This window comes from Schistocerca gregaria, chromosome 1 (genome assembly GCF_023897955.1).
Source record: "Schistocerca gregaria isolate iqSchGreg1 chromosome 1, iqSchGreg1.2, whole genome shotgun sequence".
Taxonomy (NCBI): domain Eukaryota; kingdom Metazoa; phylum Arthropoda; class Insecta; order Orthoptera; family Acrididae; genus Schistocerca; species Schistocerca gregaria.
Genome location: NC_064920.1, coordinates 1106377432 through 1106923062, shown reverse-complemented (window position 1 = coordinate 1106923062; position 545631 = coordinate 1106377432). Strand labels below are relative to the sequence as shown.

The 545631-nt window shown below is 40.6% G+C and overlaps 3 protein-coding genes across 11 annotated transcripts; 2 read left to right on the top strand and 1 right to left on the bottom strand.

The window, feature by feature from the left end:
* Window positions 1-16126: 16126 nt before the first annotated feature.
* On the bottom strand, window positions 16127-58677 carry LOC126283098 (protein KRTCAP2 homolog). 3 transcript variants are annotated; one of them, XR_007551380.1, is made up of 7 exons: window positions 58561-58667; window positions 58297-58451; window positions 36477-36540; window positions 36318-36384; window positions 31845-31960; window positions 25639-25717; window positions 16127-17935 (listed from the first exon to the last, which is right to left on the bottom strand). XR_007551380.1 is itself a non-coding variant. In XM_049982246.1 (6 exons), the coding sequence occupies exons 1-5, from the start codon at window positions 58562-58564 to the stop codon at window positions 31855-31857; spliced, it is 396 nt and encodes a 131-aa protein (XP_049838203.1). In that variant the 5' UTR covers window positions 58565-58677; the 3' UTR covers window positions 16127-17935; window positions 31845-31854. The 3 variants fall into 3 exon arrangements, 2 of the variants coding, with proteins under 2 accessions (XP_049838203.1, XP_049838204.1); XM_049982246.1 differs by lacking the exon at window positions 25639-25717 and having other exon boundaries at window positions 58561-58677; XM_049982247.1 differs by lacking the exons at window positions 16127-17935; window positions 25639-25717 and having other exon boundaries at window positions 31844-31960.
* A 25247-nt stretch (window positions 58678-83924) lies between these two features.
* Window positions 83925-462512, top strand: LOC126283006 (uncharacterized). Of its 7 annotated transcripts, none has more exons than XM_049982240.1 (21): window positions 83925-84054; window positions 106897-107022; window positions 126336-126539; window positions 144273-144460; window positions 145402-145627; window positions 165431-165693; window positions 165783-166026; window positions 166118-166269; window positions 184066-184212; window positions 234646-234877; window positions 261359-261475; window positions 282068-282163; window positions 285090-285231; window positions 318180-318334; window positions 333922-334044; window positions 356937-357029; window positions 361098-361225; window positions 392560-392683; window positions 407451-407658; window positions 439131-439408; window positions 461593-462033. In XM_049982240.1, exons 2-21 carry the CDS (start codon window positions 106903-106905, stop codon window positions 461713-461715), a joined length of 3363 nt encoding a protein of 1120 aa, XP_049838197.1. In that variant the 5' UTR covers window positions 83925-84054; window positions 106897-106902; the 3' UTR covers window positions 461716-462033. The 7 variants fall into 7 exon arrangements, with proteins under 7 accessions (XP_049838197.1, XP_049838196.1, XP_049838199.1 ...); XM_049982239.1 differs by having other exon boundaries at window positions 83953-84099; XM_049982237.1 differs by lacking the exon at window positions 83925-84054 and adding an exon at window positions 84121-84372 and having other exon boundaries at window positions 461593-462511.
* A 20078-nt stretch (window positions 462513-482590) lies between these two features.
* Window positions 482591-544607, top strand: LOC126283082 (uncharacterized). The gene is made up of 3 exons (XM_049982245.1): window positions 482591-482706; window positions 535695-535847; window positions 543630-544607. Exons 1-3 carry the CDS (start codon window positions 482646-482648, stop codon window positions 543926-543928), a joined length of 513 nt encoding a protein of 170 aa, XP_049838202.1. The 5' UTR covers window positions 482591-482645; the 3' UTR covers window positions 543929-544607.
* Window positions 544608-545631: the final 1024 nt, after the last annotated feature.

Below are 545631 nucleotides of genomic sequence, written 5' to 3'. Positions count from 1 at the left end.
GACGGGAATGGCGACTGGGTGGGGGTAAGGAGGAGGCTGGGGTGGGGAGGGATAGTTGGTGGGAGTGGTGGACAGTGAACTGTTGCAGTTTAGACAGAGGGTAGGAGAAAAGGTGCGGAGGGGGTAAGCAGTGGAAAGGAGAGAAATAAAAATAAAAGACATTAAAAGACTGGGTGTGGCGGTGAAATGACGGCTGTGTAGTGCTGGAATAGAAACAGGGAGGGGGCTGGATGGGTGAGGACAGTGACTAACGAAGGTTGAGGCCAGGAGGGTTACAGGAACATAGGATGTATTGCAGGGAAAGTTCCCACCTGCGCAATTCAGAAAAGCTGGTGTTGGTGGGAAGGATCCATATGGCACAGGCTCTGAAGCAGTCATTGAAATGAGGGGTATCATGTTTGGCAGCGGCTCAGCTACAGGGTGGCCGTTCATGCAGACAGACAGCTTGTTGGTTGTCATGCCTACATAACACGCAGCACAGTGCAGCTTAGCTTGTAGATAACACGACTGGTTTCACAGGTAGCCCTGCCTTTGATGTGATAGGTAATGTTAGTGACTGGACTGGAGTAGGTGGTGGTAGGAGGGTGTATGGGACAGGTCTTGCATCTAGGTCTATTACAGGGGTATGAGCCATGAGGTAAGGGATTGGGGGCAGGGGTTGTGTAAGGATGGATGAGTGTATTGTGTAGGTTCGGTGGACAGCGAAATACCACGGTAGGAGGGGTGGGAAGAATAGTGGGTGGGATATTTCTCATTTCAGGACACGACGAGAGGTAATCGAAACCCTGGTGGAGAATGTAATTCAGTTGCTCCAGTCCCGGGATGGTACTGAGTTACAATGGGAATGCTCCTCTGTGGCCGGACTGTGGGACTTTAAGAGGTGGAGGGAGACTGGAAAGATAAGGCATGGGAGATTTGTTTTTGTACAAGGATGGGAGGATAATTACAGTCAGTGAAGGCTTCAGTGAGACTCTCGGTATATTAAAAGAGGGACTGCTCATCACTGCAGATGCGACGACCACAGGTGGTTAGGCTGTACAGAAGGGACTTCTTGGTATGAAACGGGTGGCAGCTGTCGAAGTGGAGATATTGCTGGTGCATAGTAGGTTTGATATGGACGGAGGTACTGATGTAGACTTCTCTGAGGCGGAGGTCAACATCTAGGAAGGTGGCTTGTTGGGTTGAGTAGGACCAGGTGAAGCAAATGGGGGAGAAGTTGTTGAGGTTCTGGAGGAATGTGAACAAGGTGTCCTCACCCCCAATCCAGATAGCAAAGATGTCATCAGTGCATCTGAACCAGGTGAGGGGTTTAGGATTCTGGGTTTTTAGGAAGGATTCCTCTAGATGGCCCATGAAAAGGTTAGCATAGGATGGTGCCATGCGGGTGCCCATAGCCATATCGTGGATTTGGTGGTAGGTAATGCCTTCAAAGCAGAAGTAATTGTAGGAGGTTATATTTGGTCATGGAGACTAGAAAGGAGGTTGTTGGTTTGTAATCCATAGGGCATCTAGAAAGGTAGTGTTCGATAGCAGTAAGGCCATGGGCATTAGAAAGTTTAGTGTACAGGGAGGTGACATCAATTGTGATGAGCAGGGCCCCATGTGGTAAAGGGAGAGTAACTGTGGAGAGTCGGTCGAGGAAACGGTTGGTATCTTTGATATAGGAGGATAGGTTCCAGGTAATAGGTTGAAGGTGTTGGTCTATGAGAGCAGAGATTCTCTCAGTTTGGGCACAGTAACCGGCCACAGTGGGGCGTTCTGGGTGGTTGGGTTTATGGACTTTAGGAAGCATGTAGAAGGTGGGAGTGCGGGCAGTCATGGGGGTAAGTAGAGAGATGGACTCTAGGGAGAGGTTCTGGGACGGGCCTAAGGATTTGAGTAGTGACTTGAGATCCTGCTGGATTGGGATCACTGTGGCATGGTCTTTAGGTGGAAGTATCTGACAGCTGACGGAGTCCTTCTGCCACGTAATCCTTGCCATTCAAAACTACGGTGGTGGAGTCTTTGTCTGCAGGTGGAATTATAAGATTGGGATCAGTTATTAGATGGTGGACTGCGGTTCTTTCTGCAGATGTAAGGTTAGTATGCATGTTGAGGGATTTGGGGAATGATGGTGAGGCAAGGTTTGAGGTTAAGAAATTCTGGAAAGTTAACAGGGTGGTTTGGAGGCAGTGGGGGTGGATTACGGTTGGTTGGAGGAGTGAACTGAGTTAGTCAAGGTTCAATGTTGGTCTTTGGTTGAGTCTGATTGGTCGGGTTGGTGGCGAAAAAGTGTTTCCACTGTAAGGACAGAGAGAAGGTCTTTAACTAGTCCTGCATGGTTGAATTTGGGAGTGGGGCAAAAGGTGAGGCCTTTGGAAATGACTGATATTTCTGTGGGACAAATACTAAGGCTTCTGGAGGAAAGGTTAATGACTGTGTTGCGAGTCTGTTTAGGTTTTGAGTTTAGTGTGGTGGTGGGATGTAGTTTTGGAGGGTGGGGTAAATGTTGTAGGTCTGTGAGACAAGGTTTGTCAGCTATGAGGAGGCGTGGGGGAAGTTTGGAGGCTGTTGTAGAAGTGGTGGACAGTGGTACTCTGCGCAGGAGTAGGAAGTGAGCAGGATGGAGAGCTTTTTGAGGTGGCGTTGTGCATTTTGCTCAAGTTCCTACAAGGCAAGAGTTTCAATGTGTGTTATGGGTTCCAGGAATTTGGGATTACATAGCAGGAGAATTTTGCGGATGGAGAGAAGGTACTGCAAGGAGGATTGGGCTTGGTTGATATGGTTTTGCAGAACTATGTTGCTGAGTGCTAAGGATTGACAGAATCTGAACAGATGGTGGTCATTGTGGAAGGAGGGGTGGCAACCAGAAATGGGTAATTTGATGGTAAGGCCATTAGGGCGGATTTCGTGAGCCAAGCAACAACGCAGGAACAGTATGGGGGGCTGGTATCTGGCTAGGAATAAGGAAACTTTACTGTAGTGACACAGATGGAAGGAGCAAGGATCCATGGTGGTGCAAAAATGCGAAAAAATACATAAGAAAGTAGAATTACGTCCGAAAAATTACGCAAAAGTACACCCTAATATGTGTGAAAAGTATAAAATGGATGCACAGGGGGGAAGAAAGATATGAAATCTGAGGAAGACAACGACAGTGGAAGGTGAAAACTCACTAAAATTGGTGAGAGGTCACAAAGGTCAAACGTCTAAACTGCAACACTTCACTGTCCGCCACTCCCACCCCAGCCTCCTCCTTACCCCTACCCAGTCGCCACTCCCATCATGCACTGGTGCTGCTGCTTGCAGTGTAGTTTCAGCTCTCCGAGACTGCAGATGTGTGAGCAAGTTGCGCTTCTGTGTGTGTGTGTGTGTGTGTGTGTGTGTGTGTGTGTGTGTGTGTGTGTGTTTGTCTACTTCTGACAAAGGCTTAATGGCCTTGTATGAATCTTTTTATTGTGCATATCGCAGCTCAGCATCTCCGCTATATGGTGAGTAGCAACTTTCCTTCTCTCATATTGTTACATTCCATCCTAGATTTTCCAAACATAACAAGACATAGAACAACTGATGTTAGTGGTACAGCTGGAAGAACCTAGTGGTGGCCAGCCAGCACTGCTCCGCACATATGTATGCACGAGTCGCTGCCAAACGACATAGTGCAGATCGTGTTGTGCACATGTCTCTCACAGGTGGCCCATGGTGATACAGTTGGCAACTGATTCAAGCACACACATGCGGCGACACTTCACTCTGAACTCTCACATACACTAGTAGCAGAATACAGTGCACCTCTGTCTCATGCAGAGTGGGTACCCATGTGATGGAGATGCCAGTGGCCTCACAAGAATAGATTCATTGGATGTGGAGTGGCAGCAGCCAGTGCTGATAGAGAGGGTGGTTTGTTGTGCTGGGCGGGCACTGGAGCAAAGTGCTTAAAAGTGTGGAGAGACAGGCACGCCCGAGGGTGATAGGCCCATGCAGCAGGTCCCACTGCAGATGAGATGGGTCTGGACCCACTGGCGGCACATCGGTGCACTGGGACCATCCTGAGGCCATACTGTGAAGCATCAGGTGCCAAAACTATGTGCTGGTCTGGAGAGAATGTAGCTATACAACAGGCTGAAAGTAGTTTGGATTTCAACATAGGCATGCAATGGGTGGGCCAATGTGGCCGACCCTGGGAGGAATCTATGGTAGTAGGTTATCTTCCCTAGGAAGGTGTGAAGCTCCTTCATGGACAAAAGGTGAGGCATAGATGAAACAGTGAAGATATGTTTCTGCAGAGGGCGAACCCCATCCTGTGATGCCTCGAAGCCCAAATAAACAATAAAAGGTTGAAAAAAATGAGATTTTGTGCGCAAATTTTTCAACTGATTCGCCATGGAGAAGCGCATGACATCAGTATCATCCAGATAATTAATGCACCTTGGGACAGGCTTAGTAAATTGCTTTAAAAATCCTTGGAAAATAGGAGGGGCATGAGCCATGCCAAAAGAAAGGCATAAATATTGATTGAGATCAAAAAGAGTATTCAAAACGAGAACTCGCTGAGACTCTTCATCCACAAGAACCTGAAGATACGCTTCAGACAATTTTAAGAAAAGCATTGGTGACCCAATATTTTCACAAACAGTTCCTCCTGGTGTGTGAGAAAATACGTATCCATGATCGGCTGCACATTGACAGTCATACTGAAGACACCAAAGAGGCGAAGTTTCCCCAATGGGTTCTGAAATACAGCCAGTGGAGTTGACCATTCACTATCCATAATAGGTTGCACCACCCATAAAACAAGTTCTTAAAACCACCATCAGCAACTACCAAAAATGTAACGGAGCAAGCCACTGACTTGTGAGAGGCAGATGCTGTAAATTGTCCCAGCAGCACAATGTTGTTTGTTATAAATAACCAGCTTCTGCGTGACCCGTGTCACCGGCAGTGAGCATAAATTTGCATAGGTTTGAGAATTAAATAACATCAGTGCAGCAGCTGTGTTGACCTGTAGCCGGAGCACTTGGCAAAAAAACACTTGACTCTACAAACAACTTGGGAGAAGTTCCAAGCATTGGACTCTCACAATTTATGTCCAATCCTGAGCAACCTTTGGCAAACAACACATGGAGGTGATGTTGCCTTTCTTCTGGTAAGCATTACAAGTAGCCCAGCACCTACAGCACGCCGCCGAATGTTTGTGGTGGACAAAACAGAAAGGACACGACAGAAATGGAGAATGCTGATGCCGGTGCTGTGGCAGTCGTGGCTCCTGGGGATGGCCTTGGTCTCAGTGCTGGGCCTGCACTTTTAACACCACCAATGCCCCTTGCTCATGCAAGCTATCTGTCATCCTAGTGGGTACATGTGCCCACACTTCAGTTTGGTCACCTGCTGCCTGAAAAACTTCAAAAGATTGAGCCATTTGCAAAACTTTTGTCACCAGCTGGTTTTCACAGAGTAAAGCCTTCTTATACACTTCCTTGTCCAGAGCTAAGCAGATAACCAGACCACACACCATACAGCCATAGAGTCTGTGTAAGAGTTATCCGGGCATCAGTAACAAATTGACACTTACGGCGAAGGTCTTGAAGTTCACCTACTCATGCCCTGCTTTACTGGTTTGGTTCATTGCAGCATTGTTAGATTTCAACTCGCACCACTATGAAATGTATTCATTTGTGATGGTAACTGCACACGTGATCAAAAGTAAGACCTGCTAGTTCCTGTGAAGGAGCAAGCTGACAAAGTAATTGATACATTTTAGGTGGAATCCATGAGAGGAAGAAAGCTTTGCAAAAATTTGAATCTGTCACACCAGAAGCCAAAACATGCTATGTGAACCTTTTTTCATAAGCTTTCCAGTCCTTGGCCGAATCATCATACGAGGAAAAGTGGGTGGATGGACCAGTGGAACGGTACCCTGTCTGTTAATGGAAGCCAACAAAGGGGTAACTGCCGAAGTAAGCTATTCAGTCAGGGCCGGTAGCACAGCGTCCATGATGACTGAGCTGATGAATCTGCACTTAAAGACTGCACACCAATCCACTCCAAACTTGTCGTCAATCATGTAGTAACCAAGTAATACACAAAATTGATCCAATTAAGACAAATATGTCTTTATTCTCAAACCTCTGAACAATAACGGAAATAAGCCTCTCGTGAATCCATGTGTACCAAGACTCAGTACAACTTATGTGAACAGAACAAGTGGAAGAACAAAGAGAGCTATATTCTTGTTGTATAAAATTGGGTTCTTTTTCTTTTGTATGTACAGTTTAAAGAGAGCTGCCATTCATTACACTGAATGCAAATACTGTATAAGTAATTCTCCATTGTCTTCAATCATGCAGTGATGCTACTTATGCGCACCTTGTCAACAACCTAAAAATGTTGCTCGATCCTATTTGATCAATTATTTCTTTATATTGAGAACATTAGTAGTTTTATTATGCTTTCACCTATTTCTGAAGATAGTCTGTATGATTGTATCTCGGGAATCAGTTAATGGTGTGGTACACTGTGAAATGACTTTCAGCAATGTATGAAGAACGACTATCTGTTCAGCTGAATCTACTACTTGCATGACATTGTGTGCTAAAAAAGTGAGTTGTTTCATGTGAATGTTTTTTCCTGAACTTTGGCTATTCTTTGAGCAAAGCATATTTTCCTCCAGGGACAGTATAATTTCGAAGCTTAGCATCAAATCTAATCCAGGATCCTGTGACAGACCGATGCAAGCATTATTTTTCTATAAATCGGTGCATGCTTTCTTGTAACTTTCCTGTAAATAACCTGCACATTTTACTGTCATGTGGGACAATTTTCTATGCAAAAGATTCTTGATAAATATGAGCTGGAAAGAGATGAATTGCACAGCATATTCAACGTAATATCTAATAGGAATTTCATCAGGACCTAGCGCATCACTCTTTATTGCAGTGTCTCTCATCTGTGAGTGTGTGGAAATGAAAGTAGATACAGTACTATCTTCATACAGGGTGGAGCAGAGGAAACACGTTTTTTTGAACCACTAGTACGTGGCGATGAGGGTGTATTGACCATGAGTTAATGTTGGCAGACTGCCCATATAATGCAGTTTCAGTGGCTATGGAGTGCAGAGCATCGTGTGTTTGTTGTCAAGCAACACTAGAAACAATGATTCCATAGTCATGGGGCAACGTCTTTTCCGTCAAAATTTTACACTTGGACATCGAGGTGCAGTGCCTGATCGAAATACTGTACTCCAATGGGTTGCAGTGCTTAGAAGAACTGGATCTGTGATGAAAAAGAAACCACCTGGTCTTCCCCGTTCAGTTCGTACTCCTGAAAATGCAGACCGAATGAGAACGGCAGTTCTTGTTAGTCCGAAATGACCGGCTAGACGACAGGCTGTAGTGCTGGGTATGTCATGTCGTTCACTCCACCGCATCTTACATGATGATCTTAAGTTTCACCCGTACAAGGTAATGATTGTCCAGCAGCTAGGTGAAAGGGATTTTGTGCAGCACAGAGAGTTTTGTCGCATAATGGACAAAATTTTTATGGAAGATGCAGATGCTACTGTCTTCATGAGTGATGAAGCACATTTTCATGTAGACGGTTACATCAGTGTTAAAAATTGTCGGTATTGGATGCCAGAGAACCAACACAAATTACACCAAAGACCCCTCCACAGTTTAAAAGTAATGCACAATCGATAACCTGAAGAATTCCATTCATCAGGAAAATGAGCTGTGCTGAATGAAATGTTGGAGAAAGCCATACGTAGCTTTCGGGAGATGATCCAAATTTGTATCCAGCAAGAAGGATGTCATCTCCAAGACATTATTTGTCAAACCTAATTAAAGTATGTATATTTCAAAACTGCATTAAAAAATCCATCACGTAATGCTTCTTTTTATTGTTTTCATCAAACCGTGTCCCAATCATTCGATAGTGAAAAATATGCATTTCCTCTGCTCCACCCTGTATATACATACTTTTTAAATGCAGAATTAATTTGTTTTACCTTTTTTTTATGTTGTCTTAAGTTTCAACACCAATGAGACTGAAATAAATGGTTGTAGCTTCAGCATAAGTTGCATTGACAAGTCCCTGTTTTTTATTTCTCGATGGTGACTAGTTTCAGACACTCGTGTCCATTATCGAACCATCTGTGCTGTAAGTGTGACAAATACAGGCAATACCCCATGTACTGAATCTGCTCCTCCAGTAATCAAAGCAGTATATGGCAGACTTAACAACAACTCATTACATAGGAGTTCTTCAATGTCTGTCCTACGTGGTGTAATTTGCTGCTGTTAAGTCGACCATATATCACTTTGATTGCTGCAAGTGCAGTTTCTGCACATGGGCTATATTTGTCACACTTACAGCATGGATGGTTTGAAAATGGACACAGGTGTCCAAAACCAGTTGCCATCAAGAAATAAAGAATAGATACTTCTCAATGCAACTTATGACGACAACCATTTACGGTCTTTCAATTAAATGTTGCGGACCTATTTTTCACTTGCAGCATGCTTCAAGTTCTTACCAATGAGATTCCTGAGCAACTGGATCTAAGATTTAGACCAATTCTTTAGCTTCACATATAACAGGAACTTCCTAGGGATTTCTGATACATCTTTCACCATCATCTGCCTGCATAAATTACTGTAGGTTTCCAAATAGATCATCTTATGGATGCACAAGCTTCTCATTCTGTTTCCCTACATTCTTTGTAGTGAAGCTGTAGCAATCTCTGTTTGCAAAAATCTGTGATTGGCACCATTAAACCATCATTCATCTTTGCTATCTTTTATTATATGACATAATATTACTTATTTACCTAGAGCAGCATTTCTTAACCTTTTCAATGAATGGGATCTTTTTTAATGTCCATTTTTCTTGTGTTTCTATAATATGTTTGTACTCTAACATTCTGTAAGTGTTTTATTTGCAACAAAATAGTCAATTATTTCAAATAACATTTATTTGCTTTGAAAAGTAATTTCAAGCCAGAAGCTCTTAACATAACTAAGATTTAAAATAATATAATCAAACAGGACTTAAATTTTAATGAGATAGGTGCTAATGTTTGTTATTTTTGTAAATATAATGAGATAGGTGCTAATGTTTGTTATTTTTGTAAATATACTTTATGGATGAAAGATGAATTTTCTTGTGTGCTTCAGTACCAAGTTTATTTATTTTTTTGAACACTTAAGCTGGGAACCATAATTTGCAAATGGTAAAGTATTAACACCTAATTTGTGACAATTCTGGATATTCATCTTTTAAGCTGCATCAGAATTCCCCTAACAAAAGTAATTTAAATTCTTCTGCCAACAATGAACGCAATGTTAGTTTAATAAAAGTTTGGTATTCTCCTGAGAGGATTGAGGGTTGCATATTGACAATAAATTATTTTTGGTCCAGAATTCATTTTGGTTTAACCTGCTGTTCATTTGGAAAATACTTATTAAAAGCTTCATTCAAACTTTTCAAGTACTCAATAACTTCCTCTCCTGTGTCAACCGCTTCCTCTTTTAAAACACTGTGTATTGTTGGAAAGCAATAAAACTTGTTGACATGCATACAAATTCTTTTTCTGGAAAACATTATTTCCTCTCATGAGCAGTAAGTACTTGCTTGGCTTGAAGGGTTAAATTAAATGCATTGACCTTTGTGTAAATGTTGCATATATAGGCAGTTTGAAGCACAATGTTGCTCGTTGTATAGATGCTAGATGACAGAGTAATAAATACTGTTGCGAATGTTGGACAATGACTAATTGCACAGTGTGTAGCCATTCCCTTATCGTTAAGTTTTCTGTCTGCAAGGTTCCAGTCTGGTCTCTGATAAATACAGGCTTATTCACTCTCAGTGCTGCTTTTGTGCCTCATAGAGAATGTCAGTGGGGAGACAGAGATTAGTGTCACATTTGTACCAACTATCCAAATTAGTAAGCAGAAATGAGGGGTAGTTGTTAATCATTTTTTCTAATTTTGTAGGGGTGTTAACTTGAGTGATCTTCACGGAATCCTAGTGTTCTGCACAACACAGTTTAAGGAATGCTGATGTAGAGTAGGAGTTAAGGTGTGCATTATATGCAGCAACTCTCCTGTTTCTTGAAACTGCACTAAATGTTCTCATTTTTCCTTTTACGTAGGATGTTAGTGACTACAAGTATCTCCTCAATTCTGCCTAACATAAATACTTTCCTAGCTTTCTTGATGATTAGCACCATCCCTGTAATAGTGTCACGATCCCTGTATCCTCAATGTCACTCTTGAAAACATTGGTTCTGTTTGTAGACAGTTGTTCTAAAACAATCCTTTTGTATTTCTATATATAGACTGGAAACAGTTGTCAGAAAATGTGCTCAGTGTTACTTTACAAGACTATTTTCCTTTACTGCTGGTGCAGTCGGGGGTTGTGCAGAGAATTATTTGCACGCTCGCACAAAAAAATTCACTTTAGGATTCTCTACAGAAGCCTCAGAATCGGGACTCTCTCAACTGGACTTCTCTTTGGGAACCTGAAATGTACGAAGCCAACACAGCTCAGGAAGTGCACAAAATATGACTAAGGAATTGGAGAAATACAAGCTAAAAGTTGTAGCTCTCCAGGAGATTAGAGGGAAGAATAAAAGATTAATCAAGATACGCAATGGGAATATCCTGTATGGAGACAGTGGTGAGCACGATGAACTACATGCTGATTTTTACGTAAATGACTTGGTAATAAAGAGTGAGTAGTGGTCACTCATGATACTTGCTTGTTAATAAGGGCAGCATTACTGCAAACGAAGTATGTTTGTGAAACTAATTTTGTTCTGACATGTAATTAATAAATTGTATGAATATAGCAGTGAAAGAGTTTATATCTATTAACAACAGTATCTCCTACATTACAATCACTTTCCAGAATAGTGACATATTCTTGATCAATCCACATGCCACTTGCGAGGATAAGGAAGAATTTATAGAGCAGGAATTTTACACTGAACTGGACTCTGTGTAACTTGTTGCCAAACAGTAATGTTAAAATAGTATTGCATGATTTTAATGCCAAACTCGGTCACAAAGACATCTATAAACCAATGGAAAGTAATGCACGTCTGCATCAAAAGAACGGTGACAATGGCATCCCCTGAACAGTTTAATTGGCATTGATATCTGCAATATGACTACATGGATTCAATGTAAAAATGTATATAAAGAGGCATGAATGCCACCAGATGGGCAAACCATAAAGCATATAGATTATTTATCTTTCCAGAAATGGTATGCAAACAGCTTCTAACATACGAGAATCTACTGAAGAGCAGACTGTGACATTGAATAAGAGTAGTGACAATGGCACACATTTATCAAATTTTCAGTTGGCAATAATACAGCAATATGAGTACATGGTTTCAACATAAAACCTACATAAAGGGTCATGGATGGCACCAGATGGGCAAACCATCGGATAGACTACATATGTATCCAGAAGTGGTATGCAAATAGCATCAAATATACACAAACCTATGGAGGAGCAGGCTGTGACACTGATCATGTTCTGATGATAAGTAAGATGAACATTAAATTTAAGAAGGTGTGTAAAATAGCTAAACAGACTACATATTATTATATCAACAAATTAAAGGAAATATGAGATAATATTAGCAGAAAACCTAAGTAAATGTAAGGAAAAGGTAAGACACTGTGATATCAAGCATGACTGGTCTCAGATTAAGGAAACAGTAAACGGGTAGCATCCAAAATTTTAGGCAAAAAAATAAAAATAAATAAAAAGGTCAGATAAGGTGTGGTTCAATCAAGTGTGCCAGCAAAAAACTGAAGATAGAAGGCTAGCCAGGAAGTAGTTGTTGGAAAATGTGAGGGTTCAGGAGCTAAGGGAAAGGTGTATCTGAATAAATAAGGAAACAGCAAGTGTGCTAAAGCAGGAGAAACAGAAATAATACAAGGAGCGAATAGAACAAGCTGAAGAGGACTGTATCCCACACAGGACAAGGCAAATGTACCAAAAAGTTACAAAAGTAACACAGAAATATAAGAAGAAGAAAAAAACAGTTATTAAAGACACACAGTGGAAGATCCTCAAAAATGACACTGAAGCAGAACAGCAATGGGCAGAGTACTTCGCAGAATTACTAAATTGTGATGACCCCATTGAGTCTCTTCCATGTGAGGTACTTCTCACCTTAAAGTAAGCTACAAAATTTTATTTTAGTATTTACTGAATCCCAAATGTAGAAAGAATATTAGGGGACTATCAATGTTGTATCAGAAGGAACAGATCAACTATAGAGCAACTTTTTATGCTCACACAGGTAACCAGGAGGGGTTGGGAACTTAATGTTGATATTCACTTGGTTTTTGTTGACTTAAAAAAAGCTTATGACAGCCTATAACAATGGCACAATTAACAATGTCTTGAAAAGAGTTTAATTTTCCACAAAACGTAATACATCTAGCACAAATCAGAGTAAAGATCACCACAGGAATGTCAGAGCACTTTGGAATCAGAACTGGTCTTAGACAAAGAGAAGCATTACCTCCAATAGTTATTAATTTAATTTTAGAAAACACTGGCACAGAGTACCAAAAATTAAAACAAACTGAAATAAAACTGGGTAATATCACAACAAATTGACTTGCATATGTGGACAATGTTTTAATGAATGGTAACAAAGAGGACTTGCAGCACATGTAAAGTTCTTACAGACATATTGCAAGTAAAGCCAGGGTTTAGAAAACTGAGTATATGCTCATAAGTGAGGAACCCAATGTCCAAAACACATTAAGAAGTGATGAATTCACTTTTAAAAGCGTACACATATTTAAAATCTTGGGAAGCATTTTTAGCAAGCAGAATAGAATGGAAACTGAGATTAAGGCAAGAACAGCAGAGGCAAATAGAGCATATTTTCGGTTATGGAACATGCTGTGCAGTAGAGTTGTTTCCAAAAGTTTTAAAATCAGACATACCAAAGTGTAATTCTCCAGGTAGCTCTACATGGTTCTGAAACACTTATCATTAAAGGAAACAGATAAACAAAAACTGCTAGTCTTTGAGAAGAAGACATTAAGAAAAATAGTTGGCCCGAAAAGAGACACCCAGTCACAGGAATGGAGGATATTAAAGAACTGGGAAATGGCAAACCTGAACTTACAAGCTGATATCATCCAAAGGATTAAAAAAAAAAAATTAAGTCGGCAGGACACCTAATTTGGATGGAACAGGAAAGACTACTGCAAGTAGCATCCTCGGGATCTGTGGAATGCAGACGGGATTGAGGAAAACAATGGATAACATGGAAGGACGATATCAACAGGAATAGAGAGGCGGCAGGTCTGAGAGAAGGTGAATAGGCCACAAAAGCTAGGAACAGAAATTACTGGTGGAGGAATGTGGAAAATGCATATGGTCTCCCAGACCAAAGAGACAGTTAAGAAGAAGAAGAAGACAGTATACGTAATTTTTCCTATTTTTCCTAATTTTTTTTTTCATTAGAACTAATTACAATAAGCCCCTATTATTATCATATAGTCAACATTACAGTGTTATGGATTTTAGGCTGATTTGGAATGACACAACAATGCCTGTGAATCTGATAGCTGCAGGTATCAGTAAATCTTGCCAATAACAGGAGCTCAAGGTGCTCATGGAACTTGAATAAGTAAAGTATCTCAAATTATTTTCGTTTAAGATGTAATACGAATAATTGCCTGAAGTTAGTTACTTATTCCTTGGATCACACACTGCCTGACAAAAGAAGTGGGGCAATCAAAAGTGGAGAAGAATATGAAATAAAAATTCATGTATTAAGAGAAAACATAACATCACCTCGATTTACAAAATTTAATCAAATTTAAAAAGAACTTTGCAGTGTGAGCCCATTGGTTCAAAACATTCCAATGAAATGAGTCCAAGAGCTCCTTGGTGGCTGTACAAAAATGGCCGTTGTCATGCAACAAGCACACTCCTGTTGTCAGCACTCCCCTCCTTTTGAGTTTTACTTACGGTCTCAAAATATCATTGTGCATTGATGCTTTCCCTCCTGAGGCAGAAATTTCACCAAAATGATACCTTTTTGGCCCCGAAACAGTGAGGCCATGATTTTTTTTGCCCAAAATCGTGGTTTTGAATATTTGGGCAGATGGGGAATTGGTGTGCCGTCACTATGGCGACTATCTTCCTGTCTCAGGCATGTAATGAACCACCCACATTTCACCTCTAGTCACAATGGAGCTCAGAAAATTCTCACTTTCCAATTCAAATCGCTCAAGAAAATTGCAGGTTCTCCTGACCCTATTTTTCTTGGGTTGCTGTGTCAGCTGTTTTGGGACCCATATTACATATAGTTTTCAGTACCCCCAGCATTTCTGAGAGTCTCTCTTATAAGAACATTCTGAAGAAATGTAGAAACATTGCAAAAACTTCATCAACTCTCAATCATAGGTCTTCACACACAACAGGTTCCTTGAGTTTTTTTGTATCAACTCATCAGTCAAAGTGGAAAGTCTTCCACTCCTCAGTCCATCATGAACATTTGTTCTTCATCTACTAAACTCCCTATACCAGTTAAATGGACTTGTCCTATTCATAACACCTTCACAATAAACTGTTTCGATTCATGACAAAATTTTGGGAGGTGCCATTTCTTCTGCAAGTGAAGTGAATCACAGCACGTAGCTCACACTTTGTGGAATTTTTTACTGACGTCTTTCAGGGAACTGGGAATGGTTTTTTGTTCGAGGGATCTATAATAAGCTACAGTTACCCGAGGAGCTAAATCATTGTAAATTGGTAAAGAATCTGATATGGAGTCCATTGGGCCTTGCAGCTTTGTCCAGTTTTAACAATTTCGGCTGTTTCTCAATGCCACTGAGACTAATATCTTTGTCGCTCATTTTTTCAGAAGTAAACTGGGGTGACACTCCAGGGTTTTCCTTCATAAAGGAACGTTTGAAAACTGAGTTAAGCGTTTATGCTTTTCTTTTTCTTCATTTTATTCACAATTCCAGTTCTTGTCTCATCCATGAGTGTCTCAAAGCCAACTCTGGTGCCATTAAAAGCCTTTACATATGATCAGAATTTCTTTGGATTTTTTAAATGATCATTAAACAATATCCTGCTATGGTAGTGATTGAAGGCTTCCTTCACTGCTCTCCCAAACAGATTTCATTGATTATCTCTCCACCTGTAGTCATCTGCATTGTTTTATACCTATTATGCATTTGTCTTTCTGAAGGTAGATTGTATTTTGAGAAATAAAGCAATTATATCTCATTACAAAACTGTTTTTATTATTATAATTGTTTTGTTTAAAGGAAATTTAATACACATATTTGTTATGTCAAGTGAAGAAAATCTTGCATTAGCAGGGAAATAGATATGTTTAATTGTTTCCGCAAGCTTGTAATCTTTCCTATTTTTAAAAATAATGTTAATATATCATTATTATTTATGGCAGTTTTTAGAACCACTTCAAAATGGCCAAATATAAAGGCTAAAATGTGTGGTTCCTACACCACCGCAATGACATACCCCTGTTTAGACACTGAGTTCTCTTCACAGATGAATGTAAGTTCCCTAGAGGCTGTGTTCTGAATTTGCGGAACAGCCATCTCTGGGCAAAAAATATTTGTGCCACATATGCTCAAGGTGTTTCAACACTGGTTTGGCATTAAACTGTGGGCAGTTATTCTGGACAGTCATGTGACTAAGCCATATCTCCTTCCACTCTACTTGATCTTCCTACAAAACATACTAGACCTGTTTGTGGAAGCTGTGCCACTGAACGCCCATCAGGAAATGTGGTTTTAGCATGATGGTGGGCACCACCTTACTTCTCATGTGCAGTTCTGAGACATCTCAACAGACAATATGACAAAGATGGATTGCCCGAAGTGTTCCAACATTGTGGCCGCCGCAATCACAGGATTTAACTCATATTGACTAACTCTTGGGCAGAAGAAGATTGGCCGACGCCAGTTCCAGCCACTGCACTAGAAATAGGAGGGACACCAGGTGGGATGGAAATGTACTATGTTCTGGTACACATGTATCAAAATGCTTTGTAAGTACAGTATCTGTAACAACATTGGTGGTAACACAGAGTTGCTGTTGCAATACAGCAGTATTGTTCTGTAAATGCAGTATACAGAGTTCTTTATTGTTTTGGAATAATGTAAACATGTAATGTTTAAGTGTTAATACAAACAACTATGCGTAAGTGATAAATTGATGTTTCCTTTCAAATTGTAACCTAATAGCTGTACTCTCTCACCCTATTCAAATCTTCAAGCACAAGTGGATGGGTTAAACATCTGAATTGAATCCATTGTAGAACGGAAATAGTACGTTTCTGGAATAACATGCCTATTCACAATCTTATGTATTCACTCACGTCTATACATCCTAGAAGTTTATATTGGGAATTTCTGAACACCCTGTATTTACTTTATTTGTATTTTAACAATCTACATGGTACTGCAACTATAAGAAGGGGGGTACAGTTCACCCAAAATAATGTGTCACCAGTGCAGAAACACATTTACATTATAAGCATTGACCAATTACATCCCACTGTTCTGCAGGGGTGACCAGTTGATTGTCACATTCCAGCCTAAACACTTCCAAGTGTTCTTGTAGCTGTGTCTTCACTATGTAGCATGGCACTGCAGCCTTCATGCACTACAGTGCATATAAAGTTCTACAGAATCAGGTACATTCATTATATACAATACCATTAAATTTGTACAAACTTCCAGCATACTGGAGTAGCTGTGGGTCTGCAACTTTTGTTGACCAGCAGAACGAAAAATCAGTCCAAAGTTGCAAATTTTACTTTTTTTATTTACTCGGTGACTAGTTTTGGGCTGAGAACCATTTTAAAATCTTCATAACATAGTCGAAAATATCTTTTCCAAAGTTGTGAAAACCATATCAAAAATGTGGAATGAACAGTTAAAGATAACTATTCTGTGTGTGTTGTAACTGTTTGTTGCACATTTTTGACATGGTTTTCCCACTTTCGAAAATGACATTTTAGACTATGTTACGATGATTTGAAAATGAGTCTCAGCCCGAAACTAGCCATCGAGTGAATAAAAAAGTAAAATTTGCAACTTTGGACAGGCTTTTTGCTCTATTCATTAAATTTGTGTTGGGAGAGGCCAAAATCTTTTATTGAAAACTATGGCAGATAGGGCTGTACGAGCTACTAGCTAGTCCAATTACTCAATAAAGGATGGGTAACTGTAGCTACAAGTACCTCCCACAGCTTTCCTACTTGGGGAAGATGCAGAATAAAATAACTTTGGGTAAAGCTGCACAACAGGTTATCCCAGGGGACTGACACAATTTACATGTCACAAAAGATCTTTGTTTTACAATGTCAGTATTGTAGTAAGCAACATTGTCAAAGATACTAAATTTTTTATTTCTTACTTGTTTTAGGCTATTTCATTTTGGGAGTGGAAGGTCGATCTTGTTTTGTTTTGGTTGAGCCTTTCTTTATGTGACTTTCTTTTTCGGTTATATTGACACAATCTGTTTAAACGATCATTTGCAGACTCACTAGCTGTAGATCACAAGCATGTGAGGTGTAGGTTTCTCTATAGGCTTCAGGTTGTCAAACTGCAACTCCCCTACCAAATAGTGGTCATTCACAAAGGAGCACCCCCACCACCACTACCCTTGTCCCCTCCCCCCTCCTTGCACTGTCTCTGCATCTACGACCCAAGTTCTTTTGTTCATACTCCGGTGCTCATAAATGGAAGCACTCTTTATAAAATGTATATTGTGTATTTTAACTAATAATGACAATTAAGTATTTTACAAAAACTTGTTCAGGATACTGTTTTTCCATTTTTATGTAATTTGTACAAGAGTTATAACATTTCATGCTGAGCTTTTTGAGATATGAAGTTTTTGTTTTTCTTATCTGGAAGACACGCTCCTGCAACAGAAACATGTAATTAGATACATTATAGTTTGAAAACAACAGTAACATTCATAAATATAATACTGGGTGGTTATAATTAAAGTGTGGCTACTCATGGAGGGCCATAGTATAATTATTATGGCAAAGAAACTTGGTAGATATGCCAATGCATTAACGTGGATCCAATCTATCCTGGAACAAAATTGGTTCCAATTTTCACCACCAGGTGCAAATCTAGCAATGTGAATGCAATAAAGTCACATAGAAATGTTTTTATATGTACTAGATTAGGAATGTGGCACAGGCTGAAGAGGTCAAACAACTCAGAAAACCACGCTTGAAAACAATGGTTTCCACATAGTTGAACTTTTCCAAAACACATGCTGTACAAGGAGGTCTTGATGACATGCAGACATGACGGTACATCTGACAGGGCCTCTGGTTGTATTCTCTTCAAAGAATAATGGACCAATGATAATGGTGCTTGTGAAGCCACACCACAAAGTCATGTATGGCAAGGACAATGGCTCTTTGTGCACAACATGTGGTTGAACAGTACCGCAAATTCAGCAGTTCTGTATATTCACTTCACCCTGTAGTGTCAAATGTGCCTCATCACTTCACAGAATATTGCCCGGCCAGTTGTCATCAACTTCGATATGTGCCAGAAACCAATGAGCAGATTCATAACATTGCTGCATTGTTTTAGAATGTTAGTGTCATCATCTTCAAACAATTTAACATTGGATCTCTCCTCAGACTGTTCCATCAGTGAGATACTCTCACAACAGAAACAAATACCGTGTGGACAGACCTTCAAGGCCCAAGGTATGGACCAGCTGCTGTGTCATCCTCAGCCCTTAGGCGTCACCTGATGTGGGTATGGAGCGGCATGTGGTCAGCACAGCACTCTCCCAGTCTTTGTCAGTTTTCATGGCTGGTGCTCCTACTTATCAATCAAGTAGCTCCTCACTTGGCCTCACAAAGCCCGAGTGCACCCCACTTGCCTACAGCACTCAGCAGACTCTGAAGGTGACCCATCCAAGTGGCAGCCAAGCCTGACAGCGCTTAAATTTGGTGATCAGATGGGAACTGGTGTTACCATTGAGGCAAGGCCACTGGCGATAATCTCTCAATACAACACTATAATTGCTGCCATTCTCTTCTTGGTAACCAGACTGACGTTATGGATTGTCAAATGACAGAGTGCATATCACACCATCATACAAATAGTGGACATTGCCAGATTTGCACCTGGTGGCCATAACAGGAATTATACATATAGTGTACAGCACCAGATTTGCACCTGGTGGCTGAAACTGGAACTAATTTTTTCCAGTGTAAATCTGTTCTGCATTAACATATTAGCATATCTAACAGGTTTCACCGCCATACGATAATTACAGCCCCAATTGTACCTCCTTAAGTAGCTGCACTTCAATTATAACCACCTGTACTAGAAGGAGCAATTACACTCCTGGAAATGGAAAAAAGAACACATTGACACCGGTGTGTCAGACCCACCATACTTGCTCCGGAGACTGCGAGAGGGCTGTACAAGCAATGATCATACGCACGGCACAGCGGACACACCAGGAACCGCGGTGTTGGCCGTCGAATGGCGCTAGCTGGGCAGCATTTGTGCACCGCCGCCGTCAGTGTCAGCCAGTTTGCCGTGGCATACGGAGCTCCATCGCAGTCTTTAACACTGGTAGCATGCCGCGACAGTGTGGACGTGAACCGTATGTGCAGTTGACGGACTTTGAGCGATGGCGTATAGTACGCATGCGGGAGGCCGGGTGGACGTACCGCCGAATTGCTCAACACGTGGGGCGTGAGGTCTCCACAGTACATCGATGTTGTCGCCAGTGGTCGGCGGAAGGTGCACGTGCCCGTCGACCTGGGACCGGACCGCAGAGACGCACGGATGCACGCCAAGACCGTAGGATCCTACGCAGTGCCGTAGGGGACCGCACCGCCACTTCCCAGCAAATTAGGGACACTGTTGATCCTGGGGTATCGGCGAGGACCATTCGCAACCGTCTCCATGAAGCTGGGCTACGGTCCCGCACACCGTTAGGCCGTCTTCTGCTCACGCCCCCACATCGTGCAGCCCGCCTCCAGTGGTGTCGCGACAGGTGTGAATGGAGGGACGAATGGAGACGTGTCGTCTTCAGCGATGAGAGTCGCTTCTGCCTTGGTGCCAATGATGGTCACATGCGTGTTTGGCGCCGTGCAGGTGAGCGCCACAATCAGGACTGCATACGACCGAGGCACACAGGGCCAACACCCGGCATCATGGTGTGGGGAGCAATCTCCTACACTGGCCGTACACCTCTGGTGATCGTTGAGGGGACACTGAATAGTGCACGGTACATCCAAACCGTCATCGAACCCATCGTTCTACCATTCCTAGACCGGCAAGGGAACTTGCTGTTCCAACAGGACAATGCACGTCCACATGTATCCCGTGCCACCCAACGTGCTCTAGAAGGTGTAAGTCAACTACCCTGGCCAGCAAGATCTCCGGATCTGTCCCCCATTGAGCATGTTTGGGACTGGATGAAGCGTCGTCTCACGCGGTCTGCACGTCCAGCACGAACGCTGGTCCAACTGAGGCGCCAGGTGGAAATGGCATGGCAAGCCGTTCCACAGGACTACATCCAGCATCTCTACGATCGTCTCCATGGGAGAATAGCAGCCTGCATTGCTGCGAAAGGTGGATATACACTGTACTAGTGCCGACACTGTGCATGCTCTGTTGCCTGTGTCTAGGTGCCTGTGGTTCTGTCAGTGTGATCATGTGATTTATCTGACCCCAGGAATGTGTCAATAAAGTTTCCCCTTCCTGAGACAATGAATTCATGGTATTCTTATTTCAATTTCCTGGAGTGTATTTACACTGTTCACTATTCAGCCTTAGCGTAGCACAGAAAAGTGTGAAGTATTTAGCAATAAAAATCTTTTACCACCTACCCACTGCATTTAAAAGATAATAAAATTAACTTCCATACTAACTGAAATCATATCTGCTTGGCATCTTGTAGTCTATACAAGGATTTGTGAATTTGAAGTATTGAAAATGATATAATAGTTGTTAACTTACATTTTCATTTGTTAATAAAGCAGAATTTAATAAACAATAACAATAGAAATTCATAGATAGAAAAATACATCAAATAAGAGAAAGGCAACCACCTACCTAAAAAGGGCTGGTCATGGCACACAAACACGTAATAGGAAACAGCTAATACTAGCTCTTGGCCTCTTGCTCTTTTTCCAGTACGAGTACACACACACACACACACACACACACACACACACACACACACACACACACACACACTGTACTCTTACCAGAAAAGCTCAGACACACTAGTGTTAGCATTTCCTATTATTTCCTATTACGTGTGCCTGTGCACCATCCGCTGGTCCCTCTACAAGGTGAATAAAATCTTTTGCACTGGCTGTTAAAGTACTTTTCATAAAAAGTCGCAAGCAGTCGCTCATCAGTAGAGATGCGGCCTCAGGTGATAGCTTTTTAAAAAATTCTGGCGTAGCAAAGTGGCTGCTTAGAGCCATTTATCGTCTGGACAAAACATGCTAAAAGCGGTTGCCTATGATTAAATTGACTAGGATTGCATGGCACCATACCGTAGACAGCACACAAGTGTGCATACCGCCAGTGCAGGTAAGTGATTGCCTTCCTCTTATGTTACGAATTTAATAATAAAAGTACAAAAGCTGTTGCTACTAGCAATATTCAAACCAGAAGCTTTAGAATAATAAGACTTTCATTCCAAGGACTCACATAGTGCCAACTCTGTTAATAAACTTTGAATGTTTCATACTTAACAGTGCTTGAAAATTGCCTAATCTTCAAATATGATTTTTTTCAGAATTTTTTTAGAATTTGGTTTTATTGCTTTAGGATACTGATGTCCACCTACTGAACTTCAAATCCTATAAGTATGAAGAAAATCAAAGAGGACCAGTCCATAACTAAAACTGTAATTGCACATAATGGAAATGTAGCTCAACTACAGCACTTCATGAAACCACGCTGAGCAAAATATTGCCAGTAACAGGACACCAACAATGAAGCAAACACTTACAGAGAACTGTGTAGCAGATATTTTATGCATAAATAGTCTTTCCCCAGAAATCACATGGGAAACAGAAGCCAAGACCTGACAAGATCATTCAAAATTAACAACAGACCACTCATGTACCAACACTTAAGGAAAAAAATAAATAAAACCTAGTGAGCATTCATCACAACTAGTTCAGGAAGAACAAAGAAAGTTTTTGCATCAGGGGATACCCAGACACCCCACATAGTTTTTATGCAAACACTAACCAATCAGGAAAGAAAATAATAATAATAATACATAATGATTGTTATATCTCACTGACACTGAGACCAATAGGGGAACGGTTCCGTTGGACACAACGGTAGAAAAAAGTAGCTGTGGGACAGAAGTCAACTGCAATAAGCTGTTGTTATGTTCACATTATCCATATGAGTCCTACAAGGTTGAGCAATTTCTGTTGCTTTTCCAACAAGAAAACTATGTTGTGCTTAACTGAGAAAGAAAAAGACTTCAAGAAGTGGAGATAACTCTGGAGTATATCCATAAATGCACACCACTCATAAAGAAACTTCTAGTGCACCTTGGTTTCCAAGAAAAGCCACAACTAAAAAGCAAATTGTGAACTGTATAGAGAAAGGTACAGCATCGTAGTAGTAGTAGTAGTAGTAGTAGTAGTAGTAGTAGTAGTAACTTTATTCATCTGTAGATCTCTTTTTACAAGGATATAGGACATCTCAAAGTATTTACAAGTTTAGACCAATTTCAAATAAGCCAATTCGTATACACATATATTTACAGGCTTCCATTAGAGACAATCATTAGATTTACTCCTGGTATACGATACTTTTTTACAAATAAATTATTTAATAATGTAGTGCCACACTGTTCACTCATATCTCACTATCAGTCACTGCACATCCTACACACACATTGTTTCATAACACTTCACCCCCCCCCCCCCCCCCCCCCCCACACACACACACACATTGGTGGTCTCTGGGCCATTTCCTGTATCGCAACTTCCCATTTGCTATCCTGAAAAACTGAGTCAGTGTCCCTCCATAATGAATGAGATGTTGAGCTCAGAAAGAAGAAGAGGTATCAAGATTGTGCTATGCATAGCTTGGGGTAAGTATTTCTAGAAAGGATAAAAAGAAGAGAAAAAACAAAGTGAAAGTGTTATGTGGGATGTTTTATAGTCATTATTATTATTATTTATTTGTATAACATTTTTTATCAAACCCCTACTCTGTTTCATCTAAGTAAACCTTCAATGTATAAAATGTATTGCATAACAAGTACTTTTTAACTGCCTTTTTAAAAAAAGTGTATTTTTGCAATTTCTTTAATCTCTTTTGGTAATTTATTGTACAGTTTTATTCCTTGGTATAAAATGCTGTTTTGAGTTTTATGTTTATTTTTTCTTGGTAAATGTAAGTTTAGTCTATCTCTTGTTGCATGGTCATGGACAGAGCTGCTTGTGCAGTAATTACCAATATTATTTTTAATGTGTACAACTGACTGGTAAATGTATTCACATGGAGCAGTTAAAATCCCCAGTATTTTGAACAGACCTTACAATGAGCTCGACTAGTATTTTTGGTTATTAGTCTTATGGCTCTTTCCTGGAGTTTGAAAATTGTGTTCTTATTTTCTGTGTTTGTTCCCCAAAAAAGAATGCCATAGCTAAGAATTGAGTGTACATGTGAATAATATGTAACTAAAAGACACTGCATGTTACACATTGATGATAGGATTCTTAGGGCATAACATGCTGATGACATTCTGTTTGCAAGTGCCTTTTGTGTGTTCACACCACTTCAACTGAGAATCAATATTCATTCCAAAAAATTTTGCATTTGTTACACAGTCTATAGAGGTGTCATCTACATTTAATTTAACACTATCATTTTTCTTCTTCAAACTGAAATTCATGGCATTAGCTTTCTTTATGTTCAATGTCACTTTATTGCTTATTGAAAATCATAAACTTCCTTGAGAGTTTCATTTGCTTTCTCGGCAATGAGTTCTCTTGTTTTCTCAGTGACTATAATATTGCTGTCATCGGAGAAGAGAATTTCTTCACCATGAGTAACACTATTGGGAAAGTCACTGATGTATGCCAGGAATAGTATTGGTCCTAATATGCTACCTTGAGGAACCCCTATATTAACGTATTTTGGTTCTAATAAGTGTTTTAGTAAGTGTTTAGATCTATTTGAAGTATGTACCCTGTCTGCTAGGTATGATCAAAACCAGTCATTAGCTACTCCTCTTATTCCTAATGCTTCTAATTTATTTAATAGAATCTTGTGGTCAACTGTATCAAACACCTTAGAAAGATCCAAAAATATGCCTGTGACACAATCATCTTTATCGGGAACATCAAGTACAACTTTTGTGAATTCTACTATGTCTGACTCCGTTTTTGCCACTTCAGAAACCAAACTTAGATTCGCTTAAAAGATTGTATTTATTCAGGTAATTCATTAATTTGTCTTTCATAATTGCTTCTATTATTTTTGAGAAAGTTGGCAGCAGGGAAAAGGGCTGGTAATTTGATATGTCTTCTCCATTACCTTCCTTAAGCAAAGATACAACTCTTGCCTGTTTTAACTGCTCTGGAAATGTTCTTGATGTGAAGGATTCATTTATTATATTTGTTACAGGGCCTGGTATAATCCCTGTGCATTGTTTCAGTACACACATTGGTACTCCATCTAAGCCTACTAACTTCTTATTTTTTAGTTTTTGAAGAGTTTTACTGACTTCATTCTCTGTGGTTGGAAGTAACATCATTGTATTTAGTGCAACATTACTTACAGGTGTTATATTTGTTTTGGGGAATTTTTGCTGTAACTTCTCTGCAATACTTGAAAAATGCTCATTTGCATAATTTTCTAAGTGTTGTAAAAATTCTGGATCATTGTGAATCTTTTTCATGGAACTGAGGTGTTTAAGTGTTTGGGAGGACTTCCCAACACCTGCAGTTATCCATCTGTTTTTGTGAGATGTTGATACAGACATGCATACTTTTGGAAATGCCTTTTAAGATAAATTTAAACAATGTGGAGAATTTAGAGAATTTCATATTCACATTGGTTTCCTTATACACTTAATCCCAGCTTTGTTTTCTTAGTTCTTTTAAAAATCTTTTATTTTTATTTCTGGTAGATGTTGTTTGTAGGCTTGCAGTTCAAGGAATGATTCAATGTCTGATTTTACTGTTGTTATTTGACAGATATGATCTGATAGTCCAAGATTTCTTACAGGTACATCACATTATTCCCTGCCCATATTTGTGGCCACATGGTCAATTACTGCTGCAGTCGTAGTAGTAAACCTTGTTGCACTATTGACCAATAGGAACATGCCAAAACTTTGAAGGATGTTTATGTAGGTGCTGCTGGATTCATTTATATTACTGTTGATGTTAATGTCACCACATAGAATTATGTTGACTGTGTACTTGAGACTTTATCTAGAACTTCTGTTAATTTATTGAAAAGTGTGTCCACACTACCACTGGGAGATCTGTACACACACAAAATGATTAATTTCTTGCTGATATGAAGTGCTGTTAATTCAATAGCTGATATTTCAAAGTGTTTTGTTGTCACTTACTGTACTGAGGTCATGTCTTGATTTGAACTGTGTTCCTTTTCTGATATAAATGCATGATCCTCCACCTCTTGAAGTAGTTCTGCAAGTAAGAATTTGCCCTTTCATACAATGATAATACTACATGTTGGATTTCTGTGTCTCTAACCAGTGCTCAGTAATACAAATTACTGTGCAGTTCAAAAATTGGAGCTCAACTTCTGATAGTTATATTTTATTTTTTATTGATTGCATGTTTTGATGGAGGATTGTTAAGTTTGTGAAATGCCCATATTACTCTTTCCAAAGGTTTGTTTTTCTTTGTGACATCTGGTATGCGTGATATATGAAGTGTTAGAATCTGTCGTGTGAGTGATTGTTTCAGTATCTTTTTAAACTGCTGGAGATACTCTTTAGGCAGGGGAACCTGTTGTCTGGATTTATCCTAAAAAAGACCTACTTTTCCTGCATATGACAACAGGTATTTGACCATGTGCAGCCTGAGATCCACCCCCTATACTTTCATTAATCAGCTGTACCAATCTTCCCTTCCCAGTCCTGTTTAGGTGTAGGCCATGCCAAGTGAAACCGCATCTGTTGATAGTCCTGACAGGCACCAGAGAAACATGAGCAAAGTTGGCTGTCCTCAGAGCCATCCCTAGCCCCACATTTATGAATGGGGGCTACTGGGCTAAAGTTAAGACCAAGGCATAAGGAATAAAAAAAGGAAAACTGCATCTAAAATAGCGTGGTGTGAACATGGCCAGTACATGAAGAAAAGGATAAGTACCCCACAATTAGCCTCACTGAACATTTAACACATACAATGACTTAAGTGCCCTTGCACAAGGCTAAAACCACAACACTTGAAACAGTTTTCAAAATTTAATATACAGCCCTACAGAATGAGTTACTCGTATTGTAAAAACCTTTGCTCTATTAGAGATTATCAATATGTTTTCATGTTTGCTGCATGTGAAGAAGACGATTGACATACTACTTGACTGTTCAGTATATACCACTCCACCGAACTGTTAGAGTCTTACACATGACTATCACAACCGGACAATCTTCAGTGAATTGGTACACAAGGAGGATAAACTAAGAGAACTATTAAAATTAAAACAGTACTCACAAATGAACTAGAGATATGTGCGCCAACAACAGGTGCAATGTTATGACTGAAGATATTACAAGATCCTAATGGAGCAGCACTCAACATCGAAATGGATGCAACAATAACAGTTCAAGAGACGAAAAGTAAGTTTGTAAGAAACATAAGTGCTGAAGTAGAATAGCTGACTGAAACATGTATACTTTTGGAGTGCAGAATAGCAGTTAACTGTATTAGAGCTGTACTTTACATGTTTGGCCAAATTTTTAAGACTGAATTATCATGGCCCAGACAATGTTATTTAAAGCAGCATGCCTTGTTCAGGGTTGTGTGAAGATGAGCAAAAGGAGGAGACAAGCATTACTGAAATGAAAATACTACAGATGTTAGGGGCATTTATGAAAATACAGGATAAACATGAAAAACAATTGAGAAAAAGAGACGAAGAAAATGGGAAAACTGCAGGAAGGACACAAAAAAACCAATGGAATAGAACACAGAATTTTTCTTGTCACCATCTAGTATTGCAGGAGGAGATATAGCTGGACACTACTATTCAGAAACTGACAATTAAGACAGAACTTCTAAACTGCATACAGGGCTACAGAAACAAAACCAATTGGAAACAGCTGAAGATATGAATGAAGAAGTCTGCATGGGCATTAGGTCAGGATGACTGTGAAAAAAATAAACTTGTTGAAATACAAAAGCAATATACAATTACTAACAAAGAGATAGAGGGGCTGGCCAGTACCAGTACAGCCGATAGAAACACAAAAAACAACCGAAAATTTAAGTTCCTAGCTTTTGGAATAAATGTTCCTTCATCAGGGAGGAGAGAGGGGAAAGAAAGGGAAGAAGGGAAAGTGGATTTAGTACTAAATCCACTTTCCCTTCTTCCCTTTCTTTCCCCTCTCTCCTCCCTGATGACTAAATCCACTTTCCCTTCTTCCCTTTCTTTCCCCTCTCTCCGCCCTGATGGTACTGGCCAGCCCCTCTATCTCTTTGTTAGTAGTACTGGCCAGCCCCTCTATCTCTTTGTTAGTAATTGTTTCACATCTTTATATGAGATTTTCCATTAATTAGTTAAAAGCAATATACAAGCAGTTGATTGTAATGTAACTGAAATACAGGAAGAAACTATACTATCGAGACTTTAGTTGTATCAAATTTATGTGTACATGAATCAAACAATTGTTACGTGTACATGACATACTGGGAGCAGACTGGAAGCCATAGAACATTCTGAAGGGCGATAGGGAACAAAAGGTTATGTCTAAAGAGAAGACTACAGAATATATTGAGGCATTTACAAGAATATAATGAGGCATGACAGAAGCATCAACAGCTATGGGAAGCAAGCACAAACGGATCATGTACAATACAGCAGTTTGAAACAACATCTAGAAGAGGAAGAAAGCTACAGCGGAGAAAGGAAAATCACACAGAAAATTGAGGGAATGGAAAGAACCTGTAGAACAATGAAGAGTAAATTAGACATCCTACTAATAGAGTAGAAGGAAGTATTTTCTAGCAAACCTGGTGTAATCGAAGCAAAAGAAAGCCACATCAGCCATACTTTACAAAACCATAAATGATACTGCAAGCAATGGTAGGGCAACAAGGTTTTGCATGTGAAGAAAAATGAGGCACATAAGGACACACCCCTCAACCTTCGGTGAACTTGGGATTTGTACCCAAAGTGTTAGTTAAGAGATTGGAGTTACCAGGAAAATGTAATTCAAGTTATTTCTGACTCACTGTATTAGTTGAGCGAGGAGCTAATTGGAGTTGCCAGGGAAATGTTGATAAAAATTGTTTCTGACTCACTATATTGATGAGTGGGAAGCTAACTGTAAATGCATGCCCAGACATCAGCACTGCACAAGCCCAGGGCAGCCCAGCTCATCCCCACCACTATTGGCATGCATGCTGTCACTGGGCATGACTGCGTATGTATGGGGCTCCATCTGCAGCTGGAGCAGCAAGAGTGTTGATCAACAACAGGTTATGTGAAGCCAATAACTTTTTACCAACAGGGACCATATACGCTAACATGCAGTTGTACGAGGGGTACACACGTACTACCACGACAAACAGCAAATGGTGTATCAGCAATAACTTAGTCAAATGAGAAAGAGAAAGAGAGAGAGAGAGAGAGAGAGAGAGAGAGAGAGAGAGAGAGAGAGAGAGAGAGAGAGAGAGAGGAAAAAAGGGAGTATATTCCATGTTATGAGCTTTCTTCTGTGTTCTTTCAGTTGATGAATTCGAACTAAAGATGTTAGGTGACTGATAACATGGATGATGCGCAACTGACCATTAGGTGATTGATGTCTCACATTTAGTTTTGTGATTTCATAGTTAACCGTATTTCGTGTTTTGGCTATAAAACTTATGTGTTGTCTATAATATTACTGTGATGTGGAATGTTAGAGGTGTGCATTTCAACAACTGTATTAGTTATGTCATTTCGATTAAACTTATTACAGTTTCTGCCTGTTTTTTGTTTTTGAAATTCGCTTCAAAATTTGAAAAAGAGGTCAATGGGGGAATGTAAGGTACCTTGCCTTACTGTGATATCTTTGCTTTCAGTAATCTCTGGGAGTAGAGTCAGTGGAAGCCACAGTGAGAGCTCTTGTTAGGATAGTTTGTTGGTTGATTTGGGGGAGGGGCCCTAAAAGTGAGGTCATTGGTGCCATGGGATTTTTGAAGTATTGGGAAGGAAGTTGGCCATGCCCTTTCAAAGGAACCATCCCAGCAATTGCCTGAAGCAATTCAGGGGAATCAAGGAAAACCTAAATCAGAATGGTCAAATCTGTTGTTAGGGCTGTGTGCCTAGTAAAGTGGTACATTTATGAGTATTGTAAAAGTAGACTGAGTGCCGAGTAGGAAGAATGCTAAGAGTAGTAACTGAAAGCATATATGTATGCTGGTGATATTGTGTTCAGAGTCACTTGGTTCATGGTTCAAGGGCATAGTGTTTGTATAATTTACTACCGTTGTCTGAAGCGTAATATGAGAATTGATACGGTGCGCGGATCAGGAAAGAGGGTATAAATGCGTACTTATGCTGTGAAAAAGAGCAAATTTCACATAATAACTAGTGCTCTGATACAATTGCTGCACATGAAGAATTATTTCTTTCTTTCTGGGGATCGACATATTGTACAACTTTGCACTTATTAGTACCCTGCACTGATGGTGCCTTACACAATGCTCACAACCTGCATAGAGAACAAATGAATAAACATGAACACAGTGCCGAGTACAGGTATGGGAGACCACAGTTCTATTTTTGTAAAGTGAGGTGAACTGTAAGTAATGCCAAAGCAGAGTAAGAAAAACTGGTTTCAAAAAAGGCGAAAAAATGCTAAGTTTGAATGAGATACCAGAAGTCTTTCAACCTCAACCTCCACTAATGAAAAATGGAAAAGCAGTTGTTTGCAAAACACATATATAAGAGGTAAAAACACCACCAGTAAATTATATACAATTATATCTACACCTACATCTACATGGATACTCTGCAAATCACAGTTTAGAGCCTGGCAGAGGGTTCATCAAACCACCTTTACAATTATTCTCTATTATTCTACCCTCGAACAGTTCACGGAAAAAATGAATACCTGAATCTTTCTCTATGAGCTCTGATTTCCTTATATTACTAAGACAATTATTTCTCTCTATGTAGGTCGACATCAATAAAATATTTTCGGATTTGGAGGAGAAAGTTGGTGATTGAAATTTCTTGAGAAGATTCCGCCGCAACGAAAAATGCCTTTTTTTTAATGGTGTCCTTCCCAATTCTGTTTCCTGTCTGTGACACACTCTCTCCTATTTCACGAAAATACAAAACATGTAGCTCTTCTTTGAACTTTCTCAAAGTACTCTGATAATCCTATCTGGTAAGGATCCCACAACAGGGACAAGCGTAGCATATGCAGTCTCTTTAGTAGCTCCAATACATTTTACTGTGTTAATCCTTTCTGGTAAGGATCCCACAACATGGCCAAGCGTAGTGTATGCAATCTTTAGTAGTTCCAATACATTTTCTAAGTGTTCTACCAATAAAACACAGTCTCTGGTTTGCCTTCCTCACAACACTTTCTGTGTGTTCTTTCCAATTTAAATTGTTCATAATTGTAATTTCTAGGTATTTAGCAGTCCTTAGATTAGACTGATTAATCATGTAATCAAAGTTTAATGTTTATTATTATTTACGCGTATTATGTGAATGACCTCACACGTTTCATTATTTAGAGTCAATTGCTAGTTTTCGCACTATACAGATATCTTTTCTACATTTTTTTGCAGTTTGTTTTGATCTTCTGATGAGTTTAATAGACAATAAATGACAGCATCATCTGCAAAGAACCTAAGATGGCTGTTCAGATTGTCTCCTAAATCATTTACGTAGATAAGGAACAGCAGAGGGCCTATAACACTACCTTGGGGAATGTCGGAAATCATTTCTGTTTTACTTGATGACTTTCCATCAATTACTACGAACTGTGACATCTCTAACATGAAATCACGAATCCAATCACATAACTGAAACAATATTCCATAAGCATGCAATTTCACTACAAGCTGCTTGTGTGGTAGTATCAACAGCCTTTTGGGAATCTAGAAATATGAATCAATTTGAAATCCCTTGTCAGCAGTACTCAACACTTGGTGTGTGTAGAGAGCTAGTTGCGTTTCACAAGAACAATGTTTTCTAAATCTGTGTTGACTGTGTGTCAATAGACCATGCTCTTCTAGGTAATTCATAATATAAGGAAAGACTGATTTTAATCTATAAAGACCAAAATGTACAGGAATGTTATGTATCCACATTTCCAAAATGTCCACAGAAGGTGCTCTGTAAATAAAGGTGAAACACATCTGGTGTAAAATACACTTTAACTGCAGTAAACTTAATGAAGAAAATCCAACAACTTATTAAACAGCTGCTGTGGAAGTTGGCTATGTAAACAAACTTGTTATATTAATATTTGAACAACATTCTTAATAAATGTCAAGATCTTTAAAAGAATTTATTGTTGGTAACACACAATGTAGCCTTCTTTGGTCAGAAGTGCCCTTAACTTACATTTCCATATTGTTTAATTACCTTTAAATGATTATTTCTTTTTCTTTGTCACTACTGGCTGCACAGGGGCAGGGGCAGCATATGTTGCTTGAGATATGCGGTTCATATAGTACAGCGCCACAAGGGAGAATAACAGACTGGAAAGAAAACTGAACATTATTTTCAGTTCACAGATGTCACTCCTGATATATCAATAAATACAGTATAAATTAAAATGTAAAATTATCAAGAGAGAACACCTCAGCAAAAATCAATACCAGTAAAACGGCTACTGCATTTAAAGCATAGCAGCATGCAGTTCACCACCTTTCTTTCTGGATTAGGGCATTCACTTTATATTTGACATTAAATTGCATGTGGCCACTTTGACACTGTCACACAATCACGGATCTTGTTGCATTAATTGAATAATAATTAAATGTAACAACAATAATAGATTAAAAGACCTGATGTTGCCAGTGACGGTCACACAAAAAATCTGAATTATTTATTCTACACTTTACAATGGTAATCCTTGGATGGAGAAATGTATAAAATTAAGGATACGCTACCACTCAAGTAGACACCTGCTGCTGCGGCAAAACTGACAGTCACTAACTGAAGAATCAATCTTGCTGCAGACGTGGGTGTGTGCATTTAGGTTTGTGTGTGGTTGTGTGTGACTGTTTGTACTTTTACAAGAGAAAGAGCAAGACTTCGACGACTAATGTAAATATTGTTTTCTGTTGCACGTTTCTATGCACCACGCATCAGTCATCTACGGGTGACTGGTTGTTTTCCTTTATTTTAAGCATTATTATACACTTTAATGCAAGGAATTACTAACCCTGGCATTTATTTTAAAAGACAGTCCGCAGCTTGTGATCTAGTGGTTGTGATTACTGCCTCTGGACTGCGGGATCCAGGTTCGATTGCCAGCATGATCGAAGATTTTCTTCGCTCATGGACTAGATGTTTCTGCTGTCCTAATCATTGCCTCTCAACTTTACTGATGTGCAAGTTGCCAAAGTGGTAACAAATAGAGGCATTAGCACCAGGCAGCAGAACAACTCTGGCCAATAATGCCATATGATCATTTAAATTTTTCATCTTAAAAGATAGATTGCAAAAAGGCTAATTTATATTTATAGAATTTGTAGATTTAGAGAAAGCTTTGAAATTCTGAAGGTAGCAGTGATAAAATATAGAAATCAAACGGACATTATGATTTGTACAGAAACAACACTGCTGTTATTAAAGTTGAAGTAACTGAAAGGGAAGCAGTGGTGCAAAATAAAGGTTAAACAATCTGTACATTGAGCAAACACTAATGGAGACCAAGAAGAAATCTGGAAAGGGAATAAAACTTTAGTGGGAATAAATAAAAACGTTGAGGTTTACTAATGACAATGTAATTCTGTCTCTGGAAGGTACCAACAGGGATGTGGAGCTATGCTGAGCCAATGCCATGGCTTGCTGTGCTTGTGCTAGGTTCCACTGTTGAGGATCTGTGGTGCACAAAGCCTGGTCGAAGTGGTCCCACAGATCCCTGACTGGGTTTAAATCAAGGGAGTTCAGTGGCCAGGGGAGTAGAGAAAACTCATCCTGGTGCTCTTTGAACCATGCACATACACTGCAAGCTGTGTGAAGTGAGCTGCTGGTAGACGTCACCATGCCGAGGAAAACAAACTGCATGTAGGGGTGGACATGATCCACAAGCATACGTGCATACATGACACTCCCACCTCCGGCCTGGACCCTTTTGACAATTGTTGCAGGGTATTTGCTTTCTGTCTGATGGAGCATAAAAGGTGATTACTCTGAAAAGGCCACCTGTCACCAGTTAACAGACAGCCAGTTTCAGTATTGGCATGCAAATTACACAGCCTCTGTAGCCAATGAACAGCTGTCAGCATGTGTGCATGAAGCAGGTGCCTGCTGCAGAGGCCAATATGCAGCAATGTTTGGTAAATGGTCACTGAGAACATACTATTGGTAACACCTTGTTTCATTTGGACAATCAGTTGTTCAAGTTGCACATCTATTCACTCGTACATATCTTCTCAACTGTTGTTCACAGCCATTATCTATGGCCCATGGTGTGGCATAGTTGCCTTGGCACTGGTTTTGGATAGTGCCATTTTGCTATGCATGCTATACTTTAACCACAGCAGCATGTGGACATTTTACAAACTTAGCCGTTTCAAAAATGCTTCCACCTTTGGCTCAAAAGCCAATGATCATGCGCTTTAGGACATCTGTTTCCACATTACAACAATGCCTGCACTGTTTTCCACATCCCCTGACACAGTTTATACACCCTCCACTGCTAGTACAGCCAGCCACCCACTTTCTGTGAAAAGTTATTGCATGTTCACAATGAACACAGATGGTGGTTACATTAATGCGACTGGACTGTGTAAAGCAAGAAACAGAAAAAACAGCTGTTCTGAAAGAGAACTTTTTTAACATCTGATACAAATTTAAGTGTTAAGACATCTTTCTGGAAGTACAGAGTGACTCAAAAGCCTGTTAACATCTGAAAATTCAATTATTTCATGGAATAACGTACGTTGACAGGTAAAAACTGACACACATGCTTGAAATGTCATGGGGGTTTAATGAAAAAGGGGGGGGGGGGGGATACCAACACTTCATACAATACAAAAGCAGCATTAGCATAACAACTGATCTTTAGCAAAGACAATGTTCTTTATAACAAATGCTCAACATGTCAGCCATCATTCGTCAACAATACTAAGTCGACTGACAATATTGCGAATAGCACTGTACAGCTTATCGATATGGATGGTTAGAAATAGCTATCAGAAGTTGTCTTGTAGCATCTCTAATGAGGTTGGATAATTGCAGTAGACTTGTGGCTTCAGGTAATCCAAAACCGACAATCACACGGGTTGAGGTCTGGGGACCTGGGAAACCAAGCATGACGGAAATGACAGATCAGAATGCATTTCTCAGCAAACAATGTATGCAAGTGGACTTTCATATATGTAGCAATGTGGGCTGGAATGCCTTCCAGCAGGTGTTTATAAGCCACACTAGGGATGATGAGATTCTTTAACATATCGCTGAACCTAACACCTATCATATGGTGACAACTGTTTGAAACGTTGCATCCCACATTTCCTTGAAGAAAAGGGTCCCATCATGATTGAAGTGGTAAATCCACACCACACCGTGACTTCTCCTCATGGGCTAGAGTTTACAAAACAGTTTTAGGATTTTCGGTAGCCAATATTCCGAGGGTGTGTGGAATAGGCTTCACCACAATACGTCAGACAACCAATCAACACCTTCCCTCATTTCATTAAGTGTGTGCACTGAAAATGCTCTCCGCATCACAAAGTTGGTGGCTAACAGTTCATTACAGTGCTCGATTTTGGCCACAGAGAACTGTAGAGTATGTGTTAGTGCTCTCCAAAAAGTCATGCGTGAAATGCCAGTGTGAAGCACCATTTCGCAAGTGCTGACCTCACCATGTGGAGATGAACTGCCCAAATGCGGTAGCACTTTCTTCTGTTTGCAGACTATGGCGCTTTGAACTTTGTGCTCATTTTCCACACAGTGACCCTTGTCACAGGATCCTTATTCATTCAAATACCCTTCTTATGGTGATTGGATCCTAAAGCGGCAATAGCCAGTTCTCCATTCACTAACAGTGCCCTTTCAGGTAAAGTTATGCCACGATTACTGGCCCATCTGACTCCCTCTCTCACTACAACTCATTTTATACATGATTCTCATGTGGCATCAGCAACAGGTTTCTATCCAGCTCCATCTGTTGGCCAGTTTCTGCAATAGATTTTGGTTTCAAAAAATCCCATACTGTTCAGGCACATTTGTCAATTTTTACCCCTCCATCTATATTAGTCTGTGAATTAATGCATTTTTAAATGTTAAAGTACTTTTGGGTCACCTGCATTTGTCAGGTGAGTACCCTTATACAGAAGTGAAATATGTACGATAAACAGTACAGGCAAAATGAGAATAGAATCTTTCGAAATATGGTGCTGCAGGGGAACATTAGGTGGGTAGACTGCATAAAAATGAAGAGCACTTGAGTCAGTGTGAAGAGAAAATGAATTTTTGGTACAACTTAACTAAAGATGGGATTGCTTTATGAGACACATTCTGAAGCATCAAGGACCTTCTTAATGAAGAGAAGTGGGGCATAGGGAAAGGGATAAACATTGTACAGTGAGACAGGGCTTCAACACCATAAGCAGATTGAAAGGGATGTAAGGTTCAGTGGTTACGAAGATATGAAACGACGCACACAAGACACGGTAGTGCAAAGAGCTGCATCAAACCAGTCTTCAGGCTGAAGACCACAACCACAACGGAGGGAAACATGTGACTTATTAAAGCTCTGGGTCAGCACACAAGGCATGTGCCAATAGCAAAATTGATAGCACACTGCCTGTGAAAGTTAAGGACGCATATTCCAATTGACCAAATGGTATAATTATCAATTTCTGTAACACAATCACTTACCATGTTGTTGTGCAAACTCTGTGTATCATACCAGCAGAAACCATGGCAATAGCAAGACAAAGTACAACTGAAACAAAATTAAACACATGCTCAATATCTTCAATTCATTAATACCGGAAGAAATTAAGGAATCAAAACTACAAGTGTCATTTACATTACCTTCAGGAAAAAGGGTTGTTTGGAACCCTTTACCGAACAGAGCTGACTCCAAATTTCCAACTGCCTGACAATATAATAGGAAAACAAATTCATACGTGAAGATGTGGAAAATTACTTCATGAAAAATGCCATTCTCTGACAAGGAAGAAACAATCGTTTTTAACATCCAATTCTATGCAAGTCATTAGAGATGGGGTATTAGGCCAAGTGAGCATAACAGGGAGGATATGGCTTGACTGTAATGGAAGGTAGAGCATTCATGCAATATATATCTCAGGGAAACAACTGAACACTACATCAAAATGTCTGTAAGGGAATTTGGACCTGCTGGTCTCTGAAAGGAAAGCAGTGTCTCACAACCATGCCATCTAATGGCACATCAAGATAATACTATAACAATTTAATGTGTATTACATTAAACAAGATCACAATGGTGACCACTGAAATTATCAGCATGTCTAAATTAAATAACTAGACACATTCTGATCTAAATAAATTAGTTAACTTGTAGGTAATATTTCCGGTAGAGACTGTTTTGAATTTATAACGAATCTGTTGTAGCACAGTAGTTGTGCTGAAGGTATGAAATCAAATAACAAACAATTCCAGTGAAAGACAATGAATTTCAGTAGTTAACTGCCAAAGCACTCCTACTAAAGACCTAAAATTTAGCTTCCTCTACTAAAACAATGGTATTCATATAACTAAGTACCAAGAGTTGGATGGAACCCAAGGTTTTTGATAAGTGATGGTGGGCTGTAGTTCCCAGACAGTCGTAGTTCCAGAGTCATTCAAAGATATCTTGACAACACAGAAGTACCCCTGCCGTATAATGTATGTAAAAATTAATTTGAAGTTACCAAAGACTGACGATACGCTATTACAACTAACCTTCGTTGATGTAGCAATACTATGTTTTGCTGCAATAAATAAAAATCTCATATAAAAAATTTTCCCATTCCATCATGGCAGGCTGTTACAGCAACTGATTTAAAAGCGTTTCAGAACAAAAACTGTTCAGGTTGCGAAATTATTAACGTCAGCGTTTCACCCTTTAGCATCATCAAATTGTCTACAAAAATAAGAAACCAAACAATTAACAAATGGAGGAAAAGGGAATGGTCCTATCTTACATGGCTATTCAGACAATGTGAATTAAAAGTAATACAAACTTATGTAAAAGTAGCTGGATACATGATCCATCAGTTATAAAACCACATATAATATAAAATATACACCAAGGTAACTGGATATATAATCTATCCATCATGAAACATCTAAACAACACAGTAGACCTAGTGGAAAGAGAGAAACAGCCAGGAAAACACTGAGAAAGTAGAAATATGTGGCGGAAAAATTTTCCACGGTTATCGTATGTTACCTTCAACACACCAGCAATCTCACTGTTTTCGAGGTACAAATCTGTGAAAATCCCGTTCGTGGGAAGCTTCTATTATGAGTTAGCTACACACTTTAAAAATAAGATTTGCATGTTGTTTACACTCCTGGTAATAAGCTTCAGTCTAATTATATTCACAATGAATGCCCCCAGAGAGACAGGTATGCAGGGTCAGGCGTATATAAATAGGTGTGTAGGAATTGCAAAAAGTCATAAATAGGTGGCCAGACTGGCAGCGGATTCAAGACCTGGTTCAAGGAACACACTAAGAAAGGTCAGGTTAAGCAAAATTCCGCATTTGCTGAGTGTCTGAAGTCCAGTGGGCACCACACCCACACTAGAAAACCTGAGGGTAATGCACATTGCTCAGAAGGAGAAGAAGTTGAGTCTACTAGAGGAGCTTCAAATTGTTAAATAACTTGACGGTAACAAAGGCAAGTTGATGAATGATCAATTGATTAACAGTAATCAAGCGTATTATGATACAATGTTACCAGTGTTCCAAATGTTGCTGCATTGATTATTGTGTGTCGACGGCATCACACTCAATTTGTCGATTTTTGTGTGGGAAGTTGAGGGAACCCTATTTTAAAGGGAGCTTTTTAATGATTTTTTTTTATTGTAGATGTTTTTTATTGTAAATGACTTTGCCTCTTTACATTTTATAACTTACATTTCTTTATTTTCATGACCAAGAATATTTTTGTCTCTTTTTGTGAAGCTTAAGACTGCCCTCCAGTCATGGTATATTGAAGCTTTATTGATTCAGAATGCATATGCTATGAATGTACTCCAACTGTTAGCTGTTTTACTCTATGTGACGGAGTTTTAGAGACATATTTTGATACGTTGTTTTTTATGTAATCATTTTACCTATTCTTTGCGCTTTATATGGGGGGGGTTACTTTTATTTTATTTTTGGGTTTTATGTGTCTGCATTGGTTTGTTTATATGCATTTTAATTACTAGGTTTACACATGTTCGTATCTTAAAAATGTTCCTTAAGCTAGACATGCGTGCCACCTGGGTACAGACATTATGCCATGTGTGGTTCGTACTGCCGTTATGTAAGCGTGACCCTATTTTGTACAGCCATGGCAGAGTCATTTGGTGTGTTCAAGTTAACATATGATAACCATGGAAAAATTTTCCACCACATATTTCTACTTTCTTGGTGTTATTCTGGCTGTTTCTCTCCTTCCACTAGGTTCACCGCATGGTTTAAATGTTTAATGACAGATGGATTATATATCCAGTTATTTTGGCGTCTATTTTACACCATATGTGGTTTTATGACTGATGGGTCACATATCCAGTTACTTTAAAGTTTTTATTACTTTTAGTTCACTCACTCTTTTCCTCCATTTGTTTCTAACTGATTGGTTTCTTGCTCTTGTAGACAATCTGATAATGCCCAAAAGGGTGAAACGCATGATTGACATTAAATAATTTCCTAACTGAGACTGATTTTGTTCTGGAAAAATCTAATGTCAGGTGAGATTGAAATAAAAGTAGATTATGAACTTACATCAATGAACCAAAACATCATGACCACTGCCCATCATGAGATGGGCTGCTGTCTGGGGCTGTTGAGTGCTTGTGACATGAAGAAGTGATGAATATGGAATTAATCTAGAGGTGATACGGGGAAATCCATTGACATGACTTTGACGAAGGGCAGATTGTTATATTCAGCAACGAGCATCTCTGAAACGGTGAAGCATGTTGGCTGTTAGTGTGCTACTGTCATGCGCATTTATGAAAAGAGGTTGAAGGATGGTAAAACCATCAGAAGACAAGGTGGTGGACACCCAAGGCTCATCTTGGAATGTCTAGGGCAGAGTTTGCTCATTCTGTAATGCAAGATAGGCAGCAATCTGTTTTAGATGAGATGACGGAGTACCATGATGGTGCACGCACATATATTCAGTCCAAATAATTGAAAATGGAGCTCTGCATTTAACAACCCCTACACACTTTAATGCTGACCAAAACAACATTGTCAGTTACAACTGTTATGAGCATGAGATCACTGATACTGCACTGTGGACCAATGAAAATAGGTCAAAAGGTTGGATGAATCACGTTTCTTGCTACACCAGGTCGAGGGTCATGTCAAGATATGTCATCACCCAGGCGAATGGCTAGCTGAAACACACACTACACCATAGATGCACGCTTCTGGGAGCTGTATTTTGCTATGGGGACATTTACCTTAGGTTCCATGGCACCGTCACAGCTGTGGACTACATGGGCATTATTGCGGACCACCTGCATGTTTCTTGTCTTCCCATAAGGTGATGGCATCTTCCATCAGGATAACTGTCTATGAAACAAAGCTAGAATCATGTTTCAATGGGTCAAGGAGCAAGATGGTGAAGTCACATTTATGTGTTGGCCACCAAATTTGGATAATCTGAACCCAATAGAACACATACGGGAAACTATTGGGCATCATATCTGCGATCACAAACCACCAGCTTGTGTTGTATTGGAATTGCTAGACCTGTGCATATACACTTGGTGCCACATACCTCCAGAAACCTACCAAGGATTTGTAAAATCCATATCATGCAGAACTGCTGCTGGTATTGCATTCCAAAGGATGACCAACACACTATTAAGCAGTTGTTCAAAACAGTTGGGTTATCAGTGTATTTTTTTCTACAATAGTCACCCACAGCAGATTCAGGTTAGTCTCAAGGTTCAGCTATGCATCAGTTGCAGAAACATTCAAAGATACATCACTAGCACAGAAATACCCAGCCACATATGTAAAAATTTATCTGAATTACGAAAAACGTATAACATGGTGTGCAAATTCCAAAATATTCCCACGAAGCAACTGTCCGACATCTTCAGGTGGTTCAATCTTGCTGGTGGCTAGGTACGACGATATCCGCATGTCGACACCTCGTTTCTAGAACAAGTGCAGCTAGAACACGCAGGTCCGGAAATCACACATGCACAATTATTTGCAGATAGATGGTGCTGTACTCGAGATGCTCTCTGCCAAGAATCACAGAGCAGCTCTCCTTCGCACGCGCTGTGTTTACTATCAGTGTGGGCAGACGTTACTCACTAAATACCATACTAGACCAATGTTATGACAGGTCTGTGATCAAAAAATCTGATTTTCGTGTTGTGATTTACTAGCAGGCAATGCAGGGTTCCAGGCTGTGCTCAGTTGAAACCTGGCATCCCTGTTAATGAGATTATCAACTGTACAGATGTGTATTGCTTGCTTAATGATGCAATCCCACAAAGATGATGCCAGTGATAAAACTTCAGTCTTTTCATAAATCATGTGATGACCTGTAGTCAGAGAGTGTTGCGTAATTGCTGACTTTTCCGGTTGTCGAAGGCTTTTATGACGCTGATGTTCATCACAGCGTTCTTGTACTGTGCGACATGCCTGGCCTATATATGCTGCCCCACACTTGCAAGGAAATTTGTACACAACACATTTCCTCAGGCGAAGATCATCACCAAACCCAACAAGTTTCTCAGTTTTGCAGACAGTTGAAAAACACACTTAATGCCAAATCTTCCAAGGACTCTTCCGATTCTGGATGATGTGGCACCAAAATACAGCAAAAAGTTCAAAGTGGTGGGTGTCTTCGAATCTTCATTCAGCTCCACAGACTGAACTTACTTGAGCTGAATACATTACGTATCCATCTCTCAGAATAACAGTTTTGTTGGAACAATGTCTTCAAATGTTGTATTTCACTAAAAAAGGGATGCTTGAAGAGTCACAACTTAAGACATGCTCTCAGAACTAATCTTCCTTCAAAAATATATAGGGTGTTTATAAAAATTGAGTCTTTTCTTATGGGACGGAGTACTGGTCAAAAACAAGATAAAAATAGTGTCTATTAAAATATGAGTCTGCGCATCCTTAAAGGCCAGTGTGGGTCATTTGACCACACTGTCTAACAGTAGTGTCATCGCAGCATGTTGTACACTGCATCGTTCTGTATTAAATATGATGTATTAATAAATACTCTGTAGAATGACATGTATTTCCAACCATATGTCGATTGTACATATGACATTTTTTATTCCTTGTCCTATCAGGATCATTTCCTGTAGTTTTTCCTCATTTAACAAAACTGCCCTGTATACTTGGGAGGTCATTAGAGGTCCTAACACACTTCAATGTAGCACTCTTGATGTTATCTTCGTGTATGTATTGGGCTTAGAACACACTTATTTCACATAATTTTAGGTTATTGGGAGTTACCCCATCTTGTCAATGTTTGCTATCTGTATTAAATAATTCATGTTTCAACATATGTCTTTTACATAGTCTTATTACTTCATATACCATTTGTGATATATAGCACAAGATAAGAAAACTCATTCATAAAATCATTAATGTTGAAGTTGACAATATTTGCTAATCATTATTTATAAAATTACACAAGAGTGGTCATGAAGAAAGGGTCTGACAATTGTGTTGCCTCAAAGTTGCTGGCTGAGAGTAAGTGTGTGTGTGTGTGTGTGTGTGTGTGTGTGTGTGTGTGTGTGTGTACGCACGCGCAAGGGACAGGGCAAACTAATATGACATCCAATGGCCAAAGTGCTGATCTGTTTTGTGTACTCTAGGCTAAGAAGTAAGGCAATGTTGGGTAAGGTCTAATGTTACAGATCATCATCCCAACTGTTGCCTCTGCAACTACTGAAAAGGCTACTGTCCCTCTTCAGGAACAGATTGTTCATCTGGCCTTTCCACAGACACCCCTCTTCATGTGGCTATGATGGGACATCCTACTCCATTCTAGTAAACGATTATGGCAACCTTTTGGATAAAATATTAAGAGATAAAAATACCATTTGGATCTCTGTGCAGGGACTACTCAGGATGATAAGATCATAAGGAAAAACAAGACTGGCATTCTACGAGAAGGAGCATGGAATGTTGTATCCCTTTATCGTGTAGATAGGTTAGAGAACCTAAAACAAAAGACGTGGATACTTGGAAGTTAAATTTTTTGGAATTAATGAAGTGTGGTGGCAGGAAGATCAAGAATTCTAGTCAGGTGAGTACTTGATCATAAATACAAAATAAAACAGAGGTAATATATGAGTAGGTTTAATAAGCAAAAAGAAAATAGGAATCGGGTAAGCTTCTATGACTAGTACAGTGAAATCACCATTGTAGCCAAGACAGGAAGCCAGCATTCACCACAGTAGTATAAACTTGAATGACAAACAATACTGCAAGTGATGAAGACATTGAAAGAAGTTCTGTTGAAACAAAAGATATTTGGTTGTGAACTGGAATTTGACAGCAGGAAAAGGAAGGGGACGAAAAATTATAGGAGAACTTGAACTGTGGGGAAATAAATTTTAGAGAAAGCTGCCTGTTAGAATTTTGCACAGAGTATAATTTCATTATCACTAATATTTGCTTACAGATCTAGAAAGAAGGCTGTATACATGGAAGAGACCTGGAGAGGCAGGAAGGTAAAATGGATCACATAATGGTAAGACAAAGTTTTCAAATGTAGATTTTAAATGGCAAAATATTTCCAGCATAAATGTGGGCTCCAATCATATTTTACTGCTTATGAACTGCAGATTAAAACTGAAGAAATTGCGGTAAAATAGGAAATTAAGAAGATGAGATAAAAATAAGTTTAAAGAAGCAGAATTTGTTTGTGGTATGCAACACAATTTCAATGTAGATTTATGTAATTTTTAATAATGGAAAATCCAGGATTGAATGTTACAGTATTATGAAAAGGAAAGTTGCCAGTTACCATATGGCGGAGGAGCACCAGTACATGACGGCAGTGGGGACTGGGTGGGGGTAAGGAGGAGGCTGTGGTGGAGAGGCTGGTTGGTTTGTGGGGGTTGAAGGGACCAGACTACAAAGTACAAAGGCAGTCGGTACCAGAGTGGAGAGGGGGAGTGAAGTAGGGTAGGTGTGGAAGACAATGACATGCTGCTGGGGGGGGGGGGGGGGGGGGGGCATGGAGGTACAAGGTGGAGAGAGGATAGGCAGCTATGTGCAGTCGGGAGGTTAGACGGAGGGCAGGGCAGAGATGGGAATGGCGGGAGGGAGGGCATAGTGGAAAAGGAGAGAAGTAAAAAGACAGGGTGTGATGATAGACTGAGGGTTGTGTGGTGCTGGAATGGGAACAGGGAAGGGGCTGAATGAAAGAGGACAATGACTGGCAAAGGTTGAAGACAGGAGGGTTACAGAAACACAGGATATATTGCAAGGAAAGTTCCCACGTCTGCATTTCAGAAAAGCTGGTGTTGGTGAGAAGGATCCATATGGCACATGCAGTCACTGAAATGAAGGATGTCATGTTTGGCAGCATGCTCACCAACAGAGTGATCCACTTGTTTCTTGGCCACAGTTTGTCAGTGGCCATCCATGCGGACAGACAGCTTGGTGGTTGTCATGCCCACATAGACTGCAGAACAATAGTTGCAGCTTAGCTTGTAGGGATGAAAATTTAATAGTCATGGGTGACTGGAATTCGGTAGTAGGAAAAGGGAGAGAAGGAAACGTAGTAGGTGAATATGGACAGGGGCAAAGAAGCGAAAGAGGAAGTCGCCTGGTAGAATTTTGCACAGAGCACAACTTAATCATAGCTAACACTTGGTTCAAGAATCATAAAAGAAGGTTGTATACATGAAAGAAGCCTGGAGATACTGACAGGATTCAGATAGATTATGTAATGGTAAGACAGAGATTTAGGAACCAGGTTTTAAATTGTAAGACATTTCCAGAGGCAGATGTGGACTCTGACCACAATCTATTGGTAGATTAAAACTGAAGAAACTGCAAAAAGGTGGGAATTTAAGAAGATGGGACCTGGATAAACTAAAAGAACCAGAGGATGTACAGAGTTTCAGGGAGAGCATAGGAAAGCAATTGACAGGAATGGGGGAAAGAAATACAGTAGAAGAAGAATGGGTAGCTTTGAGGGATGAAGTAGTGAAGGCAGCAGAGGATCAAGTAGGTAAAAAGACGAAGGCTAGTAGGAATCCTTGGGTAACAGAAGAAATATTGAATTTAATTGATGAAAGGAGAAAAAATAAAAATGCAGTAAATGAAGCAGGCAAAAAGGAATACAGACATCTCAAAAATGAGATCGACAGGAAGGGCAAAATGGCTAAGCAGGCATGGCTAGAGAACAAAGGTAAGGATGTAGAGGGTTATCTCACTTGGGGTAAGATAGATACTGCCTACAGGAAAATTAAAGAGACCTTTGGAAATAAGAGAACCACTTGTATGAACATCAAGAGCTCAGATGGAAGCCCAGTTCTAAGCAAAGAAGGGAAAGCAGAAAGGTGGAAGGAGTATATAGAGGGTCTATACAAGGGCGATGTATTTGAGGGCAATATTATGGAAATGGAAGAGGACGTAGATGAAGATGAAATGGGAGATACGATACTGCGTGAAGAGTTTCACAGAGCACTGAAAGACCTAAGTCGAAACAGGGCCCCCGGAGTAGACAACATTCCATTGGAACTACTAACGGCCTTGGGAGAGCCAATCCTGACAAAACTCTACCATCCGGTGAGCAAGATGTACGAGACAGGCGAAATACCCTCAGACTTCAAGAAGAATATAATAATTCCAATCCCAAAGAAAGCAGGTGTTGACAGATGTGAAAATTACCGAACTTCGGTTTAATAAGTCACAGCTGCAAAATACTAATGCGAATTCTTTACAGACGAATGGAAGAACTAGTAGAAACCGACCTCGGGGAAGATCAGTTTGGATTCCGTAGAAATGTTGGAACATGTGAGGCAATACTGACCCTACGACTTAGCTTAGAAGCTAGATTAAGGAAGGGCAAACCTACATTTCTAGCATTTGTAGACTTCGAGAAAGCTTTTGACAATGTTGACTGGAATACTTTCTTTCAAATTCTGAAGGTGGCGGGGCTAAAATACAGGGAGCGAAAGACTATTTACAATTTGTACAGAAACCAGATGGCAGTTATTAGAGTCGAGGGACATGAAAGGGAGGCAGTGGTTGGGAAGGGAGTGAGACAGGGTTGTAGTCTCTCCCCGATGTTATTCAATCTGTATATTGACAATGCAGTAAAGGAAACAAAAGAAAAATTCGGAGTAGGTATTAAAATCCATGGAGAAGAAATAAAAACTTTGAGATTCGCTGATGACATCGTAATTCTGTCAGAGACAGCAAAAGACTTGGAAGAGCAGTTGAACGGAATGGATAGTGTCTTGAAAGGAGGATATAAGATGAACATCAACAAAAGCAAAACGAGGATAATGGAATGTAGTCAAATTAAGTCGGGTGATGTTGAGAGAATTAGATTAGGAAATGAGACACTTAAAGTAGTAAAGGAGTTTTGCTATTTGGGGAGCAAAATAACTGATGATGGTCGAAGTAGAGAGGATATAAAATGTAGACTGGCAATGGCAAGGAAAGCATTTCTGAAGAAGAGAAATTTGTTAACATCGAGTATAGATTTAAGTGTCAGGAAGTCATTTCTGAAAGTATTTGTATGGAGTGTAGCCATGTATGGAAGTGAATCATGGACGATAAATAGTTAGGACAAGAGGAGAATAGAAACTTTCGAAATGTGGTGCTACAGAAGAATGCTGAAGATTAGATGGGTAGATCACATTACTAATGAGGAAGTATTGAATCGGATTGGGGAGAAGTTTGTGGCACAACTTGACCAGAATAAGGGATCGGTTGGTAGGACATGTTCTAAGGCATCAAGGGATCACCAATTGTATTGGAGGGCAGCATGGAGGGTAAAAATCGTAGAGGGAGACCAAGAGATGACTACACTAAGCAGGTACAGAAGGATGTAGGCTGCAGTAGGTACTGGGAGATGAAGAAGCTTGCACAGTATAGAGTAGCATGGAGAGCTGCATCAAACCAGTCTTAGGACTGAAGACCACAACAGCTTGTAGATAATGTGACTGGTTTCACACGTAGCCCTGTCTGTGATGGGATATGTGATGTTTGTGACAGGACTGGAGTAGGTGGTGGTGGGAGGCTGTATGAGATATGTCTTGCATCTAGGTCTATTATGTGGTATGATGATGAGGTAAGGGGTTGGCAGCAGGGGTTGCATAGGGATGGATGAGTATATATGTAGGTTCGGTGGATGGAGGAATATCACTGTAGGGAGGGGGGAGGGGGGGGGGGGAGAAAAGATAGTGGGCAGGATATTTATGTCAGGACACGACGAGAGGTAGTCGAAACCCTGGCAGAGAATGTAATTCAGTTGCTCAAGTCCTGGGTGGTACTGAGTTATGAGGGGAATGCTCCTCTTTGGCCAGAAGTGGGACTTTGGGAGTTGGTGGGAGACTGGAAATATAAGGCATGGGAAAATTTGTTTTTGTACACAGTTTGTAGGATAATTACGGATTGTGAAGGCTGGGGTGAGACCCTCGGCATATTTTGAGAGGGACTGCTCATCACTGCAGATGCGACGACCACGGGTGGCTAGGCCTATGGAATGGGTGGCAGCTGTTGAAGCAGAGGTATTGCTGGTGGTTAGTAGGTTTGATATGGATGGAGGTATTAATGTAGTCACCTTTGAGGTGGAGGTCAACATCTAGGAAGGTGCCTTGTTGGGTTCAGTAGGACCAGGTGAAGCAAACAGGAGAGAAGGTTTTGAGGTTCTGGAGGAATGTGGATAGGGTGTCCTCATCCTCAATCCAGATCGCAAAGATATCATCACCAGGTGAGGGGTTTAGGATTCTGGGTGTTTAGGAAGGATACCTCTAGATGGCCCAAGAATATGTTGGTATAGGATGGTGCCATGCGGGTGCCTATAGTCATACCCCGGATTTGTTTGTAGGTAATGCCTTCAAATGAGAAGTAATTGTGGGTGAGGATATAGTTGGTCATGGTGATTAGGAAGGAGGTTGTTGGTTTGGAATCAGTCGGGCGTGGGGAAGGGTAGTGTTCAATAGCGGTAAGGCCATGGGCATTAGGGATGTTAGTGTAAAGGAAGAGGGCATCAATAGTGACAAGCAGGGCACTGAGAGGTAAAAGGACAGGAACTGTGGAGAGTTGCTGGAGGAAATAGTTGGTATCTTTTATACAGGAGGGTAGGTTCTGGGTGATAGGTTGACGGTGTTGGTCTACGAGAGCACAGATTCTCTCAGTGGGCACACATTACTGGCCACAATGGAGTGTCCTGGATGGTTGGGTTTATGAACTTCAGGAAGGATGTAGAAGTGTGGGGAATGGTAGGGGTGAACAGAGAGATGGACTCCGGGGAGAGGTTCAAGAATGGGCCTATGGATTTGAGGAGTGACTGGAGAGCCTGTTGGACTTCTGGAATGGGGTCACTGTTGCGGGTGGATGTATCTGACAGCTGGTGGAGTCCTTCTGCCAGGTAATCCTTGCAATTCAAAACAACAGTGTGGAGCCTTTATCCACAGGTAAGATAATAAGGTCAGGATCAGTTTTTAGATGCGGGTGTGAGATTAGTTTGCATGTTGCAGGTTTTAGGGAATGATGTTGAGGCAAGATTCGAGATTAAGAAATTCTGGAAAGTTAACAGGGGGTGATTTGGCGGCAGAGGGCGTGGATCACAGTTGGGTGGAGGACTGAACTGAGTTAGGCAGCATTCAACATTGCTCTGTGGTTGAGTTTGATTGGTAGGGTTGGTGGCACAAAAGTGAAAAAAGTGTTTCCACTGTAGAGACCGAGAGAAAGAGAGAAGGTCTTTAACAAGTCCTGCATGATTGAATTTGAGAGTGGGGGGCAAAAGATGAGGCCTCTGGAAAGGACTGATCTTCCTTGGGGCTAAGGCTTCTGGAGGAAAGGTTCATGACTGTGTTTTGGGTCTGTTTACATTCTGGATTCTGTTTGGTGGTGGGAGTGAGTTTTTGAGAGTGGGGTAAATGTAGTAGGTCTCAGAGACAGGGTTTGTCATCTATGAGAGGATGTGGAGGAGATTTGGAGGTTGTTGTACGGTGGTGGGCAGTGGTACTCCAAGCAGGAGTAGGAAGTGAGCAGGAGGGAGAGCTTTTTGAGGTGGCATTGTGCATGTTGCTCAAGTTCCTGCAGGGCAAGAGTTTCAATGTGTGTTATGGGTTCCCGGGATTTGGCATTGCACAGCAAGTGAATTTTGCAGATGGAGAGAATGTACTGCAAGGAGGTTTGTGTTTGGTTGATATGGGTTTGCAGGACTGTGTTGGTGGGGGCTAAGGATTGGCAGAATCTGAATAGGTGGAGGTCATTGTGGAAGGAGAGGCGGCAGCCGGACATGCGTAATTTGAGGGTAAGGCCATTAGGGGGGATTCCATGAGCCAAGCAACAATGCAGGAACAGTATCTGGGACTGGGTTCTGGTTAGGGATAAGGAAATGTTTTTGTATTGATGTAGAGGGAAGGAGCAAGAATGCACGTTAGTGCAAAAAATGCGAAAAATTAAGCAAATAATGTAGAATTACATAAAAAAATCATAAAAAATCCACCCAAATGCGTGTGAATAATCACGAGAAGTATGAAAATGGATGCAAGAGGGGGAAACAAGATGAAATCAGAGGGAGTCGACGATAGTGAAATGCGAAAACTCACTAAAATTCAGTGGCAGCACCAATTGATGTTTTGTGGAACTCAAAAAATGGTTATATTAAAAACAAAGATTCCAAGACTTACCAAGCGGGAAAGCGCCGGCAGACAGGCACATGAACAAAACACACAAACACACACACAGAATTGCTAGCTTTCGCAACCGATGGTTGCTTCTTCAGGAAGGAGAGGGAAAGACGAAAGGATGTAGGTTTTAAGGGAGAGGGTAAGGAGTCATTCCAATCCCGGGAGCGGAAAGACTTCCCTTAGGGGAAGAAAAGGACAGATGTACACCCGCGCGCACACACACACACACACACACACACACACACACACACACACACACACACATATATCCATCCGCACATACACAGACACAAGCAGACCTACATCCTTTCGTCTTTCCCTCTCCTTCCTGAAGAAGCAACCATCGGTTGCGAAAGCTAGCAATTCTGTGTGTGTGTTTTGTTCATGTGCCTGTCTGCCGGCGCTTTCCCGCTTGGTAAGTCTTGGAATCTTTGTTTTTAATATATTTTTCCCATGTGGAAGTTTCTTTCTATTTTATTTACATCATCAAAAAATGGTTAGATGTAAGTACTATATGTTTTATTCACAGGCAGCTATAAAATGACACTGCAGGCAAAATAGGCCTACTGTAAAGTAGAAGCTATTTTGATTTCTCTACTTTTATTTTTATAACATTGTAGATTTATAGAAAGCTTTTGACAATGTTGGCCAGAATATTCTTTTGAAATTGTGAGGTTAGCACAGAGAAAATAGAGGGAACAGAAGGTTATTTACTTGCAACCTGTACAGAACATAGATGGCAGTTGAAGAATCAAAGGACATAGATAAGTAGATGTGGTTGGAAAGAGAGAGAGAGGGGGGGGGTGGGGGGGGGGAGGTCATAGCCTATTCCTGATATTATCCAATCTGTACAATGAGCAAGCAGAAAAGAAAACTATGGAGAAATCTGAAGAGACAATTAAAAAGTCAAGAAGAAGAACTAAAATCTTTGAGGTATGTCAATGGCATTTTAATTCTGTCAAGAAACAGCTAAATCTCGGTAGAACCACTGGATGTAATGGGCAGTGTCTTGAGAAAAAGTTATACGATGAACATGAACAAAAGTAAAACAAGCACTGCTGACTAAATTTTAAGAAATGAGACACCAAATGTAGCAGGTGAGTTTTGCATTTCATGCAGCAATATAACTGACAATAGCAGCAATGGAGAGGATAGAAAATGCAAACTTGCTACAGCACAAGGAGCATATCTGAAGCTAAGGTCATTCCAAATCGAATCACACAGGTCATGTCACCCATCACCTCAAAGTTTCGTTAAACTTTGCACATTTTCTTTTATTTATAACATAAGAACTTGTGCAAAATCTTTTTGCTCTCAGACTAAAACTTCTTTTTATATTGAGTTTTAAATGTATGATATTCTGATAACTGTGCTATGCAAGAATGTCAGTGCAAAATGGTACTTATCTTCATAAATGCTCTTAACGCAGGTGTTTGTGAAGCTTTTAATTGGGATTTTTTTAAGTTAAGAGGAGCACATATTTAAGAGATATGAAATTACTTAAGCAGTAGAGTTACAAAGAACATAACAAAAAAAATTAATGTGTGCCACTTTCCAATTTCCGTAAAAAGTACCGGCACACTGAGAATGTTTGTATCACATTTATCTAACCTGGTGGGAACTTATAATTGGTCTTAAATAATTCGCAAGACAGTACACACTGTAATAAAATAAAATTGTTGGCATTTTTCAACAAATGGACACACGAATCAATCTGAAATCACAATACTTTCTGCTGTGCGAAAAAAATAATAATAATAACAGAAAGTATCTTGTTTTCAACATGTCACTGTCGTATTTCCACATATGTCACAGAAGGGATGTATCTTTATTGGGAAAAATTAATAACTATTCTAGACTTATTGGAACATCGGAAATCAACTTAAGCTGTTGCAGTCAAAAGCAGCAGCGCCCTGAGTTTTAATAGATATTGGATGGTCATTTAACATACATCACATCACTGTTCTGACCATTCAAATCAGTTTATGTAACTGACAACCTACAGTAAGGCTGGCTGCCTCATGAAAGTACAGAGCCAAGAGTTATAAATTTAACTGAAACATTTTCATTAACTTTATTTAGGGCATCAAATTAGAATCTTTAAACAATAATTATTCTAATCACACTAATGTTAATTTAAAATATACATGTTCACCAGAGATGATCCCTGAAACTGTCACTGAAATTCCTCAAAAGCATTTCTGTCTTTAATCCATTGCGACAAACTATTTTCTGTTAAATTCATATCCTTTTCATTAAAGTAATACATTCTGCCTAATCATGTTGATTTAGGTACACCAATAGCACATAAAATGTTTTTCAGAGGCACAAAAGACAAGAGTCTTCCTTCAGGCCACATGAGTGACACTACTGGTCCAGGTGGATGGAGAAAAAGTAGTTCAACATCTCCTTTTTCATCACAGATGTTTCTGATGAAGGCAAAGTCCCACTTGTCATCACATACAGCTGCTACAAAAGAATTTTGTTGAGGACAAACGCATGTCCATTGTGGGGCCTTTTGATTGAATGCCAAAAATCAACAAAGGCTTTTCAGAAGAAGTTACTCTTCTAATCTCTAAAGAATCACAGGAAAGGGGTTTATAATGGTGAAAATTCCCAGTACCCATTATTGTGCGGGTTGCCAAAAAATCTCTTCGAGGTTCTTGCATAGGAAATCTACATCGACTTTCTCTAAGAAGTGAAAAAAATATTTATCAATAATAGCTTTGCAGAAATTGTAATCACCAGATGCAGTTATTTGCGCACCATTTGCTAGTTGAAGACTAGCTCTTCTCAATGTATGTTTTATAGTTCATCCCAAACAATTGCAAACAGATTTACTAAGGCCAGTAGCAAAAAAGGAATGCTCAACATCAATAGATTAATCGTTTTTGTGCACACACAAATTTTTAAAGCTTTTTCTATTCTTGCATTGAGCTGCACATACATCAATGAAATAATGCACTTTCTTCACTTGTGGGTAATGCTCTGCCAGCCACTTAACCATTTCTTTCTGGACAGCATTTGCAAATCCTACATCATGTTCTATCACTTATACAGCAGTGCTTCACTATTACCAAATACTTTCTTCATTTACCACATAAACACACAGAGTCGGATTGTATAGCTGCTTCTCGTCCAGAGAAAACTCTTAATTTAATTCTGAATTACGAATCTGTAGTTTTCAGGAAAGTCCATTAACAGAATTGCTTTTTCTGGTGTTAGATTTTATTTTAATTATTTCGACTGACAGCTAGATATAAATGAGTGTGGTTTCGTGCCTGTGATTTAGTTACCAACAGGTTTATGCATTCACCAACAGTTGCACACTGCTTAACCAATTCTGCTCGTTGACCTGTATTTATCCACAGGTTGAAGTCAATTTCTTCATCAGCATATCTGTAAACTAATTTCTGTTTTAATAATTTTGACAGTTTGTCATCACTGGGACTATTAACACAGTGATTAAGCAAGCAGTCGTAGTTTTCAGAGTCACATATAAGAAATTTTTTAAGTTCATTGTATGTTTCTTCAATGCGTTCTGCATCCAAAAGCAGTTTCATTGACTTTATTTAGGACATCAAATTAGAATCTTTAAACAATAATTATTCTAGTCGCACTAATATTAATTTAAAATATAAATGTTCACCAGAGATTATCCCTGAAACTGTCAATGAAATTTCTCAAAAGCATTTCTGTCTTTAATCCATTGCAACAAACTATTTTCTGTTACATGTCACATACAAGAAATTTTATAAGTTCATTGTATGTTTCTTCAATGTGTCCTGCATCCAAAAGCAGTTTCCAATTTTGGTCGATACCCCTCACACACATGGAATGAGTGCTGGCAGCACCACTTAAAATACACCACTTTGGTCTTAGCAAACAAAATTTAGAAACACCAATGTTAATGTTTGGAATCTCCCATTTAAAGCAAGAGTACAGTTTTCTTAATATGCAAAGGAGGAGTCTTTTTTGCATATACATAGTCCTCTCAATGCTAACTTTGTCTTTTAATCATGATAATATTCAAATATATTCATCATTTTGGTAGAAATCACTGACAATCTTTACCACTTCATCAGCAATAACTTCCCCCTTTTCTGGTTAGGAACTGATAAAATGCTCATTTTTGTTTTCAGTTTCCTTGCTTGTCGAACTACATACTTACTAACATTGAATTCTGACGTAATATTTCTTTCGACCAAGAGAGTGGAGCTAAAGTTAAATTTTGATTTTTTCAGGTACTCTTACACTAGCCACTTATTCCTTCATTAACAATATCATGGCATCAAAATCTTTGGCTTTCTTAACAATTTCATGATCAAGTTTTTCTTCTCTATGGTCTGAAGCTTCAATAGTGCAATTTAATGCTTGGCATACTTTTCTTTCCAAAACATGCTTCACTTTTTCTAGCTTCTTTTTTCCATATGAACCCTTGCTGTGATTTGGATTGGACTGATTTGGGGGAAGAGACCGAACAGCGAAGTCATCAGTCTGATTGGATCAGGGAAGGATGGGGAAGGAAATCAGCCGTGCCCTGTCAAATGAGCCGTCCCAGCATTTGCCTGAAGCGATTTAGGGAAATCACAGAAAACCTAAATCAGGATGGCCGGATGCAGGATTGAACCGTCATCCTCCTGAAAGCGAGTCCAGTGTGATAACCACTGCACCACCTCGCTCAGTGTGATTTGGAATGGAGTGAAGTTTTAAGGGTGAGCAACCCAAATCATGTAGTTTTATTTGCATCCTCAATACTTTGACTTTTTAGTACTGAGTTGTGAAACGTCACCTCCAGGTCATCTGAAACATTTTCATTTCTATTACTGATGTCAGTATTCTGTCCACAAATCTTGTGACATGTTGTGCACTGTTTTTGGCCTGATTTTATATAGAATCTTTTAGCACTTAATGTTTAAGACAAAGACAAGCAAACTGACCTCAAAGATTTTTAACCAGTCTGTGTTTTTTGAAAGGGACACAAGTTCTTTGATGATTTTCAAAAGCTTTTAAGCAATTGTATCTGTGATGTCCACATATAGTAGCACTTTATTGACCTTGTGGAAAGCTTATATTGGATTGCAGAAATATTACATCTCATTGGTCTTCACCCAGCTCTTCTATTTTTTACAGAGTTTCTACTAAAGTATAGATTGTCAAACGACATGGTGTTTTTAGTAATTTTCACTTTTTCTATTGCAATTAACTGAGCAGTAATTCACTTAAAAAATACTTTATACAAGTGGAATATGGCCGCACCACTGATAGACAAAGAGCAACTGAGGCCAAATAGGTTAATTGTTGCATGTTGCAGCTGTTCTCAACAATGAATTTCAGCAATTGTTGCATTGTTTCAAACAAACTACTGCTGTCTAAGAACACTTCTTTACCATTGTAAACAGATGATTGGCTGAACACATAAATCATATACATGGTTATTCTAAATGATGGGTCCATTTTCAAAACTTTGTATTTATTCAAGTACAAATCCAAAATGAACAATCTTTACACCAATGAAAAAAGGAAGTTTCAAAGTTATTTTTTCCATAACGATTGATATCCATCTAATAAATGTAATAATTTGTAATTAATTAGTTTTAATAATCAGAAACATGATAAATGTTATAATGGCAGCATGATCCAGTTACGCAGATCGTTCAGAGTGGTTGGTAGAGGCGGAACGTAAACAGCTTCCTTCACAAAACCCCACAAGAAATAATCACTGGGTATGAGACCAGGAGATCTTGGTAGCCTGAACTGCAGAGCCAGGTCGTCAAGTCCCCCGTGACCGATCCAGCGCTGAAGAAGGGCATCATTCAAAAAGCCTCATACATCATAGTGCCAATGAGGCAGAGCTCCATCCTGTTGGAAAATGAAGTCCTGGGAATCTTCCACAACTTGAGGGAACAGCTATTGTTCTAACATGTCCAGATACGTGATTCCTGTTACAGTTCTTTATGCAAAGTAAAATGTTTCATGAACGTTCGTATGGGATACAGCACAGAACACATTGATCTTTGGCGAGTCTTTTCAATGTTGTAATGGTGAATGTGGATTTTCCAGACCCCATAAGCAAACACTGTGTCTGTTGACTTTTCCACAATGGTGGAACGTCACTTCATCGCTAAAAATCACACACTGTAGAAATGTGTCATCCTCCATTTTTGCTAGCACATAACCACAAAATGTGAGATGCTTCTCTTTGTCATACGGGTTGAGAGCCTCCGCAAGTTGTAATCGGTGGGGCTTGTACAGCAATCATCATCTCAGAACTTTCCATACAGATGGCTGAGATATTCCAAGTTCTCGGCTGGCTCTATGGGTAAATTTACTGGAACTGCGCACAAAGCTTTCTTGAATCTGTCGGACATCATCCGCTGACACAAGTGGTCTGTCTGTGCTTTTTTTCTTTGCACACACTCCCAGTCTGTTTAAATTGCTTAAGCCAACGGCTAATGCTTTTGCGAGTTGATGGTTGAATACTGAATTTGGTATAAAATGCTCACTGCACTGCAATCTGCTACTTACCTTTCGAGAACACAAGAAACCTTGTACTCCACAGTTGCTATCTTACTCACAACTGACAGTGAAATGGAATGACAGCCCTATTGCCGCGTGAACTCTACTGGCCGCTTCTGAAACCCACCTGCTAAAAACTTTCAAACTTCCTCTTTTCATTGGCATAAAGCTTGTTCATTTTGGATTTTTACTTGAAGACATACGAATTTTTGAAAATGGGTCCATCATTCAGAATAACCTTGTAAGTTAAGCTCTTTTGAAAAATTACTGAATTAACAAAATGAAAGGGAATAAATTTTCACATTTTAAGTTAACTTACCCACATAGAATGAATTATACTTAAATATGCTAATTTGATTCCTTTGTGTATGAGGCAGTGAATGGATGAACTTACTTAAAATTACCTTCTTCCAGCACAGCATAAATTACTTTGATTTCAGATGCGTGTGTCAATTAGCAGAAGACACATAAAAATTTTTTAAAATTAAAAGCTTACAATCCAGGGATTATTTAAGACAAAAATAATGTTCCCAGCAGGTTGGAGACACGTGATATAAGCATTTTTCCACATCCTCGCAATTTAGGCCTATCTGAAATCAAAAACTGACATCCATTAACTTTTTTTTTTTTTTTTTTTTTTTTTAAATCTTTGTAATTTTACTGCTTCAATAACTGGATATCAGTTAATTGCCTTACTTAGCTTCTAACAAAAATCCAAATCAAAAGCTTCATAAACACCTGAGTTATGGGAATTTATGTAGATAAGTGCCTTGAGCTCGTGGTCTCGCAGCAGCGTTCTCCACTTCCTGAGCACGGGATCCCGGGTTCGATTCCCAGAGAGGTCATGGATTTTCACCTGCCCCGAAATGACTGAGTGTTGTTGTGTCATTATCGTCATCATCATAATTTATCCCCATTACAGTCAGAGGAAGGCAACAGCAAACCATCTCCATTAGCACATTGCCTAGTACGGCGGTGCGAGTTTCCCACATCGTTCCCCTACACTCTGTCAAGAAGCATGGGACTTCATTTCCATCTTCCATGTAGATAAGTACCATTCTGCATTGACATTCTTGCAGAGCCCAATTATCAGAATATCACTCCATTTAAAATTAGATATAAAATAAAGTTGTCCGAGCCTAAAAAGATTTTGCAGAAGTTCCTATGTTATCAGCATACCCAAATATGTAAGGTTTTGTGAAAATCTGATATGAGGGTTACAAATCCTTGAATTATTCCATATTTTGGCATGGAATGACCACCTATTTATCTGGAGTGTATGCTTGTATGGATATGAGACAGGGACAATTAGCTGCTCACACAAGAAAAATTATTTTTAAATGTGGTAACTAATGAGTAGGTACTGAATCAGACTGGGAATAAGCAACTTCTGGTGTAACTTGTGAAATTGGTAATAGAGGGAGGTCTTATGCGTAAAAACTGTAAAGGGAGACTATGGAAGGAATACAGTAAGCAGGTCAAACAGATGTATGTTGGAGCAGTTACTTAGTGGTGGTGATGATTGCACAAGATTGAGCACTGTGGAGGAATGTATCAAACCAGCCTACAAACTGACAACCACAACAATAACATAAATGAGAAACTATTCTATAAGGATGCCAGTATTCAGTAAATATCACTTGCTGATCTGAAAGCAAGATATTTAAATAAGGGAACTGATAAATGAACCACTCATCAAACAGCAATGCATGCGACACAGTATGGTACTCATGAATGCTACAAACTGCAGAAAGAGCATGCATTACACTCTATGGGTGATTGACTTATAACAACGACAACCTGACTTAAGGCTCACTGTAATCAAGATGCGGTTAATCCAGTCCTTGCTGGTAACCAGTGTAACACTGGTGGTGAACAAACAAATGCGTTTCATACACTGGAAGCACAATGGATTGTGACCAATAGTGTAAGGTGATATCCTAAACGTATTGTTCGCATTTCTGGAAAATCGTTAAACTCTGAATAATGGGAGAGGACGTAGATCGAAAAAGATTAGGGTGGCTACCACTAACTAAACTTAACAGCAGAAAAAGCTTCAGTGAAGCCACCATCCGTTGTGTTTGCATAGATAACAATATACAACGAACACAATCATCACAAGAAATTAATACTACACAATTTCTCATTGTGTATTTTTAAAATTTACTGCTATTTTCGGGTTCGATATATAGTTTCCTATGATATAGCCCTCCGACACACATCGTCAGGTGGCTTGCGGAGTATGGATGTAGATGTAGTATGTCTAAAGGATACTATCAGCAGCAGCTCGAACAGCATTGATGCAAACCAGCCTCCTACGAGTGTAAGAACCTGCGACGAAGCTAGCCATTGACGATTCATCTGCATGCCGGAGAAGAGCAATACTGTCAACAACGAAGCAATGGCAAAAGACATCCCTGAAGATACAGCTGCAACAAAGCAATTTACCATCTTTTATAACAACAATATTTACAATTCTCTTCGACAAAAACATCACTTAAACGATATTTTTACGAATGACAAACGTTGGACTGTTACCCATTTTTATTTCTCGAAAAATAATTCACGCTGTGTTTGTTTACAACTTCCTACTGGTGTCACGACGTGGACATACGTGGGAGCAAAGTTCATAGGATCCAAGACCACCATCGGCCGTTCCACTAACAAGAACTTCGATCAACACTAAATATTGGCGACAATTCAATGCTACAAGGAAAAATAAGTTTTTTGGTAGACTAGAGTAGAGAAATGTATAAACAGTGTGGCACTAACTTTTCAGGTTATGAAAAATTATGTGTACAGCGCATGCAGCGATTGGGGATAAGAAATAAATGAACAGATTTTTACATCATAAAGAACTTCCTTGCAAGAATATATAAACGAGACGGTGTTCCACACAATGAATTAACTGCGTGAGGTTGAGTTTCTTAAGCAGACTGCTACTGTGTTCGGACGAATGGAAGTTCTTTTTAATTGAATTCAATTTATTGCCATCCACGTACTATGATATCTCATTATATATAGGATTTATCAAAGTAATAATTCATTAACAATTTTAGAATAATATTTTAGGCAACAAAATATTCTTATGTATAGTATGACGCCACACATAACGAAAGTCTTAATATGAACTAATTAATCAAAAAGGTTTTATTATATTTGCCCAAATACAATGTAATTTAGTAAGTCTATGGTATATCATCACCTATAACACTGCTCGGAGGTGTAAAGAGGCCTGCACATGTTCAGTATTTATTTACAATACTAGTTTGTCAGACCTTCAGTATAGTGAACCGACCTCACAGTATCAAGAACATTGTCAAAAATTGCCATTTGACAACACGATTTTACAATGTTTAGATGTCGAACACCCAAAAGAAATCGTGCACTGTAATTATAGTTGCTATACCTGGGGAACAACAGAAAACAACGAAAAGAGGAAATGGGTCCGAGATTGGTAGAAAGGAGAAGAGACTGTTCACAAGTTAATTTACTGATTGAAGTTAGGATCATGGGTATGAAAGATTTTGTAAATTATTTTTCGATGAGTCCTGCATTGTACAAATTATTAGTGTTAATTGAGATAAATATATAGAAGAAAAATACCTTAACGAGAGACGCAATTGCAGTCAACAAGATATTAGGAGAAACTTCGAGATGTCTGGAGACAGACAAGTCATTCTAATGCTCGAAGTTTAGTTTTGTAATATTAGCATGAACAGTTATTATAATTCTATGGAAATCTGTGAAGCAGTTGTATTTGCCTGGCAAGACCTGTTCAAGCAGTTAACTTATAACATTTTTTACACTTTTTGAAAATTTGGTGAATTCGACATGTAATCTAAACTACATTTCCATATTAACGAAGTAAGCAGTCAGAGAACCCTCCAGTAACCATCCTAAAGTGGCATATACCAAAATTACCCTTAGAGATTAGATTAGATTAATACTTGTTCCATAGATCATGAATACGATACTTCGTAATGATGTGGAATGTGTCAGGTTAATGAAAGATGTCTGTACAAGTTATTACATTACACAAAATATTGCATGACACTAATGCTTAAGTTAGTCTTTTTCCCTCCCTTAATTTATATCTAAAAATTCAGCCAATGAGTAAAAGGAGTTGTCATCTAGAAATTCTTTTAATTTATTTTTAAATGTTGGTTGACTATCTGTCAGGCTTTTGATGCTGTTTGGTAGGTGACCAAGGACTTTTGTGACAGCATAATTTACCCCCTTCTGTGCCAAAGTCAGATTTAACCCTGCATAGTAAAGATCATCCTTTCTCCTGGTGTTATAGCTATGCACACTGCTATTACTCTTGAACTGGGCTGGATTATTAACAACAAATTTCATAAGTGAATATATATACTGTGAGGTTACTGTGAGGATCCCTAGATCCTTAAATAGATGTCTGCAGGATGACCTTGGGTGGGCTCCAGCAATTATTCTGATTACACGTTTTTGAGCAATGAATACTTTTCTACTCAACAATGAATTACCCCAGAATATGATAGCATACGAAAGCAGTGAATGAAAGTAGGCATAGTAAGCTAATTTACTGAGATTCTTACCACCAAAATTTGCAATAACCCTAATAGCATACGTAGCCGAACTCAGACGTTTCAGCAGACCATCAATGTGTTGCTTCCAGTTTAACCTCTCATCAATGGACACACCTAAAAATTTTGAAAATTCTACCTTAGCTACAGACTTCTGTTCAAAGTCTATATTTATTACTGGAGTTGTGCCATTTACTGTACGGAACTGTATATACTGTGTTTTATCAAAATTTAAAGAGAGTCCGTTTGCTGAGAACCACTTAATAATTTTGTGAAAAACATCATTTACAATTACATCACTTAGTTCTTGGTTTTTGGATGTTATTACTATATTTCTATCATCAGAAAAAGAACTAACTTTGCATCTTCATCAATATGGAATGGTAAGTCATTAATGTATATCAAGAACAGTAAAGGACCTAAGACCGAACCCTGTGGGACCCCATACTTGATAGCCCCCCAGTTTGAGGAATCAGCTGTTGTATTAACATTACATGAACCACTTATTTCAACTTTCCTCATTCTTCCAGTTAAGTATGAATTAAACCATTTGTGCACTGCCCCCCTCAGACCATAATGATTTAGTTTATCTAAAAGAATTCCATGATTTACACAGTCAAAGGCCTTTGAGAGATCACAAAAAATACCAATGGGTGATGTCCGGTTATTCAGAGCATTTAATATTTGATCAGTGAAAGTGTATATAGCATTTTCTGTTGAAAAGCCTTTCTGAAAACCAAACTGACATTTTGTTAGTACTTTATTTTTACATATATGGGAGGCTACTCTTGAATACATTACTTTCTCAAAAATTTTTGATAGAGCTGTCAGAAGAGAGATTGGGCGATAGTTGTTGACATCCGACGTATCCCCCTTTTTATGCAATGGTTTTACAATGGCATATTTCAGTCTATCGGTGAAAACACCCTGCTCCAAAGAGGTATTACATACGTGGCTGAGAATCCTACTTATCTGTGGGGAACAAGCTTTAAGTATCTTGCTGGAAATGCCATCAATTCCGTAAGAGCTTTTACTTTTCAGTGAGTTTATTATTTTACTGATTTCAGAGGGAGAGGTTCGTGGAAATACAGTTGTTTCAAACTGCGCAGGAATGGCCTCTTCTATTAGAAGCCTTGCCTCTTCTGGTGAAGCTCTAGATCCTACTTTCTCCACAACATTTAAAAAATGATTATTGAAAATATTTCCAATTTCAGGCCTATTAAAATTGTTTTCTGTTAAAAAGCTTGTAAAAAATTGTATCTAAGATATGATACGAACAACGAAAAATATAAAAAAATTAACGGTGTGCACTAACGCCATGTGGCTGGTTCATGAAGCTTTGTAAATATCTCAATGGAGAAATTCGTCAAACTGTCAATATTTGACATCACACGTTCGGTATGTATTGAGAATACTGAAAATTTTTTGAGGTCCATCAGTATTTCTAATATTGACAATACATCAATATGAGCCATCAGATGGTCAATATATTGACAGTTTGACAATATTATAGAACATGTGAGGGATCCTTAACTATCATTAGGCAGAGAGAGTGGGGTGCGGAACATGATTATCTGTGCAATAAACAAAGACTTCAGTGTGCTTTGAGCAGTTATTTCTATATTATATTAGTATGGAGATCACTGGTTTTGAGGTATCCGACCGCGCAGTCACGCTTTTGTATCGTTCGATAGTAATGACGTATTGTTCATTCACAACAGTCTTGGCTTCGATATTGGAACTTTCCTTATACCTGGTAGGGAAGTCTTACATATTGGTGACCCCATATCAACTGAGTAGCACTATGAATAAGTGTTTTAGTGTGACATCCATGACAAGTAGTAAACTATGAGTTTACAATGGTGACAAACAGAACTAATTTCGAACTCTCCCCTGATGTGTTTCACCTGAGTCAACTATGCCATGAACGAACATTGGGCAGAGAACTCCTTTACACGTGGTTCCACAACGAGCCGCTCACTATCATAATATGGCTACTAGATTCACAACGATGCTGCAGGTACCGAAGGCCATCTTGCCTCTGATGCTGTTTCACTGAGCCACAATTATGCCATTAAGGTGAGTTCACATATGCAACTATTGTGATGCCACAGCTTGTGGCTCTCTGTATTGGCAATGTGAGCTATCACTCATACTTGGATGTCACAAATTCTAAGTAGTTGCAAAGCTTTCAATTTGGTGTCAGTTGAAATCGTATGGGAGTATTTGAATTTTATAGTGCAGGTTATGGCGTTAGAGCTGTGAGTACAGTTAAATTCAAATGTAGTGTGACTAGTGCCTCCCGTTTGGTAGACCATTCGCCAGGTGCAAGTCCTTCTATTGGACGCTACTTTGGCGACTTGCGCGTTGATTGGGATGACATGATGATGATTAGGACAACAGAACACCCAGTCCCTGAGCGGAGATAACTTCCAACAGCCGGGAATCGAACCCGGACCCTTAGGATTGACATTCTGTCGCACTGACCACTCAGCTACCAGGGGCGGACATTGTACTCGCTGATATGGGCATATAACGTTTATTTATCCAAAACTCTTTTAAGATTGTGGGATACATCATTGGCTCGTAAATGCTGTGGACATGGACACACACACACACACACACACACACTGATACAAAAAATCAAACATAGGAATGTTGTTCTTGTAGTTCCAGAAGCTGCGAAAGACCACCCGCCGAAGACAGTTTCACTTTTTCCAGTAATAAAATCAAAACACACTGAAATCAAATGGGACACAGCAGTAATTACTCCATGATAACTGGAAAATATTACTCATGTTTCGAAATGCAGCCACTAGGGAGCAGTGGTGGAAGTACAACTGAGTAGAACGTTTTGTGTCATGACAAAAGTGGTGTCTCTCAAGATGTACCACTAATACGTGGGAGTTTACACATGCATCTGCATTGCAACTGCAGTATACCATTAGCTGTGGCCACATTTTTGTTGCATGTGTGAACCTGGCTTTACCACATACCCATCATGCCTCACACTGACTACCCTCTCGCCATAAACTGTTGCCATATCAACAAGGTAATCTGCCATCTGGTTCGTCAATATGGAACGTGTATTCAATACCACAGGCATTCTGGATGATGACACCCGATTTGTCATATGGCAGATCTTGCCGTCCTCATGAGCAATGTCATACTCACACCACCCACTCAAAAGAAGACCAATATAGCAGAATTGTCCATTCTTCAGCGCCTGTCAAGGTCACCAGAGCAACAGTTAAGAAAAGCGATGTACGAGGAGCAGCTCAGCAACAAGACATCATTTCAGAGTTGACATCAGCTGTGGACAACACTTGAGTTTCATGCTGGATGCAGGTCTGTGAACACCATGGATGGTGAAACTTCCACTGCAATTACAATGATCGCCAACTAGGCAGTCACTTTAAAAAAAAGTTGGTTCTGGCCAATTATGCAACACCATCAACAAATAAAGGCCACAGCACATTCCACGCCACACAAAGCATGGTCACAGCCGAAGGCTGAGCTCATTGACTCGCCATGACCTCCTACTACAAAATATGAGGACGACATCACCACACCCCTCAGAAGGCAAGTCCGACAAACACTCACGCCACAGCAATGCTAGCTGGCAGCGACGGGTCGAGCGCCGCCACTACCTCGAGGCTATTGTTCTGCTGGTATCATTGGTAGCCACAAGGAACCGCCATAAGCCTTGCTAGTTCCAAAACTCCACATGTAGAGTGCACTAGGCACACCAACAACCAACACACGTGCATCGAACAGATGCTTAAATGCCCTCACCTCTGCGGGGTAGACTGTATGTGTACGATCACAACACAAGCAACTATTTCCTGGTGGACACAGTTTTGGACATCAGAATGATACCAAAGGAAACTACTTCAACATTCACCACTACAACAGTGCTCCAAATCTGCGCTACTAACGATTCATGGGCCACAGTGCAAGGAACTATCGACCCAACCCTGCACCTCTCCCACAGCACTTCCTTATATGAACTTTCTGTGTTACCAACGTCAAGAAACCAGTAGTCGGCATCGATTTCTTACTACATTTCCATCTCTCGCCAGATCTATGGAACATGTCGTTCCTGCACCGTGAAACTGAGTACTGCATCCTGGGACTTTTTGCAGTGACGATAGCCATATCTTGCAGAACTATACTGTGCTCCAATGTGCATGAGGCCGACGCAATAATGTACTAAATTATGAACAAGGAGTGTATCACGACATCAAAAATCCTGTTGAGAATGCATCAACAGTACGACTGCTACTCAACTTCTGATGCACATCAATAAACATGTCCACAACTCTTGCACTGGTGTGAGAGCACTACAAGAACCTTGTATGCACCCATCACACAGATGAGGACTGGGCAGCAAGTGCAGCCATGCCCTATCCTGCTGTCATCGCACCTGGCGCCTGCATGGTCAATGCTCTGGACACACAGCACGTAACACATATGGCGCACTCCACCTCGACAAGCAGTGCATGGAATCTAGGTACCCCTTCCATAGCAAATTCCCCACAATGCAAGATGCAGCTATGTGCGATCCGGAACAGCTTGGGGCACTGCATTTTAATGACTGCCGGCCCACCAGTTCGACACAAAGCACACCATCTAACCCCAGCTAATCTATGCACTGTAAAGATGACAGACAAAAAACTGTTGAATGCAGGAATAGTGTGACCCTCAGGCAGCTTGTGGGCCTCACTGATAAAACTCATGCAGAAGAAAGACAGGGCTGGGGGACTACAAAGCTCTCAACTCCTGAACAGTGTACAATAGCTTCCCAGTACAGAATGTCTAGAATTTCACACATTCACTCGCAGGTGCCACTATCTTCAGTGTGATCGACTGCAAAATTGTGTACTTCCAAATTCCCATACACCCAGATGCGAAAATGGTAGTAAACTCCAGTTGACCTTTTTGAATAACTCCTCATGCAATATGGTCAGAAGAATGCAGCCTAAAAATGGCAGTCATTTATAGATAGGATACTTTTTGACTTCCTCCTCTGCTACAGCTATTTAGGCAATATCCTCCTTTTTTTCAGTCACACCCCAACAACACACAGTATGGTGGCACGTTCACCAATGGAAAGAGAAGGTTGAAGTGAAACTTCCTGGAAGAAGAGCTTCTGTGAAGTTTGGAACGTAGGAGACGAAGTACTGGCAGAATTGAAGCAGTGAGGACAGATCGTGAGTCGTGCTTTGGTAGCTCAGTTGGTAGAACACTTGTACATGAAAGGCAAAGGTCCCGAGTTCGAGTCCCGGTCTGGCACACAGTTTTAATCTGCCAGGAAGTTTCATATCAACGCACACTCCGCTGTAGAGTGAAAATCTCATTCTGAAAGGTTGATTTGACCTTCCTAGGGCAAACAGTGAACGCCACAATGTGCAGCTGACATAATTGATCTCATCAAACAACTCACTCTCGCTCTGAATTACCACTATCATCAACGCTTCTTAGAGATCGTGAAATTCGATTGGCATCGACTATCACAGCCAGCAGCAAAACAAGCACTCCTAACACTTTCCCTCTCTGGGTTGAACAAGCAGTGAAAAAGACAAGTAGTTCAGACCAATAAAGTGAATTACACATTTGATCTTGCTAAGGATTGTCTTGCACAAGAATTACAATGACCCACCCCAGATGCTCAGTTCACTATCAGTTCACTATCAGCACGGACACCATGATCTGGACTGTACTGAAAAAAGTCGTGGGAAGTGAGACTCAACCGCTAAGCTTCCTTTCGAAAAAGTTCATGACTTCACAGTCAAATAGGTCTGCCTTTAACCATGAGCTGCTAGATGTCTGTGAGGAATTTCAGGGAGTACATTGAGGGGAGAAACATCATAATGTTTACAGACCACAAACTGCTCGCTGGCACAAGTTGCCACCCATCAAAGGATTTGAGCCCCTCACCAGTGCTGACACCTTGACCTCTATATACAATACCCTACACGTATTTTCCACCTACACAGGACTGACAATATAATTGTACATTATCTATCACGTATAAATGTCATTTTTCTCCACATCGACTATACTGAGTCAACAGCTAAATACAGACTCTACAGGACTGTGCATTGAGCAGCAAATGTCACTGGGTTTGAAATGTTGATATGTCTCTGTGACATATCCTTCGATAGAATCTGACCCCTGATGCCAAAGACAATGTATCACATAATCTTCTAACAACTTCACAGCTAATCTCAACTGAACATCAGGTCGACAGTTGGACCTCATTACAGAGCGATTTTTGTGGCCAGACATAAAACAAGAATGCCACAGCTGGTCACAAGCATGCATGGCATGCTAGCGCAGTGAAGTCATCAGGCACACACAACCACATTTAGGAATATCTGAGATACCACAGGCACATTTCCACCATGTACACCTTGATTTCATTCGCCCCCTCCCAGAATCAAAGGGATATAAATATTTAATGTCAGTAATCGACACAGTGTCCTGATGGATCAAAGCGATACCACTGAAGTACATCAATGTAGACTCAAGAGCTTGTGCATTCGTAGATAATTGAATAGCTTGATTCGTCTCACCTGAGGCAGTAACAACCCATCAGGGTCGACAGCTTGAATCGCCGCTATTTGAAGCTCTATGCAACCTATGCAGCATTAAGCACAACCACACAACAACATACCACGTGCAGAGCAACAGGTTGGTCAGGTGATAGCACAGAACACTTAAAGTCAGTCTTATGTGCCACAGGTAGTTGCAGACGGAGTCTAGCATTGATAGCCAAAGATCTTTATGACGAGTCACTTTCACTACCTGCAGATTTCATCCAACTGATGCAACATTTTGAAAAGCTGGGCCTTCCCACTTGGTTCACTGTGCAAAAGACCACACAACACAAACGTGTGCCACTGCCTGCAATGCTCTCAACCCCTAAGGTGTTTGTGCGCAAAGCACTGCCTTTCTGTGATTATGTCGTGCTGCATGACATGGTTGGACCACCTCTACCCAAAAATTCGATCCTCCTGCTCAATGGCAAACCAACGACTGTCTCCATCAATTTCTTAAAGCCCTTGTGTGTCCTACAGGACGGCAATCCAGGAAATGCCGGTGACACTGCAGTGGTGGATAACTATGTTGACGACAGATTACCATTTAGTATGAAGCCGACCTCTTCAAACTCAGAAAAACCTGTCATTAACAAAATATATCTTAAACACTTCGACCCAGAGAAGATAAGTATCAGAATCGTTGATAATACCTTGACAGTGGATGCTTGTAGGGAGACTGTACCGACTTCGATCGTAGCCCACATGAAGAGAGTCGAATATGTTTATGCAGTACCACACAATGTCGATTATGCTTCTATTTCATCTCGCTTATAGACAGATGTTGGTCTCACAATCATCTGCGTAATGGCTCAGACATGACAGATGGCACTCAACCATCCACACACCAGCACAGAAACTTTTGCTGGCACATCACCTATTATGCCTCTTCACATGTGGCCCTGCACATCCATTCTAAATTCTGGTAGTTGCACCAGACAGCACCCACGCCATCTGGTATCTTACATTCTGTACAACTTAGCATTATGGGCGACACCTCTCCAAGAAATGGTCTAGTCGTATCTTGCTTACCTGTCTGCCATGGCATAACTAGTCAGCCACACCTAAATAATGCTTCTATGAGAAACAGGCCCAGTCACAACACGTCTGGCCACGCGCTTCTGAATATTCCACACCAGATGGTCAATGAAAGTAACAGCCACAACAGCTTCCCCCAATGCTCCACACTCTGTCTGGAGCTGTGGACACTAGAAAATGGAGTGCCAAGTGCAAAAATCGGAACGTTTCCGAAATATTCTTCTGTTTCAGTTCAAGAGTGGGCTAATAACAGCAGAGGCAGCCAGAAACATTTGCACCATGTATTGGGATAACGGCGCAGGAGAGAGCTTGGCAAGAAAATAATTTTCTCGTTTTAAGGAGGATTGTTTAGACATTAATGTCTCTATGTTCAGGAAGACATTTTGAGTTTGGTGAAGGTCGTTTAAACACACTAATCCATAATGATGCATATCAGTGTATTCGAGAAATGGAAAATGTGATGAACTGTGATCATTCCACCATCGTGCAACATTTACATCCAATGGGGAAGGTTCGAAAATCGAGTGTATGGGCACCATATACTCTAAGCCAAAATCACAAAAGGCAGCAATATGCGCATCTCTGCTTGTTTGTCATCAATTGCTTCGTGTCCAACACCAACCATTCCTATTTGTGTCGTTACTTGTGACGAGATATTGTGTGTTTATGCTAACATAAGGAACAGAAATGGATGGTTGGGCCCAAACAAAGCAGCAACTCCCCCTTCAAAGACCTATGCACATCCAAAAAACATATAAATGTTAGGCGTGTAGTGGAGGAGCGACGGTGTGGTTTTCTATGAATTGCTTCCCTGAGTTGTAACCATCAATTCTGCCATTTATTGTCAGCAACTGAGACGTCTTACAAACGCAATACAAGAAGAGCGACCAGGACGAGTGCTTGAAGTGATGCTACTCCACAATAACACCCACCACATTCTGCCAGACTGACCAAAAACACTACACAGGAGTTGGGTTGGAAAGTCATTCTGCACCCACTTTATTCACCTGATCTAGTGCCCTTAGATGTTCATCTTTACCGTTCTCTGTCGAACAGCCTTCAAGGAACTTCCTTTCTGGATAAAATTGCGCCCCATGCATGGATCGACGACTTCTTCACCTAAAAACAACGTGATTTCTACAGTCTGTTATATATAATGAAGCTGAATATACTATTAACGACCAAAGTCTCCGTTATGTGTATCAGTTATGTTCATTAAACTTATGAAAAAAACGCTACGAACATATGAAACAATCTAATATTAAGAGCAGCGATGGTGCTAATGAGTCTCTGTCACACTATGCATGACTTTTTGTATGTTGACAAGAAAAACCGCAGCTGTATTTTGTATCTCTACCTTTTGATATCTGTTAGTGAGATAGATTTTGAACCAATCATATCCTACTCCCTGACTCTCGTAGCAAGCTAGTTTCCTGAGCGCCTGAATGTGGTCACTGACAATAAATACCTTAGACAGAGCCAAAAATAAGTCACAATTCAATTTTTTTGCTACATATGGAATTTATAACTAATTTAAAAAAATTATAGATGGCTGTTTCAGCTGAAATATTTTTCCTTAAATCATTTCCTCCATATGGTTTTCACTAAGAAAATGTGAGACTTTCCTACATAATCCTTCCTATTATTTTTGAAACACCAGTTAATAATGATACAGTTTGCAGTTACTAACAGCATATGAATCACTCTTCTTGTAAAGTGATTCAAAAGTTTGTGTTTTTGGTTATCTGAAAAGACTCCTGTGCTTAATGACATATTAATAACATCAGGAAGTAGTGTATTTGTTGCTCTGTGATTTATTACTTTGTCTGGAATCCCATCACTGCAACATGACAATTTATTTTTAATTAATTTTTGCAGGTACAGGATGTAGAAACATGGTCTTGTTATTAATAGGCAGCTGAACTCACATACTGGAATCACGTGACTTAATTAATTTTTGCAGGTACAGGATGTAGAAACATGGTCTTGTTATTAATGGGCAGCGGAACTCACTTACTGGAATCACGTGACCTACATGTCAGCATCAGTCAGACGTGTTTGTGTACATACAAGGCACAGTTCTGCATTTTACTAACTACACATTGTTGAGTTCTGCTGTCTTTAATACGGACAGGGACTGTGATTGCTGTGTTCAGATACAGGCTGAGTTGGTGACCCTTTGCTCATAGCTCCAGGTGGTGCTGGCTTCAGTCACACAGTTTGACACTGTTGCCAATGGGCATCACTGTGGAGGCCAAACGTGGGGGATCCAAGGAATGTCCAGTGTGTTGCATATATTCCACGATTGGTCTATTGCTATGTCCATCCTGGTTACTGCCTGCAGACATTGACCCCTCACTCATGGTCTTGAGTCAAGCAGAGGATGACCTTTCAGGGACGGAAAGCCTCATCAGTTCCTATGGCAAACTGATTTTAGGTGCTGACTGTGGCTAAGAAAGATTCTGGGCATGATGCAATCACTTTTCCTGTCTCAGTGGGCAAGTTCTGTGTATTTCCACTGGGTAAGGTTACTCATAATTGGGAGCTCCAATGTGGTCCCTTAGGGAAATGTCTGCCAAGGAGGGGAAGAAATATAGTGTACACTCTATGTGTAAACTGGGGGGAGTCATCCCAGATGAGGAAGGGTCCTTCCAGATGTGATGAAGAGCACATGGTGCAGATAACTGAAGGTGGTGGCTCTTGTAGGTACTAACAATCTGTGTCACTTTGGATTAGAAGAGATTCTCCCTGGATTCCAATGGCTTTCTGAGTTGGTAAAGACGATAGTGTTGTTTACGAGATGAAGTCGGTGCTTACCATCTGTAGCTTTGTCAACAGGATCAATTGTGGACCTTTGGTACAGAGCCAATTGCACGTTCCGAGTCAGTGTCTCACACAGTTCTGCAACCATGTAGGCGGCGGATTCCCTGACTTGCACCAAAGCTTGGTGGAGTATCAGGTTCTGATTAATAGATCAGTGCGCCATTACACACAGGAGGCAGCCACACAGGTAGGGAGGGCAATTTTGAGTGGATTTGTCAGTTTTTTTAGGTTAGAGGGTCTCAGGAAAATACAAAAATGACTTCATTCTCAAATATGGGACGAGGGTAGACGTAGGAAATATAGGTATTGCACACTGAGCAACAGAATTCAAGGATCATGTTTTTCAAAACCCATAAATGACTCCCATTGCGACACAAAAGTTTGAAATTTGTCTCAAGGTGCCTACAGCAGTGCAAAGGCGTGGTGCACTTCAACGTCACCCTCGGGTTCGACGGCGCTTGAGATACAAGGTGTCGACACATCCGAAAAAAGGCCGGAGCTCAGAAGTTTTGTGGCGTGTAGGGTCAGTTAAATTTTACCACAGTTCTGCCCAACGCTATTGTCGATGTGTCACACGATGGGAAGGTCGTCACACCCTCTCTTACCTATATTTCACCCCTTCTTTTGACACCTCTGCGTTGGAGATCAATGGACACGAAAAGGCCGCAGGGGTTGCATAATGTGCATAAATGAAACCATTCCTTTCCTCGGATGTTGATTCCCGCAGGTTTTATGGTTGAAAACGACACTTCGCAATGCTATGAGCAGCAAGAAAACGTTCATGACAACTTTGGACCCTGCCGGCACCCCTAGACGTTTCAAACTTTCTCTAAAGACGCTGCGGGGGCTGCATCCTCATTGAATGTGATGGCAACACTTTAGGCTGCAGGCAAACACAATTTTTGCTCTCATGTGCAGCTTGGAACCACTTGGAACCGTTCATAATCATTCGGACGAAATTTGAGCCTGATTCGAAACAGGAACGGGTATTTATGCTTTTCCAGTTCTCCTCTTTTGCGTCCTCCTGTGGCGTTATAGGGCATCGGGGGTGGAAGGGGGAGAGGGTGCTACATTGACAATTGCGTGAATAAAACGGCAAATAGTTCATCTAAGACTCCCCCCTCCCCAGTTTGATAAAACCCTCGATGGCACCTGCCCAACTTTGTTGAGATTTTTAAACATAAACCCGTTCAGAGAAAACGTCTAAAGTAGTCCTAGACACCTGTATGCAGGCAAATGGAATTGGATGGGTGTTATGGCGTGGCCTACCTCCAAGTGCCTAGGACTACTTTACAGGTTTTCTCCATACAGGTTCATTCTTAGAATTCTCAGTTAAGGTGAGTGCGTGCCACCGAGGGTCTTGACTAATGGGTGTGGGTGGGGGGGGGGGGAGGATGATGGTGTTTAGTTTTCGGGGCACTTAACTGTGCAGTCATCACTGCCCGTACAAAGCTCCAATTTTTACACACTCCAATTTTTAACTCAACCCAATCTAGCAACTATCACAAATGATGATGATGAAATGATGAGGACAACACAAACACCCAGTTCCTGGGCAGAGAAGATCCCTAACCAGGCCGGGGATCGAACCTGGGACCCCATGATCCAGGGCAGCAATGTTAGCCACTAGACCATGAGCTGCAGACAAGTGCGAGGAGGTGGTAGGCTGTTCTTGGAGGAATCTTTTCTCCTTTCCCATTCTATTCATGCATGTGTCAATATCGCACACACACCCGCTACCACCCCCTTCCCTTTCTCTTGATCAAGCTGCAGGACGACATGAAAGAGAAAGACTGAAAAAGCATAAGCGTCCGTTGTTTCTTTGTATCAAGTTAATATTTTGTCGAACAGTTCTGAACGGTCTTTAGTGGTTGCAAACTGTACACAAGAGCAAATGTGGAGATTTTGTTGTGTTTGAAATAGGTGCGGTCACATTCAATGAGGATACTACCCCCCAATACCCTTAGATGGTTCAAATGGCTCTGAGCACTATGGGAATTAACATCTATGGTCATCAGTCCCCTAGAACTTAGAACTACTTGAACCTAACTAACCTAAGGACAGCACACAACACCCAACCATCACGAGGCAGAGAAAATCCCTGACCTCGCCGGGAATCGAACCTGGGAACCCGGGTGTAGGAAGCGAGAACACTGCTGCACGACCACGAGATGCGGGCTCAATACCCTTAGAGAAAGGTTGAAACGTCTAGGAGTGCCCGCTATGTCAACGATTGTCCACAATGCCTTCCTGTTGCTCATCGAACTGCAAACTGTCGTTTTCGACTACGAAACACTCCAAGGAAAGGGGCGGTTTCATTGAAACCTATTATGCCACCCACTGAGGCCTTTTCGCGTCGATTCTCAGTGGCAGTATACATGAAATGTTTTCCTCGGGTACTCCTAAGAAAATCATGTGATTTCAATGCTGGGCGTCCCGTTTCTGACCTCCATTGCAGAGGCGCCGAAAGAAGGGCTGAAATGTGGGGAACAGGGGTTTTGACAACCTTCTCATGCTGTGATACGTCTACGGTGGCGTTGGGTAGAATTGTGATCAAAATTCTTGCCAGTGTGACATCATTAAGCGAATTTACACGTCACGTAAACTTTTGAGATCTGGCCTTTTTCTCCCACGTGTAACACCTCTATGTTTGAAGCGCCATTGGGCCCCGAGTGTGAATTGCAGCGCGACACGCTTTTGCACCATTACAAATGAAGGCTCTAGGCACCTTTCTTGCAAATTTCAAACTTCTGCGTCGCAGTGGGAGACAATTACGAGCTTTCGAAAAAGTGAGCGATTAATTCTCTAGTGAAGTGTAGTAGTAAACTTCGTAGCTGTGTTGGGCAAGAACTAAAGCAACAATTGCTGACTAAAGGCACTGAGGCTCAAATCCTTATAGGTGTGGAGATAACTTCAGTACCAGTTTTTGCAAAGGACCTAACGGTGTTCAGAAAGAATAGATTGAGTACAGTTGATGGTGGTGTCTTTTTTGCTATGTATATCCCACAGCGAAATTGAGGGAGGTAGTTACCATGGGTAGAGGTCAACTTGACAATCGGAATAGATTACTATTTGGTTCCTTTTACCAACCAACGGACACAGACGATACAGTTGCTGAAAAGATCGAAGAAAACTAAGCATCGTCTCAAACAGGCAACCCACTCAAAGGGTTAAAGTTCGGGTAAATTCAATCTACCGTCGATATGTTGGCGAAAATACGTGTCCAAAGAGAGTGTCAGACGTAAAAGACTGTCGAAAATTTTACTGAATGCCTACTCTGAAAATTGTTTTGAGCTATTAGTTCAGTAAAGTACACAAAGTGTAAATGGTTGCGAAAATATACCGAACCTCTTAACAACAAATAATCTTGAGGAAATAGGGAGCATCATGACCGACACAGTAGTTAGTGACACTAAGGTTGTTGCAGCGAAACTGATTACTGTAACATCCAAATACGCCAAAAATAAATGCAAAAGGTTCCAAGTGAAGAAAGCAGATAAAATTTCGCTTGATGCTTTCCTGAGAGATAACCTCCATTATGTCTCAGCTACCTGTGTAAGTACAGTCTCATGTGACTTAAATTTAAAGAAACAGTATTGATAGCACTTGTGAGATTTATACCAAATAAATATATAAGAAATGGAACTGATCACCCATGGTACACAAAACATGTTGGAACACTGTTGCAGAAGCAACGAAAATGCGTGCCAAATTTAAAAGAACACAAAATTCTCAAAATTGGCGAAGATTTACAGAAGCACGAAATTTACCACAGATTTCAGCGTGAGACGCTTTTAATAGTTTCATATCAAAACTCTCGAAATCTGGCAGAAAAACCAAAGAGATTCTGGTTGTATGTAAAGTACATCAGCGGCAGACACAATCAGTATCTTTACTCTGCAATAGCGATGACAATATTGGTGATAACAGTGCCACTGAAGTTACTAAATATGGTTTTCCCAAACTCATTCACCAAAGAAGAGGAAGTAAAAACTTCAGAATTCGAATCAGAAACTGATGCCAATATGAGTAAGTTAGAAGTAGCTTCTGTTTCTTGTACAAATAAATAACTAACAACAAAATAGTGGTGCAAGAACACACATATCCTTGGAGATGATGTAACTTCTCATTCTGTAACCCTATAGAGAAGAACTTTATCAATGGGAATATAAAGAAAGAAAGTTCAGTGTCTTTATTTAATGCAGATGGTTAGTTAGTTTCATGTTCCATGGATTAATTTTACAATTAATTTTAATTATTATGATACTTGCTGACCATTTGCAGTTTATTTGTTCCTTTTTAATAATATATTTGTTAGTAATTCGCACCTACCACGTTTTACACATTACAAAAATAGAAACTCTTTTGCAGAACTGAAAAAGTTGTCAAAGAGAAATTTTTTTCAGTTCGTTTCATTCGATAGGTAATCAAAAATTATGGTGGCAGTAGGTTTACTATTAAATGAAAAGAAGTATCCAGGGTATGAGGTGCAGTATATTGAAGAGTATCAATACAGACAACACAATTGTAAATTTTTAAGAAACTGTACTTGACCACAAATCAATTTATGATGGTCATGTGAGGCATCGAGATAGTGACTGTTGTAGGAACTGGGTCATGGATCCATGTACTGCACCTGACGAATTGGTAGCCTCATATGATTGCAGTACTGTAGGTTCATGCTTTGTCGACAAATCATTCAGTGGTGGCTACTTGATGTCAGAACTTGTGTCTACTGAAAGGTGGTTCATCGGAGGGAAGGACGCAGGTGGCAAAGTTGAAAATACCGTTCTCAGAAGTGGGACTAGTGGAGTTGGAAGCCCTATAGAAGACTGTTCAAAGTCAAAATCGATGAGAAGATCAAGAAGATCACGTTAATGTGTGAATTTGGACATGTGAAGTCTAGTAGAAGTCGTTGGTGGGGTGAGAGAAAATTCGAGACCATCCAGACTGTTGAGGTAACTAGACTAGTCTACTAGAATAGTTGAACCTATTGTGGGCACTATCAACTAGTCACAAGACAGACGGTAGTCGTGCACAGTGTCATCAAATTGGACTCTCATGGGATCGGAGACACAAATGGCTTGGTTGCTCAGTACGACACAGTTAACGGTATCCTCTACAGGCATGAGCACAACGAGGTGGGTGGCATATTGCAGCTGTGCTGGTGTGATGTGGCTGGAAATATACTACAGAGACGTGAGCATGGAGAAGGCAGTTGCATAACTTGGCTGCATGGGTGCAACATGAATGTTGATGATCTGCACTGGGTAAGAAATGGTGCACCTAGTGATATTCTGGGTCAGTATGGGTGTGAAGAAACAGGGGTATGTCGATATTGATTAAAGGTTATCATATAAATATGCTGTCGGTGTTCTGTGGAATGTTCTTGTTGTAACTGTTTGTTTGTAATGAGGCGTGCTCCAAATATGTTCCAGACAATCGCGGACCAGGCTCAATGCTGGTCTGGGTGAAACAGAGTATGCTCCAAATTTGTCTGTGACACAGTGCGAATGATCGAAATCTGGGCAGGTGGCGACAGTAAACGCAGGTTAAAGGTATTCACACGTGATGGTTTGGTTATTTGGGGAAGGAGACCAGACAGCGAGGTCATCAGTCTCATCGGATTAGGGAAGGACAGAGAAGGAAGTCGGCCATGCCCTTTCAAAGGACCCATCCTGACATTTGCCTGGAGCGATTTAGGGAAATCAAGGAAATCCTAAATCAGGATGGCCGGACGCGGGATTGAACCGTAGTCCTCCAGAATGCGAGTCCAGTGTGCTAGCCACTGCTCCACCTCGCTTGATCACATGTGATGTGAAAGGCATGGCGTCCATGGCATATAAACCCAAATCCAAGGAGCCGGAATGTTGCTGATCACCTTTTGCCTGGTGTTGCTGTAAGATGCGATTGGAAATGACGTCCCATAGTAAATCATTTATTGCTTTCGATTGATCGGCACTAACATTGTAAGGAGAACCACAGTACTGGAGCACGTCACTTGCGCAGTTGATCATTGTAGATGCTAAAAGGGTCGTTGCAGAAGCACTACACTGTCCAGAACGGAAGATGTCGGCGTAGTGTGCGAATTTCGGCACGCGACGTATCCGCGCGTATCGCATTGTCGTAATGGAGTATCCAGTTTGGTACATATTTGGCGTAATTCACGATCGTCGCAAGTTACCAATATAGTGGGAGTAAGGTACAGGTACGACTTTATTGATGTATGATACGCTATGGAGCGGCAATAATGCTTTGTTGCACAAGTATTTACACTGTAAAAGATTCACATATGTGCTGCTTGGAAGATAAGAACGCACTAAAGTATTCGGATGGCTAAAAAGTTTGTATGCTAGAAGCCAATAAAAATAAAAAAGCCACTAAATTCTATGATCAAGTCACAGATACTCCACTTACCGCTTGTCAGCGATGTATATCTCAGTGGATGTTCCCACAAACCAAAGAGACAAGTGTAGTACCAGAATCTGTGCATATCTTGTTTTATCACAAAGCTGGTCACCAAAAACTAATAACAATAATGTTTATGTGGCAGTTGAAGTGAATAACAACTTCTAAATATACCCAAAGTATATCATTTAAATTTCTCAAGGAAAAGCTACATGCTCTCTTCTTAGCAAAAAATTTCAATTTTTAGAAATGTCTATGCATGACAAATTTATTAAAAATGTATGTATTTAAAATTCTACGTTAATAAGAATTTATAAGTATACTGGTGAAGGCTATTGTAAGTGCTTGCATCAAACAGCTAATAAAGAACTAGCATCCAAAAAAGATACTGAGAAATACTTCTTTATCTACATAACTCAATGAATTATCTTCATATTGTTCTTTTAAAAAAACATAATTTGTCACTTTATATATACTGACCAAAAAGGAAAGTACCCAGAAGAAAAGGCCGAATGTCAATGACATTCGTTCATGCAGACACCATCAACAGTATGTAAATGATTAGAACTGCAGTTCTCTGTGTAGTGTTGTTTGTGTTTAATTTTGTTACCATTCCTGCTAGGCTACAAAACGCGCTTGTATGTTGTCAGACGTTGAGTGATCACTGCGAAGGACATGGAGGTGCTGAATATTAAAATGAAACAGAGTTTTCAGCACCTGACCGAATTTTGTTGGAACCTGACAGTGTGTATAATTTGGCTGCTGAACGAATCATAGAATATCTAGATCTGTGGGGCATCAGATGTGACAGTGGCCCAAAGTTCGACTGCATGGGAATGTGAGGGCAGACATACTTGTTGTCAATGTTTCAGCTGATCATGTATGACCACCACAAGGAACAACTGTTGTACTGTGGACCATGCACAATATAACCCATTCGCTTCAGTGCCTGCCACTGAGAAAAAGTAATGGACTCCCTGCAACATTCTGTATCATCGCACACCCCTGGTTGCAGACAAGCAGCAGCTGGACTAGGAAATTACCATCTTATTTGCAGACAGCTATTAACATTACAACAAAACGGCTACATTTGGAATGATGCTGTGACTGGGAAGTAGGATTGCTGCCCTTGTATTGTATTCAGCGATGACTCACGGTTTAGCACTAGCCCAGATGACCATCATTGGCGACGATGATGGTGACCTGGTGAGAGGTCCCATTCTTTCAATGTTTTGGAGAGGTTATATGCTGTCATTAGCGTGAGCACACGTTGGTTCTAACTTCAATGCCGGTCTAGTAGAGACTGAGGGCACTTCGATGGCACAAAGGTACAGCACCAACATCCTGTATTTTCATCTGTTACCCCTCAAATCACAGTATTGTGGTGCCATTTTTCAACAGGACAAAGCTTGTTCCCCCATATCACGGTTCACTACGAACTATCTACGTGATATTATGATACACCCATGCTCAGAAAAGTGGCCAGACCTGTTCCAGAGCCGGCCGGGGTGGCGGAGAGGTTCTAGGCGCTACAGTCTGACCTGAGAAGTTAAGTCCCATAGTGATCAGAGCCATTTGAACCATTTGAACCTGTTCCTGATAGAATATGTTTTGGATTGACTCAGATGACAACTCCATCCCAGTGCCAGTATCTACATCGACATAAATACTCCGCAAGCCACCATACGGTGCGTGGCTGAGGGTACCCTGTACCACCACCTACCTTCTTCTTCCTGTCCCACTCGCAAATACACTCCTGGAAATTGAAATAAGAACACCGTGAATTCATTGTCCCAGGAAGGGGAAACTTTATTCACACATTCCTGGGGTCAGATACATCACATGATCACACTGACAGAACCGCAGGCACATAGACACAGGCAACAGAGCATGCACAATGTCGGCACTAGTACAGTCTATATCCACCTTTCGCAGCAATGCAGGCTGCTATTCTCCCATGGAGACGATCGTAGAGATCCTGGATGTAGTCCTGTGGAACGGCTTGCCATGCCATTTCCACTTGGCGCCTTAGTTGGACCAGCGTTCGTGCTGGACGTGCAGACCGCGTGAGACGACGCTTCATCCAGTCCCAAACATGCTCAATGGCGGACAGATTCGGAGGTCTTGCTGGCCAGGGTAGTTGACTTACACCTTCTAGAGCACGTTGGGTGGCACGGGATACATGCGGACGTGCATTGTCCTGTTGGAACAGCAAGTTCCCTTGCCGGTCTAGGAATGGTAGAACGATGGGTTCGATGACGGTTTGGATGTACCGTGCACTATTCAGTGTCCCCTCGACGATTACCAGAGGTGTACGGCCAGTGTAGGAGATCGCTCCCCACACCATGATGCCGGGTGTTGGCCCTGTGTGCCTTGGTCGTATGCAGTCCTGACTGTGGTGCTCACCTGCACGGCGCCAAACACGCATACGACCATCATTGGCACCAAGGCAGAAGCGACTCTCATCGCTGAAGACGACACGTCTCCATTCGTCCCTCCATTCACGCCTGTCGCGACACCACTGGAGGCGGGCTGCACGATGTTGGGGCGTGAGCGGAAGACGGCCTAACGGTGTGCGGGACCGTAGCCCAGCTTCATGGAGACGGTTGCGAATGGTCCTCGCCGATATCCCAGGACCAACAGTGTCCCTAATTTGCTGGGAAGTGGCGGTGCGGTCCCCTACGGCACTGCGTAGGATCCTATGGTCTTGGCGTGCATCCGTGCGTCGCTGCGGTCCGGTCCCAGGTCGACGGGCACGTGCACCTTCCGCCGACCACTCGCGACAACATCGATGTACTGTGGAGACCTCACGCCCCACGTGTTGAGCAATTCGGCGGTACGTCCACCCGGCCTCCCGCATGCCCACTATACGCCCTCGCTCAAAGTCCGTCAACTGCACATACGGTTCACGTCCACGCTGTCGCGGCATGCTACCAGTGTTAAAGACTGCGATGGAGCTCCGTATGCCACGGCAAACTGGCTGACACTGACGTCGGCGGTGCACAAATGCTGCGCAGCTAGTGCCATTCGACGGCCAACACCGCGGTTCCTGGTGTGTCCGCTGTGCCGTGCGTGTGATCATTGCTTGTACAGCCCTCTCGCAGTGTCCGGAGCAAGTATGGTGGGTCTGACACACCAGTGTCAATGTGTTCTTTTTTCCATTTCCAGGAGTGTAGTATCTGGACATAACGTTTCAAAGCATGTGAAAACTGTGGTAGGGAAGGCAAATGGTCAACTTTGGTTTATTGGGAGAATTGTAGGAAACAGTGGTTTATTCATAAAGGAGACGACATATAGGATGCTGGTGCGACCCATTCTTGAGTACTACTTGAGTGTTTAGGATCTATACCAGATCCTATTGAAAGATGACGTCAAAGCGATTCAGAGGCGAGCTGTTAGATTTGTTACCAGTTGGTTCGAACAACATGTAAGTTGTACAGAGATACTTTGGGAACTCAAATGAGAATCCCTGGATGGAAGGTGAAGTTATTTTGTAGAAACACTACTGAAAAAATTTAGAGAACTGGCATTTGAAGCTGACTGCCGAATGATTCTATAGTTGCCAACATGCATTGCACGTAAGGACAATCAAGATAATATACGAGAAACTAGGACTCATACAAAGGTACACAAACAGTCGTTTTTCTCTCGCTGTATTAGCAAGTGGAACAGGAGAGGAAATGACAAGTAGTGGATCAGGGTATCCTCCGCCATGCACCGTACAGTTGTTTGCGGAGTATCTATGTAGATATAGATGTAGACTGCACTCAATATGCTGTTTGGGCTGTTTGAGTATCAGTTCATGCCTTACTGTATTAAAAACGCTGGCCAAATGAGGCACTGTTTTATCGACTCAGTCCCTGTTTAACTTTCCCTTCGCCTGGGCGTACCTCATCGATATTCTCGGGTTCTCATCAACTGTCAGTGAGCATCAGCAGCACCTTGAACAAGGCTGTGCGGCCTTGGAATCGAACGTCGTTGAGACGAATCATGAAATGTTGCAGCGTAGTAGCACCACCGTCGCTTTTCTGGGTCATCCGTTTAATCTGATGACATGTGTCTCCCCTTTGGACTTGGTCGACCTGATTCCCAGCCTGCTTCTCCTGGAAGATTATTCTGAACTAAGACGCTTTCTGGGCATGATCTGTGTTTATTGCCAACACCTTCCCCATGCAGCTTCCATATTCATGCCTTTGACTGATGCATTGGCCATGAAGAACACACCAGGTAAACAGTGTCTCCGTTGGATAAATGGCACAACTGATGCATTCAACAGTCGGAAGACCGCGCTTTCCAAGGCTGCTACCCTTGCCCACCCATTCTGGAAGCACATGTGTCCTTCATCACATACGCCAGCGACACGGCCATTGGTGCCATGCCACGACAGCATGTGGGTGACACTATGGAACTACTCCGCTTCTTCTTGAAAACACTAAAAACATCTCAGTGCAAGTGTTCTCTGTTAGACTGGGAACTTTTAACTCTTTATGAGGTGATCAAACACTTCTCTAATTATATTGAAGGACATCCCTTCACTATACATGAACCATAAACATCTTCCTGACGCTATTCACAATCCATCTCAGGATCTCCCTTCTCTCAGGTTTCGCCACCTCAACCTTATCTGCCAGTATTCCATGACGCATTGTACATCCACTGGGCAGAGAACGTGGTTCTGGGTTACCTCTCAAGGGTCAATATCATCGCCATGGCCTGTCGATCTCGAAGATCTGGCACTCTGGCAGGCTGTTGACACATCACTCCAACAGTTACTCGCTGACAGACCGAGTTCACTTGCACCTGAAATGCACCAGCTTCTCGGAGTGAAGACACTGGTACTCTGTGACACATCGACAGTCATGGTTCAACCAGTCATCCCCAACCAAAATGCAATGTGACATCTTTGATCCTTTTCACAAGTTGGCCCACCCAGGTGTAAGAACAACCACCACAATGTTACCCGAATGTTACATTTTTCCTGGTGTCAAGCATGACTACTGCACATGGGCGAGAACATGCATCCCCTGCTAACGTTGAAGGTTGGCATGCACTCTCCCTGGCACCTACTCCATCGTTCCCTCCCCCCTCCCAGCAGGCCGAGGCTCGTTCACATTGATCTCATTGGTCCACCCCCTCCATACATACGGTCTGTGACTGACTGGGGCACCTGGTGGGTTGAGGCAGTTTTTCTGACATGTTCATCAACATGTGGATCTTCCGATCTGCCATTTGTCCTGACCAGGGACCAGGGCTGCCAGTTCAAGTTCAAGTCTAAAGTGTTCGACTGGCTTTGTGCTCTGTGTGGTGTATCGAAGTTCTACACCATGCCATACGACCTGCAGGCAGTAGTCTGGTCGAATGCTGACACAGGACACTCAAACCTGCATTCGTGTGCCATGGTAGGCTCTGGTCCAAGGTATTTCCCTGGATACTTCTAGGCATCATTGGCTTAACATGGGAACATGTAGGGGTTGACTGCTGCAGATCCCATGTTCAACCATGTGTATTGTATAGTGTGCTCTGAGACACTTAGGTTGCTGTCAGCTCTGCTGCAGGTCTCCACCTATCCTGCTTCAGAGCAAGGCTACGATATCATGTTTTGTGGTGAGATATGAGTGTTCCATATACTTGTATGGTGTTGTTGGCTGCGATATCCCATCTGAGGCAGTTATGCATCCAGTGTCAACTTTTTATTTGATGCCACTTCAGCGAGTAGTGCGTTGATGATGACGTGGACAACACAGCAACCAGTAGCAGAGTGGATAAAACCCCAACTGCCGAGGAATTGGACCCATGATCTAGTGACAACAATGCTAAGCATTAGACCACTACCAGAATTTCCAGTAGAGACGTGCAGAGTAAAATTAACCCTGCAGCTGTGGAAGAATATAGGTTCATTTAATATGACTGTATTTACTCTGAACGTCTCTACTGGAAATTCGGGTAGTGGTTGGTTTGCCCTAGCCATAGTTCGTTGTAAAAACGCCTCCCATCCCGGATTTGAATCTTTCGCCATGCTGCTAGAGCGACTACAGCACGCGTACGGGATATTTGTCGCCTGCTTGTGCCAGCAGATTCTAAGTTCGTTATCAGTGCGTGACATAATCAAGTCACTTGTCTCCTATATAAGCGGACAGTGCACGCCAGCAGAACCATTCGACTGAAACATCAATTTATGTAACTTGTCGAATGTTTTATAAGATGACACTCAGAAGGATTTTGCATAATCGACACTGCCCACGTATTTATATCTGCCCTTTGACAAAGTGCCTTGTATCAGTAGATATTCCCACTTTGTTCCCTGCTCCCCTTTCGTATTTTCCATACCGTGACATGTACCCACAACGCCACCGGACTACACTCAATCCAACTTTTGCCACTGGACATAATGTTTAGGTTCTTCATTGTATTTCATCATCTTTGATTTTTAGAATCTTTCCTTTCCTTGTATTAGCTGTCTATTTTTACTCTCCTTGATAGCATCATACATTAAACTCTGTCAGTTTTATCTTCTCCCAGTGTTCTGTTGTCCACGATCCACATCTTTGGAGATCTGTATTTCACATTCAAGAACTTTTTTAAGACCAATCACTAAGGCACCCTTCGTTAGTTTATTTAACACACCTAACGATCTCGTGTTGGTAAGATTTCCTTGTGTATTATGTGAAATTTTATCCACGGTTGCTATTGTATTTTGTTGGTGGCTGCATTACGCGGAAGCACGAATGGCCATTCTGAAAACTAAAAAAAAAAGAAGCTTCGGTGCCTGCATCATCTCTGGTAGAGTCGACCCGGGAGTTTTGCATGTGGACATTGTTGGTTCCGTGAACGTCAAATGCCGTAAGTGACTTGTAAAAACGCTGGTTGAAATACTCGAGCTGTTGTAGACAGTTTCTCTTGGATTCCTTTCAGCGGTAAATATCTTCAGCTATTTGCTAATTAAATAATGTCTCAACAAGGTGCGGCATAGTTGCGAATGGAACAATGATCCAGAATGTGAAGAATAAATGTCATGTATTTCCGTCCATATACTATTGTCAGAGACGGAAATAAAAGAAATGTATCCTAAAAATAATTTCCGACTTAATCCTATGTTGGTAGCTACCACTAATGGTTCGCACTATTAGTTATTTGAAACGACTCCATACGTTAGTAACCCATTAAGGAATTCCTTCGGAGTGCGTATATCATAGCGGAGATCTTATTCAGTTGAATAGTTTTTTTTTTTTTAAAAAAAGTGGTGTAATGCTTTTTAAAACAACTTGTAATTTACCGTGCTGCCGTATACTGCTTGCCTCTACTCATTAGTCATTTGTTGGAAGTTGTTCATTTACTTATGAAAGCATGACGTTGAAACACTTTAATTTTATTTATATGTTAAATAAGCTTGTAAAATTGTTATTTACGCGTAGCATTCACGTAATTTACAAGGAAGCATAAAGCAAAGTTGTTTTTGGTAGCAGACAGCAAGACCTTATGTGCATAATTTTCGCTTCCACAAACGTAGCTTAGATTAACGTTACTATAGTTTCGGTAATATAACCGCCCCTATCCCATGTACCTTGAAATCTTGCGGCTGAGAAGAGATCAGCAACGTATCCTGATTTTACCATACGCACCATAACTAGCTTTTAGTTACAAAAATAAAACTGTACAATAAATTCAGAATACTTATATTAGCGGACAAACCTCAGCAGAGTATTTTTTACAAATTACGAATATATTTTCCATGGACTACGAAAAATTTTAGGGGGAGACCGCTACTTAACTCATACTGGGTTTGTGATATGGAATAATGTATCTACATACATCTTTAAATTCTTATGCTATGTGGATACTAGTAACCCATTCCCTACATGCAAAACAAACTTGAGATGTCAACAGTGATGGAATGAGGCCTAAATGTGTAAGGCTAGGTTGCTCATTCTCTCCACTTGTATTTAGTTTGTACTATATGTTGAACATACAATGAAGAAATTGAACAACTATATGAGGATGATAGAATAAAGAATTGAATGAGGTGGGTGGGGGGGGGGGGGGCGGAATACAAGGCAGATTGTTAATAAAGTAGGTTGTTCAACTGGGCAGAAACAGGACTGAAGGATTGTCAAACCAACTGTATGTTTGATGAGGAAAGTAATAGCAGCTTACATTGACCTAAAAGTGCATACTTAGTACTGTTATCCAACTAAATATTTGTTAACTGTCATACAATGTGGATCCTTCTGTTGACAACCAGTCTCCCTTCTTGATTTAATGGGAAACATTAGACAGATCCTTATTTAACATGTGCGTAACTTCACCTGTCATACTGTAATGATTGGAGGTCAATCAGATGAGATAGTTTCGTTAGCGGAGAGTGGGATAAAATACCCTGTGAAATGTTATTAAATGTCTTTTCTGAATACTACATAGAAGAGAGAGTCCAGAACTTTCATCATCGTGAAAATATATTAGACCTAATGGCAACAAATAGATCAGTCTTCTTGGAGGATGTCCTCAACAAAGCTGTTATTGGTGATCATGAGGAAGGAGCTGCAAAAATGTGTACTAAAATAAGTTGAAATAAATGTACTTTCTGTAAACTAGATAAAGAAGCGGTAGTGTCATACCTCAGTGAGGATGTTGAAACTCTTAGCTCAGGACAGGAACATATACAGGAACTATGTAACACTACTAGTCATTTTGTTTCCTGTTCCACTTGCAAATAGAGTGAGGGAAAAACAGCATTCCCCCTTATGAGCCCCAAATTCTCATATCTTATTTTTATGGTCCTTACGCACAATGTATGTTGGCAGTAGTAGAGTTATTTGAAAGTCAGCTTGAAGTGCCAGTTCTCTAAATTTTCTCAATAGTTTTTCTCAAAAATAACTTTATCTTCCAGCCAGGGATTCCCATTTGATTCCCAAAGCATCTCCATAACACTTAACGTGATGTTTGAATGTACCGGTAACAAATCTAGCGGCCCGCCTCTGAATTGCTTTGATGTCTTTCATCAATCTGACCCGGTACATATCCCAAACACTTGAGCAGTATTCAAGAATAGGTCGCACCAGCATCCTATATGTGGTCTCCCTTACAGGAGAACCACTCTTTCCTAAAATTCTCCCAATAAACCTAAGTTGACCATTTGCCTTCCCTACCACAGTTCTCATATGTTCATTCCATTTCATATCACTTAGCAACATTATGCCCAGATACTTGAATGATTTGATTGTGTCAAGCAGGACACTAGTACTACTGTGTCTGAACATTGTTCTTCTTTCTCATCCTCATTAACTTACATTTTTCCACATGTAGGACTAGCTGCCATTCATCACACTAACTGGAAATTTTGTCTAAGTAATCTTGTATCTTCCTACAGTCACTCAACTTTGACACCTTACTGTACAGCACGGCATCATCAGGAAACAAACACAGATTGCTGCCCACCCTGTCTGCCGAATCATTTATGTATATAGAGAACAACAGTGGTCCTATCACTTTTCCCCCTGTGGGTTCGGGGGTAAGAATAGGCCCACGGTATTCCTGCCTGTCGTAAGAGGCGACTAAAAGGAGTCTCAAACGTTTCGGCCTTATGTGATGGTCCCCTACCGGGTTTGACCTCCATCTTCTAAATTCTTCCGAAGAGCGAGCTGATTGGGGAAGGGCGCCTTACAAGGTGCAATGTGTCCATCGCTCATTACCATCTCTAGCTTGGTTGGTCGTCGTCGCATAGCTGTCCCGCCCACTCACCATCTCTAGGGCGTGGCTTTGTTCTTGGGTGCGGTTTTTGCAGTCTGCTCTGCTGTGTCGCTTTATGCGCCAATGACGATCATGGGCTACATTTCACCTGAAATCCAGCACGGTAGCCAGTCCGTTGTGGTGGGGCCGCCATGTACCCTGTCGGTTGTAGCCCCCTGACAACACAGGGATCGCTCTACTGATGCCTGCGCCGTTAACTCCCCGCGTATGCCAGGGAGTAGATGCCTGTCTCCTTGGGGCATCGGGACTCCCGGCAATGGCCATCCCGCCAGGTGGTCGTTGCTGAGGCTGGGTGGCGCCCGTGGGGAGGGCCCTTGGTCGGAGTAGGTGGCATCAGGGCGGATGACCCGCGATGAAGCGTGGTACATCATCTCTTGCTGGCGGCCAGCCGCCAGCAGTCTCTAAGCGTTCTCGACCTCAATACAACGCTCAGGCATATGATCCACGATCGTTCCCCTCCCTGGCCACACCATGGGAGGAACGAAAGGCTACGGTTGGCAGCGAACCTTATTCACCTCGCTATTTAGTCTGTACACGAGTCGATGGGGAATCGTTCATGGCGACCAAGCCTCAGTTTTTTGTCGAGCACTTGGAGGACAAGTTTGGGGAGGTGGAGGGCTTGTCCAAAATGCGCTCTGGGGCAGTATTGATCAAAACGGCATCCTCTGCACAGTCACGGCGGTTACTCGCTTGTGACAAGTTGGGGGATGTTTCCGTCACAATCACACCCCATAAGAGTCTCAACATGGTCCAGGGCATTATATTCCATAGGGACCTACTCTTGCAGTCAGACGACGAGCTACGCGCCAATTTAGAACGGCGGGGTGTTCACTTCGTCCGGCGCGTCCATCGGGGTCCGAGGGATAATCAGGTAGCCACCGGTGCCTTCATCTTGGCCTTCGAGGGTGACGTCCTACCCGAAAAGGTCAAGGTGATGGTCTACCGATGTGATGTGAAGCCCTATATCCCTCCCCCGATGAGGTGTTTCAAATGCTGGAAGTTCGGCCACATGTCATCTCGGTGTACTTCCAGCATGACATGCAGAGATTGTGGACGCCCTTCACATCCTAATACTGCATGTGCGCCGCCTCCCATCTGTGTGAACTGCGGCGAACACCATTCCCCTTGCTCGCCAGACTGCAAGGTTCTACTGAAAGAACGAAGGATCATGGAATATAAGGCCCTGGACCGCATGACCTATACTGAGGCTAAGCGGAAATACAAGAGGCTACATCCTGTGGCTCTGACCAGCTCCTATGCCACCGCTGCCAAAACAGTAGTTTTGTCATCTGCTGCACCGATTCCACTGAACACTCTGAGCCGGAATACTACACCTGCCCCCTTGATGGTGGGGGGCACTTCCCCATCTGTTGCTCCTGCACCACCTACCTCAGGAGCAACGACCCCCCAACCATCGGGGACACAAGTCCCCAACTCTAAGCCGGAGAAGCGTCCGACTTCTTCGGCGACTCTCTCTCGCAAGGGATCCCTCGGGTCCCTCCCTTCCCAGGTTTCCACCTCTGGGAAGGGTGACGTCAGCCAATGGCTGAAAAGCAGGCCAGCGGCTGGTCGCAGGGCTTCCCGCTCCTCCTCCGTCCCGGAGACTGACTCGGTGGAGCCCTCCCAGCCAGTAAAGCCCAAGGAGCAGAGAGAGAAGACGAAAAAGAAGAAGGCCTCTAAGGCCAAGGAACGCGCGGTGGCATCCACCCCACCGCTCCATACAGGCTCTGCGTCTGAGGATGAGGTGGAGATCCTGGCGTCCGCTGAGGACCTGGATCTCGCCATACCCTCGGACGCCAAGGACGCCGATTGTACTGGTCCTCGATCGGTGACAGCAGGTGACCCAGTGACGTGATCTGCCTCCTCGGTCCCTTCACGCCTATTTCGCCCATGGACAAAGTGATTCTCCAGTGGAACTGCAGCGGTTTTTTCCACCACCTTGCTGAGCTCCGCCAGCTCGTCAGCAGTCACCCTCTCTTCTCCATTGCCCTCCAGGAAACGTGGTTTCCGGCAATGCGGACCCCTGCCCTACGAGGGTATCGGGGTTATTATAAGAACCGGGCAGCTTATGAGAGGGTGTCTGGTGGAGTCTGCGTCTACGTCCTTAACTCTATCTACAGCGAGTGTGTGCCTCTTCATACACCCTTAGAGGCTGTCGCTGTAAGGATGTGGACGCCTCAGCCTATTACTGTCTGCAGTTTGTACCTTCCGCCGGATGGTGATGTCTCTCGTTATGTGTTGGCTGCATTGATAGGACAACTGCCGCCTCCCTTTGTGTTGCTGGGCGACTTTAACGCCCATAACCCCTTGTGGGGTAGCGCCGCGATTACTGGCCGGGGCAGAGATGTCGAGACTCTTCTGTCACAGCTTGACCTCTGCCTTTTAAACACGGGAGAGGCGACCCACTTTAGTGCGGTCCATGGCTCGTTTTCGGCCATTGACCTTTCTATTTGCAGCCCCGGACTTTCACCATCCATCCACTGGAGGGTCCATGACGACTTATGTGGTAGTGACCATTTCCCCATCTTTCTGTCACTGCCACAGCGTCACTCTTCTGAACGCCCCTCCAGATGGGCTCTGAATAAGGCTGATTGGGACTTATTTACATCTGTCACAGTGATCGCACCTCCTTCCACTGATCCGATTGATGCGGTGGTTCAGTCGGTCACCACCAGCATCGTTTCTGCGGCGGCATCTGCGATTCCCTGTACATCCGGGTCACCTCGGCGGAGGACTGTGCCGTGGTGGTCGCCCGAGATCGCAGAGGCGATTCGAGATCGCCGGCGGGCTCTTCAGCGCCATAAGCGGCACCCGTCGTTGGAGACCCTCATTGCTTTTAAACAGTTCCGCGCCCAAGCCCGACGCCTTATTCGCCAACGGAAGCAGGAGTGCTGGGAACGTTATGTTTCCACCATTGGCGTCCGTACCTCCGCATCGCAGGTTTGGGCCAAGATTCGGCGACTCCAAGGCTATCGGCCACCTGTCTCTGTCCCTGGGCTTTCGCTGAATGGAGCAGTGTGCACCGACTCCGACACGATTGCGGACCGGTTAGCAGAGCATTTTGCTCAGTGTTCCGCGTCAACGAACTACCCGTTGGCCTTCCGCTCCCGGAAAGAGCGGTTGGAAAGTCGGAGGCTTTCCTTTCACACGCGCCACGCGGAGTCGTACAATGCTCCTTTCAGCGAATGGGAATTCCAGAGCGCACTTTCTGCTTGCCCTGATACGGCTCCTGGACCAGACCGCATTCACAGCCGGATGCTGAAACACCTCTCAGTGCCTTGCCAACGACGCCTCCTAGATCTTTTCAATCGCGTCTGGGTCGAGGGTGTTTTCCCGTCTCAATGGCGGGAAAGCATAGTCCTCCCTGTATTGAAACCTGGCAAGAACCCGCTGGAGGTGGACAGCTATCGCCCCATAAGCCTCACCAACGTTCCTTGCAAGTTGCTGGAACGTATGGTGAGCCGGAGGTTGAGTTGGCTCCTCGAGTCTCGGGGCCTTCTGGCTCCGTCTCAGGGTGGGTTCCGTAAAGGCCGCTCTGCCGTCGATAATCTGGTCTCCCTGGAGTCTGCCATCCGTACAGCCTTTGCGTGCCGCCAACATCTGGTTGCCGTCTTCTTCGACATGCGGAAGGCATACGATACGACTTGGCGCCATCACATCCTGGCCACACTTCATGGGTGGGGCCTTAGGGGCCCGCTCCCGATTTTTATTCAGAATTTTCTTTCGTATCGTTCCTTCCGCGTGCAAGTAGCTGCGTCGCATAGTTCCTCCCGGGTCCAGGAGAACGGGGTCCCACAGGGGTCTGTCCTCAGTGTGTCCCTGTTTTTAATTGCCATCAATGGGCTCGTTGAGGCGGTGGGGTCGTCCGTCGCGGCTTCTTTATATGCGGACGACTTCTGCCTATATTACAGCTCCAGTGGCATCGCCGCTGCTGAACGGCAGCTGCAAGGTGCTATCCGCAAGGCGCAGTCATGGGCTGTAGCGCACGGCTTCCAGTTTTCGGCCGCGAAGACCTGCGTTATGCATTTCTGCCGGCGTCGCACGGTTCACCCTGAGCCGCGCCTTTACCTTGACGGTGAACCTCTTGCTGTGGTCGCGACGCATCGGTTCTTGGGTCTGGTGTTCGATACCCGGTTGACGTGGCTGCCCCATATTAGGCAGCTGAAGCAAACATGCTGGCGGCACTTAAACGCTCTCCGTTGCTTAAGCCACACCAGGTGGGGTGCCGACCGGTCCACCCTCCTCCACCTATATCAAGCGCTGATCCAGTCCCGCCTTGATTATGGGTGTGTGGCGTACGGTTCTGCCTCGCCTTCAGCATTGCGATTGCTGGATCCCATACACCACTGCGGGATCCGCCTCGCCACGGGAGCGTTCCGGACAAGCCCCGTCGACAGCATACTTGTGGAGGCTGGTGTCCCTCCATTGCGGTTCCGGCGTGACCGCCTTCTGGCCGCCTATGCCGCGCACGTTTATAGCATGCCAGGGCATCCAAACTACCGTCTCCTGTTCCCGCACTCGATCGTCCATGTTCCAGACAGGCGGCCCCGGTCAGGGTGTCCCATTGCGGTTCGCCTCCGGGACCTTCTCCGTGGCCTTGACCTTTTTCCTCTGCCGCCTGTTTTCCGGGCCAATCTCCGTCTGCCCCCGTGGAGTGTGCCCCGACCGTGCCTTCGGCTCGACTTGGCACAGGGTCCGAAGGTCTCAGTGCCTCCGGAGGCCCTCCGCCGCCGCTTTCTTTCCATCCTGGCCGAGTTTCCGAACGCGGCGGTGGCCTACACCGACGGTTCGGTGGTCTCTGGTCACACTGGTTACGCTCTCACTCTACGGGATTATTGTGAGCAACGGTCATTGGCAGCTGGCTCCAGTGTATACACTGCCGAGTTGGTTGCCATCTATCGTGCCCTAGAGTTTCTCCGCTCCCGCTCAGGTGAGTCCTTTGTCATCTGTAGTGACTCCCTGAGCGGTTTACGAGCTCTTGACCAGTGTTTCCCTCGTTCCCGTCTGGTGATGGCCATCCAGGAGTCCCTCCATACTCTCGTCCGTTGCGGCCGCTCTGTCACCTTTGTTTGGTCCCCGGGTCACGTCGGCATCCCGGGTAACGAGCGGGTTGACGAACTGGCGAAACAGGCGGTCAGTTCCCCGGCCATGGAGATCGGTCTTTTAGAGAGTGACGTCCGATCCGTATTGCGGCAGAAGGTCCTTGCTGCTTGGCGTGATGAGTGGCGCACCCTGCCCTCTCCCAACAAACTTCGGGCAGTCAAGGAGACAACCAGTGTGTGGCGCTCCTCCATGTGGGGGTCTCGCAAGGACGCTGTCGTCCTCTGCCGGCTCCGCATAGGACATACCCGGCTCACGCACGCGTATCTCTTGTGCCGTGACGACCCGCCTCTCTGTCGCTGCGGATTGGCCCTGACCGTGGTACACATCTTACTAGACTGCCCACTTTTAACTGCCCTCAGGCAGACGTTCGCGCTGCCTGATACACTCCCTGCTCTTTTAACCGATGACTCTTACTATGGCTGACTTAGTTCTCCGTTTTATTCGAGCAGGGGGTTTTTATCATTCAATATGAGAGTCCCTTTTTATTTTTTTTTGTGTCGACTGTGGCTTTTGGCCTGGGGTTTTAGTTTGTGGTGTTTTAATGTGTCCCTTGGTTGTTGGCCTTTCCAGTTTTATTTTCATGGTCGGCCAATGACCGTCGCACTCTGTGTGTCTTTTAATCTCTTTTCTCTGGTCTTCGTCTATGTCTTTCTTGTACTGTGTCGTCCCTTGTCGTCTCCGTTATGTGTTTATTGCTTGTTGGACTTTTCTTCGTGTATTATTATGGTCGTGGAACAAGGGACCGATGACCTAAGTAGTCTGGTCCCTTTAACACCCACAAACCAACCAACCTATCACTTTCCTGGGGCATTCATGATGATACCTTTGTCTCTTAAGAACACTTACAATCAAGGACAGCATACTGTGTTCTATTTCTTAAGAACTCTTTTAGGCACTCGCATACCAGTGAACTTATTTCATACGCTTGTACCTCAACAGCCTGCAATGGGGCATCATGTCAAATGTTTTCCAGAAATCTAAAAACATGGAATCTGCCTGTAATTGGTGAATATAAGAGTATATTGCAACCCCTTTCGTGCTGCTCCCATCAGAATTGAGAAGACAATATCAAACTAATCACAGCACACACACATAGGCCTTCAAGCAATCATTCTTTTGGCAGTGCCTCTGTGAATGGAAAGGAAGAAAGGACTGATAATCAGTACAGTGGGATACATTCTCTGCCATTCATTTCACAGTGGTTTGCAGAGTGTAGATGTAGATGAACTCTTCAACAAGTTGTTAGCAGACAGTTAAGTTCAGCTAAATATTGCACCATGTAGTCTGTGAACTGAATTGTTCCTTATCATTATATATCATACATACCCACCCGCCCATGAACCATGGACCTTGCTGTTGGTGGGGAGGCTGTGTGCCACAGCGATACAGATAGCCATACCGTAGGTGCAAATTATAACGGAAGGGTATCTGTTGAAACGTATGAGTTCAGCTATGTATACTATTAGAGTTATTGCAAATTTTGGTGATAAGAGTCTCAGTAAATTAGCTTACTATGCCTACTTTCATTCACTGCTTTCGTATGGTATTATATTCTGGGGTAATTCATCGTTGAGTAGAAAAGTATTCATTGCTCAAAAAGGTGTAATCAGATTAATTGCTGGAGCCCACCCATGGTCATCCTGCAGACATCTATTTAACGATCTAGGGATCCTCACAGTATATATATTCACTTATGAAATTTGTTGTTAATAATCCAACCCAGTTCAAAAGTAATAGCAGTGTGCATAGCTATAACACCAGGAGAAAGGGTGATCTTCACTATGCAGGGTTAAATCTGACTTTGGCACAGAAAGGGGTAAATTATGCTGCCACAAAAGTCTTTGGTCACCTACCAAACAGCATCAAAAGCCTGACAGATAGCCAACCAACATATAAAAATAAATTAAAAGAATTTCTAGATGACAACTCCTTCTACTCATTGGCTGAATTTTTAAACATAAATTAAGGGAAAAAAACTTAAACATTAGTGTCATGCAATATTTTGTGTTATGTAATATCTTGTACAGACATCTTTTATTAACCTTGACGTATTCATGATCTATGGAACAAGTATTAATCTAATCTAATCTACAAGTGGTTCCTGAAGAGGGGCAACAGCCTTTTCAGTAGATGCAGGGGTAACAGTCTGGATGATTGACTGATACGGCCTTGTAACACTAACCAAAATGGCCTTTCTGTGCCGGTACTACAAATGGCTGAAAGCAAGGGGGAACTAAAGCCATAATTTATGATGATGGCATCCTCTTGGGTAAAATATTCCGGAGGTAAAATAGTCCCCCATTCGGATCTCTGGGCGGGAACTACTCAAGAGAATGTCGTTATCAGGAATAAGAAAACTGGCATTCTATGGATCGGAGCATGGAATGTCAGATCCCTTAATCAGGCAGGTAGGTTAGAAAATTTAAAAAAGGAAATGGATAGGTTAAAGTTATATGTAGTGGGAATTAGTGAAGTTCAGGGGCAGGAGGAACAAGACTTCTGGTCAGGTGAATACAGGGTTATAAATACACAATCAAATAGGGGTAATGCAGGAGTAGGTTTAATAAAGAATAAAAAGAAAATAGGAGTGAGGATAAGCTACTACAAACAGCATAGTGAACGCATTATTGTGGCTAAGATAGACACAAAGCCCACGCCTACTACAGTAGTACAAGTTTATATGCCAACTGGCTCTGCAAATGAAGAGATTGATGAAATGTATGATGAGATAAAAGAAATTATTCAGATAATGAAGGGAGACAAAAATTTAATAGTCATGGGTGACTGGAATTCGATAGTAGTAAAAGGAAGAGAATGTAGTAGGTAAATATGGATTTGGGGTAAGAAATGAAAGGGGAAGCTGCCTGGTAGAATTTTGCTTAGAGCACAACTTAATCATAGCTAACACTTGGTTCAAGAACCATAAAAGAAGACTGTATACATGGGAGAAGCCTGGAGATACTAGAAGGTATCAGATACATTATATAATGGTAAGACAGAGATTTAGGAACCAGGTTTTAAATTGTAAGTCATTTCAAGAGGCAGATGTGGGCTCTGACCACAATCTATTGGTTATGAATTGTAGATTAAAACTGAAGAAACTGCAAAAAGGAGGGAATTAAAGGCGATGGGACTTGGATAAACTGACCAAACCTGAGGTTGTAGAGAGTTTCAGGGAGAGCATAAGGGAACAATTGACAGGAATGGGGAAAAGAAGTACAGTAGTAGAAGAATGGATAGCTCTGAGGGATGAAGTAGTGAAGGCAGCAGAGGATCAAGTAGGTAAAAAGACGAGGGCTAGTAGAAATCCTTGGGTAACAGAAGAAATATTGAATTTAATTGATGAAAGGAGAAAATATAAAAATACAGTAAATGAAGCAGGAAAAAAAGGAATACAAACATCTCAAAAATGAGATCAGCAGGAAGTGCAAAATGGCTGAGCAGGGATGGCTAGAAGACAATTGTAAGGATGTAGAGGCTTATCTCACTAGGGGTAAGATAGATACTGCCTACAGGAAAATTAAAGAGACCTTTGGACATAAGAGAACCACTTGTATAAACATCAAGAGCTCAGATGGAAACCCAGTTCTAAGCAAAGAAGGGAAAGCAGAAAGGTGGAAGGAGTATATAGAGGGTCTATACAAGGGCGATGTACTTGAGGACAATATTATGGAAATGGAAGAGGATGTAGATGAAGATGAAATGAGAGATATGGTACTGCGTGAAGAGTTTGACGGAGCACTGAAAGACCTAAGTCGAAACAAGGCCCTAGGAGTAGACAACATTCCATTAAAACTGCTGACAGCCTTGGGAGAGCCAGTCCTGACAAAACTCTACCATCTGGTGATCAAGATTTAGGAGACAGGCGAAATACCCTCAGACTATCAGTCTAATAAGTCACGGCCTGCAAAATAGTAACACGAATTCTTTACAGACGAATGGAAAAACTGGTAGAAGCTGACCTTGGGGAAGATCAGTTTGGATTCCATAGAAATATTGGAACACTGAGGCAATACTGACCCTACGACTTATCTTAGAAAATAGATTAAGGAAAGGCAAACCTACGTTTCTAGCATTTGGCAGGGGTAAAACACAGGGAGCGAAAGGATATTTACAATTTGTACAGAAACCAGATGGCAGTTATAAGAGTCGAGGGGCATGAAAGGGAAGCAGTGGTTGGGAAGGGAGTGAGACAGGGTTGTAGCCTATCCCTGATGTTATTCAATCTGTATATTGACAATGCAGTAAGTAAAACCTTTGAGGTTCGCCGATGACATTGTAATTCTGTCAGAGACAGCAAAGGACTTGAAGAGCAGCTGAATGGATTGGACAGTGTCTTGAAAGGAGGATATAATATGAACATCAACAAAAGCAAAACGAGGATAATGGAATAGTCTAATTAAGTCGGGTGATGTTGAGGGAATTAGATTAGAAAATGAGGCACTTAAAGTAGTAAAGGAGATTTGCTATTTGGGGAGCAAAATAACTGACAATGGTCAAAGTAGAGAGGATATAAAATGTAGACTGGCAATGGCAAGGAAAGTGTTTTTGAAGAAGAGAAACTTGTCAACGTTGAGTGTAGATTTAAGTGTAAGAAAGTCTTTTCTGAAAGTATTTGTATGGAGTGTAGCCATGTTTGGAATTGAAACATGGACGATAAATAGTTTGGACAAGAAGAGAATAGAAGATTTCTAAATGTGGCGTTACAGAAAAATGCTGAAGATTAGATTGGTAGATCACATAAATGTAGGTTGCAGTAGGTGCAGGAGGAAATTAGTGTTTAACGTCCCGTCGACAACGAGGTCATTAGAGACGGAGCACAAGCTCGGGTGAGGGAAGGATGGGGAAGGAAATCGGCCATGCCCTTTCAAAGGAACCATCCCGGCATTTGCCTGAAGTGATTTAGGGAAATCAGGATGGCCGGAGACGGGATTGAACCGTCGTCCTCCCGAATGCAAGTCCAGTGTGCTAACCACTGCGCCACCTCGCTCGGTGTTGCAGTAGATACTGGGAGATGAAGAAGCTTGCACAGGATAGAGTAGCATGGAGAGCTGCATCAAACCAGTCTCAGGACTGTAAAGACCACATCAACAACAACAACATACATATCATCCTCCTGGAACTCTAAACTAACAAATGAGAACAGATGCTTCCAAATGTATGCAAGAGTAAAATGTACTACAATGTAATAACCTCTAAAACTTTTTTTTTTTTTTTTTTTTTTTAAGTCTGGAATCACAAACCGTCTGATTGTTTACTGACTCAGAAGCTACATTCACATTGAAAGAGATGAACTGAAAGAGGTTAATGCGCTGCTATGCAAACACTATTTAGCAGTTATGTAACTACACCTTTTTGTCTCAAAGAGCCCAAATTAAAATTATGGAAAAATTACTATTCAGGTGAACATCACAAATGTGTAGCTGTGGCAGTTGGACAAACAATGGTGGCACTAGAATTGCTGTACTGTATTCTTTGCTACTGAAGAATGAAGTGGGAGTGGAGTGCGGGGTGAGGGAGGAAGGGTGCCAGCACCTGATCACCATATGTCATTCATGGAGATTCCCTTCAGGCTTAAAACCTCAGGGAGGCAGAGCTCAATAACAGGTATTCTGCCTAGCTTAAGTTGTAGGATTATGGTTACCATGGAGGCAATACAATAACTGAGCAGAATTCTGTTTGAATGCTTCATTCCATTTCCTTGGTAAATTCAGAGTAAAGCCAATTGCCAATAGCTGATGATGCTACCAACATGGAAGCTAAGAATATTATTTGAAGCCCTCAATACCACCTTCTGATTTGTCTAAGGACATCACCATAATTTTCCCAGATAGACTGAAGTATGCCATTGTTAAACCACTGTATAAAAAAGGGGATACATCTGATAACATCTACCGCCCAATCTCTCCTCTGACTGCCTTATCCAAAATTCTTGAAAAAGTAATGTATTGTAGAGTAGCTTCACACCTTTTTTAAAAATTAAGTTTTAACCAAATGTTAGTTTGGTTTCCAGAAGGGTTTTCAATGGAAAATGCTATATATACTTTCACTTATGAAATATTAAATGCTCTGAGTAACTGGAAGTCACCCGTTGGGATTTTTTGTGCTCTGTCAAAGGCTTTTGATTGTGTAAATCATGGAATACTTCTAGATAAGCTCACGCACTGTGGTATGAATAGGACAGTGCTCAAATGGTCTAAATCATAGCTAACTGGAAGAGTGCAGAAAGTTGAAAGAAGCAGTTCACATAATATGCAAAAAAAACTGGTGATTTCTCAAACTGGGGAACAATAAAGAATGTGGTGCCGCAAGGTTTGGTCTTGGGTCCTCTGCTGTTCTTAATGTATATTAATGACTTGCCGTTCTATATTCACGAAGATGCAAAGCTGGTACTTTTTGCCGATGATACAAGTATAGCTATCACACCCAAAAGACAAGAATTAATTGGTGAAATTGTAAACAATGTTTTTCCGGAAACCATTAAGTGGTTCTCTGCAAATGGGCTCTCATTAAACTTTGACAAAACACAGTATATACAGTTCCACACAGTAAATGGAAAGACACCATTAATAAATATAGACTTCGATCAGAAATCGGTAGCTAAGGTAGAATATTCAAAATTTCTAGGTGTATGTGTTGATGAGGGGTTGAACTGGACGAACATACTGAAGATCTGCTGAAACTTGTGAGTTCAGATAATTATGCTATTAGGGTCATTGCAAATTTTGGTGATATACATTTCAGTAAATTAGCTTATTGCGCCTATTTTCATTCTCTGCTTTCGTATGGCATCATATTCTGGGGTAACTCATCATTGCGTAAAAGAGTGTTCATTGCACAAAAGTGTGTAATCAGAATAATTGCTGGAGCTCATCCAAGATCATCTTGCAGACACTTATTTAAAGAGCTAGAGATCTTCACTGTAGCCTCACAATATATATTTATGAAATTTGTTATTAACAATCCGAATGAATTCAAAAGTAATAGCAGTGTACATGGCTGCAACACTAGGAGAAAGGATGATCTTCATTGCTCAAGGTTCAATCTAACTTTGGCTCAGAAGGGGGTAAATTATGCTGCCACAAAAGTCTTTGGTCACTTATCTAATAGCATCAAAAGTCTGTCTAATAGCCATACAGCATTTAAAAGGAAATTAAAAGAATTTCTTATTGGCAACTCTTCCTATTCATTAAGTGTCATGTAATATCTTGTATGGACACCTTTCATTAACCTGACACATTCCACATCATTACAAAGTGTCGTATTCATGATCTCTGGAACAAGTACTAATCTAATCTAATCTCCAGGAAATAATATAGACGTCAAACAAATGTCAGTGTTCTGTTATCTTTCTGTTTGCACACTGTGACATCACATGCCACAACTTCATTATGTCACAGCTCAAAGCAGACATCTTTTCTTATGCTGCTTATCTTTATCATCATAACCAAGATAGACACAAAGGCAAGACCTAATATAGCAGCACAAGTATATGTGTCTGTTAGCTCTGCAGATGATGATATTGATAGAATATTCAGTTTGTGGTGGGAGACAAAAATTTGTGAAGTAGTATGGTAATGAGAGAGAAAAGGAAAGATAGTAAAACATTGACTGAGGAACAGGAAACTGCCTGGTAAATTTTGCGCAGAGTACAATTGAATCATGACAGACTAACTGAATTAACAATCGCGAAAGAAGGTTATACATATGGAAGAGATCTGGAGACAGTGAAAAGTTTCACATAGCTTGCATGAAAGTGAGACAGATTTTGAAACTATATTATAAACTGAGTAATATGTCCATAGGTAAATGTGGACTCTGTTGTGGACTCTGGTTTTGTAATCTTTTTATTGGTATACTACAGCACATGATGGCACTATGTATGATCCTGAAACTGCTCAGAGGTGATCAAGATCAGTAGTGTAACAATGTCCAAATCTTGAGGGTTGCTTAATAAGGAACAGTTCATGGGACAGCATAGACTGAAGCTGGGAGTCTCACATTGACCTAGATTTAGACAAGTGTAGACATCGTTGTTGGTGGTGGTGCTAGATTTGAGTGGGCCTGCACAGCTGGTATTGTAGACTTGCTCTGGAGGCAGACTGTGGAGCCTCTGGTGTCGAAACCTGCATCCATGGCTAGCAAGCCTTAGCCCAGTGCCTAGAGTGGCATCTGTTGTCTGGCAGTGCGGACACTTCTCTGTGCGGCTAGCATAGCATATGGATCGTATGAGACATATGGCAAAAGGTAGTGGTAACTGCGGGTTTACTACACTGACCCTAGTTTATTAATCATGATGCAAAAATCATATTTTTATATTCGCTCCCATCTGAGATAACTAATCCCAAACTTTACAAAAAATGAGAATTTTCAAAAATTCATAAAATATTATGGAAACATTTGTAAGTGTTCTTGTTCTATATGAGGCTAGTAGTGTATGATATCTAACTATAGCAAAAAATAGACTCTCATAAATCACTCCTTGTTTGTTATTTTTGGGCCTAAAAAGTGGATTTTTGAAAATTTGGATACCAAACTTTGGAGGTCATTTTGACTGGTTATTTTTGAATTTACGGTATTTTGTGTAGGAGACAATGTTGTAGAGGACACTTTTCTAAAAACAAACATGTCAATTGCTATGTTGTAACTTAACCCAGTGCAGAGATACTCAAATTTTCGTCCAGACTGAAAGATCATCCCACCCCTACAAATAAAAATGGCCGTTATCCAGTAAAGGTGCAAGATAAATTATATTAAAAAATTGTTTTGAACGTCTCAAATATAGGGCAATCATATATAAAAAAATTAAAATATTTAAAAGTGGTCAAGCAACCATCACTGGACCACTTCATATGGATTAACCCATTGCGCAGTTTGTTTATATATCCTGAGGTCATCTAGTCAAGTCCTTTGGTGGAGCAAGGAGTGTCACTCTGTGAGCAGGTATGAGTGTTTGTTCATTACATTACAAACTTCTGGAAGTCATATTAAGATGTTTCACACACTAAAAGACTCTCTGGGAGACCAATTGCAAGGCCTGCTTAGTTTGTCTGACATGTTTCAGACAGTGTATGTGGTTGGTAGATACAGATCCAGCTGCAGTTGTTTTTCCCCTGTTTTGGAGACAGCATCTTGGCTGCAAGGTCCAGACATTCACAGAGGTTGGTATTTTTGATAGTCGGTACTCCAAATATAGTTGCCTGATGTAGGCTCTTAGGGTGCCAAAAATTGGAAAAAATCCAGTTTGCACTCTTTGTAAATCAGCCGATGATGCTATGGAATGGAACCTTGTGGATGCCGTGGAGAGAACATGGTGCAGCTGACTGCAGATGATCACTAATGTCGGTACCAACAATGTGTGTCGCTATGGATCAGAAGGAATTCTCTCTGCTTTCTGGTGTCTCTCTAAAGTGGTAAAGACAGCCAGTATTGCTTGCAAGATGAAGTGGAGCTCTTCATACGCAGCATCATTGACAGGACTGATATGGACCTTTGGTACAGAACTGACTAGAGTGTCTGAATCAGTGGCTCAGTTGGTCCTTTAGACTGCAGTTTCCTTGATTTGTCATAGGATGGAGGGATGTTGGAATTTGCTTAATAGAGCAGAGTTCCAGTACACATGGAAGGTAGATACATGGATACCTGGGTAACAGGGGCTTTGTGGAGTGAATGGGAAGTTTGTTTTAGGTTTGATGGTCTTGGAAAAGTACCAAGAGTGGTTCAGTACCAGAGTGCTGGTAAAACACAGGATGAGAGTATACTTATGAAATATTAGTATTATAGCCAACATTGTCTTTGCTGTGTTAGGAAAGAACAAGAACTCCCCTCAATGACAGAAAGCACTGAAGCAGAGATTGTTATTAGTACCGAAAGCTGGCTGAAGGCAGATATACCATAAGTTCAGCTGAAGTTTTCATTTGGGAACTAACGAAGTTCAGAAAAGATGGATTATGCTCAGATTGTGATGCTGGGTTTGTTGCTTTTAGAAACTTTATCTTGTAGTGAAATTGAAGTAGATAGTTGGTATGTTGGAAGTAGTGGGCTGGATATTAATTGTGATGTGGTCATTTTGATTATGATTTATTAGATCTCAGACTGAATAATCGAAGCCCTCAAGATGAACGACCTGCAAGTGTTCTCCTGGATGCAGGAAGATGTCTTTACTATGCTGGTTGCAGAGGATCGGACATGGCAGAATTTCCGATGCAGTGTTCCGGAAAGCCAGAAACTATCACCATAAATCACTAGCACAGTATTGGCAACAGCTTAGTACATACCCTGACATCCTCTGCCTGCAACAATTAAAAAACCATAAAAAGCAATTTCAAAGGCTCAGTATAGTTAATAAAATCGTTCCCTGAGGCAGCCTGCTTTAAAACTAATAACCACATTTGTGAGTAGGATTAAAGAATGGCTTCCAAATTTACAAATGCAATGGGCACATCATAAATAAGTGTAATAATACTAGTTAGCCACATTAAAACTGCAATAATAAACATATGAAACTATTTGGTTCCAGAGATCTTTTCAAGTCTCAGACTTCTATGATGCATGAAGACTGAGTTTAGGGAATACCAAGTGGGCTGAAGCATGAAAGGGAATTTGGATTGAGGAGGGAGGTGTGCAAAGGTTGTTTTTGCAGTTGTGCAAAGCCACTGTGCCAGGGTGGCATAGTGGTTGGTGCATCTGCCTATTGAGGAGGCGGCCTGGATTCGAATCCCAGCCTTGGTACAAATTTTCATTAATTGTTTCAGTCTGCATATATACATTATTTACTAAATAAATTATAAAAGAATAAATTAGCTGGTAATAATAAAATAACTTCTAAAATGCCCAAGGCAGCCTTGGCTATTGTTAACAAATCTTAATTGAAAACCTCTGAGAAGGCAATAAGGTAGGCTTACAGTACTAAAACCCTCAAACTACAACTGCTAGGACTATTAAAAACACACCAAAGATCAGGATAGTAATTGTAATTTTCATCAAGTAATGCCTTTAAGCCTGGGCTGCTCGGAACTGCACAATTTACAGTTCACTGTGCCAGTGCAGTACAGTCATACGCAGAACCCCCGGTTTGTTTAGGATAAATGGACAGCCTTGCCACCCTAAATGACTACAATTTTCATTCAGTAACGCCCATAAGCCTGGGCTACACACAACTGCACAATTCACATTCCAGACCACCGGCACAATACAGTTATAGACAGAGAGCAAAGCTTTGCTTAGAATAACAGTGTGGCCTCACTGCCTTAACTGCCTACCTCGCTTTGTAAAGAGATTACCTGTGTGTAGCCTCTGTCAGTTGTTGCGTGCCATTGTATAATCAGACAACTGTGTGCTTTGGGTTAAACACGTGTAGTGTGATCTCACCCAGACTAATAATTACGGTCAAACCACTATCTTGGATTTAATATCTAGATACAGTGCTGTACCACTGTTATTTCAACCCAGGATTAATATAACTTCTTTCAATAAGGTACCAAACAGAAAACTGCCACAGAAGAGGGAACATTTGTACGACACCAGATTTTTGAAGTCAAATAAACAAGGCAGATGCCACTCAGTCATGACCAGACCCAGCTCTTTTCAAAAGACTATTCTTCTCCTGGAATTGCCTAATCATTTGACATGATGATTCAGACTCACAACAATCTTTCTACGCTACAAGTTCTGCTGGCTCATTTCTAAACTGAGATCAAGTGATTACAATGTGTCAGACATACTTAAATAAACAATTACAGAAAATGATCAGATTGAGGATGTCAGAAGCCCCAAGTCGTTATAGATAGCAGGTGTTCAAAACACCATGATACTCGACTGTGTAGCTCAACTACGTGAACTAAGCATTAATCATTGCTCAGTCACAAGCAAAACCAACTAAACACCAGCTAACCTCATTTTTCCAATCAGATCTTAGTGTAAAACATAGCAGCAATGTCAGGCAAAGTTGTACTCCGTGACAGTGCGACCTCTGCCACTTATTTCTTGTAAATGGTGACTGGGTTGTAACTCAGTAAATAACAAACACCATTAACCACTGTGCCAGCAATAGTGCAACAAGCTGCAAACACACGAACCACCACTCGCAGTGACAGCACCATTCAACAATGGACTGCACTGGCCTGTAGCTTCATTGTGATCTGGCAGCAGACCTATCAAGTGACGGCAGTAAATCAATGATGTTGATGATGATGATGATGACAGTGAGGTCCCGTACTTTGAGGAGTGTAGAGGACAATGTGGGAGACCTGCACCGCTGACTAGGCAAGGTCCTAGCGGTGGTGGTTTGCCACTGCCATCCTCCGACCATAATGGGGATGAATGATTATGATGAAGACGACACAACACCCAGTCATATCGAAGCAGGGAAAGTCCCTGACCCCGCCGGGAATTGAACCGGGATCCCTTGCATGGGAAGTGAAAACACTACCACAAGACCACAAGCTGCAAACATCATCAAACCTTTTACCAAACTCTAAACTGCCAAATTGCAATTGCATCTTGGGGAACCAAACAGTTTGCAGGTCTACGGCAAATGTCAAACTCAGCATCTCCTCAGCAGAGCCCCTAGACAATGCTGTTATTGTGATCACAAGCAGCAAGCCACTGAGAGCCTCCCTGGCAGCATTTCATGCCTTATGACCTCTTCGGAGTGATCCCAGGTGCGTTTTTATTCTTAATTTTAATCCGTTGATGAACACTTGTTTAAGTGCTGTAGATTCACCTGTCTTTATGAAAAAAAAAATCAGGACGCTAGCAAACTTAGCTTCTACTGGCGCAAGTAGGGAAGCAAATAACTCATTCTGTTCGGTGACAATGGGTCTAGTATTTCAAGTTTTGTATAGTTTAGGGTTTTGTATCATCTCTCTCTAAAAGTGTAGGTGATTTTTGATAACTTAGGAGGTGGCTCATAAATCTGGTTGTATGTACAATTGAACACACACATTTGTTGTAATTTAGTTTTTGAACAGTAGTTCTGTTCTTTTAAAAATTTGTAATAGAGAGAACTTTGCATATTTGCCCATTCCAAACTCTTAGTTTGATGAAGTTTCTCCTGATATTTTGTCTTATGGTTCATCATCACTCATAACACAAGTCTTATTCAAATGTTAGCTCCAAGTTGTGAAAGTAACCAGTATGAAGCTGCCCCAACTTCTGAAAACAAAATGATAGACAATATTGGTGTGGCTTAGGAGGATCAGCTCGTGCCAGAAATCTGGTCCTGAGAGGTTACCTTCCTTGCACTCTTAATTGTTCACGTGTTGAATCATTATTTGTGAAAACTATTTTATATTGCAATAATTTGAATTGTCATTCTTCACCTTTCATCCAGTTTGCTTTCTATCTGTGGGCTACCCAATGTTAAGAAGAAATGTGGAATTTCCCAACCTGAGACAGCAACATGACAGGCAGTGTTGGTACTGGTGTGTGTTGGGGAGGTCAGTGTTGCTGTAGGTCAAGCCCCATAAATCACAATTAGTCACTCTCTCAAATATTGACATTGCCAGAAAATCTCTAAAAAGTCTTCAAAGTGTCCATGGGGCATTGTTGCAAAATGATTCTTTATAAGCAAAGGCTTTGTTTGTCTAACTGAATGGGTGAATGTGGTAATGGAAAGTCTTTGGCGGCTTGCACATAATTTAGTGAGTGCAGGTAACAACTCACTGAGTAGCTGAGTTGTTGATAGGTGCATCAACATGACAGAAAAAGGTGCTAGCTTGCAACTCTATCTCCAGAGGTATGGAGTACACATCCACAAACAAACATCTGCACAGCTACTTTGTCCCGACTGCCTGCCTGTAGTGCTGATGATTCTAAACCTCAACTGTTGAGTGAATTGTTATCTTCAGTCTTTAAATTGTATTGTATTGTATTGTATGTTAACCGGGGACCTAGAAACGACGGAGAGGCTCCATTCCCACCGCAGGCGCAGTGGTCCACAACCCCATGATGACTACTGCAGTCCGCTTCACCCCTCCACCGCCCCACACCGAACCCAGGGTTATTGTGTGGTTTGGCCCCCGGTGGACCCCACAGGGAATGTCTCACACCAGATGAGTGTAACCCCTATGTTTGCGTGGTGTAGTAATGGTGGTGTATGCGTACGTGGAGAACTTGTTTGTGCAGCAGTCGCTGACATAGTGTAACCGAGGCGGAATGAGGGGAACCAACCCGCATTTGCCAAGGCAGATGGAAAACCGCCTAAAAACTATCCACAGACTGGCTGGTTCACCGGACCTCGATACAAATCTGCCGGGCGGATTCATGCCAGGGACCAGGCGCTCCTTCCCACTCGGAAAGCCGTGCATTAGACTGCACGGCCAACTGGGCAAGCTAGTCTTTAAATTAATTGTTACCAGTAAATGTACGCATTTATATTCATCAAGAGCACTGATAACCATGCTGTTGAACACTTTAAAACCACCGTCTTGGATGTGCTGGGTTTAGGTGCAACTAAGAAAAATGATTTTTAAGGAAATTAGCACACACATGCTCTATGGTTGGTTTATTTTGTTATTCTTTTTGTAATGTTTTCTTGTGTTACTTACTTTTGCTAAAATTGTGTGCTATTTAAAGATTCTTTTTTTCAGGTTATCATGTCCCTGACAGTGCTGTCCAACCACAAGGAAGTAGAAAATGTACTGAATCCACAGTCAGTTGAAAACTGGGAGATACATTCAAATCTTAATCTGCCAAAACTAGTCTCAGTCCTCAAGGTTCAGTAAATTAGCTTAGTGCCTGAGAATATATCACAGACGTAAATCGATCACATTTAACTCACATTTTGATGTACCTTAATGCCTTATTTTCTATTTTGTACTGTACATACTCTGACTACTAAAACTTAATTCCTAGCTGAGAACTGTAATGCAGTAAATAAAAATAAAACAAATAAAAAATCTCATTTTGGGACCGTAGAAAAGAAACCTTGGACATATTTTTTGTTTTGTAGGCTTTACTTAAAAGAATAGTGTACACTTTGTATATTATTATGACCTGTAAAAATGATGTACTGTAGAAAAGAGAATAATATTTGACATCGTTAATTATTGTTTGTACCATTAGAGTCTGATTTAAATTAGTTATCTGCTGATTTTGAACTGGCCGAAGTTGATATTGTCATGACAGGTAATGTCTACAGGCAGCTGCCACAGTCCTCCACTCGCAGCAGTGATAGAAAATTGGTTTAAAAGATTTATTTCCTGCAAAAATCTGGAATTCATGTACGATATTTCTGTAATGCGTCCAAGCATATCAAAAATCTGTTGTTAATTTCAATTAGGGCCAAAAAATAATCGAATATTTGTTTCAGTCAATAATATTAGAAGAGTTGCTGTTCATGGCGGGAATGAAAAGAAAGCAAAAAATGAAACTGGAACGAATCTTATTCTGTTGGACTGTACACCAGTGCAACAGCTTGCAAAAAATATACGCAGACAGTGGCTGTTGTAAAATGTCTTCTGTCATGCAGCGACCATTTAATTACCAGCCCATGTGCCCTTTATAGTATTTGTATGGGCACCTGTTATTGCTTCCTCTGAAGCCAGTTTGTGATTGACAGTCAAGTGCTTGAAACATTCATTTTTGAGACATTTATGTGTAGAAAAGCAGCCTGATGTTATTGTTGCCCCTGGCAAAACATTTTCTTTGACAGTTTTCAAGTGAACAGCTTTAGATTGCTTAGACACAATGGAAAAAAAAAAAAAAAAAAAAAAAAAAAAAAAAAAAAAAAAAAAAAAAAAAAAAAAAAAAACATTTGTATGTACATTTTTCAGTAATCCCAAATTCCCGTCTTCCCCCTTTTTTTGGTCCCCTCTCCCAGTCGTCTTTTTGCTGCACTGAGATTCATTGATCTCAACAATCTGCCCTTCACCACAATGTTTCTTATTTTGTCTCTGCCTTGGAGAACCAAATCACTTTTAATTATCCCACTTCATAGAATCCTTCATAATCACAGAATATCTCATGAAACTCAGAAGTAGATTGCAAAAAACAGTGAAGAAGACAAGGGCACCAGTTTCAATGCTAGAAATAAATTGCCTCTTTTTCTCACCTCTCATTGGTTATGTGAAACTATCATCCCATTATCCATGCAAAACTGATGTGTTGCCAACCTATGAGCAATAGAGAAACACCTCCGCAACTGCCACTGGCCCATATCTAGACATAAGCTGCAAGTGTATACAGGAGGCAGAAGCACACTGAGCACCCTCCAGTACTTACATGTCCAAGGAGATGTGGTGTCATTCTGATGGGTACCACGCCATACTTGACTAGAGGGAAAATAATGTGACTGATGCAGCCATAAAGGAAGCACATGAGCCAAACATTTTGGTTCAAATTGGTGGTCTCTCATATGTTTTTTAAGTCACCAGTCTTCCGACTGGTTTATGCAGCCCACCACAAATTCCTCTCTTGTGCCAGCCTCTTCATCTCACTTTTCCCACCCCACTCCCCCACCCCATCAAAGGCACCAGCGGTTCTTTCACGAGTTTGTGCTCAGTGCACACAGTGTCCTGAGGTTCTGCAGCCAATTCTTCTTTCCTGAGCTGCATTTCCTTCACTGTGCCCCTCCCTCCCTCATCCTGGCTCCTTCGCTGCTGCACCCTTCTTCCCCTTTGTCAGGGTTTTTGTTTATGTCAACCTGTCTATCCATCTGGTTCCCTGTATTCCTTGCAGTTTTGTTCCTCTTGCCTGTTCTTTAATTGTTTTCAGCATTTTTCATCCCCCCATGGGTTTGACCTTCACTTATAAATTTTCTGTCTTTAGTGTCAGCCATCTGAGGAAGAACTCCATCTCTAGCGTCTACAGTGTGGATTCTGCCCCCCCCCCCCCCCCCCTTTCCTTCTCCTCTTTCTTCCCTGCCATAGCCCCCCTCCGCCCTGGTAATTCATCAGCCACACGTAGCCAGTCCTGTCATGTACCCATCTGGCTGACCCCCCTGACAACACAGAGATCACACTACTGATACCTGAGATGTTACCTCCCCATGTATGCCAGGAAGTGGTTGCTTGTCATCCTGGAGTGTCAGAGCTCCTGGCAATTGCCCCTGGGCCAGACAGCTGTTGCTGCGGCTGGCTGGCACCCATGGGGGAGAAGTCCTGATCGGAGTGGGTAGTATCAGAGTGCATGCTGCAAAAATCTGACCATTCTCAAATGTCCGTCTCTGAGTGATATCAGGTCATTGAATACTGTGTTGTATGACCCTACAGCCTTCCCTTCTCTGGCTACATCCTGGGAATAGGACCAGGCTCACTGTGTTGGGATGAAACAATTTCCCTGCTATCTGGTCTGTACTAGAACATACGGGGACACATTCATCACCACAAAGCCGTTTTTTTGTTGAGAATATCGAGGACAAGTTTGGCAAAGTGGAATCTCTTGGTAAGAAGTGATTGGGTTTCCTGTTGATCAAAGCTTCTTCTGCTGCCCAACCTGCAGCCCTTCGTGCTTTTGAATGCCTTGGCGATGTCCTAGTGTCTATTAACCCTCAACAGCCACCTAATATGCTCAAGGGAGTGATTTTTCATAAGGACCTCATCCTGCAAATTGATGAGGAACCTGTGACATTCAAATGTTTTATTTCTTAGTTGATAGTCCTAGGTGTAGACGTACTGCATTGTGATACTGGCTGAAAAATGGGGGGTGAAAGTTCAACACTAACTGCTGTAAATGATGTAGCTGACAGTTGCACTGTTATGTTTCACAGTTCTTTACTTTCACTGTTCATAACCCCCTTATATTACACATTTAATATGGCCAGTTCAATATTCGCTAACTTTTGATAAGCTTCATTAATAGTTTGCAGGCAAACATGAGCATACTGCTGCAATAGTTTACTGTTGAGTATCTATGAGCAGAAAAAACCTAACCATACGAATCTTGCAGAATAATATCATACGTGTGGCACTATTGGATAGACACTGTCATTATTATAGCACATGGCCTATTTGTGTTACACTTATTTCACAGATTTGATGCAATATTGTTGACCTAAGCAATACAGTTTCTCATCTGAAAATCGGCTATGGGCTTACTTGTCTTGGGACCAAAAATTGGGCCTTTATATATCTTCACAATAATAGGTACTGAAACAGTACATTGTTCGATGTTTAAGTTACAGAAATTACTATTAAAACGTAACTCGTTCAATTAACTGTATACATAGAAAAATTCTTTCTTTTTATCAGTTTCTTCTCCAAGGGTTAAACTGAATTATTTGTTTAAATGATGCAATTAACAGATATAGTTATGAAAACAATGCTTTTGACAAATCTGGTGATTATTTTGGAATTAATTAAGGGCTGGCTTTGATAATATGTTTTCTAATAGAGCCGGATAAATACTCAAGGAATCCTAGTGGTTCTTCCAAATGTTTATAATTAGTACAGAATTTGTTTGTTTATAAGTCAACAATAGAAATTAAGTCTCGAAAAAATTACTGACTTCAACCTACAACAAAAGATATTAACTAGGAATAGTCAAAATAAAGTAGGAAATTGATTACATATGCAAAACTAAGCTCAAAACTAGATCAGGTGTTGCCACCCTTTCTCTTTTATGAAAATGCAGCTTATAGTAATATATGTTAAAGGTAATTAGACAAAAATGAGAGGAAGTAAAAAGATCCCAGCTTGCTTAGTCACATTACTACCTCATTTTATTGACCAGATGGATACTGCAAATAGCTAACTGGGCAATTCAGTGACGACATGTGACCGCAAAAGTGGGTTTAACTATCTACACACAAAAAATATTACATAAGAAATCTCCTTATCAAAAACTACAGTATATACACTCCTGGAAATTGAAATAAGAACACCGTGAATTCATTGTCCCAGAATGGGGAAACTTTATTGACACATTCCTGGGGTCAGATACATCACATGATCATACTGACAGAACCACAGGCACATAGACACAGGCAACAGAGCATGCACAATGTCGGCACTAGTACAGTGTATATCCACCTGTCGCAGCAATGCAGGCTGCTGTTCTCCCATGGAGATGATCGTAGAGTGCTGGATGCAGTCCTGTGGAACGGCTTGCCATGCCATTTCCACCTGGCGCCTCAGTTGGACCAGCGTTCGTGCTGGACGTGCAGACCGCGTGAGACGACGCTTCATCCAGTCCCAAACATGCTCAATGGCGGACAGATTCGGAGGTCTTGCTGGCCAGGGTAGTTGACTTACACCTTCTAGAGCACGTTGGGTGGCACGGGATACATGCGGACGTGCATTGTCCTGTTGGAACAGCAAGTTCCCTTGCCGGTCTAGGAATGGTAGAACGATGGGTTCGATGACGGTTTGGATGTACTGTGCACTATTCAGTGTCCCCTCAACGATCACCAGAGGTGTACGGCCAGTGTAGGAGATCGCTCCCCACACCATGATGCCGGGTGTTGCCCCTGTGTGCCTTGGTCGTATGCAGTCCTGATTGTTGGCGCTCACCTGCACGGCGCCAAACACGCATACGACCATCATTGGCACCAAGGCAGAAGCGGCTCTCATCGCTGAAGACGACACGTCTCCATTCGTCCCTCCATTCACGCCTGTCGCGACACCACTGGAGGCGGGTTGCACGATGTTGGGGCATGAGCGGAAGACGGCCTAACGGTGTGCAGGACCGTAGCCGAGCTTCATGGAGAAGGTTGCGAATGGTCCTCGCCGATACCCCAGCAGCAACAGTGTCCCTAATTTGCTGGGAAGTGACGGTACGGTCCCCTACGGCACTGCGTAGGATCCTACGGTCTTGGCGTGCATCCGCGCGTCACTGCGGTCCGGTCCCAGGTCGACGGGCACGTGCACCTTCCGCCGACCACTGGCGACAACATCGATGTACTGTGGAGACCTCACGCCCCACGTGTTGAGCAATTCGGCGGTACGTCCACCCGGCCTTCCGCATGCCCACTGTACGCCCTCGCTCAAAGTCCGTCAACTGCACATACGGTTCACGTCCACACTGTCGCGGCACGCTACCAGTGTTAAAGACTGCGATGGAGCTCTGTATGCCACGGCAAACTGGCTGACACTGACGGCGGCGGTGCACAAATGCTGCACAGCTAGTGCCATTCGACGGCCAACACCCGGTTCCTGGTGTGTCTGCTGTGCCGTGCGTGTGATCATTGCTTGTACAGCCCTCTCGCAGTGTCCGGAGCAAGTATGGTGGATCTGACACACCGGTGTCAATGTGTTCTTTTTTCCATTACCAGGAGTGTATGTTTTTCAAAACTGGTTCAAATGCCTCTAAACACTATGGAGGTCATCAGTCCCCTATGTTTTTCAAATTCATACTTACGTGAACTGGCCATATGAAAATACCCATACAAAATATTTGCATATAGTGTATTGTGCAATGGCACAAAATATCCACAAGTTATATTTTAATAAAAATTAGGCATCTTTGTCGTAAGTTATGTCCTTTTTGGGTAAACAAAGATTACATTCTAAGATACATATCACTTGATGAAAGTCCTGTCTTGCTTCAAATTATAAATGGTCATGGGTTGCAAATATTTGAATTACACTGCACCTTGCACTTCGTTTTCAGACAGAAAATTTCACTTGTCCAATGTTTAGTATTTTGTGCAAGCACTTTCATTTTTTAATGAGTTTTAACACATTTGCTCACCAAATTGTCCATGCCTTCAATAGGTCTAAGTGGCAGTTAGTAAGGAAATCCACTGCTATCAGTTCCTTTGAAGGTGATTATCCTCCACCACAGTACATGAAAATATTAAACAAAATACTATACTTTTAGTACACCTATTTTTACTTCTAAGTATAAGGAAAAAATGTATTACACTGATGTCAAATAAAAATCATTACCCCATAAATAGATACATTACACAATTCTCATAACATTACAATAATTAGCACTAAAATTGACTATAGTATGAAAGGCGTGGACTAGTAAAAATTTAAAATAAAGTGCACATTACCTTACAGATCATTACTCTAGGTCATAACTCTGCCTGAAACTGGTTAAACTGAAAGATTATTGTTTCTTTTCCACTTGCAAAATCACTAAAATGCCAACTCCTGATTTGAAATTCACGTAATTGATGGACTCATCTTAATTTATAAAATATCTACATTACCTCCAGCAAAAACTCAAGATGTGCAGTAGCATGTATTTACTAATCATTAAATTAAGAAAAAAAGAACAGTTCAATTCAATTTATTGCTTGTAACATGTAATTTTACATGCATGTGTGTTTTCAATTAAGTATACCAGTTTTTACAATTACAGTTTTTTAGTATACATTATTTCCTATTACATTTTAATCTATATAGTATTGAAGTATAGATTGAAGTGCAGGAAGTCATTTCTGAAAGTATTTGTCTGGAGTGTAGCCATGTATGGAAGTGAAACATGGACAATAAATAGTTTGGACAAGAAGAGAATAGAAGCTTTCGAAATGTGGTGCTACAGAAGAATGCTGAAGATTAGATGGGTAGATCACATAACTAATGAGGAGGTATTGAATAGGATTGGGGAGAAGAGAAGTTTGTGGCCCAACTTGACTAGAAGAAAGGATTGGTTGGTAGGACATGTTCTGAGGCATCAAGGGATCACCAATTTAGTACTGGAGGGCAGCATGGAGGGTAAAAAACTTAGAGGGAGACCAAGAGATGAATACACTAAGCAGATTCAGAAGAATGTAGGTTGCAGTAGGTACTGGGAGATGAAGATGCTTGCACAGGACAGAGTGGCATGGTGAGCTGCATCAAACCAGTCTCAGGACTGAAGACCACAACAACAACCATTTTAATTCATGATAAATTCAAGTTATAAGGGCATTTTAGGATAAGCCACTGCTTGACTCATTTTTTAAAAGTATCCCCTGTCAATATCTTAACTTCATTTGGTAACAAGTTATTAAAAACAGCTCCTTTGTCTTCTGTTAACCATATGAAAATCTTTTCTATGCCTTGTTTCATAGTTGTGAATTTCGATGTTTCTTTTTGTGATCTTAGCGTCTTCTTTCACTAGTATTATAGTTTCTAGTATATACATAGCAAAAACTGTGAGAATATTGGGTCTAATGAATAGGGGCTTGCAAGAAGTTCTTGGTTTTACTTTTGTTATGATCCACAAGACTCGCTTCTGCAGTATGAAAACTTTTTTCATATTAGTTTTGCATGCCCCACCCCACAGTACTATCCCATAAGACAAGAAAGGATACACTAAGCCATAATTTACAGTCCTTAAGGTTTTGGAATTAAGATGTGGTGATAATCATCTTAATACAAATAGACCTGTTTTTTTTTTTTTTTTTTTACAGACATAATCGGCTTGCTGCTTCCATGAAAGTTGATCATCTATGCATAAACCCAAGAATTTACAATATGTACAGGATTTTGGTACAATTTCATCAATCACAGTATTTTTGACACCAATTTACGTTTGTAATATTCTATAAAACCAGAATAAACACAGTATCTCATAGATATTATTCTCTTTTATCCTTTCGTTACTTAACACTATGCCATCATTATCAGTTATAAATTCAAATACCTCGTCCTCATCACTACTGGATTCATCACTGCTATCATCATTACAACTACTGTCAGAATCAGACCCACTGTCACTTTCATTGCCCTCAAATACTAGGCTAAGTAGTTGATCCTTGTTTCCAGTATTAGACCACAAAGCAAAACACGTGAATTTCTTATGTTCGCTTAAAACATTACCATCCATTTTGCCATTTTGGACATCCTGAGCAACAGCAACACACTGTGTTTCATCACTTAATTCTATTGTAGTAACTTCATCCTCTCTTTTTGCAGGATAAACATTGCTACACGCACCATCATTCAACATCTCACTAGAATTAGAATTTACACTTGTCTCACAACTATCATTCACATTACCCTTAACTGTGATTACAGCACATTTATACTCGTATATATGTGGCTCTTCATCACTACCTGCTCTAATGCAAGCCAAAACTGGAGCATTATCTAGTTTAAATGGTTTGATCCAGAATTAAAATCATCTCCTCCATTTCTGTTACTTGAATTTCTCCTACCATATCTGTGCCCATTCTGGCTATCCTCCACTCAACCATTCCTTGAATTTTTGCTATAATTAGTCCTGTTCATCCTGTGTACCTGAAGTTCTCTTTCTGATTTATTATGTCAGCAAAATTCCTCCTACGATTTACATAATTCAAAAATCACTAATATTACCCCTAGGTGCAGGTACAAACAATTCTCTAACTTTCTGAGGCAACTGAATTTCTAATCTGATAATTATTGATTCAATACCTAGCTTTATGTCCAAATATATCAGATTGTTTTTTCCAAAGCTGACGGAAACCTTTCACAGTGCCCTTCATAAAGTTAAATCTCTCTCGTCCCCAAAATTCACTCAAAATTCTCTGCTGCTTCTCTTCGGACCAATATTCATCTAAAAAGTCTTTCTTAAAGCTATGCCATGAAGTACAACTATCAGTTACCTGAGCTGCCCATCCATAAGCACCCCCTTTCAAAAAACGTCTCACAAATGACATTGTCTCTTTGTCATTGCTTGTTTCAGGCAAATCATTTAATTCCCTAATGAAATCCAGTGGATGCATTCCCCCATATGGTTCAAAATTATTAATTTTTTTACAACTAACAAATGAAGGACTGTTTGGGACACTACATACTCCATGCTTTTTTAGATTTTGTAACGCTTCCATCTTTTTCTCTATTTCAGCCAATTTTGAATCTATATTTTTATTTACTTTTACCAGTTTTTCTTCTACCACTAGTGCAAACTTGGTTTCTACCACCATTTCTAAATCATTTTTAATCTGATTGATTTGGTTCTCAATTTTAACCCTATTTTCAGCACACAGTTTCCTGGCTGCTTTGACTTCATCTTTACACTGCTTCTTGGAAACCTCCACCTTCCTACTACAGTCACCACAAAGTTTCTTTCTCTCTTCCCATGTTTGCTGCTCATTAATGTTAATTTATCATTAGTGTTATGTACTACTTTCTTTATCTTTTCTCCACAATCTTTAGCTACTGCCTCAACCTTCTTATTAATTCTGTAAGATTAGAGCTGACTACCTTAATTTGCTTTTTAATTTCTTTCTTCACTTCATCCTGTAAGCCAGTCATGTCTTCTTTCATACTGTTCTCCACTGTACTAATGTCTTTTTTTCACACTATTTTCTACTATACTAATGTCTTCTTTTGTACTCATGCTACTCATAATTTGCCTTAACATTGCTTCCAATTTTCTGTCTGCCATAAACTTTTGCCCTTGCTGACTTTCACTACTAGATTCCTCCCCCTTAGCCTTAACGATTTCATCCACTTCAATACTGTTTTCGTCCATTTCGCTCATGTCACCACACAATGTAGATGTCGCTTTTATCATTTCATCTACAATAGGACTTTCATCCCCATCATTTAAAGTTACTTTCATGTCTGATTTATAGCTACTATCATCTACAGAACCAGTCCCCATTATGTCTTTCCGTTCATTTAAAAACTTAACCTCTACAGCTTTGTTATCAAGCACATCACTCTCCTGTTGTCCATTTTCCCCCATCACACTGTCTTGTTCGTTAAGGCCACTCCTTATGTATCACTTAATATAAAACGGCTTTTGCTATGAATTACCTTATCTTTATTCACTTATCTCCTGCTGCTGCTGCTGCTGCTGCTGCTGCTGCAGTTATCATCTCGATTCGTCATCTGCATGGCTGCTACAAGTTGTAATTTTTTTGTGAGGCGTGTTGTTTATCACGGTCGGCTGCATCCACCTGCGTGTTGATTGGCTGCTCCTGTACTCAATGGCTGCTTCAATAGAATCCACTCGCTGATTGGCTGCTATCATACTGTGGCCATGAAACCCATGCACTGATTAGCTGTTGCATCTGATTGGCTGTTGCACCTCCTGCATTAAAATCACTGTAGTGTAAACTGTTCTTGAGTGTACAGTTCAAAGTTCGTGAGTCGTAGTTTATTGTGCCGAAATACAATCGTCCTCACCCGGAAGGGTGCCAAATGTGACGTTCACCTGTTTTATTTCTTTGTTGAAAATCCTTGGTGTAGATGTACTGCGTTGTTATACTGGCTGAAAAATGAAAAATGGGGGGTGGGGGGGGTGGAAGTTCAACACTTGACTGCTGTCAATAATGTAGCCGACCATTTCACAGTTACGTTTCGAAGTTCTTTACTTTCACTGTTCACAACCCCCAATATTACACAGTTAATATTGGTTAACTTTTGATGAGCCCCATTAATAGTTTGCTGCGTGGTGTGGGATCCTTACCAGTTAGGATTAACGGAGGACATCGAGAAAGTGCAAAGAAGGGCAGCTTGTTTCATGTTATTGCACAATAGTGGTGAGAGTGTTTCTGATTAATATGCGAGTTGGGGTGGCAGTCACTGAAACAAAGGTGCTTTTCTTTATGGTGAGATCTATTTACGAAATTTCAATCACCAACTTTCTCTTCTGAATGCAAAAATATTTTGTTGACACCCACCTATGTAGGGAGAAATGATCTTCATAATAAAATAACAGAAATCAGAGCTCGAACAGAAAGATTTAGGTGTTCCTTTTTCCCACACGCCATTCGTGGAGTACAAAAGGCACGAATAGGGTCAGAAGTTAGCAAAGTTTAGGCCAGTCTTGGAGGTCGAACAATTAAATGAAATGGACAACGGAAGGGGAAGCGGTTCATGTTAACTTACGTTGGTGGCCAGTCGGGACGAGCAGAGCCAGAGGCTGTACCTTCCAAAAAGATGTCTGATCTGCTCGAGGTCTGGATTACAAGTGAGAGAAGCAAGTGTGTTCTGCACACTCCAGCATCTGCACATGTGATTGGTATCCTGTGCACGCTGTTGGCTAAAACCAATGGCGTGAATTCACAATCAGTTTTAGCAGAGGGCTCAGGGCATCTCCTGTCAGCAGCTTTAACAGGACAGAACCGCCTCAATTCTGAAATGCAAGCGACTTGTGTCACATATACATGGCATGAATTACTCTGGGAGAAAACTTGTATACATGCCACTGGGCCTTTGAAATAAATTTCTTAAACCAATTCCCTAAAATATTCCTTGACTGGCTGCCATCGTGTACAGCTGTTTCCTCCCTGGGAATATATGCCTTTTCATCGCAGGTTTGGCCCAAGCTCCATTCCCCCCTGCGGGGGAGTTATTCCTGCCTGTAGGTATTCCTGCCTGTTGTAAGAGGCGACTAAAAGGAGTCTCACAAGTTCCAGCCTTTATGTGATGGTCCACTGTAGGTTTTGACCTCCATTTTTGAAAATTTCCTGAAGAGTGAGCCAATTGGGGAATGGCACCTTACATGATGCATAGTGTTCATCATACACTTAGACCTCTTGCATCCACCGTTGATGTGGACTGCACTTCTGCTCATTCTCCAGCTGTTAGGTGAGGTCATCTTCTTGGGTGTGTTTTCCTCCATCCTCTGTGCAGTATCGCTTTCTGCGCTGTCGACGACAATGGAATTCTTAGCTCGTTTGCACCTGATATCCAATACAGTAGCCAGTCGGTTGTAGTGGGGCTGCCATGTATGCTATTGGTTGTATCCCTCTGACCACAGAGGGATCTTCAGCTGATGTCTGCGCCGTTAGCTCTCCATGTATGCAAGGCATCCTGGGGCATCGGGACTCCCGACAATGGCCATCCTGCCAAGTGGCCTTTGCTGCGGCTGGTTGGTGCCCGTGGGGGAAAGGGGGGGGGGCATGGTCAGAGTGGGTGGCATCAGAGCAGATGACACGCCATGAAGCGTAGTACATCATCTCTTGCTGGTGGTCAAACACCAGCAGTCGCTAAGCGATCAAGGTCTAACTTCAGTGCTAAGAAATACGACCCCAAATCGTGCCCCCCCCCCCCCCCCCCCCCCCCCACTCCTCCTCCCGGCCACACCATCGGAGGAACACCGTGCTAAGGGTGGCAGCGAAGCTTATTAACCCTGGTAACTTGTATGTACAAGAGTTGATGGGGAATCTTTCTTGTCAATGAAACCCAGTTTTTTGCTTAGAGGACAAGTTTGGCGAGGTGGAGGGCTCGTCAAAAATGCAGTCAGGGTCAGTCTTGATCAAAACAGCATCACCTGCCCAGTCACGGGCACTACTTGCCTATGACAAGCTGGGGGATGTTTCTTTTTCCATCATGCCCCATAAGAACTTAACCCTTTATTTGGCAAATGGTGAAAATAAAAACAAAAAAATTTTCATTGGTTATAATTATTTATTATGCTTTAAGAAATACAATTCAGTTAGTTTTAGAAATTTTTGACAAAAATTATGAAAATTATGAAATGTTGCTTACAAGCAATATTGCCAGCAATAGACCACATTGCCAATAACCTCAAGCAAAAGGTTTCCTGTGCATGAATAATTTAATTTATAAACACATTTATGCATTCCTGCTGTGTAATAGAACTGTTTCATTTTCCCTTCTAGTTCTTCTTGCAAAGGAATTTTTGGAAACAGTTCCTCTTTGGAACGAAGCACAATGCATTTTGAACACATGACTGTAGAATATCCAGCTGGACAATAACAACGATAACGACCTTTGGGAGCGTATATAGGCCAGTGCTCCATATTATCAAATCTGACATCTTGTCTAACAGAGCTGTTGGCTCCCTCCTCCTCTTTTGTGGTGGTGTTATGTCTATTGAGGGCCTTCCTACTGTCCTTTTCCCTGAAAACATCAAACCATTGGCAATATCTGCCCTGAATGACTTCATTGAGGTCTTCTTGTCCAGAGATTCTCTTCAAAATACTAGTCAGGCATTTACAACACTCAGATCTAGCGTAAATCCAAACAATCTCATGTACCAACGCCTAGTTTTCATTGGTACTCTGTAGAGTTCTATCAGCATACCAGCAAGATCAACTCCTCCCATATGCTTGTTGTAGTGACGTACAATACTGGGACAGGGCACGTAAATTCTTCTTTTTTCATTGCTGTCCCATCGATTTACTGTTGAGAGTGGCTAGACGCCACAAAATGAGCTTGCAAGTGTCACGATTTTATTGTCTGAGTGACTGTCCTTCCTGTAGCCATAGTTGCCTCGTCCTTGTTACAGTAACTGATTCTTGTCTTGTAGAGGACAGTTCTTTATTCGGTTCTTCCTTATGGTGCCCATGGACTCAATGTTTTGATTTTTTTAAAAGTATGTTATAAGTTCAAGGCTGTAAAAGAAATTGTCAAAATAAACTCTGGGAGAAATATCTCTTGGAATACTTTCGCAAAGTGCAACCACAACTTGTCCTCCAATTCCAAATACTTTCTCGTCATCAGCAAGATCAGTTATCATCCCCTTGCCAGTATAGGGAAGAAAATCATAGACAACTCCAGACACACCAGCACGAACAAAAATCATGTGTGGCTTGTTTTGAATATATTGGTGCAAATTACCTGCTCTTTTACCTTTATATGGAACCATCATCTCATCTATAGAAAATTCTGACTCTTGTTTCTGCTCACGGCAGTTCTTTATAATTGACTCAAGAACAGGTCTTATTTTGAAAAGTCTGTCAGAAGAGTTCACAGCATTCTCATTGTTCGTAAAATGCAGGTATGAGCTGAGTTTCTGAAAGTGCTTCAAACTGAAAATGCTGGTGATTTTTCCACAATTCATTGACTGAGACCAATAGTCAGTGTACGAAGGCATAGAAACAAGACCCATGTATATCAGAACACAGAAAAATTGTTCCATTTCATTTATATTGGTGTTTACTGGCATGGTAGTTCATTGCACAGAGTATAAGTTCATTTCCTGCACAATTTTGTCAATTAGTTCTGAATCAAAGAATCTTCTGAAATAACCCAGTGGTGTATTGCCTTCATCAGGAAACATAGGAGAGAAACTTTCTGCCCTGACAGTTATATCTTCCTTTACCCACATGTAAGTGACTGCTTTTGTAATTTTCTTTTTCACTTGAGTGGCACTTGCACTAGAAGGATTCACTGCAGAAGGTCTTTGCACATGTTCAGCTTCTGAGATTTCACTTCCTGAATCAGAATCAGTTTCTGGTATAACTAGGTTATGGAACTGAGATTGATGCTCCGGAATATAGTCTGGATCATCATCACTACAGTCTGCCAAAAAACTTCGAGATCAGAGTCCTCAGATTCGCTTAGATCAGACAAAGCTGGGTTTTCTGGTGGAACTACTATTCCTCTCGCTTTTTTAATTTCATAGAATATTGTGGAATCCATAGCTAAAAAGCCCCTGAAAATAAAAATGTCTACTCTGTCACGACTTAAGCATATGTAATATACGAATGACCCATGTCCCAACTATGGGCAATGTTGCTCACAGGAAACATAACAGTTTTATACTATTTATGTAATTCCAAACAATATTAGATTGAAATATTTCTGCTGTAACCTTACCTCTGGGTATTTCTTGAAGAAAATCTGCTAATATTACTTCCAGTTTATTGAAATCCTCTCTATCAGAACCAAAATAAGACATCCCTGTTGCTCACACGAGGAGATCTCTGTAACACCACTGCACAAACTGCCATCTCATGTGGAAAACCTTGAACTATTACAACAACTGGCATTCGCAGTGTTTAAATGAATGTTGCCTGGAGGCAACAATGCCAGTAAAAGGCACTGGGAAGCGTTTGTCGTCTCATAAAGCCAATGTAAATTTGATGTTGCTTGAGAGCAACACTGCCAAATAAAGGGTTAAATATGGTCCAAGGTATCATATTTCACAGGGACTTTCTTTTGCAGTCTGACAATGAGCTGTGCACCAATTTAGAGCAGCGAGATGTATATTTTGTCAGATGCATCCACTGGGGTTAGAGGTATAATCAGGTTGCCACCGGTGCTTTCATCTTGGCTTTCGAGTGTGACCCATTACCCGAGAAGGTCAAGGTGATGGTCTACCACTGTGACATAGAGACCTATATCCCTCTCCTGATGCGGTGCTTTAAGTGCTGGAAGTTCAGCCATATGTCTTCACACTGTACTTCCAGCATCACTGTCGAGATTGTGGATGTCCATAACATCCCGATTCTCTATGTGCCCAGCCTCCCGTCTGTGTCAACTGTGGAGAGCATCATTCACCTTGCTTGCCAGACTGCAGGATTTTACAAAAAGAGAGGAAAATCATGGAATACAAGACCCTTGACCGAATGACATGCACTGAAGCTAAGCGAAAATATGAGAGGCTACATCCTGTGCATATGACGTCAACCTACATTGCCACTACGACAACGGTTCTACCATCTTCCATTCCACTGTGTACAGTTGCCTCTGAGCCGTCACACGCCACCTGCCCCCTTGATGGGGGAGGGGGGTGCTCCTGCACAACCTACTTCAGGAGCAACACTCCACCCCCCCCCCCTCCCCCCTACATTGGGGACATCAGTCCCCACTTCTCAGCTGGAGAGGCATAAGTCTTCTTTGGCTCCTCTCGCCAGGAAGGGATCCCTTAGGTCACTCCCTTCCCAGGTTCCTACCAGTGTCAAAGCTGACAACTGCCAGTGGTTGAAGCCACCACAGTTAGCTGATCGTAGATCTTCACGGTCCTCCTCAGTCCCTGAGACTGAATCAGTGAAGCTGGGAGTTGGACAAACCCAAGGAGCAGCGAGAGAGACCTTAAAAGAATAAGACCTCCAAGAAATGAGGCACTGCAGTGGCACCCACACCACCACTACATACAAGCTCTGTGTCTGAGGATGAGGTGGAGATTCTGGTATCCGCTGAGGACCCAGATCTTGCTGGGCCCCCAGATACAATGGATGTCAATCGCACAGGTTCTCATCTCGTAGCAGCAGGTGACCATGAGGCATAGACTGCCTCTGGTCAAAGTAGGGAAAGTAGGGAAGTCAAAACGAAATGATCATATGGCATTTATTGGCCAGGATATACCCTACGGGGTTTGGCCTCCGTATTGCAAGTTGTTTTTTTAGTGATGCCACTTCAGCGACTTGATGTCAATGATGATGAAAATGATGATGCACACACAACACTCAGTCCCCTGCTGGGAATTGAACCCAGGCCCCCTTGTGTGGTAGGTGGTAACACTACCGTTGCACTATGGAGGTGGATAGGTGGGTCGAAAATTTACTTTCACAACTCGACCTCTGTCTCTTAAATACAGATGCCTCCACACATTTCAGTATGGCACACGGCACAGGGCAGGAAGGTGCTGGAGGCAGATCACTAGGCTCCTCCATGCCCTGCCGGCCCATTTGATCGTTCACAGTAAGTGACAGTGCTCTAGGGAGCAGGGCGGGCTGGAACAGCCTGGTGTGGTGTTGTTGTTGTTGTTGTTGTTGTTGTTGTCGTCGTCTGACTCACGATTGGCACTCATGCGTGCAACGTGCAAATAGACCAGTTACCATTCAATTACAGTTTTCTAAGTAGCTGGGATGATCGGAAGAGTAGTTTTAGTCATACAAATTTTATTTGACTGGGTTTTTAAAAATTAGACACAGTCAAGTTCTAACAGAAATAGGCAGTCTTAGGATTTTTAAAAATGAGTTACAATCAGGTTCTTATATGAAATTAGATATTTTATGTACTATAAAATAACAAGTTTTGATAAAATATTTGTGTAATTCTTAGTTGGGAAGACCACGAGAGAATACTAGTCACAAAATTTTTTATTTTATTAGATTTTTAAAATTTAGGTATAATCATGTACTAATCTGAAATTAGGTATTTTTAGGTACTATAAAACTAGCTTTTTTGATCATAAATTGGCGTCATTCGTTTATGTACAACTTTTATTGCCTTTATTTAATGAGGAACAAAATAGATTTTGCCTAAAATCTTAGGTCTAGTTATCGCTTCCACTTCATTTGATCTTAAGTCTTCCAAAGCTCTTTTAAATTCTGATTCTAATACTGGATCCCTCGCTATGTGATATTGACTCCTATTTCTTCTTGTGTCATGTCATCAGACAAGTCTTTCTCCCCCACTCCCACCCCCGCCTTCACACACCCCCTCCTCCCTGCTGTATAGTGGCTTTCAGTCGTAATGTTAGCCTCCGTATTTTTAATTTCACTGTAAGTTGTTTTGACTTTTCTATATGCTGAGTCAGTCCTTCTGACAATCATTTTAGTATTAACATTATCAAAGCCAGTGACCCAGCAAGGGAAAAATCTTTTGTTAGTGATGTGGAAAGAAAGGTTCTTAATAAGGCTTCACAGAGGACACTGTCCAGAGACACATTACTGTCATCCAGCAGGAAGACACAGTGAGTGTTTGTGGTGAGTCGTTAAAATTTTCTGAATGTGCAATAGTGGGACCTTTTAATGTGTATGAAAGTGAAAGGTGAGGTCAGCCAGTCAGTAAGATGTTCTTTAATGGGACTCTAGACTAGTGTTGACTTACTGCAATGCTGTCACTTGTAGCTGTGTAACTTCATTAGAAACCACACATTAAGAAAAGGACTTATCTTAGATTTTAATTGTTAACATATATTGTTGTATCACAAAATATTTAATGACAAAGTAACAGACAACATTCCATTGACAATTTATTCCACTTTTTAGTAGTGGACAAGCGAAGCAATTAATTTTGGTTATCTTCTATTAATTCATAAGTACGAGGGTTGACTGAAAAGTAATGTCCCCTCCTTCGTAGCTCTTAAACAGCTGGCAGCATTGGTATGTGGCAGGTACTGGCTTGTTGCGTAGCCTCTTCTCTATGGCTCCACGTGGTGGGAATGGCTGTGTTGTTACAGTGTAAAGTATGGAACCCTGCACAGACAATGCGATTTAAGCAATGTGCAGTCTTTGAATTCTTGACAGCAGAAGGTGTCATCCCAAATGAGATTCACCAGAGAATGAAAGTAGTTTATGGTGATTGTGTTGATGTGAGTACTGTGCGTCGTTGGGAGTGTAAGTTTAAAGATGTTGAGGCAGGAACATCTGACCTGCATGACAAACAAAGAGTTGGACATCCTATGACAGCAACCACCGTGTTTCACAAGCAAAATGTTGACAGATTGATTCAGGATGATTGTCATATGACTCAGAGAAAAATTGCGAGCACAATCAGCATTTCACAAGAATGTGTGAGTCATGTTTTCCTGCAGCATGACTGTGTCAAACCACACACTTCACATGCCACCACAGCAGAACTTCAGAGACTGAATCTCACGACCGTACGGCATCTTCCATACAGTCCAGATTTAGCACTGTCTGACTTCCATCTGTTCCTGATAATAAAAGACAATCTGCGGGGACATCATTATGCTTCTGATGAAGACATTGAGCAAACTGTGAGACTGTGGTTGCGGAAACAGTGTGTCGACTTTTTTTGTGATGGCTTCAGGAAACTTGTTCATCGTTGGCAGAAATGTATCCAATTGACTGGTGATTATGTGGAAAAGTGAATATTGGTAATTAAAGATCACATTCTAAGGATTATTTCTGTATTTGATTTATTAATATATTCCCATCCAAACTCAGTTAATGAAGATGGAGGCATTACTTTTCATTCAATACTTACGATTCGGCTGCAGTTGGAAGCATATAATTTTTTTTCTTCTTCCTCCTCCTCCTCTCCTGTTTCTCTGTAGGTTTGGCATTGTTATGTGAATTGAGACAATGTGAGTGAAAATGGATGGGCAGGTGCCCATCCTGATGCCACTCCCACCCCCTCTCCAGGGCAGGATCTGTGTAGTCCACCTATTTATGTCTAGAATAAATCTCTTGTTAAAGTGGGAGAATGTTTTCTAAAAGTTTAAGTAGTGAGTAACTGAGGTGGAATGTGGGTACAGCTTGATATTTAACTAGTTGGATGTGGGAAACTGCCTAAAAACCACATCCAGGCTGGCTGGATCACAATCCCTGAGTGAGCTTCAGTCTGAGACAGGTTCATTATCTCTGAATCCCAAAAGTGGTGTGTTAACGCACTCAGCTCTCCAGTTGGCTAATTTAGAAGCATATATACCTGTGAAAAAGTTTGCTCAAGTTTCCTGTGTTAGTAGTATTGTCTAATGTTGGATTATTATGCTCTTCAAGTGTTCATGTTCTAGTGACATATTTTGTCATGTAATCTTCCTTTTCTTACAGAAATTTGCTTTTCATCTGGAAGAACTGAACCAGAATAATATCTTGCATCATGAAATAGTTCAACTTTCTCCCTTATTTCTTAAGTTGTTTGGTGATGATTTTGTAAACCACTCCAGCAGAAAAGTGAAAGTGCTTGTTGCTGCATGTATTGCATACTTGTTACCAGGATGTATTCAGATGCTCACATCTTCAGATCATTTTATGGTTTGTATTGATTGATGGTAATTTATTGATTTGTTGCAAACATATTTAGAAAAAGTGGGAACTTGTTTTTTCTTTTGATGATGACAAATTTTCATTTAGCGATAAAAATAATTTGTATATTAGTAACAAATTGTGTTTATGTTGCTTGTAACTTAACATACCCAGATTTATCTATGTCAAATTACTTGGAAATTAGCTCAGCAGTTGGTCCTATTTAGGGCTGACCAATTTACATTGGTCAGTATGAAAAAGGGAAGAATTTTGATATCCTCTACCCTCAACGGAATCCACACTGGTACTGTGGGGCAAAGATTATTGAATGTTAATTTTCTTTGGTCCTTGTTCATACGCTAATAAGATGCTAATTTCTCATAAGTACAATTGCAACGGAAATTGTTTGATAATCCCCCCAAAATATGTGAGCTGCGAAAGGAAGTTATGTAATGATCACAAAATGTGCCATGTTGTAACAAATAAATTTATTTCTGTAAGAACAAAATTAAAAAAAAAAATATTACTCACATGCTGTATAAAAGTCATGAACATGGGCAAGAATTTGTGGGCAATAGACACCTTTATTCATAGTATGACTATAGCAATCGTGGTATGGACTCTACTGTGAGTGGAGGGCTGTTAATACTAACACAGAAATGGTGTAACTCAAAACGGCAATTCACACACGTAGAAAAGCCATGGCTTTCCATGCAAACAAAGAGGTGCTGACTTTGACTACTGCAGAGAGCAGCAAGGTAGCAAGTGGTGCTAATGTAGCTCAGAGTTCCCTACATGCTGGTGCCTCAACTTTACCAAATCTGCAGATATATCACAGAAAGCATAGGGGAGTTACGTAGGAATTTTGCAAAAGAGGATCAGGTAGCGATAGTGGGTGGAGCAGGGAATCGTCTTGATAGGGATGGGGGATATGATGTAGGTGGTGACCTGGTAAAGACAGCTACTCAAACTGGTGGCACTAATGTGCATTTTGTGCAGCTGTTACAGTCTCATGATCGGCCTCATCTTAATGTGGCTGTTAGGTGTGTTACCATGAGACTGGAGAAGGTACTGATGGCAGAGAGCATGGGTCACATTACAGTAGTGCCAGTTGAGTCAATCAGTAGATCGGGTTTCACTAGATATGGGCTGCATCTCAGTAGGTATGGGAAGAGGAGGCTGGCAAATCTTATAGGTGACAGTGTAGTGGGTGGTGGTGGAATCTGTCACAGAAAAATTCCTGTAGTAGTTGGTGTTAGTGCTGCACCTTTTTTTAGGTTTAAATCAGCTGGTAGGTATACCTGCTTAAAGGAAGTCCCTCTAACTAAGGAATCATCTTCAGAGTATGTGGTAAGCAAATAGAATAACTAATTCACAGGATAAAATTAAAACCATACGGTCAGTTGTGAAGGAAGTGTCTGTTCAGCAGCACAAGGTCGATGATATAAGGTCAGTCTGTAGTAATGATATTTCTGTTACTGGTAAATCAGATATATGTACAGTATTTAACAGTCATTTTCTGAGCATTGCTGGCGAATTAAATAAAAATTTAGTTTCTAACAGGGACTCATATAACTGTCTTGGCAAATGCCTTTCTGAGATTGATGTCTGAAATACTCCTCTGTGATACAGACAAGGGGGAGATTAAGTCAATAATTAAATCACTGAAGACTAAGGACTCTCATGGATAAGATGGAGTGCCTAGCAGAATATTAAAGTACTGTGCTGCTTGTGTTAGCTCTGTATTTAGCCATATTTGCAATTTTTGCTTTAGGAACGGTCAGTTTCCAGGACGATTAAAGTACTCAGTAGTAAAGCTGTTTTATAAAATGGGAGAAAGGGATAATGTAGACAATTTCAGACCTATTTCTATGCCATCAGTGTTTACTAAAGTTATTGAAAAGGCTGTGTATGTAAGGATAATTGATCATTTTATATCATATAATTTGCTATCGAATGTACAGTTTGGATTTAACAGTAGTGTAACAACTGAAAATGCTATATTCTCTTTTCTCTGTGAGCTACTGGATGGATTAAACAAAAGGTTTCTAACACTAGGCATATTTTTTGACTTACTTGAGGCGTTTGATTGTATTGATCACGAAATATCACTCCAAAAGTTGGACTGTTACTGAATATGGGAAGCAGCTCACAATTGGTTCACATCTTACTTTAACAACAAACAGCAAAAGGTCATTATTCGTAGTGTTCAGAATGGCTGTGATATGGGGTCTGACTGGAGTTTGGTCAGTTGGGGATCAGTGTTGCGGCCACTCCTGTCCCTTATTTATATGAATGATACGCCCTCTAGTATTCCAGGTAATTCTAAAATACTTCTGTTTTCTGATGGCACTAGCTTGGTAGTAAAGGATGTTGTGTGCAACATTGGCTTGGTTTCAAATAGTGCAGTGTGTGACTTAAGTTCATGGCTTGTAGAAAATAAACTAATGCTAAATCAGAGTAAGACTCAGTTTTTACATTTTCTAACATACATTCAAACAAAACCCGACATTTTAATTTCACAGAATGGACATATGATTAGTGAAACTACACAGTTCAAAATTTTAGGTGGTCAGATAGATAGTAAACTGTTGTGGAAAGCCCATGTTCAGGATCTTGTTCAAAGACTTAATGCTGCCATTTTTACCATTCGAATGGTATCTGAAGTAAGTGATTGTTTGACACGCAAATTAGCCTACTTTGCTTATTTCCATTCTCTTTTGTCTAATGGTATTATATTTTGAGGCAACTCTTCCCATTCTAAAAGGTTACTTTTGGTTCAGGAATGGGCAGTTCAGTGGGGTAAGTTTGTGAACCTCTTGTCGATCCCTGTTCACTTGTGTGGGTATCTTGTCACTGGCCTCTCAATAGACACACATAAAAAAAAATTTGGCATCACCTCGGTTTCAAGAGTTTTTAAATCTGTACAGAAAATTGGAATAGAGATGAACATAAACATCATTTCCGCCCTTTTTATTGCTCATGAAAACCACACATTACTTGTTGTACCACTATAAAGCGAGACCTTCAGAGGAGGTGGTCCAGATTGATAGTTGAGCAATGTTCTCCTGGAGGATGTCATTCACAAGATGTGCACGATGGGGGTGCGAATTGCCGTCCATGAAGACAATTGCCTTGTCAGTATGTTGCCGATATCGTTGCACTATCGGTCGGATGATGGCATTCACTTATTGTACAGCCATTACGGTGCCTTCCATGACCACCAGTGGTGTACATCGGCCCTACATAATGCTAATATTTGCTAATTGTCCATACAAACTAACCCATATACATAAAAGCCTAGAAGATTTATTTAAAATTGATGAAAAAAAAAGAGTTACACAGTGTATTGGAAATACAATCACCCTACTTGAAAAAACATACATTTATGTGAAATAACATTATCTTTGGCGGCAGTCATGCTAACAATTTACAAATCTCTGTCACAGCACAGATGTAGTTGACAGGTGCTTGAGTACATTACCTAGCACCTATGGTCTCTTGTAAGTTGACTGTTCCAGCATGGTACAAACATACAGCAGTGTGGCGAGTGGACCCACCCACATCTTTCAGTTTACTCTCTAGAGTTCTCATCACATGCTTCAACGGATGGGTAACTTCCTGTCTAGCATTCACAGCAAATCCCGAAACCTCGCTTCCTGAGCACAGGGTCCCGGGTTTGATTCTCGGCAGGGTTAGGGATTTTCATCTGCCTCGAGATGACTGGGTGTTTGTGTTGTCCTCATCATTTCATCTTCATTCATGAAAGTGGTGAGTTTAGACTGAGAAAAGGTTGGGAATTTGTAAGGGTGCTGATAACCGCACAGTTGAGCGCCTCACAAACCAAATCATCATCATCATCAAATCCTGAAACATTGTTTTGTGTACTAAATATGCTGTTCAATACCTGCTTCACATCACACAAGATAAGCTCTTCCGGTTCATTTTCCAAAGTCAGTTATGTGGGATTTATGTCAGGTTAAATTAAAAATTGTTCACGTATGAAGCTTCAATAAACATAGTTAATTGCAATAAAAAAAAAGATGGACTAATAAGGTGTCTTACACAGATACGCTAAGATACTATTCCTAATTTTTACAGCACAAATTATAAACATTGTCCCATTTCAAAATTGCAAAAGGATCTACTCATTTAGTCTTATGGCATATATGTATCAAATTCTGAAGCACAAATCTATTACAGAACATAATTATATAGTGTATCATGGATTTTAACTTAGTCTATAGATAAGATGGAACTCTAGGAATCACATCATCTTACATACTAAATTCCAGACAAACAAAACACAGTTATATAGTTTTATGATTCTACAAAGAGGTTTAAACTCTGCCAATGGAGAAGATATTACTTTAGAAATTACATGATCTTACATAGTAAACTCATGACAAACGAAATGCAATTAAATAGTCTTGTAAATCGACTAATGAAGCGTATATTTTCTTCTAGACTAGGTATCAGTAAAAATCCATGTTCATAGGTCTTGTCGTCAGTACTAAACGTTAACAGTACTTGACGTTTTACATAATTGCTTTGCTTACCAGCAACTCCTCTTATCCTTACACATGCAGTGAACATTTCCACAAAATTCTTACTATATTGCCACTCGTCTCTGAATTGTTCAGATATCCCACAAATCAGGCTACTTGTATCAAGCAGTTCCCTTCCCACTGATAAATCTTAATCATGATGTAAAGACACCCAAAATCTGAATCATCATTTCTGTAATTACACACTTCATGTAAAAGATTACTTTCTATTTCATCAGATGCTGCATCCACACTGTTTTTGCAGGGTTTTATCAACTTCAATGGTATTGTAACATTACTTTGATTACTCATGTTGTCAGGTAAAGATGGAACACACTGAATGGATTCCATAGCACAACCAATATCACTTATTACAGAAGGAACACAAAAAAATGGCCACCAAGAGCTGTTGCAGGACGAATTGATTCACGGATCCAGTTATATGGCTCCTTCCGTGTATAGTGATTTTACGACTATGACGAGTAGGGCCTGAAGATGGCATCAATATAATGCCGAAACTGGTAGCACATAGAAGTTCATAAAATAAAATAAATTTCTACAATACATATGGCTGTTGGTAAATTATTGCATCAAGAACTAGAAATTTTGTTTCTGTTGTCTTGTATCTTCCTACAAGCACTCAACTTTGACACCTTACCATACACCGCAGTGTTGTCAGCAAACAAACACGGATTGCTGCCCAAATCATTTATGAATATAGATAATAGTAGCAGTCATATCTCACTTCCCTGGAGCATTCCTGATGGTTCTCTTGTCTCTGACGAACGTTTGCCATTGAGGACAACATAATGTTGTCTATAACTTAAGAAGTCTTTGAGACACTCGCGTATCTGTGAACGTACACCATATGCTTGTACGTTCTTTAACAGCCTGCAATGGGGCACAGTGTCAAACGCTTTCTGGAAATCTAGAAATGTGGAATCTGCCTGATGCCTTTCATCCATAGTTCGCAGTATATCATGTGAGAAAAGGACAAGCTGAGTTTTGGATGAGCAATGCTCTCTGAAACCAAGCTGATTCATGGACATTAGCTTCTTGCTCTCAAGAAAAAATTTTATATTGAAACTGAGACTATTTTCAAGGATTCTGCAGCAAACCAGTGTTAGGGATATTGGTCTGTAATTTTGCAGATTCATTCTTTTGCCCTTGTTATACATGGTGTCCTTTGTGCTTTTTTTCAGTCGCTAGGGAGTTTATGCTGGGCTACTGGTTCATGATAAGTGCAAGCTAAGTAAGGGGCCAGCCTCGTAGAATGCTCTTTGAAAAACCAATTTGGGATTCCATCTGGTCTTTGGGACTTGTTTGTTTTCAACTCTTTCAATTGTCTGTCTATGCCAGGGACGCTTATTACTATGTCATCTGTATGTTATCCATACCTGTACTAGTTTGCTTTTTATGTTCTCCTTGTTTCATCCCTCATGGGTTACTTGACGTCTGAGGTGGTAGACTTCTTTAACTTTGTCAACTTTGTGTTCACCAATTTCGATGTTAAGTTTCTTGCTGTTCTCATTTCTGCTACTTCTCTTGACTTCCGTCTTTTTCTGGTTTACTGTTAGTCCATATACTGTAATCATTAGACGGTTCATTCTGTTTAGCAGATCCTGTAATTGTTTTTCACTTTCACTGAGGATAGAAATGTCATCAGTGAATCTTAATATTGATAGCCTTTCAGCCTCAATTCTCATACTGCTCTTGAATGTTTCTCTCATTTCTAACGTTACTTCTTTGATGTATAGATTGAAAAGTAGAGGTGAACTATTACATCCCATTCATACACCCTTTTTAATCAAAGCACTTTGTTCTTGGTCTTCCAATCATATTACTCTTTCTTGGTTCTTGTACATATGATATATCATCCATTTTTCCCTATATCTTACTCCTATTTTTCTCAGAACCATCTTTCCCTCTGTCTTAGTTCCATTTTTCTCAGAATTTTGAACATCTTGGGCCATCTTACATTTTCAAATGCTTTTTGCAGATTGATAAATCCTATGAATGGTTTCTGGTTTTGCTGCAGTCTTGCTTCCATTATGCAGTGCCTCTGTGACACCCTTACCTTTTTTAAAGTCAAACTGTTCATCATGAAACGCACCATCAATTTTCTTTTCCTGTCTTCTGAATTGCGTGGATAATACTTTTTTGGAAGTAATATGTTTTGTCACCAGTTTCATGCAGTCCACATACCATCTTGAATAGTCATTTAGTTGCCAGTTCTTCCAGTGATCTTATAAATTCTGATGGGATGTTATCTATCCCTTCTGCCTTATTTGATTCCAAGTCTTCAAAAGCTCATTTAAATTCTGATTCTAACACTGGATCTCCTCTCTCTTCCATTTTGACTCCAACTTCTTCATGTCATCAGACAAGTTCTCCCCTTCATAGAGGCTTCCGATGTTCTTTTTCCTCCTCTTGGCTCTATCATCTGCATTTAACAGTGGAATTCCCATTGTTCTCTTATTGTTACTACCCTTGCTTTTAATTTCACCAAAGATTGTTTTGACTTTTCTGTATGCTGAGTCAGTCCTCCCGACACTAAATTCTGTTCAGATTTCTGCCTATATTCTAACTACATAGAAGAGAAATTAAAAATTTCCACTGGAAGCTGATCTTAAGTCAGAACAAAGATAGATGTGTATTGACTGTTAATTAAATAGCAATAGTGTCAATTTTTTATTAATAATTCGTACCATTATGTATTTTATCATTCATTGAGACTGTGTGTGAGAACTTGTAATGAGGTAGCAGATCATAATGTTACATGGTCAATGTTCCATTCATATACAGTAATGATGACATCCATAGATTTGTGTGTTTTGGAGGCATATTATGGGCTTGCTTGGATACGTGTGTCGTCTTTGCACACTGTTTATTGCCTCTGTCATCGAGAGTGTATGTGTAAAGAGAGCACTGTCTGTGTTTGAAACATTACTCCAGTTCTGTGCCAGGTATAAAGTAAAATTAATACATGGAACACAAGTCCCACTAAAAACAAATTATTTTTATTTATTTCTCAGCCACAGTGTTATTGCTCTTAGCCACCATCAGAAACACACAGTGTTGTTACAGTAAACACTAAGGAAACAAACAAAGACACACACACACACACACACACACACACACATTGTGACCATTATAAAAAGTTCTGTCACCTCCCTGATTCCATCTGAGAGATAGTAGGCATTGTGATATAGAGCAGAGCTAAAAAAAAGTGCCATGGTAAGCCAAGGGAGAAAACCTCTGGTGAGACATTTAGAAGCTTCATAGGGATACTGGTGGATTATGCTGCCAATTGTGATAATTAATGCAAGCATACTAAGATTGTTAGGAAATTAGTTAGTTAATTGTTCATGTCCCATAATCATTCTGAATGATAAATAGCAATGATGTGGAATGAGTCTTTGTACATTCAAATCACAAATTAACTTGTTAGTATGGCTACATGCTGAACATTTCTAAGACGTAAAAGAAAAATACAGATATAAGTTAGTAATTTCTACCAACCATCTTCTGCACATTACAGTAATAGAAATTATTAAACAGAATAGGAGGAGTTGTTGAGGAGAAAATTTTTCATTTTGCTTTCTAATTTTACTTTACTGTCTGTCAGGAATTTTATATCACTGGGTAAGTTGTCAAATATTTTAGTTGCAGCACTGTGCACCCCTTCTTGTGCTAAAGACAACCTTAATATGGAGTAATGAATGTAATTTTTCCTTCTAGTATTGTAATTGTGTAAATAATTGTTCCTTTTGAACTGCTGTGGATTATTTACAACACTTCATGAGGGAATAAGTATACTGTGAGAGTGAAACTCCTTAAATTGATGTGTACAAGATTATCATGGGTGAGCACCACATATTCTTCTTACAGCACATATTCTTCTTACAGCACATTTTTGAGCAATGAGGATTTTTTAAAGATGAATTACTTGCATGAAAATATGCTAAGTATGTCAACTTACTGATTTGTCTCTCCCTAAGATTTGCAATGATTCTAAGTACAAATGTGGCTGAACTAAGCTCTTTAAGGAGTTCCAAAATGTGTTTCTTCCCGTTTAAATTCTTGTCAATATGAACACTTAAGAATTTTGAAGTTTCTATCCTATTATTGTTTGAAACTTCCTGGTAGGTTAAAACAGTATGCCGGACCAAGACTCGAACTCGCAACTTTTGCCTTTCACGGGTAAGTGTTCTACGATCTGAGATATCCAAGCACGACTCACGACCCATCCTCACAGCTTTATTGTTTCCTCTTTGTGTGTTACACTTACCAATGGTGTAGTACCATTAGATCTGCAGAACTGAATACGTTATGTCTTTTTAAAATTGAGGGTGAGATCATTTGCAGAAGACCAGTCAATGATACTTTTAAGAACACTGTTTACCATTGATTCTGTTCCCGTATATATGTTTGGAAAGCTTACAATACTAGTGTCAACCGCAAAAAGAAATAATTTTGTTTGTTGTGTATTAGATGGGAGATTGTTTAAATACATAAGGAACAACAGTGGGCTTTAAGATTGAGCCTTGGGGGTGGGGGGAGGGGGGGGGGGGGCGGTGGCGGCATCGTGATTTCTCCCCAGTTAGGATAATGGCCCTGGACTACACTGGCTGAATTAGTAAGTACACCTTCATGCATTCTTTTGGTAAGATATGACATTATCCATCGGTTGGCTATACAATCAGTCCTGAAAACTTCATTTTATGTAGGAGAGTACTATGATTCACAGAGTCAAAGGCCTTAGACAGGTCACAGAAAATACCAGCCAGCAGCCATTTTATTGTTTAATGCTTATAAAATCTAGTGAGTGAATATGTAAATGGCATTCTCAGTAGAGCAACTTTTGTGAAATCCAAGCTGTGATTTGCTGAGGATATTATTGTGCTCAGGTTAGGTACTGTTCTAGGATACACCACCTTCTCAAAAATTTTGAAAAATGATGTCATCAGTGAAACAGGTCACTAGTTACTGACATCTCTCCTATTATATTTCTTACAGAGGGCTTTGACAACAAAAAATGTGCAACTGGGACTAAAAAATAAATGGTATATTAGAGTTGTTTTAAATGCTTAGATTTTTCCACTGCAAATTTAGCCATTGTGGTTTGCTAGGTCCCAACTTGAAACATTATGCTTTGTGGCTCTAAATTTCTTTGACCAAGTGACATCCTTCAGTAAGTAATTAAGCCATTAATTAGAATGAGCTAAAATTGTCATAAGTAATTATAAATCTAAATAACATGCTGTTTCATGTAAATGTATTATTCCCAATGCAGGTGCATAACATGGTTTCATGATCTTTTGTATTTTCCTAAACCACCACTTATTTTGTAAACTAGATTACTATCATAACCTTTAGTCCATCTGAGTTAACAAAATATAACTGAACCAAAATGCTTTGTACGAAATCATATGATGTTCCTACATGTTTTGATATAGATCACACAACCCCAAAATATTCAGCCCGTGAGCAATCGAGTGACAACTGTGTAACATACTTGTGCCTCAACACTTTAACTTCAGTAAAGTGTTTGATTTTGTATGAACTTTTTTTGAGCATGAGCACACTGTTTCAGTACTCTATTAATTCAAAAAGGACTGTGATTTCATAGTTTGATAATGTTGTAAAGGCCACTGTCGTATATAGTAAAGTGGAGGTACCTACTTGCATGTAACATTTGACATGAAACTGCCTCTACTCATTGCAATGTTTACGGTGATGATAAATGTGGGGAAGGACATCTCATTTGAAAATTTATCTAGTGTACAAAATTAGTAAAACTTTGAGGTGTCAATTGATAGCTGTTCAGCAAGACTTTGATCACACAGACTCGGAGGGCTTAATGGACAGTGCAGGTAGGCACTGTCGCAAAGTGACTAAGTGCTCTCATTCTCAAGTACTAATTAATTTAGGTATTTAAGAGTAGTGCCTCAAGACACCTACATAGTTTCTAACAGTAATACTTGCATTACTGTGGTAAATGTTAAACTTTATGTCTCTGAATATGTAAATTAAGACAGTTTAAAATCTTTAAATTTGATTAAATTATTAAGAGAAATTTGGAAATAAATTTGTTGCTGGCATTGAATGCCATTAGATAGGCAACCTGCTACTGGGACTGTGCACTTTGAACCATGAAGAGTGAATTTGGTAAGCTGTTTAGTAATATAGATGCATTCACCATACCTTCATGAGATTCATGATATTCCTTTAGTCACAATTATCTTAATTTCAATTGGCACAGGATGAGAGTTTTGAAGGGAACTCATTGTGCCTCATGTAAAATACAGTGTAGTGCTTCAAGAATTTCTGCATAAATTCTAGAACCACTTGGTCTTCCTCTGTCTTGAACACACAATGTTTTAAATAGAAGTGTCAGAGAGATGAATCCGACCTACTGCACTAAAAACAGTCACGAGCAAATTGTGGATGTGGCGGCCATCAAGTACATGCTGTACAATCCATAGAGTTTCAGTGTATGTGTAAAGAAGAACAAGGAATAGAATGAAATTTTCACTCTACAGCGGAGTGTGTGCTGATATGAAACTTCCTGGCAGATTAAAACTGTGCACCAGACCGAGACACGAACTCAGGACCTTTGCCTTTCGCGGGCAAGTGTTCTACCAACTGAGCTACCCAAGTACGATTCACGCCCCGCCTTCACAGCTTTACTTCTGCCAGTACCTCGTCTCCTACCTTCCAAACTCTACAGAAGCTCTCCTGCGAGGAGCTCACGCCCCGCCCTCACAGCTTTACTTCTGCCAGTACCTCGTCTCCTACCTTCCAAACTTTATAGAAGCTTTCTTACGAGGAGTAGCTCAGTTGGTAGAGCACTTGCCAGTGAAAGGCAAAGGTCCCGAGTTCGAGTCTCAGTCCAGCACACAGTTTTAATCTGCCAGGAAGTTTCAGGAACAAGGAATGTTTATGCATTATTCTGTGCTTTTAGTGACTGTGATGATTGTTAAGGACAGATGACGAAATGAGGTTAGACTTTCAAGTAATTCATATGTTGGGCTTGATAGAAGCAAAACATGTTTATAAATTATGTGGTTGTTAAACCAGTGATAGAGTCTAATGTGAGACGAATCGGTTGACTTGCAAACTTCTGAATATTTATGTGAGAAATGGTGAATTTGTTCTTTGTGGAAGTTGAAATATACCAAGGCTAAACTAAAAGAATTCTGCGAGTATCTAATTGTTTCATGAGTAAAGAGATAGATAGATAGATAGATAGATAGATAGATAGATAGATAGATAGAGAGAGAGAGAGAGAGAGAGAGAGAGAGAGAGAGAGAGAGATTATTCTTCGGAGAAGTAGTTTTAGGAGATTGACGTGGCTGACTATCCAGAGAGGAAGATGGGCTGTGCATACCAAGTAAGTCATCTGATGTGAAAGAGTTGTGAAGTTGGCAAATCAGCTCCACATCAATTCTTGACAACGAGATTGTTAGAGCATGGCGAACATGACAGGACTCGAAAAAACGTGAATTTTGAGAAAAAATCGAAGATGATGATGTGATGTGTTGCCATAGCAACCAGATATAACAAGACAAGAGAACTGTTTTGTGTAATTGGATTAAGTCCAAAATCAAATGGAAAATTTTTTTGGATGCAACAAAAGGGAAGACGTTAGGAAGTGATAATGTTAAAAGAACCGAAAGAAGACCTCTACGTATCAGACTAAGAAGAGATATGATCAGTATAATTCAACTACAAAGATCTGGCGGGGGGAGTATACAACTCTCACACAAATTGCGGCGACGCCGATGCAGAAACAACATCCGATGCCACCGGCACCAGTTGCAGTTCACTCATGCTGATCTGCTTCCACAGCTGCCTACCGATGCCGACACCAATGTATGATGCCACCGGCTTGCTGTTCACCAGTGCTGACTGGCCGTTACATCCGCTTACCTACATTGTGAGAATTCTATGCCAGAGGCGCAAAATAAAACTTTAGTACCTTAGCAAGAAGGGATACAAACAGTAGAGTGACTTTTATTGATGTTGTGGGCGTTACTGCCAAATGTAGATGTTGGCATGTGGTGGAGGAATGTTGGATGTGGAAGGAAATTGTCAGGATGCGCCATATTAAAACGCTGCTGTGATCTTAAAGTATTTTATTACTCAGCGCTGCTCGCTGGAGCCACAGGGTTGCCCACTGTGTGCTTCTTCGCCGTCGTGGTTAAGATCCTGGCGACAACAAGAACCTGCGATCTGACAGCCAAATCTGCGGCCCTTGCCTCGGGATGCCTCTGGCATGTGTTTGGAGCCAACAAAACTGCCCGTGGTAGCAAGATGTCGAGTGGACTGCTGCTGGCTGGCTACGGACCCCGCTTTGGCCTCAGAGGGTCAAATGAGCGACCTGCTGTGGACTGGAACGCTGGTGCCCCATGTGCTGTTGCATGTAGCTGGTGGTGTGACACGGCCCACTGTCCAGGAGAGCTGCCACACAAGAATCCCCTTGTTAGAAATCGGTACCTATTTATACACGGCTGTGCGCCTCTGTTTTGCTAACCCTCCGCTGTGAGTTGTGTACTCATAACACCTAGGTTGGGCCAGTGGGCCACTTCTGCCTGTAACTTGCGCCATGCAAACCACTGAGTTTACTCTTTTCAGTGGTCTACGGCCCTTTTGGCCTCCATTCTACTTTGCAACCACTGGTAAGCGTAACTTACTGTCAAAAGGCCCGCGCTTGGCTGTAACTTGTGCTCTCAGAAATATTGCACCAAATCTAACTTTTTCCCTATGTTAAACGGTGGTGCTGCTACAGTGTAGTGATTATACTTAGAGTTAATTCTTTAAATGATTACTAGATCTAAAACTAATAGGAATATGGATAATACACAGAGAACTGGGGAAACTTCAGAATCAGCCATGACTATGGAAGTGAGTAAGGAAGTGCCAGACCAGCCTGAATTAGTAAATTTAATCAAAGCCCAAAGTGCAGATTCAGTGGCTTTAAGAAAGGAACTAAATGCAGCTTTAAATGCTCAAAGTCTTAAGCCAGATTCAGTGAATACTCAATTAAATAATAAATTTGATGTTCAGAATGAGAATTTAGGATTGTTAAGTGCTAATGTAGATTCACAAAGTAAAGGCTTTAGTAATTTATGTGATAGTATGGAATATTTTAAGACACAATTCGACACTTTAACTGCTAGAGTAGAAAATCTCAAGACAGATTTGAAAGGTGAAGTAACTAGGTCTTTAAGCAGTCACGTAACTCAACTGTTCACTGACTTTAATCAGAGACAGAATGATCAACTTCAGGATTTGACAAAGAAGTTGGAATTTGATACTGAAGATATGTGTAATAATGTAGAATCTGAACTTTGTGAGCAGTTAGGACCATTTCAGAATGTATGTAATGTTGCATTTGATGCTGTAAAGTAGAGATTGCGTACTTTGAAAGAAACTGTTGACAAGCAGGATGAGTTAATACAATCGCAAATTGCAGGCATTAATACACAAGTAGAAAATGTAGAAAGGAGTTTCCAAGAGAGAACAGCTAACTCTGATACAGTAAATATAAGTAGTCTGGAGGAACCTTTTCAACAAATTATAGATCGAAAAGTTACTGAGAGTATAACCTCTGGAAACATTTTGAATATTGCTTCTTCCAAACTTAATGTTACTAGCAAGGTTATAGATGACATATGGGAAGAATTCGAGCTTATCCAAAAAAGTGTATCGTCACCTAATGTTGTGTTATGTAGTGAAGTGAAGTGGTGAGACTTTCAAACAAAATTTAACGGGAAGTACTGGTCTGCACTTGATCAAGTGAAGTTAATATCAGATCCCAGGGACGTTAATGTTCTGTGTTAATGGGCAGAGTGACGACCATTGGATCCCAAGTTGTTTTTGGTGTTTCTTCCAAAATAGTTTCCTGCAGCGAATTCCCTTCTAACCTTAAACTATTCTGTAATCTATTCTTGAATTCTTAAACTATCCTATAATATTACTACTGAGAAAACTGGATATGGCAACAAAATAATAATAATAATAATAATAATAATAATAATAATAATAATAACACTTCTGAAGCAACATATGGTCAAACCCGGTACAACATAACAGACATTCACGGTGGATACAAGCAGAAACAGACACATACAAGATGATACTACAAATGCCTGAAGTGATTATTTTGCAACATGAAGTCACCCAAGCAATTAATTCTACGCACAATTGGAAAGCCCCTGGGAAAGATAAAATAGCAAATTTCTGGCTAAAGAAGTTCACCTCAACACATTCACATCTAACTAAATTGTTTAACTGTTACATTGCAGACCCATACACAGTCCCTGATACTTACACAAGGAATAATTTATCTGAAACCTAAAGATCAAGTAGACACAGCAAACCAAGCAAAATATCGCCCCATAACATGCCTATCAACAATATACAAAATATTAACTTCAGTCATTACACAGAAATTATTGACACATACAACACAGAACAAAATTATAAATGAAGAACAAAAAGCCTGCTGCAAAGGAGCACGAGGATGTAAAGAGAGACTGATAATAGATGCAGAGGTGACATATCAAGCTAATACTAAACAAAGGTCACTACACTACACACACGTTGATTACCAAAAAGCTTTTGATAGTATACCCCACTCATGGTTACTAAAGGTATTGGAAATATATAAAGTAGATCCTAATTTGATATAGTTCCTAAACATAGTAATGAAAAATGGGAAAACCACACTTAATATCTAAACAAATTCAAATAATATCACATCACAGCAAATACAGATTAAGTGTGGAATATACCAAGGAGACTCACTAAGTCCTTTCTGGTTCTGCCTTGCTCTGAACCCACTATCCAACATGCTAAATAATGCAAATTATGGATATAATATTACTGGAACATACCAACACAAAATCACACATTTGCTGTACATGGATGATCTAAAACTACTGACAGCAACAAATCAACAACTCAACCAATTACTAAAGATAACAGAAGTATTCAGCAATGATATAAATATGGCTTTCGGAATAGACAGATGTAAGAAAAATAGCATAGTCAAGGGAAAACACACTAAACAAGAAGATTACTTATTGGATAACCACAGCAACAGCATAGAAGTGATGGAAAAAACAGATGCCTATAAATATCTAGGATACAAGCAAAAAATAGGAATAGATAATACAAATATTAAAGAAGAACTAAAAGAAAAATATATACAAAGACTAACAAAAATACTGAAAACAGAATTGACAGCAAGAAACAAGACAAAAGCTATAAATACTTATGCTATACCAATATTGACCTATTCATTTAGAGTAGTGAAATGGAGTAACACAGAACTAGAAGCACTCAATACACTTAAACGATCACAGTGCCACAAATATAGAATACATCACATACATTCAGCAACAGAAAGATTCACATTAAGCAGAAAGGAAGGAGGAAGGGGATTTATTGACATAAAAAACCTACATTATGGACAGGTAGACAATTTAAGAAAATTCTTTATGGAACGAGCAGAAATTGGCAAAATACACAAAGCAATCAGTCATATAAATACATCGGCTACACCATTGCAATTTCATAACCACTTCTACAACCCTTTCGATAACATAACATCAACAGATACAAAGAAAGTAAATTGCAAAAAGAAAACACTACATGGCAAGCACGCGTATCATCTAACACAGCCACACATTGATCAAGACACATCCAACACATCACTAAGAAAAGGCAATATATACAGTGAGATGGAAGGATTCATGATTGCAATACAGGATCAAACAATAAACACCAGATATTACAGCAAGCATATTATTAAAGATCCCAATACGACAACAAATAAATGCAGACTTTGCAAACAACAAATAGAAACAGTAGATCACATCACAAGCGGATGTACAATACTAGCCAATACAGAATACACCAGAAGACATGACAATGTAGCTAAAATAAAACAACAACAACTTGCCATACAACATAAACTAATAAAACAACACATTCCCACATACAAGTATGCACAACAAAATGTACTGGAGAATGATGAATACAAATTATACTGGAACAGAACCACTATAACAGATAAAACAACACCACATAACAAACCTGACATCATACTCACCAATAAAAAGAAGAAATTAACACAACTAATCGAAATATCCACACCCAATACAACAAATATACCGAAGAAAACAGGAGAAAACATTGAAAAATACATCCAACTGGCTGAGAAAGTCAAGGACATGTGGCATCAGGATAAGGTTGACATTATACCAATTATACTATCAACTACAGGAGTCATACCACACAATATCCACCAGTACATCAGTGAAATGTCGTGTGACGAGGGCCTCCCGTCGGGTAGACCGTTCGCCTGGTGCAAGTCTTTCGATTTGACGCCACTTCGGCGACTTGCGCGTCGTTGGGGATGAAATGATGATGATTAGGAAAACACAACACCCAGTCCCTGAGTGGAGAAAATCTCCGACCCAGCCGGGAATCGAACCCGGGCCCTTTGGATTGACAGTCTGTCGCGCTGACCACTCAGCTTCCGGGATGGACAGTACATCAGTGCAATACAGCTACATCCAAACATGTATATACAACTACAGAAATCTGTAATTATTGATACATATTCAATTACCCGAAAGTTCCTAAATGCAATGTAACATATACCGTATAGTTAAAAGGAAGTCATGCTTGATCAAGGTCCACGTTACTTTCCATTTTTAACCAGACATAACATCTGAGAAAGGAAAGAAATGATAATAACAATAAAAGAATTTAAGAGAATCACAGATAAGCAGTGATCTCTAGATGAAATGAACATAACAGAATTTTATATTATATGGTACACATCTTTGAGTGAACAATCATTTGAGAAATAATGGGAAAAGTTTTTGGATCTTATTTATTCATTAACTTTATTAACACTACATTATAATTTTTAACTAAAATGTTTGACTTATTCTTCCCCAAATTTATGTTTATGCTAGATGCAACACTTAAATTCTGAAGAGTGTACAGTTGACAACTTACAGAAGTTATTTGGGAAACTATACACATTGTTGATAAAAATTAAGAACTTTTAACATTCTTTTTAGAAAATTATTTCCAGCCAGCATCATTTTTTTAATGGATTTACACTTGTTAAGTTGCAGTTTTTGTTTTAAAAGTGTTTATTTGTCTTTAGGCTGTGCTGTCATTTCTTGGCGAACAATTGGACATTCTACATCACAGCGAAGCACCTGAATTTGAACATGCATTCCATATCCTAGAAATTTTGTATAGTATGGAAACAACATATATTTCATGTCTTTCATCAGTACAAAAGAACTCATTCTGCAAGTGGATGTTGCAGAAATGTTTTAGTTTGGCAAAGTAAGTATATCTTCATACATACAAAAACAAGTGTATGAGGTGTGCCCAAAAAGAAACCGAACTTTTGAAATACTGCGCCAACCAGTAGGAGAGTGTGCTGTGGCTACTGACGACATTTAGCAGCAGGTTTAAACTGTTAGCTGGGTGTGCACATGCACATGTTTTGTTACAAACTTGGAAAAACATTTGCAGAGACTTTTCAATTGTTTTCTGAAATGAAGGTGCACTCATCGCAGTGAGTAGGTTAGGGGCCCCTCGTCCAAAAATATGTGCAGATGAGTTGGTCAAAGACCATGCTCATGTTTTTTGTTACAAAGGCATTGTCCATCAGGAATTTGTACACATGGTCCACCAGCGAATTCTAGTGCACATGGATGCTTTCTGCAGATTTGGAAGTTGCATCATGACAATGCGCTGGGTCAAGTGCCACTCCTTGCCCATAGCTGGAAAGTAAAACATCACATTCCCATGTTCTCCAGACCTAATCCAGCAGACTTTTCCTGTTCCCCAAACTGAAAACTGTGTTGAAAGGATGTTGTTTTCAAACCATGGATGAGATTCAGGACGATGTGACAAGAGCCCTATGCACCATCTTAGAAGTTACATTCCAGGAGGCTTTCCAAAAGTAGAAGAAGCGATGGGAATAGTATATTGCCAGTAGGTGCGACAGGGGGGGGGGGGGGGGGGTGAGGCAGTGCTTAAAATGTTGTATAACAATCAATAAAGGTGGTGTTGTAGCAAAAGTTCCATTTCTTTTTGAACAAACCTCATTCAATATGAACAATGATGAAATTATCCTGTAATGGTATTAGGTGCACGTGGCATTCCCCTCATCTTCTTATTGGATTTTGCTGGATGTTCATGTGTTTATATATTGTTTGAATTATGATGGTAAAGTGGCATTTTTTAAATTTTAATTCCACAATTTTTATCATATTCAGCATTAATGGCGATGGAGCTTCAAAGCAGTTACACAGATTGCTACTGAAGATCAGTCAAAAGCTTGTAACTTGCATGATAAATGAAGGAAGTTTCTCAAAAGAATGTCTTCACTACATCCTTGTGGCTCTTTTGGAAGAGACTGAGCCTGATAGCAGTGGCAGTTATAACCTAGCAAAAGAATTGTTGTTTGCCAATAGACGCTACTTGGAAACGCAGATACGGAATGTGAGTGTACCACCTGTTAACCTCTATGGAAGGACAATTTCAGCTCTTGAAAAAGTGAGAGTTAGTGTAATCTGACATTACTTCCTTGTCAGAGAAATCACAGGGAATGCCTCTGTTTTATTCTCACTATGTTATCATACATTTAGTAACAGGATATGTGAAATGTATTGCTTGTTCCAAATTTTTAAAGTCAAAATTACACAGTGACAGGAGCCTAAGCTGAATACTTTGAGATCAGGAAATAGCAGTTGACAGTGAAAACTTCATTTTGTATTGTCATTGTGGGGATACTGCATGAATTTGTATTAGTTAAATTGCATTTTACTTTGACTGTGCTGATCACGCAGTACTCCCATATAGTTCTTGAACTGTAGTACACCCCAAAACAATTGGCTACCCTCTACAGTAGACTTGAAGTTCTCGTTGACAAATTACTTTATTGCTGAAATTGGTTACAAAACATTTGATGTCTCATAAGATGCTATCATAAATTGTTTATCCAGAGACTTCAGATAAGAGACTGCCTAATTATTCATCCAAGATTGATATTATTTTCTTCATCATTGTTAACTTTGGGTTCACGGAATCTTCTATCTGGCATATTCCTTGAAGCTCCAGTTGACGAAGATGTCTCTCTGCTGCACTTCCTCTGATGACGTAAAATTGGCTGCTGTGTCCCAACACCACCCATAGCCAACTGAATACCTCAGACAGAAGATACACAAATACAAGGTCCGGCAAATGTTGTGTTCGCTACATAAAGAAAACAAGAGTTTAGCAGATACGTTACTTAACATAATTAAATACAAGAGTAATGCTATACTTTTACTTATTGCCACACAACATTGAGGGACAGAAATTTTAGTGTGGTAACATTTGCACCTATTTTCAGGTCCTATTAGCCTCAAAATTTCTGCACCCTTTCACGTGCTGTCTCTATGAATGAGTGAATGTAATTGACTTCTGTATATCAAACAATGGAAAATCCGGGATGGAATGTAACAATATTATGAAAAGAATAGTTGCTACTCACTATATAGTGGAGATGCTGAGAGTCGCAGGTAGGCACAACAAAAATACTGTCACAAAATAATCTTTCGGCCAACAAGGCCTTTGTCACAACCCCTCCCCCTCCCCCCCTCTCTCTCTAACACAAACACAACTCACACATACAAGACCATAGTGTCTGGCAGCTGAAGCCAGACTACAAGCAGCAGCACATGATGAGAGAGGCAACTGGGTTGGGGTAAGGAGGAGGCTGGGGTGGGGAAGGGGAGGGATTGCAGGGTAAGGGTGGGGAAAGATAAAGTAGTGTTATTTAAACATCAGTATCTGATACATATAATATTATCGATACTGTTTTTAAAAACTGTCAGCATGTTGATTAACTTTCAATTGTTCTGTGCAAGTATTTCAGATGTAAAAATAGCTTCCTAAGAATTTTTTTTTATTGATTGAAGACAATACAAGATATGAGAATGTTGTTTTATAAAAAGTAAGGTATTTAAATTCGTTCTTTTAGTTTGTTGTTTAAAATAAGACACTACAAGATATAGAAATTTTGTTTTATAAAAAGTAAAGTATTTGAATTCTTCTCCTTTAGTCTCCTGAGTTTTTCATTAATTTTGCTGCCTTGGGGAAAACCCCCTCTGCAGGAACTGAAGTCACTGAAGAGCACAAATATTTAGTGGCAATTACATGCAACATACTATTACATTTTACCCAATAACTAATACACAAGCATGCTTCTCTATTACAGACTTCTCAAAATATTGACGTAGGTCAATTGTGGAATCACTGACTTTTGTAACGACATCAGTGTTACACTATTGCTGATTAGACATAAAAAGTAGATCACCCGATTTCAAACTGGTAGACGTATCGGTAGACATATTAGCACTGTTCATGGATGCATCTGTTTCAGGTATTATTCTTGGTGTTGATGTGATGATAACAGCATACTCGTTCTGAAGTAACTGTGCAGCATTGTCTGTCTCTTGAAATTTCCTGAAACCAAGTTATTTAAACCTAGGATCTAATAATGTTGCAAGCATTTTAATAGTCTGTGTGTTAAATGGTTTGAGCCTGTCATTTATTGATTTAATCAAGGAATCAAGAACACTTCATTCTTCATTAGTTGTTAAGGTGCTTTCCAAGTCTGATAACTTTACAGGAATACCTTGTATAAGAGGTATAACTAAGGAAGCAGTTATAATAATACAGCTTTCCCCAAGATTATAATGATGTAACTGATACCACCTTTTTATATGCATCTACGGAGTTATCGGACGATACTGTGCTTCCTAAGGCTTTGTATATGTGTTTCTATCCAATTTGTTAAAACACCGAATATTTTTGTGAAAACATATAGGATATTCTGGAAGGTCACATATTGTCATAATTGTCAATAGATTGTCATTAACAAAATTATTTACAAATGCTAAATCAATTATCTAATTGAGAAATTGAAGTAATAAATATATAGCAACAAATGTTAAGAGGCTGTGGAAATGTTGGCATAAATAACTAACACCTCTAATTATCGTAATTGCACTTGGTTAATGAGGTAACAGAAAACCTCATTATCTTGAGAAACAGCTTAAAAGATATTAACAAGCGATGTATTTTAATTTGTTATCTATTTTTATATCCTCCTCAGTAATTAATATTCTTTGTAATTGAATTTTTAATTAACCCTCCAATTGTTTATATCACGCAACTTTTCGATTTCCAGGATTTGAGGCCTTATTTGTGCATTTTATGTATGTAATCGGATAAAGCATGAGTTCTGTACTGCCATTGAATGTTAGTAACCAAATCCAAACTGTAATTAAATACGTAATTAAAATAATACAAGAGACATTACTGTAATTAAAGTTCAGATTGATTTTCTTATGGAAAACTACAGATATTACTACAAAAAATTAAGTCATTCGATATTGTATTTTATACCTTATTTGGCTGTAACATCAGTTTCTTTACATTTTGCAAAATTTAATTGTAACATGAAAATTGTACAAAATTAATAATGGGTTATTTTGAAATTGGGTTATTGTTAAAATTCTGTCTAAAGCGATGCTTCAAGGTGGTCAGTCAGTGTTTTGTTTACGTGTAGTGTGTGTAGTTTGGTGGTCAATAAATTTTGTGAAGCTTGAAACTTTTGTTTTCAGTCATCAGTGAATCCCAGGCAAACAAAATTTAAGTTAAGTGTTAACGATCCAAGGAGAACGTTACACAGTAACATATTGTTGTTGCTGTTAGTTCAAATGGTTCATGAAGACCTGTTATATCTCTTATAGCTAAGTAACAGTAACATATTGTTGTTGCTGTTAGTTCAAATGGTTCATGAAGACCTGTTATATCTCTTATAGCTAAGTAATTTTCTGCTGTGAGGAAAGGTAGTGTTTTGCACTTTCTTTGATTGCAATTGCAAACTCACTTTGTACTTCCAAAATTCTTTTGAACATGTAGTGTGAGCTATTCCATTGGCTTGGCATCCCTTGTATCAGTTTTGCTCTTTTTTTAGCATTGCGCAGTTTGTCACTGGCTAGCGTAGCATTATGAAAGAAAGTCACAATAGCTTTTGTTTTCAATAAAATTTCGGAAAATGATTCCACTTTGAAACAGTTGATTCTGTGGGCAAAGCAGGATGAATGTTGAATCCTTAAGATTTCGGCAGTTATTTTCATAATTGCAGTGTTGTCTGTAACCACTACTACTGTCTTATCACAAATATTGTATTCTAGTAAGATATAATTGCTGATATGAAAAAAATTGTAATGTTAAAATTAACTTCCAGTATGTCTAAAATTTTGCATAATTTTCTCAACAAATTATTTTTTCAAGGTCTTATTACATGAAAAATTACTTGGGCCAGTATATTACTTGTCGATGCTAAGTTGATCTTCAACGTCTTAGAAGCATGGGGAATATAGGAAGAAGAAGTTGGAGGAGGAGGAGGGGTGTCACCACGAGGAATAGGTATGTGAGAGGGGAAAATCTGCCATGCAGTGCTGCTTCCTTAGGTGTGCATGCTTGCTGATGAACTTCAGCAGATACGGTATAAACTGCACACAGGAGTAAGAATGTGTAGTGAAAGTGTGGTGAAGAGACCAGGGGTGTTTCTCAGTTTAGTTGACACTGAATACAATATAATAGGTACATCACTCCACTGATTTTCGACAAAGTCCTTGTTGACTGAAAGCTTATATTTTGACAGTCTGCAACTCAGCATCTCTGCTATATAGTGAATAGCAAGTTTCCTTTTCATAATATTGTTACAGTCCATCCTGGATTAATGTACCCAGGCCATTCACAGTTCACACTTGACAGCACCTGATAGATAGCGTTTTGTTGCCTTGAATGGTTGTAGCTCCATCGTAAGTTGCATTGAAAAGTACCTATTTTTATTTATTGCTAAAAAGTCAAGTTGTGGACCTGCAAGTTCATAAAAACACCTTGAATTACATAACAGCTGAGAGTTTTCCATCACCATTGAAAGTTTCAGTTCGGTTAATATGGCCTACATTTATAACTTGCTATGTTTAGCCTCTTTTTGGCAAAGGATATGCTTTAATATTGACACAATTTTATAAGTACCATAAGTTTTAATTCTGTTCAGATTCACTAACGTAATGGAAGCACTTCCATGTAAATTACACACCAACACATGTTGTTTATATACTCGGAAGACAGCAACACATTTATGGTAACGCCATGACCAGCTGATTTTGCGATGCTGTTGGTTCAGACGGCATTGGGGTTCACATTCATTTCTCACTTGTTACTCTGTTATTGTACAAACTTGAAATACACCTCTCCAAGTGTAAACGTTGGGCGGTCCGTTGTAAATGATGAGTGGCAGCAACAATTTTTGAGAAGGTACATTCAGAGACTTCCACACTCAGATGTGTTGCTTATTTGTAGTAACGTATAAGAAAATAAATTTAGCCTGTTAAAACACAATTATTCAATCATTTTTAATGTTGACAGTATCCATAAACAGAACACAAATGGCACGATGTCTTCAGATTTCTATCGACAAGAGGGGTAGGAGTGGATTGGAGTGGTTTTTTTTTTTTTTTTTTTTTTTTTTTTTTTGGGGGGGGGGGGGGGGGGGGGAGCTGCCAAGAAAAAACTTCACAAGCTATGCCGACTTGACTTGAACCAACATGTAGCGATCGCAAGAGTGAACTGAATCTCAGCATGGCATTGACAAGTTAAAGACAGAAAAATTTTAAAAGAATTTACTTACATGTGCCATACATTCAGTGTTGTGATGACCTGCAATTTTTGTCAATTTTAGTATGGATGAAACGAATTTTTTATCCATTGCAAAGTGGCAAGTCACTGTCAGTATGCCTTTATTTGCGTTGCTTATCAACATGTCCATTGTAACACTCAAAACATTACATTTGGTAAGGGTTATAACCGATTTATTTTTTATCTCCTCATATATGCAGTTTTGGGATCAGTGAACATTTTAAGTGTGGTTTTATCTGGCAACTCACGTCTGTTGTGTAAAGCGTGTACAAATTTTTTCAAACCTAGATGGTTGGAATTTCTGTATGGCAACATATTGGTAGTGATCATTTGTGCGTAAAGAGAATCAGTTTCTCTCTTTACTTTTGTCATGGTAAAAAGTAAATTTTTTTAAATAATTTTTTATGGAGCTTCTCGGTTTTGTTTTGGTTGCATTGCTTGCATTTGATTTAGCTCATAAGTTGATCCCTCACCCTTCAGTTTTATTACTAATCCATGGTTCCTTAGTTTTTCACCATGCTTTTAAGTGGTCTCTGAAATTAGTTGTATTCCCTGAATATTTATCTTCTTTTCTGCAGATGGTGCACTTCACAACCTGACTATTAGCCCCCATTTTCTTAAAAAAATTCCATGCATATGACTGATTTTTATGATTCATTTTCAAAACAATAACAAAAAAACTATTTATGCACTACTTACACAAACAAAGCAATATTGGAAGCGTGGCTTTTCCTTAGCCAACAGAGACTATCACTGGCACATGAAAAGTACTGATCATTTCATATCGGCACCATTCGGAGCACTTCATGGCGATTGTGTTCTTTGTCTCACTGTTGGCTTGACAGCGATTCAACAGTTGTGACACTATAATTGGGTGACAAAGAATAATCGTATTGTTGTGTGGCATTTAAATAATTAAATGAGTGATGAAGAAATTGTTTTTGGCACACTGAGGTCACCTTCTACGATACCACGAAGAGTTAGCAGCTTTAGGGAGAGCATTCTTCCTCGTAACACTTGAAAAATTATTAATCAGGTCTCAGAATGCAGTAAACTTGAAAAATAGAAAATAAAAGTAATGGTGAGCTAATGCACTCGCTTTCCAAGTTTCAAACAGGGGATTTCATCATTAATAGACAAGAGCTTAAGAAATAAGTACAGGATTAGGAGCTTTTAAAAAACATTACCGGACATTCACCATCAACTCTTGGCAAGAAAAGGTTAGTTTTGCCTTTCATCTATTGGAATACTCGCATTTCACCCACATGAGTTATGAATGTGCATTACAGTACTGTGAGAACAAACAGCACATAAATACAGCTGCACATTTTAATGATTATGTCCAGCCACCATACAAATAACAAACTTGACACTCGACAAGTTGTGCTTTTACTATATTCCATTTTGCTGGAATTGGTGCTTCCTTGTCCATCTGCTTAGCTGGGTGGTAACGTGCTTGCCTGCCATGCAAGTTGGCCCGAGTTTGATTCCCAGCTGGGTTAGAGATTTTCTCCACTCGGGGACTGGATGTTGTGTTGTCCTCATCATCATTTCATCCTTATCGCCAGTGCGTAAGTCGCCCAATGTGGCATCAACTGAAATAAGACTTGCACTTGGTGGCTGAACTTCCCCAGATGGGGCCTCCCGTCCAACAATGCCATACACTCATTTCTATTTTGGTGCGTCCTTGAAGTAACAATTTCCGCTAATCGAACACAACACAGGTAACAAACATAATCGCAATAGTTTTGCTTCTACAAAAGCAGAAGTGATGCAGGGCGATAGGACTCCATCGATGTTTTGTTTCTGAATCACCTTATATATTAACATGTACCATTGAAAACATTTGTAAGTACAATGTGGGCCGAGAAACAGAAGAGGACAAGGGTGGGAGTGTTTAATTAATAATGATAATATCATCATCATCATCATCATCATCATCATCATTATCATCATTTAAGACTGATTACACCTTTCAGTGTTCAGTCTGGAGCATAGCCCCCTTATAAAATTCCTCCACGATCCCCTATTCAGTGCTGTCATTGGTGCTGTTACATTCCATCCTGGATTTTCCATTGTTATTTACGTGTATAATTTTTACCATAACCATCTGATCAGTATAAGATGCTCATGATCATTGGTTATCATCACAGGAAGACAAATAAGAAAAATGCCATCTCACACAGCAGCCACACTCTTAACAACATATGTTCATAAACAGCATAGACTGGCTAAGGCACCACCATATTTGATGGTGCCTACGCACCATCATGCAGTCTACTTTCCCTCTACACTTCACACACCATGGCTGTTATAGGATCTGACAATTTTTCGTGCATAAATTAAAGAAGAATTACATTATAAATGACACGACTATTGATAGTTAAGCCAGGCTACTGATAGTGATGATTGTGGCGTGCAGATGCTATTGATTAATCATTAGTGTATCGGTGTTTAAGTAACACTACAGTAAACTGCTGCTGGGGGAGCGTGCAGGAACGAGACAGTCTGGAGGTTAGACGGTGGGCAGGGGAGAGAGGGGGGAGGTAGCAGAACAGGAGAGAAATAAAAAGACAGGGTTTATTGGTGGAATAGAGGATTGTGTAGCACTGGAATGGGACCAGGGAAGGGGATAGATGGGTGAGGATTACGACTAATGAAGGTTGAGGCCAGGAGGGTTACAGGAACAGAGGATATATTACAGGGAGAGTTCCCACCCACACAATTCAGAAAAGCTGGTAATGGTGGGAAGGATCCATATGGCACAGGCTGTGAAGCAGTAATTGAAATAAAGAACGTCTTGTTGAGCAGTATGCTCAGCAACAGGGTAGTCCAGTTGTTTCTCGGCCGCAGTTTGTTGGTAGCCTATCGTACGGACAGAGTGCTTGTTGGTTGTCATGCCCATATAAAATGGAGCAGAGTGGTTGCAGCCTAGCTTGTATATCACATGACTAGATTCACAAGTAGCCCTGTCTTTGATGGGATAGGTGATGTTTGTGACCAGACTGGAGTAGGTGGTAGCGAGAGGATGTACAGGACAGGCCATGTATTTAGGTCTATTACAGGGATATGAGACATGAGGCAAAGGATTGGGAACAGGGGTTGTGTAGGAATGGACAAGGATATTGTATAGGTTAGGTGGACTCTGGAGTACCACTGGGGTGTTGGTGGATGGGGGGGGGGGTGGAGTAAGGATAGTGGGTAGAACATTTCTCATTTCAAGGCATGACGAGAGATAGTCGAAACCCTGGTGGAATGCAGTTCAGTTGCTCTGGTCCAGGGTGGTACTGAGTTACGAGGGGAATGCTCCTCTGTGGTCAGACGGTGGGACTTTGCAAGGTGGTGCGTGACTGAAAAGATAAGGCACAGGTGATTTGTTTTTGTACAAGACTTGGACGGTCTGTAATGGCCTCAGTAAGAACCTTGGTATATTTCGAGAGGGGCTGCTCGTCACTGCTGATATGACAGCTATGGGTGTCTAGGCTATATGGAAGGACTTCTTGGTATAGAATTGATGGCATCTGTTGAAGTGGAGGTATTGCTGGTGGTTGGTAGACTTGATGTGGACAGAGGTACTGATGTAGCCATCTTTGAGGTGGAGATCTAGGAAGGTGGCTCGTTGGGTTGAGTAGGACCAGGTGAAGCGAATGGGAGAGAAGGTGTTGAGGTTCTGGAGGAATGTGGATTGGGTGTTGTCACCTTCAGTCCACATCATGAATATAAAGGAGGGATGATGGATATACATGAAGAGTTAGAAATTTACATCCATGCAAAGCAAGAGGATAAAAATCTGTTGACTGAGCAAACTGAGTGTAAAAATAATTTCTTTTTTGTAGTTTTTCATGGCCTAGTATCCTGATATCAATAACATTTAATAGTCCTTGGATATATTTGCCTCCCTATATCTCAATTTGTAATGCATTGTCCACACTAGAGTTCCACTAGAAATGACTATACTCTTATCTATTCTTACCATCAAAGTTACCTATAACCTTTGACTCTGTGGTTTCATCTTTGACCACACATCGATGTTTGTAAACCGCCTCAGTCTGTGTCGCCTGGCCACCAAGAGTTGTTGCTGGATGGTATGTAGAGCATAAAATGTAGTGTGTTGACATCTTCTTGCAACTCTATTATTTACCCCCATTTTGTATTTTAGATTTGATTCACGGATCCAGTTCTATGGCTTCTTCCGTGTATAGCCATTTTACGACTATGACGAGTGGTGAGCGACATATTTTACTCTATGACACACTAATTACAAACTTCTTTGATTATGCATCAAATATTGCAGTAGGTATTAGAGAAGGTGCTTGAAAGGTTACAAGTAGTGTGAGAGTTAGATTCTTTTATATAAATATCTCACCCGATAAAAATATTTTAGGTGTTGATTCTTCATACAGCTTTTTCGTAATGTTTACCAATGACTTCCGACACCTATCTGGTATATTGGGCAATAGGGTTACACAATATTTGCATTTCGTCTGTCAGCCTCTTCCTACATGAATCGTAGTAAATGAGTATATATATTTTTAATACCACAACAATGCTGGTGTAGATATAAGTGACAGGATGGGAAGAAAAAAAAAACACCTAAAGTGTAGATAGCCATTGACACCTAAGATAAGGGGTTTTTATCCGAAGTTCACATTTTATATTTTTAATTTTGACTCGTATATGTTGAGTATTTGTGCTTGGTTCACATCAGACCTGTATTATTTGAACTTAATCGAACCACTGCGTCCCCATCGAATTACGTGGCCTCTGATACATGTGAAGCTAGTCAGTTTTTACACCTATTTGGTAATGTTGAGATGATGTTTTAGACTTATGTCTGATAACATTTCCCGGTTGGGTATTTGTATAACCTTAACACAATTTAGTATAAGGGGGTGTTTACCACAGTGAGTATATGGTTAGCTGGTACCGAGGATGGATGAACAGTTTTACAGACACGGCGTTATAGGTGTTTTTGTCCAGATCATCAGTGATGTACCAGCATGATTACTTATATTCTCATGGATATTGTTAGGTCAATGTTGTCATACATCTTCAAATGAGATACTTATAATACTTGAGTACTCCCATTTGGGAGGACGACTTTTCAATCCCGCGTCCGGCCATCCTGATTTAGGTTTTCCGTGATTTCATTTGAAAGGGCACGGCCGACTTCCTTCCCCCTTCTTCCCTAATCCAGTGAGACTGATGACTCACTGCCTGTTCTCCTCCCCCACAACAACCCAGCCCAACTTGAGTACTGATGATCATTGAGAGTGTAGTATATTACTTTGGAATTTTGTGTGCTATACTTATATGCTATTTTGATATTTGCCAATATAAGGCGCTTATAGTCAATACTACATTTTTTCCTTCCCATGGAAGTTGTACACTGCCATAACTTACAAATATGTCCAACATAATTTTCTAACCCTTTTGGATTACTGTCCTGTTCACCTATCGTTGCACTTTTGAGTTGCCACTTAACCAATTTTATACTTGATGCAACATAGCATTACCTGACATTCAGCTAATGGGTACAGGTCCATTACTGTTTGACTTTAACTAGTCAAGTATTTTGACCAGTTTTTAGGTACAGTGACATACTGACCCATGCAGATAATTTCCGACTCATTAAGGTCATTAGACAGAATATGATGACACTGGATGATGTACTTAAGATCCGGATAGTCATTCATACGCTACTACACCTGGCCTTTATGCAACCTGAGAATGATTTGACATGGTTATAAGTGATACCCTTAGTCTTAGGGATGATATAATTTAATTTTGAGATTTATGTTCAGACATATAGGTGGCCTCTTATATTTCTCTTTTTCTTCCATTCCTTTTTATTCTATCGATTCCACTTGGTATAATTCTGCATAATTGTATAGGGCTTATATGTAATATGTAGGGAGATAGACATTTTTTGATATACTGAGATTGTAACCATGACTATATGAGCCAGCTACTGACGTTGCATTTATCCACTCAGCACAATGTAGGGTTGTCCTACATGAGAGACCTAATGAAATGTTTACGATGACCAGATGTTTGATGATTTTACTTCGTGAATGCAATTGGGCTTTAAGACAAACTCATTTATGCTTTTTATCATTAATATTGTGGCAGCTTTTTGTCGTACCACACATAATACGACTTAGACCACACATAAGAACTATGTATTCTGACATGGTTGTCACATTTTCTTCTATTTTAATTTATTTTATTTGATATTTATATTAGTTAATTATTATTTTAAAAAAATTCCTTCACTGTTCCATTGGACATCTGATGTTGCATGGCCTATTAAAATTGCGTGTTACGGTTTTATGAACAATAGCGTATACATATGTTCATATATCATGCTGTATTTGAGTAAAACAGTGAAAACTATTAACAACAGCATGACATAGGCAGAAGCATATGTGCCCTAATGTTACATATAGTTTTATGATATACCGTATATCTCTTTGAGCCACTTACATAGTTAACATGATACCTGTCAATTGTTAATGTATGTTCTATATTTTTTATAATTTTTATAATAATACATTTCTTCTACTCATTGTACAGGGGCCTGAAGATGGCATCAATGTAATGCCAAAACTGGTAGCACATAGAAGTTCATAAAATAAAATAAATTTCTACAATTCATAAGGCTGTTGGTAAATTATTGCATCAAGAAGATCACGAAGATGTCATCAACCAATCTGAACCAGGTGAAGGGTTTAGGATTCTGGGCATTTAGGAAGGAATCCTCTACATGGCCCATGAATAGGTTGGCTTAGGATGGTGCCATGCAGGTGCCCATAGCTGTACCCTGGATTTGTTTGTAGATAATGCCTTCAGAGGAGAAGTAACAGTGAGTCACAGTGACTAGGAAGGAGGTTGTTGGTTTGGGATCCATTGGGTGTTAGGAAGGGTAGCATTCAATAGCAGTAAGACCATGGGCATTTGGGATGTTAGTGTTAATGAAGGTGGCACTAATGGTGGCGAGCAGGACACCGTGCAGTAACGAAACAGGAAATTGGTAGTTGATGGAGGAAATGGGTGTTATCTTTTATATTGGAGTGTATGTTGCGGCTAATAGGCCGAATGTTTTGGTCTGTGAGAGCAGAGATTCCCGTAGTGGGGGCACAGTAACCAGTCACAAAAGGGTGTCCTGGGTGGTTGGGTTTATGGACTTAAGGGAGCATGTAGGAGGTCAGAATGTGGGTAGTGGTAGGGTTGAGGTGAGAGATGGACTCTCTGGGATGGACCTAGGGATTTGAGGAGAGATTGGAGATCCTGCTGGATTCCTGGAATGCGGTTACTCTGGCAGAGTTTGTAGATGGAAGTGACACCTTGCAGAATCCTTCTGCCAGGTAATCCATGTTGTTCGAAACAACAGGGATGGAAGCATTGTCAGAAGGTTGGATTATAAGGTCGGGATCAATTTTAGGTGGTGGATCGTGGTTTTTTATGCGGATGTAAGGTTAGTTTGCATGTTGAAGTGTTTGGGAATGATAGTGAGACAAGATTCGAGGTTAAGAAATTGTGGAAAGTTAACAGAGGTCATTTGGTGCTGGTGGGGTGGATCATGGTTGGATGGAGGAGTCACCTAAGTCAGGCAGCGTTCAGTATTGGTCTTTGGTTGAGTCTGATTGGTAGGGATGGTGACAAAAAAGTGTTTCCCCTGTAGGAACCAGTAGAAGAGTGAAGGTCTTTAATAAGTCATGCATGACTGAATTTAAGAGTGGTGAAAAAGTTGAGGTCTTTGGAAAGGACTAATATTTTTGCAGCACTAAGGATTTTGGAGGAAAGGTTCATGACTGTGTTTCTGGTCTCTTTAGGTTCTGGATTATATGTGGTGGTGGGAGGGAGTTTTGGAGGTTGGGGTAAATTAGTAGGTCTGCAAGACTGAGTGTGTCAGCTGTGAGGGAACATGGGGGAGGTTTGGAGGCTGTTGTAGAGGTGCTGGTCAGGTTTACTTCAAGGTGAGAGTAGAAAGGGGGCAGAGTGGAGAGTTTCTTGAGGTGGTGTTGTGCGTGTTGCTCTAGTTCCTGGGGGGCAAGGGTTTCAGTGAGTTTTGTGTGTTTCAGGAATTTAGGATTGCATAGCAGGAGAATTTTACAGATGGAGAGAAGGTATTTCAAGAATGTTAGGGCTTGATTGATATGGTTTTGTAGGACTATGTTGGTGAGTGCTTAGGATTGGCGGAATCTGAACAGATGGAGATCATTGAGGAAGGAATTGTGGCAGGCAGAGATGGGTAATTTGAGGGTAAGGCTATTTGGGGGATTCATATGGACAGACAGCTTGTTGGTTGTCGTGGCCACGTAGAGTGCAGCACAGTAGTTGCAGCTTAGCTTGTGGATCACATGACTTTTATGAAACAGGTGATGTTTGTGACCAGACTGGAGTAGGTGGTAGTGGGAGGATGTATGGGTCTCACTGGGGCCTTGGCAGACCATAATTACCCTCCCAATCTTATACAAAAACAAATCTCCTGTCCCATATCTTTCCAGTCACCCACATCTTCCAAAGTCCCAGTGTTGGGCCACAGAGGATCATTCCCTTGTAACTCAGTACCACCCAGTACCGGAGCAACTGAATTACGCTCTCCACCAGGGTTTCGACTACCTCTCATCATGCCCTGAAATGAGAAATGTGCTGCTCACTATCCTACCCACTACCACCTCCACCCAACAATGATTTTCCACCATCCATCAAAACTACACAATATTCTCGTCCATCCCTACACAACCACTGCTCCTAACCCCTTTCCTCTTGGCTCATATCCCTGTAATTAGGGTTGCCACAAGTTCTGGAAATCAGGGAATACCAGGGGATTTCAAATTTGTCAGGGAAGTAACAGGGCAACCAACAATCTGTGGCAAGGAAACAACTGGACCAACCTGTTGCTGAACACACTGCCCAACATAATGTTCTGCATTTCAATAACTGCTTCACAGCCCGTGCCAAATGGATCTTTCCACCATCACCATCTTTTCTGAATTGCGCAGGTGGGAACTCTCCCTGCAATGTATCCTACTTTCCCATAACCCTCCTGGCCTCAACCTTCATTAGTCATTGTCCTCATTCATCTAGCCCACTCCCCATTCCCATTTTAGCATTAAACAGCCCTCTATTTCACCAACACACTCAGTCTCTTTACTTCTCTCCATTTCTGCTACCCCCTCTGTCTCCTCTGCTCTCTGTCTAACCCCCCCGACTGCTCCAAGCTGCCGTACCCTCTCTCCACCTCATCCCTGCATGCTCATCCCCAGCAGCACTTTACTGTCCCCCACCCCTACCCTGCTATCCCTCTGCCTCCCTGCCCTAGCCTCCTCCTCATCCCCACCCAATTGCCTCTCCCATCATATGCTGGTGCTGCTCGTAATCTGGCTTCAGCTGCCAGAGACTGGTCGTGTGTGTGTGTGTGTGTGTGTGTGTGTGTGTGTGTGTGTGTGCGTGTGTATGTGCGTGCGTGCGTGTGGCGTTTCCGCACGCACGCACCCGCGTACTTTTGTGTGCGTGTGCATGCATTTGTGTGTGTGGACCCGTGTGCTCACACTTGTGTGTTGTCTATTTTTGACAGGCTTTGTTGGCCGAAAGCTTATTTTGTGGTAGTCTTTTAGTTGTGCCTATCTGTGATTTAGTATCTCCACTGTATGGCTATGTGGTGAGTAGAAACTACCCTTTTCATAATGTTATGACATCTATGTGTAAATTTGTATAAAACAACATAAACTATTACATACATTCTACTTTTTCTTTTATGTATGTATCATCTTGTTTGCTAGATCCACTATCTATTTAAAAAAAAAACCAAGAGCAAAGAATTCTCTTTCAGTGTGACTTTAACATAAAATTATTCTCTTTTTTGCATAACTTTAGTTAATGTGTATCTTTATGTTAATTGTATGGGAGCCTCTGTAATCATATGATATAATGGCACACCTCAAATAATTGATTTTGAGGATAATGCTTAAATGAGTTATATGTCTTGCGATCACATCAATTAAGTTTATTGCATAATACAGTAATGACATCATTGTCAAAAGGACCAGTCAGTTATTATAGTGAACAACTAGAGAGGGTCTTAGAAGAAGGGGTTATTGGTTCATACATCCAGTGTATTGCCAGAATCTAACAGCTTTTTGTTATTGTAGATTAACAATTTGTTTGTGAGCAACTTCGAGAGATTATGCGGACGTTACCCACTATCAATGCATAGCCATATATCATCTTGGTTACCAAATGTGAGAACACTTACTGCTACTTTTCTCCTTTCTGTTTCAAAATTCTATAGTGGTAATTCTACATACAGGGTGTTTAAAAAATGACCAGTATATTTGAAACGGCAATACAAACTAAACGAGCAGCGATAGAAATACACCGTTTGTTGCAGTATACTTGGGACAACAGTACATTTTCAGGCAGACAAACTTTCGAAATTACAGTAGTTGTAATTGTCAACAACAGATGGTGCTGCGGTCTGGAAAACTCTATAGTACGATATTTTCCACATATCCACCATGCGTAACAATAATATGGTGTAGTCTCTGAATGAAATTACCCTAAACCTTTGACATCGTGTCTGGCGGAATGGCTTCACATGCAGATGAGATGTACTGCTTCAGCTGTTCAATTGTTTCTGGATTCTGGCAGTACACCTGGTCTTTCGATTGTCCCCACAGAAAGAAGTCACAGGGGTTCATGTCTGGCGAATAGGGAGGCCAATCCACACCGCCTCCTGTATGTTTCGGATAGCCCAAAGCAATCACACGATCTTCGAAATATTCATTCAGGAAATTTAAGACGTCGGCTGTGCGATGTGGCCGGGCACCATCTTGCATAAACCACAATGTGTTCGCAGTGTCTAAGGCAGTTTGTACCGCCACAAATTCACGAAAAATGTCCAGATAGCGTAATGCAGTAATCGTTTCGGATCTGAAAAATGGGCCAATGATTCCTTTGGAAGAAATGGCGGCCCAGACCAGTACTTTTTGAGGATGCAGGGATGATGGGACTGCAACATGGGGCTTTTCGGTTCCCCATATGCGCCAGTTCTGTTTATTGACGAAGCTGTCCAGGTAAAAATAAGCTTCGTCAGTAAACCAAATGCTGCCCACATGCATATCGCCGTCATCAATCCTGTGCACTATATTATTAGCGAATGTCTCTCGTGCAGCAATGGTAGCGGCGCTGAGGGGTTGCTGTGTTTGAATTTTGTATGGATAGAGGTGTAAACTCTGGCGCATGAGACGATACGTGGACGTTGGCATCATTTGGACCGCAGCTGCAACATGGCGAACGGAAACCCGAGGCCGCTGTTGGATCACCTGCTGCACTAGCTGCGCGTTGCCCTCTGTGGTTGCCGTACGCGGTCGCACTACCTTTCCAGAATGTTCATCCGTCACGTTCCCAGTCCGTTGAAATTTTTCAAACAGATCCTTTATTGTATCGCTTTTCGGTCCTTTGGTTACATTAAACCTCCATTGAAAACTTCTTGTTGCAACAACACTGTGTTCTACGCGGTGGAATTCCAACACCAGAAAAATCCTCTGTTCTAAGGAATAAACCATGTTGTCCACAGCACACTTGCACGTTGTGAACAGCACACGCTTACAGCAGAAAGACGACGTACAGAATGGCGCACCCACAGACTGCGTTGTCTTCTATATCTTTCACATCACTAGCAGCGCCATGTGTTGTTGAAAACTGTAACTACTGTAATTTCGAAAGTGTGTCCACCTGAAAATGTACTGTTGTCCCAAGCATATTGCAACAAACGGTGTATTTCTATCGCTGCTCGTTTAGTTTTTATTGCCGTTTCAAATATACCGGTCATTTTTGAAACACCCTGTAAATACATATGATATTAATCAGTCCTCCTTTCCTGTCCTTTCCTTCAAATCCCATACTCTAAGCCTGCCCTGAATTGCAGTTCTGGGTAACTTTTTCACAATCTACCCCTTTTCCTAGACGTCTCCAGTCATTTTCCTTCACCCTTCACCCTTCTTCCTTCCACTTCAACCCTTCTGCCTGAAGAAGGAGCCTCTGGTTCCGAAAACTTGCCAATCACAACAGTCCTTTATGTGTGTGTGTTCTACCCCTGCTTGGTGAGTAGATTTTTTATCTACCCAATTAAATAATTTTATCAATAATTGATTGTTTTCATTGTTATAATTAATTTGATCAATAATTGATTATTTTCATTGTTATAATTAATTAGATCAGAAGTCATCTGGGGTTACACAGCCCTACAAGACTTACATAAACTGTGCCTATTGTACCCACCTTGTAGAAAGTGTGAACCCTCCCAGGTGTGCATATTCATGCAAATATCCCCTAGAAAACTTACCATACTGGTGTACAAAGCTTAAATTCAAGTTTTATCTTCTATCTGATAGATTTTTTCTTCCTCCCCCCCCCCCCCCCCCTCTCTCTCTCTTACCCAGTCTTAGCTCAAAAATGGTATGTAAATGCACTGACCATCATTTCGGGAATGGGCATTATTGCTTCTGAACATAGCTGTCCCTTGGAACTGTCACTTTTGTACATTTCTTATGCAAAACCATACAGTACCCACATTCATCACGCAGGATACATCTTGCAGATACCTTGTATTGCCACCCCTTGGCCAGACAAGCATACAACATTCTCCTACCAACAATATACTATGCTATTCAAAAGTAAGAACAATACTCTCCCATTATGACTAAGCATATATGTGCTTATATTATGGAAACGATAGTTGTTACTCACAGACAGGCGCAAAAAAAGGACTGTCAAACAAGTAAGCTCTTGCGCCCCCCCCCCCCCCCACCCCACTCTCTCTCTCTCTCTCTCTCTCTCTCTCTCTCTCTCTCTCTCTCTCTCTCTCTCTCTCTCTCACACACACACACACACACACACACACAAAGTCTCTGGCCACCAAGACCATACTGTCTGCAGCAGTGCGTGATGGGAGAAGCAGCCTGGACAGTGAGGATAAGGAGGAGACTGGGGCAGGGAAGGGGAGTGATAGCAGGGTAGGGATGGGGACAGTAAAGTGCTGCTGGTGGTAGCATACCGGGATGAAGTGTGGAGAGGCTGGGGCAGCTAGGTGCAGTTGGGGCATTAGACGGAGGGAAGAGAAAGGGGTGAGGGGCAGTGGAAAATGAGTGAATTAAAATAATTGGGTGCATTTGTGGCATTGGGAAGGATCCATATGGCACAGGCTGTGAAGCAATCAATGAAATGTGTCACATAGGGCAGCGGCCTCAGCAACCAAATGATCCAGATGTGTCTTGGCCACACTTTCTCGATGATGTGGAGAGACAGCATGTTGGTTGTTGTTCCCACGTAGAACGCAGCACAGTGATTGCAGCTTAGCCTGTAGATCATATGACTGGTAGTCCTGCCTTTGATGGGATAGGTGATGCTTGTGACCGGACTGGAATAAGTAGTGGTGGATGTATGGGAAAGACCTGTGAATAGCAACTATCCTTTTCATTGTATTGTCGTTATTCTATCCTGCAATTTCCACTGTTCGTGCTTGTTTCATAATCCCCAGAAATGCCAGATATGCTGTGTTCTCACATCTTACAACTAGCAAAAGGCCTGAATGTTACCCCCTAAGTGCTCAATATGGCTTCAATAGATCTAGTCAAAATTTCTTATAGCATAAATTTTGAAGTTTTTAAGGCAATTTTAACATTCCTTTTTCTTTCCACAGACGTTTTTCAGCAAGTGCAACCACCCTATGATGAGGCATACTTTTGATAACAAATGGTCCCTCATGTAAAGGATGGAACTTTATTCTTACTGTAACAACATTTAAGCTTTGTTTGTCAAATTTTAGCAACGCTTGATTTCCCGCATTGATTTATACTTCTTTCCCTTTTATCTCCTTTGTTAATAATTCTTTAATATTAATTTGTACTCCTTGTTGTGGTACTTTCTCATTTGGCCAGCCAATCCATTTCGGTAATGATTCGTCGTCTAATTTACAGTCTGTTACTTTTGTAGGTGATATTTTTGTAACTGAATGTGCTAAGTTGTTTAAAACTACTACAAAAACCTTGATCATCTCAAACCATCTTATTATTGCAGTATGCTCTCATTTTCCTCTACAGATTAGCTGGAGGATGGTACCTGGATATTAAAATACGTTACATTTTCATATGTTAGAAATTCTTTGAAATTTTCAGCAGGAATTTGTGCTCCTTTATGGGCTAGAAGAATAGTGATCACTTAGTTTAGCTGTCACTATGCAGGTTGTAACTTTCTTCATAGGATATAATGGTTCTACACTTCAATCAGCTTAGGATTGCCACAAGAATAGATGTCATTCCTCCTTGCAAATTGTCTATTAAAGTGTCATTTCCAATTTCATTGTCAATTTATTTAGTCATGGTTTGTGTTGGTTTCTGTATTAGCCATGTGATTTATAGTATTATCTGGTAGTGTAGTTTCAGCCATCAATTGTATTTCTTGTAAATGTGATGTACTAACTTCAACTTGTAAACAAACTTCTCCTTCTGACGGTCCTTTTTATTTCTGTTCCAGATTTTGGTGAAACGTCTACATGATGGTCCAAGTGAAGGTAGCACATTAGTCATGGACACCAAACCTTTTGAGGTTATTTACAAAGTATATCACATAGATAGCATGATAATGCTTGGAGTCATTAACAGTTTAGAATACTGCCTATCTTCTTCTGATGAAAGTGAAAGAAGAGAAGTGTTGGAGTTTCTGTGTTGTTTTTTCTCAGAACAGCATTCAAGTGTTGCTTCAGACTATAAGAAACTGTGGAATGCTTTTCTTTTGAAGTGTGTAAAGCATTTTTTGTAATATTTCAAATAATGGTGACTACGTATGAAGAAAAAAAAATACTGAGATCCGCTTACTTTCTTTTCAGGCTACGAGCTGAAGAAATGGCTGGAGATGTTGTGTGTAAGCACACATACAATTTTCTTGTGAATCATCCCGAACTAAGTTCGGATTATAAACGTTTGCTCAAAAAATTAATTCGTACCAAAAGACCAAGTTTACGCAAGGAGCTGCTGTTCCAGATAACAAAAGCAATACTCCATGAGAGCAGCTTAATCTTGCATGATGATCAGTTGCTGCAGTTAATGGCAGAACGCATAAGGACAGATTTTGTGAGCTTTTCCATATTCTTGTTACGTGCAATAATGGTATAAAGTAACGTCACATGAAATGTCATGTAGGTGTTCTACTCTGAATTTTCAGGTCGATGTACGTTTGTGTGCGCTGAGATGTTTAGGACTGATATGCAGGGAATACCCTGCTGCTGCCTGTCCTGTTCTCAAAGAAAGGATTATTTGGCTACACAATTTTTTACTGGAACATTACATTAATAGTAATTCCAGTAATAGTGATAGGTATGCTTATTTCTCAAATGTTCCTCTCATCTGTACAAAAATTTATTTATAACTTGCATATAGTTCATGCACAAAAGGCAAATAAATAAATTTGAAAAAGTCTCTTAAAGGGAGCAGGTTTTTCTACATTGAGATGACAAACGTTTTTGGATAGCTATATGCACATATAAAGATGACAGTAGTATCATGTACACCAGGTATAAAAGGGCAGTGCATTGGGGAACTGTTATTTTTACTCAGGTGATTCATATGAAAAGTTTTTCGACATGATTATGGCCACACAATGGGAATTAATGGACTTCAAACAAAGAATGTTATTTGCAGCTAGACACAGGGACATTCCATTTCAGAAATTGTTAGTGAATTCAATATTCTGAGATCCACAATGTCAAGAGTGTCCCAAAAATACCAAATTTCAAGCATTACCTCTCATCACGGACAACACAGTGGCTGATGGTCTTTCCATAATGGTCAAGAGCAGTGGCATTTGCATAGAGTTTTTGGCGCTAACAGACAAACAACACTGCATGAAATAAGTGCAGAAATCAGTTTGGAATGTACCACGAACATATATATTAGGACAGTACAGTGAAAGTTGGCATTAATGGGCCATGGCAGCAGACGACTGATGCATGTGCCTTTTCTAACAGCACATCATCATATGCAGTGCTCTCTTGGACTCATGACCATATCGGTTGGTTCTCAGACACTGTAAAACTGTGGCTTGGTAAGATGTGTCTGGATTTCAGCTGGTAAGATCTGATGGCAGGGTTAGTGTGTGGCACAGACCCTATGAAGCCATGGACCCAAGTTATCAGCAAGACACTGTGCAAGCAGGTGGTGGCTCCATAATGGTGTGGGTGTATTTACATGGAATGGACTGGGACCTTTGTTCTAACTGAGTTAATCATTTGACTGGAATTGGTATCATTCAGCTACTTCAAGACCATTTACTGCCATTCATGGACTTAATGTTCCCAAAACAGTGGACTTTTTATGGATGACAATGTACGATGGATTTCTTAAATCACAGAGTGTTTGGTCTCCTTTAAAAATCAACTCTGTGATGGTGAGAAGATCAGATATTTATGTCGGTATTAAAAATTTTGCTGGTGTATTTGTGTGATGTATCTTGAAATGTAACATGTGCTAAACAGATCAACATTATAAGTGAAAGCTTAGCTTCTCTTGTAGCTTATTAATCTTCAAGACAAATATTATATGCTGCTTTGGATCTGTGATGAAGAGACAGTCCAAGAGTGGCTGTCACATGCCAGATTCCGGGGTGCAACTCCTAAGCTGCACAACTGGATGAATAAAACGAGGCCGTCACTGTACATCGTCATAGTGGGAACTGCGACAGATGGCAGCGACATCTTTGGGATAAGGAAGCCCTTAGACTCTCCTGTGACCACTGAAGCTCTCTCCCTAGGCAAGGACCTTAAGCCACAGTGCTTCAGGTGCCAAGCTGAAAGGTATGTGGCAAAATACTGCCGCAACTTGCCACGGTGCGTAAAGTGCACCACACCTGCACCTGTGAAAGGTGACGAGAAAAGGCACCAACTTGTGCTCGCTGCAGTGGTCCACATGTGGCAAACTGACGTGGCTGCACGGCTTTCGCCAGCAATGGCTGTGCTGGAGACAAGGCACAAATCGAGAAGCAATGACGACGGCGCCGTATGTGCTGCCGAATGAAGACACAACCGGAAGGAGAGAAGACAGCTCCCACTGCCCACAGGCAGCCGGAATATTGTGCCAGTGAGAGTGGTGCGGGGGACCGGCAACCGGCGTTAGTGCAGCAGGCGCCGCAGGTGCAGGAGATGCACGCCATGCTGGCGGTTGTGGCAAAGGAAGCGATAGAGGCCTTCAAAGCCACCATGGACGCAGATAGGGCAGCTTTTAAGGCCACCCTGACTGCAGAGATGGATGCGGCATGCAGCCAAATGTGGTAATTGTACTTGCAGATGGCACACAACATCTGTGGATATGTTCCACAGACGAAGAAGACACCTGCCACCTCTCCCCTTATGGAACAGCCGGTGGAAGCGCAAAACGCAGCGGACGCACTGAAGAGGAAGATGAGAGCTGCCACAATAACGCCGTAGCCCATCGGTTCCGAGCAGCTCCTCTTCGGCGAGTGTGCTACCACAGCAGTCAGAACGCTTGAGGGTATGGGCTGTGTCATCCCCTACACAGGGGGAGACACAGCTGTGGCCCTCACTGAGCCTGTCAGCACAGCCTACAAGTGAGGAGTGGTACCACTACGCGACCACTCATCTCTGAGTGCTTGGCTTCAACCCTAGTACGCCAGACACCGATGGGCAACCTGGGCCTTCCCCCGCACCAAGTCACCAACGATGTAGCATGGCAGGGGGCTCTAACAACCTGAACTGCAGCACACCGTGCTGCAGCACTGTCAATGACTGATCTCTTATGATGAACATATGGCTTGATGTCGCATCCTCTTGCATGATACCCAGTGCTAAGTTAACCCATCCTTGCATGACCTATCGCAGTCAGCAAGATTCCACTACTGCTCTTACTGCCCGACCTAACTATCTCAGAGGTTTTTTTCCCTTGGTGCTTGCCTTGGCACTTTCTTCCCTCTGCCCTTCAAACCTTTACCCTTCATTCGAATTTCGACCCAATATATCTCCAGATGAGCCCGTATTAATGGTTAACCTTAACCAGACATATGCAAACATCGCAGTACCCACATCCTGCAACACCTCACATTAGTGAAAACTAACCCTTAAGCAGAGATGGTGGTAGACCTTTTGAGTTGGCCATCATGCTGGTGTGGGTGTGGAAAGGCTACACCTCTTAAAAAGACCTCATCCTGCTTTCACTTTACCACCCATTCATTTTGTAGGTGGTTTGGGGGATAGCAGCGTCCATTTAAGAGTCAGGTCAGGGTGACCAGCATGAGGAATGTTGCAGCCAGATACTTGATTTCACCAACCTCAGCTTATGGTTCCTCACTGCCAGCCACTTCTACCCCCATACCTTTCCTTGTATACTTTCAATATCCCATGTTAGTCCTATTTGGTGTGGGTCCCACATGACCTTGCTAGGTAGGTTGCATTTTCCCATTATTATATCAGTGAATCAGTCTACTATCTGCTTTACCTACAACTGAACTATGTGATTATTCTATTTCATATCCCTACAGATTGTCACATATTGTAGTTGTAGGATACTACATCATTAGCCAAATGAGACATCATTGTCATTTTTTAGTGCAAGTACGACTTTGAAATTTTTTCAAAAGCTAACTTTTTATTTGTGCAGCCTTTTTTCAAATACTGCTTCACCATAGATAACTGCATCATCTGCAAAACACATGACACTAATGTTGATATTGTAGCGTCCTGTGGTCGGAAGGAAAGAACTAACAGTCAACTTTGAACACACTTAATTATAATGCCTTCTGGCATGCACTAATTCTCAAATGCAAGAACTAGAAAACCCCACAATTCTTGTGGTGGCAAAAACCAGATAAGAATACAAGACAATGAAGGAAAATAATGACCAAAATCTACTCTTAAGTCTTCTGGAAATCTAAAAATATGGAATCAGTAAGACATCCTCTGCCAGTAGCACTCATTACTTTATGAGAAGAAAGAGCTAGTTGTGTTTCAGAACGATATTTTTTGAATCCCTGTTATCTGTTTGTCAATAAATTGTTTTCTTAGAGTTAATTCATAATGTCTGAAGACAATGTATGTTCCAAAATCTTGCTGCAAATATACTTAGTGATATGGGTCTGTAATTCAGCAGATTACTCCTTTTTTGAGTATTGGTGTGACCTGTGCAACTTTCTAGTCTTTAGGTACAGATCTTTCAATGAGCAAGCAGTTGCATATGATTGCTAAGTGTGGAGCTATTGTATCAGTATGCTCTGAAAGGAATCTCATTGGTATATGATTTGGACTGGGGACTTTGCCTTTATTAAGCAATTTAAGTTGCTTCACTATGCCAAGAATATCTAATGTTTAAGTTACTCATGTTGGCATTTGTTTTTGATCCAAATTCTGGAATATTTATGTTGTCTTCTTTGGTGAAGGAATTTTAGAAAAGTGTGTTTAGTAACTTTGAATTATCAACAAAGTACGGAAAGACAGATTGCTATTTACCATAAAGAAGACACGTTAAGTTGTGGACAGGCACAATTAAAAGGCACATACATAAAGCTTTCAGCCACAGCCTTCATCAGTCTCTCTCTCTCTCTCTCTCTCTCTCTCTCTCTCTCTCTCTCTCACACACACACACACACACACACACACACAATTCATACACACAAGCAAACACACCTCGTACGTACAACTGCCAACTCCGGTATGTTGGGCAAGAATGCTCTGGTGTAGTGGTGCTATCATTGGTAATAATTACCATTGCTACCGCATAGCAGAGGTGATTATTTTGAATTGCTGCTGGTTTACTTTACGTATCAGCAGAATCTTTGTGGAGTTTCTGACAGATTTCACATCGGAGTTTCACTGTAGAAACTATTGAAAGCATATCACATTGAAGTCAAAACTAAATTTTGAGGTTTTGTAAAGTGTCACTGTTGTTGGAGATTTTGCATTCTTTAACTCTGGTATGCTTTTTAATTGCTTCTGCAACAGTGTTCTGATGTGTTTTGTGGACCATGGGGTATCAGTACCACCTCTTATTAATTTATTTGGTAATATGTCTCTCAGTAGCTGTCGATACCATTTCTTTGAATTTAAATCACAGCTTGTCTATGTTTACAGTGTCAGATTAGGAGGAATTGATTGTTAGGACAGCATCAAAAGAATTTTTATTTGCTTTTTAAAAATAGAGCTGCTTTGCATTTATTTTTGGTGGATTTGGATGTAACAGTATTCAGTCTTCTTACAGCAACCTTGTGGTCACTAATTGTATATCCATCTTGATGCCCCGTTTGTTCAGAATTATTTATTACTGAGAGATCATGTTTGTTTTGCAACCATTCACACTTTGAGTGAGTTCCTGAACTAACTGTTCAAAATAGTTTTCGGAGACTGCTTTCATTGTGATATTGGATGACATTTTATGCCTATCACCAAATTAAAACGTATGTTTCCACCTGCATATTGAGGATGGATTGAAGTCATCACTAATTATAATAGTACAAGAGGAGTATCTATTTGAAATGAGACTCAAGTTTTCTTTGAACTCTTCAGCAACTGTGTCATCTGAGTTGGAGGGGAGGGGGTTGGGGTTGACAAAAGGAACCTATCATTAATTTATTCCAGTTGTCAAGTGTAACCTCTACCCATGCTAATTCACAAGGAGTATGAACTTCAGTTTCACTATAAAGCCTGCAAAATGAAGTTACGATATTTATGTAGAAGTTTATCTGCATAGTGGAGCTGTGCTTGAAATTTACCCACCTTGGTTTAATAGTAACACCTGTAAAATAGTTCATTGTACTGTTCATATGACTGAGCCTGAAGGGAAACAGTCATGTGAATAGTAATAGCAATTTTTGCCTTCCTCAAGAAAAGATATACATAACATTTATAATTTCCAAAGTCAGATATGAGAAATAACCTCTGAGAGATAACCAGATAATTCATTTCAAACAATTGAAACTCCAGGTAGGGACATCAACAATATAGGAAAAGACAGATTGCTGCTTACCGTAAAGATGACATGTCAAGTTGCAGACAGGCACAATCAAAAGACACGTACAGGGTGGCGCACGAAATGTGTTGCCAATTTTTTTTTTTTTCACAATTTACGACACACATTAGAATCCTGCTGGGATCTCTACAGCAGTACTAGCAGAGCTTGGAAAAACAAATGAGTTACGAAATGACGTATAATTCACGATACTGCCGCTAGGAGATTAGTAAGAGGCTATGACTGACAATGGAAGACTGATGACACAGCAACGATCGGCAATTGTGTTACTTTTTCATGAAACGAAAAGCTTTGTGACTCAGAGGTGTTTTCAACAACAGTTTCACACACGATGGGTCCCTTGCAAGAAGACCATCCACAGGTTGTACGATAAATGTGTACAGGAAGGAACAGTATTGTAAGCGAAGCGACCTCGGCCTAAGCCTGTTTGTTCGCCGGAGAATATTGAAGCGGCACGAGTTACTGTACAGAGAAGCCCGGGAAATCTTGTAGAAAGGCAGCGGTGCAACTGGGAATATCCAGATGCTCCGTTCAACGCATTCTTAAAAGTGACCTCCATATGAACCCATACAAAATGACCTGTGCACAGAAGCTCACTGAAGAACACAAGCAGCAGAGACTACTGTTTGCTCAGTGGGCAGAGGATAGGGAAGAAACTCTCAACAACGTTTGGTTTTCAGACGAGGTGCATTTTCATTTAGACGGTGTGGTTAACAAACAAAATGTACACTTTTGGGCCACTGAAAACCCACAAGTGCTTCCTGAACGACAACATTATGCTCCGAGGATTACAGCGTGGGCAGCAATTTCCAGTCATGGACTTATTGGACCCTTTTTCTTTGAAGAAACTGTGAACAGCTAGTGTTTTGAGCATGCTTCGCAATAGCTTCATTCCACAGCTTCTTGCTACTGACTTTCCCTTCAACACGCAGTGTTTCATGTAAGATGGAGCAAGGCCACATACTGCAAACACTGTGTTGGAGTTTTTACACAAGCATTTCGACATGGGGATCATTTTACTCAGGTTTCCAGGTCACTTCAATGATGGACAAAATTGGCTCCCCAATAGTCCAAACCTGAACCCATGTGACTTTTTTCTTTGGGGTACCTAAAGGAAAAAAATTTCCACGTAATTTAATGGAGCTCAGAAGACTTATTCTTCAAGCTTGCAGTGAAATTACAGAAGACATGTGCCGTTGGGTAATCACTAAATTCAGTGTTCGTTTGAAGGAAGTTAGGAAACGAAATGGTGGAAATATTGAGCATGTGCTTGCCACAATCTTCATCAGTAAAGAGTGTACACCGTTCAGGCGCGTGCGCACGCGCGCGCGCCCACACACACACACACACACACACACACACACACACACAAGACTGTCAACTCCAGAACCTTGAGCCAGTATTAAACTATCATCTGCAATGAAACCAAAAATCTGGAAGGGAGGATGTGGGGAAGGGGAATGGATAGTAGTGTACAGGTGGGGAGAGAGACAAATGCTGTCTGATGGAGTGTGCAGGAACTAGATTGGCAACAACTGCAGTGTCAGGTGGTTGTGACGCAGGCAGGTGGGAAGGAAAGGAGCAAATAAAAAATCAGCAGCAGGGAAAGATTGGCTAAAGCGTTGGTAGAGGGCTGAAAATGAACAGAGTGGGAGATGAGAATGGGGAGGAGAAGATAGGACAGAGATAATTTTTTCCCTACGTAAAATCATTTCTTTACGAGCATTTGTGGTTCCATTTGGTGCTGAAATATAGAACCACAAAGGGTAAATCAAATCTTAAATCCTATTTTTTAAACATTGGACAATCATATAAAAACAGACTGTTTGACTATTACACACTCCCTCAAATGGATGCCTCCATTGGGGTGTCAAACTAGTGCGTGCTGGAGGAATTTTTTGTATTTATAAACTGGATGGGATGAGAAGGAAAGACCTCTTTGGCTCAGTGAGAATGTCCATGCAAAGTGGTATTCATCTACGGAAATACTCATAACTTCACTTGGAAATTTTTTTTTGTAAGTTAAGTGGGACATATGGTTAAAAGAAATGCAACTATTTAAGCAGTAAAGTTATGAAGAAAATTACAAAACAAATTAATTTTTCAGTTTGCAATTTCCAGCAAAATTACGAGGGCATTCAAAAACATTTATATCACATTTCTCCAACCTGATCAGAACCTAGTTTGGGTTTTAAATAATTTCCAATATTCCAGGCTTTCTAATAAAATAAAAATTTTAATGGCAGACAGGCCCAATTAAGAGATACTTATGTATAGCTTTCAGCCATAGCCGTCATCAGTAAATGGGACACACACAACAAAGCACACCTTTCATTGTGCCTGTCTGCTACCTGACATGTCTTCTTTATGGTAAGTAGCAATCTATCTTTTCCAACATTGTTGATATTCCTGCCTGGAGTTTCCAGTGTTGGAAAAATTTTAATGGGTTTTCTACGAATGGACACACAAATTAATTAATTATTTTATTTACTTAGCATCCTTGTGTCTCATCATTATAAAAATGATATAGGATTATGTCAGACATTGCCTTACATAGCAAATAGGACATGAAAAGATTTACAATTATATGTACGTAAATAAAATATTATTACGTATAACATGAAACCATATGCGTAACAAAATTCATAATATGCTAAATTAGAATAATTAGATGAATACAATTTAGTTTTCAAATAAAAGGGAAATCCAATTACTTTTTACTGTGATGAAAATGGGTCATTCTACCAGATTTAGAAGTAGGAAACCGGAATTTGATTGTAATAATTATGTCTGTTGTTTGAAACTGATAAACTATATTTTATTCAAAATAATCTCCATTGCTATTTATACATATCTCCCACCTCTCCAGCAGACTATGAGTGACACACACACACACACACACACACACACACACACACACACACACACACACACACAAAAGGTTAATCCTTTGAAGTGAGCCAGTTTGCGAGCCACTTTAATACGAATTCAAGCTTTATTCCATGATATAGTGACCCTGTGATGCAGATAGATGATAATGGGACAGAGCTAAGTCTTGAGAATAGCTGCATGTCCTAGTATTTCCCAACTGAATGCCTCGATCGTTGCCCTGACCCGTTTTCCTGTGTGTGATATTGTGTTATCATGGGGCAATATGACTTGTGTTGCCTTTTTCCATATTCTGGTCATTTTTCACGTAATGCTCGATTGAAATCAATCATTAATGTTGGTAGCATCAGTGGTGACAATTTCACCAGGTTTTAGCAGCTCATTGTCTTCAGCAGGGCATTGTCTTCTTTTCAAAGCCATTTGATCTTACAGTGGATGTCGATGGTCTGCTGGATTCACCCTTGATTTACGACACTTAGGATTCTCAAAATATACCCATTTTTCATCACCTGTCACTATTCAATGGAGAAACGACTTTCTTTTGTATTTGGTGAGTAGCATTTCACAAGTGGTCTTCCGATTTGCTTGCTATCTTTCATTCAGTTCATGTGGAACCCATTTGTCCACTTTCTGCGCATTTCCCACAGCTTTCAACTGAAGAGAAATTGCTTTCTATGTGACCCATGAGTTTACGATGAGTTTGAGTATCATCTTCATCCAATAATGCCTACAATTCGTTGCCTTTGAACTTTCTTGTGGTTTTCTGTGCTTGTCATTTTTTGAACCACTCAAAACATTGTTTTCCCAAAAGCATGTTCGCCGAAAGATTCGACAAGCATTCGATGTAATTCAGCAGCAGTTTTCTTCAAATGATAACAGAAAACCAATGCTGTCTGCAAATTGTAGTTCGTAGGTGCAAACCTCGACATGTGTACAGGTTTGAAACAGATACCGATGTTGAAACTTGGGTCACTTTGTGTTGGATATTTGTTGTCAGCCATTACAGGAAGCAGATGGAGCTGTAGACGGGGTCTCACAGGCCCTATGCTGTTGGCTAGAACCATCTGTAGGGAAATTCCGGTTTCATTCTTCTACACCTGTTAAATAAGTTCATCCGGGCTGAAACCCACGAGAAAACTGATCTGACATAGCATACTCATTTGCGATTGCGCCGTGCCAGCAATAAGGCCTGAGTGAAATATCAATAACATTCCTCATATTTCATAAACGGTTTCAGATATTGAAATGAGATTTGGGCAAATTATAGCAAGCAAAGAGGAGAGTATTTTACCATATAGTTATTATGTAAAACTTCATTATTTACTGTGTTATTCCAATAACTACAGACTTCTCTCAGTGAAAGAATGTAATATTTAAGTGCCATCGATAGCTGGTGAAGCTAGAAATGCTGTGGGTTTTGGAACAACATATGTGAAGACATTACACATTTTTTGTACCAAGGGTCTGTTTTTTCATAAGCAACTGACTTTACTTTTCCTCGGTCTCTCACTTAATAAATCACTGTTTCAGAATTCTCTCGCAACTGTGCCTGTGGAAAATGTTAGAGAGGTGAGACAGTGTAAACTCGCTGTGTTTTGGCAAAAGCAGCGAATTTTGACATGGCAGCCACAGAAATGCATAGGCTTTACTCAAAATTCGCTGCTCATGACACATCTCTGAAAGTTACATTTTCGGCAGAGGCGGCAGTAGATCTTTTTTTGAACGGTCACCAAGCAAGGGTGGGTGTGGAGGGGCCCTACTTAATATTTACAAAAAATGTGGGAGTAGGCTTCGATTTAGAATGGCACTTTCCCCTCCAGCTCTCGACATTTCCCCCAACAGTGCTCTGAGTGATCACCACCACTGCCGCTCTCCACACGCTTCCCCAGCCAGTTGCACATCTAGTGGCCATGGCATTTTGTGTGCACTGTACAATTCTAGTAATGTGCTTGATTCAGTTATGCCAACCTGTATAAAAAGTTTTCCAAAGGTATAAAACAAGAGTGTTCCTTCTCAGCCCAAAAGAATGACTCTGCTGATGCAGGTTAGTCGAGGAAATGTAATTCATCATCTCCTCCTTCATCACACACATTCTTGACAAAGGCAGTTCACCGTCTGTAAGATATACATTTGCTACAGATGAATTTTGTTGAGACTAGGTGCATCTTCCTAGCAGGGCATTTTCATTGAATGAAAAAATTGAGGCTGACTTTTTAGAAGTAGTTACTTTTCTAATTTATAATGAACCACAGAAAAGTGGGTTTTTAATTGTGAAAATTCCTGGTTCCAGGTATTGTGCATATTGTCAGATACCTCTTATTGAGGTTCTTGCATAGGAAATCAATTTTGATGTACTCTAAAAGATGGAATAAACATTTGTCAGTATCAGTCTTGCAGAAATTGTAAACATCAGATGTAGTTGTTATTTGGAGATGAACATCATCTAGTTGAAGACTAGCTTTTCTCAATACACATTTTGTAGTTTGTCCCAATCCATCACACACAGATTTACTGTAGATAGTAGCAAAAAGGGAATGTTCAGCATCAATAGCAAAAATATTTGTGTCAACACAAGTTTTAAAGCTTTTTTGTTATTGAGCATTACATCCATCCTTGAAATAATTCAGTTTCTTGTCTCATGGTTAATGTTCAACCAACCGCTTAAATGTGTATTTCAGAATAGCATTTAGAAATCGTACATCAAGCTCCACATCATCACTTATAAAGCAGTGGTTTACTGTTACCAATTTATTTTCATCGTTTATCATGCAAACTCAAACAGGATAGATTGCACAGCTGTTTCATGTCCAGTGGTAACTCCTGATTTCATTTTGAGTTACAAAACTGTAATTTCCTGCACAGTCCATTGACAGAATTACTTTTTTGGGAGTTAGATTATCTTTCAAATTTTTCAGGGATCTTGCCTGACACTTCATTTATAAATGATGATGTCTAACCTTCTAACCTGGTGACTTTCTGACTTTCCTATCCAAAATTGTGAAGCATTTTTATTTGGTAGTTAGAATAATTGTAAAGATAGAATTATAGGAATGAAACCAGAAAATCAAAAACTTACTTTAGAGTGATCTTTTTATTGACATTTAACATAAATAATATGAGGAACCTTTCCACACACAAGCTTGGGAATATGGATATAGAATTGCTGCCATGGGGAGGTACATGTGTAAGCACGTGAGTGAGACTGAATAAGGTGAAAAATGCAGCTCCTGATGTTTCAGACAGGAAAATAAGAACCTCCAATCTTCCAGAGTAACAGAAAATAATTTGACAGGAAAATAGCAGACTACACTGTTTCATAGCAACATAAATGAATCAAGGAAAATTACTAACAAAGAGATATAGGGGCTGGCCAGGACTTAGCTCAGTACAGCCGTTAGATACACAAAAAACAGAATCGAAAATTTATGTTCCTAGTTTTCGGAACAAATGCTCCTTCATCAGGGAGGAGAGGGGGGAAAGAAAGGGAAGAAAGGAAAGTGGATTCAGTTACTCACAACCCAGGTTATGAAGCAACAGGGAAAGGAAAACAGGGAAGGTAGCAAGGATGGAGGCATGGTTGTCAGAGGGAAGCCAAAGATATTCTACTGTAAGTATGGTGCCAGCTTCAAACCAAAGAGGGTGCATACAGAAGTAAAGAGGTACATAGTATAAAGAAAAACACAACTATGTAGGATGAAAAGATGCGTGAATGTCTAAAGAGGAAAGGGAAAGAGGAGAAGACTGAAGAGTAAATGGGAGTTAGGTTGTTTAACGTAGGTTCAGTCCAGGGGGATGGCGGGATGAAACGATGTGTTGGAGTGCAAGTTCCCATCTCCGCAGTTCAGAGGGACTGGTGTTGGGTGGGAGAAGCCAAATGGCACATACGGTTAGCAGGTTCCTAGGTCCCTAGAATTATGCTGGAGGGCATGCTCTGCTACTGGGTATTGGACATCTCCTAGGCGGACAGTTCGTCTGTGTCTGTTCATGCGCTCAGCCAGTTTAGTTGTTGTCATACCGATGTAAAAAGCTGTGCAGTGTAGGATAACTGTATCAGAGTTGGTATATGACACGGATACTGTCTGCTTCTGATCTAGCTTCTGATGGAGTAGGATAACCATGTGTGCAGGACTGGAATAGGAAATTCTGGGTGGGTGAATTGAGCAGGTCTTGCACTTGGGTCTTCTGTGGGGATATGATCATTGTGGCAAGGTGCTGGGACTGGATTGACTAGGATATTGGATTGGTGTTGGAGCACCACTTTAGGAGAGGTTTGAAGGATCTTGGGTAGGATGTCCCACTATTCAGGCATGGTGATAGATAATCATGTCCAGAAATGAGGGACATTCTAACAGAGATCATTTGCACTGCTCCTTAAGTCATGTTCCGTCGCCCATCCAACATCCAGTCCCAACCCCTTGCTACATGGATCATATCCATGTGGAAGAAAAAGGGGCAAGACCTGCCCTATCCAGCCACCTAGTGTATCCAGTCCTGTCATAGACTTATCCTACTCCATAAGAGGCCAGGCCACATGTGAAAGCATCTATGTCATACATCAACTCTGCTGCAGTTACTGCACAGACTTTTATATTGGTGTAACTACCAACCAGCTGTCCACCCGGATAAATGGCCATTGCCAAACTGTGGCCAAGTGCAAAGTGGGCCATTCCATGGCACAACATGCAGCTGAACATAAAATGCTTGTTTTCAGTGGTTGCTTCAGAATGCGGGCCGTTTGGATCCTTCTCTTCTTCACCATCGTTTCTGAACTGTGCCTCATAATGACGCGTCTGGCAGCATTGCCCTGTCACCTAGTAGTCCCTGCATGCTCCGCCAGATAGGGCCCTTCTCTCCCCCCCATCTGTACCCTGCTACCCTTCACCTTTCCCTGCCCCACTCCAGATCGCTGCTTTCATTCAATACAGTAATGATATGATGGAGTGTTGAACACAGCTCGACTGGTTTACAGTCCACAGTCCACTTAACCGCCATGCCACAGCTGTTGAAGGTCTCTTGATGTTGCAATGCTTAGGCTTTGACTGTTCACTGTTTCTGTTTCATTTTTCTTTTACAGTTCAGTGCATCTTCATGCTTTTTTCCCCACAGTTCATTACTTCTTTGTTTTCTTGCTTGATCTGTGGTCAGTTTTTGATGGTCTATCCACTGGGCTGTCTTGTTGCGATGGGCAGTTTCCCTTTTTAGTGTTTTGAAAGACAAAACCAAGCTTAGTGGTCCCAGAGTTTTTAACAGTCTGAGTATTTTGAAAAAAATCACTACAAGTTTATTTGTTTGTTTATATTTCTTTTGCCTGTAGTCATCAAATGATTGCTTTTCCAAATGTCATATTGTTACAGAGGTGTAGTGCATATTATCGTATGCACTTAGAATTATTAGTGTCATTGGAAATAGAACTAGTGGAAAGATTAGTACATATGAAGAAGGTACACATTGTGGAGAAAAGGGCTAGAAGACAAGTCACTATAAGAAAAGTGTAAACATGGAGATATACGTATTCAGTTGCCTGCTGGATAGTATCGGCCAAATAAAGAACATTAATACCCTTAAGCACAAAGTGAAAGAAATACTGGAGAAAAATTAATTTTATTCCTTGAATGAATTTGTGCTTGTGTGTGTGTGTGTGTGTGTGTGTGTGTGTGTGTGTGTGTGTGTGTGTGTGTAAAGTGATAGAATACAACATGTAATTATTAGTGAAGTACATCAGATGGCTGAATGAATGAATAAATAAATAAAGTTGTGTACATAGGTTTAACACACATTTACCTACAAAGGTAAATGTATAATACAGCTTAAAGTTCTTTCAGTGAATGCAGACATTTATTTACAAGAAACCTCTTTAATTTTGTTTTAAATGGATTCTCAGTATATTCTCATATCGATTGTGGCAATATCTTGTACCACATTGAGCAGCTGAAATATGGACTATGGTCTGTTACTTTGTTTCATTCATTGTCTGTAGTAACTGTGCTTATTTCCTGCATTGTGATTATGCACATCTTAACATTTAGATACGTCTGTCTATAATGTTTTACAAAAAAAAATGTGACATACACACACAAACACACAAGTGTACTGTGAGATGATTATTTTTGATGAGGGCATCACAACAGTGTGTAACCCCAAAAGCTCTCTTTAGTAGTAACAATATTCTGTTAAAATGCACATCAGTGGCACACTCTCAAAGCTCTACCCCATAACTTTGATAGTTTTCAAACACTTTTAAGTAATACTATCTGTGATGTCCACATATCGTAATTCTTTCTTGATATTCTGGAAATTTTATATTAAGTTGTAGCAAAATCAGATCTTGTTGGTCTTCATTCAGTTCTGAAAATTTTTGAAGAGTTTTTCCTGAGGTGTAGTTCATCAAATGACATAGTATATTTGAATAATTTTCTAACGCTACATGAAGTAATACTTTTCATTGTAATTAATTAAGTAGTACTTATTTTAAAACCATACTTTATTGCAAATAGACTGATAAATGGCTGAACTGCAAACAAAAATGATCTTTCCCACAAAAGACAGTGTAACTGCGGTCAAATGGACTGATTGTTGAATGTCAATAATATTGAACATTGCATATCAGTGACTGCCACATTGATTTTATGTTTGCACTGATTTCAAGCAAACTACTTCAGACACACCGAACACTTCATCACTGTGTGCAGTGGTTAAATGCACAGCTAAATATATATTTCAGCCTTTCAAATATTACTGAATTAATAAATTGAAATAAACTGTACACACTTAAGGTTAATTTGTCTGCCTAGAATAATTGATAAATGTGGTAAATGATACTACTGCATTTGAAGCAGTAGGTGCCAGGTTTGAATGAAGTTACTTGAATGACCCCTCTTTTCATCACAACAAAAAGTATTTTGTTTTTTCATGCAATTATGTGTCCATTCATAGAAAACTGATTAATATTTTTTTATTAGGAAACCTATGATCTTTGGAATTATTTAAGGTCAAAAATAGGTTCCCAGCAGGTTGGAGAAGTGATATAAGTGTTTTTCAATGCCTTCATAATTTTTCTAGAAATTGGAAAGTGACATACATAATATTTGTTGTAATTTTCTTTGTGACTTAAATACCTACGTAATTACATTCTGTGATCTGTATGGCTCTCTTAACTTCTGAAAAAATTAAATATCAAGAGCTTCATAAAGACCTGAGTTATGAGTATTTCTATAGGTACACTATGTGATCAAAAGTACCCGGACACAGGGCTGAAAATGACTTAAAAGTTTGTGGCACCCTCCATTGGTAATGCTGGAATTCAATATGTTGTTGGCCCACCCTTAGCCTTGATGACAACTTCCACTCTCACAGGCACATGTTCAATCAGGTGCTGGAAGGTTTCTTGGGGAATGGCAGCCCATTCTTCATGGAGTGCTGCACTGAGGAGAAGTATCGACGTCAGTCAGTGAGGCCTGGCACGAAGTCAGCATTCCAAAACATGCCGAAGATGTTCTATAGGATTTAGGTCAGGACTCTGCAGGCCAGTCCATTACAGGGATGTTATTGTGGTGTAACCATTCAGCCACACACCATGTATTATGAACATGTGCTCGATCATGTTGAAAGATGCAATCGTCATCCCCAAATTGCTCTTCAACAGTGGGAAGCAAGAAGAATCTTAAAACATCAGTGTAGGCCTGTGCTGTGATACTGCCATGCAAAACAACAAGGGACGCAAGCTCCATCCATGAAAAACCCAACTGCACCTTAACACCACTGCTCCTGATTTTACTGTTGGCACTACACACACTGTCAGATGACATTCACTGGGCAATCTCCATAACTACAAACTTCCATTGGATCGCCACATTGTGTACCGTGATTTGTCACTCCAAACAGTGTTTTTCTGCTGTTCAATCGTCCTATGTTTATGCTCCTTACAACAAGCGAGGCATCACTTGGTATTTACCGGTGTGGTATGTGGCTCGTGAGCAGCTGCTCTACCATGAAATCCAAGTTTTCTCACCTCCCACATAACTGTCATAGTACTTGTTGTGGATCCTGATGCAGTTTGGAATTCCTGTGTGATGGTGTGCACAGATGTCTGTCTATTACACATCACAACCCTCTTCAACTGTTGGTGGTCTCTGTCAGTCAACAGATGAGGTTGGCCTGTACGCTTTTATGCCTTACGTGTCCCTTCACGTCTCCACCTCACTATCACGTTGGAAACAGTGGACCTAGGAATGTTTAGGAGTGTAGAAATCTTGTGTACAGACATATGACACAAGTAACACCCTATCACCTGACCCCGTCTGAAGTACGTGATTTCTGTGGAGCACCCTATTCTGCTCTGTCAAAATGTCTAATGACTACTGACGTCACTGGTATGGAGTACCTAGCAGTAGGTGGCAGCAAAATACATCTAACCTGAAAAACATATGTTTTTGGGGTGTCCGGATACTTTTGATCATAATGTAAGTACCACTTTGCACGGACACTCTTGCTTTTGTAAAAAAAGAGGTATACTTATCTTTGTGACTTGTTGAAATATGAGTCTGCAACACTGCTTGTAATGTAACACAAAAAGGTGCTCAATGGCTAAGTGCAGATAATCACAGGTAAACTTCACAGTACATAGCATATGAAATTTACAGCAACTGTCTGTTCACTTCTAAGAGGTCACTAAAATGATGTTCCCTGTTTAAGTCAGCCTGGGAAGATGATCTGTAGCCAAGTGGGCAAGAGCTGCTCTTCTGTCTTCCAAGTAAGCTTCTGTTTGTCGTCGTCCAGCCATTGGCAAATTGAACTGAGCCAGCAGTTGGCTCTATCCTCAGTGCCGCCTGTGGTGCTGGTGGAACTCTTGTAGGTGCCAAGTTTCTATGGTAGTGGGACCAGCTCGTATCTTTGCACCTTGGTGCTTTTTCCCTGTCTTTGTCTTGTTTGGATGACACAGCATTTGCAGAGCCAAATTATCAGAACACCACGAAAATTAAAAATAAAAGAAAGTTTTAATCTGAGACCAAAAAAATTTCACAGAAGTTTTTATGTTGTAAGTCTATGAAAATGTGCAGAGTTTTGTGAAAATCCTAGGTGGACAATTACAAATCCTAAAATTATGGGGTGTTTTGACATGGAATGACCATATAGTGTAACACATATCTGACACTAATGAGTGAATCATTGAGTACCCTGCACTCAAACAATGACAACAAGAACACTATTATTAATAATAATGATGATGATGATAATGATGCTATTTTACATTTTCAGGGCAACAATAAAGCAGTTACTGTTTACTGCTATGGTACCAAAGGATGTAGTTAATGAAGAGAAGATAATATTACTGCAAAAAATTTGGTTGAAAATGTCTGAAAAAGCCCGGAAAGCTTTTCATGAAATGGGAGAGAGAGATTTCAGGTAAGGATTTTTGTTGGGTGTTGTATTTATTTCAGATGCTGGTATTGTTGACAGATCTAGATTAGCAGTACATGTTTCATTAGTTGTTTACTTCTTAATATTCTGTGGTAAAAAGCTAACTCACTGTCTGAGGTTCAAATAAAAGATGGAAAGCTATATATGTAGGAAGGAGAAGGTATCAAAATTTTTAGTCTCATTTGACAGGAAGAATGACAATCTCCGGTTACTTCTCTTGTATTACAGCTACCAAATCTTTACACATTTCTTTACTATGCTTTTTGTGGATGTATAATGAAACTTCAAATATGTGATAGAATCAAGATATCAATCTTTGATATGTTCATGTATAAAGTTAGTTAGTGAAATGAGATAATGGCAATATGAAAGCTAAGGTGGAAGCAAGTCCACACTGGATGAACAGCTATCATGTAATTACAGTATTAATGTGTGGCCTCCCAGTGATGGCAGTGTATCCTTAAAGTGAGAAGTATCATTCAAATGTTACTGTCTCAGATTAACCGGTTTCCATTCTCTGAAAAATACAGTGGCAAATTCAATCAATTGCCATTTCTACAATGAATATGACTAAAATGATTTTTTCATAGTCTTAACTCTGGTATGTATTTATTACATCATAGGTGCTATAGTTTAAAAACAGGCTGTATTTCATCAAGCATTTATTAAAAATCTGTCAGAGTTGCAGTACATATGTGTGACGACTAGTTTTGAACCAGCTGGTTCGTTCTCAAGCCTGGCTTACCGACACTGCACTGAAAGAGCTTTGTCTCAACTGCAAAACATCAAAATGGCAATACATGCTTTATAGAATGTTCACAGACCAGTGTCACAATCAACATGTATCTCTAAGCAAGTCAGAGTTTAGTTGGTGAATGATGCAACCAGCCACAAATATTATTAAACTTTTTTTGTGGTGCCATCTTCATATGGCTAATATTTTTAGTTACACAGATGTTTTGTCCAACAGCATGTTGTCTGCTCCCATACAGCACAAGAATGTTTGAATATTTTGTGCTATTTTATAAGTTGTTTAATTAATAAAAATACACAAAAATGCTTTCATTTATTTACATATGCTGCAAAATATTTATGTTCACTTACATAATTCTCAGCCAGCATATGCTGATTTCTTTTGTTGTGGTCCATGTGGTTTTCCAGGTTGGTATATGACATTGCTGATTTCACAGTTGGCATGGTTTATGATGAGGTAGGATAATCCCGTGGCAGGACTGGAATGGAAAATGATGAAGTGGGTAGGTGTTGCACTTGCCTTCCACAGATGTATGACCACTGCGGAAAGCGGCTGGGACTAAGTATGGCTTAGAGGTGGACTAGGATGATGTGGAGGTTGGGTAGGCAACAGAACACTACTTTAAGAGGGGCTGGGAAGGATGTTCGATAGGACATCATTGGAACTGGAAAACCACATGGGCCACAACAAATCAAATGACAGTCTACTGGACCGTATCTAAGTGAACACACTATCTTGCATCATATAGAAATAAAATAAATGCAAGCACATTTTTATTAATGAAACAATTTAATATGTGGCACTAAAATCTCAAATATTCTTGTGTAGTGTGGGAACAGACGACATGCTGTTGGTTAAAACATCTGTGTAACTAAAAATATTAGCCATCTGAAGATGGGCATGGTGGCTGAAAGCCAGTTAAGGCGCTAAAATAAAACGTTTAAAAAGTATTAGTGGCTGATTACATCATTCACCCATTATCACTAACAGCTGTGGGGTTCACAAGACCCAACATGGATAAAATAACATTAGATGTCAGAGTTTGATTCTGACTTGCTTTGAGGCACATGTTCATTGTGACAGCCATCAGCAAACATTTTATAAAGCATGTATTGTCATTTTGATGTTTTGGTGCAGCATCAGTAGGCCAGGCTTGAGAATGAACAAGCGGGTTCAAGATTAGTCTCCAAATGTGTGTGCTGCAGCTGTGACAAATTATTTATAAATGCTTCATGAAATATTAAAAAGATTGATGCTCTTGTCTCAACAAAATGTTGAAATGTCTTCCAGCTCCCTGGATGCAAGGTATGACTGCTGGTGAAGAGGGTAGCTACATGCTGGCCCAATATCACCTTGTTCTGTCTCATTAGGTGATGACAAGGCTCACAGCTTTGCTTCTACTCTGAAGCTGCTGCTGTTTTTGCCATGCACTGATGGCTGTCCACCTGCTGCAACTATTGACTTCAGCTGTCTTTGCTGTGTTGCTTTTTGATCTCCCTTAGTGCAGCAGACAGGGAGAGAGATAAGGTGATGCACTACCCAAACCTTTTTTTAAAACAATGTCAGTGAAATTGTGATGAGCAGTCATTTTGTCTGGTAAAGCAGTGTTGACATTGAGTCTTCTATGCGGATTCAGCTGCTGCTGGGGATACAGGCGACCAATTCCTAATGTCTGTTTTGTGTCTGGGAGAAAACCATAGGTGCATCTCACTGTTTGGGAATTATTCCATCGTTTGTCACAGCACGAGGATCTGCTTGTGCATTTACTGCTTGCTTGTGGCTAGTTTTGCACTAGGTGGAATGGGTAGATTTTGTAGTCTTTTTGAAAATGCAGGTGAACCAGGATCTTAAATTTTGGCTGAAATTTAGTTTTTGTTTTAATTAGTGAGTCTAACTCTTTTGCTAACTTATGACAAGGTACTGAAACTGAAGACACTGCAGGTCTTATTGAAATACCTTCTTTGTGAAGCTTAGGTAACCCATAGAACCTAGATGCTATTGGATTCATGTTTGTGAGGTGTTTCGCATCACTATCAGTAAATATGCATTTGCAGGTTTTAATGAGTTTCTTCACTTCCACCTCTTATTTCATTATGGAATCGTTAGGTAACTCAGGGATCTCTGTAGGGTTGAAGAATGTAAACACCTTTTCAATATATTGTGACTTATTAATTAACACTAAATTGTTCCCCTTGTCACCCTTGGTGGCAGTCACATCTTGAGAGGACAATTTGTTCTTTAATATGTACAACACACTATGCTCTCTACAACTATCATTGAACATATCTTTATGTACAGTTTTTAGTTCATGAGCTACCAGATGTTTTGTGTAAACATTGTCTGACAGAGAATATTCAAGGTCAACTTTCAGTACATCTAGCTGTTTTTCGAAAATATTGGGTTTCGGAGCATATTTAATTCCCTTGTTGAAAATGTGGAATTCCTCAGAAGACAAGTTTAGATTTGATAGGTTAATGACACATTCTGCAAACTGTTGACGTTTAGCGGTTGTTGGGGCTCTTTTTAGTTGAGATAACTGTTTGATTCTAGCTTTCCAGAAGAGGTACATTATTTCTGTTATGGCAGGTGGTTCTTCTTGGACTGCTTTACCAAATAAGTCGAATGCACAAGGGTGTAGGCGTGACGTGATTGCCATGTGAACAACTTTCAGATGTAAACAACATATCTCCCATAGTGCTCAGAGCCATTTTAAACAACATATCATGCATCACACATCACTTTTTCATTTCTTCATTTTCCCACTTCCTCTTGGCAACACAGGCAGCCTTCTTGGCTGCTTGTGTGGTACTTTTTTACTTCAGCATCGTGTATTTTGGTATTATGTTTAGTTTTAAGTACTCGCAATTACACATTAATACTTATTGTGGAACTTTAATACTTTGCATTCAAATTATTAACTTGTCTATGTTCCTCCAAGAACCAACAGAATATTTCATAAATAATATTTTTATTACTATTAGTGAACCAGATCTGTTGAGTGGATTTATAATTATGTTTCATTAACCTGTTGCAAATGACAGAAAAGTCAGGTACATTAGCACATTTGATAATATTTATGGAATATTCCATCGGTTGTTGGAGGAAATCAGACATATAAATAACTTGATGTTAGTAGCCTGTTTCATAATATTCCTGTTGCGGAGGCAATGGAAATTTTAACAGAGTGGTTGCATAAAACTAGAACAAATCCACTGGAGACAGATGATGCAAGGATGTCTATTGAAACATGCTTAAAACAAAATTATTTGCAATTTCAACAGGCTGTGGACAATCAGTCAGTTTGGTTAGCAATGGGGTCCCCACTGAGTCCCTTGTTAGGTGAAATGGTCACCAATAATTTTGAGCAAACATTTTTAGATAAAGAGCCCCTAAGCTCTAATATACAGTATTGGACTAGGTATGTGGATGATATACTGTGCTTGTGAGTAGGTAGCACCAGACAATTAAATAAACTTTTTCAACATTTAAATTGACACCACAGTAAAATCAACTTTACAATGGAGTTGGGAGAAGATACTATCAACTTTCTTGACCTCATCATTGACATCAGTAAGCAACAGCATTTATTTTAGAAATACAGGAAAGTAACCTCAACAGACACAGTTATACCAGTTAGTTCCCGACATCCCATAACACAAACATGCAACCTTCCACTTCATGCTGCGTTGCCTAGTATCTACACCACAAAGCAAACCAGATTTTGAAAATGAATTGAAAACAATTAAAGAAATAGCATACAGCAATGGTTATAGTCATACACTAACTGACAACATACTCAACAAAAAGAAAGAGACAGAGGACAACATACTCCTGTATCCACCTCAGACAGCACAAAACTACACTTATAGCAATTGGGATCCCATGCTATATGTGGGTATGACTCCACAGGTTTTTGCCAGGAAACAAATCTAGGAAAGATACTCCAGCTTTTTACAATAGGAATACTGTTGCCCACCTCATGTTCAGCAGTAGAGATAAGATTCCATCTTTAGAACAGAGTGGAATTCATAGAATTTTCTGCAATCTTTGTAGCAAATTACATGTAGATCAGTCAGGTGGGGCTACAACTACCAGACTGATTGCACATGAAAGAAGTTGGAGCCTGAAAAAGAAAGATTCCACCTTTACTGAAAATGCCTTGAATCAATGTCGTTCATATGATGTGAAATGTGATGTTCTCCATAAAGGAACTAAGCGCAGGAAACTAACATTACTTGAAATTCTGGCCATTAGTAAAAACCAGTCAAAGAATTCTGATCTGATTCTTTATGACCAAACACAGTTCCATTACTCAGCCTTATTAAAATGGCAGCCAGTTATTATTTCTCTCACCATTACATAATAAGCTTGTTATAATTGTTCTACCTCTGCATTCCATAGACTTCTTTCTCCTACTCCATTTATTAGATCTATTTGTCACGTTCATCAGTTTGTCCATGTGACAGAGTAGGCTGTGCCACTACCCACTTGTAGAATAGTTTTGGCTTCTACAGTCACATAATTTTAATATTTGAATATACTGCAATATGAGATTTATTTGTTCCGAGTCTCTTTAGGTATTACATTATGCATGTTTTTTGTATTGTTGAAGTCATAAAACGTCACACATCTTTGTACAGCTATGAATTCTCACTGAAGTTGTGTGGACTATCTGTTTAGTATTAAGTTATCTGAGGAGGACCTAAGAAGCTGAAAGCCAGTTCATAATGAACTAATAAATATTTTTGTGGAATATACTTTGTATTCAATTATAAATGTGTCTGTGTTCCACCCAGAACCGATGGATTATTCCATAAATAGTATTTTCACTACTGTTAATGCTAATCATGTATGTGTATCCTGTAAACTGACTTGTTCCACATCATTTCCATAAAAGCTTTATTCAGTGATCTGTATAACGTGTAACTAACCAACTAATTAGCTCTATATTGGAATCTGCACCAGCTCTCCCTTCATGTGTGTGAGGATTTCCACTTCTGTCTGCCAGTTACATATTTAATTCCACGGTGGCTTCGGGTGTTATTATACCTTTTTCATACTGCATTGAGCAAAGCCATAATCATATTCATTACTGCCTCTCTTTGGCCAAAGTGATTGGTATCTAATTGCTCTACATACTCAGGCATGGTGTCACTGAACTGGAAATGCATAGAGACAAAAATCAAACTTCCTGTAACTGTAATAACTTCCATACAAGTCAGGGTTCATTACAATATTCTGCAATTTTTATAGATGAAAAGTTTGTATTATATATGTCAATGGTGGTCATTGGTTTTTGACCACATCTGATGACATGAGCTGCGATATACACTCCAGAGATTTTTCCATCTTTTGTGTCTGGTTCTTGTAAGCACAGAATGTCAAACTTCATTTCTTCAGATACTTTGCGAATTTCATCCATGATGTTCTGGTTTCTCGTACAATTAACAGGGCTATTTTTAAACACCTTGTATCCATTTATGCATAATGTATAAGAATTACCAGTGTGGCCTCTGTTGCTGAGGGTCAGATACTGTTTTACCATGTGATTTAATGAAATGCACACACACCACCTCAGCATCATATAATAAGCAGTTAGTTCTCCAAAAACTGAAGGTGAGTAGGAAGGTTTTTCAGTCTTAGTTGGATCAGTGCATAGGAATGAGTAGAAGAAATAATATAGATTTTCCTTTTGGGTGCTTGGTTCTTATTATATGTCTCAGACCTGATAACATGTTTTATTGTAGATTTGTTGTGGATCGGAGCATGGACTGTCAGATCCCTTAATTGGGCAGGTTGTTGTTGTTGTTGTTGTTGTTGTTGTCATTGTCGTCTTCAGTCCTGAGACTGGTTTGATGCAGTTCTCCATGCTACTCTATCCTGTGCAAGCTTCTTCATCTCCCAGTACCTACTGCAACCTACATCCTTCTGAATGTGCTTAGTGTATTCATCTCTTGGTCTCCCTCTACGATTTTTACCCTCCACACTGCCTTCCAATGCTAAATTTGTGATCCCTTGATGCCTCAAAACATGTCCTACCAACCGATCCCTTCTTCTAGTCAAGTTACGCCACAAACTTCTCCTCTCCCCAATCCTATTCAATACCTCCTCATTAGTTACGTGATCTATCCACCTTATCTTCAGCATTCTTCTGTAGCACCACATTTCGAAAGCTTCTATTCTCTTCTTGTCCAAGCTAGTTATCGTCCATGGTCCACTTCCATACATGGCTACACTCCAAACAAATACTTTCAGAAACGACTTCCTGATACATAAATCTATATTCGATGTTAACAAATTTCTCTTCTTCAGAAACGGTTTCCTTACCATTGCCAGTCTACATTTTATATCCTCTCTACTTTGACCATCATCAGTTATGTTACTTCCTAAATAGAAAAACTCCTTTACTACTTTAAGTGTCTCATTTCCTAATCTAATTCCCCCAACATCACCAGATTTAATTTGACTACATTCCATTATACTCGTTTTGCTTTTGTTGATCTTCATCTTATATCCTCCTTTCAAGACACTGTCCATTCCGTTCAACTGCTGTTCCAAGTCCTTTGCCGTCTCTGACAGATTTACAATGTCATTGGCGAACCTCAAAGTTTTTACTTCTTCTCTATGAATTTTAATACCTACTCCGAATTTTTCTTTTGTTTCCTTTACTGCTTTGTCAATATACAGATTGAATAACACCGAGGAGAGGCTACAACCCTGTCTCACTCCATTCCCAACCACTGCTTCTCTTTCATGTCCCTCGACTCTTACAACTGCCATCTGGTTTCTGTACAAATTCTAAATAGCCTTTCACTCCCTGTATTTTAACCCCTGCCACCTTCAGAATTTGAAAGAGAGTATTCCAGTCAACTTTGTCAAAAGATTTATCTAAGTCTACAAATGCTAGAAACGTAGGTTTGCCTTTTCTTAATCTTTCTTCTAAGATAAGTCGTAAGGTCAGTATTGCCTCACGTGTTCCAACATTTCTACGGAATCCAAAATGATCCTCCCCGAGGTCCGCATCTACCAGTTTTTCCATTTGTCTGTAAAGAATTCGCGTTAGTATTTTGCAGCTGTGACTTATTAAACTTCCTTGGGCAGGTAGGTTAGAAAATTAAAAAAGGGAATTGGTTAGGTTAAAGTTAGATATAGTGGGAATTAGTGAAGTTCAGTGGCAGGAGGAACAAGGCTTTTGGTCAGGTGAATACAGGGTTATAAATATAAAATGAAATAGGTGTATGCAGGAGTAGGTTTAATAATGAATAAAAAATAAAATAAAAATAGGAACGCGGGTAAGATATTACAAACAGCATAGTGAACGCATTATTGTGGCCAAGATAGATAAGAAGCCCACGCCTACTACAGTAGTACAAGTTTATATGCCAACTAGCTCTGCAGATGAGGAAGAAAGTGATTAAATGTATGATGAGATAAAAGAAATTATTCAGGTAGTGAAGGGAGACGAAAACTTAAGTCATGAGTGACTGGAATTCAACAGTAGGAAAAGGGAGAGAAGGAAACATAGTAGGTGAATATGGATTGGAGCTAAGAAATGAAAGAGGAAACCGTCTGGTAGATTTCTCCACAGAGCATAACTTAATCATAACACTTGGTTCAAGAATCATAAAAGAAGGTTGTAAACATGAAAGAATCCTGGAGATACTAAAAGGTATCAGATAGATTATATAATGGTAAGACAGAGATTTAGGAACAAGGTTTTAAATTGTAAGACATTTCCAGGGGCGGATGTTGACTCTGACCACAATCTATTGGTTATGAACCGTAGATTAAAACTGAAGAAATTGCAAAAAGGTGGGAATTTAAGGAGATGGGACCTGGATAAACTGACTCCCTGTACAAAGTTTCAGGGAGAGCATAAGGGAACAGTTGACAGGATTGGGGGAAAGAAGTACAGTAGAAGAAGAATGGGTAGCTCTGAGGGATGAAGTAGTGAAGGCAGCAGAGGATCAAGTAGGTAAAAAGACGAGGGCTAGTAGAAATCCTTGGGTAACAGAAGAAATATTGAATTTAATTGATGAAAGTAGAAAATATAAAAATGCACTAAATGTAGCAGGCAAAAAGGAATACAAACGTCTCTAGAATGATATCGACAGGAAGGGCAAAATGGCTAAGCAGGCATGGCTAGAGCACAAAGGTAAGGATGTAGAGGGTTATCTCACTAGGGGTAAGATAGATACTACCTACAGGAAAATTAAAGAGACCTTTGGAGATAAGAGAACCACTTGTATGAACATCAAGAGCTCAGATGGAAACCCAGTTCTAAGCAAAGAAGGGAAAGCAGAAAGGTGGAAGGAGTATATAGAGGGTCTATACAAGGGCGATGTATTTGAGGGCAATATTATGGAAATGGAAGAGGACGTAGATGAAGATGAAATGGGAGATACGATACTGCGTGAAGAGTTTGACAGAGCACTGAAAGACCTGAGTCGAAACAGGGCCCCCGGAGTAGACAACATTCCATTAGAACTACTGATGGCCTTGGGAGAGCCAGTTCTGACAAAACTCTACCATCTGGTGAGCAAGATGTATGAGACAGGCGAAATACCCTCAGACTTCAAGAAGAATATAATAATTCCAATACCAAAGAAAGCAGGTGTTGACAGATGTGAAAATTACTGAACTAGCAGTTTAATAAACCACGGCTGCAAAATACTAACATGAATTTTTTACAGACGAATGGAAAAACTGATAGAAGCCTACCTCGAGGAAGATCAGTTTGGATTCCGTAGAAATGTTGGAACATATATGACAATACTGACCCTACGACTTACCTTAGAAAATATATTAAGGAAGGGCAAACCTACGTTTCTGGTATTTGTAAACTTAGAGAAAGCTTTTGATAATGTTGACTGGAATACTCTTTCAAATTCTAAAGGTGGCAGGGGTAAAATACAGGGAGCAAAAGGCTATTTAGAATTTGTGCAGAAACCAGATGGCAGTTATAAGAGTCGAGGGGCATGAAAGGGAAGCAGTGGTTGGGAAGGGAGTGAGACAGGGTTGTAGCCGCTCCCCAATGTTATTCAATCTGTATATTAAGCAAGTGGTAAAGGAAACAAAAGAAAAATTCAGAGTATGTATTAAAATCCATGGAGAAGAAATAAAAACTTTGAGGTTTGCGGATGACATTGTAATTCTATCAGAGACAGCAAAGGACTTGAAGAGCAGTTGAACGGAATGGACAGTGTCATGAAAGGAGGATATAAGATGAACATCAACAAAAGCAAAACAAGGATAATGGAATGTAGTCGAATTAAGTCGTGTAATGCTGAGGGAATTAGATTAGAGAATGAGACACTTAAAGTAGTAAAGAAGTTTTGCTATTTGGGGAGTAAAATAACTGATGATGGTCGAAGTAGAGAGGATATAAAATGTAGACTGGCAATGGAAAGGAAAGCCTTTCTGAAGAAGAGAAATTTGTTAACATCGAGTATAGATTTAAGTGTCAGGAATTCGTTTCTGAAAATATTTATATGGAGTGTAGCCATGTGTGGACGTGAAACATGGACAATAAATACTTTGGACAAGAAGCTATTGTAATGTGGTGCTACAGAAGAATGCTGAAGATTAGATGGGTAGATCACATAACTAACGAGGAGGTATTGAATAGAATTGGGGAGAAGAGGAGTTTGTGGCACAACTTGACAAAAAGAACGGACCAGTTAGTAGGACATGGTTTGAGGCATCAAGGGATCACAAATTTAGCACTGTAGGGCAGCGTGGAGGGTAAAAATCGTAGAGGGAGACCAAGAGATGAATACACTAAGCAGATTCAGAAGGATGTAAGTTGCAGTAAGTACTGGGAGATGAAGAAGCTTGCACAGGATAGAGAAGCATGAAGAGCTGCATCAAACCAGTCTTAGGACTGAGACCACAATAACAACAACAACAACAACAATGTGGGTTTATATTTTTTTACTAGATTAGGGCCAGTGTGGCCTGCACAATTTTGTTTTATTTATTTGAATTTTTATGTCATTCACAAATTGCAACACCTTCTAAACTTTCTCATGTTAAGTAAGGACACAGAAGCATGGTCTTTCTTGAGTGTACTTTTGCCGAAAAAGCAATGCTGTTAGCTTGAGTCCAAAGTTTTTGTTCATTATGCCTTTTGTGTCCCCGTGGAGATATTCCCATAGGAACTTCCACCCCCTAACACATATTCCTTCGTATCTAACCAGAAGTGAAATATCAATTTTCATAAATTCAGCTTTAAAATTTTTGTTTTTAAATAAATGTTTTCTTAAAAATTTTTCAACCCATGTTTCATCCCGTGTTTCACCCCTTGGGAATTGAATTTCCAAAAGCAATGAAACAAACATTTTTTTAAATTTCTAACAGAGAAGGCAAATACAAATTTTCATAGATTTAGCTTTCAAAGCACTTGCATAATGAAACAGTCTTGTAAAATTATTCTTCACTTATTTCATACTCTTCGGGGGCCGAATTTCCGAAAACACTGTTACACTTTTTTTTTTCATTTCTAACCTGGAAGTCAAATACCGATTTTTAGCTTTAAAATGCTTCAGTAGTTTCTATAATAGTGATTTATTTTAGAAAAAAACATTCACCAACTATTTTATCCCCCTAGTGGTTGAAGTTCCAAAAGTGCTGAAACATGATTTTTTAAATATCTGACTGAGAAACCAAATACCTTATTCATAGTTCTAACTTCAAAACTGCCTTAATAGCAATATATTTTCAAAGAGCCTTTCATTCCTTATTTCACACCTTTAGGAACGCAATTTTTAACCCTTTGTAAACGTTGGCTACATTATATGATCAAGACTTTCTCCAAATTTCAAGTTTCTATCCTTAATGGTTGGGGCTAGGCAATGATGAGTCAGTGAGTGAGTGAATAGGTCATGACATTTCTTTTTATATAGAGAGACTGGTGTCTTAGTACTTTCACATCTGCTCTTTCATTATGTGTTTTACATACAGCTACAGTTGTGCAGTGCTGTCTATCCTGGCTCAGTGTTTGTGTCATGAACTCCTGATTGTGTTGACTTATGTATTTAAATTGCATTGGTATCTCTTCTGTTGAACATGATATTTTGTTTTGTAAGTGGTTCTGTTCCTTTACTAACACTTGGCTGCATTCGAATTGTACTTGCTGTGTTTTCAGTCTTTACTAATTGTGCTCAGTATCTCATTATGTTGAATTTCGGTGCCTTCTTTTGGTGAGGTGTTATTGTACCATTTTCCAATGTGCACAGCACATTCTAAGGATGATAAATGTTATTACATTATACTAGTGTCTATGGCCCAGTTGTGAATGACTCTTCTGTTGGAGTAGCAGCATCTCTAATACAACCTTTGCTTTTTTATTTTGTGCCAGAAATTCCAGCCCTCTCCGCCTATCATTTTCCCCTAGAAGAAGATTTCTACTGCCTACACATTCGGCAAGATAACTTCTCATTTCATAGTGCTCCGTCATAGGTATTATTAGTGTTTTACAAATAATCAGGTTATAGGATAAGTCTGTCCAGGAACATCTGATGTGTTAGCCAGACACTTCGATCTGCAGTACATGATCTTCCTCTTCTCAAATGTGGTATACACATTGGACTCTATTTACTCTGTCCACAATCTGCTTTCTGATGCCTGTCACCTTTGCAGTGAGCACAAGTGATTTCTGCCTGGTGCAGTTCTTTGCCCCATGAGTATAATCGTGACATTTATTGCAGTGGTTTACTACTAGGTAATCCTTCACAACTATAGCTTCAGAGCCTACATACACGTTCTGCTTGTTGAGAAGTGTTCTTCTTGTGTTGGTCCTACCTCCACTATGTAAAGAAGTATCTTACTTTTGGTCCAGTCTTAAATTTTAGAATGAATTGTGAGTCAAAATGATTCCATTTGAGCTCCCATTCGAAGCTTTGCTTATATGTGATTTCTTTTTGTTGTTTCACCTCCCTGTCAGGGACATTGTATATAATAATGAGAGGTTTTCTCTTTCATGGTGGTTCCCAAGTGAGGATCTCCTAGAGTTTAGTATTATTAATTAATTTTGCAGTCTCACCTTCTGAAGCTGTTTGTTTCTCACAGCTGCATTATGCAGATTTTCTCCTTTGTTGGGTTGACAACAGCAGTTAATTTTTGTTCTGTTACATTTGTATCCTTATTTCTAGAGACTCAATGAAAATTGTAGTGCTGTTTTTTTAATTGCTCATTTTGTAGGCTACATTTGCCCATTGTTCCACACTGACATGTCTAGTCATTACACTGGCATTAAACTTTGTACTTGCCTCAAAAATTCTGCATCTTTGTTAGACCTAGCCCCCCCCCCCCCCCCCCTTCGTGTTATTTGCCATGAGGAAGCTCAGAATAGGACTTTTCATTTGCCTCTCCACAAAGCACATCACCAGCCATGCACCTCACCTCATTTGTAACACGAGGTACAGGCTGGCTTTCAGTTTTAACTTCACATGTTCATGCTGTTGCCTATGTCCAGTCAATTGTAGCTGAGTAGCTCTCTCTATAGAAAACTGAAACTTAAAACTCATTCCTAACAGTGACAACACTATTGCAATGTCACTGTCTATGAAGAAAGTCGTGTTATTTTCATGGAGTTGATCTTACAGTATGACTACCAGCATGGCCATCTTAACTCTGGCTGGTATATGGTCATCTTTGTTAGGATTTTCCAGTATAATATAATATGTAATATTCAATATAATATTGATGATGTTTTGTATTGTTCTAATTTTTCTTCAGTTACTAAATGATTCCACTATGTTACTGCGCCTTCTTTAGTCAAATCTCACTTTAGGATGGTGGACACACACAAATTAAATGCAAGTGCTGAGCAAGGTAATCATGACTTATTAGTCACTGTTGACACAATTTTGCTCTGTGACATTTATGATATAACTTTTCTGTTCTGTAATACATCTTTTCACTTCTTATTTTCTCTCTACAGTCCAAGATTATCTTACCAAAACATTTTACTGATTAGTTTATTTCACAATATAATGACTGTTGGATCTTTTGTTTGCTACATTAAAGTACCTCTATCAGCAAGCTGGTATGCAACATCATTACTATGAATTCCATCATAGAATAATCTGCATTGAAACATTAGAAAGGCTAATATATATTTTTTTATTTTCATGTTGAGAGAGAGCTTGAAGAGCTAATGCATAATCTCTACTTTCTGAAACTCTTTTTCCTTAACGTAAATTTGATGCAATTAAAATGTAGCAAGAATAAATTACTCCATTTGTGACCATTTTACTCTTTTGCATAACTACCATTTTTATCATCTTTCAACTGAATCCAATTATGCAAGCAGTGCATATATGTAACGCATACACAAAATTTCAAAATAATTATTCTTGCAGTATTTTACGTCATCTTAGTAGACAAATTATAATTTACAATGTGATTCCAATGGTATAGTCAAATAGCCAGAGCCAACCTAATCTCAACATTGAACCTTGCCTCTCTCAGTTCATACCAGCAGCAAGCTGTGATTCTTCTCCTCACCCACCTAACCAGTCCCTGGTCAGCTTCCAAGAATTCCTTACCTTCAGCTTTGCATCACTATCCTTCCTCAAGTCTCTTCCTAAGGACATCAGCCTTCCAGTAGAAGGAAGGACAGCCATTCACAGCCTCAAAACAGATCCTCACCAAATCATACTACATGCAGACAAAGGTTACTTCAGTGTTGTTTTGAATCACTATGACTGTCTAGCAGAAGGCCTCTGACAATTACCTAACTCCTCCACCTATAAACTCTTCCAGAATGATTTCATCCCAAAAGTTCAACACAACCTTCAATTCCTGCTTAAAGCCTTATACCCTTCCCAGGCCTTTCCCTCCTCACCCATATGACATCCCACACACCCACCTTTTACGTGCTCCCTAAAATCTACAAATCCAACAATCGCAGTTGCCTCATTATAGCTGGTTATTGTGACCCCCCCACCCCACAAAGATTTTGGCTCTTATTGACAAAGCCTCTAACCAATTGCTCAAAATCTAGCCTCCCAACCTAAAGATACCAACCAATTCCTTCACCAACTCTCCAACTTCCCCACCCCTTTATCTTCTGGATACCTATTCACCACTGCTGACACCATTCCATGTACACCATCACCATTCATGCTCATGTTCTTGGCACTTTTAACATTACCTCCCCCAACATCCTTCAGACACCAAATGCACTACCTCATTCCCCATACAGCTTACTAACTAACTTTATCCTAACACACACTACTACTCCTCTGAAGAGAAGGTATACCAACAAATCAGTGCCACAGCAGCCATGGGCACCCACATGGCACCGTCCCATGCCAACCTGTTTATAGGCCATGTAGAAGAAAACTTCCTAGCCTCCCAAAAATCCCAAACCCTCCACAACCTCAACATCTGCTCTCCCATTCGCTTCATGTGGTCCTCCTCAATCCAGGGTGCGACCTTACTGGACGTTGACCTCCCCCTTTCTGATTGTTATAGCCACACCTTTGTGCCCATTAAACCCACAAACAACTAACAATACATTCATTTCAACAGCTGCTATCCCTTTCACACTATAAAATCCCTCCCATGCAGTCTGGCCATCCGTGGATGGCATATCTGCAGTGACAAGAACATTCTTGCCCAGCATATCGAAAGGTCTCACAAATGCCTTCACAGACAGGTGCTATCACCTTAATCTAGCTTACAAAAAGATGTCCCGTGCCGTATCTGCACCCACCTCCAATGCTGCCACCACACCCAATAACCTGCTGCAAAGGAGGGCCTTCTTCATCACCCAGTACCACCCCAGACTGGAACAAATGAACCCCCTCTTTTGTCAGTGCTTTGATTACCTATCAACATGCTCTGAAATGATAGGCATCCTGCTGTTGAGAATGCAGGAGGATGGCAGCTATCACATGTGATGCCAATGTTTTGGCAGCTGTGGCCCCTGGCAAATCTCGGTGTAGTTCTTTATCAGTTGTGGTGCGGTACTCTCTGAAGTTGTGAGTAGTTCCATCGCCCATCCTACACACAGACATCTGCTTGTACAGATGCTCTACTGTGTCATGTCCTTTCTGTGAACTCTTTTTGAGAAAATGATTATATGTCAGTTCATTAGCTCAGAAATTTCTACTGATGAATATATGAGTATATTTTATGTGTGGACTCAGTGGGACAGTCAGTCAGTGCTGAGTGAAAGTACATTGAAGAGAGATGCTAGCAATGAACTTGTTAAAGGACTGTTGATGAATTATTCTGCCAGTCTCTGATATCTGTATATAGGATCACTAACTTGGTTGGCTAGTGTCACCACCTTCAAGTAAAGTGGACTGATCAGAGAAGTGTTATTAATGAGATGCTCACCCATATTACATGAGTAAAGGTTAAAGGTTAAAGGTAGGGAAGATGGGCCATGTTCAAACATTATTTAACCCCTTAGTGATTTTCTTCAAATTATGTCCCAATAAGTAATTTTATATTAGTGAGAAACATAATGTAATGAATGACATTACATATAAAAATATAAAAACAGCTTTTATAGCTCAAAATAATGAGTTACAAAATATCGAAAATTGCCAATAATGAAATCACAAGTACACTGTACACTGGACTTTGACTGAAATAAAATGGAACTTGAAGTCTTTTTTTAAGTTTCTGTGTAGCTGTGAAGTCAGACCAGATTTTGCAATGGTTTTGTGAACGTAAATCTTGGAGGAGCTGGTTGGAAAACAGTGGATGTATTTCTCTTGTACCACTTGTAATGTTTGACTGCTTTATTTCTTCACTGATAGTCCTCGGTGTTGATGTACTGCATTGTTATACTGGTTGAAAAATTGGGGGTGGAAGTCCAGCACCGTCTACTGTAAATAATGTAGCCGACAGTTGTACAGTTGCCTTTCACAGTGCTTTACTTTCAGTTCGCAACCCCCAATATTACTAATTCACTATTGGTCAACTTTTGATAAGCCTCATTAATAGTTTGCAGGCAAACATCAGCATACTGCTACAATAGTTTGCTGTTGAACATCTATGAGCAGTAAATATCTAACTACGCAGTTCACTATTTCTCAAATAAATTGAACAAACACTGTCATTGTTTTAAGACATGGCCTATTTATATGGCACTAATTCCACTGTTCATTCAAGGCATTATTGTTAAGCTAACTGATACAGACTTCTCATCTGAAAATTGGCTGTGGACTGACTGTCCCGGGACCAGAAATTGTGCCTTTATATATCCCCACAATAATAAGTACTGAAACTATACATTGTTTGATGTTTAATTTACAGAAATTACAATTAAAACATAACTCATTAAATTAACTGAATACATCAAAAATTGGTTCTTTTTAACAGTTTCTTCTACCACGAGTGTTTAACCGAATTATTTGTTAAAATGATGAAATCAACAGATATAGTTATACAAACAATACTTTTGATGGAACTGGTAATTACTTTGGAATTAATTAAGAATTGGCTTTGCTAACATGTTTTTGAATAGAGCTAAATAAATACTTGAAGAATCCTAGTATTTCTTCTTCCTAATGTTTCTAATTATTAAAGAATTTATATTTGTTTATAAGTCAACTATAGCATTCAAGCCATGAAACAATTACTGATTTCACCCTATAACAAAAATTATTAACTACGAACAGTCAAAATAAATTAGGAAATTGAGTACATACACAAAACTAAGCACAAAATTTGCTATATTTTTTAAGACTGAGGGCCAACCTTTCTCTTTTCATGAAAATGCAGATTATACTCATGTATGTTAAAGATAATTAGTTAAAACTGAAGAAAAGAATTTAAGGAGGCAGACGGCAAAACAAGTAAGGAAGTAAAGAGATCCCAGCTTGCTTCGTCACACACTGTGATTATAGAAAACCTGCAGTTTTTCCTCTTTTTATCACAGGTCATCTGTATGCAAGGGGGAGTTTTAATCATCACTTTGAAAACAATAAAAGTTGCATACTTATTGCAGGACATGCCTGCCTTAATTCGTGTATGCAGGAACATGCCTGGAATTGTAGTACACATTGCAAGTCACATGACAAAGTTATTTAGCAGCTGCATCAGTCCTGAAACAGCTGCAACATTCCGCTGCACTGGAGATAAGTTTTAGTGTGTGATAGGACTACAGAATGTACCTGGAAGAAACAAAAAAGTAACTGCACAATTTTTTTTCAAGGTGATAATTAAAACTGTGACTACTCCTTGTAAGGGTGAAGTAAATCTCTTGATGGATACCAGTTTGTAATTGTGTAAGATGGTTCTTAACACATTAAAAACATGTCTTCTCTTGTGAGGTTTTGCATTAAATTGAGTTTAATCATGATGAAAATATATTTAACTGGAACTACCCAGGTTTTTTGCCGAGAGACAGTGTGCTATACCTTGAACAAATCTTCTCCTTGTTTTTGTCCATTCATCTACCCATCCATTGATTGTACTTTGTGAATACCTTAATGAAGGAGAGCCATCAAGGAAGTGGAATGACCCAAGTTTTACATTAATAGGTAGAGGTAGTTATTGCAGGCTGCTTATGTAGTGTATAATAACTACTAATTAAAACTAGTGCTGATCTACTCATTGATAATAAAGGAGTTATTGTTAGAATAAATTAGACATATGGTAAATAGGAGCAACTTGGAAAAGGAAATTTTTTTTTTTTACTTATCCTACCCCCCATGAACCATAGACCTTGCCGTTGGTGGGGAGGCTTGCGTGCCTCAACGATACAGATAGCCATACCGTAGGTGCAACTGCAACAGAGGGGTATCTGTTGAGAGGCCAGACAAACGTGTGGTTCCTGAAGAGGAGCGGCAGCTTTTTCAGTAGTTGCAGGGGCAACAGTCTGGATGATTGACTGATCTGGCCTTCTGACACCAACCAAAACGGCCTTGCTCTTGTGGTACTGCGAACGGCTGAGAGCAAGGGGAAACTACAGCCATAATTTTTCACGAGGGCATGCAGCTTTACTGTATGGTTAAATGATGATGGAGTCCTAGATGGGACCTGGATAAACTGACTCCCTGTACAAAGTTTCAGGGAGAGCATAAGGGAACAGTTGACAGGATTGGGGGAAAGAAGTACAGTAGAAGAAGAATGGGTAGCTCTGAGGGATGAAGTAGTGAAGGCAGCAGAGGATCAAGTAGGTAAAAAGATGAGGGCTAGTAGAAATCCTTGGGTAACAGAAGAAATATTGAATTTAATTGATGAAAGTAGAAAATATAAAAATGCACTAAATGTAGCAGGCAAAAAGGAACACAAACGTCTCTAGAATGATATCGACAGGAAGTGCAAAATGGCTGAGCAGGGATGGCTAGAGGACAAATTTAAGGATGTAGAGGCTTATCTCTCTAAGGGTAAGATAGATACTGCCTACAGGAAAATTAAAGAGACCTTTGGAGATAAGAGAACCACTTGTATGAATATCAAGAGCTCAGATGGAAACCCAGTTCTAAGCAAAGAAGGGAAAGCGGAAAGGTGGAAGGAGTATATAGAGGATCTATACAAGATCGATGTACTAGAGGACAATATTATGGATATGGAAGAGGATGTAGATGAAGATGAAATGGGAGATATGATACTGCGTGAAGAGTTTGACAGAGCACTGAAAGACCTAAGATGAAACAAGTCCCCGGGAGTAGACAACATTCCATTAGAACTACTGATGGCCTTGTGAGAGCCAGTCCTGACAAAACTCTACCATCTGCTGAGCGAGACGTATGAGACAGGCGAAATACCCTCAGACTTCAAGAAGAATATAATAATTCCAATACCAAAGAAAGCAGGTGTTGACAGATGTGAAAATTACCGAATTATCAGTTTAATAAACCACGGCTGCAAAGTACTAACATGAATTTTTTACAGACGAATGGAAAAACTGATAGAAGCCTACCTCGAGGAAGATCAGTTTGGACTCCGTAGAAATGTTGGAATATGTATGACAATACTGACCCTACGACTTACCTTAGAAAATATATTAAGGAAGGGCAAACCTACGTTTCTAGTATTTGTAAACTTAGAGAAAGTTTTTGACAATGTTGACTGGAATACTCTCTTTCAAATTCTAAAGGTGGCAGGGGTAAAATACAGGGAGCAAATGGCTATTTAGAATTTGTACAGAAACCAGATGGCAGTTATAAGAGTCGAGGGGCATGAAAGGGAAGCAGTGGTTGGGAAGGGAGTGAGACAGGGTTGTAGCCTCTCCCCGATGTTATTCAATCTGTATATTGAGCAAGCAGTAAAGGAAACAAAAGAAAAATTTGGTAGGTATTAAAATCCATGGAGAAGAAATAAAAACTTTGAGGTGTGCTGATGACATTGTAATTCTATCAGAGACAGCAAAGGACTTGGAAGAGCAGTTGAAGATTAGATTAGATTAGATTAGATTAGATTAATACTTGTTCCATAGATCATGAATACGAGACTTCGTAATGATGTGGAACGTGTCAGGTTAATAAAAGATGTCTGTACAAGAAACTAAAATTAAGTCTACAACCGACGAAAACAGCAGGACCATCCAGCAGAGCTTGTGCAGCGACAGACTTAACTGGAATACGATTCTTCTTGTCTCCAGCTGTTGTAGCAAATTCGATGTTCTTGTAGACTGTTTGTTTAGAACGGCGGCGATATCTTCTGTAAGGCATCTTGGCATCTTGGAATGGAATGGACAGTGCCTTCAAAGGAGGATATAAGATGAACATCAACAAAAGCAAAACGAGGATAATGGAATGTCGTTGAATTAAGTCGTGTGATGCTGAGGGAGTTAGATTAGGAAATGAGACACTTAAAGTAGTAAAGGAGTTTTGCTATTTGGGGAGTAAAATAACTGATGATGGTCGAAGTAGAGAGGATATAAAATGTAGGCTGGCAATGGCAAGGAAAGCGTTTTTGAAAAAGAGAAATTTGTTAACATCGAGTACAGATTTAAGTGTCAGCAATTCGTTTCTGAAAGTATTTGTTATGGAGTGTAGCCATGTATGGAAGTGAAACATTGACGATAAATAGTTTGGACAAGAAGAGAATAGAAGCTTTCGAAATGTGGTGCTACAGAAGAATGCTGGAGATTAGATTGGTAGATCACATAACTAATGAGGAGGTATTGAATAGAATTGGGGAGGAGTTTGTGGCACAACTTGACTAGAAGAAGGGATCGGTCGTTAGCACATGTCTTGAGGCATCAAGGGATCACCAATTTAGCATTGGAGGGCAACGTAGAGGGTAAAAATCGTAGAGGGAGACCAAGAGATGAATACACTAAGCAGATTCAGAAGGAGGTAGGTTGCAGTAGGTACTGGGAGATGAAGGAGCTTGCACAGGATAGATTAGCATGGAGAAATGCATCAAACCAGTCTCAGGACTGAAGACCACAACAACAACAACAACAACAACAACAACAACACTTATCCTAATCAGTTGCCTTTTTACCTGCTTCTACATGTTAAATGTTTATGTAAATCTAATTATTTCCAATAGCTGTCTGTATACTCAAGCAGTTGAACTTTTCTAATCATATGAAATGTCTTTTTCCAGAATAAAAAGTCCATTCTTTGCACTATACAGGGATACACAAACTATGTGTTTCATTTTTTTTATTTTCGTGGTTTCAAATTTCACAGTTCATTCTAAATTCCCCTTATTACTAACCACAAACACTGCTAAGGAGTAGTGTATTGACACACAGTTGTGTGCATACCAAGGTTCTGAAGAGGCTTCTGCAAGATGTTCTGAACATTATCATTTGTGAATAAGGGAAGAAGTCAAGGTAAACGCTCAGTATAACTGAGGTACTCAATAATTGACAGGCACAAAAGAACAACAAAATAATTGCTGTTCTTTTGCACAATGTCCTTCTAAGTTAACAAACAAAAATTTGCCTGCACACACATGGTTACATTGTCTCAATATATTTACCACACATGCTCTGAATCCTCCATACAGTCCCAGAAACTAGCCACCAGGGAGTGCCCGCTGATGCACGTGCTCTGTAATTATTGTCTGTATGGGATCCAGATGAGACTAAGGGCTGGTAATACACAGCATACTGTTTTGCAATTATTTGCACCACAGATAGGATGTACCAGAGAGGAGAAAGAGCATTTCCCTTGATGAACAAATGACAGAGGAGAACACCCATCATTATGGGCTATCTGAATGCCAAAGTTGGTAAAGAAAGACTAGGATGAGAAAACATCATTGGTCCTCACGGCTATGGGAACAGAAACCCAGAAGGATAGAATCTAATTGATTTCTGTATGTGAAACAACTTGGCCATAGAGAACGAGGTATCAGAAAAGGGAAAGTCATGAAATAACAAGAAACAGCTGGGATGGTAAGCTCACGACTATGACAGACTTCAGCATCACTGATAGGAAAGCTGGTGTATATTAAAGATGTTAAAAGTCATACCCAGTGAGTGCCTAGACAGCAACCACTGGCTGTTAATTGCTGTCCTACAAGAAGTGAAAGTGCCAAAATTTAAGCAAAAGATAATGCCAAAGATTAAGACTTGGCTGTTGAAGGCTTCGACCATAGATACTATTAGACTGGCCTTGCTGTGCAGAAGCTATAGGGCTGATGTGGCTCCAACATAAACCACATGACTGTTGGCAAAACGTGGCGGGATTTCAAATCAGCAGTCTGCCATCCTATGTTTGTATCGTATTTTCCCCACATTTCTCAATTGACTGCCAAACGCTTCCAACAAAAAGTACTTTGTATTTGCGAAAAATTATGCCAGAACTACATTTGACCTGGATTTGTTCACAGTACCATTTATAAAGTCTAACAAATACATCGAACGCCACTCTGGTGTGCAGTGGGACGAAATTACCATAAACTATCAATTAAAGTAAAATTTCATTAAAATTCTTTTAAACAGCAAGAGTGGGCTCGTGTAAAAACTTTAAACATAGGATTCGCCACGTTTTGAGCTCTAGTCACTTATAAAAGAAAATGGGATATGGGAATCATTTCAACTATAGGTGCCAAATTTTTCAGTATCAATATAGGTGTACTTCAAAGGTTCATTTCCCAATATTTTTACAAAAGTTTAAACTATCAGTTTAAAAAAATGATATTTTAGATGAAAGGTGAGACTTTCAAGTTTCAGAAAATAATTTTGGAGCCTACATTTAATTAATAGTACTAGAAGGTAGAAGAAATTCTCTTAATGTGGCGACTATATGTGCTCTTACCTTATTATAATCTCACTTGAATACACAAATCCTTGCTACCTGTGGGCTGTTAAGTGTCTCAAAATGAAAAATGCATATACCAAAGTGAATATTGTGCACCGTAGTAAAAGATGTCAATTATGACTCAAGAAGCACCTATAAAATTTCAACTAAAACAGTCGTTACAGCTCTCAGTTTAAACAGGGCAGGCCATAAATTAAAAGTTCCAAGAGACTACGCAATTATTTTAATTTTTTGAAAGGTATTTCTTCACAGTTGATGAAAACAATCTCAAGGAAAACTCTTTTCAAGGTTAAAACACTGTTGTCAACTTCTGTGTTAAGATAGTCATTCTGTGCGGAAACAAACTGCAAAATAATTCCCACAATGAACTGTGACAGTATATAATTTTTTAAGAAAACTATCTAAGGGACACTTTTCACTCCTAATATTGCAAAACTGTACTGACCCTCATCCAGATTAAGAACCATTTTCCAGGGCACAAACAGGTTAGAGCTCATTTGCCAAAACAAAAACATTTGGCAGTCTCTCAGTACAATAAGAATAGGGGCTCTTATTTTAGAAAAATAATGCCTGTACAGTGATCTGATTTTGTTCTGACACTGTGTGGGATCATGAGGAAATTTTTCCTTGCCTCTGCATAATAATCATGTGGGCATAAATAAAATAAAATCCCCTTTAATTACATATTAATGGTTATCATTGCAGTTTGTGAACAACTTGAATAGCTTACTACAAATGCAGCAGAAGACAATTAGCCAACCTAGAGCTTAAAAACTCACTTTTTTAACAGAAATTTTAGGCTTACCTTACGAGTAACCTTTACAGATAGGAAAAGTTGTTCTTACACTGAAAAGTGAGGTCTGTTTTCTGCAGAGTTCATAAACTGCCAATGCCATCCACAATGTCACATTTTCAAATTTTGGAAATTGTTGCATATGAATGAAGTATATATACCTGTACTTGCTTCACTCAAACAGCATTCCGAATTTCTTAGTTAGTTAGTTAGTTATATTACTTGTTCCATGGATCATGAACACGATTCTTTCGTAATGATGTGGAACGTGTCAAAGCTTATGTGACAAATCCTTAGTACCTGGTGTCTGTAGTGGACGCATATTGCCAGAGGTGAAAACTATCCATTGCAGTAACAATTGAGGTAATAGAAATACTTTTGTGCTTGACACTCCAATGATATTTACAAACATGCACTGCCAACACCATGCACAATCTCACATTTTCACTAAGTTCCTTAGCAAATTTTGAAAGCTGTTGCATATGAATGAAATATATGTACCTGTACATGGTTCACTCAGAGCCTACTGAATTTTGTATTGCAATCTCATCTGACAAATCCTTACTACCTGGTGGCTATTACGTATCTATAGCAGACACAATTTACCGAAGTGAACACAATCCATTGCACCAACTACAGTTGACTAAGAATAAAGAAACTAGTTTATACTTTTACTTGAAACAACTTTTGGAGGTTTGAGTTTCCATAGATAACATGAAAAGAAATACATCTGGATTCTTTCAAGCACTTTACTCATTTTAAATGTATTACACTTTTTTCTCAGTTGCTGCATATATTCAAAGAAAACTAACATCTCTTGGGAAAAAATAGATATCCAGAAAAAATTAACTCAATACTTTGTCACAACATTATTTTATTTCTTACAAAATTTTATTTCACATTTTCTTTCTTACAACACAATATTTTCCAACAGATTTATTTCTTAAGCCCATATTCTAAGAGGGCAGAACAATGTTTAACAGATAAAAAGATATAGAAGACACTGACAAGAGAATAAATCTAGTAAAAATATAAGGGCCCAAACAAATTAACAACACAACATAAAGGCCTAGAAGGAACAAAAAATAAAAAAATACAGTACATAAATATATATTCTGTTAAGAGCAAAATAATATCTAGGTTTACATAAAACAAAGGAATCCAATTGGTCTGAAAACAGAAGTAAAGTCCAAACATATATTGAAAAAGGCTTTGTGGATGCAGTACGGGCACTTAGAAAGGCTAAGAACTCCAGATACCTCTGTCTGTACTTTGTGTAGACATCATGATTCAAACATTAATGATAATAAACAACATAACCTTGGCAATTATTAACTCTAATGTAATAGGGATTGGGCATAGAATATTTAATGTCCCTTAAACAGCACAGTTTTTGTGTATAAACTCCTCACACAACCTTTCTCGAATATTTCTGTCACAGACTTTCCAAAATGGTGATTTCTAATTTTAAAATACTCAAATAAAATTGATTTAATTAGAGCATTTCTGTGATTTTCTGTGGGCTCAAAGTCCATAATATGTTCGTTGATGGATTGAAAAACACTACAATCAACATCTGCCATAACACATGAAACAAGAACAAGCATAACATTTTTCTTTTGCAACATCCCCTTCACCTGTTGCAACTTATAAGCTTGTTTTGCTGCTTTGCAAATTTTAATAACGTCAGTAGAAGGCGTAATTAAACCTCCCACTTTTTTCTTTGATTAGTCCAATGTCACTGTCCACTAAGACACACAAGGAATTTGCACATTCTACACAATGTACTGACTTGGTCAATTTACGCACAATGAATCCTGTTATGTATGCAACAACATTCCGTACATAATTAGACAGCTGTTCAAATGAGACAGTAGGAATGCTGTATGAGTGATCATGAGAGACTGATGCAACATCTAGGCCTAACTTCTCTGAATTACAATTGATAGCTGATGTAAATGGGTTAGATTGCATCACATCCAGTCCAGAAGATACACTGAGAATGGAACAATCTGCAGTATCCAAAGTAGATCCAAATTCTGACCCTCTTACCTGCTGATGGATAAGCAATTGTTTGCAGGCTGCTTTGAATTGAGCTGCTGTGGGATTGTTGTTATCACCATCATATCTTCTGATTGAGCTGAAAAATGTCTCTATGTGGTCCTGTAGCAATTTATATGTAAGCAAGAAATTTAGTTTTGGTTGAGAGCTTTCTATGAGGGAAACATATAATTTTCTTAGGCTCTGTATACATACAAGAAAGCCAAGGAAACCAGTCTTTCTGTTAGTATACAAAATAGGTGGCCCATTAGCCTCAAGTCTCAGCTCCTTAATATATTTTTCCACTTCATCAAGAAATGGTAAAATATGGCCAGATGTCTGCATTGACAGAGGTGATTTATACCCTTTGGACAGGAGATTCCTACTATTGAAACAATCAAAAAGGTTGTTCAGTGTCCTTATAAATTTAACTGTATGTTCACATCCTTTAAAGTCAGCTAGATGCAAATCTTTGTCAAGGAATTCCAGAGCATTAGCTACACTACCACTAAATGCTTGCACAGCAATCCTTACATTCATTTTATGACGATACCACTCAACGTGTTTTGTTCTTACTTTTGTAGCAGCCAGAAGTTTCTCCACTTTTTGCAGCTCATGTAATTTTAATACATAATCCCATTTTATTGGATTTCTGTTTCCATCGAAAATGACACTTTATCAGCTAATGCATTGCGTATTAACTTGAACATGTGACATGGATCAAGGAATATGCAAACATCATCCTTAAATAGAAGATGTTTAAAAAAAGATTTCATTCTGCACGTTGAAAGACAGGCCCCTTGCTTGTCTACCATTGCAGTGTTTACGTGAGCACCATCAAAAGTAAGAGAAATTACTTATACTCCAGCATCATATGTAAATTTCAACGCCTCCTTAAGTAGGTTTGATTTTTCAACAGCACCCAGGCCATTGACTAAAAAGTAGCCAATTGGAATTTTCCATGAACCATTAACAGCAGTCAACATGAATGTTAATGCCTTATTTGCAACAGGCAGATTGTCATTGTCAAGATCTGTACCATAATCTATGTAACCAATAAACTTATTTCCACAAAATTCAACATGCTTCCTTATGGCAATCTCATCAAATGACATGGCACAAAGCAATTTCTTACCTTTGCTAACGAGTTCCTGACTCTTTATTCTAAATGCTATTGCTGCTTCCTTACTGAAACCAGGATCCCCATCAACAACACTGTACCATTTTCTTAATGTTCGTGGATGTGGCAGTGATGTTTTAAAATTTTTCCTTACGTAGCTATATGCCTTGCTACTGTAAAAATTTAGTGTTAGAGCAAAGGTCCGAAGAGCTGCTGGATACATACTTGCTTCTTTACCTTTGCTGACACTTTGGAGCAACTCCGAAGTACCATGTGGCAGCATCTGATAGCAAAAAGCCACATCACTTAAGCATAAGTATTCCAACCTGCAATCAGTCATACATTTTAAAAATGACAGGCATTGTAAATATACTTGCCTTTAGTAAATTATCCAGGGATTCATTTATAACACGATTATTTTCAAGATTATTTATCAAAGATGTCAAAGACAAGACTTTCTTCTTCATCCCACGAGATGACCGCTGCAAATTCTTTAACTTTCTGGCTTTGTTGCTAATCTGCCGTCTTGCCACATCTATCACTTTTTCTGCTATGCCAGGAGTACACAAATCGCTATTCGAAAAGTTCCCAATATACCTGAAACTTTTGTTTTTCGGGGTGTTCGTTTCCATATCGCATAACGTCACTGTAAACAAAACAAAAATGCATGTTTTGAGGTATAATTTGTGGGCGAAGCATGTCCGAAGTGGCACTTAACGTAACATGCTACAGTTTTATTATAATACAATATTTTACTAACTCGCAGTTGTTACACACATTCTAACAACATTCAGACTTACAGGCATTGGAAGCACAGATTTCAGAAGACGAGGCATCATCTAACGAATGCCTTCTAGTGTGTAATTTACGGAGCTTAGGCCTCTTCGATTTCATATGCTGCGGAAAATCGAAAAGTGTCGGGTTAGCATCACTTCTTAGCCATTTCCCTCTAATCTTAGCCCTATAAAAACATCAGGTTTAAAAATGACAGACATTGTAAATACATATTATAAACATACATTGTAAATAATAACTAACCTATCAAAACATTTCTCCTCGAAGTGCTTCGAGCAAAGGCGTGTATGTGCATATGGCTTAAAGTTTTTCCGCTTCAGGGCTTGTATCCAAAGCTGCCTTCGGTTTTCATCCTTAGGGAACCGATTATCACAGATACTTTCCAAAATGTAGTATGAGTCTGACTTTACAGGCACCACTTTCAACACTTAATTTATGTGATACTCTATTTCAAGTGCAAAAACATATAAAAGTCACTTCAGCAGATTTCAATAAACGCATCTGCACTATCATAGAAACACTTACACGTGAAATGTAATGCCATTTCCCCCGACAAAATGCTGAGTACAGCCACAAGCGCAACACGAAACAACCATGTTTTGCCAACATTCACGTGACTTCAGCCCAGAGATGTTGGAGCCACGAAAATGACGTCAGGGCCAGTGTATTATATTTATGGTCAAAGGTTGAAGGACATGGAAAAGAAAAGAAACTATGAAGCATGAATAACAGCCAGATTACCCAAAACTAAGAAAGAGGGTGTAGAAGAAGAGTCGTCTTTATTCAAATTAACTCTTGTTAAAGAAGCCACAAACAACTCCTTCGTGCCACCCTAAAAGAGAAGGAAACACCTTGGTGAGATGGCTAGGTGAAAACAGCAGTGAAAGGTAGAAACATAGTGAAAAGGAAATTAAACCATGAAAAACAGAAAACAGACAAAATGAATTAACGGTTGAACATCTAGTACAGGAATACTGGAGAAAGAAACCAGGTGTAAAAATATTGATTCAGGAAGAAAAGGAAAAGTGCTGGGAGGACCTTTCTACATGGGTAGCGGAAGACTGTCAGGGAAGTACTGTTTGAAGTACAAAAGAGCAAACAAAATGAATCTGTAAATATTCTTGCACTGGGTACAGTTGATGGTAACTTAATATGAATAGAGAAAGGGATCAGGGATGAAAGGAAAAGTACTTTAACATGCTGTCAAATGGAGATTAGTACAACATAACCATAAATTACTATAGAGTAGTTAATGAAGTCCAAACCTATGTACCCTACTAAACAAAGACTTCAACAGAATTCAGGCAAAAGAAATGAGATTAATTAGATCTATGAATCAAACAACTAGGAAGGTCAAAATCAGGAATGAGGTGAATAGAAAAGTAGCTGGTATTGAGTTTCCTGTCACCAGTGTCTTGAAGAAACAAAGGCTGCAGTGGTACGGGCACATATTGAGAATGAACAGCGAAAGACTTGCTGAAAAGTATTTCAACCTGAATCTCATAAGAAGAAGACCCTGGGGAAGACCAAGAAAATGCTGGATAGAAACTGTAAGAACAGATGTGGAGGAGAAAGGACACAAATGGGAAGTTGTCCTGGGACAGAAGATGTATAAAGGCAGGAGGAGGTGGCAACCACTTATACACTCACCTGGGAAACTCAGGTGGGAAACAATGATGATGATAATGATGGGGTCCACGATCTCTTACCCAAAGATAAACATATTTTTTACCTCACATAGGTTGATGGTAAGCAAAATAGATTGTCAAGCACTAGTGATGAAGTGTCAGCAGAGTTCTAGTTTCAGTTTGGAATTCTCTGAGTTTGGAATTCTCTGAGTTTGGGCAGAGCCGTGACCTATATGTCATGTCATATTGGCTGTGTGTGTCCCCACTGCTGCGAGTTGACCCTGAGCAAAACCTTACCAATTTTTGACATATGATATTTCTGAAAAGTGTTTGTAAAGGTTTACAGTGGCCCATATGTTCGCATTCACATCAACCGCACTGGCCACATATTGAATTGCAGTGCAGATTGTGTGTGTTCACCACTGTTACAGCTTGTGACATAATGCCAAGAATTCCGACCTCTTATGAGATTAACCATTATCAGAAGGGTGAAACAAAAGTAGTGTCTGCCTCATATACTGTCTAAACAGGACGTAACAGTCAATCAGTGTAAAACGTCTTGGCTTTAGTTATTGCACTAACACTTTATAATTATGTTAAAAAGTTTTGAGCAGCCGTATCCTCATTAGAAACGACTCCTGAAACATCTAAATCTGTTTAGCATTTATCAGTTAGGCCACTGTCACATCAAAATTAAAATTAGGCTGCTTTTTCCGTTTGTAACAAACGACCTCATAGTAATCAGAAGTGTTTCATGTATTTAAGACTCAAAACTTGAAAAAAATAAGGTTGGGCTATTAGAATATCTCAGTGTAATGTTAAGCAGCCATAGTTACTGCCTCCTAATACAATTGATAGCTGTCGCAAATGACTGACACTGCTTTGAACTTGCATGGCATTGATTCATTGAGATTACTGAGGAGTTTTGTAAATGGTGGGTGTGACAAGATGCCCTGTGACCCAGTACTAAAAGCCTTTCTGAAAAATACCTAGAACAGATAGTTCAGAAGTCTACACTTGATGGAAATGTATTAGACTACCTGGCGACAAATAAACCTGACCTTCGAGATGTCCATGTTAATACTGATATGTGCCCATGAGATGCTATTAGCAACAGTTGTTGCCCAGTTAAAATGGAAATAAATATTACATTTTTCATTAGATAGTATCATTTTCATAATATATTCCCATCCTGGATTTTACATTTTCAGACAGTAGATGAAAAGACTTGTGTCATAACTCAACAACTAAAGTTGGAACATTAAGCTTTGCGCAGGAGCCCATAGTAGAGCTTTGCCTAGAGTTTAGAATAATAGTTGACCAGGCACTGGATAGATATTTAGTAACTGGAACGGTTCATGATTGGGTGGGGAGGGGGGACCCTACATCCATGGTACTCAGTTTCTGAAAAGGAACTTCTAAGGAAACAGCACTCACTGCACAGTCAGTGTGAAACAAAGCATAGGAGAGTATGTTGATAGACAATGTAAATAAAACATCTTGGGGGGTCAAAAAGGCAGAGCGTTAAGCAACTACCAGTAGCAGAATTTTTTTTGATAAACCTCTTAGAAAAAAACACATGAACTGAAATTGATGGTAGCAAGGCAAAAGAAGAAATTCTGACTCTCCTTTCCAAATATTCCTTTACAAAGGGAAAGCCCAGAGAGTATTTCTCCAATTTGATTCTTTCACCGCTGGAAAGATGAGTAAAATATAGCTTATTCAGTTATGTTAATGGTCAGTGGCAAATAAAGATATATTGTGGGAAAGTGTTATATATCAGTGGCGTTGAGAAATAGCTTAAATCACTAATACTGAAAAACTCTCCAGTGCCCAGTGGAATTACTGTCTGATTCTAAGTAGAATTTTGGCTGAGCTAGCCTGTCTTTTTAACCATAGTATACTGTAGATGCCACAGACAAAAAACTGTGCTCAAGAGTTGGAAGAAAGCACAAGACCCCTCAGTCTACAGAACTATTTCACCAAACTACCTTCCAAAATCTTTGACCTCTATCTGTTGTAGAATCATAGAGTTCACTTTTAGCTCAAATGTAATAATAATAATAATAATAATAATAATAATAATAATAATAATGTGTCTGGGGGGAGGATTTACTGATTCGGATGATACAGCATTTTATCCTGAATGAAAAGTCGTCAACAGATGTAGAAGTAACTTATTTACATGTACATGTAGAAGTATATCTACATCTACATCTATACTCTGCAAACCACCATTAAGTGCATGTACCAGTTATTAGGGTTTCTTCCCATTCTATTTAGGTATGGAGCGCAGGAAGAATGGTTGTTTGGATGCCTCTGTGCTTGCTATAATTATTATCATCTTGTCCTCATGGTCCCTTTGTGAGTGTTGTGCAGGCGGTTGTTGTATATTCACAGAATCATCATGTAAAGCTGGTTCTTGAAACTTAGATGTAAACTATCCCAAGAAAGTCTACTGACAATCTTCAAAAGACCTACAGTTAAGTTTCTTCAGCAACTCTGTAACACTTTCCCAAAAGTCAAACAAACCCGTGACCTTTCTTGCTACCCTTCCCTGTATATGTTCAATATCCCAGTCCTATACACTTGAGCAATATTCTACATTGGATCACAGAACTGATTTGTAAGCAATCTCCTTTGTAGACTGATTGCAGTTCCCAATATTTTACCATTAAACCGAAGTCTACCTCCTACTTTATCCACAACTGAGCCTATGTGATCATTCTTACAAAGTGTTACATCCACATATTTGTATGAGCTGACCTACTCCAGCAGTGATGGAATGGCTCGCTGTGACTTCACCAAACAAACTAGTGGTGATAAAGGAAATTATGAATTTGTGGAGATCCTCCATGCAGGGCTCTTGCAAAGACTCTACATTGCTTTGCTGGCTCCATATTGGCCGTACTTGGCTGACTCATGGTCATCTCCTTCATTGTGAAGACCCACTCCACTGTTGTGGTTCCTATTAGATGGTGGCCCACATTTTGGTGAACTGTTCCAACCTATCCACTTTGTGGCAGACTTGTAATATCCATCACTCGCTACCCCTGGTCTTAGGAGATAATACCTCAGCAACTGACTTGTTTTACATTCTGTTTGTGAAGGGGGCTTTTACCACACTCTTTACAGGAGAGCTAATTAATATTGTTGGCTCATTGAGGGGCTGGCAGAACACACTGTTGCTCCCTTTGCCCAGACTGGGCTGCAGCAGCCTGGGCTTGGTAGTTCACCACAGCCCTCACCTTACCTGCTCTTTGGCTATTCCTCCCCTGTCTTGTGTGGTCTGTTTGACTTGTTCGTCTTTTGTCTATCTGTTCTCCTGTTACCCTGTCTGTGTTGTTAGTCTTTCCTAGGCAATTTCTGAGTGGGGTGCCTTTGGTAAATCGTGGGGAACCGAGGTATATATGTCCTCACTCTGCTTTTGCAAGCTTCTGACTGCTCCCTAGTGGGTGCACCTCACCTGCATTTCTTCCTATGTTTCCCTTTCTTTTTTCTCGACCCTTATCTATACTTCATTGACGTTAGGTAGACCTTGGAGTTTTCTTCACCTGGGTTTTTTATGGTAGGCCATCTCTCATCCAAAGTCATGTAGATATCTCTGTTGCAGGAAAAAACGGACTTATGATGTAGTAGTTTTGTTTTAAAGCATTCAGCCAACCAAGCAACCAGCCAACCTATTCCAACAGTGACTCTTTGATATTATAATCATAGGATACTACATTTTTTTGTTTAGTGAAGTGCATGATTTTACATTTCTGAACATTGAAAGCAAGTTGCCAATCTTCACACTACTTTGAAATCTTATCAAGATCTAACTGAATATTTATGCAGCTTCTTTCAGACCATACCTCAAAATAGATAACTGCATCATCTGCAAAAATTCTGATTTTACTATTAATTTTTCCACTAGGTAATTAATATGCAACATGAACAACAAGGGTCCCAACACACATCCCTGGGGCACATCTGAAGTTACTTCTACATCTGATGACGACTTTCCATCCAAGATAACATGCTGTGTCTTCCCTAGCAAAAAGTCTCCAATCCTGTCACAAGTTTCACTTGATAGTCCACATGATTGAACTTACGACAATAAGTGTAGGTGTGATACCAAGTCACAAGATTTTCAGAAATGGAGAAATACTGAATCTACAGGACTGCCTTGATCCACAACTTCCAGTATGGTATGTGAGAAAAGTGAGAGTTGAGTTTCACATGGTCGATGTTTTTGGAATCTGTGCTTGTTTGCATTGATGAAGTCATTCTGTTCAAGATACCTCATTATATCTGAGCTCAGAATATATTCTAAGATTCTACAACAAATTAATGTCAAGAATATTGGATGGCAGTATTTTGGGTCACTTCTGCTACCCTTCTAGTAGAGGAAGTGACCTCTGCTTTCTTCCAACTACTGAGCATGAATTTTTGTTTGAGGAATCTATGATAGAGTGTAGTTAGAAGAGGGGCTAATTCAGCTGCAAATTCAGTATAGAATCCGCTATTCCACTGGGCCCTGGAGCTTGTTAAATTTCAACAGTTTCAGTTGCTGCTCAACACCACTGACACTAATGCTGATTTCACTCATCTTTTCAGTGGTACAGGGGTTAAATTGGAGCAATTCTCCTGGTTTTTCCTTTGTAAAGGAACATTTGAAAATGGAATTAGCTTTTGCTTTGCTACCCTCAATTTCAGTTGCTGTTTTATTCACTAGGGACTGGACACTAACTTGGGTGTCACTAACAGCCATTACATACAACCAGGATTTCTTTGCATTTTGTGATATATCATTTGTTAATATTCTGCTACAGTACTCACTGAAGGCTTCACTCATTGCTCTCTTGTCAGCCAAATGTGTTGCATTCAGCATCTCTCTGTCTATAGTCCTAAACTTCGTTTTACACCTATTATGTGGTAGTGTCTGTTTCTTTAGAAGTTCTTTACAGCAACAGTGTACCATGGAGGATCCCTCCCATTAAGAACTGTTCTACTGGGTACATATCTATCCAGTGCATGGTCAACTATCCTTTTAAATTTACACCATAGTTTCTGTACCTGCTCCTGCCCTGTGCTTAAAGTTTCATGTTCTTCATTGAGATATGGCACTACTAGTATTTATCTAGTTTACCAAACATATATATCTTTTTGCTTGTTCAACAACCGCATCATGGTCTGATACCCATTTTGATGTGGGCATCCCCAAAGCGGTCAGGTCTATTTGTTACTATTTGAGTGAACACATTTCCGTCATGAGGGGGATTCCAGACTACCTTTTCTAGGTAGTTTTCAGAGAAGGTATGCTTCACAGGATGTCTTATTACTCCCACTACCAACAGAGCTGAAATTTTCCCAGTTGATTGGTGGATGATTCTACATTTACATCTACATCCATACTCCGCAAGCCACCTGACAGTGTGTGGCGGAAGGTACCCTGAGTACCTCTATCGGTTCTCCCTTCTATTCCAGTCTCGTATTGTACGTGGAAAGAAGGATTGTCGGTATGCTTCTGTGTGGGCTCTAATCTCTCTGATTTTATCCTCATGGTCTCTTCGCGAGATATACGTAGGAAGGAGCAATATACTGCTTGATTCTTCGGTGAAGGTATGTTCTCGAAACTTTAACAAAAGCCCTTACCGAGCTACTGAGCGTCTCTCCTGCAGAGTCTTCCACTGGAGTTTATCTATCATCTCCATAATGCTTTCGCGATTACTAAATGATCCTGTAACGAAGCGCGCTGCTCTCCGTTGGATCTTCTCTATCTCTTCTATCAACCCTATCTGGTGCGGATCCCACACTGCTGAGCAGTATTCAAGCAGTGGGCGCACAAGCGTAGTGTAACCTACTTCCTTTGTTGTCGGATTGCATTTCCTTAGGATTCTTCCAATGAATCTCAGTCTGGCATCTGCGTTACTGACGATCAACTTTATATGTTCATTCCATTTTAAATCACTCCTAATGCGTACTCCCAGATAATTTATGGAATTAACTGCTTCCAGTTGCTGACCTGCTATTTTGTAGCTAAATGATAAGGGACCTATCTTTCTATGTATTCGCATCACATTACACTTGTCTACATTGAGATTCAATTGCCATTCCATGCACCATGCGTCAATTCGCTGCAGATCCTCCTGCATTTCAGTACAATTTTTCATTGTTGCAACCTCTCGATACACCACAGCATCATCTGCAAAAAGCCTCAGTGAACTTCCGATGTCATCCACCAAGTCATTTATGTATATTGTGAACAGCAACGGTCCTATGACACTCCCCTGCGGCACACCTGAAATCACTCTTACTTCGGAAGACTTCTCTCCATTGAGAATGACATGCTGCGTTCTGTTATCTAGGAACTCCTCAATCCAATCACACAATTGATCTGATAGTCCGTATGCTCTTACTTTGTTCATTAAACGACTGTGGGGAACTGTGTCAAACGCCTTGCGGAAGTCAAGAAACACGGCATCTACCTGTGAACCCATGTCTAAGGCCCTCTGAGTCTCGTGGACGAATAGCACGAACTGGGTTTCACACGACCGTCTTTTTCGAAACCCATGCTGATTCCTACAGAGTAGATTTCTAGTCTCCAGAAAAGACATTATACTCCAACATAATACGTGTTCCAAAATTCTACAACTGATCGACGTTAGAGAGATAGGTCTATAGTTCTGCACATTTATTTGACGTGCCTTCTGGAAAATGGGGTGACCTGTGCACTTTTCCAATCCTTTGGAACGCTACGCTCTTCTAGAGACCTACGGTACACCACTGTAAGAAGGGGGGCAAGTTCCTTCGCGTACTCTGTGTAACATCGAACTGGTATCCCATCAGGTCCATCGGCCTTTCCTCTTTAGAGCGATTTTAATTGTTTCTCTATCCCTCTGTCGTCTATTTTGATATCTACCATTTTGTAATCTGTGCGACAATCTAGAGAAGGAACTACAGTGCAGTCTTCCTCTGTGAAACAGCTTTGGAAAAAGACATTTAGTATTTCGGCCTTTAGTCTGTCATCCTCTGTTTCAGTACCGTTTTGGTCACAGAGTGTCTGGAGATTTTGTTTTGATCCACCTACCGCTTTGACATAAGAACAAAATTTCTTAGGATTTTCTGCCAAGTCAGTACATAGAACTTTACTTTCGAATTCATTGAAAGCCTCTCGCATAGCCCTCCTCACAGTACATTTCGCTTCGCGTATTTTTTGTTTGTCTGCAAGGCTTTGGCTATGTTTATGTTTGCTGTGAAGTTCCCTTTGCTTCCGCAGCAGTTTTCTAACTCGGTTGTTGTACCACAGTGGCTCTTTCCCATCTCTTACGATCTTGCTTGGCACATACTCATCTAACACATATTGTACGATGGTTTTTAACTTTGTCCACTGATCCTCAACACTATCTGTGCTTGAGACAAAACTTTTGTGTTGAGTCGTCAGGTACTCTGTAATCTGCTTTTCGTCACTTTTGCTAAACAGAAAAACCTTCCTACCTTTTTTAATATTTCTATTTACGGCTGAAATCATCGATGCAGTAACCGCTTTATGATTACTGATTCCCTGTTCTGCATTAACTGATTCAAATAGTTCGGGTCTGTTTGTCACCAGAAGGTCTAATATGTTATTGCCACGAGTCGGTTCTCTGTTTAACTGCTCAAGGTAGTTTTCAGATAAAGCACGTAAAAATATTTCACTGGATTCTTTGTCCCTGCCACCCGTTATGAACGTTTGAGTCTCCCAGTCTATATCCGGCAAATTAAAATCTCCACCCAGAACTATAACATGGTGGGGAAATCTACTCGATATATTTTCCAAATTATTCTTCAGGTGCTGAGCCACAACAGCTGCTGAGCCCGGGGGCCTATAGATACATCCAATTACCATGTCTGAGCCTGCTTTAACCGTGACCTTCACCCAAATCATTTCACAATTCGAATCTCCGTCAATTTCCTTCGATACTATTGCACTTCTTATCGCTATAGACACGCCTCCCCCTTCACTGTCCAGCCTGTCTCTGCGGTATACATTCCAATCTGAGTTTAGGATTTCATTACTGTTTACATGTGGTTTCAGCCAACTTTCTGTCCCTAGTACTATATGGGCGTTGTGACCGTTTATTAATGAGAGCAGTTCTGGGACCTTTCTATAGACGCTCCTGCTGTTTACTATTAGCACATTAATATTGTTATTCCCTGTTGCATTTTGCCTACTCCTGCCTTGCCGCGTCTCAGGAGGCGTCTTGTCGGGCCTAGGGAGGGAATTCTCTAACCTAAAAAAACCCCATGTGCACTCCACACGTACTCCGCTACCCTCATAGCCGCTTCCGGCGTGTAGTGCACGCCTGACCTATTCAGGGGGACCCTACATTTCTCCACCTGATAGCGGAGGTCGAGAAATTTGCACCCCAGCTCTCCGCAGAATCGTCTGAGCCTCTGGTTTAAGCCTTCCACTCGGCTCCAAACCAGAGGACCGTGATCGGTTCTGGGAACGATACTACAAATAGTTAGCTCTGATTCCACCCCGCGAGCGAGGCTTTCCGCCTTCACCAACTCCGCCAACCGCCTGTACGAACTGAGGATGACCTCTGAACCCAGACAGCAGGAGTCATTGGTGCCGACATGAGCAACAATTTGCAGTCGGGTGCACCCAGTGCTCTCTATCGCCGCCGATAGGGCCTCCTCCACATCTCGGATGAGACCCCCCGGCAAGCAGACAGAGTGAACACTGGCCTTCTTCCCCGACCTTTCCGCTATTTCCCTAAGGGGCTCCATCACCCGCCTAACGTTGGAGCTCCCAATAACTAATAAACCCCTCCCCCCGTGTGCCTGCTCGGACCTTGCTGAAGGAGCAGCCACATGTCCAGTCACAGGCAGAGCAGGCGATGCCACATGGCCAGCCTCCACATTGACCCTCCGCCTCGTGCGCCGCGAACTCCGCTGAACCCGCCACTCCCCTTGGGGAGAGGGTGGCCCAACCACGCCCAGTACCCTCGAAGATGTCTCGACAGCAGGGACAGTGGGTGAAGCATTTAACACCTGGGGTGTACCTTGCGACGCACCAGACTCCCCACTGCCGCTACACTCCGAGGCAGCAGCCTGAAGACGGCTGACCGTGGCCATCAACACACTCAGCTGTTCGCAAACAGTGGCCAGCTCCTCCTGCGTCCGTACACAGCAGTCACACATCCTATCCATCCTAAGGAATCAATTTACTGAAGAGACTTAATCAACTTTTAACTAGACTGCTAATTCACTAAAGGCGGCTGATTATTGACTAAACTGTGATTGCTAACCACTTCTTGTAGAAAACAATGAAAATAGCACTACCTGTCTCTGGACTGTATTCAAAACAAACACTAGCACTACTAGCACTATGACTGACTAAAGGGACTCTCTCTGACTGTATTCAAAACAAACACGAAATCTATGGAACACTATTACTAGCACTCGACAATTAAAGCTTCCTAAAAGCAAAAACACACCGAAGAAGAAGTGACAAGTAAGTAAAATACAGTTAATACTTAAATTAAGGTAGCTCGCTGCACAGCAGACGTGAAGCAGACGGCGGCTAGGGCGACACTGACACTACTAGCACTATGACTGACTAAAGGGACTCTCTCTGACTGTATTCAAAACAAACACGAAATCTATGGAACACTATTACTAGCACTCGACAATTAAAGCTTCCTAAAAGCAAAAACACACTGAAGAAGAAGTGACAAGTAAGAAAAATACAGTTAATACTTAAATTAAGGTAGCTCGCTGCACAGCAGACGTGAAGCAGACGGCGGCTAGGGCGATTAAAGTAAGTTTCCCCAATACTACTGTAATCATGTTACAATAGTATCGGGGAAACTTAACTTACAAGCAAACTAAGGCTTTCTCTAAAGTTTTTCATTGCTTCAGGGGATGAGTCTGCTGTGAGGTAGAACGATCCAGTTACCATTTTATGCCAACCCCTGATACTGAGTCTTGCCCAAACAATCTCACATGCCACTTCAATTTCTATATCAGTGGATCTGAGTTTCTTGTCTAATGTGACAAATACACCACCTCCATTTCCCATTCGCCTATTGTTTCAATATACAGTTAAATTTTCCCTAAGTATCTCACTGCTATCAATTCCAGGTTTCAACCAGCTTTCTGTACCTAGTATTATGTGAGCTTAATTGCTTTTCATGAGGGCTTCAAACTCTGGAACTTTGTTGCAAATGTTTCGGGAGTTTACCGGTAGGAGCACCTCTGAGAGCATTTATTTCAATCTTACACTCATACACTCATACTTCTGGGTTTCCTACAGCTGTCGTTATCTGGGTTGGAAGGAATGTTGCCTACTTTAAAAAAACCTTGTATGCACCCCACACACTGTCAGCTACCTAGGTAGCAGCTTCTGATGGTGTAGTGCATACCTGATCCATTCAGAGTTCCCTACAGTTCTCAACCCTGTGGCCCAAGTCCAGGAAGTCGCAGCCTAGTTTGTCACAGAGCCTTTTAAATCTCTGTCTCAGTCCTTCCATTGGACTCAGAACTAAGAGGTGACAATCAGTTCTGGGGACAATGCTGCAAATTGTGAACTTCGTTGAAACCCCATGTGCAAGGCTGGTCTTCTTAATCGAAGTATGACCTCAGAGCCCAGACGACAGGCATTATTTTTTCCAATGTGCACTACAATCTGCAGTTGGTTGCACCCTATTCACTTAATGGCTGCTGTAACAGCCTCTTCAGTATGTTGAATGAGGCCTCCAGGCATAGAAACTGAGTGTGGTGTCATTTCCTGCCTCTGGCTACCATTTGCATAAGGGACCATCATTCACCATATGCCTGAACAGTCGGCGATTAGTAGACCTTTTTGTGTTTTCCTCCTCTTAACACCAGAAAAATATGTTTCCCCAAAACAGATGAAGTGAGTTCCACTGGCTTAGTTAAAGACAGCACCTCGAACTTGTTGGTTATGGGGGATTTGTGTAACACACTGAGTCGTCCTTGGTCTCCATCCACAGTGTAAGGGATGCCTAGATCTACCAGTGAAATACCACTCACATTCAAGTGGACAAGTAATGAAAGATGCCATACTTTCGCGGAGGAGACAGGGTCCACAGCAGAAGATAGTACTTTAGGAATACTTTTGATACTGTTACCACAGGCACATGACTCTCAGGAGCTTGTCCAACACACTCATTTGCAGCAGTTACCAATCATTTGATGGTAGTTGAGGTGATTTGCAGCTGTTTATGGAAGTCAACCAACTCTTCCCATCTTTGAGAACAGCATTCACAGTGCGGCTGCATTTTGGCTGGTGCATTGTGTTACACGGGGTACCAATATGGCGGCCACTGAGTGACGCGCGTTTCTTCGGCTCGCGAGTTTTTCCGCTCATTGAAGGTGTTACAGAGAAGTGCGGCAGTCCACAACGTGTGCATCCGACTAAACAAGTGTTACTTGCCGTGGTGTATTGTTCTCCGTTGATTACCACAAGTGATAAGTGATAAGTGAGTGAAAAATGGGAAGAGCACGAGTAAGCGGCAGCAGGCGAGGCTACAGGGGTGCAGGCAGCGCGGGCGCCCGGTCTCCGGCGGCAGGTGAGGCCCCGCTTCCCGACATCGGGGAGCTCGTCCGGTCCCAGGTGAGTGCGGCGCTGCACAGCAAAGACACGCTAGACGTAATCGTCCAATCCATCACGGACTCCGTGACGGCCGCGGTCATGGACAAACTACAAGAGTCTGTCGGGCGCAACAGCACCGAAATCCAGTCTCTTAGAAAGTTCCTGGCCGCACAAGAGAAAAAAGCCGCCGACCTAGAGGCTAAACTGTCTGCTGCCACCGATGAAATTGAGCAGTATCAGCGAAGGAACAGCTTGCGCTTGTTCGGGGTAGCTGAAAACGATCGCGAAAACACCGACGACCTGGCCATTAGCCTCGTGCGTGAGAAACTTGGCGTGCAGATCGACGTGGCCGATATTGACAGAAGCCACCGTGTTGGGCGCAGGACACTAGGTGCCATGAAACCCAGGCCCATAATAATTAAATTTGTGTCTTACCGGAAAAGAGCTGAAGTGTTTGCTCAGAAAAGAAAACTCGCCAAGAGTGGGGTTACCCTGAGGGAAGATCTGACGCGCGAAAGACTAAAAGTTTTGAACGCTGCGATCACACAGTTTGGCCTTCAAAATGTATGGACCCAGGATGGCAGGATCGTAATCAAGACGGAAGGAGGGAGGAAAACGGTGACAAACATGTTCGAACTGAAAGACTGAGCGAAATCTCGCGAGACACAAAGTCTCATATTGTAATCTGTCTAATATAAGTTAATTTTTTTATTCTTTCTTTTCATTTTTTTAGCTTAAATACTGCTCCGTTATTTCTATAAGTACCATAAGTACTCTATTTAAAATCAGTCAATTGTTTCACAAAAATATTGTTTCTTTATTTGTCTATTATAAGTGCTCATGTATATTCATATTGTCAGTCAAATGGGAATTAACATCCTCCATTAACAGGAATCTCCTTACAACCGCCTTTCTATATCTGTTATTTCCATCTTCGCCACTACCACTACTACTACTACTATCTTTTTCGTAACTACTACTGCCACTTTCCATCTTTCTTTTCACTCCCTTCTTCGATACTTCCAGCGTGTTTTTCACCTTTAGTCCACAGACGCTTGAGTCAGTCACGACCTTGGACACACCTGTAAATATGTCTTGCCCCGCGAAATCCAGCTTTTGTCCCTCTTCCGGCCAGCAGGTAAACGGAGCGCGCTCGGTCCTACAGGCGGCCACAATGGGACGGACCGGTTCCGGCGGCGGGCTCTTTGTGGCCCACGCGAACGCGCAGTCGCTAACGGCTCACTTCGACGAGTTCTGTGACCTGTTCTGCCAATCGCTGTTCCACATTATCCTCGTCTCGGAAACTTGGTTGAAACCAAACATTTCTTCCGACGCTATCCGAATCGCTGGTTACTCTCTCCTAAGGGCAGATCGTGAAACACGACGCGGGGGTGGTGTGGGTGCCTATGTTCGCTCTGATCTGACACCTACTGTGCTATGCACATCGGATGCAAAGGGCGAAGGAGAAGCAGAGTTCTTGTTTTTCGAAATAAATACATCAAATCAGAAACTGCTAATTGGAGTAATCTATAAACCTCCAAACGTCGGTGCCATGTCCTCCTTTCAGTCTGCCCTGTCCTCACTCGTGACACAGTATGAACACATAATCATTATGGGCGACACAAACATCGACTTACAGTTAAAATCTCCCTCTGCCGAAAAACTAAGGCGACTGTTCCACTCCAATGATATGAGTTTAACACCGCTGGACCCAACTCATCACACGCCACACAGCCACACAATCATAGATATAATAGCAACAAAGCGACCAGATAAAATAATCTGCGCCAATCAGACATCCGCTCCGGGACTCTCTGCTCATGACGTGATATTTTTAAATTACTCAATGCATACTACCAAAGAAAAATCTCACCTGGTAACCTACAGAAACTTAAAAAATGTTAACCATGACGCTCTTCAAAAGGATTGCTCAGACATCCCTTGGCATGATATAAACGATGAACCGACTTTAGACGAAAAAATTCGGCAATTATGTCGCAAAATTATTGCACTGTATGATAAACATGCTCCTCAACGCACTGTTAAGGTAAAGAGAGCTCCCGCTCCGTGGCTCACCACTGCATTACGTCAGTTAATGAATAAACGTGATGCTGCACATAGGGCCTTCAAGCGTAACCCAACTCCCGAGGCGTACGAAGCTTATAGGAAACTCCGAAACAGAACCAAGCAAAGCGTGAGGAATGCCAAAATCAGACATGCCCGCTCTGTCGTATGCGGCATATCAAAACCTGCTGCACTGTGGAAAAAGCTGCGCAGTTTCGGTATAGGGAAGCGAAGATCTGACGCTGTTTATCAAGCGTCTGCAGAAGAATTAAACGATTTCTTCTCAACAGCTGCAAACTGCCACGCAGCGACAAATTACCAGCCCCAAGATATCAATCTCTCGAGAGACAAGTTTTTCCTAAAACATGTCACTACCGGCACAGTACACAAGGCAATTATGAGAATCTCTTCCGAGGCAGTAGGAAATGATGGAGTGAGCATTGGCATGATTAAGAACGTCGTAGACACTATTATTCCAGTTATCACAGACATCTTCAACCTGTCTCTTGTCAGTAGTACATATCCTACTGAGTGGAAGCAAAGTTTAATTAAGCCTATACCCAAGACTGACAACCCTAAGTCGCCAGGTGACTACAGGCCGATCAGCATACTACCTGCAATTTCTAAAGCCCTAGAGCACATCGTCCATGAACAACTGACGGATTACCTCAAAACTCATAACATCCATGACGAATATCAGTCAGGCTTTCGAAAGCACCATAGTACAGCAACCGCATTAATCAAAGTAACTGATGACATTAAACATGCTATGGACAGACGTGAAGCTACTATCCTAACACTGCTTGACTTTAGCAAGGCTTTTGACACAGTTGACTTCGATATATTACTAATTAAAATGAAACAGCTGAATTTCTCAAACAGCGCAATACAATGGTTCGACAGCTACCTCAAAAACAGAAGTCAACAAGTCATTTGTGGGTCGGAAAAGTCATCATGGAAAAGCGTGCGCTCTGGAGTTCCCCAAGGCTCCGTCCTTGGTCCACTACTCTTCTCACTGTACATTAATGATATTTCTTCAGTGATTCACTCCTGCAACTACCATCTTTATGCCGACGACATCCAACTGTACATAAGTGCAAGCCCCAAAAACATTGCTGGCGCAGTAGCGAGTATGAACGCAGATCTTTGTTCTGTTTCTCGATGGGCACAGAACCTAGGTCTGAAACTAAACCCCAAGAAATCCCAGGTCATACTTATATCTCATCCAAAGTTAATCAGCCGGTACTTTCGCGAAACAGTCCCTAAAATACTCCTCAATGGTACCCAATTACCATACCAAAAAACAGTAAAAGACCTTGGAATAATCTTGGATGAACACCTAAACTGGGAAGAACAAACGGTCACAGCTTGCCGGAAATCGCTCTCCTCCCTACATGCAATTCAAAAGTTTAGAAAAATATTTCCAACCCATGTTAAACAAAAATTAGTCCAAACACTAGTCTTGCCTAATCTTTACTACTGCGATGTAGTTCAACACGGCACAAATAGTGAAAATTCTAGATGCCTCGAGCTAGTGATGAATGCTTGCGTTAGATACGTGTGCAATATTCGTTTGTATGATCATATCAGTCCTTCATACTCCCAGCTAGGTTGGATACGCCCACATACGGCACGCGATCTCCACACAATGTGCTTACTTCATCGATTTCTTAGCCACTGGTGCCCCCAATACTTATCTTCTCACATTAAACACCTATCATCATTCCACAATCGCAACACCAGATCGGATACGTCTATCATCTTGGCTGTACCTTTACATAACACAAATTCTTTCTCCGTGTCATTCTCCATCTCAGCCATACGACTATGGAACGCGCTCCCCTGTGATCTGCGTCTTATCCAGAACTACTCAACATTCAAGAGGGAACTCAAAGCTTACATATTAGGGACGGTATAACCACCATTCTTGTGCCCCTCCCATCTCTTTCTTTCTCCTCTCCATCACAGCTTCGAATTTTACCGTTCTATTTCTCTTCCTCTAACATATCTACCTCTTATATATCTCTTTCACCCCATTCTATCGTCTTATGTCTCTGCTCGATGAGAATAACTCACAAGCTGCAAGAACATAACGAGAGAATTCCCAACTAACAATGGGACTGACATTCAGAAAAGAAAAGTATGTTTACTTTCATATACATAGTCATTATTATTATTATTATTACTATTATTATTATTATTATTACAATTATTATTATTGATTGTTATAATTATTTTTTATTGTTATAATTATCATTATACTACTGATATAATATCTATTTTTTTTCTTTAACATCAATACTGCATAATAGGCTATATGTCCTTAATGTTAAGTAGAAACTGTAACTCGTTCAACCTGAGTATGCCTGGTTAGGTGTAAGAGAGGGCCTGAAGGCCCTAATCTTGCCAGGTAAAATAAATGCATAAATAAATAAATAAATAAATAAACAAATAACTTTATAGTAAGCCTACTGGTCATCTTGTAGTCCCTTGAGCTAAATAAGTACTAATTCTGTGAAAGAACTGAAGCAATGAGATTTCTAATATGGCAACAGAAAAACTAGTTTCCCAAAACTTTTTGAGGTTAATTATAGTTGCTAAAAAACTCAAAAATAGAGTTAATTTATGATAAATGTAGATAATATATACTACTTCTTAAGAAAAGTTAGCTGCAAACCAATGTTTTAATTACAATATCTGCTACAGTTATGAAATCACAAGTAGTGATTTACTACAAATTAGATTGTGCACAGGACAATTGTAACAATTGTAAATTCTCAAAAGTGCATATTTTTTGTGTTGATATCTGAATATTTGGGGTGATATATACTTTGGCAGTAGCTGTGAATCACAAACAATGATTTGCTACAAAAAAATGTTATTGAAAAGACTCATACTGGTAACTTACGAAAATGTAGTTTTGCAAGCTTCCGAAAAATCTGAGAAATAACCTATTTCTCATATAATTAGAGCATGAAATTTGAGAAAGATTGTTTTGAATGAGGATAGGCCTACTGTTCTCAAAAGTGCACAAATAAGTTTTAAGCCTACAGTTGACAATAAAATAACAGTAAGAGTTTATCACGGCACTTGTAAATTTCACTATACAAATGAGCAATGATACAATCAGTGAAAGATCGCAAAAGGGACATTAACAGTAAAATATACGAATCTCAAATTTCAAATCAGGACATGACTCTTGCACATATGGTGTGACACAGAGAAAAATCCAATGTCCGCTTTTACATATAAACAAATATACAAATTGCTGGATTTTTTAGTTAGCTATTTGTGTGCCAACTACTACACTGGCATGCCAAAGAAGAACACTGTAGAGTGAGTTTATCTCATGCCTGTTGCAGCTAGTACAGAATATTTATACTTCATCTTTTCTGGATACAATACTTGTCTGCCAAGATAAATCAAGATGTCTTTATTCTGTAAATGCTGAACCATTGTGGATAATTATTGAAATATGAGTATTTTGATTACAGTACAAAAGTTATGGATGCTTTTTTTTAAATCTTGGTATGTATTTTTATTCATTCCCACTTGGGTTTTAAAAATAATGCTATAATCTGTTTGCTTATTTTTGCTAAAGAAGGGAGATGGTAGAAAGCAGAGTTTATTGGAAACCTGGAAACAATAATAAAGTTAATAAATGGTACAACTTTGTTTTTTAGTTGTTACTTAAAAGAAACTGCTGTTTTGTTTATATTTTTTCAAAGGTTCACCTCAGTTGTTTGTTTCTTTGTACACTTTTTAACAAATGTTTGCTGCAAGGAATTGTTAAATACTGATCATGTAGGAATGTACAACTTGAAGAATTATGTGCAAGTAGCCAGTTTTTGCAGAACTTCGTATGAAAGTGGTGGGGTTGCCATTTTTTCTAACTATAAATTAACCAAAGCCATAAATATAACAAAATATACTATAGAATTGAGCTTTGAAGCTACAGCACTGGAAACTAAAATTGCTGAGAATTTATGTTGTGTATTAGGTTTGTTGTTGTTGTTGTTGTCATCAGTCCTGAGACTGGTTTGATGCAGCTCTCCATGCTACTCTATCCTGTGCAAGCTGCTTCATCTCCCAGTACCTACTGCAACCTACATCCTTCTGAATCTGCTTAGTGTACTCATCTCTTGGTCTCCCTCTACGATTTTTACCCTCCACGCTGCCCTCCAATGCTAAATTTGTGATCCCTTGATGCCTCAAAACATGTCCTACCAACCGATCCCTTCTTCTAGTCAAGTTGTGCCACAAACTTCTCTTCTCCCCAATCCTATTCAATACCTCCTCATTAGTTACGTGATCTATCCACCTTATCTTCAGTATTCTTCTGTAGCACCACATTTCGAAAGCTTCTATTCTCTTCTTGTCCAAACTAGTTATCGTCCATGTTTCACTTCCATACATGGCTACACTCCAAACAAATACTTTCAGAAACGACTTCCTGATACATAAATCTATATTCGATGTTAACAAATTTCTCTTCTTCAGAAACGCTTTCCTTGCCATTGCCAGTCTACATTTTATATCCTCTCTACTTCGACCATCATCAGTTATTTTACTTCCTAAATAGCAAAACTCCTTTACTACTTTAAGTGTCTCATTTCCTAATCTAATTCCCTCAGCATCACCCGATTTAATTTGACTACATTCCATTATCCTCGTTTTACTTTTGTTAATGTTCATCTTATATCCTCCTTTCAAGACACTGTCCATTCCGTTCAACTGCTCTTCCAAGTCCTTTGCCGTCTCTGACAGAATTACAATGTCATCGGCGAACCTCAAAGTTTTTACTTTAATTAGGTTTGTATCGATTGCCAAATGGTGTAATTAAAACCTTCTCTGAACAGCTGGAATATATAATCCAACACCTCTCAAAAACATATGCTTATTTGATCATTATAGGAGACCTGAACATAGACACAAGTAAAAACACACAATACTAAGACCCTACTGGACTTATTGTGCATATACAATCTAAAAATAAAAATAGATAAACCAACCAGAATAACAAAGCATAGTGAAATTATAATTGATCATGTAATAACAAATATTCCTACATGGTATTGTGACACACAGGTAATAAACTCCACATTAGCAGACCATTTTGCAATCATGATAGACATAAATATGAAGACTAGTGATTCAGTGCAGAAGATATGGGAGATGAGAAGACAAAGCTACCCACATAACATAAATCTGCTAAAAATATGTTAAGAGGCAGAAAACTGGGAAACAATATATCTAGCTAAAGATGCGAACACCAAATGGAACCAGTTTTTTTTTCTTTATTTAATTATTATTATTATGTTACATGTACTGTTAGTAACAGACTGGTCAAAAAGCAACAAAAAAAGAAAAGCTGGGTGACTGGAGAAGTAATCCATGCCAGAAATAATCTGAATGTGTATTATGATCTCTCCAAACAAAAAAATACTAAGGCCAGCAACACACTGTATAAAATAAAAAAGAAAGAGTACAGTAGTTTTAACAGAGAAACTAAAGCATCATTCATCAGGATGTCTATAGATAAGGGAAAGAACTATTCAAAAGGTTTATGGTCTTTCATTAACGAAGAGAGAGGAAAAGCAACAAATCGGGCAGAGGATACCTGCCCACTGATGAGTGGGAAAAGCAACACAAACCCTCTAGAAATAGCCAATACTTTTTACAGATATTATATTACTGTAGCAGATGAATGGATAAGACAAAATGAAACAAATGCAGTAAATAAATTGTTAACCCCCCCCCCCCCCCCACATACAAATTATACTATCATTTTCATACCTACAACAGATACAGAAGTGTCAAACCTAATAAAACAACTTCAAATTAAACATTCATCTGGCTTGGATAGCGTCACATCACATCTCATAAAGGAATGCAGAGAATGTATATTAAAATCATTGACACATGCTGAATGCTGCGATAGAAGAAGGTATATTTCCATTATCATTGAAAGTAAGTAAAGTGAAGCCAATATTTAAGAAAGGGAACAGGGATGAATTAGGAAATGCAGGCCAATATCATTGATCTCAACATTTGCTAAAATCTATGAAATGATGATAAAGAGTAGAATTGTAAGTTTTATAACAAAGTACGGTATACTGCATTCATCATAACATGGTTTCAGAGAAGAGAAGTCAACAATAACAGCATCAACAGATATAATTGTGCACATTCTTAATTTACTTGACAGGCAACAAAAGATTGTGGGATTTTTATGGACCTATCTAAGGCATTTGATTGTGTGAACCACTCAAAATTAATGATGAAATTGTATCAGTAGGGAATTAGAGGAAAATGCTATGACATACTTAAATCATACATTACAAATAGGAAACAATGCACAGCAATCAGACATACTAGTGGGGGAAATATAACAAACTACAGATCAGCTTACAGAAAGTAGGAGCTTGAGAAGGAAGCACTACTGAATATAAAAAATGTAAATAAATATTTAACACAAAACAACCATGTTTATGAATCAGTCTAAAACAAAGAATGTCAGACCAAGCATAGTGAAAATTATAAAAGTTAATATAAATGGAAATACTATTAAAGAAGTAACCAGCACAAACTTTCTAGGAACTATAACAGACAAACATTTGGCATGGGGGGAGCACATAGATGCAATGTGTGAAAAGATAAACAAACAGATCTTCATCATGCATAAAACAGCTAATACTGTGGATGATAAAGTCCTCAGATCAGTGTATTATGGACTTGTCTTCTCACATTTGTCTTATTCAGTTCATATATGGGGAAGGGCACAAGCCAACTACTTAACAAGAATATTCACAATTCAGAAAACGGCAGTGAGATGCATTGCAAAAATACCACCAAGACAGACCTGTAGGCAAGCTTTTGTACACTATCATATTATGACAGTATATTCACTGTACGTATACCAAAGCATAATGGTGGTAAGGTCGAGCGATGAACACCTCCTAAATAAAGATGTACACAAACAGGGTACAAGAGGAAATGAAAATTACTACATGATAAACAGAAATCTATGACTGCCCCTGAAGAAGCAGGCAAAAGGTTTTTTAATAAACTCCCCAAAATCATTAAAAAAGAAACAGATCTAAAATGTTTTAAAAATCCTTTGAAACTATATCTCACAGAGAAATGTATATACAGTTTCAGTGAATACTAAGATGGTATTTAAATATGTTATATCATTACTGAAATGTATTTTTAAAAATTATCATTTCTGTATGTCGTTTGTATTTGTTTGTAAGAATAATGTGAAACACGTAATAACTTTGTACGCTTATAGACTATTTCTGTTTAATTATATGTTTCATTTATATATAATGAAATCAAGTTTGATGTTAATAGCCTATTGTATGACACACCCAATACTCTCAGCTGGATTTTCAGCTGGAGCCCATGGGCAAAAAATAAATAAATAAATATGTTTCAGGTTGAGAAAATGGACACTGATGATGGTTGAGCACATTAAAACTGGTGATGATAAAACTGAAGAAATTACCAAATGCATAAACAGAATATCAGGAGAGCTCTTGGATGGAGGAAAATCTGAAGGCTGTTTAAGATATCTAGTTGACATTATCCGAAAAGATAAAAGGTGCCAGGAACTTATAGAAGTAATACTAATGCCGTCTTCCACTCAGGAGGAACTCAATTCTTCTAAGGTAGGGCATAACAGGATATAAATTCTTCTTAATTTATGCCTGTGAGGGGCATTTGGAAGGTAGTACTAAAGATATAAATCTTATGTCAGTACTGTACAAAGTCTCCACTAAAATTTTTACAGCCAGAATGAGCATTACAGTTTACTTGGCTCAAACTACTGAGAAAACTTGGTTTCATAGAGATTTGAGACAGTTTACTGTATCCTTCACTCTATGCAAAACAATTAGTAGTATGAGTGAGTACCATCTTCTTCTTTGCCTTACCTTTATACTCATTGGAAAGGCATTTGACTTGCTGAAACACCTACATGTGTTTGGTGCCTTAATGCAACAAGAAGCGAAATAGGGCATTATTAAGATCCTACACAACATACGCTAAACCTCCACAGTGTTTCTAACTGTTGTTATAAGAAAACATCAAAATTTACATTGAAAAGGATTAAAACAAGATAGCTCTATATCTCCAAAACTATTTTTAACCATCTTAGAAAAAGCAGTGTCTAAACTGAATTGGAAAACAAAAGGAATTGTAAGTCTGTGAAAGGCGTTAAATACTTTGAGAATTGCTGATGATATTGTTCTGTTTGCAAATAGTATAGAACTTGAAATATTAGTCAACGAACTTCTGTTAATATGCTCTGAATTTGGTGTAAAAATTAACATTAATTGATGAACTTGCATTAATATCCTCTGAATTTGGTATAAAAAAGAACCAAGAATCAAGTTCACGATAAATGAATGGACAATGGAGGGAACCAAAAAGTATCACTGAATATGTCTATCTGGGTTAACTTGTAAATATGAAAGGAGACTTAAAAACAGAAATATTGTGCAGTATTAAATTGGACTGGCAAACTTAACAGAAGACCCTCTCCAGTTTTCAAGTCTAAGATGCCAGCTGAGCTGAAGAAAAAAGTTTGACCAGTTTATACTACCAATAATAACTAATGGTTAAAAGACATGGACATCAAATGAGTTCATTTTAGAAAACTCACAGTAGCTGAAAGAGGAATGGAAAGATCAGTCTTGGGCTACACAAAGAAAGACAAAAAGAAAGCAGTAGATATGTGCCTTGAAATGGTAGCAGGCTAGTCATGAAGTCAAAGAAAGGATGGAAAATACTCAAAACAAATATTATTACACTGAGTTCCAATACAGAGTAAACATTCCTGTTGTATCCCTTACAGTGTTTACTTTTTTATACACAAATTTCATTGCCTTCAAGCATTGTTATAAGCAGATTACCATATAAAAAAGTTATGTGCAAAAACCACAAACGATATGAAATTCGTGTGTGTTAGTGGTTACAGTGCGCTAGTGGAGAAAAATGGCCATACATGTGTAAACAATTCAAAACACTCTTCCCAATGAAAACAATGGCAAAAAGTGCATAGACATGTTACACCCTCAATAAAATTTGTTATATAAAACTAATCTTGTTTGCGTAAACAGGATTAGCATATTATCAGGGGTGTGGGCCAACTTCTGCAGGATGAATTAGGGTTGGATTACCAGGTCACAAGTTTTTTCAAACCTAGTGCTGAACTTGGGCAGGTTACAGAGGATTTAGGTTCACTATGTAAAGGTTTTACTAAGGAAGACACCGTGGTTATTGTGGGTGGGCCGGGCAACAGTATTGACAGAGATCCGGGGTACAGCATAGAGTGTGACCTGGCAAAGATTGCATCGGCATCGAATCATACCAGTGTTGGGTTTGTGTCGGTTCTGGAGCGCCACGACCGACCTCATTTGACCTCTTCTGTCAGGAGAGTTAATTTGGAGTTGGAACGGCTACTTGGATCTGGTGCGGGGTCACACATTGGTGTGGTTCGTGTTGATTCACTCTGTAGGTGGGACTATACTAGACATGGCCTACACCTCAACAGGAAAGGGAAGGGTAAACTGGCTGGGCTGATAGCAGGAAATTTAAAGGGGGGAGGAACTACATCTCATGGTGGAAACTCTTTTTTAGTGTAAGATCAGTGTCCAGTGGGAAACTCAGCCATGCAAGTACTAAAGATGTCAAAAAAGTTCAAGATAGTTGCAAAAGTAAAATGAAAAATGTTAGTATATTTCATCAAAATATTGGGGGATTGAACAATAAAATTGATGAGCTTCTGCTTTGTTTAGAAGATATAGAAACTGAGAATGTAATAGATGTACTATGCCTGTCTGAGCATCACATTGTCACTGATATGCAAAAGGTTAGCATCAATGGGTACAAATTAGCTGCACATGTAAGTAGAGATAATATGATGAGAGGAGGAGTTGCCATATATGTGAAAAGCTTCCACAGTGCAAAAAATTTAGAAACTAAAAAATTTTGTGTAGAGCAACATATGGAAGCATGTGCCACTGAACTTAAACTAAAGGATGGCACTTTCATAATTGTAACAGTGTATAGGTCCCCCTCAGGGAATTTCCAGCTATTTCTGGAAAACTTGGATGCTTTGTTGTGCTATCTGTCAGACAGGGGGAAGCAAATTATCATTTGTGGGGATTTCAATGTTGATTCCCTGAAAGAGTGTAATAGGAAGAATGACCTTTTAGTATTACTCAGTTCTTTCAATTTGAGTTCCGTCATTGATTTTCCTACTCGGATAACAAAGAACAGCAGTACATTGATAGATAACTTTTTTATAGACCAAGATAAGTTTAAGGACATAAATGCTTATCCTGTTGAGAATGGTCTTTCAGATCATAGTGCACAGCTTGTTACAGTACATGACATAGCTCCATGCAGTATAATAAATCAGACTTTCAAAGCAGTGCGTTCAATTAACAATATAAATATTGCAAACTTTAGGGAAAGCCTACAGCAGCTAGACTGGGATGAAGTGTATAAGGAACCCGATGCAAACTTGAAATATAACTTATTTCACAATACATTTTTAAGGGTATTTGAAAATTGTTTTCCCAAGAAAATAGTTAAACATAATTCCAAGAAAACATATAAAAAACCTTGGCTAACTAAAGGAATAAGAATATCTTGCAACCGCAAAAGAGAACTGTATCTAACAGCAAGATGGAGTACTGACCCCGAAATTGTTCAATATTATAAAAACTATTGTGCGGTACTAAGAAAAGTTATTAAAAAGTCCAGAAGCATGTGTATCATGTCTGAGATCAGTAACTCTGATAATAAAATTAAAGCAATTTGGAATATTATTGAAAGGGAAACAGGGCAACCAAGAGCACAGGAAGACTTTAGTGCAATAAAATTGAATGACAAGTGCACTAACAAACAATCAGAAATTGAAAATATTTTGAATAATCATTTTTTAAATGTTGTGGAGAAAATAGGATCTAGATCTTCACTAGAAGAGGCAAGGCTATTAATAGAAGAGGCCATACCTGCACAGTTTGAAACAGCTGTAATTCCACCAACCTCTCCCTCTGAAATCAGTAAAATAATAAACTCACTGAAAAGTAAAAGCTCTTACGGAATTGATGGCATTTCCAGCAAAGTACTTAAAGCTTGTTCCCCACAGATAAGTAGAATTCTCAGCCACGTATGTAATAGCTCTTTGGAGCAGGGTGTTTTCCCTGATAGACTGAAATATGCCATTGTAAAACCATTGCATAAAAAGGGGGATATGTCGGATGTCAACAACTACCGCCCAATCTCTCTTCTGACAGCTCTATCAAAAATTTTTGAGAAAGTAATGTATTCAAGAGTAGCCTCCCATATTTGTAAAAATAAAGTACTAACAAAATGTCAGTTTGGTTTTCAGAAAGGCTTTTCAACAGAAAATGCTATATATGCTTTCACTGATCAAATATTAAATGCTCTGAATAACCGGACATCACCCATTGGTATTTTTTGTGATCTCTCAAAGGCCTTTGATTGTGTAAATCATGGAATTCTTTTAGATAAGCTAAATCATTATGGTTTGAGTGGGGCAGTGCACAAATGGTTTAATTCATACTTAACTGGAAGAATGCAGAAAGTTGAAATAAGTGGTTCGTGTAATGTTAAAACAGCTGATTCCTCAAACTGGGGTGCTATCAAGCACGGGGTCCCACAGGGTTCGGTCTTAGGTCCTTTACTGTTCTTGATATACATTAATGACTTACCATTCCACATTGATGAAGATGCAAAGTTAGTTCTTTTTGCTGATGATACAAGTATAGTAATAACATCCAAAAACCAAGAACTAAGTGATGTAATTGTAAATGATGTTTTTCACAAAATTATTAAGTGGTTCTCAGCAAACGGACTCTCTTTAAATTTTGATAAAACACAGTATATACAGTTCCGTACAGTAAATGGCAAAACTCCAGTAATAAATATAGAATTTGAACAGAAGTCTGTAGCTAAGGTAGAATTTTCAAAATTTTTAGGTGTGTCCATTGATGAGAGGTTAAACTGGAAGCAACACATTGATGGTCTGCTGAAACGTCTGAGTTCAGCTACGTATGCTATTAGGGTTATTGCAAATTTTGGTGATAAGAATCTCAGTAAATTAGCTTACTATGCCTACTTTCATTCACTGCTTTCGTATGGCATCATATTCTGGGGTAATTCATCGTTGAGTAGAAAAGTATTCATTGCACAAAAACGTGTAATCAGAATAATTGCTGGAGCCCACCCACGGTCATCCTGCAGACATCTATTTAAGGATCTAGGGATCCTCACAGTAACCTCACAGTATATATATTCCCTTATGAAATTTGTTGATAATAATCCAACCCAATTCAAAAGTAATAGCAGTGTGCATACCTATAACACCAGGAGAAAGGATGATCTTCACTATGCAGGGTTAAATCTGACTTTGGCACAGAAAGGGGTAAATTATGCTGCCACAAAAGTCTTTGGGCACCTACCAAACAGCATCAAAAGCCTGACAGATAGCCAACTAACATTTAAAAATAAATTAAAAGAATTTCTAGATGACAACTCCTTCTACTCATTGGCTGAATTTTTAGATATAAAGTAAGTAAAAAAAAAAAAAAAAAAAAAACTTAATCATTAGTGTCATGCAATATTTTGTGTAATGTAATTTCTTGTACAGACATCTTTTATTAACCTGACACGTTCCACATCATTACGAAGTGTCGTATTCATGATCTATGGAACAAGTATTAATCTAATCTAATCTAATCTAATCTAATCAGAAAGTAGCATTGACTTCGTAAACATTGAAAGTGAACATTCCAATTTATATGAAGGTTACAAAATGGAAAGTTAGCAGTAATCATGAACAGCCGACAAGAACTGTGGACAACCATGGAAGAAAGCTAGCTATCATTTTACGGCATGTGAATGTGGATTTCCATGTAACTGGTATCATGAAACCCAGATGAGAATGAGAAACATTATTAAAGACATCTGGAACATAAGAATATACTGAAGGGCAGTAATTTCGTTGTTTGTGTGACTGGTGCAAACAATGTAGCATATAATGAAACCAAAAATTGTATAACAGGCTTGAAGAGTTTTTTACACACAAGTAAAGTGGAAAATGTTGTTGTGTCAATACCTCATAGATATGACCTGATCTTTAATTCATGTATCAACAATGAGATCTGTAATACCGACATTAAAATCAACTAACTGTGCACCACTTAATCAAATCCTCCACCACACACCGTCAAGAGAGAAACAAGATTATAGGCTAAATGAAATTCCTAAATACAATAGTCTTGTTTTAAAAGACAGACCTATTGTGCATGTTAATGTACCTTGTTTTATAGGGAAAAGCTAAGTACTGACAAACTTATTTGTGCTATGTAATACAGTTATTAAATTTAATAGATTTCAGTGGTGTTGCATGCCATTTGTGGCGAAATAACGACTTAATAAACTTTTGTGATCGTTCGCTCGCTGTGTTTAAGAGATGTTTTCAGTGTGTTGAAGTCGTTAGTAATTTTCGTGCTTTAGTTTTCAACTGACGTTTATTATTCTTTCTAGTGAAATATTTCAGTAAAATTTTCATATAGTGTTTTAACTTAGCTTAGTGTTACAGTGGTAGTTTTAATTTATTGGTTGTAGCTAATAATTTTGTGAAGTTTTGCTAGTATTGGTATCGGCTGTGTTGTAGTAGTATTAATACAAGTAGCTGCTTCCTTAGTAGGCAAAGAATTTTGAGATCATTATTGTTAGTTCTTAAATAGTTCTACTGGTGTAACTGAACTTTGGTAACGTAGACATATAGTTTTTTTTCAGTAACTGTAAAATTGACCATGAGTGAAAAGTGTGGGCTCTTGTAGGTTTGTGAGTAGTGGATTACGGTGTGGGATTTGTTCAAAGTATTTTCCTTGGGGGGAATGCAGCGGGGAAGCCAGTGGTCATTTTAGGGAGATCCTCTCCTGGGAATGTAGAATCTTTAGTAGAAACAAGTTAATAGAGGAGCAGGAGCGTAAGATCAGTGCCCTTAAGGTGCAGTTACAATGCGCAAAGGAGGAACTAGATAGGTTGAGGTGGGTGAAGGGTGGTGGGGAATGGGAACTGGCAGTTGGCAAGAAGGTAGCTGGGAAGAGGAGGTACTCAGACAGTTTTACTTTGCATACATGCAATAGATACGACCAACTGTCAGAGTTGAGGGGAGAGGAGCCTTGTGTAGTTGTAGATGTAGGTAACTTGCAGCAGTCCTCAGCAATTATGAGGCCTAGGTTAGTTGCAAAGTCTAGCAGAAAGAAGGCTCTGCTGCTAGGTAGTTCCCATGGTAGAGGTGTGGGCCAGCAGTTGCAGGAAGTGTTGGGGAGTGATTACCAGGTCACCAGCATTGTGAAGCCTAGTGCAGGGTTGGCTCAGGTGACTGAAAGCATAGAGGAGTTATGTAAGAACTTTACGAAAGAGGATCAGGTAGTGATAGTGGGTGGAGCAGGGAACAGTCTCGATAGGGACGGGGAATGTGATGTCAGTGGTGACTCGGTTAAGATAGCTACTCAAACTGGTGGTACTAATGTGCATTTCATGCAACTATTTCAGCATCATGATCGGCTTCACCTTAATGCGGTTGTTAGGCACGTTAATGTGGGGCTGGGGAGGGCACTGATGGTGGAGGGCATGGATCACATCTCAGTGGTGCCAGTTGGGTCTATCAGTAGATGGGGTTTCACTAGGCATGGCCTGCACCTCAGTAGGTATGGGAAGGGGAGGCTGGCTAGGCTTATAGGTGACAGTGTAGTGGGTGGTGGTGGTGGTAGTGGTATCACTCATGGAAAAATTCCTATAGTAGTTGGTGTTAGAGCTGCACATTTTTTAGACTGAAGTCAGCTGACAGGTATACCTGCTTAAAGGAAGTGCCTCTAACTAAGGGCTCACCTCCAGAGGATGTAATGTTTCCAAGTAGAGAAGGAATTAGCATATTTCATCAAAATATAGGCGGTATTAGAGATGAAGTTAGTGAACTGCTTATAGATGCTAACTCTGAAATTATTGGTATATCTGAGCACCACTCAAATAATTTGATAATTCAGAGGCTTCCTTTACCAGGCTACAGATTAGCTAGCTGTTTCTCGAGGAGTTCCTTTCGGGGTGGGGGAGTGGCTCTGTACGTAAAAAACAGTATTTCATTCGAGACCGTAGACATATCACGACACTGCACTGAACAGATATTTGAAAGTTGTGCAGCATTAGTTGAATTTAGCGAAACTAAACTTCTAATTGCTGTTGTCTATAGGTCTCCTAACTCCGACTTCAGAGCATTTTTACTTAAGCTAGAGAGGGTTCTTGATTCACTTTGCAGGAAGTACCAGAAAGTAGTTCTGTGTGGTGACTTCAATATTAATTTTGTACATGATTGTGCAAGAAAAAGGATGTTGGTAGATCTCCTAAATTCATATGATCTGATGCAAAGTGTGTTTTTTCCAACAAGGGTGCAGGGGAACAGTAGCACAGTCATAGACAATATTTTTATTCATTCTTCATTACTAGATGGGCATTCTGTTAGTAAAAGGGTGAGTGGCCTTTCAGACTATGATGCACAAATTTTAACACTAAAAGGTTTTTGTACTCTGACCAATGTTGTATTTAAACTATGCAGGAAAGTTAATCCAACAGCAATAGAGAGTTTTTCAAAAATTGTCAAGGAACAAGAGTGGCAAGATGTTTATAGTGCCGATAATATAGATGATAAATACAATGCTTTCCATAACACATTTCTCATGCTCTTTGAGAGTTGCTTTCCATTAGAACATTCTAAACGGGGTACTAGCAGTAATGGACAGCCCGGTTGGCTGACTAGTGGATAAGGATATCATGTAGAACAAAGCGGGAATTATATCAAAATGTTAGAAGTAGTCACAATCAAGCTTCAGTAGCCCATTACAAACAGTATTGTAAGGTGCTTAAAAATGTTATTAGCAAGGCAAAAAGTATGTGGTATGCAAATAGAATAGCTAATTTACAGAATAAAATTAAAGCCACATGGTCAGTTGTGAAGGAAGTGTCTGGTCAGCAGCACAAGGTTGACGATATAAAGTCAGTTTGCAGTAATAATATTTCTGTTACTGATAAATCAGATATATGTACAGTATTTAACAACCATTTTCTGAGCATTGCTGGTGAATTAAATAAAAATTTAGTATCTACAGGAAATCATATAAATTTCTTAGCAAATGCCTTTCCGAGATTGACGTCTGAAATACTCCTCTGTGATACAGACAAGAGGGAGATTGAGACAATGAGACAATAATCAAATCACTGAAGACTAAGGACTCTCATGGTTATAATGGAGTGTCTAGTAGAATATTAAACTACTGTGCTGCACGTGTTAGCCCTGTATACAGCCATATTTGTAATTTTTCGTTTAGGAATGGTCAGTTTCCTGAGTGATTGAAGTAAAGCCGCTTTATAAAAAGGGAGAAAGGGATAATGTAGATAATTTTAGACCTATTTCTATGCCATCAGTGTTCGCAAAAGTTATCGAAAAGGCTTTGTATGTAAGGTTAATTGATCATTTTAAATCACACGATTTGCTATCAGATGTGCAGTTCAGCTTTAGAAGTCATTTGCCAACTGAAAATGTTATATTCTCTTTTCTCTGTGAGGTACTGGATGGGCTAAACAAACAGTTTTGAACGCTTGGCGTATTTTTTGATTTAACAAAGGCATTTGACTGTGTTGATCACACAATACTGCTCCAGAAGTTGGACCATTACAGAATAAGGGGAGTAGCTCACAATTGGTTCACCTCTTACTTTAGCAACAGGCAGCAAAAGGTCATTATTCACAATGTTGGTAACAGCTGTGATGTGGGATCTGAGTGGGGTATTGTCAAGTGGGGGGTGTCCCAGCGATCAGTGTTGGAACCACTCCTGTTCCTTATTTATATAAATGATATGCGCTCAAGTATTATGGGTAACACTAAAATATTTCTGTTTGCTGATGACACTAGCTTGGTAGTAAAGGATGTTGTGTGCAACATTGACTCCGTTTCAAGTAGAGCAGTACATGACCTGAGTTCATGGCTTGTAGAAAATAAACTAACGTTAAATCACAGTAAGACTCAGTTTTTACAGTTCCTAACACACAATTCAACAAAACCTGACATATGATTAGTGAAACTGAACAGTTCAAATTCCTAGGTGTTCAGATAGATAGTAAGCTGTCGTGGAAAGCCCACGTTCAGGATCTTGTTCAAAGAGTTAATAGTGCCATTTTCACTATTCGAACGGTATCGGAAGTGAGTGATATTTTGACACGTAAATTAGTCTACTTTGCTTATTTTCATTCACTTATGTCATATGGTATTATGTTTTGGGGTAACTCTTCCCATTCTAGAAGGATATTTTTGGCTCAGAAACGGGCGATTCGGGCAATAGGTGGTGTGAGTTCATGAACCTCTTGTTAACCTCTTTTCACGAGTCTGGGCATTTTGACATTGGCCTCGCAATATGTATATTCCTTATTGTCGTTTCTTGTTACAAATATTAGTTTATTTCCAAGACTAAGCAGCTTTCACTAGGTTAATACTCGGCAGAAATCAAACCTCCATTTGGATCGGACTTCCTTAACTCTTGTGCAAAAAAGGTGTGCAGTATACTGCTGCATCCATTTTCAATAAGCCGCCACTCGAATTCAAAAATCTTGGCAGTAATCCACGCGCTTTCAAATCGAAACTGAAGAGTTTCCTCATGGGTCACTCCTTCTTTTCTGTCAAGGAGTTCCTCGAAAAATTAAGATGATGCTCATTGTATTGCTGATAGCGTTTACTTAAACTTATGGACTGATTTTCTTTCAGGTTCATGGACATTTATTTTTATCTGTTATTACTTTTTATGTTGTAAATTCATGTACTGACACGTTCCATGACCTTGGAGATTTGCTCCTCAATTTGGTCCTACGGAACTTGACATTTAAATTAAATAAATAAAAATAAAAAAGGAAACTGCAGCAGACTAATTAACTCAGATAACTTTGCTACTTTAGATTACCCTGTGAAAATAAATGAGCATACAAGATCCATTTAAATCAAAATCCCCTTTTGTACTAATAATAGTATTCTCTTTAAAATGTACAATCTCGCAGGGGTACAATCAATGAACTGCAATACTGGCTTGATAAAATTAAATGCAGCATTTTGCTTTTCAATGAACACTGGATGACAGAGTCTGAAGTAGACCTCTGCATTCCACTTTGATACTTGCTAGTAACAAGCTTCTGCAGAAAAAGCGTATCACATGGTGGGCTCTCAATCAAAATTAAAAGCAGTCTTGATTTACATTACTCGATGATAGACCTTAGTAGAATATGCCTTGAAGACATAATTGAAGTAGCTGGTAGTGTAATGCATACACAAAAAATTGTAATTGTCTCAGTTTATTGAACTCCAGGCTCTGATGAGTTGGTGTTTATAGAAAAAAAATTAATGCTTTAATATTACAATTGTCCAAATATAAACAGAATAAAATCATAATTGAAGGAGAACTACCATAGATATGAGGACAAAGAGGAAAAAATGTGATTCATATAATTAATTCTTTGAAGTCATTGAACTATCTGAATTTGCATCACGATAATATAATTAGTAATATACACTACAAGGAGAATCCAATGTAAACAATGTGATAGACTAGTTGAGGTAAATAGATTGGTCTCATATAACGGACAATGACAAAAGTATTGACAAATGCTTTTCCAGTTTCCTGACAGGAATTAAGTGCAAAGTAGAAAAGATGTGCTTCAACATAATCAGAATAGAATAGAATATTTTTATTAGCCTTTCAGTATTTTTCATACAACTGGCTTCGTCAAAGTTTACAGAGGGGTTTACTTTCAGTACGATATTCAAATAGTTACAGAAAGGGGAGAAAAGGAACTAAAGACCTTTTCTTCAGCATTATGTAAAACAATGTTTTATACAGTAATTAAATTCACACATAAGAAAAGAATCACAGCAAATAACTAGCTTATATAATATCAAAACATTTTCTTCACAACTTAGGTAAAACATATATTTTGATGATTAGTTTCTAAGAATTCTTCAGTTGTATAGAATTCGTTGTTTTTTAGCCAGGTTTGCAATGTATTCTTATATTTATTTAGTGGTACTGTACGAGCTGAGCATGGTAACTTATTGAAAAATTTTATGCTTAAATACTTATAGTTATTATGGACTACAGCAAGTCTTGTGGAAGGCAAGTCCAGCAGGTGACTGTTTGTTGTACTGTGTGCATGCACATCACACCTCATGTTCAATTTTTTCAGATTTTCTCTGGCATATATTAGACAGTTATATATGTACATGCTTGGCACTGTCATTACGCCAAGAGATTTAAAATAATTTCTGCAGGACTCTCTGGGTGCTAACCCCTCCATGCACCTGATTGCTTTCTTTTGCCATCTGAAAATACATTCAGCCCCTGCGGAGTTACCCCAAAGCAATATTCCATATTGCAATTGGGAATGAAAAAAAGCATAGTACGAGTGGAGTAGCAATTGCTTGCTCACACTGTTTCTTAATTTATACAATAAGAAAAGTACTTGTGCTAGTTTACTACATAGATAATTGGTGTGTCCTTCCCATGAGAGCTTTTGGTCTATGATTAGCCCAAGTAATTTCACTGTTTTGTTTTCATTTTTAGTCACTTTGAGATTAAATATTATTTCTTCTGTTTTTGTTTGATTTATGACACCAGTAGTTAGCCATTTGCATCATTTCTCTATTTTTGTCCAGTACACTCTGTAAGTTCTCTCCTGTACTTATTAATGTCATATCGTCAGCAAATAGTATGTTCTTACACGGTATGTATTTCGAGAAGTCATTGACATAGACAATGAACAGAAAAGGTCCAAGAACAGAGCCTTGGGGTATTCCTCTTTCTATAGGGAGTATTTCTGACCTCTTCCTATTTGCATATACAAGTTGTAACCTATTGCTTAGATAAGATCTGAATAGTCAGAGTGTGTCATCTTCAATGCCATAGTATTTTAATTTTTTGATGAGTATGTCATGTGACACCGAGTCAAAAGCTTTACTTAGGTCAATAAGTGTTCCAGACATTGATACCCTTTTTCCATACCCTTCATAAACATTGCTTACCAAAGCTTCTACTGCTTTTATAGTTGATAGGTGTGACCTGAAGCCAAACTGTCGTTCATTTAAAATATTGTTGGTTTCAAAATACCTGTATATCTGCTTATGCACACAATTTTATACTAACTTGGATATGATTGGTACTATTGAAATGGGTCTGTAGTTATTTGGGAGGTTTCTTTCACGTTTTTTATACACAGGCAATGTAACTGTGAGCTTAAGACAGTCGGGGAATATTCCTTCATCAAGTACTCTGTTTGATAGTGAGAGAAGTGGCATTTCAATTTCTTTTGCTAGACATTTAATGATGAGATTACTGAGTCCATAATAATCTTCTGTTTTGGAATTACTTAATTTGTTTATTGAATTGTGAATACCATTTAATGTGATTCGGGTCCAAGTGAACTTCTCACTTCTTGTCTGTTTTGCACAAGTTAGCTATGCTTTTGCATCAGAGGCAGAACTGATGGGTGTGGTGGTGATGCTATTTACAAAATATTCATTGAGAATATTGCAGTCAATAGGGATACTGTTTTCTTTATTGGTATTATTTATTTCCATTTTAATGACAGTCCAGGCAGCTTTACATTTATTTTTAGAGTTTAAAATATATTCGTCATTTGCACAGCACTTAGCATTTTTTATTTCTAATCTGTAAAGGTGTCTCATTTTAGTGTAATTTTCCTTGTCCCTATCACTGTTATGAGATTTGTCTTTCATAATCATCAGTAGTATTTTGAGTTTGTTAAGTTGTTGGGTGTACCATTTGTTGGTATTTTGTTGCTTATGAGTAATATTACTCTGGTACCTTTTGGTTACCAAGGGGCATGTCATTTCTACTTTATGCTTGATCTCTGTCAGGAAAATGGAAAAACATTTATTAATCATTTTCTTGTTATCCATTACATGAGTCCAATCCATTTCTTTTAACTGGTTTATCATTTTGTTTACATTGGATTCACCTAGAATTCTATATGTCACTTCTCTCTCTGTAGAACTGAAGGCTATCTTTTCTATTTGAAGCCATAGCCCTGCATGATCTGATATTCCTAATTCTATTACATCACATTGTATGGAGTCTCTTTGTACATTGCTAATTATGTTATCAAGGCATGCTTTAAGTCTGGTGGGTTTTTCATTGAGACAGTAATAGTTTAATTACTTCAGAGTGTTAATCATATGAATTACATTTTTTCTCTTTGCCCTTATATCTATGTTAATATCACCTACAATTACAATTCTATGCTGTTTATATTTTGACAAAAACAATATTAAAGTATTAATTTTTTCTATAAATACTATCTCATCAGAGCCCGGGATTCAATAGATTGAGACAATTACAGTTTTCTGTTCGTGCATTACCACACCGGCTACTTCTATTGTAGCTTCAAGGCATATTCTACTAAGGTCTATAACTGAGTAATGCAATTCAAGGTCACTTTTGACATATATTGAGACCCCACCATGTGTAATACTTTTTGTGCAGTAGCTTGTAACTAACGAGTATCCAAGAGGAATACAGAAGTCTATTTCAGTGTCTTTCATCCAGTGTTCATTGATGCATAGAACACTGCAGTTGATTTTATCGAGCCAGTATTGTAATTCATTGATTTTACACCTAAGAGATTGTACATTTGTATGAAGGAGGAGGAATCTGTCACTGCTACACAATGGCATTCTACTTTCACAGAACCTTCTGTATTCATTTATTTTCGCTACATGATCTAGGATTTCACAATTATCCGAAGGAATTAGACTGCTGCAGTTTCCACTTAATGTGGTTTCTAACTTTCCTTTGTCTGTAATGTCGTTTTCTCTAAAAAAAAAAAAAAGGAGGTGTACAGTCATTCTCTGTGGGGTTGTCTTTTAAGACAAGTCTGCTGCGTGCTCGTATTTCATTTACAACTTCGTTTATCTCCTGACACAAAAATGTTTTCCCACGGTAATTTAGATGCTCACGATGTTCAGTGTGCAAATTTCTTTCAAGTCTACTAATATCCACTACATTACATTTAGCATAAATGGAACATAGTTGTTTTACTTTAATATTTGTTTTCTGAATCTCTTTGTTAACACATGAATTATAGATCAAGTCCTGTCTATGAGGTATCGTCACAATAATAGTGTTTTCCACATTACTTACATCTAAAAAAATTTTCAAACCTGTTATACACCTTTTGGCTTCATTATGAGCTACATCATTTGCACCAGTCACACAAACAACAAAGTCACTGTCCCTTGTTGTATTCTTGTGTTCTGAGATGCCTTCAACAATATTTTCTGTCCTCGCGCCAGGTTTTACGATGTCAGTTGCACGAAGATCCGTATTCACATCCTGTAGAATATTTGCTAGCTTTCTTCCATGGCTGTCCGCTAGAAAAAGCACATTGTGTTTCTTTGTTCGCTGTTTCTGGCTGTTGTCAATGTTTCTGCAGCTCCTTACAATGCTTTTATCTTCACGCTGGGTGGGTTGTTCGCCTTCAATGTTTATGGGGTTGCTGCTGATTTCTGATAACACACTGAACTTGTTTGTGCACATGAGATTAGATTTATTCCATGTATTTCATTGTGAGCAAGGCAATTTTTTAGTCACTTTGTTTGTCATTATACGAGAAATAGTTTTTGAATTGTTTACACACTTTAGGCCACTGTTTTCACTTTGTAGGGCATTTGAGTTAGGCCTATTTATGCAGTTTTGACCGTTACTTTCACTGGCATTTGAGTTCGGCCTCTTTACGCAATTTTGACCATTACAAGAGATATCATACTGATAACACACATAAGCAGCATCTTAACAACAAGTGGTACATTCCACAGTTGTCAAACTCAGGATACTACTATTAATTCTGAAAGATAAGTCTCATGAATGTGATTGGGACAAGAAAATTACACAAATATCAGAAAACTCAACAGATTCGAAATAATAAAGTACTAGGAGGAATACTAATTCCAAAAATAAATATAAAGCAGCCTGGAATGTCATCAAAATGGAAATTAAAAATATCAATAAAGAAAATAGTGTCCTTGTTGACTGTGGTACACTCAGTAAATATTTTGTAAATATTGCCAGCATTATCCTTCCACTCAGCAATTCTAAATTAGGTACAGAAGACCTGCTAACTCGTGCAAACAAGTGAGAAATTTACACGGACCCTAATCACTTAAAATGACCTTCATAAATGATATACAAACTAAGAAAATCAAAACAGAAGGCTATTTTGGACCCAGTAATTTCATCACAAAGTGTATAGCAAAGGAAATCAAAATAACACTTCTTTCACTATCCAACAGAGTACTAGATGGTGGAATTTTCCTGGGACGTCTTAAGCTCACAGTTACATTGTCTATGTATAAAAACCTTCCAAATAACTACAGCTCATTTCAGCAGCACCAGTCGTATCCAAGATAATAGAAAATTGCATCCATAAACAGATATTAAGTTATTTTGAAAGCAGCAAAATTTTATATGAGCAATAGTTTGAATTCAGGTCTAATCTGTCAACTGTAAAAGCAGTTGAAGCTTTGGTGAATAATGTTTATGAAGGCTGCGTAAAAAGGCTATCAGTTGTATGGAACACTCGTTGATTTAAGCAAAGGAACTGACTCATTATCGTATGACATATGTTTGAAAAGTTAGTGTATGATGGCAAAGGAGGTAAATCAGTCATTTTATTCAAACCTTATTTAAGCAAAAGGTTATAGCTCGTGTGTGCAAATAAGCAGAGATCAGCAATACTCCCAATAAAAAGAGGGATACCTTAGGGCTCTGTTCTTGGACATTTCCTGTTTATTGTCTACATCAATGACTTTTCAGATTATGTACCATGTAAGAATACACTATATACTGATGACATGACAATAGTAACCACAGGCAAGAATTTGTGAGTGTACTAGCTAACAACAGAGAAATGATGCAAATGACGAATCACTGGTGTCATGTTGATCAGCTGTGCATAAACCAAACAAAAACAGAAGAAATAATTTTTAATCAGAAAGAAACCAAAAATTAAAAAGGAAACAGTAAAAGTACTTGGACTGTTTATAGACAAAAAACTTTCTCGGGAAGAACAAACACAATCTCTGTGCAACAAACTAGCTCATGCACCTTTTTTATTGTATAAATTAACGAACAGTGTGAGCAGACAATTGTTTATCCAGTCATATTTTGCTTTCTTCCATTCTCATTTGCAGTATGGAATATTGCCGTGGGCCAATTCCCCAGGAGGTAAATGTATTCTCAGATGGCAGAAGAAGACAGTCAGATGTTTTGTAGGATTGCCATCCAGAGTGTTCTGCAGAAAAGACTTTAAATGTGTCTGCATAATGCCATTATCTAGGCTGTGTACATATAACTGTTTTGTATATGTTAGAGAAAAATCTGGAAAAATTCAACATTAGATGTGATATTCATGTACAAGGAGTCAGAAAGAGTAACTTATTGGATTTGCCTTCCTCGAGACTTGTTGTAGTGAATAATAACTGTAAAAATTTGAGGAAATTTTTTTTCAATAAGCCAGCTTGTACAGTACTGCTAAATAAATATAACAGTGTATAACAAACTTGGCTAAAATGCAATGAATTCTATTCAACTGAAGAATTCACATAAACTAATCATTATAATATATAATTTTTCTGAGTGATAAAGAAAATCTTTCTGTTCTTAAATAAGCTAGTTGTTTTCTGTGTATGTAATTGATTATTGTATAAAACTTGATAGCACTGTAAAGTTTGACAGAACCAATTGTATGGAAAATACTGAAATCCACGCCAGTATGTAGCTTCAGGAAGTGAAATTTCATTGCTGCCAATACATTTAAAAGTAGAAAAAAGTATCTGTAGCTTTTTTAACTTCCTCCCCCTTCATTACTGCTTTTCCTTGTCCTTATAGCATTGCGTTCCTCTCAGTGTGGTGTCTTGAGTGACCTACCCTTTTTCCAACCTTGTAAAACCCGTTTCTCTTTCCTCATTGAAATACGAATTAACAATTTTGAAATATTTTAAATTCCTATGTTGAATAGATAATGAGAACTGCAGATCTAACAGAAATAGTGACTAGAATTAAACTGGGAGGGGGGGGGGGGGGGGGCACTTGATCAACAGTTTTAGATATGCGAATAATGCAACACGTACAGCAGGCAGTGAACAAGACATTAAATGTGTACTGTAAAATACAAGGAGTGTTCAATAAAAAATACAACATTTTTTTCTGAAAGCGGGTTGGTTTTATTTAGGATTCCAGTACACCATATTATTTTCCTCTCTTTTGGCTACAAAACCCTCACAATCTCTGTTCAGTGCGATGGCCTTACGTCACCTGACTTGGAGGGCATGTATATCCACATGGTATTACCTACTTCATCAATAAGCTTCCCATCATACGTGCACTGCTTTCCATGAAGTGCACCTTTATTTCGCCCCACACATCAAAGTCAGAAGATGTGAGAGCCCGACTGCAGAATGGAGGAGGAGGAACAGTCCAATGAAGTTTTGTGAGCTCCTCTGGAACACACATACTTGTGGAAAGCCTTGTGTTCCTGTGTGAAGGAGAAGTTTGTTTGGTTTTTCTGATGACAAGCACACCGAATTCATCTCTTCCATTTCCTGAGGGTAGCACACTACACTTCAGAGTTGACCATTATCACCATGAGGGGGAATATCAGAGTGACTCGTTCAGAGTCCCAGAAAACCATCACCATGAATTTACAGGCTGAGGATGCTGCTTTGAACTTTTTCTTCTTAGGAGAGACGGTGTAGCACTACTCCATTGTCTTCTGTTTTGTTTCCGATTCAAAGTGATAAACCCATGTTTCATCACCTGTGATGATGTTCGACAAAAATTGTCACAATCAGTCTTGTAACGTACAAGCAATTCTCCACAAATGGTCCTTTATTGCTTTTTGTAGTCTTCTGTTATGCGGCCCAGTGGACTCATACCTATGAATACTCCAACTGTTTGATGAGCAAGTCAGCACTATCATTGGTGGCCTCCACTTGTGCAGTGAGGTGTTCGATGTGATCCTTCGATCACCTTGAATGAGTGTCCGCGTGTTCCAACACAGCAGGAGTCACAGCTGTAAGTGTTGGCCAACATGGGGGAGATCTCACAGGTTTGCACGACCTTGTTGTGATGATGACAGATGCCTCAGCCAATGACTCACTGTGCATTTGTTCACCAACAGGTCTCCATAGATATTTTGCAAGCACCTATGAATACCTGTGATGCTGTGATTTTCTGACAAAAGAAACTCAATGACAGCTCTCCGGTTGGAACGCACCTCCGTTAATGAAGCCATTTTGAAGGCTACCTACAGTGCCGCCACCTATTGGAACTTCAGAAAACTATAGGGTGTGAAGCAGAAATGTTCCACCAAATTCCACAACAAATATCGCATTTTTTTTTTTACCGAAATTGACTTAGAAAAAAAGTGTTACATTACTTACTGAACACCCCTTGTATGTGAACAGTGTTGTGACTGGCCAATCATTCAAAGTGCCGCCGCACAAATACGCGTGTCCTCTACATGCGGCGCTGTCTACCAGATATGCAGCAGCCACGTCACCTAAGCGGCCGGCCAGCCAGCCAGCGGCCGCTAGACTTGGACTCAGTGCTCATTCAAATGTTACCGTGTTCACATATCTTGCTTTGTCAACTTGCTCAGTGACTTATATGTGTTGTGTCGTCCGTGACATGAAATGCCAAGAAGTGCTGTCGAAGACGTTTTTCGTAATCAGACCAGTCTTCCGCCATCTCGTCGTAAGGAGGAAAAGGAGGTTTAGAGAACGACGAGAAACGCCCCGCATTTGATGCCGCGATGAAATCACGAATCGCTGATGTTAGAAGTGTTTGCTGTTCAATGAGACCTTACAATAGTTGCTCGACAGTAGCCATGGAAAACTGTGGGTCAACAATGAAAAGGAAAAATCCCATCCTCGTCGCCAATTGTTATAATGTCAAGTTGAACACATATATTTCAAAACGACACAACACATATAAGTCACTGAGCAAGTTGACAAAGCAAGATATGTGAACATGGTAACATTCGAATGAGCACTGAGTCCCAGTCTAGTGGCCGCTGGCTGGCTGGCCACTTAGGTGGCACGGCTGCTGCATATCTGGCAGACAGTGCCACATGTATAGGCCACGCGTAATTGCGCGACGGCACTTTGAATGAATGAGCGGCGAGTCACAACAAACAGAAAAGGAAAAGCTGCCCTGGGGTTAAATTTGAAGGAAAGAGTCACAACAAACAGAAAAGGAAAAGCTGACCTGGGGTTAAATTTGAAGGAAAGAAAAGTATTGACAATAGAAATGAAAACTCTTGTAGTGATAGATGGTAATATCATTGAGGAAGTTGGTAAATACATATTTTTAGGGTCTTTGATAACAAAAAGCAGCCTCTGCTCTGAGGAAATGAGGATGGCATTGAAAACCTGCTACAATTAAAATACACAAGTTGGTAAATGAAAGGAAATAAAACTGATGAAACTTTTCATCTTTCCTATAGCCTTCTATGAATGTGAGTCATGGGAAATGAAAAAAAGTGGATCACAAGAAAATATATTCTTATGAAACGCTGGTGTGGAGAAGGACCTAAGGATTTAATGGACTGAAAAAATAAAACACCCTAGGAAAATTCACCTAGACTATCTTTACTTAGATACTGGATGATTCAACTGTCTCTGCCAATATCATTTTACGCAGCCCACAATGTGATATCTGGCCTTCAGAAACTATGCATGTTTTCATATACTCTCACTCACTATGTGCAAAAAATGAACAGGACCTCTATGTAGGAAATTTAATGTAGTTATATTTTGTTCTGGGATATGTTATCACTGGAGATCAAGGTTTTTGAATTACTTAAGAAAAACTTACAACAGTGATCTTCAAACACACTTCCAGTGTCCCTGTCCCCCTCCCCCCCCCTCCCTGCCTCCCACTCATTCTTCACCAGTCAGGATTTCTAGTCTGTGTTCTGTGGTACTCCCCCCTGCCTCTGTTCAAAAATTTCCAGATGCACAGATGCTCCCAAAATTTGACCTCTTTTGGCCTCTGTTGATTGGGCTATTATGCCACCACCATAATCGGCTATTTTGTTAACATAATTAATTTAAACGTGCCTGTCAGGGTAATGAAGGAAAGATAACATATGTAATTGTTATGCTAAAGCTAATGACATTGTCAATTCGATCCATACTTAACCCTTACAAACCCAGTAGTTTCCTAGTCAGGATGCCTGAGAATACAACAATGTAACTGTTAAAATTCGCGAAATTGTTAGGTAAAATTTACATAGATGCTAATTTTATAATTTTTAAGTGCTCAACTAAGCCGGTGGCATAATAGTGCCAGTCAGTAAAGACCAAGAAGGGTCAAATGTGGAAAATAAGTCACGCAATCACAAAGTTTTGTACAGTATGATAGAATGGAATGCCATGAACAACTCTCTAGAAATCCTGACCAGTGGGGGCTGAGTGTGGGAGTGGGGGTACATATGTAGGTCACTTTCATAAATTTTTCTTGAATAACTTGAAAACTATGGCCTCCAGTGAAAATGTATCAAAGAACAAAATGTCTTGCAATTAAATTTCCTACAAAAAGGTTCCTGTAGGAATAACACTTTGTGCATGAAGAGCTAGAGACTGAAAATCTCACACATGGTTTTTCAAAGCCAGATATAATGTTGCTTGTTGCATAAAACAATATTGGTGGAGGCAGCTGAATCATCCTGTATGATTTGATGATCAGCAGCTGTGTGAAACATTATTCCAAATTATTTGCTGCGTGCACATTTCATGACATCAGCTGCAGTGGGTGTAACTGTATTACCAATTTTGACATATGAAAACAAGTGGGAAATCTGGGTTTGAGTCCTGGTCAAGCACAAATTTTCATGTGCCACAATTGCAGCTGATGTCATGAAATTTGCATTCATTAATATGGAATAAACTATCTTTGGAGGCCAAATTACACCAGTTGAAATTAAGGTACTTTGTGCATATTATGAGAGTAAACGCTCACTAGAAAAACCTGTAATGCTCGGGTGAGTGGAAAGTCAAAAATTTAGAGAAGAACCAAGGAAAAGGTAGATAGAGACCATTAAACAAAGTACTGAAATCTAGTTATGTGTTGATATCATGTCACCACAATGTCAGATGATGTTTATGCACTGGGCAGTGGCATACGAAATGGAGCGCACTATTGCGCCATGTGTGCGTAGCAAGTAGGCCGGTAGGACAGCGTACCATACGTCATACAGCACATAACAGCCGGCAGAGGGCACAGCTGCAGTATAGACTCTCAGTATTGTGGTCAACACACTGCTGAATGGTCGTTAGTGTGTGTATGTGTACTACAGAATGACATATGCAGTCCACCTGATGACATTGTTGAAGCCACATTGCGAGGTAATGATGGTATTATGTTCCCTTGTTGGACTCATGTGATTTGATATGGACACCGGTGCAGATAAGGAACATTTCCATTTCAGACCTATTTGGATTGGGTACTACTACAGATGCCTCAGACATGGAATGTGCATCTGGCTGATTCAGCCAGCGCGCAAGTGTTACAGCGGATGAATTATGTGTCATGTTAGCAGAGCCCAATCTACCTGGTACAGTGAAGGATACCACACCCACTACGTCCACCATGGATGTATCTGAGGGGGATCGTAGTACTGGTACCATAATTGCACTGGAATGAGGAAGAACTTGGGTCTGCAATGCATATCTGAGGGCACAGAACATTCAAAAAGTTATCAAAAGGTGAAGAATACGTTAACATGAAGGGAAATGTAATGCCAAAGAAATGTCCCACCGTCGGAGCATGCACGTATCAGAAGGGATGTAGTTGACATATTTCACCTAAACACCAGTAACATCAATTTATCTCGTTCTATGCACCGATAAGAGAGGTGCATGCTCTGCTAAAAACAAAACACCAATAGCAAAGACAGTTGTGGTAGAGAAATACATAAAACGGTTTTCAACATATTGGAGCCCTAATGCACAAATGAATGAAACATTGGATTGGAAGTATTTGTCATCCAGCATACATTTTTGCTATGGTGAAGGTAGTTCCTACGGCATGCGCGTATTCCTCTGGTACTACAGAGTCACAACGAGTAACAACAGGCCTATACCATTTCCAGAATGAAGAGCAAGTGGTCATGAAGGTGTGTAAAACATTCTTTAAGAACATTTTGCAGAAATCAGATGGTAGGATTACAAGGATTCTTTTGCACAAAGTGCAGCACCAGACCCCACCACCGATAAGAGAGGCGCATGCTCTGCTAAAAACAAAACACCAATAGCAAAGACAATTGTGGTAGAGAACTTCATAAAACGGTTTCCAGCATATTGGAGCCCTTATGCACGAATGAATGAAACATTGGATTGGAAGTATTTGTCATCAGATCTGAGCATGGGGAAGTTATGCCATTTATATAAATCCGATCATAATGATGCGGTCTCATACTACATGTTTGGTCAGATACAAGATTTAATCTGTCCTTTCATCCCCTTGTAAGTGATTCATGCCATAAATGAGACCTCTATAACATCAAATACGCTGCAGCCAACACCGCGAAAGAGGAGGTAAAGGGGAATGTGAAAGAGAGTTACATCAACGAAAGGCCGAGAGTGCACGGACGGGAATGCATCGTGATGCAGCAGAAGGCAGGCGTCAGGACAATAATACGACCATGATTGCCTTTGATTTGATGAGCACTTTACCGACACTGGTACTTACGAAAGGTATCTGTTACTGCAAGTGGCAATTGTGGACATAACTGCCTTGGAATACATGACCTATGTACCAAGAAAGCTGCCATGTATGTATGGAGTGAGGGCGAAGCATCCCAAGGACTGCAAGAAATTGAATTGTGTCTCATGCATTACATAAAACATGATGTCCAAACAAAGCGACTGATTATGTATTCGTATCAATTTGCTGGGCAAAATTGGAATATAAAAGTGGCCTTACTGTGTCAGTTCTTGGTTCTGCATGCAGACTTTACACCGGAAGTAATCCACCATAAATTCCTAGTCAGTGGGCATTCATACCTATCATGTACCCAGGACTTCGGTATCATTGAGAAGAACAGGAAATTTCACCCAAACATATACACACCCTCTGACTGGGTGAATATTATCACTGCACGAGAACAACCACCCTTCACTGCTATACTGGTGATAAGGAATGGTTTCATGTCCGCAGTATATTTAGAGAGCATCATACGTATTCTTGTAGTGCCGCCACAAAATACCAGGGTGCAATGGTTCCATATTCAGTGGCTTCAGTAGAAAGCATCCTCTACCTATATCATGTTTTATAATTACTCCAATGAGCCAGATGTCCCATTTTCCAATGTCAGTTTTGCTAAATGAAGGTCGAAAGTATTTGAGACTCTGGACGTACTGTATCCCAATGGACATGCTGTTAGCGTGTTGAAAAAGACTGATTTAATGACCTTGCTGCAGTTCATGCCCCCTGGTGTACCATGGTTATTACCGTAACTTGAAGACCTCTGCATAGCCGTGTGGCAACACCAACCCTGTAAATGATGATATGGATGATGAACATTAATGTCTCGAACATTAATGTCTCATATGTCTTGTCCAACGTTTTACTGCAGTGTATAAAGCAATAACGACCTATCCGTCATGTTTCATGTATTATTGCCAAGTGCACCGAAACATAGTGGCCTAACCCACACAAAAACTGTCAAAAACACTATTACCGTTAACTCAATGTATAGCCGATTAGCAGACACAATACCACATTGTGTATACCACAATCATTGCTATACGCCGCAATCACTACCAGACACATCAATTCTGCAAATGTCAATATCTTCCAGTGGCCATTCCCACAAACCATTGTGCTGTGGGTTAGGCCATTATAGCGCTGATAGCCTCAATGTTACTGTTTCCTCAAGTGAATTCTCTTTCTGATAAACTAAATAGGTTGGTGTGCTCTGCACTATGCATTGTCAGCATAATGTAAGTGTAAACATAAAGTAATAGCCATTTATACATCTTGATATTGTTCAGCATTATTGATTACTACTTTACTAAAATTATAATTTGTACTTTATTTGTTAACACTTTGGAGACCAGCCATGTAGAAGAACATTGGGCCTAGGAATCTGGCCATTTATGTTATTTTTAAAGCATTACTTGCATGTACGGATTTGATGTATCTTCAAGAGCAATGTTGTTGTGGTCTTCAGTCCAGAAATTGGTTTGATGCAGCTCTCCATGCTACTCTATCCTGTGCAAGGTTCCTCATCTCCCAGTACCTACTGCAACCTGCATTCTTCCGAATCTGCTTGGTGTATTTGTCTCTTGGTCTCCCTCTACGATTTTTACCCTCCACGCTGACCTCCAATACTAAATTGGTGATCCCTTGATGCCTCAGAACATGTCCTACCAACCGGTCCCTTTTTCTAGTCAAGTTGTGCCACAAACTTCTCTTCTCCCCAATCCTATTCAATACTCCCTCATTAGTTATGTGATCTACCCATCTAATCTTCAGCATTCTTCTGTAGCACCATATTTCGAAAGCTTCTATTCTCTTCTTGTCCAAACTATTTATCATCCATGTTTCACTTCCATACATGGCTACACTCCATACAAATACTTTCAGAAACGAATTGCTGACACTTAAATTTATACTAGATGTTAACAAATTTCTCTTTTTCAGAAACACTTTCCTTGCCATTGCCAGTCAACATTTTATATCCTCTCTACTTCGACCACCATCAGTTATTTTGCCCCCAAATAGCAAAACTCCTTTACTACTTTAAGTGTCTCATTTCCTCATCTAATACCCTCAGCATCACCCAACTTAATTTGACTACATTCCATTATCCTCGTTTTGCTTTTGTTGATGTTCATCTTATATTCTTCTTTCAAGACACTATCCATTCCGTTCAACTGCTCTTCCAAGTTCTTTGCTGCCTCTGACAGAATTACAATGTCATCGGCGAACCTCAAAGTTTTTATTTCTTCTCCATAGAATTTAATACCTACTTCAAATTTTTCTTTTGTTTCCTTCACTGCTTGCTCAATATAGAGATTGAATAACATCGGGAAGAGGCTACAACCCTGTCTCACACCCTTCCCAACCACTGCTTCCCTTTCATATCCCTCGACTCTTATAAGTGCCATCTGGTTTCTGTACAAATTGTAAATAGCTTTTCGCTCCCTGTATTTTACCCCTGCCACCTTCAGAATTTGGAAGAGAGTAGACACACACACACACACACACACACACACACACACACACACACACACACACACACACACAAATGTTCAGCATGTAGACATATTTATCAAATGTTCAACATGTAGACATATTTATCAAATGTTCAACATGCAGACATATTTACGAATTAATTTGCAATGTGAATATAACGTGACTCACTCTCCATCATTACAGTTTATCATGCAAAGTTACCCATGGAACCATGAAACTAATTAACTAACTTATAAGGCTTGTACTCTTTGGTGCACGAATGTATAAATAGTTTCTGTCAAACAACTGTTCTGGGCTCCAAACTGTGATGTTCTAAGTAAATTGTTTCTACTTAAAGCTGAGACAATTACTGAGCACTTTAATTTTTCAAATGTTTTGGATAAGACACCAGTACAGAAATTGGATGATAATTATTTAGTCTGTCTTGTCACCATATTTATAGAGTGGTTTAACAAATGCTTATTTTAAGCTGACTAGAGAACTTCTTTGTGCCAGTGATGCATTACTTATATCACTAAAGGCAATTTTGTGATTGGTGCAAGCACCACCCGTTATTCATCTGCGAATTGTGATTGCCTTTTGTAATTTTTTTTATTGTTTCCATCTTAGAATTTCAATTATCGTAATATTTGACACAATTTCATTATTCAGCAGATATATACAATCAAAAAATAATCCATTTCCAGTTTGCTAGAGTATCAAAATCATAAATATTTTTCTGGTTTTTGTTAGGACTCGTTAAGGAAAAGAGTAAGCTGGTGTGCCAAGAAAAATGATATTGTGTGTTCAGTATTGAACACCCTGCTTGTAAGACTGCAAACATACTTCATTGACACTGCTTCTGTAAATGTAAGTATATAATTTATATTTGTATGATGATTGCAGTACAGTGTCTGAGACAATAATTTCTGTGAGCAAAAGTGAATATATGCTGCCATTATATTGTTGGGTGAGTGATGTGTAAAAAGCAGACCTGTGTCAATGGCTGCTGTTGGGCACGATGGAGGATCTTTAGGTTTTACAAATAACAGCAATCTTATTTATGTCTTGAGAAATGTAAAACTTCTAGTAAAATACGTAAAACAGGTTCAAGTGAAAAAGTGCTGCACCTCAGTTGTATTTGGCATAACCTGTCATGTGGAGCTATCAGAAAGGTTTATAGTTGTGTTCATGTCTACATTGTGATTGCATTAGAGCCAACTAATCTCTATATCTCACAGGGTCTTCATTAGGCTACCACATGACCCATATTTACGTTTCATGACATCATTGTTTTCCTTTTGTTTACAGCACTCATGTCAAATGAAAACACAATGGTTTTATGTGGCTGGGAACTATAGCTTGATATTCACACAATTATGGAAGACAAAAATATGTTAATAGTTTCAGTTTTCTGATTTTGTTTCCATGTTATTGGCAATCAAGCATTAATCATCTTGCAGGACAGTGACGTTATTTTTGTCAGTTTGCTAAAGAAATTTATCTTTTATTAATCTGCAGAGGCTGCCAATTTATTTAAAATTAAATGTTTCTTTCCTAACTGCTGGTTAGTTTCAACAGTCCAGTGAGCTTAAAGTGCACATTTTTGTCATCTGGCACATGTGGCATAATGCCATAATAAAGAACCAAACATGAGATAATATAGTACTGGTACACCAAGAAAATTGGCATCCCGAAAACCACACTAAAAACATTAATACCAGGTAGGGGCCTACTTAAGTGTGAATCTGGATATTCAGATGTGCACTTAAAGCTGAATTAACCATTTTAATATGGTTTACGAAATTCTGATGCTCTTGGAGTTTCCTGATGTCCTGTTACTTTCATGACATAATGTAAGATCTCTTAAAGCTATGTATGTATGAAAGCACATAAATGTTCACTTAAAGGTGACTGAGCAGGCAAATTTGGTCAGTAGAATTGAATGAAATGATGTATTTCAAATAAATTAACAGCTATAGAAGAATTTTACAAATCTGCCTTCCATGAAACACAATGTTTTCTGTTGTGTCTTAAATTTACAGAACACCATTCTTTGGTAAATTATAGACTGGCAGCACACCATGTTTTTTCATTGTAACTTCACAGAAGCCCTTATATTTACTGCTGGAATAGAATATAAACTGCCTGTTATATAGTTTGTTGGCTTCCCAGATAACTTTCTTAGTTTTTTTATACCACTTGAAAAACTCATGAAAAACTTAATGCCCTTGGTTTTTTTTATTTTTTCAATAAATTTGTATTCCTTTTACTAGCTTTCTTCAGTGCCGTGCAAATTTAAAACTGGTCGGAAATGCTACATAATAGTGTTGTAGAGTATGAAAAAGCATGTATGTTGAAGTCAATGTATAGCAGAATGTTAGGGTCCTTTGAATAACAGAGTCTAATGTTGAAATGAATGTTATGCCAAGGGCAGTTTTCTTATTTTGCATTCCTTATGTGGATGGGATATGATAAAACAGTTGCCACAAATACAATAATTCCATCCATCGCCTTTGTACAACATGCTGCAGCACTGCACAAGGTCACGTGATGGTCCACTATCCACAAAATTCCAAAAAGAAATACAATGAAAGACGTAGGGACAGAACAGACACCAAGCACGGACTTCCTACACAGTAATGCCTTTTTTTCTGGTGCTCTCTTGCAAGTGTTCAAATGAACCTATTTCTAACAAGTCACGGGAAAATATTGCAAATGCTGGCTTGAGAAGTATTACTTTTAAATAAATTTCCTTTTATCCAAGGTGAATTATGTTATGTGTGAGAGTGTGCAATGGATTTCTTAAATCACAGAGCATTTTACTCTCATTCAAAACTTAATGCTTTGAGAACCAGCCAGTTGGAAAAATTTTGGGTCCAGAAGACCAGCCATTTTTGTCATTATTTAAAATCTTACATATGTATGAGAGGGTAACATATGTAAAAATGGACCAATATTATATGTGAAAGCTTAGCTTTGCTTGCAGCTATACTATGTTTATATTAATTTAAACCATTAACTTTTCCTATTTGTGTGTTTGCCCAACTGAACAGTGGTGCTGCTATTTGCTGTTTACATCTTGTGTCCTTTGCTTTCACTATTTGCTGTCATAGGCTGGTGAGAAAAAATGGCATAGGCTATGATTGGTTGTCAAAAGTTCTTTACCATCTCTGTTTAAGTGCTTTCGGAACTAATGTACTGTATATGGTGAAATTCAAATCTATGTCTTTGTGAAAAAAAAATGCATTGTATTTACTCTGTACGTCAAAGGTCTTTCTGAACACAATTTTTTTGGGCTGTGTTTCGTTTCCTAAAGTGCTGGGAAATTCTACATTGGTGCATAAAACCTGTATCATTCAGAGGATTGATAAGTGTTACAGCTTTGAGGGAAAGTATACTGTTGCTTAAAGGGAAGACGTGTATTTTCAGCCACGAAAAAGTGTATTTCCATCTGCAAAAAAAAAGTATTTGTAACTGAGAGATCCATGAAAAAGCCGGGATTTTTTTGCTCGGCCACATATACATACTGTACAGAGAAACTAGTAGTATTGTTGCTAGCTAGGCTTTGCACTTGTGACAAAGAGTGTCTCTATCTTACGGATGAGAACTGTCACTCGGAAGTTGGATTGAACAAGTACTTTATAATTCTTCACTTTGGAAGAGAGATAAGGTTAGTTTAACCTTAGAAAAATCTTATGCAGCTCGCTTTTGTTCAGACAGTTGTAAAATAAAGTGTACAAATCTCAAACATGTAATTTCAATAAACCAGAGATCTTACTATCTTTTATCTAAGCTTGAGCTGCACAATAAATGAAACTGCAATGCCTAGAAATCTTTATTTGATTGACATACAGCTGGCTTTTCTAGTCTCTCACTCACAAGGCAGTGTCCAAGTAAATCTCCAAAAATCTTCAAAATTATTAAGTTCTTCTGTTAACAGTTTTTTTACAATAATTGTTGCACTTTAGCAAGATTGCTACACATTAAACATGGCTCGCTCATATGGACGGATTTCATATGCTCTACACTAAATCTGGACATAAACAAAACAAGCATTGAACATTGAACTATACAGTTTGCATATAGAACTAACAAACCATATAAAGTATCCACCATTTTTGATTAATAAATGCACAAGGTTAGAACGTATAGAGACACCATGATATAAAGAGAACATAAACCCAACAAAAGAAACTCACCAAAATGATACATCACACAAATATCCATCAATGACAGCATCAGTACAAAAACACACCTTTGACAGAAGAGTGATTAATCTAATAGACATAAATTTTTTCTGAACAATGAAGCAGCCTGTTTGAAAAGTGTCCCAAACATAATGTAAACACAGTGCCACACACAAGACAATAGGGAATATCATAACAGAAAGTGAACACATCATAAGGTGAAAAGACAGACTGAACACACCTGAATTTAATGCAAACTTAACAAAAGAACCATTCGCTGAGGAAATAAAACACATAATCAGAGAGGAAAAAACTACCATAAAAGAAACAACAATGACAGCCGAAGAAAAAACCTACAGAAACTGCAGAAGAAATTAAACAAGAAAAGGTCAAAATCACAAAGTCTGATGAGGGCAATTCTATTGTACTCATAAAAGAAAAGGAATACATTGACAAAACATTATAATTCATCCAAAGCAACAACATCACTGAATTAACAAGTGATCCAACAAACCAATAACAAAGAAAGTCATAGAAAGCTCTGAAAAACACATAAACAATTTTCACAGAAACACGGATTACAAGAATAATACAAAAAATCCCAAGGCCCCATTCTAAAATCATTGCATAAAATTCACAAATCGGGTATCCCTATACAACCATTGATAACTTTACCAGAGCACCAACACGCTACTTATCCAAACACTCACACACTCTGCTACCGACAAACACACCAAAAATAGATGTCTGAAGAACTCATCTGACTTAATAGAAAAATTAAAAGTTAAAAAGTACCAAACACAGGATCGGCAATTTCAATTGACTTAGGTTTCCATGCAAACACACTTTACTACAGAAGAAACCATCAGCATCATAAAAAAGGGGATTCTGTGGCTTAGGCAGCATTTGAGAAACAGAATGTTGGACTGGGTTTTAGCTAGGGAAAGGGATACTTTTCTTAACTGGTGCAGAGGCATGGAGCAGGGTTCCACTGTTGCAAGGATGGTGTAGAGAAACAGAAATGTCACGAAATGGGGAGATGAAGGTGACAGAGGGCTGCGAGGGAGCTGGTTAAGAGAAAAGACGCATAAAAAAACTAAAGACACACAAAAATATGCATAGATTTGTATAAATACACACAGGTGTGTAAAAATATGCACAATTGTGAGAAACCACATGAAGCCATGTAAAAATATGCATAGATTCATTAAAAACCTACAGAAATGTGGGAGAAAATGACAGATGAGGCATGGGAGTATCAGTAGGGAAGATGTTGGATCAATAGGAATAAATAGAATTATTGATGGGAAGAACTTGGGGCATTAGATGCTGAATCAACAATCCACAGTCACATAGCCGTGTGTTGTATGCAGATGAGATCATTGAAACAATGTGGCTTGCAAGTGTATGCAGTTTGGAAGGTGATGAATACACAAAGGAAAGAAGAGAAAGAATGGACACTGACAAGACTAATGCTATAGAGAATGATAACTGAAAGAATATAAGTTCTCATTGACCAACCACTCCAACAAATTGTCCATAATCTAACCTCACACACCAGAGATACTAACGACTTCTTACACTGACTCCCCACCATCCCCACTCCTTCACCTTCTCACATTCTGGACCCCTAATTGTCACTGTTGGTGCCACATCAACATCCCTCACGCCCGTGGTCTTATTGCAGTTGAATACTACCTTTCCCAAAGTCCTTCAGACTCCAAACCTACTACCTGATTCCTCATACAGCTTACTGACTTTACCCTAACTCTCAACCAGTTCTACCCTCCCTGTTCACACTGCATCAGGGCTAGCGACAGCGTGAAGTTGGGTGATTGGGACAAAATTGGCCAGAGCCAGCTGTGTGTGTGTGGGAGGGGGGGTTGTAAAATGACTGTGAGGAGTTTGCTTAATAACCATTTCAAGCTGTAAGTTTAGTAACGCCATTTTTTCTCCTTGTGTGCGCACTGGTGCCCACCGGTTGATTTAGTTGTCTGTCAGTTACCAGGCTTGGAGTGCACTTTCGAACGCTGGGACTTTCATCTACTTTTGTGAACTAGTTAACTTACTTTATTTTGTTTTTGAAACTTGTGGATCAAGGTGCTGTGTAAGGTCGGTTTTGGACATGAGTGTGGTAGCATACAAGTTGGTATATCATTCTTGTTGAACATTTGTTCTTGCCGCTCTTTACACTACCGATGGCAGAATGTTTATCTAATGGCCACTCATTATTTCCACCGCTTGGTGTGGCTGATGGTGCAGTGAACTGTAAGTTGTGTGTACTTGGTGTAATAAGATGGTGCATCCTGTCTAAGAATCTTCAGCATGTGAAGAATATGTTAATTGCAATGTTTATTTGCTAGAAACTATTGGTTCAGCATGATAGATTTTGTCACTATGATTGTCTGACTAGTTGTTCAGCACAAAGTCCATCACTAACTAATGTATTATCACTGTGTCCCCCCCCCCCCCCCCCCCCCGAGCGAATCTTTAAAAAAATTTGCTACCAGGAAATGGGCTTGAGTTGCCTGTCAGTAACTAGTGGTTAAGGGCTACACGCACTATTATCTCGGTTAGATGTTAATCCTTAAAAATTGCCCTTTGGATTTGTGAATGTGTTCGAGCTAGTGCTCTTCCTATCGACTTCAGGTTATTGTTTCTTCTAAAAAGTAGTTATTTTCAATTGTTGATCTTAGTGGGCTATCACACTTCGCTTGAGCGGGTATTCAAATATTTGGTTACTACCAAATCAGCCTGGTGTAACCTGCCAGAGTGCCCTAATTAGTTGCTGAGGACTTTTTCTGCTATTCTATGGATCTGAGCTCACTGTGTTTAAAATTATCATTTTTCTGTTTGTCAGTTTTGCCGACAGGCACAATAAGACCGACTTACATAAAACTTTCAGCCACAGCCTTCACCCCTAAGAGAGACACACACATCATTCACAAACACAAGCAAGCAAGCACACCTCTCACACACACAACTGCCAACTCCAGCCCGAGATGCTGGAGTTGGCAGTCACATGTGTGTGAGGTATGTACTGCATCCAGACTAATCACCTGCAACTCTCGCTTCCCGCGAAGCAGACCGGTACAGCGAGCCCCAGACCAAGTAGGGGTCAACCTGGCCGGTCGTTCTGGAAACATAGACGCTTCCCAGAGACCACCAGTAGGCATCCACGGCGCTGCAAGAGGTCGCTACAGCTGCGGACCTCTTTCCATCTGCTCGACATGTGACTGCAAATAGAGCCAGCTATATCCATGCGCCAAGCAGTATTTAGGCTGGCGCAGGAGCCTGGAGAGGCATTTCACGCCGAGTGAGCCCACTGGTGTCATCGTAGCTGCCGCGTCATCGTCCACCGCCGCCATCGTATTGGAGCCATCCTCGTAGGGCCTCTACTAGCCCTTGGACACAGGTGATGGCAATGTGGACTCCGTGCTGCTCTTCACGAGACGCCCGGGGCTTGGTTTGGTGAAGTTGTATGGTTACTACAGACAGTTTATGTTTGGAAGAATCTCTGATTTAGTTATTGGTAGGCTTGGAGGATCAGTCCTACCTCACGAATATTGTTTTGTAAATTTTGAAGAAAGACTTTAGTTTAAATAAAAACGCTATAGCTCACTGTCTGAGATTTTCCCATCCGTGGACGGGGGATAAATTAGTGTGCTTGCTTGCTTTTGTGTGTGTGTGTGTGTGTGTGTGTGTGTTTTAAGGATGAAGGCTGTGGCTGAAAGCTTTAAGCAAGTGTTGTTTTTATTGTGCCTGTTGCAACTCGACATGTCTTCTTTACGGTAAGTAGTAGTCCCCAACCACATGTTCTTTTGCCATCCACGGGAGGAAGAGAAGAAGGAGGAGGAGGAGAACAAGAAGAAGAGGCTTAGATCTTTGACTTACCAGGGGGTGTTTCCCCCTCCCTCACAGTCAAAGTCTGAGCTTACTTTGATGGATGTCACTCTGTCTTTAACTTTACCAGTGTTGGTCACTGACCTGTCACATCGTTGTTGTTGTTGTTGTCTTCAGTCCTGAGACTGGTTTGATGCAGCTCTCCATGCTACTCTACCCTGTGCAAGCTTCTTCATGTCCCAGTACGTACTACAACCTACATCCTTCTGAATCTGCTTAGTGTATTCATCTCTTGGTCTCCCTCTACAATTTTTACCCTCCACGCTGCCCTACAGTGTCAAATTTGTGATCCCTCGATGCCTCAGAACAGTCCCTTCTTCTTGTCAAGTTGTGCCACAAACTCCTCCCCAGTTCTATTCAATACCTCCTCATTAGTTATGTGATCTACCCATCTAATCTCCAGCATTCTTCTGTAGCACCACGTTTCGAAAGCTTCTATTCTCTTCTTGTCCAAACTATTTATCGTCCATGTTTCACTTCCATACATGGCTACACTCCATAAGAAATACTTTCAGAAACAAATTGCTGACACTTAAATCTGTACTCGATGTTAACAAATTTCTCTTTTTCAGAAACGCTTTCCTTGCCGTTGCCAGTCTACATTTTATATCCTCTCTACTTCGACCATCATCAGTTATTTTGCTCCCCAAATAGCAAAACTCCTTTACTACTTTAAGTGTCTCATTTCCTAATCTAATTCCCTTAGCATCACCCGACTTAATTCAACTACATTCCATTATCCTCATTTTGCTTTTGATGAGGTTCATCTTATATTCTCCTTTGAAGACACTGTCCATTCCCTTCAACTGCTCTTCCAAGTCCTTTGCTGCCTCTGACAGAATTACAATGTCATCGGCGAACCTCAAAGTTTTTATTTCTTCTCCATGGATTTTAATACCTACTTTGAATTTTTCTTTTGTTTTCTTTACTGTTTGCTCAATATACAGATTGAATAACATCAGGGAGAGGCTACAACCCTGTCTCACTCCCTTCCCAAGCACTGCTTCCCTTTCATGCCCCTCGACTCTTATAACTGCCATCTGGTTTCTGTACAGATTGTAAATAGCCTTTCGCTCCTTGTATTTTACTCCTGCCACCTTTATAATTTGAAAGAGAGTATTCCTGTCAACTTTGTCAAAATCTTTCTCTAAGTCTACAAAAGCTAGAAATGTAGGTTTGCCTTTCCTTAATCTATTTGCCAAGATAAGTCATAGGGTCAGTATTGCTTCACATGTTCCAACATTTCTGAGGAATCCAAACTGATCTTCCCTGAGGTTGGCTTCTACTAGTTTTTCCATTCATCTGTAAAGAATTCATGTTAGTATTTTGGAGCTGTGACTTATTAAACTTATAGTTCGGTAATTTTCACATCTGTCAACACCTGCTTTCTTTGGGGTTGGAATTATCATATTGTTCTTGAAGTCTGAGGGTATTTCGCCTGTCTCATACATCTTGCTCACCAGATGGTAGAGTTTTTGTCCTCAAGTACATCGTTCTTGTATAGACCCTCTATATACTCCTTCCACCTTTCTGCTTCCCCTTCTTTGCTTAGAACTGAGCTCTTGATATTCATACAAGTGGTTCTCTTTTCTCCAATGGTCTCTTTAATTTTCCTGTAGGCACTATCTATCTTACCCCTAGTGAGATAAACCTCCACACCCTGACATTTGTCCTCTAGCCATCCATGCTTTGCCATTTTGCACTTCCTGTCGATCTCATTTTTGAGATGTTTATATTACTTTTTGCCTGCTTCATTTAATGCGTTTTTATATTTTCTCCTTTCATCAATTAAATTCAATATTTCTTCTGTTACCCAAGGATTTCTACTAGCCCTCGTCTTTTAACATACTTGATCCTCTGCTGCCTTCACTACTTCATCCTTCAGAGCTACCCATTCTTCTTCTACTGTATTTCTTTCCCCCATTCCTGCCAATTGTTCCCTTATGCTCTCCCTGAAACTCTGTACAACCTCCGGTTTAGTCAGTTTATCCAGGTCCCATCTCCTTAAATTCCCACCCTCTTTGTAGTTTCTTCAGTTTTAATCTACGATTCATAACCAATAGATTGTGGTCAGAGTCCACTTCTGCCCCTGGAAATGTCTTACTATTTAAAACCTGATTCCTAAATCTCTGTCTTACCATTATATAATCTATCTGAAAACTGTCAGTATGTCCAAGCTTCTTCTATGTATACAACCTTCTTACGTGATTCTTGAACCAAGTGTTAGCTATGATTAACTTATGCTCTGTGCAAAATTCTACCAGGCGGCTTCCTTTTTCATTTCTTAGCCCCAGTCCATATTCACCTACTATGTTTCCTTTTCTTCCTTGAACTACTATCGAATTCCAGTCACCCATGACTATTAAATTTTCGTGTCCCTTCAGTATCTGAATAATTTCTTTTATCTCATCATACATTTCATCAATATCTTTGTCATCTGCAGAGCCAGTTGGCCTATGTTCTTGTACTACTGTAGTAGTCATGGGCTTCGTGTCTATCTTGGCCACAATAATGCGTTCACTATGCTGTTTGTAGTAGCTTACCTGCACTCCTATTTTTTTAGCCTATTCATTATTAAACCTACTCTTGCATTACCCCTATTTGATTTTGTATTTATAACCCTATATTCACCTGACCAAAAGTCTTGTTCGTCCTGCCACCGAACTTCACTAATTCCCACTATATCTAACTTTAACCTATACATTCCCCTTTTTAAATTTTCTAACCTACCTGCTCAATTAAGGGATCTGACATTCCATCCTCTAACCTGTAGAATGCCAGTTTTCTTTCTCTTGATAACGACGTCCTCTTGAGTAGTCCCCGCCCAGAGATCCGAATAGGGCACTATTTTACCTCCGCAATATTTTACCCAAGAGGACGCCATCATCTTTTAACCATACAGTAAAGCTGCATGCCCCCGGGAAAAATTATGGTTGTAGTTTCCCCTTGCTTTCAGCTGTTCGCAGTACGAGCACAGCAAGGCCGCTTTGGCTAGTGTTACAAGGCCAGATCAGTCAACCATCCAGACTGTTGTCCCCGCAACTACTGAAAAGGCTGTTGCCCCTCTTCAGGAACCACACGTTTGTCTGGCCGCTCAACAGATCCCCCTCCATTGTGGTTGCATCTACGGTACGGCCATCTGTATCGCTGAGACATGCAAGACTCCCCACCATCGGCAAGGTCCATGGTTCATGGGGGTGACTTGGCACAGTGGACACTTTTGCCTGTTCTGTGACCAACCATTCTCTTGTGCTCCGCCCCCCCCCCCCCCCCAATGGTACTTTAATGGATACTGTCATTGCCTTCCAGAATTGCCATCTCCTCTTTCTCTCTGTTCTGTAGCTTGTGTTATATTGCAGCAGTCTCATTTCGAGGACACTCATTCACCAACTATTTATGGTTCCCAAGCCTTTTGTCAGAATGGGGCCACCCCATTGTAAACCTCTGGTGGTGTCTGTGTGTTGGTCCATACAGACATAATTAGTTCCTGGATTCATCTTCAAACCTCAGTGGGAGCAGTGGCTGTTTGTGTCCATTTAGATATGCAGCAACAATATACAATCCTTATCCTCCCCCTCCCAAGGCCCACCTCCTATGATTCTTGCTCTTTTTGCCCTCCTTAAACAGTTCCTTCCTCCCTTCCTTCTCCTCGGGGGATTTTGACACCATAATCCTCTGTGGTGCAGTACTGCAACTACTGTCTGGAACAGGATTGTTGATGACCTGCAGGCAGGGCATGTACTCTGCTTCCTCAACACTGGAGCTCCCACACACTTTACTGTGGTACACGGCACGTTCTCGGCCATTGATATTTCCATTTGCATCCCTAATTCTTTCCCTCTCTTAATTCTGCGTTCATGATGATTTGTGTGACAGTGGTTATTTTTCGATTGTCTTACCTTTTCTTCAGAATCCCATGCCTGGCTGCCCTTCCAGATGGGCCTTTAGCAATGTGGATTCCTTTTCCTTGGGTGCCGTCCTATCCACTCCACCACACAGTGAGATTGATGAGTTTCTACAGAGTTTGACTGATGCCATCCTTTCAGCAGGTACTTCAGCAATACCCTGTTACTTAAGATTTCTCAGACAGAAGAGTGTCCCGTGATGCGCCCTCAAAATTGCTGCAGCTATTAAAGACCACTTCCGTGCCCTTTGTGGGGCGGTGTATGGAAATTTATTTGTTAATGAATGTGGAATGTAATGTAGGAAAGACGCATTTCCCGGCTGAGTAGCAACATATGTGGGGCGGCGGGTGTAAATATTTATTGTTAATGATATAATGGTAATATCTTTCCCAACAATGCACCATATGTGCGGTGACGGGTGGAAATTTATATGATTCAAATGTTCCTATGATTTAATTAATGCTGCTGTTTGCCGTTCTTAACACTGGCTCTCTAACTACAATATTGGCAACCAGAAAGTGACTAGCAAAACATGAAGCCTGTAATTAGAATTCCTAGTGACCACTTCAACTGAGAAATACACTTATAGCTACAACTTATAGCTCTGAGGAATTAGGAGACTGTCTGGGATTCATAATCAAAAACGATTCACTCTAAAAGGTTCACTATATTCTGAAAGTCACAGACCAAAAGAATCCACACAATCCAACTACCAGAACAGTTCAGAGTCTAATGCGCTGATGCAATTATAACCGTTCCAATTAAATGTTTAAGTGAATTCTCGCCATAATTTGATGATAATGTTCATCAAACGCCACGCTAAATAATGGTAGAATGTCTGTCCCGCGGCGGCACATGAAAATACGACATACGTGAACTGAAGATAGATCATCAAAGTCATCCCAGAATTAACACTTCAATCGAAAATGATTTCATGGTTACGTGTATCCCGAAAGTTTATAGCAATGATACCGACGCGACGCGACTCCCGGCACAGGTGGTGCGCTGATCAACATCTGGAGAGAACTGGGGCCTTATTTCCTCATGCAGCATTCTTATATATAAAGCCGCGGTGCGGACAGCTAAGGGAACGCCTGATTAAATTCGCTGTCCCGACTAGCCGCTGGGCTAGTAATGCACCACTTAAAGTTATTAAATAAATCATTGCTTCCTTTGCTGATGGCCGATGAAGCTCTCAATTTAAATGTGCAATCATCACACAGGTAAGTAATCATAATAAAAATCTGATGTGGCTCAGTTAAATATTTTGGGCGAGAGAATTAATTTAATTACACTACACGCAGTAGACGAGCTCTGAACTTGCCCTTTGGAGATACGCTATCGCTATAGTTTCATAGTTATTCAGTTGAAACTTCTCACATCTTTATGATTGTGGCGTATCTCCCTTCTACTTAAATTTAAGCATCCTAGCTTTATTTATTCACCTACTTCATCTACCTTGCTTCCTTAATTTTTAAGGCAAAAACCAGAAAATCTTGAATTTCAACTAAAATTTTAATTTGTGAGATCCAAAACACTGTTTCTACTAAATTGTTATGTAAAAGGAATCTAAATATAAATTTTTAAGTTTCTAGCTCTTTTCTGTTGCGCCAGTGATTTTTACAGAAAAACGTGCAAATTTCGAAAATGGTTAAAGTTATTGAACTGATATTTAACACATACTGATTTAGTATTACTTCTGACATGCTTGAAACGTTTCAGGTTATTTACTTGATTTTTAAAGTATTGCGCAACATTTATGACGTCAGAGCTAGTTACAGCGGACTGGTGGCACACAATGGAAAGACTGCTGTGAATTTTATACGGCATGAGTAGGCTGCTTCCCTACACCTTGAATGCTATAAACAGCATTCATCTCTCGACCATCTCCTTTAAACGGCTTCATGCCCTGGCCCATTATCTAATTAAATGCCAGAAACAGATTTGCTGGGAATAATATGTCACTGCTATAGTGCCACATACTCCCTTTGCATGTATGGGCAAGTATCATGCTCATTTTTGATTGCCATCTTCCTATAAGCTTACAAGGGATTTAACTGAATGGTGTTATCCTCACGAGCCTGGACTCTATTACTGATTGTTTTGCTTGAAATTTTTCCCAGGCCTCATTGTTGGAACAACTTCCTTTATCTTTTGTTGCCTGTTGCCTAAAGTCTTATAATGACTCTAGCAAGTGGGAATTCACCAGTACCCTGGCTCTCTGCCCTGGCATGGATCCTTGACTAAACCCTGTGTGCACAACCAAATTCTTCAACACTTATCTGTCGCTAGCCAATGTCATATACTTGCCCTTTTCAGCCGTCTCTGGAGCAAGGGAGAATTTCCTCTCCACTGGCGAAAAGTGTCATTATTCTAGTTTTGAAATTGGCAATCTGCTTCTCATCAGATTGACAGCTGTCATCTGAACAGTTTAATCAAGCCCTCTGCAAGTTACTTGAGTGTATGGAGTCGATGACTGTATTGTATCCTTGAATCCTGAGACCTTTTAGCTTCAAGCAGGGTGGTTTCCACTGAGGCCTCTCTACTGCAGATAATTTCGTCCACCAGGAGTCTACTATCTGAACGGCTTTTGCCCTGTGATCTGCTCCATATTTTTATCCAGAACTTTCTTTCATATTGCAGTTTTCAGGTGCAGATTGGTGCCTCCTGTAGCACCTCCGACATGCGGGAGAATGGGGTGCAGCATGGTTCTGTTTTGAGTGTCCCTCTCATTTTTTTACTGGCTGTCAATGGTCTGGTGGCAGTTGTGGGACCTGTGGTGGTGCCCTATGTGTATGCTGATGACCCTTCTGAAGACAGACAGCAGCGAGCAATACATAGAGTGCAATCCTGGGCTCTTGCCCATGACAGCTAATTTTTGGCTATCAAGACCTGCATTACATGTTTCTGTTGTTGCCATACAGCTCATCGTCATCTGGATCTGTACCCTGATGGCCAGCCCCTAAATGTGATGGACTCTCATCATTTTTTGGGATTGGTCTTTGATGCCTGGTTGACATGACTTCCCCATCTTCATCAACTAAAGCAGACATGTTGATCACACCTCAATCAATGCTCTTTGATACCCCAGCAATACCAACTGGGATACGGGCATCTCTATTCTGCTACTGCTCTATAAGGTGTTGGTCCGGTCCCACCTAGATTTTGAGGGGTGTCGTGTACGGCTTGACATCACCTTCTAAGTTGCAGATGCTGGACCTGATACCCCCTGATACACCATTGTGGGGTATAGCTGGTAACTAGTGCCATTTGGACGAGCCCTGTGATCAGACTACTAGCAGATGCAGGGTTCCCACTGTTGTGGGTTCTGCGGCAACAACAGCTTATCGCTTATGTGTCATGCATCTGCTGCTCCCCAGATCAACCAAACTAGCATCTCCTCTTTGCAGATACAGAGCTCCACCTGCCATATAGCTGGTCCAGGTCTTGGGTCATGATTACCATCCTCAGCTTGTCACTTTTTTCAAAACTCCAGCTTTCCCTCTACCACCTATTCTCTGGACATACTCATGTACACCTCTGTGGTGCATTGCCTGTTAACAGCTCCATCTTGACCTATCACAAGGTCCGAAAGACTTGGCTCCACCTGAGATCCTCTGCCGCCAATTCTTCTCCATTGTCAGGGCATTTTGACATTCAGAATTAGTCTCTACTAATGACTCAGTGGTTGCCAGTGACACTGGCTTCGCATATGTTCATGCAGGATACAGTGACCTCTGCTCCTTGCTGGATGGTTGCAGTGTTTTCAGTGCGGAGTTGGTAGCCATCTCTCTTGCTCTTCAGCACATCATTTCTTGCACTGGTGAGTCCTTCAAGGTCTGTAGTGACTCCTTGAGCAGCTTATAGGCTCTTGACCAGTGTTATCTTTGCCGTCCCTTGGTTCTGACTATCCAGGAATCCCTTTTTGACCTCAAACAATGTGGACACATGGTGGTCATTGTCTATGTACTGGGTCACGTTAGGATCCTGGGTAATGAGCAGGCTGGTCAAATTGGCTGTTGGCAAGCCGCCTCTTGAGATTGGTATTCTTTCAGTGGATGTCAGATCAGTATTATGCTGTCAAGTTCTAAGGCTTTGGAATGCAGAATGGCATACTCTGACTTCACGGAACAAACTACGGGTGATGTAGGAGACCACGAATGTCCTCCATGCAAGCCTTCCATGAGGACTCCATTGTCCTTTTCTGATTTCACATTGGCCCTACTTGGCTGACCCATGGTCATCTCCTTCCATGTGTACCATTATGAAATGAGTGTTAAGATACAAATGTGTCGATAGGGAACATTTGTCGTGGACGAGCCTTTTTTTGTTTGGTTGGTATGACATCTGTCAAAGATATTTAGTATACATCAAGTCATGGAACAAACAACATCAAATGTTTTCATTGTGTTAACAATGTTGAATTTTGTGCCAGAAAGTGACGATTTGCGGAAAGCATTAATTTTTTGTTTTCATTTGAAAAAAAGTGCTGCAGAGTCGCATTGAATGCTTGTCGAGTCATATGGTGATCATGGTCTATGCAAAAGATGGTTTCAACAGTGCAGAAATAATGATTTTGATGTAAGAAATGAAGAATGTGGAAGACCACTAAAAAAGTTCGAAGATGCCGAATTGCCAGCAATATTGGGTGAAGATGATACTTTGAGTCAGAAGTAAATGGCAGCAATGCTAAATGTTGCACAACAAACAATTTCTGGCCGTTTGAAAGCTATGGGAAAGAACCAAAAGTGTGGAAAATGGGTGCCACATGAATTGAATGAAAGACAGATGGAAAACCGAAAAACCGTTTGTCAAATTTTGCTTCAAAGACATGAAAGAAAATCAGTTTTGCATCGAATTGTTACTGGTGATGAAAAATGGATTTATTTTAAGAATCCTAAATGGGAAAAATCCTGGATTAATCTGGGACAACCATCAATATCAACTGCAAAACCAGATAGATTCGGCAAAAAGACAATGCTCAGTGTTTGGTGGGATCAGAAAGGTGTGGTGTATAATGAGCTTCTAAAACCCGGTGATACTGTGAATACTAATTGCTACAGACAACAAATGATGAATTTGAACTATGCATTGATCGAAAAAAGACCAGAATGGGCCAGGAGATACGGCAGAGTAATTTTTTTACACGACAGTGCACCTGCACACAAAGCAAAACTGGTTCAGGATATAATCAAAACACCCTTGGCTGGGAGCTGCTACCCCACTTGCCGTATTCACCAGACTTGGCTTCTTCCAACTACCATTTGTTTTCATCAATATGACACGCATTGGCTGAAGAACTCTTCAATTACTACAAAGAAGTCAAAAATTGGGTGTCTGATTGGTTTGCTTCAAAACACGAACATTTCTATTGGTATGGTGTCCACAAATTTCCAGAAAGGTGATCAAAATGCATAGAAAGCAATGGTCAGTACTTTGAATAAAATGTTTTTACTTTTCAATTCAAAATTAGTGTTTCATTTTCACAAAAAAAACCACTCATTTCATACTGGTACACCTGGTATGTCACAAGGATCTGGCCCATTGTCATTGTGGTGCCCATTTGCTGATGGCTCAGATTTTTCTGGACGCTCCTGACGTAGCCTACCTGCGGCAGACTCTTAGTCTTCCTGACTCGGTACCCATAGTGTTAGCAGATGGTGCCTTAGGGGCTAACATGGTTTTACAGTATATTCATGAAGGAGGTTTTTATCACTCTCTCTTAGGCCTTGTCCCTTATAGGGGTTGGCAGAATGGCCCATTGTCTCCTCTACCCAGACCAGACAATCACTATGTGGGCTTGGTGGTCTGACCCACCTCTTGCCGTGCATGTTTGTTTGCTCTTCTTCCCTTTCTCACATGTTCTGTGACAGTTGATGATCATCTTCTGTTCTCTCACCCTGTCCGTGTCACTAGTCTTTGGTGTGTATTGTTGGGAGAGGTGCCTCTGATAAGTGGTGGGAGGTATGTCCCCTTTGAGGGTCTCCAGTTGCTTCCTGGACAAAGAATCTCTCTCGCCTCCCTTCTTTCCCTCTGTTTTCTTCTTCCTTATTCCTTTATCTTGGGGTTTTCTTTCCTTGAGTTCCACTCACTAAGTCCTTCTTTGGTTAATGGTTTTGCTGCCTTGCCTGATGACTGTACTGATGACCTTGTAGGTTAATCCTTAAACCAACCAACCACTCAAACAACCAGCCATAACTACTACTTGTTTGTAGGGAAGAAATACAACCATATCCCTGGCACAGCCATGGGCACAAACATTGCACTCCCCTATGCCAAACTATTCATGAACCATCTGGAGGAGACCTACCTAGCTTCCCAAAATGCCAAACCCTAGTCTGGTGCAGGGCTCATTGATGACATCTTCATGATCTGGACTTGGGGCCAAGACACACTTTTTTCATTTCTTCACAACCTCAACATCATCTCTACCATCTGCATCACCTGGCCCTTCTTGGCTAAGTGTGCCACCTTCCTCAATATTGACTTCCTCCTCTCCAACCACCCCTCTGTCCGCATTAAATCCACCAACCACCCACAGCACCTGCATTTAGACAGCTGTCATCAGTTCTACACAAAAAAAGCCCCACCCATATAGCCTGGCCACCCGGGGAAGGTGCATCTGCAGTGACAAGAATTCCCTTCTTCGGTATAATGAGGGTCTCACCAGAGCCGTCACAGACATGCACTAAACCACAGACATAGTCGCAGACAGATCTTCTGTGCAATTTCCCATCACACATTCAATCCTCCCACCACCCCAAGAACCAGCTACAAAGGAGTGCCCCCTGTATCACTCAATACCATCCCAGACTGGAACCATCGAATGACATCCTTTGCCAGGCTTCGATTACATATCATCATCCCCTGAAATGAGGGACATCCAACCCAAGATCCTTCCCATCCTTCCTAAGTTAGTGTTCTGTCACCAAACCAATCTCCAGAACATCCTAACCCATCCCTATGCCCCTACCAATCCCAACCTCTTGCAACAGGTATCCAATCCCTGTGGAGGATGCAGGTGAAAGACCTGCCTCATCCACCCACCCATCCAGCAATTCCATTTCCAGTGCTGTCACAGGCTTATCCTGTACGGTAAAAGGCCAGGCCACCTGTGAAAACAGCAATGTCCTATACCAGCCCCTCCACTCAAAGGCCCCTCCGCTAACCAGCCCCTCCCCTCGCCGGCCCTCTCCCCACGCCGGCCCCTACCCCTCGCTCTGGCCCCTAGCCCTCGCTCTGGCCCCTACCCCTCGCACCGGCACCTACCCCTCGCACTGGCCCCCACCCCTCGCACAGGCACCTACCCCTCGCAATGGCCCCCACCCCTCGCACCGGCACCTACCCCTCGCACTGGCCCCTACGCCCCGTGCCACCCCCTCTTGTGGCAACCCCTACCCCCGCCGCGGCGGCACACCCCACCCCCGCGGCAGTTCTTCCCCTCGACGGCCCCTACCCTCTCCTCCCCTCAGTGGCCCCTCCCTTCAGTGGCCCCTCCTCTTCCCTCGACGACCCCTCCCCTCTCCTCCCCTCGGCGGCCCATCCCCTCAGCGGCCCCTCCCCACCCCTCAGCGGCCCTTCCTCTCTCCTGGGGGCCCCTCCCCTCCTTTCGGCGGCCCCACCCCTCCCCACGCCAGCTCCCTCCCTCTCCGGCCGTTTCTGCCCCCTCCCTTCACCTGACACTCCCCTAGTCCCTCCAGCCCCTAACTGGATACACCCCTCCCCCTGACCCTCCTATCCCCACTCTGGCCTCCTTCCCTCCCCTCCCCAGTAATTTCCCTCCCATCCCCACCCCAGCCCCTTCCTCCCCTCCCCAGCCCTTTCCTCCTCTGCCCTCACTGGCTACTCCTGTCCCCTAGCAGGCCACTCCCCTCCCCACGCAGACCACACCCCTCCCATGCCAGACGCTCCCCTCCCCTCGCTAGCAACTCCGCTCCCTTCGCCTGCTACTCCCCTCTCTGGCCACCCCTCTCGCCGGCCCCTCCCTGCTCCCCTCTCTGGCCCCTCCCTCCTCCCCTCACCGGCCCCTCCCTCATCTCCTCAATGGCGCCACCTCCTCCCCTACGTGGGCCCTCCCTCCTCCCCTTGCAGGCCCCTTCCTTCTCCCCTCTCTGGCCCCTTCCTCATCCTCTGGGCGGCCCTTCCCTCTACCCTCGGCGGTTCCTCCCCTCCCCCATTGGTGGCCCCTCCCTCCCCCACGCTGGTCCTCCCCTCCCCATATCCTGTCTTTCTTCCCATCCTCGGCTCATCCCCTCCCTTCCCCCACCACTCCCCTCCTCGGCCCTTCCCTCCTCTCCCCTCCTAGTCCCCTCGCCTCCCCTCACTGGACCCTCCATCCCCTCCCATCCCCAGCCACTCCCGCCCCTCGCTGGCCCCTCTCCTCTGGGCCCCCTCTCGTTGCCCCCCCCCCTCTGGCACCCCCTATGGTCCCCCATCTGGCCCATCCTTTTGTGGCCCACCCTCTTGTGGCCCTCCCCCTCTCGTGGCCCCCCTCTCATGGCCCCCACTCCTTGTGCCTCTCGCTCCTCATGGCCCCCACTCCTCGTGCCTCTCGCTCCTCATGGCCCCCACTCCTCGTGGCCCACCCCACCCTCCTCGTGGCCCACCCCACCGTCCTCGTGGCCCACCCCACCCTCCTTGTGTTCGACCCCACACTCCTAGTCTCCAACCCCACCCTCCTCGTGCCCCCGCTTCTCGTGGCCCACTCCCCTTCGTCCTGCCCTCCTCTTGGCCCACCCCTCTCAGGTTCCCTTCGTCCCTCTCCCCCTCCCCTTGGTGGTAACCCCCTCTCCAGGACACTCCCCTCTCTGGGACACTCCCCTCTCCGAATCCCTTTCCTCACCCTCCATTTCCTTCCAATCCCTTTCCTTCCAATCAATTTCCTCACACTGCCATTCATTCTTACCCTCCCTTTCCTTCCAATCCCTTTCCTTACCCTACCCTCGCTCTCCTTACCCTTCCTCTCTCTCTCTCTCCCCCTCTCCCTCTCTCTCCTTCCTCCCCCCCCCCCCTCCCTCTCGCTCTCCCTCTCCCTCCTACTCTTATATCCTGTACCCATCCCAAAATGAGAGTATTATGAAGTTGCATGGTTTGCCATAACTTTTGGCGTATTTTCTATTTCTCCAACCTTTGCTAATAGTCACTAAATATGTCCTCCTCCTGTGAGACAAACTACTAATGTTTTTCGCACCTAAATTTGCATGTTAGCATGTGCGTACACATATTTAGTTATTTAACTAGACAATTCACATTCCATTCATCATGTACACGACTGATAACAATAATGAAGATAATTCTTTGACACTTCTACTCCTACTAATGAACAACAATTAAATCATGTAGAAAAAGTAAATCTGTTACAGTGGTCCAATACTAACTAGATGTGCCAGCTGGCAGCCTGTTGTCAGTTAGGGAGGCTTGCACTGAGCTGTGAGCTCCTCAATTAATTCATTTTATTTTTACAGTTGCTGATAAAATGCATTGCAGAAGCAGTTTTTTCTGAAAATGGGCTTGATGCTGAGATCTGCAGTAAAATAAAGGATTCATTGCTCTTTGTACAGGTATGTGTTTTATTTTCATCATTTTCTATCCATCATTTTTTAATGAAAACCCTATCAACTTGAAGACATATTATTAGAACTACATTAGAAAATCCTTGTTGTGAACTAAGCAATTATGGAAAGAACATACTTGTCCTTATCGATGAAGTACGGAGTGGTGTATACATACATGTAAAATAAATGATCTGTCAAGTGCTTATTTGTTTGCAGAATTTATTTGTCATGTCAGAAGCATACTATGACTTACAGGATGTCGCAAACATTAACAAAAATATCCCAAGGAGGATGGTACTAAAGGAGCAATCATTTCTAGTAACAGCTAATGGTGTCGCTTAATATTATTCTACACACTTGCATATTAAATGTGGTGTGATCAGTATAGTTACTTAAGTGGGCATCACTAATTATTAGTGTAGATTCTAAGGAGTATAGGAGTGAGCATTTCCTTTTGGGATGCTGAATTTAGATGTCTCTATTTGCTTCACTGTCCTTGAAATTCAACAAAAGCAGTCTCTTCTGCAGAAAGCACTCAGTCATTTGAGTGAGTCTGTAGTTCTGTTATGAATTTTAAGTTGTTTTTTTTTGGGAGGGGGGGGGGGGGGGGGGCAAACATCTTTGATATTTGTCATGAACTGTGTTTTTTTTTCAAATGTAATGGTTAGTCCTAATGTTTTCTGCTTATTTCTGTAGTTCTGTGATTTGTTTCTTGGCACTCTTCAGTGATTTGGTAATTAATGCTGCATCATCAGCAAAAGCTAGACAGTCTTTGGTGATTGTATTTGGGTTTCTTCCTAGTTGAACACTTTTAGTATTGATAGATTTCCTCCATTTTTTCACTACCTTCTGTAATACACAGTTGAAAAGCAGAGCTAACAAACCATCCTGATTTGATTTGAAAAGATTTTGATAGGTTTTTACTTTGGATGTAGTGTTTGTTAAAGTTCCTTTAACTATTTCTGTTGTTTTACTGTTGAGTCAAAATTCCTTTACGATGTTGATGAATGCATTTCTATCAGTTTAGTCATAGGCCTTTTTAAAATTGACAAAAGTTATCACATATTTCAAGTTTCTGATTATCCTCATTTGTGTTCTTTAGATGTAGTATTTGTTCTGTGCAAGACCTTCCCTACCTAAATCCTCTTTGTTATTCTCGTAGTTGTGGATCAAGTATTCCATAAGCCCTCTCTTCAAAAGTGCCATAGACAAGATTTTATGTATCATGGCAAGAGGGAGCTTCATCTATGATTGTTAGGATGTTTTTTCTTTTTTTTTCTTTTTTCGGTTTACAATGCTCAGTTTTTGCACAAGCACAGAAAATAAGGGTGTCATGGCAATTCTAAATAGTTACAAGAGGCAAACCATTTAATGCAATAATGGAATATGTAATAGCTTCTGACAAATAAAGATGAAAAGGAATAAATTTGGAACACACAAACACACAAAAAAAGTGTAATTCTATGCCAAACATTGTCTGCCACCTTAGCTGACTGGTCAACATGGCTGATGGCTGTGCAGAGGCCCCGGACTCAATTCCCGATGTTGCCAAGGAATATTCCTTGGTGGGAGGACTGGAACAGGGACCAGTCGTGACACTGATTGAGGAGCTATTTGATTAAGAAGTAGTGAACCCAAAGTTTGGAAAGCTTACTTTGTGCTGGCCCCATGTTCCTCCATACTGTGTCTGTGTGACACCCTATGGCAGAGGATGACGCCACAGCTGGTCAGCATTGTGCTGTCCTTTGAACCTGGTTTCAGAGTTACCTTCCCATATTATAAACCTATTTATTTGTGTGTTCCAAGGATGTAAATAAAATAGAAAGAAACTTCCACATGGGAAAAATATATTAAAAACAAAGATTCCAAGACTTACCAAGCGGGAAAGTGCCGGTAGATAGGCACAATGAATAAAACACACAAACACACACACAGAATTTCGAGCTTTCGCAACCGGCGGCTGCTTCGTCATGAAAGAGGGAAGGAAAAGGAAAGATGAAAGGATGTGGGTTTTAAGGGAGAAAGTAAGGAGTCATTCCAATCCCGGGAGCGGAAAGACTTACCTTAGGGGGAAAAAAGGATAGGTATATACTCGTGCACACACACATACCCATTCATACATACACAGACACAAGCAGACATATTTAAAGGCAAAGAGCAAGGGCAGAGATGTAAGTCGAGGCGGAAGTGTGGAGGCAAAGATGTTGTTGAAAGACAGGTGAGGTATGAGTGGCGGCAACTTGAAATTAGCGGAGATTGAGGCCTGGTGGATAACGGTAAGAGAGGATATATTGAAGGGCAAGTTCCCATCTCCGGACTTCGGATAGGATGGTGTTGGTGGGAAGTATCCAGATAACTCGGACGGTGTAACACTGTGCCAAGATGTGCTGGCCGTGCACCAAGGCATGTTTAGCCACAGGGTGATTCTCATTACCAACAAACACCGTCTGCCTGTACACGATCAAAGGCAGAGCCACGTGTGAAAGCACCCACGTGATTTACCAACTGACCTGCCTACACTGTGACGCTTTCTATGTGGGAATGACCAGCAACAAACTGTCCATTCGCACTGATGAAGCAGCCGCCGGTTGCGAAAGCTCGAAAGTTTGTGTGTGTGTGTGTGTGTGTTTGTGTGTTATTTTATTGTGCCTGTCTACCGGCGCTTTCCCGCTTGGTAAGTCTTGGAATCTTTGTTTTTAATATATCCTCAATTTATGAGTTTTCAGCCACATTCATATCTTAATTTGTATCTGTTTATGATCTTCATCTGTAAATGTCTTTTGTTGAATTTTAAAAAGAAAATAATATTTTACTCCCAAGTTTTCATGATCAGCTGTAAAAAAAGGAGTAAATAATCAGTTCTGGCTTGACTGTAAAATTCTCTTTATTTTTTTTTATCTGTCTAACAGCATACTTCTTAAATTTCTGACAGGAACTTGTGAATTCTTGCCCCCACACAATCTTCTGTCAAGAGGCTCTTAACTCCTTAATGTCAGTGATATATGAACAAAATGGGCAATTCTCAGAAAATATCCTGTTGATATTTAAGACTGCTGCAAAATTTAGACCCATTGGTAAGTAACAGTATCTGATTTTTTATCTGATATTGGAGTCAAAAATCCCATGCTGCTGCCACAGTATACTCAAATAACTATTTTAATTAAAATTAAGGTTGTATACATGGAAGAATCCTGGAGATACTAGAAGGTACCAGATAGATTATATAATGGTAAGACAGAGATTTAGGAACCAGGTTTTAAATTGTAAGACATTTCCAGGGGCAGATGTGGACTCTGCCACAATCTATTGGTTATGAACCGTAGATTAAAACTGAAGAAACTGCAAAAAGGTGGGAATTTAAGGAGATGGGACCTGGATAAACTGACTAAACCAGAGATTGTACAGAGTTTCAGGGAGAGCATAAGGGAAAAATTGACAGGAATGGGGGAAAGAAATACAGAAGAAGAAGAATGGGTAGCTCTGAGGGATGAAGTAGTGAAGGCAGCAGAGGAACAAGTATGTAAAAAGACGGCGGCTAGTAGGAATCCTTGGGTAACAGAAGAGATACTGAATTTAATTGATGAAAGGAGAAAATATAAAAATGCAGTAAATGAAGCAGGCAAAAGGGAATGCAAACATCTCAAAAGTGAGATCGACAGGAAGTGCAAAATGGCTAAGCAGAGATGGCTAGAGGACAAATGTAAGGATGTAGAGGCTTATCTCACTAGGGGTAAGATAGATACTGCCTACAGGAAAATTAAAGAGACCTTTGGAGGAAAGAGAGCGACTTGTATGAATATCAAGAGCTCAGATGGAAACCCAGTTCTAAGCAAAGAAGGGAAAGCAGTAAGGTGGAAGGAGTATATAGAGGGTCTATACAAGGGTGGTGTACTTGAGGACAATATTATGGAAGTGGAAGAGGATGTAGATGAAGATGAAATGGGCAATACGATACTGCGTGAAGAGTTTGACAGAGCACTGAAAGACCTGAGTCGAAACAAGGCCCCGGGAGTAGACAACATTCCATTGGAACTACTGACGGCCTTGGGAGAGCGAGTCCTGACAAAACTCTACCATCTGGTGAGCAAGATGTGTGGGACAGGCGAAATACCTTCAGACTTCAAGAAGAATATAATAATTCCAATCCCAAAGAAAGCAGGTGTTGACAGATGTGAAAATTAACCGAACTATCAGTTTAATAAGTCACAGCTACAAAATACTAACGCAAATTCTTTACAGACGAATGGAAAAACTGGTAGAACCCAACCTCGGAGAAGATCAGTTTGGATACCTCAGAAATGTTGGAACACATGAGGCAATACTGATCCTACGACTACTCTTAGAAAATAGATTAAGGAAAGGCAAACCTACATTTCTAGCATTTGTATACTTAGAGAAAGCTTTTGAAAATGTTGACTGGAATACTCTCTTTCAAATTCTAAAGGTGGCAGGGGTAAAATACAAGGAGCGAAAGGCTATTTACAATTTGTACAGAAACCAGATGGCAGTTATAAGAGTCGAGGGACATGAAAGGGAAGCAGTGGTTGGGAAGGGAGTGAGACTGGGTTGTAGCCTGTCCCCGATGTTATTCAATCTGTATATTGAACAAGTAGTAAAGGAAACAAAAGAAAAATTCGGAGTAGGTATTAAAGTCCATGGAGTAGAAATAAAAACGTTGAGGTTCCCCGATGACATTGTAATTCTGTCATAGACAGCAAAGGACTTAGAAGAGCAGTTGAATGGAATGGACAGTGTCTTGAAAGGAGGATATAAGATGAACATCAACAAAAGCAAAATGAGGATAATGGAATGTAGTCGATTTAAGTCGGGTGATACTGAGGGAATTAGATTAGGAAATGAGACACTTAAAGTAGTAAAGGAGTTTTGCTATTTGGAGAGCAAAATAACTGATGATGGTCGAAGTAGAGAGGATATAAAATGTAGGTTGGCAGCGGCAAGTAAAGCGTTTCTGAAGAAGAGAAATCTGTTAACATCGAGTATAGATTTAAGTGTCAGGAAGTCGTTTCTGAATGTATTTGTTTGGAATGTAGCCATGTATGGAAGTGAAACATGGGTGATAACTAGTTTGGGCAAGAAGAGAATAGAAGCTTTTGAAATGTGGTGCTACAGAAAAATGCTGAAGATTAGATGGGTAGATCACATAACTAATGAGGAGGTATTGAATAGGATTCGGGAGAAGAGTAGCTTGTGGCACAACATGACTGGAAGAAGGGATCGGTTGGTAGGGCATGTTCTGAGACATCAAGGGATCACCAATTTAGTATTTGAGGGCAGCGTGGAGGTTAAAAATCGCAGAGGGAGACCAAGAGATGAATACACTAAGCAGATCCAGAAGGATGTATGTTGCAGTAAGTACTGGGAGATGAATAAGCTTGCACAGGATAGATTAGCATGGAGAGCTGCATCAAACCAGTCTCAGGACTGAAGACAACAACAACAACAAAAATTATCTCTGTGTACTTGTGATTGCATTTTCAGAAGTGAAACTTCATGTTTTATAATGACTGGATGATTCTTTCAGCTGCTTCATTCTGAGAGACACTCTTACAATTCATGAAAGGAAGTACAACTAATAAGTAGGATTTTGATTTTAAAATGGACCTTAGACAAATAAGCTGCTAATGCTAACAATGGAAACTCCACAAAGGAATATCAACACTTTAGGAAAAGATATATTGCTACAGCATTCCGGCCTGAGCAGTCTTTTGTGGGGTATGCTTGCTTCTGTGTGTGGATGGTGTGTGTTTTTTTGTTTCTCTTTTGCTGGTGAAGGCTATGGCTAAGAGTTTTGCTTAAGTGTGTTTTAATTGTACCTGTCGGCAATTTAATGTAATTAGCAATACTTTTTTCCCTACATTGTTGCTAATACTAAAGTAAGATGTCATGCTAACTAAAATGTCAAATGTTGTTACATGCAGTTTTTGTTTTGTATTTTGTTCTCGCAGTGTTGAAAGATACAAAATCACAAGCTTTTGGAGACAAAGATAAGATGGCCATCAGTGGCAATTTGGTCAGGTAAGGATGGGAGAAGAAAATAATAAGTCCAGTTCTGAAAAAAAAAAGCATGTACTGACAGGTGTGATTTATTACCGAACTGTCAGTTTAATAAGTCGTGGTTACAAAATACTAACACAAATTCTTCAAAGAAGAATCGAGAAACTGGTAGAAGCAAATCTCAGGGAAATTCAATTTGGATTCTGAAGAAATGCAGGAACACCCAAGGCAATGCTGACTGTACAGCTTCTCTAAGATGATCGATTAAAGGAAGACAGATTTACATTTATGGCACTTGTATACTTGGAGAAGGCTTTTGAAATGGATAATTAGAACATTCTTTGAAATTCTGTTGTAGCAGGGGTAAAATACAGGGAGTGAAAGGCTATTTGTAACTTTCACAGAAATCAGGCGGCAGTTACAAGAGTTGAGGTACATGAAAGGGAAGCAGTGGTGGACAAGGAAGTGAGACAGGGTTGTAGCCTATCCCCAATGTTGCTCAGTCTGTACACTGGGCATGCAGTAAAGGAAACCAAAGAAAAATTTGGAATAATAATTTAAGTTCAGGGAGAAGAAATAAAAACTGTGAGGTTTGCTTATGACATTGTAATTCTATCAGTGACAGCAGGGGGTTTGGAAGCTCAGTTGAATGCAGTAGACAGTGTCTCGAAACAAGGATGTAAGATGAACGTCAAGAAAAGCAAAAACAAAGATAATGGAATGCAGTCAAATTAAATCAGGTTATGCTGAGAGAATCAGATTAAGAAATGAGACTATTAAAGCAGTAGATGAGTTGTGCTATTTGGGCAGCAAAGTAACTGATGGGTGAAGTAGAGAGGATATAAAATGTAGACTGTCTAGAGAGGATATAAAATGTAGACTGTCAATGGCAAGAAAAACATTTCTGAAGAAGAGACATTTGTTAACATAGTATATAGATCTGAGTGTTAGGAAGTCTTTCCTGAAAGTATTTGCCTGGAGTACAACCATATATGGAAGTGAAATGTGGATAACAAACAGTTTAGACATGAAGAAAATTGAGGATTTTGAAATGTGGCGCTACAGAATAATTGCGAAGATTAGATGTGTAGATCACATGATTAATGAATAGGCTCTGAACAAAAACTGGGAGACATGAAATATGTAGCCCAACTTGATTAAAAGAAGAGATCAGTTGATAGAACACATTCTGACACATCAAGGAATCACAAATGTCTTATTAGAGGAGAATGAATGAGTGTTTGTGTGTGGGGGAAGGTGGGAGGGGAGTGCTGCAATATGTTGCAGGTTTTAATGACTTGGAGTCAGAGTGATGAGGGATCATTGTGCATATAGAGAACAGACTGTTGGCTGAGATACCTGGATCGCAAGTATGCTGAAACAGTACACCTAAATCCGAAGGTGAGAGAGGATGTAAGTGGGATATTGAAATGAAACAATCAGGTTCCACCCCTGAGCATGTATTGTACATCATTTAATTTAGGCTTATGAAATGTGGCATGGATTTCCAGTTCCCTCAGTGAAAAAAGTGTTCTCTTAACAGTACATATTCTCTGAGATTGAGCAAAGCGACACAGTGGATAAGACTCTGGACTCCCATTCAGGTTAGTAGATTCAGACCTGACTGGCTATGCAGACCTAGGTTTCCTGCAGTACCCCTAAATTGATCAAAGCAAATATTGGAATGTTTCATTTGGAAAGCCTAGTGCTCATTTCCTTTCCCATCGTTATCCTATCCAAACTTGGGCCTAGTCTCTAATGAGCTATGTGAAGCTATCTGAAGATCAGACTGACCGGCTAATGGTAACTGCTCATCCTTAACAATGATTCACCTCAGTAACTCTGTCTTGTCTACTCTTGACCATTCCACTTCATTAAATGAAACCTGCATTGCATCCTGCTGTACAAAACCCTGTGTCCCAAACTATGCAGTCATAGAATCTTTACCATCCACACACAATAAGGTTCAACACACAATTAGTTCAAACTAGTCACACACTTCCAATGACAATATAACAACTAATACTGTGTGCCTCGTCATCCACTACCTAGATTCTGTACACTGCCTAGCAGTGTAGTCATAATGGAGGCACGTTAAACAGTCTACCAATGCTGATTCTGCACAAGGGGCACCATGCCCTAACAGGAAGAATTGAGAACATATCACATGCTATAAATAGTGCTCCCTGCAGTCGCTATGAATCTGCATGTTAGCCAGTTCCACTGATTTAACTAATGTAACTTTCAAATTCTGGTGTATTTCCTGTCTAGACCTCATCTCCTCCACATACAAAAGCAGAATCGACAGTTTTTTCACTTGCTCCAGTATGTGATTACAGCTTGAAACACTCCTGATTAAATTTCAATCTAAATTTAATTTTGATGTGAATGTGACCTAATACATAAGTGCTAATTGGGTTTAGTTGCTATGGGAATTGTTTCTAATTGGGATGCTGCTCCTCAGCAGTGTTAAACAGAATGAAAAGGATTTTTTTCAATAACCGATGCCAAGATATTTTACACTATTTGAGCGATATATTTTTATTAGACACGATTTGAGGCAGGCACTACTTTCGTCTTACATTTCTGATTACAGTTAATCTCATCACAAGTTAGTACTTTTATAAGCTGTCACACACTATAACAATGGTTAACATACACAATCCTCACTGCACTCCAACCAGTGGCTGTCACGATTGTCATGAACATGAATATTTGACACACTGTAAAATGTTGAACAGCTGTCAGTAATGTTACTGGTTACGATTCTGTATAGTGTTTTACTGAGGGTGTACCCATAGCTGTGGGGACACTGTCAGCCAGTACTGCACCACAGGATACTTTGTCCCACCATTCCAACTGTGATATGTTCACTGACCAATGGCTGTGCCCAGACTACTATTACATTCACTCATTTAGCACTCGCAGCACTTGACAGTCGGTTCTGCCTGTCATTGACCTGTGCGAGGCAAAATGTGTTTATCTCTGAGTAAGGGATCCAGGATGTATACAATCTGCGACAACCGGGAGATCCGGGAGAAATCCGGGAATATTTTCATCTGGGAGAAAACCAGGAAAATCCCGGGAATTTTTTTAGAATTCCAGAAATTTTTCATTGTTTTAGTTTTCAATTAAATTCATGTAATTTTGACTGGTAAGAACAGATACTCTAACAAAGGATATTACTGAGTTTCCCTAGTGCAGAATAATACTGCAACAATAAAATGTGAACAAGAAAACAAAATGAAAATAAACCATAAATTGCAAAGGAAATGTACCATATGCAACAACTAAACACAGTGCTCATACAAGGGTTTTCCAACAGCAAAATGTGTCAAAGGCTTTAGGAAGACTGTACAATGCTTCATAACAACAAATTGCCCCTGATGAGAGTGACGTCACAACTGTTTACATTAGATTCGTTTTAGCAGTTACGAGTGGACTGAAGCGCATGCACAGTTGAGTCGCACATGTGTAGTACCTTCTCCTGTTTCTGGCTACACAAGTATGGCTGTGTAAGCAGTCGCAGCAAGCAGCTAGATGCAACCAGGAAAAATTTTACTGCCACGTCCAAGCTGCCAGATTCACGCATTCGCAGCGGGGCCAGATCTACAAAGGTGGGGGGGGCACCAAATTCATATTCTGGAGGAGAAAAAACCTTTCACAAAGCACGTAGCATCCAGCGCACGTTGGTCTATCGATTGTATGTATTGTATTGTATGTTAACCGGAGGCCTAGAAACGACGAAGAGGCTCCGTCCCCGCTGCAGCCGCAGTGGTACACAACCCCACAATGACTACCACTGTCCACTTCACCCTTCCACCACCCCACAACGAACCCAGGGTTATTGTGCGGTTCGACCCCTGTTGGACTCCTCAGGGAACGTCTCACACCAGACGAGTGTAACCCCTATGTTTGCCTGGTAGAGTTATGGTGGTGTACGCATACATGGAGAACTTGCTTGCGCAGCAATCGCCGACATAGTGTAACTGAGGCAGAATAAGGGGAACCAGCCCGAATTTGCTGAGGCAGATGGAAAACCACCTAAAAACCATCCACAGACTGGCTGGTCACCAGACCTGGACACACATCCGCCTGGTGGATTTGTGCCGGGGACCAGGCACTTCTTCCCGTCCGGAAAGCCGTGCATTAGATCACACAGCCAACTGGGCGGGTGGTCTATCAATTACTCATATGATTTTGATGCGCATCCCTGTTGGTTTTTGAACACACTCTGTAAGTTGATTTCTGAATGAATCATTAGCCGCGCGGTGTAGCCGCGACTTGTCACGGTTCGTGCGGCCGACCCTGTTGGAGGTTCGAATCCTCTCTCAGGCAAGGGTGTATGTGTTGTCCTTAGCGTAAGTTAGTTAAGTTAGATTAAGTAGTGTGTAAGCATAGGGACCGATGACATCAGCAGTTTGGTCCTACGGTCGCCAACTGCTATCTGAGTATGTGGTTGATTGGGTTTGCGAATGATCAGCATTGTTATAATTACTAGGGAAATCCATGGTTTCAGACTACGAGAGTGGAAATAAACGACTAACAGGAATAACAGGAAAGAAAGATTACATATTATCCCTTCGGTGTATCCACGAAAATGAAATTTTGTCAAATTTTTGGCCAGATCGCTACACTAGTAAGGGCCAGTTGCACAGTCCTCGTCTAGCAGCCATGTAAGTTCTATTCTGGAAGTAGCGCGGAAAATGATTTGTACGAACATAACAACGCCTAACCGGAGAATACTCAGGTATAGCTAAACTGGTGATTCTGGCAGGGTTAGTGAAGTTAACCGGTGAATAAGTTTTGACAAAGAGAGGAATAGTTCCAGAGCTAGTCATGACAAGATTGTTTGTTAGAACGAGGAAAGAGAAGAAACGGGGACATCACAAAAATTAGGGAAGAATATGAAGATTTCAAATTTATATAAAAATCTCGAAATATTAATTTTCGATCTCATGCTCGAGAAACTTTAGCGTATGAATGAAATGTGAAACTATTTTCTGACATCAAGCTTTTAGCTTGTAGTAGGCCTAAGAGGCCTTCGTGAATTATATTCTGTCATGTTATAAAAATGACAATTTGTGCCAAAACAGTCTCATTTATTTGGTGTGCGTTACAATGCAGTTTTAGAAAGGCCTATTTTAAAAACAAAGATTCCAAGACTTACCAAGCGGGAAAGCGCCGGCAGCAGACAGGCACATGAACAAAACACACAAACACACACACACACACACACAGAATTACAAGCTTTCGCAACCGATGGTTGCTTCTTCAGGAAGGAGAGGGAAAGATGAAAGGATGTGGGTTTTAAGGGAGAGGGTAAGGAGTCATTCCAATCCCGGGAGCGGAAAGACTTCCCTTAGGGGAAAAAAAGGACAGGTGTACACTCGCGCGCGCACACACACACACACACACACACACACACACACACACACACATCCATCCGCACATACACAGTGCCTCGGGTAGTTGACGTTCAGGTAGTTACGGACAGATAAGTGCCAATGTGGTGGCGCTCCGTCCTGCTGAAATATGAATTGTTGTGCTTCTTATTCGAGCTGAGGGAACAGCCAATTCTCTAACATCTCCAGATACTGTAGTCCAGTTACAGTAGCACCTTCGAAGAAAAAGGGACCAAAAACTTTATTGGCTGAAATGGCACAGAAAATGTTCACCTTAGGCGAGTCACGTTCATACTGAGTTGTTTCCTGCTGAACAACTGTCGTCGATTCACTTCTGCCGTACTCAATAACACAAAAAGCTTTCTGTTGAGCGGTCGCCATCTTAGCATCAACTGACGCTGACGCCTCAAGCGAACAAATGTACAACTAAATGAAACTTTATAGCTCCCTTACTTTGCCGACAGATAGTGCTTAGCTCTGCCTTTTGTCGTTGCAGAGTTTTAAATTCCTAAAGTTGTGGTATTCTTTTTGAATCATCCTGTAAAGTGACGTGCAATGGAAGAATGCTGTGTGAAGTTGGGTTGCACTGCACTCTGGCACACTTAAGACCAAATAACACATCTTACATTTCTTTGAACATATATGTTTTATGTATCAGACTCTTCAGAAAGATGTGCACTACAAAATGAACATATTTTTGAAAATTCGATATTTTTCAAATTTTTAACGCCATATCTCAAATGCTTGAGGGAGGGGAGGGGGGAGGCACTATCTTAGTATTGCTCCGGTTCTGAAATATGGTAGATCCGAGGCTGATGCGCAGAGCAGTCTGAGTTATAGTGGGGAAGTGTATAGTCTTCACGTGACCCTTGTTTACATTTAGTGATTTTGCTGTTTCCTTTTCGTATACTGCTCTCACGTCAAATGAAAACAAAATGGATTTCTGTGGCAGGGAGCTATCAAGTGAATTATAATACATTCACATAATTACAGGAGGCTAATATACATTATTAGTTTCAGATTTTATATTAATTCCACTTTTCTGACAGCCTTGCATTCATCGCTTTGTAGAACAATGAAGTTGTTTTTGTCGGTTTGCTAAATAGATTTGGTTTTTATTATTCTTCTACGCTGAGGCAGTCAATGTGTTCGAAACAAAGTGTTTAGTTTAATACTATTGGCTAATTTCAACTGCACGCTGCATTTCAAGTGCACGTTTTCGTCTTCTAGCACGTATGGCACTATGCCATAGTAAAGAATCAAAAATGAGTTAATACAGTACTGGTACTACAAGAATATTTACATCCCGCAACCCAACAAAAAACCTTAATATCAGGTCGAGGCCTATTTCATTTGGAATCTGGACATACGAATGTGCTCTTGAAGTATGCACTTCAAATGTGCCATTTTAGTATGCTTCACAAAATTCTGATGCTCTTGGAGTATCCTCTGATGTCTTTTTTCTTTTATGACATAATATAAGATTTTCTTATGTTTTGTATCTGGTGCTCTCTGACGACTATTGAAATGAGCCTATTTCTAACAGGTCGCGGGAAAATATTGCGAATGGTGATTTGAAAAGCGTTACTCTTTCGAAGTAACTTTCCTTTTGCACAAGTTGAAACACGTGCAAGAATGTACGATGAAGTTCTTAAATCACAGAGCATTTGATGACGAGTTATTTAGAAGTATTTCGAGCTCAGAACATCAGACATTCATGTCGTTATTATGAGCAAATTGATGTAGTGTTACAGGAAGCTCTCTCTATTCTGCGGTAGCTAATTTATTTGAGGAAAACTTTTGTGGACAAGTCACTGGACTCACCTAAAACTTTTACCGGCACATTTGTGTGATATTTTTTACGTGTGTTACATTTTAAGATATCTCAACATTATATGTGAAAGCTTTTCTTTTCTTGTAGCAACACTATGTATATTAATTTAAAACATTAACTTTTCCTTTTTGTGTATCTGCCCTACTTAACAGTGGTGCTGCTATTGGCTAACTAAATCACGTGTTCTGTGGTCTGAATATCTGCTGTCATCAGCTGGTGGGATCACGTGTCATGAGCTATGACTGGCTTACAAAATTGCATCACAATCTCGATTACACAGTGTTTGGTGGAATTCGAATTTACACTTACGTAATATGAAAATACGCAGGGTACATGTTGCTGCACATCAAAAATTTTTCCAAAAGTAGTTTTCTTCCCTGAGTTTCGTTTTCTAAAGTGCCGGGAAATTCTATGCCTATGTATAAAAATATAACCATTAAAAGAATTGATAAGTTTTACAGTTCCGAGAGAAATTATACAGTCATTTAATAACACGGAAAAAATGTGTTTTCATATGGAAGAAAGTGTAATTTTATCCGGAAAAAATCTGGGAATTTTTTTTTCCTTGTCACCGTTTACACCTGGAGGTCGTGGACCCCTTACAAGCTGCGGCTGTGGCATCATGCTGCATTGCATTGACGTCCATTGTAAATGGTGGCAGCAGTTCTTTCCCTAACTGAAGTGGTTCAGGGGTGCAGGGCCGCTTCTGTGCAGGTTTAGGTAATGGTGGAATGATGAGATGAGAAAGCATCTGTTGGTAGCTTAGACAAAAAAACAGGAAAGATCAGAACATTGCATTAATGCCCATGTGGCTGCATAGCCACAGCAGCCATTCCCCCTCATAGCATGCAGTGAGGAAAGTTTTTGGTGGTGGCGAGCTGACGAGTATTATACACTTGTATTTTTTTGTTCTTAGGCAGCAGTGTGGAAACGTATAAAATGCCATCGGGAAGTCAAGGTACATGGCATCTACCCTGGGTGACTATATCTACTGCTTACCGTGTCTAATGGATGAACAAAGTGAGCTCTTTTTCACACAGTCATTGTTTTTGAAATGCATGTTGGGTCCTACAAAGGAGATTTTCAGTCTCCACAAATGCTGTAATATGTGAACATGAAATATGTTCCAAAATTCTACAGCAGACTAGTGTCAGATGTATAGGCCTATAATTTTGTACACCTATTTGACAACCCTTCTTGGAAACGAAAATTACCTGTGCTATTTTCCAGTCATTAGGAATGCTTTGCACTTCTAGATATCTACAGTACACTGCTAGAAGAGTGGCAAGCTCATTCGCATACTCTGTGTAGAATCTAAATGGTATCCAGTCAGGTCCAACCTTCCTTCTGTTGAGAGATTTCAGTTGCTTTTCTTCTTCGTGGTCACTTATTTTGATATCTGGCATTTTCTCGTTCATGCTATGATTTGGAGGAGGAACTATACTGCGATTTTCTCCTGTGAAACAGTTTTGACAAAAGATATTTTGTGTTTCGTCCTATTCTGTGTCACAGTGTGCCTGGACAGATGACTTCGATCTATTTATGAATTTAACATAACACCAGGACTTCTTAGGATTTTCTGTCAAATTGGTAGACAGTATTCATTAAACACTTCACACACAGCCCTCCTTATGCTAATTTTGGCTTTGTTAAGTTTTTCTTTTTCTGTGAGACTTTGGTTACATTTAATTTGTGGTGAACCTCTCTTTTCTTGTGGTGGGTCTTCTCTATCCCTCACAATTCTACTCGGTGTGTACTTGTCTAAAGCGTGTTTTACAATGGTCTTGAATTTTGTCCATTGATGCTAAGTGTTGTAATTGCTAGAGATGAAATTTTTGTGATGACGAGTCAGGTAATATGACAACGAAAGTGCTCTAGATGTCACTGCAGACGTCATTGTAGAAGCCAAATGCAATGCAGATATCTTAACTATAAATGCAATTGAGGACTTTCAGTAAAATGCTCAAAGAAGTATGAATGACTAGAAAATGCAGACTGAAGAAAAATAAGTTGAGCACATGACATAACTGCACATTCTATAATATCCATGCTGAATGCCTAATCAGTGACATTGTAGAAGTTGTTCACATATTGTAGCCAGCATTCTGCCACATCTAATGAAGCATTGGTCTATATTATTAAGGAATTAATTATCTGCATAGATGAATAGAGTCCTCAAACCCAGCTGACATAATCTGCCTCTCTGAAAACCATGTGGCCACTGGTATAAAACTTTTAAGTGTTATAGGATTTAGGTTAGCATCTCATTTTTGTAGAACAGAAATGGAGAAAGGAGGAGTTGCCACATTCATCAGGAACTGTCATAAATTTAAGAACATAGACATTCATAAATTTTGCCTAGAACAGCATATGTAAGCATGTGCAACAGAACTAGAATTTCACAAAAAATCCTTCATAATGTTAAGTGTATATCGAGCACCTGCAGGTAACTTTAATCTGTTCACAAACCACCTTGAAGCTGTACTGGCCCATTTAACAACCAAAAACAAAGAAATAGTGGTTGCTGGTGACTTCAATGTATATTTCCTTAAAGACTCTCCCAATAAGAACTTATTTCAGGTAGTAACACTATCATTCAACTTAATTCCCACTGTGAAGTTCCCCACTAGGGTAGCCAATTGCTCACAAACAGCCATTGATAATATCTTTATAGAAAAGTCCAATGAACAAAATTATATTACAAAACCAATAGTCAATGGCCTCTCAGACCATGACCTGCAGTTCCTTCTGTTAAATGTTAATACTGAACAGAATATAAAATCTGTTAAATATGAACTCAAGAGGGTAAACAATAAGCCAAAAATTGATTATTTTAAGACACTACTTAGAGACATTCACTGGAGTGGTGTTTACAGTGCTCATGTCATGAATGAAAAATATAACACTTTTGCCAATAAAGTGCTTATCTTATTTGAACACTGTCTTCCCCAAAACTAACCAAGGTTAGAGCAAAGTGTACAAAGAAGCCATGGATTACTCAAGGAATAGAGGTGTCTTGTAAAACAAAAGGAAAACTGTATCTGTCAATCTGAAACAGTTCTGATGCTGATGCTGTAGCACATTACAAGAATATTGGGAAATATTAAAGACTGTAATACGGACATCAATGCAAATATATTACAAGGAATCGATAGTCATATCAGATAACAAAATAAAGACAATATGGGATATAGTGAAGGAGGAGACTGGTAGAACCAGACATGAAGAGGGACAAATGTCATTAAGAGTAAATGATACATTGGTGACAGATGTGTATAGTGTTGCAGAATTTTTTTTAACAATGATTTTATAAATGTTACTGAAAAGATGGGGTTGTCAGGTTTTGTAGATGCTGCTATGGAATACCTCAGACCAGACACTTCAAGTTACTTCCATAGTATGAATTTGACTCTCACTACCCCAACAGAAGCAATGTCCATCATAAAATCTTTAAAATCAAAATCATCTAGTAGGTATGATGAAATATCAACAAAGTTAATTAAAGAATGTGATTCTGAGATAAGTAACATATTAAGCTATCTGTGTAACCAGTCGTTTATCAGTGTACTATTTCTTGAATGGTTGAAATATGCTGAAGTTAAGCCACTGTTTAAGAACGGGATAAAGAAATAGCATCAAATTTACATACAATTTCACTTTTGCCAGCATTCTCAAAAATTTTAGAAAAGGTAATGTACAATCAACTTAATAACCATCTTATCAAAATAACATAATATCAAAGTCACAGTTTGGATTTATAAAGGGTTTTGACATTGAGAAGGCTATCTACACTTAAAGTGAGAATGTGCTTAATTCATTAAACAAAAAATTGCACTGAACTGGTATATTTTGTGATCTGTCAAAGACAATTGACTTTGTGATTCACAATATCCTTTTAAGTAAATTAGAATATTATGATGTAACAGGAAAGGCTGCAAAATGGTTCAAATCTTATATCTCTGGCAGGAAACAAAGGATGTTATTATGAAAGAGACATGTATTAAGCATCTGGCATCATCCAGCTGGGAACTAATTACATGTGGGGACCCACAAGGTTCCATCTTAGGGACCTTACTTTCTCTTGCGAATATCAATGACCTTTCATTAGTAATATTACCAGGTGCCAAGCTTGGTTTGTTTGCCGATGATACAAACATTGCAATAAATAGCAAATCAAGTTTAGGCTTAGAAAGATCAGCTAGTAAAATGGACATTAATCACTGGTTCATAGCCAATTCATTGTCACTAAACTTTGATAAAACACACAGCATACAGTTCAGAACTTATAAGGGATGACCTACGAGTATATGCCTAATATAAGATGGCAAGCAGATAGAAGAAGTGGACAGTGTTAAATTCTTGGGATTACAGCTTGATAATAAATTCAACTTTGAGAAGCACACCACAGAACTACTGAAGCATCTTAACAAATCTCTATTTGCAATGCGAATTGTGTCAGACATAGGGAATTAAAAAAATTAAAAAGGTGGTATACTGTGCTTACTTTCATTCCATAATGGCATATGGGATTATGTTTTGGGGTAATTCATCCAGCTAGGTCAAGCTAAGCTAAAGTTTTCAAGGCACAAAAACATGGAGTAAGAGCTATATGTGGTATGAACTCAAGAACATCCTGCAGAAGCCTGTTTAGGGAACTAGGGATACTAACTACTGCTACCCAATATATTTATTCCTTAATGAAATTTATCATTAAAAATATATCGCTGTTTCAAACCAACAGCTCAATTCATGGAATCAATACTAGAAATAAGAATAATCATCACAAGGATTTAAAGTCACTTACTCTTGTACAAAAAGGTGTGCATTATTCACGAAATCGCATTTTCAATAGCTTGCCAGCAGCCATAAAAAGCTTAACAAGAAATGAAAATCAGTAGAACCAACTGATTCAATTAAATTGTAGATTGTAAATTGTAAATAGTATTGTAGTAGTTCTGTTAAATTTTTATTTCATTATAAATAAATAAAACATTTTTTTTTTAAATTTACATTCAGTGCATTAATGCGATCTTAGTAAATGAGTGTTTGTAAAATGATTCTTTCATATAGTGTTCATTAAAAAAATCAATAATTCCAATTGGGACCTGTGGAAAGTACATTAGCTTATTTGTTTCAGTTGTAAATATTTGTCATGTATAATTGTTTTTCTGACATGTTCTACATCCTGGAGGACCTTCTCACTACGGATCAATTGGAATGAAAGTTAATCTAATCTAATCTAATCTAATCATCACTTCTTCTCGAACTTCCCACACCACTAGCATCATAATTATCTTTAGTGTTATGAAAGTATCCTTTTCTAACTGATGATAATAGTTTTACACTGCAATAGACACCAGAAAGCATATGAGCAATTCACCTTCTACGCCAGTACCACCTTTACAAAGAATTGTTTGTCATAACTTCATCTCAACCAATTATACACACACACACACACACACACACACACACACACACACACACACACATCTTTAAAAAAAATAAATAAATAAAAATAATAAAAAAAATTGCAACCCCCTCTGTTACCAGAACTCCTGAAGATAGACGTTGACTGTGGATATTGTATCACAGACAGTCCCTTTGACTGTTCAGAGATGTCACTAAATCTGCCCAAAAAACTATGCATGACCAGTGCCTATTAGATGGAGGAGGTCCAACAGCCAATCAGTTCCAGTCATTCCACCAGAAAGGAGGTACACGGCTCGTGTTGTCTGTAGTTCAAACATGCCTAGACAGTCAATATTGCAGTTCAATCATGTCTGCATTGTTACTTTGTGCCAGAAGGGCTCTCAATGAGGGAAGTGTCCATGCATCTCAGAGTGAACCAATGTGATGTTGTTCTGGCATGGAGGAGATACAGAGAGACAGGAGCTCTTGATGACATGCCTTACTCAGGCCACCCAAGGGCTACTACTGCAGTGGATGACCGCTACCTATGGATTATGGCTTGGAGGAACCGACAACAATGTCACCATATTGGATAATACCTTTTGTGCAGTCACAGGATGTCGTGTTATGACTCAAACTGTGTGCAATAGGCTGCATGATGCACAACTTCACTCCTGACATCCATGGCGAGGTCCATCACTGCAACCACGACACCATGCAGCGCAGTACAGATGGGCGCAACAACATGCCGAATGGACTGCTCAGGATTGACATCACATTCTCTTCACCGATGAGTGTCGCATATGGCTTCAACCAGATAATCGTCAGAGGTGTGTTTGGAGGCAACCTGGTCAGGCTGAACCCCTTAGACACACTCTCCAGCGAGTGCAGCAAGGTGGAGGTTCCCTGTTATTTTGCGGTGGGATTATGTGGGGCTGACGTACGCCGCTGGTGGTCATGGACAGCGCTGTAACAGCTGTACAGTACATGAATGCCATCCTCCGACCGATAATGCAACCATATTGGCAGAATATTGGCGAGGCGTCCGTCTTCGTGGTGACAATTTGTGGCCCCATTGTGCACATCTTGTGAGTGACTTCCTTCAGGATAACAAAGTCGCTCGACTAGAGTGGCCAGCCTGTTTTCCAGATGTGAGCCCTATTGAACATGCCTAGGATAGATTGCATAGAGCTGTTTATGGATGATGTGAGTCACCAACCACGCTGAAGGGTCCATGCAGAATCAATGTTGAGGAATGGGACAATCTGGACCAATAGTGCCTTGATGAATTTGTGGATAGTATGCCATGATGAATGCAGACATGCATCAGTGCAAGAGGGTGTACTACTGGCTATTAGAGGTACCTCTGAAGGTCTCGCTGTATGGTGGCACTACAAGCATTGTGTGGTTTTCATGATCAATAAAAAGGGAGGAAATGAAGTTTTTGCTGATCTCGATTCCAAATTTCTGTACAGGTTCTCGAACTCTCGGAACCGAGGTGATGCAAAACTTTTTTTGATGTGTGTATTAGCAGGCTTGATTACCAATTGCCAACCCATGTGATGCTTCATTACACAAATAGTTTCACAAATGCAGCTTCATATACACACTGCACTGTCTCTACTGGTCTCAACCAGTGTAGAAGCAAGCAAAGGTTAAATTTCACGTGGCATACTCAGCAGCCGCTGATATGTGATAGATGACTGACAGATTTGTGGATAAATGAATATTGCTACTGCAGTAAGGGACCTTTAATTGATCCCTCATGGGGTTGTGGTGTAAATGTGTGGTGTGTGAGCCCAAGTATTTTCCTTGTGAAATCTGTCTCTTGTAGCTATTGCAAAACAGCAAGATCCTACTGCCTTTCTTTGTATTCTTATCTACAACTGTATTCAGCTGTGCTGTAACAGACTTATGATCAACAATTCCCTGTTCTATACTAGCTGGATTCTTGGTTTGTTTATTACCAGAAGGAGTTCATTGGCTGAGTTGATATGTAGGTGAAGGATTAGGTGGGTGAGGGCAATGGATTGTTCAGTTTGGAACTGGTATAGGGACTGATGGAAAGAAGGATTTCAGCCAGAGATGGGAACTTTAAGTGTGAGGCCTTTGGGGGTAATGCCAAATGTCAGACAAGCCTGAGTAAATAAAATATGGAAGCGTTGTCTTTACAGCGGGACCCACCTCCTCTTCCTCAAAATCACCCTCTCCAAACTTTCCAGGAATGTCTGACTTCCAGCCTTGCCTCTCAATCCTTCTTAAGAAACCTTAATCCTACTCCCAACATCACCACTGCTGAAGCCCAAGCTATTCGTGATCTGAAGGCTGACCGATCCATCGTCATTCTTCCGGCAGACAAGGGTTCCACGACCATGGTACTTGATCGTCGGGAGTATGTGGCTGAGGGACTGCGTCAGCTTTCAGACAACACCACATACACAGTTTGCCAAGGTAATCCCATTCCTGATGTCCAGGCGGAGCTTCAAGGAATCCACAGAACCTTAGGCTCCCTACAAAACCTTTCACCTGACTCCATCAACCTCCTGACCCCACCAACACCCCGCACCCCTACCCAATCATCCCGGCCGCCCCATTGTAGCTGGTTACCAAGCCCCCACAGAACATATCTCTGCCTACATAGCTCAACACCTTCAACCTATTACATGCAGTCTCCCATCCTTCATCAAAGACACGAACCACTTTCTCGAATGCCTGGAATCCTTACCCAATCTGTTACCCCTGGAAACCATCCTTGTAACCATTGATGCCACTTCCTTCTACACAAATATTCCGCACGTCCAGGGCCTTGCTGTGATGGAGCACTTCCTTTCATGCCGATCACCTGTCACCCTACCTAAAACCTCTTTCCTCATTACCTTAGCCAGCTTCATCCTGACCCACAACTTCTTCACTTTTAAAGGCCAGACATACCAACAATTAAAGGGAACAGCCATGGGTACGGGTACCAGGGTGGCCCCCTCATACGCCAATCTATTCATGGGTTGCTTAGAGGAAGCCTTCTTGCTTACCCAGGCCTGCCAACCTAAAGTTTGGTACAGATTTATTGATGACATCTTCATGATCTGGACTCACAATGAAGAAGAACTCCAGAATTTCCTCTCCAACCTCAACTCCTTTGGTTCCATCAGATTCACCTGGTCCTACTCCAAATCCCATGCCACTTTCCTTGACGCTGACCTCCATCTGTCCAATGGCCAGCTCCACACGTCCGTCCACATCAAATCCACCAACAAGCAACAGTACCTCCATTATGACAGCTGACACCCATCCCACATCAAACGGTTCCTTCCCTACAGCCTAGGCCTTTGTGGCAAACGAATCTGCTCCAGTCTGGAATCCCTAAACCATTACACCAACAACCTGAAAACAGCTTTCGCATCCCGCAACTAGCCTCCTGACCTAGTACAGAAGCAAATAACCAGAGCCACTTCCTCATCCCTTCAAACCCAGAACCTCCCACAGAAGAACCACAAAAGTGCCCCACTTGTGACAGGATACTTTCTGGTACTGGATCAGACTCTGAATGTGGCTCTCCAGCAGGTATATGACTTCCTCAAATCCTGCCCTGAAATGAGATCCATCCTTCATGAAATCCTTCGCACTCCACCAAGAGTGTCTTTCCGCCGTCCACCTAACCTTCGTAACCTCTTAGTTCATCCCTATGAAATCCCCGAACCACCTTCCCTACCCTCTGGCTCCTACCCTTGTAACCACCCCCCGGTGTAAAACCTGTCCCATGCACCCTCCCACCACAACCTACTCCAGTCCTGTAACCCGGAAGGTGTACACGATCAAAGGCTGAGCCACATGTGAAAGCACCCACGTGATTAACCAACTGAACTGCCTATACTGTGAAGCTTTCTATGTGGGAATGACCAGCAACAAACTGTCCATTCGCATGAATGGACACAGGCAGACAGTGTTTGTTGGTAATGAGGATCACCCTGTGGCTAAAGATGCCTTCGTGCATGGTCAGCACATCTTGGCACAGTGTTAAACTGCCCGGGTTATCTGGATACTTCCCACAAACACCAACCTGTCAGAACTTCAGAGATGTGGTCTTCATCATCATCATCATCGTCATCATCATCATCATCATCATCATCATCTTCTTCTTCTTCTTCTTCTTCTTCTTCCTCTTCCTACTTCCTTCCAGGAGGTTGCCATGAAATTACTCTTTGGGCCATCTGTCTTCATCCATCATTGACATGCCAAAACATCCTAGCTGTCTTTCTTCTATTTTATCTGTAATACTATAATGGCTCCATGTCCTTAATGTTATTTCTCTATTCTTACATAGTCAAGTCAGGAAATTCTACAGGCTCTTCTGAAATGGTCCATTCCTGAAACTCTAAGTTTCTTTATATTTCTTTCCGCGAGTCCACAGCACTCACTTCCATAAATTGTTATTGGTTGCACAATGGATTTGTACAGTTTTTAACCTTTAAACTCATTTTTGAGGATCAAAATAAAGGGTTTAATTCCGTCACATGATAAGATACTCCTCAGGTACTTAAACTCTTTACACACAAGATGCCTGTCAATGTCCAGATTACTTTCCCCTTCTCTGCAACATAGATATTCCATAAATATTGCTGCTAAACCTTGTTCCTTGCCTAGGTCAACTGGGAGACAACTACAATGGTCAATAAATGAGTTTACAATTACCAAAATATGTTACAAAAATTGCTATACTTGTCGACTGCATTGACTTAGAAGCTTCTATTTTGTACACAATGAAGGGAGCAAATACATCAGTATGTGACATAAATTTTCACCCGATTACTTTACCCAGTCCTGAGAGAAAGGTGTGCTGTGTGATGGTTGAACACTACGATGGTCGATAAACAGATGACAAAGAAGTAACTTTTTCATAAGATTATTACTAGTTATTACAAATTAACACTTTTAATTCTTTCTTCTCAGAATTTTTTTCAAACCTCACTTTTTATACTCTTCCAACAACTTCCTGAGCATGTAAGATATATCCTATTCATTGTTTGCTGCAACGACCTGATCATCAGTATAGAGAATGTGTACACACACTGGTTCCCTACTTCAACTCTCATGCCCATGTATTTTCTCCACCACAGATCCAGTGCCTTCTGCACATACACTTTAAAGAGTGTGGGAAACAGACAGTACCCTCACCTCAGCCCTTAAATTATTCCATGAGTGTGAAGGATTTTATGATAGCTAGAATCATGAGAGGAATCTATACTGAGATCCACATTGATACAAAAGTTGCACATTTATTTCCCATATAGACAGATCAAACACATGGATTAAGTTGTCATGTACTTGTCTTGCAGATCAATAACTGTGGTCTGCTCCAGCCCTACCTTCTCTGAAGTTGTGAACGTCTGGAAACTGGTGATGCACCATTTTTCCAGAAAAACTCATGCACAGGAGGATTGTAGGCCATCTCAACTTCCACAGTATCTTAAGCAAAAATCTGTTTGGTTTTCGTGCCGGTCTTTGTACTGAACAGCCAATATTCTCTTTCAGCAACCAAGTTTTGGAAGCCATTAACAAAAAAATGTCTCTAGTGGGTATTCTTTTATTTTTTTATTTTTATTTTATTTTATTTTATTTTATTTTATTTTATTTTTTTTATCTTACGAAAGCCTTTAACTGTGTAAACCACCAAATTCTCTTGAAAAAGGCAGAATACTATGGTTTAGGTGACACTGTTGGCTTGTGGCTACAATCATATCTACAGGATCGGAAGCAGACTGTAATGCTAAATGGCTCTTCTGGAGAACTTGCCTCGTCTGAATGGGGCACGATAATGTGTGGTGTGCCTCAGGGCTCCATTTTGAGCTCACTACTTTTCCTCATATTTATTAATGACCTTCCTTTTTGTTCTGAGTCAAACAGCAAATTTACCCTGTTTGCCAATGATACCACAATTCTAATTGACGATTTGATTGATCATGATCTTGAACAAACTACAAATACTGTTTTTAATGACATCTTAAATTGGTTTTCCTCAAATGGTCTCTCACTCAATGCAGATAAAAATCATTATATGAGGTTCCATACATCATAAAGTAATCTCGATGAAATTAACATAAAATGTAGAGATCAACAAATACAGAAAGTTGAAGATACAAAATTCCTGGGGGCTTACATAGACAGTAAATGTAATTGGTCAGTTAACATTCTTCATCTGTGTAAAAAACTTAGCTCGGCAACATTTGCATTACGGGTAATTTCTTCAGTGGCTGAAGTTGACACCATTAAGGTTGCCTACTTTGGCTACTTCCACTCATTGATGTCATATGCTATCATATTCTGGGGGAACCAACCACTTGCTAAAAAAAGTTTTCACCATCCAAAAAAAGCAATCAGAATAATGTGTGGGGTCCATCAAAGACACTCTTGCAGGCACTTGTTTCGGGAGATAGAGAATAATGTGCGGGGTCCATCGAAGGCACTCTTGCAGGCACTTGTTTCGGAAGATAGGTATCCTAACAACTGCCTCATAGTATATTTTTTCCTTGCTGACCTTTGTGTGCAAAAATTATTCTATCTACCAAGACAACGGTTAATTCCATGGCTATAACACCAGAAACAAAAACAATCTACATTTCGAAATGAAACATCTCACTCTGGTACAAAAAGGAGTTTACTACTCCAGCATTAAGCTGTTCAATGCTCTACCAGTACATATCAAATGTGTTCATACAGAACTGCCAAAATTCAAACAAGTTCTCAAAGATTACCTGACAGAGAAATCTTTTTATACTGTGGATGAATATCTGAAAGAAAATGTATACCATCACTAAACTTATTGTGCCTAGAAGTAGTTCAATTGATTTTATTGTGCATTTCAGCATTAGCACACTTTTTGTAACAACAAATTGGCTGTACCTGTATTTCCTCTTGTAGGCCTAATATCTGATTTAACTTTCTCTTATCTTTAACCTTTATTTGAAACTCCTTTTTTCTGTTAAATGGTTGTTATGTTATCTAGCTGACATATCTATTACTGTAATTATAGTATGTCTTACTTAAACTATGTACAATTTGGCATTGAATTGCCCTTGTATTTATTGTAAGTTTAAATTGAAACCTGTGCAATTTGACACGTTCCATATCCTTGTGATTGACTCACTAACTGGATCTACAGAACAATAAATAAATAAATAAAAATAAATCTGCTGGTCCTGGTGATTGGAGCTGGACATTCAGCTGACAGCAATGCCACATGGTGGAAAGCTTGTGTAGTGGCTGTGGTGGCATCCTGTCCCACCGGTATGTTTGGTGTAGGCTATGTGTGTAAACTCCTGAACCCTTCTGTGGTTTCCTCATCCATGTTGGCTGGATTCAATCTTTTCATCGAGACCATTTTCTGTTTGCCGTGCCAATCAATGATGAACATTTTTTTGCGCCATTGACATACTCGGTACGGACCTGTGTAAGGTGGTCATTGTGGAGGCCTTATGCTGTCATCAAGGGGCCCGACTTGCGATGAGTTGCACAGATTCTTATGGATGAAAACAGGCTTCTTTCTATATAGTTGCGGTGATACTGCCTGAAGCTGAGCCAATCTGTATTGTAGTTATAAGGTGAAGGCTTCTGTCATCCCATATGTCAAGAGCTGTGTCGGTTTGGCAAAAGGAGTTCTGCTGGCAGTCCCAGTTGTTCACTATAAAGCAGTTGGACTGCTGAACAATCTAAATTGTCCTTAATTGCAGTTCATAGGCGCAAGAGAACCAACAGTAGCGTGTATGTCCATTTCTCCCTGGTACATGTTAAGGCTGTTTTAAGAATTCTATGAAACCTTTCTATCACCCCGTAGCTGACGGGGTGGTAGCTGGTGTTCTTAAATGTGTACAGTCACACAAACGTAAAAGCTCGTGAAAAGCACATATTCAAAATGCCTTCCACAGTCTGATTTTATAACATACAGCGAACCAGACCTTGCTATCTACCCTGTCACTAAGATCCATGCTACGTTTTCTGCTCCTATGTGACCTATTGGAAAGGCTTCCGGCCAAAGTGTGAATCTGTTAACCACCATCAGTACATGGTTATTTGACGTGGGCAAATGGCCCGACTAGGTCAACATGAATTTGTATGAAGCGAGTCATCGGTGTATCAGAGGTTCCTAAAACCACTGATCACATGTTGATCAGTGTTGTATTGTTGGCATCTTACGCAAGCTTGCACCCAATGGCAGCAATATCTTTCCATTCGTGGCTGCATGACTTTCCTTTGTAATAAGTCCAACAGTAGCCCACTCCCCAGGATGTGCCAAATTGTGAAAAGCATTAAAGTACGACATGTTAATGTTTGTGTGACATGAATGGCCACTGTAAATTATATGATGTGCGACACCATAAGGAAATCCTGCGTTCTTGCAAATGGACTGGTGACAGACTGAGGTTATGAGAAGTGTCTCCCTGCAACTGGTTGAAATCACTGTATGTTTCATGTTCAACTGCAAGTTATTGCCAAGGGTTAGGTTTTATCCTCATATGGCAGCACAAAAGTTAATCCACAACAAACATTGTTGCTGCCACAAATATGCTGTATGTCAGTTGTGACTTGTGATATGTACTGTGCTTTTCTGTATTGACAGGATGAGCTGAGGTCTGTTACCTTGGGAAAAAATGCCCTCAAAGGTACATTGTCAGTGAACACCATAAAATGTTTTCCTTCTTTGGAGGCTTAGGAATATTGAACGGCACCATAAATAGCATAAAGTTCCCTTTCAATAGCATTCCATTTCTGCTGCGCCATTGTGAGTAACTGCGAAAAGAATTTCAAGGGCTGTCAGATCCCACTGGCCTAGGGGTGGGGGAAGGTGATGTGCCGCCTGTGGAAGCATGCAGGGGCGTGGTGGAGATACGATGGGCTGATAGGTGCAGATTTGGGAGACTGTGCTGGGGAGGGGGGAGGAGAAAGGAAGAGGGGAGGGAGAGAAGCAGAGAAGGGGAAAAGACTAGTAGGTGTGCTGGGGGGGGGGGGGGGGCAGAAAGTGTGTATAGAGCTTCTATACCATCAGTGCACCTACTAGTCTTTTCACCTTCTATATTTCTATCCTTTCCATCTTCCTTTCCCACTCCCTCTTCTCCCCCCATCCAAGCACTGCTACCCAATTCTGCACCTAGCATTCTATCCTGTCCCCACCGCATTCCTGCATCCTTCCAAAGATAGCACAAGGTCACTCCCTACCGTTATCTGTCCCCTATCCTGCCAACACTCCTCTCCCTCCCCAACTCATGCCACCCCCTTACCAACCTCATACACCACAGCAGATTGCTGCTCGCATCAGATGCAGTCATAGTCAGGCCTGAAGGGCCAGAGACAGTAGTCTTATGTTTGTTTGTGTGTGTGTGTGTGTGTGTGTTTTCTGTTTCAGGAGTAGGTCCTTTTTATTGTGCGTGTCTGCTTCTCAATAGTGCCTCTATGTGATGACTAACAATCTGTCCCTATCACATTGTTGTTATTCCATCCTGGACTTTCCATTGTTTGAGTAAATCATATGTAAATATAGTCCTACTGCCTGATGTTCCAGGGGGGTGGCACAAAAGCACGCCCTGGAAATATGGATACTCAATTATGTCCAGTCCATGATGATTCTGTAAGCTAAGTTTTTTGATGCAACATAGTTGTGTTACTAATGGCAAATAGATGAACTTGCTTAGTGTCAGGCACAAAGTGACTTGCTGACGATGATAATGGTCACACAAAAATAACAGGTGATTTAAAATGATTTTTGCTGTCGGAGAGTCTTTGAAGCACTTTACATGCATTGACATGAGAGTTAAGTTAAGTGCCTGATATGTGTTGCATATTTTACAAGGAGGTTCATATACACATGCTTTTAAATGCCCAGTGGGTTGTGATGATCTAGAAAATTGGTATGTCTGCCTTGTATAAAGCACTTTTTTGATGTGAGATGCACGGAATCTGCTAGCTGCTAATTTTCAATATTAAATATGGGAAGCGTAAGGTGGACACACAATGCATTTGTCATCGGCCATCTGTAGTGAAAAGTGTAATTGGACCAAGCTGAGGAAAAAGACCACAAAGAGAACTGAAGATACACAGTGACAATTCTAACTGTATATTTTGCAAATATAACGACACAAGATAGTCACAAATAAGAATCTAAGAAATTCTGTAATGGCTTGATCCCATGCTTACTAGCAGAAGACATAATGAAGCAGAAAATGGTGAATGAGTTACTGTTTTTGATACTGTATTGTGAGAAGAATTAAGATTTTTTGAACCACACCTTCATTGGGGATGATATGTAAGTTCCATTTTGGAAGCTAAATAATAAGTCATGATGTTGAAGCACATGCCTACATGCATGTATCACGAAAGACCATAGCCCAAATGGTTAACCATGCCCAGGGTTTGGAGCACATTTCTTTTTGGAACAGACAAGGTGCATTGCTGATCGACCTTTTGGTGTGTGGACACTATGGAGTCATCAGTGCCAATGCAAATTATCACCCAATCAAATATGACATGTTGAGTCATGTTCTTTCTTCCACAACAATGTGCATCCCCCTATTGTGGCTGCATTCCACCGATTAATTATAGGCTGGCTGGGGAACATTGTCTCTTCTCCCACCCACTATCTTATATCTTGTCAATTTGAGTATTTAAAAATATATGGTGTTCTTTAAATTGTCCACTAGTACTTAGTTTCTGAGTGCATCTTGCAACTTGATGTGACATTTATGAAATGTTTGTGACTAAATCCTTATGTTACTGGTATTCCCATTGCATTCAGCATAAGTATGCATAGGATAGTATTTAGGATAGTATATAGGATAGTAGAATCCGACCTTGGGGAAGATCAGTTTGGATTCCGTAGAAATGTTGGAACACATGAGGCAATACTGACCCTACGACTTATCTTAGAAGCTAGATTAAGGAAGGGCAAACCTACGTTTCTAGCATTTGTAGACTTAGAGAAAGCTTTTGACAATGTTGACTGGAATACTCTCTTTCAAATTCTGAAGGTGGCAGGGGTAAAATACAGGGAGCAAAAGGCTATTTACAATTTGTACAGAAACCAGATGGCAGTTATAAGAGTCGAGGGACATGAAAGGGAAGCAGTGGTTGGGAAGGGAGTGAGACAGGGCTGTAGTCTATCCCCGATGTTATTCAATCTGTATATTGAGCAAGCAGTGAAGGAAACAAAATAAAAATTCGGAGTAGGTATTAAAATCCATGGAGAAGAAATAAAAACTTTGAGGTTCGCCGATGACATTGTAATTCTGTCAGAGACAGCAAAGGACTTGGAAGAGCAGTTGAACGGAATGGATAGTGTCTTGAAAGGGGGATATAAGATGAACATCAACAAAAGCAAAACTAAGGTAATGGAATGTAGTCGAATTAAGTCGGGTGATGTTGAGGATATTAGATTAGGAAATGAGACACTTAAAGTAGTAAAGGAGTTTTGCTATTTGGGGAGCAAAATAACTGATGATGGTCGAAGTAGAGAGGATATAAAATGTAGACTGGCAATGGCAAGGAAAGTGTTTCTGAAGAAGAGAAATTTGTTAACATCGAGTATAGATTTAAGTGTCAGGAAGACATTTCTGAAAGTATTTGTATGGAGTGTAGCCATGTATGGAAGTGAAACATGGATGATAAATAGTTTGGACAAGAAGAGAATAGAAGCTTTCGAAATGTGGTGCTACAGAAGAATGCTGAAGATTAGATGAGTAGATCACGTAACTAATGAGGAAGTATTGAATAGGATTGGGGAGAAGAGAAGTTTGTGGCACAACTTGACCAGAAGAAGGGATCGGTTGGTAGGACATGTTCTGAGGCATCAAGGGATCACCAATTTAGTATTGGAGGGCAGCGTGGAGGGTAAAAATCGTAGAGGGAGACCAAGAGATGACTACACTACGCAGATTCAGAAGGATGTAGGTTGCAGTGGGTACTGGGAGATGAAGAGGCTTGCACAGGATAGAGTAGCATAGAGAGCTGCATCAAACCAGTCTCAGAACTGAAGACCACAACAACAACAACAACAACAGTATTTATGAAGTTCAAACAATGTATGCATGAATCAAATGGTGTTTTATGTTGTCGAGAAAGTGCCAATTGCACATAATGTCATTTGGAATAAAGCATCTGCAGATTTTGAAGAAAAACATATACACAAAGGATAATTGATCTACTGTGAACCTAAGAGTTTTGATCAATAGATGTCAGTCCATAGTTCTTTGATTCATTTAAATGAAAGGATGATACACATGAAGACACTCATATTACAATTACTTCCACAATTCCCTCTGAACTCCAAATGAGGTAATGAAATGATTAAGCAGAAGTAGCAATATGAGAGAAAGAAAGTTGCTACTCATCATATAACGGAGATACTGAGCTGCAATAGGCACAATAAAAAGATTCACACAGTCATAGCTTTCGGCCATTAAGGCCTTTGTCAGCAGTACACACACACACACACACACACACACACACACACACACACACACACACACACACAAGTGCAACTTGCACACACATTTGCAGTCTCAGAGAGCTGAAACTACACTGCGAGCAGCAGCACCAGTGCATGGTGGGAGTGATGACTGGGTGGGGGTAACGAGGAGGCTGGGCCGGGGAGGGGTAGGGGTATTAAGGTGGGAGTGGTGCACAGTGAAGTGTTTCAACTTTCCTTCTCTCGTATTGCTACATTCCATCCTGGATTTTCCATTGTTTGATTTTTGCCTGATGGCTTTTCTTCGATCCTAACCCTGTGTTGTTTTCCTTTGTAACTACTTTCTTTTGTATTGCTATAGTCAATGTCCATCCTTCTTTCTTTTCTTTCCTGTGTTTCTCTTGTTGCCCTATGAACCGCACTGCACGCACTACTTATGAGCCACACTGTATCAACGGACTCGGCCGCGCTCAACAGACAGTGCCTAGAACTCGCTGATTGTTGATGCAGCATCTTATGTTCCACATTACTCCTACCAATATAATTAAGCCTATACCTTCAAACTGATCATGCTCCCTGTGTCAGTTCCCGTATTTTTACGTGTTATCTCTCGCACTTTTCCAGTACCGCACGATCTTACATCTCTAACTATGAACGTCTCCCCACCTCCCACACTTTCTCCATTCTATCCCTGTTCGCACCCACTAAATCCACCTCATCCAGTCACATCCGCCGTCCCCCTTCTCTACGCTTATACGCCAGCAAACCTATTATCCACAGTAATATACTTATGTTTATTTATTGATGGTTAGTTATTCCCTACTTTGACCTTTGTGACTTTTCGCCAATTTTAGTGAGTTTTCGCCTTCCACTATCATCGTCTTCCTCAGATTTCATATCTTTATTCCCCCTGTGCATCCATTTCGTACTCTTCACACGTATTTGGGCGTATTTTTGCATAATTTTTCGGACATAATTCTACTTGAAACTTCCTGGCAGATTAAAACTGACTTGAACTCGGGACCATTGCCATTCTGTAATTCTACTTTCTTACGTATTTTTTCGCATTTTTGCACCACAATGGATCCTTGCTCCTTCCATCTGTGTCAATACATGCAAGTTTCCTTATCTCTAGCCAGATCACAGCCCCACATACTGTTCCTGTGTTGTTGCTTTGCTCATGAAATCCTCCCTAATGGCCTTACCATCAAACCACCCATCTCTGGTTGCCACCCCTCCTTCCACAAAGACCTCCACCTGTTCAGGTTCCGCCAATCCTTAGCCCTTACCAACATAGTCCTGCAAAACCATATCAACCAAGCCCAATCCTCCTTGCAGTACCTTCTCTCCATCTGCAAAATTCTCCTTCTATGTAATCCCAAATTCCTGGAACCCATAACACACATTGAAATCTTGCCCTGCAGGAACTTGAGCAACATGCACAATGCCACCTCAAAAAGCCCTCCATCCTGCTCACTTCCTACTCCTGCGCAGAGTACCAGTGTCCACCAATTCTACAACAACCTCCAAACCTCCCCCATGCCCCCTCATAGCTGACAAACCTTGTCTTGCAGACCTACTACACTTACCTCACCCTCAGAAACTCCCTCTCACCACCACACAGAACTCAAAACCTAAACAGCCCCGCAACACAGTCATTAACCTTCCTCCAGAAGCATTAGTCCCACAAAAATATCAGTCCTTTCCAAAGGCTTCACCTTTTGCCCTACTCCCAAATTCAACCATGCAGGACTAGTTAAAGACCTTCTCTCCTTCTCCCGGAAACACTTTTTCACCACCAATCCGACCAATCAGACTCAACCAAAGGGCAACATTGAACCTTGCCTAACTCAGTTCACTCCTCCATCCAACCATGATCCACCCCCACTGCCTCCAAACCACTCCCTGTTAACTTTCCAGAATTTCTTATCCTCGAACCTTGCCTCACCATCATTCGCCAAATCCCTCAACATGCATACTAACCTTACATCTGCAAAAAGAACCGCAGTCCACCATCTAAAAACTGATCACGATCTTGTAATCCTACCTGCAGACGAATGCTCCACCACTGTAGTTTTGAACGGCAAGGATTACGTGGCAGAAGGACTCCATCAGCTGTCAGATACTTCCACCTAAAAACCATGCCACAGTAATCCCATTCCAGCAATCCAGCAGGATCTCCAGTCACTACTCAAATCCGTAGGCACATCCCAGAACCTCTCCCCAGAGTCCATCTCTCTACTTACCCCTACCACTCCCCATACTCTCCCACCTTCTACATGCTTCCTAAAGTCCATAAACCCAACCACCCAGGATGCCCCATTGTGGCCAGTTACTGTGCCCCCACTGAGAAAATCTCTGCTCTCATAGGCCAACTCCTTCAACCTATTACCCTGAACCTATAAAAGATACCAACCATTTCCTCGATCGACCCTCCACAGTTCCTCTCCCTTTACTACACGGTGCCCTGCTCATCACTATTGATACCACCTCCCTGTACACTAACATACCTAATGCCCATGGTCGTACTGCTATTGAACACTACCTTTCCAGATGCCCTATGGAGTCCAAACCAACAATCTCCTTCCTAATCTCCATGACAAACTATATCCTCACCCACAATTACTTCTCCTTTGAAGGCATTACCTACATACAAATCCGTGATACAGCTATGGGCACCTACATGGCACCATCCTATACTAACCTATTCATGGGCCATCTAGAGGAATCCTTCCTAAAAACCCAGAATCCTAAACCCCTCACCTGGTTCAGATTCATTTATGACTTCTTTTCTATCTGGATTGAAGGTGAGGACACCTTATTCACATTCCTCCAGAACCACAACTACTTCTCCTCCATTTGCTTCACTCAGTCCTACTCAACCCAACAAGCCATCTTCCTAGATGTTGACATCCACCTCAGAGATGGCTACATCAGTACCTCCATCCATATCAGACCTAATAACTACCAGCAATACCTACACTTCGACAGCTGCCACCCGTTTCATACCAAGAAGTCTCACCTGTATGGCCTAGCTATCAGTGATTGTCGCATCTGCAATGACGAGCAGTCCCTCTCTATATATGCCGAGGGTCTCACTGGAGCCTTCGCTGACCATAATTATCCTCTCATCCTTGTACAAAAACAAATCTCCTGTGCCTTATCTTTCCGGTCTCCCACCACCTCCCAAAGTCCCGCAGTCTGGCTACAGAGGAGCATTCCCCTTGTAACTCAGTACTATCTGGGACTGGAACAGCTGAATCACATTCTCCACCAGGGTTTCGATTACCTCTATTCATGCCCTGAAATGAGAAATGTCCTACCCACTGTCCGTCCCACCCCTCCTACCTTGGTATTCCGCCGTCCACTGAACGTACACAATATACTCGTCCATCCTTCCACAACCCCTGTTCCCAATCCCATGCCTCATGGCTCATACCCTGTAATAGACCTAGATGCAAGATCTGTCCCATACATCCTCCTACCACCACCTTTTCCATTCTAGTCACTAACATTACCTTTCACATCAAAGGCAGGGCTACGTGTGAAACCAGTCATGTGACCTACAAGCTAAGCTGCAACCACTGTGCTGCATTCTTATGTAGGCATGACAACCAACAAGCTGTCTGTCTGCATGAATGTCCACCGACAAACTGTGGCCAAAAAGCAAGTGGACCACCCTGTAGCTGAACACGCTGCCAAACATGATACCCCTCATCTCAATGTTGCTTCACAGCCTGTGCCATATGGCTCCTTCCCACCAACACCAGCTTTTCTGAATTGCGCAGGTGGTTTCCCTACAATACATCCTATGCTCCCATAATCCTCTTGGTCTCAAACTTTCTTAGCCACTGTCCTCACCCATCCAGTCCCCACCCTGTACCCATTCCAGCACTACACAGTTGTCATTTCACTTTTAATTTCTTTTATTTTTATTTCCTTCCTTTCCGCTACTTATCCCCTCCTCCTTCCACACCTTCTCTCCTACCCTCTGTCTAAACTGCAACACTTCACTGTCCGCCACTCCCACCATACTATCCCTCACCCTCCCCGCCCCAGCCTCCTCCTTATCACGACCCAATCACCACTCCCATCATGCACTGGTGCTGCTGCTCGCAGTGTCGTTTCAGCTCTCTGAGACTGCAGATGTGTGTGCAAGTTGCGCTTGCATGTGTGTGTGTGTGTGTGTGTGTGTGTGTGTGTGTGTGTGTGTGTGTGTGTGTGTCTACTGCTGACAAAGGCTTTAATGGCCGAAAGCTATGATTGTGTGAATCTTTTTATTGTGCCTATCGCGGCTCAGCACCTCCGCTTTATGGTGAGTAGCAACTTTCCTTCTCTCATATTGTTAATCAGAAGTAGGGTTTACGTAATGATCCAGCCATTACGTTTTAGGTTTCCTTGTTTTTTCTTAGGCTACTTCTCCATTGGATTTGACATGAAGCTCAACTCTGAATTGCTTACCTTCTTTTTCTGCTTAAAACGTATTTTTTTTACTACCATCTGATACTAGGTATAACTGATTAATCTAAATCAAAGGTAGCTGAAACATGAAAATAAGCAGAACACGATGGGTACGATTTTGAGCAGATTTCATACCTCAGTAGGCCTTTCACCAATGAACAATATGTCGATGGGAATGACATCCAGTTACTGCAAATAGTACTTGCAGATTCTAGGGTGAGTAGACACTAGTCATGTACATAGCTCAAGAATAGGAGTAATGTTATAAGAGTATTTGTGAGTCTTAAGAATGGAGACTTCCTGCTTGAAGCAAATAAAGCATACCTATTAACTGTGTGATATCATTTTTTGTGTTTTCTTCTGATTTTTCTTTCATTGTTCCCATAATATGTTGGAAAATACAAAACTGAAAATATATTTGAGATATGTTTTCAATTTTAATTCTTACAGGTGAGGTCTTCCACCAGCTATTTGAAGAAAAGCTTTTATATCATTGGCGGAGGTTTGTTCTGAAGGGAGACTTGCGACAGGCCAAATTAGCTCTGCAGTGCATATTGAAACATGCTGTAGTTGCTGAGGATAATGTTCCTAAATTAGTGCTTGGAGCAAGTATCACAGTGTCTAAAATTATTTGTTTTTTAAATGTCTTTTGTACTTAATTGTGAGAAAAAGTTAATAACTAAATTTATTTACAGAATATTGTTAATGAAATATTATTTAGTTGTTCCAATCCAGAGTATGAGGAGATGAGTATATACTGCCATCGTAGTTTTTTTGACAGGTGACCCTGTTGAGAAATGTCGTTAGAAACATCTGACATACAGTTTCTTTCTACAACAGAATCCTAATTGCACCAAATTAGTAAGTAATGAAACTTTCATTTTGTACCTTTTTGCTTTTTAGTGCACAACGCCAGTGACACTAGATTGAAATCAGATGCAGCCTTTTCAAAAATGTTAAACTCCTTCTCAGTGCCCTTTCCATTGCTCCAGCAGCCTTCCACAAACAGCTGCTAGAATAGAGGCAGACCCCATTGCTAACCCAGTAGAGAATTTGATATGCATTGCATCAGCTCCAGTGCCTTTGTCTCATTAAGCAAGCAAGGTGTTTTTGAGGCTGGGCATGTATGTGGAAACATCAGAGTTTACTCCCCTGCCTAGACAACTATGTTTCTATTCTTCCTGTATTTTTCACCTGTTAAATGGAAGGTTGATGCATTCAACACTAACAGAGCATTCTCCCTGTTTACATTTGTGTATGTTAGTACTCTGTCCTATTACATTGCTGTAAAAGGGCTGCTAATCTCAACCCCTCCTTTCTTGTCTCTGTTCACTGATGCTAAATTACTCACATTCCATAATGGCTTCTGAGTGTGATACACAGGTATATTTTGTCCACACAATGATCTTATTTAAGAGCAAATAGTGTTCAATGCAAATATATTTTGTTTTGTATACTTTCAGTAGCGTCTATTCTTGTTAGACAAGTAAGTATTTAGCATTGCTGTTGTGCATTCTTGTGAAAGCAAATCGCTACTTGAAAACCTGATAGCTGCAATGTAGGCCTAAATGTTCTGTGATATAAACATCAAAAATTATGTTTGAATTTCTTTAATTATATAAATAACACTCTTTGTATTATTTAATAGTTGGATACATGTGAACTTGGCCTAATTTTTTGCAAGCTATAAACATTCAAAAGCTTAAACAAATGATCTTGCTAATACGAATTCTCTTAAACAAATCAACTATTAATTCATTCTTGTCATTATTTTCATAAGTCAGTACAGAAACAGTGTCAACAACACAAAACACTTAAGTGTCGCTTCTGTTTACAGACAACCCAACTCGTGTCCTTATCAAACTTAATACAGTCCTTAAAAATAACATAATTCTCCTTTTGAAAGTAACCATGACTGAGGAATGTGGGAGCTGTTATGGGTAGCGGTGCAGTGTTTTTCTTGTTGGTTTAAAGTTCTCTGTTGCTGCTTGTTCACACCTTGTAGTTGAAGCTGAGTCAGAACACTTTATGAGATCTGTCACACGATGTAACATCTGACATAGTGCCCATTTCTTGTGATTCGGTCGCCATAGTTGATTTCTCTTGAAATATAGGTCGTTCTAATCTGTGCCTCTGAAATCCCGTGTGTAGCTGAGAAAAGGCTCAACTTTTTCATGTTCTGCAGCATTGGAGCAAAAGAAGATACTTCTACTCCTAACATGAAAAAGCATGTCCACTACTTTCCTTTTACAAACATATATTTCCTTGAATGGATGTACAGATCATTAGAGTTGCTTGTAAATTTCAGCAGAACATGACTTTGCACTTGAGATATGCCTCAAGGCTCAACATAAGACAACCAAGATTGCAGTATATTTTATTTGTTACAAAACCATCTTGTCTTTTGTTTTCATTCTTGAAGAGTGTGGTTGCTCTTTGATGGTCAGGCCACCGCCAAGCCACGATGACACAGCAGGTGAATCTGTTTATTTGTTGTCGTACTTTGCCGTTTTCTTGTATTCCGCACCTCACATTTAATGTCTGCACATACGAAACAAAACATCCATGCTCAGTACATGTGCCACGAATTACTCCCTACTTAATATTTTCTGTCGCAATCATCTTTCCTTGTACTACACAAGGAGTGTGAAATGCCGTTTGCCTAAATGGCATGTAACACTTCATATTCCCTCACCTAAAGGAAAAAAATTGAATTCTCATTAACATACAACTATAAAGAACATAATTACTTAAAATCACTGGATATGATTTCCTTTTTTAAAGAGGATTAAAACTTCATTTTTGATAACAAGCCTTTTCAATTTTGTTGTTTCATTTCAGGTAAATTGCGCTAAACAGAATTAATCTACATTGTGTATCTCCATCTTATTTACTTCACGTCCTGTGTGGTGGAAGAAATTTGTCCTGTAATGACCAATCCTTCTATATAGCAAGATATCACTTTAATAAATATGTATCTATTGAGTCAGCTTACTTGTGGTTTTTTATATTTAGTTATCTAATGATGCATTAACTTCCAGTCAGTATACTCTAGAGTTTCTTGTTTACTTCTTGTTTATGTTCATAGTTAGTTACCTTTTACTCTTTGTCGCAGCATTATTACCTAAGGAATTGTTTGTCGGGTATATGCCTACTTTTGGTCTCTGGTTTCAAATCTCAGTACAGGCTCTAGTCAATAAGTGTGGAACATTCCTGCTCCAACCATTCTTGTCTCTACTGTAAAATTTATTCGGTTAAACAATTAGTTTGGAGAAAACTTTCATATCCTGACCATCAATCACTATTCAGCTTTGTACTTCTGTGTTTACTGCATTTGCACACCTTCTAAGGGCAGTCACTCTGTCAAACCTCCGTACCATCATAGACATGAGTGTACCCTTACTTCTCTTTAAAAAGATTAGTTACAAGTCTTCCTATTGTGTTGGCAGAAGAGCCAACACCGTGTACTAGAGGAGGCCGAAATGCACATATTTTAGCTCACGCAGGCTGGTGTGAGGGGGGAAGGACTAAGCTGACATGAGCTCTGGAACATGACAGTGAATTAGAATTGAGAAAGCAGACATAATTAGTTTGATACTTAACTTTAATCCATTAATGATGAACGTCGCTCTTGACGGTACATGATTCACAACATTATCTGTTCAGAAAAGTAACTGAATATGGCGCCTTGTTAGGTCGTAGCAAATGACGTTGCTGAAGGCTGTGCTAAACTGTAGTCTCGGCAGATGAGAGCCTATGTAGACAGTGAACCATCGCTAGCAAAGTCGGCTGTACAACTGGGGCGAGTACTAGGAAGTCTCTCTAGGCTAGACCTGCCGTGTGGCGGCACTTGGTCTGCAATCACTGATAGTGGCGACACGTGGGTCCGACGTATACTAACGGACCACAGCCAATTTAAAGGCTACCACCTAGCAAGTGTGGTATCTGGCAGTGACACCACACTTTCCCGCAATGGATTCACCTGACCAAGGCATAGACTATCCCTTCAAAAAAATAGGTCTGTCTAACCTTACCTCTCTCCTACTTACATAAAATGGCATAGGTCAATCCTCCCATGGATGCACCTGACCCAGGTATAGGCCATTTCTCCTATGGATCTGCCTACCCTTTTCTTCTCCTACACCTCATCTGCTATATGGGTCTGCCCTATCTTAACTTCATCAATAAGCACAGTTACTAGCCCCATTTTCTTATCTTTTCTCACTCCAAATGCTAAATTTCTTCTATAATTGCTTTCTGATAACATTATCTGATTGCTGCCGATCTAAATATCTTAACTCCTCTCTTCTAACTTTTTTTAAAGCTCTTGTTTATACCTTGTATAACATCACTAAGTCCTCCCTGCGGGTCTGGGGGTTAAAATAGGCCCGATGAATTCCTGCTTGTCGTAAGAGGCAACTAAAAGGAGTCTCACATGTTTCAGCCTTTACGGTACACTGTCGGGTTTGTTCTCCATCTTTCTAAATTTTTCGGAAGAGGGAGCCAATTGGGAAAGGGCGCCTTACATGGTGCATTGTGTCCATCGTGCATTGAGATCTTTAGCCCACTTTCTCTTCGTTGCATTGCAGTTTCACTCATTCTCCATCTCTTGGGTGAGGACACCTTCCTGGGTGTGTTTTGCACCATGCACTATGCAGTGTCGCTTTCTGAGCTGACGATGACCATGGACTTCCTAGCACCTCATATCCAGCACAGTAGCCAGTCCATTGTGGTGGGGCCGCCATTTACCCTGTTGGTTGTAGCTCCCTGACAACACAGGGATCCCTCTGCTGATGCCTGCACCATTAACATCCCATGTATGACATGGAGTAGATGCCCATGTCCCTGGGGCATCGGGACTCGTGGCAATGGCCATCCTGCCAGATGGCCCTTGCTGAGGCTGGGTGGCACCCATGGGGAGGGCCCCTGGTCGGAATGGGTGGCATCAGGCTGGATGACACACCATGAAGTGTAGTATGTCATCTCTTGCTGGTGGTCCGCTGCCAGCAGTCTCTAAGCGCGCAAAGTCTAACGTCAGTGCTAAGAAATATGATCCCAAATTGTCCCCCTCCCTGGCTACACCATGGGAGGAACGCCAGGCCAAGGATGGCAGTGAAGCTTACTCGCTCTGGTACCTCTTATGTAAGAGAGTTGATGGGAAATCTTTCATGACCACGAAGCCTCACTTTTTTGTGGAGCATTTGGAGCACAAGTTTGGGGAGGTGGAGGGCTTGTCTGAAATGCACACTGGATCAGTCTTGATAAAAACAGCATCCTCTGCCCAGTCACAGACATTACTCGCTTGTGACAAGTTGGGGGATGTCTCTTTTACCACCACGCCCCATAAGAGCTTAAATGTGGTTCAGGGTGTTATATTCCACAGGGACCTTCTTTTTCTGTCTGATGACAAGCTGCACACCAGTTTAGATCGGCAATGTGTTCCATTTTGTCCAGCATGTCCATCAGGGTCTGAGGGATAATTAAGTTGCCACCAGTACCTTCATATTGGCCTTTGAGGGTGACACATTGCCCAAGAAGGCCAGGTGATGATCTACCACTGTGATGTCAAGCCATATATCCCTCCCCCACTGTGGTGCTTCAAGTGCTGGAAGTTCGGACATATGTCTTCCTGCTGTACTTCCAGCATCGCATGTCGAGATTGTGGACGTCCATCACATCCCAATTCTCCAAGTGCCCTGCCTCCCGTCTGTGTCAACTGCAGAGAGCATCATTCACCTTGCTCACCAGACTGCAGGATTTTACAGAAAGAGAGGAAAATCATGGAATATAAGACCCTGGACCGACTGACCTACAATGAAGCTAAGAGGAAATTTGAGCACCTACATCCTTTGGCTATGACCACCTCTTATGCCACTGCTTAGAGAACAGTTGTCACCCCATCAGTTCCTCGCATACCTGTCACCTCTCAGAACCAGAAGGCTACACCTGACCCCTTGATGGTGGGCCGTTTTTCCCTCCCTGTTGCTCCTGCACCGTCTACTTCAGGAGCAACACCTTCCCCCCTCCCTTACCATCAGGTGTATCAGTCCCCACTTCTGCACTGGAGAAGCATAAGTCTTCTTTGGCTCCTCTCGCTACGAAGGGGTCCCTTGGGACACTCCCTTCCCAGATTTCTGCTAGCGGGAAAGATGACGCCCGCCAGTCCCTGAAGAGCCCAAAAGCAGCTGGTCATAGGGCTTCTTGCTCATCCTCAGTCCCGGAGACTGAATCAGTGAAGTCCTCCCAGCCAGTGAAACCCAAGGATCAGTGAGAGAAATCCAATAAGAAGGTCCCCAAGATCAAGGGAATTGCAGTGGCACACACACCACCGCTACTTACAAGCTTTGCATCTGCGAATGAGGTGGTGATTCTGTCATCTGCTGAGGACCTAGATCCTACCAGACCCTCAAGACACAATGGATATAGACTGCTCAGGCAAAAAGTCGATGGCAGCAGGTGACTCTGAGGTGTAAACTGCCTCATTGAATGTTCCATGGCTTCCTAGTCTCACATTGACGTCATCCTCCAGTGGAATTGTGGCGATTTTTTTCCACCGCCTGACTGAACTATGGCAACTGTTAAGCTTTACACCTGCTTTCTGCATTGCCCTCCAGAAAATCTGGTTCCCAGCAATGCGGACCCCAGCCCTCCGTGGCTATAAGTGATACTACAGGAATCGAAGCGACTACAATCGAGTGTCAGGTGGAGTTTTTCGTTTATGTCCTAAGCTCAGTCTGTAATAAACCTGTGCCCCTTCAAACCCCTCTTGAAGCTGTGGCTGTCAGGATAAGGGCGACACAGGAAATAACTGTCTGCAATGTATATCTTCCTCTAGATGGTGCAATACCCCTGAATGTATTAGCTGCACTGATTGATCAACTCCCTAAACCTTTCCTACTTTTGAGAGATTTTAATGCTCATAATCCCTTGTGGGGTGACATCGTGCCTACTTTCTGAGGCAAAGATATCGAAACTTTAGTGTCTCAGTTTTACCTCTGCCTTTTAAACACTGGGGCCACCACACATTCCAGTGTGGCTCATAGTAGTTACTCAGCCATTGATTTATCAATTTGCAGCCCAGGGCTTCTCCCATCTGTCTACTGGAGAGCACATGACAACCTGTGTTGTAGTGACCACTTCCCCATCTCCCTGTCACTGCCCCGGCATCAGGCACACGGACGCTTGCCCAAATGGACTTTAAACAAGGTGGACTGGGAAACTTTCATGTCTGCTGTCACTGCTGAATCTCCCCCACACGGTAACATCTATGTTATAGTTGAGCAGGTGACTACAACAATCGTTTCTGTGGCAGAAAATACGATCCTTTGCTCTTCAGGGTGCCCTCGGCCAAAGGCAATCCCTTGGTGGTCGCTGGAAGTTGCTGATGCAATTAAGTAGCATCGGCCAGCTCTGCTGCAGCATAAGCGGCACCCTTCCCTGGAGCACCTTATAGCCTTTAAACAGCTCTGTGTCCGTGTTTGCCAGCTTTTCCAATGAAGGAAGCAGGAGTGTTGGGAAAGATTTGTCTTGATCATTGGATGCCACACATCACCTTCCCAAGCCTGGCCAAAGATGAAACATGTTTTTGGGTGCCAGACCCAACAGATGTTCCCGGTGTTAACATAAATGTCGCGTTAACTACCCCATTGCCGAGCACTTTGCTGAGTATTACGCTCGATCCTGTGTGTCGGACAGTTACCCCCAGCCTTTCGCACTCTCAAACGGCGGCTGGAAGTGAAAGTTCTCTCTTTCACTACATGCCACAATGAATCCTATAACACCCCATTTACAGAGTGGAAACTCCTCAGTGCCCTTGCACATAGCCCTGACACAGCTCCTTGGCCAGATTGGATCCACACTCAATGATGAAACATCTCTCATTTGACTATAACCGACATCTCCTCATCATCTTCAACCAGGTGTGGTGCGATGGCATCTTTCCATCACAGTGGCAGGAGAGCACCATTATTCTGGTGCTCAAACGTGGTAAAAACCCACTTGATGTGGATAGCTATCGGCCCATCAGCCTCACCAACATTCTTTGTAAGCTGTTGAAACGTATGGTGTGTCAGTGGTTGGGTTGGTCCCTGGAGTCACGTTGCCTACTGGCTCCATGTCAGTGCGGCTTCTAGCAGGGTCATTTACCACTGATAATCTTGTGTCACTCGAGTCTCTCATCAAAATAGCCTTTTCCGGATGCCAACACCTGGTTGCTGCCTTTTTTTATTTACAGAAAACATATGACACGAGCTGGCTATATCATATCCTTGCCACAATTATATCCTTGCCACAATATGTGAATGGGCTATCCAAGGTCCACTCCCGATTTTTATCCAAAATTTCCTGTCGCTTTGTAATTTCTGTGTTCAAGTTGGTGCCTCCCATAGTTCCCCCCACATGAAGGAGAATTGGATCCCACAGGGCTCTGTATTGAGTGTATTACTATTTTTAGCGGCCATTAACAGTCTAGCAGCAGCTGTAGGGCCATCTGTCTCACCCTCTCTGTATGCAGACGACTTCTGCATTTTGTACTGCTCCACCACTACTAGTGTTGCTGAGCAGTGACTACAGGGCCATCCACAACGAGCCGTCATGGGCTTTAGCACACGGTTTCCAGTTTTCAGCCACAAAGTCGTGTGTTATGCACTTCTGTCGGTGTCGTACCGTTCAGCCAGGACCAGAACTTTTATTTAATGATGAACCACTCACTGTAGTGGAGGTGTATTGATTCTTAAGATTGGTTTTTGATGTCCGATTGACTTGGCTTCCTCACCTTTGTCAGCTTAAGCAGAAGTGCTGGCAGCACATTCTAACACTCTAGACGACCCGAAGTGATGTGAAGTTGGATTGCAAATTCATACCTCTCCCCCATAGGTTGATTATACTTGGTATGTACAACCGATCTTCTTCCCTTGATTTCTGGCTACATCGATCTCCAAAAACTTCTTCTCTGAAGAATACTGCTGGTTAACATGAATTTATAAGACTCTCTCTCTACTTTTGAAATAATTTAGTACTGGAAGAATACTTTTAGTTCAGTCTTGGTATATTTCAACTTCCATAAATAACACATTCACCATTTCTCAGATCAATTTTCGAATGTTCACTAGTCAACCAATTTGTCTCACGCTAGGCTTGATTAGAAGGCATTTACAATATAGTTGGCTTAATAACCACCAGCAGTTACGAACATGTCCTACTTCTCTCAAGTCCAGTACATGAATTACTTAAAAGTCTATAATCAGTTATTCATTTTTTCTTTAACAATAATCACGGTCTCTAAAACAGCAAAGAATGCTACATAATTACTTCTTGTTCTTCCAATACAGCTTCCATGGCGCAAGCGGCAAACATTTGTCAATGCCGTTCGACTGTCATGTCTACCTTGTTCTCATGACACCTTTCCAGCCTGCACACACAAACATGGGTCGTGGAGTATGTACGTTCTCTCACAATTATTTTTAAAATATTGTGTTTTTGAGATGGTATAAGGGCAAGTGGTTCTAGGATTTACGCAGAAATTCTAGAATCACTACATATCTCCTCCCTCAGATCGAACATGTGATATTTTATACGTACTCATTATGTACATTAGTATTACATATAATAACAATTCATAATTCCAAAGTGTACATTCCACATTTCTATTATTAACCATGCATAACCCTTTTATTTTCTATTTAGCTTTTCTTTTTTTAATTTTACTTTGATTATTAAATGGGAGTATTTCACTCAATGTTTGAGCCAATTCTTTTTATATCTAGGCATCGTGAGGACTAACCTTAGGTTTCCAATCATAAACTTCAGGAGTTCATGATACTTGAGTATCTTATTCTTTATTCTAATCCTTTGTACTGCTTCTTTAGTATGTAATAACCTCATTATTTATAGACTGTTTGTAGTCTGGATGAACTCTGGGCATATGAAAGTGTTCTTTCCGACACTCATAACACATAATAGTGCTAGTGGTATATAGAGTTCAAACTTACCAGTATAATTCCTACAAAAATGTGTGACTTCTGTCACAATAGTGTCTCTTTCCCCTTGGATCAGTACCTATATCTTACATGTGGGTTGACCCTATCAGTGAACTTCCTCCTTAGTTCTGGTATGTCCACTCCTTTATAACAAATCCCTATTTTTCAGGCCACAGGTCGTCCTATCTCTATGCAGGTACGCCTGCCCTACATCCTTAGCAAATGCCGGCTACGTCCCGCTTATCCTTTATGAGTAGGCCTCATGGTTAATTGCTCTAGTATACGTCTTTATGTACACTATAATTAAATATTTCCTGGTAAAAATACAAATCTATTTGATACTTACCATTTACTTCTTAATACTTCATCTAATATCCTAGTTCCTCCTTTACTCTTCAACTTCTACACTCATAATAGACACTATGTTTACCTATATTTCAACACTTAGTAGAGGCTGTGTCTACCTATATTGTTCAAGTTCCACTATCCTACTACTCATCAATTTACCAGAGTATTTGCTAGCTTGACCTTTCTTAAATAAGCATCACAATTAACTCCAATATGGCTTGCGTTCTCCTTCATTACTCAGGCTTTCTTCTTATATACTCGACGTGGAATCCTTCTAGTTTTATGGGTGATCAAAAAGTTAGTATAAATTTGGAAACTTAATAAACCACGGAATAGTGTAGATAGAGAGGTAAAAATTGACACATATGCTTGGAATGACATGGGGTTTTATTAGGGGAGGGGGGGTGGAACAAAGTTCACAAAATGTCCAACAGATGACGCTGGACAGAAAAACGTCAGTGACTGCGCATGACAAACGTGTATAAATGGAGCTGTAATGAGAGAGAGAATCAGATGCGCGAGCAGTCGCAGCATGTTGATGTTACCTGAAAAGGCGCTTTTAGTGAAGCTGTATTATCAAAATGAGGAATGTGCTAGTTCAGCGTTACGATTCTATCACCATAGCAAGGGGATTCGAATGGGTAAAGGTCCGTTCACAAATGCAGCTGCGGCAAGAATGATTTCTAAGTTCGAAGCCACGGTTGTTTAGACGATAGACCCCGTAGTGGCCAACGAGCACAAGGCATACCGTATTTACTCGAATCTAAGCCGCACTTTTTTCCAGTTTTTGTAATCCAAAAAACCGCCTGCAGCTTAGAATCGAGTGCAAAGCAAGCGGAAGTTCTGAAAAGTGTTGGTATGTGACGCCACAACTAACTTATGCGGTCGAATATACGTAGCGCTACACAGGCATGCTTTGTAGGCACAAAGATACAGGCGCCAAAACCTCTGCGTCAGTAAATAAATTAAAAAAAAAAAAGGTGGTGGACGAGCTTTTATTCTCCGCCCTGAGTTTCGACCACTGCATTTTCATACATTATCCAATGAAGTAAATACAAATTCCGTGTTGTTCATCTTCGAATGTAGCAGAATTTCAATTTACTACGAAAATCCGACAGGCAAGACTTGCATGTTTGTCAATATGGCCAAGTCTACGTTCTGAATTTTTTCCTACCTGTGAGAAGAGATGGTTGCTAATAGGAACCTGACGAAATGTGAATCACCTGCAGTATTCTCTTCTCCATAAGAAAGAATACGAAAATAAACATTTTGCCATGTATTCTTTCGTGTTTGCTACTATCTCATTTAAACCCGTTTGCCTAATGAACTACGAAACTATAGAGTGAGACAACAGCAAATGCGGAAGAATATACATATCGTGTCATGTTTATATTCGTATTATTTTTATACCTAATAGTGATACAGTCAGAAATGAAGCACGACAACTGACGAGAATTTTAAATCTAAGATGACTCTAATTTCTGTGCACAATTTGATGTACTAAAGAAGCAGCTGCAAAGGTTTTCAAACAGAGAAAAATGTTCGCCTAGCTCTCGTTCAGAACATCTTCTATCATACCCAGTCTATTATTTGGTTCGGGTTCCCGGGTTCGATTCCCGGCGGGGTCAGGGATTTTCTCTGCCTCGTGATGGCTGGGTGTTGTGTGTTGTCCTTAGGTTAGTTAGGTTTAAGTAGTTCTAAGTTCTAGGGGACTGATGACCATAGATGTTAAGTCCCATAGTGCACAGAGCCATTTTTTTAATTATTTGGTTCTTGTTAATCATTATCAAAGAAAGCAGCAGTGTAAGTAAGAACAGATAGCAGTCTCTTGCCATTGTTTCGCTAATTAGACGATTCCTTTCTTTTTTTATATATTGTAAGCGTCGGTAGCTTGCACAGAAGCAAGCCGTGCCGCGAGCGGCTACAGGCCGTAAACACGCACTATCAGAATGCGACAAACAATGCATGACACAGTACAGTAATGCATTTTCAGCTTAGAGTGACATGAACATATAACAAAGAAAACAGCACTTATCAGATCAAAGCAAAATAAGCAATTGTTTCAAACCAGATGAAGCACGTGAAAAAGGAAGGGTACCGTATAAATACGGACGGAGTACCTGGTGCATAGCAATGGCTACCAGGTAAAGCTTAACTGCTAAGGTTACGACTCGAACCAAACTACTGTAGCTGTATCGTCTTTCATTCGACCTAAATTGTGTTTCGTATTAGAATGGACCAACTTTGTTTTGATTTGGAGGGGTATCCTAAAACTTTTCTCTCCCCTTGAATTTCGAGTCTCAAATTTTACTTGCGGCTTAGATTCGGGAATTTTTTTTTTTTCCTTTATTTCAAGTCTCATTTTTCAGGTGCGGCTTAGATTCGAGTGCGGCTTAGATTCGAGTAATACGGTAATGCTGCTGCGACAGTTCAGGAAGAAATGGAGACTGTTGTGGGTTCATCTACGCACGGGGAAGTCAGCGCTCGTGCAGTCGCACGTCACACCGGCATTCCATACACTGCTGTTTGGTTAGCAGTGAGGTGTACCTTCCGATGCTATCCATACAAAATCCATCGGCATCATGAACTGTTACCTGGTGATTTAGTGTAGCAGAGGGCACTTGCGGTGTGGGCGTTTCAAAAGATGGCGGAAGATGACGATTGGTTGAGTAACGTGTTGTGGACCGATGAAGCTCATTTCACACTCCGAGGGTCTGTCAACACCCACAACTGCAGAATTTGGGCTATCGAAAATCCTAGAACTGTCGTGGAAACTCCATTGCACGATGAGAAAGTCACAGTATGGGTTCGATTTACCACATCTACCGTTATCGGGCCTTTTTTCTTCGAGGAAATGCGTGATTCTGGTTTTGTAACTGCTACTATGATGGGTGAGACGTACGCCAATATGTTACAGAATCGCATCATCCCCAGCCTCGCTGATGAACACCTGTTGGAACGTACGACAACATTATTCCTCGACTAACTACAGCTATTTTTGAGGAATGATGGTGGACATATTGAGCATTTCCTGGAAAGAACATCATCTTTGCCTTGTCGTACTTTGTTATGCTTATTATTGCTATTCTGATCAGATGAAGCGCCATCTGTTGGACATTTTTTGAACTTTTGTATTTTTTTGGTTCTAATAAAACCCCATGTCATTCCAAGCAGGTGTGTCAATTTGTACCTCTCTATCTACATTATTCCGTTATTTATTCAGTTTTCAAATTTATACTGACTTTTTGATCACCTGGTATATAACTACAGAAACCAGGAAGAACTTCAGCGATAGAAGTAGATGAATATGGAAAGCGGGAGAAATAGATAGGTACTCAAAAGAGAAGTAAGAAAGGAAAAAAGGGAAATGTTTGCTAAGATCGAAGAAGAGAAAGAAGATAGCCCCAAAGACAGGACACCCATCCCACCCCCTACCCCCCTTCCCCCCTTCCCCAGGAGCCCTATCTTGCTAGTACTTGAGTGAGAAGCTGGAGGATTTACATTGGTAAATCGACTCCTATAGATTGGACATTATCACCTTCACCCTTGAGGTCCCCAAAGTATATCTTAGCAACCCTATGGAAAAGGCAAGATGGTGAAGAATAAGGCACACTTGTTTGCAAGGGTTGTCTGAAGGTGTATTGTGTGTTTAGTGTTAGCCATGGCTTATCTGTTGGTGAAAATCATGCTTTTATCTACACTACCCTTTCCTTTCAAAACTGATACAAACCGTCCCGTCTATATTATATCTGATAAAAGGTATAAAATATTCTATACAAAATAGAAAATTATGCACTATGATAAAATAGTTGTTCTGTTCGTCACATTATATTACTTTATCCATGAACATTATATTCTACTTGTTTCTTTTCATGTCTAGAGATCACTGTTTTATCTGTGGTTCTCTTACGCCAGTCTTTACGTTATGGTCATATCCAGTTTGCTAAATACTAAAATTATGGGATAGTTTAAGAATTCAGTAATAGACTACAACAGAATAGTTTAAGATTTGAAGGGAATTCAGTGCAGGAAAACTATTTTGGAAGAAACACCGAAAATGTCTGCTTGTGTGTGTGTGTGTGTGTGTGTGTGTGTGTGTGTGTGTGTGTGTGTGTGTGTGCGTGCGTGCGTGCGTGTGCGTGCGCGAGTGTATACCTGTCATTTTTTCCCCCTAAGGTAAGTCTTGCCGCTCCCGGGATTGTAATGACTCCTTACCCTCTCCCTTAAAACCCACATCCTTTCGTCTTTCCCTCTCCCTCCCTCTTACCTGATGAAGCAACCATTGGTTGCGAAAGCTTGAATTTTGTATGTGTGTTTGTGTTTGTTTGTGTGTCTATCAACATGCCAACGCTTTTGTTTGGTAAGTTACATCATCTTTGTTTTTAGATATATTTTTCCCACATGGAATGTTTCCCTCTATTATATTCATATCCTTAGTACTTGAAGAATACTTTTAGTTCAGTCTTGGTATATTTCAACTTCCATAAATAACATATTCACCATTTCTCAGATCAATATTCAAATGTTTACAAGTCAGCCGATTCGTCTTGGTTAGACTTGATTAGAAGACATTTACAATGTAGTTGGCTTAATAACCACCAGCAATTATGAACATGTCCTACTTCTCTCAAGTCCAATACATGAATTACTTAAAAGTCTATAATCAATTCTTCATTTTTTTCTTTAACAATAATCACAGTCACTAAAACAGCAAAGAATACTACATAATTACTTCTTGTTCTTCCAATACGTCTTCCATGGTGCAAGCGGCAAACTCTTGTCGATGCCGTTCGACCGTTGCGTCTACCTTGTACTCATGACTCCTTTCCAGCCTGCACACACACAAACTTGTGTCGCGCAGTATATATGTTTCTCACACTTGTTTTTAAAATATCGTGTGTTCGAGGTGGTAGAAGGGCAAGTGGCATCTTAATTAAAGCTCATGCATCAGTCACCACTCCCGTGCCTCCAGTCTTTCTTATATACGATAATGAGAGGACTATCATATTCACTGTTGCTGTTTTATATCACCCCACCCCCCCATGCAACCATTTTATCTATTTCTGAATGTACAGCTTGTTACTTAGATGAATGAACGAAATAAGGTCACACTGCTTTAAGTAAAATATGCAATCTTATTTTATCTTAAACTAAACTAAAAAACAGTGGCCTTTGACTCCCCTGACAGAGGTATATAGTCATAACAGCTCACCATTTCTGTCATCTTTCAATACTTAGACACTGTACCTTCACTTTCGGACATTGTACCTTTACTTTCCGCTATCGGGCAGCAGCTGCAATTTCTCTTGCCAGCACTTTGTTTCTCTGTTGCAAGAAAAATGGCCGCCATTCATAGCAGGAATTAGTTGTAGCAAGGTATAGCAAATAGCTCTCTCACCTGAAGATAGTAGCAGGATAGACCACTGAACTATTGCATCGTTACGGCCATATGATGTGCTGCAGACGTGAAAAGAAGATAATGATTTAATATGACAGGAAATGTTAAGTAGTCAAATTGTTTTTCTGTTGTTGTCTATATGTATTGCAAGACAGTTGCCACTAAATGATACATAGTCTTTTGTCAAACCTATATTGATTACAGAAATTAAAATCATTGTGTGTTCTGAATATCAAACTTTTGCTGTCATATGCACAGGTTTGTGATTTCATACCAAAATAAAGAAATATTTAACTTTGGGTAAGTAGGGAACATTTCTCACCCCCTTTCCCTTTCTACTGCATTCCCCCTCCACCCTCTCTTTCCAAACATTATTATTATTATGTTAATTAATACAGGAGATTAATTTCAGTTTATTTAGAGGAAAAGCATTAATAATCTTTTAAAGCAAATATTTTTGTTCTAATAGGATCTGAAAAAGCAGCTTAGAAGTACTGACAGAAAAAAATGTGTCATAGCCGTGAAGTTGTCGGGTCACTTAACTTCCCTTTGGTGCTCTGAAGAGGCCTCACATCTTATATCATTACTAAAGGTAGTATATTTTTATTACACACACACACACAGACACAGACACTAGTTTTACATCTTTAACTATGTTTTGATTTGCATGTAAATAAGTTTAAGAAGTTTTCAAAGATGTTCGCTTTTTAAAGTGCATCATCACTGGTACTCTCATAAATAATCAAAGTTCTACTGTAAATAATTAAGGATATATCTTCGATGTCATCTGTGAATGTAATATGCATTATCATCTTGCATGGCTGTTTAATAAAAATGTTGAAGGTCAGGGGATAACTGCTCAACCAAACATACGAGGGGTTAGAGGAGCCAAACAAAATGGTGCACTCCTTTGATAAAGTGGAGAAGAGTTGACATCTTGGATATTCGGGAATCCAGCCGGATGTTCGCGTCGTTCTCGCACGATATTTCAACAGCGTGCCTCGCTGTCTTCTTCAGGTACTACCTGAGACTGGTCCTTGGGTCGATCGATTCCAGTATTTATGCCTGGGAGGAGCTGGGCGTTCCCTAATCGGTCCGCGCCGAGTCGGGTGTTCCATCTGTGGTCCGCGCCCGCCAGACTCGGCTTCAACGGACCCCTCCAGTCGCGGATGTTCCGACTGCCGTCGGCGCCGGTTTTGGCTGTCCTCAACGGTTGTGGTTGTCATTTGAGATGTGTCAGACCCGATCTGAGATGTTAGGTACTCTATCTCATGACTGTTACTGCGGTTTCCACTTCTGTTGCGTGCTGGGCGCTCCCTAATCGGTCTGCGCCGCGTCGTGTGTTCCATCTGAGGTCCGCGCCCGCCAGACGCGGCTACATTGTCCCTCTCTGGTGGCCGGTGTTCCCTCCGCCGTCCGCGCCCGGCCTGGCCGTCTTCTGAAGTCGAGTTCACGACCTGGGGTGTGTCAGATCTGGTCTCTAATGTCCAACACCTTGTCTCACGGCTGTTCCCTAGGTCTCCACTTATATTTCTTGCTGAATCCTGGAGTGTCCTGCGTTGAGTTTTCACAAGCTCAAGCGCAGGATTCCAGGCAGTGCTGATTTGGTATCCCGAGTCACGGTTGATTAGATTGTCTGTGACCTTAATCTCAATTGCTTCTTTAATGACACTGTCCCAATATCTTGAGGTCTGTGTCACAATCTTGGTGTCATTGTAATCCATTGAATGACCAAGTTCCAGACAATGCTCTGCTATGGCTGATTTAGTTGCCTGCCTGAGTCTGGTATGTCTCTGGTGTTCTTTACACCTGATGTCCACAGTTCTGGTGGTCTGGCCAATGTATGACATCCCACACTGGCATGGTATGTTGTAAATACCTGGCTCGCGTAGCCCCAGGTCATCTTTTACAGTCCCCAGCATAGCCCCAATTTTTGTGGGTGGGCAAAATATGCTCCTGATGTCATATTTCTGGAGAATCCGGCTGACCTTGGTAGAGATAGGTCCGGCATATGGCAAGTATGCCATCTTCTTTGCCTCTTCTGGTTCTTCTTCTGGATCTTTTGGCCGGTTGGCAGGTTGAAGTGCCTTCTGGATATCTCTAGAGGAGTACCCATTCCTGCTGAACACTGATTGTAAGTGTTCTATTTCTGTGGCCAGACTATCAGGATCTGACAGAGTTTGTGCTCTGTGGACCAGTGTTTTGAGCACTCCATTCTTCTGTGCCGGATGGTGGCAACTGCTGGCTTGGAGGTATAAGTCAGTGTGCGTAGGTTTGCGGTACACACTGTGACCAAATGTGCCATCTCCCTTTCTCTTCACCAGAACATCCAAGAATGGAAGTATTCCATCCTTCTCCATTTCCATTGTGAACTTAATGTTCGGAAGGCAAGAGTTCAGATGTAGCAGGAACTCATCTAACTTCCTTCTACCATGGGGCCAGATGACAAAGGTATCATCCACATACCTAAAAAAGCACTTGGGTTGATATCTGGCTGAAGAGAGTGCTTCCTCTTCAAACCTTTCCATAAATAGGTTGGCCACCACTGGTGATAGAGGGCTACCCATCGCCACCCCTTCTGTTTGTTCATAAAATTGACCCCCATATAGGAAGTACGTCGATGTCAGGACATGCCTGAACAGGTCAAGGAGAGCCCCATCGAACTTCTCTCCAATAAGCTCAAGTGACTCCTTCAGTGGTACACGTGTAAAGAGAGACACCACATCGAAACTAACCATGATGTCTGTGTCTGTGATGTGTTGCTGGCCCAGTCGATGTAGGAAATCCTCTGAGTTCCGGATGTGATGTGCACATTTACCCACATGTGGTGTCAACATCTTCTTCAGGTATTTCGCAGTAGGGTAAGTTGCTGCACCAATATTGCTGACAATAGGTCGCAGTGGAACCCCATCCTTGTGAATCTTGGGGAGTCCATAAAGTCTAGGGGGTGTTGGCGCTTTGGGACGCAGCTTCTTGATGACTTGTTCAGGCAGGCCTGTCTCCTTCAGGCATAAATACTGGACTCGATCGACCCAAGGACCAGTCTCAGGTAGCACCTGAAGAAGACAGCGAGGCACGCTGTTGAAATATCGTGCGAGAACGACGCGAACATCCGACTGGATTCCCGAATATCCAAGATGTCAACAGATCGCCGGGAAAGCATGAAGAATTACATGGAGAAGAGTTATTTATTTTTTAGAGGTGATAACTGCGTCACTACAACTACCGATCACAGTGGGTGTCCTGCAATGTGGACAGCAGGGTGCTGTCTTGCCTTTTAGAGGGTGATAGGGGAATATGTATAACACTCTTTCAGTGCACTAGGGACCTAACTGCAAGCAAAATATTTTGAGGAAATAGCATTGGAAAGTTCTTGGCACTAGAAAAAGGCGTTTTGTGTGTCTTATTTTGCTATACATAGATAGGAGTTTAACAATATTGTGAAATGGAAAGTGGCTACTCACCATATAGTGGTGATGCTGAGCCACAGATAGGCACAACAAGAAGATTGTCACAAATAAGCTTTCGACCAGCAACGCAACACACACACACACACACACACACACACACACACACACACACACACATGACTGCAGTCTCTGCCAGAGACTGCAGTTGTTGAGGCGCAGCGCCCTATAACAATCCTGACTTGGAGGCGGTTAAGTGGGAGATGTGTGTCAGAGCTGGATAGTGACAGATGGTGATGCGAGACTGGACGCACATGTAGTTTATGTATCAGCAGATAGAGGACAATATTGGGTAGGGGGACTGCGATTTTAGTTTCGATTGTGCCCACTAGAGTGCGCTAAAGTAATAGAATGTTTTTCATAAACTGTTCTAGTATTTTATTAAAGTGTTATTATGTCCTTTAGTGTATGTAAAATGTTATAAATGTGTTTTAGCAGTATGAATGATGCGTGAGTGTGGTTTAAGGTTAATATGAAGAAATTGTTTAACGAGTTATGTAGTAGGATTCAGTGTGGGAACGTTTCGAAGAAGTATGGATATGGACAAAGAGGAGTTTTGTAGAATAGATTTGTAAAGTAAGTTTATGGTAAAGGTAAAGTTAATTCAGGTATAAATAACAATAGTAAATAACTTTATGGATAAGCAAAACTTCAGCATATTAGATAATTACGTCGGTAAACATTGCAGTAGTTAGGTTTATTATTTTGCGATTGGTTTTTGATGAAAAGCGCAGGTTGATGCGGGAGAATGTTGTTTTGCTATTGGCTGTTGAGTAAACTGACCAATGGTAAAGCAATATTCTTTGCGCACCTTTCTCTGGTGGTAGAGAAGACTTAGAGTATTCTAGAGAGGAGTCGGAGCCTAGCCATGAAACAGTTCGGACGTGTGTAGTAGTTCCGATGGAAACGATAAGTTGCCAGATCTAGCAGTGTTTCATACACCAAAGGTGTGGTAAAGTGACGGCATAATTATTCTGATGGGCGTGTAGAAATTTCGGAATTTTTACGTGAATTTTGTGACGAGATAAGACATATATTCCGTGTGGCGTATTGAGCTGGTTGGTGGCTAAAACTGTGACTGCATTTGGTACCAACAGACTTAATATTTGGTGAGCATTATCAATCAAAAACAATCAGTATTTTTGTAGCTATTACATTTTTGGGAAATGCAACACCATAAACTTGCTAATGTGAGTGAAAGGGATTGTGAGTGACTGTGTTAAGACTAGCACGGGCTTGGCAGTGATACTTGTTCACCTAAGTTTCAGAGTATGTTAATTGAGGACAAAATTTTCAACCTTTCATTTCGTGTGAAAAATTTCTCCCAAAACATGGATTAGTGACTTCAGTTGTAGCCTGGTTCACGTCAAAGTACAGTAGGTTTCGCTCGGCTTTCCTACTGATGATCTACTGAGACAATATTCACAGGCAGGTGCAGGTACGTTGTAAAGGGACGGAAAGAACCGCGCCGCCGCATCGTGTGTGTCTGGCCAAAAGCTTATTTGTGACAGTCTTTTTGTTGTGCCTATTTGTGACTCAGCATCTCCGCTATATGGTGAGTAGCAACTTTCCTTTTCATAATGTTGTTATATTCCATCCTGGATTTTCCTTTGATAGATATGAGTTTGGTATACATAATATTTGTTACATAAAAAGAAATTGTATATGGGTAACAAAAAGTGAAAACTAAAATATTCGTTGGTCCACTACAGTTTTGGCAAATTAGTACAGTACAACTTGCATTCAGAATGTTGGTGAAGAGACAGTGCTGCCAGAGATGAGCATTAATACTGTAACTATGAAGATTGATAGTGTTGTTTTTGTTGTGGTCTTCGGTCCTGAGACTGGTTTGATGCAGCTCTCCATGCTAATCTATCCTGTGCAAGCTCCTTCATCTCCCAGTACCTACTGCAACCTACATCCTTCTGAATATGCTTAGTGTATTCATCTCTTGGTCTCCCTCTACGATTTTTACCCTCCACGCTGCCCTCCAATGCTAAATTTGTGATCCCTTGATGCCTCAGAACATATCCTACCAACCGATCCCTTCTTCTAGTCAAGTTGTGCCACAAACTTCTCTTCTCCCCAAACCTATTCAATACTTCCTCATTAGTTACGTGATCTACCCACCTAATCTTCAGCATTTTTCTGTAGCACCACATTTTGAAAGCTTCTATTCTCTTCTTGTCTAAACTATTTATCGTCCATGTTTCACTTCCACACATGGCCACACTCCATACAAATACTTTGAGAAACGACTTCCTGACACTTAAATCAATACTCGATGTTAACAAATTTCTCTTCTTCAGAATTGCTTTCCTTGCCATTGTCAGTCTACATTTTATACCCTTCAACCATAATCAGTTATTTTACTCCCCAAATAGCAAAACTCCTTTACTACTTTAAGTGTCTCATTTCCTAATGTAATTCCCTTAGCATCACCTGCCTTAATTCGACTACATTCCATTATCCGTGTTTTGCTTTTGTTGATGTTCATCTTATATCCTCCTTTCAAGACACTGTCCATTCCATTCAACTGCTCTTCCAAGTCCTTTGCTGTCTCTGACAGAATTACAGTGTCATCGGCGAACCTCAATTTTTTTATTTCTTCTCCCTGGATTGATATTAGCAGACTGATTTGCAGATGTAGCCATGTTACAGTAATTGGAATGATAGATTTTGGAGGGGGGGGGGGGGGGGGGGGAGCTGTACAAAATCCAGAAATTTAATTCAATCTTTTTTCTTCATATTGGTAATAGTGTGTCCATTAGGATACTATAAATTGAAGGCCAAAGCAATTTTTGAACCACCCTTTGCAAAATTAACTTCATTAAATGTAACATTTTGTTTGTTGGAATACTTTTAATACATTGTTTGAGGCCATAGTTGTTTTTTCTTTTTACAAATTTCATTGCATCTTCATTTTTTCACTGTCACGGTTGTGATAATGAATGCATGTCTCCCCCCTCCATGCACATATCGAAATCGGAAGGTGTGTGTTGAAAAATATCTTATTTTTCTCCAACACCAAAGCCTTCATTGTAATTATGAATATCCATGGACTAGGAACTTGCAGCTGACTTCTTCTGGTATGAAGTCTGGATGAGTAACTATAGTCCAGTTCTTGAAGGTTGACAGTTCACGCAGGTCGAGTCACAGATTGGGATTGCATTATTGTTGGTTTCAAGCGATGGGGGTTGGTCGGTTGGCTGGAGCAGCAAGGTAATCTCCACAGCGCGTAGTTTGGCCGAGTCCGATGACGGCGTCCACGCATGGTTGAAGTGTGTGGTGCTGTTCCTATTGCTACAAGGTCTGTGGCTCACGACTGTTCACATTGTGTCATTTGGATTTCGTAGTGGGGCGTTGGGGCATTCCCATGAGCAACAACGTGTGTTTTCAAGTTGGCAATTTTAGCCACTCTCCGGTGGAGTTTAACTGTACTTGGTTATTTTGAATTGAAGTGCACCAGCAGAATCATCTGCCTTGTGGCCGTTAACATTCCGTTACCTGCCCTGGCCATTGATGTAAATTCATGCAGTGTAGTTTCCTCATTGTGTTGTTGCTGGCCAGCACGGTATGTAGTTTGACAGCTCAATGTATAATTGGTTGTGGGCGCCAATACCTTCTACGTTGTGCAACTGGTCCCGGCGGAGGTTCAAGTCCTCCCTCGGGCATGGGTGTGTGTGTTTCTCCTTAGGATAATTCGTTTAAGTAGTGTGTAAGCTTAGGGACTGATGACCTTCACAGTTAGGTCCCATAAGATTTCACACACACACACACACACACACACACACACACACACACCAAGTGACGTGTTTGGGATACGCGTACATATGCTCTGCACTTGAGGAAGGTGTATATCCAGCAAATTGCAACTCTTGCTTGAATACGCAAAATTGTCACTTACCACCAGTGTCAGTCATGACAACTCCAACAAATGGAATGAAAATTCACTAAATAACTTGATATACTGATTATATCAAGTTATTTAGTGAATTTTCATTCCATTTGTTGGAGTTGTCATGACTGACACTGGTGGTAAGTGACAATTTTGCGTATTCAAGCAAGAGTTGCAATTTGCTGGATATACACCTTCCTCAAGTGCAGAGCATATGTACGCGTATCCCAAACACACTGCTCACACTGGCTATGACATTCACAGCAGAGCACTTGGAACACTACTGAACCATCACTGGCTGTCAGAGAATGTGTGATGTAGGTGTGCAGAACACACTTAAACTTGACAACCATTTTTTGTGACTCCAACTATATATAGACAAAATAAAGCTTGTTTGATGTTTCGATTTTGAACAATACACTGACCTGAGTATGAAATACGCCCCTTTCCTTTGTCATTTTAATATGGTGTAGCAAGCATTGTGGTTCTCTAGCTGCATTGCATTCTCTCCACATATGCATGATGGCTTGGTTAGGGAACAAGTTGTGGATACTTAGTCATTATATTCACATTTGCCTGTTTTAGTAACAAATACACGTCATTAGTATCAGTCATTGGGTATATTTTCATGAAATCAAATGCAATAAGAATCACATCTGCATCTGCACTCTTCTCTGCTTCAGAATCCTGTTGCAGTTCCATCTGCCCACCATCAGCCTTTCATTAATGTAACTCTCATTCACATTTCCAACTAGTCCACTCATCATAGGTGTCCGCTGCTCAGTTTTCATCTTGTAGATGTCACATTTCATGCAAGTATCACTTATAAGAAAGTGAAGAGAGAGATTAAAGACTGCATTGAAAATATTACAGAACATGTAATAGACGACAAGGTCACTATGTTCATCCTTGCACAAATGATATGACTTCCCTAGTATCAGATATGGTGACAAAATTTCTGGTTCCCAGGTTTATTTCTTGTACAATGTGACTGGTGCGACAGGAAACGTTGTGTGAATTCCTAAATTTCTTCCATCGGTTATTTTCATCAGCACATTTGCCTCTGTTATTCACATACAGGGATGGCTAAGTAATTTTATGTGCAAGAACTCTTGAAATTTGTTTATACAAGTTTGTAACATGTATGTAAAGAATAGATTACACCTCATATATACACTCCAGGGAATGAGACTTTGGATCGCGTGCATGATATATCAGAGTTTGTATTACTGTTCCCTTTGGAATAAGGCTACAAGAGAATAACACTTCCCATCCCAAACAGGTTCAAAATGCACAGCTCCATATTTGATGGCTTTGGTTTCTGACTGATATGCATTCCCTGTTGATACATATTGTTTCCTGTTGCTTAAGTACAAGTCTATTCACTCACATGTTTGCCCTCGAATACTATAGTTATTTCATGGTTACTAGTGCCAAATGCTTTGGAGAGCACCATAAAAATTGCAGATACAGTTTGTTTCATCTAAAGACTGTATAATATATTCCATTGGACTGGCAGTCACTAATTGCATAGATGTACACTTTCTGAAACCATGCTATGATGCTATAAGAATGCTATATCTGTCCAGATAATAAACTAATCTATTATCTGTAAGCATTTCTGGGATTGTTGAGAAATCTGATATCAGTGAAACTGACCTTTAGTTGCTGGATTCTTCCTTGTGCCCTGTCTTGTACACTTGTACAACCCTGCATATATTCAGTTTTTCTGGAAAAATTCCATCACTGAAAGAGCTGTTTTCTGTGTCCAGAAATGGTGAGATTATTTGTTCACTTACTTGCTTTATTATATGATTTGATATTTCCTTATCACCAGCTGATTTATTGGACATCAGTTTTTGTGTAATTTTCCTCAGTTTATCTTCTGTGATTGGTTTCAAGAACGTGGATCTGCCCAATTGTTTTGATAACTTTACTTAGCAACTGTCTTTTGTGGACTATTTCTTTCCAATTTAAAGTTCTCTGCCACATGTATATAGTTACCATTAAGTATGAGTGTGTTAGCTACTTCTCTAACATCTGCAACCACTGTGTTGTCTACTTCCATTGATCTGATAGCTATTTCTTTGTTCGAACCAGCTTTTTCCTTCCTTTAACCATTAATTGTATTCGAAGCTGCCTTTACCTTTTTTTTTCCGCATTAATTGCTCTTGCTTTTGCCTCTGTTAATTTTTCTATTCTTCTTTAGTAGTATTTTATAATTTTCAGCTTCATTCCTTTGTCTTAGATGCTGCAGCTTTTTGCTGGTAATCCATTTGTCTGATACTACAGCTTTTCTGATCCCTCTTTTTGGGGAATGCTACAGTAAAATGGTGTTTAATTGTTGTAATAAATGAAATAGATACAGGAAGTGGAATGATAATTATGTGTGACAGCTGTAAAAAGGTTTGTGAAAAGCAATGTGACCATTCAGAAAATGAAACTATAAAAGGAAATTTCACTGCAGGCTCTATGTTGGTTCCAAGACGTGAAAGTGTTGTAGTGAACATTGAAGAAACATAACAGTTCACTATTTGTGCAATGTAACTTAGTGTTTTATGCTGGGAGCAGCTGTAAGCTGTTTTCGAAGGGGAATTCCTACTGGTAGCTGAAATTTATTGAAAAAATCACTTGTCAGAATCTTTCTGCTCACTCCTTTTGCAAGCACATATTCTTCTGCAACTTTGTGTTCTATGCCTTGCCCCTACTATATTGTTCCAATCCCCATGGCTATTAGATTGTCATCATCATCGTCTTCAGTCTGAAAAATGGTTTAATTTATTTCTTCACATTAATCTAACCTATGCAAATCTTTTCATCTCTGCCTATTGTCTATTTGAACCTGCTTAACTGTATTCAAACCTTTATCTCCCTGTACAATTTATGCTCTCCACAATGCCCTCCATTACCAAATCAACTTTTCTTTGATGCTGCAGGATGTGTTCTACCAACTTACCCCCTCTTTTAGTTAAGTTATGCCATAAATTTCTTTCCTCCCTGGTTCGATTCAGCATCTCTTCATCAATTGTCTGATGCAACCATCTAATCTCCAGTATTCTTGTGTTACACTGTGTTTCAAAAGTTCTGCTCTCTTCTTGTCTGTACTATTTAATCTTCAGTATTAACTTCTGTATAAGACTACACACCAGACAAATACTTTAAGAAAAGTCTTCTTTGCATCTAAACTTGTATTTTATGTTCACAGTTCTCTTTCTCAGAAACGCTGTTCCTGTCATTGCCAGTATCCACTTAAAGCCCCTTTATTTCTGCCATCATCAGTTATTTTGCTGTCTCAATGATATAACTTGTCTACTAACTTCAGTATCACATTTCCCATCCAGTGCTCCCAAAATCATGTGACTTAATAGGCTTAGGGCCCTTGTCCATGACAAGAATATCCGCCGGGCGCCAGTCTGGCTGATTTGCCGGGTTTGTAGTGACACATTGTTTCTTATGAGGGCTTGTCCATGGGACGACACGGCCAAACGACTGGCCTGGCTGCCGGATCCACCTCTGGTTGCCCACTGCAAAGCCAACAGCCGGACGGTTCGCCGGGTTCTCAGTTGGACATGTTGGAACATGTCTGCGTGTCCACAAGCCAGCAGCTTGTCAGGTGCTGGGAGAGTTTAGTCATGCCTGAAGCCATCAAACATGCTACCTGTTGAGTTTCAAGATGAATTCTGAACTGAATATTGATTGTAAAGTTTTGATTGCGTTGGTGGAGGAATGACCAGTCCTGTGGGATAAGACACCGAAAATATATGTATGGACGACTGACTTTGGAAGCGTGAAAGGATGTGTGTACACTATTAAAGAAGATTTTAAAACACTTGAAGATAAGGAAAGAAGTGATATAGGTATGTAGTTTAACTTCATCTCAAATATATTTTGTTTCATTTTCGTTACACACCACATTCCTTCTCTCTATACTATTGTTTGTTTCACATAAAATATGAATACATTAGGCGAACTTATCTTTCCATGGAATTTTCCCATTTTCAGAAACAAAGTAATTAGCGAACTGATTTCTGATAGTGTTCGCTGACACACCACCTCGTACTGCTTATGTACATGGCAGTTCTCGCAGGCCAGAGTCCACATCTATAGTCGTATCTGCACACAGAGTATTAAGACCCTCATGAAATTTTGTAGAACAGTACAAGCCTTCACTATGTCAGTCGCAAAATCAGTGGAGACATTTAAAGGTCAGTGAAAAATCCTCTATTTATTGGCCATTGTGCCGAAACCACACTCTACAAATTGCCTTGCTTTGCTTAAGCGATAGTTAAAAATACGCTTAATGATATCAAGATTTCACCCACCATAGGGCCGAAGTAAATTATTATGCAATGCAAACGCTTCATCTGCAACGAAAACATAGGCAATTCCCCTGGAATATTTTGGAATACCCTAGGAGGAGGTAGGTCTTTTTCCATAAAGACATTTCTTTCAAAACACTGAGTCACAATCTTTACCATAAGCACCGACATCCACATAAATAAAATTATAATTTTTATCCATTACTGCCATCAGGACTAATGAATAATAGCCTTTATAATTGAAAAACACTGCTCCACTTTCTTGTGGTTTGATAACTCTGATGTTTACCATCAATGGCCCCTACGCAGTTTGGAAATTTTGCAGTATTTTCAAACTGACACACTATATTCAGCCAGTCATTTCCTCCAGAATGGGCGTATATGTGTTATGCAATAACAACCACATCTTCATACAAACCTCACATATAATTCTAGTAATTGTTTTTATTCCCAGTCTGAAACTGTAATGGAGATCAGTGAAAGTATTTCCTGTTGCAAGGTACATGAAGTGAGAAAAACATAAGAGTTTGATTATACTGCAACTTTCTTTTCATTTCAGGAAAGATGATAGCAAAAATATGGATAAACATAAGAGATAAATGGATGAAATGCCACAGGAAATTAAATGAAGGAAATAAGAGCGGCTCTGGAGCAAGCAAGAAGCGAAAATACATATTTTATGAGCAGCTACATTTTCTAAGAAAAATAGCAGACAGACGAGAAACTTCATCAAATATGCCGGATAATAGTGACGACATACACCCTGCTGACAATCAGTCTGAAAAACATTGTCACCAAGTTAAAGAAAATCCGCAGAAAAACAAAACCGCTACAAATGAGTTGGACAGAAAAATGATGACTATCATTGATGCTTCTATTGAGCAGGGCCAGAGTAGAAGTATGTCTTTCTTTAGGGGGATTGCCCCAATTGTAGATAAATTTAACGATGATGATGTCGTAGACTTCCAGTACGAAGTCATGAAACTTATAAAAAGAATTAAGTCGAAACCACAATACAGAAACATGCATTAGCAATCTGCCTAAGATTCCTGGAACTATGCCTCACAGGAATACCAAACTTTGGGTGGTACATCATCGTACCATAAACCAAGGCCAAATCAAGAGGACAACTATTTGGCGTACACCTCTGCAGAACACTATCAAGTATCAACTTGTACAAGGCCACCTAATGAATACATGTCTTTGGAAACGTACGCAAGTCCTGCATCCACCGTATCCAACATTTCCAAGACATTTGATTTTTGAAACTAATTCTAAATCGAGCATTGTTTCTTTCATCTTAATGGAAATAAGAAAACCCTATTCACTGTCATTCTACTTTGTTTATTGAGAGTGTTTTTAAATTGTGGTGTTAATTGTTGATACAGCAGATTAATAGTTTCTAATAAGTAAATTTCAGTTGTGTTACAGCAAGCATTTCAGTGGGAGATATGCAGTTTCGCATACTGGTGTCTCCATGTTGCAAGTGAGTTTGTAAAATTGACAGTAATTTGTCAAACGTTTTTGACATCCTATAAAAATTAAAATGCTTTGTGTCGTCCTGTCATAGTTTTTCATCTAGCATACTGAAGGCACCAAATTTAATCGATGACACTGTTTCTTTTTGTAAAAATAATATAGTGTAACGAGAGTGCAAAGGTCGCTGTTATCCATCCTACTGCTCTGTTGTACACAACTCGACTGCAGTATTTCCGGCGCTGTCTCTGTGGACAAGGGCGTCCGGTTTTCTATCAGCTGGCAGAAATGCCAGTCTGGCGAATATCCTTGTCATGGACAAGGAGCCTTACACTCCATTACGTTTGCTTTAATTTTATATTTGTTCACCTATTCAGTATGTTCAACTGCACTTCCAAGCCCTTTGTCGTCTGTAACAGAATCACGAGATGTGATTTGCAAACCTTAACCTTTTTGTTCTGTCTCATTCATCTTAAATGCTTTCATTCTATTTTCTCCTTTTTTTTTCAGGTGTGGGGTGGGGGGGTCGGCATCTATGGTATCGTCTGGAATCATGGATGGTACTATGCCTGACCTGGAGTTGCATATTTTGACCAAAGGTGGTAGTGGGGTTGACCAAATAGCATGACTTAGCAACAAGCAAAAGATGCCGTCAGTTGCCGTGAATATATCTGAACCAACGGCAGATATCTTGTGTGGTAGGACTACTGACAATTTTTAAATTTATCTGCCATAGGACCTTGTCCAACCGGCGGAGAACTCTTTGACAGTGGTTATTAGATGCACTGGATGCAGGGGGCTCAAATAATAGCTCACATTGCCACAGATGATGCTTGCCAACCTGGGTGCAGCAGACATCCTCTGTTCTTATATATAGCTAGCGTGAAGTTGTGAACACAGCTAGACTCCGACCCAGGGTGGAAGCACAGCTTGCTATTTTCAACACTGGTCTCAGATCAAATTGCAGTCCTATGGTTTGGGGACAAGTAGAAGGCTTAAATCAAAGATTAGATTATTTTATATGGATTTTAGACTTCCGTTACCAGCTGATTGCTGCTTGGTTAAAAGCTCATACAGCTATATCCAAGTTTTGTCTTCTATTGTAAAGGTATTTTGCGTCACCTCAGTGGTTTTATTTTTACATTAACAATCCAAGCTTAAACATGAATGTTTATAAAGCAATCATATTTGCATATGATACTTCAATTCTGTTAAAAGGGGAAAACAAGGAAGGACTGGAGCAGTTGGTAAAAACTGTTATGAAATAGCTTAGCAACCAAACACAGAATAATCAGCTGCTAACAAATAATAATAAAAAACTGAAATGCTAAGATTTTACAATGCTCTAGACCATCAATCATACGTCCCATTTGTCTCTATCAAAATGAACCATATGGCAACAATACAGAAACCAAGGATTATGGCTGCAAAGGATTTCAAAGTAGAAGAAGGTTGTGGTATATCTTAACAGAAAATTGAATAAGACCTGCAAGCTTCTTCACTTACTAAAATCCTGCTGTATTGAGATAACATTAAAGATTGCATATTGTGCCTACTTTCTGTCTTATCTTAACTATGGGGTCATATTTTGGAGAAACTCGCAGCTACCAGCACATTCAAACTGCAAAGAAGGACAGTTAGATCCATACTTGGATGCAAACCTAGAGATTCATGGAAAACTCAGTTTAAGATCTTTGAAGTTCCTTCCTATCTAGATTATGAAAAGTGTTATATTCTTTAAAAATAAATATAATATGGAAGTACAGCAGACTGTAAAAAAACTGTTTAATTCATTACCACTTTGCCAGACATTGAATACATATGACCCAAACCAGCTCATCCCCTTTGCCAAAACAGTACTTCCCAAATGGGAGTTAAACTATGGCAATCTCTCATAAACTTATAAGCAAATGCTGAGGTCAAAACCTTTGGATAATCTTTAAAGTCACATTTTCAGCATCACTGGTTTTACTCCATTAAAGAATATTTAAATGTATGGAGCATATTATATAAATATTTAAATGAAAACATTCAAATTTCAGCCAGTGTAGTCCCCAACAATCAGTGTTTTCTTTTCATCTCATATGGTAAGTCTCCCCTGACTCAGGGGTCTGGCTGACTTTTCTGAACTCTACCTCTTTCCCTAAACTTCACCAGTCCTTTCCTCCGCACCTTTTCCTTCCCCTTCAACACTTCTGCAAGAAGAAAGAGCCACTGGCTCCTAAAACTTGCAAACTGTAATACCTTTTATATATGTCACCCTGCTGACACTTGGTGAGTAGATTTTTTATCTGTTCAATTACATTATATTTTCAAAAATTGATTATTATCATTATATGTAAAGTGTATTATTTGAATATTTAAATGTATGAATTAGTAATTTTAAATATGTATTTGTAGAAATCACTTTTGCCTACATACATGTAAATTGAGTTGCCCAGTGTCTTACATTTAAGCTACTTTTGTTGACTAGATCAATAAAAATTCAGTACAGAAAATTTTTCATTCTCATTTGGGTGTGCCACTCGATCAATCAAAGCTTCTGTTGTTTATTGAATGGTCTCCATTACTCCTAAATTATTTACATTCTACCAGAATTTTTCTTACTGCTTTTCCCTACTTCAATTTGTGATGAAGCAAGCTGGGATAATTTTACTTCTCCTCCTGTTTCCCTTTAAATTCATTTTGTTCTTCACTAATTACCATTAACATATGTGAATATAATTGGCATTTTCATAAAAGAGAAAGATTGGCCCTCAGTTTTAAAGAATATAACACCAGATCTAATTTTGTGCTTAGTTTTGTGTATGTAATTGCTTTTCTAATTTATTTTGACTATTCCTAGTTAGTATCCTTTGTTATAGGATGAAATCAGTAATTGTTTCATAACTTAAATTCTATTGTTGATGGATAAACAAATAAAAATTCTGTACTAATTATAAACATTTGGAGGACAACTAAATAGTATTCTTAAAGGATCTGTTTGGCTCTATTTGAAAACATGGTAGCAAAGCCAGCCCTTACTTAATTCCAAAGTAATTAACAGTTTTATCAAAAGTATTGTTTGTGTAATGACATATGTTAGTTTCATCATTTAAACAAATAATTCTGCCTAAACCTTGTAGTAGAAGAAACTGTTAAAAGGAATGAATTTTTCAATGTATTCAGTTAATTTAAAGAGTTAAGTTTTAATCGTAATTTCTGTAAAATTTAACTTTGAACAATGTGTAGTTTCTGTACCTATTATTGTGAGGATATGTGAGGGCCCTATTTTTTATCACAAGACAATCAGTCAATGGCAGAGTTTCAGACGAAGAACCTGTATTGGTTAGATCAACAACAATACATCTGTGAAATAAGTTTAACACAATTAGGCCGTGTGTTAAAACAATGACAGTGTTTGCTCCATACGTACCTTTCTATTCTTCAAGAACTATGAACTTTGTGGTTAGGTTTTTACTGCTTGTAGATGTTCAACAGTAAACTATTGTAGCAGTATGTGGAGGTTTGCCTGCAAACTATTAATGAGGCTTATGGAAAGTGAAAACAATAGTGCACTGGCAATATATAACGGTGTATTATGAGGGGGTTGTCAACAGTGAAAGTAAACTGTGTGAAAAGCAACTGTGCACCTGTTGGCTACATTATTTAAAGTAGTTAGTGTTGTACTACCACACCCCATTTTTCAGCCAGTATCACAACACAGTACATCAACACCGAGGACAACAAATGGAGGGAGGGGCTGGGGGGGGGGGGGGGGGGCGAACAGTCACATAATGACTTGAGCTTCTTATTGAGCAGAATCCATTGGGGACATGTCTTTTCTAAGTTAAATGTTCATGCAAGACTGAAGTACTGCTTCTTCAGTATGCCTAAGGATGAACCTAACTCTTGGTGGGACACATGCAGATAGCTTCAGTCATGTTGTGCACAGGATTGATGTTTTTTGGAGGTATGTCACTGCTGGAAACACAACCATGTTGTAATTCTGCAAGTCAACAGTAAACAGCCTTTGCTAAGTGTGACTGATAGACAAACAGTTTGACGTAGAAATTGTTGTTGTGGAGTTAGACCTTTGTAAAAACAGTAACACATCACCCTACAAAAATCTTCAAATGAAATTGCCATTGTTTTGCAAGAATAGTGTTTTAAATGCTCATAGTTGACAAACGGCTGGGCCTATTTCCCGGTTGCCATCGTTTTAACAGCAACAAATGCCCAATTTTAAAAGAATAAGTCCCATCTTAATAGCACTATCTAGGAGCTGTTCATAAAAACTTAAAAATTGATCATTGCAACAAGTAGAGTCTCTCGTATATATTTTTAAACTATATACAATTGTAGTGCTACACTAATTACTAATCCAAGCAGTTGGGGACAAACATGGTGCTGCAAGGTGTGCAAACTACAGTCACAAAAAAAAATTTTCAAAAAAATGTAATAGAAATTGATGTATTTCTACTTCTTGAATTCTAAATTGATACTCAAGGCATCATATATCCACAGTTTTTGCACAAATTGCATACATTTGCAATAATGATAATATACACTAAAACAGCATATGAAGCTCAGAAGTGGCACATTGATTTCAACTGTAGAATTCAGAACTGCCTTTAAGGTAGCTTGCCTGTGAACACCTGGAAAAATACTAACAGTTTTCATGAAGTTGACAGGACTCTTAACTAAAAAAGTTTAACTCTTAGAAGGATAAAAATTGTAGAACATTAGCAATTTTTCTTGCTTTCTGACATGTAGTTAATCACGGTTTGTTCTTGTATTGACTTCATTACTGTTTTTTTGTGAAGATCAGTAAGTTACATGTTTTATTTATAGGACACTTTGAATCTGTGCACTCGCTATCTATCTTGCTTAGATGCTTGAAACATTACTTTACATATTAACAACCAGTTTCACTAGTTGATTCGCCGGGAATATTTCAAATTTTACTTCAAATTTACAACAATATGTTTATCTAAAAAGTAGACTACAATCATGTCATTTCAGTTACATGTTTTTGTTCTTACTTAATCATTATGTAGTTTTTTCCTGTAGATAGTACGTTAATACCTGTAGTCTACTTTACTCCAAATAGTATCTGCAAACATACAAAAAACCTTCATACCTCTGGGTCAAATTTGTGGAAGTCAGTCATTCTTGTGGGTGAGGGACAGCAACAGATGATATAAATAAATAAATAAAATGAACCACCACAGCTATATCATTAAAAAAAATCAAATGACTTGTTTCAATGCAGCTCTTTTGCCATCTTCAGATCCAGTTTTCCAAAGAGCAACTTATGTAGCTGCAACGCTCAAGTCTAATAGCCGAATTAATATGGAAATAATATATTAAACAATCACTAAATCATAGGTGGACTAACGACAGTTACACTGTGACTGTCAAACACATAAATTCCACCTCCCCCCTTCCTCCCACCAGCGTGTGCTGTTGTACATACAACTGATCTTTTCTACGTGCCACGTATGGTAAGAGTTCGAGGGACACTGGATAGTGTTCAATACTTTGGTCCCCATTGCTGAAACAATGTAGTTATTGGTACCACACTGTCTGTGTACTTTTCCAAGTATGTTGACCATGGCACTGTTTAACTAATTTTACCGAGGATATTTTTATTAAATGAGGATGAGGTGCATGAAGATGGTCTTTACACATTTTTTTTTCATTTTCTTACCATTATGTGTTTGTGTTTATTACATGTTGACAAAATAGTGCATATGTCACTCATGATTCCAGGGTTCACAATTGCCAGTGGGTTCCATTTTCACCAGAGGTTTTTGATCAGTTTGTTACTTTTGTTCCGTGGAGGCCATTTGTTCCAAAAATTGTATTTACACATGCTGTTGCATATTTATTCTTGGCTTGCGATTAGCATGCTGTCTTGGTTCCTTGCTGTTATCTTTTATTGCTTACATAACTTTTATGACCTTCTACAATAACTTTTATGACCTATTGCATAGGTTTTTGTGCAAATTAATGTATATGTTTTCAGTTGCACAGTTTAAAGTGAGCCAGATGTTATCTTTTGAATGTTCTACCTTCCTTTGTTACGCGTGCACGAGGGCATTGTAATCAATGGCATTTGCCACTTTTCCACACGTGCAGTGTCATGTGGTACCATGTTCACTCTTTCTACATGCGAAAGTGCATCAGCTGGAACATTTAGCTTCTCTTCTACATACACAATGCTGGTTGTGAACTTTTTGATGTAATGTAAGTGGCAGCTGCCTAGATGAGTGTCAGCTTTCTAGATCATATTTTGTCCGGCTTTGCCTTAAAGGCGTAGGTAAGCAGCTTATAAATCATATAATGGTGAACTGTTGCCTATCTAATATCTGTCTGAATTTTTTGACTGCAGTGTAAGGGGCTTACAGGTCAGTCATATGTTGGCCGATATTGCTGAGATGGTAACAACTTGTATTTGTCGAGTGAAATGGACTGCCAGTACTTATCAATTTCAGTGTGTATACACCCCAGGACAACTGGGAAATCTGAGAACAAGCCAGGAATTTTTTCATCCAGGAGAAATTCGGGAAAAGCCTGTGAATTTTTTAGAAGTCTGAGAATTTTTCATTTCTTTAGTTTTCACTTAAGTTTTTGTAATTTTTATTGGTAAGAACAGATATCCTGACAAAAATATTTACTTTGGCCCGCTACTGTAGAATAATACTACAGCAATGAAACATAAACAACAGAAACACAAAAATAAAACTTTAGTTGCAAAGGAAATGCGCCATTTACAACTACAAAACATAGTATACACACAGGCATCTACTGACAGCAAAATGTGTCAAACATTATGCAATACTTCATAACAACAAATTACTATAGATTTGTTTTCCTCCTGTGCCTCATTTCAATAAGGGTGACATCATAATTGTTTACATTTCTAACAGATTGTGGAAAAATATTGCTAATGGTGGTTTCAGAAGATTACTTTCAATGTAAATTTCCTTGTACACAAGGTGAATTATGTTAGTGTGATGTGAGAATGTGCAACGAATTTCTTAAATCATTCAGAACACTAAGAAAAATTTTGGGCCTAGAAGACCAGCCATTTATGCCATTATTTAAAATTTTACTGGCACATTTGTGTTTGATATATTTTAAAAAGGTAACACATACTAAAAAGGACACAGTTTCAAGGCTAGTTTTTCATATTTATTTTCATTCTTACATAGATTACAAATTACTCAATAATGAAGGCAAAAATGTATGAAGTGAGCTCTTGAGCAATTTCAGACTTAACTGGCTTTACTAGGGGTCAACGTCGAAGTGCTCGACAGAATGTGTATTCAGACAGGTAATTCACAATATGACCAGTGCACAACAGTGAAATTTATAATCAGGCTCGTCAGGAATATTCAGCTGCTGCAATTTTAGCTGGTGCTCTTAGGATTTTACCTAACCACACCCTCGGAAAAGACAATAAAATTTTTTTGATGGTCAGTATCATATGTGAAAGCTTAGTTTTTCTTTTATATTAATTTAAACCATTAACATTTTCTATCTGTGTGTTCGCACTGTGTAACAGTGATGTTGCTGTTGGCTGACTACATCATGTTTCCTATGCTCTTAATATCTGCTGTCACTGGCTGGAGAGATCACGTGATGTGAGCTATGATTGGCTACAATAGCACCTCACAATCTTGATTTTCGTGCTTCTGAAGCCGTTGTGGTGTAATTGGTGGAATTCATGTTCATACTCAAATGCATTATTTTTTGCAGGATTGCGTTTCCTGAAGTGCCAGAAAGTTCTATGCCAGTGTATAAATCTTTCACCATTCAAAGGACTAATACCTTTTACAGCTCCAAAGGGAAGTATGTCGTCACTTAAGATGGGACAATGTAGTTTCATCCAGAGAAAAGTTTATTTTCACCCAAGAAAGTGTGTTTTTAACTGGGAAATCCAGGATTTTTTCCTTGTCTGCATATACACCCTGAATCTGTTACTGAAGTGCAGCAACAATGGCAGGATGTAGCAAGAATTTTGTCAAAAGGGAGTTTCAATTTGTTAAAGAGGACCTTAAAAAGACTCATGTTTTTTCATTTACTCTGAAAATACATTTATTTTTTAATTTCACATGCATAATCTGCTTTCAGGTGGCCTTTGTCTATAAAATTAAGCAAGAAAAGCCTTTTTTTAAAAGTATAACAGGTATTTGAGAAATTCCCAAATGCACAATTAAATATCTATTTGTTAGACAATATGACAACTCCACTTCATTGACAAATGAATTAAAACTCTATGTTAGAATTTTAATACATTATATATTAATTAGGTAATATATTGTTAACAATACACAGCCGAGTCTTCTAATAAGAAGTTCAGTGACAACGAGCAATAGAACCTTAACATTGGGTAGAATAACATAAAGTTAAATGGGCTCAAACCTCTTTTGACAATAGCTATTTTTCTTCTACTACATTAGCACACTGGACTCGCATTCGGGAGGAGGACAGTTCAATCCCGCATTCGGCCATGCGGATTTAGGTTTTCTGTGATTTCCCTAAATCGTTCCAGGCAAATGGCAAATGCCGGGATGGTTCCTTTGAAAGGGCACGGCTGACTTCCGTCCCCATCCTTTTCTAATCCAATGAGACCGATGACCTAGCTGTCTGGTCTCTTCCCAACTCCCCCACTATCTCTCCCCTACTACTATGTTGTATTTACATGTACAGCTTTTCTGAAACCAAATCAGAATTCCATTACCACATTGAAGAATCCTAAGTTCCTCGATTCATTCTCAAATTTTATTACAATTTCTTTTATTTCATTAAAATTTTTCAGTTTCCTTAAGTGATCAAGAACTTCTTTCTAAAAGATTATTTCAACAATCATTTTGAACCATGGCAACTTAATTTACTTACAAACACAAAGGAAATCCACAATAAGGCCCTGTAGACCACACAATAGTCGACCAACAGCCGTGTCATCCTCAGTCATTCATCATCAGATTCAGAATGGTCGAACATGGCGCTGGCACACTGCACTCCTAGCCATTGTCGACATTCCTCTCAGTCAGGTAGGTCCTCAGTTGGCATCACGAGACTGAGTACATCCCATTGCAGTCCTCCCACGAAGGAATAATTCCAGGCGGTACCAGGAATCGAACCTGGGTTCTCCACATGATGGTCTGTTGCTTTGACCACTTGGCTGCAGAGGCAGACTACTTTATAAAACAAAATGGAATACAAAAGTACTACAAGCTACGGTTTTGGAATCTTAACATTGATTCACACATGGATTACAACTAGACTTATAATCTATGTGGTATCGTAAACAAGTTAGTATTTATCCACAGTATATGAAAAAGTACACCCTCGGTAAAAAATAAATGTGTAATTAGAATGAAATTACTATGAAATGAATACCCCTAGCTGCATACAGGCATTGATATATGAGGTGTGACAATAAAGTAATGAGACTGATGTGTGTGTGTGTGTGTGTGTGTGTGTGTGTGTGTGTGTGTGTGTGTGTGTGTGTGTGGCAGCTGAGCTTGCCTCACGGCGAGACCCATATTTCCATATGTTGCCACATGTGTCTACAACTTTTACTCATACGTCCATTACTATATTTCTGTGAGGAATTCTTGAGTAGCCTAGTGCTAGGGTGACTTATCGCGAGTTCAAGTCCCAGTCCAGCACAAATTTTTGTTGTTGTCATTCTATTATATAGCTGATGGTTGTCCAAATTCAGAACTGCAAATATGTTTTGTGAATTTAATAATGGCTTCTGTCACTGCAGTGCCCATTCCTTTGCACATGCATGCATGTCCGAAGGAACATTGCATCGTATTTCTGAACAACACGGCCACTGCAGTATCGTATAGTTCCTCTTTTCTTCTAGTTATGTGTCTTAATATCTAGTTCCAAGGGAGGCACTTTCCATCCAGTATACTTGAGACAACCAAATTTATTATCCTACCTATGAATGAAAAATGCACATGTAATTTTCTCTCTTTGTTTGGGAGAGATTGAAGCTCTAAAACATTTGCATTAAGGGCTTCTTTCCGGTGGAGATTTAGTTGTTAAAAAGCAGTGCGTTATGAAAAACCGTGTGTGTGCTTGATTACGTTTACAAGTGTTTTGATGTGAACCATTAATAGTGCAACAAATCTGTTCATAAGTTGTTGATGTTGTACAGTCATACAAATTTGTTCATGTGTTCTCTCATGTACCAGTGAACTGAAGTGTCTTGTGGGATAACAAATTAATAAAAATGCATGTTGATGTGACTATGGCATTTATTATTACCATTTATTTTAAAAATAAATTTACTTTCATTATTAAATTGTTGTTTTAGTTGCCTGAAGTTATCAGATGCCAACCAGAAGAAGATGATTTTGCTGAAGCTTGGTGTGAAAGGAGTGCCCTTCCTTTCAGAACATTGGCTAAGGTGGGAGAATTGAAACATCTGTTATAAAATTCTTGTTTTGAATTTTTATTAGCCTGTTCAAGGTACTCTGTAAATAACATTATGGAGCAGAGAACATTCAGGTACAGAATTTACTTTAAGAACTGACTAATACTAATCTTTTCTTTCCCAGCAGGAACTGATTTCTTTCTTTTGAAAGAGGCCATTGTGGAGTAGCACTCTTATTTGTCTTCTCTCTGTGACAATAAATGTGCTGTTCTTTTTCTAGGACTTGGTGCTGTTGTTAGTACAATGATTTGTACATGCATCTAGTAGTGTGGAGGTATTCAGTTTCACTCTTTTTAAATAAGTTAAATTGTTCATGGATACATGTTCTGTCTTTGCAATTAAATGAAAGGTAGTTTGTTTTTTGCCATACTTGTTTCAGTTACAAATATGTTAACCATGTTACATTTTCGAAACTTGTGCTAAAAAAGTTGTTTCTGATCTTAAAAACGAAGGAAACATGAGAAAAATAATATAGTAACATGTTTGTAACTACTGCATGATGCATTTATTATTTAAAAATAAACATATATTACAGGGCACTGAAGACACTTCGTAAATAAAAGAAGTGAAACATGCATGCAAAATACAAACTGCCTTTCATTTAGTTGCAAGAACAGAACATACTTCCTTCAATCTTGAAGCAACTAAGAAATGATGAGAAATGGAAAAAAGATGATAAGTTAAATTGTAGTTAATGAAGACTTTCCCATCATGTAAGGAAACAAGTGCAAGACAGAACCACAGGGTGGAACGGAATTAGGAGTTTATTTTGACTCCAAAGTGGTGCATTCTAGGATCACTTTTCAGGAACTATTTTCCAAGCCATAAGCATGGTAAGAAGCCATTGTATGAGGTGTGCGTAATGTATTTGGACTTGTTTTTCATGTGCGTATCACAATATTAGTAACTCTTTATCTGAAAAGTAAGTGAAAATGCTTTATCTACTAGTTTTCTCTTTCTTAAAATCTCAAAACCCATGCTAGGCTGGTTGAGCCCAGGAAGGTACCAGAATTGTAGGATGTATTGCAGGGAAAGTTCCCACCTGCGCAATTCAGAAAAGCTGGTGTTGGTGGTAAGGATTCATATGGCACAGGCTGTGAAGCAGTCATTGAGATGAGGGAGCGTGTTCAGCAATGGGGTGGTCCACTTGTTTTTTGGCCACAGTTTGTCAGTGGTCATTCATGTTATCACTTTATGACAAGAAGCATCTCTTTCACTCAACATTTCTATATCCTGTGACCACGAGATTTTGAGTCAAAGGGTTTGAGGCTACAGGAATTTGGCCTGTCAACATTGATATCTTCACTGAGTAGACTTCTTACTATCAGCTCCAACTGATTGGCCTATGGAAGACAAGATGTTAAGCCCAGAAACTTTGCCTGGCACTGTTGTAGAACCTGCGATGACCCCTGTCTCTTGTAATTTTCCGAAATGTACTGTACCAGTAGACAAAAGCAGACTTATTGAAGAAACAGTTCCACAAAATTTCCCCATGTTTCTTGATAAGATGTTGCCATTTTAAAAGATGATGCGAAAGTGTAGAGAGCTACTGCTTCTCCATACTAGAATGAGCTACATACATCTGTTGAAAGTTCTAATAAAAAAAGCAAGGACTGGATGAAAAGGCCAAAAAGTGACAGGAATTCTTTCCTGAGAAATGGAAAAGGAACACGGAAAAATTCAAGTAAGAAAAGTCACATCATCTGCTACTTGCAAACTTATATACTTACTATGTTCTTTTAGATTTTTAGGGAATACAATTAGATTTTGAAGGTAAACTTGTAAGGAAATGTAAATTAGTAACAACCCATACATAATATTAAGAGTTATCGATGTGGTTTTGTCCCAAGCCTAGAACACTGTGGATGGGTTGTCAGTTTTCTTTAATTTTTTTTAATGTGTTCATCTGTGAGCCTTTACGTCACATATATATATTTTTGCTGTTTAAAGTATGTATTACATATTACACAGGAATTTCTTAAGCTAAGTCTTTGCATTCTACTGGAAATGTTGTCATTTTAATGTTACCATTGCTGTCCTGTGCCGGATTTCCCTAATATTGATAAAAACCTCTCAGGTTTCCAACCAGGTGGCAACCTTAAGATACGCTGCCACATGGCTGAAAACCTGAGAGCTTTTCATCAAGTTAAATTGATATTTTACATGTAGTTGTGTAGGCTTCCACGGCCAGAGTCAGTCGACAAAAAAAGCTTTCTGTGTATGATAACGCATCGTGTTGTATAGAACTTCTCGGCCATGGTTGGGCAGTGGCCTTCTTCTGGGAAGAATGCAACAAAGCTATACAATAATGGGACACTCATTTGAAATGTGCTGGAAACACTCATTTGATTCATTACCCATGTAAGAATATTGGTTCTGTAAAGTCTACTGAATGAACCTTTCAGTCCCTCTGGCCCCCTTTCCCCTCCAAAATAAATTAGAATTTAGCTATCTCTATTTTTAGTCTAGAAAATGATACAGTGCTTTCCTAAAGAAAACTTTTATCACCTTTGGACTGAAGATAAAATGGGGAAAATCTTGAAGTTTATAATGCATGTGACATATATTTCAACATGAAAAAGATGAAAGTATTCTGAGATAAAGATAAAATACCATAAGATGTGTAAAACTGCTTCACCTATGCAATGAAACATGTCATCACCGATGAATTTATATTCTGTTCGACCTTGTAGAAACTTGCAGCGAGAGAGTTCTTAAGAAAATTAAGAAATTAATTTTGTTAACATCTTAGACATTGTTATTGTATCATGTCACGTAAAAGAGATTTTATTTATGAGAGTCTGTGCGTGGCAGTGCGCAAGTACTCATATGCCGTCACCAGGATTTTAATTAAGGCAGCTCGCTTTAATACGACTCATTGTATTTCCTATGTCCCAAAAATTTTTTATTTGCAGCTGTCGCTGACCTTCATCACTGCACCCATCACCCAAATTGCAAATATACACTGTATAAAAGAAACTGTGTGTACTTTCAGGCCACAATTTCTGCTGATGTCAAGCAAAATGTTTTTTTGTGAGTTGTTTCATGAATCCCAATTTTTATTGATGTATACTACAAGACAGTTGCAATGTATCTGCATTCTGTTAAGAAATTTTGTCCATGGTTTCTGAATCAAAAACCATGTGAGTGGAGAAGACAAAGAATGGAGTTCTCTGAGCCATAATAATTAATTTTTTTCATAGAGATCACTCTGTAGTTTTCTAGCTGTTGGTTACTCTCCCGTGTAATAGTATTGAAGTACATATCTACTCTTTTAACTTTTTATCACTTTTGCTCACATCTAGAGATTCTGCCAATGTTATTGCACTGTTAACATAGAATACAATCAATTCGGAAATATCACAAGGCTTTGTTCTCATTTTATGAATATGCAAAATTTGTATTATTCCTGGCTTCTTCACTGTTCAATATGTCAGACAAAAAGTTCAGTTCATTCAGTATGACAATTTTAGATTATTTTCGATTGTATTTTAACCCTTTCCACGCACTGACCGGAGTAGACCTACACATAGGCCCTTGTTCCTGCATTTTGCTCACCACATCAATGCACCATTCCATGCGAGACTAAAACCACATGTAAACATGTGATACTGCGTGGAAACACTAAACATTCGGCTGGCACTGACCTCATTCACTGTAAAAAATGTACATGCACCAGGGGAGCAATGTGGTGGGCAAATTAAATTGTAACAATATGCATCTAATTTTAATTTGCTACTATTTGCTAAGTCTATGTATTACTTCAACTTTTCTTTGACCTGTCCAGTATAAATTGTACAATTTTGGCTGTATGATTTAACTGGACTAATAATAAAATCAATCAATCAAATCATGGTGCTTAATGCCCACGAGCTGCAGAGAGTGGGTGTGACTTTGAGGTGTCTACTTTCTTGATGGTCACTTCAGTGAAATTTGTAGAACATAATAGATTATTGCAGTACATTAGATTGAAAAATTCCATCTGTGTTTAATTTGATAGCTTGTGTAATGATAATAACTATACTTTTTCCATTATTTCAGATTGTAGCAGTGAAAACATTAACACTGTATCACATGTCAGTGGCAAGTGAAAGTGTTGAAGAATTCCTTTCCTTACTTTGTGAAGTAGTTGATAAACATGGCAATATATCTGAAGACATATGTCTTAGGTAAGAATCACTGATCCATTGTATGACCAAACAATTGTAACTTTCCATTTCCTTTTAAATTGGTTTAGATTTTCCGTATTTGCGATTATTTACAGAGCTCTACTCTGAGGTAGTTGGATTCTACAACATGTATTGTGTACCCGAATTGTCCCAGTATAGTGCTCTGCAAGGCAGTAAGGAATGAAGGTACACAAATTAGACAACTTTTTTCATTCAGATTCCAAAAATTAGCAACCCCAATCAGAGTGCAAGTTACTATTTAGTTAATTGATTACAAAACACCATTGCGTACCTCATGAAAATTACATTTACCACCATTTCCATTTGCTTCTCTCAGGAAAACTTTGTTTGTGGAGTCAGAAAAGGAATAATTGTACTTTTGCCATCTTGTACTGAAAGGTTGTTTACACAGAGAACAATCCAACCTGTAAACCAATATTTTTATTGTGTGAAATTTTTTAGCTGTTTAATCTCAGTTAAAATAAATTTGTTACTGATGCGAACCAATGGAGCTGTCTGACATGAGAGTTTGCTTCAAATTAGTTAGTAAAAAGTGGACAAGTTATTATTTGTACCTATAGCTATGGATTGTTTGGGAAGTCATACAGTTAAGACTGACTTCCTTGGAAATGAAATGGGAGATTAGGGTGACAGAAAAAATTGTCATTTTCTCAGAACCAGGGAGTCAGCATGCCAATGAAGGCAAAAACTAAATTGCATTCATGCAAATTCACTTGAAATAGAGTGGGTTTCAATGTGCATCTTAGTAAATTGTGAAGATTCCTTAGTTATGTGAAATGATTAGAGTTAGAAAAACATATAGAGGTATTGTTTTACTTATGGTCATAATTTTCAGCCACTGTAGTATATATTTTTCAGAATAAAATTCAGTCATAATTTGCAAATATATTGTTATCATTCTTTATTGGTTTCGACAAATTAATTTGTCATTTTCAAAAGCCTACAAAATTAGGAATATTATAAATCTTTAGACTTTGGCTATACAGTTGTGTAATGTATAGGAAGTATGTTACAGAAACATACATAGTATTGGAACTTCATGGCGTATTAAAACCGTGTTGAACTGAGACTCGAACTCAGGACCTTTGCCTTTCGTGCACAAGTGCTCTACCACTGAGCTACCGGAAACAACTCAAGACCCTTCCTCATTTGCCCACGAAAGGCGAAGATCCCAAATTCAAGTCTCAGTCCAGCACATGGTTTCAATCTTCCAGGAAGTTTCATATTAGCACACACTCCCCTGCAGAGGGAAAATTTCATTTTGGATACATAGTATTATTTTAACAGATGCCAATGTCTTCTTTATGATACATCCAGCAATTTACGTATTGTATATGATTATTGTAAACACAGATTGACAATTTACAGTAACCAAATCACATCTATGTATATGCCAAGATATTGTGCTAGCATCAAGGAACATATATAAAATCATATAAAAATATAACCAAGGTAGACAAAGAAGTTATATAAAAGATGTTTGGAAATTCCTGTTACAAACTTCAAGAACTTGTAGAAGGTAGTGAGTAGATAAAATTTTCGTAATTTGTGGAGAATGATCTTGATAAAGGCAATGAGTAACTCTTCCATTGTCATGAGCTTCACCATTCAGAAGGATCATGTTGGTGAATTCTGCAAATGTGTACTCAACCATGCTGCTCTAACACTCACAGGCACATGTGAATGAGGTTCCAGCGCGGTCAGAGAGGTAGGATAGGTGTTAAATGACATCAGCTTATCCAATGTAACCACCCTGCACCATGACCACAATGTTTCATTCCTACCTAGTAAATATGTTTTCAGATTGCTGTAGCATGGAAATGATACCTTTCTGGACTTAGGTTCCTGCTCAGAATACTATATATTCACTCCCCTACACAAGACTTAGAAGTTCGTAATGGGCATTTCAGAACACCATGTGTAACACAATTCAAAAAATCATGGCACATACTTGTAATACATAAAAGGAATTGTTCCAGGGGTAACTGTCCCTCCCACACATCTTCTGTTGGTCCTCCAGCCTTCCTGCCCCCCCCCCCCCTCCCTCCCCCCCCCCCCCCCCCCCCCCCCACACACACACACACCAAGGCAGCTCATGACTCTCGTGAGTTCTTACGTGGTGCACATGGGGACCCAAGCTATTACTGCTCATTTATCCTTTCTGGGCTGCATTTCCTTTCCCGTCACCCTCTCTCCCTGTCTTTGCTCCTTCCCCCCTCTGTGTTCTTACTTACACTGACCTGGATATAAACCTGCTTTCTTGTATTCCTTCTGGTTTTTGTTCCGATTGCTTTTTCTTTCTCGCTATCCATTTTTGGCATTTTTGATCCCCCTTCGGGGTTTGACATCAACTTCTAAATTTTTCCTCCATCCTGTGAGGGCTTGGGCGAGAACTCACTCCCTAGCAACTATGGCATGGATTCCTCTCCTCGCTCCTTTCCCTCTTCCTTTCTTCAGTTGGCCCCATCCCCCTTCCTCCCTGTGTAGTCATAGTCACCCCATGTCATGGTGCAGTTATGTACCCTTTTGGCTGAACCCCCCTGGCAATGCAGGGATCATACTTCTGATACCTGAGCTGTTGCCTCCCTGTGTGTGCATAGGAGTGATTGATTAGGAGTATCATAATTCCCGGCAAAGGCCAGAGCCCTTGCTGTGGGTGGGTGGTGATCACGTGAAGAGCCCTTGATCAGAGTGCGTGGTATCAGTGCAGACGCTTTGTATATGAAGAGCTCCAAAAACCTGGCCATTCCTTTATGGTCATCTCTTTGGTTGGCAATGGATCATTTAATGCTGCTTCTTATGACTCTGCATCCTTCCCTGCCCTGACTACACCCTTGGATGAGGGCTAGGCTATGCGTGAAACACTTTCCCTGCTACTTGGTCTGCACTAGGACTGATAGGTCACTTTGACGGGCACCAAGCCATTATTTTTTTATGGAAAAAATCAAAGTCAAGTTTGGTGAAGTCATTTTTGATAGGGACCTCATCCTTCAAACTAATGGGGATCGCCAGGCCAATCATTTTGTTCGACCTGTTTAGAAAGGTCGTAAGGACAATAGTATCAATATGGTGCTTTTGCTCTGGCATTTGAGTGAGAAGTAGAAGAGTAGAAGGTCAGGGTTACAGTTTATCTGTGTGAGGTGAAGCCACGTGTCTTGCCACACATGAAGTGCCTTCAGTGTTTATGCCCCCTGTGGGTCTGGGAGTTAGAATAGACCAAGGAATTACTGCCTGGTCCAAGAGGTGACTAAAAGGAGTATCACACATTTCGGCATCTATGTGATGGTCACTTGTAGGGATTGACCTCCATCTTTCAAAAATTTTCCAAAGAGCGTGTCAATTGGGTTAGGGCACCTTACATGGTGCATCATGTCCATTGTGCATTGAGATCTTTAGCCCACTTTCTCGTCGTCACATTGCGGTCCCGCCCATTCTTTATCTCTTGGACAAGGACACCTTCCTGGGTGTGTTTTCCACCATGCACTGTCACTTTCTGTGCCAACTCCCGGCAGTGGCAATCCTGCCAGGTGGCCTATACTGCGGCTGGGTGGAGCCTGTGGGGAGGGCCACTGGTAAGAGTGGGTGGCATCAGGGCGGATGACACGCCAGGAAGTGCAGTACATCATCTCTTGCCAGTGGTCTGGGGCCAGCAGTCTCTAAGGACGCAAAGTCTAACTTTAATGCTAAGAAATATGACCCCAAGTTGTTCCCCTCCCGATGTGGTGCTTTAAGTGCTGGAATTTCGACCGTAAGTCTTCCCGCTGTACTTCCAGCCCAACCTGTTGAGACTGAGGAGATCCATCGCATCCCAATTCTCCATGTGTCCCACCTCCCATCTGATTCAACTGTGGAGAGCATCATTCACCTTGCTCGCCAGACTACAGGATTTTTACAGAAAGAGAGGAAAATCATTGAATCTAAGACCCTGGACTGACTGACCTACACTGAGGCTAAAAGGAAATATGAACGCCTACATCCTGTGGCTATGACCTCCTCTTTCACCACTGCTATGAGAACAGTTGTCTTCCCATCAGTTCCTTGCATTCGTCGCCTCTCAGAACCAGAAGACTACATCTGCCCCCTTGATGATGGAGGGCACTTCCCTCCCTGTTGCTCCTGCACCACCCACTTCAGGAACAACACCTTCTCCAACCATTGGGTATATCATTCCCCATTTCTGCGCTGGAGAAGCGTATGTCTTCTTCGGCTCCTCTCGCTAGGAAGGGGTCTCATGGGACACACTCTTCCCAGGTTTCTGCTAGTGGGAAAAATGACAACCACAAGTGGCTGAAGAGCCCAAAAGCAGCTGGTCATAGGGCTTAACACTGATCGTCAGTTTCGGAGACTGATTCAGTGAAGTCCTCCCAGCCAGGGAAACCCAAGAAACAGCACGAGAAGTCGAGAAATAAGGCCCCTAAGAACAAGGAACTTTTGGTGCCACCCACACCACCACTACCTACAAGCTCTGCGTCTGAGGATGGGGTGGAGATTCTGGTGTCCGCTGAGGACGTGGATGTTGCCGGACCCTCAGGCAAAAAGTTGGTGGCAGTAGGTGACCCTGAGGCATAAACTGCCTCATTGAATGTTCCGTGCCTTCCCAGTCTCAAGATGATGTCATCCTCCAGTGGAATTGTAGTAGTTTTCTCCACCGCCTGGCTGAGCTACGGCAACTGTTAAGCTGTACATCTGCTACCTGCATTGCCCTCCAGGAGACCTGTTTCCCAGTAATGCGGAACCCTGCCCTCCATGGCTATAAGGGATATTACAGGAACCGTAGCAACTATAATTGAGTGTCAGATGGAGTTTGTGTCTGTGTCCTAAACTCAGTCTGTAGTGAAACTGTGCCCCTTCAAACACCTCTTGAAGCTGTCACTGTCAGAATACGAGCGACACAAGAAATAACTGTCTGCAATGTATATCTCCCTCAGATGGTGCAGTACCCCAGAATAATTAGCTGCACTGATTGATAAACTACCTAAACCTTTCCTACTTTTGGGAGATTTTAATGCCCATAATCCCTTGTGGGGTGACACCATGCGTACTGGATGAGGCAAAGATGTTGAAACTTTACTGTCTCAGTTCAACCTCTGTCCCTTAAATACTGGGGCCACCACACATTTCAGTGTGGCTCGAGGTTGTTACTCAGCCATTGATTCATCAATTTGCAGCCCAAGACTTCTTCCATCTATTCACTGGAGAGAACTTGACGACTTGTGTTGTAGTGACCACTTCCACAAATTCCTGTCACTGCCCCGGCGTCAGGCCCATGGACACCTGCCAGATGGGCTTTAAACAAGTTGACTCTCCCCCACATGGTAACATCAATGTGATGGTTGAGCAGGTAAGTACCACAATCGTTTCCGCGGCAGAAAATCCGATACCTCGCTCTTTAGGGTTCGCCCGTTGAAAGACAGTCCCATGGTGGTCACCGGAAGTCGCTGAGGCAGTTACAGAGTGTCGGCGAGCTCTACAGCGACACCCTTCCTTAGAGCATCTGATAGCCTTTAAGCTGCTCCATGCCCGTGAAAGACAACTTATAAAATGATGGAAACAGGAGTGTAGGGAGAGGTACGTGTCAACCATTGGCTGCCATATGTCATCTTCCCAAGTCTGGACAAAGATCAGATGTCTTTTTAGGTATCAGACCCCAACACGTGTCCCTGGCATTACCATCAGTGGTGTGCTATGTACCGACACAAACACGATTGCCGAGCACTTTGCTGAGCACTATGCATGAGCCTCTGCATCGGAGAACTACCCCTCAGCCTTTTGCACCCTCAAACAACGGATGGAAAGGAAAGTCCTCTCATTCACTACACACCACAGTGTTCCCTATAACGCCATTTATGGAGTGGGAGCTCCTCAGTGCACTTGCACATTCCCCTGACACAGCTCCTGGGCCATATTAGATCCACAGTCAGATGATTAAACACCTCTCGTCTGACTACAAGGGCCATCTCCTTGTCATCTTCAACCGGATCTGGTGTGATGGCATCTATCCATCGCGATGGTGGGAGAGCATCGTCGTACTGGTTCTCAAACCTGGAAAAAACCCAGTTGAGGTGGATAGCTGTCTGGTTCGTAAGCTGCTGGAACATATGGTGTGTCGGTGGTTGGATTGGGTCCTGGAGTCACGTGGCCTACTGGCTCCATTTCAGGGTGGCTTCCACCAGGGGCGCTCCTTTGAGGCTGCCACCAGAACACCCTTAACCAGATGCCAACACCTTGTTCACGTCTTTTTTTATCTATGCAAAGTATATTACGCCAGCAGGTAACATCATACCCTTGCCACATTACACGAGTAGGGTCTCTGAGGCCCGCTCTCAATTTTTATCCAGAATTTCCTGTCACCCCGTACTTTGCATGTCTAAGTTGGTGCCTCCCATAGTTCCCCCCATATCGAGGAGAATGGGGTTCCGCAGGGCTCTGTATTGAGTGTATCACTATTTTTAGTGGCTGTTAACAGTCTAGCAGCAGCTGTAGGGCCATCTGTCTCATCCTCTCTGAATGCAGATGACTTCTGTATTTCGTAGTGCTCCACCAGTACTAGTGTTGCTGAGCGACACCTGGAGGGAGCCATCCAGAAGCCGCAGTCATGGACACTCGCCCACAGCTTCCAGTTTTCGGCCGCAAAGTCATGTGTTATGCACTTCTGTCAACGTCGTACCGTTCTTCCAGAACCAGAACTTTACCTTAATGGCGATCCATTCACTGTAGCGGAGACATATTGATTCTTAGGACTGGTTCTCGATGCCCCATTGACTTGACTATCTCACCTTCATCAGCCTAAGCGGACGTGCTGGCAGCACCTCAATGCCCTCCGCTGCCTGAGCAACACCAACTGGGGTGCAGATTTCTCTTCTCTGATGCAGCTCTACAGACTCCTTGCTCAATCCCACCTTGACTACGGGAGTCTGGTTTATGGTTCAGTGGCGCCCTCGCAGGGAATCAGTTGTCCTCTGCTGGCTCTGCATTGGCCATGCTTGGGCGACCCATGGTTACCTCCTGCACTGTGAAGACCGGCCTGAGTGTCAGTATGGCACCTGGTTGACAGTGGCACAACTGCTCGCCAGTTACGATGCACACATTCATCGTTCTCCTGAGCATCCAAATTACTGTCTCCTTTTTCTATCCTTGGCAGTTCATTTCTCGCATCGGTGGCCAGGTCAGGGCTAACGATTGCGGCTCGTGTGTGATCCCTTTTTTCTGAACTGGTGTCCTTCCCTTTACCACCTCCCATCCAGGTCCATCTGCATACACCTCCATGGTGTACACCTAGGGCACAGATTCATCTGGACCTTTCGCATGACCCTAAGGACTCAGTTACTCCTGCCGCTCTCTGCTGTCACTTCCACTCTATTCTTGACTTGTCCGGGGCTATGAAGTGGTATACACCGAAAGCTCAATGGCTAATAGTCATGTTGGTTTCACCTATGTCCACAGAGGCCATTTTGAACAGCATTCCTTGCCCGATGGCTGCAGTGTATTCACTACAGAGCTGGTGGCCATCTCTCATGTAGTTCAGTATATCCGTTCATGACCTGGGGAAATGTTTCTTCTGTGTACTGACTCCTTGAGCAGCCTACAAGCTATCGATCAGTGCTACACTTGCCACCCTTTGGTAGCATACATCCAGGAGTCCATCTATGCCCTGGACTGGTCCCGTCGTTCAGTGGTGTTTGTGAGGGCCCCAGGACAAGTCGGCATCCCAGGCAACAAACTTGCCGACAGGCTGGCCAAATAGGCTACACGGAAACCGCTTCTGGAGATGGCATCTCTGACCCTGACCTGGGCTCTGACTTACGCCGTAGGGGTTTTTGGCTTTGAGAGACAGAATGACACACAACAAAATTGCATGTCATTAAGGAGACTATGAATGTGTGGAAGTCTTCCATGCAGGCCTCTTGCAGGGAATCAGTTGTCCTCTGCTGGCTCCGCATTGGCCATGCTTGGGCGACCTACGGTTACCTCCTGCACCGTGAAGACCTGCCTGAGTGTCAGTACGGCGCCTGATTGACAGTGGCCCATATTGTGGCGCACTGTCCCACTTTGACTGCCCAGCAACGAAATCTTGGGTTACCGGACTTGTTGCCACTAATTTTATCTGACAGCATGTCATCGGCTGATTCAGTTTTACGTTTTATTTGTGATTGTGGGTTTTATCGTTTGATCCAAGTTTTAGCACATGCCCTTTCTCCCTCTGTGTCCTCCACCCTAGTGTTTCCAGGGTGGAGGTTTTAATGTGTTGGGGAGTGGCTGGCTTCTCCTTTCTTATTCTCATGTTCAGCCAGCCATGGTAATCTGCTTTGTTGTTTCTGTGGTTTTCTTGTCCCCTTTTGTCTATTTACATGTTTGTTGCCCTTCATCGTTCTTGTGATTTTTCCTTTCATTCTGTTTTGAGTCGTAAGTTATGTTCATTTTATTCTCACACTTGTGGCATTGTTTTATTTGGAACAAGGGATTAATGACCTTGTAGTTTGGTCCCTGTCCTCCTCTTTTAATCCAACTAACCAACCAACCTTCAGTGTTTATGTTTCGGACACACATCTTTCCGCTGTATGGAGGACCATTTGTGGGGTGAATGTGGACACTCCTGTGTTCCACCACCTGTGTGTGTTGTCACAACTGTCAATCGTCATGCTCCAGATTGCCTGGTTGATAAGAAGGAAAAGATGATACAGGAGCAGAAGTTCCTCGATTCTTTATCCTACATTGAGGCTCGTCAGATATGTGATTGTCTTCACCCTGTGTCAACAACATCTAGTATTGCCTCTGTTATGTCCTTTTCCCCTCCTCCCTCCTCCTCACCCCAGTCCTGCCCCTTTCTCCTCTCCCCTTCCCCTACATTTCCCATGCTCTGCCTCTGGGTGCCACTACCCCACTCTGGTGAGAGGGAGTGTCCCCCTTCTTCAGTGCTCGCCAGTGGTGGGGGCTCTGTCCCAGGATTCCTCATCCTGGTGTCTCCCAGGCCAGAGGCCTGCTGCCACAACTCAGCCATGGGACACATAGTCCTTGCACCCTAAGGCCACTTGCTTTTTCTCAGTTCCAGATCGTGCAGAAGCCTGCTCTCTCTCTCTCTCTCTCTCTCTCTCTCTCTCTCTCTCTCTCTCTCTCTCTGGTGCTCCCAGAGGTGCCATCCCCCCCTCCACCGTCTTGCAACCTGAGTCTGACCTCTTATTTATGGATGTGACCCTGTCCTCATTGGTGATGTATGGTAACTTGGTGACGTGGTTGGCTCTGGATGTGACCACATCCTTGTTAGTGATGGATGATAACTTGGTGGTGTGGTTTGCTAGCCCATTCTCCTCCCATTTGGATCCCCAGTCTGTGTTTATTCAATGGAACTGTAATGGATACTACTGTCACTTACCAGAGTTACAATCCCTTGTTTCCTTTTACTCAGCAGCTTGTGCCATTCCAGGAATCTCATTTTACTGACGCTCACTCACCGACCCTTCGTGGGTTCCATACTTTCTTTTGGACCCGGGTTAGTCTTTTAAGGGCTTGCATGTGGTCCATATCGATGTTGTTAGCACATGGATCCTCCTCCATACCTTTTCTGGAGACTAGAAATCTCTTTTCTGGAGACTAGAAATCTACTCTGTAGGAATCAGGATGGGTTTCAAAAAAGACGATCGCATTAAACCCAGCTCACGCTATTCGTCCATGAGACTCAGAGGGCCATAGACACGGGTTCCCAGGCAGATGCCGTGTTTCTTGACTTCACAAGGCGTTCTTGACTTCCGCAAGGTGTTTGGTACATTTCCCCACAGTCGTTTAACGAAAAAAGTTAAAGCATATGGACTATCAGACAAATTGTGTGATTGGATTGAAGACTTCCTAGATAACAGAACACAGCATGTCATTCTCAATGGAGAGAAGTCTTCCGAAGTAAGAGTGATTTCAGATGTGCCACAGGGGAGTGTGTAGGACCATTGCTATTCACAATATACTTTAATGACCTTGTGGATGACATCGGAAGTTCACTGAGGCTTTTTGCGTATGATGCTGTGGTTTATTGAGAGGTTGTAACGAAGGAAAATTGTGCTGAAATTCAGGAGGATCTGCAGCGAATTGACGCATGATGCAGGGAATGGCAATTGAATCTCAATGTAGACAAGTGTAATGTGCTGCGAATACATAGAAAGGAAGATCCCTTATCATTTAGCTACAATGTAGCAGGTCAGCAACTGGAAGCAGTTAATTCCATAAATTAAATGCTGCTCAGCAGTGTGGGATCCGTACCAGATAGGATTGATAGAAGAGATAGAGAAAATCCAACGGAGAGCAGCGCGGTTCGTTAGAGGATCCTTTAGTTATCACGAAAGCGTTACGGAGGTGATAGATAAACTCCAGTGGAAGACTCTGCAGGAGAAACACTCAGTAGCTTGGTACGGGTTTTTGTTGAAGTTTTTGAGAACATACCTTCACCGAGGAGTCAAGCAGTATATTGCTCCCTCCTATGTATATCTCGCGAAGAGACCATGAGGATAAAATCATAATGATTAGAGCCCACACAGAGGCATACCGACAATCCTTCTTTCCACGAACAATACGAGACTGGAATAGAAGGGAGAACTGATAGAGGTACTCAATGTAGCCTCCGCCACACACCGTCAGGTGGCTTGCAGAGTATGGATGTAGATGTAGATTGGGAGCAGGTGCTGTCCAGGTCCACTGAGCCTCTGTGGTCCCCTCAAGGCGCGCTGCACGCTCATGAGATGTGTGATTGTTGAGATGGAACAGTCGTTAGCAGGCAACCTCTGGGGAACCTGCCACATTTCAGTTGTATAAAGCTTACCTAGGCAATTGGGGCTCTGTCTAGGTGAACTTTTATTTCCCTAGCTGCTCGTGGGAACCACCAAGGATCCTTCAGAATCATCTCTTCCTCCTCCAAGCGGAAAGGGTGGGCTGCTGATAAGTACCAACACCCAAGCAAATAAGATGTATTGTGTACCCAGACCTCCAGACTTGAGCTTTACACAGAATCTGTCAGTGTTAAGTAACAGAATGTTTACTGGGGCCAGAATGTGTTTCTTATAATTCAATGGAAAGAATGGAGCTTTGAGAAAGTTTCAACTTTTTACCTACAAAAAGTTTTAGGGAGAATCACTGGAAGCCTCATATCTGCCAAGTGCTTGCAAAACGAGTCCTTTTTGTTAGAAACATCTAATGCCAAACAAGTGATGAACATCCAGAAAGCTCAGTGCCTCGGGGAGTATCCAATAGAAAGTGAACTGCACAACACCTTAAAGTATAACAAAGGTGTTGTGACTTGCAGGGATCTGGTCAACAACGCCTGAGAAGAACTGAAAGCCGAGTGGTCCCAGGAAGGCATCATCGATGTACAGAACATAATGAAATAAGTGAATGGTGATCTTGTGAAATCGGACTCATTTACACTGACTTTCGTGAGCACAAAACTTCCAGAGCACAGTAATACTGGTTTCCTCCGACTCGACATGCAGCCTTATTTTCCTAAGCCGATGCACTGTTTTACATGCCAGTGCTTTGGGCACAAGACCTCAGGTTGTAAGGGAGCAGCCACTTGTGGCAAATGTGGTAAAGCCACCCATGAAGGTGTTGGTTGTGCATTTCCTCCAAAGTGTGAAACTACTCTGGTGATCACTCCATCTGGAGTAGGGACTGCAGTGTCTTTCTGGAAGAAAGGAAGATACAGAAAATCCAAACAACTAAACATATTTCATATGGAGAGGCTAAAAAGATCCATAAGGCCATGCAGCCCCTGAAGTTTGCTACCTCCTTCGCATCTGCTCTTAACAACCAGTTCAGAAGTCCGATACTGCTACCCAAAAGGAGGCTGCTTGTGTCAGCACTAGCACCTGCATTTGCCAGTGGACTTGCGCTGCTGTGATTCCTTCAAAGCCTAATCCCAAAACGTCACCCTGTGTGTGGCAATGCTTTTTCGTCTAGACAGGGGCTCCTCATTGACCTATTCCCTGCAGACCATGACCTGTGCCTTCATCATGATTGTTCATTTCAGTGCCACTGATCTTTCGATTGCTTCTCCTCCTCTTCTTTCTTACTTACACCGATTGCAACACAATGAGCTCTGCAATAGTGACTAGTTTCTGTTGATTCTCATGTTACGTTCACACCTGCTGATGGCCAGGTTACCCCATTGGTATTTCCATCCTGTCGATTGGCCTCTATATACCTCACAGGTTATGTTTATACCTTCTTTGTCAGGTTGTCTGATGAAGTAATTCGCAATCTTTCTGATAATATAATTTGCACCATTGACATGGCTGTTCCCATTTGATGGTCCCTGTTCACTGTTGGCCAGTCCTGTGATGGAGCATGGCCATTGGCACTGCAACCCGTGATCGCTGTCATTCCTTGCAACATCTTAAGTGGCACCTGTCCTCTGCTGGTCTTATTACCTTTAAATGTCTTTATGCCAGAGACCATTACTTAATCAAACAGAACAAGCAAGTTGTTAAGAATGCTTTGTCTCCTCCCTAGGTTTTTCTGTGCTTTCATCATGGGTGTGGACTACACTTCGTACCCTCCAAGGTTGTCAGCAGCAGTCTTCCATTCCTGGCCTAGCCCTTCCAGGTGGTCTTTCTACAGCTCCATCAGTTCTTGTGGAACACATTGCGACACATTTTGCGACTACATTGGCGTCAGCCTTTTAACCAGCCACCTTCCTCCTCTGGAAACAGCACGCTGAAACTTCCTACAAATGGTTTACCCTAGTCAGGTGGACTCCTGCAATGAAGCTTTCTACTGAGTGGGAAATTCTTCTGGCCCTCTCTTCGTCCCACGATTCAGCCCCTGACCTTGATTCCAGTGATAATCAATTGCTTCAACACCTCAGTCCTTCACAACAGTATCTCCTCCAGGTGTTTGACTGTATTTGGCTCCAAGGCATTTTCTGCTCTCAATGGATATACAGTGTTGTGGTTCCTGTATTTAAGCCCGGAAAGGATCCATCATCCATGGATAGTGTCCAGCCAATCAGTGTGACCAGTGTCCCCTGTAAGTTATTTGAACAGATGGGTCCTCGAATCTTGGGACCTTTTATCTCCTTACCAGTGCAACTTTTGGGGGGTGGGGGGGGGGGGGGGGGGCAGGCTGGCTCCAATTGATCATCTGCTTCAATTGGAAACGACAGCTTGGCAAGCCTTTTCTCAGCACCACCTTCTTGTTGCAGTTTTCTTCAGTCTTTTGTCCAAGGCCAACAACACATCTTGGTACTGTCACATCGTACTTACGTTTCATGAATGGGATCTTTGGGGCCCCCTGCAGACTTTTATTCACCAGTTCCTGTCCCATTGGTCTTTCAGAGCCCAGACTGGCACGTTCTCAGCTCTCTGCAGACCCAGGAGAATGGCATTCCACAGGGCTCAATATTAAGTGTCCTTTTACTCATCCCTATTAATGGACTTGTGGCCTCTGTCAGACTTTTGGTCGCCCCTTTTCTGTGTGTGGATGATTTCTGTATTTGAGATAGCTCTCAGTAGGTGGCCTCTGTGGAGCAACATCCCCAGAGTGACATCTAGCACACTTCCACATGGGCACTCTCACATTGTTTTCAGTTCTTCCCCCTCAAGCCGAGGGTGATGCATTTCTGTCGCTGTACTACAGTCCATCCTGATCCGAAGCTTTGTGTCGACACCTGGCACCTGACCATGGGCCTCAGTTTTGTTTTTTGTGTCTTCTTTTTGACAACAAGCTTATTTGTTTGGCCCATATCCACTTTTGGAAGATTGGCTGTTTTCGTAAACTCAAAACTCAATGTTCTTTGCTTCCTTGTCCACACATCTTAGGGCATGCCTCATTTGACTCTAATCTGCCTTTATGGGTCATTAGTTCTGCCTTGTCTGAACTATGTTTGTCAAGTTTCTGGACCAGATTACCCTTCTGTGCTGCTCCTGCAATCTGGTATCTGTTTAGCCACCAATGCCTTTCACACTAACACTGTTGGTAGTCTTCTCTTTGATGCTGGAATCCCTCCACTTTCAGTTCAGTGGCCCCAACCCCTGCTTTCGTATGTCATTGTGACCTCCCCTTCTCTCTTTGCTCCAGTTCTTTCGCTGATCTTTCCTCTTCTTTCTTCCTTCTTTGTACCGTGGCTATATCTCAGTGTTTTCAATGCAGAAACGTAGTGAGAAGGGAGCATGTGAGTGGTGATTCACAATACCGTAGTGCTGCGAGGGAGCCTCACTAGTGCCTCTGGTTTGAGAAGACTCTCTTTTCTTTCAAAACTGTAGTAGCATAGCTAGTACTATCTATGATTCTACTAAACTGAATGAGTTTCAACCTTGAAAGAAGTTTATTAATACCAATTAGCAACTCATCCAATACAGAAGCCGCTCACAGTTAGAGTAATTAGTTTCTGATGTGTGTGTAGGGGCCATTTATACTTGAAAGATCGTTTCAGTAACTCTGTCACTGTCCGTTTATGAGTTGCTAAGCAATGTATCAACAAGCTGACTATGCAATGATTAATATTTGTCCTATCCCGACAGTAAATCACTTCTCGCTTGCTTTAAGCATCTAGGCGATTACTATGCCGTTCATTTAAGTTGTTGATAGTTATTATCAAGCTAATGCCCGTAAATTGTGGTTAATGTTACTGAACCACACACACGACGATAACGCTTGATATCCAGCTGCGTATCTTAAACTCGGCGCCGATATTTGAGAATTTGCGCATGATTTGTTTGCACCAAAGTCAGGCTGTAGTTCCCCAGAATAATTTTTAAATCAACTCCTGGTTGGAAATTAACAATTCCATGCCCATTCGTGAAAGTTACAGAAGATCTGCACTCGACGACTACTTGATCGCGCACTCGAGCAACGCGGAAGTTTTTGTTCTTACAAAGAAAAAACATATCGTGCATAATGCAACAAGGTTATTTGCTATGTCCAAACATATTTATATCTATCTCATTAAAACTCATTACCTATTAAATGTTATACATAATTAAATTCTTTACTCTGTAAATAATCAATAAAATTTAGAAATGAATTGTATGTATTAAAAAAAATCTCAAGTTGGTATGATGTCACAGGTGGGCCTCAAACACTCCATTGCTTTACCATTTTGTATTCTGCCCAATCTACGGGAGTTGCAGAATGCTATTGTTTTTTACTCTGATGGCTTAAAATCAGTTGATCACGTGAGATGTGCCTTCATGTCTTCTGTTGTCAGAGAACACCATCTCCTGCCTGCCATGTGTGGGATGTTTACTGCAGAAGTGATGGCCATATATTGGGTCCTCTGCTTCATTAAATGGACCTCCCTCACTCGAATTTTGTTATACTCAGTGTGTGGCCTTCAGGCTATAACTCTGTTTGTCCTACCACTCTTTGCCATCCACAACCTTCTCACTGATCTTGGCGATGCTGCTTATTCAGTTGATTTACTCCGGATTCCCGGCCACTTAGGTATCCCAGGTAATGAATGAGCTCGCTGAATTACTGTCGGGGGGAGGGGGGTGCAGCCACCAACATCCCCCTCACCCTCACATACACACACCCTCTCCCGCCGTTCTCTGTGACCCCTCCAGGGATGTACAGGGTGATTCAAAAAGAATACCACAACTTTAAAAATGTGTATATAATGAAAGAAACATAATATAACCTTCTGTTATACATCATTACAAAGAGTATTTAAAAAGGTTTTTTTCACTCAAAAATAAGTTCAGAGATGTTCAATATGGCCCCCTCCAGACACTCGAGCAATATCAACCCGATACTCCGACTCGTTCCACACTCTCTGTAGCATATCAGGCGTAACAGTTTGGATAGCTGCTGTTATTTCTCGTTTCAAATCATCAATGGTGGCTGGGAGAGGTAGCTGAAACACCATATCCTTAATATACCCCCATAAGAAAAAATCGCAGGGGGTAAGATCAGGGCTTCATGGAGGCCAGTGATGAAGTGCTCTGTCACGGGCTGCCTGGCGGCCAATCCATCGCCTCGGGTAGTTGACGTTCAGGTAGTTATGGACAGATAAGTCCCAATGTGGTGGCGCTCCATCCTGCTGAAATATGAATTGTTGTGCTTCTTGTTCGAGCTGAGGGAACAGCCAATTCTCTAACATCTCCAGATACTGTAGTCCAGTTACAGTAGCACCTTCGAAGAAAAAGGGACCAAAAACTTTATTGGCTGAAATGGCACAGAAAACGTTCACCTTAGGCGAGTCACGTTCATACTGAGTTGTTTCCTGCGGATTCTCAGTGCCCCATATACAGACATTGTGATGGTTGACTTTCCCATTAGTGTGGAAAGTTGCTTCATCACTAAACACAATCTTTGAAATGTAAGATTCATCTATTTCCATTTGAGCAAGGATAAAATCACAGAAATCGATTCTTTTAATCTTATCAGCTGCAGACAGTGCTTGAACCAATTTCAGACGATAAGGTTTCATAACTAACCTCTTTTCGTAGGACTCTCCATACAGTTGATTGTGGAATTTGCAGCTCTCTGCTAGCTCTGCGAGTCGATTTTCCTGAGCTGCGAACAAATACTTGCTGAATGCGTGCTACATTTTCATCACACATTCTCGGCCGTCCAGACCTTTTCCCTTTGCACAAACACCCATTCTCTGTAAACTGTTTATACCAACGTTTAATACACCACCTATCAGGAGGTTTAACACCATACTTCGTTTGAAATGCACGCTGAACAACTGTCGTCGATTCACTTCTGCCATACTCAATAACACAAAAATCTTTCTGTTGAGCAGTCGCCATCTTAGCATCAACTGACACCTAGTCAACAGCGCTTCAAGCGAACAAATGTACAACTAAATGAAACTTTATAGCTCCCTTAATTTGCCGACAGATAGTGCTTAGCTCTGCCTTTTATCGTTGCAGAGTTTTAAATTCCTAAAGTTGTGGTATTCTTTTTGAATCGCCCTGTATTTATGGCCTTACATTAAATTCCTTTATTGTCAATGGTAGTTATCCCTCTGCCTCTCCCAGCAAGAATCTACCGTACTCTGCTGTTCTCATATCAGCCATACTAGGTTAACCCATGGGTTTTTACTCTGTAATGAGTTTCTGTCCCCTCCCCCTTCTTTTGTAGTTGCAGACACCTCCCCCCCCCCCCACCCCCACCCCCCTTCTCATGGTTATCCTAGTGTTGCTGGGCTGCACCCCACTTTTGATCCTTCACACTAAATACACTCTCCCGCCTTCCTTGTTCCGGGTGATAGAGGATGACCCTCACATGGTTACATCTGTTCTCAGTTTTCTTCGTAAGAGCGGTTTGTCTTCCAGTCAAGGTTTAAGTACCTGAATTTCCCTGCAGAATTGGAGTCCCTCTGCTTGTGTTGGTATTGGTTATGGAGACTTTGACTTGCCTTCACATCGGGCAGGTTCTGCCCCCGCCACTCCTCTTTTCCTATGTTCTTTCGGGTTTTTTGAGCCGTTTTGTTTCCACTTGTCTTGTATCTGCTTCCCCTGGTGTTGTCCACGTTGTGTAGTGATCATGGTATGGTATGATGTAGGGATTATGAACGGCCAGCCGCAGTGCTGGTACCATCTCTGGGGTATTCCTGCTCTCACTGTTTCCCTGTCTCGACCCCTCTCATTCCAAGTATTTTCCATCGCTGCCCACTACTTTCTCCCATCTTCCGGGCAGTGTACGAACACCGCACTGAAAAAATTGTTCATCTTTTGAAGCAATCCACAAATCAATCCAATTTGTGACTTCTTCATGAGATCGGAAGTGTTGGTCAGCCAGGCCCTGCGCCATTGATCTAAACAGGTGGTAGAGGGAGCATGGTGTAGAGAATACGGCAGCTGGGGTAGGACTTCCCATTTTAATGTTTTCAAGTACGTTTTGACCTCTTTTGCAACGTGGGATCGGGTCAAGCGTTGTGCTTGAAAATTACTTTATTGTGCCTCTCGTTGTATTGTGGCCATTTGTCTTTTAATACTCTGCTCAAATGCATTAATTGCATTGGATAATGAGCACCTGTGATTGTTTCACTTGGTTTTAACACCTCATAGTACATGACGCTGAGCTGGTCCCACCAAATGCAGAACATGATCTTGGAGCTGTGAGTATTCGGTTTGGCCGTCGATGTTAAAACAAGGCCAGGTTATCCCCATAATTTTTTGCATTTAGGATTATCATAATGAACCCATTTCTCATGCCCGGTCACAATGCAATGCAGAAATCCCTTCTGTTTTTGCCTCTGAAGCAACTGTTCTTAAACACACAAACGCTGTTCAATGTCTCTTGGTTTCAGCTCACACGGGACCCAAGTTCCTTCTTTCTGAATCATGCCCATAGCCTTGAGATATTTTGAAATAGCTTTCTGTGTCACTCCCACTAATTGTGCCAATTATTCTTGAGTTTGACGCGTGTCTTCACTCAGCAATGTCTCCAATTCTGCGCCTTTGAAAACATTCTCTCTTCCATCACTATGCGGGTGTGTGACGTTAGAATTACCATTCTTGAAATGTTTAAACCACTCATGATGCGTTCTTTCACTGATAGTGTCCTTACCATATGTACTTGAGAGCATTCGATGAGTCTCAGCCACTGTTTTCTTCATATGAAACAAAACAGAAACAATTCCCACAAATGATGAGATTTAGGCTCGTAAACTGACATTTTCAATCAAGAACAGCTTTATGATGCAGACACAAATCGACTAATGTTTGGATGAGGTTATGTTGACCGAGGTCCAAGCTAACTGCCTGACATCTGCGATCTGTTTCTTTCGACCGCTACTTACCGTTGTCGCTACCTATCAGCAAATGGTGGAAGCAAAGTTGTACACCTTGTATGTACAAATAAGAAATTAATGTAGTCTTACTAGAATCTAGGATAAAGACAGTATTTGCAACAAAAGTCGCATCTTGAGCTGTAAATCCTGGGTTGTTTCATTCAGGCTACCTATTTCCACTGTACTATCAATCTTTTAAGAGTGAACTTAATATGTATTATATGTTGTTACAGGTACATTTACATTGTGCTGCAAGCAGGTTTCTGTGTGTGGTTGTCTTGTTATTCCTTCATCATTTTTGTGTCTTGCAACTGTGAAGCATATGTAAATTTTTAATCTCAACTTCACTTACGATATTTATAAAACTGCAAGGATACAGAATGGCTAGCCAATACTCACCCATCATCTCTATAAAATTTTATTTGAATATAATTAAGACAATAAAAACAGGTATCTGTCTAACTTTCGGAATAATAAAAAGCACGAAAAGTACTCCATCTGGATAATTGTAATGCGTACCTGTAAGACTGTACTTCTGTTCAGTACATGAATAGATCAGTGACAGTTTATGTGTAGCTTCAAAGCTAAGTATACTGACATCGAAAACTTAAGGAGAAAAATAACTTTCGCGTGATGTGACACTGCCAAGTAACATAGCTCATTGAAACCCATATCATGAATAGAAAGAATAGCTTCAGTATAGTACAGAACATAACTGAATGAAACACTCAATGAGCAGACAGAAATGACACATTTGTGCAAAGACAATAATTACACTGAAGCCATAAACTTTTGATAGTACCCTGGAGATTTGCAAAAAGTGGGACAAGGGCGGCAATGCATTATCTCTGCAATAAGTTCACACTCGGGCCACCAGGGTTTGTAATGAGTTTATAATGGTCCTCCACTTCCGGTTAATTAGGATTTTTAAATGACAAGTGCATATAAAATGCCTTTTTCTTTTGGAAAGGTATCTGTTCTGAAGATAAGTGCAGACACAGTTACAACCAAATCGTTACCGCATGACTATTTTTGATTGAAAGACAGTTTGACAACAAAAGGTAGAATAAGAAATAATTTGTGTATTTTGTAATAAATAAACTGAATCTATTATAACACACACACACACACACACACACACACACACACATACACATTCACGCAAATGCAACTCCCATACACATGATCACTGTCTCTGGTGGCCAAAAGCTTACATTGTTCAATATTGCAAAAACTATTGTGCGGTACTAAGAAAAGTTATCAAAAAGTCCAGAAGCATGTGTATCATGTCTGAGATCAGTAACTATGATGATAAAATTAAAGCAATTTGGAATATTATTGAAAGGGAAACAGGGCAACCAAGAGCACAGGAAGACTTTAGTGCCATAAAACTGAATGACAAGTGTACTAACAAACAATTAGAAATTGAAAATATTTTCAATAATCATTTTTTAAATGTTGTGGAGAAAATAGGATCTAGATCTTCACTAGAAGAGGCAAGGCTACTAATAGAAGAGGCCATACCTGTGCAGTTTGAAACAACTGTAATTCCACCAGCCTCTCCCTCTGAAATCAGTAAAATAATAAACTCACTGAAAAGTAAAAGCTCTCACGGAATTGATGGCATTTCCAGCAAGGTACTTAAAGCTTGTTCCCCACAGATAAGTAGGATTCTCAGCCACGTATGTAATAGCTCTTTGGAGTAGGGTGTTTTCCCCGATAGACTGAAATATGCCATTGTAAAACCTTTGCATAAAAAGGGGGATATGTCGGATGTCAACAACTACCGCCCAATCTCTCTTCTAACAGCTCTATCAAAAAATTTTGAGAAACTAATGTATTCAAGAGTAGCCTCCCATATTTGTAAAAATAAAGTACTAACAAAATGTCTGTTTGGTTTTCAGAAAGGCTTTTCAACAGAAAATGCTATATACACTTTCGCTGATCAAATATTAAATGCTCTGAATAACCGGACGTCACCCATTGGTATTTTTTGTGATCTCTCAAAGGCCTTTGATTGTGTGAATCATGGAATTCTTTTAGATAAGCTAAATCATTATGGTTTGAGTGGGGCAGTGCACAAATGGTTTAATTCATACTTAACTGGAAGAAAGCAGAAAGATGAAATAAGTGGTTCGTGTAATGTTAAAACAACAGCTGATTCCTCAAACTGGGGGCTATCAAGTACGGGGTCCCACAGGGTTCGGTCTTAGGTTCTTTACTGTTCTTGATATACATCAATGACTTACCATTCCACATTGATGGAGATGCAAAGTTAGTTCTTTTTGCTGATGATACAAGTATAGTAATAACATCCAAAAACCAAGAACTAAGTGATGTAATTGTAAATGATGTTTTTCACCAAATTATTAAGTGGTTCTCAGCAAACGGACTCTCTTTAAATTTTGGTAAAACACAGTATATACAGTTCCCTACAGTAAATGGCACAACTCCAGTAATAAATATAGACTTTGAACAGAAGTCTGTAGCTAAGGTAGAATTTTCAAAATTTTTAGGTGTGTCCATTGATGAGAGGTTAAACTGGAAGCAACACATTGATGGTCTGCTGAAACGTATGCTATTAGGGTGATTGCAAATTTTGGTGATAAGAATCTCAGTAAATTAGCTTTCACTACTTTCGTATGGCATCATATTCTGGGATAATTCATTGTTGAGTAGAAAAGTATTCATTGCTCAAAAATGTGTAACCAGAATAATTGCTGGAGCCCACACATGGTCATCCTGCAGATATCTATTTAAGGATCTAGGGATCCTCACAGTAACCACACAGTATATATATACACTTATGAAATTTGTTGTTAATAATCCAACCCAGTTCAAAAGTAATAGCAGTGTGCATAGCTATAACACCAGGAGAAAGGATGATGCAGGGTTAAATCTGACTTTCTACATCTACATCTACATCCGTACTCCGCAAGCCACCTGACGGTGTGTGGCGGAGGGTACCCTGAGTACCTCTATCGGTTCTCCCTTCTATTCCAGTCTCGTATTGTACGTGGAAAGAAGGATTGTCGGTATGCTTCTGTGTGGGCTCTAATCTCTCTGATTTTATCCTCATGGTCTCTTCGCGAGATATACGTAGGAGGGAGCAATATACTGCTTGACTCTTCGGTGAAGGTATGTTCTCGAAACTTTAACAAAAGCCCGTACCGAGCTACTGAGCGTCTCTCCTGCAGAGTCTTCCACTGGAGTTTATCTATCATCTCCGTAACACTTTCGCAATTACTAAATGATCCTGTAACGAAGCGCACTGCTCTCCGTTGGATCTTCTCTATCTCTTCTATCAACCCTACCTGGTGCGGATCCCACACTGCTGAGCAGTATTCAAGCATTGGGCGAACAAGTGTACTGTAACCTACTTCCTTTGTTGTCGGATTGCATTTCCTTAGGATTCTTCCAATGAATCTCAGTCTGGCATCTGCTTTACCGATGATCAACTTTATATGATCATTCCATTTTAAATCACTCCTAATGCGTACTCCCAGATAATTTATGGAATTAACTGCTTCCAGTTGCTGACCTGCTATTTTGTAGCTAAATGATAAGGGACCTATCTTTCTATGTATTCGCATCACATTACACTTCGCTACATTGAGATTCAATTGCCATTCCGTGCACCATGCGTCAATTCGCTGCAGATCCTCCTGCATTTCAGTACAATTTTCCATTGTTGCAACCTCTCGATACACCACAGCATCATCTGCAAAAAGCCTCAGTGAACTTCCGATGTCATCCACCAGGTCATTTATGTATATTGTGAACAGCAACGGTCCTATGACACTCCCCTGCGGCACACCTGAAATCACTCTTACTTCGGAAGACTTCTCTCCATTGAGAATGACGTGCTGCGTTCTGTTATCTAGGAACTCCTCAATCCAATCACACAATTGATCTGATAGTCCGTATGCTCTTACTTTGTTCATTAAACGACTGTGGGGAACTGTGTCAAACGCCTTGCGGAAGTCAAGAAACACGGCATCTACCTGTGAACCCGTGTCTATGGCCCTCTGAGTCTCGTGGACGAATAGCGCGAGCTGGGTTTCACACGATCGTCTTTTTCGAAACCCATGCTGATTCCTACAGAGTAGATTTCTAGTCTCCAGAAAAGACATTATACTCGAACATAATACGTATTCCAAAATTCTACAACTGATCGACGTTAGAGATATAGGTCTATAGTTCTGCACATCTGTTCGACGTCCCTTCTTGAGAACGGGAATGACCTGTGCCCTTTTCCAATCCTTTGGAACGCTTCGCTCTTCTAGAGACCTACGGTACACCGCTGCAAGAAGGGGGGCAAGTTCCTTCGCGTACTCTGCCACAGAAAGGCGTAAATTATGCTGCCACAAAAGTCTTTGGTCACCTACCAAACAGCATCAAAAGCCTGGCAGATAGCCAACTAACATTTAAAAATAAATTAAATAACTTCTAGATGACAACTCCTTCTACTCATTTGCTGAATTTTTAGATATAAATTAAGGGAAAAAAACTTGAACATTAGTGTCATGCAATATTTTGTGTAATGTAATATCTTGTACAGACATCTTTTATTAACCTGACACGTTCCACATCATTACGAAGTGTTGTATTCCTGATCTATGGAATAAGTATTAATCTAATCTAATCTAAGCTGGCCGGGGTGGCCGAGAGGTTCTAGGCACTACAGTCTAGAACCGCGTACCCCTACGGTCGCAGGTTCGAATCCTGCCTGGGGCATGGATGTGTGTGATGTCCTTAGGTTAGTTAGGTTTAAGTAATTCTAAGTTCTAGGGGACTGATGACCTTAGAAGTCAAGTCCCATAGTGCTCAGAGCCATTTGAACCATTTTTTAAAATCTAATCTAATCTTTCACTTTTGCCAGCTTTCTCAAAAATATTTGAAAAGGTTGTGTTCAAGCATCTCCTTAAGCATCTGACTGCAAATAATGTATTGTCCAAGTCACAGTTTGGATTTCTTAAGGGTTCTGATATAGAGAAAGCTATTTACACTTACAGTGAGAATGTACTTAAATTTATTAGATATTAAATTAGAGGCTACTGGCATTTTCTGCGACCTGTCAAAAGCCTATGACTGCGTGAACCATAGCATTCTCTTAAATAAATTAGAATATTATGGTGTCACCGGCAATGCTGCGAAATGGTTTGAGTCTTATCTGTCTAACAGGAAACAAAGGATGTTGTTGTGAAACATGTGTGCAGTAAGCAGTCTGTCTTCATCTGACTGGGAATTAATTACATGTGGTGTTCCTAATGGGTCATCTTGGGTCCATTGCCTTTTCTTGTCTACATTAATGACTCGTCATCTGTTACACTGCCAGATGCTACGTTTGTTTTGTTTGCAGATGATACAAACATTGCAATAAGTAGCAAGTCAAGTGCAGATTTAGAAATAGCTGCTAATCAAATTTTCACGGACATTAATAAATGGTTTAAAGTTTATTCACGGGACTGATGACTTTTCCAGTCTGGTCCCTTCAACCCCACAAACCAACCCAAAGTTAATTCACAGTCATTAAACTTTGAGAAGACCCACTATATGCAGTTCAGAACCTGTAAGAGATTTCCTTCCAGCATGTGTATAATATACGAAGACATGCAGATCAAAGAGGTTGGCAGTGGTTACATTTCTGGGATTACAACTCGATAATAAATTGAGTTGGGAACGGCATACCACAGAATTACTTAGGTGCCTAAACAAATCTGGATTTGCAGTGAGAATGATGTCAGATGTAGGAGATGAAAATATAAAACAAAACTTGAATACTTTACTTACTTTCATTTTATGATGTCATATGGGACCATATTCTGGGGTATCTAATCAAACCGAGCAAAAGTTTTTAGGGAGAAAAAGCATGTGATAAGAATCATTTGTGGTGTAAATTCAAGAAAATCATATAGAAACCTGTTCAAGGAACTTCGTGTACTAACCATTGCGTCTCAGAATATTTATTCCTTAATGAAATTTGTTGCAAGTAATACATCTCTATTTCCAACCAATAGCTCAAAACATAGTATCAATACCAGGAATAAGAGCAATCTACATAAAGACCTAAAATCAGTCACCTTGATCCAAAAAGGGGTCCAATATTCAGGGACATACATTTTCAATAAATGGCCAGCAATCATTAAAAACTTGTTTTCAGATAAAGCACGATTTAAATAGAGTTTTAAAGACTTCTTGACAGGCAACTCCTTGTACTCTATAGATTAATATCTTAACTGAGATTGTTAAGCCAGCTAAAGTAAAAATGTCTGTTAGATTTTGGTTTTGACAGCACTTGATCACAACAGTCAAGATAGGTATTTTGTGTATGATAAAGTTATTAATAGTGCGTAACAGTGTTTCATTCTGACAGCCTGTTAATTATGTAAATATTAGCTGGTCCAGTTTACCGCATTGTATTCACCTATTTCGACAGACTCCTGATAAATGATCAGGGTAGTAAGTATTATATTAAAATGTTTTATGTTTTTATGTTATCCTTTCTGACATGTTCCACACCCAAGAGAATCATCTCATTTTTTGGGTCTATGGAACGAAAACTGAATCTAATCTAATCTTTCTTTGATGAGTTGCTGCTGGTAATGCAAGTCATTATTCTCCAGTAATGTATGGCAACAGCTCTTCTTGAGTATTAATTCATCTCAATGTCAATGTGCTGTGACCATTTGCTACCACATAGTATGCCTGAATGTATATTGCAATTTATTCCGCATCTGCACTTCACCACTTGATGCTAGCAACACACTCTCCACTGACTATCTTGCCTGACTCCATGCTTACACACCAGTGACAATACTTCTTACTTCAAACATGTTCTTTGATTCTATACAATAGCAAACTTCCTTGACTACGACAATGTTTTTACCACATCGTAATTACAGAATTCATTGTTTAATTAGTTTGTTTGAATTAATTCTTTGGCATTTAAATACATGACAAGATTAATAAAATAATAAAAGCTACATACGACAGATCATATCAAAGTTACAGTATGATTGTAGCATTAATTACGCAAAAATTTATTAGGCACTGTGTTGTTATATTTTGTGTTCTTGTCGTAGGCTGTTCCATTCCTCCACCAGTGTGGATGATTGTTGGTGCATCTGATCGTGCTGCAAATATAACTCCCCATTGAATCCCACATGTGCTCAATTGGATTCCATACTGAAGTTCATGATTTTCACTGCAGTGGGCAGTTTTTAATGGTAATTTCTCTCATCATCATCATCATCATCATCATCATCATCATCATTTAAGACTGATTATGCCTTTCAGCGTTCAGTCTGGAGCATAGCCCCCTTATAAAATTCCTCCATGATGCCCTATTCAGTGCTAACATTGGTGCCTTTTCTGATGTTAAACCTATTACTTCAAAATCATTCTTAACCGAATCCAGGTACCTTCTCCTTGGTGTGCTCCGACTCCTCCTACCCTCTACTACTGAAAACATGAGTCTCTTGGGTAACCTTGCCTCTCCCATGCATGTAACATGACCCCACCATCTAAGCCTGTTCGCCCTGACTGCTACATCTATAGAGTTCATTCTCCGTTTTTCTTTGATTTCCTCATTGTGGACATTCTCCTGCCATTGTTCCCATCTACTAGTACCTGCAATCATCCTAGCTAATTTCATATCCGTTACCTCAACCTTGTTGATAAGGTAACCTGAATCCACCCAGCTTTCGCTCCCATACAACAAAGTTGGTCGAAAGATTGAACGGTGCACAGATAACTTAGTCTTGGTACTGACTTCCTTCTTGCAGAAGAGAGTAGATCGTAGCTGAGCGCTCACTGCATTAGCTTTGCTACACCTTGCTTCCAGTTCTTTCACTATGTTGCCATCCTGTGAGAATATGCATCCTAAGTACTTGAAACCGTCCACCTGTTCTAGCTTTGTTCCTCCTATTTGGCACTCAATCCGTTTATATTTCTTTCCCACTGACATTACTATTGTTTTGGAGATGCTAATCTTCATACCATAGTCCTTACATTTCTGATCTAGCTCTGAAATATTACTTTGCAAACTTTCAATCAAATCTGCCATCACAACTAAGTCATCAGCATATGCAAGACTGCTTATTTTGTGTTCACATATCTTGATCTCACCCAGCCAGTCTATTGTTTTCAACATATGATCCATAAATAATATAAACAACAGTGGAGACAGGTTGCAGCCTTGTCTTACCCCCGAAACTACTCTGAACCATGAACTAAATTTACCATCAACTCTAACTGCTGCCTGACTATCCATGTAAAGACCTTTAATTGCTTGCAAAAGTTTGCCTCCTATTCTATAATCTTGTAGAACAGACAATAACTTCCTCCTAGGGACCCGGTCATATGCCTTTTCTAGATCTATAAAGCATAGATACAATTCCCTGTTCCACTCATAACACATCTCCATTATTTGCCATAAGCTAAAGATCTGGTCCTGACAACCTCCAAGCGGCCTAAACCCACGCTGATTTTCATCCAATTGGTCCTCAACTAATACTCGCACTTTTCTTTGAACAATACCTGAGAAGATTTTATCCACAATGCTGATTAAAGAGATACCTCTGTAGTTGTTACAATCTTTCCTGTTTCCATGTTTAAAGATTGGTGTGATTACTGCTTTTGTCTAGTCTGATGGAACCTGTCCCCACTTCCAGGCCATTTCATTATCCTGTGTAACCATTTAAGACCTGACATTCCACTGTATTTGATGATTTCCGACTTAATTTCATCCACCCCAGCTGCTTTATTGCACTGCATTCTATTGACCATTTTCTCCAGTTCCTCAAATGTGATCCTATTTCCATCATCATTCCTATCCCATTCTACCTCGAAATCTGAAACATTACTGATCGTATTTTCACCTACATTGAGCAACTCTTCAAAATATTCCCTCCATCTGCCCAAGCACCCACAGGATTCACCAGCAGTTTTCCTGATCTGTCCAAAATACTTGTCATTTCCTTCTTACCTCCCTTTCGAAGACTGCTAATTACATTCCAGAATGGTTTTCCAGCAGCTTGACCCATATTCTCCATCCTGTTTCCAAAGTCTTCACAAGATTTCTTCTTGGATAATGCAATTATCTGTTTGGCTTTGTTTCTTTCTTCAACATAACTTTCTCTGTCTACCTGACTTCTAGTATGTAGCTATTTTTGATACGCCTTCTTTTTCCTTTTACAGGCTGCCTTGACTGTGTCATTCCACCAAGCTGTTTGCTTCATCCTACTTTTACACTCTACTGTTCCAAGAAATACTTTAGCCACTTCCAGTACTGTGTCCCTGTACCTTGTCCATTCCTTTTCCAACGACTGTAATTGACTACATTCAACTAACTGGCACCTTTCTGAGATCGCTGTTATGTACTTGTGCCTGATTTCCTTATCCTGAAGTTTCTCCACTCTTATCCTCCTACATATGGACCTGACCTTCTGCACTTTCGGCCTCACAATCCCAATTTCGCTGCAGATTAAATAATGATCAGTGTCATCAAAGAATCCCCGGAATACACGTGTGTCCCTCACAGCCTTCCTGAATTCCTGATCTGTTATTATATAGTCAATGACAGATCTGGTTCCCCTGCGCCTTACCAAGTATACCGGTGAATGTTCTTATGTTTAAAAAAAGGAGTTTGTGATTACTAAGCCCATACTGGCACATAAATCCAAGAGTTGTTTCCGTTTCTGTTGGCCTCCATATCCTCTCCAAATTTACCCATCACCTTTTCATACCCTTCTGTTCAATTTCCAATCCTGGCGTTAAAATCACCCATGAGCAGAACACTGTCCTTGTCCTTTACTCTAACAACTACATCACTGAGTGCCTCATAAAAACTATCCATCTTATCTTTATCTGTCCCTTCACAATGCGAATATACTGACACAATCCTAGTTTTCTTGCTGTCAAATCTATCCACATCAGTCGTTCATTTACATACCTTATTGCAACTACGCTGGGTTCCATTTCTTTCCTGATGTAAAGCCCTACACCCCATTGTGCTATTCCTGCTTTGACTCCTGACAGGTAGACCTTGTATTCTCCCACTTCCTCTTCTTTCTCACCCCTTGCCCGAATGTCACTAACAGCTAAAACGTCCAGCCCCATCTTACTTGCAGCCTCTGCCAGCTCTACCTTCTTCTCAGTGTAGCCCCCATTGATATTAATAGCTCCCCATCTCATTACCATTTGTTTGCCAGGTCGTATCTTAGGAGTCCCTGCTTTGTCAGTTAGAGGTGGGACTCCGTCACCTCCAAAGGTCCGAAGCATTTTGCTCTGATTGTTGCCAGCATCATATTTAAAGTACCGGGGAAGCAGGTTGCTAGCCTTACTTGCTCCGAGTCCCATTGGGTTTTACTCCTAATGGTTGAGGGACTAACTGGTGGATTTGGTAGTCTTTGCCGTATGAGCACAAAGGTGACCACGATTCAGAATATGCCCGATATGCCCAGCCTTATTCCAAAGTAGCTGGTATCCCGACTGTCGGGACTACTTACTTGGCCACTCATACTTTGCCCATGGTTCATGAACTAGGACATGACTGCAGGAACCCACACCATGAACCAATTTCTCTGACATTTTAAATTACTCATGAGGCTGCAAATGCATGCAGGGGACAACACCAGTAGGCAATCCCCACTGCTGTGGGCTGTGTGCATTTGCAGCCACAGGACTGATTGAAAATGGCAGAGGAGCAACCATTTACAGCTGTCCACTATAGTGGATGCTATGTGCCATAGGCTTACTTTGTGGGGAATGGACAGGCCAGTCCAGTCACTGAATATCCTCTCATTACAAGAGCTGCTTCACTTGTGTAGGCTGATGTAGTTGCGCATTGTTGTCCATAAAAATGAGGTCAGGACTGAATGCATCCCTGAAAAGATATAAATGGGGAACAATAATGTTGATCAGTCAGTGTACCATGTTCAAAAACTTGGATATCAATATGCCCATGCAACATTATACCTTCCCCCACCATAACACCTGGACGACCATTGTCATGTTCGACAATGTTCCTGGGTGCATCACATACCTTCAGATGTCTGAGAGGTGGTAGTGTGTAATGCACACAGGATCATTTTCAAACATGACTGTTTTGGTGGTCCAGGTGTTATGGTGTGAGGAGGAATAATGTTGGATGAATGTACGACAACCATGTCTTTGAACATGGTACAGTCACCAGTCAGCTTTATTGTGACACTGTATACATTTTCCGTTCTTGTCTTTTCAGGGATGCATTTGGTCAAGACTTCATTTTTATGGTTGAAAATACAGAGCCCCATCAAAATGTGTGGGTGAGAAAACTCTTGGAATGAGAGGATATTTAGTGAATGCATTGGCCTTTCTGTTCCAACTTAAGGTCCATTGAGCGCATGTGAGATTCACTTGGGAGACATATTGCAGTGTGACTATGTAGGCATTCCTGGCATAATAGCTGATAATATTCTTTTTGGACCTCCAGCCGGATCTTGAAGTCATCTTGCCACACTATTTCTGCAATCCACCTGGCCACCATCTTCAGGTGAGTAACCTGTTGCACAAACTCGCCAGAACTCAATTCTGCAGCAGCTCCTTTACACTCTACAAAAGGCCAAAAACACATGCAAAAGAAATCATGATCACTGCCCTCTAGCTCAAGTGAATATAATAGCGCCCCCAATTGTGGAAGCTGGAGAAATCGATAAATTGTTATCAAAAACCATACTAATGGCTGAATCAGAGACCATTGTTTTTTAGTATTTAAATAAGATTTGGAACCCTGTTTTATCAGAAATTAAAAAAAACAATGGTCTTTGATTGACCCATCAGAATAGTCTTTGATAATGGTTTACTGATTTCACCAGCTTCCACCACTTCAGCACTTTATGGTTACGTCAGTAGAGGGCAGTTATGACGATTTCTTTGCACATTGGCTGTTGGCTTTCTGCAGTTTATTAAGGAGCCACTGCCCACAATCTGAATTTAGTTACAGCGTGCTCATGCAACAGATTATCGCATGAAGATGGCGGCCAAGTGAGCCGCAGAAATATTGTAGCTAGATGAACTTCAGGATCCAGCTGCAGACCCAAGAAGAATATTATCAGATTGCAGTATGTCCAAAAGTGCTAACAGCCCTCCAGCAGTTGTCAACCATGCTAGTGGAGAAATGAAACTGCATACCACAAGAACTCCATACACCCCTTGTGCCCAGAATGGGAGCATGTTTAAGAGCATGCGTTGCTGTCTGTGGTGACCACATACTCTCCAGGGTACCATCATAAATCATGAAATCGTGGTTTTTTCAGTGTTATTATTGTCTTTGAATAAAAGTGTCATTTCTGTTCATCTCATTTTTCGTATTTATTTCAGATGCCTTCTGTACTGTACTGTAGTAGTTATTTTTATGTATTGTCCAAGTTTCATTGAGCGATATTACTTGGCAATGACAAGCATGCAAAAGTTACTTTCATCCTCAAGTTTTGCACAGCAGCGTATAACGATACTACCTCCCCAACCGCGTACATACACACACCTGTTTGAATGTTTACATGTTCTATGAAATGTTATATCATCTCAGTGATTATTATTAAATGTGGTTTAGCAATGCAGAGTCATCTTGGCTACGACTGACAGCTGGCTGTGCACTCTTGAAAATGTCTACTGATCCTGCTGTGTGGAAGAAAGTCTCAATACTTCACATGGCTACAATCAGTTCTCTCATACTTGTGAGTATGCCTTTTAATCATTTCTTTCATTAAGATGTCCCATTTCTAGGGAATAAGTTCCTGAAAAAGCACCAGCCAACAGCAGATAACACCTTTGTTCTTACCAAATTGGTAAATTACATTACAGAATATGAAAGGAAGATTGTCTTGCATTGTGATCATACCTTTGTATGATAGTGTGGTTTTTAAAGTAATGTAGAGCATAGGAATGTAGTTCAAGCATAGGTAAGTTATGTGTGGTTTTATGTTACGTGAGATATGAAGCAGAACTAATAGAAAGGCCAGGAAGTTTTGTAGAATCTTCAGATTGAAATATTCACTAGTTAATGTGAAAAGTATGTTATGAGGAATCCTGATAACTGGGTGATATTTTATGGTGACTAATTATATATACAAAGGAATGGATTATACATGCAAAGGAATGAAACAGTTTTACACAATCAAGGTTGGTATTTAGTTGGAGGTTCGAGTCCTCCCTCGGGCATGGGTGTTTGTGTTTGTCCTTAGGATAATTTAGGTTAAGTAGTGTGTAAGCTTAGGGACTGATGACCTTAGCAGTTAAGTCCCACACATCTGTATTTAGTCATTAAATTGTGAGACAGAGCTGCTGACTGGTACTTACTCTCAAGGTATGAAATTCATAGTATTACCAACAAACACAGTAAAAGTACATGGCCCTGTCCTGTTAGTTTCATCCTCAGGTGATGGAACAGATAGAATGGGGAAGGTAGGTTAGGTCACTCAGATCCCAAGATGACAGGGGACTTGCCTATTGTAAGGGCAAGAGCTATCTTAGTTCTCACAAGAGATAGCTACCTCTTATCCTGGAGTCTTAGTGACCTACTCTACCCTGTTTTTTACAACCCCCTGGGAGGAATTGTAGTTATTATAGTGTCATGTTTTTAATTATGTGGGCAGTACTAAATATTTTGCTCCCTAAGACATGTACAGACCAGAAATTCTGTCCCACAATTTAATAGTTTTCTTGCTTGAGTTTTCATTTTGAATAATTAACAAAACATACCACATGTGTATATGAGACCGTTGTGCTGGAAACATCATTGTTTTGACATACACAGTATTCTAAGTAAGAGCAAAATATGCAAAAATTGTACATCATAAAACTGCAAATTCTGATGATGCAGGCTATAGTACACTTGTAGCAGTGTTCAAACATTATTCCTGTCGTAATAAGAATAAATAACAATAACAAGAATAATAATAATAATTATTTATGTGCCCACAGTAGCTTAGTGGTTGGGGTATTATCATTTTCCGAATATTTAACATTAATGAAAGCAAACAACAAATGTTGTTGTTGTTGTTGTGGTCTTCAATCCTGAGACTGGTTTGATGCAGCTCTCCATGCCACTCTATCCTGTGCAAGCTTCTTCATATTCCAGTACCCACTGCAGCCCACATCCTTCTGAATCTGCTTAGTGTATTCATCTCTTGGTCTCCCTCTACGATTTTTACCCTCCACGCTGCCCTCCAATACTAAATTGGTGATCCCTTGATACATCAGAACATGTCCTACCAACCGATCCCTTCTTCTAGTCAAGTTCTGCCACAAACTTCTCTTCTCCCCAATCCTATTCATTACTTCCTCATTAGTTATGTCATCTACCCATCTAATCTTGAGCATTCTTCTGTAGCACCACATTTCGAAAGCTTCTATTCTCTTCTTGTCTAAACTATTTATCGTCCATGTTTCACTTCCATACATGCCTACACTCCATACAAACACTTTCTGAAAAGGCTTCCTGACTCTTAAATCTATACTCTATGTTAACAAATTTCTCTTCTTCAGAAACGCTTTCCTTGCCATTGCCAGTCTACATTTTATATCCTCTCTACTTCGACCATCATCAGTTATTTTGCTCCCCAAATAGCAAAACTCCTTTACTACTTTAAGTGTCTCATTTCCTAATCTAATTCCCTCAGCATCACCCAACTTAATTCGACTACATTCCAGTATCCTCGTTTTGCTTTTGTTGATGTTCATCTTATATACTCCTCTCAAGACACTGTCCATTCCCTTCAACTGCTCTTCCAAGTCCTTTTCTGTCTCTGACAGAATTACGATGTCATCGGCGAACCTCAAAGTTTTTATTTCTTCTCCGTGGATTTTAATACCTACTCCGAAATTTTCTTTTGTTTCCTTCACTGCTTGTTCAATATACAAATTAAATAACATCGGGGACAGGCTACAACCCTGCCTTACTCACTCACTGCTTCCCTTTCATGCCCCTCGACTCTTATAACTGCCATCTGGTTTCTGTACAAATTGTAAATAGCCCTTCGCTCCCTGTATTTTACCCCTGCCACCTTTAGAATTTGAAAGAGAGTATTCCAGTCAACATTGTCAAAAGCTTTCTCTAAGTCTCTAAGTCTACAAATGCTAGAAACGTAGGTTTGCCTTTCATTAATCTTTCTTCTAAGATAAGTCGTAAGGTCAGTATTGCCTCACGTGTCCCAGTATTTCTACGGAATCCAAACTGATCTTCCCCAAGGTCAGCTTCTACTAGTTTTTCCATTCGTCTGTAAAGAATTCGTATTAGTATTTTGCAGCTGTGGCTTATTAAACTGATTGTTCGGTAATTTTCACATCTGTCAACACCTGCTTTCTTTGGGATTGGAATAATTATATACTTCTTGAAGTCTGAGGGTATTTTGCCTGTAAACAACAAATATAACATATAAATAGAAATGCACAAGTTAGATGTTTGTTAATAAATATTTACCACTTTTAATATAGTAGAAGTGAGTATATATTAAAATAGTACCATAGATAATAAGGTTTAGATATCTTTAATTGTAGTCAATAACTGTTTAAATTTGTCTTTAACAGAAGTTGCATGCAGTTGCTTTATATCATTAGGTAACCTGTTAAAGAAATGTCTTCCAGTTGCAAATGTGCTGTCATCTGTAGCTCTTTAATTTCTCGGGTTCATGTGATGATCATTTCTAGTTTGTGTATTTTAATAATGAACATCTCTATTCATTTTGCAATTTTCTACATTCTCATTTACAGACATACACAGTTAGTACATTATGTTTGATGAAATTGTCCCTGCAGGACTGTCACTTTCTTCTAAAGCTCGAATACCCTATTCATGTATGCTGTGCCGCATCCAAATATCAGTTATATATTGCAAATCTGATTTGTAGTAGATTAGTTTTACCATAAAAGTTATTATAGTTATGAGACATATTAATTAACAAATGCTGTAGCCAATCTTTTCACATATTTATTTATTTTTGTTTGGACCAGTAAATCATGTTTAGTATTTTGATTATACGTAGTATATAGGACATGTCAGGGGTAACAACTGATATACTTTTACAGTAGATATTAACTGAGAGTACATGATCAACAGAATCAAAGTAAATAACAAAATAAACTCATATAATTAATAATATTTTGTGTACCAGGATTATTTATTATGATATTCCAAAAATACAGAGTAGAAGCAGTACTCAAGCAAGAACTGTTTCTATGAGGGAGGGCATGCTGAAATTTTAGTGTCTCCAAATGTTTTACTGTGTGGTATTGCATGTCATGCATGTTACTCAATTGACTTTCACACTTCACTGGTGCAAGTTGCAACCCTCTATCGCTAGAGGGCTCTGAATTGAAACTTGTAACATGGTGGTGTCCGAGAGAAACTGAAAGTGGAATTCGAAGAGTTTGTCCAAGCATGGCGCACATTCTTCTTCAGAATGACAGTGCCAGACCACACACAAGTGCTATGACATCTGCAACAATCTGATGCCTCAGGTTCGCTGTAGTTTATCATCATCTATACAGTCCCATTTGATTTCCATCTGTTCCCAAAACTTGAAAAACACCTTTGAGGACTCCACTTTGTTAGTGACGAAGTGGTGCAGTTATGGCTAAGGATGTGGCTCCATTGACAAAAATAAGAGATTCTACAGTGATGTTAACAATAAATTGGTCTTTTGTTCTTCACAGGGTGTCTATGGTGAGAAACAGATAAGTAGACATGAAGAATAAAGATGTAGAATGTTAGTAAAGTTTTATTTAAAAAGCTTCAAGAGTTTTCACATAAAACTTCTGAGGCATTATTTTTCAGCATTGTCTTGTACTTTAAAAGTGTTTAATGCTGATATGCATTTTAAGTAAGAATGCACATGTTTATACAACATAGCTGTAATGTGATGCACTTCTCTTTTCCATATGTTTTTAATTACTGTGTTTCATGTAGGTTAAGCATATGCCAGTTTTGTATGAGTTAAAATCATAGTTATGTTCAAAGATACTTTCTTTTTTGAGGATGCTCCCTTTTGTAAAGATAAGTATTTTATATACATACAAACAAGGCAGAGGCAGTATTTTCTGGCTCTTAAAAAGGAGTCTACAGGAATCCCTGCATTTAGCTTGCTTTATAACTTTGATAATCTTTCTTTGTGTTGCAAATGTATACTTTTTAAATTGTGGAATATCCCCAAAACCGATTCTGTACATTAGTAGCAACTGTATACTGCTGTAGTATATTGTGCCAATGAAGAGCAGCTTGTATTTTGAGAGAGAATTCTAATGGCATACATAATTATATTCAGTATTTTTGTTTAGACTGTTAAGGTGCAACTCTTACTTCGTATCTTCCTAAATATGTATGTGTACAAGTTTTGCATGACTTATGTCTGAGACATTTTTTCCTTCAATGGTGAAAACAAGATTTGCAAGATGGAATTTTGTCTGGCGTGAAAGTTAACTGCCACAGTTTTTTTTTCTGAATTTATGATGAGCCTGTTGGTCCAGCCTCACTTTGCTGAACTTCGCATAACTGATGTTGCAATTCTTAAGCTTCTCCCCACTGTGTGATCTAATTTGAATGTTAATGTCATCTACTGTAGTTCTGTCACTGATTTTGTCAGCCAGTGTCATTTACAAACAGCAGAAATAGGACAGTTCCCAAACTGACCTTCGTGGGTGTCCATGCTGGATTTTTTTTGAATTCTTTCCCCATTACTGTAAAAACTAGAAATCCCGTGAAATTCAGTGAGTTTGTTTTTAATCCATTGATGATCATTGAGGTAAGACTGGATCCACCTTTTCGACTGACCTCTAATTCCTTAATTATTATTTAACTTGTGTAAGAGAATATCATAATCAGTAACATCAAAGGTTTTATTAACACTTTGCCATCTGCACATCCCATACAAATCTATTCGATTGGTGCCGGCAGCGCTAATTCGGATTACTTGGCTTGTTGCCAGCCGTTCTTGAATTATTGGGAGATTATAAATTGTTAAGTTTTACTAATCTCATCGTTAGTTCTCACAAGTTCTCAACCCTGTTCCCTTACTTTAATGAAATAAAAATTCGTGAAATCAGAGACTCTCGTGTTCTGTATTGACATATTGACATGTACTGAGTGCATTAAGTAATGCGCAGTTAAAGAGGTACATGTATATCTTTTTTGACCATTTTGTAATTTTTCTGTATGTAGGGTAATAACTCAAATAATGGTCTGCCCAATACACTCCTTTCATGTATTTGTTGTAGTCTAATACACTCTCAGGATTTTTTATTGTGTTAATTGGTTTTTCTGCATTTTCTTCGAGTGTCAGTCAAAGTGGCATTATGTATTGTAGAGATCATTCGTACCATTTTAGTTTTCCAAGCTCTCCATACCTGTGCAAGTACTTCACCTTTCCATTGATGACAATCTTCAAACATATTGACTTTTGCATCCTTTAATTTTTCCGGAAATCCTCTGTTTTGCTGTATCGTTCCATAAACTGGAATTTTCTTTTCAAGTAACTTCTCTGCAAGTTCTACACTGTTATAATAATTATCCATGTAGAGGTGATGCCACTTTCGATAAGATGATGTTAGTAGTTACATCGCTGTTTTTGCTAAAGGCTGTCCAGCACTGGAATATATCTTGAATGAGGAAATGTATACCTGTACTCGAATCACGCAGCATTAGAATGACTCTGCCATATTTCGTAATTTTCGACAGATTGCAAACTCTAAATTACAGTCATTGGAAAAGGAATGGACAAGGTACAGGGACACAGTACTAGAAGTGGCTAAAGAATGTCTTGGAACAGTAGTGTGTAAAAGTAGGATGAAGCAAACAGTCAAGGCAGCCTGTAAAAGGAAAAAGAAGGCGTATCAAAAATAGCTACATACTAGAAGTCAGGTAGACAGAGAAAGTTATGTTGAAGAAAGAAACAAAGCCAAACAGATAATTGCATTATCCAAGAAGAAATCTTGGGAAGACTTTGGAAACAGGATGGAGACTATGGGTCAAGCTGCTGGAAAACCAGTCTGGAGTGTAATTAGCAGTCTTCGAAAGGGAGGTAAGATGGAAATGACAAGTATTTTGGACAGGTCAGGAAAACTGCTGGTGAATCCTGTGGATGCCTTGGGCAGATGGAGGGAATATTTTGAAGAGTTGCTCAATGTAGGTGAAAATACGATCAGTAATGTTTCAGATTTCGAGGTAGAATGGGATAGGAATGATGATGGAAATAGGATCACATTTGAGGAACTGGAGAAAATGGTCAATAGATTGCAGTGCAGTAAAGCTGCTGGGGTGGATGAAATTAAGTCGGAACTCATCAAATACAGTGGAACATCAGGTCTTAAATGGCTACACAGGATAATTAAAATGGCGTGGGAGTCGGGACAAGTTCCATCAGACTGGACAAAAGCAGTAATCACACCAATTTTTAAACATGGAAACAGAAAAGATTGTAACAACTACAGAGGTATCTCTTTAATCAGCGTTGTGGATAAAATCTTCTCAGGTATTGTTGAAAGGAAAGTGCGAGTATTAGTTGAGGACCAATTGGATGAAAATCAGTGTGGGTTTAGGCCTCTTAGAGGTTGTCAGGACCAGGTCTTTAGCTTACGGCAAATAATGGAGTAGTGTTATGAGTCGAACAGGGAACTGTATCTGTGCTTTATAGATCTAGAAAAGGCATATGACCGGGTTCCTAGGAGGAAGTTATTGTCTGTTCTACGAGATTGTGGAATAGGAGGCAAACTTTTGCAAGCAATTAAAGGTCTTTACATGGATAGTCAGGCAGCAGTTAGAGTTGATGGTAAATTTAGTTCATGGTTCAGAGTAGTTTCGGGGGTAAGACAAGGCTGCAACCTGTCTCCACTGTTGTTCATATTATTTATGGATCATATGTTGAAAACAATAGACTGGCTGGGTGAGATCAAGATATGTGAACACAAAATAAGCAGTCTTGCATATGCGGATGACTTAGTTGTGATGGCAGATTTGATTGAAAGTTTGCAAAGTAATATTTCAGAGCTAGATCAGAAATGTAAGGACTATGTTATGAAGATTAGCATCTCCAAAACAAAAGTAATGTCAGTGGGAAAGAAATATAAACGGATTGAGTGCCAAATAGGAGGAACAAAGCTAGAACAGGTGGACGGTTTCAAGTACTTAGGATGCATATTCTCACAGGATGGCAACATAGTGAAAGAACTGGAAGCAAGGTGTAGCAAAGCTAATGCAGTGAGCGCTCAGCTACGATCTACTCTCTTCTGCAAGAAGGAAGTCAGTACCAAGACTAAGTTATCTGTGCACCGTTCAATCTTTCGACCAACTTTGTTGTATGGGAGCAAAAGCTGGGTGGATTCAGGTTACCTTATCAACAAGGTTGAGGTTACGGATATGAAAGTAGCTAGGATGATTGCAGGTACTAGTAGATGGGAATAATGGCAGGAGGGTGTCCACAATGAGGAAATCAAAGAAAAACTGGGAATGAACTCTGTAGATGCAGCAGTCAGGGCGAACAGGCTTAGATGGTGGGGTCATGTTACACACATGGGAAAAGCAAGGGTACCCAAGAGACTCATGTTTTCAGCAGTAGAGTGTAGGAGGAGTCGGGGCAGACCAAGGAGAAGGTACCTGGATTCGGTTAAGAATGATTTTGAAGTAATAGGTTTAACATCAGAAAAGGCACCAATGTTAGCACTGAATAGGGCATCGTGGAGGAATTTTATAAGGGGGCTATGCTCCAGACTGAACACTGAAAGGCATAATCAGTCTTAAATGATGATGATGATGATGGAGATGTAAACTTTAAAATTTAACCATCCATGCCACGGTATCATTCCTTCATCAATTGAGATGTTTTGACTTAGTGTAAAAGTTTCTTTAAACTTTTTGGAAAAATAGTCAATTATGAATTGCACTTTGAAAAGCCAGTCTGTATTATCCAAGCCAGTCTGTATTATCCATTTTATTGTTGTTGGATAAATGTAAAAATGATAATATTTGTCTGAATTGGTTGCTGGACATCGTTTTGCAAAATATCGGCATGTCTGTCAGTGGATTCGTTGACCAACAATCGATCCTTACTTTTTTTACAATTCCTATAAGGATACCAAGCCAAACCATTTTCTAAGTTAGTGTCCTTTAACATTGACAAATTTGGCGTTTTTGTTATCCAGTTTGATTCTATTGCAATTTTGACTGTAGTAGTTGTTGGTTTCGTTGCTAATATATTCAAATACATCATCCCCAATACATAATTCTATGATATTCTCGATGCTCTGTGTATCTTTGGGCAAAATGTTTGGGCCCGGAGATCCAGGAACAGTAGTGGACCTAAGAATGAGCCTTGGGAAACCCGATACATAATTTCTCCCCATTCAAAATTATGTTCCCAGACTACTTAGTACAACTTTACGCATTCTTTTGGTTAGAAATGACATCCATTGGTCAACTATACCATCAGTCCCATAAAACTTCAATTTATTTAGGAAAATACTGTGATTCACAGAGTCATGTCATAGATCGGTTGCAGAAAGTACCAGCTGGTTCTATTTTATTATTTAATTGTGAGGAACATGTAAATGGCATTCTCAGGAAGCCGGCCGCTGTGGCCGAGCGGTTCTAGGCACTTCAGCCCGGAACCGCGCAACTGCTACTGTCGCAGGTTCGAATCCTGCTTAGGGCATGGATGTGTGTGATGTCCTTGGGTTATTTAAGTTTAAGTAGTTCTGAGTTTTAGGGGACTGATGACATTAGATGTTAAGTCCCATAGTGCTCAGAGCCATTTTGCATTCTGAGGAGAACAGTGCTGAAACCCAAACTATGATTTGATGAGGATATTGCTATATCTGAGAGGGGCTGGATACCAGCCACACTAGAGTTGGGCAACAGAACCGACTGAAGGGTGGACCTGACACAACAAGAGAAAGTCCATAAGAACCAATGCAGCAGTGAAGTGTCACGAACTTTCAACACTACATTGTCAACAGGTCGATTAAAAGCCACAATACAAATTCCAAATCAAGACCAAAAATGAAAACCAATACCAATGCGAAGCTGTTGATGAGTAGTCAGTAGTACAGTGGAGATAGTAATGAACACTATCAGACGTAGTACACAACTGATGGAGTCGTCTAGGTGGGGTGGTATTTATACTGGCCACAAGGGACAATATTGGATGGTGTATATGCATAATGAGACAGTGACGCACTTACGAGGTGAGTGCAGCACTGCAACACCACTGCCTTCTATAATCCGTCAAGGTCCATTTGCTCCGGTGAGCTTTCAACTTCCACACAGCCCAATACCAGGTCCCTCCCCCCCAAAAAACATATCTGCTACTGGAAATACCATGGAGGTGCTGTGGAAGGTGGAATGAAGGTATAGGCAAAGGTACAGTCTCGTCAGCTGTAGGCTGTGGGGTGGAAGTATGAGTGGCAGTATCCTCCAGAACAGCACTGGAGATGGGCATCCCAGGGGAACCACGGATCAACAGTGAGCCAGAGGGCAAACCAGAAGGTGGTAGAAGAGGTGGCTGTGGAGGGGATGCTTGTGTCCAAGGCTGAAGCTGGTTGTGGAGAAAGGGCTAGAGCCCTTTCTGCGTTTGGACCAACTTGTCACTTGTGGGTGGACACTACTGTCGCTGGTGTCCATGCACGAGCATTCACATGGGAATGTGCCCACACTACCATGCCAGGGGTGTTACGCCAGGAGGAAAGCGAGTGAGGTTCCAACAGCAACGGTGTAAGGAGATGAAGCAAAGTCTGAGGCTGACGACCATACAGGACTTCGCAGGGCTATGATTGTCAATCGGTGTGGTGCAATACATGCTCAGAAACAAAGTGAAGACCACTGTAGTGGTGGAGGATTTGATGACCTTGTTTAGCTGCTTCTTAAAAGTCAGTTTCACCGTTGGAGGAAGGGTGGAATGGAGGGCTACACATGTGTTTGATGCCATTAGTGGCACAGAAGTCCTGAAGGCATAGGCTGTGAACTGTGGACCATTGTCAGAGAACAATGTGTGAGGCATCCCCTTGATGGCCAAAATTTGGGCTAAGGTCGTAAGAGTGGCCCTGGCCGAGGTGCATGCCTTGTGCATGACATAGGGGTACTTTAAATAAGCAACCACGTAGAACACAAGAATGGGCATGTAATATCGAGATGGATGCAGTCCCAAGGGAGACAAGGAGTAGGGCAGGGGGAAAGGACTAAGGGGGCGCTGCCTGGTGCTGGGTGCGTACTGCACAACTATGGACCATCTTTTCAATGTTGCCATTTATCCTGGGCCAGTACACAAGGCGGCATGCCATTGTCTTCACGCAAGACATGTTCCAGTGACCCAGGTGCAGTAAAATCAATACCCAACAATTCAGTTCCATTAGAATAACTGCTTAATCTGTGCCTCCATCTCAGTATCCAAAAGGTGATGTCATTCACAGCCAAGAGTCTCTGAGAAAGCTGCTTCCCAGTGCAGAGCTCTGTTGTCAATCTTTGAGTGAGATAACGGGGCCAGCCATGGATAAATAAAGAAGGACCTGTCGCAGGGCAGGGTCCCGTTGCATTGCAGCAGCAACACACGTGGCCTTAAGGGAAAAACAGTCCAACTTATGTTGTAGTTCAGCATTGATGTGGAAGTAGAGATCCCCTGTTGGTCGAAACCAGAGTCCAGGCCAGCTGGTAGGTGGGATAGTGAGTCAGCATTAGAACGCTGGGCTCTCAGCTTGTACGAGGTAGTATAATTGTAGGCACTGAGAAACAACGCCAGCACTGGAGGCGTTAGCCTGTTCATTCTGGGAGGCTGGAATGCAGCCAGAATAATGCCACCAATGGCTTGTGATCTGTAATTAGAGAGAACTACATTCCAAAGAGGTAGACATGAAATTTCTTGACTGTGAACACTATTGTCAAGGTGTCTTTTTCTGTCTGGGAACAGTTGGGCTATGCTGGGATCAGGGCCTTGGATGCATATGTGGTACACTGTTTGGAACCAACCCCATCCCTGTGTTCCGAGACCACTCCGTTATCATAGGTGGACACTTCGGCTGCCACAACCAATGGGCAATTGGAAGAAAAGGGCATGAAGCAGGGTGCAGATGTCAGCATGGTTTTCAGTTTTTGGCAAAATAAACATCTATTCTTTTTATGGAGGGTTAGACATATAAATTTAGAAGTTTGCCTCCCTAACATACGTGAATATGAAATTTGATTACAAAAAAAAGTTACAGATAATAAAATAATAATAAAAAAGGATAAATATTTATTCTGTATAATTAGAGCTGTCTGCTGACAAACTTCATTCTGCAAAGACTTCAACAGCTTTTTCCAAAATAGTCTGCTTGTTTTCTTCTTTTTGATTTAGTTAAGCTTTCAGCAACTGATACTTTTATTTGGGAAGCAATGCCATTTTATGCTGGTGGACAGAGTACTTATCTGATTTAAGGTGTTCCTCATAATTATTTTTTCCCCACCCTGTTCAGTTATTACAAAATTTGCAGAAGAATCTGTAGCATATAAGCTCTGGTTAGTATATTCCTGAGCCCTTTTGTGAGCTGTGTGCCCCATAGTTGAGAATGCTACAGATAGAACTGACAGTCAGAGTTGGAAGTGGAGCCAAAAGTGGCTCTATTTGCACTTTACAGGAAGATTCTCGATGTGGTCACTGTGGTGCAAACAATACAACATAACAGGTGGGTGCGAATATAAAGAAATGTGTCCCTGCAGAAGCAGAATTGACACATGTTGCTGATCCCTTCTGATGTTGTGAGAGTTGAACTCGAACCATGTGAAGGATCAGGATTAGTCTTCTTGCTTGTTTCAAAACAAGAAAAGAAAATAACAACCTATGCACAATACAATGCAAAGTGGAGTACACAAAACATTTGGTAATGGCTACTGTGCAATTGCTTGCTGGTGTTGTCAACATCATAGAGTTCTTCAGGCCCAACCTCTGCTGGTATCTTATGCAACCATAGTGTGAAACACATCACACTTGAAACGGCTACATTATTGTGTCTGGAATTCTGCCTTGAACCAACTTTTGCTAGCAGACAAATGTACATGTTTCTTTGTTTTGAGATGTTAAGTTCTACAACTGAGTCCTATATTGCCATTCATGGCGAGTACTTATATAGGGACCATTCAAGTGCCCAATGTTTGACTTGAACCAGAGTGCAGTTTACGAGCACACTGATACATCATTGCTCCAATGCATACAGATCGCACACTTTAACTTGGCCTCTGAGTAGAGGATTCTGGCAGCTGAAGCTGCGATTGGCTCACAGTGCACTGGCTGTTGGGACAAGCTTTGCCTCTTTTCCCAGGGGAGCCAGGTTACACCTTAGAATGATGTGTGATGGGTTAATGCTTCTCGGAAGTGGCATGGAGATAAGCTTTACTTGAATGTTTGAGTAATTGAGTCACTAGAAGGGCTAAGTAAAGCCTCTTCCCTCATTATTGTAAATAATATTAACAATCATTTACTACATGAATCAGCTGTATTCACAATGTTGTTCATATCCCATCATTTACTGACAATTCCAGTCCCATCTTTCTCTTACGATTTTAAGACAATATAAATTTTAATTTTAAGCTTGCTTCAAAATTAACTGTAAAGTGAGCCTACCTGAACTGTCAGAAAACTATCACACACTAACGTCTTCATAACACAATGTATCTATGGACACTTATCTGTATTATACAAATATTAATTCAGAGCAGATGTGCAAAGATGGAGGCAAAAATCCTGAAAATTGTGAGAAACTGATACAGAAACAAATAATGAATAAGAGAAAATTTGCCGTCATTAATTTCCAGTGTTTTTACAACTAGACATCCCATAGCGAAATGATAATACTCTGGCTATTCATTATTCTATAATGTTTTGTGGTTGTTAGTTTATTAATGGAAAAGTCCAATTTTGAGTCATTGACTGTATCTTAGCTTTTCAGCCGCTATAGTGCTGTAGCTAAGTATTCATAGTGCAGAAACCTGTGACTGGGTATTGAATCAAGTCTGCTGTGAGATTTATGATTGATATTGGAAATTGTATTTCACACGGAAAATTACAGGGTATATCTCCTACTATACTGACTAACAGGCAGGTAAGGAGAGTTGATTCCTTGAACTGTAAGGGTGAAGGGCTTCATTTTTGTCCACAATCTGTTCCAACAGTTACTCCACACAACACTTTTCCAAATCCACGATGCAGTCAACATTCAGGTAAGTTAGAAATTTGTTTAATATATTATCAACAGATGAAACAAAATTCATTTTAGTGTTGTCCATGAAGTCATATACAAGGTGACAATTATTGAACTATATGAAATGAAATTGTCATAACTTTTAAACAGTTTGCTTTAGGACGTTCAAACTGCACGGTTGGCAATGGAGTAAGACAGGAATTAGTATGCACATGCATGGTTTGATATGGATGAGTTCATCAAAAAGCAAAATTGGCGCATTTTGGGGACTGAGAATCTTCAGTTTGTGATTGAAATGTCTGCGCACCACACAGTGACCTGTTGGGGATGAACAATGTCCAGTCAGAGAACAATCAGTGTGATATTCCTTGATGGCACATTGACTACCAAACAAAATATGTGAAGGTTTTGGAAGATGATTTCATCTCCATTATCCAAAGTGACCCCAATTTTGACAAGATATGATTCATGCAAGACAGAGCTCGACACCATTGAAGCAGGAGAATTTCTGATGTCAGGAAGCTCCCCGGGGGGCCATACTCTGGCTCTGGGGTACACAGAGGCCACTGGCATGAGCTTCAATTGGCCGCCATATTCTCCGGATCTGAACACTTGTGACTCCTTTCTGTGGGTCTGTATTAAAGACAAGGTGTACATCAGTAACCCCAAAAGCATTGCTGAGCTGCAAAGCGCTATTCAGGAGGTCATCGACAGCATCAATGTTCCAACACTTCAGCTGGTCATGCAGAATTTCACTATTCGTATGCGCCACATCATCGCCAATGATGGCAGGCATATCAAACATATCATAACCTAAATCTTAATCACTGTAGTGATGTTTACATATTGAATAAAGTGTGTGCACACCATAGTTACATTTCTTTCATATAGTTCTCTAATTTTCACCCCGTTTAAACACAGGTGGTGTGATGATGCCAGTAACCGTGTGTTTGTAAAGAATAGGCTGAAATTCATGTTCAGTTTCCCAAGCCTTCACTGGATCCCCTAATTATTTCTGGTGAGTGATTTGATTATTTCTTCTTCTGTCTCACATTCCATACCCTCCCCAAAATCTATTTGGGTGCACTAGTGTTTTATTTTAAGTGATGTTGATCTCCACAGGAAGGTAGACTCTAACCTGCAGTAATTTCCTTTTTGTTTTCGGGATCCATATTACTTGCCATAGAGATGATCAATGTTGATACTTACATTTTAAATGTGAATTTTTTCTGTGAAGCTATAAATTAGTCTAATATAATAAGTAATTTTATCAACTATCACTTTATGTTACAGGATGAAAATGAGAATGTCTGTGTGCAGTTTGTTAGAAAGTTATGTCATCATCTCACTAACGAGAACTTCCCTGTTGATTTCTTTGCTTTCTTTTCTTTGGTTGGCATGGAGAAACGACAACATCTTAGAGATAAATTTGAAGATTATTTCCATGACTGTGTGAAAGCAAAGTGGGCAGAGATTGGCAAGATTTGTGGGAAATCTATAGGTAAGTTCAGGAGTTACATCAGAATGTAATAGTTTATTAGTTATAAACCAATGCGTTCACCAGGCTGAAGTCAAAAAAGCAACTATATTTCAAATGAGAGTGTATTTGTGGTGATATTATTAAGTTCGGCTAACATCCATTAAATACTTCATATCCTATTTTACAGTGTAGTTAGTTACTAACTTTATACGCTTCATAGGTATAATGATACTTACATGTACCATGATACCTGTTAAGGACAAATATACACTGAATTGAAGATTTTTGTTGTAAATTAGAAACCTTCACTCACCACTTTTGGATAAGACTGGAAAGTCTATCTGGAAGCTATTTTTATTTTATATGTTATGATGATATGAAGTTATGAATACGAACACGAATCCTTTACAGAAGAATGGGAAAACTGTTAGAAGCAGACCTCGGGAAAGATCAATTTGGATTCAGGAGAAATGTAGGAACAGGCAAGACAATACTGACCCTACAACTTCCCATAAGATATGGGTTAAGGAAAGGCAAACCTACATTTCTAGCATTTGTAGACTTAGAGAAAGCTTTTGACAGTGTTGATGGGATAAAATGTAGGGAACAAAAGGCTGTTTACAATCTGTACAGAAACCAGATAGCAGTTATAACAGTTAAGGGCATGAAGCAAAGGGGAATCAATGCATGAGAAGGGGGTGAGACAGGGTTGTTGCCTATCCCTGATGTTATTTAATCAGTATATTGAGTAAGCAGTAAAGGACACAAAAGTAAAATTTGTGGTACGAATTAAAGTCCTAGGAGAAGAAATAAAAACTTTGAAGTTTGCCATTGACATTGTAATTCTGTCAGCGACAGCAAATGACTTGGAAGAGCAGTTGAATGGCATTGACAGTGTCTTGAAAAGAGGATATAAGATGAATGTCAACAAAAGCAAAATGAGGATAATGAAATGTACTCCAATTAAATCAAGTAATGCTGACAGAATTAGATCAGGAGACACTTAAAGTAGTAGATGAGTTTTACTATCTGGAAAGCAAAATAACTAATGATGGTTGAAGTAGGGAGGATATAAATGTAGACTGGCAGTGGCAAGAAAAGCGTTTCTGAAGAAGAGAAATTTGTTAACATCAGGTATAGATTTAAGTGTCAGGAAGCCCTTTGTGAAAGTATTTGCATGGAGTGTAGCCATTACAGAAGTGAAACATGGATGATGAACAGTGTAGAAAAGAATAGAAGAGAAGCTTTTGAGATGTGGTGCTACAGAAAAATGCTGAAGATTAGATGGTTAGATCATATAACTAATGAGGAGGTACTGAATAGAATTGAGGAGAAGAGAAATTTGTGGTACAACCTGACTAGAAGAAGGGATCAGTTGGTAGGACACATTCTGAGGCATCAAGGGGTCACCAGTTAAGTACTGTAGAGAAGCATGGGTAGTAAAAATAGTAGAGGTAGACCAAGAGATGAGTACAGTAAGCAGATTCAGGGGGGATGGAGGTTGCAGCAGTTACTTGGAGATGAACAGGCTTACACAGGATAGAGTAGCATAGAGAGCTGCATCAAACAGTCTCAGGACTGAAGACCACAACAACAACAGCAACATGAAATGTACAACAATTGATCTGAAACTGACACACATTGTTTCAGATAAATGCCCTTGCATATACTTATGCTAATTGTTAGATTATGAAATTTCTGCCCCTGTAACAGTTTTTCTTATAGCATCGGATTTAATTAACTCAAACTTTCTCCATAACCATGTTTCTGTATTTCTTTTATTCATTCATTTCTATTGCTAAAATTACACTGTGGTATGAGGGAGGAACAGTACTGAATGCAGCTATGAAAAAGCATGTCAGTGGTGTGTGCCAGGAGAAATGGAAAGAGAGGAGGAGTGGCACAAGAGGGGGGAAGGGGTATAGGGTGGGGATGTGGAGAACAGCAATGCACTGACTTCCAAGACTTGATAACGTGTTAGGTTCCTTATGTTTACCATCTGACAGGCAGTGAAGGGATTTCCTTTTTATTTTAATATAAAAAACTTCCTATCTGTGATGCAGCATCTCCTCTATATAATGAATAGCAACTACCCTTTCCATAATATTGTTACTTTCCATCCTGGATTTTCCACTGTTTGATTTTGTCTGATGTCGTTTCTTCCATCCCATAACCCAATGCTGTTTTCCTTTATTACTATTTTCTAATGCATTACTGTACTCAGTGTCCATCCTTCTTTCTCTTCATTCCTGTGTTTCTCTTGTTGCCTTACAAACTGCACTGCACTACACCTACAACCCAGACTCTTATCGAAAATCACAACCGCACACAGCAGACAGCTACAAAACTGCACTGATTGTTGGTGCAGCATCTCATGTCCTCCATTACTCCCACTGATATCATTAATCCTGTACCTTCAAATCGATCACTGTTCCTGTGCCACATTCACGTATTTTCAGATGTTATTTCCCGTATCTTCATGTGCCACCTGAACTTTTATCTCATCCTACCAATCCCTCCCCACCCCAACTCCTTGTCCTCTGTACTCCAGTTCGCACAAACTATCTTCACCTAATCTAGTCACATCTGCTGCCCCCTTTCTTCACACTTACCCACCAACTGAGCTGCACCCACATTACAATCTTTTTGTTTAATTTTTCTTTGATCTCATTGTATCTTCATGCCAGTTTCAGTTGGTTTTTGCCTTTCACTATCCGTCTGTTCCCTCCGATGTCATCTTGTTTCTCCTTACTTCATCCATTTCATCCTTTTAGTGATTTTTCCCATGTGTTCGTATTTTTGTGAATTTTTTGGGTCTATTTCAGTGCTATTTCTGCATTATTGTGTGTTTTTACCTACCATCATGAATTCTTTTCCCTTCCATCTGCATCTGTATGGAAATGTTCCCTCATCCCTAGCCAGAACCCAGTCCCACATACTGTTCCTGTACAGTTGCTTGGCTCATGAAATCCCCCAAAATGGCATTACCATCAAATTACCCAACTCCAGCTGCTATGCTTCCTTCCACAATGACCTCTGTCTGATCAGATCCCGCCAGTCCTTAACCCTCATGAACACGTCCTACAAAACCATATCAATCAAGCCCTAACCTCCTTGAAATACCTTCTCTCCATCTGTAAACTCCTCCTGCTTTGCAATCCCAGATTTCTGGATCCCATATCACGCATTGAAACTCTTGCCCTCCAGGAACTAGAGCAACATGCACAACTCCTCCTCAAAAAACTCTTCACCCTGCTCACTTCCTACTCCCGCCTTGGACTACCACTATCCACCATCTCTGCAATAACCTCCCTCATAGCTGACAAACCTTGTCTCACAGACCTACTACATTTACCTCACCCTCAAAAATTCTCGTCACCACCATACAGAATCCAGAACCTAAACAGACGTGAAACATAGTCATGAACCTTTCCTCAGAAAGCCTTAGCGCTGGCAGAAGTATAAGTCGCTTTCAAAGGCCTCACTTTTTCCAACTCCCAAATTCTATCATATAGGACTAGTTAAAGATATTCCCACCTTCTTCCAGTCCCTAGAGTGGAAACACTTTTTCGCCACCAACCTTACCAATCAGACTCAACCAAAGACCAATAATGAACTATGCTTAACTCAGTTCACTCCTCCATCCAACTGTGATCCACCCCATTGCCCCCAAATTACTCCCTGTTAATTTCCCAAAATTTCTTAACCTTGAACCGTGCCTCACCAATATCCCCCAAATCCTTCAACATGCAAACTAACCTTACATCCATAGAAGGAACTGCAATACACCACCTAAAACCTGACCCTGACCTTATAATCCTACCTGCTGACAGTGCCTCCTTGTTTTTAAATGCAAGGATTACCTGGTAGAAGGACTCTTCCAGCTGTCAGATTCCACATATAAACCCTGCCACAGTGACCCCATTCCAGAAATCCAGCAGGATCTCCTGTCTCTTCTCAAATCCTTAGGCCCATCCCAGAACCTCTCCCAGGAGTCCGTCTCTCTCCTCACCCCTACCACTCCCCGCACTCAGACCTTCTACATGCTTCCTGAAGTCCATAAATCCAATCACCCAGGACATCCCAGTGTGGCCAGTTACTGTGCGCCCACATATAGAATCTCTGCTCTCATAGACCAACACCTTCAGCCTATTATCCACAACCTACCCTTCTATATAAAAGATACCAACCATTTCCTTCACCAATGCTGAACAGTTCCTGTTCCTTAACAACATGTGGTGCCCTGCTTATCACAGTTAATGCCGCGTCCCTTCACACTAACATCCCTAACATCGATGGCTGTACCTCTATTGAACACTATCTTTCCCAGCACCTGACGGATTCTAAACTTGCAACCTCCTTCCTAGTCAACATGACGAATGTATCCTCACTCACAATTACTCCTCCTGTAAAGACATTACCCACAAACAAATCCGGGGTACGGCTATGGGCACTGGCATGGCACCAACCTATGCCAATCTATTCATGGGCCATCTAGAGGAGTCCTTCTTAAACACCAAACACGTAGTTCTGATTCATTGATGACATTTTTGTGATCTGGATCGAGGATGAGGACGTCCTATCCACATTCCTCCAGAGCTTCAGCAGCTTGTCCCCCATTCACTTCACCTGGTCCTGCTCAACCCAACAAGCCACCATCCTTTATGTTGACCTCCATCTCAAAGATGCCTCTGTCCATATCAAACCTACCAGCCACCAGAAATAAGTCGAATTCGGCAGCTGCCACCCATTCCACAGCTAGAAGTCCTTTCCATATAACCTAGCCACCCATGGCATTCCCATCTGCAGTGGCAAGTGGTCCCTCTTGAAATATACCCAGTGTCTCAGTGTGGCCTTGGCAGACAATAATTACCTTCTCAACCTTGTACAAAAATAGATTTCCCATGCCTTATCTCTACATCTACCTGCCATCTTCCAAAATCCCACTGTCCAGTCACAGAGGAGCAGGAAATTGGCACATGAGGCATATAGGTCACAGATTAGTCTGGCAAGTGCAAGACATGCTGTATTTGAAACTATTAAAGGGGCTGGTGTGTTGTAGGATTACATCCAGAAACAGGGACTTTCAATGTTAGGCCTTTGGGAGTAACAAAGAAGTTTCAAGAAACAAAGTCATCCCTTCCAAGCCTTCCAAGAATTCATCACATCCAGCATTGCTTCTCAACCTTTCCTCAGCCCCTACAACGTGATCCTAACCTGTCCACTGCAGAACTCCAGGCTCTACATTCCCTAAAAGCTGATAACTCCATCATTATCCTCCCAACAAACTAAGGATCTACCACTGTGGTGCTTGACCAACAGGAGTATGTCAGTGAATGTCTGTGACAGCTGTCTGACACCTCTACGTACAGCATTTGCCACCAAGATCCAATCCCTGTGATTCAAACCGACCTGCAGTCCCTCCTAACAACCTCAGGCCCCTCACAAGGACTCACACCTCAGTCCAAAGAACTTCTTACCCCACCCAAACCACATCCCCAGCTTTTACCTTCTCCCTAAGATCCACAAACCCAGTCATCCTGGTCCTATATCTGCTGGCTTCACCCAATACCTGCCTAGTTTATCAACACCTGCAACCCATAGTACAAAGACTTCACTCCTACATTAAAAGTACCAATCATTTCCTAGATCGTCTGAGATCTGTGATCATCCCACTCCCACCACACACACCTTGCTTGTCACCATTGATGGCATCTCCCTCTATACCAACGTCCCCCATGTACATGGCCTGTCTGCTGCTGAACATTTCCTCAGCCAACACCCATCTGATTTCAAGCCTGTGGCATCTTTCAAGCTCATCTTAATCAACTTTATACTTACCAACCAACAATTACTTCATCTTTGAGGGGTTGAGATACAAACAGATCAGGGGTACACCTATGGGAACCAGGATGGCTCCTTCCTATGCCATCTTTTTCATGGGTTGCTTGGCGGGGGCTTTCCTGGGATTCATAAGTCTTCAGTCCCTGGTTTGGTTTAGATACATTTATGACATCTTTGCTGTGTGGACTCATAGTGAGGCTGACCTGTTAAAATTCCTGGAATCTCTAAATACCTTCTCCCAATTAAATTTCACATGGTCCTACTCTGAATCCCATGCCACTTTCCTTGATGTTGACCTCATCCTCATCGAAAGCCAGCTACACCATTCTGTCCATGTCAAACCCACTGAACAACAACAGTACGATTGCCATCCTTTACGTGTCAAATTTTCCATCCCCACACAGCCTTGGGGCATTTGAGGCAAACATATTTGTTACAGCAATACACCACCACTCTCACTTCAGCCTTCACTGGATGTAATTATCCCAACAGCCTAGTTCAAAAGCAAATTTCCTGACCCATCACATCCAATCCTGATACTTTTTATCCATTCACAAAAAAACGTGGGAACACACCACTTGACACCCAGTATTATCCTGGTCTTGAATGAATCAATCAGCTACTTTGACAAGGCCTTGACTTCCTAAAATCATGGCTTGAAATGAGATCCATCTATCTGAGATTTTGCCCACCACATTTAGAATAGCTTTTCAGCAACCTCCCAGTCTCCGCAATATCCTTGCCAGATCCTATGCTCCTTGTCCACCCATCTCCCTACCCTATGGCTCCTATCCCTGTGACTATACTTGGTGCAAGACTTGTCCTATGCACCCTCCTACCTCCATCTATTCCAGCCCTGTAACTGGAAAAACATGTACTATCAAAGGGAGAGCCACCTGTGAAGTGACACATCGTTTATCAACTGTCATGTGAATACAGTTCAGCCTTTTACTTCAGCATGGCTAGCAACCAGTTATCAGTCATGATGAGTCGGCATAGGCAGACGGTGTATACAGGCAACACTTAATATCCTGTTGCAGAGCATGCTGAACAACATGATAGTCATGACCTCGGTGCCTGTTTCACAACATGTGCCATTGTGATTCTTCCCCCAGACACCAATTTCTCAGAACTCCGGAGGTGGGGACTAGCACTACAACATGTCCTTGGCCTTATTTTGCATTAATTCTTTCCACTTCAACATTTATTCACAGTATCTACTCCTTTCTTCACTCCATTTCAGCTTTCTACATCTTTCATTTTCTGACTTGTCTATTTTTCGCTGTCCTCTCTCCCACCTCTGTCAAATATGATGCACTTAGCTTTTCACTCTTATTAACTCATGCATGGTGTTTTAGTAGTAATCTGTCTTGCATAATACCTTCTCATCTTCAAGCTCTCAAATTTTGTCTGGTGCAGTCCCCAGCAATCAGTCTTTCCTTCTCATCCTGTCCGGTATGTCTCCCCTGACTCAGGGTTCTGGGTGACTTTTCTAAACTGCACTCCTTTCCCTAAGCCTCTCCAGTCCTTTTCCTTCACTCTCTTCCTTCCCCTTCAACTCTTTCGCCAGAAGAAGAGCCACTGGCTTGTGAAAGTTAAATCCTTTGCATGTGTGTTCCCCTGCCACCTCTTGGTGAGTAGATTTTTATCTGTCCAATTACATTATATTAATAGGAGACAAGGAGTGTTGTCGTGAAATACCTGTGCAATAAGCAGTCAGTCTTCGTCTGATTGGGAATTAATTACATGAGGCACTCCTCGAGGTTCAATCTTGGGTCCACTGCTTTTTCTTGTGTACATTATCACATTGGAGCTGACGGACATACTAGATATGTTCACTGTGTTTTAACCATAAAATCCAACGGACATATGTCATACATTCTTCACTTCCGTTTTATTTATTTGTGATTTAAATACATTTTTACATTTGTAAGTGGCGAGACCTAATTGTTTAGCTTGTTGTAAGTGCATTGTTGATGGCTAGCATGCACGAGTCTCTCGTGAATGGTACCAGTGTTATGTAAACTGCGCGAATGCTTGGAATATTGTTGAAGGTTGTTTTGTTCTATGTTGGCTGCTGTGTTGTGCTATTATGTGCGTCCTTCCCGTGTGTAAAAACATATAAATAGTGAATATGGCTAACAGACATCACTTGTGAAACTTAGAGATGAAGAACTCTTGAACAGTGGCTCAGAACTTGATGATCCTTCAGACGATATTGGCGATTTTTCAGAAGACAATAACTCAAGTGAGCTGGAGAGTGAAACCTGTGCAGCTGATAGAAACAGTGTTAGTGAGTATGAAGAAGCTAATGCGCAAGTTTCTATTAGTCAGGTTTGTCATACAGTTCAACAGCCTGCCCTTTGCAATGAAAGGTGTCATTCTTATGCATTCCCTGAATTAACTCTGAAGAAACAAGTGGAATTCACGTTCCTGTAGATACATTATCAATAGCACTAGTCTATCATAGCATCTTTCTAAAAGTAAAGTCAGAGACAAATGTATATGCTATTGATACTACTTCTAAATTGAGCCGTCAGAACAGAATAAATCCAAAATCTTTATGGAAGAAATGGAGAGCAGTGAGGATACACGAAGTATATCAATTTTTTGCAATAATTTTGTATATGTGTGTTTTAAGGAAACCTAATCTAAGGGTTTATGGGACTGAAGACCCTGAGCTTGCCTCATCATTTGCTTCTCAGCTAATGTCACGAGACAGATTTTTTGCCATATTGGATGTAATACACTATGGATACCTCAACAAGAACTAGGCCATGACCCTCTCCATAAAATAAAACCTGTTTGGTACTTTTTCACAGAAAGATGTAGAAAAGTCTTTTATCCATCACGATATCTAACTGTTCTTTTTGAGGAAGAACTGGATTCCGTGTTCATAAAACTGTATGTTGTAAGTGATGCTCAAACAGGTTACATGTGCAATGTTGAGGTTTATACTGGAGGAAAAGGAAACATTAACAATTCTGTCAAATCCCTGCTGCTGAAGCTATGTTCCTCTTACTTGGGAAAAGTTCATGTGGTATACATGGACAGATTTTATACAAGTCCTGCAGTCCTTGAAGAACTATGGGAAAGAACTACATTGGGAGTTGGAACTGTGATGAAGAACAGGATCGGTTTGCCTAGAAACTTAATAAATCAAAAACTAAAGAAAGTGGAAATGACATTTCATCACAAAGGACACCTTTTCTGCTTGAAATGGAAAGACAAACATGATATACACATGTTGTCAACACAGCATAAGATGACTGCTTCACATTCAGTGTAAAATCCAGGATTGGATATGTTAAGGTAGTAAAGCCAGACGTTGTACTAGACTACAACTTGTCTAAAACAGCTGTTGATGGAGTAGACCAGCATGATGAGTTTTTGTCCCTTCCAGCTAAAGACTGTAAAATGGTGGAAAAAGATTTTCTTCCATATTTTTATAGGGGCAGTTGTGAACGCCAACATTATTCACAATATCAAAAAAGTGTGCATTTGCAGATTTTATCTGTAAATCAGCAAAGTAATTGGTTCAAAAAGGAGGAGTGGAACTAAATACAGACACATATTCAGCTTCTGGAATTGCAGGTGCAAATAGACTCACATCACAGCACGTCATTTTCCTGAGAAACTGCCACCAACAGAAAAGAAAACAAACCCAGTTCGAAGATGAAAGGTCTATTGGGAAAGGGAAAGCTGCTGGAAAGGTAGTTAGGAAAGAGACCAGATACTACTGTAGGCCATGTAACACAGGCCTTTGTGTTCCCAAGTGTTTTGAAAGATTTCATGCCCAAGTAAAGTTCTCTAATTTGTAAAAATGAGAAAAAATGTTCACAATAAGACACTTTACCTATAAATGAAGCATTTAGTATTTCCCACTGACAAGTGATTTTAAATCAATAGCCTACCATTCCCTACGACTTATGAAAATTTTGTCCACTTCGGGAAAAAGTAAAATGCTAAAAAATAGTATCTTTAGAGTAATAACTACAAAATCCCTGTATAATTTATTTGTGCTAAATGTATACATATTCATAAAGAGGTAGGATGGAAAGTTAAACCGATATACTGCCTAAAGAGGTAAGTGGATTAGTAAATTTATTAAAAAATTGTAAATTGCAGCAAATTTCCTCAGGATCTGGGTATTAACTGGATTGCCGACCCATTAGGCTCCACAATTGACCTCTCGTCTGTTACATTGCCAGATGCTAAGTTTGTTTTGTTTGCACATAATACAAACATTGCAGTAAGTAGCAGGTCAAGTACAGATTTAGAAATAGCTGCTAATCAAATTTTCATTTAATAAATGGTTTAAAGCTAAGTCACTGTCAATAAACCTTGAAAAGACCCACTATGTGCAGTTCAGAACCTGAGAGAGATTTCCTTCCACCATGTGAAGACATGCAGATTGAAGAGGTTGTCAGTATTAAATTTCTGAGATTACAACTAAACAATAAATTCAGTTGGAAAGTACATACCAGAGAATTGCTTAAGTGCCTAAACAAGTTTGTTTTTGCAGTGATAACAAGGTCAGATGTGGGAGATAAAAATATTTAAAAAAAACCTGCATACTTTGCTTACGTTCATTCTGTTATGTAACGTGGGACCATATTCTGGGTTAACTAATCAAACCGAGCAAAAGTTTTTAGCATGGAAAAGCTTGTAACATTTGTGGTGTAAATGAAAGCAGGTTTAAAGAACCAGGGAAACGTGAGCCACTGACCAAGCCTAGTCCAGACCAGGCTTAATCACTTCCTGTTGACCAGGGCCTAACCCATACTAAAAAACAGCAAATAAATAGTTCAGCAGGCAGTATCTCCAAATCTAATAACATTATACCTAACTATACTGCTAAGGTTGTGTTTCTTAACATACAGGGCTTATTAGATAAAACAGATGCATTGCATGTTCTGATCGAGAAAAAGCAAATAGAAGTCCTTGGTTCAGCTGAACATTGGATGAACCCTGATGGCATCAACTTGACAGGCGTTCCAGATTTTAAAGTAGCCTCTTACTTTTGCTGTAAAGATAAGAAACGAGATGGCTCTGCCATTTTAATTAAGAACCACCTTGTTTTTGAGCCACTACCTAATGTAACAAATTTATCTGTGGAGGAAACTTTTGAAATATGCCTGTTACATTGTGACTTATGGAACAGCCTTTATCTATATTTACAGACCCAATATTGGAAAATAAGAGAGAATTTTTTGAAAGGTCGGACATCTTATTAAACATATTGTTTTTAATGAAAGTTAATGTAATTCTAATGGCTGATTTTAATATTAATTTCCACTCCAGTACTTCTGACAACTTGGAAATAAACAGCTTAGTTAAGAGCTACGGGATGAATATCATGCTAAAGAATGTAACCACCAGATCTGGTAATGTAAACATGGGTACTTGTATAGACAATATTGTTACAACTTTTCATTCATCAAAATACAATATACACTCCTGGAAATTGAAATAAGAACACCGTGAATTCATTGTCCCAGGAAGGGGAAACTTTATTGACACATTCCTGGGGTCAGATACATCACATGATCACACTGACAGAACCGCAGGCACAGAGACACAGGCAACAGAGCATGCACAATGTCGGCACTAGTACAGTGTATATCCACCTTTCGCAGCAATGCAGGCTGCTATTCTCCCATGGAGACGATCGTAGAGATGCTGAATGTAGTCCTGTGGAACGGCTTGCCATGCCATTTCCACCTGGCGCCTCAGTTGAACCAGCGTTCGTGCTGGACGTGCAGACCGCGTGAGACGACGCTTCATCCAGTCCCAAACATGCTCAATGGGGGACAGATCCGGAGATCTTGCTGGCCAGGGTAGTTGACTTAACACCTTCTAGAGCACGTTGGGTGGCACGGGATACATGCGGACGTGCATTGTCCTGTTGGAACAGCAAGTTCCCTTGCCGGTCTAGGAATGGTAGAACGATGGGTTCGATGACGGTTTGGATGTACCGTGCACTATTCAGTGTCCCCTCGACGATCACCAGAGGTGTACGGCCAGTGTAGGAGATCGCTCCCCACACCATGATGCCGGGTGTTGGCCCTGTGTGCCTCGGTCGTATGCAGTCCTGATTGTGGCGCTCACCTGCACGGCGCCAAACACGCATACGACCATCATTGGCACCAAGGCAGAAGCGACTCTCATCGCTGAAGACGACGCGTCTCCATTCGTCCCTCCATTCACGCCTGTCGCGACACCACTGGAGGCGGGCTGCATGATGTTGGGGCGTGAGCGGAAGACGGCCTAACGGTGTGCGGGACCGTAGCCCAGCTTCATGGAGACGGTTGCGAATGGTCCTCGCCGATACCCCAGGAGCAACAGTGTCCCTAATTTGCTGGGAAGTGGCGGTGCGGTCCCCTACGGCACTGCATAGGATCCTACGGTCTTGGCATGCATCCGTGCGTCGCTGCGGTCCGATCCAGGGTCGACGGACACGTGCACCTTCCGCCGACCACTGGCGACAACATCGATGTACTGTGGAGACCTCACGCCCCACGTGTTGAGCAATTCGGCGGTACGTCCACCCGGCCTCCCACATGCCCACTATATGCCCTCGCTCAAAGTCCGTCAACTGCACATACGGTTCATGTCCACACTGTCGCGGCATGCTACCAGTGTTAAAGACTGCGATGGAGCTCCGTATGCCACGGCAAACTGGCTGACACTGACAGCGGCGGTGCACAAATGCTGCGCAGCTAGCACCATTCGACGGCCAACACCGCGGTTCCTGGTGTGTCCGCTGTGCCGTGCGTGTGATCATTGCTTGTACAGCCCTCTCGCAGTGTTCGGAGCAAGTATGGTATGTCTGACACACCGGTGTCAATGTGTTCTTTTTTCCATTTCCTGGAGTGTAAATGTGATTGACACTCTTCTTTCTAATCATCATGGAATTATTATTCATGTAAACATGTATGCAATGATTTTTAATGTCATCAAGCCTTCTGTGATTTATAAGACACAATGTACAATTTGTGCCTGTAATATATCTGTTTTTCTAAAATGTCTCAGAGAAATTAATTGGTTGTGTGTGTATGATAACACTGGAGCAGAAAACCAGTTCAACAACTTTCTTGAATTATTCATGTGGGCAGTTAACATTGGCCTTCCACTAAAGAACAAATGTGTTAAAATGAGCAGAGTATCGACTATCAATAAAAATGAGTGGTACACACAGGAATTTCGAAAACTTAAAGATCAATGAAACAATTTCTACTACCTAGAATTAGTTCATCTTGTCTGCATGCCAAAGTAAGATATAAAGAATGCAAATATCAGTACAGAATGGGTATGAAGAAAGCTAAATTAGAATATAATTGCAAAGTGGTTGCACAAGCTATTAATAAACCAAAAGAAATGTGGAAAATCATTAATGAGAATCTAGCATCGGGTAGCAAAGAATTTGTATCTAGATCCAGAGTTACTTTTGATAGTTTTAATAATAATTTGGTAAACAGTGTAGATACTGTAGTTACTAAGATACCTTATAGTAAACATGAACCTAGATACTATTTGGATGTTGCCTATAAAAATCAAAATGCTATCGAAAATGTGTTTTATTTTTGAACACATTTGTGTAGAAGATTTACACTCTGTCATTCTTTCTCTTAGCAAAAGTGATTCACTGGATATTTACAATATCAGCTCTAAAATATTGAAACTTAGTAATAGTTTAATAAGCACAGCTGCAAAATACTAACACAAATTCTTTACAGACGAATGGAAAAACTAGTAGAAGCCGACCTTGGGGAAGATCAGTTTGGATTCCGTAGAAATACTGGAACACGTGAGGCAATACTGACCTTATGACTTATCTTAGAAGAAAGATTAAGGAAAGGCAAACATACGTTTCTAGCATTTGTAGATTTAGAGAAAGCTTTTGTCAATGTTGACTGGAATACTCTCTTTCAAATTCTAAAGGTGGCAGGGGTAAAATACAGTGAGCGAAAGGCTATTTACAATTTGTACAGAAACCAGATGGCAGTAATAAGAGTAGAGGGGCATGAAAGGGAGGCAGTGGTTGGTAAGGGAGTAAGACAGGGTTGTAGCCTCTCGCCAATGTTATTCAATCTGTATATTGAGCAAGCAGTAAAGGAAACAAAAGAAAATTTCGGACTAGGTATTAAAATCCATGGAAAAAAATAAAAACTTTGAGGTTCGCCGATGACATCGTAATTCTGTCAGAGACAGCAAAGGACTTGGAAGAGCAGTTGAATGGAATGGATAGTGTCTTGAAAGGAGGATATAAAATGAACATCAACAAAAGCAAAACGAGGATAATGGAATGTAGTCGAATTAAGTCGGGTGATACTAAAGGAATTAGATTAGGAAATGAGACACTTAAAGTAGTAAAGGAGTTTTGCTATTTGGGGAGCAAAATAACTGATGATGGTCGAAGTAGAGAGAATATAAAATGTACACTGGCAATGGCAAGGAAAGCGTTTCTGAAGAAGAGAAATTTGTTAACATCGAGTATAGATTTAAGTGTCAGGAAGTCTTTTCTGAAAGTATTTGTATGGAGTGTAGCCATGTATGGAAGTGAAACATGGATGATAAATAGTTTAGACAAGAAGAGAATAGAAGCTTTTGAAATGTGGTGCTACAGAAGATTGCTGAAGATCAGATGGGTAGATCACATAACTAATGAGGAAGTATTGAATAGGATTGGGGAGAAGAGAAGTTTGTGGCACAACTTGACTAGAAGAAGGGATCGGTTGGTAGGACATGTTCTGAGGCATCAAGGGATCACCAATTTAGCATTGGAGGGTAGAAATCGCAGAGGGAGACCAAGAGATGAATACACTAAGCAGATTCAGAAGGATGTAGGTTGCAGTAGGTACTGGGAGATGAAGAAGCTTGCACAGGATAGAGTAGCATGAAGTGCTGCACCAAACCAGTCTCATGACTGAAGACCATCTCACGCACACACACGCACACTGTAGTCATAATATAGCAGATGTTCTCTGTCACATCATAAACTACTGCTTTGATGATAGTTGTTTCCCTGAAAATTAAAAGTAGCCAAAGTAATCCCAGTCCACAAAAAAGGTGACAATAATTTGCCTAGCAATTATAGGCCAATTTCTCTTGTATCACTTTTATCCAAGGTCATTCAGAAACTAATGAGCATTTAAATAATAAATTTTCTAGATTCTCATCAATTACTTTCAAATAGCCAGTTTGGGTTTAGGAAAAATCTATCAATATGTGATGCTGTTATGAGCTACATATGTAACTGTCTTGAAAGAAAAGAAGAAAAATTTATTGTAAGTGCAAAGTTTTTTTGATTTATCAAAAGTGTTTGACACTATGTGCCACAAAACACTGCTGCTGAAATTAAAAACTGTAGGTTTCTCAGTCTCTGCTGTTAAAATTATTCAGTCATACTTGTCTAATAGATCTCAAACTGTTTACTTCAATAACCAGTATTTTAGTTTCTTAGCCGTAAACCATGGTGTTCCTCAAGGGTCAATCTTGAGCTCCTCAAGGGTCACCCTTGGGCCCCTTTCTTGTTCATCTTATATACGAATGACCTACCTAGCAATGTAATAGATGATACTACAAACTGTTACTTGTATGCAGATGATATCAGTTTAAGTGTTACAGTACATACGAACAATAACATAAGTAACTCTACCTGACTCAAGGTAGATATACTTTCTGACTGGTGCAATGCCAATAGTCTGTTTATGGACATAAATAAAACACAGGAATTAAACATTTCTTATAACAATAGAATCACCTTAGAGACAGTCCCTGTAAAGTTTCTTGGCATTATTTTGCAAAATAATTCAGGCTGCCAGGCACATGTGAATTATTTAACACCAAAAATTTCTAAAGGAATGTTTATGCTCAGAAAATTACAACCAACAGTAGAGGAGAAAATTTTGCTTTCTGTCTGTTATAGTTATATTCACTCTCATTTGACGTTTGGGACAATCTTGTGGGGAAATAATTGCTACTCAAAATGCTTATTTACAGCCCAGAAAAAAGTTGTCAGACTGATATGTAAAGTACCACCTAGAACTAACTGTAGAGAATTATTTATTAAACGTAGTATTATGACCTTGCCATGTATATACATATTTCAATGTCTCTTGTACATTAAAAAGAACTTGTCTAGTTTTGATCTGAATTCTGATGTACATACACTCCTGGAAATGGAAAAAAGAACACATTGACACCGGTGTGTCAGACCCACCATACTTGCTTCGGACACTGCGAGAGGGCTGTACAAGCAATGATCACACGCACGGCACAGCGGACACACCAGGAACCGCGGTGTTGGCCGTCGAATGGTGCTAGCTGCGCAGCATTTGTGCACCGCTGCTGTCAGTGTCAGCCAGTTTGCCGTGGCATATGGAGCTCTATCACAGTCTTTAACACTGGTAGCATGCCGCGACAGCGTGGACATGAACCGTATGTGCAGTTGACGGACTTTGAGCGAGGGCGTATAGTGGGCATGCGGGAGGCCGGGTGGACATACCGCCGAATTGCTCAACACGTGAGATGTGAGGTCTCCACAGTACATCGATGTTGTCGTCAGTGGTCGGCGGAAGGTGCACGTGCCCGTCTTCCTGGGACCGGACCACAGCGACGCACGGATGCACGCCAAGACCATAGGATCCTATGCAGTGCCGTAGGGGACCGCACCGCCACTTCCCAGCAAATTAGGGACACTGTTGCTCCTGGGGTATCGGCGAGGACCATTCGCAACCGTCTCCATGAAGCTGGGCTACGGTCCCGCACACCGTTAGGCCGTCTTCCGCTCACGCCCCAACGTCGTGCAGCCCGCCTCCAGTGGTGTCGCGACAGGCGTGAATGGAGGGACGAATGGAGACGTGTCGTCTTCAGCGATGAGAGTCGCTTCTGCCTTGGTGCCAATGATGGTCGTATGCGTGTTTGGCACCGTGCAGGTGAGCGCCACAATCAGGACTGCATACAACCGAGGCACACAGGGCCAACACCAGGCATCATGGTGTGGGGAGCGATCTCCTACACTGGCCGTGCACCTCTGGTGATCGTCGAGGGGACACTGAATAGTGCACGGTACATCCAAACTGTCATCGAACCCATCGTTCTACCGTTCCTAGACCGGCAAGGGAACTTGCTGTTCCAACAGTTCAATGCACGTCCGCATGTATCCCGTGCCACCCAACGTGCTCTAGAAGGTGTAAGTCAACTACCTTGGCCAGCAAGATCTCCGGATCTGTCCCCCATTGAGCATGTTTGGGACTGGATGAAGCGTCGTCTCACGCGGTCTGCACGTCCAGCACGAACGCTGGTTCAACTGAGGCGCCAGGTGGAAATGGCATGGCAAGCCGTTCCACAGGACTACATCCAGCATCTCTACGATCGTCTCCATGGGAGAATAGCAGCCTGCATTGCTGCGAAAGGTGGATATACACTGTACTAGTGCCGACATTGTGCATGCTCTGTTGCCTGTGTCTATGTGCCTGTGGTTCTGTCAGTGTGATCATGTGATGTATCTGACCCCATGAATGATTAGATTAGATTAGATTAGATTAGATTAATACTTGTTCCATAGATCATGAATACGACATTTCGTAATGATGTGGAACGTGTCAGGTTAATAAAAGATGTCTGTACAAGAAATTACATTACACAAAATATTGCATGACACTAATGATTTTTTTTTTCTCCTTAGTTTATATCTTAAAATTCAGCCTATGAGTAGAAGGAGTTGTAATCTAGAAATTCTTTTAATTTATTTTTAAATGTTAGTTGGCTATCTGTCAGGCTTTTGATGCTGTTTGGTTGGTGCCCAAAGACTTTTGTGGCAGCATAATTTACCCCTTTCTGTGCCAAAGTCAGATTTAACCCTGCATAGTGAAGATCATCCTTTCTCCTGGTGTTATAGGTATGCACACTGCTATTACTTTTGAATTGGGTTGGATTATTATCAACAAATTTCATAAGGGAATATATATACTGTGAGGTTACTGTGAGGATCCCTAGATCCTTAAATAGATGTCTGCAGGATGACCGTGGGTGGGCTCCAGCTATTATTCTGATTACACGTTTTTGTGCAATGAATACTTTTCTACTCAACGATGAATTACCCCAGAATATGATGCCATACGAAAGCAGTGAATGAAAGTAGGCATAGTAAGCTAATTTACTGAGATTCTTATCACCAAAATTTGCAATAACCCTAATAGCATACGTAGCTGAACTCAGACGTTTCAGCAGACCATCAATGTGTTGCTTCCAGTTTAACCTCTCATCAATGGACACACCTAAGAATTTTGAAAATTCTACCTTAGCTACAGACTTCTGTTCAAATTCTATATTTATTAATGGAGTTGTGCCATTTACTGTACAGAACTGTATATACTGTGTTTTATCAAAATTTAAAGAGAGTCCGTTTGCTGAGAACCACTTAATAATTTTGTGAAAAACATCATGTGTCAATAAAGTTTCCCCTTCCTGGGACAATGAATTCACGGTGTTCTTATTTCAATTTCCAGGAGTGTAGTTATAACACACAACACTGTAATGATGTAAGAAAAGACTACTGCTCATATACCAAAACTCTAAACAGCTCCAAACACACATCTGTAAAGCTATTTGATAATCTACCAGAGTCAGTTAAGAGTCTGGAGCTGAAAAAATTTAAGATATTTGTAAAAGCTTTATTAATTCAAAATTGTTTTTATACAATGGAAGATCTCTGTGAGCATAATTTCTGACATAGATTAATTATTTGCGTATTTATTGTCATTGCTGTTTGTACATTTATTGATGTTGCTTATACAAGCTTTACATCCCTGTAAATGTTTTGTTTTTGGGCAATAAAAATCAATCAATCAATCAAAGAACATCATATAGAAACCTGTTCAAGGAACTGCTTATTTGAACCATTGCCTCTCAGTATATTTTTTGTTCCTCAATTGAATTTGTTGCAACTAGTATCTCTCTATTTCCAACAAATAGATCAATACATGACATCAATATTAGGAATAAGAACAATGTATCTAAAAACCTAAAATCACCTACCTTGGTCCAAAAAGAGGTCTACTATTGAGGAACACGGATTTTCAATAAATTGCCAGCAACAATTAAAAACTTGGTTTCAGATAGAGCACAGTGTAAACAGAGTTTGAAAGTCAGTCTGATAAGCAACTCCTACTCCATACATGAATATCTTAACAGGGACTTCCAGACCAGCTTAAGTTAAAATGTCTGTTAGAACCAATGATAAACGTATTAAAAGTGCATAACAATGTTTCATTCTGACAGTGTATTAATTGTATAAATATTAGCAGTAACAGTTTACTGTAATGTATTCACCTATCTTGACAATCTCCTGACAAATGATCAGGGTAGTAAATATTGTATTTAAATGTTTTATGTTTTTTACATTATTCTTTCTAACATATTCCACACGCATGAGAGTCATCTCATTTTTTGGTCTATGGACCGAAAGCTGAACCTAATCTCATCTATCTTCAATATTAGCAGGTTAAACAGTGTGCCAGTTGTTGTGGTACCAGTCAGGTAAAGGTTATTTTAACAGTTGTGCTGGCAGATCTTGAAACTACTTATAATTTTGAACAGCAGATGTTCAGACTATTGGGACTACTTATTTTGCTAAAATTACTAAGATACAACAGGACTTTTTTGTTTTGATATGAATGAATAAATACTGGAAATTAGTATTGCCTGTCGTTCATGTGCCTCAGCATCCATTCTTCCATTTGTAGCTACAGAAGTATAATGACATTTTCCACTCATGAGGGGACTGCACCTACTCATCATCACTGATTTCATCTTTATTTATGTTATATTCAGGGCTTGGCCAGAAAGGAAAGTGACAGAACTGTGAGCTTCAGATGGTCAAGTGTTTAGAAAAAATAGCATTTATGGCACTGGTCAGGTGAGACGTGAGCCATCTGTGTTAACACTTAACCCGAAACATCTCTGAAATGTGCTAAACTAGAAACATGCAGTCTCTCAGACCACCTAATATTTTATGTCACAGAACTCCACATCAGTTGACAGAAATCAAGGAAATAGCCAGTTAATTTTATGTTATAAGTAATGATATTGCGTGAAGAGTTTGACAGAGCACTGAAAGACCTAAGTCGATACAAGGCCCCGGGAGTAGACAACATTCCATTAGAACTACTGACAGCATTGGGAGAGTCAGTCCTGTGGAAACTCTACCATCTGGTGAGAAAAATGTATGAGACAGGCGACATACCCTCATACTTCAAGAAGAATATAATAATTCCAATCCCAAAGAAAGCAGGTGTTGACAGATGTGAAAATTACCAAACTATCAGTTTAATAAGTCAGAGCTGCAAAATACTAACACGAATTCTCTACAGACGAATGGAAAAACTGGTAGAAGCCGACCTCGGAGAAGATCAGTTTGGATTCCGTAGAAATATTGGAACACGTGAGGCAGCACTGACCCTACGACTTATCTTAGAAAATAGATTAAGGAAAGGCAAACCAACGTTTCTAGCGTTTGTAGACTTATAGAAATCTTTTGACAATGTTGACTGGAGTACTCTTTTTCCAATTCTGAAGGTGGCAGGGGTAAAATACAGGGAGCGAAACGTTATTTACAATTTGTACAGAAACCAGATGGCATTTATAAGAGTCGAGGGGCATGAAAGGGAAGCAATGATTTGGAAGGGAGTGAGACAGGGTTGTAGCCTGTCCCTGGTGTTATTCAATCTGTGTATTGAGCAATCAGTGAAGGAAACAAAAGAAAAATTAGGAGTAGGTATTAAAATCTGTGGAGAAGAAATAAAAAATTTAAGATTCGCCGATGACATTGTAATTCTGTCAGAGACAGCAAAGGACTTGAAAGAGCACTTAAACGGAATAGATAGTATCTTGAAAGGAGGATATAAGATGAACATCAGCAAAAGCAAAACGAGGATAATGGAATGTAATCGAATTATATCAGGTGATGCTGAGGGAATTAGATTAGGAAATGAGACACTTAAAGTAGTAACAGAGTTTTGCTATTTGGGGAGCAAAATAACTGATGATGGTCAAAGTAGAGAGGATATAAAATGTACACTGGCAATGGCAAGGAAACCATTTCTGAAGAAGACAAATTTGTTAACATCGATTATAGATTTAAGTGTCAGGAAGTCATTTCTGAAAATATTTGTATGGAGTGTAGCCATGTATGGAAGTGAAACATGGATGATAAATAGTTTGGACAAGAAGAGAATAGAAGCTTTTGAAATGTGGTGCTACAGAAGAATGCTGAAGATTAGATGGGTAGATCACATAACTAATGAGGAGGTATTGAATAGAATTGGGGAGAAGAGAAGTTTGTGGCACAACTTAACAAGGAGAAGGGACTGGTTGATAGGACATGTTCTGAGGCATCAAGGGATCACCAATTTAGCATTGGAGGGTAGAAATCGTAGAGGGAGACCAAGAAATGAATACACTAAGCAGATTCAGAAGGATGTAGGTTGCAGTAGGTACTGGGAGATGAAGAAGCTTACACAGGATAGAGCAGCATGGAGAGCTGCATCAAACCAGTCTCAGGACTGAAGACCACAACAACAAACAACAACTAAATTTAATGCTTTTCAGCCCAGATAAACATTTTGTTGTTTAAATTATATAAAATAAACACAAAATATCACAAGTACATGCAGTCATTCAGTGTCAAGTTTCATATGATTTTCACCAATGTTATACCAGTTAATATAGTCCAATATACACTAAATATAGCAGAAAATGTAAAAAAAAGATAATAATCAACTGAACTGAAATATACAAATGACATCTCTTTTGCACAGTTGCCACACATCTTTCTGCTGCATTCCAGGCAAACTGGGTGACCACATTTGATGCACTTATACGCCGTTTTCCTCTTCTTGGACGCAGGGCACTTCATACACATCTTCCTTTTGCCCATTCTACCACTTGATATGTCTTCGCTTGATTGCTGAGTGTCTCCCAGAACTTTGTGGATCATTTCCTTGATATTTCTAGGTAAAGTTTCAATTTCCAGGCCTTGTCTTAGATGTGACTCTTATCAGCTCCATGGCCAGACTTGAGGTGAATTTGAGACGTATTAGCATGGGGTTTCCTCTGTAGCACAAATACAGAACAAAACTGTTCACGCAACTGATGTTTACAAATATGGTGAAGACTACCACTGGCCAGTACATTTTATGTCTGTTTGACGAAGAATTGGCACATTTTGTGTCAAGCAAATCTATTCCACATTTTGTTGCATTGTAGTAACAAACAATTTCTGGATTATTTTTTATGGTATCATTTTCAGTGGCATGATGCATTGAAGACACAAGAATTATTGCCTTGTTTCTCTTAGGAACAAATGAAACCAGTGTTGTATTCTCAGAGAATCCACACAATGCTGACCCAACTGGTCTACTTTTATCAGCCAAAAACCCTTGGGGAATTTCGCGTTTGTTCTTTCTGACCATTCCTATATATGTTAGTCCTCTCTTTCTCAGCTCACAGATGAGTTCTATGGATGTAAACCAGTTGTCAGCAGTATTGTTTCTGTTACTTCCTTCTGTTGGTTTGCACCGATGTAAGACAGGCTGTGCAGGTTTGGCAAGCTTTTTCTCTTCTTCTGTCAGGCCACACCCATCACTATCTTTCCTTGAATATATGTAGGCATTGAAGAGGTAAGCGCTTCCAGAGTCTGCCAGGCATATGCTTTTTATGCTGTATACGGCTGGTTTGCTTGGCATATAAAAGCGAAAAGGACTTTTCCCCTGAATGGTACTAACATTTTATCCACTGTAATGTTGCCTTTTACACAGTATAATTGCTGAGAATTAAAAATGAATTTCTCAAAAAAATTGATATTGCAGCTGCGCGATCTGACTTCTTTCTTTCGTCTCTGGTAGTCGCATTGCCAAGTCTCAGGTTGCTCAGAAGTATTTCAAAGCACTTTGCTGGCATTGCCACCAGAAATATAGGATGACCTGTCAGATCCTTTTCAAAAAGAGACAACATATCTTCACGAGATGATTTGAATATTGATGTCATCATTAGAAGGCCTATGAAAGCTTTGATTTCAATGTTGTCAGTATCTCTATAATTGGACGGATTAGTTGTTTCCTGCAACTTTGCCCTTATTGTATTCAGTTTCATGTTTGTATGTAAAACAATTTCATCTATCATGTCATCATCAAGTAAATTCTCCCATATTTGAGATTTAGTAGGACTTTATCCCAAACTTCGACCTTTGGCTGTTGGGCCAGGCATTCCCTTTCAGAATGTTATGCTCTGGTGTTCTCGTTCTAACAGGCTCAGAACGTTCCCATTGGTAATTATTTTTACCATAAAATTACTGTGTTTGCTGTGAGGTATTACCCGTAGTATAAACTGCTCCAGGCTCTTCTTCCAGTAAAATATTTTCTTCACTAGTACCACTCTCTGTTTCATGGTGACCATCATCTATCACGAAATCTTGATCATCATCAGAATTGTCAAATGTGTCATCATTGATCCCATTTTCCTCTTCACCTAAATCCTGTAACATCACTTGCACCCAGGCTTCCAAATCTGGATTAGCTGCAAATGTGTTACTCTTCTTAGAAAATCATTCATGTTATACCTGAACTATGACATAAATTCACGCATAGAAGAAGACGCTATAAAATAACAGCCACTGAAAGTAGAATATGTCGTAATTAGAGCCATGCGGTCCATTGGACCTACCAAATTCTTGTACGTAACACGAAACATGCGGTATCTCAGGCACACAACTTCGCACACTCCTCTAGACAATACTCTATATATCTTCACTGACGAGTAAAACAGATTGTTGACTAATGCTTTACACGTGGTAAGTATTGCGGCGAAAGTACTGGGAAAGTGAAGCCACACTCTTTTACAGTGCTGCCACACTTGACATTTAAAATAAACGAAGGTTCTGAGAGACCTATGTTTAGGGTTAAGAGTTAACATAGTTGCCAGACAGCAGTTGGTGCAGGGAAAGACTACTGAACGAGAATACTTAGGTGGTGTCGTCAAGTTGTCTTGTGGACTTTCTTAATTTTATTTTCAATTTTTGTTACTTATATTACACACAAACTGAAATAATGCACTATATATTGTATGTAAAAATATTTTCATAAAAGACAGAGAAGAAAGCCAAAACAAAATTTGGAATTGCAAATAAATTTCCAGGGAGGAATTGTAAATTGTACACGAGATATTTATATACAAGATTAATATGTTTATTAATTTGGTATGAACAGAAGTTTGTTGTCAAGGCAGAATATTCAAAATTTCTGGGTGTGTGCATTAATGAGAAACTGAACTGGAAGAAACACTTCGATGGTCTGCTGAAACGATTAGGTTCAGCTACTTTTGCTGCTAGAGTTATTGCACATTTTGGTGATAAACATCTCAGTAAATTAGCCTACCATGCATATTTCCATTCACTGCTTTCATATGGCATCATATTTTGGGGCAATTGTCATTAAGAGAGAAAGTATTCATTGCTCAAAAGTGTGTAATTAGAATAATAGTCGGATCCCACCCAATATCACCTTGCAGACTTTATTTAAGGAACTTAGAATATCCACAGTAGCTCCGGCAGCTGCTTCGTCAGGAAAGAGGGAAGGAAAAGGAAAGATGAAAGGTTGTGGGTTTTAAGGGAGAGGGTAAGGAGTCATTCCAATCCCGGGAGCGGAAAGACTTACCTTAGGGGGAAAGGATAGGTATATACTCGCGCACACACACACACATATCCATCCATCCATACACAGACACAAGCAGACATATGACAAATATGTCTGCTTGTGTCTGTGTATGTATGGATGGATGTGTGTGTGTGTGTGTGTGTGTGTGTGTGTGTGTGTGTGTGTGTGTGTGTGTGTGTGTGTGTGCGCGCGCGAGTATATACCTATCCTTTCCCCCTAAGGTAAGTCTTTCCGCTCCCGGGATTGGAATGACTCCTTACCCTCTCCCTTAAAATCCACATCCTTTCATCTTTCCTTTTCCTTCCCTCTTTCCTGACGAAGCAGCCGCCGGTTGCGAAAGCTCGAAATTCTGTGTGTGTGTTTGTGTGTTTTATTCATTGTGCCTATGTACCGGCACTTTCCCGCTTGGTAAGTCTTGGAATCTTTGTTTTTAATATATTTTTCCCAAGTGGAAGTTTCTTTCTATTTTATATATATATATATTCACTTATGAAATTTGTCATTAATAACCCATCCTAAATCAAAAATTACAGCAAAGTGCATATCTGCAACATTTGAAAAAAGGAAGAAAGGATGATCTTCATTGTTCTGGTTTAAATCTCACTTTGATACAGAAAGGAGTGAATTATGCTGCCACAGAAATCTTTGGTCATTCACCAAATAACATTAAAAGTCTGACAGATAGCCAACCAACATTTAAAAGCAAGTTTAAATAATTTCTGAATGACAAATCCTCCTACTCAGTAGATGAATTTTTAAATATGAAGTAGTAACTGGGGGGGAGGGGGGGGGGGGAATTGTGTAAAGAAAACTTATGTTAAAGTGACACATTCCACAGCATTACGAAATGTCATATTCATGATCTATAGAACAAGGATTAATGTATGTATGTAGATAATTTACATGTGGCAGAGTGATATTTATAATAAAACAGAGGAAGCAATCATTTCCTTGGCATCTTTTACATGTTATAAATGTCACATTTTTATAATTATGTAGTTGTTCTAAAGTTTCTATAGTAAATCTGTTCATCACACACATTGCACACTTTGGCAGCAAACCATGCATAATATGTCATTTCACTATTGAGCATAGCTGGTGATGTATAATGGAAAGTGTTTTCATACAATATTGTCAGGGTGTGATTTCTTTTGCTTTCTAGATAAGATGTGATCAATTTTTATGCTTTTCCCAAAATTCACTACAGTGTTGCAGTAGCTACTGAGGGCTGCTGGAAGATCAAAATGAAACTAATGGAATATGGAGGCCCTACACTTTAATTACAATCCTGTCTTGGATATATTTACAGAGTTCTCATGGTTGCAGTATCAAATTTTGCTTTGGCTCACCTAGCCATCATTTTATGAAAGTATTGATAAATACAGTAATTGATGATTATTTTGGTTTATTTACAATTTACACAAGATAAAAATTGAAAATGAAAACTGTTTCTGCTTAGGGACACAACCCCAGAACTCTCGGATTATTGTTCTGCTGCACTGTTTCTGCTGCACCAACTGCTGTCTGGTAACTATGCAAACATAAATGGCTCATGCCTCTTCTGACAAGTACCAAAACTGCTACTTTTTCTAAATACTTGGCCAACTGCAGTCCACACATCCATCATTTTCATTTCTGGCCAAGCTCTGCATATAGCATAAATTTGAACGAAATCAATGATGATGAGTAGGTGTGGTTTTCTTGTCAAATATCCATATTGTAGCTCTTCTGTAACATCTGATATGTAATGGCAGATTTTTGGATTTATCAGTTTAAAAATGTGAGTGTGCTTGTAGTAACAGGTTTTGAAAGTTTTGGCTGTTTGGTATGTACAGAATATATTGTGATGGCTGCATGTCGCTTTATATGTACTTGGTTTACTAAACTTGTTAAAGAATTGGTTTGTGCAAAAGATTCTTCTGAATGCAGCCTACTTGACAGATTAGATTTATTTAAGATTTATGCTTGAGTTGGTCTGTGCTCACAGTTTTCTGTACATATTGATGGTCTAATTCTTACCTGTGTTAACTGTTAACTGGTGGCACCAAAAGTACCCTCTACCACGCACCATAACAGGATGTCTACGACCCGGGACAACTGGGACATCCAGGAAAAACCCAGGAATTTTTTCATCCAGGAGAAAACCGGGAAAAACACGGGATTTTTTTTTTTTAATTCTGGGAATTTTTCATTGTTTTCTTCTCAGTTAAATTTTTGTAATTTTGACTGGTATGAACCAATACTCTAACCAAGGATTTTACTGTATCCTGTTACTGCAGAATATACGGCAGCAATAAAACATGAATGAGAGAAAAAACGAAAATAAATTTAAATTGCAAAGGAAATGAGTCATATACAACAACAAAACACAGTACTCATACAAGTGTCTGCCAACAGCAAAATGTGTCAAATGCTTTAGGAAGACTATGCAATACTTCGTAACAACAAATTTCATGACATCACAACTGTTAAAATTTTATTTGTTTAGCGGTTACGAGTGGGATCATGCACATGCGGGGTTCCGCTTCTGGCTACAGAAACATGGCTGTTGGCTGTGTAAGCAGTCACAGCACCTAAAGGAGGAGGGGGGGGGGGCAGCTGGGTGCTACCGGGAAAAATTTTACTGGCACGCCAAAGCTGCCAGATTCATGATGCATGCACAGCAGCCCTAGCTCTAGGCGGGGAGAGGGGGGGGGGGGGGGGGGGAGGAATTCATATTATTGAGGAAAAAAAATTGTTTCACAAAGCACCTAGCATCCTGTGCCCTTTGGTCTATCGATTATTCATATGACTTTGAAATGTGTCCCTGTCAGTTTTTGAACATAGTTGAACACATTCTAAGTTGATTTCTGAATGAATGATAAGTTGATTTGGGAATGTGTGCATAGTGTACATGATGTCTCTGTCAGTGGAATTCTTGTCACATCTAGAAATAAACTTTCCTGCAGACAAAAAGGGCTATATGAGCTGAGCAGAGTATAGCCAAACGAAAAAAAGCCAACCACTGTCTGATTATGTGGTTGATTGGGTTTGCAAATGATGAGCGTTGTTATGATTACCAGCAAAATCCATAGATTCAGACTACCAGAGTGCGAATAAATGACTAACAGGAATAACAGGTAAGAAAGATTACGTATTATCTTCTCTGTGTATCCAAGAAAATTGAATTTTGACAGAAATTTTTTAGCCAGATCGCTGTACTAGTAAGGGCCAGTTATACAGTCTCTGGCTAGTAGCTGCATTAAGGTCTATTCTGGAAGTAGCGCAGAAAACGCATTATACGAACATGTAACAATGCCTAACTGGAGAATAACCGCGGGATAACTAAACTGGTGATCCTGGCAGAGTTAGTGAAGTTAACCCGTGAATAAGCTTTGACATTGGCAGGAATAGATACAGAATTAGTCATGACAAGACTGTTTGTTAGAATGAGGAAGGAGAAGAAACGGGGACATCACTTAAATTGTGGAAGAATAAGACAATTCCAAATTTATATAAAAATTTCGCACTGCTACTTTTCGATCTCATGCTTGAGAAACTGGAGTGTATGAATGAAGTGTAAAACTATTTCCTAACATAAAGGTTTTTGCTTGCAGTAGGCCTAATAGGCATTTGATATTGGTACTTTGTGAATTATATTCTGCTATGTTATAAAAATGACCATTTGAGCCAAAACAGTCTCATTTATTTTGCTTTTGTTACACTTACTGCAGTATTAGAAAGGCCTATTTTATCTAGCAGACAGTGACAAAACTCACGTAATCAGGTCGAGAAACCACACCAGTCTTGGGTCCTATTTGTATTAACAGCTTTTTCAGTATTAGCCAACGACATTTCGATTTTTCATGTAGCAAAACATTTGACGAACTTTAATGAGGTAACAGAATCTTTCGCAGAAAGGAAAGCACGCCATGTAAAGCTGTAGCAAGATTAGAGAGGAAAAATTCTAGGAGCTAAGAATTGAAGAAATGTGTACTTTCTTTCTTGTCTCTTTTCTTTACTGGTTTTATGTATCCTATACTTAATTTTATATCACACAAAGCAGCAAGTTGTTAGCTAATAGGGAATAAAGAGTGCAAATTTTCTGAAGACCTTTTTTTTAAAAAAAGAAAAAAAAGGGGCGGGCAGGATGTCAAACTGGCCAGCTGGAAGTAGGAGAGGCACTATAGGACATTTTAATTTTCACTGTCCAGAATATAGTTTGATGGCATCCATTACAAAATATACACGTTTCAATTCCACAGACTGAAATACAGCAGTGTGCGATAGAGGAATGCTGTGTGAAGAGGTGTGGCACTGAGCTTTGGCACACTTAAGATCAAATAACATGTCTTACAGTTCCTCGGACACTTACGTTTTATTGATCAGACTCTTCAGAAAGATGTGCACTACAAAATGAACATATTTTTGAAAATTCGATTTCTTTTTTTTAACTTTTTGACGTCCTGTCTTAAAGGTTCAAGTGACACCACTATCCTCTATCGCCCTGATTCAGAAATATCGTAAATACGGGGCTGATTCGCAGAGCAGTCTGAGCTATAATAGGGAAGCGGGTAGTCACCATGTGACCCGTGTTCACATTTAGTGATTTTGCTGTTTCCTCTATGTCTGCTGCACTCACGTCAAATGAAAACAAAATTGATTTCTGTGGCTGGGAGCTGCCATGTGAATTAAAATACATTTACGTAATTATGGAAGGCTAAAATACATTATTATTTCAGATTTGATTTTATTGCCACCTTTCTGACAGTCAAGCATTAATTGCCAGAACAATGAAGTTATTTTTATCAGTTTGCTGAAGAAATTTTCTTTTATTAACCTTTTCCGCTGAGGCAGTAAATATATTTGAAACGAAGTGTTTAATTCCACACTATTGGCTAGTTTCAACTGTTCGGTGCATTTCAAGTGTACGTTTTCATCTTCTAGCATGTATGGCATTATGCCATAGCAAAGAACCAAATGTGAGATAGCAAAGTACTGGTACTCAAGAAAATTTACATTCCAAAAAACACATTGAAAGCTTAATATCAGGTCGAGGCCTATTGCACTGGGAATCTGGGACTCATTTAAAAATCAGCTCTTTGATGACGAGCCATTTATAAGAATTTAGAGCCCAGAAGATCACACATTTATGTTGTTATTAAAAAAATGTACTGTCACATTTGTGTGATATATCTTAAAATGGAATACGCGCATGAAAGACCAACATTATATGTGAAAGCTTAGCCTCTCTTGCTGCATATTGGCCTTAGAGACCAATATTATAAGTGAAAGCTTTGCTTTTCTTGTAGCAACATTACATATATTAATTTAAACCATTAACTTTTCCTGTTCACACTACTTAACAGTGATGTTGCTATTGGCTGACTATACCATGTGTCAGAAGCTCTGAATATCCGCTGTCATCAGCTGGCGAGATCACGTGACATGAGCTATGATATGTATCGCAAACTCGATTTCAATGCTTCAGAAAGTAATATGTGATGTGTGGTGGAATTCAAATTTATACTTTCGTAATACGAAAATATGCAGCGTACATGTTGTTGCACATCAAACTTTCCAAAAAGTGTTTTTTTCCCGAGTTTTGTTTTATAAAGTGCCGAGAAATTCTACGCCCATGTATAAAGCCATAACCATTCAAAGGATTGATAAGTTATACAGTTCGGAGAGAAAATATACTGTCAGTTTACAGGGAAAAACTATGTTTCCACCTGGGAGAAACAGTATTTTTAACCGGGAAATCCGGGAATTTTTTTTCCTTGTGCACATATACACCATGCATAATGTAGTTTGTGGAGTAGATGTAGGTGTAAATGACATCCTTTCGTCTTTCCCTCTCCTTCCTGAAGAAGCAACCATCGGTTGCGAAAGCAGTAATTCTGTGTGTGTGTGTTTGTGTGTTTTGTTCATTGTGCCTGTCTGCCAGCGCTTTCCCGCTTGGTAAGTCTTGGAATCTTTGTTTTTAATATATTTTTCCCATGTGGAAGTTTCTTTCTATTTTATTTACATAATCATTAATTTGAATATATGGTCGTGCATAGGAAATTATTTTGTTGTCTGTATAATGCTGTTATGTGAACTAGATGTTCCCATGTAAACTGCTGAACCTTTTTTAACATGGCAGACAGACACAACAAAAGACTATTGAAATGCCTGCATGTTTTAAAGCTGATCATCAGAAAGGGAATGTCGTGTGTCAGTAAATATGAGATAAAAATCATTGACTACAGTATTGTGTATTTTGTTTAAGAAATGTTCATTGATCCCATTAATAGCAGGATGAAATTCAAGAAGGCAGATTATGAGACTTCCAAGGTGCAGTTCCAGGATAAGTTAGTTACAGTATTAACTATGATCTTAAAATTATTAAAAGCTTAATTGCAGGAAAGATTCCAAGGTCATATTATAAAAAGGGAAAAAGTGCAAAAAGTAAATTAATGAAATATTGCAGCAGAAAGTAATGACAAAATCATCGCTGTAATAGTTTTCATAGTTGGTTAATTTGTAGATATGAAGACCCCTGTAATGAATGAAACCAGCTATCAGAAGTATAATAAAAATTGTGAACTAGAATATTTTATTCAGACATTTTGAATATAAAGATCATTGTAGTGTCTCCACCACATCATAATACCACATGTAGTTCAATTAATTATTTCAATTCCTTTTTAAACAATGAAAAACTTCAGTTGTGTAGTTCCATGAATTTTCCAAATTGCCATGCTAAAATATAAATTCTCTCTTGATGAAGGAGTTGAAGATTATCATCAAAATATTGAGCTTAATATTTAAACCAATATGGTTAGAATATAGAGTATCTTTTGTGTGTGCTCCCAAAGACATTTGTATTATTTTTTTTTTTACCAGATCTAACTTAAAATGTGATTTGATAACCATTATTGTGAATTAAGAAGAAGAATTATGTACTTACAGGGAATATGGAGAACTGTCCAGGCATTGTCAACAATATTATACCAGAAACCAGCATTAATGCTGTGATTGCCTTATTGGCTTATTATCCGGAGTTAAAGGATGTAAATGAGATGGTAATAAAGAAGGAGATTTGTGCTTGTCTTAAATTCTTCTGGGGTCTGATGCTTCTTCATAAATTCAGCACTGTACATCCATCAGTGAGCTCTTACAAGGAGTTTCTGGACAAAATCAAGAGGAGTGTTAGCTCTATTGACCCTGATGATGAACAAGCAACTGAGGTAAGGGAAACATAAATCAGTATTGCTTACAAACAAATTTCCCCTACTACATGTGTTACAACTCCATATGCATAGATAAGTATCAACTTATTACACTAGTGTGCAAAACTTTAGGATGAAAGTTACTTTTGTCTGATGTATCGCTGCCAAGTAACATAGCTCGGTGATACTTGGACTGTACAATGAAAGAACTGTTTCAGTACAGTACAGTAACTGAAAGATATATGCAACGAGATGAACAGAAACAACATATTATTCAAAGACAATAATTACACTGAAGTCACCACAATTCAAGATGAACCCCTGGGCCTTACAAAAGCTGGGACGTGGCTCTTAATGTGTGTTATCTTATATTATCTAGCATGGCTAGTAAATGAGACATTATGTACGCATTTTTCGTATGGTGAAAATTTGAACCTGCATATTTGTGATTTGTTCAAACAATTTGCTTTCAAATGGCTCTGAGCACTACGGGACTCAACTGCTGTGGTCATTAGTCCCCTAGAACTTAGAACTACTTAAACCTAACTAACCTAAGGACATCACACACATCCATGCCCGGGGCAGGATTCAAACCTGCGACCGTAGCAGTCGCACGGTTCCGGACTGCGCGCCTAGCAATTTGCTTTCACACCTTAAAGCATCAGATATAAAAATCAAATGTAATACCCTTTACTCTGCTTTCAAATACATTGTGTGTTATAACTATTCCACTACATCAACATGACTGTCTGTAGTGATTCACTCTTGAAAAGTGCGCAGGAAAAACCAACACTTAAATCTTTCTGTGCAACCTCTGATTTCTCTTATTTTATTATAATGCTCATTTCTCTTTATGTAGATGGGCACCAACAAAATACTTTTCACATTTAGAGGATAAAGTTGACAGCTGAAATTTTGTGAAAAGATCCTGCCACAATGAAAAGTGGCCGTGTTTCGACGATTGCCATCACAAAATCTCCTTTATTTCATGATAATACAAAATGAGCTGCCTTCTTTGAACTTTTTCAATCCCCTCCATCAGTCCCATGTGATGTGGATCCAATACTGTGCAGCAGAACTCCAGAAGGCGGACCAGTGTAGTGTAGGCAGTCTTTTTCCATATACCTCGGCCATATTTTGCTGATGAAACACATTCGTTGGTTCACTTTTCCCACAACTTTATCTATGTAATTTAAGTTATTCGTAATTGTAAGTGAAATATACGTGTGTGTGTGTGTGTGTGTGTGTGTGTGTGTGTGTGTGTGTGTGTGTGTGTGTGCGCTGTGTTATGAATTTTTGGAGGGTCTTCTGCATTGAGTCCAACTGCGATTTCCGTGACAAGTCGCTCATTTAACTTTACGACTCTGTATCTCAAAATGAACACAAATGGACTTGTACCACTATTGAAATAAGCCCTTCACATGCACACACAACACACCGATCTCATGAGGCACAAGGCTCTGATAACGAACTATGTTTCAAAACAAAGAATGAAACCACATACTTTCAGAATATAATGGAAAGTGTGAAAGGAAGCAGGCAAATGATGCAGATGGAGGAAATAATTATACAGCGTTGGAAAACAGGCTACGGTCCACTAACACATAAGGGCTGTACCGTGTAACTTTATTTAGAGTAATTTAAATTCTTACTGTAATTCTTAATTCAAAGATATGCACATGAGCTCATGTGTTGTTGGGTGGCTTGTGCTGGGCCTAATCACTTCTTTCAGGTTTCAGTAGTAATTAAAGAAATCCTATGGTGACATTAAAGAAACGTAGAATTTTGCATAAATAAATGCATAGTAGAATGTTTAGAATGACAGAAGTAGTTAGACAGGAAACTTTTAAAAGAAGTAATGAAATCGTGTGACTGATGAGAGGAATGTTCTAAGGCACGATAAATTGTAGTAAACTTGAACATTAAAGTTAAGTGTAATGTACAAAGTGTAATGTACAGTGAAGTTTGTGTAAGACTACAACAACTAGCAAAAACAAGTATAAACTAGTGAACGCTATGCGTGTGAGAAGTAGTGTGGAATTTGGAGGGCAAAACGTTTTCGGAAATGTAGAGACAACCCACCTGCCAACCCACCTACATTTATACTCCGCAAGCCACCAACGGTGTGTGGCGGAGGGCACTTTACGTGCCACTGTCATTACCTCCCTTTCCTGTTCCAGTCGCATATGATTCGCGGGAAGAATGACTGCCGGAAAGCCTCCGTCCGCGCTCGAATCTCTCTAATTTTACATTGGTGATCTCCTCGGAAGGTATAAGTAGGGGGAAGCAATATATTCGATACTTCATCTAGAAACGCAGCCTCTCGAAACCTGGACAGCAAGCTACACTGTGATGCAGAGCGCCTTTCTTGCAGTGTCTGCCACTTGAGTTTGCTAAACATCGCTGTAATGCTATCATGCTTACAAAATAACCCTGTGACGAAACGTGCCACTCTTCTTTGGATCCTCTCTATCTCCTCCATCAACGCGACAAGGTATGGATCCCACACTGATGAGCAATACTCAAGTATAGGTCGAACAAGTGTTTTGTAAGCCACCTCCTTTGTTGATGAACTACATTTTCTAAGGACTCTCCCAATGAATTTCAACCTGGTACCCCCCTTACCAACAATTAATTTTATATGATCATTCCACTTCAAATCATTACGCATGCATACTCCCAGATATTTTACGGAAGTAACTGCTGCCAGTGTTTCTTCCACTATCATATAATCATACAATAAAGGATCCTTCTTTCTATGTATTCGCAGTACATTACAGTTGTCTATGTTAAGGGTCAGTTGCCACTCCCTGCACCAAGTGCCTATTTGCTGCAGATCTTCCTGCATTTCGCTGCAATTTTCTAATGCTGCAACTTCTCTGTATACTACAGCATCATCCACGAAAAGCCACATGGAACTTCCGACACTATCTACTAGGTCATTTATATATATTGTGAAAAGGAATGCTCCCATAACACTCCCCTGTGGCACGCCAGAGGTTACCTTAACGTCTGTAGATGTCTCTCCATTGAGAACAACGTGCTGTGTCCTGTTTGCGAAAAACTCATCAATCCAGCCACACAGCTGGTCTGACCACACAGCTGGTCTGATATTCTGTAGGCTCTCACTTTGCTTATCAGGTTTATCAAACGCCTTCCGGAAGTCAAGGAAAATAGCATCTACCTGGGAGCCTGTATCTAACATTTTCTGGGTCTCATGAACAAATAAAGCAAGTTGGGTCTCACACGATCGCTGTTTCCGGAATCCATGTTGATTCCTACAGAGTAGATTCTGGGTTTCCAGAAACAACATGATACGAGAGCAAAATACATGTTCTAAAATTCTACAACAGATGGACGTCAGAGATATAGGTCTATAGTTTTGTGCTTCTGCTCGACGACCCTTCTTGAAGACCGGGACCACCTGTGCTCTTTTCCAATCATTTGGAACCTTCCGTTCCTCTAGAGACTTGCGGTACACGCCTGTTTGAAGAGGGGCAAGCTCTTTCGCGTACTCTGTGTAGAATTGAATGGATATCGCGTCAGGTCCAGTGGACTTTCCTCTGTTGAGTGATTCCAGTTGCTTTTCTATTCCTTGGACACTTATTTTGATGTCAGCCATTTTTTCGTTTGTGTGAGGTTTTAGAGAAGGAACTGCAGTGCAGTCTTCCTCAGGTTTACACGTGTCATCCTCTGTTTCAATGCCATCATCATCCCGGAGTGTCTGGATATGCTGTTTCGAGCCACTTACTGATTTAACAGAAGACCAGAACTTCCTAGGTTTTTCTCTCAAGTCGGTACATAGAATTTTACTTTCGAATGCACAGAACGCTTCACGAATAGTCTTCCTTACGCTGACTTTGACATCGTTTAGCTTCTGTTTTTCTGAGGGGTTTTGGCTGTGTTTAAACTTTCAGTGAAGCTCTCTTTGCTTTTGCGGTAGTTTCCTAACTTTGTTGTTGAACCACAGTGGGTTTTTCCCGTCCTTCACAGTTTTACTCGGCACGTATCTGTCTAAAACGCATTTTACGATTGCCTTGAACTTTTTCCATAAAAACTCTACATTGTCAGTATCGGAACAGAAATTTTCATTTTGATCTGTTAGGTAGTCTGAAATCTGCCTGCTATTACTCTCGCTAAACATATAAATCTTCCTCCCTTTTTTTATATTCCTATTTACTTCCATAGGGTAAATTGGCTGGGCTGATAGCAGGAAATTTAAAGGGGGGAGGAACTACATCTCATGGTGGAAACCATTTTTTAGTGTCAGATCAGTGTCCAGTGGGAAACTCAGACAGGCAAGTACTAAAGATGTTAAAAAAGTTCAAGATACTCACAAAAGTAAAGTGAAAAATAATGTTAGTATATTTCATCAAAATATTGTGGGATTGAAGAATAAAATTGATGAGCTTCTGCTTTATTTAGAAGATATAGAAATTGAGAATGTAATAGATGTACTATGCCTGTCTGACCATCACATTGTCACTGATATGCAAAAGGTTAGCATCAATGGGTACAAATTAGCTGCACATGTAAGTAGAGATAATATGATGAGAGGAGGAGTTGCCATATATGTCAAAAGCTTCCACAGTGTAAAAAATAGAAACTAAAAAATTATGTGTAGAGCAACATATGGAAGCATGTGCCACTGATGGCACTTTGATAATTGTAACAGTGTATAGGTCCCCCTCAGGGAATTTCCAGCTATTTCTAGAAAACTTGGATGCTTTGTTGTGCTATCTGTCAGACAGGGGGAAGCAAATTATCATTTGTGGGGATTTCAATGTTGATTCCCTGAAAGAGTGTAATAGGAAGAATGACCTTGTAGTCTTACTCAGTTCTTTCAATTTGAGCTCCGTCATTGATTTTCCTACTCAGATAACAAAAACAGCAGTACATTGATAGATAACTGTTTTATAGACCAAGATAAGTTCAAGACCATAAATGCTTATCCTGATGAGAATGGTCTTTCAGATCATGGTGCACAGCTAGTTACAGTACATGACATAGCTCCATGCAGTATATCAAATCAGACTTTCAAAGCAGTGCATTCAATTAACAATATAAATATTGCAAACTTTAGGGAAAGTCTACAGCAGCTAGGCTGAGATTAAGTGTATAAGGAACCCGATGCAAACTTGAAATATAACTTATTTCACGATACATTTTTAAGGGTATTTGAAAATTGTTTTCCCAAGAAAACAGTGAAACATAATTCCAAGAAAACATATAAAAAACCTTGGCTAACTAAAGGAATAAGAATAACTTGCAACCGTTAAAGAGAACTGCATCTAACAGCAAGAGGGAATACTGACCCCGAAATTGTTCAATATTATAAAAACTATTGTGCGGGTACTAAGAAAAGTTATTAAAAAGTCCAGAAGCATGTGTATCATGTCTGAGATGAGTAACTCTGATAATAAAATTAAAGCAATTTGGAATATTATTGAAAGGGAAACAGGGCAACCAAGAGCACAGGAAGACTTTAGTGCCATAAAACTGAATGACAAGTGTACTAACAAACAATTAGAAATTGAAAATATTTTCAATAATCATTTTTTAAATGTTGTGGAGAAAAGAGGATCTAGATCTTCACTAGAAGAGGCAAGGCTACTAATAGAAGAGGCCATACCTTTGCAGTTTGAAACAACTGTAATTCCACCAACCTCTCCCTCTGAAATCAGTAAAATAATAAACTCACTGAAAAGTAAAAGCTCTCACGGAATTGATGGCATTTCCAGCAAGGTACTTAAAGCTTGTTCCCCACAGATAAGTAGGATTCTCAGCCACGTATGTAGTAGCTCTTTGGAGTAGGGTGTTTTCCCCGATAGACTGAAATATACCGTTGTAAAACCTTTGCATAAAAAGGGGGATATGTCGGATGTCAACAACTACTGCCCAATCTCTCTTCTAACAGCTCTATCAAAAATTTTTGAGAAACTAATGTATTCAAGAGTAGCCTCCCATATTTGTAAAAATAAAGTACTAACAAAATGTTTGTTTGGTTTTCAGAAAGGCTTTTCAACAGAAAATGCTATATACGCTTTCACTGATCAAATATTAAATGCTCTGAATAACTGGACATCACCCATTGGTATTTTTTGTGATCTCTCAAAGGCCTTTGATTGTGTGAATCATGGAATTCTTTTAGATAAGCTAAATCATTATGGTTTGAGTGGGGCAGTGCACAAATGGTTTAATTCATACTTAACTGGAAGAATGCAGAAAGTTGAAATAAGTGGTTCGTGTAATGTTAAAACAACAGCTGATTCCTCAAATTGGGGGCTATCAAGTACTGGGTCCCACAGGGTTCGGTCATAGGTCCTTTACTGTTCTTGATATACATCAATGACTTACCATTCCACATTGATGGAGATGCAAAGTTAGTTCTTTTTGCTGATGATACAAGTATAGTAATAACATCCAAAAACCAAGAACTAAGTGATGTAATTGTAAATGATGTTTTTCACCAAATTATTAAGTGGTTCTCAGCAAACGGACTCTCTTTAAATTTTGATAAAACACAGTGTATACAGTTCCGTACAGTAAATGGCACAACTCCAGTAATAAATATAGACTTTGAACAGAAGTCTGTAGCTAAGGTAGAATTTTCAAAATTTTTAGGTGTGTCCATTGATGAGAGGTTAAACTGGAAGCAACACATTGATGGTCTGCTGAAACATATGCTATTAGGGTGATTGCAAATTTTGGTGATAAGAATCTCAGTAAATTAGCTTACTATGCCTACTTTCATTCACTGATTTCATATGGCATCATATTCTGGGGTAATTCATCGTTGAGTAGAAAAGTATTCATTGCTCAAAAACGTGTAATCAGAGTAATTGCTGGAGCCCACACATGGTCATCCTGCAGACATCTATTTAAGGATCTATGGATCCTCACAGTATATATATTCACTTATGAAATTTGTTGTTAATAATCCAACGCAGTTCAAAAGAAATAGCGGTGTGCATAGCTATAACATCAGGAGAAAGGATGATCTTCACTATGCAGGGTTAAATCTGACTTTGGCACAGAAAGGGGTAAATTATGCTGCCGCAAAAGTCTTTGGGCACCTACCAAACAGCATCAAAAGCGTGACAGGTAGCCAACTAACATTTAAAAATAAATTAAATAATTTCTAGATGATAACTCCTTCTACTCATTTGCTGAATTTTTAGATATAAATTAAGGGAAAATAACTTAAAAATTAGTGTCATGCAATATTTTGTGTAATGTAATATCTTGTACAGACATCTTTTATTAACATGACACATTCCACATCATTACGGAGCAATGTATTCATAATCTATGGAACAAGTATTAATCTAATCTAATCTATTCAGGGATGCTGCAACGGCCTTATGATCACTGATTCCCTGTTCTGCGCTTACAGAGTCGAAAAGTTTGGGTCTGTTTGTTGACAGTAGGTCCAAGATGTTGAAATCTCCACATAAGACTATAACATGCTGAGAAAATTTATGTGAAATGTATCAAAGATTTTCTTTCAGTTGTTCTGCCACTAATGCTGCTGAGTCGGGAGGTCGGTAAAAGGAGCCAATTATTAACCTACATCGGTTGTTGAGTGTAACCTCCACCCATAATAATTCACAGGAACTATCCACTTCTATTTCACTACAGGATAAACTACCACTAACAGTGACAAACACGCAACTTCCGGTTGCATGCAATCTATCCTTTCTAAACACCGTCTGTGCCTTTGCATAAATTTCGGCAGAATTTATCTCTGGCTTAAGCGAGCTTTCCATAACTATAACGGTTTCAGCTTCGGTGTTTTCTATCAGTGCTTGAAGTTCCGGTACTTTACCGATGCAGCTTCGACAGTTTACAATTACAATACCGATTGCTGCTTGGTCCCCGCATGTCCTGACTTTGCCCCGCACCCTTTGAGGCTGTTGCCCTTTCTGTACTTGCCCGAGGTTTATGAGAAAAGACTGTTAACAGTGAAGTCAAGTAAACAGTTAACTTCAGAAACACTAACCTTCGAATGATTTTAAAGCTTGTATGGGCACTTAGCAAACACTGCATATGAGGGACAATCTGCAAAGACATTACTTATTTATTTATCGTATGGCAATACGTATACATAGATTACAAAACTACTACAGGTCAACATTTAAGCATAGCTCTCCAGCATAAAATAACACAGCTAACAACAGTTGTAGATGGATATCTAGGTCAGTTATGTATTGTATAATGTCACTTGTCACTGTGAGGAAATCTTCGAAAGGACTCATATAGGCATATATGTGACATGTCAATACAACATGAGTAACTGTCCGTCATTCCACACTACAGTCACAGGATTGTGATGAAGATTTACTCCACTTGTAGAGAGTGTCTGCATATTGTTCATGGTCCGTTTGGAGGCAGTTCAAGATAGTTCAACGTGCTCGAGACTGGACGAATCCAAGGGTTTTTTTCTGGATGCAAGGCAGCTTCAGGAATTATGGGGAACAGTTTTGATGCAGTGTTTTCATTCATAGATGGCACTGAATTCAGTTTCCATGAGAGTCTTGGTTGTGATGAGAGGAGGATGTCTTGATCTTAGTCTTTTTCACTACGCAGGGAATACATCGTCCATTATTGGAAGGTTGGTGTTATTACCAACTTCTGGTATTCACACAGTAGCGTGCTCTTGCATCTGATATCAGTAGCTGGAATGTAGCTCAAGACAGGTAGCCAGTATGTGGGAGCAGATCTTTTCACATCCTTGACATACCATAAGCCACATGTACTCTGGGTGGTGCTAAAAGAACAGTCACTTCCAGGCAAATCTCTGAAGCCAAGAAGCAGAGGCAGCCACATAATCTCAAAGATCTCCTGGCTAAAATGAATTTGTCACAAGACATGCAAAGGCATTAAAATCATTAAATTGATGATATACAAACAACATACATTTTTTTGTGTAAAAATCTAATTGTATTTATTGTACTGTCTGTTATATATTTACCTAGTTTTTTCCTCTTCTATTGACGTGCTTGATGTAATAGGCCAAATATTTAAGAAAGAGGCCACATATTTATTTGTGACAAAGTATCAAACAGTTGCATGGTGTACCGCAAAAAGACTAGCATACAGAGAGTTACTGTGCATGTCAAAGACTGTTCAAATATGAATGTTGCGCGATGTTGGGTGTGACATAGTCTGCTCACACTGAGACAACAGTAATATGCCAAGATTCGTGGTGTGAGAATTTAAATTTGATTATTGTATGTAAATGCAAAAGAGAACTGGTATATGGGTGCCTTCGAAGAATGTTGTAAACAAACCTTAGAATTAAATAGTTTGACTGTAGTTTGACACTCAGCCTCACTATGTAGGGGACAGTATAATAGACCCTTTAAGGGAAAAGAAAAATTCTGTAAGGAATAAAAATGCTGAGTAATGGCAAAGAATTAGTTTATATACATGTGATAGGTGTAAGAGATAATATCTCAGATAATTTTATTTCTAAAAAAGAACAAAAACAACAATCATTATTCTTCTGTTCTGTCTGTTAGAGTTTTGAGGGGAATGTCGCAGCTTAATCTACCAGACACTACACAATTATTTAGTTGATAAAGTATGTCATTAAAAGTGTTGGTGTTTTATTTAAAATGACTGTATACAAAATCTGATTTATTCTGTTATAAACAATTTGTATTTGCATAGTGATATTTTGCAGCATGTCCTTTCAGACCAGCAACCTGCATCTTTTTAATATCAATATCAAAGTCTGACGTTTCCTTCTATTTCAGAGACTGCAATTCAAACCTGTAACAAGAATATTTATGTCATTTTATGAATAAGACAAGCTTTAAGCTCCATCTGCTGAAGTGCTGATACGAAACAAATAATTCCTTATCCAGTTGTTGTAACCAGAGAGGTTTAGCCATGCATACTGCAGCTCATAGATGCTACATTTGTTCTACTATCGATACAGAGGCAGCAACAGTGACATCATAACCCCTGAACTCTTAAATTTTGAATGTTGGATTCCTCATCATATGAAAAATCTATGGGCAGTAACTCAAAACAAAATCGAGACTTAACATTCAAGTTGCTGAAGAAAGATTAGTCAGTGATTAAGATGGAGTCCCACACATAACTAAATTTAATCAGTGGAGAGGCATATAATGTTAGCAAATACTTACAATTATGAAAATAACATGTAAGTAGATAACACATATAAATATAAAACTCGTCAGTGGAACACTAACATAGAGGGCCACAATTAAATAATCAAGACAGTAAGCACTTGTAAAGACAGTAATTAGTGAACAAAGGCAACTTCCATATAAACACAATTAACTAGCATGAAAGCATTGTCTAAACTCTAAGAATTTAAAAGTTCCTATAGGTTGAGTGACTTACTGATCATATGCAAGGTTTTGTCAGAATCAGAGCAGTCATGTGACATAAAAATTGAGCTGTGTATATTTACCAAAAATGTTTTTATATAAGATTAATTATGTGAAATAAACAGATCAAGAAACCAATGAAACACTATAAGCAATATACAAATTGTCGCAGAACAAGATAAATTGAGATGTCATCAAACAAAATTATGAAATCATCAGATTGTATAGTAGTTATATAAAATTGCCCATCAGGAAAAAGTACTATAAAATTGGTAGCATTAAGTTCACAATATATTAGAATGTGATTTAGAAATACCTTCAACAGTCATAAATTCCCTTTGTATATCAATGCACTTCCATGATGCACTATGTAATTCACTATGCTCAACTTTTAAACCCTTCACTATGGATACTCATAGCTTGATAACATTATAGTAAAGTGGATGTGGTGTATTAGGGGTCACAGGATGTGTTATGAACAGCACGATGTGTTGTGGAGGGGACTCCATCGAAGGGTTGGACATAGCGTGTTGTTCAGATGAGGTGCTGTCTTACAGGCATTTGTACTGGCAGAGGATGAATGGGAAGCAAAACACCAGCGTACCAACTCAGACAGACACATTTTGGCAACATTAGTTGCATGGCAACAAAAACACTCACAAGCTGTGTGTATGCAAAGTTATTATTCTTAACACTTGTTGTGCACTCTGCATGTAAAAAGAAATGAAGGAAAGTCCAGTTGGATATTTCTCATGTTGAAACAGTATTTATATGGCACAACACTTTGTGTAGGAACTCATTGGAGTTAACCCAACTCAGTCTGTACTCTCACTGGAATTGCCTGAACCAGTCTGTTTATATGGATATAAAAATATAATGCACCACAGTCATATAAGAAGTTCTTGAATGTATGAAACAGAACTATTACTTATTGTCACACTATCATAATGATAAGGTTTAATGTTCTCTATATGAATCAGTTTCGAACACATTCTACACTCACAGATTTCAGTTGCACTGTTTCTCTCAACTGAAATGAACTGATGTAATAATGTTACATTTTCAGATTTCTCTCTTTTTTTCCCCTGACAACTTGGTATGTGGCTTGCCAGGATCAAATCATCAACTGCATACATAATAGGTCTCACTAATTGTGTGCTTCATTCAGTTGCCTTTTGTACCATACCATAACAGTTCTTTCTATCTATGGTCCAGGCTTCATCAAGCTGTGTTACTTGGCAGTATCACATCATGTGAAAACTACTTTCACCATTAAGTTTTGCACAATAGTGTAGATATATCTGGATACAACTTTTCGAATTTCTAAATGGATCTTACAACTGAAGTTAAATAAACCATGTATTTACATCAGTGTTAAAAATTACATCAGGATCTTTTATTGCTGAAGGTATTGACTTTTTGAAACACCCTTCAAAATAATATTTTTCTGTAGTTTTAGATATGTCATTATGCTAACAAAGACTTATCACTGTATAGCTGTAAGAAGAAGGAAAGAGTCTAGAAGTTAAGGCCTGAGTTGTGGTTAAAGTAAAAATCCCTGAATTGTTGTTAAGGTAAAAATAATGTACGGAAAGTTCTGGTTGAGGATAACAAATTTTTAGGAATAGAGAGACAACTCACCTAACGGCAGCAGTGCTGCGTCGTCAACAGAGACATATACAAAAGGCTTTGCTAGCTTTCAGAATGAAATTCCTTTCTGAGACTGTAGGAGAAACACACACACACACACACACACACACACACACACACACACACACACACAAAAAGCACACACACTCCTGTCTCCCTACATTGTTATAATTCGACTGCCAGCTCTTTCCTGATCCAAGGTGAGTTTAAGTTCAAATGGCTCTGAGCACTATGGGACTTAACTTCTGAGGTCATCAGTCCCCTAGAGCTTAGAAGTACTTAAACTTAACTAACCTAAGGACATCGCACACATCCATGCCCGAGGCAGAATTTGAACCTGCGAGCGCAAGGGTCGAGCAGTTCCAGACTGTAGTGCCACGGTGAGTGTAATGGGGTGAGGTGGGGGTGCAGGGTATGGTGGGGTGAGGGTTGAAGAGAGGCAGCAGGCAGGGAGGGGATTGGGGAAAGTGTCTAGCAGCTTTTGTGAGACTTGGGAGCCATCCTTGAGCTAGCTAGGGATGCAAGTAGAATGAGCAGGTGGCAGACGATTGAGCACGTGATTTAACAGACTACCCTAATCCCCTGCCACAGGGATCATACCCTCTTTGAAGACCCAGATGCAAGACCTGCCCTCTCCACCCACACAGCAGCTCCTACTCCAGTCCCGTCACAGGCTTACCCTATCCCATCTGAGGCTGGGCCACCTGAGAAAGCACCCATGATATATACCAGCTCTGCTGCAACCACTGCACAGCATTTTACATTGGTATGACAACCAACCAGCTGTCAACCAGAATGAATGGCCACCATCAAACTGTTAGCAAAAACAAGGTGGACAACCCAGTGGCACAACAGGCAGCGAAGCACAACATAAGAGATTTCAATGGCTGTTTCACAACCCATGCCATCTGGATCCTCTCCATAACCATCAGCTTTCTGAGTTGCTGCGCAAATGGGAGCTATCCTTATAGCACATCCTTTGTTCCCATAACTTCCCTGGCCTAAACGTAAGGTAACTCACAGTTCCCCCCTCTCCTCATCGAATATTGTGTGTGTGTGTGTGTGTGTGTGTGTGTGTGTGTGTGTTCTCATACAGCTTGAAAACAGAACTTCATTCTGAAAGCTAGCAAAGTAAAGCTCTGTACCTCTAGTTTGTGTATCTGTTGATGACGCAGCACTTCCACCTTTCAGTGAGTCGTCTCTATGTTCCTAAATAATAAGGTAAAAATATTGACTTTGGTTTCACCATATTAATCCATGGTGATCACAGTTTAATACTTTCTTCAGTTAATAGGGAGCACATTAATTTCTGTATGACAGGTATCCTAATAATTTGTGTAGAAATGAGCTATTGACAGTTATTGTTGGGAGTCATTACATGAGAAGTCATAAATAACTTCATAGAATTAGACCTGTTTAATTCTGGTAGCTTCTGTAAATTTTCATTTGAATATTTCTCTCTGTTTACAAAAGGCTTTCAAAAATCTTGTGCATTTATTTATTTATTTATTTATTTTCCTCCCCAGTGCCTGTGTATTTGTTGTACTGTTGCAGTCCTACAGAACCTTCACATCATTTATGTACTGTACTTCTACATTTAGATCTAAATCTACATGATTACTCCGCAGTTCACATTTAAGTGCTTGGCAGAGGGTTTGTCAAACCACAATCATACTATCTCTCTATCATTCCACTCCCGAACAGCGCGCGGGAAAAACGAACACCTAAACCTCTCTGTTCGAGCTCTGATTGCTCTTATTTTATTTTGATGATCGTTCCTACTTTTGTAGGTTGGGCTCAACAAAATAATTTCGCATTCGGAAGAGAAAGTTGGTGACTGTAATTTCATAAATTGAGCTCACCGTGACGAAAAACGTCTTCGCTTTAATGACTTCCATCCCAACTCGCGTATCATATCTGCCACACTCTCTCCCCTATTACCTGACAATACAAAATGAGCTGCCCTTTTTTGCACCCTTTTGATGACCTCTGTCAATCCCACCTGGTAAGGATCCCACACAGCGCAGCAATATTCTAACAGAGGATGAACTAGTGTAGTGTAAGCTGTCTCTTTAATGGACTTGTTGCATCTTCTAAGTGTCCTGCCAATGAAACGTAACCTTTGGCTTGCCTTCCATAGTACTATCTATGTGGTCTTTCCAACTGAAGTTGTTCGTAATTTTAACACCCAGGTACTTAGTTGAATTGACAGCCTTGAGAATTGTACTATTTATCAAGTAATCGAATTCCAACGGATTTCTTTCGGAACTCACGTGGATCACCTCACACTTTTTGTTATTTAGCGTCAACTGCCACCTGACACACCATACAGCAATCTTTTCTATATCGCTTTGCAACTGATACTGGTCTTCATATGACCTTACTGGATGGTAAATTACAGCATCATCTGCGAACAACCTAAGAGAACTGCTCAGATTGTCACCCAGGTCATTTATATAGATCAGGAACAGCAGAGGTCCCAGGGGAACACCTGATATCACTTCAGTTTTACTCGATGATTTGCCATCTATTACTACGAACTGCGACCTTTCTGACAGGAAATCACGAATCCAGTCGCACAACTGAGACGATACCCCATAGGCCCACAGCTTGATTAGAAGTCGCTTGTGAGGAATGGTGTCAAAAGCGTTCTGGAAATCTGGAAATATAGAATCAACTTGAGATCCTCTGTTGATAGCGGCCATTACTTCGTGCGAATAAAGAGCTAGCTGCTTTGCACAAGAACTATGTTTTCTGAAGCCATGCTGATTACATATCAATAGATCGTTCCCTTCGAGGTGATTCATAATTTTTGAATACAGTATATGCTCCAAAACCCTACTGCAAACCGACGTCAATGATATAGGTCTGTAGTTCGATGGATTACTCCTACTACCCTTCTTAAACACTGGTGCGAACTGCGCAATTTTCCAATCTGTAGGTACAGATCTATCGGTGAGCGAGCAGTTGTATATTATTGCTAAGTAGGGAGCTATTTTATCAGCGTAATCTGAAAGGAACTTAATCAGTATACAATGTGGACCTGAAGACTTACCCGTATCAAGCGATTTGAGTTGCTTCACAACCCCTAAGGTATCTACTTCTAAGAAACTCATGCAAGCAGCTGTTCGTGTTTCTAATTCTGGAATATTCCATTCGTCTTCCCTGGTGAAGGAATTTTAGAAAACTGCGATCAATAACTCTGCTTTAGCGGCACAGTCGTCGCTAACAGTGCCATCGGCACTGCGCAGCGAAGGTATTGACTGCGTCTTGCCGCTTGTGTACTTTACGTACGACCGACATACTTTTATGGGTGCCCTGGTAATACTTCAGCAATTTAACTCTGTGTATCTTCCTGATCAATAATATTCACTTTACCAAACTCTCTATTGTGAATGGAATGTCCTATGCATATGAGAACACTAGTGTTGGAAGACATGACAGGCACCAAACAGCACTATTCTCTAATGGAACTAGATTTTTCCTTGAAGTGAGTGTGTGTGTATGTGTGTGTGTGTGTGTGTGGTGTGTGTGTGTGTTCAGACCAATCTTCGGTGCTACTGTGAAGGACATTTTACCAGTCACAACTGTCAGACATTTTGCTCCTAATAAGGATAAGAATGAAGATGTATAAAACTCAAATATTTGATGTGGCTGGAAGCTGAGAGGGTTTTGTTTCAAGCATGTCAAATTTAAAATACTGAGAGAACACAATGTGATTATTATTTCCCCAACTCCTCATTCTTAAGTCATACTATTTTGTGGCTCAATGATGTACTACATTAACTCCAAATGAAAAGCCAAGTTTAAGGTAAGTTTTGTTTTACAAAAATTGTACTATGGCAGTACCATTTTTCCAAACTTGCCTTTGTTGTGAATCTCTCACGTGTTAGACACTCCTGTATGATTGGAGAAGAGTATAGGGTGCTCTCATTCTTGAACGGTGTTCAGTAGACCAGCAAAGGTAACAGACTACATGAAAAGTTACTACAGAGCCTGTCAGATCTGAGTGTAGTTCACAGCACATGCACAAGTTTAATGAAAGCCAAAACAAATTAGAGGGACTGTCTGCATGCACAAACTGAGTTGTCATGGTATTGGTTCATAGAAAGAGTGTAATGAGCACATTGAGAATAAACAGTGCTGCCTGGAGGTGCTTGATCTTCTGGTGAAAAGTAAAGCTGCCATCAGTCCTAAGATTGGTAAGAACACCACAATGTTCTACTGTACATGGCCGTGTAGGAGGAGATACACTACTGGTTCCCTCTGACATTGAACTGACTTACTTAAGACAGTAATAAGGGGTGTACACTTCAACATGGACTATCAACCATAGTGTAAATTGGCATTGTCATGCCAACAAATCATTACCAGACGTTTAAAACATGATAAGTTACAGAAAAAAATCCTAATACTAACTGAGTATTGCAGTAGTGAGACTTACCCACTGAGATACACTTTATAGGAAACATTCAGTGATAGGCTCTGCCAGTAAGATGCAATGGCAACATAATCTCTCCAGATGTATGCCCTCTGGAATCTACATGTACACTACATATATGCTTCACAAACCACTGTAAATTAGTGTTTGGAGGTACTCTATACGAATGTTTGCAATTTTCTGGCTTACTTTATTTGCATGTTATATATTGAAGATATACAAAGAATGGCAGCACATATGGTCACAAGTTTGTTTGACCTCATGAGAAAGTGTCACAAAAATGCTGAATAATCTTAACTAAATGATTAATGGAAAATCTCATATAAAGATGTGAAACAAATACTAACAAAGAGATAGAGGGGCTGGCCAGTACTTACCTCAGCTCAGTACAGCCGATAGATACACAAAAACAGAACCGAAAATTTACGTTCCTAGTTTTTGGAACAAATGTTCCTCATCAGCGAGGAGAGAGGGGAAAGAAATGGAAGAAGGGAAAGTAGATTGAGTTACTCACGACCCAGGTTATGAAGCAACAGGGAAAGGAAAACAGGGAGGGTAGCAAGGATGGAGGCATGGTTGTCAGAGGGAAGCCAAAGATATTCTACTGTAAGTACTGTGCCAGCTTCAAACCAAAGAGAATGCTTACAGAAGTAAAGAGGTATATAGTGTAAAGATAAACACAACTATGTAGGATGAAAAGATGCACGAATGGCTAAAGAGGAAAGGGAAAAGACTGAAGAGTAAATGGGAGTGAGGTTGTTTAACGTAGGTTCAGTCCAGGGGGATGGCGGGATGAAAGGATGTGTTGGAGTGCAAGTTCCCATCTCTGCAATTCAGAGGGACTGGTGTTGGGTGGGAGAAGCCAAATGGCACATACGGTGTAGCAGGTTCCTAGGTCCCTAGAATTATGCTGGAGGGCATGCTCTGCTACTGGGTATTGGACATATCCTAGGCGGACAGTTTGTCTGTGTCCGTTCATGCGCTCAGCCAGTTTAGTTGTTGTCATACCGATGAAAAAGGCTGTGCAGTGCAGGCATGTCAGTTCATAAATGACATGTGTAGTTTCACACGTGGCCTTGCCTTGAATTGTGTATGTTTTACCAGTAGCGGGGCTGGAGTAGGTGGTTGTGGGGGGATGCACGGGGCAGGTTTTACAGCGGGGTCGGTTACAGGGGTAGGAACTACTGGGTAGAGAAGGTAGTCTGGGAATAGTGTTGGGTTTAACAAGGATGTTCCGGAGGTTAGGGGGTCGACGAAAGGCAACTCTGGGTGTGTGGGGAGAATTTTGTCAAGGGATAATCTCATTTCAACCTCTCCCAACGCCCACCCGAAGATCTTGCAAAAACCTCGTTCCTTATCACACTTACCAACTTCATCCTCTCCCATAATTACTTCACTTTTGAAGGCCAGACCTACAAACAAATCAGGGGAACGGCCATGGGAACCAGGATGGCTCCGTCCTATGCCAACCTCTTCATGGGCCGCATGGAGGAGGCTTTCCTGAAGACCCAACAGCTGCTTCCCCTGGCCTGGGATAGGTTTATAGATGACATCTTTGTGGTCTGGACTCATGGTGAAGAAACACTCCTTAATTTTCTCAATAAACTCAACTCCTTTTCGAATCTGAATTTCACCTGGTCCTTCTCCAAAACCCAAGCCACCTTCCTGGATGTTGACCCACATGTTGTTGAAGGTAACATTCACACCCATATCAAACCCATAAACAAACAACAGTACCTTCACTTTGATAGCTGCCATCCATTCCACATTAAACGCTCCCTTCCCTACAGCCTAGGTATTCGTGGCAAACGTATCTGCTCCAGTGACGAATCCCTCAACAATTACACCAATAACCTGACCAGTGCTTTCCTCTCTCACCACTATCCTGCAGACCTTGTCCACAAACAGATCTCTCGAGCAATACATTCCTCCCCATCCAACAACAATGTTCCTACCCCCATACCACACAGAAGCATCCCCCTTGTCACCCAATATTATTCTGGCCTCGAAAACATCAACAAATTACTCCGCCAGGGATATGACTTTCTCAAGTCAACCCCTGAAATGAGATCATCCCTTGACAAAATTCTCCCCACACCACCCAGAGTTGCCTTTCGTCGCCCCCTAACCTCTGTAACATCGTTGTTAAACCCTACAATATTCCCAGACTACCTTCTCTACCCAGCAGTTCCTACCCCTGTAACTGACCCCGCTGCAAAACCTGCCCCATGCACCCCCTCACAACCACCTACTCCACCCTGCTACTGCTAAAACATACACAATTCAAGGCAGGGCCATGTGTGAAACTACACATGTCATTTATGAACTGACATGCCTGCACTGCACAGCCGTTTACATCGGTATGACAACAACTAAACTGGGTGAGCGCATGAACGGACACAGACGAACTGTCTGCCTAGGAGATGTCCAATACCCAGTAGCAGAGCATGCCCTCCAGCATAATTCTAGGGACCTAGGAACCTGCTGCACCGTATGTGCCATTTGGCTTCTCCCACCCAACACCAGTCCCTCTGAATTGCAGAGATGGGAACTTGCACTCTAACACATCCTTTCATCCCGCCATCCCCCTCGACTGAACCTACGTTAAACAACCTCACTCCCATTTACTCTTCAGTCTTCTCTTCTTTTCCTTTCCTCCTTAGTCATTCACGCATCTTTTTATCCTACATAGTTGTGTTTATCTTCATGCTATATACCTCTTTACTTCTGTAAGCATCCTCTTTGGTTTGAAGCTGGCACAGGTCTTACAGTAGAATATCTTTGGCTTCCCTCTGACAACCATGCCTCCATCCTTGCTACCCTCCCTGTTTTCCTTTCCCTGTTGCTTCATAACCTGGTTTGTGAGTAACTGCATTTACTTTCCCTTCTTCCCTTTCTTTTCCCTCTCTCCTCCCTGATGAGGAACATTTGTTCCAAAAACTAGGAACGTAAATTTTCGGTTCTGTTTTTTGTGTCTCTATCGGCTGTACTGAGCTGGGGTAAGTACTGGCCAGCCCCTCTATCTCTTTGTGAGAATAATCTTAACTGATAGACACCTGGAGATAAATGTCCATCTCATGAAGGCCGACTTAGGAAGTTTCAAGATCCAGTACCAACTTAATAATCTTGTAATTTACTGCATCTCAGGAAGTTTCAAGATCCAGTACCAACTTAATAATCTTGTAATTTACTGCATCTCCTATGTATCGCTCCCATAGCGACTGTGAAGGTAAGATTAAACTTATTGGAGCATGCAGAGAGGCATTTAAGTGGCGATTCTTCCTGCATTCCATATTCAAGATGAATTGGAAAAACCGTAATAAATTGGACAATGGGAAGTACACTCTGCCATGGCCTTCACTGTAAGTAGCAGAGTATGGACATAGTTGTTTATGTAGATGTCCAAGGTCAGCTCTTCAGTAACAGCATCACCCCAACAACATTATAAGCTGTGAAGCTCCCAGACATCCTTAGGAGAACCCATGTGCTCCTGCCCCATTCGTATCACAAACAGTGCCTTTGAAATGAAATGATTGTATGGCACTATTGGCCAGGGTTGTCTGGCCTTTGACACTGCTTTGGCAACTTGTGCATCAATGAAGATAATATGATTAGGATGACATAGACACCGAGTACATGAATGAAGAAACCCTCCGACATGAGAGGTAATCACACCCAGGGCGTCATGATCTACGGGTAGTGAAGCTAATCACTAGACCGCTAGCTACAAAATGTCATCAAAGGGTCACTATTAAATAGCAGTGTAATGTAGGATGCTGCTTAGAGGGCACATCCTACAGGGATTGAACAAAAATCTGCAAACACTTTGTGAATTGCATGCTTGAACATAAATGCACATGCTAGCCAAGTTGCAGGTTCCCCTGTCGTATTTGACCATGAACGACACCAATGCAATGTCCTCAATATGTTGCAAGTGTCAGTCATGGTCAGAACTGTGCTGGGTAATTGCAAGTGCATTGTTGTGGAGCTATGTGAATTCGAATGTGGACAGATTGTTGGTGCTCGTATGGTGGGTGCTTCCATAACCGAGACAGACAAAATATTTTGTTACTCAGAAGACACCATATTGAAGATTTATACCTTATGCAGGGAATGCAGAAAGACATTGTTTGCTATGTCACAATGCGGGCAAAAGTGTGTGCTGAGTGATTGTAACAGGAAGTCATTAAAGGAGATTGTGACAAAAAATAAGAGGACAACAGCTGCAAAAGTCACTGCAGAACTGAATGTAGCACTCACAAGCCGTGTCAGAACCAAAACAACATGAAGCGGGCTCTATAAGCAAGGAATTGTAGGGCAAACTGAAATTCCAAAACAACTCATCAGTTATGAAAACGTCCATAACTGGAAAACATGGTGCCAAAGCCATAAAACCAGAAGTAAGGTTTAATGGAAGAATGTCATTTTGCCTGATGAATCTTGTTTCACAGTTTCCAACTTCTGGCAGAGTTTACATACCAAGAATGAAACATGGGGAAGTCCAGTGATGATTTTGGTAGCCATATTGTGTTATTCTGTGGGTCCCTTGGCTACTCTGCATGGCTACATTGTCACCAAAGATTATGTGACCATTTTGGGTGATCCAATGCTACAGTGTTTTTTCCCAGTGGTGATGCTATGTTTCAGTTTGACTGGGCCCTTGTTCACACAGCTTGCATTCTCCACAGCTGGTTTGTGATCACAAGGATAAATTGTTGCATCTTGCTTGACCACTACAGTCACCAGATCTCAATATTATTTATCCTGGGTAGTCTATTTTGAAGATTGCTGTTCATCTCCATCATCATTACCTGAACTTTCCACTATTTTGGAGGAACACTGGTGTAAGAGCCCCTTGAAAACAGTACAAGACCTGTATTTATCAATTCCAAGACAACTGGAAGCTGTTTTGAATGCCAACAGGTTTCAGCCATTGTATTAGACATGATGTGTTTAGTATCACCTCAAGAAAATAGAAAACAAACGCAACTGTGTAAAACCTGCCATTGGGCATGTAAGGAAGACCTAAGAAATGTGAACATTATCCAAATAAAATTTCAAGAGATCAGTTAGTACTGAATGTTCTCTGCATAGAATGGATGAAGATCCTGTTACATCATTGAAAAATGTCAATGGTTTCCTCTACCGAATCTGAAGTCTCAGCATATCTCGCCCTTTAGAACCTCATTCCATCAAAAAGTCAAAGATTGTAGCAAAAGACTATTGAAAGCAAGAAAAACTAAACATAAAACCCCTTAATCAGGGTCATCCAAATTATGTTCATTGTTTTGTAGAATGTGATTGACTTCACAAATGAATGGGGTGGTGATTCAGTTGTTAATTTCTGCTTAGCAATTACTTGTCTGTGGCATTACATCAGCAAGGATGCAGAAAATTAAGTTCGCTGCAAGTTCAAATTGATTATGCAAAGAACTCACTAGTACTGTAAGAAGGAGATGAATTAAAAAACAAGAAGATACAAGTAATCAAAGATAGTGGACTGATTCCTAAAAGATCCAGGACTTACGGCCCTCAACTCTCCGATTTAAAGTTCTGTTACCAGCTTTAACAGTACATTCTTTGACCAAAGAATGACATTTAAATTAAATCTACAAAGTCTTATTTGTGCTTTATTGTTTGGTGAAATGTTCCTTAGAAACTGTTGACTATTTGTTTATTGTCAGCCTACTAAATACTTACAGATTTTTTTCAGTATTAATGCTATGTTATTTTTGTTGTACCCACAGCGATTGCGTGTGGTTGCTCTTCTGGCAGGTGCAACTCTACAAGGAGCATGTCGACAAGTACACAGGTCTGGAACAGAGAAAGTCATTATCACACCAAACACCAAATATTATTTAATACGCTGATCACAATGTCAAGTGGAATAAGGTACATTATCAAAGTATGTTGTGTCATATCATAACAGGCAGTGTGAACAATGTTAAAGAAATAATGATAGGTTATTATTAGGAGACTGTAATTCTTATTGTTGCTTCGGCCCAGTTGGAGAAAAAGAAAAAAAACAAATGATAAAGAAAAGCAATGTATTTTATAACTTGCCTATGTGACTGCAAATAATGGTATTGTGTATGTATAGCAATTACGACCAGGTGTAAACTGGAAGATTCTGGAAGTATCTTTTTGTCCCAGATAAATAGCATGCTACTGTGTAATTATAATGATGAAAAAGAGAGATTTTTTTGTTTATTATTATTTGTTTTGTGTGTGTGGGGGGGGGGGGGGCTCACTTGTGCATATTCGGTGGTAGACACTGTGGTCATTTTGTGTTTGCACAGAGATACTTTGATTCCAGTTCTGACAAAAATCTTCAAGTATGTAAAAAGAGTCAAAGATATATTCTGACCACATGCAGCTGTTGCAAAATGGTTTTAAATTTTGACACTCTGTCATTAAGAGTAGTCTGCTGCTGTGTATATCTAAGTTTGAAATACTTTTAAAATTGTTTTACATTATGAATTGAGACTAATGATACACAAAATTGTAGCCCTCAATTGTGGCAGTGTCTCCTAATAAATTTGACAGTAATTTTTTTCCAATGGATCAGTAATGAATTCAGAGCACATCTGTTCCTTGGCTGATTGTAACTAGTGCTTTGTAAATTATAAAGTGTATTAAAACAGAAAAGTAATGAATATAAACAAAGTGTTCATTTGTCCTAATTTTCCTGTGCCTTTCTGTTGCCAGATCTAAATAACTTTAGTTCACATTTGAGTAAAACAAAGGAACCATCTTAAACTGTGTGGTAGATTCATCATTACATATTGGAAATTTGCTCAATATCAAAACAGATAACACTGAAGCAGCACATAAATTGAACAACAATGCAATTTAAACAAAGGAGATAATGTTCCAGCAAACTGAAAATTTGATTCGGACTACAGCATGTGTCCAGATAGTAAGTCATTATAGGTACCTGAAAATGAAGCATCTATTTTTGATGAAATTAGCATTATTTTTTGGCAAAATTAGCATCTATTTAGTGTAAAATTAGCATCTATGTCTAGCCTAATAAGCATTTTTGATTAAAGAAGCATCTTTTTTTTGTAAATGTAACAATGAAAATAATCAGTTTTTGACAATTTAGTCTAATTGCATTGACAAAACATCTACTCACCAATCGGTAGCAGGAGAAAGCACAGATTAAAAAAGGTATTACATATGCAAGTCAGTGACTCCTCCTTACGGCAGAAGGGTCAAAGGGGAAGGAAGAGGGGTAAAGGTAAAGGACTGGAGAGGCAGAGAAAAAGGGGTAGAGTTCGGAAAAGTCACCCAGAACCCTGCGTCAGGTGAGACATACCAGACAGGATGAGAAAGAAATGTGATTTTTCCGGACTCCACCAGTTTTCCTAAACTTCTACAGTCCTATTCCTTCACTGCTCTTCCTTCCCCTTCAACCCTTCTGCTGGAAGAATGAGCCCCTGGTTCTGAAAGCTTGCCTAATTAATATCTTTCTTTATAAGTGTGTTTTCTAGCTGCCACTTGCTGAGTAGGTTTTTTATCTATGCAAATACATTTTTTGTAAATGTATAGACATATAAATTTAGAAGTTTGCCATGATATGTGCTTGAATATGAAATTGATCACATAAAAAGAAAAAATGTAGTTATCTTTTACATTTATACTAGTAACAAAACTTTAAAACCGTTGTGTCTGTCTGTCTTCGAACAGGGTAATCTCCAGAATTACTTGACAAATTTTAATAGGTTTTTTACAGGCAACTTGAGAGTAGCTTGGAGCAGTGTATAGGGCTCATTTCATTAAAATTTGAACATGAAAAAAAAGTATAATGATTTAAAATTGTGTCTAAAACTGTCATTTCTAGGTCTTTGTCTATCTGAATCCATTTGACAAACGTTTATGGGGTTTTCACGGGTAATTTTAGCATAGCTTGAGACAACATATAGGCTTCATTTCATCAATATTGGGTCATAGATAAAAGATATCATAGTTTTAAGTTTAATGAATGCCAAAGTGTGTTTGTTTCCTTTTCAGAGCTAAACCACGAAACCAATTTTAATGAAATTTGGTATGGGCATAGCTTAAAAACTAAGGATGAACATAGGCTGCTTTGAAAAGTAAAAATCACTGAGGATGAACATAAGCTGCTTTGGAAAGTAAAAGTAGGCCAGTTGATGCTTGAATGTGTGAAGTAGGGGCTGGAACACGCATTTTTTACATCAGTGAACACAAACAATGTTAGAAAATTATTAAATTTGTTGCACAATGTATACACTTATACTGTATAACTACTTCAATAGCACAGTGCATAAATGCGAGCCCACATGTACCACTTGACAGCAGTGCTGTATCCATCCCACACTGTCATGCGTTGGAGTAATTGGGAGGGGGCACGGGTATGTCTGTGGTCATGCTATGCTGACTTGAACAACGAACATGCAGACACGGTAGAGCACCTGACTTTATTCCATCTACAAGAACTTACTTTCTTAGACTTTCCTAGCAACTTTGTGACATCTCGTTGAATTGGGTGTACTGCTGGTGGTTTGCATTTTTCTAATACAGTATTTCAACATTGTACCTTAGTGTCTTCATCAGGTGTTTCCTGTGAAAGGACGGTGTCTGGCGTTCCCTACACTGTCCGTTCCCACTATGACCATGTCGGTTGGTCACTAGATGTTCCGTCTTCTGTCCATGCCCGCTTCCACTGTTTTCCCCATTGGCTGCCATTTCATGGCGTACCCTACTAGGTCCAAGCCCGTCAGGCGCATTCGTAGCATTGTTGACAGGTTGCGTTGGCTGTTGGTGACCATTCTGACTTTCTCCAGTGCGACCGTGTCTGGTGGTCGGCAGGTTTTCCGTCTTCGGTCTGTGCTCACTTCTGGTGCTTTCCCTGGTGGCAGACGTTTTGTGGCATTCCCTACTAGGTCTGCGCCTGCCAGGCGCGTTCCTCATACCGTCAACAGGCTGCATTTGCTGTTGGCGACCGTTCTTACTTTCTCCAGTACCCCTGTCATTCTCCTGGTCTTGTGTTTTCCTCCATTGTTTTTGTAATAGCTCCAGAGCCGTGTTCCATGCCGTGCTGAGTTGATATCCAGCTTCCCGGTTTATCAAGTTTTCTGTCATCTTGATTTCGATCAATTCAGTGATGACGCTTTCCCAAAATTAGGGGGTCTGGGATAAGATCCTGGTTTTATCATAATTCATGGTGTGCTCAAGTTCCAAGCAATGTTCTGCTATTGCCACATGGATCACAGTCCCTTCTGGTGTCATGAGAGTCATAAACACACCTCAAGAAGGACCAGGATTAGTTTCCTCACTCACTTCAAAATAAGAAAAGAAAATAACAAGCTATGCACAACACAGAGGAAAGTGGAGTGCACCAAGAATTTGGTAATGACTATTCTGCGATTGCTTTCTTACGCTGACAACGTAAAGAACACGCAGACATGCACATTTCTTTGTTCTGAGACGGTAAGTTCCCCTGCCGAGTTCTACATTGCCATTTGTGGTGAGTATCTATATAAAGATCATTCAACTGCTCATTGTTAACGTAAGACAAGAGTGCATTTTATGAGCACACTGATAGGTCGTTTCCCTTGTGTGTACACATTGTACACTTTAACTTGGCCCCTGAGCAGAGGATCCTCACAGTTGAAGCTCGCAATCAGTTCATAGTGTATTGGGAAAAGCCCCATTCTCTTGTCCCAGGGAAACCAGCTTACAGCTTGTAATGAAAGTGTAGTGGGTTAATGCATCAAAAGAGACATAAAACTTAGATTTTACTTACATGTTTGAGTAACTGAGTCATTAGAAGGACCAACTACATGTGCACAAATCAGCGGTATTCACAATGACTACTTATTGCTATGGTGCACAACACTTTTAACACAGATAAGGTTAGCAATGAGCATAAACATTCCAGAGCATTACAAAGTCAAGACTTTCACCATTTACAGAGGGCCAAGTTAAATTGTGTAACTTGTAGGTGTGCTCTGTATTCTGCAAATCTGTTCTCTCACACATTGTTTTTCCAAATTGGGCATCACCAGATGTTGGGCTATACCAGTAACCATAAATTAGCTACGTTTTCAATATTTCTATGCAGAAAATTAAAGATATCTGAAACAAAATCGTTCATCAGGATATAGTTTGCTAGAAATAACATTTATTACATAAATTCGCATTTTGAGGAAGAACTCAATTTACCACACCAGCACAACACATAGGTTTAATTTCTTAGTAGATATTATTACAGCCTACCTGTTGGCTGTGTGAGCACTTATCTATTCAACTTAGAGGGCAGGAACTGCTAAGCAGTGGCATGTGTGCTTGTTGACATTGCTTGACCAGCAGTGACTAGCCTTAATCATGACCAAGCTAGGTGGTGTAATGATTAGCATACTGGACTTGCATTCGGGAGGATGGTGGTTCAAACCCACTTTCGGCCATCCTGATTTAATTTTTCCGTGATTTCCGTAAATCGTTTCAGGTGAATGCCGGGATGGTTCTTTTGAAAGGTCACTGCTGACTCCCTTCCCCTTCCTTCCCTAATACAAAGAGACCAGTTACCGTGCTGTTTGGTCCCCTCCCCCAAATTAACCAACCAACCAACCTTAAGCATGCTATGTTTTAGTGTTAAGATGGAAACACTGCATGACTCAGTGCAAATATTTTTGTAGCTATCAAAATGATTCACAGTTCAAATAAGTAAAGCACATATGCATTTAACTGAGAATGATAACAACAAAGTAGAGTCAGATCATAACTAGCAATAAATATGAAGGTTTCTAAACAGTGTTCAGCTCCAACCAAAGGACACAGCAATGATCTTCATGTTATAATCCACCCCTTCCTCCTTTGTTGTCACAACTGTCTTTGTGGTTAACTCTTTTAATAAGTTTTGAGAGGAGTAGGACTTACAATAAACTTTTTACTTATCTTACTTTCTCGTAGTTGGCTCTAGGTCTTCATGTCTAGGGGTCTAATTCTTGGATCTGAAATTTTCAAATTTTAGGTTCCCATGTTCCAATTGATGTAAATAATTTTAATGAATGCCTGTGCAGGCTTTTTATGTTTATTTGTTTGGAATTTTACTATCACACTGTATTTTGAATTTTCACATTGTTGTTGTTGTCTTCAGTCCTGAGACTGTTTGATGCAGCTCTCCATGCTACTCTATCCTGTGCAAGCTTCTTCATCTCCCAGTACCTACTGCAACCTACATCCTTCTGAATCTGCTTAGTGTATTCATCTCTTGGTCTCCCTCTACGATTTTTACCCTCCACACTGCCCTCCAAAACTAAATTGGTGATCCCTTGATGCCTCAACACATGTCCTACCAACCGATGCCTTCTTCTGGTCAAGTTGTGCCACAAACTTCTCTTCTCCCCAATCCTATTCAATACTTCGTCATTAGTTATGTGATCTACCCATCTAATCTTCAGCATTCTTCTGTTGCACCACATTTCGAAAGCTTCTATTCTCTTCTTGTCCAAACTATTTATCGTCCATATTTCACTTCCATACATGGCTACACTCCATACAAATACTTTCAGAAATGACTTCCTGACCCTTAAATCTATACTCGATGTTAACAAATTTCTCTTCTTCAGAAACGCTTTCCTTGCCATTGCCAGTCTACATTTTATATCCTCTCTACTTCGACCATCATCAGTTATTTTGCTCCCCAAATAGCAAGCCGGCCGTGGTGGCCGTGCGGTTCTAGGCACTTCAGTCCGGAACCGCGTGACTGCTACGGTAGCAGGTTCGAATCCTGCCTCGGGCATGGATGTGTGTGATGTCCTTAGGTTAGTTAGGTTTAAGTAGTTCTAAGTTCTAGGGGACTGATGACCTCAGATGTTGAGTCCCATAGTGCTCAGAGCCATTTTTGAACCAAATAGCAAAACTCCTTTATTACTTTAAGTGTCTCATTTCCTAATATAATTCCCTCAGCATCACTCGACTTAATTCGACTACATTCCATTATTCTCGTTTTGCTTTTGTTGATGTTCATCTTATATCCTCCTTTCAAGACACTCTCCATTCCGTTCAATTGCTCTTCCAAGTCCTTTGCTGTCTCTGACAGAATTACAATGTCATTGGCGAACCTCAAAGTTTTTATTTCTTCTCCATGGATTTTAATACCTACTCCGAATTTTTCTTTTGTTTCCTTTACTGCTTGCTCAATATACAGATTGAATAACATCGGGGAGAGGCTGCAACCCTGTCTTACTCCCTTCCCAACCACTGCTTCCCTTCCATGCCCCTCGACTCTTATAACTGCCATCTGGTTTCTGTACAAATTGAAAATAGCCTTTCGCTCCCTGTATTTTAGCCCTGCCACCCTTAGAATTTGAAAGAGAGTATTCCAGTCAACATCGTCAAAAGCTTTCTCTAAGTCTACAAATGCTAGAAACGTAGGTTTGTCTCTCCTTAATCTTTCTTCTAAGATAATTCGTAAGGTCAGTATTAGCCTCACGTGTTCCAGTATTTCTACGGAATCCAAACTGATCTTCCCCGAGGTCGGCTTCTACTAGTTTTTCCATTCGTCTGTAAAGAACTCGCGTTAGTATTTTGAAGCTGTGACTTATTAAACTGATAGTTCGGTAATTTTCACATCTGTCAACACCTGCTTACTTTGGGATTGGAATTATTATATTCTTCTTGAAGTCTGAGGGTATGTCGCCTGTCTCATACATCTTGCTCACCAGATGGTAGAGTTTTGTCAGGACTGGCTCTCCCAAGGCCGTCAGTAGTTCCAGTGGAATGTTGTCTACTCCGGGGGCCTTGTTTCGACTCAAGTCTTTCAGTGCTCTGTCAAACTCTTCATGCAGTATCGTATCTCCCATTTCACCTTCATCTACATCCTCTACCATTTCCATAATATTGTCCTGAAGTACATTGCCCTTGTATAGACCCTCTATATACTCCTTCCATCTTTCTGCTTTCCCTTCTTTGCTTAGAACTGAGTTTCCATCTGAGCTCTTGATATTCATACAAGTTGTTCTCTTTTCTCCAAAGGTCTCTTTAATTTTCCTGTAGGCAGTATCTGTCATACCCCTAGTGAGATAAGCCTCTACATCCTTACATTTGTCCTCTAGCCATCCCTGCTTAGCCATTTTGCACTTCCTGTCGATCTCATTTTTTAGACGTTTGTATTCCTTTTTGCCTACTTCATTTACTGCATTTCTATATTTTCTCCTTTCATCAAATAAATTCAATATTTCTTCTGTTACCCAAGGATTTCTACTAGAAAAACCGTGCACCACAGGTAAAGTCGTTTTATCAAAACGGCAGCAATAGCAGCGATGCATTGCGGGAATATTGCCAAGAGAAACAGCAAGAAGCAGGTAAATCAATTGGTCCTGCAAAGAGAGGGGGGCGGCTCATCCCCAGGGCGGTTGTTGATGAAGTTGCTGTAGCTGTAGTCGACTGCACATCACATGCCTCAAATTCTGCATCCAGTGCTCGAACTGTGTCATGAGAATTATCTCTCCTCTGGTCAACAGTTTAAGAGATTTTGCGACGCATTTTACGCTGGTATCCCTACCAGATTCAGATGTGCACCAAGTGAGCCCCCAAGAAAGGCTATAACATCATGACTTTGCCTTTCGCTATTTGCCGCACACGGAAATGGCGGACATGTGCCTGTAAAATATTCTTTGGATGGACAAGGCACATTTTGCTCCGTAGCATTGGCTTTGGTGAAGTATAGTGGTGGAGCGAGTTCCAGATGCAGGCAGCAGTTCCACCTCCGGCTGTAGGGCGGTCGGTGCGGTAGCAACATAATTCGCAACATTGGCTCTTAGTACCGGTTTTAAGCGAGTCTCCGACACTAAACAGATGTCAGCGTTCTTGTCTTGCAGGAATTGCGCGCATTTGAGCAGGCGTTGGCGTTCCAAGTTGCAAAAGTGACATTCTCAATGTTTCTATTTCTGAGCAGGTCTGATCTGGGTGGTTCCACTGGTGATCAACTACATGCTTCTGACCTCTTGTTGTACTGCCACAATGGTGATTAGTGGTACGGTGGCAAGGGTTTCCTTAATTTAAGTAACTGTCTGACGAGCTGCACGTACCAGTTTAGGAACTTTGGAATGCTCTGCCGTGGTCCGTGGCACGATGTGAGGTTGACGTCTTGACGGTTGCTCCAGGCTGATTGCCGGCCGCGGTGGTCTCGCGGTTCTAGGCGCGCAGTCCGGAACCGTGCGACTGCTACGGTCGCAGGTTCGAATCCTGCCTCGAGCATGGATGTGTGTGATGTCCTTAGGTTAGATAGGTTTAAGTAGTTCTAAGTTCTAGGGGACTAATGACCACAGCAGTTGAGTCCCATAGTGCTCAGAGCCATTTGAACCATTTGAATCCAGGCTGATTCTCAGTTCTGTTTAGTCGCAGTGAGTGCAGCTCGGATAACATCAGAGTCTTTAGCTGATCCAGTCTGATCTGTGCAGAGTGTCACCACATAAGTGGAGGCTGTGGCTGCTGGATGCTACTTTACTGTCTCGGTGGCGCGATGATGATTTAAAGCTACTGACTGTTATTGTTGGATGATGTCTTGTGCCGGACGATGTGGCCGTGCGGTTCTAGGCGCTTCAGTCTGGAACCGCGTGATCGCTACGGTCGCAGGTTCGAATCCTGCCTCGGGTATGGATGTGTGATGTCCTTAGGTTAGTTAGGTTTAAGTAGTTGTAAGCTCTAGGGGACTGATGACCACAGATGTTAAGTCCCTTAGTACTCAGAGCCATTTGAACCATTTTTTGTTGTCTTCTGGGCAATATCTTTGGGCTTGTGTGGCTCAAGACCCATCTGTCCCGTCTGGCGTTTTGTATTTTATGCAGATCCTGTAACTGGCTGGGTGGTTGCTTTTCCAGTTGCATCAGGCCGCTAGAGATTCCCGTTTTAGTGAACATTGTTCTCTGTTGTGTCCTTGGTCACATTTCACACGTCTTGGCGGTATTACAGAATGACGCGCCACATGATGAAGCTCTTGGGACTTGTAGTGGGACTATACTAGAACGTAATTTTTCACGTTGTAAAATCTTTCAACGTGGAAAAATTGTCTTTCCTTCTATTTATCCGGGAGGACAACAACTCTCATCAGCGAAGTCTTCTGCGAGCCTGGAATTTTGGCCAATTGATGACTGTGGCACCGTGTCCCACTTGCTCCAGGTCTGCTTTTACGTTGTCGTGAGGGACAAACGTGGAGACGCCTCTGAGGACAGCGTTCATTCATTTTGGCTTCATTGTCTGGAACTTTTAACACGGAATCCCTTAAGCTCCGAGAGTATCTATTATTTTGGCGTAATCAGCAGTGCTAGAAAGGGGAAGCTTCATTTCATTACCGCCAATCTGCTTGGCGGTGAAATGTCCTATGCAGTTCTGCTCTAGCCGAGTATTCAGCTTTCTGTAGTTGTCCGAGTATTTCTGCACTATAGCCAGTATCTTCTGCCGCTGGCGTTGCTGCTATTGTTGCTGGTATATCCAAAGCTGGATTCTTGTTGAAGTTGTTCTTCGTCTAGTAGGGCGCTGAATGAATTATTTGTTCTAGTGCAGGTGATGCCATCGCTTTCGTCAGTCTCATTTGCTTCTTCCTAGGTGGCTTCATATAGCGGTCATCGCTGGCGCCTGATGCTACCGGTGCGACACCCGTGGCGGCTACTTCGGAATGTTTCCTGTCGGAATCGCAAGTGAGTTGTCCCACCTGCATGTTGCCTTCGGTGACAGAGACAGTATCAGAAAACCTGTCACAGTATGCCGTTTCTTCGTAGCTGGAGTGACCGATGGGGCTGCCGATACAGTAAACCGCGCCATTCGGCATCGGCCGACTCCTGCGCAGTTGAGGCAGCTGCTTCGGCAGCGCACGTAAACAGCACATCCGTTTGTCTCGACATCGCGACGATTACTGCTCTGTTAAGCTCTGCTCCGCGTCTGTCACTGCAGTTGTGATATTCATATCGTTGCTCTTGCTGCTTACATCTAGATGGTCCTGACAGGCATTTCACGTGTTTGCTGACCTCCAGGGACTGTGTCAGATGGAACAAACTGATCGAAATCTTAAGGAAACATGGAGTTGACTGGAGGGATGGACGGCTAATTAGAAATTTATATTTGAAACTGAGTGCAAGAGTCAGAATAGGAGGTGTGATGAGTGAAGAAATAGAACTGGGAAGAGGTGTAAGACAAGGTTGTTGTTTATCACCAACACTGTTCAATATAAGTACGTGGTATCACGTAACATTCCGCCAGTGCGGACGGTATTTGCTTCGTGATACATTACCTGTGTTAAAATGGACCGTTTACTAATCGCGGAAAAGGTCGATATCGTGTTGATGTATGGCTATTGTAATCAAAATGCCCAACGGGTCTGTGCTATCTATGCTGCTCGGTATCCTGGACGACATCATCCAAATGTCAGGACCGTTTGCGGATAGTAACGTTATTTAAGGAAACAGGAAATGTTCAGCAACATGTGAAACTTCAACCACGACCTGCAACAAATGATGATGCCCAAGTAGGTGTTTTAGATGCTGTCGTGGCTAATCCGCACATCAGTAGCAGACAAATTGCGCGAGAATAGGAAATCTCAAAAACGTCGGTGTTGAGAATGCTATATCAACATCGATTGCACCCGTACCATATTTCTATGCACAAGGAATTGCATGACGACGACTTTGAACGTCGTGTACAGTTCTGCCACTGGGCACAAGAGAAATTATGGGACGATGAAGGATTTTTTGCACGCGTTCTTTTTAGCGATGAAGAGTCATTCACCAGCAGCGGTAACGTAAACCGGCATAATATGCACTATTGGGCAACGGAAAATCCACAATGGCTGCGACAAATGGAACATCAGTGACCTTGGAGGGTTAGTGTATGCTGTGGCATTATGGGAGGAAGGGTAATTGGCCCCCATTTTATCGATGGCACTCTAAATGATGCAATGTATGCTGATTTCCTACGTAATGTTCTACCGATGTTACTACAAGATGTTTCACTGCATGACAGAATGGCGATGTACTTCCAACATGATGGATGTCCAGCACATGGCTCGCGTGCGGTTGAAGTGGTATTGAATAGCATATTTCATGACAGGTGGATTGGTCGTCGAAGCACTATACCATGGCCCGCACGTTCGCCGGATCTGACGTCCCCGTATTTCTTTCTGTGGGGAGAGTTGAAGGATAATTGCTATCGTGATCCACCGACAAACCTGACAACATGCGTCAGTGCATTGTCAATGCATGTGCGAACATTAGGGAAAGAGAACTATTCGCTGTTGAGAGGAATGTCGTTACACGTATTGCCAAATGCATTGAGGTTGACGGACATCATTTTGAGCATTTATTGCATTAATGTGGTATTTACAGGTAATCACGCTGTAACAGCATGCGTTCTCAGAAATGATAAGTTCACAAATGTACATGTATCACATTGGAACAACCGAAATAAAATGTTCAAACTTACCTACGTTCTGTATTTTAATTTAAAAAACCTACCTGTTACCAACTGTTCGTTTAAAATTGTTTGTGACTATTACAGCGCCATCTACCACAAAGCGAAAAAAGTGGTCCAACTAAAACATTCACATTTCTTTACGTACTACACGAATATGTAATAAAAAATGGAGGTTCCTATTTAAAATTGTTCAAATGACTCTGAGCACTATGGGACTTAACTTCCGAGGTCATCAGTGTCCTAGAACTTAGAACTACTTCAACCTAACTAACCTAAGACATCACTGTCATCAGTGCCCTAGAACTTAGAACTACTTCAACCTAACTAACCTAAGACATCACTAACATTCATGTCCGAGGCAGGATTCGAACCTGCGACCGTAACGGTCGCGCGGTTCCAGACTGTAGCGCCTAGAACCGCTCTCCTATTTAAAAAAACGCAGTTGATATCCGTTTGACCTATGGCAGCGCCATCTAGCGGGCCAACCATAGCGCCATCTGGTTTCCCCCTTCAAGCTAGACAAGTTTCGTTCTTTGTAGTTTTTTCGTTTGACGCTTATTTCGTGAGATATTTGGCCCGGTCTCGATCAATAGACTACCCTGTATACTGTTCGACAGCAGTAACCAGTCACTGTAGCTTGCCTGCCTTAGTCCTGGCTGCTTCATATTTCTATGCTTTCTCACACTACCTCCCAATAAGTTGTTCAGTGACCTTCGTTTGCACTTTTTCTGCAACATTTGTGGTTCTCTACTCAGTTGTCTTTCCCGTTTTGTTACTTTACAGTCTGGATATTATAATCAAACACCTGTCTTAAAATTTTTAAGTTTGTTCTTCAGCCCTACCTCAACCACAGCTATAAGAACTTCTACTTTAGTCGGACCTTGTGTGATCTTGTATTCAAGTTAGCTTTGAACAGTTCCTATTTTTGTTCCTATTGTATCAAGCTTCTCCAATATACTTTGTCCCGCTTGCACTCCACGTATTTTTATTTTCTCTTCCGCTTTCAGTCTGTCAAACATTCTTGGATAAGCTTTCATCATGTTGAATAACTGAATTGGCATATCACTAGAGCTCACGTGTCCTGAAGAATCATCTTCTGCCACAGTGCCTATAGCTGTTGATTGTGTTTCCGATTCGGTTTTTCTGCCGTCCTGTCCTCTACTTGTGCAGTGCTTTTTGTCACAACCTGCTCAATTAATAGCGTGCCTCGCAGTTCCGCCGAGGTCTCGTTTCAGTCTGCTGCAGAATACAACTGACCCAGGCGTCTTCTTCAGGTGCTGCGAGTTTTGCTGATATGCGCGCTCGCAGCCTGGACACCAACTAGACTGTGACTTATTGGTGGTCTGATGCCGTTATTTACAGCCGTGTTATTCCCGACGTCCACTATTCTTTCAGTGTTATCCAACTTTGATGGATGTGGATTTTAATAAATCGGCTGCCGGACCTCAGGCATTATTTAAACTGAATGCTCCAGGTTGTTTATTATGTTTTCTAGCAGTTTTATTTCGATAGACTCCTTAATCATGCAGCGCCAGAAACTAGGCATTTGCACCGCTATACTGGTCTCAGCTCTAAGCGTAGAAAAATATAAGTTAGTGCAGATGAGTGGGAAAAACAATTCCGTAATGTTCGATGGCAGCATTATTAGTGAGCTGCTTGACACAGTCATGTCGATTAAGTATCTAGGCGTAACGTGATAAAGCGATATGCAATGGAACGAGCATGTAAAGATTGTTGCAGGGAAGGCGAATGGTCGACTTCAGTTTATTGGGACAATTTTAGGAAAGTGTACTTCATCTGTAAAGGAGACCGCATGTGGGACGCTAGTGTTCGAGTGTTTGGGATCCGCGCCAGGTCAAATTAAAGGAAGACGTCCAAGGAGTTAAGAGGCGGGCTGCTGGTTTTGTTACCGGTCTCTTGTCTTTAGGAATACTTTTGAGAATCAGCATTTGAAGGTGACTGCGGAATGATTCAACTGCCACTAACGTACATTTCGCGTAAGGAGCACAAAGATAGAAGAAATTATGAAGCGTATACGAGATCTGTTCAATATGCTGGAGCGAAAAGAGGTTGGAATCCCTGCACACGCCTCTATTTAATGTGTAACTGATGAAAGTTTCATTGTTGTATGTTAGTTATTGTTCAGTGCTGTACTGAGTAAACTGTTGTGAAGCACAGTTTGCGAATTTCGAGATGGCCGAGTTAGAGGAACAACGCGTGTGCATTACGTTTTGCGTGAAACTCAAGAAAACCTTAACAGAGGCACACCAAATGATGCAGGAAGCCTACGGTGATGAGTGCTTAGGACGTACTCGGTGTTACGAAGGAACAGGAAAAGAAATTACTAGTAGTGATACACGATACCCTCCTCCACGGTGGCTTGCGGAGTATCTACGTAGTGAGAATTGTAGAACCATATTGAATAAAATCGTCATAACTTCAGACCAGTTTGCGTTAGGACGTTGAAACTGCAGGGTTCGCCGTGGGGCGTGACGAGAATTAGTACGCGCGTGTATGGTTTGGTTTAGCGACGAAGCCCACTATCATTTGGACGGGTTCGTCAGTAAGTAAAATTGGCGCAATGGGGGGACTAAGAACCCGAATTTCGCGATCAATAAGTCTCTTTACCTCCAACGGGTAACTGTGTGGTGTGCAAAGTCCAGTCACAGAATAATCAGTGTGACATTCCTTGATGGCACGGTGACTACCGAACAGTATGCGGAGGTTTTAGAAGATGATTTCATCGCCATTATCCAAAGTGAACTTGATTTCGACAAGATTGGTTCATGCAAGACGGAGCTCTATCCCATCGAAGCACGAGAGTGTGTGATGTCCTGGAGCACTCTGGGGAACACATTCTAGCTCTGGGGTAATAGACGCAACTGGCATGGGCCTCGATTGGCCGCCATATTCCCCGGATGTGAACACATGCTACTCCTTCTAGTGGGGCTATAATCCCAAAACCATTTCTGAGCTGAAAACAGCCATTCAGGAGGTCATCGACAGCATCGATGTTCTGACACTGCAGCGCGTCATGCAAAATTTCGCTATTCGTCTGCGCCACATCATCGTCAATGATGACAGGCTTATCAAACGTGTTTTAATCTAAATCCGAATATCTCTAATGACGTTTACATGTTGAAGAAAGTGTGTGCACGCCGTAGTTTGTAACTAATTTATGTTCTTCTCATGTAGTTCAACAGTCACCCTGTATGTAGATGTTGATATAGACCGCATTCCATTCAAAGACCATATTCGAGGCAGTGCTCGGCGACAGCTGATTTGTTTTGTTGATTAAGTCAGATGTTCGCTCATATTTCTTGCATTTCTTCTCGACTGTTCTGATAGTCTGGCCCACGTAAGACATGGCACATCCGCAAGGAATGCGGTACACACCTGGCTGTCGGGGACCAAATTCGACTACAGCATTGCAAAGAATAATTTTTATTTTTATTGAAATATGTGGTATTCTACCGTCTTTTTCGAATATTGAGCCAGCATGAGGTAGATAAGCGTTGCTTGGCTTCAGTCTCAACCTCCTCCTCAGGCGTTCTTGATTTTGACTGCATAGTCCGTTCAATTTGATGGTCTGAGTACCCATTCGCTCGGAACACTATTCATAGTTGTTGTAATTCTTCGGTGAGGCTGACTTTGTCTGACAGTTTTGCGCAGCAGAAGTGCCAACACTGTGGGAGCAGGCAATTTCATGGTACACCAGTGTGCAGTGATGGCGGCAGCAGTACAGGCTGATAGGTGCGAAACGCCACCTACTGTAAGTGAGACTATAGTTTGTTGCATATTTGAACATTTGTAGAAACATCAGGCGATAAAGTTTCTGAACCCCCAAGGCCGCAATATAACTGGAATAAATTAATAATTGGTTCCTTTTACCGATCCCCTGACTCAGATGATAGTTGCTCAACAGTTCAAAGAAATTAGGAAATTTGTGGTAAGTTGCTATGGGACCAGGCTGCTGAGGTCATCGGTCCCTAGGCTTACAGAAAACTTAATCTATCTTAAACTAACTGACGCTAAGGACAACACACACACACACACACACACACACACACACACACACACACACACACACACACACATACCCAAGAGAGGACTCGAATCTCCGACGGGGGAAGCCGCGCAAACCGTTTCAAGGCGCCCAAGACCGCGCGGCTACCCCGTGCGTCAGTTTCACAGGACGTCTTACCACGCTCACCACTAACAAAACAGTAATTTTTCCTATTAATTGTTGGATGATTTAAGTGTCCACCGAGATTACTCTATGACTGAGGAACTTACGTACAAACGAACTGAGATTTTCTCTCAAGTTTTCGGTCACATCAGGAGATGAGTCTGGTGGGCGATAGAAGGATCCAATAATCATTTTATGCCTACTCCTGACACTCAGTCTTGCCCAGGCAATCTCACATGTAGCTTCAATTTCAACTTCAGTCAATTTTAGTTACTTGTCTACTGCGACAAATCCACCACCTACATTTCCCATTTGCCTATCCTTTCGATATACACTTAAATTTTCCCCGAAACTCTCACAGTCATCAATTTCAGGTTTCAACGAGCTTTTAGTACGTAGTATTATGTGAGCTTCACTTCTTTTCATGAGTACTTCAAACTCTGGCACTTTGTTGCGAATGCTTCGGTAGTTTACCATTAGAATTTTAATACTATCAATCATGAGAGGCATTTCTTTCGATCTTACATTGATACGTCTGTGTTTCCTACAGCTATCGTAATCTGGATTGGATAGAGAGTCGCCTATTCTAAAAAAAACCTTGTGTGCACCCAACACACAGTTAGCTACCTGGGTAGCAGCCTCTGATGTGTAGTGCACACCTGACCTATTCAGGGAAAACCTAACAGCCTTCGATGTGTAGTGCACACGTGACCTATTCAGGGAAAACCTAATGTTCTCACCCCTACGGCGCAAGTCCAGGAAGTCGCAGCCTAGCTTGTCACAGAACCTTCGAAGTCTCTGGTTCATTCGCTGCACTCGACTCAGAACCAAATGGGCACGATTAGTTCTGGGGAAAATTGTGCAAATTTTGAGCTTCGTTGAAACTCGACACCCAAGGCTGGTCTTCCCAACCTTCTTTGCCAGTCGCTGGAATGACCCAAGACTGACGTCGGAGCCCAGACGACAGTCACCATTTGTTCCAACGTTCGCCACAATCTGCAGTTAGTTGCACCCTGTTCCCTCAGTGGCTGCCGGTCTAGCCTCCTCAACACGTTGAATGAGGCCCCCCCGCATACTCACTGAGGGCACCTGGTGTCTTTTCCTGTCCCTTGCTGCCATTTCCCTAAGGGGGTTCCATTATTCGCCGTGCGTTTTGAACTGCCAACGATTGATAGAGCCCTACTATTTTGTGTTTGCTTCCGCCTGACACCGGACAAAAAAGGTTTCTCCAAAACAGATGGAGTGAGTCCCACTGGCTCAGTTTTAGTTTCAGTGAAAGATAGCACCTCAGACTTGTTGGTTAGGGGCTGATACAACACCCTGAGTCCTCCCCGGTCCCCGTCCACCCTGTACAGGAAGTCTAGATGTACCATTGACACACCACTCGCTGTCAAATTGACGAGTAATGACAGATGCCGTACTTTCTGCGGAGGAGACAGGAGCCACAGGAGAGGGTAGTACTTGAGGTACCTCTGGTATAGGTATCGTAGGTAAACGACTCTCGGGAGCTCTTCCAACATATACTGATTCGAAGCAGCTGCCAGTCATTTAACAGTAGTCAGGACGATTTCCAGCTGCTTACGAACGTCAACCAATTCCTCCTGTGTTTGAGAACAGCATTCACAGTGCGGCTGCATTTTGGCTGGTGCAATGTACGAGTGTTACAAGGCAGTGAACAACAGATACACGAAAACGACATTTCTATTACGGCAACACAAAAACCCGTAGTAAAAATTACTAGTTTTCTAAAACGTTTTGATGTAAAATATGGTCGTTAGCAAAATTTAAAACAGAGTTAATTTACGATAAATGCAGATAATATATAGGGCTACTCCTCTTTAAGGAAAAATTAGATGTCACAGAGTATGTTAGTTAATCTGCTACAATAACTAAATCACAAACGCCGATTTGCTATAAACTGCTCGTAGACTATGCAAAAGTGAATGGTAGCTTCCGAAAAATCTCAAAAACACTCGCTTATTTGCGTTGATATACAATGAAATTCACGGTGATGTATTCTACGGCTTAGTCTAAACCACAAACGCTGATTTGCTACGAAATAAATGACTTATCCAATACACTCCTACCGGTAACTTACGAAAATATAGTTTTGTAGGCGTCCGCAAATCCTCAAACTACCATATTTATCAGGGAAATGTACAATTAAATAAGAGAACGATTGTCTTGAACGAAGACAGGCCTACTACTCTGAAAATTTTTTAAAGAGCACATTTTAGTTTAGGTCCACAATTGACGTTAACAATACTAGTTTATCACGGCACTCGCGAATGTTAGAAATTTCACAATAACACTTCACGGTAACAAACGGGTATTGATACAAACAATGAGAGAGCCTCAGAAGCGACGTGAACAGTAGAATATGCGAATCTAGAATTTTAAATTGGCATACGATATTGTACACGCGGTCTCACAAGGGGGTAAATTCTTAAGTCGGCTGTTACAAATAAATAAACGTGAGTATTGCACGGATTCTTCACTTAGCTGATTCTTATATAGCGGAAATCAGCACTAAGATTTCCCAAGAATAATTTTGTTATGTTTTGGGTCGTATTTCATGACTGATAATCAACAATCTAGATATGAGATACGGACTCATTTGCAAAAGTTCCTCAATTCCTTAGTTTTGAACAAGTTTAAATGATGTTGCAAGGAGTAGGGAAAAGAATGTCCGCCCTTGCACGTGACCGCTTTAAATGACTGGAGCATAAACCCATGAACACTGTCAGTGTTCACAAAATTCCTTTCTATTCTTGCTTCAAAGCTGTAAATGCGTTTTACATCACTAAATAGGTAAACTATTTGCAAGAAAAGTACGTAAAAACCTAGTAACTTCGGCTAACAGTCCTGTAACACAAGTATAGCTTCGTCTTAACATCTAGTCTGTGACGTCATCAGAGCTTCAGCCAGTAACAGAGCGTTTTCGCTCACCTGACCAAATCTTGATATTTAAAGATTTTTAAGTTTTAATCAAATAAAAATAAGTGATATTTTGTGAGAAAATTGACCGTAAATGTGATCTGAGTCTTTTAGTCACTCCAAATAACAATAATCCGAACCATATTTTTCACACAGGAAAATAGAATTAATATCTGGTGTTCTCCAAGGTAGCGTTACAGTCCGTCTGCTGTTCCTGAACTACAAAAACCATTTAGGAGGCAATCTGCGCATCCCTCTTAGGTTACGCTGTAGGAAATACAGTAAGCAGCCACAGTCGCCACTTGTGGATGGTTGCCGTATTTCATACAGTGTAATTCTCGAAAACAGTTGCGGTGTTCTCCAATAAAAATGGATAACATAACCTCGTAGATTGTTTGCACGTGATGTTGTCATTTCTTGTCTTATAAAGTCATCATACGATCAAAACACATTGCATGACGATTTAGTCGAGATGTCTGTATGGTGCGAAAAGTGGCAACTGCAGTTGCCTCTAAATAATGGGAAGTGTGAAGCCATCCACTTGAGTATCAAAAGGAAATAGGGGGGAGACTGCCACGGGTATGCTACGTGAACTGGAGGACAGTCATTAAAACAAAGGCGTTTTTCGTTGTGGCAGGACCTTCTCATGAAATTTCAACCATCACTTTCTCTTCAGAATGTGAAAATATTTTGTTGGCGCCCACCTACATAGTGAGAAATGATCAGCATAATAAAAGGAGAGAAACCAGAGCTCTCACGGAAAGATTTAAGTGTCAGTTTTTCTCGCGCGCTGTTCGAGAGCGAAACGGTAGAGAAATACACTGAACAGCCAAACAAAAACTGGTACACATGCCCAACATTGTGCGAGCACGCCGAAGTGCCGCTACACGACGTGGCACGGACTCGACTAATGTCTGAAGTAGTGCTGGAGGGAAGTGACACCCTGAATCCTGCGAAGCTGTCTATGGAGTAAGAGTAATAGGGAATGGAGATCTCTTCTGAGCAGCACGTTGCAAGACATCCCAGATATGCTCAAGAATGTTCATGTCTGGGGAGTTTGGTGGCCAGTGGTAATGTTGAAACTCAGGAGAGTGTTCCTGGAGCCACTCTGTAGCAATTCTGGACATGTGGGATGTGGCATTGTCGTGCTGGAATTGGCCAATCCCGTCGGACATGAATAGATGCAGGTAATCATGCAGGATGCTTACGTACGTATCACCTGTCAGAGTGGTAGATGTATCAGAGGACCCATATAACTCCAACAGCACACGCCCCACGTCATTACAGAGCCCCCACCAGCTTCAACTGTCCCCTGCTAACATACAGGGTCCTTGGATACATGAGGTTGTCTCCATACCCGTACGCTTCCATCCGCTAGATGCAATTTGAAATGAGACTCGTCCGGCCAGGCAACACGTTTCCAGTTACCAACAGTCCAGTGTCAGCGTTGACGGGCCCAGGCGAGGCGTAAAACTGTGTCGTGCAATCATAAAGGATACACGAGTGGGCCTTCGGCTCCGAAAGCCCATATCGATGATGTTTCGTTGAATGGTTCGCCCGCTGACACTTGTTGATGGCCCAACATTGAATCCTGCAGCAATTTGCAGAAGGGTTGCACTTCTGTCACGTTGAACAGTCGTCGTTGGTCCCGTTCTTGCAGGATCTTTTTCCGGCCGGAGCTATTCCGGAGATTTGCTGTTTTACCGGATTCCTGATATTTACGGTACACTCGTCAAATGGTCGTACGGGAATATCCCCACTTCATCGCTACCTCGAAGATGCTAAGTCCCATCGCTCGTGCGCCGACGTTCAAACCTGCCATTGTGGCAGCAGTTAATTGATCTAACAACTGTGCCAGAGACTTGTCTTATATAGGCGTTGCCGACCGCAGCACCGTATTCTGCCTGTTTACGTGTCTCCATATTTGAATACTCATGCCTATACCAGTTTCTTTGGCGCTTCAGTGTAGCTTGAAGGTGGTTTGATGAACTCTTTGCCAGGCACTTAGCTCGAATCGCACAGTAGTCACGTAGATGTAGAAATGCGACGCTGCCTGCCGTACCTGCTCAACAGAGGCACCGCCCACCGTACGTCTATCGCTGGCGCTATCGTGTCGTATCGCGCCATCAGCTGCCTCCAACATGGGTCGCGATAAGGCTGAGAAGGTCCCTGGCGCAGTCGGGCGTGCAGGATAGAGCGGGCGCTGACCGTCGGCTGTGGCAGCGTTACGTACTGCTGATGGCGCGTGCGGCTCTGCTGTGTCTGCTGCTGGTTGCAGCTTCGCTGCCTTCCTCACAAGGTTCGTTGTTCTATGCTCTGTTCCGCGTGTCGCAGCGCTGCAGCTTCTCGAATCTGTGTGTGAGTAGCACTTATTTCAGTTTTGGGCCAGCAGCGTACTTACGTCGCCCGTGGCCCGATTATTTCTGTTTTGTTTGTCGTAATTGTTGGTCACCATGATTCTTGCGACGGCTTTACTCAAACAGATGCAAGATGATGTTATCTCCCAAGTTTTCTCGGCGTGATTGGTTATACTTCCGGAAGTTCAGCCAAGCTGGAATCCAGTCAACGAGCACACTACAACAGCACATGAACTACACGACAGGGTTAGTCGTGGAAATATTGTGGATGAAGTGGAAACATCAACTCGGTTGTACACCTGGAAGCCTCCGTAGATGCAACACGTACTTGGTCACTGTTAACTGTCTTAACCAGTGGGCGTTACGCGACTGGCAGAAATGGATAAAACAGTTTCTCATTAAAATAATGACTTGCATTCCGAGCACTTACTGAGTTGTGAGAAATGCATGAAAGCTTCGCATCTACACACGAGACCGTTCGTTACTTTGTGTGTGAGTTGCGTTTGGCTGTGTGTGTGTTTGCCGTATAATTCTGACTAAGTGCAAAATGGCTAAACAGGGATGGCTAGAGGACAAATGTAAGGATGTAGAAGCTTATCTCACTAGGGGTAAGATAGATACTGCCTACAAGAAAATTAAAGAGACCTTTGGAGAGAAGAGAACCACGTGTATGAATATCAAGAGCTCAGATGGCAGCCCAGTTCTAAGCAAAGAAGGGAAGGCAGAAAGGTGGAAGGAGTATATAGGTTTATACAAGGGCGATGTACTTGAGGACAATATTATGGAAATAGAAGAGGATGTAGATGAAGACGAAATGGGAGATACGATACTGCGTGGAGAGTTTGACAGAGCACTGAAAGACCTGAGTCGAAACAAGGCCCCCGGAGTAGACAACATTCAATTAGAACTACTGACGGCCTTGGGACAACCAGTCCTGACAAAACTCTACCAGCTGGTGAGCAAGATGTATGAGACAGGCGAAATACCCTCAGACTTCAAGAAGAATGTAATAATTCCAATCCCAAAGAAAACAAGTGCTGACAGATGTGAAAATTACCGAACTATCAGTTTAATAAGCCACGGCTGCAAAATACTAACGCGAATTCTTTACAGACGAATGGAAAAACTGGTAGATGCAGACCTCGGGGAGGATCAGTTTGGATTCCGTCGAAATGTTGGAACACGTGAGGCAATACTGACCTTACGACTTATCTTAGAAGAAAGATTAAGAAAAGGCAAACCTACGTTTCTAGCATTTGTAGACTTAGAGAAAGCTTTTGACAATGTTGACTGGAATACTCTTTTTCAAATTCTAAAGGTGGCAGGGGTAAAATACAGGGAGCGAAAGGTTATTTATAATTTGTACAGAAACCAGATGGCAGTCATAAGAGTCGAGGGGCATGAAAGGGAAGCAGTGGTTGGGAAAGGAGTGAGACAGGGTTGTAGCCTCTCCCCGATGTTATTCAATCTGTATATTGAGCAAGCAGTAAAGGAAACAAAAGAAAAATTTGGAGTAGGTATTAAAATTCATGGAGACGAAGTAAAAACTTTGAGGTTCGCCGATGACATTGTAATTCTGTCAGAGACAGCAAAGGACTTGGAAGAGCAGTTGAACGGAATGGACAGTGTCTTGAAAGGAGGATATAAGATGAACATTAACAAAAGCAAAACGAGGATAATGGAATGTAGTCAAATTAAATCGGGTGATGCTGAGGGAATTAGATTAGGAAATGAGACACTTAAAGTAGTAAAGGAGTTTTGCTATTTAGGAAGTAAAATAACTGATGATGGTCGAAGTAGAGAGGATATAAAATGTAGACTGGCAATGGCAAGGAAAGCGTTTCTGAAGAAGAGAAATTTGTTAACATCGAATATAGATTTATGTATCAGGAAGTCGTTTCTGAAAGTATTTGTTTGGAGTGTAGCCATGTATGGAAGTGAAACATGGACGATAACTAGTTTGGACAAGAAGAGAATAGAAGCTTTCGAAATGTGGTGCCACAGAAGAATACTGAAGATAAGGTGGATAGATCACGTAACTAATGAGGAGGTATTGAATAGGATTGGGGAGAAGAGAAGTTTGTGGCACAACTTGATTAGAAGAAGGGATCGGTTGGTAGGACATGTTTTGAGGCATCAAGGGATCACAAATTTAGCATTGGAGGGCAGCGTGGAGGGTAAAAATCGTAGAGGGAGACCGAGAGTTGAGTACACTAAGCATATTCAGAAGGATGTAGGTTGCAGTAGGTACTGGGAGATGAAGCAGCTTGCACAGGATAGAGTAGCATGGAGAGCTGCATCAAACCAGTCTCAGGACTGAAGACAACAACAACAACAACAACAACAACAACAACAACAAGGCCTTACTGGCCGAAAGATAATTTGTGACAGTTTTTGTTGTGCCTATCTGCGACTCATCATCTCCGCTTTATGGTGAGTAGCAACTTTCCTTTCCACAATATAGTTACATTTCATCCTGGAGTTTCCATTGTTTGATGTTTGTTATTAACTAGCCTTTTCGGAACCGCGGGACTGCTACGGTCGCAGGTTCGAATCCTGCCTCGGGCATGGATGTGTGTGATGTCCTTAGGTTAGTTAGGTTTAAGTAGTTCTAAGTTCTAGGCGACTAATGACCTCAGCAGTTAAGTCGCATAGTGCTCAGAGCCATTTGAACCATTTTAGAACTAGCGTTTTACCCGCGGCTTCCACCACGTACGCGTGTGTCATATTTATAGCTAACAAATACACTCCTGGAAATGGAAAAAAGAACACATTGACACCGGTGTGTCAGACCCACCATACTTGCTCCGAACACTGCGAGAGGGCTGTACAAGCAATGATCACACGCACGGCACAGCGGACACACCAGGAACCGCAGTGTTGGCCGTCGAATGTCGCTAGCTGCGCAGCATTTGTGCACCGCCGCCGTCAGTGTCAGCCAATTTGCCGTGGCATACGGAGCTCCATCGCAGTCTTTAACACTGGTAGCATGCCGCGACAGCATGGACCTGAACAGTATGTGCAGTTGACGGACTTTGAGCGAGCGCGTATAGTGGGCATGCGGGAGGCCGGGTGGACGTACCGCTGAATTGCTCAACACGTGGGGCGTGAGGTCTCCACAGTACATGGATGTTGTCGCCAGTGGTCGGCGGAAGGTGCACGTGCCCGTCGACCTGGGACCGGACCGCAGCGACGCACGGATGCACGCCAAGACCGTAGGATCCTACCCAGTGCCGTAGGGGACCGCACCGCCACTTCCCAGCAAATTAGGGACACTGTTGCTCCTGGGGTATCGGCGAGGACCATTCGCAACCGTCTCCATGAAGCTGGGCTACGGTCCCGCACACCGTTAGGCCGTCTTCCGCTCACGCCCCAACATCGTGCAGCCCGCCTCCAGTGGTGTCGCGACAGGCGTGAATGGAGGGACGAATGGAGACGTGTCGTCTTCAGCGATGAGAGTCGCTTCTGCCTTGGTGCCAATGATGGTCGTATGCGTGTTTGGCGCCGTGCAGGTGAGCGCCACAATCAGGACTGCATACGACCGAGGCACACAGGGCCAACACCCGGCATCATGGTGTGGGGAGCGATCTCCTACACTGGCCGTACACCTCTGGTGATCGTCGAGGGGACACTGAATAGTGCACGGTACATCCAAACCGTCATCGAACCCATCGTTCTACCATTCCTAGACCTGCAAGGGAACTTGCTGTTCCAACAGGACAATGCACGTCCGCATGTATCCCGTGCCACCCAACGTGCTCTAGAAGGTGTAAGTCAACTACCCTGGCCAGCAAGATCTCCGGATCTGTCCCCCATTGAGCATGTTTGGGACTGGATGAAGCGTCGTCTCACGCGGTCTGCTCTTCCAGCACGAACGCTGGTCCAACTGAGGCGCCAGGTGGAAATGGCATGGCAAGCCGTTCCACAGGACTACGTCCAGCATCTCTACGATCGTCTCCATGGGAGAATAGCAGCCTGCATTGCTGCGAAAGGTGGATATACACTGTACTATTGCCGACATTGTGCATGCTCTGTTGCCTGTGTCTATGTGCCTGTGGTTCTGTCAGTGTGATCATGTGATGTATCTGACCCCAGGAATGTGTCGATAAAGTTTCCCCTTCCTGGGACAATGAATTCACGGTGTTCTTATTTCAATTTCCAGGAGTGTATGTCTCATTCTCTGCTATTTTACACCATACGGCATCCAGAGAGGATGTTAAAATATATCTGTGATATTCAGCCGTGAAGCACGGTCCTAGTTTCCGAAACACGACGACAAAATTATTGGCTCGCTGTAGTGTTCATTCTCGCGATCTAGTTAACAAATTGATCAGCCTAAAATAAGAGACAAACTGCGCTCCCTGCCTTTAAAGTATTCCAAGTCAAATAAATACAGAAACGAAACAACCAACAGGTTGTTTTAGGACATTTCTTATCCCCATCCTCATCCCTTGAGGTAGTAGGAACATCAAACTCCCACAGCACTTTCATTTATTTAGTTTATTTATTTACGGCGTATTTAGACTGATCATATTAGGACCTTAAGGTCCTTTCTTACATTTAACGTGCAAAAACACATATAAAAAAGATTACATAAGTCACAATAATAATGATTTGCATTATTAATAAAAATAATAATTCGCAATGCTACTACTACTACTACTACTACTAATAATAATAATAATAATAATAATAATAGTTACCCTAGCAGCGATGACAAAATAATGGAGGAATTAAGAATATTAATTAGTTATTACATAAAACTCAATAATAGCAATAATAGTAAGTACAATAATAATAAAATAATGGGTGCATGAAGAATGATATTGATTAGTTTAGCACTTTTGAAGCCTTGTTTAGAATTTGAAGAAGTGAAGTGCATAATGAAAGAAGAGAGGATTGAAATGAAAGTGACAACGGTTACTAGGAAAGAAGAGAATTTCAATAGAGAACTCTGCAGCCAATGGGAAGGAAAAGTGGTGGGGGAGGGAGGTTTGGTAGAGTGAGCTGTACTGTGATGAAAGAAGAGCCATTAGCAGTCTTCTGAAGTTTCAAAGCGTTTTAATTTCTCTAATATTTTGAGGAAAATTGTTACAAAGTCGGATTCCTGATAATGAAAATGATTTAGAAAACATGTAAGTGTTGTGTGGTGATACAGAGAGTATTTTACTTTGTTGTGAACGAGTATTTCTGCTGTGTTGTTCAGATAGTAGTGTAAGGGTTTAAGATAATTAGGAAGGAGTTCAATGATTGAGAAGACAGTACAGTAAATACAGGGTATGATAATCTCTACGCTTACTGGCGCGTTAGGATCTTTATAATCAAGAATGGGGAGTATTAGTGGTTCTGTGAGTTTCTTTTTAAGCTGGAGAGGAAATACTTTTTTTATATTTCTGTAATGAATGAAGTAATGCTGACACCCTCTTGCAGACTGCAGTTGTGTGATCGGTCCAGTCTGGGTGACGGTCCACAATTATCCCCAAATTGTTTGTAGAAGAGGAAAATGTGATTTCTGTGCTTCTTAGGTTTAGGGGTGGGAAACATTCTGCAAACTGAAGAGTAATAAGTATTTTGTGAGCGTCTAAGATTGCTTGCGTTTTAGATGGGTTACATTTCAAACCTATGTTGTGCCACAATTCTAATAAAGCAAGTAAGTCAGCATTTACGTTCCGGGTGGCTATGCGCAGATTTGTTTGGCTTTCACTTACCTAAGTACAATCCCAACAAATCTGTGCATAGCCATCCAGAACGTAAATTCTGACATACTTGTTTTATTAGAATGGGAGCAGAACGACATATGTTTGATTGCGCATCAGCTTATGAATGATATTTGCAATGGGAGATAGCAGTCGACAGATCATTAACATGTGGACCCATTAGTGATACTTGTGGGACCCCCTGATACTACATTATTCCATTGTGACCTCTTTGTTCGGATCACTACACATTACTGATGGTATGTAAGGTGAGAGTGTAACCATTGTATATCACTTGAAGAAAAATTTTTACTTTTTAGCTTAGTAAGTAGAATACAGAAATCGACAGTGTCGAAAGCTTTGCTGAAAGCCAAGAAGTACGTAATATTCGCCTATTGTTTGTCGATAGCTGGTTTCAGTTCGTCAGTCACTTTTATAAAAGCAGTCATCATGCTGCAATTTTCCCGGAAGCCAGATTGATATTCATCCTGAATGCTATTTGAGGTTATTTAACTGATAAGTTGATTATGAACTATGTGTTCTAAAGCCTCGAGAATTTTATTCGAATTGACGGGGCTTTAAAACTGAGGATATTTTATTCAATATGGAATTGTTTGCTTGAAATAAAAGCAATCAAAAGTAAGCGCGGCTGTAACGCTGAAATATGAGCTATCAAGCAAGCTACAGAAAACGCTGCCAATATCATTTATTAAAATTGTTTTATTAGTACTTTAATTAAAACTGTAATTATTTATTATTATATTCATAGCTAAAATTTTCAGAGGCTGTAGTGTTATTATTTCAGGATATATTTCAGTCAAATAAAATTTATTTGCAACTGATGACTGAAATTTATACCGAAATAACCATAATTATTGTTTCTGCTTCTGATTGCTGTAAGATCAAATTGGCTAACTTACTGAGGCATCATTACAGAACAATTTAGACAATTTTTCAAGAAAACAAAACAGGCGTGATTTCTGAAACATATTTTATTTAACAGATTACTAAAATTCGGTTTTTCTTATATTTGGGAATGTACAGGATCCTAGTCTATGTAACAATGACTGAGGTTAATGACAAGATTATGAATTAGAATTTTACATAATTATTACTTAGTTTTCAATGAAATTCAGTAGATAATGGCTTACAAAGGGTCTATTCAAGGGCACTGTACTTGAGGGTAATATTATGGAGATAAAAGAGGACGTAGATGAAGATGAAATGGGAGATATGATACTGCGTGAAGAATTTGACGGAGCACTGAAAGATCTAAGACGAAATAAGGCCCCGGGAGTGGACAACATTCCTTTAGAGCTACTGATACTCTTGGGAGAGCCAGCCCTGACAAAACACTACGGTCTGGTGAGCAAGATGTATGAGAGAGGTGAAATACCCTCAGACTTCAAGAAGAATATAATAATTCCAATTACAAAGATAGCAGGTGTTGACAGGTGCGAAAATTACCGAACTATCAGTTTAATAAGTCACAGCTGCAAAATACTAACACGAATTCTTTACAGACGAATGGAAAAACTGGTAGAAGCCGACCTCGGGGAAGATCAGTTTGGATTCCGTAGAAATGTTGGAACACGCGAGGCAATACTTACCCTACGACTTACCTTAGAAGATACATTAAGAAAAGGCATACCTACGTTTCTAGCATTTGTAGACTTAAAAAAAGCTGAAGACAATGTTGACTAGAATACTCTCAAATTCTGAAAGTGGCAGGAGTAAAATACAGGGAGCCAAAGGCTATCTACAATTTGTACAGAAACGAGAAGGCAGTTATAAGAGTCGAGGGGCACGAAAGGCAAGATGTGGTTGAGAAGGGAGTGAGAAAGGGCTTTAGCCTATCCCCGATGTTCTTCAATCGTATATTGAGCAAGCAGTAAAGGAAACAAAAGAAACGTTCGGAGTAGATATTAAAATCCAGGGAGAAGAAATAAAAACTTTGAGGTTTGATGACGACATTGTAATTCTGTCAGAGACAGTAAGAGACCTGGAAGATCAGTTGAACGGAATGGACAGTGTCTCGGTAGGAGGATGTAAGATGAACATCAACAAAAGCAAAACGAGGATAATGCAATGTAGTCGAATTAAATCCGGTGATTCTAAGGGAATTACATTAGGAAATGAGACGCTTAAAGTATTAAATGAGTTTTGCTATTTGGAGAGCAAAATAACTGATGATGGTCGGAGAGGACCGGCAATGAAAAGGAAAGCGTTTCTGAAGAAGAGAAATTTATTAACATCTAGTATAGATTTAAGTGTCAGGAAGCCTTTTCTGAAATTATTTGTATGGAATGTAACCATGCATGGAAGTGAAATATGGGCGACAAATGATTTAGACAAAAAGAAATTAGAAGCTTTCGAAATGTGGCGCTACAGAAGAATGAGGAGGTACTGACTAGAATTGGTGAGAAGAAGAATTTCTAGCACAACTTGACTAGAAGAAAGGATCGGTTGGTAGGACACGTTCTGAGGCATCAAGGGATCGCAGATTTAGTATTGGAGGGACGTGTGGAGGGTAAAACTTGTAGAGGGAGACCAAGAGATGAATACACTAAGCAGATTCAAAAGGATGTAGGTTGCACTAGTTACTCGGAGATGAAGAGGGTAACACAGGGTAGAGTAGCATGGAGAGCTGCATCATAGCAGTCTCAGGACTGAAGACCACAACAACAACATGGTTTACAAAAGTTCAACCTAATTTGATGTGAACAGTCTTATAGATTGTCGATGTCGGTGAAACAATAGTATCGGCGTCTGCGAGAACGCTCCATTAGCTTCATGTATTACGAGAACACTGTATTTAATTTCAGATGATTTAGGTTCAGAAAGTTGGTGCAATTTGGAGTGTAATTCTTCTCCCCACATACGTCGCTTCTACTGTACTGCCAAAAATGTGACTTGGCCTTACATGGACATAATTCTCATCTTGCACAAGATCCACTCTGTAAGGAGTGCCCATGACGTGGACTCTGACGTAACAAGTTTACTTTCCGACAAACATGAAAACAACTAACTTCCCATAATATTTATCTGCTGAGAGTGGCCCATTACAAAGCATGTTAAAATTCAATTCACAAATTGCGTATCAGTTAGGAAACACATACATGCTGTTCATTTTTGGGATACAACCCTCGACCAGCTTATAGACAGAAGTGATGACACTTCCTGCAGGACCTGACCATCATTTCGCAGGACAAAGCTCAAGCACGTACAGTGCAAGCTGTTACTGTTTTGTTTGGCTGATGGGGCTGCTAAGTGCTATACCACCTGCTGTACTCTCCTGACTTAAGCCCTCGTAAGTTCAACTCGATTTCTAAACTGAAGGAAACACTTCACGGCATGCGCTTCAGAACTGCTACACATTCATTGGGCAATGGACCGCGCCACTCGAACTGTCAACCCAACTGGCACTGCTAAGAGTATCCTACGACTTCCACCACGCTGGCAACGGGTTGCACACAGTGTTGGCGACTACTCTGAAGGTCAGTAAAACTTTGAAACACGTATCTCTTTTGTACGAGCTGTAGATAAATAGTTGCCACTATTAAAGTTTCAATCCTCGTAGAACCGCTCGCATACCCAAAGTCACACCTACACTTAAGAAAGGAAATAGGATTCAGAAAAAAATCGTTTTTATGCAACATAACTAGCTGTTTTTAATAGTGAGTGCTATCGACAGGGGACGTCGAATTGATTCTATTTTTTAGATTTCCAGAGGGCTTTTGACATCGTTCCTCAGAAGCGGCTTCTATTTAAATTACGTACCTGTGGAGTATCGTCTCAGTTTCGTGACTGGGTCCGTAGTTTCCTGTCAGAAATCTCACAGTCCGTAATAACTGACGGAATGTCATCGAGTAAAACACAAGCGTTCCACAAGGAAGTGTTCTGTTGTTCCATCTACGTAAACCATTTAGGAGACAATGTGGGCAGTCCTTTTATACAGTTAGCAGATGATGTGTCATTTACCGCCATGTAAAGTCGTCAGGTCATCAAAACAAATTGCAAAATGATTTAGACAAGATATCTGTGTGGTGCAAAAAGTGGCAGTTGACTCTAAATCATGAGAAGTGTAAAGCCATCCACATGAACACCGAAAAGACTCCGCTAAATTTCTTTTACACGATAAGTCACACAAATCTAAAAGCTGTAAATTCGCCTAAATTCTTTAGGACTACAATTACGAATAATTTAAATTGGAACGATCACATAGATAATTATGTGGAGAAAGCAAACCAAAGACTGCGATTTACTGGCAGAACACTTAGAAAATGTAACATCTCTACTAAGGAGACTGCTTACACTGCTCTTGTCCGTCCTCTTTTAGAATACTGCTGCGTGGTGTGGGATCCTTACCAGATGTGATTGACGGGGTTCACCGAAAAAGTTCAAAGAAGGGCAACACGTTTTGTATTATTGCGAAATAGGGGAGAGAGTGTCACTGAAATGATGCAGGATTTGGGGTGGACATCATCAAAACAAAGGCGTTTTTCGCTGAGGTGGAATTTTCTCACGAAATTTCAGTTTTCTCCTGAGAGTGTGAAAATAATTTGTGGGCACCCACCTACATAGGGAGAGATGATCATTATAATAAAATAAGAGAAATCAGAGCTTGCAAGGGAAGATTTAAGTGTTCGTTTTTCCCACATCATCTTCTTGTTGAAGATATGCCAGTATCTCAGGGATAACAACCTGTGCAATGTAGTCGGCACTGGTTACCTTGTCTTGCAGAAACACAAATTGTGAGCCCGAATTGTAGCTGATGGACTCTCAGACCGTGAAGCCTGAGACGGGAGTTGTGTGTCGTGGCCAAATGCACTCGAAAAGAGGCCGTTCACCAGGGCTACGCTGTACACGTGTACGTCCATCAGTCATATACAGACTGAACTTACTCTCATCATTGAAGACAACAGGGTGAGATTCCACAGTAGCTGAGCTTGGTGGTATCTTGGAGACAGTGGTAGCCTGGCCAGAAGAGTACGTGATCTTAGTCCTACTGAAAGCAAACTGTTCCCAATCGTCGTTGGCAACAAAGCAGGTGCAACAGGTGCCTGCTCGCACGATTCGTCGATCTGGATGTGCGTCTGTAGTAAAAGTCTGCGCGGGGTGCAGTGGCCGATGCGTAATGACTAGTTTTCGTCCAAAGCGCTGGGAGAGTTCATTTGTCTGTTTGGGAGTCCGACAGTGTTCTCTACCTTTAGGCCAGTCGGCGATCATAGAATCGAAGCGCACGTCCTGCAATCTTTCTCAAACGATTTTACTGCAGCAATTAGGTTAAAAAAGAATCATTTTTGTTTTAATTGTAGCTTTATATGTCAGGTTCATTATGATGTGCCTATCATTTCATTATTGGTCACAGTTATTTTGATATTTACGTGGAGGTAAGACACTACGCGAAATTCGAAAAAGTTTCAATGAAAAATAGGGATAGCTATGATTTTGCGTTCGGTGCATATTACATGGTACGTTGCTGCATATGAATTTAGCTAAAATATTGAATTTTTCTTTAGACTTGGGTGGAGGTCTGTATCTGTCACCAGCCTCAAGAAAACTGATCCGACGTAGCACACTCACATGCGATCGCGCCGCGGCTGCGATAAAGCCAGAGTGAATGGTAGCACACAATGAGGAGAGTATTTTGCCATATGGGTATTATGCAAAGCTTCATTTTCTACAGTATTATTCCACTAACTACAGACTTTTTCGACGAAAGAATGTAATTTAAGTGCCATAGATAGCTGGTGAAACGATGAATGCTACGGGTTTTGGAACAACATAAGTGAACACATTACATATGTATTTTTTTACTGAGTACGTGCTTATTCATAAAATACTGACCTTACATTTCCTCAGCTCCTCACTTAATACACTCATAAACCACTGTTTCAGAATTCCCTTGCAGTTGCATCAGCACGACATGCTAGCGAGGTGAGTCTGTGTAACTTCCGATATGTTTTGGCAAAAGACACAAATTTTAGCATGGCAGCAACAGAAATGCGTATGTTTTACTCAAAAGTCGCCATTCATGACACTTCCTGAATGTTACAAATGGCTAACAAGCCAGGTGAAAGTAAGTCGCTGCATTTTTGGCTAAACTCTTCTTATATACTAACAAAAGCGGAGGTGACAGATCTCTTTGAATTGTCGCCGTGCACGTGCGGGCATAGCGGGGTGGGTGGGGGGGGGGGGCACTTAATATTTACAAAAAAATGTGAGCGTAGGGTTCAGTCTGGAATGGCACTTCCCCTCCAGCTCTTGAGCTCTTGGCATTTCTCTTAAAGCACCTGCCCATAGCCGCCACCACTACGACCTCCCCCCCCCCCCCCCCCTCCTCCCCCCATGCCCTGCCGTCCACGCATCTGTCGACCACGGCATTCTGTGCAGACTCTACACGGACGTCCAGACCCTGGACAATGGGTCCGAGAATGTTTCACAGACCACTGCTGAAAGCACCAACACACCACAGATACGTTGTGCCCAACATGTACATCAGTCCGTTGATATTTGCATCCAGCTTCTTGAATGCCCACAATGTGATTCCATTCAAATGGCTGAAGTTGTTCAGCAGGAGTACGTACTACTCGCTGGGGCATGGTAGTACCGTAGAATGAATGTTGCAACACTGTTGACCTCTAAACTCAGTAGAGTTACAGCATGCAGAGTCAAACAGAGCGTTCACGGTGATGTCTATTGAGCGCTATCCGATAGCCGATCACTGTCACAAATCACTAACACTACAACTCCACAGTATGCACATATTATATTCTGGTACCATTGAACATAGTCCATGTGGCTGCTGTATCTTATCTTACCGGCAGCATATAACTGAAAAATAAAAGATCAAAAAATGAGTTTCATTATGTTCAGTAATACTCTTTCACTACCACACACATTTTAAATTTAACTATTTTGAGACTCAGTGAAGAGTCACGTATGCTTCCCTGAACCTAAAAAGATCCTCCTTGTTTTCGCGTGAACTTGACATTTTCAAAGCTAAATTTCTGTTTGAGGAGTTGTTTTATCAGGATGGCAAATTTTGAGAAAAACGTAACAAATTGGTATTAGAAACATTTATTCTCCTGTAAACGAAAATCATGAAATATTGCATGCAAATTTTCAACATAAAATTTCAAGATAGCCTTGATATTCATAATCCAATGTTTTCTAAATGATGTGTACTTTGCTAGGGCATAAACGTTTCACTACAGAATTACTGAGTGTTGTAGTAATGTTTCAAAACAACGTATGTGATGCATAAGGAAACGCAAGTAGTTACTTCTGCTGCCCTTGGAACGGAGAAGAAGGTGATTTGGTCGGTAGCATTTCTCTCCGAGTTTCGGAAGCTTCTCGCTATTTGGTAACACCAAAGAAATATGGGATATAGACGTCCCAACGCTTAAGACTGCTAATGACGACTATTAGCAAGGATTTATAGAATAAAAATCCGCTTCAGTTGCCAGCAGTTTGCTTAATTTATTCCATGACGGGTTTAGAAGCTTAAAGACTGAGGTGAGTGTGATCCACCGTGACTGATTGGCCCGAGTGTGACATATTTATGTTCTCATAATTATTTGGTGGTACCTGTAGATGGAGCTTGAAGTTTCGAAACTGATTGCGCTCCAAATTAAGAAAATTACTGGCAACTGAAGCGTATTTGTATTTTATAAGTACTTTCCTCTTTTGCGGATGTTCACCTGATTAAATATTTTGTAGTAGCAAGGACAATATGTTACTATATTTAAACAGTTCTCGTAACTATTATTTTTCCTATTTCACGCCAGTCTTAAAGAAACGTAAATATGTTATATATACTACGAGTATTGCGCTGTTATGGATTGTGTTGTCACTGTGCACAAGTGAAGTTGCTTACTATTCAATGTTTTTATAATCGGTATAAACTTTTAGAGTGAATGATTATGAGTGTCATTTTTTATGTTTGTATAAGCGGGCATTTCTCGTATATGTTATCTGTCATACTCGGTAGCATTTTGATTCGATGTTTTGATTTTCATTATGTCAAAAAAAGTAACTCTCTTTCTTTAAAGCGATATTTGTAACAGTTTCAGTGCGTTATCGAGTCTAGGGAAGGGCCGTTGTTTACATTCTGGCGAGCGTAGGTCTACACCTTTCATGTGTTTAGTCATAAATTATGTGGTGGATACTGTTTTACGACAATCACAAGTTTACATTTAAAACCGAAATACATCCCTATCTAGTACCGATTACTTGGGCTACACAACAGATAATGGGTATGGAATTAAAGTTTTGGGTAGTTCTAGCCCTTTCATTTATGTTTTTGTATCCTTTGTATAGTTTTGTGACGTCGTAGGGAAAGACTCACATCAGTTGTCTCGGACAGTACTTAAAATGAGACGCAGTTCTTGACCATTCGTACCTCCTGATTCTTGAAACTGGATCTCCTGATTTTTTGTTTTTAAAGGTTGGCAGTCATGATAAAAATTACTTTTATTATGAAGAATCTTGTGCTCTAATTTTTCTGAGAAATTGCTGCTGACTTAGGACACTGAAAATATTCAAGTTCTAGCAGCAAATTATAAGGCAAAATTTCTGCTTTAGGTTAGGTAAAATGGCGCCAGAGACCTCACGTTTTTCAGAAAAGTCTCCTTTAGCTTTCAGACAATTGCTGTTTTCAGAAAGACCGAGCAGGGTACCCTGGTGTATTCAAATTATTGAACAACCATTTATTTTAAGTTGTTCAACGCTTGCGAAAATCATTTAAGAGGGATGTCGCAGTTTCTGCCATTTTCCAGAAGCTGAAAATGGAGAAATCGGTTAAGTTTCGAATAACTTCCCTGTAAAGTTTGCGGACGAAGCTATAATCAATGAACAGCGCGACTGATCCAGCCTCAGTAAGAACTACGTTCAGTTAAAGGAATTAATAGTAAAAGTAGATGACCTAAAACAGTAACTATAGCGGTTGGCCAGAAATATGGAAACACCGAGGGAAATCCGTGCCTGAACATAAATGCAGGTGCTGACCAAGCCTGCAGGTTGCACTGCTGTATTTGACTTCCAGCTTCACCCATGCAATGTCCTCAGCGCGTTGCAGATGTGCGTCTCGGTCAAAAAAGCGCTCTGTGTAGTTGCTAGTGCATTATGTCGGAGCTTGGTAAATTCGAACGTGGGCAAATTGTTGGCACTCGTGTGGTGGATGCCATAAAACCTGGAGTATCCAGCAATGGAAGCATGTCATTGTTCAACGAGCCTTGTTTCACGTTGTTTCCAATTTCTGGTCGAGTTTATGTCCCAAGAGTGAAACATGCTGGTTGGTCGGTGATGATATGAGCAGCCATATCGTGGTATTCCGTGGGAATCATTTTTACTCTACAAGGTCGCATTACTGCTGACGTTTATAAGCCCATTCTGGCTGATAAATTCAGTTCCTTGGTGCAGTCTTTGGTCCCCAATGGTGATGCTGTGTTCCAAGACGACAGTGCCCCGTTTTACACATTTCCCACTGTCAAGGACTGGTTTTATGAGCACTGGGATGAACTGTCGCATCTCCTCTGGCCAGCACATTCACCAGATCACTATATTATCGAGCCTTTGTGGTTTAGTTTGGAGATATGGGTGTGTGATTGCTATCCACCTCCATCATAGTTACCTGAGCTTGCCACTATTTTGCATTAAGAATGGTATAAGATTCACGTTTCTTTTTTTTTAAGTGCAGTTTTATAAGCTTTTTGCAATAAGTTATACCATCAGACAAAGTTATCACAGTATTTTTCTTTCAAACTTAAAGTGCATTTTCGAGAGTTGAAATTGCCCCACATGAATAGTGTTCGAAATTATACCTGCGTTCACATTTAGGGGATCCTAAATCTTGCCGACGCGCTAATATTTTCCCTCTCTCCGATGTTTCTAACTGCTCTTTCACGATGGACTTCATTGAAATCAGTCAAAAGTTCTGTGTACTTCCCTCTCTAGCCTACAGACTTCCCTATAAGAAGAACACCAACAAAAGCAAAACGAGGATAATGGAATGTAGTCAGGTTAACTCGGGTGATGCTGAGGGAATTAGATCAGGAAATGAGACACTTAAAGTAGTTTTGCTATTTGGGGAACAAAATAACTAATGATGGTCGAAGTTGAGAGGATATAAAATGTAGACTGGCAATGGCAAGGAAAGCGTTTCTGAAGAAGAGAAATTTGTTAACATCGAGTATAGATTTAAGTGTCAGGAAGTCGTTTCTGAAAGTATTTGTATGGAGTTTAGCCACGTATGGAAGCCAAACGTGGACGATAAATAGTTTAGACAAGAAGAGAATAGGAGCTTTCGAAATGTGGTGCTACAGAAGAATGCTGAAGATTAGATGAATAGATCACAGAACTAATGAGGAGGTATTGAATAGAATTGGAGAGAAGAGAAAGTTGTGGCGCAACTTGACTAGAAAAGGGGATCGATTGGTAGGGCATATTCTGAGGCATCAAGGGATCACCAATTTAGTATTGGAGGGCAGCGTGGAGGGTAAAAATCGTAGAGAGAGACCAAGTGATGAATACACTAAGCAGATTCAGAAGGATGTAGGTTGCAGTAAGTACTGGGAGATGAAGAAGCTTGCACAGGATAGCGTAGCATGGAGAGCTGAATCAAACCAGTCTCTGGACTGAAGACCACAACAACAACAACAACAACAACATATAACCATTTCTTATCTCATTGTATTTCCTGGTAAAACAGCATAAGTCTAGAAGGTATGCAACATTTATTTCTGAAACCAAGAATTACTTTAAAAAATATTTGTCGATACAGGGAATGCCGACTTAAATACACTATAGTACTCAAACATAATGTATAGGGTGTATCAAAAAGAATCATCCGATTTGGCACGTCTATATTTCCGAAACTAATAAACATATACGATGAATTTTGTTTTTTGATGAACGGGAAATTCCAAAAGTATTTTCTCATACCTTTTCATAGGTCTTCAATATGCTCCACTCGAGATGCACGGCATATGTCAATGCGGTATTCAAATTGTTCTCACACTGCAACAAGCTTGTCTTGAGTTACAGCTTCCACATCTGCTGTTATGCTATGTCTCAGTTCATGCATTGTTGTTGGTAACGGAGGTACATAAACAGAGTCTTTCATAAACCCGCACAAGAAATAATCACATACAGTCAGGTCCGGTCAGCTTGGTGGCCAGTAATGTATGGCTGAATCATATGGTCCAGTGCGACCGATCCATCGTTCAGTAATCCTTTGATTTAAAAATTACCGCACTTCCAGATGCCAGAATGGCGGTAACTCATCCTGTCGGCAAATGAAGTCGTTCGAATGACTGTCCAGATTTGGGAAAAGAAAGTTCTCAAGCATACAGAGATATGTGCTTTCGTTCCATCGGGCTGTGATTATGGTTTTTAAGGCGCTTTGCCATTACACAAACAACCTATCTCTCGGAATTGTTCTTGCCCTTGTCTAATGCTCTGTACTGTAGGAGGATCCACACCATACCTAGTACGGAAGTCACGCTGCACAGTTATTACTGACCCGCACTGCGCACGTGTCTCAAATAACATAATAGTTAACGATTTTTTAAAAATCGAATGATTCTTTTTGGTGCACCCTTTATTTTGGGATGTCTCTAAGAAAACAAATAGGAAGGTACCTGTGTTTCACGAAACCACATCGCGATGAAGGCTGTAAAAGGCTTTTTGCACACTGTCTCCAGTCGTCACTATCGTCGGAAGAGGCATTAATTTTTATATTTTTGAGAGTAAAGAAAGAGAGTGGCGGACTGAAGCTTAAGCATCATTTTGTGAGATTCATTCATTCTGTCACTTATAACTCTGTGGGCAAAAGGCAGAGATCAGGGATCGATTCCTGATTCGACATACATTTATTTCTTCAAAGAGAAGTTAAAATTCTTTTCTACCTCTTCCACACCCCCCTCGCCTCTTATTGTCTGTTTCTCCTCTCCCCATCTTACATCTTTCTGGGCGTACCGACGCCAGAAATAAGGGGAACGGGTTTTCCGAAGCTTTAGTCTCACTGCTCATTTCAAAGCAGCCGATATATCAAAATGAAACGGAACGCCCATTAGCCAGAAAGATATTTTCTTTGTAAGCGTACAAGACATTAAGCGTTCTGCGTCAATGCAAGACCGATGTAATTTCTTGTCACTCACGTTGTCAAATCTTATCTCGATAGGCTTCAGCTATCCACAGCCGTATCTTGATGCTGCAAGCCAGCAAACTGGGAGAAAATAAAACTGTTCGTAGTTCTTCCCTTTAACGGCTGCTCGTGCAAGAAAACAGATACATTTGAAGCACGTCGTTGAGAATGATGTAATATTTCCTCCAACTAAAAGGAGAGCAGTCATTAACCTGCGGTTGTATTTGAAACCATTATGTTTCAGTAGGTGATGTCCAAGTATAATCAATATAGTCTTGACCTGAGAACCGTTTGAATTAAGTAGTTACAGGGGGATATAAACTTCATTTTGAAGGGCGAACTTTATCGTTGGCTAGATTCTTCACTTAATGGATGATTAATGTTGTTGGCTGTATGGAAAACAAGGTGCTTGTCAAGAAATTACGTAACGCTGCATCAGTTTTGTGACTTGGTTTGTTAACAAACGTATCTGTTTTATTAAATGCTTTATGAACACATTGCGATAGGTCTTGACGTTGTTTCATTCTCTCGGTCTCAAGAAACTAGACCTAAAGCCTCCTTCGACGGGACGCGGCATTAAACGTGCTACACATTGATATGGTCTGCACCATACGGCACGCACAGCGCGATGTGATCATATTCTGCTATCGTAGCAATTCCAGCCGACGCGTGCGATTTACCCGAAATGGACAAGTGTAAGCTAGCTTTCCGCTTTGTCAAAGATACAACATTGAGCCTCTGCGCGACAGTGGTAATTTGTATTTTTGACGTTGTACGGGAACCGTTCTCCTTGAAACGCATCAATCAATACGCACAATTCTTCCCTTGTGCAAGCAGCCATGATGCTCTCTATGTCCCGAAACGAGAAGCATTTCGCGCTCTTCCATTTCAGTAGTTTACATTCGCATTCTCGTTCAGAATGTCTGACATGTTAGGTATTGCTCTGCATGTTCGTAGAGACTCTGTGACGTTAATTTTCCAAACCGTAACTCCTAAACTAGTTATTTAGTACGTTGACATTGCCGTGTGAAGACGGCAGTAGTATAGGTACTCGACGTCAATTCGTGAGGTCTTCCCTCGTGCACTTCGTTTACACATAATTACTCATCGCCTTGTCATTAACTGATTGTTTCTTGACTACTATTCTATGATAATAGATTGGGTGGGTTTGATTAAGCGCAACTGACTGGAATGTAACTATTAGTTTGTTATATCCCTTATGGAACCGATTATTGAACTGTAGTAACAAAATTATGCCATTAGATTCACATACAACTTTAAGTTCCATGAATGCTTCAATCTTCGACGACGTATGCTACTTGCGAATTACTGTTTTGTATCGTTATTGTATTTCACACGGGACGCGACTGTAAAATTCAGTGCATTTCTCTGCTACCATTCAATTGCTCGTCTGAGCGAAAGTTTGCTAGCCGCCGCATCTGATGACTCTGCTCTAACGACTTTCGAATTAACGCGCTGAAAACAAGCAACCGATTAACTTATTGTTGAGGCCAGAGATGCGTAACCACAAGTTGTGGCACCTCCCACAGGTAGTATCTGTTCTCTTATCGATCGACATGCACCGCTGGTGAACCCACAGTCATGTGGAACAAGTTGATGTGAGCTGTCACAGAAGCGTGCGCACATTCGCTAGGGAGGTATGCAGTGTGACCTTGCAGAAACGTTGCCTACGAGTGCGAGCTCTGTAACACTACGGGCTGTTGTTATTACGTCGTGCAGTAATGCGACATAAACGCAAGAGTAAACAAGTAACACAACGATTAACACGTGGAGCCACTTTGCTTTGAGTTTCAAGGGCACTTTGTCCGATCCCAGAAAGTGTGACGTAAACACCCTACACATATCGTACATTCTTAGTATCATCTGGTATTATATTGTGTCTATTATATTTTGATGTAAACATTACTCCATGTATTATTCCGCGTTTGCTGGAATCTCATTGGATTTCGTTTCACGTGGAGCGGAAGCAAACCTGTGTCCAGTACAGTCAAGGTCGATTATAAGGATACGTTTATTGCTGTGTTACATGCTCGTAGACCGAGCGATAATGCAGGGCAACAGCTTTACCGGCGTATGTAATTTGGACAGCACTGGCCAGCCAACTGGTCCACCTAGCCTGCAATGATGGAAGAGTTGCTGCTCAGACGTAAAAAGGAGACGAGCAAAGAAACAATATAACTTTGAATGGCATTTAATTTTTAAAGAGAATACAATAGTACTCATCAGAACTACAGCACTACGGCACGCTTCTTAGGTGACCAAACGGAAAGCATAAAATGCTTTGGTTCTCACCTCACATGGTATTCAAGTTACAAGCAAGAGTGATGAAAATTCCTACCCTAAACAAAGGGTAATTTTTCTGAGCGAGCTATGTGTGATGCAAAAGTATACTGCAAGGATTTCACCATATTGTTGACAACTGAAGCGACTGAAAGTATTAATTACAGTCAGTCGTCTGGTAATCTCTTAGCTCCTTCCTTATCCGAATCCGAGAAATGCGTTTCAGTTCTGGAACTGTCATCTGCTACGCTGATAACGAAGCAACCCAGACGCCGCATTTTTTTCTCTTCTTTTAACACGTGCAGTTGTATTTTCCGCCAGCATTCGGCAATGCCATGTGAAAAAAGCTGGGTGCGTTAGTTCCAGTACGTCTGGCAGCTTAATAATAGTGTTATTTCTCGTGAAAAATCCCACAGCTTGGCTCCAGGTCAGTGCTGTTGGGTTCATATTGTAACGGTATAGTGACAAATGTAAAAATGCAGCATTTTTGTGGTGTGCTCGATGCTGTGAAAATGATTGTTTTTCATATTTCTTCGACATTTATCACTCTGATTCGTATGAGAATACGTCTGTAGTATAAAACAATGGACATAGTCCAAATAAAGAGTATTTGGTTTTTCATTTTTGTCCTAAAAATTAAACTGTTATGTTTTCTCAATGAAACAAGCCTTATTAAAAAATCTTTCTTAAAATGTCGATAACTAAGAATTTCTATTTAAAATGAAAGCAGGAATTTCTCGTGCAGTATGTAATTAGAAACAAGAGACGTGCATTATTCATTAAAAAATCATCATTTTCTTGTGAATAATGCAATAATACAATTTCGAGATGGAGGTATTTCAAATTGAACGAAGAAAAGAATGACTTGGCCCAGCGATTCTTGAACTGCATCAGACTATCAACCTACTTCGTTACTGGTCCCACTAAACATTCAGCGTGTAGGTGTATCTCATTTGTATCAAATATAGTCCATCGGAAAACTTGAAATCCGATTTTTTTCTGTAAATTTGTGAAAAACAACAAGAACAAGCCATTTCTCGGCCCTTTTTCACCGTGTTCCACACGCATGTTTCACTACGTAGCGTGAAGTAGCCTTAGCCATTTTCATACTGCTTAGCAACAGCGCGCCAATAAGGGCACAACACTGTACAGGCTGTGACTGTACACGATTTTTGAAATACTACATAGCTCACGCGTGATTAAGAAAAATATTGATGCTGTTAATACGTTAGAGTATCTTAAAGTTTCATTTAACACATCTTACTAATGAGATATCTAATACGTAAGTAGGACCTACTTCCAAAAGCGTAACAACACCACTAAACGTATGCTACGGCTTCTGACCAATCATCGCGTTTGTGTTTGTTTACATCAGGTTTATGCTTATGATGAACCGGATAGAGGCATCTTACAGACTGCTGCAATCAATACGGTGTTCATATAAATGCAATCATGTTCAGTTTGCAGTCCTTGTCTAGGTCATTTCTTATCGCTTATAATCCAGCAAAGAACTTCCTTTGTCCATCTACGATCTAATCGGCTGGTTGCATGTCCTACCCATCTTCAGTTAGTTAGGATTGTGAATGCGTGATCGACTCCAGACTGTTATCTGACCCATTTCTTTGCTTTCCTGATGCTCCCAGTAACTCCCAATATACATATCTCTATTCCTATATGAGCAACCCTAAGATCTAAATGATCTTCGCATTAAAGTTCATGTCCCACTGCCATGAGTAAAAATTGATAATGCACGCTACTTGTTAACTTCCTTTTGTGAATATTATATGCTTAGTTTTGAAACTGATATTTGATTCACCAAGTTACTTTTACTCCTCTAATTATTTCTTTTTGGCGTCCATACATTCGTTGTTTTCAGTTTCCCTGAACACAAATCAGTATCCACTTGTTCTGTGACTACATTGTTAATAGTTATAAATTTCTTATTCACAATTTAATGTAATCTCTATGTACAGTATAAAAAATAATGTCCAGACTGATTGACTCAGTCACTGATTCATCATCTCGCAGCCGAAATCGCTAAGGATGAAAACTTGAAATTTGGAGTGGTACTGATCTTACACTATAGGGGGCTTCAAGAAGGGTTTTTTCGAAATTCCACGCCTAAGGGGGTGAAATAGGGGACGAGAAGTTTGTTGAAAATATGGTGCTATTAGGGCAATTTTGAAGGTAGCCTGTGAAAAATGGTATTCGGTTTCTCGGCCAGAAGTTAGGAAATACGTGTTCGGAATTTTTAGAAATTTAGCCCCTACGGGAGTGAAATAGTGGGTGACCGTTTTTTTGAATGTAAATAATTATTAAAGAACTGCTTATGCATTTTAAGGCTACAACTGGTACTTGACATCTCAATTACAAATAAAAAAAATACGTGTTCACTCTTTTTGGAACTTCAGTCTCTAAGGACGTGAAATAGGGGATGGAAATTATTTTATGAAATAGTTCATTACGAAAACATTTTTAAAGTTAAATCGATGAAAATTTGATTTTAGCTTCTCGGCTGGAAATAAAAAAAATTATGTTTCACTGTTTTTGGAAATAGGGGATGAAAAGTTGTATGAAATTATTTCATTATCAAAGCATTTTCAAAGCTACATCTATCAAATTTGTATTTGGCTTCTCTGTTAGAAATAAAATATACGTGTTTCACTGTTTATGGAAATTCAAACCATAAGGGGGTGAAATAGGGGACGAAAATTTAAAAAAGAAAATATTTCGTTATACTAAAAAAAATTGTATGGAGTGTAGCCATGTATGGAAGTGAAACATGGACGATAAATAGTTTAGACAAGAAGAGAATAGAAGCTTTCGAAATGTGGCGCTACAGAAGAATGCTGAAGATTAGGTGGGTAGATCACATAACTAATGAGGAAGTATTGAATAGGATTGGGGAGAAGAGAAGTTTGTGACACGACTTGACCAGAAGAAGGGATCGGTTGGTAGGACATGTTCTGAGGCATCAAGGGATCACCAATTTAGTATTGGAGGGCAGCATGGAGGGTAAAAATCATAGAGGGAGACCAAGAGATGAATACACTAAGCAGATTCAGAAGGATGTAGGTTGCAGTAGGTACTGGGAGATGAAGAAGCTTGTACAGGATAGAGTAGCGTGGAGAGCTGCATCAAACCAGTCTCTGGACTAAAGACCACAACAACAACAACAACAACAAAATTTTAAAGCTAAATCTATGAAAACTGGCGTTTCACTTCTCGGCTTGATACCAAGAAATATGTGTTAGAGAATGAAAGGTTCTAAGGAAATATCACCAAAATAACGCAAAAGGCATCATTAACAAGAACCTTGGACTCGGAGCTACCAGAATCGCTTTTTGATCAGAAGTACTTTCAGAAAAGACCGTACTCAATGGCCTTAATTAGCTTTAAAAATGGTTCAAATGGCTCTGAGCACTATGGGACTCAACTGCTGTGGTCATCAGTCCCCTAGAACTTAGAACTACTTAAACCTACCTAACCTAAGGACATCACACACATCCATGCCCGAGGCAGGATTCGAACCTGCGACAGTAGCAGTCGCACGGTTCCGGACTGCGCGCCTAGAACCGCGAGACCACCGGAATTAGCGTTAAAAGCTTAGAAGGTATTGCAATTAGTGAACAACGTAAAAATTCGATTAAAGAAAACAAAAGAAGGCCATACAGTCTACGCGAGTGAAGCAACGGGCGCTAAGCTAGTCTGTACATATCATTAAATTGAATTCCTTCGCATTTTTTAGCTGTATGTGTAGGCTTATCTAAGCGAGTACTGTAGAGATTTTGATCCTGTTTTCATTAATAGACTGATTCACAAGGAAGGTATGTGCATACGTAGTTTATTACCGCTACGTCAAGATAACTCGTCTCTGGACTGAGATGCTTACAACTATCTGTGCGAAGGCGGGCCACTGGGCACGTCGCTACCATAACTGGTTTCGGTTGACCAGCAACCATCCTCAGACCTACGGAAAAGAAACAGAAAAACTGCCTTCAGTTAATATCAAGCCCCCTAAGAATGTTTAAAAACATACGTTTTTTTAAAAAACGTATCAAATCATTAAAAATAAAAAAATATGCCATGCTTACACTGATTGGTATCTACACTGAAGCGCCAAAGAAACTGGTTGGTTGGTTGGTTTTGGGGAAGGAGACCAGACAGCGTGGTCATCGGTCTCATTGGATTAGGGAAGGATGGGGAAGGAAGTCGGCCGTGCCCTTTCAGAGGAACCATCCCGGCATTTGCCTGGAGTGATTTAGGGAAATCACGGAAAACCTAAATCAGGATGGCCGGACGCGGGATTGAACCGTCGTCCTTCCGAATGCGAGTCCAGTGTCTAACCACTGCGCCACCTCGCTCGGTAAAGAAACTGGTATAGGCATGCGTATTCAAATACAGAGATACGTAAATATGCAGAATACCGCGATACGGTCGCCAACGCTTATATAAGATAAGAGTCTGGCGCAGTTGTTAGATCGGTTGCTGCTGCTACAATGGCAGGTTATCAAGATTTAAGTGAGTTTGGCGCACGAGCGGGGAACACAGCATCTTCGAGGTAGCGATGACGTGTGGTTTTCCCGTACGACGATTTCACGAGTGTACCGTGGATATCAGGAATCCGCTGAAACATCAAATCTCCTACATCGCTGACGCCGGAGAAAGATCCTGCAAGAACGGGACCAACGACGATTGAATAGAATCGTTCAACGTGACAGAAGGGCAACACTTCCGCAAACTGCTGCGCTTTTGAGTCGTGGGTCATCAAAAAGTGTCAGCCTGCGAACCATTCAACGAAACATCATTGATATGCACTTCTGCGCCGAGGACCCACTCGTGTACCCTTGATGATTGCTTGACACGAATCTTTACGCCTCGCCTGGGCTCGCCGTCGCTGACATTGGACTGTTGATGACTGGAAACATATTGCCTGGTCGGACGGCTCTCGTTTCATATTGTATCGAGCGGATGGACGTGTACGGGTATGGAGACAACCTCATGAATCCATGGACCCTGCATGTCAGCAGGGGACTGTTCAAGCTAGTGGAGGCTCTCTAATGGTGTGGGGAGTGTGCAGTTGGAGTGAAATGGGACCCCTCATACGTGTAGATACGACTTTGATAGGTGACACATACTCAAGCATCCTGTTTGATCATCTGCGTCCATTTATGTCCATTGTACATTCCGACGGACTTGGGCAATTCCAGCAGGACTATGCGACTCCTCACGCATTCAGAATTGCTACAGAGTGGCTCCAGGAACACTCTTCTCAGTTTAAACAATTCTGCTCGCCACCAAACTCCCCAGACATGAACATTATTTACAACGTACTGTTTAGAAGAGATTTCCACCCCCTCGTACTCTTAGGGATTTATGGACAGCCCTACAGGATTCATGGTGTCAATTCCCTGCAGTACCACTTCAGTCGAGTCCATGCTACGTGCGTGCTAGCGGGGGGGGGGGGGGGGGGGGGGGGGGGGAGTTGCTACACGATATTAGGTAGATGTACCAGTTTCGTTGGCTCTTCAGTGTAAAAACAGTGTTAACACCCACAGCATCATTACTAAGCGAAGCGTAACTTGTCAATATCCAAAGGCCGGTCGGAGCATGATTGTTAGTGTCGAAAACTAACAGGAGACTAACTGCTGCGTATTTTTTTTGTTTTGTTTTTGCCGCGACCATCGTAGTCTGTCAAATATATCTAACAGGTTGCACATAAGGACACACAGGCACAAATTAAGATTCAAATAGATGAAGGGACCAACATTATGAAGACAGTTATTAAGTTATGGAGGCAAGTACGAAAACGTACATCTCCTCTGCTCCCTTTTCTTAAAGGGAATTGGTTTTGGCTTTTTTAGTACAGTATGAACACAACAAGCGAATTTTCGACGTGATTTCTTCTCGCAGTTTTGCTGGTTGCCCTTTGTATTTAGGGAAAGTCTTTTACATACTTGGCAGTGACGTAGTTGAGTCACGTACCAGATATGTGAGGTACATCTCCTCGCTGCCTCAATGGAATAGCCTTGATCTGTAAAAGGTAACTGCCAAGAGTAGATCAGGCCATAGAATCCCGCGCCGCCACTGCAGTCGCCGATCCTGTGTGCGTTTGTTGTCATTGGTGGTAGCGTCGTTCTGGGCCAAGAACGAGCGTCTAGCGCCCTTGAATCTTTCTCGTAACGGCCGCAATCCAGCGAGGACATGCTGCTGTTGGCTTGGGTGCACCGAAGGGAAATAGAGAGCCTATCGAACGGCCCTGTTTTTGATCCTCTGAAGTTTATTGGCGTGGTTTTCAGAATTTACTCCCTGAACAAGAGCTGCAGACACCACACGTTCAGCGGGCGCTGTATGCTGACAACACGGTACTCCAGACGTGCATAAAGTTGTTAATCCCAATATCAATATGAAATATACAACACATCTGTTAAGATTAGATAACAACAGAAATAATTGTAGGACGGTAGCTACTGGGTGGCTGTAACTAAACTTTCCATATTTAAACCGTAGTGACACGGAAAATAGTTACCGTACGGGTACCAAACTTGGAAGCATTAATCTCCAGAGTATAGGGTGCATCATTTACAGGCGTCATAGCGCCACAGTCCAGTTCCAACTATGGCCACCAGATGCCGTGATCAGTCAACGTGATTCATAGTCTCCCGCACCTGACCAGTCGCATTGCGCTTGTTGACGTGTCAACATGAGCTTGGACAATAGGGGCAGGGCATTGTTGGTGAAGCTCTGTTATCAAAACAACAGTAACACTGCAGCTGCACTTCGAGAATATCGTCGTGTGAAAGGATTACGGAAGGGCCCTCTTCCTCCAGCTGCTGTGCAGAGCATGATGAAGAAGTTCGAATCAACTGGAGAACTGAGCCTCGCTCCAGGAAGAGACCGACTACCGGTTGCACCATAGGTGGTTGATGAATTCACTGTTGCTATGGCAGACAATTCTCGATCGTCAGGCAGCGCGAGTGCTGTGTCACGACAGTTGAACACCCCGTGGTCCACTGTACGGAAGGTGCATCGAACCATTCTCGAATGGTCTCCGTACAAGATCCATATCGTACAGCAGCTTGCACCACAGGACGCACAACGTCGGGTTGACTTTGCTTTCCACTTTCTCGCACGGATTGAAGTTGACGAGGGCTGGCCCTGGACCATCCTATGGCCAGACGAAGCTCATTTTTCTCTGACAGGTGAGGTGAACACATAGAACTGCCGAGTGTGGGGATCTCCACCTCCAGTCACTGTGCATGAAGTTCCTCTGTATGGTGAACGTGTCACCGTATGGTGTGAATTCACGGCTACGTTCATCATTGGCCCATTCTTTTTTGAGCAGGTTGGCACTCAAGGACCAAAGACGTGCAGTGTCACTGGCCTGCGTTGCTGCGATCGAATTATCAGCTGATCGTTTCCAAATGCTTGGCCAGCACTATCACCAGATGTCATTCCCTGTGATTTCTGGTTGTGGGAATACCTGAAGGACAGGGTTTACCAGGGGAACATTCACACATAAGCTGATCTGAAGCACAGCATATCAAGAGAGGTAGCCAACATACCTGCTGTGCAGAATGCAATCCTGCGCTTTCAGACTCTTCTGGACACTATTGGGTGCCATACTGAGCCCCTTTTATAGCAGTAATGGTGCCAGTACGTAATGGTAGATGTTCCGTAGCAGCACATTAAAAGTATTTTTATCAAATTGATTCTGCATTATTTATCTTCCCCATATCCTTGGCATTAATGTTACCAAGTTTATAAATAAAAACTGTTAAGTGCTTGCAAACGACACTGAAATTGTTGTTAACTGCCAAAGGTCATCCATCGTGGCTGAGGTACCATCGTGGCTGCAGGCGTGTTTACCGAAGCCGACGACGCAGTACGAGCGCGCTGGGCCATGACGAAGACGGCGAGCATATGTTGACAGTATTCCGTGTACAGGGAGTGGACAAACACATAGACACACCAATAACACAACCCATTGGCATCCCTAATACGGGTAGGAAAACCGATAGCATTCAAAACAGCTTCTAGCCGTCCTGGAATGGATAAATAAAGGTCCTGTATGGTTTTCAAGGGGATGTAGTACCATTCTCCCTGCAATATAATGGCAACCTTCTCTCCAAAGTCGGACACAAAGACTTGTTAATACCGAGATCTGGTGACTGGTGGCCAGGGGAGATGAAATTCACCCTCATGCTCACAAAGTCAGTTCTGGACGACAGAGCTGTATGAACAGGGTCCCTCTCGTCTTGGAACACAGCATCACCATTGGGGAACAAACACTGTATCTTGGGATGGACTTCGTCAGCCAAAATGGTCTCGTAGCTCCCAGCAGTAATACGATCGAACAGAGTAACCATCGGGCCCATGAAATACCACGATAAGGTTGCCAAAAGCGCCACCGCACCCCCTCCATGTTTCACTCTCGGCAGCAAGGAGTGTGTACCATAGGATTGGGAAGGCGTACACTCGCCACAAACTCGGCCAGACGTTGGAACCGGTGTGCAAGAAGGCTTATCTGACAGTATAACTCTCTTCCATTGTTCCACGGTCCATGCAATAGCTCCGTACTTAACAATCATATACAACAGCTCGCTCAACGAGAGATCCTTACCCAAAGACTGGAAAGTTCCACACGTTACACTAATATTCAAGAAAGGCAGTAGGAGTAATTCACTAAATTACAGGCCCATATCTTTAACGTCGATTTGCAGCATGATTTTGGAACATACATTGTGTTCGAACATTATGAATTACCTTAAAGAGAACACAATCAACGCGGATTTAGAAAACATCGTTCTTGTGAAACACAACTAGCTCTTTACTCACACGAAGTGTTGAGTGCTGTCAACAAGGGATTTCAAATTGATTCTTTATTTCTAGATTTCCAGAAGGTGTTTGACAATGCGCCACACAAGCGCCTTGTAGTCAATTTGAGTGCTTATGGAATATAGTTTCAGTTATGTGACTGGATTCGTGATTTCCTGTCAGAAAAGTCACAGTTCGTAGTAACTGACGGAAGGCCAGGAGTGAAACAGAAGTGACTTCTGGCGTTCCCCAAAGTAGTGTTATAGGCCCTCTGCTGTTCCTTTATCTACATAAACGATTTAGGAGACAATCTGAGAAGCCGTTTCAGGTTGTTTGCAGATGATGCTGTCGTTTGCCTTCTAGTAAAGATACCTGTATGGTGCGAAAATTAGCAGTTGACCGTAAATAAAAAAAAGAGTGAGATCATCAACATGAGTGCTAAAAGAAATCCGTTAAACTTCGATTACACGACAAATGAGTCAAATCTAAAGGCTGCAAATTCAACAAAATACCTAGGAATTACAATTGTAAACAACTTAAATTGGAAAGAAGTCATCGAAAATGTTTTGGGGAAGGTAAACTAAAGACTGCGTCTTTTTGGCAGAACACTTGGAAAGGGAAAACAGCTCTACTAAAGAGACTCCCTACACTACGCTTGTCCTTACGCTTTTGGAGTACTGCTGGGCGGTGTAGTAGCCTTACCAGATAGGATTAACAGAGTTCATCGAGAAACTTCAAAGAAGAGCAGCATTTTTTGTATTATTGCAAAATAGGGGTGAGAGCGTCGCGGACATGGTACAGGATTTGGGATGGACGCCTTTAAAACAAAAGCGTTTTTCGTTGCGACGGAATCTTCTCACGAAATTTTAATCACCACCTTTCTTGTACGAATGCGAAAATATTTTGTTGACGCCGACCTACATAGGAAGAAACGATCATCAGGGAAATCAGAGCTTGCAAGGAAAGATATAGGTTTTCATTTTTTCCACATGTTGTTCGAGACTGGAATAATAGAGAATTATTTTGAAGGTGGTTCGACGACCCCTCTGCCAGGCACTTAAGCGTGATTTGCAGAGTATCCATGTAGATACCGATGAAAAACAAGTTTTTCTCTGGCTACCAGTTTTTAAGTGGAAATTCGGCAATGAAATAGAAGGTGTTGTCCAGGAGAAATGATTTTAAATTGGATTAAAAACTTGCTTTGCTACCTGACAGACATCTTATGTTATTGCGCAAATGATCAAAACTACTGTTGCTGCATATTGAACTTTTCTTTGAGTCACTGACTGCTTTAACAATGGGTAATATAGGTCATTTTTCTCTTTAATGTCGTAGGTACGGACACTGCTGTTCTTCTCAAATTGTGATGGATTATTTACAACGAATTTCATTAGCGACTGTATGTATTGTGAAGAAGTACCTACATGATGTCTACGGGTGAAGACGATATATGATTCTTGCCGTTCGCTTTTGTGCAATCAGTACTTCCTACGCGACGAGTTACTCCAGAAAATAATTCCGCAAGACAAGTGTCAGAAACTTTAGGGATTTATTCTTGATATCAAAACAGTACAAGACGGTCATATAAAGATGAGCTCAAAAACTCTTCGGTGAGGAAGTATGAAATATCTCAATTGTGCTTGTTTACTTACTTTATGGTTTACAACTGGTCATGGCCTTTGTCATGTTAAGTCTGATTTTAGTTTTTTTGGAGTAACTTGCGTCGCAACATCACAACAATGTATTGCGTGCCTGAAACGATGGATATACAGTACTTGCAGGTCCTACTAGATGGGAATGCGGACACAGCGCGTCAAATTTACGCTGAACGTTACCTTGGGAGGCAGTTATCCTGTGCAACAACGTTTGGTGGACTCCATCAACAGGCTCATTTGAGAAGAGGGTTACAGATGGGAGGCCACTCTATGTACGTAAACCTGAGTTAGTTGAACAGGTTTTCGTACTATGGATGAAACTGCATCAGTTAGTACAAAGAGTACTGTGTCTTGGAAAGGCGTTTATGATATGAAAATCTGGAACTTTCTGCATGAAAATCTTCTGTAACTGTATTACCTTCAACGTGTACCATGTGGCTGACTTTCAGGCTAGAAAAAGTTTATGTAAAAACATGCTATGGCAGTGCGCTGCGTTTCTGCAGTTGTTATCATGTACCTTATTCACTGATGAGGCTGGCTTTTCACGTGATGGGCTCTTCAATTATCATAACAATCACATCTGGGCTTATAAAACCCTCATAAAGTACGACAAGACAGACAACAGAGTTTCAGCCTCAACGTGTGCGGAGGAATGATTCGTGGTCGTCTCATTGGCCCCTTCTTCTTCCCGCAAAGTCTTACTGGACAAACGTCCGTCTGCTTAGCTGGGTGGTAACGTGCTTGCCTCCCATGCACTGGGCCCGGGATCAGTTCCTGGCCAGATTGGAGACTTTCTCCGCTCGTGGACTGAGTGTTGTGTTGTCCTCATCATCGGGTTCAAGTCTCCCAATGTGGCTCCTACTGAAATAAGACTAGTACTTGGCTGCCGAAACCTCGTGGGACCTACCGGCCAACAATGCTATCCGATCATTTCATTTTATAGGCCTACTGGACAAACGTGTGAACACTTTCTCAGACATGAGTTGCTTCATTTATTTAATGATGTATCTCTGTGCTTCATCCATCGATTTTTGGGTTAAGCACGATGACTCTCCATCTCACTTCACACAGATAGTTCAAATGGCTCAAATGGCTCTGAGCACTATGGGACTTAACATCTGAGGTCACCAGTCCCACTTAGAACTACTTAAACCTAACTAACCTAAGGACATCACACACATCCATGCCCGAGTCAGACTGAAGCGCCTAGAACCGCTCGGTCACACCGGCCGGCACAGATAGTTCTTCAGTATCTTCGTACCCACTTTGCGAACAGTTGGATTGACCGCGTGGAATCCATTACATGCCTGCTTGATCCCTCGGTCTGACCAGCGTCTTTTTTTTCCCCTTTAGGGACATTTAAAATCCTTTGTGTATTCAAGTCCCGTATCCAGTGAGCATATCCAAAGTGGATTTGACCGTATACGGAACATACCAGGCGTTTTCCACAACGTATGGAACGCAGGCTCAGGGGATACCAGACTGTGGATAGTAAACCCCGTCATATATGTAAATGTGTCATTATTGTGAAATATTTCCTAACGAAGGATTTTCGGACACATGCTCATATTAACTTTTTGTAGCGTTTTGATTTCAAGAATAAATCCCTAAAGTTTCCGACACAAGGTTTTATGCATCGTGTATATTTCGGTACCGAAAAGCTCGAAGTTTTAAGGAAACTGGAATGTGTGGTGCTATGCACACATAACTGATTAAGAATGCATTGAAATCTCTTCACGTTTGAAAGTGATACGTTGCGCTCTATGTGATTGTCCAGATTTAGTTTATTATTTCGGTAAACGTTTATTGCGTTTTCATTCTCAAACGGAAATAAATTTCTTTACAGTTCTGGCTGGTTATGGTTACGTGATGCAGTAATAAAATCATAGCCCTGCGTACATCTACATCAACATGACTACTCTGCAATTCACATTTAAGTGCTTGGCAGAGGGTTCATCGAACCACAATCATACTATCTCTCTACTATTCCACTCCCGAACAGCGAGCGGGAAAAACGAACACCTAAACCTTTCTGTTCGAGCTCTGATTTCTCTTATTTTATTTTGATGATCATTCCTACCTATGTAGGTTGGGCTCAACAAAATATTTTCGCATTCGGAAGAGAAAGTTGGTGACTGAAATTTCGTAAAAAGCTCTCGCCGCGACGAAAAACGTCTATGCTGTAATGACTTCCATCCCAACTCGTGTATCATATCTGCCACACTCTCTCCTCTATAACGCGATAATACAAAACGAGCTGCCCTTCTTTGCACCCTCTCGATGTCCTCCGTCAATCCCACCTGGTAAGGATCCCACACCGCGCAGCAATATTCTAACAGAGGACGAACGAGTGTAGTGTAAGCTGTCTCTTTAGTGGACTTGTTGCATCTTCTAAGTGTCCTGCCAATGAAACGCAACCTTTGGCTCGCCTTCCCGACAATATTATCTATGTGGTCCTTCCAACTGAAGTTGTTCGTAATTTTAACACCCAGGTACTTAGTTGAATTGACAGCCTTGAGAATTGTACTATTTATCGAGTAATCGAATTCCAACGGATTTCTTTTGGAACTCATGTGGATCATCTCACACTTTTCGTTATTTAGCGTCAACTGCCACCTGACACACCATACAGCAATCTTTTCTAAATCGCTTTGCAGCTGATACTGGTCTTCGGATGACCTTACTAGACGGTAAATTACAGCATCATCTGCGAACAACCTAAGAGAACTGCTCAGATTGTCACCCAGGTCATTTATATAGATCAGGAACAGTAGAGGTCCCAGGACGCTTCCCTGGGGAACACCTGATATCACTTCAGTTTTACTCGATGATTTGCCGTCTATTACTACGAACTGCGACCTTCCTGACAGGAAATCACGAATCCAGTCGCACAACTGAGACGATACCCCCTAGCTCCGCAGCTTGATTAGAAGTCGCTTGTGAGGAACGGTGTCAAAAGCTTTCCGGAAATCTAGAAATACGGAATCAACTTGAGATCCCCTGTCGATAGCGGCCATTACTTCGTGCGAATAAAGAGCTATCTGCGTTGCACAAGAGCGATGTTTTCTGAAGCCATGCTGATTATGTGTCAATAGATCGTTCTCTTCGAGGTGATTCATAATGTTTGAATACAATATATGCTCCAAAACCCTACTGCAAACCGACGTCAATGATATAGGTCTGTAGTTAAATGGATTACTCCTACTACCCTTCTTGAACACTGGTGCGACCTGCGCAATTTTCCAATCTGTAGGTACAGATCTATCGGTGAGCGAGCGGTTGTATATGAGTGCTAAGTAGGGAGCTATAGTATCAGCGTAATCTGAAAGGAACCTAATCGGTATACCATCTGGACCTGAAGACTTGCCCGTATCAAGCGATTTGAGTTGCTTCGCAACCCCTAAGGTATCTACTTCTAAGAAACTCATGCTAGCAGATGTTCGTGTTTCAAATTCTGGAATATTCCATTCGTCTTCCCTTGTGAAGGAATTTCGGAAAACTGCGTTCAATAACTCCGCTTTAGCGGCACAGTCGTCGATAACAGTACCATCGGCACTGCGCAGCGAAGGTATTGACTGCGTCTTGCCGCTTGTGTACTTTACATACGACCAGAATTTCTTTGGATTTTCTACCAAATTTCGAGACAATGTTTCGTTGTGGAACCTATTAAAGGCATCTCGCATCGAAGTACGTGCCAAATTTCGCGCGTCTGTAAATTTTAGCCCATCTTCGGGATTTCGCATTCTTCTGAACTTCGCATGCTTTTTCCGTTGCCTCTGCAACAGCGTTCGGACCTTTTTTGTGTACCACGGGGGATCCGTTCCATCTCTTACCAATTTATGAGGTATGAATATCTCAATTGCTGTTGTTACTATATCTTTGAATTTGAGCCACATCTCGTCTACATTCGCATAGTCAGTTCGGAAGGAATGGAAATTGTCTTTTAGGAAGGCTTCTAGTGGCACTTTATCCGCTTTTTTAAATAAAATTATTTTGCGTTTGTTTCTGATGGATTTGGAAGAAATGGTATTGAGTCTAGCTACAATGACCTTGTGATCACTAATCCCTGTATCAGTCATGATGCTCTCTATCAGCTCTGGATTGTTTGTGGCCAAGAGGTCAAGTGTGTTTTCGCAACCATTTACAATTCGCGTGGGTTCGTGGACTAACTGCTCTAAATAATTTTCGGAGAATGCATTTAGGACAATCTCGGAAGACGTTTTCTGCCTACCACCGGTTTTGAACAAGTATTTTTGCCAACATACCGAGGGTAGGTTGAAGTCCCCACCAACTATAACCGTATGAGTGGGGTATTTATTTGTTACGAGGGGTGATAGCAAGACTGGGCGCTAGCGCTTTAACTCCCCTCCCTCCACCACCGTCCCTTCCTCCGGAAACTGCAGAATTCTCAGCCATTTCTAGAGATAATTTACTAGGCACCAAAGTAACTGAAGTCTTAGAACTGACAAAGTTTTCCACATTCACATAGCTGAATACTGACTCCGGGTTACTCTTTACCCAAACAACCCAAAAAATGCAGCTTAGAAAACACATTTTGTTGAACTTTAATAATGACAGTCAATATAAGAAAACAGAACGCATGAGAGTAACTCAAGACATGCACTGACATTGTCAGATGTGAGGTTTTGTGGGTGAAGTGTTACAGATAAATATGTTCAAATGCGTGTGATATCTTATGGGACATAACTGCTAGGGTCATCATTCCCTAAGCTTACACACTACTTAACCTAAATTATCCTCAAGACAAACACACACACCCATGCCCGAGGGAGACTCGAAGCTCCACCGGGACCTGTTACAGATAACATTCAAGTTGTGTAAGTATGTATTTAAAATTTCATTTCTTAACTCTTCACCCTGTAAAGTTTTAATCAAATGCATTCTTTGGGGATCACTTTTGTTGATAACCAACAGAATTTCCTCTCGTGAAGAATTGTTTAACAGTATACAGTGACATACAGTATGTAGAAACGAAAGAAGGGCTGTTATTAATTCTTCGTTTTCCTTCTATTGCAGATTTTTAATTTTACTACTATCTTTTTTAACTTTACTTTCCAACTCGTTCGATACGGTTGGTTGAATCGGACGTGGATGTTATTTCAGATAATTTATTCAGAAAACGTTGATGCTACATATATGTAATATGCTTCCTTTTAGATATCAAAGACATATATCTTCAAAAATTTGTTGAGTGGATAACTATGAAGTTACTGGATACAGTAATTTTTGTGTGCATCGCGCCAAATTAAGTTCTTCACGCATGATACATCTTCAGATTCACCGAATAATTTATAAAACAAATGACAATTTTAGAATTTCACCTCCTCTTCGATAATTTTTTTATTGAACCTATACTGTACAGAACTTTACCTTCATACAGCGGAAGTAGACACAATACGATGCGCTTATTTCAGTTTCACGTGTGGTACACTGCTTTAAAGTTGCAAAGGACCATTCATTTATTCTGTTGCTTTTTTTATTAAAGTGGATAGAATGACGTAACGATGCGAATTAATACTATATAAGGGAAAAGATATTTGAATTCTCCTTACACCTACGTAATCAAAACGTCCAAATAACTTCGATCTTTTGTAGTAAAGTTTTTTTGTTTTCTCTTGCTGAATGGTCCAATAGGTTACCTGAAACGTCGTGCTTACTAATGAGATATGCTTTACTAATTCGTATAAAACCCACATAATGAGGGAGAAATAATTCTCCTAAACGAGTAATGGAATGTATTATATACTAAACGTGTTTGCTCACTGCAGTTTGTGTTTGCATTTTATAATACAAGTTTGTCACGGACCTACAAAGAACATATCTCATAGTGTCCCTACTGGAGTTTGCTGAGCCCTTGGTAGATCCCTATTGGATAGTGGCAACAAAGGATCGGTGTATGAAAATGAATATTCCACATAGATGAAAAACATTTCAAAGACAATGCCAATTAACCGTTTGTGTACGCCATTAGGTGCAGGTAAACATGCTGTCTTGTATGACAGTTGTGTAGTAAGTGATCCACAAAAGCAGGCACTTCATTTGCTGTTCAACTGACTCGCACTATGGGCAGTTTAAAGCGAGTGAATGGAAAGTGGTTCAAAAGCAGTTCGTTGAGTAATCCAGAGATTGAAACACACCGTTTATCGGTTTTATAATGTTACATGGTTCAAATGGCTCTGAGCACTATGGGACTTAACTTCTGAGGTCACCAGTCCTCTAGAACTTAGAACTACTTAAACCTAACTAACCTAAGGACATCACACACATCCATGCCCGAGACAGGATACGAACCTGCGACCATAGCGGTCACGCGGTTACAGTCTGTAGCGCCTAGAACCGCTCGGCCACCCTAGCCGGCTATAATATTACATTTCCGGTGTCTAAAGCTGCATGAGTCTTTGTTATTTTTTAATTGCACCGTAACAGTTCACGCTATTCGTAGACGTATATTTGGCATAACGAACATGATGAACAGCAGTGTTGTGTTTCTTCTTCAACAGCCTCAGCTGCTGTTCTTATGACCCTGGATGCTCTCTTTACAATCTCCTACGCAAGAGAAATCCATAGTATACCAGGGATCGAACTGAGCAGCTACGTACGCTGACCACTCGGCTACGAAAAGGAATAAGTGCAAAACATTTTTGCAAGAAATATGTCTCTACTATTTCGTAAGACATGTTGAACTGCAAGCTATATAAAATAATTAAGGAAACATGGAATTGATTGTAACGGCATTATCGAACAGTAAAATTAGGAGGGGAGAACTAGGATGAATGGATCGCCCTACCTATTCGGCTGTTGTATAGTCATGAAGCTAGCATGTGGGCTAAATATCCTTCTGGTCGAAATCATTGTAGCGTTATTACCAAACAGCTTTTCTTTAGATCATTTACCGTCAAAATGCGTATTGAACAAAACTTCGCTAAAGAAATATCTGCCACACATGAATTACTGTTTACCTGATATAAGAAAAATTTTATACACGACCATAACATCGGTTTTTATCTGCGCAGTCGTTCGCTTTTTCCTGCTGCTTAATTCAACCAAAGTAACTGGACGACAGATTACGATATGTTGGCCGAGTTGTGGTTCACTCACACAGCGTTCGCAAGCGAGACAGTAGTTAGGGAGCAATTTCCCCACAGTAACAACGACCACCCCACGTCTCTTCCACCCTCCCCCTCCCCCCCCCCCTTCTCGCCCCGCACCGTCTTACTCAGTCTTCGCTCCGGCAGTCATATTTTTATCTGCTTGTGATACTTATCTACAAATTGTTTGTTATCTGTGTCGATTATCTGATAAGTTCAGCGACGAGAACAGGAACTGACGAAAGCGCTTTTGTTCATAAGATAAACCGTTTTGTATCCACTAAATAGGGAGTGAGAGTGCCTATCAGTGTAAAAATGTGCATTAGGTTCTGTAGGAGTTAATTTGAGTAGGTTTTAGTGTCTTGTTTATAAATCTGCCAAATATTCCGTGGTCTACGCTGCAAATCTCACTCAAGGGAAACAACGTATTAAATGCTTGTTAAACGACCAGTAATCTTGCGAAAATTACCCTACTTAATAAGAGTTCTGTTGAATCCCCATGTGATGTTATTGTAATTGCCTTTGTAGAAGATCGTAATTTATGGGGAAATTGTCGTTAAGTATCGCTAGGATCCTGCAAGTGACGAATATTGACACTTGCTTTAAGCTTTATTGTGTAGTTAATGAAACTGCTAATCGATAGTGGATTATTAAAATAAAATTTACGAAAAGTTACAAAAACAACGTTAGGACAAAACAAATAAGTTACTTTGTTTAGGGCAAGGGTCTCCAAACTTTTTAGTCCGCGGGCAACATTGACTCCTCCACGAAGTCATAAGGGCCAAGATCTACCTAGTGGTATTAAAGCACCCTAGAACTCCATGATCACCGTAACATCTACATCAAATAAGGCAGTGGGCTAGATGTAAAATTAACATTCTTTTTAATGTAAGGCTAAAGGAAAGATGAAATCACAAAAATCTAAGGTTGTGGGAATAGCTAGCACTGAAAAGAACTACGATTTTTATTTAATTACATAATTTTGATTGGTGGACGTACCTGACCGAAATTCTGGCGTATTTTATTCTGGCGAATTTCACCGACAAAAAAGTATGTCACTGCACATTCCTCATGAAAGCGTCCTGCAAAGTTAACTAAATCTCAAAATCATTGTTAGCAACACTATTACTGCAAGACGTAACAGAGGTAGAGTATGTCAACGCATTGTTATTTCAAGCGGCGCAACAATAAGTTTAATTATGTAGTGTTGTAGCGAGTAGCAGAGCCAGAGCATATATTTGATAGAATCGCCCTCTCGCTGAGTTACGGAACGGTGAGTGGTTATGGAAGCTAGCATTTTATACATACTTAACTAAATATATGAGTGACCTTAATTTAAAATTGCAAGGTGAAAACCATCTTCTGCCTGATTTATACACCCATGTTAAGTCCTTTCGACAAAAGATTGCTTTGTTTCACTCTCAGTTGAACGAAGTATGCTTTACGCATTTTAATACATGCGAAACATTCAGTCAGCAAACTGAGATTCCATTTCCTGTAACTTTCGCAATTGAATCTTTGGGCGCTTTAAAAATTAATTTTGAAACACGTTTTTCAGATATCGATGCAAATTCTAACGATATCAAGATATTTCAAAATCCCTTTGACGTGGGTGTAGAAGCGTTACCCGCAGAACTTCAGTTTGAAATTATTGATTTGCAATGTAGCCACTTTTTTAAAGATAAAACATTCGACGTCAACATACTGGAATTTTATAAGTGTCTTCCATCCACACAGTTTCCAAATTAACATAAATTTGGGCGTGGCCTTTTTTCCTCTTTTGGCACTACTTATTTGTGTGAAAAACTTTCTCCAAAATGAAACATGCAAAAAATATTTACCGATCAAAATTAAGTGATGATCTTTTGAAGTCGTTGATGATTATCTCTACCAGTAAACTTGATCCGCAACTGAAGGTAATTATGAAAGGAAAGTTACAGCTATATAAAAGTCACTAATTATCACTAAGATGTTAAATTTCTTTATGTGAATACTCTGACACTTTGAGCTTTCAAGATATAAATTAATTACAGTTACTTTTATACAACAGTTACAACTAAAATATCCAATATCATGTTCACCAGGTATTGTATTTTCTTTAAATTGCCTTTAAATAAAAATATTTTATACGATTTACTTGCTATGTGTATTTTACAACGTAATCAAAAGAAAGTGAAACCTCGCTTAAGAAGCATCTTCCATAATGATTGATTACTAAGGCTAGTCGCCGAAGTGGCGTCCATTTGAAGACTTCCACCAGAGTCGGGAGTAGAATAAAATGCAAAGAATTTTTTTACTTAAAATGTTTTCGCAAAACTAGTCTGTTAACCGTTCATTTTTTTTCACTATTGCACGGAGAATGGTCTGTCTGTTTATTGTGGTTAGCCACAAGTTTAACCATGACCTTCCGCTTTGTAAAGATAGACCTCCGACAATGTCGCGGTGTATTGGTCGCGATAGGCCTCGAAACTCAAATGTTGGCAGTATAGGTACCACTTCAAATATTTGGCGGGCCGGATACCGGAGATGTCCGGCCAGCTAACGCAGGCCGATTTGCCGACCGTCACGGGCCCGTTTCGGCCCGCGGGCCGTAGTATGGAGACCCCTGGTTTAGGGGACAGAGCTGCGCTTATTGTCACATATTTCTTGTTCTTAGCTGACAGTTAATAACAGCCTTATTTCGTTTAGGTATCACATCGCACGCGTGTCCATGAACTGTCTGCGTGATGTTAAGGTACTCTTGTGGCCATCAGGACGCCTAGATCTGTCCTCGATAGAACGTGTGGGCCCAGACAGGTCGTCAGCTCCACCCCAGTGCCAAGATATGAAGACCACTTACAGCATCTGTGAGTCAGCTTGCATCAGGAGAGAATCAGCAGCGTTAGGACACCCTTCCCAACCGGATCAATGTTTCTGTCAGCGCAAGAGGAGATGCCGCACCATACTGATAAGTGGCCTCGTACTGCCAAGTTCTTTGTAGATTTGACGCGATTTTGCAATCACTGCTATAACATGGATACTCTCGAACCGTCAAGTTTCATTTCGTTTTCCTTCTGCAATTGTTGGTTCAGATGGCTCTGAGCACTATGGGACTTAACTTCCGAGGTCATCAGTCCCCTAGCATTTAGAACTACTTAAACCTAATTAACCTAAGGACATCTCACATACTCATGCCCGAGGCAGGATTCGAACCTGCGACCGTAGCAGTCGCGCGGGTCCGGACTGCAGCGCCTAGAACCGCTTGGCCATTCTGCAATTGTGGCGCTTGACTTTTTTTGTCGGGTGGTGTGTATTACATTCTGAAGTTACCACTCGTACATTATTAAAATCAGTTACTTGGTCACAGTCCTCCGGTTCTTTCGCTACCGAGCACACTGGACTCGCAATCGGGAGGATGACGGTTCAAACCCGCGTCCGGCTATTCTGATTTAGGTTTTACGTAATTTCCCTAAATCGCTTCAGGGAAATCCCGGGATGGTTCCATTGAAACGGCCCGGCCGACTTCCTTCCCCAGTCCGATGGGACGGACGACATTACTGTTTGTTACTGTTCCCCAACCAACCAACACTATTTCGCTATTCCGGATTTTTCACTCTGTTTTAAACACGAGTGGTGCACTTGCTCTTAAGTGCATTCTTTTATTATCGTTCCACATTCGCCCATATATGCTACGCCACTGCCAAATGTTACTTCATAGGCTTCATCACCCAAGAGACGAATACACTAAGCTGATTCAGAAGGATGTAGGCTTCAGTACGTACTGGGAGATGAAGAAGCTTGCACAGGATAGAGTAGCATGGACAGCTGCATCAAACCAGTCTCAGGACTGAAGACCACAACAACAACAGGCTTCATCACTGTGAAGGAGGTCAAGCGCATTGGTTGAAGGCTGGGAAAATTCTTTTACTTTACCCTGAATGAATACGTATTTTATACAATAATTCCGAAGAATCTTACTTATGCGGCCCGTGAGTCTAGTGACACACTTACAGTTGGTGGCAGCTTTCGTTACTGCAGCAAAGCACTGAAGCACGTTTTTTTTTTTAATTTTTCTCATAAGAAGCGTCGTGGTTTGAATTTCCTCCCTGCTCTTTAGCTTAAACTTCTCAATTTCGTGCGCGTTTCTGTGTGTACCAGGCACAGTTCCGCGTTTTATTGACTTTAGTATGGATAGGAACTGTGATTGCTGTGTTCCAAGAAGTCCTGGCTTCGCTTACACAGTTTGAAGTGGGCCTCAGGGAGAAGGGGAGGAGGGCGGTCATAGAAATGTTTAAGTATTCGTTTTTCCCGCGCTATGTTCGAGAGTGGAACGGTAGAGAGGTACACTTTTGGCCATTAAAGATAAACGGGTATATTATACTAGAACTGACATGTGATTACATTTTCACGCAATCTCGGTGCATAGATCCTGAGAAATCAGTACCCAGAACAACCACCTCTGGCCGTAATAACGGCCTTGTACGCCAGGGCATTGAGTCAAATAGAGCTTCGATGGGGTGTACAGGTACAGCTGCCCATGCAGCTTCAACACAATACCACACTTCATAAAGAGTAGTGACTGGCGTATTGTGACGAGCCAGTTGCTCGGCCACCATTGACCAGATGTTTTCAATTGGTGAGAGATCTGGAGAATGTGCTGGCCAGGGCAGCAGTCGAACATTTTCTGTATCCAGATAGGCCCGTACAGGACCTGCAACATGCTGTCGTGCATTATCATGCTGAAATGTAGGGTTTCGCAGGGATCGAATGAACGGTAGAGCCACGGGTCGTAACACATCTGAAATGTAACGTCCACTGTTCAGACTGCCGCCAATGCGAACAAGAGGTGAGCTACACGTGTAACCAATGGCACTCCATACCATCACGCCGGGAGATACGCCAGTATGGCGATGACGAATACACGCTTCCAATGTGCGTTCACCGCGATGTCGCCAAACACGGATGCGACCATCATGATGCTGTAAACAGAACCTGGATTAATCCGAAAAAAATGACGTTTTGCCATTCGTGCACCCAGGTTCGTCGTCGAGTACGCCATCGCAGGCGCTCCTGTCTGTGATGCAGCGTCAAGGGTAACCGCAGCCATGGTCTCCGAGCTGATAGTCCATGCTGCTGCAAACGTCGTCGAACTGTTCGTGCAGGTGGTTGTTGTCTAACAAACATCCCCATCTGTTGACTCAGAGATCGAGACGTGGCTGCACGATCCGTTACAGCCATGCGGATAAGATGCATGTCATCTCGACTGCTAGTGATACGAGGCCGTTGGTATCCAGCACGGCGTTCCATATTGCCCTCCTGAACCCACCGATTCCATATTCTGCTAACAGTCATTGGACCTCGACCAACGCGAGCAGCAATGTCGCGATACGATAAACCGCAATCGCTATAGGCAACAATCCGACCTTTATCAAAGTCGGAAACGTGATGGTACGCTTTTCTCCTCCTTACACGAGGGATCACAACAACGTTTTATCTGGCAACGCCGGTCAACTGCTGTTTGTGTATGCGAAATCGGTTGGAAACTTTTCTCATGTCAGCACGTTGTAGGTGTCGCCAGCGGCGCCAACCTTGTGTGAATGCTCTGAAAAGCTAATCATTTGCACATCACAGCTAATTCTTCCTGTTGGTTAAATTTCGCGACTGTGGCACGTCATCTTCGTGGTGTAGGAATTTTAATGGCCAGTAGTGTAGCTTGAAGGTGGTTCGATGAACCCCTTGCCAGGCACTTAGCTGTGAACTGCAGGGTAATCATATAGATGTAGATGCAGATGTACTGAATGAGAAGGAGGTTGATCGTTCTTCTTCTTTGCATTATTGATGTTATATATACAACTTTTTATGAAGGCCCTATGTATGGGACCGGCCATAATAGCCGTTGACTATCATTGTTTTCCGGAAGAAATCCAGCTCTAAGCTGCTGCTATCATTGATGCGGAAGGTACAAAAGACGGTGTTTAGTACTGTTTGGTCCTGGGCTAGGAGAGGATGTGAAGGCTCTAAATACCTGTTTCTGTTGGTAGGTAGCTGGCCGGTGTGGCCAAGCGGTTCTAGGCGCTTTAGTCTGGAATCGCGCGACCGCTACGATCGCAGGTTCGGATCCTGCCTCGGGCATGGATGTGTGTGGCGTCCTTTAAGTAGTTCTAAGTTCTAGGGGACTGATGATCTCAGATGTTAAGCCCCATAGCGCTCAGAGCCATTTGAACCATTTTGTTGGTAGGCCTCCTACACGCTCTGTGCGTGAAACATTTCGCAAAAGAGCTATTAAGTAAGGCGCAACTAAAGCCATCTTGCTGGTTCCCGCCATATGGATGACATATTTATGACCACGCGTAAAGAAGAGCTACGTAGATTGCACGATTTCTGAAATGACATTAGTCCGAAAATCTACTTCACCTTGGAAATAGAGATGAGAGTAATCTAGCGTTCATAGATGTGTTGATATTTGGAACCCCTGAGCCGGCCGAGGTGGCCGAGCGGTTCTAGGCACTTCAGTCTGGAGCTGCACGACCGCTACGGTGGCAGGTTCGAATCCTGTCTCGGCCATGGGTTTGTGCTGTCCTTAGATTAGTTAGGTTTAAGTAGTTCTAAGTTGTAGGGGACTCCTGACCTCAGCTGTTAAGTCCCATAGTGCTCAGAGCCATTTGAACCATTTGGAATCCCTGAAAACTCTCGAGAATAGCGGTGGTAACCAGAATAGTTGCACCGAATAGCTCCACTTCTTTGGGAAAAACGCAGGAAAATATTATTTTGTAAATAGATGCGTCACCGGTTCACGCAACCAGGGTTACCAGACCACTCCCAAGATTCCAGCAGTAGGATCAAAACGTTGAGCTGTGCAAAAGTTTGAAGGAGAAGCACCCAGAAGATTTTACCTTCACTGACGAGGGCCCTGAAAATCTGAGACATACACTGAAGCGCCAAAGAAACTAGCATATGCTTGCATATTCAAATATAGACATATGTAAACAGACAGAATACGGCGCTGCGTTCGGCAAAGCCTATATAAGACAAGTGTCTGGCGCACTTGTTAGATCGGTTACTGCTGCTACAATGGCAGCTTATCAAGATTTAAATGAGTCTGAACATGGTGTTATAGTCGGCGCACGAGCGATAGGACACAGCATCTCCAGGTAGCGATGAAGTGGGGATTTTCCTGTACGACTATTTCACGAGTGTGCTGTGAATATCACGAATCCGCTAAAATATCAAGTCTCCGACATCGCTGCGGCCGCAAAAGATCCTGCAAGAACGGGACCAATGACGACTGAAGAGAATCGTTCAACGTGACAGAAGTGCAAACCTTCCGCAAATTGCAGCAGATTTCTTTGCTGGGCCATCAACAAGTGTCAGCGCGCTAAACATTCAAAAAAACATCATCGTTATGGGCTTTCGGATATTTGATGACTGCACGACACAAACCTTCTCGCCTCGCCTGGGTCCGTCAACACCGACATTGGACTGTTGATGACGAGAAACATGCTGCCTGGTCGGCCGAGTCTCTTTTGAAATTGTATCGAGCGGATGGACGTGTACCGATATGGAAACAACCTCATGAATCCTAGGACCCTGCATGTCAGCAGAGGACTGTTCAAGGTGGTGGATGCTCTGTGATGGTATGGGGCGTGTGCAGTTTGAGTTATATGGGTCCTCTGATACATCTGGATACTACTCTGACAGGTGACATGTACGAAGAACTCTGTCTCTGTCTAATCGCCTGCATCCATGTCCGTTGTGCATTCCGACGGAATGGGGCAATTCCAGCAGTACAATACGACATCCCACACGCCCAGAACTGCTACAGAGTGTCTCCAGGAACAGTCTTCAGACTTTAAACTCTTCCGCTGGCCACCAAACCCCCCAGACATAAACATTATTGAGCCTACTTGGAATGCCTTGCAATGTACTGTTGTGAAGAGATCTCCACCCCTCGTACTCTTACGGATTTATGGACAGCACAGCAGGATGTAGGGCACTATTTCAGACATTAGTCGAAGTCCGTGCCACGTCGTGTTGCGGCACTACTGCATGTTCGGAGGGAGGGGTACACATATTAGGCAGGTGTACCAGTTTCTATTCTGTCCTTCAATTATTGCTTTCTCGTCTTACATTTCAGCTGAGCGTGAGGTGCCCACGTTGTGTGGAGACTAGGTCGTAGGTTTGTGAGACCTAAATATCTCCCGACGTATACAATGTTTAAATAACTTACGGGAATGCAGCTGGGTGGCATGGTCGGCAAACGTCGATTTTTCGACAGATAGCCACCCTCTCATTTTCAAGGTAAAACTGCATCAAGTCATTTGACTTGCACAGCGGTGACTTGCTACAGTTGTGCCTTGAAAATGACAGTAGCGATCTGTCGAAATATCGGCGGTTCTCGACAACATCACCCAGCTGCGTTCCCTTGAGTTATTTGAATATAATTGATTTCTTTGAATGCATGCCAAGAAAAGTAACAACGTACGTAGTGATGATGATAATCGCAAGACGTAAACGTGATTAATCAAAAACTACCACAACTAATTTTTGCAAAACGAGATGGTCAATGTGTAGGTACATGTTGAAAGACTCCCCGGATATGGTACAGTTAAAATTTATTAAAAATGAAAATGAAACAGCGACCGACCAAGAGCGTCGGCAAAGACATTAATAATGAATGCGCGAAAGGTGAAGACAAACGACCAAAAACATCATTCTCTTTTCTTTGTAGATGGTTTTGTTTCACTCTCTCGTATGTAGAGAGATGGTTAAGACGTATTGCTCGAAGTATGACGTGCTACGAGTGTTATTTATTATTTGTGATTCTGAATAAGAGAAGACTTAACAACAGTATTAAGTATTTTCATTGAAGTGAACTGGAGCCAAGTTGGGAGGATGTTCTTTATTTTTTGAGACGCACTGGTGTCCTTGGAGTCGGCTGCCTGCATCTACAATTGAAATATAAGAGAGGAAGTCCGAATAGCACAATTTAGTACATGCAGAACTTTTACTAATTATGAAATTCTACTGTACTGGTAGAAGTTTGCACAGAGCATAACTTACACATAGCTAACACTTGCTTCAAGAATCATAAAAGAAGATTGTATACATGGAAGAATCCTGGAGATACTAAAAGATATCAGACAGATTATATAATGGTAAGACAGAGATTTAGGAACCAGGTTTTAAATTGTGAGATATTTCCAGGGGCAGATGTGGAGTCTGACCACAATCTATTGGTTATGAACTGTAGACTAAAACTGAAGAAATTGCAAAAAGGTGGGAATATAAAACCAGAGGTTGTACAGAGTTTCAGGGAGAGCATAAGGGAACAATTGACAGGAATGGGGAAAAGAAATACAGCAGAAGAAAAATGGGTAGATCTGAAGGATGAAGTAGTGAAGGCAGCAGAGGATCAAGTAGGTAAAAAGACGAGGGCTAGTAGAAATCCTTGTGTAACAGAAGAAATATTGAATTTAATTGATGAAAGGAGAAAATATAAAAATGCAGTAAATGAAGCAGGCAAAAAGGAATACAAACGTCTCAAAAATGAGATCGACAGGAAGTGCAAAATGGCTAAGCAGGGATGGCTAGAGGACAAATGTAAGGAAGTAGAGGCTTATCTCGCTAGGGGTAAGACAGATACTGCCTACAGGAAAATTAAAAAGACCTTTGGAGAAAAGAGAACAACTTGTATGAATATCAAGAGCTCAGATGGAAACCCAGTTCTAAGCAAAGAAGGGAAAGCAGAAAGGTGGAAGGAGTATATAGAGGGTCTATACAAGGGCGAAGTACTTGAGGACAATATAATAGAAATGGAAGAGGATGTAGATGAAGATGAAATGGGAGATACGATACTACGTGAAGAGTTTGACAGAGCACTGAAAGACCTGAGTCGAATTAAGGCCTCGACAGTAGACGACATTCAATTAGAACTGCTGACGGCCTTGGGAGAGCCAGTCCTGACAAAACTCTACCATCTGGTGAGCAAGATGTACGAGACAGGTGAAATACCCTCAGACTTCAAGATGAATACAATAATTCCAATCCCAAAGAAAGCAGGTGTTGACAGATGTGAAAATTACCGAACTATCAGTTTAATAAGTCACAGCTGCAACATAATAACGCGAATTCTTTACAGACGAATGGAAAAACTGGTAGAAGCCGACCTCGGGGAAGATCAGTTTGGATTCCGTACAAATGTTGGAACACGTGATGCAATACTGACCTTACGACTTATCTTAGAAGAAAGATTAAGGAAAGGCAAACCTACGTTCCTAGCATTTATAGACTTAGAGAGAAAGCTTTTGACAATGTTGACTGGAATACTCTCTTTCAAATTTTGAAGGTGGCGGGGGTAAAATACAGGGAGCGAAAGGCTATTTACAATTTGTACAGAAACCAGATGGCAGTCATAAGAGTCGATGGGCATGAAAGGGAAGCAGTGGTTGGGAAAGGAGTGAGACAGGGTTGTAGCCTCTCCCCGATGTTATTCAATCTGTATATTGAGCAATCAGTAAAGGAAACAAAAGAAAAATTCGGAGTAGGTATTACAATCCACGGAGAAGAAATAAAAACTTTGAGGTTCGCCGATGACATTGTAATTCTGTCAGAGACAGCAAAGGACTTGGAAGAGCAGTTGAACGGAATGGACAGTGTCTTGAAAGGATGATAATAGATGAACATCAACAAAAGCAAAACAAGGATAATGGAATGAAATCGAATTAAATCGGTTGATGCTGAGGGAATTAGATTACGAAATGAGACACTTAAAGTAGTAAAGGAGTTTTGCTATTTGGGGAGCAAAATAACTGATGATGGTCGAAGTAGAGAGGATATAAAATGTAGACCGGCAATGGCAAGGAAAGCGTTTCTGAAGTAGAGACATTTGTTAACATCGAGTATAGATTTAAGTGTTAGGAAGTCGTTTCTGAAAATATTTGTATGGAGTGTAGCCATGTATGGAAGTGAAACATGGACGATAAATAGTTTGGACAAGAAGAGAATAGAAGCTTTCGAAATGTGGTGCTACAGAAGAATGCTGAAGATTAGATGGGTAGATCACGTAACTAATGAGGAGGTATTGAATAGGATTGGGGAGAAGAGAAGTTTGTGGCACAACTTGACCAGAAGAAGGGATCGATTGGTAGGACATGTGTTGAGGCATCAAGGGATCACAAATTTAGCATTGGAAGGCAGCGTGGAGGGAAAAATCGTAGAGGGAGACCAAGAGATGAATACACTAAGCAGTTTCAGAAGGATGTAGGTTGCAATAGGTACTGGGAGATGAAGAAGCTTGCACAGGATAGAGTAGCATGGAGAGCTGCATCAAACCAGTCTCAGGACTGAAGACCACAACAACAACAACAACAACAACAATCCAACACAATTTGAGAAGAACAGCAATGTCCATACCTACAACATTAAAGAGAAAACTGACCTATATTACCCATTCCCGAATGAGATCTTCACTCTGCAGCGGACCTGATGGTCCCCAGATGGTGGAGCACTTGCCCGCGAAAGGCATCGGTCCAGAGTTCGAGTCTCGGTACGGCACACAGTTTTAGTCTGCCAGGAAGTTTCATATCAGCGTACACTCCGCTGCAGAGTGAAAATCTCATTCTGGAAACATCCCCCAGGCTGTGGCTAAGCCATGTCTCCGCAATATCCTTTCTTTCAGGAGTGCTAGTTCTGCATGGTTCGCAGGAGAGCTTCTGTAAAGTTTGGAAGGTAGGAGACGAGGTACTGGCAGAAGTAAAGCTGTGAGTACCGGGCGTGAGTCGTGCTTCGGTAGCTCAGTTGGTAGAGCACTTGCCCGAGAAAGGCAAAGGTCCCGACTTGGAATCTCGGTCGGGCACACAGTTTTAATCTGCCAGGAAGTTTTATATTACCCATTGTTAAAGCAGTAAGTGACTCAAAGAGGAGTTCAATATTCAGCAACAGCAGATTTGATCATTTGCGCAAAATCATAAGATGTCTGACAGGTAGCAAAGCAAGTTTTTAATCCAAATTAAAATCATTTCTCCTGGACAACTCCGAGTGGCCTACCGGGACCATCCGACCGCCGTGTCATCCTCAGAGGAGGATGCAGATAGGAAGGGCGTGGGGTCAGCACACTGCTCCTGGTCGTAATGGTGGCATTCTTGACCGAAGCCGCTACTATTCGGTCGTGTAGCTCCTCAATTGGCATCACGAGGGTGAGGGCACCCCGAAAAATGGCAGCCGCGCATGGCGGCCTGGATGGTCACCCATCCAAGTACCGACCACGCCCGACAGCGCTTAACTTCGGTGATCTCACGGGAACTTAAAAACTGGTAGCCAGAAAAAAACCTGTTTTTCATCTATATCTACATGGATACTCTGCAAATCACGCTTATTTGCCTGGCAGAGGGCTCATCGCACCAAATTCAAAATAATTCGCTATTATTCCAGTCTTGAACAACGTTTGGAAAATATGAAAACCTATTTCTTCCTTTGCAAGCTCTGATTTCCCTGATTTTATTAAGATGATCGTTTCTTCCTATGTAGGTCGGGGAGAAGAGGAGTTTGTGGCACAACTTGACCAGAAGTCGTTTCTGAAAGTATTTGTATGGAGTTTAGCCACGTATGGAAGTCAAACGTGGACGATAAATAGTTTAGACAAGAAGAGAATAGGAGCTTTCGAAATGTGGTGCTACAGAAGAATGCTGAAGATTAGATGGGTAGATCACAGAACTAATGAGGAAGTATTGAATAGGATTGGGGAGAAGAGAAGTTTGTGACACAACTTGACCAGCGATGAATACACTAAGCAGATTCAGAAGGATGAACGTTGCAGTAGGTACTGGGAGATGAAGGAGCTTGCACAGAACAGATTAGCATGGAGAGCTGCATCAAACCAGTCTCAGGACTGAAGACCACAACAACAATAACAACAACTGTGCTTTAAATTTTTCCCTTTATAATTTTATTTTATTTTATTGTAATTCATCTACTGACTACAATTGTCATTTTGTGTGGGAAGTAGATACTGAAAATAAGGTTAATTACACAGTGATTTCAACAATTACGAAAGGGTTTTTGATAGTACCATGTATGCATTTTTAAACAGAACAATGTCTATGTTTAGTATTAAACTGACAATAGAGGTACTCGCAATAAATAGAGTTTAATAAATTGTAGTACCGCACACACTTTATGAAATATCGCCAGAACGTTACACGAACCATTCCAACCATAATTAGAATGACTTATATGTGTCTTATTTTTGTAGCAGAGTGTGTCTAAAACTGTGTTCGTTAGCTGCAATACACGCATCCTGTCTTTCAAGCTATGGCCGCTGCACATTACCTAATATTTGAGACAAAATTTTAGCGCATGCTCTTTCGGTACGGCTTTTCATTTATTCAGTGAACTAAAAGCGCTGCATCCCCCTTTGGCTCAATACAGTACGAGGTCCAAAGTCCACAGGATTTAAGGTTTGTACTTTTACACGTAAAATTCTAAACAGTCGTTTCCATTAAGGAATATTACTTAAAAAGCCAATTAAAAGTGCCTGTTGAGCAATCCATTGAAGGATTCCTTAGAACCGGCCGTTGTGGCCGGGCGGTTCTAGGGGCTTCAGTCCTGAACCGCACTGTTGCTACGGTCGCTGGTTCGAATCTTGGCTCGAGCATGAATGTGTGTAATGTCTTTAGGTTAGTTAGGTTTAAGTAGTTCTAAGTTATAGGGGACTGATGACCTAAGATGTTAAGTCCCATAGTGCTCAGAGTTATTTGAACCATTTGGAACCCCTGAAAACCCTCGAGAATAGCGGCGATTACACGAATAGCTAAGAAACAGCTCAGTACACATCAAATAACTGGTTTTCCACAACACTAACACAACCCCAAGTATATATTGCTGGCATATGAAGTTCACTAACAGCCGCTCACATGTTAGTAGATGGTCTGACGTTCGACGTGTAGGGTCCCCGCCAGCACTCAGAATGCCGCATCAAGACGTGACGTGGACTAGCGTAATGTCTGAAGTAGTACTGGAGAGAACTGACACCTTGAATCCTGCAGGGCTGTCCATAAACCCGTAAGAGTACGAGGGGATGGAGATCTCTTCTGAATAGTACGTTGCAAAGCATCCAAGATATGCTCAATAATGTTCATGTCTGGGGCGTTTGGTGGCTAGCGGAAGTGCTTAATGTCATAAGAGTGTTCATGGAGCCATTCTGTAGCAATTCTGGGCATGTAGGGTGTCGCATTATCCTCCTGGAATTGCCCAAGTCTGTCGAAATGCGCAAAGGACAAGAATGGATGCAGGTGATCATACAGGGTGCTTACGTACATGTCACCTATCAGAGTCCTATCTACACATATCAGGGTTCCCATATCACTCCCACAGCACGCGCTCCACACCATTACAGAGCCTCCACCAACTTGAACATTCCCCTGCTAACATGCAGGAACCATGAGGTTGTCTCCAAACCCGTGCACGTCCATCTGCTGGATATAATTTAAAACCAGACTCGTCCTACCAAGCAACATGTTTCCAGTCATCAACAGGCCAATGTCGGTATTGATGGGCCCAGGCGAGGCGTAAAGCTTTGTGTCGTGCAGTCATCAAGGGTATACAAGTGGGCCTTCGCTTCCGAAAGCCCATGTCGATGATGTTTCGTTGAGTGGTTCACACGCTGACACTTGTTGATGGCCGAGCATTGAAATCTGCTGCAACTTGCGAAAGGGTTGCACTTCTGTCACGTTGCACGATTCTCTTCAATCGTCTGTGGTCTCGTTCTTGCAGGATCTTTTTCCGGAAGCAGTGATGTCGGAGATATGATGGTTTACCGGTTTCCCGATATTCACGGTACACTAGTGAAATGGTCATACGTTAAAATCCCACTTCATCGCTACCTCGGAGACGCTGTGTCCCATTGCTCGTGCACCGACTGTAACACCACGTTCAAACTCACTTAAATCATGATAACCTGCCATTGTAGCAGCAGCAACCGATCTAATAAATGCGCCAGACGCTTCTTGTCTTATATGGGCGACGCCGACCGCAGCGCCGTGTTCTGCTTTTGAATTTGAATACGCATGCCTATACCAGTTTCTTTGGCGCTTCAGTGTATTTGCCCTAGGTCTTGATGACAAAATAAGCTTGTCAGGTGTCATGGTTGTGGACGGTTGTTGATTTGTTTTTGAACTTAAAAGTTTCTTTTTGCCGTTTGAGACTGACCAGAGATCTCCATTGCAGGACTCATCTGTTACTCGTGCGTGTACTCCGCGGGAGACAAAAGCAAGGCGTGTGTGGACAACCCAGACATGGTCACGTCGGGCAGTCCCAAGGTCACCTGCAAGACCGAGCAGAAGTACTGCACCATCCAGCGGCAGGAGATCCGCTCCACCGGTGAGTACAGCTATCACTGTGCTGTTTTCATTCATTTATTTATCGTTCGGTGCACATCGTATATATATGTTAAAGCCGTAATGCCAACATAGTTCTTATGTACATACAATGAGGTGACTAAAATCATAGGATACCTCCTAATACCGTATCGGATCTCATTTTGCCTAATGTAGTATAGCAACTCGATGTGACATTGACTCAACAAGTCGTTGGACGTCCCCTGCAGAAATATTGAACCATGCTGCCTCTATAGCCGTCCATACGAAAATGGAAAATGTTGCCAGTGCATGATTTTGTCCACGAACTAATCTCTCGATTATGTCCTGTAAATGTTATGTGGGACTCATTTCGGGTGATCTGGGTGACAAAAGCCTTTGCTCGAATTGCCTAGAGCCTTCTTCAAACCAACTGCGAACAATTGTACCCTGTTGACATGGCGCATTTTCACCTATAAAAATTCCATAGTTATTTGAGGACATGACGTCAATGAATGGCTGCAAATGGTTTCCAAGCAGCTAAACATGACCATTCCCACTCACTGATCGGTTGAGTTGGTCCAGAGGACCCAGTCCATTCCATTTAAACACAGCTCACACTATTATGGAGCCACCAACAGCTTGCACAGTGCCTTGAGGACAACTTTGGGTCCATGGCATCGTGGGGTCTGCGCCACACTCGAAACCCACCATCAGCTGCAACCAACTGAAATCAGGACCTATCTGATCAGGTCACGGTTCTGCAGTCCTGTAGGGTCCTAGTGGCATGGTCAGGAGCCTAGTAGAGGCGCTGCGGGCGCTCTTGTCCTGTTAGCAAAGGCACTCGCGTCGATGTCTGTTGCCATGGCCTCCTAACGCCAAATTTAGATGCATTGTCCTAGCGGATACCTTCGTCGTACTTTCCGCATTGATTTAGGCGGTTATTTCACGCAGTATTGTTTGTCTGTTATCACTGACAACTTTTCGCAAACGCCACTGTTCCCGGGCGTTAAGTGAAGGCCATCGGCCACTGCGTTGTCCGTGGTGAGAAGTAATGCCTGACACTCTTGACACTGTAGATCTCAGAGTATTGAATTCCTTAAGGATTTCCGAAATAGTATGTCCAACTGCCATTCCGCGTTCAAAGTCTGTTAATTCCCCTCCTATGGCCTTAATCACGTCGGAAATCTTTTCACATGAATCACGTGAGTACAAATGACAACTCCACCAAAGCACTGCCCTTTCATACGTCGTGTACGTGATACTACCGCCACCTCTATATGTGTGTATCGCTATCACATGATTTTTGTCACCTCAGTGTATTATGAATCAAACTTAGTTACAAATAAACATCTGAGCAGCGGATATATTTAAATGCCTCTTCTGTTACTGCAGGGAAATCGTTGAAGGGTCCCATGTACGCTCGGTTTGGACAGCCTTCCACTAAGTGTCGGATTGTCTCCTCCGTGGTCACATTTTGTAGACAGCTCATTTCAGAGTATGCTGATATAATACCTCCATACTTAACAAAATTATACAACCTCTCACTGGCTGAAAGATCTGTACCTAAATGCTGGAAAATTACACAGGTCAAACCAATACTTTAAAAAAATCTGTTGTTCTGTACATACATAAATGGTTTGGCGGACAGGTGGGCAACAACCTGCAATTGTTTGCTGATGATGCCATGGTGTACGCTAAGGTGTCCAAGTTGAGTGACTGTAGGAAGATACAATTTCCAGTTGGTGTGATGAATGGCAGCTAGCCCTAAATGTTGAAAAATGTAAGTTATTGCGGATGAGTAGGAAGAAGAAACCTGTAATGTTCGAATACACTATTACTAGTGTCCAGCTTGACACAGACAAGTCGTTTAAATATCTGGGCGTAACGTTGCGAAGCGATATGGGGTGTAACGAGCATGTGAGAACTATGGTAGGGACGGCAAATGGTCGACTTCGGTTTATTGGGATAATTTTAGGAAAGAGTGGTTCACCTGTAAAGGAGACCACGTATACGACGACCTACTCTTGAGTACTGCTCGAATGTTTGGGATCCGTTCCAGGTCGCATTGACGGAAGACATCGAAGCAATTCTGAGGAGAGCTGCTAGATTTGTTACTGGTAGGTTCGAACAAAACGTAAGTGTTACGGGGATGCTTTGGGAACTCAGATGAGAGTCCCTAGAGGGAAGGTGGTGTTCTTTTCGGGAAACACTATGAAGACGATTTAGAGACCCAACATTTGACGCTGATGGCCGAACGATTCTCCTCCCGCCAACATCCATCGCGCGTAAGAACCGAGAAGATAAGATACGAGAAATTAGGGCTCATACAGAGGCGTAGAGACAGTCGTTTTTCCCTCGCTCTTTTTGCGAGTGGAACAGAAATGGAAATGACAAACAGAGGGTACAAGGTAAACCCCGCCACGCATCTTACGGTGACTTGCGGAATATCTGTGTAGGTATAGATGTAGATGTAGAACTACTGTATTTGTTGTTAGCAGTTTAGCTGTGCTTCACAAGAAAAGAGATAGACAATACATTAAAACGGTTTGGCCTCTTTGCCATAAAATACAAGACAAAATAGTAGACAAAAAAGTGAAGCTCCAGAAACGGAAGAGGAAAGGAAACGAAACTGCAGGAAGTTTGAATGAAAACGCCTTCTGCCACAATTTTTTCGTCTTTTAATCAATTACATGATGCATTTTGGACCCTGTGGTCCATCTCAGTGCACGTCGCATGACGTGATGTGCGACAACAGTATGAACGAACCAACGTATGCTGACCTCAAAATGTTAAAAATGTTCTTCCTTGTTTGTTTGCAGAATGTATTTCACCCCACTCAAGAGCTAAAGTAAATTATTTATTAGACGATTTGCGCCTGAAGATGGATTCGCAGCATCCGAAAAGCGTTGTGTAATTTAATAAAACACGAAAACGTCGTGACTGAAGGCGTTTTTATTCGATGTTCCCGTGTGCTGAATACAGTCAGGTTTTCAGCTGCAAAATATGGATAACATTAAATTGAAACTACAGGGTTTGAGAAGGTGTGTGATGTAATTTCGGTGAGTACAAAATCGAGTCAAAATTGCAAAGAACTTGCCAGTAAGAGGCCACTTGTCAGTATGACGTTGCACCCCCTCTGGCCTGGATGCACGCACTGATTCGGTCTGGAAGGGTGTCGTAGAGCCATAGCATCCCCTCCTGATGCAAACTGGCCCACAATTGTTGTAGACTGTTTCCTGGTATTCTTGATACTTGCGCTGGGACAGAGTTGATGTTCGCGATGGTTCCCACATATTCTACTGGGGCAGATCTTCTTATCTTACTGGCGATGGAGTACCTCAGCATCACACAGACAGTTCGTAGATGTGTGGACTAGCATTATCCTGTTGAAAATTGGCACCACAGTGCTGTCGTTTGTGAGGGGACACATGAGGACCCAAGATGTCTGTGACATACCGTTTTGCCGTCTGAGTTCCTTCATTCACTACGAGCCGCGAGCTGAAGCCATACCTGACGGCCCCTCACAACATGATGCCAGGAGTAACTGTGCTGTAACTCTCCAAAACATTGGAAGAATGGGACACATACACTGGTCGCAGCCATACCCGCCAATGTTGCTCATACAACGTAGTGAAGAACTTCAAATCATTGCTGAAAACAGTGCGGTGTCATTCGTTGGCTGTCAATGCTTCCTGGTCAAACCACCACCCTGAGCGCAGCCATTTACATTGTGGTGGTAACTGCAGCCTAGATATAGGGCGGTAACTGCCATTTCATTTGCTGCAACTTTCAAAACTGAATGTAGGTAGCAAAGTAAAATTAGAGAAATTTAAAAGAACTTAGAATTAATACATAAAGTGTTCTGTAGTAAACGAATTTTCGGTGATTCCGAAACTGCTCTTAGATTATTCGAGTCCGTAATACTTCTGAAGCTTTGGAGGATTTAGTATTCTGATCTACCTTTTAGTAACATTAATTCAGCTGATGCATTTGGGTTACAGTTGTATGCATAAAAACATGGTATTCAGTTCTCTAACATCCGCTTAATAAATGGTGCTTTTACAACAGTCTTTTAACTGAATCTGAATATTATACGACATGTTCTCTTGTTCACATGTGATTCAATTTTGGAAATAGCCAAATGAGTTGGTTCTCAAGAAACGTTTTATCTTCTATTGTCTTTAGTTGCTACTAATTCTCAATTCATTTTAGCAAAATATGGGATGATCAATTAAATTGGTACAGCATTCCAAATACTTGCAAGAAATTTTCACAGAAATCATAAAAAACAATTTCGGAGGGATTATATGGTATCAATGGTATCAGAAAGTAACCAACAATACTGTTCTGTTGTCATAAATACGTCTTAGTTTTAAAGAAATGGAATTCACTTGTTATACATTTCTGGTTAAGTTAAAAAAGTATGTTGTTAGGTGTTGCAATTGACACTGCTTCGATAATCGATTATGAAATTATACCACAAGCCTTAAAGTACTACCTACTAGAAAAGCAACAGTCAATATAAAGTTAAACTAAATAAGTCCTCGATCACAATTTTTAATCCTTTGACCGGGTTTCAACACTTCTATGAGTGCCTTCACCAGAAATTAAATATTCAAATTGGCATGTCACGTATAAGATAAATATCAAGCCAGAAAAGCTTTAGTCACAAAAATTGTAAAAAGAATACATGAAAGGCGAGCCACTATGGGCTGCTCATACCTATAAAGCCACAGGTAGCAACAAAGCTTTATAGGCATGAGCAGCACATAGTGGCTCGCCTTACATGTATTATTTTTTTAAAAAAATTGACCAAAGCCTTTCTGGCTTGATATTTATCTTATACGTGACATGGCAATTTGAATATTTAATTTCTGGTGAAGGCACTCATAGAAGTGTTGAAACCTGGTCAAAAGACTAAAAATTTTGACTGAGGGCTTATTTAGGTTAACTTAAATTTATACAATGGTCACTGAACTAAGCAGCCCATGTTTAAAACTCAATCAGTATAAGCATTCCTAGAAATATTGAATGCCATTATTTAAATCTAATCGGAAAATATTTGAAACTCTTCACAATAATAAAAATTATTTAATGAGCTGTTGTTGATGCTCATCAGCGCGAAGACTGGTTTGAAGCAATGCTTCATGCTACTCTATCATGTGCTACCCTCTTCTGCTATGAATAACTACTGAAAACTACATCCCTTTCAACTTCTTACTGTATTCAAGGTCGGTGGTCCCCCCCACCCCCGCCCCACCCCACCCCTCGTCCACACACAGTTGGTGCCATTACCAAACTGTCAATTCCTTCTCAGGATATGTCCTATCAATGAATTCCTTCTTTTTGTGAAGTTGAGCCATGAAGTTCTTCTTTCCACAATTCGATTCAGTAACTCCTCATTAATTATTCGACCTATCTATCTAATCTTCAGTATTCTTCTACAGCATCAAATTTCAAAATCTTTTACTCCCTTGTTGTCTGAACTGTTTATTATGCATGTTTCACTATGATACAAGGCTATGCTCCAGAGAAATACCTTCACAAAAGACGTCCTGAGACATAAATTTATATTACAATTTAACAAATGACTCTTTTTCAGAAATGCTTTTCTCTCATGGCCAGTCTGCACATTATAGCCTCTCTACTTCAGCCACGATCAGTTATTTTACTACTCAAACAGCAAAACTCGTCTATTGCTCCAATTCCTCGTTTTCTAACATAATTAGATTATAACCCATTACATGTTTTTGATTTTGTTGGTTTCCATGTTACAATCTATTTTCAAGACACAATCCATTATGTTCAACCGTTCTTTCAAGTCACTTGCCTCCTGCGACAGAGTCACTGGCAAACATGAAACTATTTACTTCTTCTCTCTGATAGTTAACTCCCCTTCCTAAATTCTCCTTGGTTGCTTTAACCTGCTTCACTCCCTTCTCAACCATGCTTTCCCTTTAATGTCCTTTCACTCTGGTAACGGCAATCCCATTTCTGTACAAGTTGTAAATAATCTTTCGCTCCCTAGTTTTATCCAAGATATCTCCAGAAATCCAAAGTGTGTAGTTTAATCAGTATTGTCAAAAGCTTTCTCCAAATTATTTCTTCAGCCTGTCTTCTAGGATAAGTCATATGTGCCTCAAGTGTTCGTACATTTCTGCAAGGCAAAATGATCTTCTCCGAGGCCTGCTTTTATGTTTTCATGTTCTTCTGTAAATAGTTTGAGTCAGTATTTTGCAACCACAACTTATTAAACGGTTGGTTAGTAACATTCTCACCTGTCAGCACCTGCCTTCTTTGGAAATGATATTGTTACATTCTTCTTTAAGTGTAGGGGTACTTTGCCTGTCTCACATATTTTGCACGCCAGATGCAGTAGTTTTGTCACAACTGTCAAGGATCTCAGAGGAATTTAATCTGTTTAGGGGCTTTGCTTGCATTAAGGTCGTTCAGTGCTGTATCGAATTTTTCTCACAGCATCATATCTCCCACTGCATTTTCACCAACTCCTTCTTCTTCTTTTTCCATAAAATTGTCCTCAAGTTTGTTTTTATTTTATAGACCTTCTATACCAGGTGATTTAGTGATGACGATACAAACTTTCAGGAATGATGGAAAATGGGTAAATGTGACAATGTGAGAATAAGTAACAATCGTTCTGGTACTGGTACTTCTCTTCCTGAGATTGTACTGTTCTTGGTATGGTGGCAGGTTGGACATCTTTCATCGATGGCAATATTGACCAAAATAAGGGAAAACATGTCTATTAAACAAGGGCTTCAAAATACACACCTAAAGGGGAATAAGCACTTGTTCACCTTCGATACTGTGGAACACATCCTTCTCCTGCAGCCTCTTTCGTTTCCATATTTTTGAAGGAGTTACTATGAATGAAAACAACCTGCCAGAGTAGCCAAGAGTGCTAACGCGCTGCTTCCCGGACTCGGGTAGATGCGCCGGCCCCCGGTACGAATCCCCCCGGCGGATTAACGACGAGGGCCGATGTGCTGCCCAGCCTGGATGTGGTTTTTAGGCAGTTTTACACATCCCGCTAGGTGAATACGGGGCTGGACCCCATGGTCCGCCTCTGTTACATGGCTCGCAGACATCTGAACATTTTCGCACTATTCTATGGATTACATTCGATGCAGACAGTTGGGGTACACTAATTCCATCCTGGGGGGTAGGGGTGGTGGCAGGAATGGCATCCGGCCACCCCTTCAACATTAACGTGCCAAATCCGATTAACGATGGCTGACCCTGCGTAACTGTGGGACAAGGCTCAAGCAATAGAATAGTATAAACGGAAACAAGAACTAAATCTCCAGTAAATATGGGCTCTAAAACGTCTATCTTCAGAACTATGAGCACTTATTCATCTTTGTCACTGTGAAACACATCTCTTGTACCAAACATAGCTCAGTAGGTATGCACTTTAGACACCTTGCTTACTAGACTTTTGTTTCTTGTTTTGGTCCATACTATCAATTCTGAAAGTTGCCTGCCCTACAATCTTAGCAGCAATTGTACCATATTAGCAGTAATAGTGCCGGTACACGTATTACACTGTCAGAGGTATCAGAACGATTTTCGCTTAAAACCAGTGTCCCTAACCTGACTGACTCATTGACTCTTCTCCATCTTCCCAAAAAGTTTGTAACATCGTCACGGAATCACTCTGTGTATTCCTTTAACTGTGAATTTCGTCTGCACTACACTAGTAAAGAGCAGTCCTTTGGAATTCGACGATGTGTAATAAAAACAAAGTGGAGGACGAGCCCTTATAGACGGCGACGTGTTGCAGGTGAAGTGAACTCGTTCTTCCGCGGCTGCGCGGAGGAGCCCAGCTTGAAGGACACGGTAGTAGAGGACGACTCGTTCAAGACGTACTTCCGCTCCTGCCAAACCAACCTGTGCAACGACGGGGACGGCGTCAGCTCACTCGGCGGCGGCGGCGCTATTCGCGACCCGGGTGCGCAGGGCTCGCTCATCGTGCTCGGCATAGGCAGCGGCGCATGCGCAGTTGCGCCGGCCTACGGTCGCTGGGTGGCGTTGGCGGCGGCGGTAATGGCGGCGGTCGCCGGCCGGGCACTCGCCGCCTAGCCAGATGGGCCGCAAGTAGGTCTTGCCGCCTAACGCGTGCAGCTGCAGCAGCGCCACGAAGCGAGCACTGGCGGCGGCTGCGGCTGGAAACCACCTCGCCGACTAGCGAGAGTAGGGACATGCCGAGTTGCCAGATCATGGACGCTGAGTTCGATTTCATCGTCGATATTGAAACATCGATAGCTAATAATAACCTCTGTGTTTTTAATATGAATGTAAAATGACGAACATACAGAACAGCGTAAAGAGCAACATGACAATACGTGTAATATTATATTCATTAATCTACAAATACAGCAAAAATTAACGTTAAATATCCCACAAGTTATTGTCTACAGACAGTACTGCTTTTTTGTTACCTGTTTGTTATACCAGTGATGATCGAGGTGCAAACTGATTCTCATTGCTGATTCTACATTTAACTTACCACAGAATTCCCCCCCTTTATTGTAGTGAACTTCGCAAAAAAGAAAGTGCTATGAAATTGAAAGATAATAAAGTATTAAGAACCGCTGACATTGTTCAGCTGCAAATACGACTTTTGTACACTAGTGTATCACTTTGTAATCATCTTTAATGTTGACATAAACTGTGTAAAAATAAAAGAGTTTCAAAGTAACAAATAGAAAAAGTAAAGTTATTCGAGAACTAATAAAAAGAAACATCTGCAGAGCCTTAATTGTGACTATGTTGGTTTCCTTAATATAAGTACTTATATTTGCATAGTTCTAATGTAATCCTACATTATTGATAAAAAATTCAGTTGCATAATTCGATATATTATTTTTAGCAATTTAAAAAATCTAAAAACATGTTGGGCACTCTAATTGACACCACAGAAGGATGAACTGGATGAACAATGAAAGACATTAGCCCACACTTACTTACATTAGTAGTTGATACTCCTGCCTCTGTTCCTTCAAAAATATTGAACTACAGCTCCCCAATGACACACCCCATGTTCGGAAAGGTTTTGCACTGGAGTTGTTATTGGACATGTTCAGAAAAAGATTCGTTTAAATATTGAAAAAGTTAGTCATAGTGAAAACATTGAAGGTCGATGATTTCCTGTTTGACATCGATGTTATATTCTTTCAAAGATTTCATTATTATTGCTGATACTGATTTGCAAACACCCAACACCTATATATATGATCATGTAACATCCCTAACCCAGAGTGATGTGCACACGGTGATGAAGCACTGAGCACTAGCGAGAGAAATGGCGGTGGTGCAGAAGGGTGAACCATTCTTCAGCAGCTGTTGTCTGTTACTGTCTTGAATTTTTTTCTCTAGTTCCGCACATATATCATTTCCTCCCTGGCACTGTCCATTAGTTGCTATCTTGTTCTTCCTCTCCTTATCGTTCTTCAACTTGAAAGTACCTGTGCCATTCCACGCATTATTGGTCAATTTTATCATTACTCTTTTTGCATTGCACTCATAATTTTTCTATCAGTTTCTTCTTGCATCTATACTCTAATTTATAAAGCACTATTAGGCATCCAGAAGCATATATTTCATTTATTTTGTATGTTTTGATTTGCTACTTACTTAAATAGTATACCAAATATGGCACAAGTCAAATTTGAGAAAGAAGAAAGCAGGAGAGGGAGAGAGAGAGAGATAGAGAATAAAACAAAATTCAGTTTACAAATAACAAAAGAAACACTATTTCAACTGAACCATATTACATGTTCAGT

What these genes read in the sequence shown, in the direction of transcription:
- LOC126283082 (XM_049982245.1), top strand. Translation starts at nt 482,646, where the DNA reads ATGGCGCGTGCGGCTCTGCTGTGTCTGCTGCTGGTTGCAGCTTCGCTG. An exon ending in TTCGCTGCCTTCCTCACAAG is followed by an intron (nt 482,707 to 535,694) that starts GTTCGTTGTTCT and finishes TCTCCATTGCAG; the next exon opens with GACTCATCTGTTACTCGTGC. An exon ending in GCAGGAGATCCGCTCCACCG is followed by an intron (nt 535,848 to 543,629) that starts GTGAGTACAGCT and finishes GACGTGTTGCAG; the next exon opens with GTGAAGTGAACTCGTTCTTC.
- LOC126283006 (XM_049982237.1), top strand. Translation starts at nt 106,903, where the DNA reads ATGTCCCTGACAGTGCTGTCCAACCACAAGGAAGTAGAAAATGTACTG. An exon ending in AACTAGTCTCAGTCCTCAAG is followed by an intron (nt 107,023 to 126,335) that starts GTTCAGTAAATT and finishes CTTTTCTTACAG; the next exon opens with AAATTTGCTTTTCATCTGGA. An exon ending in TGCAAAATTTAGACCCATTG is followed by an intron (nt 285,232 to 318,179) that starts GTAAGTAACAGT and finishes TAATTCTTACAG; the next exon opens with GTGAGGTCTTCCACCAGCTA.
- LOC126283098 (XM_049982246.1), bottom strand. An exon ending in TGTTCGAGCTGCTGCTGATA is followed by an intron (nt 36,541 to 58,296) that starts GTATCCTTTAGA and finishes TTATATTGTCAG; the next exon opens with GCAGTTGGAAATTTGGAGTC. An exon ending in AGAGTTTGCACAACAACATG is followed by an intron (nt 31,961 to 36,317) that starts GTAAGTGATTGT and finishes TTTTCTTTCCAG; the next exon opens with TCTGTTATTCTCCCTTGTGG.